Below are 576,716 nucleotides of genomic sequence, written 5' to 3'. Positions count from 1 at the left end.
TCTAGGACATCCAGTTCTTAAATATAGTTCAGGTTTAGCTCAAGCCTTTGTCCCATTTCTTTTAAATAAAAAAGAAAAATCCTACCACCGATTCAATAGGTATGGCCTCATTTTTTTTTTCTCTTTCAGACGATAGATGTGTTATAAATCCAGGATTATTATATATTAGTATTCAGCTGAGAGGAAATTCAGAGAACTAAATGAACACTTAGAGGGAAGGGTAAATAGCTAAAAGAAACACTGAAAGGATTAAATAGACATAGCCAGGTTGTGTCACAACTAATGGGAAAGAAGGGATCATAGCTGTCTTCAAAGGCTTCCATATTATAAACATGAAAGGAAGTATGCTATTTAGAATGGCACTAAAAGCTATAAATCAAAGTAATGGGATGAAATTAGGCAAGGATAAATCTAGGCTAAATATCAAGGGAAAAAATTCCTTACAATAGAAGCTCTATTAGAATATGGAAATGTATTTTGAGAAAAGTAGAGGTTGCATAAACCTTTGAGACTTTCAGAATTTCCAGTGCCATGGCTAAGGTCAATCTGGATTGGTGTATACCTTCTTCTTTCTTTCCGTGTCCCCATTTCCCCTCTACCCATGATCTCTGGATAATCTCAAATTCTGTTACACTAATATAATTAGAGGAGTAAGGCTAAAGGTGAAACCAGAAGGCTCTGGCTCCTTCTCCTCTCATATACCTTTCTATCCTTTGCTCTTTTACAAATCCGATTTACTTGTTTATAGAGTCCTCTCAGTTGATGTGTCTGTCTTTAATATGAATTCAAGTTAGGAATAGAATGGTAATTATGGAGATGATGGGAGTCAAGATGAGAGACAGGGTAAAGGGGGGAGAGGAGAAATGGATTATCTTTCCTCTAAAAATGGAACCTCCTTGAGGAAAGAGACTGTTGCATTTTGTCTCTGAATTTTTCTTAGCAAAGTGGTAGAAATATATGTATTTGATTAACATTTGTTGTTAGAATGAATGATCCTGGCAAGGAAGGAGAGGGGTACAGGGGGGAAGAGGAAATGTCCTGGTAGGTGATGCATTCTTGCTACATACTATGTTGGACACACATGGAGGAAGAACATTTCCAAGAATAACTATGCAAAGAAAGAAAATTGGATTGACATCACATTTCCTCCTCTCCTCAAACACCAATTTCTCTAATTCTTATCAAAGAATAAAGACTCAGGTTGACATAGAAGAAGATTCTGTGTCTGAAAATAGTCATGAATCTGCAGTTAAAATAACCATCAGACTCAGTGCTCAATTAATGAATCATCGGACAAGTTTAGGGAGTACAGCCCAGTCTAGGTTTACTAATTATTGCGTGTAGCAAGGCAAGATGATACAGGAATTAAATTCCGGTAGCTGTTTTTGCTTCTTTCCCAAATACAATATTTCTTTTATAGGGCGAGGAGAATAGGGAACAATCTACTCTTGACTGGTCTGGGGGGATAGTATCTTAAAACTTGTCATTCAGCATTAAAAATTCACTTATAGTGATCTCATAGCTTTAAAGAGAGGAGATTAATTTTCCTAAAACATATTTTCTTGGGCTGGATATTTCTGCCTACCTAGTCACTGGAGTCTCATAGTAAATAGAGTTTGAAGGAACATTACAAATCAACCTCATTTTTTTTTTTTTTTTTTTTTTTTTTTTTTTTTTACAAATGAGGAAACCAAAGCCCATGTTGGTTGAGAAATATGCCCAATGTCACCAGAGTAAGTAAATGTCAGAGGCAGGGTTTGAATCCAGGTCTTGAACCCTAGAGCCATTGCTTTTGTCACTGTCTTATTGCATCCCAATAGGAAGACATTTTCTCATTTTTCCAAGAGTAGAGAGTATCTGTTTTTTGGCAAATGCACAGGAGTGCTACACATGGAAAGTTATGGCATGTGGCTTTGTTAAAAACCAAGACTAACCAGACTGGCTGGTCATGCCCACAAAAATGAATAGCATTTTCGGTGCTTCTGCAGAACAAAGATGCACCTGTAGAATGTCCAGTTTCAGAAAGCATTGCTAAGTTTGGAGATAATGACAAATAACCCATAATGTCACTTTCTTTTTTATTGAAAAGCTAAAAAAAATTAGGCTATTATTTCTTATCTGAAGACCATGTTTTTGACCACAAAAAGTGACAGTGTAAGGGGCAGCTAGATGGTGCAGTGGACAAAGCACCAGCCCTGAAGTCAGGAGGACCTGAGTTCAAATCTAAACTCAGACACTTAATATTTCTTAGCTGTGTGTCCCTGAACAAATCACTTAACCGCAATTGTCTCAGCCCCCCCCACCAACCAAAAAAAAATCTACAATGTACCAAATACTTTTAAAAAAATTTTTAATAGCTTTTTATTTACAAGTTATATATGCATGAGTAATTTTACAGCATTGACAATTGCCAAACCTTTGGTTCCAATTTTTCCCCTCCTTCCCCCCACCCCCTCCCCAGATGGCAGGATGATCAATACATGTTAAATATATTAGGGGATAAATTAAATACAAAATAAATATACATGTCCAAACCATTATTTTGCTGTACAAAAAGAATCGGACTCTGAAATATTGTACAATTAGCCTATGAAGGAAATCAAAAATACAGGCAGGCAAAAATATAGGGATTGGGAATTCTATGTAATGGTTCATCGTCATCTCCCAGATTTCTTTTTCTGGGTGTAGCTGGTTCGGTTCTTTACTGCTCCATTAGAACTGATTTGTACCAAATACTTTTTGCATCTGTCAAATAGGTACAGGGATCTGGAAGTATCTGATAGTCAAACTGGGTATCAGACAAGGATGATATCTGAGGAGATCAAGCTATGTATTGACTTTGAGAATGAACTGGCAGAATTAGTATAAATTATTTATGTGATATTAAGGAATCAAGGGCTGGCACTGCAGGCGTTATAATTCTTTTTATTTATAGGTGAGAAATGGTAGACATACCCTGTAATGAAATTATCCTTCCCTTATAGTTCATGGACATTCTATTCCCACTATTACCTTATCTGTAAGGTATTTTGTGGATTATAAAAATTATAAAGTAAGTTTTGGATGAACTCATCCCCTAAAGACAAGTGAAAGATATCTTTATGAAGTGGGAAGTGAATGACGCCAGTATCTGGGATGCTAACTGAACCCACTCAGATCTGTATTTCCAGACCTAAAAATAATAAACCAATACTTAAAGGGCTTTAGAAGTACACAGAAGACAGAAAGTAGATGGAAGCACAAGCCTACATACCAATTTTGAAGTGAAATAAGAATAGAGATGGATATATTTTAGACCCTGTTGAAGGGATGTTATATGTTAACCAGTATTTGCCCAACGAATCATAATGACCATTGGCATATATGATGGTGGCTTTAATTGGGGGTCTATTTATCCAATTTGCCAGAAAGGGGAACTCTGAAAACACATCTTATCCCTCACTTTACCCTCTTACCCTGCCTCAATAAATTCTGGTAGTTTAGTCACCAGCAGAATCAAATATTAAATCCTTTGGCATTCAAAATCCTTCATAATCTGCTCCCTGATTAATACACATCCTTTTATTCTTCTTTGGTTGTTTTTCTGATTCCCTTTAACATTTGCTCTAAAATCTTCTCTTCTCAAAGCACCTCCAGTGCCCCACCCTGTCTCTATCCATGGTATAGCTCAGGCTTGCTCTTTCTCGCCACCTTAGCCTAGATCTTTGTCATCTCTCAAACCTTACTTCTCTGGATTATCCCAACTATTCACCCAATGGTGTTGCACCTGAAAGTCTCTCCCTCTCCAATCCATTCTCTCTCCAGTTACCAGAGTGATATTCCAGATTTACAGATTGAAGAGTATCACTTCTTTATCAGAAGTGTAAAGAAGCTCCAGTGTCTTCCTTGTCCTTAAAGATAAAATACAAACTCTTTTGTTTGGCTTTTAAAGTCCTTCATAGGCTCTAGAAGACCTTTCCAGGCTTCTCATGCATCATTTCTCTTCATGAACTTTACATTCTAATCAAACTTGGCTTACTGGCTTTTGTACAAGCTGCACCTCATGCCTGGAATTCACTCCATCTTCATTGATGCCCTTTGTGTCCCTTCAAACTCTCTATATTTTGAGACTACAGTGATTATCTGTTTTACTTCAAAGTTCAAGCATCATTTCTTAGAAGAATCTTGCCATGATTGCCCTTCCTAAATTTGCTGTTGCCCTCCCCAGGAAATGTCTTTGTATATGTCTTATATTTAATATACATTTAATAATTTTCTATATAGATTTATTTGGTTTTATATATATATATATATATATATTTTTTTTTTCCTTCCCAGTTTCCCAATAAATTATAGGTTCATGGGTTGAATCTTTTTTGGTTTGGATTTTGTCGTTTTGCTTTTTTGGTCTTAGTATCATCTTGTTGAGTGACTTGTCCCTGAACCCCATTTTCAAGGCTGTGCTTGAAGGAGCAATAGTCTTCTTGTCCTCTTTCCTCTCCTCATCACCTTCCCTCACTTCTACCTTGGAACTTCTGACGATCATGATTTAGTCTATAAAGAATTTTAAAGTCAGCAAAATGGATCTTCTGTGTGTCCTCTCAACGTTGGTTTTTTCTATCAACTTCTCCCTCTACCATTCAAATATGTTGATGTCTGATTCCCATATTCCTATGATAGTGTCAAATTTAGTATTTACTTTAAAAAATAAGGAATACATTATAAAGATTCATAGTTACATATGTAACTCTCTTTTGCCTTCCTCAGTGGTATCCTATGATAATAGATCATTAGATAAACAATAGATCAATAGATTCTCCTCCATCCAGTCAAGATTATTTACTCAGTAAATCCTACCATTTTGTTTCTGTCTCTGTCTCTTTTTGTTCCTCTCTCTCTCTCTCTCTCTCTCTCTCTCTCTCTCTCTCTCTGTTTCTGTCTCTGTCTCTCTCTGTGTCTCTATGTCTCTATCTCTGTTTCTGTCTGTCTGTCTCTCTCTCCTTTCTCTCTCTCTCTCTCTCTCTCTCTCTCTCTCTCTTTCTCTCTCTCTCTCGTTTCTCTCTCTCTCTCATTTCTCTCTCTCCTCTCCTCTCCTCTTCTCTCCTCTCCTCTCCTCTCCTCTCCTCTCCTCTCCTCTCCCTCTCCTCTCCTCTCCTCTCCTCTCCTCTCCTCTCCTCTCCTCTCCTCTCTCTCCTCTCCTCTCCTCTCCTCTCCTCTTCTCTTCTCTTCTCTTCTCTTCTCTCTCTCTCTCTCTCTCTCTCTCTCTCTCTCTCTCTCTCCTTAATCCTAGCTATTTTAGTTGTGGATACTAATCTTCTAATCCCTGCTTTTAAGGTACCATTTACCTTGTAACTCTGGCCTTTCATACACTGGAACTTAATTGGAATCAGCCAGGCTGATGAGGGAGATATTTGGGGGAGGGGGAAGTTGAGACCTTGTAGAACCCCTAAAATTACCCTGTGTTCAGTGACTGCCTATTCTTCATTCCTTTATAAATTTACAGCCAATTCTCCCTCCACCTTTAGTCAGAATTCTTCTGTTCTGAGCCAAGTCCTTTAGCCAAACTCTATGCATATCACAGATCTCTGGCCTAAAAATCAGTTTTTGCAAGATCAATATCTCAGCTAAAGAGTTTCACTTGAATATTGAGGTCACCTTTTAGATGCCTTTTCCTATGTATTTGGAAATGCAATGTTCATAATAAAGGAGTAGACAAATAATTAGAGAAAGAAATTAAAACTATTCAGGGAATAGGGAGGTAATTTGATGCTTCAGAGTTTGATCTGATTGTTATACATCAAAACCACTCAGCCCAGGGCTCCTTTAGTCAGTGAATTAGTTAATAAAAATGTATTAAGGACCTACTATGTGCTACACTCTACTAAGCTCTGGGAAGAGAAAGGTAAAAGACAGTCTCTGCTCTGGAATTTCTTGCAATCTAATGGGGAAGACAACATGCAAATAACTATGTACAAACTATATGCAGGATAAATTGAAATAATCCAAAGAGAAAAGTCACTAGAATTAAGAGGGATTAGGAGAGATTTCTTGTAGAAAGTTGGATTTTAACTAGGGTTTGAAGAAAACTAAGGAAGCCAGGAGGTAGAGATGAGGAGGGAAAGCATTCCTTTTGAAAAACAAGTTTTCTTTGTATAATTTTTATTATGAACTTAAACACCAGCAGATGCAAATATTTTCATTTATAAAGAAGAACCAAAGAATATTATGTATAGATAACTATACATCTCTCTATAAATCTCTATTATGTATGTCTTGATTTTAAAATTGTTCGGTTGTGTCTGATTTTTCATGACCCTATTTGGGGTTTTCTTTTTTGAATTTATTTAGTATTATATTTTCCCCAATTACATGCAAAAACAGTTTTTTAACAGTTCTCTTCCTTCTTCTCTCCCTAGCTCCTTTCATTGAGAAAGCAAAAAATTCCATATAGGTTATACATGTCTAATCATGCAAAGCATTTCCATATTAGTCATGTTATAAAAACAAAACATAGATTTTAAAAAAGCCCTCAAGAAAAATAAAGTAAAAAAAGTATACTTCAAATTATATTCAGACACCATCAGTTCTTTTTCTGGATGATAGATAGCATTTTTCATTATAAGTCCTGTAGAGCTGCCTTGGATCACTGTATTACTGAGAATAATTAAGTCATTCACAGCTGATAATCTCATAATTTTGCTATTACTTTGTATATGTTTCATTTTTCATGTAAGTCTTTCCAGATTTTTCTGAGAGCATTTTGGTCATCATTTCTTATAGGACAATACTATTCCATCATTAGTACATGTTGCAATTTATTTAGTCTTTTCTGAATTGATGGACATTCCTTCAATTTCCAATTCTGTGCCATCAGAAAAGAGCTGCTATAAATAAATAAATATAAATATATATATATATATATATGTGTATATATATATATATATATATATGTCCTTTTCCTTTTAAAAAAAATTTCTTTTGGGATATAATCCTAACAGTGGTATTGTTAGGCCAAAGGATATAGTTTTATAGCCCTTTGGGCATAGTTTCAAATTGTTCTATAGAATGGCTGAATCAGTTCTTAATTCCATCAACAATGCATTAATGTCTCATTTCCCCCACATTTGTCATTTTCCTTTTCTGTCAATTTAATAGATCCTCAGAATTGTGTTAATTTGCATTTCTCTAATCAATAGTGAATTAGAGCATTTTAAAAATATGTCTATACATTCTGAAAATGTTCATATCAATTTTTAAAACTTCTTTTATTTGATTTTCTAAATTCTTTTTGAGCTCTTCCACAGCCTGAGACCAATTCAGATTTTTCTTAGAGGCTTTGGACGTAGGAGTTTTGTTATCTTCTTTTGAGTGAGTGTTTTGATCTTCCTTGTCACCATAATAGCTTTCTATGGTAAGAACTTTTTTTTCCCTGTTGTTTCCTAGCCTACTTCTTGACTTTGAACTCTTTGTTAAAGTAGGATTCTGTTTCCAGGATAGTCGGTGCACTAACCCAAGCTTCAGGGATTTTGTGCCCTTGTATTCAGACATATATCCAGGGACCTGCAAGTTTTTAGCTCCTCCAAGGTGATATGGTTTAAGGAGAGGTGTTTACTACTTTCTTGGACTGTGAACTAACAGCTCCAGAAGCAGCTGCTGCTATTGCTGATTTAGTGACTCCCAAGGCCTGCTCCTGATTTGCTGGGGTCTAGGCTCTATTCTCACCCAGAGGTGACAGAGCTTTCCTGCTGACTTTCTAAGTTTTCTTTGGCTGGAAATTATTTCATGTCGTCTTGTTCCAGGTATTACTTTATGACGTAATTTAAAGGTATTTGGGGGAGAACTCAGACAAGTTGCCTGTCATAGCTCCCTCTCCATTTGGGGTTTTATCCAGATCATTTCACATATGCAAAATCTAAGGCAAACAGGGTGAAGTGACTTGCCCAGAGTCACACAGCTGATACCTATTTAAAGCTGGATTTGAATTCATGAAGATGAGTCTTATTGATTCCAAATCCATTGCTACATCTACTGGGTCACCTATCTGTATAATTTTAAAGTAGATAGTAAATTTAATCCAGTAAAAACTATCCTACTTGTCTGTGTCCCCTTTTGAATTCCTATATATGAAAATGTATATGTAACATAATGTATGAGAATATTCTCTCATATATTTATTATATTATAGATATTCTCATATATTATTATACTCATTTATTAATTTCTTCCATTATTTTTGCATTCGTATATCATTCCCCTGCCACTGTACCCTGAAATTTGCTACCCACTACCCCTAACAATCCTTACCTCAACACACACACAATCTTGGTACAACAAAAAAAGTATATTCAAGAAAAAAAAATTTCACATACTGGCTATTGTGTGCCTTCTTCTAGTCTATCACCCTTTTGGCAATTTACCTGAGAATTTACAATTTACTAGGTTGAGTCCTTTAAGAGACAATTTCTGAATAATGAAGATCCTGGCACAGTGGTTTTATACCTAAAGTTACCTGTACATTCCCTTTTTTACTCATCAGCTCAGTATATTAGATTTTGGAGAATAGTTCATATTCATTAAAAAATGTTCACCAATTAGAGCCCTGTTACAGGTAAGGCCTCCCTTGTGCTTCCTTGCACAAGAGACTCCCTTTCCACATTCTGGACATTTTCCCTGGCTGTCCCCCGTGTCTGGCATTGTCTCCCTTCCTCATGTTTGTCTGTTGACCTCCTTCATTTCCTTCAAGTACCAACGTTGTACAAGATACCCTTCCTGAGGTCCCTTAATTCTAGTGCTTTCCCCTTATTGATTATCTTCAATTTATCCACTTTGCATTTTGAACACACTAGTTTGCGTGCTGTCTCCCCCCATTAGACTGTGGGCTTCCTGAGAGCAGACACTCTATTTTTGCCTTTCTTTGTATCCCCAGCACTGGCATATAGTTAGTCCTTAAAAATGTTTACTGACTGATTTACTGATTGCTCTTTTTGGCTGAAACATATTAATCGTGGTCTCTTCCATTCTCAGTCCTTCCTTACTTTGCCTTTGCCTTTCTCAAAATACAGAATATAGGCTTGTGCCTTCTCTTTAGCTAGGACAAGTATCAAATAAAAGCAGCAAGACTTAAATTTTATGGAACCAGAGATTGTCTTATTCGCTCCTACCCCCCATGGCACTTTGTATTTAGAATTCAATGCACTACATAGAAAACAACCAAAGCTCATAATATTTTTCATAATAATGAAATAATGAATTTTTTTTAACTTCTTTGAGACATTTCAGGGGAGAAAGGACAGAAAAAATAGTCAGCATTAATACTCTTAGTTCTTGTTAAAAAGTTTTAAATAAAATTGAATTATTTGGAGGTTTTTTGATGCAAACTTTCCTCAGGTCTACTTTTATCCCCTCATTTCACTACAAAATTGGCCTGCTGGTTTTCAGATTTGGCAGTTTGATGTAATATGTACAAAAAAATATGGATATAAACAGCACATATATCAACATTTTATGAGAACTGCTAGATATTTCTGGCAAAATAGACCACAGTGGCCTTCTGGAATTTTGAGAGCAAAGAACATGGTAACAGTGCTCTCTCTCTCTCTCTCTCTCTCTCTCTCTCTCTCTGCATTCATCTGAAACTTTTTCCTTCTTTTATAATAGGTCAGTTTTTCCATGATTTATCTAAGCAGATTGCTGAGAATTTTGGAGCCTTATAAGTCTGGCTTTAATCCCTAATGTGGTTGTGACTACATAATTCATCTACATAGCACATTATTGAAGTATTATAGGGAAATTTTAGGGGACTGACCAAGAGAAACGAGTCAACTTGATTAAAGGATGAAACTACTATTTTAAGACATTCATTATGTTTCCTTGATTGTTCTAACAATCTTCACTGATTTATTGAGTTCTGGTCTTTGAAGGGATTTTTTAATTGGGTCAGTCTACTGTGAATTTGAGATCTTTCTTTGTCCTGGGACTATGTAAACAAATAGGTCTTCAAGAGGATCAGAGAGGGATGCAGAGAAATGGAACCTAGACCAGAGACGACCACTCTCTCTGTGGTTTGAAATGAAGGCCGTCCTATATCTGACATTGTAAACTCAGTGCTTCTACAAGAACTGAGGCCCTTTGGCCTAAACTCTGAATTTTTCAGAGATATTTGATTGGGGTTAAAATGAGCCAAAGAGAGGATTTTATGAGAATCCCTAAAATCAAACCTGATCCACATAAATCCAGAGTGTTGGGTTCTCAACATTACCCATGGATTATACAATAGTCTGGTTTTGGTCAAAGCTTGGAGCCAAGGTAATGGAATAGATCCCTGTATCAAGTGTTTTTATGCCATAATCAGAGCGTTTCCCTAATGTCACAGAGATATCTTGCTTGTTAGTGTCATTTGTCAAAAGGGGAATAAAAAGAAAAACATCTATCAATGGATTGGTGCAAATTCAGCTTTTCCACACTACCAGGAAGACAATTCAAAGTGCTGACCCAATTGATGGTAGTTTATCAAATGTGAACTTTTGTTATGAAACACTTAATATAATGCCTGATATATAATAGACACTTAGTAAATATTTACTGATCAATTTATTAACTGAGAGGGACATCAAGTCACTTTTTTCTGAAAAAAATAACAAATTCCTGGGCATGCTCTGATAGTATTCTGTCTGGAAAACAATCATGCAAAATGGTATAATATGAAATATTTTTGGAAAGGTGAGGTTGATAGTTTATTGGGAAAGTCTTTGAATGACAAGCTATGGATTTTCTATTTTACCTAGTAAGCAAAGGAGAGCCATTGAAAGTATTCAAGTAGGGATATATAGTGATTATATTTGATATTTTGGAAAGTGTGAAAAGTGGATTGGAAAGGAAAGAGAAAGTATATATTTTTTTAATAGTACAAAGTTGATAATAATGCAATCTGCATTCTCTGGAATAAACTTCTCTTTGATATATATGAGCTTCCAGTTTTTTTTTTTTTTGTGATTAAGATATGGAAATCATAAACTAGCTCTAAGCATCAAGGATTATAGTCAAGAATCTTGATTCTTATCTAGTATTCTGAATTGAGTGGATTGGGTAGGTCCAGGAAAAAGCAATCAAATCTCTAGGAGAGCTCCAGAGGTTTCCCTTATATGAGTATTTGAACTTCAAGAAATAGTATAAGACAAGAGGATTGTATAGCCCCTGGAATTGTATAGCACTGAAGAGTGGATTACTTGATTCTCTTAAAGAGTTTTCCTCTTCTGAAACAGGGATCTCAATCCCAAGACAATATTATGTCTGGAGGACTATAGATATTTGTGGAGGAAAGGGGGCTAAATGGAGATGAAAAGAAACTTGTCTTGACTAATTATAGGCTTATGTGCTAAGCCTTGTATTTTCATTTTATTTTTTGCTAGTTAATTCAGGCCTTTCTATATTTGATTTATTGCTGGCCTGAGTGCTTTGCTGAGGAATCTTTTTACCTTTTCTTTAGAGCTTTAGAAACAAGCAAAGTTTTGATGTTTTCAGGGAAAACTCGGGGGGGGGGGGAAAGGGGGGACTCCCTAAGCTTATAAGAGTATGCTTATGTGAGAAGTAACCAGAATTGAACCTGGTCTGTGTAAACCTAGAGTTTTCTTCCTGGACAATGGGCAATATTTTAAACTTGTAGGCTCTAACCATCTTATTCTCCATGAAGTGTTCATTGCAATCATGACTAGATGTGACAATGTGCAGAATCTATAAAAGAAATATTTAAAATTTAGGGGAAATTTTCCTTTGCTTAAGCACTAGGTTTTGAAGTTGTTTATACAAAATTATTCATTTTGATGGTCTACTCTGTGAAAGACCATAAACTTGTTTTGCTGAATGCTAGAGGACAGAAGTAGAAACAAAGGGTGGGTGAGGAGGCAGAAACATGGAAAAACTTTTAATAAGCGCTAACTTACATCAGAATAAACTATTCTGTCTGAGAGTGGATTTACCTTCCTTGGAGGTTTTCAAGTAAAGACTGGATAATTTATTTGTTAGGTATATTTTAGAAGGGACTCTTGTTTGCTTGTGGATTGAACTAGATAGTTTTTTAAGGTCCTTCCAACTCTGAAATTACAAAAAGGCAAGTGTTTTTCTTCAGTTAAAGTGTTTTATATACACTATTTCTTTTGAGGTTTTTCTAATACCTTATTCCATGGTATCCTAGAGACCAGAAGCTATGTTTTTTCATGCCAGATCTTTTTATATTAATCATAGAATGTCAGACTTTAAAAAGGGACCTCAAAGGACATTAAGTCCAACCCATACTTGGAACAGAAATCTCCAATATTCTTGACAGGAACCTCACTTGAAAAGCTTCATTGATGGAGACTGCAGTCTCTGGAGACAATTCATTCCATTTTGGAATAATTATAATTGCTAGGAATGTTTTTCCTTACATAGAGACTAAATGCAAACTCTCCCTTAGTTATTCCCTCTGGGATCCAGCAAAAGCTGCTCTAATCATTCATACAGCCGTCTGTCAAATACTGGAAAACAACAATCACAGCAGCTTTGCTGAGATTTCACTTTTTTAGGCTAATATCCTTATTTCTTTTTAGCTAATTTTCAAAGATCATGTTTTGAATTCTTTTATTCTGTCAGTGTCCTACCCAAACTTTGTTTCCCAGAACTGAAGACCATATACCAGCTGTGGTCTGACCACGGCCAAGTGCTCTAAGACACCGGACACTGTATCTCTATTAATGGAATTTAAAAGCCCATTAGCCTTAACACACTGTCGGCTTACACCAAGCTTTCAGTTCTCTAAAACCACCTGCTTTCCCCCCTTACTCAAACAGCTGTCTAGACATCCCACCCTTCTCCTATATTTGGGTAATCAATTTTTTGAACCCCAAAGTAGGACTTTGCAATCATTCTAAATAACTTTCATCTTAGGATCACAGATTTAAAGTTGAAAGGAACCTTAAATATCATATGATCCAATTCCCTCATTTTACAGATGAATAAGACCTAGGAAGTAACATGACTTGTTTAAAGTCAGATAAGTAGCAGAGCTGGGGTTCTATCCCAGAAAACTGTGCTTCTAAACCTAGTTCTCTTTCCATTTCAACACACTGGCTCTGGTGTTGGCCCCTTATTCTAGTCTGTCTCACTCTTTACTGGTTAGGGTTGACTTAATATTTAAAAAATCAAAGTGAAATTCTCATTTTCACAATTTATTAAGTTGATTTTCCTTTTTAAAAATGACTTTATTTCACTCAGTTTTATTCTTTTAAAATTTCTATTTCATTTTAGGAAACTACTTCTCTCAAAACCATTCTTTCACTTCTCCAAAGTATGTCATGGCAGAGTAGCTGAAAATCACTGGCTGAGAGAGTGTGGTAATAGTCAACAGCTGAACAAGGCACACAGAGACATAGACAAATGAAATTATAAAATACTATAGCTTGGGATGTACTTGATATGGTATGATTTATAAGAACACATGTCAATAAAATACTGGAAACTGAAAAAAACATATAAGTTATTATCATTATCAATGATAATCTATTGTCAATGGAAGTTAGCAATAATTCATTACCTATTTCTGTCCACATTCTTTTTGCTAGTCAATCTAAGGAAACAGCTGCTTTCCCCCCTGGATTCTTTTACTCTGCTACTGAAAGCTGGTTTCTGTCTTGGCTGATTAACATTTTGGGCACATACTCTATGCACTTACTGGCTTATTTCCAAAGTCAGGGAAAAAAAGAAACAATATTAATGAAAAGCAAAGTGGACCAGGCAATGTGAAATACTTTCAAAATATGTTTTTTTTCCCCCTCTCCAATGTGGCTCGAAATGGCACTTGCATTAACTGAGCCCCAAAGCTTACATATCACAGTGAATAAGACCATACATTATAAAATAATAACATTAATGATGCTTCTTTTTCAATTGTCTCCTATTGGAAATGCTAAAGCCACCAACACCACATAATAAAAAATGAAAACTCACTGATGTCCACAAAGTACATTCTTCTGAGAAGATATTCAAAGCTAAGCCAAGAAAAACAATCAATAAAATGTGTTTGGGCTTTGACCATAGCCTAAAACAGAACCAGGTTCTGTATTTTGGGCAAGAAACGGAGTTTGAGGGTGGATACTATTAACAATATAATAAAGAACACTGAAAGGCAGAGCAAAACTATGTAATAATATGTGTTTCTAAATGGAAATAAGAATAAAAGACTATTCAAAATAAAATATAAAAAGGTTACCATTGGACAATATGAGAATATGAAGTAAAGGGAAGCCTCAAGAGATGAGAAGGCAGATGAAGCAGGGCTTTTAGGTAGAATGAGAAAAAGGCTTAGGATATTTTGTACCTTGTTAGGATGTGAATGTTTGTTCCCTATATGAAGAATGAATTAGCTAGACATAGGATTGTAGATTTAGAGCTAGAAGACAATCCAGAGATCCTTGAGCCAAATCCCCTCCCTTTATAGATGAGACTCAAAGAGGTTAGTTAAATGACAAAGCTAGTTGTTGCTTGTCCTTAGTTTTCAGAACATCAATGACTTCATGGGTGATGTCTTAACTTAGGCATGAATTGGTTTGAAGAGAGGCAGAGTTGTACAAAATCATCATTATTCTCTCATACAGAGTCATCTCAGTCCAGTGACAAAAGTCAAGGTGACTGGCAATGGTCCAGGACGCTGCAAATGTGCTCCACAACCCCTGCCTCAGCTGCCTTCATGGCTCTGGAAGCAAATTGTTCACATTCACCCATTCCACTTGAGGGTGGGGGAGTCTTCACATGCTTAGAGTAGACACACTCCTATCTTAATGATGGATTTGAGGACCACTGGTTACCCTGAACCTGGTTTAGCTACACTGCTGAGATGAGTTACCAGATGTCTTTGTGCATGTTACAGCTTCTTGGAGCCACAGGTGAGAGTTGGGTGACAGTTGGATGAACACCAAAGGTGGCTGAGTGATCCTGAAGAGGGTTCAGCAAACGCTCCCACCAGAGATGCTGGTCCTCCCTAATCACCCCATATGCTTTTGATTAAGGATCTCATGCTAATAGAAATCTGAGGTAGGATTCAAAGTGAGGTCTTCTTGATCCTACATTCAATACTCTATCTCCTAATTCCTACAGGAACTAATAGGGGCTTACAATCAAGTTATAATAATAACTCACTTTTAAAAGCTCCTTTATTATTATTATTATCCTGTTTTAAATTACCAGGATGTGTTCCTTGCCCAAGTTATAAAGAACTTTAGTACAAAGGAAAGAACATGGGCTCCAGAGTCACATTTTTGGTACCTATTACCTCTGTAGCTTTGGAAAAGGAATTAAAACTCTCTGACCCTCAATTTCTTTTTACATAAAATAAAGGGACTAGGCTAGATGACCTCTGAGGTCCCACCCTAGCTCAGCCAATAAGCTGTAAGGCAGGTAGCATAAGGGTTATCACTCTGATTTTACAGATTAGGTTTAAAGGCTAAGTGACTTGTCCCAGATTATACATCTTGGAAGGGATACAGTTGGCATTTGAATCACTGAAGGCATCTAAAGGGGTTGACAACTGTTCCCTCCCCCCAGTTCCCATCTCCCAGTCTCTACTTTCATATTTTTGAATACCTATTCAGGAGAATTGTATAGTGGAAAACTTAATGGATTCAGAGTTTGAAAAGTTAGGTTTTAATCCTGACTTTGCCAATGACTTTCCACGTGACTTTGGACAAGACCCTTAAGCTTAGTAATTTCCTTTGTTAGTTGTAGTTGTTGTCTGTCTCTTTGTGACTCATTTATTCGTCTGTAAAATTAGAATGTTAGACTAGGCATTCTTTAATGTCTCATCCTAAAATCCTAAATTCGCAACCATATGTAATGTAGCCCAAAAGAAGGATTATAAAATATGTTTTCCTTCTACCTCTCTATACACTCCTTTATTCCCTTAGCTACCTTCTCTTCCTTCTTCCAACTTCTTCCAGACAGGGACCATGGCCTATTTATCTCTTTATCATGTTTTTGTCATACACCCCTTCCTATCCACTTCAACTCTTACTGATCTAATGTAGGTTTACATCATTTCGCATCTTGATAATTACAGTTGTCTAATTTTCTCATATTTGGCTGGGGGTAGATAACCCCTTAATTCCCTATAGTGATTGAGACTTTTTGGGAGACTCCTTCATAATCTGGGTACAACTTACTTTTGTAGCCTTACTATATGTTATTCCCTTTCATACACTCCAAAATCTAATTAAAAACTAAATACTAAAAACCCTTTCACTAAACATACCTCCCTTTTTCTTTTAAAGGCACCCCCCCCATACTTTGAGTTATTTATGTTCTCCACTCCAATTCCTCACTCCCCATACTCAATAATCCAATCAGTTGGCAAGTCTTGTCAATTATACTTCTTCATCCTCTCTAATATCTGTCCTCTTTCTACTCACATTTGCTCTAGACCAGACCCCATTATTCTTGCCTGGACCATTTCCCTACTTTAAGTCTCTCTCTCCCTCTTCAATTCGATTCCACTTAGTTGCCAGTGACATTCCTAAAGTATAATTCTGACCACTTACTCCCCTTCTCAACAAACTTCAGTAATACTTTATTATTTCTAAGATCAAATACAAAATCCCTTTGTTTCGTTGTTTAGTTTCTTTTCTTTTCTTTTTTTTTTTTGATTTGTACATAAATTGGATTTAAGTGAAACAGAGTCACATGAAGTTATTACCCTCACTCTTTCCTCTAAAGCCACGATTATCCAGTAGCAGAACAGTCGATATGCCTGGTGATGATTTAAGATACAGCTTAGTCTAACTAAAGTTTAAGCAATCCACAGTACCTGCTTCACCTGCCTACATGAGGCTTTTGGAACAAATTGTTCTCATCCACTTATTCCACCAGGAGAAGTCTACATGTTTGGGGTAGACACCCCCCTAACTCACTGTAGGGTTTGAGACTCTTCGATAGAGTCCTTCATAATCTGGGTACAACCTACTTTTGTAGCTTTATTATATGTTATGTATTATATGTTTGTATTTATAATATTTATACATTTATAATATATAATTATAATTACATATTATGTATTCTATAATCCAGACAAACTGCCCTTCCTGCTTTTCTTTATGCATCATACCCCATCTTCTGTCTTTTACATAGATTCTTCCCCATCTCTTCCCCATATTCCTCACCTCTGTCTTAGAATTTCCAATTACCTTCGGAACTAGATTCAAGTGCCACTTTCTACATCATACCTTTCCTGATCCCTCTAGTTGCTAGTACTTTCTCCTCAAAAATTTTTGAATTTATTTGAACATACTTGTTTATAGGCATGTTTTTTTTCCTTATAAAATGTTAGCTTCCAGTTGTGTATTTTATATACATTATAAAGTCAAACTTGTGGCATTTGAAGCTTTTCACAATCTGACCCCTCCCAACTTTTCCATCTTATCTTCTAGATTCTCTGTTGTATTTGCTATTTCTCTTGGAGACACAGTGTACATTCCTACTCATATATTTGTCTCATAGCCATTCTTTTCTCCCTCCCTTTTCTTATCTAAATCCTCTCTCCTCCCCTTAAAGCCCATCTCAAGTCCCATCTTCCCTTCCCTCTATTCTTACTGTCCCACTACAGTTCTTGGTGATGTCACATTCTTATGGGCTTCTTTTATGCCATATATTTTGCCTTTAGTATGTATTATCATGTGTCATAATGAGAAAAATGGTTATTTCTCTTATGATTATTGAGTCAGGACTAAGAAATCATCTCCTTGTAGATTATTCAGCCAGCACCCAAAGAACATTGCAGTCGTCCCAATGAGAATTATAGCTTTCTTCTCAGTCTTGTTCAGACTTCACCCAAGGGGGGAAGCCCATTATGTTCTATTATGGCTTTCTTTTTTTCTTTCTTTCTTTTTCTTTCTTTCTTTCTTTCCTTTCTTTCTTTCTTTCTTTCTTTCTTTCTTTCTTTCTTTCTTTCTTTCTTTCTTTCTTTCTCTCTCTCTTTCTTTCTTTCTTTCATTCTTTCTTTCATTCTTTCTTTTCTTTCTTTCTTTCTTTCTTTCTCTCTCTCTTTCTTTCTTTCTTTCATTCTTTCTTTCATTCTTTCTTTTCTTTCTTTCTTTCTTTCTTTCTTTCTTTCTTTCTTTCTTTCTTTCTTTCCTTTCTTTCTTTCTTTCTTTCGAGGCAACTGGGGTTAGTGACTTGCCCAGGAAGTATTGTGTCTGAGGTCAGATTTGAACTTCAGGGCTGTTGCTCTATCCACTGGGCCACCTAGCTGCCTCTCATTGTTTACCAATTTGATTGCCATTTGTCAAGAATACCAATTCTTCCAAGGGCATATAAGCATCAAGAAGCTGCCATAATCTATCTATGGTTCATGAGAGATGGCCAAATGACCAATACTTTTTATTGCTAGACATAATTAATAAAATGATTGAATACCCAGAAATTATGTCTCTTGAACTTTTTATGTGCCACAATATACATACACATGTATATCTATGTGTATGGATGTATACATATATGTGTGTGTATTTAAGTCGATAATTTTGCAGGACCTGTGAATGATGTTATAAATATCCAAATGACCCATGGCAGAAAAGAGATTCCCCATCTCTGATGTAAGCTATCAAATCTATTAAAACTTAAAAATGAACTAAGACTTTAAAAAAAAAAAAAAAAAAAGAGTTTTCAAGCCTGGGGAATTTTACCTTTAGTTGGATATGTGGAAAGAGACTCATAATTGATGGGAAAATGTAGAGCAAGACTGATGCTAAAGGGACCACCACCCACTTCTGAGAATCTGAAAGGGATTACAGATCAATAGGAAATATAGTTTCTAAAAGGAACCACAACCCGCTTCAATGCTGAGTACTATACCTATCTGAGGAACAGAGTTGGTCAAGGTTTTGGGGAAAGATGAATGGATTCTAGACATTCTTCAAGAGAGAAAGAAGTTTTAGACATGTAAGAGAAGTTGGTTCATTTCTTGCTTATCTCCCTTAAATGAGATCCAGCCTACTCTCTTGGTTTGTGTTGAGGTAACTTATTCCATTTGGAGATCTCATTCACTGGTATAATTTCTGGTATTTTCTAATCAGTATTACTTTTCTATTTGCTATTTGTATTACTTATGTTAATTAGGTTCAGGTAAGAAGGAGTTTTCTGTCTGTATGAGCCCCCCCTCAAATCTGGATGAAATGAAACAATATATAAAAAGTGTTTTGCAAATTTTAAAATCCTATATAAATGCCAGCTATTGTTATTGCCATTATCTCTTTCCATACTATCTGTAAGTCATTTAACCTTTTCCAGTTTCAGAGTCTTCATTGGTAAAATATCTGTAGTAACCACCTTATTGGGTTATTTTGAGGCTTAAATGAGCTAATTTATGGAAGAGATTTTACAAAGCTTTGAGTTCAACAACAGAAGTTCTTAACCTTTTGGGACAGCCTGATAAAACTCTTAGGCCTTTTCTCACAATCATTTTTTTAAATGAATAGAATCAAATATACAGAATTACAAAGGAAACAATTGTATTAAAATATTTATTTTATGTATGTATATATGGTGAGGTTTGGCCCAGGGCAGAGAGTTGTGGGAACTCTGATCAGAGCTGGTCCAACGGGAAAGAATTCAGAAACCTGAAAAGTTAGCCTGGCAAAAAGTTTATTAGCACTGAGAGGTCAGCTTTTGCTAGGAGGCTGATGTCCTTAGTGGCAAGGTCCTGATAGAGAAATAAAGGTCTAGCATAGAAATCCTGGCAGAAAGGGAGAGATTAAAAGGGGTTAACACTGAGAAGAGAATGCAAAGGGTCCTGGCAGGCAGCTATGCCAAGGAGAGAGAGAGAGGGGTTCCTTGACAAGGCTGGTCCTGCTTTTGGGCTCTGCAAAGAAATGAGCCCTGAGTGGCCCTTTTTTAATAAGGAATCTGAAACTGAGGTTTCAGTTGAATGAGATTTTTTTTCAATGGGATTCTGTCTTTTTTTAAATTATAGCTTTTTATTTACAAGATATATGCATGGGTAATTTTTCAGCATTGACAATTGCAAATCCTTTTGTTCCAACTTTTCCCCTCCTTCCCCCGCCCCCTCCCCCAGATGGCAGGTTGACCAATACATGTTAAATATGTTAAAGTATATGTTAAATACAATATATGTCCCAACAGTTATTTTTCTGTACAAAAAGAGTCAAGACTCTGAAATAGTGTACTGTGAAGGAAATCAAAAACGCAGGCGGACAAAAACAGAGGGATTGGGAATTCTATGTAGTGGTTCATAGACATCTCCCAGAGTTCTTTCCCTGGGTGTAGCTGGTTCAGTTCATCACTGCTCCATTGGAAACGGATTTGGTTCATCTCATTGAATGGGATTCTTTCAGTGTTGTCCTTGCCCCCAGGCCTAGAGGAGACCACTTCCTGGGAGTGGCCTTGAGCCACTCAATAGGGGTCCATAGAAATCCAGATCTCCAGCTAAAAGAGACCACTTAAGTTCGAGCTGAGCAGGGAGTGGTCCTGGGCCCATCTTAATGAAACCACTTAGCTGCTCCTAAGGGCGGGTCCCAGTCTGGAGAGTTTCAGGGCTCACCCCAAAAGTCAAGAACAGTTTCGAGGAGGACGGTTTCAGGGTTCCCCCATCATAGACACAGGCGCACACACATATAAAATTCGCTTCGGACACTATTATTAATAATATTATTAATTCTTTATTTTAATTGATTAATTTTAAATTAATTAATTATTAATAAAAATATTAATAAAACAAGTTGGGAAATAGAGCCTGAGTTTTACATGTTTTTGTAGCTTTTCCCCAGAATCTTGCAGGTAAAAATAATCTGATTTTTGCCGCGCTTTAAGGTTTGTAAAGAATAGGTTTCTAGGTTAATATTTTTTCAACATATTGAATATTATTCAATATTAATTACTGAATTTTTGAATTGTTAATATATTGAAAAAGGGGCCGCCACGTGGGATGAAACAAATGAGCATCTTCATCTCTGGGTTACGTCATCTAGAAGCTAGAGACTTCCTCCTCACGTTAGGGGAGGTGGTGGAGAAAAAGGGGGCGGGGAGAGAGCAGGTATATGGGCGGAGCTATCTGCCGGGCAAAGGTCAAAGCAAACCACTCCGGCTTCCCTTTGGGAATGCGCTTGCGTAAGAGAGACAGCACGACAGCCGGAAGACGTAGAGCCTTTTGAGTTGCGCAGGCGCAGAATTGTATCTGGGCGGGGGAGGGTAGAGGCGACTTTTGGGAGCTTCACCCGTAACCCAAATAGACCCGGTTAAAAAAAAAAAAAAAAAAAACCGGCAGCGGCGGCCGGCGGTGACTCGCGCATGCGCAGGCCACTCCCCCTCAGAGAAGGGGAGAGCGCCGGAGTGAGGCGGCCAGCTGGCTCAGGAGCTGCGAGCGGGGGCCAGGATGGATGAGGACGTACTGACCACCCTGAAGATCCTAATCATTGGGGAGAGCGGGGTGGGCAAATCCAGGTGAGGGGTTCGCGGGGAGTGCGTCCGGCTGGTCTGTCCCTCTCCCCTTCGCCTGCTCTGTCTTGACGGGGGACGGGGTACAGGGAACGGTAAACGGCGGCAGAGGCCGGCCCGGGCCTGGGTCCGGGCCCAGGGCTGGGCCTGGGCCTGCACTTGCGCCGGGCCGCTAGCTTGCCCCCCTCTCCCCCTCGGGGGGCTTATGTCCTGGCTGCCCCACCCCCACCGGGCCCGGGCCTGCCTGGCCCAGCTGGGCTCCCCCCCAGAGAGCCTTGCGCGGGGTGGGGGTGGGGACCCCCAGCCCTCTGGAAAACAAGCCGAAGGCGTGGCCCGGTGTCATCTGCTCCGGGGAAGGCCGGGCCTAGGCCGAGGCTGGGAAGGAAGCTTCTGGCCCTGGCCCCCTTCCTTCCCGGTGTCGGGACCTGGGAGCCTCCAAAATCGGCGGTCACTCGGCTAACCGGCGCTGGCCGCCGCTGGAGTGTGGGGAGGGGCTGAGGAGCAGCGCTCCCGGGCCGGAGTGCCAGCTCGTTAGGCAGGAGACTCGTCTCGTCCGGCAGCCATTCCGAGCTGGGAGCTTCTTGTTCTTGTCTCCCTCGTGAATAATGCTGACTGTCGGTGGGGCGAGGAGAGGCTGCGCCTTGCCTTCGGAGCCTCCCTCTGATGTGGGTCTAGGTGGATGGGGCAGGAATGTTGTAGTGATTACTGTCGTTCCCTTCGGAGCAAAGTTCCGATGAAGTCATCGCTGGGTCACTTGATCATGAGTAAGGTTACCTACCTATGGGCAGCCTGGATGTTTAGACAAGGCTAAAGTTTCAGGCGCTCTCTGCCTGCTCTTGTTAAAACTGTATACCGATTTTTCTTAATGGTAAGGTTTTATTTAGTCAGAATGAGTGATCTTTGATTCCTTGAAGCTTGTTTGCATTCTCCTGAAAGTTACATTTTGAAATCCAGTTTAGTGAGTTGGGGAAAATATCCCACATTTCTGGGGCCTGAAAATTTATGGACTGCTATAGTATATTGGTTTTTTAAATTTAACATTTACTTACATTAATGATCTACTTAATATAATGTATATATGTATATAATGTATACATATATACATTATATAACGTATACGTTATATAATGTATATTTACGTGTGCTTATATGATAGAATATATATAGTTATAAATGCTCTATATAATATATATATAATATGATTAAATTTAGTACGTTTTTATTTTCTTGTCCATTATCACTCCAAATTTAGTAAATGTTAAAAGTACTCATGAGAACTTTTTAACTCTAGTCCTTGATTACTGTCTTTTCAAGAGACCATCTGATTCTCAAATGATAAGGCAACTGAGATGATAATTTATATTGCAGCGCCTAAAGATTTGTAAAACACTTGCTGTATGGTGGGTGGTGGTAGTTCCAATTTTCCTGTGAGCAAACTCGAGTCTATAAAGAATATAGGTAATAAGTATCAGAGCTAGGATTCCATTTCAGCTCCTCTTGTCTACAATCCATTCCCCTTTTCAGTGCCTCCAGATGCCTCACTAATGTACTGTAATGGAAGCTCAGGAATTTTAAAGCAAGTAATATCAGCTAAGTTTGTCATATATGGCAACCTGAACCAACTATACCAATAATTTCTCTATTGAAATGAAGTTACTGTTGAATCAAAAGGAGGTGATGATTTCTAACCTTCTTACTACTTTAAATCCTGTCAGTTTTATGAGTTGTGTTGAGAAATTCCTGAGTGACACAGCTTTTTAAAACTATTAATCAGTGGATCTGATTTCTAATTTTTTTTGAGGTAGTGTTGAATGATCATTAGACTAGAGAGATCAAGAAATCTAAGTGTTCCAGTTCCAGTCCTGATTGGTATTATCTCGGACAGTTCACTTTTAACTATGCTGGGCCTCAGTTTCTTCATCTGTGAAATGAAGCAGAATCAGATGATTTCTAACAACCCTTCAAAATCATAATCATCTATTATGGTGGGTCAGCCTATTCCCTCTTTTCTTCTGTCTGTCATCTTTATTACTAATATTAAAAATCTCATGTAGGATGAGGAAAATGTAGCTTAACAGTAGTTGATATGGAAACAATACAAGAGCTTTAGTTGACTGGAAACTTAGTGGGAGTCCATGGTAAAAAAAAAAAAAAAAAATCCAGCTTTATTGAGCATTGTGTACATTTCTGGATAAAACTTTAAGAAGGGGTTGGGGAGGTGACCAAGATGATGAAGGGATGAGGAACTGGATCACAGAGATCACAGGGACTAGGATTATCTAATTTAAAGGTATTGTAATATTATCCCCAACTCAGTCCTGAATAGGTATCAGCTATGTCTAAAACATTTATTAAGAACCTATTATGTTGGTCATGTATACTTATTGTGTATCTAATTTATATTTTATTATATTTAACATCTACTGGTCATCCTGCCATCTGGGGGAGGCGGTGGGGGGGTAAGAGGTGAAAAATTAGAACAAGAGGTTTGGCAATTGTTAATGCTGTAAAGTTACCCATGCATATAACCTGTAAATAAAAGGCTATTAAATAAATAAATAAATAATAATAATAATAATAAAAAAAAAAACCTATTATGTGCAGAGTCATACATTGTAGGATAAGATCAACAATAGTCACTGGCATGGTGCTTTATATTTTATGTTATTATATATATTATATTATTACATAAAATATATTAAATATATTTGAAAAGGGAAAGATGCTTAATTTTCAAGTATTTGAAGGGCCTTAAAGGGACTAGATTTTGTGTTTGCTACCATTAAAAAAGTTTCAGCTCAGTATGAATTCCAGTTGAAAGTAGAACAGGTTCTTCTTTGAGGTAGTGATGTGGTTGGAGTTCCACCTGTTGGATAGTTCCTTGTATGAGAGGAAAGGCTTCCATTAGTTGGGACCTCCAAAGCTTCTTTCCAAACCAAGTCTAAAGACTAAACAAATAAAAATATTTATAATAAGCATGATGTGCTTATTAGAGATTAAATCTCCATTGAGAGGCTGCCATTTCCCAAATCTCGCTATTTGCAAGTTTCTACCTGTTATATAGTGTTTTTGAACAATATTTGTGCTTTTGCTGAGAGCATGTTACATATTTTAACTTCCCAAGATATCTTACTGAAAATCTGTTGCTTCTAGATATAGCATACCTTAAGGAATCTCATTTTACTCCTTACAATCACCTCTACCTCCCCCAAACTCAATAATCCATTAAAAAACTTCATTTCTTTTTTCCTCTAGAAAATTTAATTTGAAGAGTAAATGAGAGAATTTGACTTACTCAAAAGCAATTTAAAAGCAGTTCATAATTCGGTTTATTTTATTCAAGAAATGTTTGCTGTTTCCCATGTTTAACAGAGTATAAATTTCTTAATAGAGTTTTGTTTCAGAATGTGGAGGAGTTTTGGATAGTAAGTAGGTAGAAAAGGCAATGTGATATAGTACAGAGCCTTTAAAACTGGTTTGCAGTACTACCATATGGGTTTGTGTAACTGAATGTTGGGTCACAAAATTAAAATTTATTATCAATAAATGTTTGATTTGCATACGTATTCTATATGCCAAAATTTCTCAGATAAAAAGGGGTTGTAATCAAGAAATCATAGTGCATAGTAGAGAGTAGGCTGGATGTACGAGTTAGAATCAGGAGTTAAAGATTGTTAAGCTTTCAAAATGAGACATGAACTGCCTTTTTTTGGTAGGGGGGTGGGGGGGGTAATTGTTTGTTTTCTGGTTGCATTTTAGGTGAAGAATTGTCTTCCTTCTCTCCCAACCCAACATTAGAGAAGGCCAATATTTGATATAAATATATAAATGTGGAACCATAAAATACTTCCATAAAAGAAATGTGATTCAGTACATAGAACTGAAATATATGCAGCTTAAGGACTAAAATGCCATCCCCTAAGAAACTGCTAGTGACTTCTAAGGTTATTATATATAGCTTTGATTTCCCAAAACTCCCTGTTCATATCATACTTTGAGCATTTTATCAATTGGGAGATCATTCATTTTCTTATAAATTTGACTCGGTTCATATGTATTTGAGATATGAAGCTTTTATCTGAAAAATTGGCTATAAAATTCCCCCATCCCTGGCCGTTTTCTTGTTTTTCAGTACTGTTGGAGTCTGTAACCCTATTCAGGGTTTCTTGGAAAAAGATACTGGAGTGTTTTGCTATTTCCTTCCACTTATTTTACAGATGAGGAAAATGAGGCAAACAGGGTTAAGTATCTTGCCCATGATCATAGATCTATACTACCTAGTTGCCCAGCTCTATTTTCTGCTTTTCTCCTAATCTTGGACCACCTTTAAAGACAGTAACACAAGTTGAAAGAAAACATGAGTGACTTGGTATTTAAAATTGTATTAAAATGTCCAAATTGTTTCAGTGTTTTATGCAAAGTTTCTCTTTGCCTTAATCATGTTAACTTGTACTGGATATTCATAATCTAATAGTAAAAAGTATTAACTTAGTACAGAAAACTTGCAATAATTTTTTTAAAGTTGAGTTAATCTTTTAAAATATTTTAATTGCTCTTATATTTTTTAATAGCAACTTTATTTCTCAGTATATTCCTCTCCTACACAGAAACAAACCTTATAACAAGGTCAAGCTTGTTCATAATAATTATACAGTGATCAGTTTTTTTTTTAATGGTTGTTCTTTTTTCCACTTAAGTTATAGTCATATATCTATATGTTATGTTCTAGGTCTTTTTACTCACTTTCTATGTCTTCTCATTCTTCTCTGTATTCATCATATTCTTTATTTCTTATGACATAGTCTCTTTAATTCACAAATTCATTTAGCTATTCCCCCAGTTAATGGGATTCTGTTTTGTTTAGAGTTCTTTTCTATTATAAAAAGTGTTGGCATGGAATATTTGGATAATAGTAGACCTTACTGTCTTTGACCTTCTTAGTCTTTATGCCTAGTGTATGGGCTTTTAAGGATAAAGGGATAAAGGATAAAATCACTTTCTTTACATGAGTACGAATTTCTTAATAGTGGTTGTACCAATAACGTTGGAGTAGTGTGCTAATCTTTCTGTAACCTTTCCAACATTGCCTGTTCTCATCTTTTGTCATCTTTGACAATTTGCTGGATATGAAGCAAAAAAACGAGTTATTTTGATGTGCTTTTTTATTAGTGATTTAGAGAAATTATTTATTTCTCTGCCAAGTGGAAGTGACACATCAAAGCTTTTTCTTTATTTTATTGAAAACCTGCAATTTAGTAACCTTGTGGCCTGGGCAAGCCTCCAGAGGGTTTCATCTGTAAAATGGGATTAAATTGTTTAGATTACTTGATTCTCCCCACATTTTCTTTGTAATCAAATAAGAGAATATATATAAAGATATATAAATCTAAAGTATACCATTTAAATGTATGAATATAATGCCTCTACTTTGTGCAATGCTGGGTGCTAAGCAGTTGGGTTACAAAACTTTACTAGCCAAAAGAGTATTACATTTTTAGGGGTGAGTTGGGGGTAATACACCTGTGAACCCAAGGAAATAAGGGTTAATTTGAAAAAGAGAACTCACAATTGGGAAAGCTTTTACAGAGGAGATACAATCTTGCTGGCTCTTGAAGGAATATAGAGTAGAAATATATATAGTAGAAATAATAAATAAAATAATAAATAAATAATAAATAAATAAATAATAAATAAAATAAAATAATATATAGTAGAAAGGAGAAGATGGAATGGAAGGTTGAAAAGATACCAGTCAAATCTATTTGTGAATCTGTGAAGGAGAATAATGGCCAGGAAGGTAGATTGGAGCCAAGGGTTGAAGGACCTTGAAAACCAACTGAGTTGTTTGTGGTTTATCATAGAGGTAATAGAAAATCTGTTAGCCTGGTACAGTAGAGGAAGAATAGCTTTGAATAATAGAAAGGGTTCTGGGTCTGGAGTCAGAATATTTTGAGTTCATATCCCACCTTTGATGCTTACTACTCAGTGATCTTGAATAAGTTCCTTGAGCCTCAGTTTGTCTGTGATGGTCTCTGACGTCCCCACCACCCCTAAGAATGTGACCCTAAATGTAGGATTTAGGGTCTACAGTTAGAGTTGTGATCATTCAGGTGAGAAGAGATGAGAGTATAATTAGGTTTGGGAGACATTAAACCACCTCATTCACTTTATTTTATAGAGAGGAAACTGAGGCCTGGTTGGCATTCTGTGAGGGAAGAACAGATGTATGCAAGATAATTCGTGTAGATAGAATTGACAAGCCTTGGCAACTATAAGGGAAAGGAGAAGTATATTATCAAGAATGATGGCAAATAGAAAAGAAGACTGCAAATGTAGCCCCACAAACTGGACTTTGATTCCTAGCAAAATCTTTGAGTGTATTACTTGTTCTTGATCTTACACCTTACCAATATTTCCTTATGATTCTTGTTCCCAAGCCATCCCTTATTAGTAATTCCAATTGCCTTTCAGAATATTTACACACATTCAGAAGCTCTATAGTGTGTCAGTTTGCTTGTCTTCCTACAACTGAATTTCCTCTAACATTAACTATTTCCATCTTTTGTTATCTTTGCCAGTTTTGGCAAAACTTTTACCTCAGACTTGTACAAAGAAGACAGGTGAAGAGGTAGAGAAATTTTGACTTGTGGAATAAAGATTGTGAAGGAGGTAAAGATGGATGTAATAAAATTTCCCCAAAATGACACATTGGCAAAATTGTATGGTTAAGGTATACTTTTGCTGTAGGTAGAGAATTTTCATTTTCAAGTTATTAGAATTTCCCAGCATGACTTTCTGAATATTCCTATAGCATCCTCTTTTTACTTCCCTTCTCACTTTATGCCTGAGGTTATGCCATCATTGCAAATCAGCTGTCATTTTCTTTTTATATATTGTTGCAAATTTCAAGAGCCATTAATAAACTTTTTATCAATGTGTTTGAAAGAAATATTTCTAAACTTAATTTTTTTAACATCTCTTGCAGCCTTCTGTTGAGATTCACAGATGATACCTTTGATCCAGAGCTTGCAGCAACAATTGGTAAGCTATATTAAAAGGAAATGGTAGTATTAATAAAAGGTAAGACTTTGTATTTGTGACTCCCTCAATCAAGTGGACTGATAGAAGTTCATATGTATTGTCAAATATTTTTTGATAGAAGCTAAAAGTAAATGCTTTGAGTATGATTTGTATAGTGAGTGGACCAATATCTTTTTTTTTTTTTTTTTTAAATAAAAAAGCTTTTTATTTTTCAAAATATATGCATGGATAATTCTTTAGCATTAGCCTTTGCAAAACCTTGTGTTCCAATTTTTCCCTTCCTTCCCCCATCCCCTCCCCTAGATGGCAAGTAGCCCAATATATGTTAAACATGGTAGAAATGTTAAATCCAATATATGCATAGGTATTTATACAATTAGTTTGCTGCACAAGAAAAACCAAATCAAACCAGAAAAAAAGAGAAAATAAAATGCAAGCAAACAACGAAAAAAGTGAAAATTCTGTATTGTGAATTACACTCAGTTTCCACAGTCCTTTCTTTGGGTGTAGATGGCTCTCTTCATCAAAAGACCATTGGAACTGTGGACCAATATCTTGATGCAGCATATTATGATGGGAACAGTGTTGGACCGAGTTCTAGTCCCAGCTTTGCCACTAACTATGCTTGTGACATTAGTAAGTCAGAGTTATTGGATCTGTCTTTCCTAGAATGTGAGGATTTTAGATTACATGGCCACTATTAAAATTCATATAGACTACACATCAAATGATATAGTCCTTTGATTTTAAGTAGCATTTGTAATTGCCTCTCAGTTGCATAAATGGAGAACAATATTGAAGATGTCAAACATCTGGTAGTTCAGAAGACATTTGTTGGACTTTGGGTTATATTATAGCATTTTTCTTGCTGTTTTAAAGTTACTTTTTTAAAGTGCTATTTTATATTATAGCATTTTTCTTGCTATTTTAAAGTCACTTTTAAATTAATTAAAATTAATTTGATAAGACCATGATGAAAACTTTGGTTTTTTGTTTTTTTTTAACTTAAAGTATAAAACTAGGAAAGGCTGTCTAGAGATGTGCTATATGTTAGAATGATAAATCAACTTAGAATTTAAAATTTGCTGACAATAATCAAAAGTTAATTATATTTACTAAACACAAATCCACCGAATTTTTAAGAATGATTGATCTATATTCAAAAATAGAAATTATCTTTAGTTGCCTAGATTTATTTTAACCTTTAGCAGATTATAAAAAGACTGTATATTAACAAAAAAATAAACATGTAGATCTTGACTAGTTGGGAGATCATATATATATTTTGGCAAGAAATAAAGCTAAGACATACATAATTTATTCCTTGGGTCCTGAACTCATGAAAACAGAGCTATTCTTACAATCATTAGTTCTTGGATTACTTTTAGGGACTATAATAAGCATTATGTTGCTACCCAGAAATTGAAAACATTTTATATCCTAAAACACTTTAATTGCTTTCACTCTCATTTGACATCTGAAAACAACATTTACAAAATAGTGAAGTACTTGACTAAACATTGCTATGACCCTTAGTACTACTTTGGATCTATTAAATTCCTGGTTTCTATGTAGTGATATCTTTTTTCCTTACTGGCACAAAACTATTTTTGGATGACTATTTTTAACAGTGTAGGCATGTGAACAAAAAGGAGAAAGTAGCTTGCTTTTAGCTGTTTTGTGCTAAGGCTATAGAATAATAGCTAGAATGTTTCTGCTACTTGTGGGATATGGCAGAAACCCCTTCTTAGGCAATTTATCTACCAGGAGCTATTTTTGGAAGAGAGCATGAGCAACTGTGGGAGTTAGTATAGGTTTCCTATAGGAAGTAGCACTTAAGCTTTGAGAGAGGTTATGATTTTTAAGAAGAGTTAATGAAGGGGATATGTGTTTTAGGTTTGGGGAATGAAAGGCATCAGATGGGAGATAGAAGTACTTGTAAGGAGAGTGTGAGCAGGCTGGTTTGGCCGGACGGTAGTGTCCACAAGAAAGTAATTGGTGCTCATCGAGCCTGGAAGGGCAGATGGGAGCTCAGATTGTAAAAGGCTTTAAATATGAAAAGAGGAAACTTAAAGGGAGTCCTAGAAGCAAGAAAGTATGAGCAGTAATATGGTCAAGTTTGTATTTTAGGAGTTTCCATTTGATAGATTGAGTAGAGAAGGGAAAAGATAGGCCAGTTATTTAGTTGTTCAAATAGTTTTGTCCAGGTGAGAGGTGATGAGAGCCTGCACTAGAAAGTATCATTTCTTATAGGAAAAGAGAACAGGTGTGAGCTCTGTTGTATAAATACAAACAATATTTGGCAAGTAATTGGGTGGGAAGGAAGAGGGAAGACTGCGATTGATTCCAAGGTTATGAGCCTGGTTATTGGTAGTCTCAATAGAAATAAATGAGGAAGAAGGAAGTTTTGAGGAGAAGATGAGATAATGAATTCAATTTTTTTGTTGTTCAGTTGTTTTAGGTTGTGTCCAACTCTATAGTGACCCCATTTGGATTTGCCTTTTTCTTCTCCAGCTCAATTTACATACAGATGAGGAACTGAGACAAACAGGATAAAGTGACTCATGCAGAGTCACACAGCTAGTAAGTGTCTCAGGCCATTTGGTACAGTGAAGGCTTCTGAACTTTTGGTTAAAGATATCCAACAGTTGTAATAAACGACTAGAATTTTGGAGTTAGACTGCATATGCAAATATCTAAAAATCCTTTTCATTGTAGCGAAAAATATGACATGTTTCTCAAAATAGAATATTAACAATAATCACAGAAGTACCATTTTTGAGCCATAAGCTGAATTCTGCTGTTTTATTAAGAGTTACTGGGTCTGATCAAGTATTCACTGGCAGTGATCGTGTGTGTGTGTGTGAATGATCTTAAAGTTAATAAATTATAGAGAGTTTTTCCAAAAAGATTGGGGCCATCAAGAACAAAAGCCACCAAAATCATTTTCCTAAAGTGAAGATTTGACCATGTCATCTCTGCTCAGTAAACTTGGGGTTCCCTGTTAATCTTTAGAGTCATATATTTAATTGCTGTTTTTCATTTAAAGTTCTTCAGTCTGGTCATTATTTTCTTTCTTGTTAAATATTTCTTCTTTCTACATTCTATAGGCTAGTCCTACTAACCAGCTTGCTCTTCTCCACAGAATACACAACATTCCATCTTCTTCTACCTTCATGTTTTTTTCACTGTCCAAAGAATGCCATGCCTGGAATACTCCTTACCTCAGTTTCTTGGATTCCTTGGTTTCCTTTAAAATTCAGCTCAAACTGACCCATGAAACTTTTCTTGATTCCTGTTAGTGCTTTTCCTCCATACTCCTTGCATTCATTTTACATAAATTCTTTTATACTTAAATGTTTTTTTCCCTCAGTAGAATGTCAGTCACTTGAGGGAAGGAACTGCTTTACTTACTGTCATTCAGCATTTGTCACTGTATCTGGTACACGTTGCTGCTTTATAAATCTTGGTTAATTGATTGGCTTAGAAGACATTAATCATCTGACCATAGGGTTATTTTTTCAACTTTATGAAAGCATTGAAACTCACATGTATTGAGGGAAATCCTTGATGAAGATATGAGATGAGAATAGACTTCCCAAGAAATTTACTTTTTAAAAATTGCAATGTTGTATTTTTCACTTTTTCCAGTGAATTCTGCTCTCCAGATTCAACTTCCCCTGTAACAAAGACAGTATTGTGATCAGATTTGAAAAGTGTATACATAGTATTGATAGGAATCTTAGTAACCTCTCTGCTGTGAGAAAGGAAGTGTGTTCCATTATCTATTTTCTGGATTGTAGCTAGTTTTTCAATGACTCGTCTTTCTTTTCATTATATTTGCACTTACATGGGTATAATCATTGTGAATATTTTGGATTTGCTTATTGACTTTATTGAACTGCTCATCTATGTATCTTCCCATGTTCTCTGAATTTCGTTTGTCATTTCTTATTGCATGACAATATTTGATTACATTCTTATATCATAGTTCTTTTATAACTCAAATGATGATCATACAAGTCAGCAAAATCTTTTGGTTTATTTCAATTGTTGTTTTTGTTATTGTCTTTGACTTTCTTGGGACATTGCCCAAGTATGGGATTACTGATTCAAAGACTGGATGAAATGATTTTCTTGCCTAATTTCAAATCTTTTCCAGCAGATTTGCCTCTCTGTCATCCCTAGTAGCATACTAATTAATCTTTAGGTTCTCTGTTTATTGACTGCTTCCATACTTGAAAACTTGTCTTGTTTTTTATTCTTTTTTTTCTTTCTTAAATAACAACAAAAAAATTTGCTTCATTTTCAAGCCTTGCCTTGACTTCATGGTTAGTGTCTAAACTTAAAATTTTCAACTCTCCTTTCTCTCCTCTGCAAACAAATTTATTAAATTGAAACTACTTTGTCTGTAATTATCATTGATTTCTTAATAATAAATCTAAGGGCCTTTTCTTAGTTCTCATTCTTGACTTTTGCATTCTTTGACATTGTCATTCTCATGATCCACTTTGGGAGTCTGGTGATGCTTATGGAACTCTTCTCTAATTTTTTAATCGAATAAAATAAAAAAGCCAGTTATATAAAAATAAGCCTAGAGTCAGGAAAACTCATGTATGATTTAGTGGAAGATCTAATACAATAATTTTGAAAAAGTATGAGCATAAATGATAATGGTAATGTAATATGAACATGTGATTTACTGGTGACAGAGTCAAGGTATTGTTACTAACACTACTTTGGTTTGTTGCCAAACCAGTACAAATGCTGTTTTGGTTTGTTTTCACTTGGTGAGAATAAAGATTTTTTTTTCTATCCCAAGTTAACAACCCTTCTGAAATCTATTCCCAGCTTAAAAACCACTGCTCTCTTCTCTCACTTGGTGTTGTCTTCAGATCCCATATGTTTAATTATCTATGCAAATATATTTACTGCCCTACTCATTCTTGGACTCTAATAGTAAGTATATCACAAACTACTTCTTAGAATTTTGCACTAGATATTCCTGAGGGGGGTGGGGGGAAGATATAGTGTGGGAAATATCCCATAAAGCCTGAGTACCAAATACTGTCCTGGAGCATTTTTTTCTAAGTCCTAATGATAACTACCCCCCAAAAAACCCCAAGGTGCGTGCATGTGCGCGCACAAGCAGGCGCGCGCGCGCACACACACACACACACACAATCTACATTATTTTAAACATGAGATCATTTAAATGGTTTTAATTTAAAAACCATTTTTAGCTTAAGGACCTACAAAAACTTGATTCTTGCAGCATAGACTTCTCAAACTCACCATGTCCAAAACAGAGACTTCATTATCTTTTTTTCTAAGTCTCTTTTTATGAACTTTGCTTTTATTGTAGAGGACAATTCCATCCTTGGTCATCAGGATCAGTCTCCACCTTAGAGCTGCCCTTGACTTCAGTCACTTTACCCCACACATCTTCTCCTTTATTTGGTTTTTAATGCTCCTCACAACCTGGCTCCTTCCAGTCTTTACAATCTTCTTTATTCCCTTCAGTGTACTCTAGAATCCAGGAACACTGTTTCTCCTTGCTGCTCTTTCTTGCAAGTAACACTTCATCTCAATTCCATGCCTTTTCATTGATTGTTCCCCATACTTTAAATATTCTCTCTTCCTTTCTATTTTATGGCCACCCAAGCTTCTTTCAAGTCTCAGCTGAAATCTTACCTTTAGCAAGATCTTCCACCAATTCTCTCTCCATCATCTCTAATAATGAGGTATAGTGCTGGCCTGCTAGCAAGTCACTATATAATGCTTGTTGATAAACTTGTTTCTGTTTACGTTATTATAATCATATATCATTATTTTCCTTGTTCTGTGTATTTTCATATAAATCTTCCCCATGTGTCTCTATATCCTTCTTATTTAACCTTTCTTTTACAGTTCAATGATATGCCATTGGGGTGGCTAGGTGGCATAGGAGATAGGAGTGCTGGGCCTGGAGTTAGGGAGACTCGTCTTGCTGAATTCAGATATGATCTCAGACACATTCTAGCTGTGTGACTCTAGGAAGTCACTCAACTCTGTTTTTCCTCAGTTTCCTCATCTGTAAAAAGAGTTGGAGAAGGAAATGGCAAATCAGTTCAGTCAGTATCTTTGCCAAGAAAACCTCAGTGGACTCATGAAGAGTTGTAAACTACTAAACAACAATGACAATTGGCATGCTATGGTTTGTTTAGTATTTCCCTAATTGATGGGCATTTATTTTGCTTCTAGTTCTTTGATACCACAAAAGGCGGTACTATATAAATATTTGGGTGTTATTTAGGACCTTTCTGTTCATGTAACAAGTGTACTCCCATTTCCCTGGAGGAGCATCTTGTCCCTTGCTATTTTTTGCTTTTCACAAGCAGCTATGGATGGTTATATTTTTTTGCCACCCTATTCCTTTTTTCCCTTCTTACTCTGTTTCCCTACCTTCACCTCTCACTGAATTTGCTTAGTTAGTTTTGGCTTTTTTGACTTTCATTTGAGCTTAAAAAAAAAAATTGTAGAAGTCATCCAGTGATTTTGACTGAGATTGATTGATATCTTTCCAGGAAAGTACACCTCATAGTTTGGGAAATTCTTCATTTCCTTATGAAAATTTTCCTTAAAAAAGTATCTATCTTTCCTCCTTAACATTTTTTGTTTCTAAAATTTCTATTTTATTCACATCTTTTATTTTTACACCATCTTAATTTCCAAATATATTGTTTCTCCTGTGTCTCACCCATCTAATCATCCCTTAAACAAAGATTAATAAATTAGGGGAAAAGAGCATTCAGCAAAATTAAGCAATACACTCATTGTCTGGTAAAAATGTCACATTCCACATTGCTAGCCCACTATCTCTGCAAAGGTAAAATGGATTCATTTTCTCTCCGTAGGGACAATTTCTTCAATAAAATTACACAGCATTAAATTTCATTTCTGTTGTGTTTTACATTGTTGTATATATTTTCTGCCATCTTTACTTTTTGCAACATTTTGTTGCATGTTGTAAAATGGATAAAATGTTTGAGAGTCTAAAGCTTATTAGATTTATTTTTGTGATAGTGTGAGTTATAGCATAATTCAGCTGTATTTGTATATCTAAAAGTGTGTTAAATAATAATTGTACCATTACCTCTGTTGTATTCTAAAATTGGAACACAGGGTTTTGCAAGGGTTAATGTTGAAAAATTATCCATGCATATTTTTTCTTTTTTTTATTAAACCTTTTTATTTTCAAAACATGTGCATAGATAATTTTCAATATTGACCCTTGTGTGTGTATGTGTGTGTGTGTGTGTATATATATATATATATATATATATATATATATATATACACACACATACAATATAGCCTTGTGTTCCAAGTTTTCCCCTCCTTCCCCCACTCCCTCTCCTAGATGGCAAGCAATACAAAATATATTATACATGTTAAAATATATATTAAATCCAATATATGTAAGAAAAATCAGATTGAAAAGGAAAGAAAATGAGTAAGAAAACAATTCAAGCGAACAACATCAAAAAGGAGTGAGAATGTTATGTTGTGGTCCACATTCAGTTCCCACAGTCCTCTCTCTGGGTTTTAGATGGCCCTCTTCATCACAAGGTCATTGAAAGTGGCCTCAATCATCTCATTGTTGGAAAGAGTCAAGTTTATCGGAATTATTGTTCTTATTATATTGTTGTATACAATGATCTTTTGGTTCTGTTCATTTCACTTGGCATCAGTTCATTTAAGTCTGTCCAGGCCTTTCTAAAATCATCTTTATGCATATCTTTTGGAAATTAAAAAGCTTTAATAAAAAAAAAAAAATCTGTGCCTTATCTGTAAAATGAAGAATAAAAAATAGCATCTATTTCCCAGGATTGTTGTGAAGACCAAATATATCAACAAATAATAAAGCTTTTTAAAAACTTTAATGCTCTAAATAAATGCTGCCTGTAATTAACATTTCTTCCTGCTTATTGATTATCTTTTCCTTTAAATATGTAGATGCTATGCCACTTAATACAGATATGTAAATTGATATTGATTTATTATCTAAAGGGTGATTTAGAGTTCTTTTGTTACTTATTTAAATAAATCTATTTATTTATTGTAGCCTAGAGAAGCATAGTAACTTGCTCAAATCATAATAGATTTTGCTCCAGCCCCTCTTTTTATCTGATTTCATCAGCTTAAGTAGGTTTCTTATTAATTACATGTTGTGTTTTCTATTATCTAATCCATTCTTCTATCTTACTGTGTTTTATGGATTAATTCATCCTTATTCATGTTCTAGTTAGGGTTGTGAATTCTGTATATTCTTCTATCCTGCCCTTTTCTTTTTTTAAAAAAATAAGCGTGGTCCTCTATTTTTCCAATGCTGGAAAATGCAGGTGCTACTGCTTCTCTCATTACTGATATATTTTCCAGAATGGTGTTGTCCTGCTTCTTGAGGCTTACCACATTTGTGCCAAACTTAGTGTGCACATTTGTTCAGCTTAGTCCCCTGCAGATCAGAATTTCTTAGTTTAAGAGATTTGTCAACCATAACCTCCTCAATATTTGAAAATTACAGATAGGTGTATATCACTGTATCCAGACTGTCCTTTTCTATTTTTCCCTCTTTTTGCTCTCCACTCCAACTTTACAAAGACAAAAAGGACTGTGAAGAAATAGGGATGTGTGTGTGTGTGTGTGTGTGTGTGTGTGTGTGTGTGTGTGTGTTTGTGAGGGGGGAGGTCTATGTTTGTTGTTTTGTACTTCAAAGATAGTTAACCTTTGGTTTCTTCATGAGAAATACTTGGAAGTTCTCTTATTAAAGTATTTTATCTATAAAATTATAAGTTATTGGTTAAAAGTTTTTATCTTTTTCCTGCTGGAATATCATATTCTAAGGGAGGGTCTGTGTTTGTTGTTTTGTACTTCGAAGATAGTTAGTTACCTTTGGTTTCTTCATGAGAAATACTTGGAAGTTCTCTTATTAAAGTATTTTATCTATAAAATTATAAGTTATTGGTTAAAAGTTTTTATCTTTTTCCTGCTGGAATATCATATTCTAAGCTCTTCTCTGCTTTCAAGTGGTAGTTTCCAGGGTTTTTGTGATCCTGTTTCTGGTTTCTTTGTATTTGAACTCTTTTTTTTTTTTCCCGTTTCTTTTTTAACCTGGAAGTTGTGGATTTTGGATTTGATGATAACTGAAATTCTGTCTTTCTTGATCTGTTTGTTTTTTCCAGTTGATTTGAATAGTATATAGTTTAGAAAAAGTTTCTTTTTTCCAGAATTTTTTCTAGTATTGTTTTATGAAGTAATTGGTCTTTTTTTGTCTAGTCTAATTTTCATGGAAATTGTTGAGTAAAGTTTTATATTTTCTGTATTAACTTGACTATTCTTATTTCAGTTTGTTCTTTTAATTCTCATATTTCCTTTCTGATTCTTTCCTCTAGAACTCTAATTTAGTTTATGATAATTTTCAAACTCTTGTTTCATTTCTTCCAAAATATATCTGTGATTTTTCTGTGAATATCTTTGAGTCTTTGCTTTTGATGACAAGTCTTCTAGATTTTTTTCTTGTATCCCTGGCTTTATAATTCTTTTATCATTGATATTCTGTTTACTCATTTAATTTTTGAATTTGAACTTTGTGTAAAGGTCAGACTCCACAATTATGGGAGGAATGATGATCTGTGTACTTAGTATTTGGTAATGGATGTTGGCTTTCTAATAAGAGCTGCACTAGTTCTCCTGTGTAAACCAGTCTGGAGAAGAGATTGGTTTGTGTTCTCTTAACAGGTCTGTGTGGGACAGTCTGATAGAAGATGTGCCCTGACTGTTGCCATGTCTGCTTCGTCTGATTTGCAGTCAGAAAGTACACCTTCCTCCTCCAAGATACCGTGGCTTCTAGGACTCTGGTTCACATACTAGAAGACTTCTGTGGAAAAAAAAAGCTTCAAGCTTTTTTGCTTGGACCCCTTTTTCCATAGTGCCTGCAGATTTCTGTCTTTTCTATGGCCCTAAACTGGCATAGTATATATATATATATATAAGCTCATGCAATTTTTCCTTGGAGTTTTGAGGGAAAAAAATAATTTCCAGTTCTTTTGCATTTTTAAAAAAATCCTTGCTGGAATATTTGTGAAAGCTGGAATTTTCTGCTTCTTGCATGGCCATTTGCATTTCCAAATATACCTCTTTTATACAGAGAACCATCTTTTATAACCACCACCACCACCCCCCCCAAAAAAAAAAAAACAGTTTAGCAAAACTGCCAAACATATCCATTATATCCTACCATATATATAATATTCCATGCTCGTATATCTTCTTACCTTTGCAGTGAAAGGAAGAAGGTACATTTTCTTAACTCTTCTCTAGGGTTAAACTTGGGTTAATTACGCAGCATTCAGGTGTTTGGTAGGTTATTCTTTCGCCATACACATTTTTTTCTCAATTCTTGTAACAATAATAGGATTTATATGTGCTTTACATATGTTTCCTCAGTTAATTCTCTCTCTCTTTTTTTTAATTATTATAATTTTTTATTGATAGAACCCATGCCAGGGTAATTTTTTACAACATTATCCCTTTCACTCACTTCTGTTCCGATTTTTCCCCTCCCTTCCTCCACCCCCTCCCCCAGATGGCAAGCAGTCCTATGCGTGTTAAATAGGTCGCAGTATATCCTAGATACAATATATGTGTGCAGAACCGAACAGTTCTTTTGTTGCCCAGGGAGAATTGGATTCAGAAGGTAGAGATAACCCGGGGAGAAAAACAAAAATGCAAACAGTTTACATTCATTTCCCAGGGTTCTTTGCGTGTAGCTGCTTCTGTCCATCATTGATCAGTTGAAACTGAGTTAGATATTCTCTTGTCGAAGAAATACACTTCCATCAGAATACATCCTCATACAATATCGTTGTTAAGGTATATAATGATCAGAAGTAGGTTTATCAAGACAATTTGAGTGACTTGCCCAGTGCCACACTTCATAAGTTTCTGAGATGCAGTATCTCCATCTGTTTAATGCACTGCAACATCTAACTACACCATTGGGCTTCTCATGCTTCTTTGAATTTTTTTATATTCACCATTTCTTATGATAAAGTAACATTTTATGTATATCTGCCTCATTTGATAAGCATTTCCTTTTTTCCAGTTCTTTGACTTTACAAAAGTGCTGCTGTTAGAGTTTTTGTCTGTCTTAAGTATGTATGCTTAGTCAAAGAATCTCTGGATCAGTTTATCAGTTTTTTACTTCATTGGTTTTCATTTGCATTTTCTTATTCGTGATTTGGTTGTTATATTACAGTTTTTAAAGAACTATTTTTACATTTTTTTCAACAACATCCATTGGAAAATAGATCTTGATCTTACATAATTGTCATAATTTCTTAAGACAATTCATATATTTTAGATATCAGTCTTATCAGAAATGTGAGGTAAATGCCACCTTTCCTCCCCATTTCCCTCTTATCTTTCATGAAAAATTTCTGTTTCACATAATTGAAATTACATAATTTACATACACTACAAAATTACATAATTTTCATAATCTCTATTCTTTGGTTATTAAATTAATTTGGAAAATAAGTTTAGTTTGGGATTGCCTATCATTTATTTTGTTTTTGATAGTACTTGGGGAATCAGAGGTCGTTTATACAGAAATTTGTACTGGTTGCTAATTTTCTTTTGACTTAACACTGCTTCTTTATTATTAGTGTTGGATCTTTGGAAGACTATGCAAAATTGATGCTTTGTTCTACTCTTAGAATTAGTGGCATCTTTCCAGAAGCTTTTTAAGGTGGTCAGGGATCAGCTATGAATGAACCAAAAAATCTTCTTAATTTTTTGCTGTATTTAGTAGAGTTGGTCTTATTTTAAGAACGCTGTCTATTTGCAAATATTTCAGGACAGTGATTATTTGTTGAAGTCTCATTTAATATATTTAAATAATTCTACAACCTAATATATTTAAATAATTCTACAACCTGTGATTTCCTTTATATGGGTATTTCCTTCCAGTGATGCAAATGCATCACTTCTGACTTAGAAGATCTTCAGAAGTAATTGTGTGAATGAAAAATTCATTACCACTCTGGTGATGGATCTCTTTTTATGTTATGATTCTGAGATGGTAGATATAAAGTCATTGTATTCAAACCTTTTTCGACTTGTCAGAACTCATTGAGGTGGGTTTTTTTTGGGGGGGGGGGAGCATAATGAATCTGGGATCATTATTTTCACATGATTAGGCATCCAAATATAATTTAGTAAAGGAGTTTGTATAATAGCCTTTTTTCTTAAATAACAGAAAAAATTTAATAATGATGAAATGTTAAAAAGGTATATAGATGATAGGTAAGTTTAAATAAATGAGATTACTTATCCAAAATCCTTTGTATTATCTACCATAACTTTCCAAGGCTTTTTCCTCAGTCTTATTGATAACCATGGAACTACTACTACTTTTATTTAATGTAGTGTTAAAACTCTTTACATGTCTTTTTTTTTGTTTGTTTGTTTGTTTTTTTGTTTTGCTGAGGCAGTTGAGATCAGGTGACAGACAGCTAGGAAGTATTAAGTGTCCAGATCAGATTTGAACTTGGGTCCTCCTGACTTAAGTGCTGGTTCTTTTAGCCACTGTATGAACTAACTGCCCCTCCTTAAATATCTTGAAATTCCGAGAGAGCTTTGAGGCAGTAGGAAATATATAATATAAAAACAAAATACATATTAGTCACATCTTTGTTTTCTTTATCTCTGCAGTTTTATTCGTTCCATTCATCAGCTTATTGTCTTCTATGTTCTTTGTTTAAGGCCTTTTAATTTTTAGATGTTTCTTTTTTTTGCTTAAAATATTTTTCAGAATTAGCATTTATAGCATATGAATATATGTCTATTTAACTTCGTTATTCTAAGTTTGAATTTGTGAAAGATTAACACTGGCGGTAATTAATAGTGGTGAAGAGTACACTTTCTGATTTGGTAATAGATTCTCTTGCTACCTCTACTACTTACTCCCTGTTTGTTTTGAGGCAAGCCAATTGACTTATATAAATCTGATAACTAGACTCTTAAGTCACTCAACTCACTTGTCTTCAGTTTTCCTAAATGTGAAATGAGCAGGTCACTAAGATTTTTGTTAGATAGTGTAGTGAATGAAAGTGCTGGACTTAAGAGTCAAGATTATTTGAGCAAGTACTGCCTCAGAAGCTTCCTAAGAGCACCAAACTTAATTGAGTTATGAAAATCAAATGAGATAATATATACAAAGTGCTTTTCATATATTAATTGCAGTGCTGTGTAAAATCAAGCCAATTCTCATTGACTGGCCACCAGTAGGTCCTAGGCCAAGCCCCATTTGGTCATTGTTTGAGTCTTGATTGGCTCAGATTGAATGTAAATAGCAGTCACTTCTGCTTTGTGGAGAAACCCTGAGGGCCTTCCCCTCCCAGATTTATTTATTTAGATTTTAATTTTTTAGGGGATGAGAGGATTAGGAGGTAAGAGATTCTTTTTTTTTTTTTTTTTTTTGACAAAACATGCATGGGTAATTTTTCAACATTGACCTTTGCAAAAACTTCTGTTCCAGCTTTTCCTCTCCTTGCCTCTACTACTTCCCCTACATGGCAGTCCCATACATGTTAAATATTTAAAGTATATGTTAAATACAATATATGTATACATATTTATCCAGTTGTCTATTTAGAAAGAAGGTAAAAATAACCTGGGAAGAAAAACAAAAATGCAAGCAAACAGTAACAGAGAGAGTGTAAATAACTATGTTGTGGTCCACACTCATTTCCCAGTATTGAAACAAGAGATTCTTTACCTCAATTGCTACCTAGCCTTAATCACTGAATGGTTGTGACCTCAATCAAATCGAGATCTGTTCAAGACTTTAAAAAAACCAAGAGCTCCCATTTCATCCAGGGCCATCTCCAGTCACCCAGATGGCTTTGGAGGGGAAAGTGAGGCAGGTGATGTTGTACAGCTCTCTTTCACTTAAATCCAATTCACTTGCAAGTCACAGCATCACCTCCCAGATGTCATGGTTAAATATTTTGATTTATTCAGGAAAACATTAAATTGACAATATTTTTCTAATTTGCTATATTAAGCCTATTTTATTTTTTGGAGTTTTTATCTATTTTATTGTTAACTTGTTGAAGACTTTGATTTGGTTATTTGTTGGTGGAAAAAAAAATTGAAATATGGACACCTGGAGGACTGAATGATCTGCTTCATTGATTCTTTAAGTAATATACTCTTAAGCTATTGAATACTTGGTCCTACTAGTCAAGTAATTCATAATCTTTGTCACCCAAATCGGTCATGTGGAAGAAAGCTTGGCATAAATTTTTTTTTTTTTTTTTTTTTGCTAATACCTAATTTGTATTCATGAATGTTCCACCAGAAGCTAACCTTTTCCTGATCATCCTGAAGTTTTATTTCCATACTACTGACAGGTGCTCTGTAAGCATACATTTTTTTTTAGTTGAGCTTGTTCTAAATGGATTGTGACAAACTAATAAGATTTTTTTAAAGTTTTCTTTCCAAACTTTGTGTGCTAATGTTTTCCCTCTGGTCACTGGGATAAGCTACATGCATTTTTGATATTCATGAAAGAGGTTTGGGCACTTACCATTCATTTGAGCCAGATGGCATATTTCAGCCTCTTTTCCTGGAAAGGGAGAAATTGTTGAACAGCTATAGCAAAACCTTATGTGACTGCTTGTGTAAATAATTCTGAGAAAAGCTTTTCATAAAATTTTGTGATCCTGATAGGCTCTAAGATTCTTAGGAATTTGAATACAAAATTGTTAACTCTTCTCTATTCATCTAATAATTTAAATTATAAATCAAGTGATTTTTTAATAATAAAAGAATATAATGTGGTTCTGTCAAGTTTTTGTTTTGCTCAAAAATAGATTAGGGCAAAAGAGAGCCTGGATAGTTAAAAAAATGAGTTGATACAATTTAAATAGGAATTTTTAATGTGTTACAAAAGTTGCATTTCAAACCTTAGTTGACTTTTGGCTGGAATGAGAAGCAGTCTGGGAATGGAATATCAGTTTTTAAAAGTCTCTCTGATCTAAAGAACAGCTCTCAAACTTCTCCCTTATAATGTCATGGCAATCCATTATATGGATTCAGTCTTTTGTAGTACAAGTTAAGTTGGGAAGCAGAGGGAGGTAGGGTGAAGGCAGATATCAAATCAAAGGGGAATTTTAAAAAAGGCTTAAGTTCAATAAACTTTTGACTTCTCAATTCTATATGATAGCAAAAAAACCAAAAGCTCCTGTACTGTCTATACAAATAAAAAAAAACCATATAAAAGCCTCTTTGAATATACCGTAATCATAGATTTAGAACTAAAAGGAACTTTTACAGGACATCTTTTTCAACCTTCTCATTTTACAAATGAGGAAACCAAGACGCAGAGAAGGTAAGTGATAGTAGTGCCTGAGATCATTCATCTGGGAAGTATTAGTGGTGCCACTGGATTCTAGCCCATCTCCTCTTATTTTTAGTATTGTGTTGGCAAACTTGAACAAAGTGAAGATAAATATGTATAAAGAATAGAATATTATATAGTACACATTTTAAAAAATATAATAAATCCAGAATATTTATCCCAAACTTGTCTTTTGTGTCACAGTTTTACTTAGACCTTGTTTTCTTTTGTGCAGCTATTTTTTTTTTTTTTTTTGGCTTCTTTTTTTTTCTCCTCCAGATTTCATATTTTTATTCTGAATTTAAGGAACAACAGTAAACAGGATGTTTCCATATATCTGTAGAATTGGGGGAAAAAAGGATTATATATAAAATCATGAATATCTTTTTTTTTAATTGCTTTAAAAGAAAAGTATATAATAAGTTCAACATGTTTCAAAGTTGTCTAGCTAAACTGTTTCCTTCTGAGTTTTTATTTTCTTTGGTATTTAAAAAAACACTTAATGGTCATTGTCCCTTACCCATGCCCCATATTGGACGTTATCAATAGGTTTCTCTATCCCCAGTAAAAGGAGAAAATAGTCCTTGTGATAAATTAGTTATGCAAAAAAATTGACACATTTATCATATTCAGAAATATGAGTCATCTGAACCATGAGTCCATAACTCTTTTGTAGGAAGTTGGGTGGTAGGTTTCATCAAGATGACTGGACATTGCATTTTTTTTTTTTCTTTTTCCTCTTACAATGTTGTTACTGTATAAATTATTTTCCTGTCTGTGCTCAGTTTTCTCTGCATCAAGCCAAGCTCCCTTTGCTTTATGTCTAACATTCTTTCTACTATCATATCATACTCCCTTCCTTATCTCTATTTTGTACATTTGGGCATAAAACTTGGGGCATTGTTTTATATCTTTGTCTACGTAGTCTATTTTAAAATTGATGAGCCACTGTAAACTTAATTAAATGTTGTCTTTTCCAGGTGTTGACTTCAAGGTGAAGACTATATCAGTTGATGGAAATAAAGCTAAGCTTGCAATATGGGTAAGTGCATACTTAATAAAAATTCTGTTTGTAAAGTATAAATTTTTGGGAATCTATTAAGATATATATAGTTTTCTAAAAGATATATTTTAATTAGCTCCCATATATTGTGATAATCTATTACCCGTTTTAAAAATAATAAATAGTAAATCTCAATGTTATTATGACCTTTGTCAGAACTCTGGGTAAGGATAGAATTAGAAATGTAAAAGAAATCAAAACATTTTCAACTTGAAGTGACTCAGATATTGAAAAGCCATTCAGTATGAATTAATACTGAAGGTACTTGGCAAAAAGAAATGTGATACAATGGATATCAAATTGGAATTTATTTTAACATTCTATTTGTAAAGTTTGGTGATTTGCCAAACACCTTGTCACATATGATATTCTTCTTTGATTTGCTTTCTTTCTCTTTTATTTTGGGGTATAAATTTTATTTATTATAATCCTAATTAGAATCCATCATATTACTGTCATAGTTGGAAACACTAGTAATATGATGTCCAGGTAAAAAAACAAAATTCTTAAAGGTGCTGGAACAGGCTTGTATCCTTGCTTTTAAATAGTAGCAGAAAATAAAGAAGTAAATCATCTTTGATCTAGAAGATAGGTTGAAAGCTTGGTAATTTTTATGGGTATTTTGGGAATTCCAGTGTATTTCTGGGTAGTCAGAGAATCAAGAATCTCCATTTTTCATGGAATCATCAGATCATTAATTCATTCAACTTAGCTTCATTGGTGTCTTCGGAAATCCCTCCAGGAATACAGAATAGCCATATTGTGATAGTTCTTTACCTTTGTAAAAATTGGTTTTTCCTGAGATGGCTCCTTCTCCAGAGCCTTCATTGTAATTGTTAATCCATTGCTCCCAATATATCTGCTGGTTTTTGGAAAGCCTGAACTTCTGGGAAGTGAGGGTAGTGCCTAGATAAGTATCTTTCTTCCCTTTCCCTATCCCAAAGGGTCTTCTATTTATTTATTCTTGTCTTTGAGATTCGTTATATTTGGCAGACAATTTAAATTTTTTTTTCCCTTCTGAGCTCCCATATTTCAAAAACTTCTTTTTTAGATAATCAAAACAAACTGAAAAAGATGAAAAAAAATAACATTTCCATTCCTTCTTTGCAGAGAAGGGCCATTCATGTAAAACATTTCATATACTAACAGCTCTTTTCAGTGTGTTCATTTGTTTTATTGAACTAGCATTCTTTATTTTTAAACTTTTTTGAATTATAAGGGATGTATCTCTGGGAAGTGAGATGAAGTTATGGGATATGGAGATTATATAAAAATCAAAGACATTAGTATAATTTTATTTTAAAAAATTGACTTAACAAGCAACAATCAATTTTATTCCCTTATCTGTTTGAGATATATAGTATTCAAATTGAGTTCAGAATGTAATATCTATTATATGACTGAATTTGGAGTTAAATGAAAGGTTCATATCCCAACCTGTGCTACATATACATTTTGTGACTTTAGTCAAGTCACTCATTTTCTTTGGGTCTTGGGTTTTTGTTTTTGTTTTTGTTTTTGTTTTTTTTTTTTTTGGTTTGTTTATAAAATGAGAAAATTGGACAATTTGATTTTTAAAGTTCTTTCTATTCATAATATTTTATTCTCAAATCTTTTTACTTAAAATTTGTTAGAACTTTCTTCTTGTATTTAAGTTTAAGTAAAAGACTTTTCAGATAGCACTAGGATAACTCTTGATTAATTATATAGCACGTCTCAGAAAATTTCAGTGTCTCCTAAGGTCTACAAAAACAAGCAAGTCCAATATTTTCTCTTATTTAGTAAACAAAATGGGTTAGGGTAAGCTTTAATTAAGCAAAATCATCTTAAGGGCATTTAAGGAAAAACTTTTGAAGGATACAACAGGCAAAATATTGGAAATACTGCACACATTTTTATTTTTTGTGACTCACTACTAACCTCGGAGCCACTGTATTTGAACTCTAACTAAAACAGTTCTCACTGTTTGTGTTGAAGCCGAAATTTTTCTGGTGAGAGTGCAGAGGTGGAGTAAATGACAGAACTAGATCAAGAATGTAATTGGAATAGGGTTGACCCAGTTTTGAGTTCATTAAGAGAGCAATTCTCAAGGTGTTACAGGGAGAGTTAAAAAACCAAAGATATGAAATAAATCTTGGGCCTTTTTTAAATTAAAAAAAAAAAAACCTGTCTCCATTATTAATAACTGCCAGTCTAAATATCTATTTTCCTAACTATATGAAGCTTTTTATTAGATAATCTACACAGTGGTCTCAAACTCATAGAAATGTAGCCATTAAATTATACGTAAAATATTGACAAACTTAGACCTATTAACCTTATCTATATTGTATTTCATTTGTTAAATATTTCCCAATTACATTTTTAATCTGATTATCTGTGGCATCTGCACTCACATCAAGTGCATTTATGATGATGGTATTAACAGGGAACAGGAAGTACTTTGGAAGTGACATTTCATAATAGACTGGTCTTTATTTTACAGTTGACTTAAAAGATGTAGAGGACAAAAGATTTCATTGTGTTTATTGTGGGTTTTTTTTTAAACTCTTAAAAGTATAATTTTGCAGAATCATTTAGCAAAACTTAAGTTTTGCTATAACTTAATATTTAAAATTTTTATTTTAATTACATGCTCCTTGGCTGAGTATAGGGAAAGATATTTAAGATATGCAATGTGACAAAAAAAATAACCTCAAATGCAACCTTTTATATACTCTTCACAGAACATGGATTTGGAGTCAGCAGATTGACATGAATTCTGGCTTTGCTTGATAATGGCTGTGCTCTCTTGAATATGTCCCTTATCTATCTGCCAAGGGAAAGTCAGGAACTACATGAGCAAAACTACAAAACACTTTCCACATAAATAGTCAGATCTAAACAATTGGAAAAAAAATTAAGTGCTCTTGGATAGGTTGAACAAATATAATAAAGGTCACAATACTACCTAAACTAATCAGTTTATTTAGTGCTATACCAATCAGATTCCCAAGAAACTTTTATTGACCTAGAAAAAATAACAACAAAATTCATCTGGAAGAACAAAAGGTCAAGAATTTCAAGGGAACTAATGAAAAAAAAATGAAGGTGACCTAGCTGTATGTGATCTAAAACTGTATTACATAAAAGTATATATCAAAACCATTTGGTACTAGCTAAGAAATAGACTAGTTGATCAGTGGAATAGGTTAGGTTCACAGGACAAAATAGTCAATAACTATAATCTAGTATTTGACAAATCCAAAGACCGCAGCTTTTGGGATAAGAATTCACTATTTGACAAAAACTGTAGGGAAAATTGGAAACTTGGGATGGCAGAAACTAGGCATTACCCACACTTAACACTGTACACCAAGATAAGATCAAAATGGGTTCATGATCTAGACATAAAGAATGAGATCATAAATAAATTGGAATAGAGGATAGTATATCTCTCAGACCTGTGGAGGAGAAAGGAATTTGTGACCAAAAAAGAACTAGAGATCATTATTGATCATAAGATAGATAATTTTGATTATGATTATGTTAAAAAGTTTTTGTACAAACAAAATTAATTCAGACAAGATTAGAAGGGAATCAACAAACTGGGAAAACATTTTTACATTCAAAGGCTTTGATAAAGACCTCATTTCCAAATTATATGAGAATTTATTTATAAGATTCATAAGAAATTTATAAGAAATCAAGCCATTCTCCAGTTGATAAATGGTCAAAGGATATCGATAGAAAATTTTCATATGAAAAAAATTGAAACTATTTCTAGTCATATGAAAAGGTGCTCTAAATCACTATTGATCCTAGAAATGCAAATTAAGACAACTCTGAGACAACCATGCACCTCTCAAATTGGCTAAGATGACAGGAAAAGATAGTGATGAATGTTGGAGGTGATGTGGGACACTGATACATTGTTGGTGGAATTGTGAACGAATCAACCATTCTGGAGAGCAATTTGGAACTATGCTCAAAAAGTTGATCCAGCAGTGTTACTACCTATCTTATTGCTATTTTTAGTTTACCAGGTCTTGTCTTTAGTATTCCCACTCTCACTAGTGAAGTGAGCCTCTTGGCTCCAGATGTAGGAAGCCGGGGCTCTCAGGAGAATGGGAAGAACCAAGAACTTTGAGGCACAGGCCTTGAGCTCAAATCCTGTCTCTGCTGCTCACTGCCTGTGTTTTCCTTGGGCATATTTTTGGGCCTCATTTCCTTCATCTCTATTAAGATAAAGAAAAGTCTAGATGACTTTTAGGATTCTTCCCTTAGTCTATTTGCCTACCAACCATGTTGTGATACGGGAGCCACCTGCCAGTGGCTGCTGGAGATCTACCTCAGACCTGTAGAATGGATCTCTTCATGTGAGAGGATGATGTTGATACAAGGAGACTGAGAAGCAGTTGAGTTCTCTGACCTCTTCTTCCCTCTTGCCTCCAATTTATTTCATTTCCAATCTACAAGGAAGATCTTCAAAGGCTGCTTTGCAACACCGTCAAGTTTATGATCCACAGCTGCAGAGGATCTTGGAGAATTGACCTATCCCTTCACTTTAGCATGGTCCTTAACAATTCCCGTTTTTTTGTTTTATGAGACTGTGATTATTTCAGTAAGTCTGTGCATTAGCTGTTATCTGAATCTGCATGCTAGGGAGTGCAAACAGCACTATAGCAGGTGTTGAGTCTTGTGAGTTGCCATGGAGGTAAACTTTCAATCAGAGAAGAGGATTGTAGTCAGAATAGGCATTTTTCATAAGTCTCTCATCAGTCTCCTGGCTCAGCCCTTTGATGTCTTGGCCCATTTAATTACTCTGACTAAAAAAAGTCTTACTTGGTCTCTTCCTTTCCTTTCCCGCGGGATTCCTGAAAGAGCTCTGGGAGGATCCCATTCATAAACTTGCTTTGCTTCTTGGGTCACTGCTGCTGCTTCTTGTAATTTTTGTGCTTCTTAGGCCCCACGTTGGGATACGGGAGCCACCTGCCAGTGACTGCTGGAGGTCTAACTCGGACCAGCAGAATGGATCTCTTCATGTTAGAGGAGGAGGATGATACAAAGAGACTGAGAGGCAGTTGCTGTTCTCTGATTTCTCCTATTCCCTCTGTCTCCAATTTTTCACTCCCAATCCACAAGGAACACCTGCATCAGCAAAGGATGCTTTGCAACTCCTTCAGGTGTTAATGATTCACAGCTGTGGAGGTTCTTGGAGAATTGACCTGCCCTTCACTTAGGCATGGTGCTTAACAAACCAAGTTTAAAAAATTGTTCTTAATTGACTTCATCTGTATAATTAATGATAGAGTAATAGTTTAGGGACTGCTAACTTTGGAAGTGTAGGACCTGGATTCAAATCCCATTTGATCCTTAATCCCTCTAAGACTATAAGCAAGTCATTTAATTTTCTAGCCTCAGTTTCTATATCTTTAAAATGAGGGACTTGGCTGGATGGTTTCTGAGGTTCCTAATGAGTGATAGGTGATCCTTTGACCACTGTCTCAGTAGCTAATGACAAATACTTTTAAAAATCACCTCATTCAGTATTTAAGCATTTTTATACTCCATAGACCAGTTTTAAATGTTTAACTATCATTTTGTTAAAACTTGATCTTTAATATTGTCTTTTTTAAAAAAAATTGGGAAAGCAGATACTGTCTTTTGGATATGTGCCATTAGGAGAATAATATTTTTCTTTTGTAAATATTTTCCAATTACATGTAAAGATAATTATCAATATTCATTTTTTAAATAAGATTTTGAATTTCAAATTTTTCTTCCTCTATCCCTCTGCCTCCCAAGATAGCAATCGGTCTGATACAGATTATTATACATGTGCAATCATGTCAAACATATTTTCACATTAGTTATATTGTGGAAGAAGAATCGGAACAAAAGAGAAAAACCATGAAAAAGAAAAAAACAAAAAAATAGATTGAAAATAGGAAGTTTCCATCTGCATTCAGGCTTCATAGTTCTTTCTCTGGATGTGGGTAGCATTTTCATTGTGAATCTTTTGGAATTGTCTTGGATTACTATATTGCTCAAGAGCAATACAGTCATAGTTGATCATACACAGTGTACAATGTTCTGGTTCTGTTCACTTCAATCAAAATCAGTTCACAAAAATCCAGGTTTTTTTGAAATCCACCTGTTTATCATTTTTTATACCACAACAGTACATTTCTTATACCACTGCTAGTTCAGCCATTTCCCAATTGATGGGCTCAATTTCCAACTCTTTCTTCAGAGTGGTTAGATTAGTTCACAGCTCTACCAATATGACCTTCATTTTCCTTTTCTATCTTAGTAGCCAATCTGATAGGTGCGAGGTGGTACCTCAAAGTTGTTTTAATTTATATTTCTCTATTCAATAGTGATTTAGAGCAATTTTACAATTGAGCTTTTTTTTTTTTTTTTTTAACAAAGCTATAGTTAGGTTTAATTTCTTCATTTGAAAACTACCTATTCATATCCTTTGACCTTTTATCAACTGGGGAATGACTTGCATTCTTATAAATTTGACTCGGCTTTCTATATTTTATCAGAAATATTGGCTGTAATATTTGTTTCCCAGCTTTCTGCTTTTTTTTTTTTTTTTTAATTTAATAGCCTTTTATTTACAGGATATATACATGGGTAACTTTACAGCATTAACAATTGCCAAACCTCTTGTTCCAATTTTTCACCTCTTACCCCCCATCCCTCCCTAGATGGCAGGATGACCAGTAGATGTTAAATATATTAAAATATAAATTAGATACACAATAAGTATACCTGACCAAAACGTTATTTTGCTGTAGAAAAAGAATCAGACTCTGAAATATTGTACAATTAGCTTGTGAAGGAAATCAAAAATGCAGGTGTGCATAAATATAGGGATTGGGAATTCAATGTAATGGTTTTTAGTCATCTCCCAGAGTTCTTTTTCTGGGCATAGCTAGTTCAGTTCATTACTGCTCCATTAGAAATGATTTGGTTGATCTCGTTGCTGAGGATGGCCTGATCCATCAGAACTGGTCATCATATAGTATTGTTGTTGAAGTATATAATGATCTCCTGGTCCTGCTCGTTTCACTCAGCATCAGTTCATGGAAGTCTCTCCAGGCGCTTTCTGCTTTTCTTATAATCTTAGTTGCATTTATTTTGTTTCTGCTAAAACATTTTAATTTAATGTGATCAAAATTATCCATTTTGCATTACAATAATGTTTTCTATTTCATAATCCTTCCTTTTTCTATATATCTGACAGGTAAACCATTCCTTGCTTTCCTAATTTACTGGTGGTATCATCCTTATCATGTACCAGTTTTGGCTTTATCTGATTGCTGTGATATGTTGGTTTGTACTTAGTTTCTGCCATACTATTTTCTAGTTTTCCCAGAAGTTTTTTTTTTTTAAATCAAATAGTGAATTCTTATCTCAGAAACTGGAGTCTTAGGATTTATCATTCAGTACATAATTATAATCATTTACTGTTATATTTTGTATACATAGTCTATTCCACTGATCTACCACTGTTTCTTATTCAGTACCAAAAATTTTTGATGATTGCTACTTTATATTATAGTTTTAGGTTTGGAATGGCTATACTACCTTCTGTTGGGTTTTTTTTTTTTTTTCATTAATTCTTTTGAAATTCATGAGCTTTTGTTCTTTTAGATGAATTTTATTTTTCCAGATCTATATAATATTTTTTGGGGGGAGTTTAGTGTGGCATTAAATAAGTAAGTTAATTTAGGTAGAAACTATCATTTTTATTATATTGGCTTAGGCTACCCATGAGTAGTTGATACTTTTCCAGTTTCTTAAATTTTACTTCATTTGTGTGAAAAGTGTTTTATAAGTTATGTTTATATGGTTCTTGGGTTTGTCTTGGAAGGTAAATTGCCAAATTTTTTTGGGGGTCTACACTTATTTTAAATGATATTTCTCTATCTCTTGCTGCTGTGCTTTGTTGGTAACACATACATAAATGCTATGTGGGTTTGTTTTGAGTCTTGTAATTTTGCTGAAGTTAATAATCTCAAGTAATTTTTTTAGTTAATTCTCTAGGATTTTCTATGAAAGTTTTATGATACTTTTTTTCCCCCTTATTGCCTATTTTTTACTTTTAATGCTAAAGCTACCATTTCTAATATAAGATTGAGTAAAAGAAGTGACAAGAGGTATCCTTGCTTCACTCTAGCTTATCCCTATTATACTCATTTTTTGTGTCAAGATAAATCATGTGATTTCTATTGGTTTTATTATTTATATGGTCATTTAAGTTGATACCTTTACTAATATTGAACTAATCCTGCATTCCTGGCATAAATCCCACTCCTTTGTAATAAATTTCTGTCGTCTCTTTGCTGATATTTTATTTAAAATTTTTGCATCAATGTTCATTAGGGAATTTTTTCTATAATTTTCTTTTTTGTTTTGGCTCTTCCTGGTTTAGATATCAGCACCACTTTTGTGTCATAAAAGCATTTTGACAGGATTCCTTTTTTCCAAATAGTTTATATGTAGTATTCAAATTAATTGTTTGTTAAATGTTTGATAGAATTCACTTGTAAATCCATCTGATCCTGGAGATGTATTCTTAGGGAGTTTGTTGATGGCTTATTCAATTTCTTCTTCTAAAATAGTATTAAGTATTTTATTTCCTCTTCTTTTAATCCAGAAAATTTATATTTTTGTAAGTATTCATTCGTACATGGATGTCCTTAACACTAATCAGTATGGCTCCATCAATACTGAGTAATTGAAATGCATTTTAGGTCTTTGGCCCATAAATAACCTTCAAGGCATCATAAAACCACTTTGGATTGTTACTATCAGCGTAAAACAAAATTTCAGCTGCCTTCTTATTCTGCCAAGAATCTGGCATCTTTCAAAGCTTTACTTAGAAAAGAATGAATTATCCTGTTCTGAATTTCTTCATCATTTGTTATTCTTGATGTTTGCAAATATTCTGGCCCAGATGAGTAAATGTGGTGCTGGGTACCAACTCTGTAAACTGTTCACTCCATTGCTGCTTCACTATTGGTAGCCAGTGTTGGCTCAGCTGTAGTAGCAAGTTAGCAGTAGACTTCCTCCTGGGAGAAGTGCTCTTATCTGTTGACGGTAGGGAAAATATTCTGATCAGGATTTTGAACAGATCTTAGGTTCATGCTATATGAACTGAGGATATATATATCCTGGAGAAGAGAATATTGGGATAGCTGGGTCACAATAGCCATATCCAAGTATTATTTAAATGTGGGAAAAAAAAATCATATTTAATCTGTTTAGCCCCAGAGGATAGAATAGGAACTATGGGAGGAGCTATTTTGACTTCCTAATAATTAAGATTTTCTAAATGTGGAATTAATTCATTATTATTGTAAGTCTTTAAAGATTTGATCACTTGCTGGGTTTATTACAAAGGAGATTATTTTTCAAATATGGGTTGGGCTAGGGCTAGATTGCCTTTAAGGGCCATTCTCCTCCTGTGCCTTCTTTTTTATTCCTGTGAGTATTCATGAATATTGGTTACATTTCTGGGTAGAATGGAGACCAATAGGATGGTTATAGAAGTAGTGGAGTAATGGATCCTTCATGCTGAAGATATAGGACATGGTTTCCCTGGGTATTATTTTGTCAACTTGACATAATGAAAAGAATGCTATTGGGAGTAATCTTGAACTTATAGTAAATTTTTGCTCTACCATTTGTTCATCTTGGTCAGAATTTCCATTTACTCATTTATTTAGGTTATTATGTAACATGACTTAAATAATGTTGGTCATTAAATTTCTTGGCCATTAAAGTTATTTTTATATTGGGAACTTTGATAACTTTTTTTTTTTTAAGTATGAACATAACATTGTGGTGTTTTAAAGCTCTGTAACAGCTTGTCACGTTTCCCAATTATCAATCTTGAATATAATTGAAATGCATACTGAGATTTGGTGTTCTGATTAGTGTACCAAAATGGAAAGCTGATTCATAACAGGCTCAAATAGAATGTCTGTTTTTTCTTAATTTTACCTTATTTATAGCCACTAACTAAAATACCAGTTTTAAAGATTGTGATAAAATTACATTACAATTGTTTAAAATTCTAGTAGTTTCTTTTACTTTAACTCATACTCTTTCCATCTTCCTAGCATTGTAATTAGGGGGACAAATATTGTGGAACTTCAGGAAGAATCACATTGTTTTGTAGATAACTTGCATATACAAGTTCTAGTTAGTTTCTGAATAGTAGAAATTATAGTTTAGGGTGGGAAGGATCCCTAACTGTTGTAGACAAAAGCTGCAAACCAACAGAATAAAATTAGTAAAAATGGGAAAGACTCAGAAAGCTTGTCAAGTGAAAAGTATTTTTTGGTATTTGTAAATATGCATTAATGGAACTGTCTATCTGGTTTTATTGCCAATTATTTTTCAGAAAAATAGTCACAGCCATCAGTTTGCTACATCATGTATTATATCTAATGTTTTTTCCATCTGCTGTGCATTTGGCTACTAGATTGGTTATTCCCTTTGGCTGACATAATTTGGAAGTCTGTCCTTTAACATTCCACCCTTGTGACTTTCTTGGGGAAAAGAAGGATCAAGCAAAGAGAACACCAGAAGTTGAAAAGGCAAGGAAATCAGCAGAGTGGAAGGAGGTGATTTGAGAATTTGACTCTTACCTTTTCCCCTTCTAAATGGAATTTGCTTAATTTTAAGAAGTTTGGGTGTTGTAACATAACACAGCTCTTGACTTCATGCTAGAAATATTAAAACTGATAACGTTAATCAAAGAATTTCAGACTGGAGTGAATCTGAGATCTCTAGCTTTCTCTCACTGTGTTACAGATATGAAAACTGAGGCCCAGAAAGTAATAGTGATAATTGTGTACTTCACCAGTAAAAATTTTTGAGCAATTTTAATATGTATTATTTATACAGCAAATATCTGTACTACTGTGGTGATAATTGTGCATAGTACAACACAGAAATTTAAAGTATGCAATAAAAATGAAATAACATTTTATCTTAGAGCTATTGGGATAACGGGTTGGATTTTTTGCTTGACAAATATGAATTTGACAGTGATCCAGAGAATAAATTAGAGTTGGAAATTGTAAATGAAATTGTAGTTAAACTACAAGATTGGGTAGGATGAGGGGAACATGTGAAATTTAGCACCACACCAAAAGTATGATAGAGTCATCAGGAGAAATGAGAAAAGTTTGGGGGCGAGGGGTAATATGAAGGAATCGGATTTTGATTGCAGCCTAGCCATACTTTTTCTTCCCACCAAAAATGAAAAGGAGAGGCTGGATTCTTCTTGGTTGCTCATTCCCTGTGGATGGTACTTGCTGCAGCTGTTAAGTGGTGGAAGTAAAGGGACACAGAATTTCACTCAGTTGCTAGTGCAAGGACTCTGGATGTGGTAAGGTTATAACTGCTGACTGTCGGGTGCCTGGACCATAAAGGGAGAGGTTGCATAGCAGAGGGAAGGGGCTGTGGAGGGAATGTTGGGTGCAGTGGGGGTGAGGTTGTATTGGAGTCAAGCCTTGTTATTGGCTATCATGTGGTAGCCTTGTGTGAGTCATCTGCCTACCCTCGGAGTTTTCCCTTAGAAGGTTGTGCTATAATCCATTAAAGGTGTAGGGTGACCATTTCCCCCTTACATTAGCAGACACTGAGATAAGCAAGTTACATTATTAACTACATCTTTGTTAGTTGTGAACTAGTTTGAAGAGATAAATTGCCACAGACCGTATTTTATATTCTTAAATAATCCAGTGGTTTTGTGACTCTTCTATATAAATTACAACCCAACCATATTTTTTCATTCTGTGTAGTCTTTGTCAATAACTCTTATTTTGATAATGATAGTAGTGGTTGGTTTTTATAGTGTCTTAAGATTTGCAAAAAGCATTTTATGTGATAATCTTTTGGGAGGATGGGGCAGGGCAAGTGACTTGGTTGAGGGTCACACGGTAAGTGTCACACTAGAACACATTAAATCAGAGGAGGTATATCTGAATGTCCTAACTTCAGAGCCACTGCTATATTCACTGCACCACTTAGCTGTTCCTGTTTAATATTTTACATACAAAGTAAATACCCGAGTTTCAGGGAAATGAAGTGACTTGTCCCAGAGCTACAAAGCTAGAAAATGTCAAGTCGGAATTTCAACTTAGATTTCTCTCAACTCCAAATCTAGCACTCTTCCCATTATATTATTATGCTTACTCTGTAGTACTTTACCCAGATACATTATTAATTTAATGAAATAATTTTATGTCATAGTCCAGTAGAATTTTTAAAAATCAATTTTATTTTCCCTTTGTGAATTATTTATCAGTAGCTATTCTTAGCCTCCTTATGCCATAGAGATTGATATGGGCCAATTGAACTGTCTGACTCTTTGTGACCCTATTTTGGGGATTTTGTTAGCAAAAAGATGCTAGAGTGGTTGTTGTTTCCTTCTCTAGCTCAGGGTTAAGTTAGCTACCCAAGGTCACACAACTAATAAATTTCTGAGACTGAATTTGAACTCATGAAGATGAGGTTTCCTATGTCAGCTGCCTTGGTGTAGGCATTTGTATTTTAGATATGGACCATTTGGTTCTAATGTTTGGCAATATATTCATAAGGAACATTTTGTATCTGTTTACTTGTGGGTTATAAAATACTGTGTTTTTTCTTGATAGCACTGGTTTGGTGTTTTTTGCCAAATTAGCTCAACTATATATTCATTAAAATTTTTTAAAAATGAAATTAAGAATTGATAATTCTAAACTGAATTGTTAGAATTATTAATAAAGGGAAATTTCTGATTTAAAACTTTGTAGATTGGGGAAGGGAGTTGGGAAAGGAGATGGGGTGGGGCACCTGGATTTCTTTGATTTAAGAAACTCCCTGTAGTAATGCAGAACCTCCTGTAATCTGCAGCAGTGCCTGGAAGCATTGAGAGGTACCACTAATTTTTCCTGGGATCATACAAATAGTGTGAGCGAGAAGAATTTGTTCACTCCATTGTGCAAAAAGTAAAGTAACACCTCAGTTTTAATCCAGTGTTTTTATTAGCTTTGTGACCTTTGTCAGTTTATTTACTCTATCTGGGTATTATCAGGTTTCTTATTTCTAAAGTAAGGCTGTTGGACTAAGCAATGTTAGAGGCCTTAAGTTCCTGTTGTGTATACCAGACCCTACTCGACAGGGGATACAAACACAAAAATGAATATCCCTTTTCTTATTATGTCATTTTCCCTGTTTGCCCAAGGACAAAGACAAGCTGCTCTAATTCCAAAACACTACTCATAACTGCCTTCAGACTTGAAGGTATATGAGAACCAAGTAGCAAAAGAAGCTTTCACTTACTTTGCCTCCCAATCCAGGCTTACTTACCCTTAGCAGCTGATACAGAGGGCTGACTCCTCCCTGCTATTGGTGAAAAAACTTAAAATTATCTCCTGCTACCCGAAGGAAGTGAAAGGGAAACATAGTTTGATTCTCTCTTCTCTCCAAATAGTGTTCTGATTTAATTCATTAATTCTGTACTTCCATAGTCAGAAATTACTTGCAAATGTGCGAATATAAGAGCAAGAAAATTCCTTCTTTAAAGCAAGATGCAGGATAAAAAAAGTAACATTAAAATTAATATAAAATGGAATAATGTACCTATTTGTGAAAGAGAAGTTTTGATCCTTTGAACAAGTGAGAACTTATTTGGGGACAATGTAGACTTTGTCCAGGTTTTTATATAATCCAAAGGAGCAAACTTTATGAGTTGACATATTGGGGAGAGTATAGCAAATATGTTGCCCCCAAAAATGACATTTATGTGTACCAAGAACCCATTCAATGCAAGATATTAACATACCCTTTGAACTGGTAAATGATCTAGAGGCAATTTACTTTAAAAAAAAAAAAAAGTTACACATGTTCAACTTCTCTTAAAGATATCTTAAAGGCTGCTGTCTCTGTACTCAGAAGACCTAGGTTCAAATCACACTTAAATAATCATTTTTACCTGTTATCTGGATAAAGCTACAGTTTTCTCCTCTGTAAAATAAAAGGGTTGGGTGAGATGCTCTCTAAAGTCCTCTGACTCTCTGTAAATGAGTAAAAATAAGAAAATTCTGCCCTTGGGTTAAGAATGTAAACTTTTGCATTGGTTACTTAAATACTTATATAGTGATTATAATTTAGTGGAATCCTTTTGGTCATTTTGGTAGAATACTATCCCCAAAAAGCATGCCCTTTGTATACTAGTTTTGGAATTGTTGTATGATTATTGAATTATGAAAAAGAGAAAATCTCTACCTGCATATTTAAAATACATTTGCTTGTAATGTGAAAATAAAAACAGCCTAATAAAACAAAACAAAATAAGTAAGTGAACAGCCTAAATATCTAAGCTAAAAACTATAGTGTATCAATATAGTAGAATTAATTATCAATATAGTAGAAAAAATAGAAGCATAAAGAAACATGAAAATGTGAACTATTTCAAAGTAAAACGATAATTAGGAAAATGTATACATGTAAGTAAAATGGAAGTTGGTACACAGGAATATTTGATATTTTTATGTTAAATTTTATATTAAAATGTAAATAGTTTGAAGTATATATTTAGTCAACTTTGTTTAATATTTATATTTTACAATGTGACATGCTTATAATTCCTTCTAAATGAAGAGTTTCATAATAAATTTTTAAAAGAAAAATTGCATTAAAATTTATTCCTTTTCTCCAGAGAGATGTTAATGTTCGGTTTATTTCATGTTTAATGAAAATTTTCCAGTTGTATAACATTTTATATTATTTTGGTATATTATATTTTCGTGGTATATTGGACAACAGTGAAATTTTGACTTTTTACCACTTAATGGATTTTACACGATACAGTGGAAAAAATAGTAACTATGGATTTATAGAATCTGGATTCAAATCTTAACTCTGATACTTATGTATGACCCTGAGCAACTCACTTGACCTCTTTAGCCTTCTTTAAACCAAAGTATATGCTATCTTCCAGCTTCAAACTGGGATTTTCTAAGTAACGAGAAGGTTTATTGTCTTTCACTTTGATTTGTCCATTCTAGGATACAGCAGGTCAGGAGCGCTTCAGAACACTAACACCTAGCTATTACAGAGGTGCACAAGGTGTTATATTAGGTAAGCATTTTAATTTTGCTTCACTGTGCTTATGTAAAAATCTGAGTATGCAAGTTTTTCTGGAATTAAATATTTTTAGAAACTTCTTGTTTTCTTAAATCCTATATTTAAAAGTCTCCTTTTTATTCAGTGCCAACTCTTTAGTGTTTATTCATACTAAAAACTATATAGTGGTTATTCTTCAGCTGTCTCTTCCTTCAAAGAGAAAAAAAAAATCCAGGTTAATTTACTTATTAGGTTAGTGTAGGACCTTAATGAAGATAATCAGGGTCAATGTAAGTATTAGAAACACTAATTTTTTTTTTTTTTTTTTTTAATTTGGGCCAATGTTTATTCACTCCATGCCTTTGGTCAGAATGTTGATGAGGAGAAAGAAAGAGTATATATATATATATATATATATGGATCAGTACAGACGTTTTTCCACTAGTAGAAAAACATTTCAAGGCATTTGAAACTATGAATTGTGTATGAAAATTGTATGACACAATACGCATCATGCAAGAGGAATTCATGTTCAGCTGTTTTGTTTGCCATTTACCCCATTTACCTTTGATTTCTTTATCCCTATTCACTTCAAATATTTCAGACTCCTAAATCATAATTACCAATGAAGAATAACTTAACACTAAAAGATCTAGGAATTTGGAACAAAAAAATAGAATTTGAAAGTTATGGATGAAATATCTACTTCCCCTTGTGGGTCAAAGATACTTAGTTTGCTCAGTAGCTTACTGCCCTCTACCAAATTGAAACAGTAATTCCAAGCAGTGTGTTGAAAATTTTTTTGTAGCAAGATTTGGTATTTATAGTTTTATGAAATGAATTCCAAAAAGTGTCAATGAAGAATAAATAGTTCTTAACATTTATGACACTTTAATTTCATTTTTGTTCATCAAGAAAATGATTCTTGACATTTTCAGCTTTGTTTCTTTTCTCAGTCTTTCCAAGTCTTTAATGGTCTGTAAATAAGTAGGAAAGGTGTAAACACTATATGACTGTATTTTCACATATCATTATTAGGAACAATAAGATTAAAGTGATAGGCTGTAAAAAGAAAAGGAGCAATGAACAGAATAAGGAACATATTTTATCATATGGGGCACATTTTCCTAGAAATGTAGTAATTGCAGATTGGGGAGAAAACTGGCTAACAGGTTAATTAGAAGTCAAATCCATTCAATATCTCTTGGTATTTTATTGAGCATTTACTTGAAAACATGGTTTCATTTGGGTTCAAACTTGCAAATAAATTAAAAGTAATGCTACTAATTTATATTCATTAAGTATAGGTCATACAATTCTTACTACTGTGGTAGAAGCAATTGCTATTTTGCCATCACGTGGAATACGTTACTAGAGTGCCTGGTTTTTATAATCATTAAAAGTGAATTTTATTGTGATATTTCCTTTGGATAAAGTAGATAATAGTAACTCTAGCTAAAGAAATGTGAACTTTATAAGATGTGAGCTATTTGTTGCAAGTTTTAAGCATTTAAAAATTCTTTCTTGCTTTTTAATATGTATTTTGTGGCTCTTAACTCTTCTGTTTCAGTTTATGATGTCACAAGAAGAGATACTTTTGTTAAGCTGGATAATTGGTTAAATGAATTGGAAACATACTGCACGAGAAACGACATAGTAAAAATGCTAGTTGGAAACAAAATTGATAAGGTAAGAAGGTAAAGAAGAATTGACCATTTAACACTATGTTATAGAACTTTTATTAATAGATCTTTTTCTTATAGGAAAACCGTGAAGTTGATAGAAATGAAGGGCTGAAATTTGCACGGAAGCATTCCATGTTATTTATAGGTAGGTTTTTAAAGTTGTATATTCTAACTAGGCCCTAGAAGTAATTATAGCAGTTTCTTATTGAAGTAGTACCACTTCGATATTCATTTGTGGGTGGCTCTTTAATCTTATGGAAATCATCATAATGCCTAAATAAAATGAGGTGGTAGATCTGAAAAAACTTTGGATCTAATGTTATTACTTAAATGTCAGGGATATTAACTCTTGATGTTTGAATTTCTTGAACCAGGCTACTTGAAGACATCTCTGTAATATGAAGTAGTTATATTGTCATGTTGTGTCCTGCTTTCTTAGAGCCCCCACACCAGGGTGATTAAAATATACTTTCCTAGTGGAGAAGTGATGAGGCAGAACTCCTAAGGATGGTGGAAAAATGGAGTCCGTTTATTTCAATGGCTTTCCCCTTTTTATAATGTAACAAAAACAATACTGAGCACGTGGGACTACATAAACAACTTGTATGTAGTTTTCCACCTGGTATCACTCTGTTTCAATCTCAACACAGGTTGTCACCGCCCCTTGACTTCTCAGGAAGGCTGAGCCCTTGGGGACATGGGAGCTAAACCAGATATTGTTAGCAGGTTCCCTCTGGCCTGAAGGGTTTTATACCTTACCCAGAGTTTCCCCTCTGTGATTGTGACCCTCTACATTAAATTAAATTTATATATTATGTTATATATAATATATTTTTATTTATTATTATTAATTATTATTATATTAAATATTTTATCCTTTTAAAAACTTTTCAATAAGAATTCAAGCGATTGACAAAGATCCTCGCATTTTATTTCTTGAAATATATTCCTGATTTTGTCTGGTTTTGTGTTTTAAATCAGCTTTAGCTTTGCATTTTAAATTGTGTAACTGTTGGAGAGGTAGTAATTTTTATTAAATTATATCACTTGACTATTATTTTTTCTTACTTGCATTGCATTACAAATGCCAAACAATAAAATCAGATTACTTTTATTTTCCTTTTTACAATATAATTGAATCCTTCTTTTATAAAGAAAAGTTAATGAGTTTAAATGACTCAACCATTAATTAAATCATTTCTCTTAGCTAAAACTACATAAAATGACAGATTCATATAAGTAGAGTCATTTTTCTCTGAAATCAAGTACATCTAATATCTAGGCTTTCTTTTGGGTTGAAAATTAAGTGTAATATAAATTATGAGACCTTGGTTGATAGCAGTTATTTTTGTGATACAGTTTTGAGAGGCGTATCAAGAAAGACTAGGGGGAGACATGTGGAAAATATTTCTTGGTTTCACAATAAACTAAGTAGTAAAATATTTCCCAGAAAAAACTTGGAAATACAGAGACAGAGAGAAAGTTGTATATTACTTCTAAGCGTTTATTTTTGTTTTTCAAAAGAAATGAACTTTTTTTTTTGTTGTTGTTGTTGTTGTTTTCTATGTTGTAGAGGCAAGTGCAAAAACCTGTGATGGTGTACAATGTGCCTTTGAAGAACTTGTTGAAAAGATCATTCAAACCCCCGGACTATGGGAGAGTGAGAACCAGAATAAAGGAGTAAGGCTATCTCACAGGGAAGAAAGCCACGGAGGAGCTTGTGGAGGATATTGTTCTATGTTATAAACTCTGGGAAGGTCTATCTTTTGCGTTTTTGATCAGATAGTGTCATCTTTCTGTATATAAACTCCTTAACTGCTATTTTAGGGACCTTGCAGTTTGCACATATTTGTTTTGTATCATGGCGATGAACATTTATAAGAAAACACTCATCAGCTTTCCCAGGTAAAAATGTTTATGGTAAGCATGCACAAATTGCAACCTTCAGTCTTTTATGTAACATAAAATGGGTGTGCATTACCAAGCGCAATCGATTTTATGACCTACATTCATCATGTATTTTTTTTTTTAATCCATCCAACAAATATCTTTTGTAAAGCTGTCTGTCTGCATTTTGGTTTCCTTTTGGTTAATTTTGTCTGATTATTGGATTGCTTTGTATAACTCCTAGAAATACTGGGAGCTATAAGTGTAACAGATCTATTCCTGATAAAATTCCTTTGCAGGTTTAACAGCATGTTCTTAAAGCTTCTCTAAGAAGCTGAAGTTACAGATTTATTTTTAAAAATTTTTGGGGGGGTATTTAGCAAAAACTCAAGATGCATTATGGCTGAGGCCAATTTATAATTGTATGCATTTGTCTGATGATGCTTCTGAACTAGCAGTGAAATAACAATTGGGACCTACTTTTTAATTCACTTCAATGAATAACTCAGTTGCTTAACTGGAGTTTTAATCCTGTGATATATACATTAAATTCATGGCACTTTTACACTGCACATTTTGTAATGCAGTGTTTGATAGTGGCAGTCAAGTTTTTTCCCCCCACTTTGTTTCCAGAGGGATATGAAATTAGTGTGTTCATTGTGACTTGTTCATATAGTACTTAGCACATTTTAAAACCAACACTTTTTCTTAAATGTTGGTGTTTGTCCAAGTATCTCAACTGTAGCTTGTTTAATGTTATGAAGATATGTATCATATGATTGCTTTAAATGGCTAGTTGATATTATGAACCTTATTTCTATGTTTTGGGGGTCAGGGAGAAAAGCACGAAGTGACAGTTTGAGAAAAGACATTATATAGCTTCTGGATTCTGATGTGTGGGGAAATACTATTGCAATGAAAATCTTGAATTTACTGTAACAAGTAGCAGTGGTTATCAAGACTAACTTGTACAGACTAATAAATCTTTTCCAAAGTATTCAGTTTTCTAACCTCTTAATATTGTATACTTGTATATTTTTTACATACACATAAATTTATTACATATTAGTTTCTGCTATTTTATGACAAAAATTAGTCAATCAGCATTATACATGACATTAGATGACTGGTGTTCTTGCAATGGAAATTGTTATACCCTGTGAATATATTTCAACATCATAATGGGTATGTTTTTTTAAAGAGTAGATTTCACTCCAGCCTGGTCTCTTCACATTAATCCTCACATTCTACTTTGTTTACATTTGGTAGGTAGTATTATACATGTTGGGTGGTTTTTAAAATAACCTGAATATTGTATCAGTAATATTGTAATGTTGGATAAAGGTAGATAATTGAGATGTGTACTTGTAATTTGTTCATGTTTCATTAAAACTTTAGTTTATATTATTGAGTTCTTTATATAATGCATGGGTTGACATGATTTTTTTTTCTTTCCCTTTGTGTGAATAATCCCTCCTTCATGAATAATAATAATAATAATAATAATCCCTCCTTAGTCTTCTATTCATCAGACTCTTAGAGTATAACAAGGTTGGTCATAGTGCACTTGAAACCTAGATTTAGAGCTGAAGGGACCTTTTACCAAAAACCATCTCATTTTACAGAAAACAGAAATCTCAAAAGTTTGATTTGTTTCACCTAATAGAAGGATGGGGAATATGAAGTACTTAGGAGTATAAAGCAGTTTGCCTTTTTTCATTTTCTAGATGGTTTAAAACTTGCTTTTAAATTTACCCTTGTAGGCATATCTTAGTAATATTAGCTGTTAAAAGTCATTAACATCATGGGGAAAGACCTTCTAGAACCCCAGTGGAGTTTCCATCCAAACGCCAAAAACACAGAATGTCAATAGACCTGTACTTAAAATCTTCACAGATTGGCAGAAACACTAAGAACTTGTCCTCTTCTGTCATAGTTTTTGGGAGTCATTGTTGAAAACATATTATGTGTTCAGACTTTCCACTGAGTTTCAAATTGAAGGCTTGGAATTAAGTGATTAACATAATTTCTGATTCAGATCTGTCAAAAACATGGACATTATTTAAAATGAGTGGATCTATGGTGCTAAAAACATTCCCATGTAAAATGATATTATCCATAAGTTTTTATAAGTACATTGGATTACTTTATATAATTAGTAAGGGTACATTCATAGTATCTCAATAGTTTACAGCACAACAAACTTTTGGGGAAGTAGGAGAAATAATTCCAAGATAGATTATAAGTTGACTTTGTGGGACTCATCAGTATTTACTAATTTTTATTGATACATATAAATAATAGCAGTTGTAATTGAAGTAACATTACTCTTGATTGTTGAGGCTAGCATTGGAATAATCTGCCTCTGGACTGAAACTTGTTTTTTGATGCCCCTTCTTTCTGCTCTGCTTGCTAATTAAATTAAGATATTTTGATCCTAGATTAATGTCTGGTACAAATGTGTCTCAAGTCTGTATCAGCTGATTGACCTAAGTAAGAATCGAGCTCCTCACTGTATGGGAAGGACCTTGAATATCATCTCTTTCTACCCCCTCATTTTAGAGATGAAGAAAGAAGTCCAAGAAGATTATGGCTTATCCAGAGCTGGAGTAACATCCAATTTTGTTTTCTCATTTCATTGCTCTTTCCCACCATGCCTCAAGATGTGGTTTCCTTGGTATCCAAGATAATTTGACATCTTTCACTGAAGGCAAAAGCTAAACAAACCAAAAAAAGTAGATGGAAATTGGGAAGTTTTGTAAATTGTTTGGTTTTCCAATGAATGTTTCCTATTAAAAATTTGAGGTAGGAAGAGAATTACTGCAAATTAATTAAAAAGTCTTGGAAAGGCTGGTATTATGTTTAAGATAATAGCCAAAACTAGAAAATGGATGAAGGATTAATTGGCTTTTCATGGCTGATCAGAAATTGTGACTTCACCCGTCATGACTGTTGGTGGAGAGATCTCAATTGGGCGTTAAAAGTACAGTTTCTTAGGGAGAAGTACCCTAACTAGGCTGACTTGAAGAGTGAAAGATGGTGCTTTAAAGACAAAATGAGATCTTTTCAGTAATCAGGAGCCAAAAAAGGTGAGAGGGGTTGTATAAAAATGAATATAGATAGGGCATTTTTTTGATCTAAGACCTCCAGACACAGCTGGGAACTTAATAAGATGAAACTGGAGCTAGGGAAAAGTGCCAATAAAGAACTTTGTATGTGTGGTTTTTGTTTTTTTTTTTTTTTTTTTTTTTTACTTGTCCATAGATTGTATCCATTTGGATTTGAGGGACTGGAGTCAGGATAGGTTTTGAGTTCAGAAAAGCTATTTTCCTTTGCGTTATATCCAAAAGGATCTGTTAATATACTTTGTAATTCAGTGGTAACAGTATAAGATTCTTTCCAACTTTTGATGGGCTCTCTGTGACTTATGTGAAACCCTTTGCAAAAGAATGATTAGTTTGATTTGTATAGCAATTTAATACCATTAGAAAATTTTTCAAGTTAGCCCAGTGAGTTCACTATATACTATTTTACATAGTAAATACAAGATTTGAGACCTGTCTTTAAAGTATGTGGCAAAGCAAGATTGAAAATACACAGCCCAAATATGTAATAAAACAAATCTATATGTAATCTGTAAAAACAGACTCCAGTGAGACCTCTCTAGTGAGATTCCCCAGATCAGTTCTTTTTCTCACTTTTATTATTCCTTTAAGTTGAACCAGATAATCCAGCACTTGTATTCCATGTTTTTAAGGTCTCTACTAGATTGAAAATAAGATAATCTGCAAAATTAGATCTATAGTATATATGATTGTATATGACAGCACAGTGAAGTACACATAATACACACAGTAGGAGTACAGTAAATATGTGCTTACTAACTTAACAGCTCTTGGATAGTTATGTGCTAGATTGTTCTGTTTTATTTTTTGCTGAGGCGTTGGGATTAAGTGACTTGGCCAGGCTCACACAGCTAGGAAACATTAAATGTCTGAGGCCAGATTTGAACTCCGGTCCTCCAGACTTCAGGGCTGGTCCTCTATCCACTGCGCCACCTAGCTGCCCCCAGCCTCTTGTTTTTAAAAGCTCAGGTGTCCATTTAACAAGACTTGTATATTGCTGCCATTTCCCCTCTTTATTCTTTACTAATTTGAATTAAACTATAGAATCGGAGTAATGGTAAAGCCAATAATTCCTCCTCTTCCTCCCTCCATATCCATATGACAATAATACATAGAGCTTGAGAAGTTATGGAATTGTGTGGAAGAAGAAAATTAGACTCACTAAGTTTTCATCTTCACTTGGAATAATCAGAAGATGACTAACTTGGATAGGAACATGAAGTATCAAGACTGAATAACACCAATTTGCTCTCAGACATTAGTATATCCAGAATAGATGACTAAAGAAAGCAAGCTTCACTTTGAGATTTTACCCAAAGTAGTTTTGCATGCATCTGAAAAACATGTCAAACTCATTTGCACTTGAGAGCATGAATGCTCCTTCTCTGGCCAAGCATCTCAAGTTTGGAAAGTAGTGCCACTGACTTAGAACTTTGTGGGTGGTTCCTGTGCATCAAACTCAGGCACTGAGCAGAGAACACATTGCCATTCGTTGCCAGTTAGAGATAGCGGCTTCCTGGCAGTGACCTCATCACTCGTGCGATTATGAGCCAAGCCATCTTCACTGTTGGAACCATAGCTCTCAAAATTTCAGGGAGTGTGCAGATTGTATTAAAAAAAAAAAGTTGAGAAGGGCAAATCTACTAGAGGATGTTGTAAGGGGGTGGGGGATGAGGGAGGGAGGGAGCAAGTAGTGTTGAGATGAAGGTGGCTGCTTGTCTCCAAAAGGCCAGGTTGGCTAATGTTTGTAGCACCACCCCAGACTCTGCATCTGGTTCAGCAAATAAGATTTCATTAAGCTGCGAGCTGTAGTTTGAGGTCCTAACCACTTTATGTGGTTTCTATAAGTGTTTGTCTGGGGAGACAAGTTTTGAGAGCAAAGAAGCTTTATTGTAAACTTTGTAAAAACTGTACTATGTTTTGTTCCTTTTGGATTAATGACCACAAAGTTGTTCTGAATGCTCCCAAATATATGTATAACTTGGAAATAATTGCTTTAGAAAAATCACAAAAATTCAGAAGAGTTCTTATAATTTCTTTTTTTAAAGTCTTCTTAAGAACCACATTTTTTTTTCCTTTAAAAAAAGGCAAAGATTTTAGACCACTGCAGAATTATTTTGGGATGTTTTTCATCTTTCCATGAGGTGGCAGCAACTCTTAAGTAACCTGGGGAGCCCAGAGGCCTGGCCTGTTGGGAAGGCAGCATGGGAAGAGAACTCTGATTCCTAACTCATACCGGCTGTACATTCTTTTGCCAGCTTCTGCTCCCTTGTCACCTATTCCCTTGGAGTCTTTCTTGGCAAGAGATGAGCAGGGTAACGCCTTTCTTATTTGATCTAAGTCTTTCTGTTGTTCAGAACTGGCTGGCTGATGCTGATGTCAACAAGCAGACCTCACAACAGCCTTCAGTGTCAGGTTACAATCCAGCATTCACAGTGGTTGACTGTGCTGAATGTGGGGAAAATGAAGGCATAATTGATCCTGTATTTTGGAGAAGGGGATGGTTTCTTTTCTGTGGTTATAGCTTCTTTTTTTATAAAGAGTTTTGGGGGGCAGGGTGAGTACTAGTGATACATAAGCAAAATAGAGGTGCCAATAGTTTTTAAAAGTGAATTAAATGAGGCATTTTTCAATCCAAAATTTTTATTCCTCCTCTTTTTGAAGAGTGTTTGGGGGCTTGGAAATTAGATTGTAGGCACTCTTCTGGGGATAGGGAGAGAAAAAGATTGCTATTTTCTGGAAACAGTTAAAATAAAGGATTCCAAATTGCATTTCATTTTCCACTAAACTTTAAAACTAAAATGGTCAGTGATTTCAATTCCTGGATATTGAATACATCTTGATTCTAATAGACCCTTTTCTCCAAATGTTTTACATTAGATGACAATTCTGTTATTGTGTTCTTCATCAATCTGGCTTTGCCATTCTTAACTATGTCCTTAGACAGAAGGCCTGATATTGCCCAACTATGACACCACGTCTGGATCTAGTGTTGATGGATGTGAACTATGCCAGTAAATACATGGTGTATTCAACAGATGTTCTTCGAAGGAGCAAAACTCAAAAGATAACTGGGATTTGGTGTAATAACTAAAAATCAGACGACCAGTCTTGTTTCTACCACTGTATAACTAAACTTAGGTAAATCACCTTTCTCTAGGTCTTGGTTTTCCTACTTGTAAAATAAGAGTTGGACCACATTTCTCTTTAGCAGTCTCTAACCAGTTCTTCCCCTAAATTCTTACAAACTTTATTTATTTATTTATTATAGTAACTTTTTATTGACAGAATCCATGCCAGGGTAATTTTTTTACAACATTATCCCTTGCATTCACTTCTGTTCCGATTTTTCCCTCCCCTAGATGGCAAGCAATCCTATATATGTTGAATATGTCCTGGTATATCCTAGATACAATGTATGTGTGCAGATCCAAGCAGTTTTCTTGTTGCACAGGGAGAATTGGATTCAGAAGGTAGAGATAACCCGGGAAGAAAAACAAAAATGCAAACAGTTTACATTCATTTCCCAGTGTTTTTTCTTTGGGTGTAGCTGCTTCTGTCCATCATTGATCAATTGAAACTGAATTAGGTCGCTTTTTTCAAAGAAATCAGATTACATCTTCATACAGTATCGTAAATATGAATTGTAAAACAATTGCCTAAGACTTCAACTATACTGGTAGGAGTGAGGGGACTAACGTTATTTACAAAGAAAGTTGTCACTCTTGTGATAAAGAATTTGGAGGAGTGAACATGGAAAACATGGTAAAAGATCAATGAAGGCAGAAGTAAATACTTTATTGTCACTGCAGTATTCTTTCCAGGGTACCTGGATGGAAAGGGAAAAAAAATGAGTTTTGGGAAATGGAAAAGAAATTTAACAAGAAGACACGATGTGGTATTGATAAGGGATGTTAGTTGTTTGTATATGTACTAGAATTTTTATCTTTCTCCAAAAGCAGAGCAGTTGAAATTGTTGTTAAATCAAGAAATTATTATCCTTGAAAATAATATAAGAACCAAGGAGAGAGAATTACTGTGGACCTTATTTATTTACAAGTGGAGATGATAGGTCCTTATTCTCCATTCTCACTTCAGTCTTTATTCTCCAACAAAGAATTTGTTTTCCCAGGCTGTTACTTTTGATCTCACTTTCCTTTTTTTCCCAAAATCTTGATCTTATAGTTCAATTGTCCTTTTATCCTAAAATCTCTTAATCTCTTTGTCTTATTTCATTTATGCCTTTCTAAATGCTGTACCTATATTGCTGGTTATTACTATATTACTGGTTGTGTGTTGCTGAATGCTCAGAGGACAAAGTTATATTAACCAAGTTGAATGATATTATCTGATCCCAACAAGGCCATTAGTAGTGCTGGACTTTGGAGTCAGGATATCTGACTTCAACATCTGAGTTCAAATTCCCTTATTATGCTAGATGTGTGATCTTGAGCATATATTTTAACAAACTCCGCCTCAGTTCCTCTTCTGTGCAATGAGAATAACACAGCATCTACTTTCTAGGGTGGTTATGAGCCTCAAATGAGACAATATTGAAGTGCCTCCCAAAGTCCTATAGAAATGCTGTTGCTACTGTTACTACACTTGCTTGATGAAGTCTATTGTATTGCCCATATCCAATCCAAATGCCTTCTGTCCCCAGGTCTTCTACACCATCTCTCCCCTCTCACCAGTGAACTTTATTTCATATTTTGTTGAAAAAAATTGGGGTCATCCTTTTCAATTTTCTCACACGCCTGTGCCTCACATCCTTTCATCCCTCATCCTTTCCCATCTATTGCTTTCTCCCAATATGAGGTTGCTCTTCTTGTCAACATTAATTCTTCAACATATATACTTAACCTCATCTCTTCTAATCTCTCCTTGTCCTGACTCATTCCTGTTATATACAGACATGCCCATATGTCTCCCATCCTTAAAAAGCTTCCACTGATCTTACCATCTCTCAGGTTATCTAGTATTTGCCAGCCAAACTGGATTGGGGGAGGGGAGAAAAAAGAACGAAGTTCTTTACACTCCTTTCTTCCACTCACTTCTCAACCTCTGCATTCTGGCTTCTATCCCCATCACTTAATTGAAACTGCTTTCTCCTAGTTTATCAAATATAAATATAAAATCCAATTTTCTGTTCTCATCCTTTGTCTTTCTGTAGTGTTTTCATACTGTTAAACACCTTTCTCTATAGCATACTTTGTTCATCTTGGATTTTCCTAATCGTATTCTGTTGTGATTCTCTTAAGCTTCTTTGGGAGGATCATTATTCCATTTCCCTCTCTGTGACTCTTGTGCTAGGTCTCTTGGACTACTCTAGGACGCTTGTGCCGACTCTTCTTTCCTAACTACATTCTTTCTCTTGTATTCATCAATTTCCATGGGTTTAGCTATTACCACTTTGAAGATGACTCCCAAATTTATATTATCCAGCCTTCTCTCTTGGACTTCTGTCCATTCCCCATTGCTGGACATTTTCACCTTGTCCCTTAAACATTTCAAGCTTAATATGTCCAAAATAGAGCTCATATTTCCCTTTACGCTGATCTCTTCCTAATTGCTTTTGTCAAGGTGTACCTCCCTTCCTCCAAATCTTGTTATTCAGACTTGCAATGTAGAAGTTATCTTGAATTGACTCTCATTTCCCTTCTATATTCAAATCAGGTTACCAAGTTTTGTCAATTTGGTTTCCACATTTCACAACAATTCCTCTTCTCTCTACTTACACAGTTACCACCTTATTTCAGGCTATTCTCATAATCTCATCTTAAAAGACAAGAAAACACTCAGTAGTGTTCTAACTGATCTAGCCTCTGATCTCCAAAGTGATTCTTCTAAAGCATGTCTAACTATGCAACTCCTTTGCTCAGATTTCAGTGGTGAAAAAGCAAAGTGATCTCTTTACATATATGATGATCTACATAGAAAGCCCTAAAGAGGAAAAAAAATTGAAAGTAACTTTAAGAAAATAGCAATATGTAAAATAAATCCACATAAATGATCAGCTTCTATGTTACCAACAAAACCTCGTTGAAAAAGACAGATTCCATCCAAAATAAAAAAATATATGAAATATTTAGGGGTCCACCTATTATGACATGGGAATTATATGGATGTAACTTCAAAACATTATAGAAATTTTGGCATATATAAATGGAAAGACATTAATTATTCATGTTGTGCCATACCAGCATAATAAAGATGACGGTTATCTAAATTAATTTATTCACTAAGGCACCTAGATGGCACAGTGGACAGAATTCTCTGTGAGGAGTCAGAAAAACCTGAATTCAATTCCAACTTGAGACCCTTAGTTGTATAACCTTGAGCAACTCACTACCTCTGAGTTCCTCAGTTTCCTTATATGTAAATGGGGATAATAATATCTTAATTTTCTTAGGAAAAAATTTAAAAAGTAGGAAAAAAAGGAAGGTGGCCTAATAGTATTGGAAGGCTTTAGGTTCTCAACATAGAGAAAAAAAATTAATACAGTTAAATATGAAAATCATAAAGTATTCACTTTTCAGCAAAACTGATAGGGAAAACTTGAAACAGGCAGAAATTAGGGTTACAACAGCTTATGCCATTTACAATACTCTCCAAATATAACACGAAAACGGTGACACAAAGTAGCAGCATTTGGAGGGAAAATGGAAACCTTTTATATTGAAATATAGGGGAGAAGTTCATAAAAAGATAAAGGAGAGTATCATAGAAAACAGACAATTATCTAAAATGAAAATTTCCCTCTCACAAAATGTAGTTAAGATTAGAAGGGAAATTATTAACTCTTAAAATTTTGCAGTTTGGTTCTCTGGTAGAAGTCTGATGTTTAGGGTATACAAGGAATTGATAAATATATTGAAATGACAGATAAAAATGGATAGATGCAAAAGATAATTCCAAGCCAATAAATAGAAAAGTACACATTAAAACAATTTTGAGGTTGACAAAGATGAATAAAAGGGAAAATCACTAATGTTAGAGTGACACTGGCCTCTTAGAATTAGAACAAGACTGGCTTGGTCTCTCTGCCTTTGTACAAGGTTATACTTTTGTGTTGGAACTTTTGGCTCCTTTTACCGAGTTCAAGTGCCACCTCCTTAATTTCCCCAGTTGTACACAAACATATCTCCATTTACATGTGTTGTTTCCTTTGAGATTTATAAGTGAGAGATCTCTCAGGTCCTGTGGTCCAACTCCATTTACAAAGGAAAGAGTTGAGATTGGTGAGTTAATGGGACATGACTTAAAGTGACAGGGTTTACCCCAGGTCTTCCTAACTGAGGCTGGCTGCCTCTTGCCTGGTACATAGTAAGCACTTGATAAATGTTTGTTGAAATGGTCACTTTGACTTGGACTAATGTGATAGAGAAATATAAGAAAGCCATGTGTTGTAAATTTTTGGAAGACAGATTTTGAAGGGCTCATTGGATGAGTGGGTAGAATGCTATGGCCCAAAATTCAGGTAGATAAATGAAACCCTGAAATGACAGGATGCTTCCTATATTGAAATTATGAAGAAACAAATCATTTTAATTAGAAGAAAGGGGGAATTTGTCTAAAGAGAATTTGCATATGCAAATATACAAGAAATTCATTTACCCATTTAGATTTAAAAAAGAAAAAAAAACAATATGGAACAAGGACAGAACATAGGATGAAAGCCCCAACCAGTCAAAAATTATTTATTAAGCACCCATTATAGATCTTGTACAAGGTGCTCAAAAGAGATGCCTAATAAGACTGAACAAGAACTAAAAGAGGGAAGACACTAGAATTAAGAAGAGTTGGTAGAGGCTTCCTGTAGAATATGGAATTTTGATTTGGACTTGAAGAAGGTCCGAGGGCAGAGTCTAGATGAGAGCATTTGGAGGACAGCCACAGAAAATGCCTGGAACCAAGAGAGAATATCTGGTGTGAAAGATAAAGACAACCTATTATTTCACTCATATTGGGAACTCCCCAAAGAGAAAACTCTCTTCGGAGGTGGGTCAGCATCTTATCTGTAATTTACAGTCTTAGAGAATTGCCTACAAGGCACTTGCCCTGGGGCGAAATAGATAGTGTGGCTCTGAGGTAGAAATTGAACCCAGGTTTTTCTGACATTGAAGTCAACTCTATCCACTCTGCCATGATTGCCTCTAAAATGAAAATTAATGAAAAGAAACAAAGACAGATTTTGGGTTTCAAGAATCAACTTCATAAATATAACATGGGGCAGATATGACTAGATTGCAGTTAAAAGATTTAGAGATTGTAGTGGACTAAATCAATTTGGTATGGCCACCATATGTGAGGTCTAACTGCATTGAAAAGCATAATATGTAGGACTAAAAAGAGAGAAGTTTTCTTTAAGAGTAAATTCTGTTATAAAAGTATTATAAACAAAATTAGTTACCAGTTAATTATTCTAAATTTAGGTCACCCCTAAAGCTCCCTGACTACCTCCCTGAAATGATTTATTTCTCAAAAGAAAAATCATAATCAGAAATGTAGAAATGGAAGGAATTTCCAGATAATATAGTCCAGATTCGAATTTTTCAGGTAAAAAAACAGTCCCAGAGAAGACGTGACATGCCAAAAAATCTTACAAGGGCAGAGGTATGACATAAGTATGCAGTGAAAATATAAATTGCAAATTTTGCTCAGAATCAAAGAATTTTAGAATTGGAGGAGACCTCTGCAGCCATTAGTCTAATCCATATTGGATAAAGAAACCTAACAAGTTATCATCAAGTCTCTGTATGAAGAGCTCCATTGAGGGGAAACCCAGCTTTTCTTAAGGGTCATTGCACTTGGGGACAAATCTCATTCTTAGGAAGTTTTTGTTTCAATAAACCTAAATAGCCAGTTTTCACTCATTGTTCCTCCTGCCCTCTTTCACATGATGTTATTTTATGTACTTGAAATACTTTGAATAAGGCAGAGTTGGGTGGAAAACATGGCTCATTGGTTCCTAGCATTTTTTTGTTTTGTTTTGTTTTATGAACCATTTTCGACAATAACAAAATGTGCTGTGAACTCCCAGTGTAAATTGATAAATATATTACTCATAATCTTTTAGATTTATTCCTTAAAGAGTTATAATAATTACATTAACTTTGCCTCAAGGCTACAGATTAATCTTATGTAATTAAAATCATAAAACAAATTTTTATTCTACCCATAGTATGTATAATAACATTATAAAATTTTATACAATAATTACAAATATTTTTAAAACATGGGATATTCTGAAAGAATTTTTAAAAGCAATCCAACAAGACCTCATATGCTTGCTATTATCTGTATGAATATATAGATTTTTTTATTTTTACAAATTTTATTGAATATAAATAACATTTTAATGAAGCAGATCAGATCAGAAGATGTTTAACACAATAAAGATGTACATTTAATTTTTACGTTGCACTTTTTTGTTTGAACAAAGGTTTGCAATATTTGGCCCTCTACCAGATAAATACAATCTTAAATCTGGTTCTGCATTGGCGTATAATTTCTATAGATTTAAAACAAGAATAAAGTGAAAATGCTCTCTCACACAAATATGTGGCAGAAAATGTTAGAATTTTTGTAAGCTGTCTTGCTGAGAAATGAAAATTCATTTTTGTTTTTAGCCAAACTTTTACATGGCTGTCATTTGCAAATGCTGTTTGCGGTCCAAAATCCATTGGTGTGTCAGTTAAAATTTCTTTTTCATCCACTATCAATTCATCAGCCAGAGAAGTAAAAAACATCAAATGGATTAGGAATCCAACTTAATTTATTCAAAATTCCAGGAAAATAGTCATTGAAAGTAACTTCTAAAAATTTCAGATGCCTTTTTTTGATAGCCTGTTCCAAAGACAGTTCATTTTTCTAATGAGGAATTATGTAATGTTAATATTGTTCTCAGATGGGCAGTTCCAAACTTTGTTTCTTAGTTATATTTTTTTACTTTGTATCCTAAACATTGAATGTGTTTGTATTTGCATCCTATGATGATGTGTTATTAATTTTTTAAAAGATGTCTCCTAAATATACCAATTTTTGTAGCCATGTCATGTCACTCATATACTTAGTCTGTGAATTGGCTGGTCAGTGAAGAAGACCCTAACTCTTCTATCTGTTCTGATAGATGAGTAATAATTCTACCATGGCAGAGCCACCTAACATTTTTATGCATTAGAAATGTAGCATGCTTGCTGCCCATCTCTTTGCATAAAATGATCATTTGAGAGTTAGTGCATCTGGATTTTATAAAGTTAATGATTTTGACAGCATCATCTAGCATGTTTTTTAAAGTTGTTATGGTTTGCCTTTGATGCCAAAACTTTTGTGTATGTTGCAATGTGCCTATATTATATTTGTTAATTTTCTTAATATGTGAAACCATACCCACCAAATTTTTCAGTCATTAATTTTGCTCTCTTTGTAAATAACACAAAAGGACCAATTTGAATCCTTCAAAGTATGAATCAATGAGATTAAAAATTCCTTCTCCAATTGCGTATTCTGTTAACTGATAACAATAGCATATTGTCTTCCATTTTATCATTGTATATATCTTATAAATGCAATTTAAATTGCTAGGTTACAAACACCAGTTATCTAATTGCAAAGTGTAAATATAGCTTTTAAAACTCTGTAGTAATTGATTCAATACCATTAAATATAGCATGTACCCAATGAAACATTTTATTGTAGAAACAAATATCATTTCTAACTTCTTAATGGAATTGTCTCCTATTAACTGCAATACACTTGACAATGGCTTGGGCATGTGGCAAAATTTAATTTTCTGTGGTAGTATGAGTTTCTCCATTTTTTGCAGTTTGATAAATATGACATTTTGATTGCTTTTGTTTTCTTTTATATAATCATTTGTATGCTTTCAGATAACTTTTTATACCTAGAAAATCAATAAGTTTATGAATATAGCTTTCATCTTTTAATTGAAAATGTCAAGGCAAAAGAGAAAATTTTAAGCTCCTATCTATAAGAATTTCTCCATAAGTTACACACGTCAGCCATAGAGATTCATTCTCTTCATGAAATAGTCAAATTTAATGGATTCTTCATAATATTTCTTCCTCTCTATGCCTGTTGTAATACAAATATTTTGGACATTATATTTATAGTTGTGACCCATCGAATGACTTTTGTCAGTTTCTTGATAGCAGCATGCTTGATATGAATATTTTGTGATTCCTCATTAACATATTTTTCATCATTCTTTTTCTATATACTACCTATCTTCATTTCATGATCCACTAGAGTTGCTATAATTTTTAAAATAAAATATATTTATAGCAAAATTTTACTTTTATATTCAATACTTGTTAAATATATTACAATGTTCTAGTTAAAGTGATACAAACATGTATTAATCCAAGTGACTGTTTCATAATAATAGATATTAGGACTATAAGAATACAAACTCTGACAATAACTTGATCACATGATTATGCAGCTGATGAGGTATGATTACCGGGTAAGAGGGGAATGAAGGAATTACTCTAGTGCATTCTTCAGAATGCAAATGAGAATATGCACATATGTTTGAACATCCTTTAGGAAATGGACACTCTAATGTCAAAACCATGTGGTGGTTTGGAAAAATATGACAGGTTAAAGAAAATGTATCTGCAATAGAATTAGGCAAATATTTATGGACTAAGGTTCTTCCATTATAGATTTTTAGTACTAATCCCTTAGACTATTGTCTTTTTTTTTTTTAATTAAAGCTTTTTATTTTCAAAACATATGTAAGGATGATTTTTCAACATTGACCCTTGCATAGCCTTGTGTTCCAAATTTTCCCCTTCTTCCCCCCATCCCCTCCCCTAGATGGCAAGTAATTCAATATATGTTATTTACCATGCATGGTAAAAATATATGTTAAATCCAATATATGCCTACATACTTATACAATTTTCTCGCACAAGAAAAATCATATAAAAAAGAAAAAAAGTGAGAAAGAAAATAAAATTCAAGAAAATAACAACAAAAAGAGTGAAAATGCTATGTTGTGATCTACCTTCACTTCCCGCAGTTCTCTCTCTGGGTGTAGATGGCTCTCTTCATCACAAAATCCTTGGAAGTGGCCTGAATCATTTCATTGTTGAAAAGAGTCACATCCATCAGAATTGATCATTGTATAATCTTCTTGTTGCCATGTACAGTTATCTCCTGATTCTGCTCATTTCACTTCGCATCAGTTCATGTAATAGACTATTGGCTTTTCCTACCTAGCTGTACTTCTTTGGACTTCTCCATCATATCTCCAGAAACCTCATCATCCTGCAAGATCATGTTGGCCTTGGTCCTCACACTTCAATAGTACCTTCTGTCCCTGGGGCTTCTCAGACTGGAAGATGAAGTAGAAAGTTCCTCTCAAACACTCCATTTAAAGTGGGTGCCCAGTCCATCCATCTCTTCATCTTCCACCTGACTCTTGGGGAAATGCTATTCCATGACTCAGCCACATTGGAAGAATATCGATATTAAAAGATGGTCCTTTTATTTCATGGTGCAGCTTGGAGTCATTGAAAGTGTCAGACAATTTCTCAAAGGCAATCCAGTCTTCATGTCTCCTTTTTTATTTTAGTCTCTTTATCCAGTTGCAGTGTCCTTTTGAGATATATCCGCTCTATGGCTTCTCTGTCCAACACTGTATCTTATACCCTGGATAATAAGCATCCTTTGTTCATTTGTCTTTCCTGTGTGGAATGCTTCTGAGGGATTGTGAATCACATTTAGTTCATTCTACTGTGTGTTTTGTTTTTTTAATTGAATCTTCCTGTCTCACGCCGCTAGAAGATCAACAACCACTCATAGAGTGTATCCCACTTATAATTAGCACAGAACCTTTCACTTACTCCTTTTCTGATCTGGGCCAGTTTACTGCTCTTTAGACAACTGGCCCCCTAGTCCTGGGATTCGCTATATTGGTGCTAGTTTTAGTAAGTACACCCTACTTTTGTTCTTCATCTTGCTTCAGCCCAGACCTCCTGAGTACAAGCATTCTACCAGCCTTAGCCTCCTTAGGAGCAGGGATTATAGGCATGTGACTCCATCCTCAGCAAGACTTTTACAGTGATACAAGGGTCCCAACAATGTAATTTGCAAAAAGCATCATCTAAAGCAGAGGTGTCAAATGGAATTGGGAGATAGTTAACAAAATACATAAAAATACCTCACTACATTTTAAGTTGATATGAGGCCCACAGTAATCCTTTTATATGGTTTAGTGCACCCCATTTCTATTTGAAATTTTGCATCTTTAGTCCCTCACCTATCCATTAAAAGGTAGTGTTTCATGAGTCTTTTGAAGTCATTATTTCCTATTTTGATCAGAGATGTGAAGTTTTTATTCCTTGATATTATTAGCATTGTCATTATGTAAATTCTCCTGATCCTTCATATTTTACTCTATTCATTTATCCAAACCTTTCTCTGGTTTGCTAAATTTGTCACATAATTTCTTATGGTAAAATAATATTTTATTATGTGTATGTAATATGTAATGTGTTTAGCCATAACTTAACTGACAGTCATTTATTTTATTTCCTGTTCTTTGCTACTACAAAAAGTTCTGCTTAAAATTTTCTTGTACATATAGGTCCTTTCCTTCTATAATACTATTATTATTATGTTAAATAATACTGTTATATATATATAATATGTTTCATTATATAAATAATATTTATATATAAATAATATGTACATAGTTCCTTCTAAGTGCTAGGTACTTTGCTAAGTGCTTTTCAACTATTATCTTGTTTTTATTTTCACAATAATCCTGGGAGATAGGTGCTATTATTATCCCCATTTTATGGTTGAGGAAACAGAGCCAAAGAGGTTAACTAATTTACCCAACATCACACAGCTAGTAAGTATCTGAGGAAAAGTTTGAACTCTGGTCTTCTTGACTTTAAGTCCAGTGCTATCCACAACACTACCTCACTGACTCTGATACAAGGAAAAATACATGATAATATTTTTTTACACTTATTGATGGATAAAAGGATCTGCTATAAAAAGTTCAATATATCATTTTCTATTTTAAAAAATCTGTTGGCTTCTATCCAATTTCAGCCTTAACTACTCTCCATATGATTTTCATTTATTGCTTTTCTTGCCAAGTTTTCCATAATCTTGTTTTTTCCTTCACTGTTCTTTAATGCTTTATGAGGTGACATTATTCATAGTCTCTTACTATCCTCTTCCATAAGATTTTATAAACTGGTGTTGCCCTTGGCTGCCATACCTCCCCACCTGGCAAAGAGATGAAATAGTTTCCAGCTAAGACTGTTTCTAGGCCCTTTTGGTCTCCTTGTTGTGGTGTGTGCTTTAGGAAATGGTGATAACTCACATCAGTGGCAGTTCTTTTAATTATTCTCTTTTGCATTGAATTGTATTTAAATCATTCCGGTTTGAGCTGTATTAACTCTGTACCATGTATTTCTACTTTTTATTCTTCTAATTTGGTATTGATTTGGTAGTCTCACAATATATAGACCTATTTTGAAGGTAATTATATTAAACATTTATGTAGCACTTACTACGAGTCAGGTATTATGCTAAATGCTTTATAATTATTATTTTATATGACAATTCTGGGATGTAGGTGCTATAATATCCCCATTTTACAGATGAGAAAACTCAGACAAAGCCTAGGATCACTCAGCTAATAAGTATCTAAAGATGGATTTGAACTCAGATCTTCCTGAGTCCAGCCTTGGCAACATTTAGCTGCATATTAATAACATTCATATTCTTTTTTGTTTAAATTAGTTTTACAGCTGAGGAAACAGGCTTTATCTTGGAAAACATACATAGATTATTACTAGTCCCATACTGAAGCTTTTTAAACATGGTAGACCCTTCCAGAATTTGTGCTGTATCTGCATAGCCTTTAAATACCAGGTCTCCCTTGTACTATCATGAAGCATCAGAACAGGATTTAGGAAGGACACTAATAACTAGAGACAAAATAAGACATGACACACCTAAGTACCCATGGGAAGGTCTATATATAGAATACCGAGGAGTTTAATGTCATTGGGAAAGGATATAGATAGTGTGGGATCGAAAGGAAAGGTTGTTTGGAATCAGATTGTGGAGAGTGTTGAATGTGAGATGGAGTGGTTTGAAATTTTCTTAATAGATAGTAAGGATCCATTGAATGTTTTTGACCAATATTCTAACAGAGTTAAGAAGACAAATCTGGTAGCATATGAAAGATTGTCTGAGTAGGAATATTTGTTCTTTGGTCATGTCCAATTTTTTGTGAGGCCTTGGACTACAGCTTGCTGTACCTCTGTTCTCCATTATCTTTCAAAGTCTGTCCAGATTCATGTTCATTGTTTCCATGATAGTATCTATCCATCCTATCCTCTGCCATCCCTTTTTCCTTTTTCTTTCATTCTTTCCTAGCATCAGGGTCTTTTCCAATGAATTCTATCTTCTCATTACATGGCCAAAGTATTTAAGCTTCTGCTTCAGTATTTGACCTTCCAATGAAAAATCTGAATTAATTTATTATTAGTCAGAAGAGCTGGGATTAGATCCTGACTTGGACATTCATTATCTATATGACCACGGACCATTCCAGCATCTCTGCTAAGAAAACCCCAAATGGGATTATGGAGAGCCAGATGGGACTGAAAATAAATGAACAGCAACAAAAATTTTGAAGGTCAGAGACAGATTAATCTAACACTTCTAACGGTGCTTTATAGATACCAATTATCATTATAAGAATGATGTACTTTAGTGTAGGATATGATGCAAATCAAAGCCCTGTTTTAGGCTCAAGCTAACTTCTTTCAGCATTGGAAAATGTGGCCTGTGATCCTTTTATATAGCTTCCTTCCCTTTTGTGTAGATCAGTCAATCAGGTAGTAACCACTTACTAAGTGCTTACCATGTGTAAAGGTGGTAAGAACCAAGATTCTTTGTGTAATGCTTCAGATGCACAGCTTCAGGGCCCCATGCATTGATTTTCCAGGAGAAGAGGCAAGTTTTATCTAAGATATTGCTCAAGAGTTGAAGAAGCTACCATTTTTGTAGGTTCAAAGAACCTAGATATTAGAGAAACTGAGGCACAGAGGACTCTAATAGTAATCGTAAATCAGCATAAGAAATATTCTTCCCCGGGATTCTCTCCATCCAATGGTGGCTGCAAAGGAAGACATCATCCTGCCACTTTAACAACCTCTATGTATTCTCTAGATCTGTCGGCCTAAAACCATATCAGAAAGACTTCATGGTAAACTTCCTAGGACTTGGAAGCAACATGGTTTGGGGGAGAGAAAGAAGAATATAGAAGCTATGATCATTATGAGGACAACTCACGAATCCAGAGCACTGATGATGAAACATGCTATCTATCTAGAGCCATAATGCATGAATGAGATGTTTTTATATACAGCCATCAAGGAAATTTGCTTTATTTAACTATACATATGTTAGAAGAAATTTGTTTTTCTTTCTTTTCCTCTCTGGAGGGAGAGAAGATAGATTTATATTAATTTTTTAAAATTGTGAGGTAAGAGCAGTGTTATAGATATGGAATATCGCATGCACTTCTAAATGAGGTCCCTGATTTATTAGATTTACTTACTTGTTTTACTATATTATAAGACATCACTCATAACAAGGGAATGATCTGTAAATGTTTGTAATATAAAAACAAAATGTATCAATGAAACTTAAAGTATAAGGCCTGGGTTCAAATCCTGCCTATAACATATATTGATTTGTGGCTCTGAGCAAATCTAGGTCAGCAGGGTCAGACTCAAATAGAAATGGATTCTTGGGGCTCATTTTGACTTAGTTTAAAAATGTAATGTTACTGACATTTTATTGTAGTCTTATGTATCCTTTTAGTAAGTTTTGTTTCTGTGTTTGATAATTCTGAGAAACATCTAAGGGTAGAGAGTGCAGAGAGGACACTGGACCTGTTTTGGTGGAAGGCAACTTCCTCATTAGGCATTTCCCATACCAACTAAATCACACTCCTTCCATCTGTATAAAACATCAGGGAATTTGTGAGGATAGTCCTTTTTTAAAAATTGAAGACCAGGTTTCTTTGCCTTTTTTTTTTTTAATAAGAGAAAAGAAATTTTGATTTCTCCCCCAAACTGCTGCCCAGTCTGTTTGCTATTCTCAGCCTAATACCCCGCCTGTGGGAAACAAAGAGAGCCTGCTACAAGAACACTCCTTACTCCCATGTCTCTGGGTTCTATGTAAGCATGATAACATTTACTTATATTATAGGGCATAGAACATTTGTTTATAAAGTGTGTGTTATGAGTTGAGTTCAAAATGAGTGTTCTGTAGAATGGCTTATACAGTCTGGACCCTGCCTGATCACATCAGGACATTTTGAGCAGCTAACAGTGCAGTTCAACACCAGAAATTAGGAGTAGAATGATTGGATGTTGAGGCTATTTATGTGTGTGTGTGTGTGTGTGTGTGTGATGTGTCTAATTCTCCAAGACTTTGTTATAGTATATACATGAACATAAAACATCAAGTCCCCAGAAAACAGATTCTGACAGATTCTGGCTTGGAGTTGCACTCAGTATATTTTCCCAGTAGAAGTGGGGAGGATGGTGCTTTATGTTCCAGAGATTTCTCATCTTTTGTGCCTTCCCTTATAAACTCCATCTTGGGTTGCTTGGTTGGAGATAGGATAAATAGAGGATTTTTTTCAGTTTGTTCATTTGACGTTGAAGGAATCCCATTTTATGCCATTAGAAATGCAGGATTCGGAGTTAGACTTTCAAGATCATCCACCCTGACCCATTTATTTTCCACAGGAATAAACCAGACCAGAAATTAATTAGCCTGCCTGTAACCCCATAACAAATTAGTGCCAGAAGTAAGACTAGAACCCAGTTCTCCATTTATCTAATCCAAGTATGCTGTTTTCTACATATTAATTAGAAAGCATTGACCTGAGCACATTTAAATGAGCAGGGTTTGTCTGTGAGGCAGGTGTCACCTGGCAAGTTGCTCTCCAAGGGACCCACACCTGGACAGGAAGCATAGATCAGTAGACTTGACTAACCATAATGATATGTTTATACTATTCACTCTAGAATCCAGCATAACACAGCTCCATCTTGGACCCCATCCAAGCGGGTTTAGTTACTGAAGTAATGAAAGGAACTCATTATAGGCCTGTTTGACCTATAAAGTGGTCCCTCAACATAAGCCCCCAAGGACAGCATTAGAGTGAGGCTGGATAATGGAAAAATCATCCTACCTAATAAGGCCTTTTAGCATAGAATCCAAGATGATAGACATTTAAATATCAACTTGATTTATAAGATGTCCTTGGTAAGGAGGAAATTAACTTCACCTTTTTGTCCCATGTCCAAATTTATAGCATTTTTATTCCCCTTGAAAGGGGAAATGTTATGTAAATTATTTTCGGTGAAACTTGCTACCTGCTCTAGACCAACTGCTTCCCCACCCAAATGTTTTCTGCTTAAATGGGTGTGACTTGCTCAGAGACTCAAATACAGGGGCCTTAAGTTAGCAAAGGTAACATGGAGCTATTCCTAGACTGCAAAATACCAGGAGAGGCAAAGTCAATAAGCTCCAAAGGTAAATATAGTGAAGAATTCTTAGGCATCAGGATTTTCTTCTTACCATTGGGGGAAAGATTGTATTTTATACAAGAAGTGAACTGTTTCCCTTTCTGTAATCCTATGTGGACTTAGCTAAATCAGCAACTAAAAGAAACAAGACGTTTAATAAAGAAAGCTTTGTGGGTAGTCTAGAGAGTGCTTTAAAGGCTTTAAAGAGTTTGCACTCTTTAAGTTTTCGTTTTGGGAAACTAATTCTCCATATTAGAATTTTCAATGGCTTCTGATGTTTCACATATGGTTGAGAGACTTTGGATAAACATTGTATTTGGAGGCAATGCTTCAAGTCTTTTTAAGTGATAAAAGTGGTGTTCAAATCATAATGTGCCATGTAGAGGGTGGAGGCAGTGGTGGAAATCCCCATTTATGTGATTGCTGAGCCCAGCTTCAGGGAGACTAGGGTTAGTAATGGTATGTTAGAGCCTTGGGGCCCCAGCTCCATCTTGAAGTGTGATATGGTGGTCAAAAGTCTTAATGGAATCTGGGTCTAATTGAGAGGCATAGTTTCTGCAAATAAGGAGGTAGTCTCCCCTCTCTGTTTTGCCCTAGTCAGACCATATATGGGTGATTGTATTCAGATTCAGTCCTGGACACCACATTTTAAGAAATGCCTTGTTAAGTTGGAACATACAGTGAAAGCCAGCTGGGGTGGTAAAGGGCCCAAGATCCAAGCCCCAGGCAGAGTGGCTGAAGGAGAACTGAGTTGTTGAAGAAAAGACTTGGCACAGTGGACATGATGGTAAGGTCTCCTACTATTTGAAAGCCTGCCACATGAGAGATGGATTAGACAGCTAGGTAACGCAGTGGATAGAACTCTGGACCTGGAATCAAGACGTCATTCCTGATGTCGGAATAACCAAGTCCAAATCTAGCTTCAGACACTTACTGGGTGAAGTATGTGGACCTGAGCAAGTTCCTTAATCTCTGTCTGCCTTGGTTTCCTCATCTGTAAAAAGGGAGTAAATGATACTACCTACCTCACAGTGTTATTATCAGGATAAAATGATGTAATGTTTGTAAAGTGTTTTTCAAATTGTAAAGCACTAGTTAAATGCTAACTATCATCATCATCACTACCATCATTAGATTTGTTCTATTTGGCAGTAGAGGGTGGAACCAGGAGCAATAGTAGAAGCTATAAAGAATCAAATTTAGAGAAAAACTTCCTTATACCTACAGCGGGGTTTCTGATCCTCTTTTTGGTATGTCCTGGACCTGTGGCAACATGGTAAATTTATGCATTTTTTCTTAAGATAACGTTGTAGATGCATAAAATACACAGACTTACAAAGGAAGCCAAGTACATTGCTGTACAACAAGGTGCTGATTAAGGCGAATAAGGCATCCCGTGAATGGTAGTATTATTTGAATAGGGACTGCATGTGTCCATTGGGCTGGACTCAGTTACTGTATTTTCTATATAATTATAACTCAAAAAGCATAAGTTTGAAAAATGCGATCACTTTATGGCACTCCTCAGAACCTAGCTGTACAGTTATCAAAATTTAAGACAGCAACTACCATGAGATTATTGATCCCAAATGAAGAACTCTCGATGTGGAGCCAAAAGTAGTTCTTATGAAAATAAAGGGCTCTGTGGGAGCAGTACTGATTTCCTTCCCCAAAGGCCTCTAAGTAAATGTCAGAAGACTGTGTCACGGTGGATATGTTGAAGAGGGGGTCTTTTTGAGGGGAATGGGTTAGACTAGATGGCTACTGAGGCTTCTTCCTACTCAGAAGTTATGGAATTCTTTATTTATCTGACAGAAAAGGAAAATGGACTTTTGAATCCAACATGGTGGAGTAAGGAAGGAACCCTCTGATTCTCCCCAAATTTCCCTCCAAACAACTAGAAAACTGCCTCAGAATTGATCTAGGAGCAGGTCTGGCAGGAGAGATGTCTCTCTGGGGTGGAAAGGGAGCAAGGTCCAAGGGCAACATCAGCAGCAACAATATCAGGCAGCCTCCCAGCAGGGGATCTGCAGCAAGACTCCAAGACCGGGGCAATCCACTGGCAAGACCACTCCATGCTGCAAGCAGGCAGCCCCCTAGACAAGGGGGCAGTCTGTGAAGTGCAGAAAGGCGCCAGGCCTTGACTCCATTATTGATGTAATGAAGCCCTGTTCTAGAGCTGCTCAATAGCAAGACCCTGTCCAAGGAGTCTACCTACAGAAACCTGCTTGTTTCCATAGCACCTCAGCTGCAAAGCCCTACTCCTGGGGCAGATCTTTCATCCAGGACCAGCCACCAGAAAGACTGTTACCATAACAATCTAGCAGCAAGGGCTACTATTGGAGCAGGCCAGCAGCTAAACCCCATATTCAGAGGAGGCCAGTGAGTAGGTCCTATCCCTTGCTACAAGCCAGAAGGGAAATCTATTCTCCAGAAAAAAGCAAGAAGATCTCAGCAGTAAGACTCAGAGTATCAGCACAAAAAGCTTGGTATAGTATATAACCAAAACAAACTCTCACAAAACACCAAGTGACCTCAAAAACAGAAAACAAAAGCAAAAAGCAAACAAAAAAGAGCTTGTATATAGAAAATTGTGGGAATAGGAAAGAAAAATTTATAAGAGAACAGTAGTATCAAAATGGCTACGTGTGAATTCTCAGAGAAAAATGTAATTTGGTCTCAGACCCCAAAAGAATTCCTGGAAGAATTTTAAAAGGATTTTGAAATCCATTTTGAGAAATAGGAAAAAATTGGGGAAAAGGAATGAGAATAACACCAAATGGAAAAGGAAGTACAAAATCTCATTGAAGAAAATAATTCCTTAAAAATTGGGATTCAATATTATGTATTATTATTGTTCTGTAAAAAATGACCAACGGGATGATTTCAGAAAAGTCTGGAGAGACTTACATGAACTGATTCTGAATGAAATGAGCAGGACCAGGAGATCATTATATACTTCAACAACAACATATACGATGATCAATTCTGATGGACTTGGCCATTCTCATCAATGAGATGAACCAAATCAGTTCCAATGGAGCAGTAATGAACTGAACCAGCTACACTCAGGGAAAGAACTCTGGGAAATAAGTATGAACACTACATAGAATCCCCAATCCCTCTGTTTTTGTCTGCCTGCATTTTTGATTTCCTTCACAGGCTAATTGTACACTATTTCAGAGTCCGATTCTTTTTGTACAACAAAACAACTGTATGGACACATATACATATATTGTATTTAACATATACTTTAACATATTTAACATATATTGGTCAACCTGCCATCTAGGGGAGGGGATAGGGGAAAGGAGGGGAAAAACTGGAACAAAAGATTTTGCAATTGTCAATGTTGAAAAATTACCCATGCATATATCTTGTAAATAAAAAGCTATAATAAAAAAAATTAGGATTCAACAAGTGGACACTAATGGCTCTATGGGATATCAAGATGCAATAAAATAAAAAAATAAATAAAAAGTATGAAATTTTTCATTGGAAAAACATCTAATATAGAAAATAGATCTAGGAGAGAGAATATAAAAATTATTGGACTATTTGAAAAGCCATCTCCCCCCTCAGAGCTATGCCTAAGGCATAGCTTACTCTCTTCATTACTGAACAATTGGAACTGGTTTGAATCATCTCATTGTTGAAGAAAGCCACGTCCATCTGAATTGACCATCATATAATTTTATTGTTGACATGTACGATGATTACAACCAAGAATTATCTACCCAGCAAATCTTTCAGGAAAAAAAATAGATATTTAATCAAATAAAGGACTTTCAAGCTCTCTAATGAAAAGACCAGAGCTGAATAAAATTTGACCTCCAAATATAAAACTCAAGGAAAAAAAAAAACCAGACAAAGCATAAGAAATTCAATAAAGTTAAACTGTTTATATTTCTGTATGGCAAAATATTTGTAACTTAACAATTTTATTACTGTAAGAGCAATTAGAAGGTATATGTAGACAGAGGATGTGGATATAAGATAACTTTGATGAAATGATGCCTTCCCCCCCTCCAAAAAAAAAAAGGATGACAAAGATATTTGCAGTGGAAGAAGGAGGGAGGAGATTGAATGAGGTTAAAAAAAAAAAAAAGCCAATATAATGGAGAAGTTGAGGGGAAGGGATGGATTCTCATCAAAGTCGGCTCAAAAAGGGAATACAGTTGGACATAAAAATCTATCTTACCATATAAGGAATCAAAAAGAGATGGAGAGGCAGGTAGGTGGCAGAGTGAATAGAGCACCAGCCCTGAAGGCAGGAAGATCTGAGTTCAAATCTGGTCTCTAGACACTTAATACTGCCTAGCTGTGTGACCTTGGGCAAGTTACTTAACCCCAATTGCCTCAGCAAAAAAAAAAAAAAAAAAAAAAAGAGATGAGGGTAATAGAAAGGGGAAGGGGGAGGCTGATAAATAGGAAAGTAGTTTGGGCAAGGCAATGATCAGAAATAAAACACTTGGGAGGAGGAAATGGGTCGGGGGAAAGAGAAAGGAAAGAATAAACCAGTAAAAAATAACATGGCGGGATATAAACAATTAACATAACTATAAATGTGAATGGGATGAACTCACCCATAAAATGGAAGTGGATAGCCACTTCCTACAATATATTGTTATTATATATTAACCAGAATCCTACAATATATTGTTTACAAGAAACACATTTGAAGCAGAGAGATACACATAGGTTAAAGATAAAGGCTAGGGCAGAATCTTTGCTTCAGCAGAAGCAAAGAAAGAGGTACCAATCATGATCTTAGACAAAGCAAAAGCAAAACTAGATATAATTAAAATATATAAATAAGAAAATTATATCTTGCTGAAAAGTATATGTACCAAATGGCATAGCATCTAAATTTTTAGAGAAGTTGAATAATATAATAATAAAACTATACTAATGGAGGAAATAAATAATAAAACTATACTAATAGGGGATTTCAAGTTTCCCCTCTCAAAACTAGATAAATCTAACAAATAAGTTAAAGAAGTGAATAAAATTCTGGAATAGATCTCTGGAGAAAACTGAGAATAGAAAAGAATATGGCTTTTCCTCAGTAGTACATAGCACCTACACAAAAACTGACCATGTATTAGGATATAAAAACCTCACAAACAAGTGCAGAAAAGCAAAAATAGTAAATGCACCCTTTTCATATCATAATGTTACTAAGTCTGTATCCCAAAGATGTAAAAAACAAAAAGAAAAATTATACAAAAAATATAGCAATTCTTTTAGAGGTGGCAAAGAATTGGAAATTGAGGGAATCAATGGGGGATTGTTTGAACAAGTTGTATATGGTAGTGATGGAAAAATATTGTGCTATAAGAAATGCTGAGCAGGATGCTTTCAGAACAATCTGGAAAGACTTACATGAATTGATGGAAAATGAAATGAGCAGAACCATGGTAACATTTTATGTAGTAATAGCAATATTATATGATGATCAGCTGCAAATGTTGGCTATTCTCAGCAATGCAATGATCTAAAACAACTCTGAAGGACTTAAATTAAAAATGTTGCCCATCTCTGAAGAGAGAACAAATGGAGTTTGAATCCAACTCAGAACACTCTTTTCCTTTATTTTTTTTTTGGGGGGGGGTTTTCTTTCCAACATGAGTAACATAGTTTTGCCTGACTTGCACAAATATAACCTATATCAAATTTCTTGTCTTCTAAATGAGGGAGGGTATGGGGAAAGAAGGAGAAAATGTGAAACTCAAAAATTTAGAAAAAATGTTAAAATTGTTTCTACATGTAATTGAGGAGAAATGTTATATTAAAAATATTTATCTGACAACCCTGTAAAGGACTGAAAATTAGTTGTGACAGGTACAATGGTGAAATTGTAAATCCCACTTTGGTACTTCAGGGATCTGTGATTTTTTTTTTTTTTTTTTTTTGGTTGACCACACTACTACTACTGATACAGGTCACAGTTCCCCTATTCCCTGTGGCAGAGGAGTCAAAATGAGGGCAGTGGAATTATGCGGCTCATCACGCTCCTGTGAATCAAATTAAAATGTAATTGGGAAATATTTAACAGGATGAATAAAAGTACAAAAATATAAATATTATTACAATTTAAAACTAAGTCAATATGTGACCCACAATGATACTTTTGTACCATTTAGTGGTCCCCTGTTTCTATTTGACATCACTGCCTCCAGAACATTCTCAATGAGGAACTGTGATCCCAAATATTAATTTCCTAGTGGCCCTCCAAATTTAAGTAAGCTGGGTTTCTGAAAAAGAACACACAGTATTATTGTACCTGTCAGTAGTACCTTTTCAATTTAAGATCATAGGACTTAGAAGCAGAAGGTATACAATAGTATTAGAATAATTTGTGTTCAAATCTTGCCTTAGATATTTCATGGCTATGTGATTTTGAAGAGGCCATTTAACCTTTTTCTGAACTTTAGTTGCTCTATCAGAAAGATGGGGGCCACTGAAAATGCACAGTTCTACAAATAAATCAATTTTGATGAATATTTTTAACAATTGATTTATTTTGTAGAATGTGCATTTTCTTTTATATAGTTAAAAACATCATTCAGAGAAGAGCTCTGTGGACTGTGTCAGCATGCCAAGGGGGCAGTCTGTGAGACAAAGGCGGTTAGGAGCCCCTGATGTACCCCAACTCTCCCACTTTACAGATGAGGAATGAGACCCAAAGATATAAAGTGTGTTGTCTAATATCAACGTGGGTGATATGTGGCAAGTGCTTTTGGCAATAATAATATGGTAGGATCACTAGCAATCCATGAATAAGTGGGACAGTTTGTGCTCAGAACCTATGACAGTCCAGATAAGCAGAGTTATCAGAGTAGTATTTTTGTATAGTATTATGAATCATAAAGGATATTAAACCTCACCCTCATGTTTTAGAACACCTGATTTCTTATAAAGTACCAGGCATGGAGCTGGGAATATCTGAGGTTAAATATAACCTCAGACAGTGTTAGCTGTATGATTCTGGGCAAGTCACTATTTGCTTCAGTTTCCTCATCTGTAAAAGGGGGATAATAATAGCCTTTCCCTCCCAAAGTTATTATGAGAATCAAATGAGAGAATATTTGTAAAGCCCTTAGCCTGGCACAGAGTAGGTTATTGTTAGCTATTGTTAATGATGATGCTGATGATTATGGTAGTGGTGGTGGAGGTGGTGGTTGCCCCCTAAATAACACCTTGCTGGTGCTCCCTCCCCATTATCTTACAATATTAGATTATAAGTTTCTTGAATGTAGGGACAATTTCATTTCTGTTTTTGTGCCCCAATGGCTACCACAGGATCTGACACAAAGTAGGCACTTAGTCTTTCTGATTGATCAATCTAAATGATAAGTAGTAATGAAACTACTCTTTCTTAAGAAGCACATTTATTTTTCAGAGTCTGATATCCAGGAAAAGGTAGTTTTCTAGAAGACATCCTAAGTTTTAGTTCTACTACTCCTGGTAAAGCATCTTTAAGAAATTGACACCTGTATCTTTCCTGTGAAAGCAGGGAGCAACTCTTTTGTTTATACAGAGAAATCCCTATGGTCCCCTTCTGCTATGGGGGACTTCTCTCCCTCTCTCTACCTTCCCCACGGAAGGAAGGCTCTCCGGGCTATTGGGCCAGGATAGCAGGGGCATTTGATTTGGGAGCCTCATCTGCCTCCCTTTGGTGTTACAGCCTTCACCTCTCAGCGCATGGTTTCCTCCACTTCTGACAAAGGCTGAGTAATGTTTGGCATTTTCTTCATAAGCTGAGTGGGTGGATCAATAAAGGGAGCCTGAGTCTCCGGTCTCATCTGTGGAATGACTTAATTATCCTTATTGTACAGCTGGAAGTGCAGAACTTCCTTTCAAAGTCAGGAGCAGAGCCCAGGTTGTAAATGTCAAATGGCATGCTGCGGTGGAACTCATCCCAACTTGGACTAAGTGCCTGACAAAACTATGGAGGTGACAAGCTATGGAGGAGAGCAAACAATGAAGCATCTTCAGTGCTGTTCATCTTCCCTTTCCTTTGTCCTCTTTTAGCAATGGACCTCCAACAAAGCCTGAAAAAATCTGGTCATTAACACTTTAGTATGAATTATTTTATGTATTGTTTTTCCCCTAGATCACCCCCTTTGGGGCTACTCTTCCAACTGGTTCTTCCAGGAGGGGTCTCAGAGGGTGGTCACTACCTTGAGCATTAGGATTAACCTTTGTGAATTTATCCTTCTAACTTGTGAACTTCCACCAACATAATAATCAGCCAGTAAAAACAATTAGCTTTTAGCAAAGACATTTCCTAAAATAGCATACTAAAAATAGTAAGTGAAAAAAAATACTTTGTACCACATCCCCTCTCCCCTGAAACCTGGGATATATTCTTTCTTCATAAATAGAAAGGAATTGGGGAAAGAATAGGCACAGAGTGCAGTGAGGCAGATGCCAAGGCAACTTGCTCACAGCTAGAATTGTAGCATCTAGAATTCCTTTCTTTCCTGGGGAGTCATCTCCCTCCCTCCTCCAATCCTACACTCAATGTCTGCTGGTCAGGTTGCACCTAATCAATGGTAGTTGAGCAACCAATGACATTTCCAACACTACAGACACTGGGTTAGATAATAAAAGACATTCAGTTCAGGGAGCGTTGAGCTAATTGAATTAGAATCCTGACTCTGTTACTTGGTATTAGCATGACTTTGGGCAGACTTCACCATCCTGGATCTCAGTTTCTTTTTCTGTAAGATTAGATTTACATTATTAATCAGAGAAATGCAAATTAAGACAACTCTGAGATACCACTACACACCTGTCAGATTGGCTAGAATGACAGGGAAAGATAATGCGGAATGTTTGAAGGGATGTGGGAAAACAGGGACACTAATACATTGTTGGTGGAATTGTGAATACATCCAACATTCTGGAGAGCAATTTGGAACTATGCCCAAAAAGTTATCAAACTGTGCATACCCTTTGATCCAGCAGTGTCTCTACCGGGCTTATACCCCAAAGAGATACTAAAAAAGGGAAAGGGGCCTGTATGTGCACGAATGTTTGTGGCAGCCCTGTTTGTAGTGGCCAGAAACTGGAAACTGAATGGATGCCCATCAGTTGGAGAATGGCTGAATAAACCGTGGTAAATGAATATTATGGAATATTACTGTTCTGTAAGAAATGACCAACAGGATGATTTCAGAAAGGCCTGGAGAGACTTACACGAACTGATGCTGAGTGAAATGAGCAGGACCAGGAGATCATTATATACTTCAACAACAACACTATATGATGACCTGTTCTGATGGACCTGGCCATCCTCAGCAACGAGATCAACCAAATCATTTCCAATGGAGCAGTAATGAACTGAACCAGCTACGCCCAGAGAAAGAACTCTGGGAGATGACTAAAAACCATTACATTGAATTCCCAATCCCTATATTTATGCCCACCTGCATTTTTGATTTCCTTCACAGGCTAATTGTACAATATTTCAGAGTCTGATTCTTTTTGTACAACAAAATAACGGTTTGATCATGTATACTTATTGTGTATCTAATTTATATTTTAATATATTTAACATCTACTGGTCATCCTGCCATCTCGGGGAGGGGGTGAGGGGAAAGAGGGGAAAAATTGGAACAAGAGGTTTGGCAATTGTCAATGCTGTAAAGTTACCCATACATATAACCTGTAAATAAAAGGCTATTAAATAAATTTAAAAAAAAAATAAGATTAGATTTAGACCATTTGGTACAGTGCTGGACTCAGGGTCAGGCTGGTCTGGATTTGAGTCCCTCCTTTGATGCTAATTAGCATGTGGCTCTAGATGAATTACCTTACATCACTTTAGTTGTCTCATCTCCAAAATGAAAATAATAAGGCTTTTAGTGACCCTCAAATGAATATATAAGGGCCTTGGTCAACTTTAAAGCATTGTATACCTGACAGCTTTTATTGGTATCTTTGTCTTTTTTCAGCTTTAAATCTTGTGATCTAATTGTCACCTTGGCATGAAGAAGGCATTAAGGAAATAAGATATAGGTCAGGGATATTTCAGGGGAGGGGATCAGAATGGCAGCAACAGCCTGGTGTGACTACAGAGGCAGAATGGGATTTCCATTAGAGAAAGCAGACTCAGAATGACTCTTTGGTAAGGGCCATGGTGGTTGATGGCTCGCATGTGGGAACATGCAGGATATGAATCCTAAATAATAGGACTCCTGCTTGAGGTTGTTACAAAGGAAAAGGATACCAGAAGAGGACAAACTATTCATCTTATGATTTTGTCCAGAATTGTCCTGATGCAAGCCCCAATATCATTGAAGATATTTTATTCTAAATCCATGCATAAATTCCAGGTAAATATTTGTAAAATGAATTGTAAAATGAAGGACTAAAAAACAAAGTGGGTCTCATCCTCTGGGGAATGGCTGAATAAACTCTAGTATATAAATATAATGAAATACTACTGTGCAATAAGAAATTAATTCAGAGACACATGAGAAGATTTATATCAACTGATGCAGAGTGCAAGAGGAAAAACTTGAAGAAAAAAAAATACACAATGACTGCCACAGTGTAAATGAGAAAAATTCCAGGAAGCTAACTCTGAGTAATAGTAAAAAAAAAAAAAAAAAAAAAAAAAAGCAAAAACAGTTATTGGTCCCAGAAAATAGATAATTAAACATATCTCCTCAGCAGGGACTCAGGGGACTTCCACAGATAGAATGCTGCATACTTGGTGAAACACAGTTAGTTGTTTTTAATTGTTTTTCTTTGTTATAAAAGAAGATTCAGATCCTGGGATGAGAGTTGGATGAGGTAAAAGAAAATACCCAGAAGTTACTGTATTGCAAAAACAAAAGAAATGAAACCTTAATTTTTTTTTTTTTTAAAGGAATGAGCTGGATTAGATTAGATGATTTCTAAGGTTCCTTCCAGCTTTCACATTCTGTTCACTGTGTTTCTAATGGGTTCCTGATGATGGTTGCAGAATTGCCATTGTCAAGGAACCAAGGGAACTTCTGTGATCAACATAGAAAACAACAACAATAATAATATGTTTTTGTTTGTTTGTTTGTTTGTTTTTTGCAATGCTTTCCAGTTGCAAAGCAGTTTGCATAAACTATCATTTGAATTGCACAATATTCCTTTAATTAAGTAAAGTCTCACTCGTGACTGCTGGAAGTTACCAGCATTTACCACCCAAGGTCACTTCAAAGTAGCTTGGAAGTGAGCTCCTTGGTGGGTGGTCATTCCCAAGCTTTTTATTATGCTCTGCCAAGGCATGAGGGCTGGACTGGCTATGTCTATGCCCTCAACCAGTCCCCACTTTGAAGATGAATGACAAAAAATATAGTCTGCTATTTATATTACTTTCACTTCTTGCAGTGTGATTAGGTCACAGCTCCTTGAGAGCAAAGGCTCTATATATTTTTCTTTGTATCCCTCATACTTACACGATGTCTGGGATGTTGTCATCCAGGTGTTCAGACATGCCCCACACACCCATACTGTCCACTGGTTTTTTTCTTGGCAGTTACTGGACTGGATTGCCATGTCCTCCTCCAGTTCATTTTAACAGATAAGGAAACTGAGGCAAACAGGATGAAGGAACTTGCCCAGGCTGCCATAGCTAGTAATTGTCTTGAGGGCAGACTTGAACTTAGTCTTCCTGACTTCAGGTTCAGTGCTATAGCCACTGGACCACCTAGCTGCCTAGGTACTGGGACATAGTAGGAACTTAATACATACTTATCAACTGACAGTGTGATACAGTGGAAAGAGCTCTGGTTCTGTACTCAGAGGACTTGGGTTCAAATCCCATGTCTCATGCTTGGTGCCCTGTGATCTTGGGCAAGTAAACTAATCTCTTTTGGGTCTCAGGATCCTCCTCTCAAAAATAAAGAGGTTGGAATGAGCTCCTAGGATCCTTCCAACTTTAGATCAATTAATGAAGTTCAAGAAAGAGCGCAAGATTGGAAGTCAGGAGAGACAGTGTATGGCTCATTAATTTAGGTTTGCTCTTCCCTTTGCCTACCTTTTCATTTAAGTTACTACATATTAAAGTGATGGTTGTTTTGTTATTGTTGCTGTTTAGTCATTTAGTCATGTCAAACTCTTATTATCCCAGGGACCATAGCATGCCCAACCCAAAGCCTGTCTAAACTCATGTTCACTTCTTCTATACACTATCTTTCTTTTCTTTGCTATCACCTTTCCTTTTGCCTTCAGTCTTTCTCACCATCAGGGTCTTTTCCTGTGAGTCCCATTTCCTCATTATTTGGCCAAAGTATCTTTAAGTTTCAGCTTCAGTATCTGATCTTCCAATTTACACTCTGAATTAATTTCTTTAAGTATTGACTCTGTGACCTTGCCATCCAAGTACCGCAATCCAAAAAGATCAGTTCTGAAGTATTCCAGCTTTCCTCATGGACCAACTCTCACAGCCATATACTGCTACTGGAAAAATCATGACTGACTGTATGAACCTATGTCAGTAAGGTGATGTCTCTGCTTTTTGGTATGCTGTCCAGATTTGTCATAGCTTTCCTTCCAAGGAGAGTCTTTTATTTTTACTTTCATGGCTGCAGTCATTATCTGTAATGCTCTTTGGGCCCAAGAATATGAAGTCTAATACTGCTTCCATTTCTTTTCCTTCTATTTATCAGGAAATGATGGAACAAGTTGCCAAGATTTTTGGATGTCAAACTTCAAGCCAGTGTTTACATTTTCTTCTTTTTTCTTCTTAATTCATTTTCACTTTTTGCCATTAGAATGGTATCGCCTGCATATCTGAGATTGTTTATTTCTTGGGACAATCTGAATTCCAGCTTTTGATTTGTCCCAGCTGCCATTTTGCAAGAGGTAATCTGCATATAAGTTAAACAAATAAGGCAACAATATACAGCTTTCCAGGTCTGGTGCTCTATCCACTGAGAAACCTAGCTACCCAGTATTAAAATTTATCTTGATCACATTTGGAATTTGTATAATTTCTCAATAACCACAACCTTTGCAATAGATGGGGGCACAGAAGCTGCATTTATCTTCAAGATGGTTTTTGTTGCAAATGCTTATTGGGGCACAACATGAGATGAGCAAATAATCTGTGGCATGGTATTGCTTTTTGCTTTTTGATGTGTGAGACTCTGTTGACTCCTTTGATTCTCCTGTGAGCAGTCCTTCCATTTAGTGGCAACTTCCTTTTGTCTTCCAGGTGCAGTGAATATAGGAAGATTCGTCTTCCTGAGTTCAAATCTGGCCTTAGATACTTAATAACTATGTGACTCTGAGTTAAAGTGCCTTAGTTTCCTCATCTGTAAAATGATCTGGGGAAGGAAAAGGCAAACTATCTCAGCCAAGAAAACCCCAAATGGGATCATACATGACTGAACAAAAACAAGAGATTGGTATTGCAGATGTTCTTAATCCCTTTTTAAAATTTAAGAAATTGAGACTTGGGGAAGCTTGAGTGAACTGCCCATGATCACAGGGCTCATAATTGTCAGAAGCAAAAAAAAAATAAATAAATAAAGATCTTATACTCTTTCCATTATATGTTCTTACTCATTACTTATCAAATTTTCACTATACTTTCTTACCTCTTATCACTTTTTCCATTTGTAAGATGGGAATTATAATACTGTTCTATCATGGACGCTCCAGTAATATTTCATGGGTCCTCTCATATTTTTCCAGTAGAATATTAGTCAGTCATTCAGCCCAGAAGTATTTATGAAGTACTTACTATGTGTCAGGCATTGTGCTTATCTCTGAGGATACAGAAAATTCCTGTTGCCCAAAAAGCTCATATTCTTTTTGTTTGTTTGTTTGTTTTTGTTTTTTTATTTTTTATTTTTTTTAAAGCTCATGTTCTAATGGGGAAACAACATGTAAATCAAATGGAATAGAGAATCAAATAGAGGGTAGGGTCTATCTCCCCAGTCATGAGGCCAGGGTTCCATGGAGGTACTAAATATGTTGACGTTGTTTAGAGTGGATAATAAATGTGAAAATGCTTTGGAAATGAAAAAAATATGGATTTGGTTACTACTGTTTCTGACCTATTATTTCACTCACCTGATTTGAATCATGGTGTTTAGAGCTGGAAGAAACTAAAAGTTGCTGAGTCCAGTTTCCCTATTTTCTTGATGAAGAAACTGAGATTAAATGACTTATATTACAACTAAGAGACTGAGCCATTATTTGAACCTGACTCCTTTTGCCCCCAATGTGGGGTGAGAGTGGAAGTGGAGCTCTTTACCTCCCTGATTACTTTCTCTCCTTTTTTTCAGGGTGGGGAGGAAAGGGAAGGAGAGGCAATTGCTAAGTTACTTGAGGGTAACATAGCTAGTGTCTAAAGTCAAATTTGAACTCTGGTCCTTCTCTCTTCAGAACCAGCATTCTAGCTACTGTGTCAGCTAGCTACCTTTCCTGCTTACTTTCTTTCTTTTTTAAAAATGTTAATAGTATTTTATTTTTTCCAATTACATGAAAATTACAATTTTCAACATTCATCTTTTTATAGATTGAGTTCCAAAATTTTCTCCTTTCATCCTTTTCTTCCCACTCCCAAGACAGCAAGTAACCTGATGCAGGTTATATATATGCAATCATGCAAAACATATTTCCATATTAGTCATGGGAAAGAAGAAACAGAATAAAAGGAAATAAAAAACATGAAGAAAACCAAAGAAAGTGAAAATAGTGTGCTTCAATCTATACTCAGACTCCATTGGTTCTTTCTTTGGATATATATGCAATTTTCTTCATGTGTCTTTTGGAATTGTCTTGAATCATTGTTTTGCTATGAAAAGCTAAGTCAATCATAATTAATCATTGCACAATATCGCTGTTATTGTGTACAGTGTTCTCTTGCTTCTGCTCAATTCACTCTGCCTCAGTTCATGGATGTCTTTCCAGGTTTTTCTAAAATAATTCTACTCATCATTTTTTAAAAAAGATAATAGCTTTTTATTTTCAAAATATATGCAGAGATAGTTTTCAACATTCGCCCTTGCAAATTTTTTCTCTTTTGCTTCCTTTTCCTCAACCCCTTCCTTAGATAACAAGTAATTCAATATATGTTAAACATGTGCAATTTTTCTATACATATTTCCACAATTACTGTGCTACACAAGAAAAATCAGGTCAAAAAGGAAAAAAATAGAAAGAAAACAAAAAGCAAGCAAACAACAAAAGGTAAAAATACTATGTTGTGTTCCACAATTAGTCCCCACAGCCTTCTCAACTGGTGCAGATGGCCCTCTCCATCACAAGTCTACTGTACTGATCTGAATCACTTCATTGTTGAAAAGAGCCACATCCATGAGAACTGATTGTTGCATAGCCTTGTTGTTGCCGTGTACAATGATCTCCTGGTTCTACTCATTTCACTCAGCATCGGTTCTTGTAAGTCTCTTCAGGCCTGTCTGAAATCATCCTGCTGATTGTTTCTTACAGAACAATAATATCCCATAACATTCATTTGCCATAACTTATTCAGCCATTCCCCTGCTGATGGACATCCACTGAGTTTTCAGTTCCTTGCCACTACAAAGGGTACACATACTTTGATAGTCCTTTGGGTAAAGTTCCAAATTGCTCTCCAGAATGGTTGGATCAGTTCACAACTCCACCAACAATGCATTAGTGTCCCAGTTTTCCCCCATCCTTTCCAATATTTATCATTATCTTTTCCTGTCATGTTGGCCAATCTGAGAGGTGTGAAGTGATATCTAAGAGTTGTCTTAATTTGCATTTTTCTGATCAATAGTGATTTAGAGCATTTTTTCATATGAGCATCAATGGCTTTAATTTCTTCATCTGAAAAGTATGTTTGTATCCTTTGACTATTTATTTGATTACTTTCTAAAGATTTTATTTATTTTTCTTTCTTGTTTCTGAGTAATTACTTATTTTTAGAATGGAAACACTATCTCTATACTTCAAGGTCTGGGCCTGTTAAGGGGAAAAAATATTCTGAAATATTTCTCCCAAAGAAAGAAGAATGCCACAGTGCTAGGAATGTCTTTGTGTCCTTGTGGTCTAATCTGCAGACTGGCAAAACATCGAGGTCCAGTGAGTGACAGACGGCTGAAGCAAGGACCTTGATTTTGAAAAGATCTCATTTTACCAATGGCAATGGTACAGTCTTATTTTCCGTGACTTCCTAACATTAATTAATTAGAAGGCTCAGGGCAGTGCCAACCATGCCTGCTCAAGCACCAAACAGGAGATATAACGTACCATGAACCCCAGGATAAGTGAATAATAGCTGATAATGTTGCCTTTACCTGAAATGATTTTTTTTTCTTTCCAACCATATGCAAATCTTACCCATCCCTCCAGATCCAATTCAATAAAACATTTTCACCATACTCTTCACTTGCTCAACAAGTGCTCTATCTAAAACAAACTTATTGCTTGTAGGAGAGAGAGTCTTCATTCTGGGTCTAATCTTTGTTCATTCTTCTAATAATCCTCCCATTTCAGTAGGACTTTTCTGCTCAGCAGCCTCAATACAACTTGTTTTTTGGCTTCATGCCTTTAATAATAATACTGGTGATGGCTGAGACTTTTATAGCACTTTATGGTTTATGTATGCTACTAAATCCTCAGAACAGGACACAAGGTTTTGCTTATGTCATTCTTTCTATCCAGTGCCCCTCTTGTCTTTCACCATTTTATTTCTGTCTGTCCAACTCCTACTGTTCTTTGAAGGCCCAGTTGAAAGCCTTCCTCTTCTGAGAAACTTTCCTTGGAGTGATCTCTCCTAAGTTTTCCTCCACCTGTTATTCCCACCTTTAAAAATATTTTTTATTAAATTTTTTTTTGTTTTTCCATCACCTATAAATCCTTTCTCCTACCATTCAAACTTTATAAAAGAGAAAAAAAAAAAGTTGACCAAAACTAACCATTTCCTTGAAATAGTTTTACGTTGTATGTAGTATTTCCTATCTATAATCCCTTAGTTCTGAAAAAAAGAGGTAAGGTTCCTTCTCATGTCTTTTTTGGGATCAAGTTTAGACATTTGACATCATTCAGTTTCAATTTTATTATTGTTGTTTTCTTTTACATTGTAGTAGTCATTGTGTATATTGTTTTCCTGATACTGTTTTTTTCACTTTGCATCAGTTCATATACATCTCACAATATATTTATCATATTGGTTTTTTACATTTCTGTATACCACTTATTTTCTGTATTACATAGATAAATGATAGATCACAGGCATTTATTAAGCACTTACTATGTACTAGGAACTGTGCTAAACACTGTGCAAAGATCTCATTTTATCCTCACAACAATTCTGGGAAGTGGATGCTATTATTATTTCCATTTTACACTTGAGGAAACTAGTTATTTGCTAGTTAAGTATCTGAGGCCATAATTGAATTCCAACTCCAACTGCTATACCTCTAGCTGCCTCTATAGCACTCATATATTACCTTGCCATATGTCAATAAATCTATTTTTAGCTAGAGTATAACTCTTTGAAGACAAGAAGTGCCCATTACGTACATTTATATTTTTCTTAGCCTGTTGCACAATAGTTAACCACAGCAGGGAATTAAGAAATATTTGTTAGCTAACTGATAAAGTGTTGAACTGGATTATTTTTCTCAGCTTCTGCAATCCTTGTTATTGCCACATCTGGTTATTTTTTCATAAAAAGAAACCTCCAAGTAGTAGCTCAAGTCCACATCAGACTTCTTGGGCCAGGATTTTAATCCTTTGAAACAATACATCTGTGTTGATGTAGTTAGTTTCATAGAGCCTGCTTCCCATTCTTCATCCATACTCATATAGAAACCCAATATCATTTTTCTCTTTGATCTCATGTTATGATTTAGCTGTTTAGCTTTTATTTTTCTTGGTAGCAATAACACAATTAATAACTAGCATTTATAGAGCACCTAATATGTGACTATACTAAGCTCTTTATTAATATCTCATTTGATTCTCATAAACAGCTCTGACAGAAAGAAGTTAGATGACTTGCCCAGGGTCCCATAACTGGTAAGTGACTGACTCTAGGCCCAATTAAATTAAATTAAATCCAATTCACTTGCAGGTCAAGACATCACCCTCCTGATGCTATTGGTCCCTTTTGAGAGTGAAGGATGAACAATGACAATTTAATGTACCAGTTAGCTGCTCATTTTTCCAGATTGGGTGAAGTAGTCCTCTATTTATCCCTTATAGTATCTGATGATCTCTTCCAGTGATACAAAGAAAGTCCTGAGGTTGGAATTTTGCTCCTACATGTATGGGAAAGCCACAAAGATGGATATGTGGACTCTAGTGCTTTATTAGTTATTGCTGTAAGAGAACTGTAGTTTTTGACAGGGTCCTAGATGTTGTTCTCTTACGTACCTGAGAGAAAGTTGGTACAGATTTAGTAGGTGCTCATATGAATCTCTCCTTTCTTTTTGAAGGGAAGTCTTTACTTGCTGATCAGAAATTAACTTGCTGGAGTTTTGTAAGTTTTACAGGTTTCTGGCTGCTTCTATATCTATGTGAGTCAGTAAGATCTGATTTTTAAAAAAATTACTCCCAAAAGATAAATCAGTCTGGTTACAAAGTATGGCAGAGCAAAATCAAGAAGTTCAGCTCTGCAACCTTCTGAACTGAAGGTTTTCAATCCTTCCTCCCAGAATAGGAGGGTCACAAAAGAAATGCAAAATAAGGGATTGCCTCTGGAAACCAGTAACAGTAACAACAACCAAAAAAGAAAAAAGAAAAGAAAAGAAAAACCCAAACAAATCCTTTAAATTATGGAAAAGCCGAGTAGGCTTTAATGAGGGAAAGATGTTAAACAAAATCCAGCTGTTAATTTGATGTTTTCTTGTGTTTCATGAAATCCAAATTATTCATGAGGAGCATCAGTTTGGAAAGGGGATGGAATCAGGGGATCACCCATTTTGGCATTTTCCCTCTTCTTTTTTTTGTCTGATCAGAGCCACTTTCTAATTGGCTCTTGTATTCCTGTAACAAGAAGTAGTGTGAGTATCCAGACAACTGCTGTAGTTGATGTCATGGGGAGATACCAAGGGGAGATTCTGGGATAACATTCAGAGTACCATGAAGGATTTTGAAAGCACTTAATTTCATATACATATAGTATGGGCATCTCAGCAAATAATTATTAACATCCTTGAATTTCAAAAGTAACATTTAGAAATTTATTAACTCACACTGCCACACTGAATAGGCCCAGAGAAGAATTTGAATGGTCACTTATCCCTCGATTTCTGACAGGAACAAACCTTGTCAACAGATACTCATTCAAGAAAGAAAAAAATTACCATAGAGTGTCAAGGTACCTTGTTGGCTACATCAGTAAAAACAATTCCTAAATTCAATGGTGGATATTAAAACTACATTGTCTCCTGAGTATTAGCAAGGCAATTTAGCTAGAGTTCAAATAGTTATAAGTTCATGAAAATGCATTCTATGTCACTCTATCTGGGCTAAAAAGTATATCATGAAAGACTTTGTCAAATCTAGACTCACTATATCCAACTCTATGATATAATTATTTATTAGAAAAAGAAAATTAAATAAATTATTCTAGTGAATCATTCTGGCTTCTCATGATCACCACTATTTCTATCTTCAAATATGTATAGACAATCTACTTATATCATCTTTTTAATCATGTTACAAAACTATTTCTTTTTTTAAAATAATAGCTTATTTTCAAAATACATGCAAAGATAGTTTTCAGCATTTACTCATACAAAACTTGTGTTCTCCATCCCTTCCCCCACCTTCCTCCCCTAGATGGTAAGTAATCCAATATATGTTAAATATGTGCAGTATAGAATTATTTCAGTGATTCTACTGAGACACATATTTCTGCAATCTCCCTTATTTGAGCTATCTTCCAAGCTACATAAGAAACCAGCTTGATCATTTTATTGTGATTCATGGGTTTTTTTAAAAACAAAAACGATTTTAATAAGTTGACTAGCCACTATCCAACCTTCATTCCAAATAATTTCAAAAAGCAGTTGTTAAAATCCTACCAGTTTCTAGACATGTATAATGTCTTCCTACTTCAGATCATATACAAGTATCCTATTTCCTGTTAACTTACTGTGTGTTGAAAAACAAACAAAAATATTTTTCAAGTGGTTGCTGAAGGGAAGATTTGGGGGAGATTGCTGGAGAAAATGGAAGTGGATGGGATCTAGGGCACATATAGGGGAGTTGGCTTTGCCAAGGAGAAGGATCACCTCATTATCAGAGCCTGGGGAAAAGAAGAGAGTGGAGCAATTGGGATGGAGAGAAGGGAAGAAGAGGAAACGCTATATGAATGGAATAATTTTTCCCCAAAAATTAGTTCCCAACTTGGAGTTTCAGGCAGAGAAGTTATGAGAGCCTTTTGGGGAGAAAAAAGAAATGGAATAGCTTTTTGAGGGAATTAGGGAATTAATTAAGGAGATACAAGAGGATTGCCTTGCTGCAGTGAGAACCTTGGTGAGGTTGAATACTAGAAAGTTGTAGGAGATCCTGTCGGAGTGCTTTTATGACTTCTTTCATCTTTATTTAACAGCACGTGAATGGGTTTGGAAGAGAAGGATAATGGAAATAATCCAAGTTTGGGGCTTCATAAGGGATGAACAAGGACAAGATGAAAAGGGATATAAGAGTGGAGGACACCATAGAATTGAATGGGTTAACTATTAAGAATTGGGATTGATTGGGAAGGAAGGAAAGCGAAGTAAGGGATAAGAGCCAGAGAAAGTGCCAAGAGGCGGAGGGCTTAGAGGGCTCCATAAAGGAAAAGAATGTTTCGGAATAAAGGACAAAGATTGAACGCCATTGAGAATATTGAAAAGAACAGACTCTGCACATGATTCTAAAAGAAGAGTTGCAAAAATGTTTTGAATAAGAGCGGCATCATTAGACTAGACATTGAGCCTCCCAGAGGGACTACTTTGGAGGGGACAGTGTTCCTTTGGATTTGTGAGTTCTGTTAAGTTTGTTTAAAAAGTCAGTCTCATTACCTCCTGTGCTCTGGATGACAGAATCCCCTTGACACAGTGTAGAGCCCTTCAGGTGGTAAATCTCTCTGCTTCTTAGATAATCCTGACTGGCGAAGCAGACTTCCTCTGTCTTGAGAGTGCTGAGACAGGGTTCTCTGCCAGAGAAGAGAACTTTAGCGTTTGACGCAAACCTTGGTGGATCCTCAAAGGGAATGTTTGTGGTGCCCCTGCCATGTTACTTCCCTCATTTGTACAATATGGGTTGAATTTGAAAAAAAAAAAAAAAAAAAAAAAAAAAAAAGCTCAGTTGCTAAGGTCTAAGTAAGCCAGTCCAGACTCCAGAGAGCTGTGAGATACCAAGTCAGCATATGGAGTAAATGGTAAATAAGGGGATATGATAATGCCCGAGGCTATTTGAAGCTGCTGGCAGACTGAGGAAGAAATAAAAGAAATGAGAGGTTGGGAATTTCCTGGGTGGGTGAACCTGGAGCAAAATTGTGGAACCAGAAACAGAGATATGAAGAAAGGCAGGGGGTGATGAGGAGACTTGAAATGAAGCTTGGCTGGAGAGTACAACTCAGGGATTCTTAACCTTTTATGGATCGTGGACCTGCTGGTAGTTTGGAAAAGCCCAGACACTTGTCAGAACATTTTAAAATATACCATGCGCATGGGATTAGCAAGGAAACCAATTATATTGAAATATGGTTATAAAAACACTTTGAAAAACAAGTTCACTTCTTCCAGGGTAAAACTCTTGGGGTAGGTCATAATTTTCATGATCTGTAGTCTTCATCAACTGTATTGGCTCGCAGAAGATACTGACATGTTCCTTTGAAAGATGCCTGAGGAGGGAAGTTAGACCCCAGGAAACATAGCAGTGTCCTGTAGTGTAGAGAGTATAAGTGGAATGGTGACAAAAGCTCAGATCCAGGCAGTCCCTTTAAGATTAAACTGATCCTGTTCTTCTCCCATCATTGAATTGCCTTGTATCTACCTATTTTTCATACCCTTCTATATGTACAGACTGTCTTCCACAAATCAGTCGTAGGCTTCCTGTGGGCAGGTTTTGTTTTATTGTTGTCTTTATATTGTATGTAGTATGTATCTGCTTTGGTGCTTCCCAGGATCTGTCTAAACTTGAACCCTATTAGTACAAAAAGCCTAAATTCCAAACAAGAAGCAATGGACCCCAGAGGATGAAATGGACAGATTGATCCCATTATCTCAAGTTTAGAGGGTGCAGACTTCTTTATATTTTTACTACTTTGTTAAGAAATGGTGTCATATTCCTAAAAGAGCATAATGGGATAGAAAAATGTGCCAGGCTTTGGCTCAGTTCACCAACTGAATTGCTTAGCTTGGCTGGTATTATCACCTACAAATAAGAGTTCTTTGCAAAGTCAAAGTCTGATGATTAATGAAATAGATAGGTTTGATTCATTTTGAAAATGCTATTCTTTCCATGCTGCACAAATAAGCTTTATATTAAATAAATTGGTGATAAATATTCTTTTATCTACAAATATATATATCCAAAATTTCATGACATATTCATCAAAACTTGAAATGTATTAGAGAGATATGGCGAATTCTGAGAATCACTAGTATGACGGAGTGAACTTTACACTAAGATCTGAAAAACCTAGGTTTGATTTCTTCTCTGCTTTTCCATCTAAAAGATGATGGCAAGTCATTTCAACTTTGAAAACTTGTTTCCTCATTTATAATAAGAAGAAAGTTAAATAAGTGATCTTAAGATCCCTTCAAACTGAAATTCTGTGTGATGGGTCTGGTTTTAAAAGACAATACAATATATGGTTTTCTCCAAGCATGATATTAAACTTTCTCTATTTTAAGATCCACCCTTTGTTAGAATGTATATAGAATACCTGAGAGGGCTCATTAATCCTATTTTTCCCCCATTAATTCTTAATAATACTCCATTAAGGCTACATTAAGCCTTAACAATGATTTCCACTTGGGTATACATAAAATCATTATATCTATTTCTGAGAGCAAAAAGTTGGAATTAGATTCTTTCTGTTTTGCTAAGGATGAAGGTGAGAGTATGAAGCCCTGAAACAAGAGGGGAAGAAAAGGAGAGGAAAGCACCAAGGGAGAAGCAATGGACACAGAAAGGGAAGATAGGAATATCGAAGTCAAATTTCCACAATTTTCACTTGAGGAAGAGACCTAGAGAATAAATACTTGGAAGTATCCCCACTGGGTGGGTTCACTGTAGTAGCATAAAGGAGTTCTGAGCTTGTCACCAAACTTTTTGCTGAGGTTATTGTGATGTATGTGTACGTATATACACATGTTTATGTGTATATATATATGTGGGTATGTGTATGTATATATATGTACATACTCGCGTGTGTGGTCAGAATTGAGGTACCAGCTGGCTCTTAATTCCTTTCTCCAGTGCTCTTTTGAGAGCATCTTTGTGACCTTCTGCTTCCTCCAGATGCATGTGTTCCAGCTTGTAGGACAGCCCAGATGCATGGTAAGCAACTCAGAGATGGTTTTGTGCTTTACAATGGGAAGTATCTAGTTTGCTTTAGACATCACATCTGGTCTCTGCAGAGAGACATGTGAAGTGGGCTAAAGGCTTACTTCATTGATCCAGACCCAAAAACACTTTTCTAACTCCTATCTTCTGTTTTTTTCTCTTTCATCCAGGAGACCTGGGACTGGATGGGAGTCATGTGAATGACTTTGGGGACCTGAGAGTGGGTGGAAGCATTATCCACATCGGAAAGTGCTTTGGAACATGGAGAGTTGGCATTTACATAGTAATCTAAAGTGTACAAAGAAAGAAAGAGAAGAAAAAGAATAGATGGCTTCAATACTTTGGGTGGCACTAAAACTTTTAATGATGTAGAGGGAAGAAATATAGGAATTTTCTCAGGAGAAAAATGTTCTATAAATTTAAGGTTTTAATCTTATACTTGAAAGGTTTTAGAACTAGGAAGATCCTTTAAGATCATGTTATTCAAACTCATCATTTTTACAGATAAGGTATATGAATTTGGGTGAGGAAGCTGAGATTAAAACTCATAAGCCTCAATATTACCTTTATTTCTTTGAGGAGAGAATGTAAATCTTTCAATCTCCATATATAGAAATTACTAAATTCCAGCCTCTGTTCTTTCTTTACACCTACAAAATCAATAACCTTCTTTCCATGCATATCTAAGGAATAACTAAGTATTGGATCTGGCAGATAGTTTTCTAGTGATCTTTATGTCCCAAACTTTTAGGGTATCAAATTGTCCTTTTCCCTCTAGTGGACTTAGGTTCAGAGGTAGAAATTGTGAAGTTCAGAAAGAACTCCTTTCTAGCATCTTCTACAAAGCAATTTAATCTCCTCCCACACCCATGCTTAAAAACCAAAGGAGATTGATGCTAATGGAAATAAAAGTAGCCTGAAGCAGTAAAGATCTGAGCTTGATCCATTTATTAATTAGGCTAGCAGCAGCCAATAAATGGGATCAGTGGATCCTTAGTGGTCAAAAGACCCTAAAAATGATTAACAGGATAACAGAACAAAACCTCTAGTACCATACTTTCTTCTGATTGGCCAAAAAGTAAAAATTTCTGACATCGGTTTGACGTCATTTCATTTGGACTCTTTATCCACAAACAACACATTTGATTTGGATGAAAAGACAAAGATAAAATCCAATTAAGCAGGTATTTCAATGAGGACATGAGATAAGTATTATCTAAGCCAGTGGTCCTCAAACTTTTGTTCTCAATATCTTTATCCTATTAAAAATGATTAAGGATCTGTCCAAAGAGTTTTTGTTTATGTGTTTTATAGTTATAGATATTGATCACATTAAAAATAAAAACTAATTATGAATTTGTAGATTCTCTGAAAGGATTTCAGAGATTCCCAGGATGCTCTGGACCAGACTTTGAGAACCACTGATCTAAGCTCCTTCCCATTATCAGTGGAAGATAAGATTATTTCTCAGGGGATGAAATTAGTCTACAGGGCAAGTCCAGACCTGGTGCTTCTAATTTGCTCCAGTGAAGGGGAATATTAAATGTAGTTTGTCTTAATAAAATAGAATTAAAAACCAGCAGCTAGGTGGCACAATGAATGAGTTAAGAAGACTTCCAATCTGACTTCCTCGCTGTGTGATCCTAGTCAAGTTACTTCACTTTGCCTCAGTTTCTTCCTCTATAAAATGAGCTCTTCCATTCCAGTAATTTTGCTAAGAAAATCCCAAATGGGGTCAGGAAGAGTCAGATGTGACTGAAAAAATGATTGAATGACATTTATAGGGAGACAGGGAGTTGCTGCAGCAAAGGTGAAAACCCAAAGATGACCTTGAAAAGTTGGTATTTTGCTGTTTGTGCTTTAAATATGATTTGTATGTAAGATTCTACCACCTCTGGGCCACCATCTACATCCAATGTGGAACGTGTAGGTTTGGCTCTTTGGAGAAAAGGCTCAACTGCTTCTAAAGAAGGGAGGACAAAACCGTGCTATTGCACACAAAATATGTTTCCAATAGCAGTCTCCTTTATTTTCTTATTTTAGCCATGCATTGCCTATTGCATTTTTAAACCGTATTTTGGGGATGTGGTTCATACATTTGCTGTATGTAAAGATGGTTGCTATGTGCAAGAGTCTCTGGGCCTGCTGTTTCCATAGAGTAGATATTCCTTAATATTGTGTTTTCTAGATCCCATGACATTCTGACTTCAGTCTTTAAAAGGTCCCAAGTCCACTAGGTACAGCTGGCAGAGATTCCTGTCAGATGGGATTACGGGAAGAACTGTATTTGCAGTCTTACAGTTAGTAGCAAAACAGGTGCCTCTCACAGGGGCCACCCACATGAAACTGCTTATATACTTAACTTGTTCACAGTTTTTCCTCGCTCCCCAATCTCTTCCCCAGAGAAGGAGGAAGAGAAAAATCATTCTACCTGAGTGTTAGCAGTTTCATTTACCCTACTGTCCTCCCCATAGAAATATGACCACCTTGGGTGGAACTCATCATGAGAAGTTGGAGAAAATAATGTCTTCAGAAAAAAATGAAAAAAAAAGGGGGGAAAAATAGGATGTGTTTTCCAATAACATCTTGAACTTATAACTCTGTAAAAATGTCTTTGAGACACTAATGAAACCCACATGGCAGTGATGGCCTTGATGTCAAACAAGGAGGAGGATCACAGCTGCCTCTGCTCCCCTTTGACTGTGTTCTTCATTAGATTCTCTTTTATTTTTGTTTTTGAAGATACCTTCTGTAGCTCACATCACTTCGGGGGCTTTTCTTTGGGGAAGATGTGGCAGGACCACTTGGGCTATCCCTGCTTGAAGGCGCATCCGGCTCACAACATCAAGACCTATAGAGCCCACACCATTTACTTTGAGGGTCCTGACATGACCCGGATCCGGCCATTGAGATTCCTTACAGAAATGAAGAATCTAAAACCAGTGAAAGAGTATAGCAGCTCTGTGAGTTAGTAGAGACCCACAGACCCCCTGGGAAATTAAGTGCTGAGATGAAAGGAAATCCTGGTGGCTGAAAGGCAAGATCCCGATGAAGCTAGTGATGATGATTGCCCTAGGTCTGGACTCCTGATGAGCTCAGCCTGCCACTCACACTGCTGCTGTGACACTGATTAGTCTGTGGTTTGGGCAAAGAGAAGTGTTTGGATGGCAAAAAAGTGAGTTGGCTAAACCCCAGTGTGCCCAAGAGAGATTTTCATCAAAGTATGAAATACATGTTCTCTGGCTCAGCTTTAAGGCAGGGCTCTTCTAGCACCGTGAAAGGAAGCTGATGTTACATCTTCCATCTGGGGATGGGATGCCTATTTGGGTAAACATAATCTCTGTTGAATTAAAGAAACAAAAATGGATAAATTCCTGATATTTTGTTACATTTCTTGGGAATGAGATACCATGCTTGTGGAGTTTTCTCTCATGTAGAACATACAGAATAGCATTGTTTAGTAGGTAACAGTGGACAGACGGAAATGTCTTATTTTCTGATAGTGACATCACTTAAGCATCACTTTTTAGCCTTTCCTGTTCCCTTCATCTCCTAGTATCGCATCCCAAACTACCCAGTATTTAACTACTTTGTATTTATTTTGAATATCCATCCATCCTTTTTTCTTTTTCTTTCTTTCTTTCTTTCTTTCTTTCTTTCTTTCTTTCTTTCTTTCTCTCTCTTTCCCTTTTTCTCTCTTCCTTCCTTCCTTCCTTCCTTCCTTCCTTCCTTCCTTCCTTCCTTCCTTCCTTCCTTCCTTCCTTCCTTCCTTCCTTCCTTTTCCTTCCTTCTTTTCTCTCTCATACATACACACACACTCTCTCTCTCTCTCTCTCTCTCTCTCTCTCTCTCTCTCTCTCTTTCTGTGCCTGGCACATAGTAGGATTTAATAAATTCTTGATTCATATTAGCACTTTAACCTTGATGGATCGAGGACCCTATATTTCCCTGAGTTTACTCTCCAACCATGGCACAGGAAGGCAACCCAGCCCATTGGGAATAATGTTGGCTTAGGAATTCAAGGACCCTGGGTACAGCATTACTTGTGTGATCCTGGCCAAGTTATTCCAACTTTTTGGGTCTTGGTTTCCACTTTTCTAAAATGAGAGGGTTACTCTAAAGGGTTTCAATATTCCTTTCCAGCTCTAAATCTATGATCACTAGTGCAATATTGACATTTCATTGAGGCTTCAGAGAAGCAGAACTGATTTGTTGACTTGGATGAAAAAAAAACAAACCATTCTTATCAGAGGTGGTAAAAGAATCAGTTGAATTCCTATAATCTAAGGATGTTATTGGCAAGAAAATATGATTGATTCATACTAAAGTATTCCTAATAGCATTATTTGTAAGAGCTAAAAAACTGAAAATCCATGTGTCCAACCACGGGGGAATGGCTGAACAAATTATAGCATGTGGATCTAATGGAATATTAGTGTGTCATAAGCAGTAATAATTAAGAAAAGTCTCATCTTGCTGAGAAATGTGGGAGAACTTATATGGAGCATTTCAGAGTAAAGAAAACAGAACTAAAAGAACACATGTTATATAAAAACAACAACAACAATAATAATAGCAACAACAAAATCTGTAAAAAATATACAGAATTTTTTTTTTAAGTTGGGGAAGGATATAGAAACAACAAGATAATTTGTGGTTACTTTGTAAATATATAAAGTTAAAATGTGTAAAGTAGCTCATCTGAGCAACTTTAAAACTAAATCATAGATGTTCCTATCTCAGGCATGACCTTTTGTTTAAGTTTTGCTATATTATTTGAATATATTTGTGTTTAGTGATGCCTATTACTTCAGTAACTCAATGGTTGTGTGATAGAGGGATATATGAAGACAGGGACTATTTTATTTTTATTTTTCTGTACTTCTTTTTATGTCTCCAGGGCTTAGCACAGAGCCTGGCAAATACTGGGTGCTTGAAAAATGTTTATTGATTGATTCTTCAATGTGGGCCCTCCCACACTGATCACAATTCAGCTACACCTTCTTAGCCTGTGCAAATTTTCTCTCTGTCCGCTAATAAATCCTCCTTGAAGGAGTGACCCAATGTGAGTGATATGGGGTGATGTAGACACCAGATGATGGTAGGTCCCAAAAGTTGGGGTTTGGTCATGGGAAGAATTCACAGTGGCCGTACTCTTTGGCAAAAGGTAGATTTATTTAGGGAAGAGGTTACAGACAAAATGAAGGGATACAAATAGACACTAGGAATGGTAAATATGAAAGAGTTGGGAGAGCATATGAAAGACAAGTTCCTCAGTGGAGCTCACAATTGCTCAGTAGAAAGAGAGTTCCCCCAGGAGGTTAGGGCATATCCTTAGCTGACAGACTAAATCCTGAAAGAGACCCAGCACCCTAAAAGAGTTAGCTATAAGGAGGAGGAGTGGGTCTGAGAATCATAGTAGAGTTAGGGGAGATACCACATGGCATGGGGGAAGAGGAAAGATACCATGAGGCAGAATGACCTAGACAGACTTAAAAGAGGGCAGCAGTGATGGGATGGCCCATAAGTAGATTTTATTGGGAAAATTTAACCTCAGGGACGTGATTGGGATTTCTGACAGGAGATGACAAGGTGAGACTGCTCCAGAGAGAGTGTCTCAGAGGTTTGACATAACAGACTGCACAACCTCCCCAGAGGATGGGACCATGGAACTAAACTGATCTCTATCCGTGCCTTCTTCCTGCTTGCCTCAAAGATCAATTCTTTAGTTTACACATTGTACATTTCAGGGAGTGAGAGGGGGCACCTTCTTCTAGGTCTCTTATACTTAGGTATGTATTTGATATTTAAAGCTCCTCATAATCTTCCCCCATTATCCTTTCAATATACTTACACCTTATATCTTACACCACCCTATCCTCCAATACTTTGTGATCCTATTATTGTCTCAGCTTCGACAGGAAGACTTTCCTTAAACTTTTTTTTAAAAAAATTTTTTTTAAATTTAAATTTGTATTTTCCCCAGTTACACATAAAATGACCTTTTTTGGTTATACTTTAAATTCATTTTTTGAAACATATTTTCTTATGAATCATATTAGAGAGAAAAAATCAGAACAAAATGAAAAAATCACGAGAGAAAAAGGGGGAAAAATGAGCATAGCATATGTTAATTTACATGCAGTCTCCATAGTTTTCTCCCTGTTTGCAGATGACATTTGCCCCAGATCACTGAACCCCTGAGAAGAACCAAGTCTGTCATAACTGATCATTGCATAACCTTGCTCTTGCTGTGTACAATATTTTCCTGGCTCTGTTTGTTTCACTCAGAATCAGTTCATGTAAATCTGTCCAGGCCTTTCTAAATTCAGGCTGATCATCATTTTTTATAAAATATTTTTCATTACTTTCATATACCATAACTTATTCAGCCATTCCCCAACTGATGGGCATCCACTCAATTTCCAACTCTTTGCCACCAGAATAAGAGTAGCTACAAACATTTTTTTCACATGTATTTCCCTCTAAATAGTTCTGCTCCCCCAACTTCCCTATTGCTATAGAGGGCAACTTCATCCTCCTAGTCCCCAGACTCCTAACCTACTCTCCCTGCCATCCCCATATCTAATCTGTTGCCACGGTCTGCCGATTTCTCCTTTGCAACCTCTCTTGACCATGTTCCTTCTCTCCTCTGACACTGGCACTATCTGAATGCAGGTGCTTATTGCCTCTCATCTGGACTGTGTAATAACTGCTGCTGGGTCTGCTTGCCCCAAGTCTCTCTCCACTTCCTTCTCTTCCTTAGCTGCTAAAATGATTTTCTTAAACTGCAGGTCCTACATGTAAATCCTTTCCCCTTCTCCCCTCCACCCCCAACTCAATAAATTCCAGTATCTCACTGGATCAAATACAAAATCATCTGTTTGGCATTCAAAACTCTTTATAACCTAGCCTCCCAGGGGCTAGTCCTCTCAGAGAAGAACTTTTGTGAGGATGATAGCTTTTTATAATAACAATATTTTAAAAAAAGGGTGAGGGGAGAGCATCAGTCTAAATTCTTGTAAATGGGGAAGTGTTCTGGAATTTCAGCTTAAATTTGATCCTTGAGTTCTAAGTAGCTTCCATTGATTTCCAAATGTCACTTCCATTTAGGCTCCTCTGGGAATTTTTGGACTTCGGTTATCCTTGGAAAAGTTGCTTATCCATAAATAACACCCACTGAGTGTGTGGTTCATTACATTTTTAGCATAGAGGGATAGAGGCTATCACTGGTCCCAGCAGTGTAAGTAATTCCCTAGGGTACATGAGTTTTGTAAATAACTTTGCATTATTTTTTTCTTAAATGTGGTAAATGTAGAAGAAAGATCAGTGGACTAGAAATCAGGAGACCTGAATTCTTTTTCTAGTTCTGGCTCTAAGTAACTGTGACCTTGGACAGGCTTTTCATCTTTGGCCTTAGCTTTCTCAATCAATCAAATGAGGGAGGTAGATAGATAGGATTTCTAAGGTTCTTTCCAGTTCCAACCCTCTACAACTCCAGGATTGAGAACTTCATGCTCACAGATAAAGGTTTGATGTCTCAGAGACTTACCATTCCCTGGCTCAGGCTCCTGTTTAATTTTAGGTGAGGACAGGACCTCCTGTTGGAGATGTCATGCAGCCTGGGAGAAATCTGAGACTAGCGGAGAGTGAGAGAGCTGAGTTAGAGCTGCAGATCTGGAATGTATCTGGTATGGATGGAAATTGAAGCCGTGTGAACGAACAGATGAGTGGTCGAAAGGAGAGAATAGAGACAGAGAGGCTACTCTGGAACTGAGCTGCTCATCCCGGGTCTAAAATTCAGGCAAATACTCCTTAATACCTTTTGTATTTCTATGATACCAGGTAATTTTTAATCTGTGATCATTAAGATCTAGAAAATAGCAAAGACGTTTGAAGCATTTTATTCTATTAAAATACATCTCGAAACATGTCTGTTGGTAGATATTTTGTTAAATTATAATCCCCTGAGAGGCAAAGGTTGCGCTTAACTCCATTATTTACCATAAAGTCTAGTAAAAAGAAGAGCTAATGTTGTTCAACAGGATTGAATTCTTGAATCTTGGGATTCACGTGCTTCTATGCCCTTGATCACATCTGTTGAATTTTAGTAGAATTTTGACTATTTCTTTTTGCTGAAGCAATTGGGTTAAGTGACTCGCACAGGGTCACATAGCTAGAAAGTGTTAAAATGTCTAAGACCAGATTTGAACTCGGGTCTCTTGACTTCAGGGCTGATGCTCTATCCACTGCACCACCTAGCTACTTGAGAGCAGATAGTTTTTATCATTGTAAACTCAGGGCCCGAAACCTTGCTTTACAAGTAATGAGTAACAGCAACATTTATATAATACCTACTATATACCAGAAGCTTTATAGTTATTATCTCATCTAACTCTCATGACAACTCATGACAGCTATTATAATTCCTGTTTTACAGATGAGGAAACTAAGGTAAGCCTGAGACCAAATTCATTCAAAGCCATACAGGCTCAAATAATTTAGATAGAGTGTAAAGAACTGTGTTTGTTTCATTCAGTCACATCTGACACTTTGTGACTTTCCTTGGCAGGTTTTGGGAGGTTTACCATTTCCATCTCCAGCTCATTTTATAGATGAGGAAACTGAGGCAAACAAGGTCAGGGTCACACAACTAGTGTCTGAAGTTAGATTCAGATTCAGATTTTCCTAACACTAGGCCTCTCATTCTATCCACTGTACCACCTAGCTGTCCAATTTGTTTCCTTGTTTTCAAGTGAACTAATCAACAAGACACAATGGAATTGAATGAGAGAATTTTCTTTTAAACCCATTTTTAGTCAAAGAGAAAAAAAAAAAGCTTTCTCAGGATAAACCATTTGTATGTGACACTGATTTGGCTTGATTCAGAGTCCCAAATGCCTTAGTTAGCATGAAGGTTTGTGGGCATCGGGGCAAAGAAACGCCTTGAAACACATCGCTATAGATCATTGCAAAGTTCCTGGAATATCCTCTTGTTTTGCTAATTGGAAGTTCTCTGTTTGGGTGCATTAGCGTCAGTGACAGCAGAAGAAAGAAGAGAAAAGTTTATTTATTTTAATGCCGCCGAACATAATGACAAGCAATCGTTTCCACAGGTACTGTTTTTGTTGACCTTTTGCTATGTTAAAATGTCAGGAAATTCCATTACTGTCGACCCTCTCCAACTTCAATGCCATAATAACACTGGAGATGTTCCCAAGGGAAATGATTCCGTATTATGACTTCTCTACTTTGAATGCGCGTGTGCGTGTACATATGTACATATTTATATACATATCGATGCTGTCCCAGCAAAGTTTTCAATTCAGTTAAAGCAGTCTGTGAACATCTTGGCTAAATCTCATCCAGATGTGCAAAGCTGCATACTGTTAAGCAAGCTTCCTCTGACAACACTTAGTTTTCTAATGCAAAACATTTGGATTGTTTTAAAAAATCGATCACTGTGGAAGCCGCTTTGTTCACTTTTTTTTTTTTTCCATCTTTGGAAAAACTTTTTTCTTTTTTCAAATGTAAGAAAAATCAAAAGCCGCCTTTGTTATGCTTTAGATTTCTCCCTACAACATTCAGACCTTCTGTCTAGGCCAGAAGAAGAGGAATTATAGCTCCCTCTAGGCCAGCTGCCAGCATTCACAGTCTTTGCTTCCCCAGTTCTGCAAAGAAATAAATTAAAGTTGACGTGGAGGGTGTATATGTGCCTGTCTGTGGATGCCTTTAGGACAGCATAGTGTGCCCTTTTTAAAAAAATTCTGACTCCATTGCAGAAAGTTATTTGACTTCTGATTATAGATTCTGACACAGTTTGGTTGTAATTAATGCCCTCCAATTGGTTTTAAAGATGTCCTGAGGATTTAACTTTTTCAAGCTAACTTTTGACCTAGATTCCAAGTTTCTTTTTAGACTATAAACCCCTAGTGAACAGGGCCTGGATCAGTGTCTATGATCTCCAGATTATCTAGTACTAAGTGACAAAGAATAAGTGAAGCTTGATGCTGAACGGTGAGGGATCCATCGTTGTCTTAAATACGTGTTTTCTTGGCAGAGAGACAGGAATGGTTTGTCATTTCCTTCCCCAAATCATTTTACAGATGAGGAAACTGAGGCAAACAGTTAAATGATTTGCATAGGATCTCACAACTAGAAAGTGTGTGAGATCAGATTTGAACCTAAGAAAATGAGTCTTCTCCTGACACTATGTCCAGCACTCTATCCACTAGCTATCCCCATTTTATAGATGACAAAACCCAGAATGAGAGTTAAAATGATTTGCCCAGGATCATATGATTATTAAACTGACTAAGGCAGGATTCAAATTCAGACCTTTCCTAAGCCCTACCTTCCATCTACCATGGTGAGCCACTCATGAAAGGCATTTAGTACATGTTTGTGGAATTCCATTTAATTGAAGTGAACAAATGGCAGCCCCAAATGAGAAAGAAGCCACAAGAGAGTAGCTCATTGAGTGGAGGGCTCCACAGTTAGGAGGTGGGAAGAAGGGCCTTGTCTTTTTGGAAGGGGATGGGAGAGGAAAGGGCTCAGGGGAATGTTAGTTAGATGAACACAAATAGAAGCTTGAGCATCATTTAAGGAGCTGTCTCCTGCCAGCAAGACTAACTTCTCCAGAGCAAACAGGGGTTCTACATCCCACAGTGGCAGTTCTGAACACCACTTGAGTCAATAAGGGCCTTGCCCATGGCAAAGTCCACACTGGCCATGTATATATAGCTATGAAAACATCTGACCAATTTATGTTGGACATGGGCAACCATACTGAAGACCCTAATAAACATGCCAGTGAGCACACTCGTCCCGTCCAAAAGAATACCGTGAATAGGAAAAAATTCTTTGTCCATAATGGGATGAATGATGGAGAAGGTCAGAGCTCAGTCCCTCTCCCTCCAGCATTACTGAGGGCCTCCTGGAGGCTTCTCAAAAGCTTCAAGACAATTCCCAAGACTGCAGCTATTTGCTGTGGCCATGATGGGAATCAAAAGGACAAATGAAAAGCATTTTGTGTTGGCTTATCCTCACCCAGTCAAAATTCAGTGGGAGTTGTGGGCCATTTGGAGGGGTAGCATATAGCCTACATCCTGGAATAGAAAGCATTCTCTTTCCTTCTGGTTTGGAAATCTATGGCATATTATATCCTTTTGTGGAAGGAGGTGAGGCTGAAAAGAATTCTTCTACTGATATTCTCCTTATATACTTTGCTATTTTATCTTAATTATATGCTTTGTTACTTGCATTTTGATTCTTGTGAATTGATAGAGTGTATACTGAAAGGATCTTAAGTCATATTTGCAAATTTGTGATTTCTCCAATACCACTGACTGATCCTAGGGAAGCCGGCAGTTCCAGAGTTGAGAGGGACCTTCTGTTAAAATGAGATACAATACTTTTTTTTTTTTTTTGATCCCACAATTCTCAGTTTACTAATGCTCTATTATCTAATTCAGTTCAGTTTCACATCTCAGAATGCTCTTGTGATCCTATTACATCAGGAAATCTTCCTTTGCCCATGGATTGCAGGATTTGAGCTCAATTTTTAAAAGGTCTGGGTTCAAATTCTACCTTGGACATTTACTGTGTTATGGAAATCATTCAGCCTTTTCTGTGCCTCAAGTTTTTTAACTGGTAACCTATTTTTATAATTCTAAATTTATTCTCTTGCTTTCCAGAATCTCACTGGGTATTTGTTGTTGTTTTGTTGTTTGTTTATTGTTTATTATAGCTCTGACTCTTTGGAAATTAAATTTGGATATTAAAAACTCTGGGAGAGAAAAAGTCAAATAAGTTTGTATAAAAATAGTCAGCCTCACCAGCGACTACTATATCTTTTTTGTATTTAAAATTGTTTTTAAAGCATGGCGACTTAAAAATTTTTTTTTTCCATTCCAAATTCTCTTGCCCTAACTCCTCCCTCTCCCAATGAGAAGGCAAGAAAAAACAAAATCAATCACAAACAGGCATAGTTACTCAAAACAAATTTCTGAATTAGTCTTGTTTTCCATTCCCCTCCCCTGCAAAGAAAAAGCAAGAAATAAAAAGACAAAAAAAAGTTTTAATTTACACTGTGAATCCATCAGCGCTCTTTTTTTGGGGAGATGGATAATATTTCTCATCACAAGTCCTTTGAAATTGTGATAAGTCATTGTGTTGATCAGTTACTAAGTTTTTTTAAAAGTTGATTGTCTTTATAATATTACTGTTAATATATAGATTGTTCTGATTCTACTCACTCTGCATCAGTTCAGATAAATCTTCCCAGGTCTTTTTGAAACTATCCTCTTCATTATTTCTTACAGCACTGTAGAATCCATCACATGCATCACCTAAAACTTGTTTAGTCATTTCCCAATTGATGGACATCTCAGTTTTCAATTCTTTACTGCCACCAAAAAAGTAGCTATAGATAGTTTTTACATGTGAATCCTTTTCCTCTTTCTTTGATCTCCTCATACTATAGATCTTCTACAATGCATTTCAACATATAGTCAGTATTATCACAATGTGTTGCAATACCTTCACAGGTCATTTATAAAAATGAATACCCTGGAAAGGCAGTGTGTTTTTGTGGCTATAGAAATGGCCTTGGAGTACAGAAACCCTATGCTTCCGACTCACACTGGCTGTGTGAACCTCTCAGTGTCTCAGGCAGCTTGATAAAACTATATCAAGAAAAGATGCTGCTCTGCATTATGTAAAAAAATTTCTTCATGGAAGATTCTCTACAACAATGACAAAGATCAATCAATAAGCATTTATTAATTTTTAAAAATTCAATTGAATTCATTTTTTGTGCTCTCCTTCCCAACTTCCTCTCCCTCCATTGAAGAAGAAAAAAAATACTTTGTTACAAACAAGTGTAGTCAAGTAAAGCAAATTCCTGCATTAGTCATCATATACCTGTCCACAATTATACATTATATTTGTATACACACACCTATATACACACATATGCATACACCTTTATAGCTATCTAATCTGCATTCTAAATCATTTATCTATTCATTCATTCTGAACAGAATAGAGAAGAAGTATGTGCCAGATGTTGAAGGAAATAAAGAGTCAAAAGACAGTTCCCATTCCTTGAGGAGTTTACATTCTAATGGGGGAAACATCATTCAAAGAAATATCTACAAATCAAGTTATGTAATTGGGTTATCAGGAAATAATAGAGAGAAGGGACTAGAATTCTCTATCCAGAGGTGACTACCATGTTCATCATGAGTTCCTGGAATTGTGACTGGTCATTGTGTTCATAAGAGTTCCTAAGGCTTTCAAAATTATTTGCCTTTCTAATGTGGTTGGTTTTGTTAAATTGTTCTTTTAGTTCTCAGCACTTTAGTCTGTATCAATTCCTATGTTTTCCCAGGTTTCTCTGAGACCATTATATCATCATCATGTGCTATAAACACAATAGTATTCTTTCTTATTTATATACCATAGCTCATCCACCCATTCCCCAATTGATGAGCACCCCCTCATTTGTGTCACCACAAAAAGGGCTGCTATAAATATTTTTGTACATATGGATCTTTTGCCTCTTTCTTTGCTCCCTTTAATCTCTTCAGGGTATAGTAGCAGTATGGCTTAGAGAAGGAAATGGCAAACCACTCTAGTATCTTTGCCAAGAAAACCCCAAATGTAGTCAGGAAGAAGCAGATGTGACTGAAATGCCTCAAAGCAATATGACTGGAGAAGGAGCATACCGTTTAGTGGCTTTGGGTATATAGTTCTATTAACAATGCACACCCTTTCCCCCACACTCCTTCCAGAATTGTTGTTTTCCCTTGTGGGGGAATGATTTTGCCAATCTGATATGTGTGTGAGATGACACCTAAGAATTGTTTTAATTTGCATTTTTCTATTAGTGATTTAGAGCATTTTTTTTCATATAGCTATTGATAGCTTGGATTTCTTCCTCTGAAAACTGCCTGTTCATATTCTTTGACCATTTATTAATTGGGGAATGACTCTTATTCTTGTAAATTTGAATACATTCCCCATATAGCTTAGAAATGAAACTTTTATTATAGATATTTTCTGTGAAAAATTCCCTTCCCCCAATTTTTTGCTTCTCTTCTAAATTTTAACTGACTTGGTCTTGAATATGGGTTTATTAAGCATTTATTCTATGCCAGGATCTGTGGAAATATAGTAACTAGGGAAATAAAAGATTGAATTAGTCCTTTTCCTCAAGAAGCTTATATTCTGTTAACCAAAATAACTCCCTCAAAGCCAAACCTTAAGTTTACTGTTTTCCCCTGTTTCTCTATTTAAAAAATTATTCTTTAAAATTTTGTTATTACAAAATTAATCATTAACAACCACACACTATATACAGAGAAACAAAAACTCCACACTGATCATGTGTAGCTTTGGGAAATGTTTGACAAATTCATGTTGGATATGTATAGCCATACTGAAGGCCCTAATAAGTACTGTGTTACAACAAGCACATAAATCCCAATAATAATAATAATTAAAGGGGACAGGGACTTTTTGCTGTGATGGTGGGAATGTAGGAAAAAGATAACTCAGGCTTTTCCCCTCCAATGTTTTTTCTGAAAAGTTCTTTTCATGTAGGACAAAAAAAAAGGCATGATCAAGCTGCTGGATTTGTTTTCCATCTTTATTTACTTATTACTCAGAGTTGTTTATATTTCCAATATCAGTGCTTTTAAAAATGTCTTCCCTTATATATTCTGATTTGTCCCTCCCATTTGGGAAAACTGATCATTTCCTGTGTACTTGATTAGAGGGGAAATGATCGTGCTTCACTCCAAAAAATGGCTCACCAGTGTGTTTTAGTGGCTACCTTCTCACACAAAGGCCGCTTTATCCTTTGGCCAGCTGCAGCTGGAGTGGGACAGCCCTCGGTGAGTATGAGCACCTGTGATCAGGAGCAGGCCAATCTGCTCGGCTTTGGTTGATGGGTTTTTCAGATAGGTCAAGCAGGCACATCAAAACTCAAACTAGGCTCACAGACTAAGTGATTGGTATTTTTACCCCCCTGCTCATTTTGAAATCTGTGTGTACTTCAATGGAAATTTAAACAGGCATATTTCCAAGTCATCAAAGTGGTGTTTGGTCAAAGCTATTTGAGATTTTGGAAATACCCTTAATTTTTACTCCCATGAAACCATGTAAGATTTTTCTTATGCAGAAGAATATGTAAGAAACCAGTGTTTTTATCTTGTTTCATTCTACCAAGGTATCTGATGCCTTTAAAATATAAGTGAATAAAATGGCATATTACGGTCTCAGAGTGGGCAAAAAGAAATGCAGATCTAGCACTACAGAGTGATGGCTTGATGTCAATCAATCATAGAACTTGACTTAGAAGCAGGAATCAATGGTATCATGATGTGAAACACCCAATGGCATCATTGCTTCCTGTTTGGGTTGGGGATTTAGGAAGGAAGTGGTACAGAAAGGTTTTATGGCCGGTGGGTAAAGTGGTAGAGGCAAGAGGGAAGATAGCTCTAGGAAGCATCTCCCGGTCCTAATGCCATCTCATTGCTTTATTCTTTGGCACAAATGTCTCTCCACTTTTCCTAAGCTGTCTCCTCCACCCTCTCTCACATACCTTTCTAGTTATGTCACTGAGTGAGTATCAATGAACACCCATTTCATAAAATTGCTATGTTTTTCATTGCTATGGTTTTTCATCATACCAGAGGTTTAAAACCCTGTGGTTTGAAAAGGGATTGACATGGGAGTGAGAGAAAGAGCCAGTATCAGCTGTAGCAGTCCTTGTTTGAAATAAGGAGAGCCTAAATCCTGATCATTGAAAACTCATAACAAAGTCGAAAGGAGATTTTCAGAGGAAGGACAAGATTATAGAGTTCTCAAATTTCTGATCTCAATTTTTAAAAAGAACTTTTGCAAAAAAAAGTTTTTTGTTTGGTTGTACAATGTCTTGCTAATCGGTCAACAATGATTTCATTATGAAATGTGTTCATCTTTAAATATATTTTATAGTTCTTTAAAAATAAGAATGGGAAAACATTCAATGTAGTATAAACTAAATGTCACACACACACACACACACACACAACCAAAAGTGGATATGTTATTTCAAGAGACAGAAAATAAATGGCTACTAATGTGGGAATCATTTCATAATCAGTGAACTGTGTATATTCAGATCATGGACCAATGAGAAACAAAGTAAAAATAGACATCAAATTAGGAGAAGTGATTAAGACCAAAAATCAGCATGTAATTACAGCAACTCCAATCATTTATTTTGCAAAAATAGGAAATGGACAGGAGTAAAGACACTGATTCTATCACCATTTATTAGAGAAGCTTAACTAATAGAAATGAGTTCTCATAACAAGGTAGAAAAAGCAACCTAGGAATAGCTTCAGTCAATAGACTCTTGTTCTTCTTGGAAGAAGAGAGAAATAATAGCCAAGGGCAACACCAATTAAGAGTATAAATTCATCGGCAGAATATTATGGAGGAAAAAAGCAAAACATTATAAGCAGAAGAGCAGTTAAGGAGAAAAGAAATATATAGGAAGATTAGCAGGAGATTCAGCTAACCCTATATCTCAAGAACATTTGTAGATGAATATAGAAGACCAACAAATTGATGTGATATAGAACCAACTGACTACTATTTCTCTAAGCTATCTAATCTCATTATCAGTGATAGGGGAAATACCACATTTATACTCTGCCATCTCAGTACCAGCTGTACTGTATGAGTAAGTGGCAAAGACATTAAGAAGATGCAATCAGAGAGTGGCTGGACTTAACCAAGTACTGATTAAAAAAAAATAGTTGATCCTCTTTTAGGAGTTTTAGTTTTCCTATAGCACTTTTCTACAATAGTGAAATCATAGGACTAGAAATCATACAATTCTTTTTACTGAGGAAGAAAATATCTCAAAATGGAGTTTGAACTGCCATTGTCACTGCGCAATAAATAAATCAAATGTAGGGACTTTGACCATCACTTGTCTTTTTTGAGTAGGAATTACGCATCTTGTGCAGAGTATATCAAAATGGGAAATACAACAGAACTTCCTCAATTACATAATTATTCAAAAGGAATCAAGCTAAGCACACATAACACATGCATAAACATGGATGCATCACACACCTACCATACACTGGGAAGACAAAGTGGATGAAAGATATATATATATATATATATATATATATTTTTTTTTTTTTTTTTCCTAAGTTACACATTCAATTGAATGGGCAGGCCTTTCAGGTAAAGAATAAGCCAGAACCAGAACTGAATAGAAGTAAAACTCATCTAGGTTTGGATCTCCTCTAGGAAACTGAACAGTGTTTTCAGCAATCTCCAGCTGCTTGTTGAAGCAAAATCCCATCTTTTTTATTGTCATCTATGAAGCTATATGACTATGGATTGAAGCCTCAAAGCTTCAAGCCACGTAGTTTGAAAATTTCACTGGGATTTTTCAAATTTGCTGCCAAAAAGAACAAAAAGGAGAGAAATACCTGGTATTTATTGTTTCCTAAAAATCACACAAGAGAAAGATGCTGACACAGTCAAAAAACCATAAATGTAACTTTGTCTTGAACAAGAGTTTGGGAACGTTTAGAATATCTTTCAATTTTTCCTAATTAAGCAATACTGGGAAGAATCAAAATGGCAGATGACTTAAAAATATGTGGTGGGTATAATTAAGCTGATTGGTGATATATATTAAAAACCAGAAGAAGACAACTAGAAGAAGCAAGCCAATCATGTAGCTAGAATGAAGGATGGGCAAGTCAAATCAAAATAAAGAGGGATAAAGATGAATTTCATGATTATTGCATTGATATCCATATAAAAAGAGCCAGTGGAAGACATTTAGCACATTGGATGGATTTTCTATGGAAGTTATAATTTCATGAATATCAAAAATAATTATGAACAAAATTATATAAGAAAGGAAGAAGCATTTTTAAGTGCTGACTTTGTACCATGTACTGTGTTACAAATATTATCTCATTTTATCCTCACAGCAAGCTAGTGAGGTAGGTGCTATTAATTTCTCCATTTTGCAGTTAAAGAGACAGGCAGAAGTGAAGTGACTTATCTAGTGTAACAAGATAATAAGTATCTAAATCCACATTTGAGCCTTTCTCACTTCAGGACCAATTATTTATCTATGGAGCCACTTAGCTGCCTAAGGCAAAGTATGATCAAGATTTACTGAAATGTCAAAGTATTTTATCTTTTTGGTTTCATTGCACAAAGATTTGCCCATTCCGACCAAACACTCATCTCTTCAATCCTTTTTATAGAAAGGACCTTAATTCAACGTGGACAGGTAAATACAGTATTAGCATTGAAAAAAAAAAATCCACAAATGCTTAATTAGGAAAAATTGAAAGATATTCTAAATGTTCCCAAACTCTTGTTCAAAACAAAGTTACATTTATGGTTCTTTGACTATGTAAGCATCTTTCTCTTGTGTGATTTTTAGGAAACAATAAATACCAGGTATTTCTCTCCTTTTTGTTCTTTTTGGCAGCAAATTTGAAAAATCCCAGTGAAATTTTCAAACTACGTGGCTTCAAGCTTTGATGCTTCAATACATTTAAACTATAAGACAACCCCAACATGTTTTAATGTGTTGATTGTTAAATTTACTCATGTGGTTTAAGGTCAAACGTTGTTGCTTAACATTTTTGCGTTGGGAAAATGCAGCTGGCATCTGTTGTTTTTATAGCAAAAGATCAATTTCAGTGAGGTGGTAAGGAACCTGACCATGAATGTTCCCTTTTAGCCATACACTAACCAGACATCCAAATCGAGCTGGAGAAAGTAAATAACTGTCGGGTCTGCAGCTGGGGCTTTGCTTTGGATGGTTTCTTATTCGAGCCGAGCTAGTTCACACATCTGTCATGCTATCATAGCATGGGGAGGCCTAGCATAACATTCCTTCCAAAATAGACAAAGATAACAGGCGATTGACTTACTGGAGAATTATGTAAGAAACTGAGATGGTCAAATAGTAGTAATGGTAATGAAAGGAGAAAAACTGAACAAGCAGTTTGCAGTCAATGCGTTTTTGGGGGAGATTATTTCATTCATTCATTCATACAGTTAGGTGGTACAGTAGATAGAGTTAGGAAGCTCTGATTTCAAATCCTGTATTAGAAACTTATTAGCTGAGTGAGCTGAGCAAAGGCTATTAACCTCCCAATATCACTTTCCTCATCTGTAAAATGGTTGGACTTAATAACATTCAAGGTTGAAATCTTGAACTCTTATGAGCCTGTGATCATTCATTCATTCATTCCTTCAATGCTCACTTATTAAGCAGTTCTATATAAGGCCCTGGAGTTGGAAAAATAGTAACTGAATAATTCCTTCCTTTAAGAGCATACATTTTATTGTAGCCATGCAATGTATATACTTATTTCTTACATATTGCAGAAGTTAGAAGTGGGGTATACCTGTTCCTGTCCCGCCCATCTGGAAAATCTGCATAAATTTTTTTTGGCATTCCCTTCATACCAGGAATATCTGAATTATTATGGTATTATAAGGTAAAATATGTTGATATTATACAATGCTATACATATATTTTATGCATTTCTGAGTTTCTAAATTTAAAAAAATTTTTATTTATATTTTATTTTTCCAATTACTTGTAGAGATAGTTTTTTAAAATTCTTTTTTTTTTTGGCCTGAGACGATTGGGATTAAATGACTTGCCCAGGTTTACACAACTAGGAAGCATTAAGTATCTGATATCAGATTTGAACTCGGGTCCTCCTGACTTCAGGGCTGGTGCTTTATCCACTGTGCCACCTAGCTGTTCCTTAACATTCATTTTTGTAAGATTTTGAGTTCCAATTTTTTTCCTTCCATTTTTCTTTCTCTCCTTTCTTCCCAAAACAGCAAGCAATCTGAAATGATACATGTATAATCCCTTTAAACATATTTCCATATTTGTCATGTTGTGAAAAAAAAAACAAAAAGGAAAAAAGGAAAAAAAAAAAGCAAACCAAAAAAAAAAAATGGTGAAAGTAGTATGCTTCATTCTGCTTTGTCTTCATAGTTCTCTCTTCACATGTAGATGGCATTTTCTGTCCTAAATCTATTGGAATTGGATCACCTCATTGCCAAGAGGAGCCAAGTCCATCACAATTGATCATCATATAATCTTGCTGTTATTGTGTACGATGTTCTGGCTCTGTTCACTTCACTCAGCATCAGTTCATGTAAATCTTTCCAGGCTCTTTTGAAATCAGCCTGCTTGTTATTTCTCATAGAAAAATAATATTCCATTACATTTATGTACCACAACTTATTCAGCCATTCTCCAATGGTTGGACAGCCATTCAATTTCCAATTCCTTGCCGCCACAAATATTTTTGCCCATGAGGATCCTTTCCCTCATTTATGATTTCTTTCGGATATAGACCCTGTAGTGACACTGCTGAATCAAAGGGTTTGCATAGTTTGATAGGTCTTTGGACATAGTTCCAAATTGATCTCCAGAATAGTTGGATCAGTTCACAACTCCACCAACGATACCTTAGTGTTCCAGTTTCCCCACATTCCTTCCAACTTTTATCATTATCTTTTTATGTCATCTTAATCTAATAAGTGTGTGGGAGTACCTCAGAGTTGTTTTAATTTGAATTTCTCTAATCAATAGTGATTTAGAGCACTTATTCATATGACTATAGATGGCTTTAATTTCTGCATTTGGAAATTTATCTGTTCATATCCTTTGGCCATTTATCAATTGGGGAATGACATGTATTTTTATAAATTTGACTCCGTTTTTCATATGTTTTAGAAATGAGATATTTATCAGAAATACTGCTGTAAAAATTATTTCCCAGCTTTTTGATTTTTTTCCTAATCTGGGCTGTGGCTGCATTGGTTTTGTTTATGTGAAAGCTTAAATTTAATGTAATCAGCGTTATCCATTTTTGCATTTTATAATGTTCTCAATTTCTTATTTGGTCATAAATTCCTCCCTTCTCCAAAGATCTGACAGATAAATGTCCCTTGCTCTCTTGATTTGCTTATAGTATCACTCCCTACATCTAAACCATGAACCCATTTCAACTCTAAACTTTTTCTGTGTTAGCTGCTGGCCTTTAAGTGACATCTACAGCTCCACAAAACTCCCCCCAAATTCCCATTTAATTTAATTTATTATACCAGCCCTCAGTATAACTAGAGAGTGTTGGGGAAGAGATAACTATATGCAGATAATCTAGAATTCTAGACTTACAGCTAAAAAGGATTTTAAAGCAAGCAAGACTTTTTGCTTTTTGAATGCATTTTGCATTCAAAGCACTTTTGGAGGAAAGAGCACTAACAAGCTAGAAAATTAGGGGAAAAAATCCTATTTCTACTTAGGTGATAGTACCAATCTGAGCCTGGACAGGAACACAAAAGAGAGAGAGTGATTTAATCATCAGGAATTAGGTCACAGAGGTGGGAAAATCAGTGTCTCCACTGGGGAATAGCAGTTAGGCCAGGGGAGTTTGGCTGAAACACAGAATATTTTGGTAGTAATAAGAAATGCATTTGCAAAAGTGGGTTGGAACCATCTTGTGAAAATCATTAAATGCTAACAGAAGAGTTGGTATTTTATCTAAGAGGCAAAATGGAATATTTTGGATCAGGAAAGGGATGCTTTTAGAATATCACTTTGGAAGCTATATGGAGGAAAGATTAGAGATGTGAAAGACTGAAATTAGAGAGACAAATAGGAAGGTATTTCAGTTATTCAGGTGAGAGATGATCAGCATGTGAACTGAGAGAAATGGACAGATGCAAGAGAAGTGGTGGGAAGCAACATCTATGAGCCTGGATCATGGAAAGAGTTCTAGCTTTGGAGTCAGATCTTTGGCTTGAATCTCCCTCCTTTCTAAATTACCTATTACTCTTGAGGTCCTCCATTCCCTATTCTTCACCATTCTCCCAACCATACAGGCTCATCAGCCCAGCATCTCCACTGACTTGTCACTGTCTCACTCTTCACATCCAATCAGTTGCCAAGGCCTGTCAATTCTACCTTTGTAACCTGCATTGTAAATGCCCCCTTCTCTCCTGTGACACTGTCCCTACCCTACTCTAAGGATGTAAGCTTCCATCACCTCTTACCTAGGCTATTGCACTAGCCAGGGAGTTGATCCCTCCTCCAGTCTATCCTCCACTCAGCTGTCAAAGTGATCTTCCTAAATCACAAATGTGGCCATTTCACACCCCTACTGAATAAACTCCAGGAGCTCCCTCTCACCTCCAGGACCAAATATAAAATCCTAGAGGGTTTTAAAATCCTTTATTATCAGACCCCTTCCCACCTTTCCAGTTCTTATACCATACTCCCCTTAATGTATTTTCCAATGCAATGACACTGGCTCCTGGTTTTTCTTGTATTCCATCTCTAGATTGTGCCTTTTCCCTGGCTATCCCTAGGGCCTGGAATTCTCTGCTTCCTCATTTTGACCTTCTGGTTTCCCTCATTTCCTTCAAGTCTCTACTAAAGTCCCATCTTCCCCATGAAGCCTTTCCAGGCCCTTTTTAACCATGGTGCCTTCCCTCTAAGAATATCTTCAATTTATTCTGTATATATCTTGCTTGTACATGGTTGTTAATGTGTTGTTTCCCCTTATTAGACTGAGAGGAGCTTAAGAGCAGGGACTGATTTTTGCTTTTTTTTTTTTTTTTGCCTTCCTTTGTATCACCAGCCTTAGCAAAATGTCTGAAAAGTAGTAGGTATTTAATAAATTTTGTGGACTTGATTCACTACTCACTACCTAAGTAGTGGTAAATTTGGGGGCTTGGGGCAAATTAGTTAACTTCTCTGGACCTCAGTTTTCTTATTTTTAAAATGAAGGGATTGGATTAAGTCACCTTTGAGGTACCTTTCAGTTTTAAATTGAAAACCCTCTAGCCTACAAATAATTAAGGCTAATTCCAAAGTTGGGAGTTTTGATGACTAGAAGGATGTGAATACTTCATCCAGCCCTAGCACGGATCAGTTTTATTCATTTTGAGAAAAGCTGTAAAATAAGCTTAAATGAAGTCATCCAAAATTTTTTAGGGAAATGTCGATGCAAAATCCTCTCATTCCTTCCATCTTTCCAGTTATTCTTTCATCCACACTTCCATACTTCCTTCCTTTCTTTCATTCCTATAATCAAAGCAAATAAGATAGCCAAAATGGTAGCCACCTCTGTTGTTCTGTGTTAAAGCATCTAGAATTCTGCTCCCATTTCCCCATGGACTGTGGATGTTCAAAGTCCTATTATATTAGCTCAGCAGCACATGCAAAATAATAACTATAAAACCCAGAAATGTGCTGTGGAATGTTCTTCGGCTTGTCCTAACGAGCTTTGCAAAAATCCTCTGTCGAGGAGAACAGGGAATGTGTAATTCCAAACACATTTTTAATAGTTGCTCTTGGCTCCTGCAGAAGAAGAGTGGGGAAGGCTGACGCGGAGGCTCCAGGACAGGCGGCTGCTTTACAAGAGTAACGTTAAACAAATCACCCAGGTGCTAGTAGCACTTGGAAAGTATTGGCAGTTTATTGACGGAGGAAGACAGCTTCTGCCCTGTCTAGCTTTAGCATCCATCCATTTTCTTGCCTCAGAGAAGCTCCTTTTATTTCTGCACCCAAAAGAGAGGCCCAAATGGAAGGTTGAGAGAGGAAATAGGCAGAGAGGAAGTGAAAACAGGTGTTCCAAGCCTGACTACCCTAAGCTGTCATGGATGCCCTGGGAAGTTATCAATCACATGGAAAAATGCTCTAGGAGTCCCTGGACATCCAAGTCAGAAAGGCCGAGCAGATGGCATTTTCTTTCTCCTGAGAAAAAAAAATTAAAAATTGGAACACCCCTCCCCCTAAAAAAATCTTGAAAGGGAATACCACCAGGAAAAGTGAGTCGGGTGCCATAAAAAGCATATCAAATTAGAATTGTATGTCTTGCTTCTCCTTCTGACTTGAAATCCTTTCTTTAGATTGAATTAGATTATTTAGTTGAAGAAAATATTTCTGAGGATTTAAACTTAAAGGGAGGTGTACTGGGGAAGAGCTGGGAGAAAGGCAGTGTTACAGCAAAAATGGAAATACAAAATTGAATTCTTTGTGGTCATTTTCAAAAGATCATCTATATCCCGAGAGAATTAGCTGGGATGGAGATTCTAATCTAAACCCCTTCAGTCTGATAGGGGAAAGACTGAGGCCCAGAGAAAAGGAAATCATTTGCCCAGTCACACAGCTCGCTGGCGACAGGGTTAGGATCAAAGTCCAGGACTACTTAACAGCTTAACCTAAAATTCAGTGTTTCTCATGGCTCTGCTTCACTTGGAATTTTTAAAAATAAATAAATAAATTCGTTCATTTATTTTGCTGAGGCAATTGGGGTGGTGACTTGCCCAGGGTCACACAGCTAGGAAGTGTTAAGTGTCTTGAGTATTTGAACTCCGGTCCTCCTGACTTCAGGACTGGTGTTGGATCCACTGGGCCACTTGACTACCTTTTTTTTTCCCCCCCCTTTTGAGACAAAGCGGATTAAGTGACTTGAACTCCGGGATAAAGATTCGAATTCAAGGGCAGCTGAAGTTCCTTCAAGAATGAGGACCCGAGTTCAAATCCGACTTCAGACACTTAACACTTCCTAGCTATGTGACTCCTGAGCAAGTACTTAACCCGAATTGCCTCAGCAAAAGGAAAAAAGAAATGTGAACAGGCCCTCCACCTGGATTATCCTGACTCCAGGAACAGTGCTCTCCACTTAAGATGCCTCTTGTGTCCTCACCCCTTCTTCAAAGGGAAGGTCCATTTACCTTCCCTTTTTTAGGAACGGGAAATTGGAAGTGACCTCAGCCTACACTGTAATTGCATTAAGCCAGGAAGGGGCTAGCCTGGCACCACTGGCTAGCCATCTGCTCCAGGGCATGCTGTCATTTGTCACCTGGAAGCCGGGCTTCCATCCTGCTGGTCCCTCTTTAGCTCATCTATTTCTTCCATGACAAAAACATCTGGTCATTTTAAAACTGCAATTTTCATCCAGTTGAGTTCATGCTGGAATGCCGAGAAGCCGTTCTGAGAAACACGGCTCCTTCCTGTGCCAGACGCGGGGAGCTGGAGCGAAGGCTGTGGGCATAAATCTCCCCGCGGCCTCTTTCCACGGCCCCAGGAGGGACGAAGTAGAAGGCTTCACAGGAACCTGATTAAAGAGGAGGGCACCCGAGCTGTCAGCTGGGTCAGAGGGCGGAAGCCCCCTCCCCCCTCCCCTCTCCTCTTCCCCAATTCCACGTCCGCCCTCCTGTCAGTCCGCCGCCCGGAGCCGGGAGCACTGGGGCTCTCTCTGTTCACAACAAATTCCTGTGTGTCCTTAAGTGGAAAAATATTTTATGACATGGCAGAGCGGCTGCTTGTTCTACGAGTGATTCACAAAGAAAACTCGGCCGAAGAAGTGACATGTGCGACCCGGAGCCAAGAAGGAGGCGGGAGAGAGCGGGGAGGCCAGAATTAGGAGGCTAAACGGGATCGCCAGAGGTCATCTGGGCTGCGGGGCCTGCCCTCCACTCGAGCCCGGCCCTCTCTCCCTGGGCCCGGCCCTCTCTCCCTGAGCCCGGCCCTGTCTATCTGAGCTGGGCCCTCTCTCCCTGAGCCCGGCCCTCTCTCCCTGGGCCCGGCCCTCTCTCCCTGGGCCCGGCCCTCTCTCCCTGAGTCCGGCCCTCCACCTCGAACCCGGCCCTCTCTACCTGAGCCCGGCCCTGTCTATCTGAGCTGGGCCCTCTCTCCCTGAGCCCGGCCCTCCCCGGCCCTCTCTCCCTGGCCTCCACCTCGGCCAGCCCTCTCTCCCTGAGCCCGGCCCTGTCTATCTGAGCCCAGCCCTCTCTCCCTGAGCCCGGCCCTCTCTCCCTGGGCCCGGCCCTCTCTCCCTGAGTCCGGCCCTCCACCTCGAACCCGGCCCTCTCTACCTGAGCCCGGCCCTGTCTATCTGAGCCCAGCCCTCTCTCCCTGAGCCCGGCCCTCTCTCCCTGGGCCCGGCCCTCTCTCCCTGGGCCCGGCCCTCTCTCCCTGAGTCCGGCCCTCCACCTCGAACCCGGCCCTCTCTACCTGAGCCCGGCCCTGTCTATCTGAGCTCGGCCCTCTCTCCCTGAGCCCGGCCCTCTCTCCCTGGGCCTGGCCCTCCACTCGAGCCCAGCCCTCTCTCCCGGGGCCCGGCCCTCCACTCGAGCCCGGCCCTCTCTCCCTGGGCCCGGCCCTGTCTACCTGAGCCCAGCCCTCCACCTCGAGCCCTCTCATTTGACCGGCTCCTCCTCCTAAAGCGCACTTCGTTAAATTTGATGGATTTACATTCCTGTACATTATCGCGGGGTACATTTTTTCATTTGCCTTGAACACAGGGGCCGGAGGAGCAGACCTGTGATTTCAGAGGCAATTTATAGGCTTAGAGATTTCCCTGAGGGCTTGGAAAATGGCTTGTCCGAGGTCACACGGATTGTAGAGGGGTCAGAAGAGATCTTCCTGACTCTAAAAGCAGGCTCTCTCCATCCACGTCGGTGCTGTCACTGCAGTGGCTTCCCGTTTCCTTTTCCAGCTCACTTTATAGGTGAGGAAACTGAGGCAAAGAAGATTAAGCGTCATATTACATATTACATACACATTACATATTACATACATATTAAGCGTCATGACAAGGGTCAAAGCATGGCCAGCAAGTGTCAAATTTGAACTCCTGGTGCTCTATCCAGAGAGAGAGAGAGAGAGACATATATATGTATGTGCATACATGTATGTTTATGTGTATATATAGAGACATTCCTCTAGATCACACTGCCTTATTAAAAAAAATCTTCCTTATTTATATATAGAACTTCGATGAATAGTGGTATCCTCAGTGTAACTGAGACAGTAACTGACAGACTAATTCATTCCTGGCTTATATTGAGCCCAAATCTACTTTAATAATACAGAAGGGCCGACTTTTAAATGTGAAAAGGACTTTAGAGGTTGTTTAATTCTCCCCCCTTCCATCCCCCCTTTTTAAATGAGACTGGATCTCTGGCTCTTGGTGCAGAGGCCAGTCAAAGACCCAATCCCACTACCAACTGCCACAAAGAGCTGGATCTGCTGAATTTCTGTCCTCTTTCTTAGGAGACCTTGTTATTGGGTGCTTACTGTATTGGTGCCAGACATCAGTTTAACCTGATGCAGTTCAGAGCTCCTGAGCTAAAAAAAATCCACCAACCAGCCTTTCTTTCTAGTAACAAATTACAAGCCTGCACTTCCGTGCCCAGTTAAATAGAGATATTTAAAACTGTAATTTTCATCTAGTTGAGTTCATGCAAAAGCAGACAAAAAAGGAAATGAAAATCCAGGGAGCCTGTGACTTGCTTTTGTCAAGATATGGGGAGAAACACATAGTTCTGTCCTCTGAAGAAGTCCCAAACCATTTGCTTTCTTTTCTCATGAGGTGTACCATCAAATGGTGAAAATCATAAAATATTTGACCTGGTGTGTACTTCAAAAATGATCTAGTCTAATTCCTTCACAGATGAGAAAATTGAGGAGGAGGGGAGCTATTTGAAGTCTGTTATTACATATTCTCTTGCCTTTTTTTTTTCTTCAACACACACAGTTCCTTCAACCACTTCTTATATGTTGTTGTTTGTAAAGCCCTTCCCAAACCAGGAGCATTGAATACACTATTTTCCAAGTATGACCTGACAGAGTAAAGAAAAATAAACATTTAAAAATTGATTTAAAAAATAATTTTCAAATGGCACACTTACCAGTTGCACACATTATAAAAAAAATTCACAAAGTTCAGAAGAACCTTAGCATCTCTAGTACCTTTTATGAGACTCCTCTATCCCATAATAGTCTAAGACTGAGGTAGCTTAAAAAACAAACCAAATCAAATCTATGCTATCAGTTTATTAAAGCCTTATATTAATTAAATTCCCAGTCAATTAAAATCCTCAGATTTTTTTTTTCAGATGAACCATTGCCAACATAAGTACTCCCAGTCCCGAAGGTATGCAATTGATTTTTTAAAATCCCAATGCAGGATTTTATGTGTTTTACATTGTTTCTTGTTGGTTTATTTCAAGCTGAGGAAATAATTTTTTCTTTTTTTTTCAATTATAGATTTTTATATACAAAACATATGCATGGGTAATTTTTTTTTAACATTGACCCTTGCAAAAACTTCTGTTTCAACTTTTTCCCTCCTTGCCCCCACCCCCTCCCCTAGATGGCAAGTATCCCATACATATTAAATATGTTAAAATATGTTAAATACAATATATGTATACATATTTATACAGTTATCTTGTTGCACAAGAAAGATCAGATTTAGAAAGAAGGTAAAAAAAAAATTTAGAAAGAAGAAAAAACAAAAATGCAAGTGGACAAAAACAGAAAGAGTGGAAATGTTATGTTGTGGTCCATACTCATTTCCCAGTGTTCTTTCTCTGGATGTAGCTGGTTCTGTTCATTATAGATCAATTGGAACTGATTTGGATTGAGGAAATAATTTTCAACCTTAACTCTATAATCTGTAGAGTTATTTTGAAATATCTGGGTCATTTGAAAATGGGTTTTTCAAAAATGGAGGTTATAACAGTGTGTATAATGTACTCCATCATTTAGCCCACAGTTTTGTTTATGAAAATATCATGGATTTTGTCAAAATCTTTTATGAAATCAAAGTATATTGAAGGTCTGATTTACAGTGAGGATGACTGAGATTATTTCATTTTTCTGAAGCTCAGTTTCTCTAATATAATAAAGGTAATAGCTTTAGCAGCTACCTTATAAAGTTGTTATGAGGTTAAAATAACATGATTATAAAATACTCTGTAAACTTTAAAATGCATTATAAAGATCAATTTAATTTTAATATTCTTTATCTGTAGCATCCACCACACCTAACAACTTAGTATTAGAATTAAGTTTGACTGAACATGATTTGTTCTTAGCAAGCTCACTTTAGCTCCCAGCAATCACTTTTCTTCCTAAATTCTTACTATCTGAAGCAATTACTATCTGGTGTAGAAGATAGAGCACTGGCTCTGCAGTCAGGAAGACCTGAGTTCAAATGTGACCTCAGACTCTTAACAGGGTCTAGCTGTGTGACCCTGGGCAAGGCACTTAACCCCAATTGCCTCAGCAAAAAAAAAAAAAAAAAAAAAAATTCTTACTATCTGAGGCAAGTCACTTGATCCCAATTGCCTCAGCAAAAATAAAATAAAATAAAATTCTTACTATGTGAGGCAGTTACTATCTGGTGCAGAGAATAGAGCACTGCCTCTGCAGTCATGAGGACCAGAGTTCAAATTTAGTATGAATCCGGGGCAAATCACTTAACCACCTCCCAAATATTATTTATCTATTATATTATTTATTATGATTATATTACTTACTTACCATATTGCATTATTATTGATGTTATTACATTATTATTATATCATATTATTACTTTATATTAAATATATATTAAAATATTATCTAATAAAATTATCCATTTAACAAACTGTCTGGTTTTGGGTTCCCTTGTTTATTATGCTTTCTGGGCTATTTTCTTCTCATCACCTAACCCTAGCCAATACTTACTTTGCTAGAAGACAAGTTATGATAAAATAATTGGTAATTGGGTATTAATGACCGATTAGATGTGACCTGAAGTCAGAAAGAACTGAGTTCAAGTTATCTGCTGGCTGTTCCTAAACCTCTCAATGCCTTAAACAGGGCTTCTTAAACTTTTTCCACTTATGACCTCTTTTTGCCCAAGAAATTTTTACATGACCCAAGATATATAGATACATAAAATAGATATACAAATCAAACATTTACTGCTAATAAAATATAATTTTGTGATCCCCCTCCCACATTCAGTTACATGGCTCCATATGGGGTTACAATCCACAGTTTAAAAAGCTTTGCCTTAAACAGGTATCTACTGATTACACCCTTCAGTAATGAAGCTTGAGAGAATTTCTTTAGCTCCCTATACCAGTCCAGTAAAACTACCTATGCAGTCCTTATCCCTAATTATTTCATGCATTATCCCTCAGAGAACATTTGCATCTGGATAGTAGGGTAACTTTAAGATCTTAAACCAGAGAAGTGAAGAAAATGAAAATTTCTAGTGGGGACCCTTGAAGGAGACGCTCTTGTTCCGAGGGGTTCGTTCCCTGCTCCTCTCAAATCACATCCCGTAGGTGGCCGCCCACTCTGCTTATTTGTAGGGTTAGCTTTTATAGTCATAATGAATTCCTTTGACTTGCCAGCCAGTGGCTCGGAAGGGCCTCCCCTGTTGCAAATAGCCACTTACTTTCACAGAACACACCACAGTAGCGGAGGCCATATTCTGTGTTCTTTTGGCAAATAATCCACTTTTCTTTGCCAGTGTTGAAAATGCCCTCAGGGGACCCTTGCTTGAAAGCCGATTAATCGGTAACCCAAAAGGGAACCTCCTGGGGTTCTGAGAACCTCTCTTTTCTGGTCTTTCACCCCTTTTGAATAAAGTTGCTCCTGTATTCTATGTTGGCTAAATCTGGAAACAAAAAGTCCTGCTAATTGTATAAGAGAAAGGGCGAAGGTAGAAAGTGAAGGGGAGAGAGAATGAGACAGGATATTGTTTCTAGGCTAACAGGTTTAGGAAATCTTGGATAGGCTGGGCACTTTTTCAGATTACAGTTGAACTTCAGGAACTCCATGGGCTGTTTTCCACCATCTCAAGTGTTCACTGCTGCACTCGCCAAGTTTGATTTGTGGGTCAACTGGGTGGCCCCATCACTGGTGAACATGATAAATGATTACATGGTGAGAGAATCTCTCTGCCAGCATCTACAACACTAAGGGTCTTTCCATGTCTCCTTCAGGTCATACCCTTCCTTTGAGCAGCTTTTTCCTATTTTGATTTCTTAGCTGATGCAGGGCTGGACTCCATCAAGAACTATACGGAGCAATTGAGAGCCGAGAGGGGTTCAAATATTATCTCAGGATGCAGTCTCCCAACAAAAAGTTTTGGGAACCCCCCAAAGGTTGTGAGTTCTGTCTGAATCCTTAGGAGGAACAGCTAACTAGCTGCCTGTTTTTTTCTTTCACAGCCCAATTTAAATTCTGGGGCCTTAATGTCTTTGTTTATCTACAGAATATTTACAGAACTGCAGAGTAAATTTTTTTTTGGTAGGGAAAATGTCTGTAGCTCTTCCATCTCAGCTGCTGGCTGTTCTTCCTACCAAGTCTCCCCTTCCTCTTCAAAACACCAGCAATGCCCAGAAATGCCCAGAAGTCGCCTGTTATAATTAGACATTCTGACTGTTCTGCCCCAACTGTATTGAATTTAAGAACCGGGGTTTGGGAAATTTGTTTTTGACGACCATAACCAATGGTCCATTTATATCTCCGGCTGGGATAAATGGAGCGCACTGTGTTTGCTCACCCCCTTTTCTCGGGGAGTCAGGCTTTCCTGGCCTGCCCCACCGCCTGGCAATCGGATGCTCACTGTGACCTGCCGTGCCAGGCGGGGAAGAAAAAAAGGCAAGTCAAAAGCAATTGCACAAGAAGAGTTTTTATAGCCTTTGTCCATCTCCAGAATGAGCAATGAAATCTCTGACTTGTTTGAGAAGAAGGGCCGCTTGATTTCTCTTTCTGGCACACTTTTCCCCTTCTCCACAATCTCTTCCACCCCCAAACCCCGTTGCTGGCAGGTCATTCTGTTCCTTCTAATCCTGGCTGAACAGACACACCTGGGTCATCCTGCAAGAGAATCTACTATTTTTTTCTGAGGGCATCCCATGCATCTGCCAATCACAAAAGCCATCGTCTAAGAAGGAAAAACCTGGTTCAAAAATCCACCATTGTGGCAATTCGATGCAACGACAAGAGTGGAAAAACATTTCCCCTCGCAATCTCCCCCAGTATTTGACAAGAATTAAAGATTTCCCCGAGGGGACCCAATTTCTTATATTGAAAACAAGCATTTTTTTCCCTAATATTTCACCTCCCCCTTCCACCCCTCACAAACAACAGAAAACAACACAACACACAGATTCAAAAGGAGTAATTTCCTCTAAAATGAAGGCACTTGGGCTATAGCTGCTGTTGTAAACACTGCCTGCCCAATATGCCCCCGGTTTAAATTAGGCTGCTGTCGGCTGTTATTCATGTTTACTGTTCTGAAAATGTTTTATGCCTGTCACAACTCATATCCTGCTGAGGCAGCATGGGAGTGGGGGGTGATCAAAATGTGTTTTCCCTGGAAAAATAATAAAATACCCAACAGGTTTATTTTGAAACGGCTTCTTTCTCACCATTAAAAGTTGAGTTTTCTAGCAAGAAAAAAAAGAAGAAATCTTCAGCCTCTTCCTGTTGGAGGATGGGGGAGGGTTCATTTGTCAAATAGGGCCTAGGGAATATCCAGGCAGAGTTTGCTGAAAGTGAACCCAGAAGAAACTTCAGCCATAGGACTGATCCTGGAATCAGAAAGACAGAGATGGTTTCAAATCCTCTTTTAGATAATTTCTAGCTATTTTTAAAACAGTACTTTATTTCCCTCCAATTATATGTAAAAACAACTTCAATATTTAATTTAAAAAAATTTCAGTTTCAAATTCCCTCTCTCCATCCCTCTTTTTCTCCCCTCTCCCTTCTGTGAGAGAGTAAGCAATCTGATGTAGGTTTTATATCTCCATGAAGCACCCACTTCCCGAAGCTTCACAATACCCTGTGAGATAGATACTGCAATTGTATCCCCATTTTACAGCTGATAAAACTGAGGCAGGCAAGTAACTTGGCTTGACCAGGGTCACACAGCTAATATCTGAGGCCCAATTCAAAGTCAGTTCTTCCTGACTACAGGTTCAGCATTCTCCTTCAAACCACCCAGCTGCCTTTGGACCCCACCTTGGACCATACTTTGATAATCATGACTTCAGGTGGATACATCCATGTTAAAGCTAGAAAAAGAAAAAAGGCCAAAGTCTCCCACTGTATCTGGGGCCATTTCCAATTGTCCTGATCTATGTATTGCTACTGGACCCAGATGGTTCTGGAGAAAAAATGAGGTTGGTGACTTTGCACAGCCCTCTCTCACTTAAATCCAATTTACTTGCAAATCATGACATTACCTTCACTATATCATGTTCTCTTTAAAAATGAAGGACAAAAAACAATCTGTGAGTAGTAGTGGCTGTCCCACTGGGGAGCGAAATGACTAATACTGGTTGAGCAATGCTACTTTTTCCTTCCCTCCCTCCCTCCTTCCCTCCTTCCTTCTTTCCCTCCTTCCTTCCCCCTTCCTTCCTTCCTTCCTTCCTTCCTTCCTTCCTTCCTTCCTTCCTTCCTTCCTTCCTTCCTTCCCTTCCTTCCTTCCTTCCTTCCTTCCTTCTTTCTTTCCCCTCCTTCCTTCCTTCCTTCCTTCCTTCCTCCCTCCTTCCTCCTCCCCCTTCCTTCCCTCCCTCCTTCCCTCCCTCCCTCCTTCTTTCCCCCCTCCTTCCTTCCTTCCCTCCTTCCTTCCCTCCCTCCCTTCCTCCTCCCTCCTTCCCTTCGTCCTTCCCTCCTTCCCTCCCTCCCTCCTTCCTTCTTCCTTCCTTCCTTCCTTCCCTCCCTCCCTCCTTCCCTCCTTCCTTCTTTCCCTCCTTCCTTCCCCCTTCCTTCCTTCCTTCCTTCCTTCCTTCCTTCCTTCCTTCCTTCCTTCCTTCCTTCCTTCCTTCCCTTCCTTCCTTCCTCCTTTCCTTTGTTCATTCATTCCTTCCTTCCTCTCTTACCTCTCCCTCTGTTCACATATGAAATCACATCTTTACCTGTAGATGTTCTGCCTAAAGGATTATAAATGTTGAGACCTCACCAAAATTTCTATTTTAAGGCCCGTGCCTTAAACTTTCTGCTGTAGCCCAAAGAAAAAAACAAACCAAACCCGAAAGTCAATTACAAAACTGTCCACCACGTATCTGACTCTCAGCGCAGCACTGAACATTTGCTAGTTTATTGGGATACCTACTTTCAAACCAGATGAGCATCCATCCAAAGCCAAGAAAACAAGTATCTGTAATTAGGCCAAGCGACCACTGGGTGTCAGCAGCTATTGAAGCTTCAGTCATGGAGCTCAGGGACACCTATATCCAAAATCTGGGGGGCGGTGTCTGCCTGGAGAAAAATAAAGAGAGAAGGAAGGTGAACCATTCAGGCAAAGAAATGCACAGGTACGTGGGCTGGGTGGGTTTCAAATAGAATGTTCATTGACATACAACATACAACATACACACACGCCATGATACAGTGAGCTGTGTTTTTGCGCTTCAGAAAAAGGGCACAGAACTAAAATACAGTCACACATCTGGAATTTTCACTGAAAACACATGCCCAATTATGCAAAATGAAGACAACATTTTTAGAAGAATTAAACATTCAGCTATGGGATGAGCAGATTTACTGGTTTTTTTTTTTCAGATGTAAAGGTTAAAGGTAAACTACTGTCGTCCTACGAAATAAAAAAGAACCTAGGTTACATTGATTATTCCTACAATGGAATGTGGAGGATCAGGCTTTTTTTTTTGGGGGGGGATGAGTGACATTTTACACATGTTTACCTTTTATACATCGAACACTGATTTATATTTTCTATTTAACTTATTCTATGTCCATAAAGTCATAGATCTGGAGCTGGCAGAAACCATCTCTTCTAAACCCTTTATTTGACAAAGGAGGAGGTTAAATCATTTGCCCAAAATCACAGAGCGGTGATTGTCATTGTTTGTTCTTGATTTTTGAAGAAGATCAATGATATTGCAATGTTGGAGTAAGGTATGGAGTGTTTGGCTGTGGCTGATCAGATCTATACAAGTTCAGAAGGCGCTACCAGACTGGATTAGAAGATCAATGATATTGCAATGTTGGAGTAAGGTATGGAGTGTTTGGCTGTGGCTGATCAGATCTATACAAGTTCAGAAGGCGCTACCACAGACTGGACACAGCAGTCCATTAGAACATTTAGGGTGGACATGGTTCTGCATTTGCTCAGCTCCTGTTTCCTGCGTGCTTCTATGCTTCTGCTTTGCTCAGAGAGTTCAGCATTTTCTTTGAAATAGGGACGCTGTGCTGAACCATCCTGTGCTGGTGTTTCTCACGTCAAATAGTCAATACTAAAGTAAAAAATATCACTTCAGAATTAGTCCTGAGCCCAGGAAGGTGGGGCACTAACTCTCTCTCTTTCCATCATCTACGGACTCAGGCATATATAAAATGGATTCAATCCCAGGGGACCCTGATCTCCAAAGACAGAGTTCAGGTTCCTTTGTCTCATTGTCTCTGTATACCTTACTCTAGAACCCACAGGGAAAATAATATAAGGCATAAATTTGTTTGTTGTCTAGCATCTTCCCAAAAAGAAAAGATAGAAAGGTACTAAATGTACAATGTAAACCTAGTCTAGGACGACTACTTATTCTACACAAAAGAAAAAGAAATTATTATTATTATTATTATTTTACTTAGACAATTGGGATTAAGTGACTTGCCTAGGGTCACACAGCTAGAATGTTTTAAGCATTTGAGATCAGATTTGAACTCAGGCCCTCCTAAGTTCAGGGCTAGTGCTCTATCCACTGTATCACCTAGCTGCCCCTACGCAAAAGAAATTCTTAACAAAAAGACTTATGCATGTACATCAGTGAAAACCAATGAAAACATATAATTATTATTTTACTTTTCTAGGAGGAGCACACAATATAAATCATTTTATGGGACTGCTAAATTGGTATTCCACCTTCACCTTAACTCTGCTGTGTCCAAATAAATCCCTTTAGATGCATAACTTTTGATAAGCTGGACCCTAGTCTGGATTCATCATCCTGCTGGTGGTCATCGTTAAGAAGAGCTGGAGTATTTGTAGGTTCCTCCTAAGTACATGTGGAACCACTTGAGGACTGCAGAACTTCCTATTATTCATAGGTAGAAATGTCCATTTTAGGAATTCTGCTATGTTCAGGACAGTTGGGCACTCATAAAGGCAGGACATATGCCTCTCATGTGTATTCACAGCTCGGGGTAGACAAGTAGGAAAAGGGCATTGCCTCCCTTGACTGCTCATGGGAAAAGGCTCTTAGAAGAGTTTTGATGTACTCGGCAGATAGGAGGAAGAGAACCAGAGTCCAGAGATACTTCCTTTAAGATCCACTGAGAGGGTTCTAGATCCTGGCTTATAATTAATATAAAGATTAAAATGGAAAGCTTCAAATAATTCATAAAAACACTAGACAGTAGACTTTTAAGATCATACAAGACCATAAAAAGATCTAGGTGATGCCTTAGAAATCACCAAGTCTAACTTTTTATTTTACAAAATAAATCCATTGGGGTTGAATGATTTGTCCAAAATGACATGGCTATTAGGCATTCTAGATGGGATCCTTCCTGATTCTGAGTCCAGTGTACTGCTGGAGAGAGGGAGGTGGTACAGTATATAAAAGTACCAAACGTGGAGTGAGGAAGGCTTGAATTCAGATTCCATTTTGGAGAGCTGGGGGACCCTTATAAAGCAGATTAATCATTAACTGCCTCAGTTTCATCACCTATCAAGGGGGGTTAATATCTGACTCACAGGGTTATTGGGAGGATCAAATAAGATATCATAGCATTTTGCAATCCTCAAAGTGCTAGTTATTATTATTACCACTATGACACACTGCCTTTCTAGTTCCAACCCTTTCTCATTTTATAGGTGAGGAAATTTTAAGGAAAGGGAAAAGACTAGCTTGAGCTACTGTCTCAGTGACAGTGTCACTAGTCAGCAGTGGCATTGGTCTCATGAGTAGCTGTTGCATTTCCATCCTGAGCAAGATAGGGAGAAATAAAAAGAAGGAAGGAAGGAAAGAAGGAAGGAAGGAAGGAGGGAAAGAAGCAAGGAAGGAAAGAAGGAAGGAAGAAAGGAGGAAAGAGAAAGAGAGAGAAAGAGAGAGAAAGAGAGAGAGAGAGAGAGAGAGAGAGAGAGAGAAAGAGAGAGAAAGAGGAGAGGAAAAGATTTTCTCCTCCTCAATGGACAGTTTTCCTTCCTATCTGTACTAAATTTTCTCATGTGTAAACTTTTTAATTTCATATAATCAAAATTATTCATTTTTATCTTTTGTGACTTTTTCCTATCAGATATTTGGTTTAAAATTCTCCCTCTTAGCCAGTGTTTATGATGTGGCCTTTAATATTTAGTTTCAGCATCCATTTGGAACTTATTGTGGCATATGGTGTAATATGCTAGTCTAAGCCTATTTTTTTTTTGTCAAATGGTTTTCCAGATTTCCCAGATGGCTCTATCCAATAAGGTCCTTTCACCAATTTGTTTTTGCTTTTGCATTTACCAAACACTGGTCTATTGACTTCAACTCTTAAGATCATTCTTGTTTATCTGTTCTGTTTTATTGATTTGCTTTTTTATTTTTTGACCAGTGCTAAATAATTGTGAAGATTATTGTTTTATTATAAAGTTTAAGGTCTGGTGTGCTATTTCCTCTTTAATGTAGGCTTTTTTCACTATTTCTTTTGATATTTTAAATTATTTTTATTCTTCCAAGGAAATTTTGTTAACATTCTGTTTAACTCTTTAAAGTTATCCTTTTATGTCTTATTGATACAGAACTAATTCTACAAATTAATTATGGTTGTATCTTCATTTCTTTTATGCTGGCATAGTTTTTTCATGAGAAATTGATACAGCTCTAATTATTTAAATCTTTTCTTATTTCTGTAAAGGAATATTTTCTAATTGTATTCATATAAGTCTCAAGTGTATATTAGTTTATTGACCTCCAAATATTTTGTATATTTTGGAGTGTTTTTGAATGGGATTTCTCTTTCTAGAATTTCTTCCTAGTTTTTGTTATTGCCATGTGCAAATAGAAATAACTTTTGTGTCTAATCCCATACTAGGGTCAGATCTCAAAAACAAAAATATTCCATTTAAGCTATCTAATACCTTATTCTAGAGTGTTTAATTAAGCTCTAAGGAGAGCTCATCATGAATAAATACAAGGCAATTTCACCCCCCCAAAAAACCCCAAAGCATTCTCTACCTTGAAAGACTCCTATTCTACATATGCATATATAAAAACTAAAATGAGTATCTACAGAGACTATTAACTACAAAAGCAATCAGGGGAGATGTTACAGATGATGTGGTGCATGAGCTGATACTTGAAGAAAGATAAAAGTCATGGACAATATAGAAGAAGAAGAAGGAGGAGGAGGAAGAGGAAGAGGAGCAGGAGAAAGAGGAAGAGGAGGAGGAGGAGGAGGAGGAGGAGGAGGAGAAGGAAGAAGAAGAAGAAGAAGAAGGGGAAGGGGAAGGGGAAGAGGAAGGGGAAGAGGAAGGGGAAGAGGAAGGGGAAGAGGAAGGGGAAGAAGATTCTGTCTATGGGGAAGAACCTATGAGAATGCTCATTTAGGAGACAATAATTCAGTTTGGCTGGAATGGGGGAAGTAATGAAGGGGAATATGATGAAACCAATCTGGGAAGTTTAGAACCAGATGCTAGAGAGCCTTAAATATCAAACTGAGGAATATGTGGTCTGACTTTCTGTTTAGGAAAATTATTTTGTTGAATTATTTGGAAGCTGGATTGGATTGGATGCAAGTTCATTTTGAAAGCTGTTATAATAATCTGGCTGAGAAGTAATGATGGGCTAATCCAGAGTAGTGGTCCATATGAATGGAAAGGAGAGAGACTATATTATATAGGTAGAGTCTATATGATTTGACCGCTCATTGGATATGGGGAGTGAGGAGAGAAAAGATTTAAGGATGCCTTGGAAATCATGAAACTAAGCAAAAAGAAAGAAGATAGCACCGAGTTTAGGGGAAAAGATGATGTCTATTTTTGGACACATTGAATTTAAGATGATGACAGAATGTCTAGGTAGACATCTCTAGCAGGAAGTTGGTAATATGAGACTGAAGTTGAGGAGAGAGGTTATGAAGGGATATACAGATTTGGGAGTCTTCTGCCTAGAGACTATAATAGAATCCATGGAAGGTAATGAAATCACTAAAAGAAAGGGCATAGAGAGAGGAGGCTTCAGGTCACAGGGATCCCCTAGGGGCAGAATGAAGAGAAGTCCAAGACTGCAGAGGCCTTTTTTTTAATTATTATTTTTCATCCTCCCTGTCTACAAAGTTGTCTTGTCCCAAGTCTACTTGCAGTAAGTGGCCAAATTTGTCTTGAGTCCAAACTCTGGCCTCGGTCTGGGCTGGCGGGCAACACAGGACAAGAATGTGATTCCAGGAAAGCCTTCTCAAAGGCTCCTCCCTTCCCTGGGGAGTGGGATCCAACCCAGTAGTCATCTCCAGATTGATGGACATTATATGCCTGTGAATTACATTTTTCTAAATAATTTATCAACACCTCAAGAGGACTCCGGACCATGTTCAGAGCCACATGTGCTTTCCATGTGTGCTGCATCTGTCAAAAGTAACCAAACAAATCTGTATTTAACTTGTCAGACTATAATCAAAAGTTCCACTAATTACTTCCGGATGGAGCCTACCAAGCGCTTTCCCTTAATCATCAGGAACAACTCCCATTAGCCAGCAAAACAGCTCCATAATACTGTTTGATTGGACTTTGTGGGCAGCTGCAGAGGCAGAGCTCAGAATGGGGGTATGGAGTCCAGCTCGTCTCCGCCCAATGGAGATTTTCCTCATTTGTTCAAATCTTTGACCCCACAAAAGTCATCATTGCCACATCAAGAGTGTGGCTATGGGAAACTGCAGTATAAAGACCACATTCCTGAATAAGGGTTGACATTTGTGCCAGAGAGAGAAGCTGCGCCAGAAAGCTAGATTCTGGCAAAGGAATTAGCCTTTCTAGGCTGCTGGCCCAACAGACTGGGGAATAGTGGCAAGCCGAAAAACTGCCAATTTTTGTATACACTCTTTGGATCGCTTGGTTTTTTTCCTTCACAGGACCAATACCAATACAAGAGCAAGAGCCAAGGGCTCTTGAGCCCAGGAAGAAAAGCTAAGACCCTTGCAACATTGAATTCTTTTTCCTTTATCTTCTTTATGGACCCAAATTGATTCCATTTTAGAGGTCTTCATTGTGAAAGAATGAAAGGGGAGATGGAACGGAAGAGGAAGGTAACCTTATAGATAGTCTATAGACTATCTATAGATAGAGATAGTCTATAGAGTTGCAGAAGATGTAACAGGGGGCAGAGATATAAGAAGTGCTATATAGGTAGAATCTATAAGTGTTGGCAACTAATTGGCAATGGGAGATAAGGGAGAGAAGATTTAAGGATTCAGAATTCATGAACTGAATGACAAAAGAGAAGAATGGTAATGTCTTCTCTTTTTGGGACATGATCAGCCATAATTCCTGGTGACTGTGTGGAAGTCTGGGGAGAAGGAGGGATACCTGAAATATTTGAAGTAGGACTGGGGGGATGTAACAGAGGGGAGTTGCTCAGATTTTCTCTTCCTGGTGGGTTATACAGAGCATGCACATATAGTTTGTGCCTGGTTTCAATCGAATGTATAGATTTTGGAGATTTGTTTGACTGAGAATAGGATATTCTGGGATGAAAAGTAAAAAGACTTTAATTGTCTGATCTAATTGAAGAACTGATGATTCAGGAATGGCTAAGCCAGAAATGAACATACATGAAAAGGGGTATATGTCTCCTCTCTTAGATACTTTGAGTAAGGAAATTGCTTTGAATTTCTGGGTGGGGGAAAGTCAACTGGCTACATCCCTCCACTTAGCTACCATGTGCCTGTGAAGGTCTGTTTCATTGAGTACCCAAAAGATATGTCCATTCTAAAGCAGTCTGCCAAAGCTGGTAGTTGTAGCCACCAGTGATATAAATCTCTATACAGCAAATTGTTTTCATCACAAGTCTACATCACAATTGCAGAGGATGTCCATGATCTGTCCTAACCCAAGAGTATCCTAGTCTGGTGAGGAGCCAGTGTGAGAATTGTTTGATTCATTCAAGCAGTGGATTGATTTACAATTACAATGATTATTTTTTTGCAGCAATTTAAAATAGTTTAATGTAATTTCAAAACAAATATGATTACATATCTATACATATATAATATGTTTGTATGAGTTTTAAAATTTTCAATTAACCAATGGGAAAAAACAAATAAACTGTGAATAACAAGGTATGACATAGTTCCCCACAATGGGATCTGCTTTCTCACTCTACAGTTATAATATTACAATTAAAATAAATATGCTCATCTATATATTTTTTGCTATTAAAGTTATCTCACAAATTTATAATGTTTTTATGTTTTCAAGATTAACAAAAATTCCCTCCATTTTCCTACAATAAAATGATTATTTATTTAGAAGTACATAATAATGAAAAGCATTTTTAGTCAAGAACTTGTTCAGTTAAAAACTAATTTTCTCGCAAAACATTCTAAAGCCAAATAAAATATCCATTCTCATAATGTACCTGTAAGAGAAGACTAAGGAATAGTTTACATCTAGATCTACAGTACTTTGTTGTTGTTTTTTAAAGTAGATATTTGTAAATGAAGAAGAAAAAACAAAAAATTCACATAAGAAAAAAATACACAAGAAAAATACTATTGCACACAATATTTTTTCACATAAGATTAATGTGGATTAATTCTGTTAAATAGCAATCTGTATATAATAGATTTGAAATTTCATATGTACCATGTTTTTATTATGCTTTTATGGAAATGCTTGTTTTACCCATAAATTAAAAAAATTGAAATTTAAAAATATCTATGTGAGATAGCAATGGGGAGGAAGCCATTTTCTTTGGATTGATGAGAGAACAACAATTATAATTCTTAGTTGTGCACAATAAAAGGGGGAGATTTTAATGTAGATGCTCAGAGACCATCCAGTATCATTTTACATTTAAAGAAGCTCAGACAAGAATAGAAATGACCTGCTTGAAGTCATACAAGTAGGGTGAACCTTGAAGGAAGAGGATATGGATTCTGGGAGTATATGTCACAACTGGGTTAATAGCTTGTGCAAATAAAAGCATTGAATGAGGAAAGATGTTGAACTTGGTAAATACAGGCTGAATGAAATGTAGAGCTTCCAAAGGGGAGTCCTGTGAAATAAGGCTGGAAAGTTAAGTGAAACCATTCTGTGATGTACCTACAAGAACAAGCAGAGGAGTTTATATTTTATCCCAGAGACAAGTTAAAGCTTTCTGATAGTTTACACAAAAGGAAATGAGGGCTGGAACTGGTGTGATGTCTTGTCAGTGGAGAAAAGATGTAAGTGATGTTGTGGAGGGAGAATCAAGAAGATTTAACAACTGATAGGATAGGAATGGAGTCAAAATTCAAGACTGCCTTTGGGAACTGCAAACCTTGTTGTTTGGAAGTTTGATGATGCCCTCAAAAGAAATGAGGAAATTTGCAGAGGGAATTTAGGGAAGCACATTCTGAGTTTGTGGTGTTGTTGAGACTAGTAGGTAAAGATGTTATACAGTTGATGGTGATTTAGGATTAGAGTTCAAAAGAGATATTTTTGTCTGAATATTTAAATCTGGGAGTATTCTGATAGAGAGAATACTTAAATCCATGGGAGCAGATATAATAATCAAAGAAGAGGCCATAAGTAGAGAACATTGTGGGTAATATTCACATAAAGGAAACAGGAGGATCATAATTCAGTATAATTCAGAGACGTAAGAGGGAAACCAGGAGAGATGGCATCCCTCAATCCATCAATAAACATTTTTTTTTTTTTTTGCTGAGGCAATTGGGGTTAAGTGACTTGCCCAGGTTCACACAGCTAGGAAGTGTAAGTGTCTGAGATCAAATTTGAAGTCAGGTCCTCCTGACTTCAGGGCTAGTGCACTATCCACTGTACTACCTAACTGCTCACGGGAATAATCTTTAATAATGATTCTCAAATTTTTTTTTTTATGTCATAGACATCACTGGAAACAGTGTGGTGAAGACTGTGGGCTCCTTTTCAGAAGAATGTTTTTAAATGCATAAGATAATTCAGGATTACAAAGCAAACTAAAAGTGAGTGAAAACAATTTTTTTTTCTCATCCAAGTTCATAGGCACCCTAAAACCTATCCTTGCAGCCCTTGGTTGAGAGCCCTTGATCTACAAAATAAATCACTCCAGTGAATCATTTTTTTGGAGGGAAGGTCCAAGATTGGAACATCAAAATAATCAAAAACTTGAGTTTTAATTCCACTTTCCTCAAAGTATAGTTGTGTTACCTCAAATAAGGTATTTAAACTCTTGGGCCTTAGTTTTCCCACAAGGGGAATGAATACATTATCTAAGAGATGCTTATTTTAAGTCTAGTGTACTTAAGAAGGTTTTTTTCCCCTAACACATTTATTTGAAAATAGGAAGTGAAGGGAAAGTCTATATTTTTCTCATTCGAACAGTGGCATTTGTCAAAAGCAAACAAATAAACAAAAACCTGTCTTGCTTTCTCTCTGGCAAGAAGACTTCCTGGCTCCAAGATGGGAGGGAGAGCTTAGCTAAGCTGGGCCTGTTTCTAACCTGCAGGCCTTATGAGACTCTTAGAGCTTTTTTGAGATTCACTGTTTGTTTTCAATGGGAAATTACTCAAAATGTAATAAGGAAATATTTTGCTGAGTAAATAGATTCGTTTACATTTTGTGGCATGGACGGTTAAAAAAGAATGCCAGTCTTTTAGCTCCCTTGGCTGAAATCCCTTCTGAGGGAGAGGACTTTCTCCTTTTGCTAGCCTTTCTTTTCTCCCAACTGTTTCTTCCTCCTCCCTTTATGAAATCAGATACTTTAAGGACCCTTTTCAAAACTCAATAAAAAAATCCATATTTCCACAAAAGCTTGTGGTTTTTATCACTTTGGGCCTCTTTCCTTGCACTGGGGAGTCTCGGCTTCTCTTTCTCCCTAAAGGGTTTCTTAACTCACTGCTCAAGAACTTGGCTATTCTCTGTCCTTTCAGTTATAGACATTCCCTCTTGTTCCCCCCATTTCTCCCAATATTTCATCTTTCACTTATTTGTGAGGAATTGCAAGCTGTTGGGGTCTCGATGTTTCTCCAAAGCAATGGAGACAAAATGTTACTTGGAACATTATCTCTCGAGTGCTGTGGTCTTCCTTACTCACACAGTTCCTTGTACCCCTGTTAATTAGCTGGTTGAGATCATCACCTTGTAAACACACACGCGTGCACACACACACACACACACACACAGGTCTCACACACAATACCCCCCCCCCCCCCATACTAGTATCGACAAATTATCAAAAAAAGTCAACTCAAATATTCTCATTTTAAATCCAGCCTTCTTTTAACTATGAGCGTAGTGAGTGGGCTTATAAACTCCAGTGCCTGAATTTTCAAGGACAATGTCTGTGAAACCCTGAAAAACGAATTTTGATGGAACGCCATTTATTATTTTTCTTTTCCCCCTTGTGTCCTCCTCCTCTTTCCTTACAAATCTGGCAATGTCTCCGTCTGGATCTGGAAAAACACATCATTCGCTGAGAAAAGTTCTCATTTAGTATCATAGAATCATAAACACACATACACACTGTGCAGAGTACAACACGTGCTGCTGAAATATGCCCAAGAAAGCCCCATAACTTGGGTTGATTTGATTGACTACCAGTTTACTTTGTTGCTTTCTCCAATTTCAACTGGGTACTCACTGATGAATGGCACTGGGGAATCGGCTTGACTATTCCACTCTCCTCCATCCACAACTTTCTCTAGTGAAACTTTTAAAATCCCCTTTCTTCAAAATTTAGCTTGAGCAGTATCTCCTGTCTTGTGCCTTTTCTGATTCTCCCCAGCTGCAGGTGACCTTTCTATCCCAAAAATTATTCTCTATTCACTTAATTTCTTAGGTTGGAAATAAAGTAGACACTCCTCCTATCCCCATACTGATCAACATAGAAGCTTTAACTGGCAAAAGACACAAAAGAGCCCATAAGCTGGTTAAAACAATTCAAATAACCCATGAGTTCTTCCAGAAGGAATCTCCACTTGGGGGTGCTTTGGAGGCAAACCTTTGATATTCTAGTGAGACTTTCCTTCAGTGTCTCAGTTGCTTTCACTTCTTACTCTGATAAGAATCCATTCTTTGGAACACTAATCTTTGATCTGTGCTCTAAATCTCTATGGAACCATGTGCAATTTTTTAAAAAAATTTTTACCCTTTAAACTTTTATTTTCAGTGTTTTCTATGTGCACAATGAGAGGAGCATAGTGTAATAATAAAGTACTGGATTTGGGCCAGGAGGTCTTGGATTCAAATCTTGCCTCAGATTACCTGTGTAACTGTTCTCAGTATTTCAGTTTACTGAGGGCTGGATGAGAACAATTATTTGTGTGTGTGTGTGTGTGTGTGTGTGTGTGTAGAGTTTCTTATAATTTGCAGAACAACCATAGCTAGTGAAAATACACCAAAGTTTAAGTTGTTTATTTCCCACAAAAGTTCTTTTTCTTCTCTCTTTGTGAGGAAAGTAAGCCTTTTATACTTCTTAGTTGCTTTAATTAGGGCTTCTATCTGAGTTTGTCATGAGCCCCTTTAGAGTCTGAATAAGTTTATGGATGGGCCCCTTCTCAGAATATTATTTTTAAATATATAAAATATATAGAATTAAAAAGGAAACTAATTATATTGAAACATTGTTATCAAAATATTTTTTAAAAACAGGTTCCAGGTCTCTAGGGTGAGAATTCCTGCTCTTTCTGATATGGTCTTATTGCTGTAAGTACTCAGAGGAGTACTTTGAAGGGTGACATATTCATTTAATTGCAACTCAGTATTTCTCTATACTAACTACTCACTTGATCCCATTCATATTCCCCTGACTGCTTCTCCCTCTCTCCAACTCCATGCTGATTCATACTCTTAAGAAAGGAGTGCAATGGTTATTTCTTGTAGTAAATTATACGAAAAGTTACTCCCTTGGGTTTCTCTTGAAGAAAGCAAAGATAACATAACCTGCTAACATTTTTAATGTTGAGAGGAGGTGCCAAGAAATAGCTTTCATAATAATAATGAAGATTATGTTTCTCTAACATCAGCAGCATAGTCAGAACTCTGTTGTGGGTTATATGGATTAAAAGAAAAATCTTTTCCCAGTGCATCATTATGGCAGAGAGGTAATTCTGGGTCTTCAAAGACTGCGCTACTAACCCAGGTGTTAACAGTTCCTGCTGTACTGGAAAGGTTTGTCCCAGTGACAGCTTCTATCTGTCTGTTTTCTGATGATGAGCCACACTAAGTGTGGAGAATCACATCCCTAACAATGGGGAACCATTAAGCAATGGCTTCCTTGACCATGGCAACCCAGAACACAAATAAAAAAATACAAAATGGACTTTCACCCTGCAAGCCTTCTCTTGCTTCTAAAATGACAATGGCAGTAGTACAAAACTGGGGAAAGGAGTCTAAGAATCATACAATATCTTTTTTATAGCTTTTAAAAATTATTATAATAACTTTTTATTGACAGAACCCATGCCAGGGTAATTTTTTACAACATTATCCCTTGCACTCACTTCTGTTCCAATTTTTCCCCTCTCTTCCTCCACTCCCTCCCCTAGATGGCAAGCAGTCCTATATATGTTAAATATGTCGCAGTATATCCTAGATACAATGTATGTGTGCAGAACCGAACAGTTCTCTTGTTGCACAGGGAGAATTGGATTCAGAGGGTAGAAATAACGAATCATACAATATCTATGTAAGGGCCACCCCCACTCATAACCCCTCATGTCTCTCAACTAGGGGAGTAGATGTCTAGTCACTCTCTAGACCAGTTACTCTGTCCAACCTGTTCTTTATACTAGTAAGTCTAGGCTCCCAGAGAAAAACCATAATCATGTGGTTCATATTCTCTCTGAGTCTTAAGAGTAACACTTATGAAGGGAAATATACTTCTTCAACTTCGCACTCTAGCTCTTGAGCACCTTTTGATGCATTTCTATTCACATAATAAGAATTCACAATAATGACACTTTTAAATCTTAAATATAACCACTTACTTAAAGATGCAAAAGAATTGATAATACTATAGGTTTTCATGTATTAAAACAAGTACATGAATTAAAAAAATAATAGACCATACATAAATCTAGGTCACACTCTCCCACCAAACATTCAGTATCTGTTGGTGATACCAAATGCTTATAGAAATATGAATGAGGAAAATCCATGAAGTCAGAGTAGTTTGCAACTTTTAAACTGTAAACCGTGATGTCCTCTGTCTTAGGAATTGTCCATAAAAGTCCACTGGTGTATGTAACTTTAATGTTAAAAAGATATTTCCACTATTAGGTTGAGTAGATCAACACTATTTTGGACTAACATTTCCCTGAGCGTGATGTCTCAGCTAAACTCCTTGATCTTCTGAGTGACTTCTATGATTATTTGCTTCCAAAATATTCCCTTGTTCATCTAGGCTTATTTCTCAACGACAATTGTGACTATCTATTGCTTCCAAAAAAAAAAAAATCAAACTTAATGATGCAGTTCTAAAATCTGTCATTTCATCATTCTTTCTTTTAGCTTTCTGGATTTGGCTTCTAGCTTCTCTGAAAACAACCCTATCTTAGCTTATAATTAGTATATATATATATGTGTGTGTGTGTATATATATATATATATATATATATATATATAATAGTTTGTCACATTCAAAATTCAACAACAAATGTGTCAACATTCCAAGTCAGATCCAACCTCCTCCGACCATCTTTTGGGTTAAGTGATTCTCTTAGAACTCTGAGCAGAGTTTAAATCGGCAACAAACTTTAAAGGGACAGCATATTGTTTTGATAAATATGAAATGTTAGTTAAAACAGTGGTTGTAGAAAATATTTTCCTGGGAATTCAAAGTCTAAAAGTAGTAAATTGTTATTTTAAAGGAAAATCTAAGGCAGGTTCATAGCTTCCAAATGATTTCATTGTGAATGGGGCCAAAGTAAGTGCAGGGATACTTTATTTTTCTTCAAAAGTAGTATGAATTAATGTTTCTTTCTACTTTCCCTCTGTCTTTCCTTTTTTCTTTCATTCTTTCCTTTCTTTTTCTGTTTATTCTTTATTTCCTTCTCTCTCTCTCTCCCTCTCTCTCTTTCTTTCTTTTTCACTCTTTCCCTCCCTGCTTTCTTTTTCCTTCTCTCTCTCCCTCTCTCCTTCCTTCCTTCTTTTCTTTCTACTTTCCTTCTTTCTTTCTTTCTTTCTTTCTTTCTTTCTTTCTTTCTTTCTTTCTTTCTTTCTTTCTTTTTTCTCTTTCTTCCTTCCTTCCTTCCCTCCTTCCTTCCTTCCTTTTTTCTCAAAATGATTATTGGGAATGTTTTACAAAGTTGCAATTCTCACTTTCTGACATGACTGGTTTGCCTCTTCCTCAAGCAACCTGGTACCCTACCTTTCCATCCCTACTCTTGGATGGCTCACTATATTAATGTTGAACTTAGAGCATAAACTCAATTGATTTATCCTATTGCAACTCAGAACCACTGAGGTCTGATGATCCACCATGTTCAGTTTTTCTGGCACTTGGGATGACAGATATAGCTGAGGATGATTCACTGCTGCTAAAGAAACTTACCCATCTGAAATATATTTTTCTTCCCCTGAGGCTTATTATTTTGAACATTTTGGCATGTGTGATTTAATTCAATTCAACAAACATTTATCAGATAGGCAGCAGATGTAGCAGACAGAGAGGCAGCTTGGAATTAGGAAGACCTGGGTTCAAATGGTGCCTCTGATACATTTAGATTTGTGTGATCTTGGACAATTCCAAAGCAACAATTGGTTAATTATTAACCCTGTCATACTCTTGGTGTAAATAGCCAGACCTCTGTGTCTTTTTGTGTTTTAAAAAATATTTAAACAATTACTCTCAGCTTTCCTAGACAACGCTATCAGATCTTAGGATAGAGCAGGAACCTATTGCTCTATTTACATTTGTAGAGGAAGCCCTCATCCTGAGAGTTTCCTCCATTCTTGAAATCATAGTCCCATCAAAAATAAAACAAAACAAGTGCCTCTTTGTGCAAAGCATTGCGTTAGAAGCTAGAAATTACCTTTTCAACCTGGGATGGTCCCTTGACCTTTAATACTTGGTCCTTTAGATTGGCAACGGATGCATATTCTCTAATCCTTATTTTTCTCCTGGCCACTTGAAGAATTATATTTCTGCTAGTGTTTGGGGAATGGCATCTGGAATCCTCACCAAGATGCATGTTTCACATTTCTTCACTACTTACATCCCACATCACACATTGCATGTGGCCACACAAAATTGTCATCATCATGTCTGGGTTGCTATGAAAAAAGAATCTCAGAAGCTGCACAAAATAAAATCCTGAGATTTTAAAGATGTGTCCTTATTTAAGAAAATTTTTTTTAAATACTAAAAAGATTCAGATGATTGCCTATTTAAACCAATTATGATTAGATTTATAATGAACCAAGTGGAGACCCTGGTATGGACTGCACTAAGTGACCTTTGACAAGTGACTTCATCTTGGAACATTCTCCTACCCTGCTGCTCTCTTTTTCCATTAGTAAATTCTTTCTAGATGTTTTGGGGACAAGCCCAGGTCAATCATGCTTCATTTGCCCTATTCTATGGACTTCACTATCATGCTTCAACTTGGTACTTTCCCCACCATTTTTTCCAGCTCCTTTTTATGTGCTGTCCACCCCCCCACCTCCCATTAGAATGTAAGCTCCTAGAAGGAAAGAATTATTTTAAAATTATTTTTGTATCCTCAGTCTAAATACAATGCTTGGCCAATAGTAAATCTTAATAAATGTTTGTTGCCTTGCTTCTGAGGTTCCTTGCAACTTGGAGATATTGTAACACCAGAGTGAGCATCAAAATCCATTGTCAAAATACAAATGAATACACACACATATGTGTGTGTGAATGTATGTATTGATTTGTGGATCCAGGTTAAATAAATATATATGGGTTATGTTATATATATATAACATATGAATTTAAATAAATATGTATATACATACAAATTTAGGACCTATTTTTCAACATAATTGATTTCCTTTGTAATCTTACATATTTTGTCTTGGGTATTTAAAAAAATCAGAGGCAGAGGTTCTTAACATCTTGTTGTATTGTGGATCCCTTTAACAATCTATAGACCATAGGCTATATATATATATATATATGTAATAAAAATATTATTATATATAATAAAAAGATTATCCTTTTCAGGATAATGTTTTTTAGTGCAAAAAATACATAAAATTACAAAGTAAATCAACTATATTGAAATAATTATAATTTTTAAAACTTTTTCACAGACTCCAGGGTTAAGAATTCTTTATTTAAATTTAATATTCAAAAACTTGATTGAAAATGTTCAACTATAATTAAACGATAACGGGTCCTTTCAGAAATTACTTTTCGTTGATCTTACTAAAGCAGTTTGTAAATGTTGCAGGTTACCAAGACAACCTGCATGAGAATGTCTTCTTTCATTAAATAGTCATGGTGGAGAGAAGGCTTCTTTTCTAGAAGAAAAGTAAGAGGAAAACTTTCAAGAATCAAAGAAAATACAGATAGTAACATTTAGAACTGGAAGGAACCTTAGAAGTCATCTTATCTGACTCTTTCGTTTTTTGGAAACAGAAACTGAAGCTCAGGAAGTTGGTGCCTTGTCTTAGGTCACATATTTGCTCTCAGGTCTGCCCAAGGCACTAATCTTGAATCTTCAGTATCTTGAGAGTCTGTAGATGAGTTTTGGTTCTGATGAGGCGGAATGTCACCCACAAAGCTGCTTTTAAAGCTTTCTCTCAGGAGAAAGATCCTGTCCCCTCTTTATCCCTCCTGTTATGTGGGGAAAGGGAAAACAAGATACCTTTTCACATATAACTTGGGAAGGCAAATTTACCCTTCTCTTTGGTTAGCCTAGAAACAAGTATAGCATACAATTAAAGGTATCAGCTTGCAAGAGACAAACCAACTGGGGTGGACTTGGAAATCAAGAAACTAAAGTTCTAGATCCTTGTGCAAATAATTCCCAGGAATAACTTGACTATGTATTAAAGAAAACAGTAGTGTTAGTATTTGGAAAAGTACATGCTAATCAAAATTTGTACCTGGTGGTTCTAAACCCAGCGTCTGTGAACTGTAAATAAAACACATTACACACACACATCCATGAAAATACATATACACACAATAAATATATACACACATACAGTTCTTGGACCATAGATTGGGAGAGCCGCTGCTTTGGAACAAAGTTTAAATAAACAAATGAATATACACATATGTATGTGTGAATGTGTGTACGTGATTTGTGGACCTTGGTTAAATAAATATATATGAATTATATACATATAATATATATGGATTTAAATAAATATGTGGATATAGATGCATATTTAGCATTTATTTTTCAACATAATTGATTTATTTTGTAATCTTACATATTTTGACTTGGGCATTTAAAAAAAATACATTATTCTAAGAAGGGATCCACAGGCTTGCCAAGGTTGTCCATGACACGTACACAAGATTTTAAGAACCCTAGTTTTAACATGTCATGCTGACACTGCCCGTCTGTTTAATTCATCCAATGGTTAGGTTATTAATAGCATTTAAAAAAATAAATAAAACATGCATATTTCATGGCAACGAATCCAAGAGAACATGCCCCGAAAAACTATGTATGTGCTTGCAATATGAGTCCAAAGCCCGCGTTGCCACCTAGTGACTGTATTCTAAATTGCAGGTTCAGAATGGATGGATTCAGAGAAATGTGGGAAGACATATTGAGGAAAAATTGAATAAGTAGAACCTCAAAAATAATATATGTGATGACAACAAAGAAAACCAAAAAGGGGGACATAAATAAATAGAACAGCTTTGTTATTATCTCCTAAATCTTTATATATATATATATATATATATATATATATTTTTTTTTAAATTTATCCTTTCTATATTGCAACAGTTAAGGTCATGGCACACCATGATCTAGAAAATCAACATAAAATTATTTTGGTCCTCTGTATCTGAGAAGAAGTCTGAATTATTATAGTACTAAAAGATTAAACAAGTTGACATTATACAAAACTACACATACATTTTGTGCATTTTTGAGTTTCTTTTAAAACTTTTTTTTTTATTTTAGCATTTCTGAGTTTCTAAACTTTCTTTCTGGTCATTTTGCTGACTTTCATGTATCACTTGAGGCTTTGGCAAAACTCTCCCCAAATTTCTATTTAATTTCTGATGCCGACCTGCAGCATAAGGAAATGATGATGGGGATGTGGAAGGGATAACTGTATAGTTTTCTTAAAAATGAAAAAAAAATAACAACTTCTTATACAAGCCTTTTTTGTTCCTTTTGCATATGCAAAGCTCTTCAAAAAGTGATCGAAAAAAGCACTGTTACTATTATATTGAAACATTTATGTTTATTGATGATTAAATTCATAATAAAATCCCAAATCTAGTAAAAATATAAACAAACATTTTTGGGGATGGGGGAGGAGATAATATGTTTAGCATAGTAGATACAGGCTCTATCTACCACTAATACCTTCTTTATACCCCAGGAAATTATCTGAAGATTAGAAATTATGGATAATTTGCAGTGTTGGAAGGGTTTTCAGTGCCCTGAATCCCTGCATCCTATTGACATCACCTTGCTTTTGAGATCCCCATCTTGGAGCCTGGTATTATCAACGTTTCTTGGCTAGGTTCAAGGAATTGTGTCAATGTGATTACAGCGGGAATTCTTTGCAATACTGCTCACAACATAGTATATGATTTTTGCCATTGGGCTAAACCTTTCCTAAAGATCTTTGGCAACAATATTTTGCAAGGTCAATGTAGATTCACCCTGATAGTTGACTGTGTTAGTGACTGGAAATCCTGAAAACCAAAGCTGTGTCTATATGGGCGCCATATATAAGTTAACCAAGCGAATTGAACAAACCTTTATATTCTGTCATGCAACACCAAAGACATTTCAGTATCCACTATCGGAATAATAAGAGAGGAAATAGAAGAGTCAATTCTTACTCTTTAAATATCTTACTATCCATTGTAGAAGACAGGACAATATACCAATAAATTCCACATTCTTGAAAAGGCATTTTAGTGTCATCAATAAATAACCAGAGATAATCTATAAAACTTGATCAAAATTGATGCTCTCATCCCCATGGGAACACCAACCCAGCTAGATGGAAGGGAGCCCTTGCCTAAGCACTGGCCCATTCTGCCACCTAGTTAATATGGCATCCAATTTGACAACAATTCAAACTCACCTAGGTGAAGGAATAGACCTGGGGAAAATGGAAGTGGAATAAGGACTTGGAAAGAAAGTAAAGAGAAAAGTAAAAATTTTGAGAACAGGGGCCAGAAATGTGTTACTAATGGTAATGGGAAACTGGAAAAGGAAAGAAGAGAGGGAACTATATTTTTGATGAAATAAGTTAAGGTATCTCCATTAAAGTCTTCTCTCTATTGCTGCCTCCTAGAATGGAGGTAATCCTGGGTTCTTGAAGAGATGACAGCAGAGGATAAGCTCTGGTGGGTGGAGAAATTGTGAATATAAATAGTTTGTGACTGATTGTAGGTCTACTGTCCAAAGATCAGATTAACTAAAATTCAAGAAAAAAAACTTATTACCACAGAGATAGCTGCTAGTTTATATTTTGCTATATAACTGAAATGTTTACTAAGATGTAACAGTGGATAGGATGCTGGACCTGGAGTCAGGGAGACTCATTTGAGACATTTTTGACTTCTGACTCATTTGAGACTCATTTGAGATTCATTTGACCTCTGACACTTACTGGTTGTGTGACCCTGGGCAAGTTGCTGGCCCCTGCTGTTTGCCTCAGTTTTCTCATCTATAAAATGAGCTGGAGAAGGAAATGGATAACCCATTTCTGCCAAGAAAACCTCAAATAGGGTAATGAAGAATTGTACATGACTGAACAAGAACGAAACCATTCATGGATCCATAAATTTTGAACTGGAAGGCTTAGTCCCACCTCCTCTTTTGATAGATGAGAAAACTGAGACCCAGACAGGAAAGTGACTTGGTCAGGTCACCAGGAGCTCTCTGGTAGACCGATGACCTCAGGTGTTATGGCTCCAAATCTAGGCCATTTCCATCCAGAAAGCAAAAACTTGACATGATGAAGCATGGAAGGTCAAGACAAGGAATCCAGCAGGCACGTCTTTAGTTCAGACATTTTTTAGGCTTAGAGAATTGCCTGGAGACAGTGAGACATTAAATATTTTGCCTAAGCCCTCTTTGCAGTGGCCAGAAACTGGAAACTGATGGATGCCCATCAATTGGAGAATGGCTGAATAAACTGTGGTATATGAATATTATAGAATATTATTGTTCTATAAGAAATGACCAGCAGGATGATTTCAGAAAGGCCTGGAGAGACTTACATGAACTGATGCTAAGTGAAATGAGCAGGACCACGAGATCATTATATACTTCAACAACAATACTATATGATGACCAGTTCTGATGGACCTGGACATCCTCAGCAATGAGATCAACCAAATCAGTTCCAATGGAGCAGTAATGAACTGAACCAGCTACGCCCAGCAAAAGAACTCTGGGAGATAACTATGAACCATTACATCAAATTCCCAATCCCTATATTTTTGCCCACCTACATTTTTTGATTTCCTTCACAGGCTAATTGTACAATGTTTCAGAGTCCGATTCTTTTTGTATAGCAAAATAACGGTTTGGACATATATACTTATTTTGTATTTAATTTATACTTTAATATATTTAACATGTATTGGCCATCCTGCCATCTAGGGGAAGGGATGGGGGGAAGGAGGGGAAAAATTGGAACAAAAGGTTGGCAATTGTCAATGCTGTAAAATTACCCATGCATATAACTTGTAAATAAAAAGCTATTAAAATTTTTTTAAAAATTTAAAAAAATATTTTGTCTAGAAGCATAACACCAGCCTGTATGAAAGACTGGACTTCAACTCATGTCTTCCCCATTTCCTGAAGAAGGCTTATCTTCCAAAATACTATGTTGCTTTTCACAGATATCCTAAAAAGACTTTACATAAACTCATCAATTAATCTATGGAGGACTATATCCTATAGATACTAGAGAAACCTTATAAAGCCTCTAGGCTGTATTCCATAGTTCCCTCAGACAGCTTCTATTTTATGTATACTCTAGATACCACATGAAACCGATAAATATTATAGGCTGGCCACATTCTATATCTTCATCAGAAAACCTATATAGGCTATGTCCTACCATATTATAGTCTATAGATATATCATATAGGCTGTATTCTATAGCTCCCTCAGACTGCTTCTATTTTATGTATATTCTAGATATTACATAGAGCCATAATAGGCTGTCTGTAATCTAAATTTCCAGCAGAAACCCTATGTAGGCCATGTTTTACTACATTAGATAGACTCTTTAGACATGCTATGAAGAGCATATTCTATAGTTCCATCAGGCAGCCATCACAGGTTATATAGATATTGTATATAGGTTAATTCTATAGATTTACCACATATACTACATCCTACAGCTTCTAAGATATCAAAGGCAGGAGGGAGGCTGAAAGAAAACAGTTCTAAGGCGATCCATTGGGGCACCACATGAGAAGGGAGTAAAGAGAGTGTGGATGTCTCAATAGCTAGTTTTCACTCCTTTCCTCTCAAAAAAAAGTCACACATTTGAGACATCTGTTAAAATACAAACCACTTGATGAAATTTATGAAGTAATTGTTACCAGGTGAGAGCTTCCCATTGTCATAGAAAATGACACCAGACCACGCAAAAACCCAGTCACTGAAATAGTTTATGCTGAGTGTGAAGGCAGACACCGGGGATGCCATGTTGCTTTTCTTGAGGGTCTTCCATCCAAGAACTCAACTTTGTACAGTTTGGGAAAGCTACCAAGTGAACAGTGGTCTGGCGGGCCCTGCCGTATGTGTGGTGAGAGATAACACAATGGTGATTGCAATCTTTGCCTATAACCGTGAAGGAAAGAAATTTCTCCAATTTGTGGTTATTTACAGCATTGTAAATCAAGCAAATGCCATGAAGAGCCAATAAAAATTGTTTAAAATCAGCCTTAAATAGCTAAACTCTCAACAGCAGCTCATAAAGTGAGACTTGGCGGTTGTTAGGCAGTTACGGTTAAATTGACAGCCCTTTGGGGAGTTAAGATATCCAGAAAGCAGAGGTAGTTAGGAATATAGTGATAAATAGTGGGGGTTGTTGGTTGAAGAGATTTTACAGGGTATGTTAAAGCCTGGAGAATTCTATGAAGAACTGAGTGGCCCTGAGAGGGTGTGCAAAACCAGAGAAGACATTCCTTCACCAAGAGCTGTTTCATGACTGCAATGGGGCCTTGTATTCCTCACCCCATGAACATCTAGACTAGGGCTTCTTAGCCTGGGGCCCATGAATTTGTTTTTAAAAAACATTGGATAACAGTATTTCAATAAAATGTTTTCCTTTGCAATCCCATGCATTTTATTTAATGCATTTAAAAATATTATGCTGAGGAGCCTATAGGCTTTGCCAGACTATTGCCAAAGGGGTCTATGATACAAAAGAACTTCTCATCTAGAGAGGAAAGAAAAGGCTCTCTTAATTCGATGTAATATGCTATTTTTTCATCCCTAAAGGATTGAGGAGCTGTGTAAATACAACTGAGGGAAAGTTTGAAGGTCAAAGCATATACAAGTATTCCAGAAGCATTTCCTTTTTTATTTTTTTAATACTCTCATAAAACAATGAAACATTAACTTCCCTTAACTAGTCAAGTGTGAGAACCATATTAGAATCGTGGCAAGCTCAATTCCCAGAAAACATGTTTGGGATAACACTCACTGTAGAAACTTTAGTTAGACATTTTCTTCTTGGGATAGATCCATAGGTAACAATTTATTTAAAAATAAATAAAGTTAGCCTCCCCCCCTTTTTTTTTTCAAAGTCATAAACTTGTTTTACTCACCTGTTTAAAAGAAAAAACCCAAACCAAAACTACCAATTCTTCTTCTGGCCAACAGAAAGCCCTCTTCTGTTTTAAGTAAACATTCTACTTCTCAGAGGATGCATTGTCAGTGACACAGGATAAACTTTTTTCTGCCAATATTTACAATGTGATTGAGCCTCTTTTCTTCCTTCTCACAGCTACAGAAATGCCTGAATGCAGATAAATACACATTTGGTGCTTTGGAATGACACAGTGGAGCCTGTATGGTCCCTTGGTCCAGCAGATCAATGGGGCTGTCCTGTTTGCCTCTATTACATTTTTAAAAAATAAACAAACTCAGGGTTGATAAGAACAATAAGTCCTTGAGTGCTGAACTAGAACAGATATAACCCACTGGATTCAGTTCAAGGACTACATCCATTTTACCAATGCTTTCCTTTTATAGTGCTATCACTTCCAAATGATTCCCTTTTCTCAGTAGAGTTTTTCCTCCATTGTAACAAAGAAATACAATTAAAACATTTTCATATGATCTGAATATGTATGTCTCATTCTGCTCCTGTAGCTTACCATCTGTTTTCAGAGGGACTTGATTTTCTAAGATGTTTGAAATCACAATTTCAAATCTTGTTTTCTATTAAAGATCTACAATGAGATCATAAAATCATAGGATCATAGCTTGGAAGTCATCAAGGTCAACTCACTTATTTTATACAATAGGAAACCGAGACCCATAGAAGTTAAGCTACTTGTTTAACATGACATGATTGGTGAGTGATCAAAGCAGAAATCAAATCCAGATCTTCTTCATTGTAAATCCTGTGCTCTCTCCACACCACCATGCTAACATAGATAGCAAAAATACTCATATGAACCTTAGTTTTATGGTATCTCAGAATATCACAGCCATGAATTCGAGAGGCAGGAATGGCCTGCATAGGTCATCTGCTTAGTCTCTCAGCTTCTAGGAAGAGCCACATCTAAATCATCCCAAAGGGAAAGGAAGAGCTTCAAATCTGCTTGTGTTCTGGCTGTTTCTTTGTATGAAGCTGTATCACTGAGCAGAGTTGTTTTCCATGTAGCTCGAGGCTGTTAACTTTGTTTGTTAAACAACACTGCTACTTGGGACAGGCCAGAAGGCAGCTTTTGGACTTCTCAGTCCAGAACATCTTGAGCAGATTCTCCATGAGCCAAGGGAAGAAATGCAATCATTGACACTTCCCCATATGGTGGTCATCTTGACCTGTATGTGGAGATATGACAGCCTTCTCTCTTAGAAATGCCTCCTTAGCTTTTATTTCCATTTCAACTCAATCCCACAAGCCTAGCTTGTACAAAAAGCACTGGGCTCGGAGGGGTATGCCCTACAAAGAGAAAAATGGAAAACTTATCTGCTTTCAGTGAACTTGAGGTCTTCCTGGAAATACAATTGTGTAAACAGATAAGCACATACCAGATCATTTTTGTAAGGGGAGAAAACACAAGAGGAAGCATGAGGCACAGAACAAAGTCAATCGGGGCTCCCTGAGAAAATTAAGGTTTGGCTCTAGATGATCAGCCATAGAGGGAAGACTCTCTGAATCCTGGTTTTATCACACTTGCTAACTGCATGACTTCAGGCAATCATTTAATTTTTTTTAGATCTGTTTCTTCATTTGTAAAATAAGGCAAGCTAGATGGTATAATACATAGAGCATTTCTTTGCCAAGAAAACCCCAAATGGGGTCATGAAGAGTTGAACATAACTGAAAATAATGAAACAAAAACAAAAATGAAGGAGTTGGAATCTATCTATATATCTATTTATCTATGTATCCATCTATCTATTTATCTATCTACCTACTTATATATATATCCAACTATTTATTCATTCATTTATCTATCCAACTATCTATGTAAATATTTATCTATTCATCTATCTACCTGCCTACCTACTTCCTTATCTATCTATCCAATTATTTGTCTATCTACCCACTATTTATCAATCCATTTATCCAACTATCTAAATATCTATCCATCTACCTACTTACTTAACTCCTTATCTATCTATCCAATTATCTATCTCTCTATCTATCTATCTATTGTGAGCCTGTGGACAACTAGAAGAAAGAATTCTATGGGAGATGACTCATAAGCTAAGCTTAAAGAAAGCCCAGATACTACACGGTAGAGATATAGGGGATAGGAATGATGGGGTAACCTATGCAGAAACAAAACAAACAAACAAAAAAAGAGGCAGGAGATGGAATGCCGAGTGGAGGTGAAAGGGAAGTGAGCAGGGGAGTTTCATTAGAACTGAAACTGTATTCAAGGAACTAATATGAAATAGGAAAGGTGGGTTGGAGCAAAACTGTGAAGAACTTTAAATGTTCATCAGGAATCTATATGTTATCCAGGAGCAGGAAAAGACAATATGTTTATCTCTTGAATTTTAGTTACTTATTCGTTCATTAATTTATTCACCTATTTATTCATATATATTTATGTATTCATTCAGTTTACTAATTTTATTCATTCATTCATATATTTGCTTATTTATTTTTTCATTTAGCCTTGCTGCTAAATATTTAACAATGAGGTCTCATGTGACACACTTTTAAGTTTGGTTTGCATTATTAATATTTCCTCCATCACTTTTAGCCAAACAACAAAATGATAAATTAAGTCCTGATTTATAATTCTCTAACTTCTGAGGCATAAATGTTCCACTGAAAATTTAACAATTGGCATTTGCTAGCCGGTCCAAACTGGCATCAGCAGACCTTTGCATGGAAGCAATTGCGAGCCGCTGAAGTTTCTTCCATGGAGTAGTGAAAGTTCAGGCCTATTGTTTTATTTTATTCTATTTATTTATTTTTAGGCCTATGTTTTAGAAAGATTACTCTGGCATCTCTGTGGAGGATGGGTTAAAGGTCTCAGAGAGAACAATTAGGAGTTTGTTGTCATAGTTTAAGCACTCGGTTATGAAAGCTTTCAGAATTATCCTTTGTTGTGTGGCAAGAAAGGGAGATCAAGGCCTTTCTTTCTCTGTTCTGAACCTCTACAGGTATCCCAGTTTCTAACTGTCCCAACCCCAATCTCCCCTTTTTGTTTTTTTGGTCAACATTCCTTCCCTGATCTCTTTCTCATCCCCACCCTGAAATTTATTTTCTTTTCTGTATCCTCTTTCAAAGTACCCCCATTTATAGACATCCAAGTATAAAATACAATACCAAAAAATGGTAGCAGGAAATAATTTACTTATTCTCTTTTGTAACCATATACTCTGTAAATCCTTCCCTGAATCACTCAGTTGACAAGGACACCACCACCATCACTATCATCAGCAGCAGCACCAATCAGCAATAGCATTGTAATATTTATAAGGTTTATTTGCAAAGCACTTTACATATCTTATCCTTCTTAGATCCTCATCATTAACCCTGTGAAGTAGATGCTATTATGACCCCCATTTTGCAGGTGAGGTGAGGTAATTGATGCTGAAAGAGTTGAAGTGATTTCCCAATGACCTCACAGCCAAGTCTCTGAAGCAGAATTTGAATCCAGGTCTTCCTGATAAGTCTAGAACTCGATCCATTATATCATTCATTGAACTGCTTTTTTTTCTGTTCCACTCCCCTCCCAGCTAGTGAAAATGACATAGGGCATTTTGCACCTCTTAAATGCCATCAGTCATGTATTATTTTTTTGCTATGGTTATTTGTGTTCACGTCATGTCTCCCCACTGGACAGTAAGTTGAATGAGGGTAGGGATTATATTTCCCCCAGGACTTAGTATATAGTTCTTCATGGAATAATAAATGTTTGTTGAATAGAACTTAATTACATATAAATGTTTATCCCTAAGTTATAGGAAAATGAGAACTTTGCATGTGATCCACAAGTCAGTTCCATGTTCTCCTTGTTCTGCTCTTGAAAGGGGGACATAATGTGATGAAAGCTGAAATGCCAGCTTAATTCAGTGCTCTTCCTTGATTCCTCTCTAAAACACAAGTCTTTCATTTAACACACACTCACTGTTTCCCAACCTGGTCTGCCCCCAAAAGAAAATAGCATGGATGTGATGATTAAGGAACAGAAATTAACATTTATTCCAAAGCTGTCAAGATTTTTGGCAGTTATTAATTTTATTAAAATGATTACATATGGCAAAACAAGGAACAGCGGTAATAACGTTTCTCTACAATATAAATTATGACTTTGATTTTCAGCTGTTGGCTCAGCGTTGTTCAAGATTCTTCTTTTAAAAGGAAATGGGGGGGGGGAAGTGGGGAGAGAAGAAGCATTTGCATTTCCAGAAAATGTTAAAGCAGCAAAAGGAAAAATAAATTAAAGATAATTACAGTAGGTAATAATGCCAAGTTATTTGTTAATTGTAAAATGGATTTAATGTGTTTATGGACCAATCTCCACAGTTTGGTGGTTAAAAACAAAAACAAAAACAAACGCAAAAACACATGTTCCACAATGGCTTATCTTCTATATTTATACCCAAAAACTAATTTGCTGCTGCTTAAAAAAAAAAAAAGAAAGAAAAAGGTGACAGTGCTTAATGATCACTAATTCAAATGAAAACACTCTGCATACCTTGAACTGAAATGTTTGTCAAAACTAAAACAAAGTATTGTCACAAGATCCTTTATGCCTGAATAACTTATGATAGTACGAACAAGAGTGAAGTATTTGTCGTTAGTTTTCAGTTATCTGCTCACATTATGGCAAAATTCTGAATGTAAAGTACTAAAATGCATCATGGAACTCTTACCTATCTAAAGGCAATTAAACACATACTCCATTTGTTCATACAGTCGTGGTGTATACTTCTTGCGTGGCACTTAAATGTCATTGCAAACAGCAATTTAGAAAAACAAAGTAAAAAATATATATACAAAATATTTTTATATCAAATTATCTTTATCATACACTAAATAACCCCAACCCCAAGGCTATGTTACAACAAAAAGTATCCTACAAGTTACACCAAGATGGATTTTTTTTTTCTGTCTCTTAAATAATTTAGTACAACTGGAGCAGACAATATTTTGTAAAATATTCTGCAACATAAAGGAGAATTAGGATGCATTACTGAGGTGTTCGTGCTTTCTTTTTCACATATACACACGTAGGGTTTTTTTTGTTTTTTGAAGAACAGAATAGATTACAAATGGAAAAAATTAATTCCTATCCCATTCCCCCCAATAAGCAAATCTTTTTCATCTTCCTGTAGTTGGTATACTCTAAGTCGTATTCAGAATTTCCATTGTTGATTCAAGTTTTTTCAAACTGATTGGGATATTATTATTTGATTGAAGAAAATCCACTTTTGTATTTCTATTTTCACTCAATGGCAATTTTGTTTCAAAATTTGAGTCGTTATTTCTTTAATGCGTAATTTTGTATCAGCCCTTAATCTCCTTAGCAAAATGTAATGACCTTTCAATATTTCAAAGACCATATGCTTTTCATTTGTGGGTTGACTTTATATTGTGTGTGTGTGTGTGTGTGTGTGTGTGTGTGTGTGGCTGTTCATACACCCACATACATATATTTATCTCAATATCTTTTGCTCCTTGAAAGGTAGATTATCAATTAGACTTTCTGATTTCACACAAATCAAACCAATGCTGTTTTGACCATGCCATAGCTATCACTGCTTCCATCATGGCAAGATACTGAGTTCCCAAACCAGTAAGATACAAGATTACAAGTTTACTTCTGTACAAAAAGATTTTTTTGTTTGTTTTTATTTAACAACTTTTAACAGTGTGTAGCAAAGCTCAAGAAAGAAAAAAATCCAAAGTGAAACTTCAGCTGGGTGGAGGGAGTTTTCTGGAGAAGCTCGCCACAAGAAACGTCTCCTGAATCTGGTGTCTAGTGTAAATCTTTAAATTAATTTGGACACACTGTTTCTTACATATACATATTATATGGAGTATTGCACTTTTCAATGAAGTGAGTTATGGTGTTAAGTGGATAACGTACTGCATAGACAAGCAAGAAACATGCACAACAACCTTAATGCCATTCTGAAAGCTACATCCGACCATACTTAATACTGTGGAACTTTTAAAAAGGGGATATTTCCTTTAGACTGAAAGATCTCCAAGTTTTAAAAATGCGAAATACTGAATACATTTCAAGGGCATTCAGCAGTTATGGTTTCAGCCCTGGATGGTCAGGCCCATCTGGAATAATACATATTCTAATAAGCATTATGGCATTGTCATTTTGAGGCATAACTATTCTGCTATGCCCACGTTATAGCTTATTTTTGGAAAGCAAGGCACTTATCGTAATAGCAATGCAGACATTTTATGCATAGTTTGAGTAACATAAAATAAGTTAATATTTTGATAAAAACTGATTTTTTTATAATTTATATGTCTTTTATAGAAGCAACTGGACAATTTATTTAATATAATTAAAAAAAAGAAGACCAAAAAGTCTAAGGGGAGTAACTGCTTTACTGACCATGTCAGGAAGGGAACGGTTTTTGATGCTTGCTCCGGGTCTTGGGTTCTGACTTTACAGAAATACAAATGGCGCGACGAGTGTCCATTGGATCCCACAGGTAGCAAGTGCTTAAAATTGTTGGGCTAGTGGCACTTTGACAGTCTTGACCTCTGATATATGTGATGATTTCTGAATGATGCAGCTGGTGGTACCCTGTAGTTTGTCTTTTCCCTGTGCGAGATTAGTTAAGGCCATAGCTGCATTGATCTCCTTCCAATAGGTTTCATCTTTGCTTGCTCCCTTTCTGTTAGCTGCACTAGAGTTAAGCAAAACAAAACAGAAAATCTTTACATGTCATGTATGATTCCAATACCCAGCTCTCCCAAGTTAGTCACAAATTATAACCTGCAAAAAAAAAATAATTGAGAACAGTTCCCTCACCTGTCACACTTATTGGATCCATTTTCCAGATTGTCTGAAAAGAAAAGTAAAAATCAATTATTTTCCTTTAAAAAAAAAAAAACAAACAGAAGTAAAAGCTCACTAGGGTAGAGTGCTGGAAATAAACGATGGTCCTTAATAAAGATAAGATTAGTGTTCCACATATTATTAAAATATCTTTGCAAAGATATAAAAGCTGAAATGACAGTTAAACAGAAAAATTATATAGGATCACAGGAAATTTAAAGAGAATTCTGTTCAATTCAACGAGCATTTTAAAAGCACCAATTATGTGCAAGGTCTTCTAGGCCCTGGAGGTATAAAGAGAAAAATGAAATTGAACCTGTCCTCTAGGAACCAAGGGAGAAAAAACAAGAATGCAGATAAGTAGCTACAACAGAAGTACAAAACAGACAAGAATATGGCTGGTGTATTTGCAAAATGTGGATGAATCTGAGATTTAACTGACTATAAAGTTTTTTCAAAGACTGCCTGAATTAAAATGTGTTTTTATCCTTTAAAGCTAGCACAGGTAGCTCCAGTAGACTAACAGCTACAGTAAAGGGAGAAGAGGTTTTTTAATTCTGCAAAATGGCCTTATCCACTTAGAGTAAGAAACTTAATAATAAAGTCATTTTGTCTGCCTCAACAAATGGCACTTTTGATTAGTATGGAGGCTACTATTGGGACTTTTAAAATCCAGACTGCTAATCAAAAGACTGGACAAATTCCCAATAGGCTTATCTGTTCCAGAGTTCTCTGTGTGTCTCTGGATGAATGTCAAGGAACTCATATGGAACAGTCAATTTCTATGGATTTGAACAGTAGTATTATGTACTATGGGCTGACTCTGTAGAAAGCTGTTTTACCTTTCGAATTCTGCAGCCCAGTTCTTTGTTTTTATTCATTCGATTGCAATCCTGAAGACCCTTAATGTTGGAATTAGTTATAGTTTCAACTATATGACTAAACAGGCACAACCCACACTTTAATTTACCTCTATAACCATTACGGCAGATTTCTTTGTGAACTATGGGAAAGGCTCACAAAGGAAAAATGAAAGGAGATGGATTCCAAAGACCTGTCAAAAATCATTTGGTTAAAAGGGGGAAAAAATGAAATTCACAAGAAGGATAGATATGATATAGCTAAAAGTTTTCTAAAAAAAAAAAAAAAAAAAGATCTGAGGTCAGGTATGATGGTAAATGCCTGTGTAAACCCTGCTTCTGATCTAATATAATCAATATAGGCAGGCTGAGACTGATGGCTTTCTTCAGTATGGGAGATCTCAGGCACAGTAGGGCCAATTCAATCAATTGTCTATAGGAAGTGGGAGACTACCAGACTATCAAAGAAGAAGCAAGCTGCCCCAGATCTGATATGGAGCAGGTTAAAGCTCCCATACCAGTTAGTAATAGGATCAAGTTATTGAGTGACTGTTAAATTTCTAGTTGGGAGAGATTGGGAGACCCCAGTCTCAATAAAAAAAAATCACATGAAAAAAGATCTGGTATAGAAAACGAAATTTCAGGGCAACGATTTCATTTTGGGTCCTAAAAAATTAGTCTCATATCAGGCTGCTGTTCAAGCTTCTGTACTTAGAAAATCTTTAACAAGGAGCTGTTGAATTGAGTTGAATCCCCCACCACTTGGGGAATGGAGTGGGTAGGATATATGATATCTGTGAAAGCTGTAATGTGAAATAGGAGTTTTCCATTTATCCTTGTTTCCAGAGAGAAGATCTAATGGGTAGAAATGGAAAAAAGTCAAATGCTATGAGAAAAAAACTTACTAAAAATTATAGTCACTTCAAGGCGGAATGGCCTGCCTTAGAAGGTGATAGATCTTCTCCTCCTTGGAGGTCTTGATATGAACAATGGAGGGCTACTTATTGGGAGGATGGAAGAGGGATTCTTTTTCAGCTATGGATTGAATTAGAGGCTCTGAGATACCTTCCAACATGAGAAATCACTTCCCATATCATCAGTCAGAGTAAATTGACCTTCTCTCTTTTAAGCCCAGTATTCTATCATCTCCTTCCCTTGCCCTAGTCTGCCATTTCTATAAAGAATGCCATATGATGATTTCTTTAGTTTTATAGCAATGAAAATAGAATCAACAGAAGTTTTCCTAGAATTTTTGTGGAGGTTCTCCTGCACTCTGGGGGGCAATGCTTATGGGACCTATGCTTTATCCAGCCTGCAAAGGTCTTGAAGATAGGCCCAGGACTGCTGCTTGAGAACCAGCCTACTTAAATACACAACACTTCCTCATCAGAAGGCTGGCTATTACATGATGAATTTTTTGACCATGGAAATCATGAAACTCAAAAGCAAATTTTCCTCAAAATATGAAAGAGTGGTAGGGACACCTGGATGGTACAGTGGATAGAGCACTGACCCTGGAATCAGGAGCACCCAAGTTCAAATATGACCTAAGACACTTGGTATTTGTGTGATTCTGGGCAAGCCATTTAACCCAAAAAACTCTCAAAACCCCCATGTCCCAAACCCTAACATGACAGAAACGGGGCAAAAGAATGCAAAGAATAACAGAACCTGTAAACTAACATTAATATAACTATTGTTCCTCTTAACATGTGAGTTTCAGCCAATAATCAAGAAGTTGAATGTTTCCCAACATTATTGGGGAAAATGGAACCAAACCTGCAATGACCTTCTTACTATGAGTGATGACAGAAGACAAAAAGAATTTGTAGCTCCAAGGCAGAAGAGGCTCACGTTTTCCTCAGAGAAGCCAGTAGAGGAACTGATGGCATCCTCTTTATCATAATCAGGACAGATTCATGGTCATTTTGATTTCCAGTTCTAAAGATGAGCATGATGAGAGTTGTAGCCTGGGCACCCACCATTCCAAGCAGGCAATGGGAGGCAGAGACATCTGATAATGAACTTTACAAGATTCTGCACTCTAAGTTAATACACCCCTGAGTATCGGATGACTTCTGTGCAAAAACAGGCACAGAAAAGAACAGTAAAACCATGATGAAAACGTAGCTTCAGACAGAAAAATAAGAGAGGTAAGACTTTGTAGACTACTCAGAAATCTCAGACCTGCACAACACAAATACTTTTTTTTTGAGTCAATGAGTGCCTGTTCATACTAGGTAATTCATAGAGCCATTTAAGGTCAAGAAGACCCATGTTCAGATATCACCTCTGACATATAGTAGTTGTATAATTCTGAAGCAAATTTTCTTGGTGTTCCTTCAGGGCCCCAGACACTACTTTATATAAGAAGCCATTCCTGTTCCCCCTACCTGCTAGCATCCTTCTTACTAATACTACTTTGTATGCATTATGGAATATACATCGTATGTGGCTGACTTCCCATTAGAATCTTTGAAGACAGGAACAGTTTTATTTTTGTCTTTGTATTCCTAGCAGTTGGCATAATGCCCGGCATACAGTAAACAGCTGAGTTCTGATTGGTTTACTTAGAAACTCAGAAATCCACAAAATTAATGAATAGTATTGTATAATATCAACATATTTTATCTTTTAATACCATAATAATTCATACCAGAGACTCCTTCTCTGGTATGAAGGGAAGGTCAAAAATTTTTATTAGGATTTTCTTGATTGAGGGCATGCCATGCCCCTAATCCTCATGATGTGGAAGGGACAACTGTATTTTATTTTTTCTAGCAACAACAACAACAACAACAACAACTATTATTACTACTATTACCACTACTACCACTACTTCTCCTCCTCCTTCTCCTCCTCTTCCTCTTTTTTCTCCTCCTCCTCCTCCTTCTCTTCCTCTTCTTTCTCCTCCTTCTTTTCTTCCTTCTTTTTTTCTTCTTCGCCTCTTCCTTCTCTTCCTTTTCCTTTTCTTTCTCTTCCCCCTTCTCCTTCTCCTTTTCCTCCTACTTCTTCCTCTTTTGTCTTCTCCTTTCTCTTCTTCTTTTTTTCTTTCTCTCCTTCCTCTTTTTTTTCTTCCCTTTTTTTAAATTAAAGCAATTCCTTTGGAGCCTGGATCCAGGCTTGGACTTAAATCTCTCTACTAATTGTTCACTGGATGATTCTGGACAAATCATTTAACCTCCAGTTTCAATTTCATCTGTATAGTAAGGGAGATTAGACTACATGATTTCTCATTTTTCTTCCAGCGCTAATCCTATGAAAAAAATTTTAAATCCAATTAAAAAGTTAAAAGATTGGAAGAGAGTTCATTCCTTTGCTTTGTTCTTTCACATAACCGCTATATAATTTGAGATGTTTATTCACCTTGGTTATAATGCAGCTGGCACATTAAAACATCTTGGGTCCCAGGCAAAAATTCCAGAAATTATTTGTAACCATATGCTTTATAAATGGTAAAAATTATGATGGCTTCTTTCCCCTGGCAATGCAATGGCAATTTGGGCAATATTTAAAACTTTGGAACAAAGAAATAGTGATAGCTGGCAGAGATTTATTCCCTTACTCATACTTGAGTTTGTTGACCGTTGCCTTTTCTGACTTCCTCAGTGAAGACCAGAACCCAGGTGGCTAATTAACACTCCTCATGATGAATATGATCGTTGTCAAGTGGGAACTGCCTATGGGTGAAAAGGCTTTGGTTGGAGTGGACGCCACATAGAAATGTAACATTTCATGAGTCTTTGGAGGGTATTGATGGTATTCTGCAAGAAAAGCCTTTAGGAATCAGCAGAATCTTCAAGGAGGTGGGTAGTCATTCTCTTAAACTATGACCTTGTGCGGAATCCTCCACCTCTGAACCCCCAAATTTGTGAAAGGGTTATCTGAGGGGTAGCTGTCTCTTTGATAACTGTGAAGATTACATCACTCTTTTTAGGAAGGGAGGTGAAGGGGAGGAAAACGAAAACATTTTCATTTACAGTACACTCTAGAAAGCCTTAATTCTCTGTAAAGTCACACTATTTTTATTGTTACTTTTAAGATATTATTCTTGCTGCAGAACCATTATTTATTCCTCTCTCTTAGGGAACAATAGGGTCAAGGTGCTACCATAACATGAAGCCAGGCAAGGGCTCTGTCCAGCTGGCAGAACACCAATAGTATTAGCCATTTCACTGAGAAGAGGAAGAAAGCGAGCTGGGCTTTGGCTTAACTTTGCCCACAGACTAACTGCAACATCTCAATTGCCAAAGTGAAGCAATAACTTTATGGAGATATTTATTCACTGGAAAGACTTGGAAAACACAAAATAAGTTCCAAGAAGCTTGAATAGCATTAGGGAAATAACAAAAAAATTAAAAAAAACCCAACAAAACAGTGTATAACTGATGCCCTGGATGGCAAACAGAATAATCTCACATATATAAAAGGGGACCAGAATCTGATTTCATATTCCCTACCTGACTGCTGAATGTGCTTTGTACTGATGATAGTGAAAAGATCTAGTTATATCAAAAGTTCATTGGGTCAAGATAATCAAAAAATTCATAAAAGAACACTGATACAGTAGGATGACAGAACTTGTAATTTACCATGTGGGGTAAACTCCTTTTAGGATAGACAGAGAATGATTGTATCCTGAAGGTTCTCTCACCCCTGGATCTCAAAAGCAATTCCTGTGGCTGCATCCTTAAATTTGTTCTATTGAGAAGCAAGTTAGCTAGAACCTGTGTCAAACCATTTAAAATATTTTTTTCTGGCTGTATTTTCTTGTTCTTGTTGTTTGTCCTTTTAAAAAATATTTTTAATGTATGGAATAAAACAAATGTATATATTTACTTATCTACATCAGATATGTATGTGTGTGTATATGCTATATATTAAAGTATGGTGCTTTTGAAAGTACCTTTGACAGATGAAAAGCATCCCTAAATCCTCTGGAATGTTTTTTTAGTGTCTTACACACAGTAGGTGCTCTGTAAATTGAAGTGAATAGAGTAAGTCCTTCTTGTCTTCCACCACTGTACACGACACTGTCCAATGCATGGAAGTCAGTGTTTTTCTCTCAAAGCAGAACACAGTGGATGTTTAGGGATGAGCGTATGGTTCCATTTCCAGCAAGAAAATAAAAGGCTTTGTAAGGAGGAATGAGGAGAGGAAACATCTCTTTTTTGTATCAACAGTCAGTTGCTAAAAACCAAGGGCCTGACAACAAAGCTCAGGTTCCAAGGTCTTAAATGGAACAAGGAAAGAAAAACAAGAAAAGGACTTGAGTCAGTTTTGGGGGGATAGCTGCCTTAAACCACTTTTGAGGGGACAGCTGCCTTGAGTCATTTTAGGGGGGTGTCTCTGTCAAAAATGCTCCAGGTTCACAAAGACTCTGGAGTTGTGGGGGATATCCTGTCCCTTCTGCTATTGTTGGTATATGTCCCAATGTCACTAGACAATCATGCATCCAAGGGGAATCTCCTGGGGACATAGTATAATCTGATTTTCAAAGAACTGGCAAAATGTCATGGGGCAAACAGGGGGTCCTTTAAGAGTGAAACATTGTGCTGTTGTAGGAAAGCAAGGGATGAGAGAACTGAGAGGATAGTTTTGCTATTTGTTATTTTAACATAAAATCCAAGGAAATGTCCTAGTTCTTCTACAGCACAGGCAGCATTTGGGGGGAGAGGGATTAGCCGATATTCCCATCTTATTTTCAATGTAATTTGTAGTTATTGTTGTTATTCAGTCACTTCAGTTGGATGTGATTGAACAATTGAACAGTAATCAAAATGTATTTTCTTGGAGTCTTACAAATTTGATTGAGAGCTTTAACAATCATTTCTTTTTCTGTTTTTGTATCCCCAGCAAAGTGACTGGAGAGTTGTTCAGTTATGTGTGAATTTTTGTGACCCCTTTTGGGTTTTCTTGGCAAAGAACTGGTTTGCCAGTTCCTTCTCCTGTTCATTTACAGATAAGATAACTGAGGCAAACATCATTAAGTGACTTGTCCAGGATCACACAGCTATTGTCTGAGACCAGACTCGGGAAGATGAGTCTTCTCGACTCCAGAACCAGCACGATCCACTGTGGTACCCAGCTGCCCTTAAATGCTACAGACTTTCTTAATTAAAAGATCTTCCCCTTCCATCATTTTTTTTTTCCAAATTGGCAAACTCTCTTGTCCTAATCAAGTTCACATTTCTTTTGTTTAATAAAAGGTGAATTTGCCAGTTCAATTCAATACACTTTTATTGAATGGTTTACTATATACCAGGCACTGTCCTAGGCACTGAAGATAACATCAAAGCCCCCTGTTTTAAAGAAGCTCACATTCCATAGTACTAATGAAATGAACCCATTGGTCAATGATGATAAAATGGCTGTGCCTTTGCTGTTCCATAGGGCCCATCCCTAGAAGGTGGGTGCTCTTATCTGAATCTCCCCTCCCCCAGAAATACATTGGGAAGAGCGAGCATTCAGGAAACTGTTGGGAAATGGGGAAATCAGGCCTCAAGTCTCCCCAGACCCCTAGCTGATCCGCAGGGGCAGTTAATCAGCATGCACATAATTGGGAGTCGACTGCCTTACATTCAGCTCTGTTGTATCTCTCTCTTTGGCAAGCTCCTCAGCTCTGGCTTTCCAAAAAAGTTGACTAAAAATGCCTTTTCAAATTCTAGTGATCCCAAAATCAACTGCACTGTCAATTACTATAAAAATAATTAGTTGGCAGGAGTTATTTAGCAAACCAGCCAAGGGAGAGTGTTTCAAGACCAAAAAAATAAAAATAAAAGGCAGGGGTGGAGATACAAAAGGGGGAAGCAAGTTGGGTTGGGTAGTTAGAGAAATCTTGGATGTCAAGAAACCAAAATCATGATGAAATTGTTAAAGTGGTAATAGATATCCTTAGGCTAGACATGTTCCTCACTAAGTCAAAGAGGGAATTGAGGCTGTTACCCAAATCATTTAGATCAAATACCACTCTGCGCATGTAGGCTCAGCTTCTGGGACTCAATGTCACATGTCTCTTTTCAGTTTCAGTGAATGAAATTCATAAACACCCTAATTCTGGGCAACATCCTGAAAGTGGCATTTATATTCATAGGGAGAGACAAAAATATGGCTCACCCAGCAGAGTACTTCTCTGCGGTTTCTCTCATTTAAAAGCTTCAAGGTCAGGATTTTTTTTTAAAAACCAACCTAACCATGGAGACTTCAACAATAGATAATAATATAGAGATAAAAATATTTTTTTAAGAGTGACTAATCATCAGAGCATATGATGTCTGCTTCTTTGAATTAGAGTGGAAGGATCAGTAAGCATCATATGTAATGGAGACAAACTGCAACCATTCCCAATAAGATCTGGAGTGAAACAAGGTTGCCCACTATCACCGTTACTATTTAATATTGTATTAGAAACGCTAGCTTTGGCAATAAGAGCTGAGAAAGAGATTAAAGGAATAAGAATAGGCAATGAGGAAGCCAAATTATCACTCTTTGCCGATGACATGATGGTATACTTAGAGAACCCCAGAGATTCTACTAAAAAGTTATTAGAAATAATCCACAACTTTAGCAAAGTTGCTGGTTATAAAATAAACCCACATAAGTCATCAGCATTCTTATATATCACTAACAAAATCCAACAGTCAGAGTTACAAAGAGAAATTCCATTTAAAGTAACTACTGATAATATAAAATATTTAGGAATCTATCTGCCAAGGGAAAATCAGAAACTTTATGAGCAAAATTACAGACCACTTTTCACACAAATTAAGTCTGATCTAACCAATTGGAAAAATATTAAATGCTCTTGGATAGGGCGAGCAAATATAATAAAGATGACAATATTACCTAAACTAATCTATTTATTTAGCGCTATACCAATCAGACTCCCAAAAAACTATTTTAATGACCTAGAAAAAATAACAACAAAGTTCATATGGAAAAACAAAAGGTCAAGAATTTCAAGGGAATTAATGAAAAAAAAATCAAATGATGGTGGCTTAGCTGTACCAGATCTAAAATTATATTATAGAGCAGCAGTTACCAAAACTATTTGGTATTGGCTAAGGAATAGATTAGTTGATCAGTGGAATAGATTAGGTTCAAGGGATAAAACAGTCAACAAATATAGCAACCTAGTCTTTGACAAACCCAAAGATCCCAGCTTTTGGGATAAGAACTTACTGTTTGATAAAAATTGCTGGGAAAATTGGAAACTAATATGGCAGAAACTAGGCATTGATCCATACTTAACGCCGTACACCAAGATAAGGTCAAAATGGGTTCATGACCTAGGCATAAAGAATGAAATTATTAATAAATTAGAGGAACATAGGATAGTTTACCTCTCAGACCTGTGGAAGGGGAAGGTCTTTATGACCAAAGCAGAACTAGAGATCATTACTGATCACAAAATAGAAAATTTCGATTATACCAAACTGAAAAGTTTTTGTACAAACAAAACTAATGCAGACAAGATTAGAAGGGAAGCAATAAACTGGGAAAATATTTTTACAGTCAAAGGTTCTGATAAAGGCCTCATTTCCAAAATATATAGAGAATTAACTCTAATTTATAAAAAATCAAGCCATTCTCCAATTGAAAAATGGTCAAAGGATATGAACAGACAATTCTCAGATGAAGAAATTGAAACTATTTCTAGTCATATGAAAAGATGCTCCAAGTCATTATTAATCAGAGAAATGCAAATTAAGACAACTCTAAGATACCACTACACACCTGTCAGATTGGCTAAGATGACAGGAAAAAATAATGATGATTGTTGGAGGGGATGTGGGAAAACTGGGACATTGATTCATTGTTGGTGGAGTTGTGAACGAATCCAACCATTTTGGAGAGTAGTTTGGAACTATGCTCAAAAAGTTATCAAACTGTGCATACCCTTTGATCCAGCAGTGTTACTACTGGGATTATATCCCAAAGAGATTATAAAGAAGGGAAAGGGACCTGTATGTGCACGAATGTTTGTGGCAGCCCTTTTTGTAGTGGCTAGAAACTGGAAACTGAATGGATGTCCATCAGTTGGAGAATGGCTGAATAAATTGTGGTATATGAATATTATGGAATATTACTGTTCTGTAAGAAATGACCAACAGGATGATTTCAGAAAGGCCTGGAGAGACTTACACGAACTGATGCTGAGTGAAATGAGCAGGACCAGGAGATCATTATATACTTCAACAACAATACTATATGATGACCAGTTCTGATGGACCAGGCCATCCTCAGCAACGAGATCAACCAAATCATTTCTAATGGAGCAGTAATGAACTGAACTAGCTATGCCCAGAAAAAGAACTCTGGGAGATGACTAAAAACCATTACATTGAATTCCCAATCCCTATATTTATGCACACCTGCATTTTTGATTTCCTTCACAAGCTAATTGTACAATATTTCAGAGTCTGATTCTTTTTGTACAGCAAAATAACGTTTTGGTCATGTATACTTATTGTGTATCTAATTTATATTTTAATATATTTAACATCTACTGGTCATCCTGCCATCTAGGGGAGGGGGTGGGGGGGTAAGAGGTGAAAAATTGGAACAAGAGGTTTGGCAATTGTTAATGCTGTAAAGTTACCCATGCATATATCCTGTAAATAAAAGGCTATTAAATTAAAAAAAAAAAAGAATTAGAGTGGAAGGGTTGGGGTGGGGGTGGAAGGTAAGGAATCATCTTATTATTATTATTATTAAGAAGCATCTTATTTAGGGGGAAAAGGAGTGAAAAATGCATCTGGGCACAGCTCGGTAGCCAGTGAGACTACTTGGAACCTGGTTGGTGGTGAGAGGTCATGCAGGACATCTTTGATGAGGAATATCCCTTCACTAATTGGAAACCACAGGAGTTGGCTATTTTTATGGTAACACTTGGAAAAAAAATTAAATTTGGGGGCCTGGTTAAAATGAGAGATGGAAGGAAAAGTTTTTGGCTTGCAGTCAGGAGGTGAGTTTGAATTCCGACTTTGATATAAGCTGGTTGCAGTATCACTTTAGGTAAGTCACTTAATGTGATACTCAATTTTCTCCTTTGTAAAAGAGGGTTAATAATACTTGTACTATATCTACTTCATGGCTCATCATAATGAAATTATTTCATAAAACTTGAAGGGATAGAGCTGGGAAATGTGATTTCACTGCTATAAGGAAATGCCTACTGAGGAAACTCCCCATAACATCTGTAAGTGGGCATTGTCTCTGCAATTTAGTTTTACAGTTGCCTAGAATAATGGGAAATTAAGTGATTTGTCCAGATCACAGAGCTAGTATTTATTGGAGCTGAGACTCCAACACTTGGCTTCAAAGCTAATTCTATCTACTGTACCACACTTCTTTGAAGAACTTTTTAAATGTAAACTTTTATAATGATTATAATCAATTACATGACAAGATCCCCAGACATCCTTCCCTATGCTCCCAGACACTCTAACCATTTTTCTGTTGCCAAAGCCACTTTTCCAGTTCTGGAGAGATAGAAAATAATTTGGTTCTGATGACATTCTGGGTTCTGATGATCAGAGAGCTGGAAGCCATAGTTTCAAAGTTTATTTGGACATTGAATCTGCTCAGGGAAGGTGACAAAGCAGGAGGTGGAAAAATGGACTCAGGTCGGGACTGAGGAGCAAGGTGTGAGAATAGCCCTCCGAAAATTCTGAAGGGTTGGTTTTCTCCCAATTTTCATCAATTCTCACCCCTACCCACTCCTACTAAAAGCCACATATCTACGTTCAACTCCTCTTATTGCTTCCTCATCAATAGATTGAGATTGTGTCTAGATATAGCCGCAGAATGGTTCTTGGAACTATTCTTACTATAAAGTCCAGAAGAACCATCTTTTTTGTTGTGTTAAGAGCAGAGACCAGTGCCAGCTCACCAATTTCTATGGAAAAATTCCATGCCTTTATGCATCTTGCCTAAAGACCCAACCCTAGTTAATGGCAATAGAAAGGAGCAAAGAACAAATTATAAACAGTGATTTCTCATTAGTCTACTATAAAAGATAATCCAATAGAAAGGAAGCTTATCCAAGGCTTCTTTCCCCAACACTCAGCCCAGTGTTTGGCACACAGCAGTTGTTTAATAAATGTTCACTGATCTGTTAGCTTAGGGACACTGTGGGCTTTGATTATTGGTGTAAGTAGTGGCACCTAGGCTGAAAAATGTCCCATAAATTTAAGCACATTACCATTCATGCATTCTACAAATATTTATTGAGCATCTTCTATATGCCAGGAACTGTGTTTGGGATGGAGACTACACAGCTTAGCATAGTGCCTGGAATATACTAAGTATTGATAAATGCTTGTTGACTTCAAGGTCTCGACAGAGACAAAACAAAAGCAATCTGGTTTTAGAGAGCTTGCAAAACCCCTGGGGAAACAGTTTATACACAGATAAATTAATGCTTTTAATAATGTTAGAAAACCCTATTTGAAGTAAAAGAAGAGTAAAATGGTCCTCTTTATAAGATGTTAACTGATCTTTCCTACTATGGAAATGGCTATTATTATTATTACTAGCTAGCTAGCATTTATATAGCATTTTAAGGTTTGCAAAGCACTTTGTACATGTTATTTTATCCTCACAATGCCTCTGGAAGGGAGGTACTATTATTACACCCATTTCACAGATAAGGAAACAAGCACAGACTGAGTGGCTTGCCTCTACAGCCATTAAATGTTGGAGTCTGGATTGGAACTCGGCTCTTGTTGGTTCCAACTCCAGCACTCTCTGCACAATGCCTCAATTATTTGACACAAGGCTTTGCCTATGAAAAAAGGAAGAAATTAATAAAATTTAAGGATATGTTGGCTTTCGGTTCAGGCCTCCGTGTTCTGTGGCTCCAATTACCAAGAAAATGGTGATTTCAAAAACTCCCAATGTAGTCTAGATCTGTTTGTCCAACCAGACAATTCAATAGATACTTATTAAATGGCTGCTCTGTGTGCGGTGCCGTGTCCGGTGCCAGAAGAGGTCTGTGTTCTGGTTAAGGCTGATTTCTTTCATACACAAGGAAGGTGGAATGGTAATAGTTTATAAAAATGATTTCCTTGTGCTTTACTAGAGTCTGGTCAGTAAAGATTCCACAAAGCCTGGATTTTTTTTTTCTCCAAGATTTGTTCTGAAATATCAAGGAACTTGTCCAAATCCCAGTCTGGGGACTCTAAATCAGTTTTCTTAAGCTTTCTTTGACATTTTCAAGAGATGTGATATTTTAAGAAGACAAGATCTTCCTATAATCACCGCGCTAGCCCAGGATGTATTTGTGCTCAGTAACTATTCTCCAGCTGTCACTAATGGGTCCTCCCCTTGGAGGAAACTTTTGTGGTTATTCTCTCTTGGTTCATCAGGTGTTTGGGGATGGATGAGAACAAGTCACTATGTCGGCGGGGCTTAGCCCCCAAAGTGGAAAGTCCCAAACGGTTGTGTTTCTCTGGATATGGTGTAGATAACTGGATAGGGACTAGACTTGCATTTCCCTGAGATGAAAAACTCTCTCAAATAAAGCAACTTTTAAACAACTTAAGTTGGTAATTCGTCTGCAACTTAGCTATAGAAGAGTGTGATTGACATATATATGTATATATATATATTATATATATAATATATATAAACACATATAAATATATATATATACCTATATATGTATATATGGGTATATATAATATATATCTGTGTATATATGTACATATGTGTGTATATATTATATACATATATACACATATTTACATGAGACTGGACTTCTGAACAGTGTTCTTGGCTAGAACCACCACCTCTATGCTATTTCTAACACATAATAGGCATTCAGGAAATATGTGCTGAATGAATAAATGAATGAATGACATGAATGGACCAGACTACGTCCCGGATGAAACAACTACAATGGTATCTCCATCTTGGCACCTCAGAGTAATAGAAGGAATAACTCAAGTGGTGGTGACTCCCTACGTGCTATTGATTACAGATACAAAATATTAGGACTGGAAGCTGGGACTGGCCTTTTGAAGGCCTTCTAAGTAAAACCAAATAAAAGGGAAATCCTCCTCCTTCACCTTGGTTGGTTGGGGCTTTGTTTATATTGGTTTAGTGTTTCTTTGCAAGGCAACCAGCTCAAGTTATTCATCCCGGGGCCTTAAAAACCAGTGGCCTCCAACACTTTTCAGCATTTGAACCAAGAAACCATTTGCTTTCCAAAAATTAAGCCAGTATTTCCTCCAGCCATGACTTCTACCATCTGGCCAGAGATTTCTCTCCTTCCTGCTACCTTCTCATGTGGGCTGGCCCCACATTACAACTAATGATCTCCAGCTGCACCAGCTCCCGAAGGCCTTCGGCTGCCATTATGGTCCTACTTTCCCTTGCATGTATAATAATAAAAAGATTAGAAAATACAAGGGCTCCCTCCCTCTTTGATTGGACACTAGGAGCAATGTTCTTCTCTGGGAATGGGGGTGCCCTTGTTCAGGATCCCTAATGGGAAGGAGTTGGACTATCTCAACGGAAAGAGTTTCAGACCTGGGGACAGGTCTATTTCTCTAAGAAATGGAGCCTGTTCCAAGGGAGCACTGAATTTGCCTGTGGGCAAGACCTGTTAAAAAAACAAAAAAATAAAAAACAAAAACTGGCAGTTTGCTTTTCTCTCAGTCAATTAGGAGTGGATTATGGCTTCAAGAGCTCGTCCTTATTATGTGTGGCATAAGAGCCCCTGGCTTCTGAGCACAACATCAATTTTCATTTGTGTCTTTGTTCTATTCTGATCTCATCAGTCTGGGCTGACAGAAGGATGTGCAGGAAATGGGAGTTGTAACTTGAAAACTTATTTTCTATATAAATAAAGTTCCACCCAACTAGAATGTCTTACCATCCATTCATTTTCCCAGCTTTTCCTCAAGGCAACTTTTTAATATGTAGTATGCTTTTCCTCTCCAACATATTTTTATTTATTTCATTAAAAATTTCCCAATTACATTAACGTTTATCTTTAAAAATTTGGGGTTTCAAACTCTCTCCATCCCTTCTACTCCTCCCCTCTCTTTGAGAAGGAAAACAATTTTATTTCAATTATGCAACATGTATTTTTCTTGATATTGAACTTTTTTACATATAGCCACTACTACTTACCTGGGTCCTAAGTGATCTATAAAAGGTTCTATTTGAATCCATTTCCTTTCTTTTAACCCTCTTCTCCATACTTCTCCTTCCCTTCTTCCCCCCCTCCCATCCCATTTCTCCTAAGATTAGTGTGTGGTCTATGTTAAAGAAATTATAAGTGAGTGATCAGGGAAGGGGTCTGGAAATGCTGATCATTTTTGGTTCTAGTCAAGCAATGTTAACTCCTTGGGTGGTCCTGAACAAAGCATACATTAACCTCACCTTTATTTTCCCCATCTGTATAATGGGATTGAAACATACCCACTGTATAAATGAATGGAACATAGTGCTGCAAGAAGAAAAATGCTCAGTGCAAAATATTTTAATTCCTAGTTGCTTTCTAGTAGCCCGATTAGCTTTGCAAAGCCCATCTGCTTGGATTAATGGATTAAGTGTGCAGAATCTATTATCTTCAAGGATGACATAGCTCTTCTGATGCTGATCTGTTTTCCCAAGCCAAAGAACCATAACACGCCAAGACAAAGCCCTGGAACCACATTAAAGAGAACATCTCTGAGCTTTAAGTGTCTGATGGAGTTTTGTTACTTCATTTTCTCGAGAGGAACATTTCAGCTGTTACCCCAAAAATTTAAGCCATGGAAGCTGATTTTCCAGCTAAGCTTTCAGAAAATGACCTCCTGAGAGATGAGTAACCTATGGGAGCGTGTGTTGCAATGAAGAGTATAATATAATCACTAAATTTCACTGGCCACCCTGACCTACCCCTTTTGCAAAGTGTATCTTAGCAGAAAGTTACTCAGACTGGTGTAAGCCTGGATCCCATTCCTTCTTTCCTTCTCCCCCCTCTTCTCCCCAATCCCAATCTGGATATTCATAGCCCTCCTGGGCTCAGGAACAAGGACTAAAATGGAAAGTCAGTCGATCTTCCACTGAGGTCAACTTTATTCTTAGTAGCTTATGGAGACTGGACTAGTCTGTTAACAGAGGCTGCTGCAGCTTTAGTTGGCCCAGCTTGTTTTTAGTAAACAGACAGCTGCATGGTGTTAGGCTGCAGAGGGCTAACACTTCTTTCTTCAGCACCAAAGGGCTATTCCAGAGAAAAATATGTATTTATAATAATCTAGAAATTGGCTGCCAAAGGCCTGGCTCTTACGTATCCTTTCCAGCCCTTCCAGTGTCTCTGAAAACCATAGCAAAAAGGGCTTTGCCTTTGATATATGAACCTCACTGTATCTGTGAATTGGCTGACATTGCTACCTTGCTTTTCAGCATTCCTCAAATTACTATTTTCAGAAGTGACACTCTAGAATCTCAGTGCCGGACCTGTCTGCCTGCATTACTACCGGCAGTGACATTTAAAACAAAAAAATAAAATAAAAGGATGATGATAATAATACCAAACTTGGCATGCTCACAGCTATTTAGGATATGTGGAGTGTATTGGCAAATATTCCACTCACAGCCCATCTGTGATATTTATTAATGGAAAGGACCCAGATTTTAGAGATAAGAGGTGGGGCATTATTCCAAATCAAAGTCCATCTTTTCATACACTCAATTCTATCCATCCCGTGTAAAATTGTATTTTTTTTGCCTATTCTAAAGTTTAAAGATATCTACAATTTTCTGCTTTTTGCTTAACACTAAACAAGTTATTTCAGGTCGAAATTGAGGAAGAAGAGGGACAGATGAGAAAGAAATACACTAAAACTAGGTAATTTCTTCCTACTCAGTCTATATTCTAATAGGACGTAAGCTTCTTGAGGATAGGAATTGTTTGTTTTTATATCCCTAGAACAAGTGCCCAGAGAATTGTTGTTGTTGTTGAATTGTGTTACTCTGTGAGACTCCATTTGCCCAGGATCACAGTTAGTAAGTGTTTAAAACTCAGGTAGATGAGTCTTTCTCCAGCTGTCTTTCCTGGAGAGAAGTATATGATTAATAAATGTTGGATGTATTGTTAGTGATTAACATATACAGCATGGCTCCGAGCTGTCTTTCCAGCCTAATTATAAGTTATTGTCCCTCAAATGCTCTATGATCCAATCAAAATAACTTTTGCTCTTCTTCACCCATGACACTCAGTCTCCCATCCTGTGCTAGCCCTGGCTAGCTGTTGTCCAGGTATTAACATACTTCCTCTTCACTTCTGCTTCTTAGAATCTCTACTTTGCTTCGATGCTCAGCACGGGAATTACCTTCCAGAGACTTTCCTGAGTCCCCCTAGCTGCTGGTATCTTCTCCCCTATAATTACAGGGTGTTTATTTTTTCATATATTTTGTTTTTATGATTATATGTGCACTCTGTCCTCCATTAGAATACAAAAATTCTGTTTCATTTTTGTCTTTCTATTTCCTGTACCTAGTGTAGGGCCTGGCACAGAGCAGGTGCATAATGAATGCCTGTTGATTGATTGCTTTGATGAACTGGACTATAGAATTTAGGGGGAAGGGATGTGGAATGCAAATAGAAGCTGGCACAGGATGAGATGGAGCAGGACCTGAAGGGCAGTTAGCTGGCAGAACCTTCCAACTGATGAACAGGGCTCCAGGAGGAAACAGAATTAGTAAGTACTCAAGAGGGCACCAAACCATTACTCTTTAAAATGTGTGACAGGAGACTTGGTGCTTCTATACCCCAATCCATGAGTGGCTGCAAAATCTCTATAAAGTATTTGTGAATAGACTGGAATGGGAGAAATGCTAGCATACACTCATGCCAAAACTCGTCCTCCCTTCTAGGGCAAACTTCCTGGCTTTGAGGAAGTGGTTTCTATCTCAACACAATTAAACAGACCAACAAATAAGTGTCGGGAATATCATCCTGAGATAACTCATATTAGATAACTAGTACTTGGTTCTTTAATTCATTTATTCATTCATTTATATAAATTATTATATTTATTATATATAATATATTATAATTTATATATTATCATATAAATTATAAATTCATATATATAAATTATTCATGTATTAAAAAGCATTGGTGAGTGCCTACTGTGTGCAAAACACAAATCTGGTTAGTATTTAGAATACAAGTAAAGGCTACATAAAAAAGAGGAAATCGGCTACCTCAGCTCCCCACTTGGCTCAGTTGAGAAAATTGCTCATGTAACTGTCAACTTTTTATACACCATAAGCCTGGTTCTTATTATATAGTAATTCAATGAGAAATGAGGGTAGGGGAACAGGCTAGGACTACAATAAATAAATAGGAATAGCTGTTAGCTCGACATGTGCTCTGATGGCTGAAAAGAAAGACGAACAGATTGGATAGAGGCAAGAATAGCTCACACTCTCCAAGGCTTTGAGAGGAAGTCCTTTCTTGATTCTAGGTTTCATAAGGATACTATTCTCCCACAGATCTCTAACATACCCTCTCTGGGAGATATTAGAGAAAGAATTAATAATGGTTAAGTTCTACTTTGGAACCTATCCCTTACCCATCACTATCATAACAATTCATATATATATATATATATATACATATACACACATATCCATATACATATATGTATATGTATGTATGTATATATATATATATATATATATATATATATATATATATATATATATAAAACTTAAGAAAACGTCTAATGAGAGACCCTTCCACCTCCCTGGTTATTTGTTTACTGAAGGCAAGGGACTGTGCTAAGTATGAAAGATGGTTTTGGGGAAGAGCAAGTGGATGGTTAGAAGGTATAAAAAGGTAAAAAGATACTTTCCCTGTCAAGAAATTTGCATTTTATGGTGGAGAAATTCAATGAAAAATAAGACAAGAAATACAATAAAAGGCATTATTTCCTGATTTCAAGAATTCAAAAATAGAAAAGTGTTCAAGAAAGATATACAGTTTTTTTCACAAATATGAGAAACTGTGGGTATGGAATATTATATATACCATTCAATAATAGATTGATTGGTTAGTTTGATTAGATTGCTTTTTTTCCTATTTAAAAAACATCCTTTTTGTTTATTTGATAAGAGGAAAGGAAGGGATATGCAATGAAAATAAAATATATCAATTTTTTGGGGGGGAGAAAACATTGATCTGTTGTTAACTAGGGATTTATATGGCTCCTCTGAGAAAAATCTTTTTTAGAAGAAAACGTCTATTTTACTTGCAATATTTGTTTTTGCTAAAATTAATTATCACCAATTACAATATAGCAGGACTTAATCTCATTAAGAGAACAGCAAAATCTCAGGATTGGAAGAGTCTTCCATGATCAACTAGTTCAATCCATACTTGACTGAGAATCTCTCCTACAATATCTCCAACAAGAGGTTGTATAGCCTTTGACTTCCACTGAGGAGAAATCCACTCCTTCTTCTGATAGCTCATTTCATTTTTGGATATTTCTAATTGTCTTCTTAGGAGCAAGGATATGATTTCTTAAAAGGCAAAGGAAGTCATTCTCTACCCTCAGATTTTCTACATTACTTCATAGAAAAATGAAGATGTAAAATTTGTATTTAAAAAAATTAAATGATTTTTGATAGCACTAATTATTAAGAAGTTTTTCTTCTTATACCAAGCCTTTGTGATTTCCTCTCTTTGCCTCTTTTGGTGCTCTCTTGGGCTAAACACAATAAGCCTTATTCCTTCAATACATTAACCTTTCATATTCTTGAAGACAGCTAATTCAGTGATACCCACAAAAAAGAGAAACCTCTGACATTCAGAAGGAAATCACCATTTTCATTAGAATAAATTGGAGTAGACTTCAGAATCATCAAATCACCCTGACCTCCCAATTGAATCACTTATTACAATAATCCACTGTCACAAGATCTGAGTTCTCTGTTTGGAAAATAAACATCATGGGGCTGTCTCAACATTTCAGACACAGCTGGTGGCCTTTGTGAGAGTCGAGGAGTTGGAGTCTATATTTTTCCTTTGGGAAAATAAGGTGACAAATAATAATCTGCATGGGTTTATCAAAAACAAATTATCCCAATCTAATAGGTTTTTTCTTGGATAGGATAACAAGCTTAGGAAACTGGAGTCAATTTAGTGTCTGCTTCCCTTAGCAAAATATTTGATCCGATTCTGCATAAGAAGGAGAGTAGGTTATTTCATTACACATTTCCATAATACATATGCGAGGTTTTACAGAGTGCTTCTTAGCTTCTATAACTTCCCTTTGGAGGTAGCCCAGAGCTTCATGACCTTTCAAAACAAGGAGTAGACAGAATTTTGATACTTAAAAGTATAAGGATCTGTAATTTCACCAGAAGGACAATCCTTCCACAGATGCAGGTAACAATCTCTAATTTAATAGTGTCTGAATTTGTGGTGACTGAAACAAAAAGTTTGTTATTGTGCAGTTGTCCTGTTGGTGAGTCTTTCCCAACTGAGCTGATCATCAGAAAAGATACAGAACTCAGCCTGGACTCAGTAGGAAGAATTATCAGGCATAAATCTCATAACTCATGACACGTTAAAACACCAAGCATTATTGTTAATAACTGAGAATTAGACTGCCAAACTATCAAAATTTCTCCACAAGTACCACTTTGAGAAAATACCTCTCTAGATTACCAATTGCCCTTCCTTTATTATTTTGAAACTAAACTAAAGTTGAAGGCAAGTACCCAGACATTTAATATTCCATATAGTCTGGCACAGTCATCGGGGGAGCCAACAAATGATCCATAGGTTCAGTTCAAAAGCTTAACCTCCACAGAAGATGAGGATCACCAGGGCTGGTATCTCTTGAAGTACAATGCCGTGTGCTCTGGCTTTGTCTAGCTTATAGTAAATTGTTCAGTACTTCAACAGTCTTCACTGATGGGTGACCTTGACTGAGTTCCAAGGTGAATGAAATGCGTACTACTTTGAGAAAAGGGCCAGAACTCATCAGATAGTAATTGGGAAAGTTGTTCATTTTGGCAGTACATGGCTTACTAGAAGAGACCGACAAGGATGATTCAGGGTATTTAAGAATGTGTGTGTGTGTGTGTGTGTGTGTGTGTGTGTGTGTGTGTGTGTGTATGTGTGTGTGAAAGAGAGACAGAGAGAGAAAGAGAGAGACAGAGATAGAAACAGAGATTCAGAAACAGAGACAGACAGAGAGAGACTGTCTATATGTGAATGAGAAGAAGTGTGATATAATGGCAAGAGGGCTAATTTAGGGGTTAAGAAGGCAGGAAGGGACTTACGCCTTCTCCCTGAGATACATTATCTGTGTGGCTTTGATTAGTAAAAATAAAATATAAGTTACAGTTAAATTAGCAATCTGCATATGTGGAAGGAATCCCCATGCTGGGAGTTTCCTTGTTGTTGAGTCATGTTTCTGACTCTCCATGACCCCATTTTGAGTTTTCTTGGTAAAGTTGCTGAAATCGTTTGTCATTCTTTCTCTAGCTCATTTTACAGATGAGGAAACTGAGGCAAATAGAGCGAAGTGACTTGTCCAGGGTCACTTAGCTAGTAAGTGTCTGAGGCCACATTTGAACTCAGAAAGATGAGTCCCTCTTTATCCATGCTCCATCCACTGTCTCACCTACCTCTAGAGAGCACAGAGAATTTCCCACACTGATGAAATTATCAGTCTCAGTGGATAGGAAAGAGGTTTATATATTTATACATCTTCCTGTCTCTGTTTCTCCCTCAAAACTATATGAAAATGTGGGGAGAACTGAAGATGGGTCTGGCGGAGTAGATGGGAATAAGAATAAGAAAGAAGCAATATGGCATGGGGGACAGAGAGCTGGTTTGTCTGGAAGGCCAGGGTTCAGATTCTGCTTCTATGACATAGTTAGGCTGAGTAATTTTGAGCTGGTCACTCAGTCTCTCCATCCTTAGTCCTTAGTCCTTAACGCAAGTTAGAGAAGAAGTACTGAACTCCATTGGATAAGGAGTTTCGTTATTGAGAGTTATATTAATGAAATCATAGGTCTAGTATATGTATGTATGTGCATATAAACACATATACATAACACATATATAAATACACAATACACACACCTATATAATATGCACACATATATATTATATACATATATTTATATGTAAATATTAAGTTATTTTGTTATATTGTTATATTATTAAGTTATTTTGTACATATTTATATTATTAAGTTATATTGTACATATATACTTTCATATCAACTATATATTATAGAATATATTCCACAGTAAGGCTATTTTTTTCTGCTATCATATATATGCACACACATGTATCTTATATACACATAAATATAGTATGCATGTATGTATTCATATAGCTATTTCATAACATATATATCACATACATGCACATATATACATGTATATCCACATATATGATATCAGGAAAGAAAGGTGTATGTATGTGTGTATCAGAAAAAAAGTCCTTGGTCAGAATATTGAGGAATTCCATTTATTGTTCTAAAACAGATAAACCAAAACCAGATGACCACTGGCAAAAGAGGGGAAAAATAAGTATAACATACAGATTAGAATATACTGAAAACAAATTGTTGGAGAACAATTTCATGGAAATTTGGATACAAAGGAATAGGAGGCTCACGTGACAAATATATTTTCGTGCCAAAAAGTAACAACAGAGATTTTGAGACTATCGTATGATTTACAAATAAATTAAAAAGACACCTTAAAAATTAAAAAAAGGAAATTCCTAGTCCCATGTTTTATTTATTAAAAGTTACTTGTTGATTCTAAGAAAGGAACTGTGCACCTAATTTACTTCTTATAACAGCAGCAGTTCTCCACTGCTCCTTGTCTTTTTTCCCCCATCCCACACCTTGTGTTGATTGTGAAGACAAATAAATAACATGTTAACAATAAATAACATATGGTGACCAGGATTTTTAAAAAATAACAAAAGGAAAACAGGCAGAACAAGGCCAAAAGAAAAGGGAGGTGGGGCAGGGAGAGAGGGAGGGGAAAACGAGAGCAGCCGCAAGAAAAATAAAGTTTGCAGAAGCAGCCCTAGCCAGAATTTTACTCCCAGATGCTTTATTGGCACCTCTGGGATTCTGAGGGTAGAAGAGATGCTACATTATGGCCAGAGGTTTTTTTTTTTTTTTTTAGGATGGAGCCCTCCCCTTCCACACATATCCTTTCTGCATAAAGATGAAGTAGCCATGAGGGATGTGTACTGGTTAAAACCTTGCATGCAAGTGCTGTATTTAAAATCCTGGTGCATGTTTCCCTCCCTTTCTTTGCCTCTCTTTATCTCTTTGTATTTCCTTGCCTTTTTGTGTCTCTCCTCTCTCTGTGGCTGTGTCTCTGTCTTTCTGACTTTATCTTGCTCTGTCTTTCTATCTGTCTCTCTCTCTGTCTCTCTCTCTGTCTCTCTCTCTGTCTCTCTCTCTCTGTCTCTCTCTCTGTCTCTCTCTGTCTCTCTCTCTCTCTCTGTCTCTCTCTGTCTCTCTCTCTGTCTCTCTCTCTGTCTCTCTCTCTGTCTCTCTCTCTCTCTCTCTCTCTCTCTCTCTCACACACACACACACACACACACAATTTTCTACATGGGAACCAGAAGTGCCATATGCTGTCTGAGAGGAAATCGATAACAAAGTTGGGGATTTTTGTGCACCCTTATCTCTTCACCCTCCTTTCACATTCATTCAGTTCATGTCCATTTTTTTATTCCACATTTAGGTATTCATGGGGTACTAAGATTGGAATCTTAAGAAAAAAATATTCAATGCCCATTTTATGATGGGGATCTCACATAACACAGAAGGTAAGATGAGGAACCCTGCCTAAGGAATGTTAACCATAGAGCTTAAAAAAATCTATGTATAAGGAATGGGAATCAGCCATTGTTGTGTACATTTTGGAATTATAATAATTAGAATCAAAAAGCAAGGTATAGATTCTTCAACATTTTTGTGTCAAGGATCTCATTAGCAGTTTGATGAAAATTATGCATCCCTTCTCAGGATAAAGTTTTAAAATGAACAACAACAACAACAACAACAGAAAGGACCTGGGATTTTATACAAGCTGTCCCCAAAGTCTTAGTGTAGTTTTAAGCTTAAAAGCTTGTATATAATAGTTGGCATTTATATACCACTTGAAGGTCTGCAAAATACTTTAAATATGTTATTTCATTTGATCTTCACAACAACCCTGTGTAATTGATGTCATTTATATTTCCATTTTACAGGTGAGAAAATTGAGACTAGGAGACTCATTATAATCCAGAGGCACAATATAAATTCATATTTCCCTGACTTGATGTCCAATACTTTATCCATTGTGCCACCTAATTGTCTCTGTTCAATCATTTATCAACACATACACACACACAAAGTAAAAAATCCTAAATTATATTTCAATTCAGTAAAATTGTGCAAAAACTCATTAGTACTCAGCTGAATAAGCCCCATGTTAGAAAACAAGGGTGACAAAAGTTTAGATAATATAGTCCTTATTCTTTTTACACTTTAGGAGATGAAAATAATCCTAGGTAATTATAATATTAACAATACATGAAGTCATTAGAGAAATCAAAACAAAATAAGGAAATAAGGAAATGGGTCATTATTGACTGGGAGACAAGGACAGACTTCAGGGGACAAAGAGGAATGGAAGGACATTTCAGAAACAGAGAATAAGCCGTCTCATCAAAGGTTAATAATAATAATAATTTCACATTTGATTAAATAATCATAGTAGTTGAAATAAGTTAAGTAAAAGAAGAATTGTTCAAAGTGGGCTCAGACTGGGTGAAAGTAAGCACTTTTCAGCACAGACATTTCAAAGCAAAGAAACAAAAAGCAGCAAGAATCTGGAGGAAGCCATCCAAAAATTCCAGTTTAAGGACCATGGATGCTTAGGGGACCCTCATTAGTGGAATGAGAAAAGGAAGGGGTTTGGGAGGCAGGGCAAAGAACAGATGAATTTCTCCAGAGAACAGAAGCTATGCAGTAGAATAAGAAAAGAGGAGGCTAGAAAGGGAATTATAGAGGGCTCTGAGCCAGATTGTGGAAGGCCTTGAATGATAGACAAAAGAATCTGGATTTTATTTCAGAACACTGGAGTAACATGAGTAGATTGATGCATAAACAAGATCACTATTTCTTTCACTGTCAAATTATAATTTGCAATAAATACAAGGTCTTAGAATGATAGGATGTTAGAGTCTTGTAATCCTAGTAAATATTAAAACTCCCTAAATTTACTGATGGGGAAATTGAGACTTAGAAAAGTAAAATAATCTGCTCAAGTTTGTGCAGATAATTATTTAATGGCACAGCTGGACCTCAAAGCCAAGTCCAGAACTTTTTTCTATTCTATCCCATTTAGCTGTCTTAAGCAGGCTTTTATGAAGGTCCTTGCATTTAAAAAAAGGAAAAAAGGGAGGGGGGGGAGAAGATCTTTCAAGAGGATCACTAGCAAGGAATTAGAGGCAGAATCTTTGTATACAAGAAGTATTCTCTTAGAAGGAGGAAAACAAATGATCTATGTTTGAAGATAGTAAATGAAAATGGTGGGATGAAATGAGAGTAGAGAGAGACTTGGGGTAGCAAGAGTCGTGAAGAGGAAGATAAGCTTGACTAAAAATCTATACTGATCAAAATGAGTTAAGTAGAAGCAGGAGAATTCTTCAAGACTTAGTCACTGGATGGAATCTTGAAGACTTGAGTTCAAATGTGGCGCCAGACACTTTCTAGCTGTGTGATCCTGGGCAAGTAACTAAGATCTGTTTGCCAAAGTTCCTCACCTGTAAAATGAGCTGGAGAAAGAAAGGGGAAGTCACTGTAGTATCTTTGCCAAGAAACCCCCAAAATGGATCAAGAAGAACTGGACATAACTGAAAAATGACTAAACATAATAAGTAATGACTAAAACATAATAAATAAATATACCTTCTAGAGAGAGAACTGTTTATTTCTTGAAAATATATGTGTATTTTCCAAATATTCATAGATCCTATTATGATTCTACAAATTTACTTAAAAGATGCCACAAATTCATTGAAAAACATAACAGAATTGAATAGCCTTTTTTCATATTTTTTTCTTAATTTGCTTTCACATTGGGGACTTCAAAACTTTTTGACATTAAAAATGTATGCTCAAAGCTCAAAAAGATTGAGGTTTGTGGCAGCTAGGTAACGCACTAGATAGAGCACCAGTCCTGAAGTCAGGAGGACCTGAGTTCAAATGTGCCCTCAGAAACTTAATACTTCCTAGCTGTGTGACCCTGGGCAAATCACTTAATCCCAATTGCCTCAGCCAAAGGAAAAAAAAAAAAAAAAAGATTGAGGTCCATTAACTAGAATTAAAGTCAGAGTTCAAAGGGCAACATGGAGTCATAGGGTCTGAAATCAAGACCTGTGTAAAATAGGGCTAATTGCTTATCTCCCTGGACTTTATCTGTAAAATATAAATGTGGAATATATGCCTTCTAAGGCTGTTTCTTACTTTGGATCTAGGTTCCTGAAGAGGCTGATTCTTGTTTTATTCATGTAGAAATTCAAGGCGGAGACCATACCAACTCTCGGGAGGCAACCATCTCTAAAAAGTCAAGGCCTGATCCATTATCGGTTTCCTAGGAGTTCATAATCCTCTAGGCTTGGCCCTGGTTCCCCATTGATTTGCTCCTAATCCATACTAATCATAGATGGTAGTTATTGCTTAATTTTCCTTCTCCAAAATTGCAGTGGTTCTTCTGCTGATAATGCAATGCTTTTTGAGTAATTACTTTGAAGTTAATCAAAAAATGCAGGATTGTTTGTGCTTTGAGCCGTCAAAACTGGGCTGCTTTTGATCCCAAATATTGTGTCTAGGACAGTTTATTATGGGAAAGTCTAGAAGCAGTTTGATAGCACCCTCTGCAGAATCTTCAGCACTGCAGGATTTGGAGGAAACAGACTGAACCGCTCAATAACTGAACCTTGTGAAGCTTCGGGGTGCTATCTGAACCAAGAACAAGGACGAATAAACAGACCCAGGTCTTGTTGACATCATTTCCTCCGCAATTCACTCTCAAAGGGATTATGACCAGGAGAAGGCAGCATAACTATAATTATATTTGGATTTCATAATCAATCTCCCACGATGCTTAAAAGAGCAAATATTATGACTTTGAATTGCTTGAAGAAAAGGTTAAATGTGAAAATATTAGCTGAAAAGAATATAGGATTCTAGTTTGACTAGTTCATGTTCTCTATTTTATGGTGTCACACTGTCTATCTAATTCATGTACCCATATTCTCCTTATCTTGGTATTATGATGTGAGAGCTTGGGTTATGTCTACTTTGTGCCCTATTGTTTTCCACCTTTCCAGGAAGTTTTTGTCAAATAATGAGTTCCTATCATAATCCTCTATTTTAGAAACTGTTTCATTCTCTGCCATTAATTACAAACAGGAATTATTTCGATTTATCTAACTGCCATCCCCGCCCTTTTTTCTTCTTTTTACAAGGAAAAACCATGTACACTACCTAACAATCTATCATTTTCACTAGTCAGATCTGGCGCTCCAGAAAATTTGTTAATTCTGTACATCCTCTACAACCATTTTCCCTGGGTTTTCTGGGATCTTTTGATTGAAGGTGCTTTGTCAGGCAAAGTGTTATCACTCCCCCAGGCTAGTGGTGAGTCAGAGCTAATTTGTCATTCCACAGAGGTAAACTAAGCTCCCTCCTGGGAAACCAGCTTACTTGTCCAAGTAAAATAAAGGATAGATTCTGGGTGTCAGATGGAAATGGAGTTTTCAGGCTAACTGATCCCATTCAGGGAATACTTGGCATCCAGCATTCCCTAGTCTTGGCATTCTTAAGGGTCAACTCAATGAATCACAATTCCAAAGAGCTGTTTAATTTGCCCTAACTCACCAAAGAAGCTACTTTTAGAACAAGGCAAACACATATACCAGGTTATTACCTAGCAGAGTCATGAGCCATATTCACTACCATCTTTAGAATTGGCACTTCCAACTGACAACAGAACTTGGGTCGGGCTAGCTTCCAATAGGTCCCTTAAGCCATCATTCATCAATGCAATGTTTGGAAGTCAATGTAGGTGGAGAGATTCTTGGGCCACCACTTTTCTAGCATGGAAGTGAATCAATCTTATGAATGAAAATGAAAAATGACTTAATATTATCAAGGTTTCCAGATTCAGTTTCCATGTTTTATACTCTTATACAGTAGAATGTAAGCTCCTGGAGGGTAGGAACTAGGTTTTTCTTTTTTGTTTTTTCTTTAGAACCTCAGCACCTAACAAACACCAAAACTAACACCAAACATTGAGGAGCTTGACAAATACTTAGAGATGTCATAGGGTTCTCCTTGCTGAACATCTCCCCATCCTAGAGTGAGTCATGACATGGGAGTCATCTCATTAAATTTTTTTAGAGTTCAAATTCACATCTATAGGTTAATATAGAATTTATATTACATCTATTTTATGTAATATTTATTTATATATTATATGTATAATATATTTGTATTTTATATATTATAATAATATAATATATAATAATCACTTCCCACTATAAATTCAATCCTAAATCACCATTATGCAGAGATTTGAGCCCCACAATCTTTTGTGGCTGTTTTTTTTAAATCCTTCAACACCACTCTCCACAATTCTTTCAGGCAGAAATGGCCTTTTCTTTTTTCCAAACAACAGGAAACACCCTCTTATGCATTTATCAAAAGTAGAATGCTTAATAGTGGGAAAGAACCTGAATTTGAAGTCAGAAAAGTTTTGTTTCAAGTCCTGGTTTAGCTAGCTAGAAAATAACTAAGTAATAATGCTCTTGAGTCTCAGTTTCCCCATCTGTAACACTGGAGTAATGATGTTCGTATTCTGTTACTCCTCAGGCTTGAGGAATGATTTTTCTACACACAAAAAATTGCTCTGTAAAGGTGAGTTATTGTTATTTCTGTTCTTCCAGGAACTGTGTCTTCATCAATGAGGGCTCTCATTCCATTAATGGGGATGGCAACCCTGGATGCCTTAGTAAATGGTTTTTTTGTGAGCTGTTATGGCAGAAATATTTTTCAACTAACAGTGAACCTGGGGATGAGTCTCCGGACTAAGCTGGGGCTTTGACAAGAGACAGACTATCTATCAGCAGGCCTGTATTTAAAGGCTTCTCAGTCTCTTGGAGCTTGCCAGAGTTTGTACATAAGCTTTGAGAAACAAGGATTCTCAATGAGGCATGGGAAGGAGGGATCCAGCATACATTTCTTTGCTTCAGTTGGTTTGGAATGTCACTGCTAAAACAAACTTAAGTTCCCCTAGACTTGCCCACTTGGCAATCCTCTCCCACCCCATTCAAGTTCTTTTGACTAGGATTAATCATATCTTTCTTAGAATTCCTGTTACTTGTGTGTAGCTCAAGGAGACCTATACACAAGGAGAGGTGGGAACAATGTTCCTTCCTCACCTCTGCCTCTTAGAATTCCCAATTGACTTCAGAATTCAGCTCAAAGGCCTCCTACGTGAAGTCTCCTGATTCTCCCAGTTCTAGTGCCTTTCCTATCCAGTTATCTTCAATTTAAATTTTATATAGTATATATAAATACTTTATATGAGTATAAATAGTATATATACAGTTAAAGGAGAACATGTTGCTTCCACTGATAGAATGTAACTTCCGCAAGCAACAAGATGATACAATGACAAGAATTCAAGAGTCACTAAGACTCATCTTCCTGAGTTCAAATCTGGTCTCAGACACGCACTACCTGTGTAATCCTAAGTAAGTCACTTAATTTTCCTCATTTGTAAAATGAGCTAGAGAAGAAAACGGAAATGGTATCTCTGCTAAGAAAATCCCAAATGGGTTCAACAAAGGGTTGAATAGAATAGAAATGACTAAAAACAAATTCATGTAGAATGTTAAATTTTAAAACTTCTAAACTAAGTCCTCTTTATAGTCCCTTCTCCTATCATATCCAGGACCCTAATTCATATTTGATTTACTAAGAGGCATATTTAATTTTACTCTTTATAACTAAAGACTAATATAAATATGCATAATATATAAATAACTAATTTATATCATATCATATCCATTCATGTTCCAAATATGAAAGCACTCCTCTGTTCCTTCTAATTTTTAAAATGCTTTCAGTAAAGTTTTATCTACATGATAATATTTAATTCTATAAGATAGATATAATACGGAGGCATTCTTTCCACTGTGCCAGTGAGGAACTCGGTATGCTGAGGGTCACAGAACACATAATAGTTGGAAGCAGGATTTGAATCCAGACAGGTCTCTCCAGGGATTTTTTCCCCTACTACTCTACACTGCCTCTGTCCTGCTGTTATTAACATTTTAATGGATTGTCTGTAAAACACAGCACTGTTCTAGCAAAAATATTTGGAGAGGTTTTGGAACTCTCTACTTAAAACATTCCTTTGCAAGGAAATTTAGTGGCATAAAGGCAAAAGGGGAGTGGGTTTCTATAAGAATAAACTGCAAAACAAGGAAAAAAATGGCTATTGTTAAGATCCTAATTAGAGAGCACTATTTCAGTCCATGCTCAAGAGTTCTGAATCTTTTGCCATATGTTCAGCTAATATAATTCAAATTGTGATTTTTTAGACATAGTGTGAAATACCAAAGGCCTGAAAGATGAATTATTTTAAAAAATCTTTGTATTAGTCACACACTTGAGTACATCTTGAGATGTACTCCCGGAGGAAATGTACACCCCAAAGGGGGTGGGGTGGGGGGTGGCAGCCAGTGCAAGCTGGGGGAAAGGAAAGGGAGAGAAACGGTTCATGTAAGTGCATAGAAAACAGCAGAGCCTCTAAGGGAAGATGATTACTAAATGGAGACAGACAACTATAAAGTCGACATTTTCAGGCAAATTTCCATTAATCTGTTTTTACCAAAAATCTCAGCTTAGAATGTCACTTCTTGACATGAAATGTCTTAACCACAAAATAGCATTTTGAAGAACAAATCCCTCAAAGTGAGCTACCAGCTATTCCAAAAGAATTGTCTATGGACAAGTAATTGAAATATAGTAAATAAAAACATGTTAAGAGGATCTTTTGGAAAGTAGTAAAGCAGAAAATCAGAATTGCATTTGAAAATCTAAAAACAAATCAGTATATAGAGTTGATTTTCCCTTTTCGGATCCAATACCACTTAAAGAAGGGAAAAGTCACACAGAAGTACTAGGTAGATAGTGCCATATTTTAATTTGTTGAAATGGCCTGGGAGTAGCAAGAAAGGATCCTTTCTTTCAGAAAGAAACCTCATGTAGTTAGGGTTGGAATACTGAAGTGGTTCTGGCATCCCTAACCCTGATTCCCCAGGAAAACAACAGCAATCCTTTAGAAAGGATGCTCTTGGTGAGACGCGTGCATATGGTTCATTTGTCTTGCATCTAAAAATTAGAACAAGCTACTAATCAACACTTGTTAATTTGAAACAAAAAGAATTCTCTCTTTCATTGAAAGCAGATTGCTCTGAAGGAAAAAAAAAAGCTACCCTCTCCAAGGTCATATGCTCTGAGCTTTGGCAGAGTTCAAAAAAAACCTTTAGTCCAACTTGCTTATGTTCAGCTGTGTTTACTTAGACTTAACTTGACAAAGTCTGCCTCTGATTATACATAGCAGTCATCTGCCCACAGATAAATAGATATTACACAAACTTTTGGAGGGAGTGACATTTGGCTACCATAATTTTTGGAATAATTTACTATGCACCCTCAACTTAAGACACCGAAATGATTCATAAGATGTTTTTTGAGATCCAAACATAAATATTTCCATTTAGCCAAGTGAGCAGTGTTTATGACCTTTATGGGTCTGGGGTGATTTACCAACAAATAAATGGTGTTTGGGTCTTAGGTTATAATAGATTAAGGACAGTATTTCTTTTAGCCTTTTCAGTCACCTGCATGACCATCAAAGTTTCAAGGAATTTTTGTTAGAAAAAAAGTCACTTAAAGAATTAACTTTCCATTGGTTTTAGAAGAAGTCTCCAGAAAAAAACAAAAACAAAAAATGGCCATATAAGAAGAGTTAACTCAATTATTTCCAGAGACCACATCTCTGAGTGATGTTTACTTCATCAGTAGAAAGCAAGAGCTCAGGGTTTGGCCTTGATAGCTTCAACATTAAGAATACGAATTTTCACTTTGGAGTTTGGGGAACCACGCTGGCTAGAATGGGGCTGTGCCTGATTTCCTGAGAGTCATTTCAAGCCCATTCTGGTTACATGCTCTGTCTGCTCCTCTGGACCGTGGAGGCAAAACGAAGTCAGTTTGCTGTTTGTTCTGGAAGTATTATATTCCTTCTTCTCCTCTCGGTTACTCATTTGAATTTATAAATCTGGGACTCCTGTATGTAAAAGTGCCCTCCCATTGAAACAACCATCTTCCCTTTGCTGCCTCCTGGGCTTTATTACTGAATTAGCTTAGGAACCAACCCTTTGAGTTGGGATGGTGGTTTGTCATGGGAGCCACGATGTCTCTCGGTGCCAGATTTCTTTGTTAGTTCTGGCTGTGTCTTTAAGTTGGGTTAGTTATTTCTGACTGATTCATATAATGCTTTCTATTTTGGCTTTTATCGTAGTTCATTAGATGCGTTGTGATAGGCTCACTCTTAGACACGCTCATTCCAGCCAAAAGATGGCTGATGATTGAACCATCTTCAATTTGGCCAAAACCAGCTAACTAGTCATATACCTATTGTCTTTTTCTGAGCAATTCATTTTAAACATTTATCTAGATAGGGCTGCTCACCATAGAAGGGAGAAAAAATGCATCTTATCAGTACATTGGGCCATCAGTTATTTCCTCCCATTATGGTTTGAATCACCAAGAAGACTTTTTTTTTTTTTAATGGAATGCATTTTCAAACGTGTGTGGCTGTAAGGTCAACAAACAGATTCATACCATGTGGAAGAGCCCAGTGCATTCTCCTCTTTCTACTAGTCTTTACAGAGAAAATGCATTAAGGCTTCATTAATTTTTGATGCAAAACTGCATCCACGGTCATTCCAGCAGAAGCAAATTCCTCTGAATCTAAGCACAGTCAAGGAAACTGGATCCAGGAAAAATGAGGCGGCCCAGAAAACTCATCAGCAGCCTAGCCACATGACAGAGCCAGAGGCATCTCCAAAGCCACTGATCCAGCTGCCCGCCAAATAGAGCAATGCTGCTGCTGCTGCTAGAAAAAAAAAAATACCTTTCACAGCTTGATCCCAAAGCCCTGTGGCTGCCATGCAAATGGGGAAAAGAAGCGGACCCATGGGACAGGTCAGATTGCTAGTGGCTCCCCCCAACCCTTACCAGAAATTCTATTTTTCAAGTAAGGAGCCTGAACTTTTCATTAAAACTGCGCCTCTTCTGACCAAAATGATGAACCCCCTTGGTCGGGATGAATCAATTTAAAGGAAAGAAAAATTAGATTGAGCTTCTCTGATGAGATGGAGTCAATCCCAACCATCCCTCTCTGGACACAAAAGTGGCCAGGTATTTTACATCTAGAGTATGATCCGGTATGACGAGGGTTAAGGAAGATGGAAAATAATATATCCTTGTGAGCTATTCTGTGAAACGTGGAATTTCACTTGGGAAAAAGAAAGTTAGTAGTGGATGATTGACCCTTGGGAAGTTTATGGGATTGGTTTGGAGAGTTCTATAACTGACTCAAACTCATATGGACTTCTCAACTCTAACACACAGGGAAAAAAAAAAAAAGGAGGGGTGACATGGTAGGGTAGGGAGGGTGGGTGGAATTTCCTAACAAAAGATTCTTGAAAGATTTCCTCTTTTTTTTCTGGTCTCACTTTTCCCAGAACTGAAGCAACTTGGAACAACCCATTAGTAGTGCTCTCTTCCAGCTCCAATCAGGAAGTGCTAAGGTACACAAAACATTTTTTTCATTTCATTTCTTATAAAAAAGCAACCAACGTTTTCCCCAGGCTTCCAAAAAGGTTCAGGATTGGAGTATGTTTTGGTTAAATATTAGTCAGGTAGTGGATGTTTTTTTTTCCCCAAAAGTAACTCATTCAGCCCTAACAGCCTCCCTTCCCCCCCCCCCCCCCAAAAAAAAACTCCAAAGTAGTAAAAAGCACCCTGAATTGGGGATCTAGAGACTTGGATTCTTGTCTTGATTCTGCCACTAATTAGGTTGGAAAAGTCACTTAACTGTCACCAATTTCCTCCCATGATAAGAAATGATTGGATCAGCTGATATATAAGATCTCTTCTATAGGGGACCTGGGAGAGCTATCTTAAACCCATAGAAAAGAGGTTCTTAACCTTTTTGTGTCATGTGAATCCTGTGGGTCCCTTCTCCAAGTAATGTTTTTAAACACAGGAAATAAAGTATTACAAAGAAATTGAATTATTTTAAAATGCAATTATCAAAATATTAAAAAAAAAAACCCTCAACCCCAACAACGATTCATGGACTCCTTATTCCAAGGGGAAAAAATAGCAATTTTAACATGTCTGAAAGAGTTCTGTAGTAAAAGAGGTGATGTTGTTCACTAACTTTAATAGGAAAACAGGTGTTGTAGGCAATTTGTTTGAACCCTCTGCTCTAGGTCTGCTCTGCCTTCATGTTCAACGAGCCCTAAGTAGGATGAGGTAGATGTGTATACAATCAATTTTAGTAATTGCTCACAACACTCTTGAGGGGTCAGAAGCAGATTAAAATGGAACTGGGAAATATTTGAACAAAATAAATAAAAATAAAATAAAACATAATGTTAATTTGTGGTCTTTTCCATCAATAAACCATCTTCTGGGATCCTTATAATAGAAAATAGATCCTTAGTAGTATGATATGAAGAACACACAAAATTCTTTCCACCCAAAAGTGTCTTCTTGGCCTGTTACAGTGACTCAGATTTCTTGAGTCACTTCTTTGGCTTGAAGGACTGGGTTTACAGAAGAACCCTTATTAAAATGGGCCTATATGTCCCCCATTAAAGTCCTCCTCAGATTACAGATTTGAATCTTTAGCAAAAGCTGCAAGTACAGGGCCCAAAATGGACTTTGTGTCTATGATTCAAGGAGTAGCATGGTGAAATTCCAAGGCCCAATGCAAGAGCAACCACATAAAAGATGTTTTCAGTCCCAGCAACTCATAAAGATGGTGGAAGGGGCTGTGACCTGCTCCAGTGGAGAGTATATCACACTAATGAAATCAGAGATCCTGAAATACTGGTGCTAGCATGTCAATGGGAATAGGGAAATTTGATATGGAAGCCCTTATAAACCAGGACTCAGATATTTGAGTGGCTGAGAATTAGCTCCTGAAGAAAGTAGAAAAAAGGGCTCTGAGGCACTAAGTGGAGCAACCTAAAATCAGAAGGACTATGTGAGATCCTGGGCAAGTCACTTAATCCAACTGCCAGAAAAAAAAGGGATGGGTTTCTGATTGACTATGGGAACAAAGGAAAACACGTGGGTATAGTGGGTAAAGTGGGAAGAGCAGACCCAGGTAGAGTATTCAAGTGGAAGATGCTGCCAAATTGGGAGGCACATAAAGGCAACTGGTGGTAGGAAGAGGAAGGAAGGAAAACAAAGACCAATTTCACCTGCTTTATAGTTTTGCCAGGGACTAGTCATGATTGCAGGCCACTATTTCTCTGCCTCTATAGTATTTCCTTCCCACAAAACTTCTCTTTCACTGGTGGCAAGTATAGGAAAAGTCTACGGCATTCTGAGTTTGCAAAATCTACTTAGGAAGTTTTAAATTACCAAAATAAAATAATAAAATAAAATAAAATTGAAATACCTCTCCAACCTATCCTGAATACCCCACAAGTTAGGCCATTTGCATTTTCAGGAAAAACTTAGTTTAAAAAATATGTTTTTCCAACTAAATGAAAGTTTATGTCTTGTACACAAAAATCATTCTGTTTGAAAGCATGGAGTGATTCATGCTCTGTACATAAGGTCTCCCAAGGAGAATTAAAAGTGAAAGTTATTTAGAAATCAGTACTTCTCTACTTTAGGGTACCAAAATGTAGGTCAAACCAGTGCAAATAAGCACTCCAAAGGTGGGAACCCTGGTGATACTGGGAAAAACTGCTCTCCATTGCCTTACCAGGTAATTTTATTATTTCTTTCCTTGAAAAAGGCCGAGAAAATTTTCCATTAGACCCTAGCACTCTTCACTTCTTTTCCTGACCATTTGGAGACAGAGGAAAAAGGAAAGGAAGTGTGGTTGAAAGGTAAGAGTAGGAGCCAGCTCTGAGTTTAGGCCTTCCTCTGACAACAAGAGACCCCAGGGGTTTTCCTTAAAGTCACTTATTCTTTTGGCATCAGTAAAATGGAAGGCTGGAGGAGACAATTTCTAGGATCCCTCCTATCTCCAAAATTCTATGAAACCCTGGTTTGTAGAAAGGAAAGTTAGCTAATCTTTGAGTTTTCACTCATGTTAAGTGTCTGAGGTCACATTTGAACTCAGGTCCTTCTGACTTCAGGGCTGGTGTTCTATCCGCTGAGCCTCCTGGCTGCTCCTTATACTTAATACTCTTTAAAAAGTCCACCAAGGGCTTTTGTGTATCCATCAACAAACATTTATTAAATGTCTATTATGCACTAAGCACTGAGGAAATAAAAAAGAGGCTCCAGTCAACAACAGGCAAATAAATATGTACAAAGCAAGCTATACGCTAGATAAACAGAAATAATTAAAAGAGAGAAGGCACTGGAATTAAGAAGGGTTGGAATTAAGAAGGGCACTGGAATGTAGAAGGTGGGATTTTAGTTGGCATATAAAAGAATTTGGGAACTGCTAGAGAAGAAGGAAAGCATTGAAGGCAGAGAAGAGAACAACCAGAGAAAATGCAATTAAAATGTCTTAGCCTTATATGAAAATAATTTTGACTTTGCAGATCTATTTTAAAGAGTGTTGGAGACCCTTTGAGGTCTCTGGGCCACACTTTAAGAACCAAAGGTTTAGAGGATAGAATTTGATCTCAGGAAAATCTAAGTTTGAATCTTGCCTCAGATATTTTATAATTGTATGACCTGGAATAAGTTGTTTAATCTCTCTAAACTTCATCTGTAAGATGGAGAAAACAATAGTTCTTACCTCCGAGGACTGTTGTGAGAATCAGATGAGCTAATCTATTTAAAATCCTTTAAAAACCTTAGAGCATTATATAAAAATTACCACCATCACCATCAACTTCATTATCATCATTATTCTGAATTATTCTGGAAAGACAAACGAGCTCCAATACATACTGTGAACCCTGTCAGGTAAAGTGATAATAACCAAGCCAGATGAATTGAGGATGTGTTCACGATGTCTCATACTAAAACACTAGGAAATTAGAGCAAAGTTTCCAAGAGGATCTGTGCATCGTGGATTAAAAAGAACTGGAGATTCCTTTTCTCTCAGTCCCTAATCTCTCTCCTCATAGAACTCTTTCTTCCTCTGATTCTTACCTCCCGCATCACCAATCTGCAGCAAGAAACTGTTCTTTGAATTCTATTTTAGAGCCCTGCTAATTTTTTTATTTTGGCTGAGGCAATTGGGGTTAAGTGATTTGCCCAGGGTCACACAGTTAGGAAGTATTAAGTGTCTGAGGCCAGATTTGAACCCAGGTCCTTCTGACTTCAGGGCTAGTGATCTATGAGTCCTACTATTGAAAGAGAAATAGAAGTAAAATTGAGAAGTCCTGCCACTTAGTGGGTGATTTACTTAAGTTCCAATTAACAGAAATTATCTTGTCTAGCTCTCTCAATGCAGAAGTGCTATCCAAGGGCCCCATAATCCTTTTGAAAGTCAAGATTGAAGGATGGACATACATAGATTCCCGAACTTCCCCTACAATTTGGGAGATCCAAGTACCTGGGCCAGGAAGGCACTGGATCCTAATTCTGTTTATACATTCAGGGTCCTCTTCCCTTTCCAAGGGAGAGATAGCTAAATGAGCCCCCAACACTGGCACCAAGGTTCTTTAGGCAAGGTGTCTGTATTCTGCTATCAGTTCACAACAACCAACCCCAGTTCATGCTCCACAGCCTGATGCTATTGATTCCACACATATGGGCAATACATGTCGGTTTCTTCCATCCCACTTCCTGTGAGGTAAACGTTTTAGAAGAGAGAGAGAAGGAGGGAGGGAGGAAAGAAGGGAGGAAGAGAGGAATAAAGAGAGAGAGAGAGAGAGAGAGAGAGAGGAACAGAAAAAGGAAGGAAGGGAGGAAGGGAGGAAGGGAGGAAGAAAGGAAAAAAGGATGTCTTAGGGTTTTACACTTTTCCAAAATTTTCCTACATATAGTAGTTGCTCAATGAATGATTATTGATGCCTGAATAATTTTCTCCTCATACACTCACCCACCCAGAATGTCAAGGCGATCAGCTCTATTCGATCATAAACCCAGATGGGCATTTCACCCACAGGAAAAGACTAAAGGAGAGGGTGCAGAGGAATTAGAAGCTATAATGAAGATCACTTTCCACCTCCAGGGAGGACAATATAAACTATCCTTAAAAGAAGAAGTTGCCTTCTTTGTTGAGATCTTCAGGGATGGATAGCTAATCATTTCCTTCAAGTAATCCTTTCAATAAATTCTTCCTTCTGTTAATAAGTTCTCTACAATTCCAAACTCCAGAGTCTGATCCTGAAATAAACAAAATGAGACTTAATCTCAAACTAATAATCTTTTTCTTCCCTCCCTCTTAGGCAGTTCTAATTTAAGCTATGCTTCAAAAGTGTTCTTTCACCAAATCCCTATTTCTCTACTTTTCCCTAATCAGATGATTATTCTCCATTAGGTATTATCTCTTCTATCCTCCTGTTCTCCTCATTCCTACTTCTTCTTTTTTTAATTTAGCATTCTTTTGCATTTAAACTTTCTTTAAATGTCCTCTCCTTTTTCTTTCTTTTTTCTTTCTTTCATCTCTTCCTTCCTTCCTCTTTCTCTCTCTCTTTCTTTCTTCCTTTCTCCACCTCTTTTCACTTTCTCCCTGTTTCTTTTTCTATGTGTTTCTCTCTCCCCCCTTTTTCTTTCTCTACTTTCCTTTTCTAGATAGCTATCTAGCTATCCTGGCTATTATATTTTCCCCCATATTATTTAGCTCCATTTTGCTAAACTTTAGTATTCTTGTCTCTCACTAATTCATCTCTCAGAGGAAAATGTAGAATGTCTCTTCTCAGAGAAAAAATTAATAGGATCATTTATCATATCTTTTGTTTTCAGTGGTTAAAATAAATATACATGTGCTTTACTTTGACTTCTCAAAGAATTCACAAACACTAACTGATAGATACATGAGCCCCTTATGGAATGAGGTAATATTAAATATAGAAAAACTTCCCCTGTTCTTTTACTATCCTGAGATTTTGATGCAATAAATATTGTTTCTACTGTTGGCTGGAGCATAGAAATAAATATTAATAAAATATGGTTTTGGTTGCAAGAGCATTTGTTTTATGGAACCTGACCCTTCTCCCCATTTTATAGACATTGAGACAGACTAGTTGAGGTTCCACATCTAGTCAGTGACTTGTATTTGCTGTTTCTGGCTCCTAGTCCCAGAAAAAGATCATCAGGTTCTGATTCTTCCCATTGCTGCTGACACACATGCCTGTAGAACGCTAGCTCTGAAAGTCATTAATCCTAGCCAGCTTCCCGAATACCATGGAGCCTTCAACAAGAATCATAAACCAAATATGGACTTGTAATGAGATCCACACTGCATCAATACTTTGAGAGGAAGCTGGATGGACAGGAATGTGGAATTTTTCTTATACTGGCCACAATAAATTAGGGATGGGCAAATTCTGGTTCAAATAAAGTAAGTCTAAACTTTCACCTCCCTTCCCCCTTCACTCCCAAATGAAACCAACTCACATCTGAACCTCTGGTGAGAATCAAGACTATAGTCCTTCTGTAAATACTCTCCCTTCACAAGTCTGTGCAGCTTTGTAATCCTCAGCAGGAGAGGCAAGATGGTTCAGTGGTCTAAGTCACACACTAAACACTGTTGGACTGTGAACTCTCATGCCTCTCTTCCTTCATCCAGTGCTGAGACCAATTTGCCTTATCCATTTAAATCAGTGAACACTGTCATAAAACACAGGTAGTATTTCTGAATGGAAAAAGATCAGAGATGAGGAATCAAGGGCTGGTTGTTTTTGTTTGTGCCTCCAGAGAGTCCTTCAGTAGCTCAGTGCTTCCCTTCAAAGGCTTGCAGAGGCCAGGCAAGATGGCAATAAGATATTAAGAAGGGATAGAAGATAGTCATCCCTCTGTAACAAGTTAGTATCATACCAGACTGGTTCTGATTAGGACTTGGAGGTGAGTGATATTGCAGTGGAGTCCCTCTGGGGAGCTCTGAGCATTGAAAAGATCCCATGCTCTGTTGTCTGGAGTTAAAGTTCCCATCCTATAAGTAGGGCCTTATGTCACTTCAGAAATGGCATTGGGTGCAAAGAATTCCTGTCTCTCCCCTATTCCACTCTCAAATCCAGAAAAAAAAATCATTGAAGCTAGAATAACAAGAGATGCTCATTGGAAAATGTTTTTTTTTTTTTTTGTAAGTATTCTTGTTAAAGATCTGCTTGCCAAGATACATGGGGAACTGATATAAATTGAGGACTAGCATCATTCACTAATAGAGAACAGTAAAAGGATAGGAGCAGGAAGTTTTCTAAAGAAGAAATGCAAGCTATGAGCTTGTCTCTGGAGCTGACGTTTTGGAGTCACTGGATGAACATGTGGAGACTATTTTCTACTAATTTCTGATAGACTTGCCCTTGTTTTTCACTGCTAAATCAGAAATTGGGGATCCCAAGTTACATAATTCTGGGTAAGTTCCCAGAAAGTAAGCACTAGGTACCACTGGAAGTGGGAAGATTCAAAGGTATCTGAAGGCATTCCCTTCATGGGAACCACAGGTCTTTACAGACCCACCCTCACAGAAAAGGTAACTGAAGAAAGAAGGGATATGTCTGGTTAGAGGGAGATATCTAATGGCATTGAGGTAAGTATTTGATGATCAGTCCCTTATGCTATGTTTGTGGACAAGATAGAAACTGTGGGCTAGAGCGGTAGGGTGAAGCTCAATTAGACACACCATACATAAGACTCCCTGTGATTCATATTGACTTAGAAAATCATATATTAACATTATTCTATTGTATTTTATTTATTTTATTTCCCAATCGTTTTTTTTTTCCTGAGGCAATTAGGGTTAAGTTAAGCTCAGGATCACATAGCCAGGAAGTGTAAAGTGTCTGAGATCAAATTTGAACTCAGGTCCTCCTGACTTCAGGGCTGGTGCTCTATCCACAGCATCACCTAGCTGCCCCCTCCCAATTACATTTTAACAAGGTTTCTGCTATAATCTGGAGTATTACAGGCTTTATCTCTGGGCTAGATGACAATGTACTTAAGTAGATTTTGAAGTGATTTAGTGACCAGATCCAGAGGGTGGTTATTAATTTGTCAATATCAGCTTGAAAGGAGGGTCTCCAGTGAAGTGTTCCAGGGATTATCCTTAACCCTACCTCTTTAATCTATTTATCAATGATTTGGAATGAGGGCATGCCTCATAAATTTTTGGATAACATGCAGTTATAGATAACACAGCCCATGACAGTAACCAAAAAGATCTTGAGAAGCTACAATTTACTAGGGATAAATGTCAACTTTTATAATTGAGTTTAAAATATTAATTTTCAAGTCATAAGATGACCATGGTTCTTGAGACAAAACCATACATACATATATATATATATATATATATATATATATATATATATATATAAAAAACTGGAATTAAGTGACTTGTTCAAGGTCACATAGCTAGGAAGTGTTAAATGTCTGAGACTAGATTTGAATTCAGTACCTCCTGACTTCAGGACTGGTGCTCTATGCACTGCACCCCCTAGCTGCCCCAAGACCTGTGTATTTTAGTGGACTGAAAGATCAATATGAGTCAGCACTGTGAAATGGCCATCAAAAAAAACTAATACTAACCCAGGCTGCAAAGATATGGATGATGTCCAGAATCAGAATACTCCTGCCATATTCTGTCCTGGCCAGACCACATTTGGAATATTGAGTTCCATTCTGGGTGTTACATTGACAAGCTAGAGTTCATCCAGAGGAAGGCAATCAGAAACTTGGAAGAACTGATGATCATTATGAGATATGAGATCTGTTGAAGGAGCAAGGGCTATTAGGTGGGGAAAGAGAAGCCTTCAAGATGATAAGTATCTTCAGATTATCTGAAAGCTTGTCATAATGAAAGCTTCAGACTCATTCTACTCAGCTCCACAGGGTAAAAGTGAGTAGAAGATGAAGACAGGCAAGTTTAGAGTTCATATAAAGACAAGCTTCTTAGTAAGCAGAAAGGTCCCTGAGTCAAATGGACCATGTTATCTGATAGGTCTTCCAGGAGAGTTGGATGATCACCTGCCAGGGTGAGAAGACTAGATGGTCTGTGGAATCCATTCCAACTCTGATATTCTATCATCCTATTTATGCTTAAGTTTGAAATGGAGAATTATTCATTAAAAAAAAAAAAAACAACAAAAACCTTCCTTCCTAAAATCACAAACCTAATGTCTATTCCAAAAAGGTTTAGACAAACATTTTTCTAGATTATTTGAGCTTCACTTTTTATAATAAATGTACCATAAAAACAAGAATTGTGGAATGAAAAGTATAGACAAGGAAATTTTCTTTAAATTGTTGGGTACCCTAAATGGACCATTTCCTGATTAGCTAGTTCAGTGGGATGGGATAATATATTCATTGGCCTGGAATTGTTGGGTGCAGGGTGAAGACTTTCATGTCAGATGCCTTCTTTCTGAAACAACCCTTGAAGAGCTACTTTTGTCACTCACCATTAGTCTTCCCGGAAAGAATAAAGGATCTGGGGTGTCTCCTGTATTGGGCAAAGATCCTACATGGCTCAAAAATTCCAGGGGATGGAAATGCCTGACAGGCATAAAATATTCACTCAGAGTGGGAGTGGGAAGAGGAGCAGAGAACCAAGAGTCAAGAGAACTGGGTTCTTTTCCTGGGTCTGTCAGTAATTAGCAATGTAATTACTTCCTAACTACTTAAATCAATAATCACTCATTCAATCAACAAGCATTTATCAAGCACTTACTATGTGACAGGAACTAAGGGCCAGTCCCCCCTCCCCCCCATCACCACCACCACTGTCTCATCAGCAAAGGTAGGATATAAAAAACAGTAATTATTTCATCGATACATGGCGTAAAGGATATAGCCAGAGTATGACCTGAAAAAAAAAAGGTAGGATGGTCAAATGATATGAATAAGGGGATCGTGATTGCCCATTGCCATTGCCAATTGCCATTGATATTCATACAATGTTCAGAGATCTCCAGAAAGAAAGCACTCAGAACTTTAGATGGACATTGTAGGAAGCAAGAGGCAGGGAAAGCGATAGAAGGGAAGGGCAGGGAAAGGAAAAGGAAAGGAAGGGAAGGGAAGGGAAGGGAAGGAGAAGGAGAGAAAAGGAAGGAAAGGGAGCGGAAAGAAAGGGAAAGAAAGAAGCATTTATATAGTATCTATTATGTGCCAGGCACTGTGCTAAGTGTTATATTATTTCATGTGATCTTCAAAATAACCTTCCTATTATTATCCCCCCCCTTTTTTTTAATTTGAAGAAATTGAGGTTGAGACTAAGTGATGAACCTAGGATTCCACAATTAAGTGTCTGAAGTCAAATTTGAGCCTACTCCATCAGTGGATAGAGCATCAGTCCTGGCTTCTGGAGGACTGAGTTCAAATCTGACACGTGCTAGCTGTGTGATCCCGGACAAGTCACTTCACCCTGTTTGCCTCAGTTTCCCCATATGTAAAATGAGCTGGAGAAGGAACTGGCAAGCCACTCTGGTATCTCGGCCAAGAAAACTTCCCAGAGAGTCGGACACCCCTGAAATGACTCCACCGCCTCCTCCTTTTCCCGACTCCAGCCCTGCCACCTAGTAGCCGCCATGCACCAAACCCCACGAATGGGTGTTCATCAGTAACTGTGGGAAGAGAACACCCATAGAGCTCACACTTTCAAGAGTTCTTTTGAGGACTTTGAACAAGATAACAGATGCGAATGCCCTAGAAAAGTGAAAGTACGATTCAAACAATAGCCATTTTTATTCTATTACAGAATTGGCGTGGGATGGCCTACCCTACCATCCTATCAGCTATTAAAAAAAAAAAACAAAAAACAGAATGGCTATTCTCCAGTTCCTAGTAGCGAAAGCACGTCTGGGTAACTCCCACGTAAAAGGTCCCGCTCCCTCTGCCCCTCCCGGGCTCGCGGCTTGCACTCGGGGCGCTGGAGCGGAGCCCCTCACTTCCGAGGCAGGGGCCAGCAGGAGCAGGGGGGAGAGAAAGTGCGCCTGATTTTTTTTCTCTGCAAGGCAACGTGCATGACATTTGATCCTACGCGGGGATTAAGTCATTCCCCGAGAGGGAGCAAAGGGAGGAACGGCTCCCAAACCAGCCGCGTCTTGCCGGGGACGCGACCGCATCCAGGATCTCGGTCCCTGCTGCCCCAGCTCCAGCTCGGAGACTGTCTGGCAAAAGCGGGGCCCTCGCGCAGGCTCTGTGGTTGAAAGAAAATGTAGCTACGGCAGCTTGGATCCGTGTTTCAAAATGTTCCGTGTTATTTTAGTCCAAGGACAAGCCTTTAAAATTAAAAGAAAACTTTGGCTTTAATTAGGGATTCAAAGCGAAAGTTGTTTGAAAAGAACGTGTTTGCGAGCAGCGGGGAGACAGTCTCCGAAATGGGCCATTTCTCCTACCAGCGACTTAAGACGATAGTCTTGGTGAGGATTTAAAGGTCAGAGACTGGGCGAAGAGCAGCCAAGTCAGACCATTTGTGGGTTCTTGTTCTTTTAACCACCAGAGTCACAGTTCATGGGCTCGGCATCCGATTTTCCAGTGAGTTCATTTCTATTTCATGATTGAGATTTGAATCCTCATTCTTACTCATCCGAGGAAGGAGTCCGAACTGGCCATGGCCCCCCCCCCCCCCCCCCCCCCCCCCCCCCCCCCCCCCCCATACAAATACCTAGTCTTACCCAAAATTGTTGTTACTTTTGTCAGGCTTGCTTCTCCTGCTCGCAAAGGAGTCGCCAAATGACTCAATGATTGCTCTCTGGTTTTATTGGAAAATGCCGTAACTTCGCATGAAACATTTCAGGAATGATATTAATAAGAAGTGAGGTTTACATAGTGCTTCACATGGGTTACCTCACTGAGACCGCACAGCTCTTTGCAGGGGGTAGTATTTGTATTATTTCCATTTTAGAATTGAAGAGACAGACTCAGAGGAAGTGACTTGAAGAAGATCATAGTGTTGGTAAAAATGAGATTTGAATCCAGGTCTTTTTAGTTGTTGTTGTTGTTGTTTTGCTGAGGCAATTGGGGTTAAGTGACTTGCCCAGGGTCACACAGCTAGGAAGTGTTAAGTGTCTGAGATCAGATTTGACCTAGGGTCCTCCTGACTTCAGGACTGGTGCTCTAATTATTGCACCACCTAACTGCCTCAAATCCAGGTCTTAACTATAAATTATAAACAAACACGTTTTACACATAAAAGGCATAAATTTACAGGATAGCATTGAGCAGCTAGATGGTGCAGGGGATAGAGCTCTGGGTCTAGAGTCAGGAAGATTCATCTCTCTGAGTTGAAATCTAGCCTCAGATACTCACTAGCTATGTGACCCTGGACAAGTCACTTAACCTGTTTGCCTCAGTTTCCTCACTTGTAAAATGAGCTGGAGAGAGAAATGGCAAACTACTCCAGTATCTCTGCCAAGAGAATTCTAAATGGGGCCCGGAAGAGTCGGACATGCTTGAAACAACCAAACAACAAAAACAACACCAGGGTACAATATCTGAAGTCTATAATCAAGAATTATAACAAGTTCTAGCCTGCTCCACTGTTCCTGCCCTTCCCTCGAAACTTCAGGTTTGTTCTCAAGGAAAAACCAATCATGAGGAAGACTTTGACTCTTAATAATGGTAGCTAACTGTGGTCTCTGAAAGTACTATGTGGTACCACTGAGAGATACACCCCCACTTTTGCAATATCAGTTTCCCCTTCATTCTCTCTAACTTCGTATTCTCTCTCTCTCTCTCTCTCTCTCTCTCTCTCTCTCTCTCTCTCTCTCTCTCTCTCTCCATATATATCTATATATATCTTGTGTTTCTATCTTCACAATACCTCTCATATACATCCTACTACTCATGCAGCAATCATCCTGGCCCAGGTCCATATCCACTCTCACCTGGAGTATTGCAAGAATTTCTTCTCCCTGCCTCAAGACTCTCCTTACCTTGGTTTTTACTTGAAACTGCTCTTACTTTTCTCTGCTACGTGAAAATGTGCTCTGAAAAGGTACTCCTCCCCACTACCCAATCACCTCTCTATTCAAATAAATCAGTCCTTCACCTGCTGTGTTTCCCCTCTACAGTTCTCTGGACACTGGCAGAGATGTATGTTTCCTTCTAGGTTACTGAATAAGGGTCCCTACACTCATCATTTCCATCACAAACATGTTCTACATTCTCTCCTGTGTGTCTGGGACCTTTCACCTTTCTTGTGTCGCAGAAAGAAAAGGGATTTTTTTTTTGGAAGTAACCAACTTTATTCCCAATATGCAGTAATGGAAAATTTGAAGAGAATAAATAGTCTGTTGGTTGGGGATGACTGGGTCAGGATACCCAATATACAGTAGACATTATCAGACTTTCAGAAATACAGTATCAACCTGCTGACCTGTTCTCTTCTGGGAAAGACACACACAGTGACAGACAGACAGAAAGAGAGAGAGAGAGAGAGAGAGACAGAGAAAGAGATAGAAACAGAGAGAGACAGAGAGACAGAGAAAGAGAAAGAAGGAGGGAGAGAGAGAGGAAAGGCGGGAAAGAGGGAGAGAGAGACGGGGAGAAAAAGAAGAAAAGAAAAGAAGAGAATGGGAAGGATAAGTCTGATATTAAAATTAGGACTACTTAGGGAAGGAAAGGAGCAAGCAACAGGAAAACCTCTGATTAAAAAAATCTCTAACTCAATCCACCACCTAGAGACTCAATTAGGTTCTTAGGTTTGTTTTTTTTTTTTAAAGCAAAATTCCTATTGCTGATGGATAACCCTGTCAGCAATACACACCTTAGTATGAAATTTTTAATGAGGTTAATTCTCCACAATAATTTGTACTAAAGGATTAAGAGAGTACAGTTTGGGTTAGTACAAAGGAAGAATATCCTTGAGGAACAGCTTTGTGAAGTGTTATTTTGGAGATTTTGGAAAGTCAGATCATGAAGTTAAATGAGTAGTCAGAAACTAGGGGAAAGCACACCCAAGAGATATGATTGGAAGGACAAAAGGTCACTAAAGACAGAACATTCATACTTTATATATCGGCCAAGGACGATCAAAAATTACCTCCCCTGCTGGCATACATTCTGCAGAGTTGCCTGACATATGTGTGTGTGTGTGTGTGTGTGTTTAATGGAAAACAAAGATTAAAGAAAAAATATAAAAAAAGTTTTAAGTGTAGTAAGGTTTATTATATTCGACTTAATTCAATTCAGAAAAAGAATCGATAGAGACCTATAAATGTAAATAATCACACAAATTTGGTGTAATATTATGCTAAATTACACAAATGTAGTATACACAAATATAACTCTTGATTAAATTGGATCTGAGTACCTAAATGAATGGATTAGACAGAGCTAAGGCATATGAAACACATTTTTATTTTTTATTTTTTGCTTATTTGGTATGGGAAGATAAGGCTACTGACGCACTCATTATCTCAATCTGTTGGAATTTGAGGTAGACAAGACCAAAACAAAACAGGCTAAAAGAACTTTTCCCACACAGCTGGAAGACTGTTTGATTTGTGATTATATTCTCTTTGAGATTCAACTCCCTTAGTTGCTTGTTCTGCCTGACCCTTTAACTCAAGAGATACCTTCTTCCCCCACCCCTCCCCACACCCCGTCTTTGATTGCTTCACACAAACTGGGTCTGCCAACTGGGTTCCGATAAACAATTTCATGCCCAAACTCAGGGACAGGAGGTGGTGGGGGGTGAGGAAGCCAAGTTTAATGGGAAATTTAAAAATAATATAGACAAGTAGCTATATAAATCAGAATGTTCTAACAAAATGCTAAGAGTTGAGGTGAGTTAAATTACTTCCACCTTTGGAGCAAGATGGAGGGAGACCAGAGAATGTAGCAGAATTTATTGAATGGAGTCCTGGTTTTGAAATCAGGAAATACCTGCAAGTTAGTCCTCTCTTTAATGCTTATTACTAGTGTGACAGGCTTTAAACATCATGCTTTCATCTGCAAGAGGGAGAGAATAATGCCCATGGTTTTAAACTTAAAGAGTTTGTAGTAAGAGATTTGTTGTTTTGGTTTAATCACATCCTACTCTTTATGGCCCCCTTTGGAAATTTCTTGGCAGAGATAGTGGAGTGGTTTGCCGTTTCCTTCTCCAGCTCCTTTTACAGATGAGGGAAATGAGGCAAATAGGATAAATTGACTTGTTCAGAGTCATGTAACTAGTAAGCCTCTGAGGATGATTAGGGGAAAAAGGAGTCTTCTTGACTGTAGGCAGACACTCTATCTACTGCACCATTGGAGAAATAGGATCATAACTTTAGATCTAAAAGGAATCTTAAGAGTCTATCCATTCAGTCCCCTCATTTTACAGATGGAAAAACTGAGGACCAGAAGTGTTACTGACTTGCCACACAAAGAGGAGATTCTAACCCAGCTCCTCTGATTCCCATGTGCTTTACACTATGGACCCTGCTGCCTCTATATGTCAGCTACTATCATTGTTCATGGTGGAGACAGCACTAAAGAGAGACCTAAAAAGACAAGAAAGATTATCAGCCAATGAAGAAAATAGTGGAAGATGTTCCAGGAGCTCAAAAGTAGGTGGAGTCTGTGGAATGATGGAATTGTGGAATCAGTAGGTGAATGAATCTGGATCAGAGTCTGGGAGGATGTGGAGTTAGATGAAGGTGGGAGAAGATTGAGTCGGTCATTGAATGCCTAAAGGCTGGACTTTTATTCAGTGGGCAAGCCCCCAAAAGTTTTTGAATGAAGATAGACAAGGGCAACCAGAGCTGTGTTTTAGAAGTTTTTGAAGATTAACCTCAACAATATATAGGAAAGACTAGTGTAGGAAGGGAGGAGGCAGAACAAATAATTAAGAGAAATTATAAATAGAGGACTTTATAACCATTAGGCATGGAGATAAGGAGGATGGAGGAGTTTAAAATAATGAGCACTTTATATACACGATCTCCCAAGAATGTTTCTCTTTTAGGGTGGATAGCAATCAGGGTTAAGAGACGTAACCAGGATTATACAGACAGTAAGCATTTTAAGCCAGATTTGAACTCAAGTCCTCCTGACTCCAAGATGGGTGCTCTATCCACTGTATCACCTAGAATATAAACTCCTTGAGAAGACAGACTGCTTTTCTTGTGTATCTTTGGGTCCTCAACAGTTTCAACATAGCTGAAACTTAATAAGTGCTTATTGACTGATTTATCTCATTTGAGATCCATAAAATCCCTGTGCAATATTATTATCTCTATTTGCAGATAAGGAAACTGAGGTACTGAGGGGTTAAAAGATTTGCCCATGATCACCCAGTGAGTATCAGACTTAGGATCTGAACCCAGATATCCCTAACTCCCCTCAATACTGCTTCAATTCTTCCAAGTTCCAAGCTGGGGAGATTGAGGATTTAGTGATAAAATTGACATATCTAGGAAGATCTGAAGGAGAAGCAGGGTTTGAGGTAAAGATGTGGAACAATGTTCAGGGAAGAAATAGGGATAGAAAATAAGAGTGAGAATTCATTGAGCTGGTGGTGATAAAGGGGGAAAGTATTGAGAGAAGGAAGGTTAAAAAGACATGGGGAATGTCTATATGACAGGGCTTTACCTATCTGATAGGTCTAATGTTTGGGGTTGACCCAGCCGATATGGCTGAGACTATATGAGAAGAGCCAGAGTTCAGGCCAGAATTGTAAACAACCTGAGATAAGATAAAGACCTCCTAGACCAAAATTTGGAGGAGCCCCAGGGAAAGGTCAACTCCCCTGAGTCATTCTTTAAGAGATAGACCACCAGGAACAACCAAAAACCCCTTACCCGCTTTCTGGGAGTTTAATCATTAATTAGTTGGCAATTCCCCAGGAGTCTTTCTCTCCATGTCTTCCACTGCTATGAATCAATGCCAGGCCCCAAGCTGAGCTCCTTCCTCTCCTGAATTCTAGGTTCTGGTGGACTCAGATAAGAACCTTCGTAAACCCTTCCAGGCTTTCCTGGTTATGCCCAGTACCTAATTGCACAAGTGTTCTATTGGACTCTTTTCCATTTTCAGTGATTGCTTTTCTTTATTGTAAATAGAAAAAGCACTTAGTACAGTACCTGGCAATAGTAAATACTCAATGTTTATTGAATTGAATTTAAAATGTCATCTCAATAAATCTGTTTTGTGTTTTCTTGTACTGAATTATAAAGATCCTGAACCTTACTAAACATATAGTTGCTGTTGCCCATTGCAATTTGCAGAGTTGGCTTAATGACCCAGGGAAGTCAAAGGAAAGAATTAAACCTACATTATAAAAGATATCTATAGAGGGCACAGCTATTTGATGAATTTCAAGGAATTCAAGATGGAGAGGGAGGATCGGAGATCAATGGAATAGGTCTGCCATTAATCCTGCTCCAAGGATATACTAATGAAGCTATGAAGACCAGACTGAGTTCCATTCACTAGCTGTGGGAAAACGGCTAGAACTCTAAAGTAGAACTCTAAGTAAAGAAGTAACTTCTGGAGGCTGTCCTATTTCCTAAATTCATATCTAACTGGGCCTTGACCCTTTAGCAGGCCACAATGGAAAAAACAGATTGAGATGCTTATTTGTTCCTAATTTAACTTCTGACTGAGTGTTTACCAACTCCAATATTGCAGAAAAATCCATTATAAATGTCATCTTTCTCTGATTCCTCCCCTTCCCAGGAGTCCCCAAATTACTATATAATTAGTTTATATACATTTTGTCTCTCCCATACAAGGCAAGCTCTTGGAAGGCAAGGATTATTTTATTTTTATCTTAATACCTCCAGATTTTCATTTTTGAACTTTTCTTATCACTCCTAAGTTGAATTTCCTTGTTTTTAGTTCCAAAGATTCTATTGATCCTTCTCCGTCTTTAATGTCAGCCTTCCCAGAATTTTGGGAAGCCTTGATTTCCTTTGCTTTATCACAGATTCGAGGAGGAAGCCATTATTTGTCCCTAGGTTTCTCATCATTTCCAGGATAAAATAATCACTAAGGTGAGTGAAGCAGGATTAGCTGCTCTGCTTTTGGGAAAGATAGAGCTAGGCTTATGATCTGTTTCCCAACCTCCTCCATTTCTAGATGTTCATTCCACAATAGATTCTAACAGCAAAATTACATATTTCCTCCTCCATCAATCTTCCCTTATTCAACTATTCTCCCTCTACCCTTCTGGGTCTTGCACAAATTAAGTGCTTAATAAATATTGTTGTTCTGTTGTGTTCAACTCTTTGCCATACCATTTGGGGTTTTCTTGGCAGAGACACTGAAATGGTTTGCCATTTCCTTCTCCAGTTCATTTTATAGGTGAAGAAACTGAGGTAAATGAGGGTGAAATGACTTGTTTAAGCTCACATAACTAGTAAGAGTGTCTGAGGCCAGATTTGAACTCAGGTTTTCTGACTCTAGTCCTAGTGCTATCCACTATTCTACCTGGCTGTCTTTTATTAGATATTGGTGATATGAGAGTGTTATTAAGTCTGCTAGTGATTAAAAGGGCTCACAGTTTTCTGTTGTTGTTTATTAATATACTCTATTTATTATACAAATGCCCACCTAGATTCTTCTCAAGTGTATTTGTCTGGGGCAAATGAAGAGCTGCCAGAGAACTGGAAAACGCTTGCTGCCCTGGGATGATGGTCAGAAATAGTCTGAAAATCATTATTGTCTAAGCAACCACTTTTCCACATGTTCCTATGCTAGAAAAGCAAGTTACTTTGAAATATCATTCCCCAAGGAAAGAGGGAAAACCCAGAGAAAAGTGATTTTCAGGCTCATGTTGGATGGAGCCAAAGAAGTATGGCCCTGAATTCCATCAACTAAGCCACAAATGGATCCAGAGCTTGATTAAGGAAAATAAAAAAAGAGAGACCAAATAAATAAATAAATAAATAAATAGTAAGTAAAAAAGTATTCAGAGATAAGAAGGATATTTTGAAAATCTACAACAATGAGATTAAGCATATAAATTTAGGCTAAGCCTTTTGGTCTACTTTCCCACCTCCGGGCTTTTGCCTAGTCCATCACACTTGTTTTTCCATGTTTTCATTTCTCATCTCTGCCTCTTGAAATCCCTACTTCCCTTAAAGGCTCAGCTCAAGTGCCATCTCCTACAGGAGGCTTTTCCTGCTTCTGCCATTTTTTCGTGACTCCCCCATTCTCTGTACATATTTTCCTTATAATTATTCATCCCTGGGTGTATTATTTTCCTCAATACAATACAAGCTTTTGATAAAGAGATCTGTCAGACAACAAATGCTTATTGAATCCAATTGCTCATGGAACATCATAGTGCCTTTGGATAAGAATATTCCTTATTTTTGTAGTAGTATCTTTCAAATCTATAGCCCAAGTTTTAATTCACTTTGATTTGTAGCACTAGCTAGAAATTACCAAAGTAACTCAAGTTAAAAGGAGAAGAAAATAGCAATGTAGCATTTGCTATTTAATTCCCCATTAATTGATAATTTGCCTTGGGGGGGGGGGGAATAAATTGGCAAAAAGGAATGGAATTCTTTAGCTCCTTGTTTTTACTAAAAAAAAAAAAAAAATCCCCACAGTACTCACTTAAACAAAGAACTTGACTTTTCCATTGGAAAGACAAAAAGAAAATCGAGGGCTAGCATGTCTTGCCACATACTTAACTACACCGTAAAATACCATGTACTTGGAGTCAAGTCACATTTCAGAAGTGTAGTATTTATTAGTTTCTCCACTGCCAAGTTCCACTATTATCATATTATTATAACTGCGATGTATTTTTACTAACTAAATTATATATAGCTCTTTACTTTAAGCACTGGAGGTTGGAAAGGCTTCATCATCATAAGTTGTCACATATGTGTGACATACGATCTATCACAGGTTTTTTTCCTCTCTGTAAGCAATTACTGTATATTTCTAATCTTGAAGCATTTTACTGTGTTATTTATTATTTAATGCTGATTCTGAATATGCCCTTATGTGTGCCAAATGTGATATTGGGACATTTCAAAATCTTGTTCAACACATGGCTTCTTTGCCCCCTCCCATTCTTATTTTTTAAAGAAAATACAAGAAATAACATCCTTTAAACATTTTTTGGGGGGTAAAAACACACATTCATTTTCAACTTGGAATACAATCTACATTTTCATTTATTTTCATTCTATTATTGCAAGGGATGAGTACGAGAATATAGAGGTCTGCCTATTTACATTTGTAGATACTGCTGATCTTAATTATGTGGGTCCCTGAAAATATTATAAAGATAGGGAATAAGTACATGTTGCCTGGGGAAAATATTAAATGGTTTTTTTAGTAGTAGAGCTAAAGTTGATTTAAATGGAATTAAATAGGTACTCAAATTATGACTCTTGTAAAATACTTATTTTGGGGAATATTGGGAATTGGGGAAAAAATGAAATGCTTTGAATACCTATATTAATTACCCATATTAATTGTCCTTTCTTAATTATTCAGGAATTAACCTCATCACAAATTGGTTATCTGTAAATGTGTTTTCTAGCCTCAAAATAAACAAAAAAGGAAAACTGAAAGAAAAAAAGATACAAACTAGGATCTCAGGTTAAAGCATACACACACACACACACACACACACACACACTTCATCTTATCAAAAAGCCTTTTGCTTCCACATCAAAAACTAGGCTTATAAAATATATTAAGTTATGCTGTAGCTACTTTTTTTTCTCTACTAATTCCAGATATCTCAGTTTTTCCTTTTGGAAAATGAAAATACTGAAACTGACATAATCGTTTATCACAGAGACCTTGGAAAGAAGTAAGGCTTAATATTTTACAGTAAAACTTAACCAATTAATTAGAATCATGGTTTAACTCATTAAAAAAGAAACAACAACCTATAATCTACTTTTCAAAGCAATCAATGAGCGAACGAGTATTTCTTGGGCAATGAAAAAGTCCTCAGTTGAAAAGTGTTCTACAAGAAGCAAGGCCCAGCAAAAGGCAGCAAATGATGACAAAAAAATCAAATTTCTATCTAGGCCTTATTAAAAAAAAAAAAAAAAAAAAAAAGATAAGTTTCAGATTCTAGTGTAGGAACAATGCAAGTTTTTTGGTTTGGTTTGGTTGTTTTTACAACGATAGCATATGTCCAAACTACCCAGAAGCATGGAAAGATTCTAGATTACTACAGAAAGTTTTGTTTAAGTTCATTCACTACGTTGTACTTGGGAAAATGGACTAACACATTTTAGAAGGAGTTTTAGCAACTAAGGATGAATCAAAAATGGATCTCTGTTTAACTCTTTATTAGCCAAGAATTCGATGCTATTATTATACAAATGTCCACCTAGATTCTTCTCAAATGTTTTTGTTTGGGGCAATTTATCAAACTTGATTTATCTCTAATTTATCAAGACTTGATTTTAATAGGATCTCTTCTCCTTCAGCTCCCAACCTTAATTGGTTTTAAGGCAAAATGGCTCTCTAAGATTAGGCTATTTTTCCTTATTTTTTTACACATGAAAAAATTCCACGAGACCTATATTTTGGTTACAGTACTTCATTTACTTTTGTACAAAGACTAAATGTCTTTTAAAGAGGTTCTATTTCCTTGCCTCTACCCACCCTCACCCTACAAATGGAAGAGGTTTAAAAATCGGGTATATATTGAAGTGGTCTCCAGAGTAGAGTATATAAAATGTATATATAAAATGATCCCTAGGGAGGAAGCATGTATTTATATTTATATTATTTGGAAAACATCAGAACTTGTATTTGTATTTTTCTTCTAAAACATATGAAAAAATTAATTTTACTACTATTTAATATGAAGATTGATACTAATAGTCTCATTTAGTCCATATGTGAGATGGCCATGTCATTTACAATATGAAAGGAATACTGTGGGAAGAATGGGAGCTCCCCAACTCGGGGCGAGTAAAAGGGAGGAAGTTTCACAGTGGAGTTATTCATCACTCATTCATTCACTTTCAGTTTATTGGTTTATTATGATAGACTGCAGCCCAAGTAAATGGTTTTTGTGAAATACATATATTTTTTGAGTTTTAACTAAACTAAGCCTCAAAAAATGAACAAGTAGCTTTTAAAAAAGACTTCTATGAACTTTGGATTTAACAAAATATTGATAACATGAACATAAGTGAACAGGAAAATGGCAAGCAGACTTTTCTGCTCCTAAATATAAGCTCTTCCTCAGTCACATTATGCAAAAATAAGATGGTAATTTAATTCAGGCTTCTTAACCTGGAGACTGTGAATTAGTCTTTAAAAATATTTTGATGGCTATATTTCAATTTGATAGGGTTCTTTGAAATCCTATGCATTATTTTATTTTATACACTGAAGAACATTATCCTGAGAAGGGATAGGCCTCAACAAGGTCCATGACATGTAAAAAAGTTAAGAATCCTTCATTTAGTTAAATCTGGGAAGGTTTTGGCTAAAAAAAAATTTTACACTTTTAAAAAAGATTGTTTGAAATACATATTTAAGTCCACTATTGTTAATAAAGTCACTCCAAATTTATTATATACTGAGATATTAGCCGATTGCATGATACCTTTACAATGAACAAAATACTGAAAAATTCAATGTTTTATTACCCAAAATGGTATAAATGTGTCACTTATAAAAACTGACACCTGCATATTAAAAATCTTAGAAACAACATTTTCTAACTTATTTTTTTTAAATGAGCATTTCTAGTGGATTTTGGACCATTTATTAAAAACATTTAAAAGTATTTTGGGATAAAGAAATAAGGAAAAATAGCCTTTGCTAGAATAATTAACGGACATTAGGAAAGTGAGAATTTTACTAGTCAAATTTCAACAGAAAGATTTGCATAATTGGTGGAGAAGATTGAACAGTGTATATTATGATTACGTATACCCTATTATAGGCCTTTTCAATTGGGATCTGCCTATTTTTGTGTGCTGTCTTTTCAGCAGCAACAACCTTTTAAAAAACAAGTATGGAAATAAATTGAATTTCAAACCAGACTTTTGAATTGCTATATTACAAAATGTTAAAAAATTATTTTCAAAAAGAATGAAGCATATTTGATCATAATTTTTTACTTAAAATGCTATTAACATTATTTACTGCAGATAAAATATTTTAGATTCTGTTAAATGAAATAAAATATTTTTAAAATATTTTTTTCTTTATATCAACCTTTTAAATGTTTTTTAAACAAAAACTTAATTTTTAAAAAACTGTATCTAATATGTTAATACAGTGGGAACATATAAGATTCATAGGAACAGGTACTAGATCTATGATGTCATTGGTTCAAGGAACTTCCTAGATAAGGTTCTACATCTACCGATGTAGATCAATGACTTCTCTGCATCCATTGTCTTAGAGAGTGATTTGGGGCATCAACTTGTCCAGGTTCATATAGTAATTAAATAAAAATATGTATATCCAGATGACTGGTCAAAACTTTTTAACTACTTGTTATACAATTAAAGAAGTTTGGGGACCACAGATTTAAAGCATACAATATAGAAGCTTCCCTTAAATATTATACCACTCCAGATCACTAATGGTTAGTCCACCTGAGTTCAAATGTAGCCTCAGATGCTAGCTGTATGATCCTAGGCAAATCACTTAACCTCTAAGAGTTTTCTCATTTGTAAAATGAAGGGGTTGGACTAGTAACTTCTAAGTCCCTTCCAGTCTTAAATCTGTCATCCTAGGAAAGGGAAGGGGAGGAGATATTAATAGTTAACACTTAATACAGTGCTTATTATGTGTCCATTTTACAGATGAACAAATGGAGGCAAACACCCATTCAATGACTTTCCCAGTATTACACAGCTACTAAGTATCAGAAGTAGGACTTGGGTCTTCCTGAATGGATCCCTGTACTCTCTGTTCTACTTATCTACTTCACTCAAAAGATTTCCTAGAAATGTCTTAACATTAATGATTGTGAGTTCCTCTGTTGAAGGCTTTCTCATATTGGATCTAAATTAATAAATTTAATTCTAGTTGAAATTGCTGATTTCTCCCCCCTACACACACACACACACACACACACACACTCCACACACACTTTTTTTTTTCCCTGTAGACAGCTTCAGTTTCCTCATCTGTTAAATTTCCTTTGTCTTTCTGGCTCCCACAGAGCTATTTTATATGACAAAATAGAATTTTTTATAGAGTATTTTTTTAAGTCAGTACAATTGATTGATCCACTGAAAAAATCTGAAAATGTACAACATCTAACACTTGTAGACCTCCCACTTCCACAAAAGGGGAGTAGGTTGGGGGTGCCTTATCTTTCTTCCTTTAAAACTTGAGCTTTATAATTTTGTTATATTTACTTTTGTGCTGTTTTCTTTCCATTTCTTATAGCACAGTAATATTTCATTATACTAATTTACCATGATTTGTTTAGCTATTCCCCAATTGATGGGAATCTATTATTTCCAAAACTTAGCTATCACAAAAAGTGCTGGTATAAATATTTCAGAATATATGGGGAATTTTTTTTTAACTGATGGCTTCCTTGGAGTACAAGACCAATAATGCAGTCTTTGGTTCATTTTAGTCACTTTTTTGCATAATTCCAAACTGCTTTCCAAAATGGTTGTATCATTTTACAACTCCACCAACAATAATAGATTAGTGTGTCTATCTTTCCACAAGCTCTCCAACATTGGCTGCTGCCATTTTTGCCAATTTTTAGGGCATGAGGTAAAACTTCAGGATTGCTTTGATTTGTGTTTCTTTTATTATTAGATTTGGAGCATTTTTTTTCAGGTGGCTGTGAATACTTTGCAGTTGTTTTGAGAACTATTTAGACATATCTTTGACCACTGATCTATTAAGGAATGTATATATCTATGTATACACACATTATACATATATACATATATATATACATGTGTATGTGTGTATACACATATGTATGTATATATATATATATATTTATCTCAGATGCCACACCCTTGTATACAAATAGAGAAATTAGATACAATGAGTTTTCCCATCTGAACATTTCCTTTCTTATACAAGATGCATTAATATTTTCTGGATAGAAGTTTTTCAATTTCAATAATCAAAGATATTTTCATTTCTAATAATTCCCTCTAGCTTTTATTTGGTTAGGATCTTCTCTTATTATAGATGTGAGAGATGTATGATTCGTTTCTCTTCTAAATTTTTTTAATAATATAATTTCTCATAGTAAGATCAGAACCATTTAGAATTAATTGTGGTATGTGGTATAAATTGTTGATCTAAGCCTAATTTCTACCAGAGTGCTTTGCAGTTTAGACAGCAATTATGAATAAAGAGTGAGTTTTTTTCCTAAGTAATTTATGTTTTCCATGTTATCAAACATTTTGTTACTGTTTTATTTTTTTTTTCTGAATCTCTCTTGTCTAGGCTACTTCATTAATCTTTCTACATTTTAACCAATACCAGATGTTTTTTGATGATCATTGTTTTATAATGTAGTTTGGCGTCTGGAAGTACTATGCCTCATTACTTCTTTTCATTATTTCTCTTAATATTCTAGATATTTTCTTTTTCCAAATGAATTTATGATTATAATTATCAAGTTCTTCAAATTATCCCCTTGGTAATTTGATTGGTATAACATTAAAAGTACAAACTAATTTTAAAAGAATTGCCATTTTTATTATGTTGGCATGACATCTATCGACACTGAATATTCTTCCGGATAATTTAGATTAAAAAAAATTAGAAGGGTACTTTCTAATTGAATCTATTCAACTCTTTTGTGCACTTTGAGAGGTTAAACCTCAGATATTTTATGCATTTTTGTAGTTATTTGGAATAGAATTTATCTGTATGTTATTGCTTCTTGTGTTTTATTGTTATTATATAGAAATGCTATTGATTTTTGAAGATTTATTTTGTAGCCCGTAACTTTGCTAAAGCTATTATTTTTCTCAATTAGTATCTTTCCTGATTCCCTAGGGTTTTTGAGGAAACTATCATATCAATAATAAGTAGGGAGAATTTTATCTCCTCTTTACTTATCTTTATTTAATTCATTTCTCTTCTCATATTTCTATTGCTAGATTAAGTAATAATAGGGAGAGTGGGCTTTCTTGGTTTAATACCCTATTTGTTGGAAAATGTTCTAGTGTATCACCCAATAGACTTGATCCTTGCCTTTGGCTTTAGATAGATGCTTTTTCTAATATTTTTAAAAAGTCCCTCTATGCCTATATTTTGGAGGGGTTTTAGCATAAAAGAGTATTGCACTTTGTAAAAGGCTTTTTCTGAATTTATTGAGATGATCATGCAGTTTTGGTTGTTTTTGGTATGATTAATTGTGTTGATTGTCTTCTTAATGTTGAACCATATCTACCTTCTTGGTATAATCCCAATTGATCCCAATGTTTCATAGGATTTTGTTTAAAATTTTTGAGTTAATGTCCGTTAATGAAATTGGCCTATAGTATACTTGTCTCATAAAAGGATTATAGGAGGGGTCTTCATCAATTTTTGAGAATAATTTGTGAATTATGGGACTCAAAATTTGGTAGAATTCTCCTGCAGATCCCATCCTCCTGCTTTTTTATGTCTAATTTCACTTTTGGCATCCATCTTTGCTCTGCCTGGCATTCTTGCTGTTACCCTCAGACACTAATCTAGTTGATGTCCTAGTCCCTCTCCTCCTCAGGATTTCTAAATCTGATATCACAGGACACATTTTATCAATCAGCATAATTCTATTTTGGAGGAAACCCTGTACTTGAAGTCAGATGAGCTGTAATTTCTCCCAGCTTTGATTACAAATAGTACAACAATAACAATAACAATAACTATACAGGATGTTTTCAGTGAGCAAACAGAGAATATTGTCAATCAACTATAAAAATCACCCACTTTATCCTGTGTTACAGATTGTAGAATGTTGAATAATAGCAAGGTAGCAACTTGTACCAGGACTGCCTCATTAAAAAATGAGAAGGATCAGATAACAATAAGAATCATCATCATCACATCATAACGCCATACTAAATATACATAATGTCCAAAATACATGAAATGAAAAGTTTTCAAAACATGCAGAACTAGACTAAGAATCCAAGACTACATGGGAATCTGTCTTGTTTACTCTTGAAGATACTTTCAGTGATTCAATAGAAAATGAGCTTAAATGCTAATACTTTTACTCAATTACAAAAAAGCAATCATATTATCTGCCTGAGTAATGGTCCATATAAAACTAAATATAACAAAGTAATTCCAGAGTAATGACTTATCACAGAATCCTTTTTAGTCACACTCTCAAAAAGGACAAGAATAAGATGATGATGATGATACCTCATATTTATAAAGTGCTTTAAGCTTCACAAAACACAAAATCATTCAAAACCTCACAATAATCTTTTGGGGAAGGTATTAGTATGATCCCCCTTATACAGATGAGAAAACTGAGAACCACAGAGTGCAGGTAACTTTCTTAAGGTCATTTAGTTAAAAAGCTTGCAAATGGGAATTTGAAATCAGGTCTTCCTGCCTCCAAGTTCAGCATACTATCTACTACGCCACATTGCCTCTCACTTAATTTTGCAACTATGAGTAGGCAATTTAAGTTCTCAGTTCATTTTTTCTCATCTGTAAAATAGCAGTAATAATCCTGAGGCAAGATAATATAGAGGGAGAATGTGACTACAAATGCCAGCTCTTAGCAAAAGCTTGAAACTTGAGAGAGAGGATATGACCCAAATAGAAGTTAGTTGGATTTGATTGCATGCTTCCTTTAATTCTTCTTATTAACTGACATTTATGTAGCACCTTTTACCTTTTAAAGCACTTAATACACACTTTCTCATTTGACTCTTATAGCAGGATAGCTTCTATAGGCATTACTAACTCCACAAATAAGTTCCAAGAAAATTAAATAATTTTTGTCCATGGTCACAAAGGTAGGAAGAGTTAAAGACTTTCAATCAGTTTTTATTAACTCTAGATGCAACAATTCACTACAGAACTCTTCTAATTCTGTCTTAGCACTCTTAAAGTAAGAACCTCCCCACTCCCACTTGCATTGACATAGGAAACTCTTCATGAGAAAAGTCGCTTTCCCATTGTAGACTAGCAACTACTCTAAAACTTAGCATCTTAGAGAATGATCGTGGAGCAGGAGGGATAAAGGGACCTTGTACAGAATCACATATCCAATCCTAGGCAGAGCTTGAATCAAGGGCTCTTGATTCAAGTATAAAACTGATTGTCTTTTCCTGTACTATGCTGTGTCTCATAATTAGAACCTAATTTCTGGAAATAAGACAATTCTGGTAGAATTAAATTGCAAAGTTTAGCCTGTGAAGGTGACTCAGATTATTTTGATGATAAAAAAATTATGACATGAAGATTTAAGACCCTACATCAAAATTTGAACTAATACAATAAATTGAACTCTTTCTTTTCCTTTGTTTTGAATAGATATCTGTGAAAATCAATCATTGTTCTAAAACAGAGACTATTTATTATAGTTATGCTTAAATCAAAATAATCATAATTTATAGACATATTTTCTCCGCTTTTATAAAGTAGAAACTTTTTGAGAGAAGGGATTGTTTTATACCCCCAATGTTTATAAGAGTTCTGGCAATTAAAAAATACTTTTAAATTAATTGATGGGTTGGCTGGTTGATCATTTCACTCCAGGGACAGAAAAGTTGGAGAAATATAAGTATTCTGAATTCAGCATTTCCTACAGGAAACCAGTTGAGGCCACTTTAGGATCTCACCACAATATGCTCTGTAGGGGAAAAATACCTGCATAATTTGGTAAAATCATAATCCCCAACTTTTTTATATTTGGCACCAAGTTTTTGACATTTGCTTAATGAGAGGGAAGGTTTGCTTAACCAAAACACAAATTTTCCTGTTACTTTAATAATTATTATGTAACATCCCATCACTTCTCCAAACGCTCAGAGGTTTGGGGTCTATTTTTTCAAGGGTAGGGATAGTTCCCTTTTCAGTATATTTGAAGGTGGAGCAAGGAGAGAAAGAACTATTCCTGACAGCAACTCAAAAATGTTTCAAATTTCTAGTGGGAAATAGATAAACGAAGATTTCTGAAAGAAAATAAGTATTTTAGCTACACAGAGATGTTTCTGTTCAAGGATTTTTTAAAAAGACAAAAATAACCTGCTCTGGGAAGGGCAGAGACCTCCACACAGACAAGGGTGTAGAGAGAAAGGACTCCTTTTTTTCCCCTGTCAGTCCAGCTGGAGGGACTGAAGGACTAAAAGGAAAATAATGAGAGGAAAGAATGAAAGAATAGTGGTGACCAAGACAACAATGAAGGAAGGAAAACAACTCATCCCTCTGCCTGAAGTGCAGACCAACTAATTCTACCTAATATTGCAAGCAGCTCACTCTGTGCTCTGCTGAGACATCCCAGCAAATGCACTTGGCTCAGTGTTCCATCCTGGCCAGAGATTTTACATTTAGAAGTGTAAGACATAGTAACATTTAAGGAATTCTGGATTCTGCCAGCCAGCTAGCTATCCTTTCTCTCTTGGCCATGGGACAGATGAGCCAGAATACTGCCATGCCTTCTATGTGTCTGTTGTCTAAATCAGGGGAGGGGAGGCTTGAGGGAGGGATCCCAGAGTTTGGTGCTTAAGAGAGGGGCATATTTTAGGGTCAGCTTGACACTTGGCAGGATGGGGCAATCTGATTTGAAATGGTTCTGCTACATTGCTAGATGGATCTGTTCACCCAACTTGAGACTCTGGCTGGAGAAGGAAGTTTCCACTATCCAGACCACCAGGTGAAACATCAGAAAAACAAAATATGTTTTCTGGATATGCTACTTTTTAAATATTTTTTTTTGGTTTGTACCTCTCATTCCTCCTTTTCTTTATGATTACATCTGTTATTTTAGCTTATTTTTCCACTTTGTATTGAAATAGTTCTTTTAAGAAACCATTATTTTGCATTAAGCAGGGCTCCTTTTTTTTTCCCTCTTTAAAGTTTATACAAAGGAGCAATGTAGTACAATGGATAGAGAGCCAAGCTTCAGGAAGATCTGGTGGATTCACACACTGCCTCTGTATTTGAGGTGAAGGGAAGACCCATACCAAGAGTTCCCCATATTAACAAAATCACAGATTTTTCCTATATTTAAGAAGGGAAAATCAACCATCTGTCCTAAATATACAAAATAAGCACATACATTTTCTCTGTGAGCAGTCATTTGCTTTGACTGCTCTTTTCCAGGTTATGCTAAATCCAGAATTTAGGGGGGAATGAGCTGCTTTTGGATTACTGGTCTATAAATATTGGAAGTCAATGCATGATGTCCTTAAAATAGTCCTTCTCTGCCTGTCTAGCTGGATATCAAGACCTGGGTATAGACTTAGGAGACACTGTAGACCTGGGCAAAAATACTTAGAGCAAAATAAGCTCCCAACTTCCATCAATCTTTTAAACACAGTTTTTTAGTTCCAGGCATAAGACAGACCTGTAACATCACTGATCTATTTTTGTTTTTACTCGATTTCTGATGATAATCTCTGTAACATACTTTTATCCTTCCCACAAGGAGATTTCATAGTAAATGGATCGGAAGCTCCCAACTTTTCAAAATAGAAGCAAGCAAAAATTCATAGGTCAAAGAACCCAAAGAGAACTTGGTGATTGTCTTGCCCAATAGCCTCATCTTATACAGGAGGATATGGTGGCCCAGAAAAGCTAAGGGATTTCACCAAAGGCATGTGGGTAGTAAAATATCAAAGCCAGAATTTGAGCCCAATACCTCTGGGCAGAACCCAAAGATCTCTTCCACCTACAGCATACAGTAGACAGAGGGATTTGTTCTTTTGATGTCAAACTCAGCTATCAAGAATGTTAATATTATTGTCAAATTGAATTGGATTCTCCAAACTTCCCCTTTTAAAACCAATTGTAAATCCTCAGGCATTGTCTCCCTCTTATAGACTACAAAGTGGGGCCACATTTTAGCCCTTGCAAGAACTTTTCAGCTGCAGGAATGAAACAAGGGAATGACAAAAAAGCTCACCTGCCCTCACCCTCTCAAAATTTCCCTAATTCTGAATTTGTGGATTAAATATGCTCAAGCATGCATCAGTAAGCATCTGAAACCACTAATTTCTGCAGGTAAAGCAGTGTGAAGTATCCCAGAGTAAGGATCACACATCCAATGAATTAAGAAATCAGTATATCAAAACAACCATTATACATTTATAACATAATGCATTATATATTATGTAATATAATATATGTGATCATAAAACTCTTCATGAGTGTACTCATCTGTTAAGTGAGGGGCTTGGCCAAAATGATCTCAGAAGTCCTTTTAAAACTCACATTCTGTGCTCAGGTCTATAATTCTAATTATTTTTTTTTTTTTAGTAATTAGGTACCAAAGCTATTATTAAGGAGAGAGAGGTTGAAAAGAAAGAGCTATTATTCAGTTGTCTTTTAAATACGCCAAGCTTCATATAAACAACAATTACAGAATTTGTCAAGTCTTATTTTTAAAAATGGACAAATTAATGAAAACTGTCCCTTTTTTTCTACTTCCTTAAGACTTGGGCTAAGGTAATTATAAATTATATCATTTCCAATCGTAAACAAAAATACAACTTTCCATAATTTAAAAATATCAAAACTCTGGTCTGGAACAAGACGCAGATTTTTCCTGGGTAAGAGTATTTTCGCGTCTACAAGACCAATTTTCACCTAGCGAAATTCTAGTTTAATTTTAGAAACAACGTGGGGAGACAGAGAGGAAAAAACAGCTACAAACTAAATAAAGAAAACATACTCCCATGACCAGTGAAGGGAATGCCTTGCTGTTTTCACTGACAGGAAAAACGCTTTCACAGAGTTTCTGTTCCCAGGCAGAGGACATCTTTGAAGAGTTTATTTGGTCACCTCTCAGTGTAGCGGGTTTACAAAACTAACTCAATTCAGTGTTACTGGGAGTTACCCACTTAAATGTCCTACACACAGAAGGAGAATAAACCCCTTTCTGTGCCAGCTTTGCACTTGGCTTGAATTTTTACGACTGACTTAGAAGCCCTAGGGAATGAAAAAGTCTCTTAATGGAAACACTGACACAGTCTTAAATATAGTGGCATGAACGGCCCCACTATAAAACTGCACAAGGGATGTGGCCACTGCAGAAGGCGTTGAAATGCACAGAATTTATCAGAAAATCGCCAACAATTGTTTTACTCATATACAACGGCCAAACTATGAAGACTTGGAGGCATAGAAATATAACCACTGTTTCAACATTTCCAAGCACTTGCTTTTTTTTTTCTCTCAAAAAAAAAATGCTAAATTTTGTAGGTTCCTTATCCATGATTCATATTTACTGCCTTGATTCCAGGCTTGGGTCCCATCACTTTTATTACGCTGTTTTAGCATATATGTTCTCTCAAAAGTTGGGGGAAACTTTTCAATATCCCTCAGAAGAATCAGAATTTATTTTCATATGAGACCAGAACATGTATAGATGACAACTTTTTTTTAAATGCCCTGAAATAAGACTCAGAATATTAGAAATTATCATCTATTTGGGGAAGCCAATTTTTAAAAGACTCATGAGATTTTATTGTCTTTTTTTCTGAGTTTTTGCTTGTATTTTGCTGTGGGTTTTTTTGAGATTTATCTTAATTTTTAATACTTTTCTTTCTTGAATTAAGCTGTAGATCACAGTACTTGATTTTTGAGACATACTTATTTTTATTCCTAAACTGTAGGCTTTTTATATTACTTGGGATTTTCTAGTCTGCCTGGATACATTAATAATGCATTGCTTATCTGGATAATACAATGACCAATCATCATTCCAAATGACTGATGATGAAACATACTACTGACCTCCTGTGAGAGGTGTTTTAGACTCAGGGTACAGAATGACACATGAATTGTTGTTTTTTTTTTGGCACATGGACAGTGTGGGAATTTATTTTGCATGAATAAGCATATTTGTTAGTTTTCCTTTTTTTTTAAATGGAAGGGGATGAGAGAAAACAAATTTTTGTTACTTAAAAAAATAACTTCATCTCTCTTTCCCCCAAAAATATCTTATTTAAATACTTCCCTACATTTTAATTTTTGATTGAATATCAGTACAAAGGGCAAAGACTTAGTATGATAGGCTACAGGGAACCCCTGAAATGAAAATTTCATTTCATGAATTGAAATTTCATGAAATGAAATGAAAGTCTGTTGTGATATGGGTAAAGCAAGTCAGAGAAAGATTATAGAATATTGTGGTTTCTGTGAGGCTAAAGAGGATATCTGAGTAAATCTCTGTGTAAAACTAAGCTTGTTGATTTATAAGTTTGGGACAAATGACTGGAAGCAATAAAAGTCCATAGATCCTAGAAGTTGAAATTCTGTGATGTGATAGCTAACAGAAATGGAAGAAAAATCTGAGGCAGCAGAAGCAAGAAGGAAAAATAAATGACTAGATAACTCTGGGGATATCACTACTATAGCCTAGTTTCACGGGTGACTCATGTGTCATAATGATGACTCAGATTTGTCAAGGGAAGGTTAAATTACATGCAGAATACTCAATATTGCATAGGAGTCAGGAAAAACTAAATTCAAAGCTCTGCCTCATACTGCCTCTGAACTCTGGGCAAATCACCTTACTTCTCAGCACCATGGCCAACTCTCCAAAAAGCATGATAAATCTATCAAGATAATAGGAGTTTCTTATCAAGAGGTCTCCAAACCAATGAAATTACAGGTGTAGTCCAAAAATTTCTCCAATGTACACAAAATATTAATAGGTCTTGCAGAAGTATTTTGCTTGGTCCCCTATGGTAAATTTAAGGACAAGAACCAGAGTTGCACATTTATATACTGGGAAAAATTACCTATATGGTGCCATTGGTGCCATTATTGGAGTCTGCTCTATTTAAGGAAGCAGAGAAATGTGAAGCATATTTCTTGGAAACCATAGAAACGGGTTCATATGAAAAAGATTTGATGTTTAAAGGGTAAACTTCTATTATCTGGAAAATTAAATTAGGTGGAACACATCATTCATGAATGAGGAGGAGTGGTATGCTGTATATGGAACCAAGGACTATGACAATTTTCGTGGTATTCCTTAAATATAACTAGCTGGGCCAGCTATTGAGGATTTTATTCTATTCTACTGAAGAGCCAACCAGTAATTTTCATGCCTGAAATGGAATGTCTGAGAATTCAAATACAAAATACTTGATTCTTTCACTAAAAATAAGGGTGCATAATACATGTACAGGACCATGAATTGGCAGAACAGTATTTGAAGGTTAATGCTCAAAAGGAAATGTTGGCACATTGAATGCTTAATATTTTTAGTAACTAGCAATGGACTCCACTCTTGCATTCCAAGAAGGTCTCCCCAGTTTGGAACAAGTGAAATATATATTTTGAGCAAGTGTATGCACATACATAAGTAGAGATATATTATGAAGAAATTATTCATTTTACAAAAGGATTAACTATAGAATTTCTTTTAATAGCTCAGCCAGTACATTTTTAAAAGTTTGAATTTACAAAAATATGATTTATACACTTCAGAAAACCCCCAATTAATCAAGCAATTATGTTTCAAAAGTTTGTCTTGAGTCATTTGTATGGAACTCAAAAATATTCTCTCATAAAAACATTATATATGGCTTAATACCATCCTTAGTCTAGCTTATTTAGATTTTTATATACCTGAGCTATGTGCTAATCTTCTCAATGAAGTCCTAAGAGATGGGGGTGAGACATATTTGCCAATAGAGAGGAGAATGAGGGAGGAGACTTAAAAAGAAGGAAAATAAGTTGGAAGGGGGAAAGAGGAGAGGAGGCAATGGAAGACAAAGAAAGGAATAGGAAGAAGAAAAGATGGAAGGAAAAGTGAAAAGGAGGAAAAATTTCCTTCTTTGCTTATACATGGATGGCTCTAGGCAAAATTTTAAAATAAACCATCTCTATGAGGTAACACTCTCTCTCTCTCTCTCTCTCTCCCCCCCCCCCCCCCCCCCCCCCCCCCAGGATTCTATGTTTTCATCCTGCCCAAGACTTGAACTGTAGAACTTTACCCAGTCTTGTCCCTATCCAGCTCCCTAAACCCAAACCAAAGTACCATTGGATCAGGGCTCAACTGTTTTTTGCCCCAGTTTCAGAGGATTCTTGGCCAACCTCTCTACTTGTACCTTTGGTCTCATTTCCTTCCATCTCACTGGAAACTTGCCCCATAGATAAATTTCCTCAGTCTTTCACCTTCAGTTTCCTGTTCCTTCTCAGCTACTTAAAAATATGTCCAGCTTTCCTCATTCTTCAATAAGAACATTTGACCTCACCATGCCCTCAAATAACCTTTTTACTATTTCTTTTATCTTTCACTGCTAAGTTCCTAGTAAGAAGATTTTATATTTAATGTCTTCATTTCGTCAACAAATTATTTCTTAGCCCTTTGGAATCTGGCTTCCAACCTTTCCATTCCACTGAATGGTTACTAAAGCACACTTGCTCAGTCTTTTCCCAGTTCTCATATCTGACCTCTCTATGGCTTTGAACATAGTTTGATATTGGGGGTCACCCACCATTTCTAGTAGGGAACCACTTCCACAAAATGCATAGCAGGTGACAGTCATTTGAAAGGCTGCATTCTTAGGGTATTTAGGTGGTTCAGTGAATAGAACCCTGGGCCTGGAATCAAGAAGATCTGAATTTAAAACTAGTCACAGACATGTCCTAATTGGATGATCCTGGGCAAGTCACTTAACCCTGTTTGCCTTTTGCAAATGAGTTTTCTCATTTATAAAAATGAGCTGGGGAAGGAAATGGGAAACTACTCCATTATCTTTGCTAAAAAAAAACTCCAAATGGGGTCATGAATAGTCAGACATAACTGGAAAACAATGATCTTTCTTGTTTCAAATCAGAATTGTCCATGTGTCATAAATACGTAAAGACTGCTCTGAGCTGGTCCCATAGTCCTAGGTTCTATAAAGTTCCCCCCACCCCCCACCCCATTCAAGGTTCATTTACATTTTTGCTTTCAAAACTTACAGACATGTGGATAGGTTTTCTCTTTAACAATTCACATCCTTCAGACTGCTCTTTCACAGATGAAAGAAATAGAAATCCAGTTTTCAAGGTGAGCTACATTTCAGTGTAAAGCAGTGTAATGGGGGACTAGTCAATGCAAGCCCAGCTCCTGAAATAGGCACAGTATTTTCGATGCTGAATAGCTACCCAGAGCCTTAGAGAACATGCTTGTAGTAATGGAAGATGGTGTGAGGAGGAAGAGCCCTAATTTCTGATTCAGAGTACTCACAGATATTCTGGCTGCTTCCCATTGGCTTATTCCATAGCTTTTACCTCATTGCTGACCCAGAAGTGAATGCCCATACAAAAGGAGAAGAACTTTGAAGCTTTCTTTTTCCCTGGTGATAAATAAGGCAAGAACTATTACAAGTCTCTGGGTAGGGAGAGAAGTAGTGCCATTGGTTGACTCTCCTCTTCTGGACTGACATGATTCTTCTATCTCTGTTGGTCTATTCTATTCTGCTCTCAGACAAATGAGGGTCAGACACAGAGCAAATCAAGTCTTGATCTTGTGAGATTCAAAAAATCATAGGAACCATTAGAAAATCAATAATGGATGTCCATGACAGAGATTGCCATGATACTGCAATCAAGTAGAATGAGTCACCAGCATAGCAACCAAGGAAATAACCTATGAGATCCAACTCAGCTTTAAATACACTCAGTAAAGCCATTACATTTTATAGGCCAGGGGGTTCCTGGTCCAGCTGGAAGTAAATTTGAGTGAACAAGTGAACACATTAATAGTAAACAAATTAAGTCTGAGCCCACTCTCCCCAATGGCACTACTCCCATTCTGGGGGAATATTTTTATTTGGGGGTCTTACTATATCTTTTTATTAAATATACCTTTGTTAAAGCTAATTAATGTCAATTGGATAATTGATATTCAGAAAAAAAATAGTCAATTGATAGTGGTAAGATACAGGCTCTTGCAAAAGGAATACATCAGAATGGGAGCTGATGAACAATAACATTATAAGAGCCCTATAGCTCCACAAAGGAATCTTTAGAATTCTGAAAGAAAATAAAGAATAGGGAACTTGATTTGCCAGTGGTGTTGGAATTAGGAAAGACTAAACCTGCACAGACAGATGTGTATGTATATGTAACACATGAATATATACATGTTTATATATCTATATTTCTGTGTTTTTGTATGTATGTTTCTATATATATATTTGTTTATGTATATATATTTCTGTATGTGTGTGTTTGTAATGTGTTAATCCTTGCATATAACCTTTCTGGTTCTCAGATGGGCTGGAAATGGTTCATTACCCAGCTAAAGTAAAGCAAAGTATTCCCTAGGCTTGTGTGTCCAACAAGGAATGTGGGTGGGACACTGCCTCTGGAGGATGGAACTAGGAGAGGCCTTTTTTTTTCATATAAACACAAATCTGTTCTTATCTAGCCACCTTTTGGGGAAAAGGACCCCACCCAGAGATTACGGAGTAAAATTTGAAGCTTGGTCTTTGTCCTAAAAAGTTCAGTTGGGCTCCTTGGCTACACAGACATGTAATCAGCTTTTCATGGAATAACTAATTCTTCTTACATCTGAAAATTATAATTTGATAATCTGACATCACAGAAGTGGCTTGTAATGTTTCTGGACAATAACCAGAGCTTGCCTGTTACATGGGCATTTGGCAAACTTCAATTTGGATGATTTCATCCAAAACAAAGTGCTGAGTGAATATATTTCTTTTATTTTTAGAAATACAGTTGTGCAATTATCTTCTTAATTCTAACCACTTCTAATTGTAGATGTTGTTCTCATAAATGTTTCAAACTTCAGATGTACAGGCAACTCACAGCAAAAAAAAAAAAAAAATTGCCTCCACTCTGGTAGGTTCCAGTAACATCTCTAATTAAGACTATAGTCTTAGGCTGCTTGTTTTCCCTTTGTTTCTCTATCTCTCTGTCTTTCTGTATGTGTGTCTCTCTCTTTGTGTCTCTGTCTCTGTTTCTCTCTCTCTTCTGGAATTTTTTTTTTTTTTAATGAATGAAATGAAGGAGGCAGGTAGTACATGGGAAGTGAGAGAATACTGGAATGAAAGTCAGAAGGTGTGAGCTCATTTAGGAGTCACCTCCTTTCTCTAAATTGTTTTATCCCCTGAAAAGTAGAATACATTCTCTGAATACTTCATAGGATTCTTGTAAGGTTCAAATGAGAGCATCAAATGAGAATCAAGGCCATCTAATCCAATGCCATTTTAAATATGAGGAAATTGGAGCCAGAGTTTGTGACTTGTCCCAACTTCAGTCAGTCAATAAATATTAAGTGCTCACTATATGCCAATCAATCAATAAGCATGTATTAATTCCCTAAGATATTCCAGGCTGGCACTGTGCTGCTGGGGATTCAGAAAGAGGCAAAAGTTCCTAACTTCAAGGAGCTTACAGTGTGATGGGTGAAACAATAAGCAAAAATATGTATAAACATCTCAGAAGCAACAAGTAAAAGGAATGAGATTTTATCCAAAGTGCTTTGACTCCATATTCTATGCTCTTTGCACTAAGCTTGGGTCAAAGGTAAATGCTAGGGTGCGGAATGACATATGTCAAATTCTTGGTGAATGTTGAAGTACTGTGTAAATGTTAGCTTTTTATTGTTATTTTTTATTGTTAGCTCATTTAATTCTGAGAGGATATTAATACAGGAATATTGCCTCTATCGTACTGATAAAAGAATGGACACTCAGAGAGGCAAAGTCACTTGTGCAAAGGTCACATAGCCAGTAAGTTCTAGAGGCAGGATTCTCACTCCAGTCTCATCTAGCTCCAAGTCTAGAACACTTCATTTCACGATGCAAAGATGCTTTAATGTCTCAGGGTTTTCGAGACCCTACAAAGATCCCCAAGATTTTTGTGTAAGAGCTAGAAGGAAACCAAAAGAATTTCTAAACAAGCCATGTATAGGAAGGAAAACGGCCATACTTCTTTTAGTCTTCGTAGAGTGAGGGACCCCCTAGGTAATCCTATAGAAGCTGCAATAGATATTTTGTTACATTCTCTCCATGAGAGACAGCTCTTTAAGGTTCTGATAGAACATCAATGCATTAATCAACAAAAGCATTTGTTAAGTGCCTACTATGTGCCAGACAGTGCTGGTGCTAGGAATACAAAATCAAAAAAATGATACAATTCCTATCCTCTAAGAGTTTATATTCAATCAATCTGAAATTTCACAAGCAGGTCTTGGAGCACTGGGATATAATACTTTTTTTCTTCCACTATAGCAAAATTGAGTTATATATGTGCAGGGGGAAATAAGTTTTTATGTCTGAGCTGCTTTCTCTCAGCTTGTGTAACTAAAAATGCTTTGATTTAAAAATAAAACTTGGCTAATAATTAACTCATAATATGGACCAAATGCATTTGGAATGTTTAGAGGGAAAAAACCAAACCTTAAATGACCTAGACATTTAACTTTAAAAAGTAGTCCCTAATGCACGCACATTGCCTAATGTTCTTAAGAGTTTATATTTTACCACCTCTGAAAGTAGTATGCTTTTTCCAAACAGTAAGCATACTGGGGAAATGATGTAATGATTTGTCTTTTTTTTTTTTTAAAGGAACCTTAAACTGCCCAATGTCAGAAGTGGGAAAAACTTTGGCGATCTAGTCCATTGGTCCTGAAACCTTTGGCAGTCTGGTAGGGGCTATGGACCTCGTCCAAGAATCATGTTTTTTTCATTGCCTAAAATAAAATATATCAGTTTTCAGGGGAAAACAATTATTTTAAAATAAACTTGTTAAAATAAAAAACAGATCATGAACTCCAGGAACTCCAGGTTAAGAGCCCTTCAATTAGTCTTATTCTCTCCTTCACACAGCTCGTTAAAGTGCCATCGCAGAACATTCAGTCTTAGGTTTTCTGATCTAAATACAGTGCTAACTAAACAATTAAATGTAATCTCTAGTATTCAATATGGAAAACTGGTCTCTGGATGAAATACCTGGAAAGGTCATCAGAAAGTGAGACAACCTGTTTTGCAAAGTTCAATTGACCTATACAATTCATCCTCCCAAAACCACCAAGTATAAATGTGTGTGTGTATGTTTACTAAGTCTAAGAACTATACAGGAACACACTGTATATATCCACACATAAACACATAGGCTTTTTTCCTGGAGGGTATATTACACACACACATACACACACACACACACACACACACACACACATACATACACACACACCCCTAAGTCATTTCTATCCATCCATAGCCATTACCTTTACTTATTTTTATTCTCATCTCCTCCATGTCTCCAGGACAGACTCTGTTTTACTATTTCCAGATTTAAGATTCTGACTACACTTTCTGGAACTCAAACCCAAAATCCCCTTGTGCAAATGCCCTCTAAGGTATTAGGCTTCCCAGAGGTAACTGGGACCAGAATAAAAAAAAAATTAACTGTCATTGCTTAATTTTTTCTGTATCTGAAAGTTAAATTCACTCATTATTTCAGCCTTTCCCATGGTGCCCTTCTCAACAGCTTCATCTTGCCCATCTCAATCCTTTTTCTGCTAGTCACCTCTAGCCTCTATTTGTTTTGACTACAAATTGCAGGGAGGGTGTAGACCTGCATTGACAGGGTGCTTCATCACCTAGGAATCCATAAGCTCAGATTGCCCATCTATGGAGTGGAGATAATAATACCCATAACCTTCACCTTATAAGAGCCCATTGTGAGAGTTCAATGAATTAATGCATGTAAACTATCTTGTAAATCTTAGGTTGTTATTATTACTGATTATTGATTAATTATTACATTATTGACCAATACAACACTGATAAAAAGAGGCAAAACAAGAATGGACACTCAGGTCAGAGCCTTTTCCACTGTTTATCTTTTTTTCAGAGCTCTTTGTTCAAAAAGGCCAATGTCAACTCAACTCTCCAAAAAAGTCCACCTGTATCTCCTTAGAGAGGTATCACTCTTCCCTAACCCTACTCAGATTAAGTATTGCATCGAAAGATACAATCTATCTCTTCTTGAGGCAAAATAACAACAATAGCAAGACTTATGCCTGGATAGCAAAATTCAGGCTCCATTTAATTTCTGGCCAAAAAAGGCAGCTAAAACCCCCCCAAAAAACTTCATTCACTTACCTGTTCGATAGACAAAGTTGCCTTCAGTTTCTGATGATGATGGAGATACAAGCTCCTCCTCAAATTCATTGGAACTAAATGACCCCGAATGGTTTCTCTGTCTCGTTTTTTCCATCATTGCTGCATTTGTGGCCATGACGTGTCGCAAAGAGTCATTAAGGTAGCGGTTCAACAAGCTACTCTTGTATTTGGGGGGTGAGACGTAGTCCTCATTGGTGCCGGGTTCTGGTCTCACTCCAGTTTTGATCACAGAGCTCTCTGTTTTAATTACTGCATGGTGAACTGGGTTATTGTACCCCGATTCATTCACATGGTTTCTTGGGGGATTTTCTCCATCTGAGGGAGGCAAAAAAGTCTAAGTAGTGAAATACAGGTAGTAAAATACGTGTGCTTTTGTCTAACCATTCAATTGTGAAAGGTAATGATTAGAGAAACATAAAGGTCAAGTCCTCAAAAACAGAATGGACCTTATTTTTGTGTTTAGGGGTTAAAGTTAAAACTTTTAGAAATAAGACCTCTAAACACAATGACCAAACACTTTTCCAAAGGATCCATGACAATACATCCTATTCCCATCCTGACAGAGAAGTGAGGAATTCAGAGAAAGAATTAGAAATATATATAATATATATTGTATGTGTCTACATGTACATATGTGTAAATTACATATATATGTATTCGTATGCATGTGTATAATATATATGTATTTATGTATTTTTGATATAATTAGTGAGGAAATTTGATTTTCTTGATAATGCATATTCATTACAAAGGTTTTTTCCCTCCCTGTACAGGAGGAGTGAGGGGAGAGAAAATGGATTTTTAAAAATTGAGATAAATAAAATTACTTAAAAAAAATAAGCTGACTCTTTTGCTAAAGTGAAAATAGAGGTTGTTTATGCATGTCTCTCCCCCCTGCCATGTTAATTCAATTTTAATGACTTTTTCAGAGGGTGTTATTCTGACACATAACTTCTTAAACAAGGGGAAAATGTAACAAATCTGTTGGTCATTTATAACATTACAACAGCAAAGTTACCTCATGCAATAAAAAAGAGCCAATATGGCACCAATAGGCCTTATGGGACCAATCACTAACTTGTTAAAAACAATTAAAAATCAAGGTAACCTTCTAAATCCAGGAGCAAATAAAAAAATCTAACAAACCTTCAGAACATGAATCATCACTGCTCACACTAAGTCTTTCTGCATTTCCTTGCACATATTTGTTGTAGAGTTTTATTCGCAAAGCCCAGCTCAGATCTGGTTGCCTGACCGTATTCTTAAGGCGACGTCTTGCATTAGCAAACCAGTTTGACACCTAAAATACAAATAAAATGTCTCCTTTCATAAAATTTAAAAAACCTTTCTCATTGATACTTGTATTTTCTCACAAGTTGAAGGTGAATATCCAACACAGTCAGCACAAAATAGTGAAAACAGGTTTAGACAAGGAATTAGGAAAGACCTGGATTCAAAGCCCATCTCTGACAACTAGTAATCATGTAGAGGTGAGTCACCTTTTCTGAACCTTAGTTTCCTCAAACTGAAAATAGGATTAATAATCCCTATAGCACCTTTCTCATGGGCTTATTGTGAGGATCAAATGGCATGTAACAACAAAAGATCAATCAACGAATAATTAGAGTGTTCAGACTGGGAAGACATAGGATTAACTCTGTTTGAGTCATGTAGATTTTAATGGGAATGGAATGATGACACTATCTGGATGGAGACAGTTATAAGTACAAGTCTTGAGCTCAGGAGAAAGGTTAAGGTTGAAGATATAAATTTGGGCATTATCCATCTTTTCCTAATTAATGCTGTGGAAATGGAAGAGGTTGATATGGTAGAGAATATTGAGTATGGGGGGAAAAAGGAAGAGGGATAGGAAAAGAAGTTTGGAGAAAGCCTATGTTAAAGGTGCAGGAAGAAGATTGCTGAAACAAATTTATTGCTTTTTATTTTGAATCCTCTCATGTTCTGCTGTGCATATAACAATGTATTTTTTCTTTTCTTATTTTGTATTTGTTTAAAATAAATAAGTCAAAATGAAAAATGAAAATGAAATGATTTTTTAAAGGGCATGGTTCTTTAAAAAGGATGAAACATAGGGAATCCTCATTAGGTGTCTCTGTTGCCAAATTCTGTTCCAGAATTTGGTCCTAAATTACTATCAAGGTTTTAGGTGGTAACATTTGCACTGAAAATTTCATTTTTCTAGATTTCCTTCTATAAACATACAAATCAGCATAATGCTTAAAGGCTTACTATTGGGTAGGTCTGTAGAAGTCATCTTCTACTTTAGAAGTAAATGAGCTATTATGGCTGTCTCTCTCTACCAAATGGTTAGGAATCATTACTTCTTGGAGAATGAAGAGGAGCCCAGAATAGTTAAATGTTCGATATTTACTCTTTACATCTTCTCCACCCCCTTTAAAAGGCAATTGGTGTTAAGCAACACAGCTAGGAAGTATCTGAGATGGGATTTGAACTCAAGTCCTCATTTCTTTAGAGCTGATGCTCTATCCATTGCACCCCCTACCTTCCCCTAATCTTCCTCTTTTAAGCTATTTTTCTAAACTGCCTTTTGAAATGCTAACAATGTCTCTCCCACCTTGCTCAATACAGTAATAAAGAACTTACCTTTTGCTAGAATTTATTCCCTGCTAAATAACTACTTACTATTACTCTCCTATTATTGCTACCACTCTGCTTACCTCTCTGAATGAGGCTTCCATCATTTCCCCTTATTTCTTACTCTTTTCCATCATTCACAGATCAAAGAACATGGATCAGAGGCTGCTTTTTTCCTTCCCTACAAATCCTAATCTCTTTAGTTTCAATACTCAAACAATTTAGGATCAAATGAGACATTTGTAAGGCATTTAGCACAATGCCTAACACACAGTAGGTGCTTAATAAAGGCTTCTACTTGTCTTGGGCCAAACTAATCCCCTCCTATCAGTTATAGCTCAAATTGAATCTCCACTCCTCTGGGTCTTGCACTAAACAGAATGAAAATTAAACACCTTAAGTCCCTCCTAAAATAACAGCTACCAGTGTAGTGTGTATTTATACACACAGAGAAACATATACATGTATGTACATAGACACATATACCTATGTCTACAGACGTATATGCCTAAATATATATGTATAAACCTACAGATGCCTATGTCTATACATACATATATATATCTACATATACATCTATAGATATGCATAGGGACCTCTATACATATGTCCATAGGCACAATCTACATATAGATATAAAGTATAATACATAGAGACACAGTCTATGTCTGTAAACATGTTATATAAGTATATTGTATAGCTAGCTATATCTATCTATGTATATATACAGGTGAGCCTGTAACTATTCAATTAAAGAGACAAGGTGTGGAGACTTATTTTGCCTGATCCCAGAGAAAGAAAAATAAATATGAACAACTTTACACTCAATATAAAGGGAACTCCCTCTTTTTTTTTCCCTAAACCCCTCTCCTGAACCTTTCCAAAACTATCCAAAAATAGAATGGCTGCCTCCAAAGTTATGGCTTCCTCTTCCTTAAAGACATTCAAATGAAAGCCAGATGACCTATCATTGGTTATATTGAGGAGGGGGATTCTTTTACAGGTACAGGTTGTACGAAATGGTCTGAGGTCTGTTCCAGCACTAAACTTCTATGATTTTGTGATTAGAAAGAGTGACGGATTAGCAGTCAAACAACTCAGTTTCATGTTCTGGTCCTACTGCTTACCAGCCAATTAATCTCTCTGAGCCATATTTTTCTCATCTCCACAGGTATGCTGAACAGATGACTTCTCTGCTCTATGATCCCTTCTGGTTCTAATATGCTGTAAATTGAGCCCTATTACAACTTCCATTACAACAAAAATGTATGTAGAAAGAGATGTAATAACTCACTCATGTCATACAGTGTTCAATGAAACTTAATTCCGACATGCTCCAATTCTCTCCATGGATCTGTGATCTTGATGTGATTATTCCCTCCAACAGTGCAGCTCTAGACCATCCATTCATGTCCCTCCCACCACCCAGTCACATTTCTCAAAGATTCACCAAAGGAGGTTCTACCCAGTGTGCTTGGAGCTGTCACAAAGACTTTCACTTATTATCCTTCGATCTTGCTTCATGATCAACCCTTTTTTAATTCATAAATTCATAATTTTTTCATTTATAATTTTTTCAGATGACATGGCTTATACCCCACAACTCCTGTGTGATTCTTCATTTGCAATGGAATGCAGTCTGCTTATGACCACCGTTGACTTTTATGTGTGTCTATGTGTATTATAGACTACATCTACATGTAGCTTGCCTCCATATTTATGTCCATGTCCATCACCTTTTCTGTGATTCTCAACTTCAGATCATCAGAAATTAGAGCACTAATGGCTCACAGCCACGCAACATCACTAGATTATAGGCTTTAGCTGGCACAGTGGATAGAGTGCTCAGCCTGGAGACAGAAGGAACTGATCTCAATTCTGGCCTCAGAAACTTACTAGCTATGTTACCTGCGCAAATCACTTAATCTCTGTCTCAACAATAAAATGGGAATTGTAATAACATAATAACTCCAGGGATATTGTGAGAACTAAATGAGATAATACTTGTAAAACAATTAGCATCATGTCTGGCACATGGTAGGAGATTAATAAGTGCTTGCTTCCTTCCCTGTTTCAAAATATTTTTAAACATTGGTTATAAAAAGATGGCCCTAGGTTTCAGGAGGAAGCTCAGAGGCATTAAAAACACAAGACAATTTCTCCAAGCTTCTCCTGTTCAATTCTGGACCCACCTCATTGTTCCAGCATAAAATAATTTTAGTAACACCTTGAAGTTTATTGGAATTTAATATTCTTTGTTCATTAGTATGATTGCTATTTTTTTTTCTTTTGGCATATAAGACTACGTATGTCTTTTTTTTTTTCTGAGATGATTGGGTTGAATAACTTGCCCAGGGTCACACAGATAGGAAGTGTTAAGTGTCTGAAGCCAGATTTGTGTATGTCTTTTTTTTAAATGTTCTGTTATATATTCCCTAAAAAGTAATAGGGATAGCAGATAGAGAACAGATCTTTGAATCAAGAATGAATGAAAAGGTTTTCATTATTGAAAAAAGTATTTGTCATGGGCTAGTCTCTGCTCTCATGGAGCTCCCAATGTAATACAGGGAGACAACATATAAAAAAAATCCAATAGAAAAGCCCAGTGACCTTTAAAACAGATAGTAATGAATCTTTTTTTTTTTTTTTTAGTGCCATTCCTATTTATCAAGTAACATTCACTGAACCATTCAGTAATACTAAGGCTTTTGGTTGTGAGAATCTTGTTTTTTGATTCATCAATAGCTATAACTCTTGAGGAGGGGAGGGATACAGCATCTTGAGAAATAATTGTCTCTCATCTCTATAAGAGTTGCCTCCCTGGACAATTCTTGGGGGGCAGGTAATGGTGATAATTTTGCTATTCCTAAGACTCTTGAGCTTACCTGCCCATAGATGGCAGTTGAGCTTCCCTTGGTGGTGATGGAAATGTTGTTCCTCTTGATGATGGCTATTGATAAAACCCTAACTACAAATCCCATTTCTGATACTTATCGACCATTGTCACCTTAGGCAAGTTACTATGAGTCAGTTATGTCAAATAAAATCTCTAAGACTATATATTTCAGAGAATCTTCTTCCTTCCCAGGAGCTCTCTCTACTAATGAAATCCAAGGTCTAACAAACAAAAAAGACAGGAGCAGGGAACGTAGTTCATTTAACTTTTCATGGTGTTGTCTGATCCTTAACACATTCAGTGTCTTCCTATTATACTAACTTTGTATAGGCATGAGTCATTTGGGTAGGTTCATGGATTTAAATCTGGAAAGGACCTTAGAGACTAGTAAACCCAAGCTTAATCTTGTACAGATGAAGAAACTGCTGAACAGAGAGATTAAGTGACTTGATCAGTGATTACAAAGTTAAGATATGTAAAGGGAAATTTGAACTCAATGGGAACTCTGTCCCATTATTATTATTATTATTATTTCGCTATTTACAAACTTTTGACTTCTTCTACCTATTGACCACAAACCATATTTCCTAATTTTTTGCCACCTTCTTCTGTACCCATTTTCATATTGAGTATCAAGGAATATTTTGACTTTTTTTAAAGAAGAATTGGTCAGCTGTTCATAAGATTTCTCTCCTTTAATTTCTCTCTTTAATGATGGTTGGTACAAAAACTGCAATTTTTTCAGTTTGCTTCTTTCTTATATTTATTATGGGTACAGTAAGGTCCAGTGAGCAGGTATACTAGGAATCAATGTTTCATAGAGTATTGGAATAGAAGGATGCCAGGTCCTCCAGTCTCTTCATTTCATTTCCATGTCTAAAGGGAGGGCCTGTACAAGCTGGCCTTCCATTTGATAAACATTCTTTTGTCTTCTGGTTTCATTTATTGTGAGAATGTCTGCGCTGATGGTGCAGTCCTTCAAGGTGTGTGAACTAGCTGGCCATTGGACAAATATCACACATTAAAAATAACAAGAGCTAAATGATGATTCTTAGTCAAATTTCCTAATTTTCCTTTTCCATCATCCTGTCACTTCCATTGTAGGAGTGAGATTTGACTGTTTGGGAATATGATGGGTGATCAGAACAGAACTAGCTTGGGAACAAAGCTGGGATTCAAAAAGCATTTATCAAGCATCTGAGGTTCAGGACACTGGGCTCTAGAGATATTTAGAGTTATGCAGAACAAGGGAGATGCCTAAGGTAGGGGCTGGCCAAATGCCTCAGTTTTCTAAGAGGATAAAAAGGGAGACTTTGCAAACTAAAGGAGAATAAACTCTAACCAAATTCTTGACTTAATTCTAGAACAAATTCTTGCAGGAAAAATTTTGATAACTTGGAGTGGTAATCATTACTACATTACTACTACTAAGGACAAAGTTATATCAAGCTAAACTCATATCCATTAGTGACTGCATTATACTGTTGTTGTTGTTGCTGTCCAGTAATTTTCAGTCATAGCTGACTTTTTGTGACATTATTTGAGCTTTTTTTTTTTTTTTTTTTTTTTTTTTTTTTTTTGGCAAAGAACGATTTGCCATTTCCTCTTCCAGTTTATTTTACAGATGAGGAAACTGAGACAAATAGGGGTAAGTGACTTATCCAGGATCACACAGTTAGTAATATCTGAAACCATGTTTGAATTCATGAAGATGAATCTTCCTGACTCCAGGTCCAGCATTTTATCTAATGTATTACCAAGTGATCCCAAAGTACTATGCTAGCTATTATGAATATCCTAGTGGACAGTGTAGAGAAATGTTGCTCAGTTCGATGAGGTAGATTCAGAACCAGAAGAATAACAAGTGCCAAGATTATTTAGTAAGAAGATTAATATCAACCTAGAAGTGTTTTGATATTATCTCTTTGATGGATTTAATAGATTCTCTCAGCTCTATCAATGAGCTGAGAGAAAAAACATGGCATTTTTATTGATTTTTCAAATGACATGAAATTGGCAGAGATAATTGATGGGCCAGGTAATAAAACTGAGATTCCCCAAAGATCTGAATAGTCTAGAAAAGTAGGCAAAATCTAATAAAGGTGAAACTGAACTCAACTCAACAAATGCGAACAACATTACTTTCTGGAATAGATGTAAAGTTCTGCAGTTATATGAAAAATAATCAATTGCACCAGCTGGGGATGATGGGGAAGTTTTGATTTAACTCTGATTCATATGCACACAAAAGTCATTGACATTCAAATTGACTCCAAGGTAAGTGTGAATCAAAAGTGTGACATGGCAACCAAAAAACCCTAATTCAATCTGAGAATGAATTCATAGAGTTATTGTGTCCCAGAATAAGGAAGGTAATACTCCCACTGTATTTTTGTCTTTGAATTTGTGTTCAGTTCTGGGCACCACATTTTAAAGGAACTGGCAGGTTTAATCTTATCCAAAGGCAACAAAAATTTTCATTTCACAGGAAATTTGGTCATCTTGCATTGTAGTGTTCAGGATAAGTATCTGCAAAAATATCACCAAGAAACTATTTGCATTTTAACACTATCTGTGACAGAACAGCTGGAGATAAAGTAATTCTCTTAAGAATTTACAAAACACTCCAAATTAAACTGACATAAACTTTGATACTCTGTTTCAAGACAAAGGTGGGTATAAGGAAAACTGGCAAACTATGTTGGAAAATATGTTTCAGGAATAAAAAATGAGAAAAGCCAAAAGTTTGTAGACTACACCAGAGCCTCATGCCTATACAACATGAATACTTTCTTTGGAAAAACATTACAAATAGGCAATGAGATGGAAGAGAGTCGACACACTTCCACTTGGGAAACTATACTTCTTTCAACGAGCCTAAGATTTTCCTTGTTAAAATGGTCCTTATTTTTTTAAACAATATTCTTTCAGTGATATCTCATAATAAGTCATGGCAAAGAAAATGTTGATTCTAAAGAAATGAAGTTGAGGACTATCAAAGAGCAAATAAAGAAGCTTATGTTGTGTATAATCAAGCTGCCATGTATTACTAAGAGAAATTGCATAGAAGTTGAGAAAAGATGTCAGCAGAAAAACACATGGTCAGGAAAGTAGGTGAGCCAGACATAGAGAATGAAGAAGTGATAGAAGGACTGCATGTCCACATAATGTCCAGAGATCTAGAGCCCTTTGATTGTTGATTGGGCCTCCAATGATTAAATTTATTGGAGAATATCGACAAGAATCTCAAAATCAAAGAACACTAGATATGATTGGGTTGCAGTCTGCCACATCAGTGAGATCACAAATACCTTAGCCAATGGACAGAAATATTTAATTATGTGCAAGATATTGTTCCTAGGATTAACAGTAAGGTTTGCTCATAGATGAAAAAAAAATCCTCTTTACCACCAGAGGATTAGAACTTAGCTTTTAGTCACATGAAAATGACTAAGGGCTTTTCATTAACTGCAAGGTCAACATGAATCAAAATTATAACTTGGCAGCCAAAAAAGCTATCAAGCTATTCAGCTGCATTCGTGAAAGAAGAGTATCTAGAATGAAAAAGGATCCTACCATGTATTTCCTTGGTCAAGTACATCTAGAGTTAGGATTTACCTTAGTCAGACTACATTTGGAGGATAGTGTTTGCCCAAATCTGACTCAGACCAGCCCTCTGTGATCCTGTTAATTCATGTTTCATGTTGGTAAGAAATGAGGTTCTCAAAAGTCATTTAGCAATTAACAAAGGAGGTTTACTTAACCTAGCGTAGGGATGATATTCAACAAGGATACTCTGGCATTTAGCTTGGGTGGACTCCTGGTCTTCTCTATATGGTAACATCTGGTCAGTAGGGTAGGGTATGGTCAACTTCTGATCTTGGAACATCTTTAAAGTCTGAAAGGTCCTAACCTCTATTGGGTAGATATTTTTAATGCCCTTAGGTGACTAGGAAAACTGAGGTCAACAGAGGTATAGAGTGAGCCTTGGACCTTCACTAGTCAATTCTAAAAAATGTCAACCCTTTTGAGAAAAAAAATATGTCTAATATGTTGTGGGGTGGGAAAGAACCCTAGTAGATATTGATTGTAGCACAGTACTCAATTTTGGAATATGTGTCAGTAAGCTGGTACATATCAAATCAAAAGTAACCAGTGGACTTCAAACCAAATTATACAAGAATCGGTTGAAGAAGTAGGACACTAAACCGCAAAAAAGATTACTTCTGGGAATGGGAGTGGGGTGGGAACACAAGAACCATGGCATTTAAATATATGACCTAAGAAGCAGTTAAATCTAATGATTTAACTTTTGGGGTTCAGAAGAAACAGTGTAAGTTACAGAAAACCAATTTTTAACTCAATGTAAAGATAAACTCCCTAACAACTAGAGCTATTAAAAAAAAAAAAAAAAAAACCTACCTTGAGTTCCTTTATTCCTGGAGGCGTTCAAAAGCAAAAGCTAGCTGACTAATTGATCAAGGAGGCTGGAGAGGGAAGTTACACTTCAGACAGACATTAGGCTAACTGATCTCCAAGATATCTTTGAACTCTGACTTTTTGAGTCTAATAAAAACACTGAAGGGATATTTCCAAGCTGATTTCACAAGATTTGTTGAAGTCCAATCTGTTACTATACTCATGATATAAACTAAATCAATATCTTATTATCTGAAATTCAGAGTAGACACCAGACACCAGACCAGAATTTCTCTGTGGTGCTTACCCCAGATGCAACCAGTCAACCAAGTGGTAACTAAGTTAGAGAAATAAATTTTTCATGTACAGAATTTCTACTGAAGAAAGAAAACGTTACCAGCTTAACAATAATAAAAATATTGATTCAAAGTTTTTACCTAGAACTTAGTATGGGGGACTCCTTCAGCATGTCATTATAATTTTCCTTAAAGCCTTTTTTACATAAAACAGGACTCCAGAGTGAGTCTAGTGGTCTTTGAATTGGCATTTTCAAGTCAAATTCATAGTGTACAAAAACCCTGTATTTTATAGTGACAGCTTAGAAGCCCCAGACTTTAGCTGGCAAAGAAAACTAGGTAATTTTCATGCTACTCTAATGGGGCTTCTTTGCATCCATCATATTGACATGGTAATCATTGCAGTAAACCTAAAGAGTTAGCTTGGAAATCGTCCATCTTATAATACACCAAAACTAACAAACTTATTGTAGATTATTCAGCTGAAATATTCACCTGACTTCCATACAATGGCATTTAATTCTAAATTTATGTATGAACTAATACAAATAGATTGATTTGGGCTTTAGTTAAATATTTTACCAGTTACCATGAAGTCTATGAACTGCCAACTTTGCAAACAGGAGGAAGAGAGGGAGGAAGGAAGAGAACCGTGGCTAGGGGCAGGAGGAAGGGAGGCAGAGGGAGGGAAGGAGAGAGGGAAAGAGGGAAAGAGGGAAAGGAAGAGAAGGTGGGGAGAGGGAGGGATAGAGGGAGAGAGGGAGAGAGGGAAAGAGAGAAAGAGAAAGAGAGAGGAGAGAGAGAGAGAAGAGAGAGGAGAGAGTGAGAGAGAGAGAGAAGAGAGAGAAAAGAGAGAGAGAGAGAAAGAAAGAGAGAGAGAGAAAAAGAGAGAGAGAGAGAGAAAGAGAGAGAGAGAGAGAGAAAGAAAGAGACACAGAGAGAGACAGAGAGAGACAGAGAGACAGAGAGAGAGAGAGAGAGAGAGAGAGAGAGAGAGAGCGCTGCATTAACAAAATGACAGGTATGGAGAAGAAACCAAAATGGGACAGAGTTCAGGGTAAAACAAATCAAATTGGTTCCCTTTAACAAGAATTGTTACATGGATATGTCCTTCACTTATGGAAAAGGTGGCAACATTCACTTTTTTGAAATCATTCTTAATATTTTTTAAAGAATTCCATGTGAAAAACTCATATTTTGAGCATTCTAATAAAAAGAAAAGAGTTGTAGCATTTCATTTTTGAGATATGATCTTGGAGTCTAATAGCACTATACTTTAGGATCATTAGAAAAAAAATTAAGGAATCCCAAGAAGTGGGGGTTCACACATCTCCCTATGCATTATTTAATTCCTGTTCAAAAACACATTTATAAAAATACTGAGATCCTTAGACTATTTCCACTTCTATCTCTCAAAAATTTGCTTAAATCCCTTTTTTTTGCACATTACTGATCAAGAACTAAAAATTCTTTAGAATGGAGCTGAATAAACTAATTTTCACCCTTTCAGAGCTATCCTTATATAAACTTTTATTTTATGAAAATATCAATCACCCATTATCTTGATCATGTAAAGGCAAATCAATTTTACTCCATAAAGTGGCTATTATTATTTTCTTTGGGAAAGGAAATTCTTTTGTTGTCCCTTTTCACATACACAACACAAACATGCCTACGTGATTGCTTAAATTTAATTAAATAGTCAAAATAAGAAATAAAAATATTTCAGACTAATAAAGCAAATGAGAGTATTACAAATATCACACCAATTAGGTCAGCCTGTTTATTCTAATGGGAGGGATAAAATGGAAAACTTAAGTTAATTGAGATGTTCAAGTCTGATTTTGTTTTGTTGGGAGAGTATGGGTCTGTCAGAGAGAGAGGCAGGCTGGAATTATGGATCGGATTCTGGGTCTCAGAGTCAGCCATCTGCCTAAATTCAAATACAACCTCTGACACATTCTACTGTGAGACATTGGGCGAGCCACTTAACCTGTCAGTGGATCCAGATAATTCAGTAATTCTGCTAAGTTATACAATCGTTCCTGATCTGTTTTGGTAGAGTAGTTTCTTTGCTGAGGAGTTCTTTACACAAGTGATACCAAACTCAAATAGAAAGGAGACCATTAAACATACCTAAGGATTCCTGCTGGCTACACATTGGTATAGTTTTAAAATATAATATTACTCATTTCATTGTATTTTCATTTGCTTTATTAAATATTTCCCAATTACACATTAGTTTGTTGCTGTACCTGATTATATTGTAGGACACCTGAATTCCTGGTAGCAAGTTTGACACCCGTTTTACATAATGACATTCACAGGTTCAAACAAACAAACCAACCAAAAAATCCAAACCAAAAACCCAAAGTTCAAAAAGTCATTATCAGGATGAAATAAAGATAATATCAGTATGTCTCCTAGGATTGTCATGAGTATTCAGTGAGATAAGTCATATAAAGTAATTGTCTACTACTCTAATTATTATTAATTTATTTCCATTTAAATTTTGGGGGTTTTCTTGTTAACTTCTAGGGAGAAAGGCAATCCAATTGAAAAATTATGATTATTATCCAAGAGTAGAGAAAGTAGTCAAAACTACTCCTTTTAAAAAGCCTGAGGATTTGAATTTTCTACTTTGAAAAACCTACTCAAAAGGTATGTGTAAATGTAAAACACATAACATTCTATAAGGCAATTAAGCAAAAGAATGAGCAGGCAAATTCACAGTTGGCTTATATCATATATCATGTTGATACATAATGATAAGAAAGTGAAGACATGAAAATAAAAGAAACTTCTCTAAATATATATAGATACAGATAAATGTACATACATAACATATATATATACATATATAGATATACACATTGGCGTGTATATATTTTATGTATGTATATATTTTATATATTATATGTATATATCCATACATCTAAATCTATCTCTCTATAATTTCTACTTGCTTTCACAGATTAAGATAATGAGGTTCTTTTATATTTGGCCCTCTTTGCTATCAACAGACAAAGCCTTCACATGTTACTGACAATGATAACTTCGATGGAATACTGCATTTGCAATTCCTGAGCCATAGAATGTTTTAAAATGGGGACATCGTGAGTCAAATTCACTCAGTTCATGTCACAGACATTTTAGAAAACAACTTTAGGAGCAAAATTACTCTTAGTCATTATTCTTCTAGAGTAAGTCCTTTAATATTTTTGAGACAGAAGGAAAATTGCTGCCTATAAACTAATTTAGTCACTGGGAGACCCCAAGACACTCTTTGCAATTTGGTCTCTGATTTACAAGAATTAAACTCTGTCTGCTTCATTGATCCCTGTAATACAAAGTATTTAAGTCATGATCTCCCTTTCTCAGTTCAAGATCTGCTTTGGTTGCCCAGACTATGTATTTTCCTTGTGCAAATGTCCAAGGAATCTGTATTAGAAGAGCTGCACCCAAATGATGTCAGTTTGGTTTAGACAGAGAGCCCGTCAGTTATTCTAACTAAACTTTTATTTTTCCCACTTCAAAGTTCCTGAAACCAACTATATTAAACACACAATTTGTATATTATGAAACAGGTATTATTTATTGCCATAAATCATGATTTCTGCTTCATTTAGAAACCCATGTGAGACATTCTGTGGCCTTCTCCATTTCAGTGCCAATTTTGATTTATTGGGGCTTACATGTAAGAGAAAGAAAAATGAACATCTTGAATGGAAAGGATTTTTCCTATAAATTAGCTATCATGACATTTACCCTAAAAAATGCTAGCAATGTGGATCTGAACCACCACATATGTGTGTCAAATTATTTTTACTCCTGATTAAAATGACAAATGCTTTGATTCCAGTTCCAATCAAAATATTTGACTGGGCCAACCAAACTTAAATATCCTCACTAATAACAAATAGTAGCTTTAGTCGCTGTTGAGTTGTTTTGTTTTTTTTTAAAGGCTAAATAAAAACATAAGTTTTCTTCATTTACAACTTGAAAAATATACCAAATGTTGAAATATGGCTTTATTCAAAGTATTTTTGTGTGTTTGGCTTAAACCAATGAAAATAAGCCAATGTACTGTTCTCATCACTGTCTAGCACCTTGACATCTCTAAAAGCGACTGTACTTTCAAAATAAATGGTACCTGTCATGCTAATATTCAAAAACATTGCTAATGTTTTTGAAGCTGAGTAATTTTCTGATTTGAATAATTTATTAAGAAACTGAAAAGGTTTAATTAAATTTATTGATACATATATTTTGTGATATATATGTGACCCCTCATTCATGTTTTCATCTAATATACAAAATTCTACCAAAAATAAATTCTTGCGAAAAGAACACTGCAAATGACCTTTTCTGTACAGTTGTATTCTGAAAATATTGCTTCATAACTCTCAAGAAAATAGTATAAAATAGGATGCACATCAAACTGCTGAATGTTTTTAGAATTATTCCTAAATACTTTAGAATGTTACTTTTCATTTATCTGATATTTATTTCAGGCATTAGTCCTTTAAATTTTTTATTGGAAACCCAGAGCTTCAGAGACTTGTCTAGTATTCACAAATGCAAAACTGCCTTATTTCTGAGATATGTTACATGTCTTTTCCATTATCCTCTCTCCCTCCTTAAACAAAGCTCATGGTACCATCTTCATTAGGAAAGACATTTCTACTACTTTCCACATATGACAAGGTCACTCAAACATACGAAGGGAATGTTAACAGAATCCTCCTTCCTCCACCAAAACAGCCTCTCATAGGAAACTTAGCAGTTCTGCTATCCCCTAACCCCTTCCATACCGTGGACCTACCATATGGGAAGTGGTCATGCAGAAAATGTTTTACTGTATTATATGACAAAGAATTCTAAAATTTGAAATTCTTCTGCATGGGATTATTTCTATGCATGGTACAGGATACAAAAGTCTAAATCCTTATTTTATTACACACTTCTATGAAGATCAGGGCTTCTTAAACTTTTCCCACTTATAACCCCTTTTTGCCCAAGAAAATTTTACATAATCCTGGGTATATAGGTATTTGAAATAGATATACAAATCAAACATTTACTGATAACAAATCATGATTTCATGATCTCAACATTTAGTTATGAAATCCGTAACCCAGTGTAAGAAGCTGGGATGAAGATCCTTGCCTTTCTCCTCCTCCCCTGTTCTACTTCTCTTCCTTCTCCCATGCTTATGAATATGTATGAAATATTCCCCATTCTTGATTTCTTAAGAGGGGCACTATAAACCAGGAGTCCAAAAATCCCTCTTTTCTAACCCATACCCTAACAAACAACAATGAAAACCACTGCTGAAAAACAGCTTAATTGTGATTCTTTATTGTTTAGATGATACTTTCCTAAGCTTTGTCTCCTTTCATTCTTGCAATCACCCTGTGAGATCCATGAGGCAGGTAGTATTTTCTCAATTAAATAGATGAGGAAACTGACATAAAGTAGTAAAAATTACTTGTCCAAGATTTACAGAGTACTAAAGGGATAAGACCTGACTTCTGATTCCCTCCTCATTTGGTACTCCATATGGGATCTCCACAACCCCAGAGTTGCACTTTTAGAAAGCAACCTTTCATGGGATACCTGAGAAACTCAATTTATATTTGAGAATAGACCCATGGGCTTCTCCACGCTGGGGGAAGAGTAGGACAGCAACAAATGAAAAGATGTCTTGGAAATGACAGTGTGGTAGAATCGAAAGAACACAGACTGTGGAGTTACAGGCACTGGGTTCAAAAGGAACCTCTGACACTTCCTACTTGGGTGATCTCTAGGCAACTCCCATGCCAGAGCCTGAATTTCTCAGTTAAATGAGGAAATTGGATAAGAAAGTCTTTGAGGTTCCTCCCAGCTTTACATTTTTAATCCAAAAACTTTCCTTTCCTCTTATTCTTCAAATCCCACTACTTTTCAGGAGTTGTATTGAGGTGCCCCCAAACTACTGGGGGAAAAAAACAACACCTTTCTCCTTGTTAGAGACACTACAGTTTTTCTCTTCCTCTCTAAGAAAGAAGGCCAAAATAGCTAACTTAAAAGCTGGTCTTGTGATATTGTGATAAGATTCCTGGTTCAAAAGTTCTTTAAAGGCCAACCTTGTCCTTTTACAGGGGAGGAAATTGAGGCAGAGAAGTGCCGAGATTCACCCAAACCACACAGTTAATAAAGATGGAATTTGAACCTAGGTCTTCAGACTCCAAATTTAAGGAGCTTGCTCTTAAAACCAGTCTGATTCGTCTCTTGGCACAGGCAGAGCCTTTAGAAAAGCACGGGCCCAAGTAAACCCTGATTTACCTGCACCAAGGTCATCTGGGAGCCTAGGGCCAAGAGGATTTTCTCGGTCTTTGTGGGGTATGGATTGTCCCGATGCTTGTAAAGCCACTGTTTGAGGGGCCTCGCCATGTCCTGCAGGGCCTGCCGCTTGTGCCTCACCTTTCCTCCGTTTTGCCGAGCCCTGGGAAAACCGGAGAGGAGATGCAGTGTTGATCCGTACAGCACGACAGATAGATAATTAGAAATCCTGTTAAGTTCCTTCCCCTGTCCAGATAGCCTGCTTCCTCTCTCTAAAAAGGGCTGAAGAAGGAAGGTCACCATCTGCCACTCTCCTCCCTTCCCCTTCCAGCATGTCTAATCCCAATACTGGATCAGAGCCTGTCCCTTCCAAGAAATGAGCCCTTTCCCAAGGGTGCATTGCTTTTTTCGGGATCTACATTCAGGGACTAGTTAGTCTTGAACAGAGATCAGAAGCAACAGTAACCTTGAGTAGAGAGGGATAGAAACACAGGGGAAAAAATTGTACAAAGTATCAGGCCATTAGGCAGCTAAGAGACTGGAAGCAAAAAGATAAATGAGGGTGGGGGAAGGCCAGGTGAATGGCAGTTAATTCCTTTTATGGGGTGGATTGGTTCCCAAGTGTGTGTTCCAGTGCGCTTGCATATACATGTCCTCAACATGTCCATCAGAAAGGGAGGTGTGTGTGTGTGTGTGTGTGAGACTGGAGGAAGTGGATTGCAGAGGGGCCTGCCCGGCTGCAGCGTGGTCCTGATTGCCTACCAAGGTCTCCTAAGCAGCCCGTCTGGGGAGTAAGGGGGACTGGGTTTAGGATCTTCGCTGGTTCCTCGATTTTCCTCAGGGAACCCACTTTAGTGTCCAAGGTTTCTGGCATCCGGTTTTACTCCTTACAGTTACAAAAAAGAACAATGTTGCTTCCAAGCTTGTGCAAGCAGAAATATGATACGCAGAAACTGGGAGAAAATAAAAGCGTACGGTGGCTAGCACCCCAGGCCCCGCTGGCTCCCGGCTCCAAAATGGGAATGGAGCGTGCACGGGATAGCCTTCTAATAACCAAGAGTTTAGCGGCCAACAGAGCTGGAAGATTTTGGGGGAGGGGAGCAGATGGTGGAGGAAGGGCTGCGTTGAAAGAAACGGATCTGGGGGAACCGGAGACCAGAAGAAGCAAAGGCGGCCCGGCAATGTTTCCAATAAAACGCCTGTTAAGGCTGGAAGCCGCGGGCAGAGAGCAGGCGCAGGGGGCATGTGCTGCCCCGCAGCCCCGGGAGGTGTCGCCCGCGGGCCGCCCGGAGCCTCCGGCGGCCGTCTCCGGATTGTCGCCTGCTTCGCGGGCCCTTTGGGTTTGTGCCTTTTAAAAGACTTCATCTGAAATCTAATTCCGTCGGAATCGGCGGGTAATAAACTTCTGATGAAACTTAGCCTCGAGTCTACCGAGCAGTAACGCCACGGAGCGCAGGAGCTGATGCAATTGTGAAGGTGCAAGGAGGAGGAAAGCTCGCACACGCCCCAGATTAACCCAGCTGGCCCGGCGCTAAAGCCTATTAGACTTCTGTCTGTGCCTCCGGCCCTCGCTTGGGAATGTTTTACCTGCTCTAAGCCCCCTTCCCTCCCCCACCACCTCCCGAGAGCCTCCTCTGAGCCTCCGTCGACCCTCCTCTCTTCACAGCTGGCCCTCCGCTTAGCTAGAACTCCAGTGCGGTCACCACCGGCACACGCTTCCTTCCATCCCGCGACTGCCCTTCCTTCTGCCCTGTTAGGTTTGTCCACAGCTGGCCAGATGCTCTGCAGAAATTTGCGCTTAAAAGGGATGCGCTCCAAAGAGTCATCCTTTGCGGAAGAAAGAAAGAAAGAAAGAAAGAAAGAAAGAAAGAAAGAAAGAAAGAAAGAAAGAAAGAAAGAAAGAAAGAAAGAAAGAAAGAATGAAAGAGAAAGAAAGAAAAGAAGAATGAAAGAAAAGAAGAAAGAAAGAAAGAAGGAAAGAAAGAAAGAAAAAGAAAGAAAGAAGGAAAAAAGAAAGATAGAAAGAAAGAAAGAAAGGAAGGAAGGAAGAAAGAAAGGAAGAAAGAGAGAAAGAGAGAGAAAGAGAAAGGAAGAGAAAAAAAGAAAGAGAGAAAGAGAAAGGAAGAGAGGAAGAAAAAAGAAAGAAAGAAAGGAAGAAAAGAAGGAAGGAAGGAAAAAAGAGAAGGAGGGAGGAAGCAAGAAGGGAAGAAAGAAAAGGAGGGAGGGAGGAAGAAAGGAAGGAAGAAAGGAAAAAAGAAAGAAAAGGAGGGAGGAGGGAGGGAAGGAGGAAAAAAGGAAGAAAAAGAAAGAAAGAAAAGAAGGAAGAAAGAAAAAAGAAAAAGGACGTGTGTATGTATGCATGTATATATGTGTGTGTATGTGTGTGTGCGCGCGCGCGCAGGCGGGCGCGAGGGTGTGGGGGGGCACAACTGAAATTCAAAAAGCCCAGACCCTGTTCTTTAAAAAAAAAAAAAAAAAAAAAATCAGTTGAAAAGATTCCCCCCGATCGTCAAATCAAAGTCTCAAAAGCAAATTTTCAGAAAAGTGACACAGAAAGCTCTCCCGGGCTCCGGGCCCTGGCTCGGCTTTCGGAATGCAGTTTAGCCATTCTCAGGCTGGCTTCTGGGATGCTCAGCCGCAGCTGAGCTGGGAAGGGGAATGCGGGATTTGAGGGCCTATTTAAGAGATTGGGCTGGACCAGGGTAGAAAGTAAATCAGGTTAAAGGTTGACCATGACTCGAGAAGCAGATGGTGAAAACCTTCAAATGTCAAGCGCAACACCCCAGAGATGAAAACCAGCTAATTCAAATCACTGACGGACAGAAACAAGCTTCCCAGCTGTTGATGGACCACTTTCACACACACACACACACACACACACACACACACACCCACCGTATTTACTTTCCCGCTACATACGGATGGAAACTCGTAGAAGGGGAGAGGGGACATACCCTGTCCTCCTGTGTCGGAGACTGAGGTTATCTTTGAGTGATGGGCTGTCGGGAATGACCACCTCGGGGTGGTGGTGGTGGGCCCCATCCAGGACCCCGCTGTAGGGTCGACCACCCCGCTCTCTTTCCTTGGCACCGCTGTCCTCGAAAAGTACTTGGCTACTGAGCTTGTTGAAGACGATGGTGTTCATGGTCCAAGCTGGGAGGCCGGCGCTTTGCGGCCGCAGCGACTAGGAGACGTGCAGTTTGGAAGTCCAGATGACTTGATTTCTGCGGAGAAGAAGGCGCATCGGGTTACTCGAGGAAACTGCTCACATCCCAGTGAATCCCCAGGGCTAACAGAGGGATTTCGAGGCTAGGTTGGCCCAGAGAACTGGCTTGGAAGAAAGTCTGGGGCTGCGGGGAGGGGGTGGGGGGGGCAGTAGGGGGCGGAGGGAGATGGGAGAACGTTATGAATAGACCGCATCACACCTGGATGGGGGGGCCGGAGGAACCTGCCTTGTCAGGCCTTCCCCAGATCATAGCGCCCCTTGGGGAGGGGGGGGGGAACTTTCCCTACAAGGCTACTGACTTCACCTACTCCCGTTTTTTTGTTTTTGTTTTTTTAATCACCCAGCAAGCCCGCTGAAGAGTCGCCCATAGACACCCTCCCCATCCATCCCTAATCTTCTTCCAAAGATTCGCCGTAAGGATCGAGGAATAATTTAGAGTGTTCCCCCCTCCCATCGTTGAGGGGGGTGGGGGATGTTTAGATTTTTAGAAAAGAGACATCCTCTCCAGTGGTTTCATTCAGAGGAAAGCACACTGCGGAAGACAGAGAAAACCGAAAGGCTGGATAGTCAGGGACGATTGCCTCAGTCTCCCCTAGTCTGGAGCTGTCATTCCCGAGGAAATTAAAGTCGAAGCTGCAGCTGGGAGGATCGAATCACGAGAATCAATAACCTAAAGAATCAGGCGGCCAACCAGGATTGGGGGATTTTTATTGTGTCCTAATTCCGGATGTTTTTAGGCACAAACTCCATACTGGACTCGATCCTAGACTTGAGAAATCAGGGCCGAGGACTGAAGTTGAAGGCTGAAGAGCAATTGATTCTAGACCTGGAAAGTGGAGTCAGTCAGGGTTGGGTCAAGGTCCCCTCCGCATCTCTGCAGGCTCTGCAGTGCCCAGAAAATCCTTCCAAGCCCTCTGTCCTTCTGGACAGAGAATCCTTAGGGTCTTCGCCCCATCCTCCGACACACACACACACACACACACACACACACACACACACACACACACACACTCCACAGCCCCCAGATCTAAGGTCTTCGGGCCAGCTGCTTGCTTGCCTGCCAATAAACCATTCGGCGAAACCGGGTTCCCACTTCCTAGATCCCTTACCCCTGGGCATGTCAGAGGCTGCAGACCGGATGAGGGCAAGGAGGAGTCCAGGGAGCTTGCTGCCCCGGCAGTCGGGGCCCCACCTTTGCCTTTTCCTCGGCTCCTCTCTCCCAAGCTTAGAGCTGCAGCCTCCTCCCCGTTTCCCCCTCCCCCACCCCCAGGCAGGCAGACCCGCTGCTTGTTGGCTCAAGCTGCAGCCTCGTGGAAACAGAAACAGACCGCCACGCTCACCTCCGAGGGGCGTGATGTTTTGTCTGCAGCTAGCATGCATTTGACCGCCACCAGGGAAACGTTAGGGAAACTTTCTCATTGCCCAACCTTGAGCTGTATTATTGAATGTCGGCTTGCGGCTGGTCCCCTTCGCCACCCTCCCCTTCCCTCTCACCATCCCCCCTTCCCCAGAGTCTCTGGGCATCTCTTGTTTCATAAAATCAGCCCCCACCCCCTTTCCTGTAGCGGCTGAGGCTGCCTTAGATGTCGCCTTGGCTCTCGTTCTCCCCCCACCCCCCGCGTTTATACGCGCGTGCACACACACACACACACACACACACATACACACACACACACTCGCCCACCCTCTCCAGGCCCATCACCCCCAGCCACAGCTACAGCAGCCCTTCTATGGTATTTAGGGCAGTGCACACAGAAATTAAAAGATGGCCACTGTCAATATTTGTAAGGAGGTAATTCAGACGGTAAGCTTGGCTGCATGGTAAAATACAGCATGACTTGATGTCTGAGTCTTCCAGGAGACAGGTACATCACTCTGTGAGAGTGTGTGTGTGTGTGTGTGTGTGTGTGTGTGTGTGTGTGACACTGGATATATGTTTGAAAGAAAGTCACATCCTCAGATTTTCCACGGTTTGCTGCCTCTGCGCTACTAGCTGCTTTCTCTCTTTTTCTTCCCCCCTCCCCCCCCCCCCCCCCCCCGCCCCTAGCGCTCTGGGATTAGCAACTTTTAAAACCACACCACACACACACAACACACACCCCCCCTCGCCACCCGCTATTACCTGGTGGGAGGTGGGTAGGTAGGCTGGTTGGCTTTGGATGGTGGGTTTGTTAATTCCCATTGACCAAGGAAGAGGGCCGGGAGGTGCAGGTGAGGATGGAGGTGGCGGCTGCAGAGTTGGGGGTGGGGGGAGTGATTGAGAAAAAAGTGAAAGGCTGGGGGAAGGGAAACTCTTGCGGTTCCGAAGCAAAGAGATGCGTAAACTAACTGCCTCCGGACCCGGAGCTACCCAAAAGAGACCGCCAGCTCCCAGTTTAAATGCCTAGTCGGGGTCTCCCGGGAGTCAATGGCTGAGCTCCACACCATGCCCCCTGCCGGATTTCCAGCTAGTTTATTCCCAAACGCTCTTGGCACTTTTGCTCGTCCACCCGAACCCTGGATTTGGGTCCCCGGTAAGGCTCACGCATAGAAGATGCTGTCAGACGGGAGTCTCGACCTCCCCGACCCACCTACCTCTCTACCTCTCCCCGACACCTTCTCCGCTTTCAAGTTACGGACGGGCCAGAGCTGGAAGGGGCGCGTGGACAGATCTTGGCAGGCTGGGCTACTTTAGCCGCACGCGGGGCCCCGAGTGGACAGCGGCGTCGGCCCGTGGCTGCCCCAGCGCCGGCCGGCCCTGCAGCCTAGCCCACGCAGCCCCGTCCTCCGCGAGGCGCGAGGGAGGGACGAAGGCCGGGCTGGGGCGCGGGGTGCCCTCCTCTCACCTCCTCAGCCCAGCGTCACGCACGGGCTGCTCCCCAGTCCGCGCTCCAGCCGAAGCGGGTCACAGCAGCCCAACCCGATTTAGGGGAGAACCTCTACTCTGCCGCCTTCACCCCAATCTCAGGAAAGTACCTGTTGCCGCGGGATCCAGTGGCTCTCTTCCGCGGGTAATGATCCAGTTTGGTTGCTATGCCCGTTCCCATCCCCACCACATGTTTTCTATGCATAGATCCCGGGCGCTAACCACACGAACCGCGTCCGCCTCCGCGCTTTATTTACCAAGCGGGCTGTGCGCGGCCCCGGAACATGGATAGAAAGACCTTCTCATGTTTCTCAGCTGCGGAGCTCAGCTCATGAACATCCTGCCATTGCGGAATCCACCTTCCCGGGCGGCGCCGAGGGGAGGACGCTCGGCCACACAGTGGAGGCGATTGTTAACTCCCTCGGATATTGTCTGCCGCCTCCGGGGCCGGCGCTCGCTCAGGTTGAGAAAGGGGATCCCGGGTGAGCGTCCCTGCAGCCCCCAGGGGACCCGAGAACAGGCTCCTTAACCCAGAATGAGACTCCCCAGCCCTGTCCCTAACTCCAAATCAAGCGAGCTTAAAGCTCATCCTCTCTTGAAGAATTCAAATCACTCGTGGGCCCTGGGTACAGGCCTTCTAAAGAGATGGGGAGCTCTCTACCTTACGGAGCTGTCCCCAAGACCCAGCCCCGCGCGGCCTCCACCTCCAAGACAAATTTGAGCCAAGGTCGTCTAGTGACGTTTCTTTTCAGAGATTTCTTTGCGTCCAGAGGAGGATTTTGTTTGTGTCCGATGTGCAAGAAAATAATGAACAGAAAGGGGAAAGGACAAGGGTGAGATGGAATGATGGAGAAGAACCCTGTTACCAGAGAATTAGTGCTCTTCAACCGCCTAAAGGCACAAGCAGCTTTTCTGCGTGCTTTTGGTCCCCAGGAACCTCCAGAGAATCGGGCCCTGTAGTTCCCCGGGGACACTGGGACTCTAGCACCAGTGATTACGCCGCTCCGCTTAGGTTATCCCGCAGAGATGCTCTTCCCTTCGGCAGCAGACGGGCAAGGTCATTCCCAGGCTGCCTGCGCTAAATCAGCTAGGAAAAGTGTGCTGTGCGAGCACTTAGGTCTGAGTGAATCCGAGACGGTCGGGAAATGTCTTAGGGAGAGGGAAGGAGGGAAAGACCGTGGAGATGTGGGTGTCATCCAAGCGTCAGGCAGGCAGGAGCCACTGGGCAAAATCGAGGTTCAGTTCCTTAAAATTGTAACGACATTTATATAGGATTTCAGAGCGCATAAAGCATTCACGTAGAAAACCGCTTTTGACCCTCACAATGACCCGACGAGGTTGACGCTAAAAGAGTAATGATTCTTGTTTTACAGAAGAAGGGGACATTGAGGTTCGGAGAGATGTTCACACAGCTAGGAAGCAGCAGAAGGACCTGAACCTAGCTCTTGCTCCCTGCAAGTTCTGCACCAAGGCACGCTGCTTATGCTTCTCTCAGCGAACACGTTCTGAGTACGAAATTAGTTTAGAAAACCAGGATTATGGATGGGGACAGGGTTGGGCGAGTTGAGACGGGGTTAGGAAGGGGAGGGGGGACAAGTGCAGCAAAGTAGGGGAAGCTCTGGCGTTTCCAAAACTTGCAAGCAGTACAGATGAAAAATGGAGAAATAAACAAGTGACTGTTTGGGCAAAATGATGTCGAAAAAATTGTGGTCAATTCACCTAATAAACCAATTAAATACTTAGAACTCACCCCAAACCCCTACTCCTGGGTATCCAAGGGGGCTCAAAAGCGCCTTATCAGCCTCCAGCCCGGTTCACCCAGTCGCTTGTGTTTACTTTCTTGGCTTTCCCTGGCTGGGCCGCCAACTCCACGGCAAAGACACCTTTTTTATTTCTTCGTGAATAAAAAAACCCGAGTTACCAGAAACCTGGGAGATTTTTAGTCCTTCTCTTTCAAACTGAGGCAAGTTCAAGACAAGGCTCCCCCAAAGATTTTAGAAAAGCTCATCTTTAAAAATGTTATTTCTGAGACTATTAGTCTCAAAAGACCCCTGGAATTTAAAATATTTTCTTTCCACACGATCTTGGACGGACATAATCAAGGGGCCTCAAATGTAATCTAAGCAGAAAGGCAAAAATTTAAGACTTGCTCCCCAAATTAGAAAATATGTCTCGCCAGCCAAATGTTAACCATCATCCTGATCATATTCCCAATTTCCCCCTTTCCCCAGTTGTATTCATAACCCAGTTAGAGAAGTCCCATGTGGAATCATTTACACACAAGCCCAAGCAGGTCCTTGGTGAAGCTATGTTGCCTCCGTGTATAACTCGCTAAAAAGGATGGTTTACAAAGATCTGGAGGAAGACGTCTGATTACAAGACCAACATGGGCTCACACACCCTAAATTGTGCTGTTACGTACACCTTGCTGTCTGAGCTACTAACTTTCACAGGGCAGGTTTGCCAGATGTTTCAACAAAAACAGACTACATGTGGTTGTTAGAGAAACCTTAAATTTCATAGTCTCTTTTAATAATTTCAGTTCTTGTTTTATAAGATGATTGAAAATGTTCACTGCTGTCTGTGATGAAAATAGACGAGCATGCTGATGGCATATTTTTAGTTGGTAAAAACATCTGTAATATTGTAGACAGATGTTTGGTGTACAATTATTCTCATCTTATTGACACATTCATTGTACTGTTAAATTGAGGGAAACATTTTGCCTTTTTGCTAAAAATAAGAACTAGAGCTAATATGGTTATAGCATTGTCAATGCATTTACAGAATTTACACATTAGGTGATCTTTTCATGTAAGATTTGTTTTTTTCACGTCTTGATGTAAGCCCCAGGGTTTACTCTTTCTTCAAAATCTCCATCTGTTTTTAGTATAGGAATAGCTCATACCTTAGCAATTCTCAAGTTAACACAGTGAAATATTGATTTATGATTATTCACCTGAAGGATGGCTTAGTGTAAGAGACAGCTTGACTCAAGGGATAAAATGCTGGCTTCCAAGTTTTGAAGACTTGGGTTTGAATTCTAATTTAACCACTCAGTAGCTGCATGACTTTGGGCTTGCCATTTAATTTCTCAGAGCCTCAGTTTCCCCATCTGTAAAGTGAAGGAAATAAGATCACCTCACAGGGTTGTTTCAGTGTTCAAATATATGTGATATATCATATAAATATGAGCTTATTTTTTCAATGGTACATTTCAAAATGAAAATTTTCTTGGGAGAATCAGTGTCCACAATAAAAATCAGCATATACTTCTTTTTTTCTAGACTAAAATATTTTTCTTTTGCAGTCTTCAGATAAATCTAATATTTCTACTTTTTATACTATAGCTTAATTTTTTGTATTAATTCCTGTATCATACTGTAGTTCATATGAAAGTAAATTCTACTCATGTGGTTTCCTACACTATATCAGCCTTGCTGTTCCAAATATCTGAACCATCTTCTGAAACCGGGAATTTTAGTTATAAAGGGGAAACATTAACAGATTTAGAAAATATTAAGTGTTTGGTGGGGGGAGTACCAGGAGTAATATAATTCTGATCCCTTCCTTAGTGTTGCCTGGGTATGTGACACTGGACAAATAATTTAATTGCTCCAATTTTTAGCTTTCTCATCTGTAAAATGAGGAGAGACTAATACTTGCATGCCAACCTCATAGCACTGCTGTGAAGATCAGAGGAGAACAGATTCCTGGTTCCTGAAAACATAAGGTAGTAGGATTATTATTATTATGGCATTGGGATTTATTTTAAGAGGCAGAGCTATCAAGTTAAGATAACTATGTGTCTCATGCTCTCTTCGTGAGACTTAAAACAGAGCTGTAAAACCCCCAAACTTTTTACCTTCTGTTGGAGAAGGTTAAGAGAGGTTTTGTTTGAGAAATTTGACATTTAACTTGGGAATCTTGCTGTATGTGGTCACTGTTTCCACTCGTGCTTTCAGAAAGCAATTTTTATCTTTTAGGCCCCATCCCAGGCGTCAGTAAGTAATCCAAAAACAAGGATGACACATTAGAAAGACTAATGTGACTGCTCTTCTCTCCCCTATCCCTACCCTCCACTTTCCTCCCCACGTGGGGTAAAAAAGTGAAGAGATGGATGGACAGATGGATAGACAGCAGGTTCCTATTCCAGCTGGCTAATCAGACTATTAGAAATCTGCATTTTGAAAGAAAAGCTGGGAAAACACAGAAGGGTGAGAAGTGAAAAGATCGGCCAAACAGCATGAGTTGAGTTTTAGGAGTCACTGGCAGGGAAACATCTAACAAGCCTTCAAGAGCTGAGCCGTATGTGAACTGCCCACCAGTCTCTTATAAATTTCATCCTCACCCTTACTTTTCTTTTTTAACTCCCATTCCAAAAACTTCCAATAAAAATGAAGGCTATTCTGTTACTATTTTCAGAGCACATTAAATATCTAATTAGAAATGCACATTGCTTGCTTATGGCTTTAATTAAAACTACTGAACCAGCTCTCTTCTAGCACAAATCAGTGAATATCAGTTTGGGAGCAAGTGAAAGGTCCCATTTGCCCTCATTGCTTGGGTCTCTCTCTTACAATACCCCGCATGGTAGCACTGAACAAGCCACTGGAATCTTCTGACCAAATTATATGAGAAAACCCTGAGAACATGTTTGGGGTTTTTTTGGATCAGACATGTGATTTTCCTTATCTGGGAGAGTTCTAATGAGCAAATTCCTCCTAGCACTGCAGATCCAGACCAGCAACTCCTCTGTAAGCTGGCTTGTTCATCTATAACTTAAATGATTTGCTGAAGGTCACACAGCCAGTATATGTCAGATGCCAGATAGACTATCATCTCTTAGACCAGCTCGTTATCCACCCTTACCCATTCTATCTACTACCATGCTGCCACTCTCCAAAATAATAGGAGAAACAATTAAAATTCAAATAGTACATGATTAGCGTTAGAAGAAACCTTATAGATAGTTTGGCTTAGTCCCTGTGTTTTACCAGTGAGGGAACTAAGGCCTAGAAAAGTGAAACCATTCCCTAAAAGTCATTTAATAGAAAAGCCAGAGAGAGGATCTGGGTTTCTTTTTCATTGTATCTCACTATCTCTGTTATTGGGTTTTACCTTATGTTGGAGTAAAGAATGGAAACTAAAAGAAATTTTGAGTTAAATTGTACGGCAGAACCCCCAAACATTTTGAGCAGTGTATTCTAAGTTGCTAAAAAAATTAGTCTTTATAAAATCAAGCATTAAAATTTTAAAAGTAGGGGGAAGGAAAAAAAAGTAGAGGGAAGACCTTTAAGAAAGATGGTAATTAAGAATTTTTAATTTTTGCAATCTGATTCAAGGCACTTAATAATAGATTTAAAAATTAATAATTATGACGTATTGTTCTCCATATAACTAAGATAGTTTCTTGATTCCTGAGCTCTAGGAAAACATTTGGTTGATGGATGCAGAGGTATTTATTTATAGACAGAATCCAAGAAGTGAGGGAAAAAAGAAAAGGGGAATTTTCTCTTTTCCATGTTAGATAGGATATATGGATCTGTGTGTGTGTGTGTATGTGTGTGTTTGTGTATAATGTATAATGTATACATACAAATATCTATCTATCTGGTTTCTGGGGAAAAAAACTATTTTTCCTTACATGGGCATTTTTGGTATTGATAGAATTTTTATCTATAGTATTGATTTTCAGGTATTGATACTTATATCTCTTGGGTTAAAATATGATTGTTATCAGTTGTGGTGTTTTACTCTCAATGACAGTTCTTCTTGACATAAAAATTCAGCAAATACAAATTCCCTTCATAGGATCCTTCTTTATTTCATAATTTGTATTCTTTTTATACAGTATCATAAATAAATATTTTGGGAGTAATTTCATTTGAAATGGTCAGTAAGGAAATATACACTATTTGATTTAAATAACTCAGCCCTTGTCTACTAGAAATCTGTAAACCAGATACATGAGAGTATTACAGAGAATGACTTGGGATTTCATCACAGAGAGGATAACACCATGCACAAACCCATCTATGACTTAGGAAATAAGGACCAGAGAAATGCCTGAGGTACCTAAATTTCTCTCTATGGATAATTCAGTAAGTATTAAGGAAAAGAGCACAATCTGGATGTTCAAGGTTCTAAGCTTATCTCTATATCCATTAAGCATCACTACCTCTGTATATCACTCTATGCAGAAGACTCAAAAAACAAATGAAATTTTCATCCAAAAAATTATACTGTATCTGGTTTAATGATTAGATCTAATATAGCAAATCTATAACTCATCTGTGGCACTATAGGAGGAAAAACTGAAGAACACAGATAGAATGACCATTTTATGTGCCTGATCAAAGTTTTATAAAGTTATTACCAGTTTCCTTCCTGAAAACATGTGACAAGGAAACATGACTCCAGAAACTTGAGCTTGATTTAAAAACAGCATTTTTGCTTCTTAAATCAGTATTTTTCAAGCTACATCCCAAGGAACTTCTGGATTTCAAAAGAGATAATTAAGGAGTTTATAGATCAGAGAAATATCCTTTTAGAAATGGAATGGAACTCAGTGGTTATCAAATACATCCTCTTTCTTTCTAATAAGGAAACTGAGGTCAGAATGGGGAGGAAGGACTTTCTAGGTTCTGTGGTAGAGTTAACATTAAATTAATTAGGTGCCATTATTCATTATAAGGTATGCAAATTAACCTTGATCAGTGTTACCAACTTTGAACGGTAGCACTGATCAAGGTTAATTTTATATATATATATATATATTCCTAGAAGGGGGAGGAGGGAATGAGAGGAATTGGACTGTATATAAATTTATGTTGGACATTAAGTGAAATACTGATGCAAGATTTGTGCATTGAGAATTACTTCCCCCACCCATGTGTGACTACAGTGACTCAGGGGGTATAACCTATGATTGGGAGGTAAATGGGGAGGATCAGAAGAGAAATGGTCATTCATGCCAGCAATATATTTTGCCATAGCATTCACTCACTAGCTACTTATACTAAATCCCACTCTATCTGACCTTGGAAAGTCAGTGTGTGTGTGTGTGTGTGTGTGTGTGTGTGTGTGTGTACAGATAAACTTACTTTTACCAATCAGCCAATAAACCTAATTTAAAGTAAGGTATACATTTAATGAAATTACCCAGAAAAATAACAATGGAATATTCCTCCCATCACTCTACTATATACCCTCCTACAGATACCCACACCATCAATGGGAAGTGTATTCATACATAGAAATCACCTATATGGGCACATGGGTAAAGAACATATAAATACCTAAGATGACAAATTTTTTTAATTAAAGCTTTTTATTTACAAAACATATGCATGGGTAATTTTTCAACATTAACCCTTGCAAAACCTTTTGTTCTAAATTTTTCCCTCCTTCCCCGTCCCCTCCCCTAGCTGGCAGGTAGTCTAATACATGTTAAACATGTTAAAATATATGTTAAATCCAATATATGCATACATATTTATACAGTTATCTTGCTGCACAAGAGAAATCAGATCAAGAAGGAAAAAAAAACTGAGAAAGAAAACAAAATGCAAGCAAACATCAACAGAAACAGCATTGAAAATGCTATGTTGTAGTCCACATTCAGTTCCCCTGGTCCTCAAACAAATATTGTTGCACATGTGAATTTCTTTTCCTCCTTTAAGATCTCTGGATATAAGCCCAGGAGAAACACTGCTGGATCAAAGGTATGCACAGTTTGATAACTTTTTGAACATAGTTCCAAATTGCTCTCCAGAATAGTTAGATCCGTTCACAACTCCACCAGCAATACATCAATGTCTTACTCCAGACTTTTCAGATGTGAGGTGTTAGGTTGGAAATTGGAAAGAATGTTTTCAAGTCCCGGTGAATAAAATCAAATAATAAATACAGATTAGACCTTGAATCTGTGAGTATCCAAAGATCCTGCAACCCAACCCAACTCCCTAGTCCCTAGTTTCTTTTTCATAACTGTGTGCGTGTGGATATATATATATATATATATATATATATATATATATATATATATATTTCTGTTAGGGAAGAATTCTAGGAAGATGGGAGTAGGTTAGAAAACTCCAAGCTCTTTAGATTTCCTCCACAAACAAATAAAACTGCAAAACTGCTCTCCAGAGTGAACTACACACAGTGAAAAACACACAAGACTTGGGGCAGAAAAGGTGTTCTCCTGGAACAACCTGAAGAAAAACTCCAGGAATTAGGGTGGTGTAAATACTTCCAGGCTAGCTCCTCAGAAACAGCACTGGGGAGCCCAGGAGCTAGTGGATTTGAAGGAGCTTCAACCACAGAAATTTTCATCTACCAGATAGCTTAGAGTCTGAGTCCAGGAAGACTGGGCTGATTAGAAATGCCAGGCCCAGCTGTGCTACAGAATTAGGTCCCTGGGAAGAATAAATCAGCACACCCCATGAGTTCAGGGACATTGCTGGCTGACCACCTTTGCAGGAGGGTGAAGCTTTTGCCTTGGCATTCTAGGTCAGAGGAGAGACTGAAGTGAAGCTAGAGGCACCATTCCTCTACTCTCCTCCATGATTAGAAGTGTTTACATTAATAATTCTGATTTTTAAAAATGAGCAGGCAAAGAAGAGCCCAATCATAGAAACTTACTATGGGAACAGGGAAGACTGGGATTCATCTTAATAGGACAGTGAAGTAAAAAAAGCCTCTTCTACCCAAAAGAATAACATTAAATGACTACCTGCCCTGAAAGAATTTATAGAAGAATTTTAAAAGACTTCAAAAATTAAATGAGAAAGATTGAGAAACTTGAGAAAAAATAAAAATGAAAACCATTCAAGAAAAATAAGATTATGAAAAAAAAGTTTACCAACTAAAAAAGTAAATATAGAGTTTTAGAGAAGAAATTTTTTAAAATTTCAGGAAAATCCATCTATACAACCTATTACATATAACATTCCACAAACATTATCCCTTTCTCTGTTCTACTTCTACAATAAAAGGAAGAATGCACATTCCCCCTCCACTCTTTTCTTAGGCTAAGTCTGGTCAATATAAATAAACTACATCCAGTTACATTATATTATTCTTTCTGTTTACATTGCTATAGACATTATGGATAGCATTTTTCTGGTTGTACTTAACTTTGCATTAGTTTGTATGAGCCCTCCCATCATATTCTGAATGATTCATATTTATTATTTTTTTAACAACATGGTAATATTTCATTGCATTCATGTACCACAATCTGTTGTGCCATTTCAATCAAAGAGAACCCAATTTTTCCCTGTTGTTTGCCAACATAAAAAGTTCTGCTAGGATTAGTTTTGTGCATATGGGATCTATCATGATGTACTTGACTTTTTTGAAGGTATAAAGCGCTATTTTTGTGTCAAAAGGCATGGAAATTTTAATCACTCCCCCCAATTTAATTTTTCCCTCTAAATGATTAGACCAATTCAGAGCTTCACTAGAACTTTCCCATCTTCCTACAGTTTCTCTAGTACTGACTATTTTGATATTTTGTCACCTTTGCCAATTTTCTGGGCATGAGATGAAACCTCAGAATTATTTTAATTTGTATTTTTCTTATTATTAATTATTTGGAGCAATATTTTCATATGGTTATTAATAGTTTGAAATTCCTCTTTTGAGAAGTATTTATTCATTACCTTTAACCACTTATTGGAAATCGTTTCCTATAATAACATTTTCAAAGTGGTCCTTCATAGAATCTAACTGCTAAAAGAAACTATAAGAAGACACATAATCTATTCTGAGGCAGCTGGTAGGGAAGAGAATAGAGTACCACAAACCTGGAATCAGTTTCAATATTTAACAAAGTTAGGTTGCAATATCTATATTTGGCATAGCAGATAAAATGACACACCTGAATATTCTCCATTATTAATCTGCTCTTAGATTTCAAGATCTGTGTTTCCTTTTAATCAGGCAAGTCAGCACAGCACAGGAAGAGATGCATTTCAGAATCTGAGAACTAAACTTTTGAGTGATGATAATCTTTTCCATGGAATGAAAATTGATTAATACAACAGATGAATTGTGTGCCATGGGAACTAACATAGATTGTATTTATCTATATGTCAATCATTTCCCATAGTGAAAGAAAACATTAAGCAGGCGCATCAAAGATATACAGACATAAGCAATAATTTGAATTGAACTTTCTCAATGGATTTCTAAAACTAGAATCAAACAAAATAAAAGGATTTTAAATTGGCACAAATATTGATTCTTTATGCTAGAAAAACAAGTAAGGGGGAATACCTTCCACTAAGAGCAAATGACAATTCTAAACAATCACCTGGGGAAGATCTGCACTTCTCTCTGATGCTGTAATTCTTCAGGCAGCATAGGACATGTCAAAGAAGTAATAGGAAGATAGTTTTATTTCCTCACTAACAAAGCCATCATTTTCATTTAGATCCTTATCATGCCTCATCTGGAATAATGCAATAGTGTCCCAATTGGACTCTGGGCCTCCAATCTCCACTGATTCAATCTATCTTTCAAGTGGATTCCAAAACTAAGTCATGGTCCTGTTTAAGGATCATCAGAGGATCACCATTGCCTCTCAGATAAAATAAAAACTCACCAGCTTAACATATAAAGTTCTTCACATCTGGCTCTCACCTAAGCCTCTAGATTTATTGCAATTACTCCTCTTCAAGTACTCTTAGTTTTTTGCCCATAAAATTCTTATTTTGAAAAATATTTTGATAAGTGTTTAAGATAATTATTGACAGTGTAGGAAAGTCACTTGACCTCTGTTTGTTTCTCCAGCTGTAAAATGAGGGTGGGATGAGAAAATTAGCACTTACCTCACAGGGTTGTTGTGAGGAGCAACTTTGATAATGTATGTAAAAAAATACTTAATATGGTGCCTAGCACACAGAAGGTGCTATATAAATGCTTGTTCTCTTCCCTTCCCCTGCTCTTTCCTTCCCTTCCCTCCCCTCCTTTTTCTCCCCTCTCCTTTCCTTCCTTCTCTTCCTCTTCCCTCCCCTCTCTTTTCCTCCTTTCTCCTCTCTTCCCCTCTCCTTCCTTCCCCTGTCCTCTTCTCTCTTCTCTTCCCTTTTCCCTTCCCCTCCAGACTGTCTTACAAAAGATTAAGAATTCTTGTTCTAGTTAAACTGAACTATTTGCTGTTTTCTAAACTCAGCACTTCATCTTCCATCTCCATGTGTTCTGTCAAGCTCTTTCCCATGTCTACCATGCATTTTGCCATCTCTTCTTTATCTTATATAATCATTAGGGTTATTCAAGGCTCAAGTCTTATGTAATCTTTTATGGGAAGTGTTCTTGATCCTCTTAGTTACTAGTGTTCTTGCCTTCGAGGATTACCCTTTTTCCCCCCCAAGGCAATTGGGGTTAAATGACTTGGCCAGGGTCACACAGCTAGGAAGTGTCAAGTGTATGAGATCAAATTTGAACTCAGGTCCTCCTGACTTCAGGGCCGGTGCTCTATCCACTGCGCCACTTAGCTGCCCCTCCTAGAATTATCTTGCCTTTACTCCTCTATTCACATGAGCAGAGAGTAAATTCAGTGAGTTTCTAGGGATATTTTCATTCTTGTCTTTGTAATCTAAGATCAAAGCCTAGCACAGTGCCTTGGATCTAGTAACCCTTTATAAATGCTTGTTGGATTCGATTGGATTAGAATATAAAATTTAATAATAGACACAAAGAATTTCTCAATTTGCATCTCCAATTTCATCTATTAGCATAGCTGAACATAAAATGCAGCCTTAAAAGTGAAAAAGACTTCTTCAAACATGAAAATCCCTTAAATTAATTTTTCTTTTGCTTGGATAGTCAAATGATATTGAATTTATGGGACAAAGCATACAGATTATGGCAGAGTACATTTAGAGATGGAATAGACTTTGAGGCAAATGAGTTCATTCCCATTATTATTTCATTATTCAAATGAAGAAAATGGAGCCCAAAGAACTTAAATGATTTCATAGAAAACGAACATTTAAAAGATTAACCTAACAACCAAAGTTGGTAAAGTGTGATCAAGCTTAAGGGAGACTCAAAATTTGAGCTTCCAAAGTCCATGAATCAGTCTATATCAGCACTCAGATAAGAATGGGAAAGTCACAGGCTCCGAAATCAGCTGATCAAAACCAACCTCAGAATAATGTTCAGAAGAACTACTATCCTCCATAATCAGAATGAAAGAGGACAGTCTGAAGTCTGGAAACAGCCAACAATCTCACTAAAGAACCCTATAGAATAAATCTTAGAAAAAAAAGAGAAAAGATTGTGTTGGCTATCACAGTTGCAGATTATAGTTCAGTGGATTCCTTTAATATGCAAGAGGCCATTTTAAAAAAAAAAGTCTTTCTTGATTGGAAGTATATAATATGAAGAGTTTCAGATGATGTACATATGATGTACAGCAAAATGCACCCTCTTCTAGAGTGTCATTTTTTTCATGTGACTCCATGTTAACAAGTTCTCTAAGACGTGAAGAAACTTGGGAGTTTCTTTGGACAGTTTCCATAAACTGTCCATAAACCAAGACTCTCTAGCAATATGGGACATTGTTGTCAATTATTCATTGGTTGGGAATATTCACTGAAACTTTGAATCATACATTAAAACCATCAATCTTTCTATGTTTATTTAAATTGAGCTATGGGAATTTCCATCCTCTGTGTTTAGGTAGACAACTCCAGGTAACTAATGCTTGAAATAAGGATTATGGATCATTATTCCATGTGTTATGGGATAACAAAATTGACAGAAAGAAGAAAAATGTTGATTAGAAACAGGGAATCCATAGTTTCTATTCTCTTTTCCCTTTCCCTCGCTTGTATTTTTCTTCTCTTTCTCCTTCTTTCTGTTCTTCCTTCCTTGCTTTCTCCTTTCTTTCTCCCTTCTTTCCCTCTCTCCTCTTCCTTTTTCTTAAAAGAACTGGATTACACCCTGATATCCTGATGCAGTATAATTTTTGGGGCAAGAAAAAAATGGTTAATAATTATATATAAATATATATATATACATATGTGTGTATGTGTATCACAGAAGGGCTTTGTAGGCATCACAGAAGATCATATATATAAAATACTTTGTAAACCTTAAAACTTGTTGGAAGTAGAGTGTCTAATGCAATGTAGCCCTTTCCTGTTCAAAAGCCTCTCCTGAAAAACTGTTAATATCTCTTTGGCAAAGTATCTAGGAATTTTAGTTGTAAAGGTCACTCTATATGATGCTTCTCCCTGTAGAATTAGAGAATATGAGCTTGAATTTGATCTGTGAAAAGAAAAGAAAGAACGATGAAGAGAAATTTCTTTCATATTGGAATTCAACTTTTATTTATGAAGAAATATTGTTTTATGAGGAGTGAATGTAGAGAGGCACCGTTTTTTTTAGGAATGAGAATTTGAGAGAAGCTGAAAATGAAATTTTCATGCAAGGACTGAAGAAAAACCGAGAGAGAACAGAGACAAAGAAGATGGAAAAGTTTTTTTTCTTTAAACTTTTGCTAACAAAAAAAAAGTAGATCCTTGTGAAGAGACCATATTTGTTTTCCTGAATGACCTTAATGGTATGAGAATGTATTCTCAGAAGTAAAGAGAAACCAGTTATAGTTACAGAAAGAATTTGAGTTGTCTGTGCTAACTCTTAAAATTAAAATATAGGAAAGAATTACTTGTTTTATTATTTATTTCACTGATAACAAATTACATATTCAACAACTTTAGTATTTATTTAATCCTAAAAGGTTAAGGGATTTAATGATATATGATAACTACTACTAGAGAAAAAGATTTCTCTAGTTTGTTAAGTATAGTTGGTAAACTGGGGTGGGGGTACCGAACTTCATTGATTTAAATATATGTTGAAATTTTAGTAATTGATATCCAAATATACTCTTGGATTATGCTAGTATGATGAGATTAAATATGAGAATGATTAGAGGAGCGCATGGGGGGTTGAGGGGAATGACCAATCAATGAGACTGATTGACCCTTTGTAATCTTGCCATACATGATTATACATGGTGGTGATATTGGGAGTTGGGTGTCCTTTAACCTGCTAAAATTGTAAGTACTAGGTATTAATTAAGTGCTCACCCTAGAAATCACTTTGGAGTATCAATTCAGCTTTTTGTGACTCCTTTCTCCATAAATCTAAAGGGAGATACATTGCAAATTTTATCAGTAAAAGGCAGGTTCTCCACAAGTCCCAAGGTCATTGCAAAACCCTGGAGGGATCAAGGACAGTAGCCCTGGGGAATTTCTGCCTGAAACCAGCACAACATCCATCCCTAGAATCCTGTTCTCTTTAGAGATATTTGAAGGACACATGGCCAAAACAGGAATATATTTTAAAAAGAGGCCTTCTCATTTTGGGTTCCAAGATTAAAAAAAAAAAAGAATGGGGATGAAAAATGACAGAGGCATTCAGTGAAACTGGAAGGAATCCTGCAAATCCATCAGAGGCCTTGACATTTTCGAATCAGGGAGCTCACTATTTGCAGTTTGGAACTTTTTCAGATAGTTCCTGTGAGAGGGCACAACCCTCACTGATGACCTTGCAGGTGTAGATAGCAGTTGCTTTAACAAGGGCAAGAGAGTTTATTGTGTAACAAAGGATGTGAAGGAGTGGGGGAGGAGTGGAGAGAGAAGATCCAATTTTACATGTGCCATGGCAGCCTTGATAAAATCATGGGCTTTTTCATTTAAATTTGTGACAGGATCACAATATTTTTGAATATTCATCTAGACAAAATGAATGGGTTTCCCTTTTTCCCTTTTACAAAGACAAAGAAAAGAGGTACCATTTCTATGTCTCCTTTCCTGGAATGCTGATATGATGCTCAAAGGAGTGTTTACTTTCTGCATAAACTGACCAAATTAAACGGCCAATAATTTGTAAGGGGGAAAGGAATCAAAATCAGGGATTGCTTGTATTCTACATATGTAGGTCAAATAAATCCACTTGCAGCCCAACAATATCATCTTACTTTCTGTTTTTTTTTAATGACCTAGTTTCTTTAAAATCAATTCAAGCATTCAAGATGTTTATAGCAACCTGGTGTGAAGACAGTGGCGGAGATAAATACTAGCCTTGCTACTTTTGTGAAATACTTTAATTTGTTATGCAACATCAAAAAACTCTCCCAAGAATTAAGTGATTTGATTAATGTGCTTCCAAAGTTATATATGGTTGAACATTTTGCAATCATTCAAAAACAATTAGAGGATCAACATATAATTCATTTAAAGAAATAAATATGGTAAAGTAGGATGAATCAGTTGTTTATATAATCTCAAAATAGGGATAGGAACAGAACTTTTGCTTTCATTTGGATAGGAATACTCTCTCAAGGAATGCAGACACAACTTTGTTATACTTTTAGAGAATTGACTAATCTTTGGAGATGAGATGATTTGCTTGCTTGGTAATTCGATAACTATGTCAAAAGCAATTCTTGAACCCAGGTCTTCTCAGAATAATTACTAGCCCTTTGATATCATTGAAATGAATATTATAATTGTCCTCATAATATAGATTGAAATGAGAATGTGCTATTGTTGGCAGAATATTTATATTTAAATTTTTATTGTTCTATTAATGTTGTATAGGGATAGAGATTAGACCTATAATTTTGCTAGTATAGGCATCTTATAATAGAGGAAGAAAATTCTCTGCATTATTTCAGGTCAACTTGTTGTCCAAGGAATAAGGTTCTAGACTTAACTTTTTATCTCAGGAGCTGTGTGACTGTGGACAATGACGGAGTTGATGGAGATGATATCTAAGATTACTTCCAGATATAAAAGAGCTAAGCAGAGAAATTGAAACTGAGCTTTTCCAATTATAAAGGACAATAATTTGCCTTCTGGGTGAAAAAAAAACAAGGAGAAACTTTTTAAAAATATAATTTATTCATAACTTATAATTATTATTTTATCTTGGCATATTAAAATTTTGGAGTTGAAAAGGGTCCTAGGGACCATCCAGGGCAATTTTATCAGATTGGACACAACCCCTATATTTCCCTGAGCTGTGTTTTCCAGCAGCTACCCTTAGTAAATACTTTCATCATAGCTCTAGTGCCCACAAGTCAGGTTGCCAGGAACTCGTGAAAAATCATATTAAGACTACCTATTCCACTTTGGCATAGTTCTCTTTATCAGGAAGTGTTTTCTGTCATTGAGATGAGAGCAGTTTCTTTACAACATTCATACAGTGATCTTAGCTCTATCCTCTGGGGCCATCCAAAACAAATCCGTGGTGTAGTGAAGAAAGTGCTAGACCTGAGCCTGTAAAACTTGATTTCAAATCCTGCTTCACTCTCTTGATAACTCTGTGAATCTAGGCAAGTTGCTTACTCTCTATTTGCCTCACTTTGCTCATCTGTAAGATGGTGAAAATAACAGCACCTACCTCTCAGGATTTTTGTTGAGGATCAAATGAGATAATGTTTGTGAACCTTCAAAACTATGTATTAACCATCATTATTACTGTTCATATTCAAAATAACATCCCTTTCATGTCTTCTCTAGACTAAACCTCTTCTGTTCCTTCAATTACTCCTTGTGCTTGTTTATTCCTTCACTTTCCAGGTCATCCTCCTATGAAGGCACTTAATTTTTCTAAAATCTCATAAACTATTAGACCCAGAACTAATCAACATATTCTCCCAATTATCTTACTAGGGCAGAGTGCAGAAGGGATATCTATGCAACTGAAGATTTTGATTGTTATTTTATATTATTGTCAAATGTTGACTTTACAATCTTTTTTTAAAAAGCCTCACATAGGCAGCCCTTTTTGTAGTGGCTAAAAACTGGAAACTGAATGGATGTCCATCAGTTGGAGAATGGTTGAATAAATTGTGGTATATGAATATTATGGAATATTACTGTTCTGTAAGAAATGACCAACAGGATGATTTCAGAAAGGCCTGGAGAGACTTACACGAACTGATGCTGAGTGAAATGAGCAGGACCAGGAGATCATTATATACTTCAACAACAATACTAGATGATGACCAGTTCTGATGGATCAGGCCATCCTCAGCAACGAGATCAACCAAATCATTTCTAATGGAGCAGTAATGAACTGAACTAGCTATGCCCAGAAAAAGAACTCTGGGAGATGACTAAAAACCATTACATTGAATTCCCAATCCCTATATTTATGCCCACCTGCATTTTTGATTTCCTTCACAAGCTAATTGTACAATATTTCAGAGTCTGATTCTTTTTGTACAGCAAAATAAGTTTGGTCATGTATACTTATTGTGTATCTAATTTATATTTTAATATATTTAACATCTACTGGTCATCCTGCCATCTAGGGGAGGGGGTGGGGGGGTAAGAGGTGAAAAATTGGAACAAGAGGTTTGGCAATTGTTAATGCTGTAAAGTTACCCATGTATATATCCTGTAAATAAAAGGCTATTAAATTAAAAAAAAAGCCTCACATAACTATTCAGGTCTTATTCTTATGTAGTTGAATTTTTGAACCTAAAATGTACAACTTTACATTTAGTGGATTTCATCTTGTGCAATTCAGTTTATCATTCTATCCTGTTGTAATCTTTTGACATCCTGATTCTGTTAACCAAGGTATTAGCTAGTCCTCTGAAATTTATCATCTATGAATTTGATGAATGATCATCACTATTGTTCTATCCAAGTTATTGAGAAAAATGTTGAACAAAATAGGGCCTAGAGCAGAACCATGTATATAATACTTCATGAGCGATCATTCAAGTTGATATTGATGCACTAATCAATTATTTATTCAGTCAGTTTTGGATCTAACTGTATAACCTACTTGCTGTAGTTTAGGGGTGGATATCTGTCCCCCTCCCTCACCACTCCAACCCCCCATGGTAACACTGGTGCCAGCAGGGAGCTGTCCAGCTCTGAAACTCTTTTAGGAAATACTGGAAGCCAGAGGCCAGCTTCACATGCCTGGGCATGCAAATAACAACAAAAGCAACAATGATAAAAACAACTACAGGATAATGAGTATGGGAAATTATCTGGGAGTCTGTCAGATTGTCTTGGCAACTGAAAATTCTGTGTCAAGCTACACAATATCCCCCCATTTACTCCTTGAGAATCATGGTATTTATGTACACTTCTGATCTAGATTCTTTCTCCTGCCTCTGGCCCCTCTGCTTTCCCCCTATTTCTCTGGCAACAAACCCACAGCTCTGTGAAAATGACCTGGAACTTCTGAGCCCAATATAAAGAAGCTTCCTTCTAAATCAATTCTCACATAGCTTATGGAAGGACCCATTGATAGCCTTGACACTGGCAGAGGGTGGGAAGAATACTACAATATCATTCAGTTCACATCTCTTCATCTTCTCTGCAAGTATTTCATTAGAATCTCTGCCTAGCACCTTGGAAATTTTCAAATATAATATGTCTATAGCATTTCCCTTATTTTCCAATCTCATAATCCATCAAAAAAGAAAAAGGAGATTAAGCTGGTATGATTTGTTCTTCATACTTAGTTTTTTGTCTCCTTATGAACACACTTCCCCTTTCTAAGTGTTCATAACCCATCAGTAATAATACATTTGAGAATTTCACCAGGAATGGAAGGAAGTCCTCACCAGCCTATAATTTGAAGATGCTCTCTGCTCCCACTTCTTTCAGAATCCGGACATTGTCTTGTCTCCAGGCTTGCATGATTTTTTTCAGAGATAGCTGACAGCAATTTAGCCATCCCATCCACAAGTTTATTTAATGTCTTGTGATATAGTTAGTTTGTCTGGGCTTGGTGCCTTGAATTCATTGAGAGCAACTACTTGCTCTTATTTATCTTTTATTTCAAGTGCCTGCCAACCATTTTTTTGCTTTCAAGACGAAAGATCATTTTCCTTCTTAGAGAAAACAGAAGCAGATAGACTTAAGCAATTCTGCCTTTTCTTTATTATTCATTATCTTTGTCATATCTTTCCTATGCAATGGGACAAAGCATCTTTGGATCACTCTCTTACTCCCCAAATGAGTAAATTACATTTTTTAAAGGAACACTGGACTTCAAATCAGAAAGAGCCAGGTTTGAGACATATCTCTTATACTTATTAATTGTGGTATCATGTTTTTATCACTTCATCTTTTTTTTTTAATTTTATTTTTTCATTTTTTTATTTTTTTTTTATTTTATTTTTTTATTTAATAGCCTTTTATTTACAGGATATATACATGGGTAACTTTACAGCATTAACAATTGCCAAACCTCTTGTTCCAATTTTTCACCTCTTACCCCCCTACACCCCCTCCCCTAAATGGCAGGATGACCAGTAGATGTTAAATATATTAAATTATAACTTAGATACACAATAAGTATACATGACCAAAACATTATTTTGCTGTACAAAAAGAATCAGACTCTGAATTATTGTACAATTAGCTTGTGAAGGAAATCAAAGATGCAGGTGTGCATAAATATAGGGATTGGGAATTCAATGTAATGGTTTTTAGTCATCTCCCAGAGTTCTTTTTCTGGGTATAGCTAGTTCAGTTCATTACTGCTCCATTAGAAATGATTTGGTTGATCTCGTTGCTGAGGAGGCCTGATCCATCAGAACTGGTCATCATCTAGTATTGTTGTTGAAGTATATAATGATCTCCTGGTCCTGCTCATTTCACTCAGCATCAGTTCGTGTAAGTCTCTCCAGGCCTTTCTGAAATCATCCTGTTGGTCATTTCTTACAGAACAGTAATATTCCATAATTTTCATATACCACAATTTATTCAGCCATTCTCCCACTGATGGACATCCATTCAGTTTCCAGTTTCTAGCCACTACAAAAAGGGCTGCCACAAACATTCGTGCACATACAGGTCCCTTTCCCTTCTTTATAATCTCTTTGGGATATAATCCCAGTAGTAACACTGCTGGATCAAAGGGTATGCACAGTTTGTTTATCACTTCATCTTACTGAGTCTTAGTTTCCTCCTCTATAAAATTGGGATAATGTATATTAAGCTTTGTAATTCAGAAGGAGCTATACCTATTCTTTGAATTATTCTTCAACCTCAGCTTATTTTGACCTTTATCCTCCCTGATATCATTCCTATAGGTCCATAGTATTTTGTGTATGTGTTGATAATATTACTTCTTCTTGCTTTATCTTATATTCATGTCTTTTTTTAAAATTGAGTTTATTGATGGTAAAAATCTGAATATCAGAACCCCACAACCATGTTCTTAATGAAGATTTTTGTGCAACAAGTGGTATAAATGACATTATGGAGGTTGGCTTTGACCATTAAAAAGAAATAGGTCATGAATGAAGTGAGAATGCAAGACCATATAAAGAGATCTTAGGGGTACAGTGACAGCTTCAAAAAACAAATATTGGATAGATCTTCTTCCGAAGACTCCTAGGAAAACAAGACAATAATTGCCCAAAAAGAAAAGGAAAAGAAGACCTGTAATCTGGACATTGCTAATATCAATGAAATCAAGAATCTTTCAAAATACAAGTATTATTTTTTTATACTCAAAGCCAGCTTTGCAAATTCATACCTTCTGTGTTCCAGCTAAACTTCAGGAAAGGTGGTAATCAGTAGCAAGAGGAGGTTTCTTATTTTCTTTATTTCAGTTAGTAATACGATCAAAAGGGAGGATAGTCTCAACATTCATAGGGCAATAAGTCTGTAATGTGCCAAAATTCCAAAACAAAGTTGTGATTTCTCCAGGTCCCCAGATCATATCAAAGCACCTTTGTCAGTTCATGACATTTTTTATAAAGTAACAAAAATGTATCTGGTTACTCAGTTCAGGAGCCAGCACAAATTTGGGGGTGTTGAAGGAGAAAAGGCAAATCTGAGAGGCCTTTTATTTTGGTTTCTAGGGAGATAAACAGGATTAAAGAGAAGTCTGGGTAGACTAGGAGAAAAACAGACAAGATTATTGAATAGGTTTATGGGGGTTTTCAAGTTTCTAGATTTTCTAAGCACTAGTGGTAGCATAACCTGTGCATTCAGTTTAATTACTTTACATATCACATCGTTTATAATGACAGTTTCATGGTTCACTTTTGAATAGGCCATCATCTTCACATTATTTGCTGAAATGACAAATTCAGGAAAATAAAACAGTATCTAAATAAAGAAGTCATTTAGCTGCAATGAATATTCATTTATTCCCCCAAGAATCTCCAAACACCTTATTGATTGCTGATCTGGTAATAGGAAACAGTTTTGCTGTTTTATTACACATTTACTCAGCTACACAAATTCAGTCTCATTATTTTGCAATGCTAATATCTTCAGAGAAATTTAAACATTGGGCATTTTCAAAAGTGGAAATTGAAGTAGAATTCACTTTCTAAGTTTTGTTAAAGTTAGATTTTTCTTAAACCTGTTAAAACTAATTATTAATCGGATTGGATGGTTGCTTTTAGAGGAAATAGAACCACCAGGAAGGCAGGGACTAGTAAATTGACAACAGCACACATTTATTAAGCACCTTAAATGGGAAGAAGGTACAAAATTCAGTTAAGACATTGCCCCTGTGGCCAAGGAGTTGAATCATAGTAGAATATGCTTTCACATATCTGACAATATGATAGATAAAATGTTGATAGTGTTAAGACACTTAGCTTTCGGCTCCTGTTCAATGGCTTTTGCTCCCCCAGGCCCTCTTTGGCCCTCTTAGATACTACTCCTTTCCCTTCCTGCAATGTTCACATTCAAAGCTTTCAGCCACTGGATTCTTTTCCTTTTCCATCTAACTGCATATTCTCTATTAATTTTTCTTCTCATACATCTCAAAATAAAGTAACTTTTCAGAAAAAACTGAAGATAATATATCACCCAGATGTTTTAGAAAGCTCTTTGGGGGTTTTGTCCTTGTCTTCTTGGGAGCCCAGCTATTGACCAGATATAGAACAGATGCCAGCCCCCAAGGACTGATGTAGCTGAGCTCTTTCACAACATAAGAAGATAAAGGAAGGAGGTCAAAAAGATTCAGAAGTCTCATCTTGTTGGAATGAACAAATCAGAGCATCTATTGCAACATTCCATGGCTTCCAAAGACTTGCTATTTTTTCTTCCAGACAGCAGAGCTGTGTTTGGTATCTGGATGCTAAAGGCAGAGACTCACGGAGGCTGCTTATTGGATCCTGTAACCCATGGTTGGAAATAAGAGTTTAATGTTTACTGCATCAATTTCACAGCACAGCTGTGGGCATACTATAGGAGAAAGATGGAGCAACATGATCTTTTGAAGCTTGCAAAATGCTGATGCATAGCCAGATACTTAGAACTGTTTGCTTGTTCAAGAAGAAACCTATTTCAAGATTTAATTACCACAAAATCAGACAATGTTTTCATCACTAAATCCTTTCAATTCCACATCATGTGTTTTCAATTTCATCAGCATTTATAACTTATTTTTGTTAAACTTTGCTGTCAAAAACAATGTGGAAATCCCAGGTTATATAATGGGGGTCCTGGAGAGCCAACGTTGAATTAGCCAACCAAAATGAAATGACTGTTGTGGAATGTGCACATGAAGAGCTCATTCTTTCTCTCAGCCCACAGACCCAATATGTAAATTTGTGACTCCTAAGAAAGCACTAAGAGAGGCAAAAATGTGCTTTGTTTTATATAGCAATAAAGAATGCTACAGACCACCTAGACAGAAAGAGGAAATACATGTGATCAGGTGTAAGGTCAGTCTTTGTCATCTGGACCATTTGTGAAACCTTTTGTGTTTCCACAGAAAGTCTATTGTAATAAAAAGAAAATTTACTCTTTTTACAGTGTACCTCACTATCAAATTGTTCCACTCATTTTCTCCTATCGTAGGAAATTATAGTCATACTCATTTGACTGATAGGAAAATGCCTTGTCTCTCTAAAAGACTCAATCTGGATATGTTCATTAAAAACCCGCAATAGTTCATTTTCTTGTACTGAACCATATGTTGTGCATATATATTGACTTATGCAGGAAACATTTCCTTAATCTAACATTACTTCTTATTCACTTGATATCATAATATTTTAAAATTCATAGATAGTGAGATAGAAATTCATGAACCATAAATGGAATTGACCTTAATGATCATTTTATTGGGGGGTTATTAACCAGAGGATCCATGAAATTTATTTTTAAAATATCTTGATAACTATATTTCTATAGAATTAATTTGCTTTGTAATTCTTTTATTTTATGCATTTAAAAATACTCCCCAGATTGCCACACAAAAAGGTTAAGATGCCTTGTCATACTCCAACACCTTCATTTGAATGTGGGAACAAATCCAGGAGATTTAAATTATTTGTCTTAGGTCACACAGCTACCATTGGCAATGCCAGACTAATCGTGGGCTCCTGAGTAGAGCTGTGGTCCAAAGATCTTTTGTGTAAATGTTGCTGCTGTGGGGAGATTGTCAGTGAACAGGGCTTCCCAGCTGGTGACATAATTCATAATCAAAATGACCTAGTTTGCAAGTGTTGATAAAATATATACAGGGAGAGAGAGAGGGGGCAGTGGGGAAATCTTTTCCAATGGTCATCTTGAAAAGGTCAGAAAGATTATTTTTCTGAGTCATAAGGGAATAAATAGTGAAATTAGCTATCCCTGGATTGGGAGTTTATGCAAAATTGTCACTTAATATGCTAAAGGGAATATTAAAGGATCTGGTGGAGATCCTATGAATACATCAGGAAGCTAAAAACCCACGAGGAAAGGAGAGGCTAGAGAGAAAACTTTCCCCAGTTGATGTTGAAGCAGTTGAGTCCGCTGATGATGTAAAAGGCCCTCATGTCCTTTCCCTATCAATATCAATGTTATGACTGGGAAATGTGTATATAGGGAGTGGCTGGCTCCAGGTTGAAAGGCCAATGAATAGCCCCATGGGTTTTTCAGTCAGACAGAGGCCAATGATTTTTAAATCCTTCTAAAAAGATTTGCTCCAAGAATGCTTAAGCTTCCATCACTGTTATGTAGATCTTTCCATTTCAGATAGTGTTTGGTGGATTAGACTAAAAAATAAAATATAAATCCTATATATTAAATAAGGAAGTCTCTATGATATAATATTGATTATTCAATTTAATCCAACAAATACTTATTAAATGCCTACTATGAATACTATATACTTGAATTGATCAACCTTAGGGTTAAAGGAGTGGGGGGGGGACATTCAGAGATAGACTGGAAGAACAGGGAAAAAATGATAACAGAGCAGCTTAGCAAAATTAAATAACACATTAACCAAGTCTGACATTCTATAGGGTGTTGCACATTCATAGTCTCTTCTTTCTGCAGAAGAGGAAGGATGTCCTATCTTACATAACTTCTTTAGAACTAAAGTTGGCCATTACAATTGCACAGAATTTCATTTGCATTATTTTGTTGTTGTCATTCTTTAATTTATATTTTGGCAAAGAAAAGATATAATAGTTATTATCTTCAAATATGTGAAAGGCTGTCTTGCCCTGTCTCATATCACTTCTTTAGGACCAAAGCTGACTATTACAATTGCATTAAAAATTAATTTGTGTTGTTTTGTTGTGGCCGTTCTTTCATTTACATTGTGGCAAAGAAAAAACATAAATGTTATATTCAGGGGCAGCTAGGTGGTGCAATGGATAGAGCACCAGCCCTAAAGTTAGGAGGACCCGAGTTAAAATATAACTTCAGACACTTAACACTTTTCCTAGCTGTGTGACTCTGGGCAAGTCACTTAACCCCAATTGCTTCAGCAAAAACAAACAAACAAAAAGTTATATTCAAATATGTGAAAGGTTGTCATGGGGAAGAGGGATCATACTGGGGGTTCACTCTCCTTCACTACCCATATCACGGAGTTGCCAGGTCCTATCATTTCTACTTTGTCACATCTCTCACATGGGACCCCTTTCTTCCTCTGACCCTCGTACCATTCTGGGGCAAGCAATCATCACCTCACTTAAAGTCTGCTGGTTGGTTTCCCTTCCCCAAGTCTTCACTCCCATTGATCCATCAATGATCTTCCAAATGCACAGATCTGACTGTATCACATACTCCCCCCATCCTATCCCCATTGGGTAAACTCTGGATGGCTCTCTGTTACCTGCAGAATCAAAAATAAAGCCTTCTATTTGTTTTTTAAAGCCTTTTACAATGTGGCCCTTTTCTACTATTCTAGCGACTTTATATCCTATACTTTTTCACATAGTCTTTGGTACAGTGACACCATTCTCCTTGCTATTTCTTGGAATTTGAACTCCATTTCTCTACTCCAAAAATTTTTACTGCCTGTCTACCAGGTCTGAAATTTTCCCCTCATATTTGCCTGCTAGACTTTCTGGCTTCCTTCAATTAATTCCCAGCTCAAACATTACCTTCTGTGAGAAGCTTTCCCATTTCCCTTAATTCTAGTGCCTTCCTTTTGAAATTACCTCCAATTTATCCTATGGGGCAGCTAGAACAATGGACCTGGAGGCAAGAAGATGCCTCTTCCTAAGTTCAAATCTGGTCTCAGATACTTCCTAGCAATGTGACTCTGGGAAACTCACTTAATCCTGTTTACCTCAGTTTCTACATCTGTAAAATGAACTGGAGAAGGAAATGGAAAACCACTCTAGTATTTTTGCTAAGAAAAAAACCACATGAGAGTTTGGAAGAGTCAACTGTCACTGAAACAATTGAACAATCACCGATCTATCCTTTTTACATTTTATTTGAACATAGTTTTTTCCATGTTTTCTTACCCATTACAAGAGTGTATATAGCACATTGCGATGCACATAGTAAATCCTTAATAAATGCTAGTTGACTGACTGATATATTTAAAGGGCAAAAGTATTCAATTAATAGACAATATAGGAAGAATTTTTGATGAGATGAAGTTGTATAACAATCAAATGCCACATCTCAAAGTAATGATACCCTTATTACTAGAAGTATTTGAGCAGAGGCTGAATCATATATCACTAATGATATGGAAAAGATTATTACATTGTGAGGGTGGTTGGATTAGAACATCTTCAAAGAACCTTTCTTATCCAAGAATTTGTGATTTTCGACTCCAAAATTCTGTTAGTAAAATACACAGAGGCACATCTTCAAAGATTTTTCCTGTGGCATTTTACATAATTACAAACAAAAAAGCACATCAAGAAGGAGCCTAAGTGCTCAACAATAGAGAAATGATGAAATAAATTATACTACATTAACTAATGGAATACTTAATTCTATAGGCCTTTAAGATAATTAGGTGTGAGTAAATACAAAGAAAACTGGATTGGTCTTTCTTTATAAAATATTACTAAGGGGAGCGAATATAACTATTTAAGAAAAATGAATGAGAATCAATAGACAATGCCTTGATGGGAACCTGGAGTACCTAAAAAGTTGTAATAATACTTTATGTCTTGAAATTAGATAATTTAAAATAAGAACCTATTAAGCAAGTATTGTTGATTGCATTGATATTCAGTGTTTGGTTTTAATGAAAAAAATTAATTTAAAAAGAGTTGATGCAATTCAATGTTCTTTAACCTACTGACTCTAAAATTCTGTGCCTCTAAATATATAAATATATGTGTGCTTTTATATGTATGTATATATATGCATATATATATATATATATCTGTGTGTTTGTGTGTGTGTGTGTGTGTGTGTGTGTGTGTGTGTGTGTAACCATAGTACTACATTGTCCCTTATCTATATTTTCTTCTTCAGAGATTTGCTATACACTGTTTCTCAAAAACAAATGGTTATTGGGTATTTCTGATGTCATAAATACTTCCTAATAGTTTGATTTCTCTTTGATCATTTCTTCCCATTTTTAGTTTGATTTTCCATTTTCCCATAACAAATAGAGATTTTTATCAGATCACAACTGTGTTTTTCATCAAGACAAAATGTTTTAAACTTTTGGCTTTTGAAATAATTGATTTTCAGTTTTCTCTTTGAACTTTTGAGAAGGTGTGGAGTTTATCTTGCTCCTCCCTTTTCTCCTTAAGTTACAGTGGTTTCCTTCATCTTCTTTTTGGTGGCCCTGGAACTTCATCTCTTGTCTTGCTTTAGTACCCTTGATGTAGTCCCTTGAGCATTGTGTTCTTGTTTTGTATTTCTCCCTTCTGACCTGACCAAATTTCCACTTCTAGTGGTTTTCCTATTTGCCTTTCAGGTCTCTATCCAGTTTTCTGTTTGGCCAACTTGGCACCTAGTTACCTTCCTGTTCTTCCCATGCACTGAGTTTATTTCTGGGACCAAAATACTCTTTGTTTAAAAAGCATTTAATTTGCAGGAAAACTCCTTTGTCTGAAGACTTTCTTCCCCTGGGGTCTAGAGCTCTAAGCTTGTGGAAGTCTGCTTTTCCTGAAGCGGATTTTCTTGTCTACTTCCTTTCTCTGGGATCCTGAATATTGGTCTCTTGATGAGAAGTATCTCTCTCTTGGGTTCTTTAACAAATTTACCTTGGTAACTTTGGTGCCAGGTAATTAACCTCAAAATAAAAGTTGCTCCATGTTAATTGTACACTATTTCAAAGTCCAATTCTTTTTGTGCAGCAAAATAACTGTATGGACATGTATACATATATTGCATTTGACTTATACTTTAACATATTTAACATGTATTGGTCGACCTGCCATCTCGGGGAGGGAGTGGGGAGAAGGAGGGGAAAAACTGGAACAAAAGGTTTTGCAATTGTCAATGCTGAAAAAGTACCCATGCACATATCTTGTAAATAAAAAGCTATAATAATAATTTTTTTAAAGTTGCTCCAGTGTTTGGCTTGATAGTTTGAAAGGAAGAGTGTTATAAAAGTATCCAAGAGGTTAGCTGACCATGTCAGGGAACTATAATACTCCTAAGTATGGCCTGAACCAGATTCAAATGTAATTGGCATGTATTTTATTACATGAAAATACAATAGAACATAGATAATGTTCATTTGTAGTTTTCTATGGCAATGTGCAGCCCACAGGACTCTTTATTTACCATTTAGGGGCCCTTCCTCTCTATCTGAGTTTGATGCCACTGGTGTAATGGATACTGGGGGACAGGAAGACCTGAAATCCCACTTCTGATACATACAGGTCAAGGTTCTTAACTTTTCAGTTGTCTCGGACATCCTTGTAAGACTATTAAATTACAGAGAAAGCATTGGTAGAGGGAGGAGTTATCTGACACTTCTCTATACCAAAGAAATTACAATTTCAGTTCCTCACTCCTTTGACAGTTTGTAGCCTATCACTTTTTCAGCAGCAGTTCATCACTACTGTGAATGACTATTAGTGTATGTGCTGTAACCAAATAAAGAAAGCCCAAAGGAACATTTTGGAAAGTATTTTAGTGGCGTGACAAATGTCTGAGAGTATGTGTAATAGCAATACACTTCAGCTTGGACATCACAAAAAGAAATCCTTATGGCTAAATTCTGTGTTGATCATAAATTTGGAGTGAAGATGGAATGGAGAAATGACAGAAAATGTTTACAGTTGAAATTGGAGCAACAGTAAAACAAAGGAAAACACAGCTGAGCAACTGCCCATGGGAGGATGAACTGACTTCCCAAAAGTCAGGAAAACTGATGATGGGAGTAGGAAGAACTGATAGGGAATTGAAGAACGCTAGTTTTAGAGATGGGAAACCCTAGGTCCAGTGAATCTTGCTTCATATATCAGAGGCATCAAGAGCTCAAATGATTTGCCTAGGATCACAGTTAAATGATTATCTGGTGGTGGATTTACTCCCAAGTCTTCCTGACTCCAAGCTCTCAGTGCCTTATCCATGATAAGGGTGGGTGAGGGATAGTAGATGGGGAGTCCATTGAGTTCAGTCATGCATTTCTTTTAAGAACTTCTGAATACCAACTTCATGCAAGTTTAGGACGTGTGTGTGTGTGTGTGTGTGTGTGTGTGTGTGTGTGTTAAATGGAATATGAAGATACTCAGGGAAAAATAGTGGGGAAAGAAGCATAGCTAACTATAACATAAGAAAATGTGTATTATAACTTGAAAGGTACAAAAGATGTCATCAAAATTTAAGTGAGAGAGGGATTGATAGCAGCATGGGAATTCATGGAGACAGTTGTATTTTATCTAAGCTGTAAGAATAGATAGGATTTTGATAAAGATAGGCAAGGAGGTATTTCAGGGTGACACACAGCATACAGAATCCCCATGGTGAGAAAATATGGTTTGTTCAGAAAATCTATTTTGACTAAAGTTAATCCATTTGACGAGGCTAGGGAGTTTCTCCAGATACTTCTGCTTCTTTTTGGGATGGCACTGGGCTGTTATCAAGACCCTGGATACCTCATGATTTCCTTAAAATAGATTGGCCAAGCACCAGCCCTGAAGTCAGGAGGACCCGAGTTCAGATCTGGCTTCAGACACTTAACCGTCCTAGCTGTGTGACCCTGGGCAAGTCACTTAACCCCACGTGCCTCAGCAAAAACAAAACAAAACAAAACAAACAAAAAACAAACATAGATTGGCCATCAATACAAACAAATGATAAAAACCAAAATGATTAGGAATAACTAACCACAAATGATTTTATAGTTAATATTGTTGGAATTCACAAGTCCTAAGAGGCTCTCTGTTATATCTTTAACACATATATCACTCAAGAAGGCAGTATGCCCTTTTTCTTTGCAATGTTCTTAGTTTGGTTTTCCAGAGGTCCCTGGGAGCAGCCTTTGTTTCAGTTCAGTAATCACCTTATGAACAGCCAAGGATTAAAGTCCAAATCCTTTATTATCTCTTTCAAAGTCTTGTTTCCTTGCCTGGGATTTCAGCTAGTTTTCCTAGAGGGCTTCTGGAGTCTTGGTTTCAGGGGAGAAGGGAAGCAGGAGAGCCTACCACCACAGGGTGTGAGATGGGATGAATCTATCTGAGTCCAAGGGCTTGTGTTTCAGCCTCCAGTCCGTTGTCTTCCCTAGGTCTGAATGAATCTGGCTGAGGGCTCCCAACTTATATGCTCTACACTGAGTATAAACCAATCATTATATCACTAGGAAACCATTATTTGTTGTAAGATTAAATCAATTATACTAAACTTAGAGAACTATTAAGCACTATGTAAACTAGACAACCATTGTCTCATCAATTCCACTGAATTAGCACCCTGTAAGAATCCTTGTTTCAAGTTCAGAGTTCTGGCCCATAACAATTCTTCATGTCAGAATGACAACTCAATACCCAATGTCAGATACCCAACTCAAGACTCCATTGTGGGAAGTTACCTCTTCCCGTGATTTCTCTTTTGTCTGTGTGATGGCTTCTCTCTGGGTAGCATCTCTGGATCCTTGATCTCATGCCTTGGAACACAAACTGCTTCTTCCTCAGTGATTTCTATCTTATCCTATTTTTATTTCTATGTAAAGCTCCAAACTGTGACCTGTTTCCTTTTCTCTGTTAAACTTGCCTATCCTCCCACCTCTTGATATAAGTTATTTCATCCCCTTGTGACCTTCTCCAATGCATTTTTGGGGACTCTTCTGACACATAGAGTCAGAACGATGACTTTCTTCACATAAGCACTACCAGACCCTTCTTTGTTCCCTATTTCAAGGTACATTTTCATACTTTGAACAACACTTGAAATTCTTCTCCAGGCTACAGTTTGAACTATCATGCCTCAACTATTCATCTTGAAACTTTTCTCTAGTCCTGGAATCTATACACTGGAAGTACTTTCTACTTTTGTGACCTCATGGTCTGCTGAAACTTGCTCTTATAGAATCCCATGAGCCAAATTTTAATTTTCTATGTGATCATTTGCATCTTAGAAATCAGCAAATGCTACAAATCAGGGTTTGATTTATTGCTTTGTTGATTATCTAGACTTAAGTGATGGAGAAAACAGTAATTCAAATTAAATTTTAAAGTATGCATTGCATAAATATTCCCCTACTAGCAGCAACTAGTTGTTAATATTTACTAGTATATTACATTTGCCTCTCACTCCCAGAATCTCCCTTTGAAGTGGCTCCTAAGCTACCAAATGGCTCATTTCTCTCTATCATTGGACTGTCTCTACTATGTTTTTTCTCCTAATCCTTCGTATCTTCCTGTTATGTGTTGATTTCTCCCATTGGAGTATAAGCTTTTTGAGGGTAGGGATTATATTTCTATTGTATGTGTATTCCTGACACTTAGCACAGTACCTGACTTTTTGTTGTTATTCAGTCATTTTTATTGTGTCTGATTCTTCATGACCCCATTTGGGATTTTCCTGGTAAGGCTACTGGAGTGGTTTGCCATTTTCTTCTGCAGCTCATTTTACAGAAAAGGAAATTGAGGCAAATAGGGTTAAGTGACTTGCCCAGAGTCACACAGCTAGTAATTATCTGAGGCCATATTTTTAAAGGGCAGAAGAGTTCCTGACTCCAGGCCAGGTATTCTCGCCACTATTCCACCTAGATGCTCCTGATTGGCTTAGAAATACTTAAAAATATTTATTGACTAGCTAGCTATCTGCCTAATCTGATTATAATATCCCAAACAGATGTTTATAGTTGTCACCCACTGGCTTTTTTGTCATTCTTCCTTTATCAGTGGATTCAAAATCTTGCTCGGCAGAGCCTGACCTTATTCTTGTTGACTTCAACCCTTTCAATGCCATGGCCTCCTAAATCAATCAATATGCTAACTCCTATCGCTTCCTAATTACTCTATTTCAGTCACATAATACAAAACAGTTCCAAGATTTGAACCTTTCATTATCTTATCAGATCAAAGACCCCTTACTTAGATCTTATTCCATTGCTTCTCTCATGCTAAAGTTTCTTCCCTCCCTGTTCTTACAGTTCCCATCCTATTCTGCCCTTTTCTCTCTTTCTAGCCTTGATCCTTCAACTAAACAGTTCAACAATACACTATTCTTTACCCTTCAGTCCTTGCTCCCTTGTTATTTCACTACTCATGCCCTAATAATCTCACTCACTACTAAACTCACCTCTAACTGCTTTCTTGGCTCTTACTCTCAAGGCAGTGAATGAACCTAGAAGTCAAAAAAATCAAGGGAATTGGATCCACTACTAATTCATATCTGACCATCAATGAGTCCATGTCAATGGATAGCCATTCTTTTATTTCATATAATCTCCTGACTTCACTACTTTTCATACTTGCTGTAATTTTTCCCTCTCAAAGTCCCCAGTTGTACCCCCTTTTCCTATTCTCTCGGCAGATGACCTTACTGGCAAAACTAAGTTATTACCCTACCTTTGGAAGCAATCATGAAACATGGGTTTTACTCTGAACCACTAGTGTACTTCTAGAGTCTAGACTACAGTTATTTGATATATGATAGCAAAATACTCTTCTTGGAGATGGAAAAGTGAGGGAGAGATCACTGAGCCACGATGGTCTTTCCCTACCCTGCTAGGTGACTGGCAGATCAGGTACGACTCTCCTCTTGCTTATCACAAAGAACAAAATTGCAGTTTTCCCTGGAGAAGGATGGGTTTAATCCCAGATATCTATCCAAGCCAATCTGGGCCATCTATAGCTTCATATTAAATAATAACCAATTACATATTACTTTATATTTGTGTCATCCTTAGGTGTTCATATCATAACCATACTCTATCTCCAAAAGAATGAAGATCTGTGCTTTGTAACTTAAAAAATATTATTCTGGATTTATTAAACACCACATTAAAAAGGTATTTTCCTATATATAGTAGAAAAGAAAAATAGGATGGTTCATATCTCTATTATGTACACCTTCCTTAAATATATTAGTTATTTAGCTTGCAGCTTTCAAAATTGTCCAGTTTGTCTGTGCTTCTTTCTGTCTTTCCTTTTGTTTCCTTCTACAATTTTTTTTTGCTGAGGCAATTGGGATTAAGTGACTTGTTCAGGGTCACACAGCTAGGAAGTGTTAAGTGTTTAAGACTAGATTTGAACTCAGGGCCTCCTGACTTCAGGGTTAGTGCTCTATCCACTGTGCCATCTAGTTGCCTCCCTTCCATGAATTCTTAAAATTAAAAAAATATGCTTCAATGGCCACTTTTTCTTATTTTTCTTTAAATTTTTTTCTTCATCACCTTCTCACCTTTCTCCCTTTAAAAAAAAGTCCTTGAAGCAAATATGTATAGACCGGCAAAAAACAATTCTATCATTAACTGTGATGATCACTTTTTAGTCTTTATATTCCCTACCCAGCCACCCAGGAACTCAGCAAAGTTTTTGACCTGCATAGTAGGTGCTTAATTAGTATTTGTTGAAGTTTTCTTTCAACTTCACAGGCTTCAGACATCATTCCATTGTTACCTCTTCACCATTTTACCACCAATATCTTCCCCTTCACTTCCCCCCAAACTTATATGACAGAGTAGAGAAACAGACACCTTCTTCTCTATTTTTCCCTCAAAAAATAGTTGGAGATCCTTGAGTTTCTACCTGGGATAAGTTTAGGCAGAAATGGAACTCTTCATTATCTAGCCACAAAAGGTCCTTCATTTGACACACAAATTTGACACAGATTCTCTTTCAACATTGGTCTCTGAAAAGTAATTTTTCAGGTTTTCAGAATTGGGCTATTTTACTCCTCCTTACTTCTTGATCCCTCAGGTCACCATCTCAGTTATTAGAAGTTTTGAAAAGCCTGGGTGGCATTTTCCTGAGAACCTGGGATGCTGGATAAAAGCTTCAGGGGTGAAGCTTTTTCCATCACTGCCAGGGCCCCCTACAATCCCTTTTATTCTCCCAAAACCCAGATGTGTAGAAACTCTAACCAGCTCTCATTCCCACAGGCTTGGTCAAATAGCAGAAGTAAGACTCATTCTTCTTGTTACAATGATTTCTTCATAAAGATCAACAAAATAAGAAAAAAAATCCAATAATTGGGTGAGAATTGACTACCACCAGCGAGAGCTACAGGGATACAAATATGTGGTATGGCTCTGGGGACTCTCTCTGGCAAGTCTCTCTGGGTGAGCCAGATGCTCTCCACTTCCCCAAAGCTCACAAAGAAGAAGAACCTCTCCTTTCCTCCTTTTAACCCTACAATTTGTTATTTTAAGCTATAATCTCTACAGTTAAGGGAATATTCCAAACAAAACGGGCCTCAGCGATTGAAATGTGTTAGCTTGCCTTCTGTTTTAAATCCTTGTCGGCAGCTGTTTATTGCTTTAAGTAACACAAAGCAATTGCAAAGATCCCTTAATTATTTACACCTGGCAACTTAGGCTTATAAAATATCATCAAGACTAAAAAAAAGAAAGAAAGAAAGCACCAATAATTCATTTGGAGGAAACTCCCAGAGCTAATCTTGGGGTCCTCCCTTTGTATCCCCATTCAAGTTACAGCAAGAAAAAGGTGTGTCTAAGACCAGGATTTCTTTGTAGATGCAAGGGAATAAACTGAAAATAGAAGCTTTTCCAGAGGCAATGGAAAGCACAATGCTAACCACAGGACTTAATTTCTAGACTAAAGAGTTTGATTATACTGGAATCTATGTTTCTCCCTGGGTGTAGGGTTGGTTTGCTTCAGTCATGTGAACTGGTCTGGTTCTCATGTCTGCAGAGAATTGAGCTGAGTAGTCAGAAGTTGGAGGAGAGGAAGGACAAGAGAAAGAGAGAAGGACAGAGAAAGGAAAATGAAGAAAAAGAGAAGAAGAAAAAGGAAAAAGAAGGGTTAAGAGAAGGAACAGGAGGAGGAAGAGGAAAGGATGGAAAGAAGGAAAAAAGCAGGAGGAAGAAGTAAAGGAAAAGAAGGGAGAGAATGAAGAAGAGGTTGAGCATCAGGAAGAAGAGAGGAACAACAAGATGAAGTGAGGAGGAAAGGGGAAAGAGAAACAAGAAGAGATGAAGGAAAAGGAAGAGGAGAGATGCGCTGAAGAAAGAGGAAAGGGAGGACGAGATAAAGAAGAAGGGGGAAGAGAAGAAGAGATGGTGGAAAAAGAAGAGAAGATCTGGAGGAAGAAAAGGAAGAAAAGTGGAAGAAAATAGGGGAAAAGAAGTAAGAAAAGATAGAATAAGAAGAGGAGGAAAGGAGAAATAGGAAGGAATGGAGGAACAGGTGGGGGAGAAGAGAAGACCTGAAAGAAGAAGAGGAGCAGGAAGAGGTTCAGGAAGCATATCATGGTATAATGAATTAGTGGATAGAGAACTGGCCTCAGAGTAAACCCCAGAGTTGACATTCTGCCTGCCACATGTGAACTAGTAGATATGGGGACCCTGGACACATAGCAACCCCTCAGGCTTCCAGGTAACTCTACAGTAGCAGTTGCTGATTTGAATTGGTAGAACTAGGAGTCCCATATACCAATGAAATCACAGGTTCTGTTTTAAAAACAGCAGCAACATAGTTCTCATTTCTATCACACATTAAGCTTTCTTACATCGTCATTTGATTCTCCAAATAGCCCCACGAAGCAGATGCTATTATTATCCACATCTTATAGATAAGGACCCAGGGTGAGAGAGTCTAAGTGGTTAGCCCAGAGCATCAGGGATTCCTGGGCCACAGTTCATAAGTATATGAGGCAGTATTTGAACCCAGGTTTGTTTCTGACTCTAGGTCTGGCACTTTATCCACTTGCTACTGAGTGAAGAGTTGAAAGACCCTCCTGTCCCTAAAGTATGAGATGTATCTTTTCAAGTGTCCAACTTAGACCCAAGAGAGTCATTTAGAAATAGAAGGAATGTGTCTCACCTGGTTTTAAGATAAATGATTGCAAAAAAAAAAAAACCCAAAACCAAAACCAATGATGAGGATATTGTCTGTGATTGCGAAATTGCTGTGATACTCCCAAGCCAGACCTCCCTGGTAGAGAGATTCTTGTGAGTGTATCTAAGAAGGCTCTAATGCCTGTTGGGTAGAATTTCCCAGACTTCCCCTCTTTGGCCCGGAATTGAAGAGTCAGATTAAAAAACAGGCAATCTGCACTCAAAAACACAATTCAATGCAGTCTTTGTAGCATGAGATCAAACAGATGAATCACACTGGAGCCCATGTAAATTTGGATACAACATACACCTTGCCAATGGAAACTGCAGGAATCTGAGATATCTGGCCAGAAGAAAAAAATCTCTAGGGCAAAATGGCTGCTTACTTAGCACTGCTCGGTGAAAGAGAGGAGGAAATTCCCTTGACTGTGTCCAGAAATCTGTCAGCCAAAATGCAGAGCAGAGAGAGTTAGCCAAAGTCCTGGGTTCAAGCCCCAGCTTTCCCACAATAGAAAATCATTTTGCTGTTCTAAAGTCTCATTTTGTTCATATGTAAAATGCATACATGAATATCATTATTACTGAGTTGTCGTGAAGACTAAATGGGGTACTATGAAATAGGTTTGTCATTGCAAATAGTAACCTAAAAGCAAATTATATTAGTCCTATACATGGAGATCTTGATCCAGCCTTATCTGCTCTTTTCTATTCTGTGGCCCATTCACTGTCCATCCGCAGTGTCTGACCGACCAGTGTGCATGTGTGTTGTGTATTTATATATAATACACATGTATTTATGTATAACACACATATGGTTGTGTATTTTATATGTGTGTATAGAGAGAGAGAGAGAGAAAGAAAGAGAAAGAGAGAGAAAGAGAGAGAGAGAGAGACTAATTTAGGATGAGTTCAATACTCTACACATGTATATGACAGCTAATTTAAGTTGATTTAGACTATTTCATATGCCTTCATATATATGTATCATTTGGGAACTTTGGGAGGTCCATTTCCTATTTTGGAAGGGCATTAATAAGGAATTTCAACTTCACAGAATGGTATACTAGAGAATATGTAAAATATTGAACATATATATATATATGTTTTACATCTACTATTACTATTACTACTATCACCACCACCACTAGCCACTACTGGCTAGCTAGAATTTTCATAGTGTTCACTATGTGCTTTTACAAATATTATCTCATTTGGTCCTCACAACAACTCTGAGAAGTAGATGCTGTATAATCACCATTTTACAGTTGAGGAAATTGAGGCAAATAGCGATTAAATGACTTACTCAGAGTTACTTACATATAATAATTTTCTGAGTCCAATTTTGAACTCAGATCTTCCTGGCTCTAGTCTCAGTGCTGTAACCACTGTACCACTTGGATGTCTTAAGATATATATATATATATATATATATATATATATATATATGCATGCTAAGTCATAATTGGCCAATTATTTATCATAGTCTGTATAAATTATATTCTTTATCCACATTATTTTTTTCAAGTATGGCTTAAATGATGTCATCTGGATTATAATGAATTTTTATAGTGTTCCAGCATGGGCTGAAGTATCATTTTTATTTAGGAGCATTTGGAGAACTTTGCCATCTATATGATGTTCGGCTTCTTTTTGGATTCTCAGTGGATCAATCTTTATTAAAATGGCAGACATCACAGGTGAACATGTATTTGGCAGTTTATTGCCTTCATGATGTCTTATAGTGAGTTGCTGAAGAAAATGATCTCCATATTTACATGCCATAAAACCAAGAATAATTTGAATGGGGTATATTTTATTGAGGGAAGTCTTTAAAATGCTATTTTTTTCTGAGTTGAATGCCTCTTTAAAAGTCAACAAGCACATGACTCTAAAATAATAAATAAGTATTTTAATGTGAAACCAAAGAAGAAATGAATTTGAAAGGAAATCCTGATTGGAATAGGTAGGATAATGACAACTGATGGCATAGAGAAGGCAAAACTGGCCCTTTTATTTTGATTCTATTTTCTTTGCCAGGGAGTATAACCTGTAGTTTATGAGGAACAGAACAAAAATGACAAATTGGGAATTGATACCCAAATGATATAAAAAGAGAAAAAATAAGAAAACCAATAAAATAAGATAAAAAAATAAGATCATGTAAGAAGAGCATCTTTGGTAAGTTCATGTTACTTTGATCAAGCATATATTTTCAGGTATTGAAAGAACTAGCAAATGTGCTAGTAGATGAAGTAAGTCAACGATCTCTGAAATATTGTGAAGTCCTGATTGTTACAATTTTTCTTTGCTCATACAGCACAGTGTCTTCTTTGGTGTGAGTATGCTATGCTCACTTTGCAAGTATTTTTCCATGTCTTATAATTGATTCCTAACTGAAACTGAGGAATTAGAGGCATAAAGAAGGGCAAATATCCCAATTTTCAAAAATTAAAGAGAATGGAGTAAACAAACTACTTCACTTTGAATTTGAAAACCGTTTTGGAGTCAGAATACTTGGGTTCCACCTATGACTCTAATACTGGCTGCACGACCACAGGCAAGAAAATGTTTTATTGTCTCAGCAACTCTCTAAGACTTATAAATTACCAAGGATTTGAATCAAGAAAGGGCTTTTCCACACCAGGAGCTCCATATATTAATGAAATCATTGGAACATGCCATTATCCTTCAAATCAAACAAATAAAATCCAAGATGGCTAAGGATAGTATATTATACTTGGATTGCAAGTATGAATTGCACAATTATAGGGTGGGCATGAGAGTTAGCCTGCCATTATCTAGAAGAAGACTTGTAATCCATTGTGAATTTAATATAAGTAAACAGATCAATGTGAAAGCCTGGGATTGTGATTGATATGTGATTGATCTCAGAATGTGCTGGAGAAATAGACTATCCAGATAGATAATCTCATTTTTCTCTGTACTAATCAAACACTATCCAAAGTACTGTATATAGTTAAGGCTACCACATTTTAGAGAGGACATTGATGTGTTCATAGAAGGATAATTAGAATAACAATTGGACTTGAATTTTAACCTAAGGAAGAGAGAATATAGAGGGTATATGAACACCATCTTGAAGTACTTAAGTGGTTTTATGTAGCTTAAGAAGCAGGTAGTACAATGGATAGAATGGTAGGTCTAGAGTCATGAAACTTGAACTCAAATATGGACTCAGATATTTGTTAGCTGTGTGACCTTAAGCAAGTCACTTAACCTGTTTGCCTCAGTTTTCTCAGCTGTAATATGAAGGCAATAATATCATCTACTTCCCAAGATTGTGAATATCAAATGGGATGTTTGTAAAGGACATAGCATACTGTTGGGCATATGATAGGCACTTAATAAATACTTGTTTCCTTCTTCCCTCCATCCTTCAGCTACTAAGAATAAGGAGATGGGTTTAGCTTGGCATAGTAACAAATTTTCAGTGAGTAGAAATAACCCCAAATGGAAGGAATGGGCTTTGTTGTAAAGCAATGAGGCTCCCGACACCAGAAGCATTTGAGCAAAGGTAAGAAGACCATCTTCTTGGAGAAGTTGTGATGGACATTCCTGTGCAGTTGGACCAGACAATACTTCAAGTTCTCCCACTCAAAACTATAATTCTGCATACATATCAGACAGAGAGGAAAAGCTAAAATATACCTGAACCTTTCTGACAAATATTAACTCTGAACATCATCATCAACTAATTATGTAATTCCTAGAGGATATCTTTTGTCAAGCAATCCGTCCTGCTACCACAAAATATATAGTAAAAGCATCCTTGTGTGTTGATAGATGGAACGAACAGTTTTCCATTCATGATTTCTTCAAGATTCAGTTAGGAAATATATGTACCAGGAGGTGAAAAATTCCAGCTGTTGAGTGATTTCACATCAGCCCTGACAATGATGCACAGGCAACACAGCAAAATGTCAGCCTAAGTTCTCATATTTGTGGCCATTAAAGAGCACAGAGTATTTTAAAAGGTAGAAAATGCAATGAATATTTGCCAAAGACAAAAAAAAAAAGCAGAAGCTGGAAAAGTGATTAGGGGCTTTGAATTAAAGAAGAAGAAAAACAAATGGTAGATTAAGGGAGGGGGAGGTGAAAGGAAAACACAACAGAGCAATTAAAGGAAAATGAAACAAAAGAAGGGAAGGAAAAAGAAGTTAGAAGTCCAGATTTTTTACTGTTGTAATTTATGGAAATGGGGGGGGGGAGTGTTCTAGAGTGGTATGTTCAGGATTTCTTTGGCAATCTAGTAAAGATTATGGATCTCTTTTCAGAATAAAGTTGCAAAGGCATAAAACAAAGACATGGGATTACAAAAGAAACAAGTTATAATAAAATAGGTTTTTTAAAAAATTAAAGTTCATGAACCCTAGTTTAAGAATCCCTGGTCTTAAGACCAGGGTATTATTTGGTATTAAATATTAAGTTTGGAAATTGTGGAACTTGAGTACTAATAAATGGTACAGAAACTGGAGAATCAGAAATAATCTTTTCTCCAAACACAGTAAAAATTTCTGAAAAAGGAACATTCACCCAGCACTGATATTCCTGAGTCCATTTAACTTTTCTCTGATTTTCCTTGAAGTTTTTTTAGTACTGTGATGGCAGATGGAAAAATGGGAAAAATATTCAGGATCTGAGTGAGCAAGGAGATTTTAGGCTACTTAATCAATCAATAAGCACCTCTACTATTTGCTAGTCCGTTTTGGATACCCAAAGACAAAATCAAAAGAACTTTTCTTCTTAAAGAATATTTAAATGGGGAGAAAGTATACACATATAAAATAATGATGATGGTGATGGTGAGGGTGATGCTAAGCTTTATATAGCTTTTTAAGGTTTGAAAAGATCTTAATAAATATCTCATTTTAACATAACAACTCTGGGAGGTAGGGCCTATTATAATATCCATTTTACATTTTATTTCTTTCTCCTTTTCGTACTTTCCCTCCTTCCTTCTGGCTAGCTCCTAGATAAGTCTGTCCAGTCTACTGTAGGCCTAAAAATGAGACCAGTTTGTGTATATGTAGCTACATGCAAAATAAATACAAATATATTCAAAGTAACCTTGGAGAAGGAGAAGCCTTAGTATCTGGGGCAGGGGGGCAGAAAAGGTATGTAGGCTGTGACACTTCGGCCAAATCTTAAAGGAAAGTAGAGATTCCAAGAGAGGAAGGTGACCAAGGAAGACATTTCAAGAACTGGGAACAGCCAGAGAGAATAGAGTATACTGGAAAGGTAAGATAGTATCATGTAGAAAAGAGCTTTAAATGGATTTTGGAAGTATTAGGGAGCCACTGGAGTTTATTAAATAGATGGGGTGAAACAGTCAGACCTGTCTTTCAGGAAAATTACTTTGGCAGCTGTGTGGATTATGCATTAAAGTGGGAAGAAACTTGTAGTAGGAGAAAGAAATTAGGATATTATAACAGTCAATTTTTTTTTTGCAATAGATATTATAATTTTTGCAGTGATACTGCAAAAACTGAATTAAGGTGGTGATTATGAGTTTAAAGAGGGGAATAAATGTGAGAGATGTAGAGAAAGAAGGGATGAGATTTAGCAAATAATTGGACAAACAGATTGACTGAAAGGGAGGAGTCAATGACAGCACTGAGGTTTTAAAGCTGGGTGGCTTAAAAGGATAGTGATGTCTTTGATAGAAAGAGGGGAAATTCAGAAGATGGATGGGCTTGAGTGGAAATATGATGAGTTGTGTTTTGGACTTGTTGGATTTGAGATGCTTTTGGGACATTCCATTGGAAATGTCCAAGAGACAGATGGTGATATGGGACTAGTGTGTAGGAGAGAGAATAGTGCAGAAATAAAGATCTGAAAGACTAGATGCTTCATCATCACAAAAATGGTGATTGAACCCATGGGAGCTGATGAGGTCACTAAGTGAAAGAATAAAGAAAGAGAAGAAAAGAGGGCTCAGAACAGAACCTGAGAGCTCTGCAGTTTGGTGGCCCAAGGAATGATTTGTATACTATGTGGTAGAGACACAATTTAAGATTTTTTGTTGCTGTTCAGTCATTTTCAGTCATGTCCAATTCTCTGTAACCCCATTTCGGGTCTTCTTGGCAAAGGTATCTTAGTAGTTTGCCATTTCCTTCTGTAGCTCATTTTACAGATGAGGAAACTGAGGCAGAGTTAAATGACTTGTCCAAGGTCACACAACTAGTGTCTGAGGCCAGATTTGAACTCAGGAATATGAGTTTCTGGCTCTGGCGCTCTTTCCATTGTGCCACTAGCTGCCCCAATCAAAAGACTAAGAAATAGTATTTTGAAAGCTGAAGTATTCATTTCGAGAAGGTAATTGCATCTGCATTGCCTATTGTCATTTTCATAAAAACCTATTAATGTTAGATTATCCTGTTAACCACTTTATTTGCTGTAAATAATAATGGATCTGGTAATTGAAGGACAAGGTTAATACTTGCTTTAACAGCTTTTCTACAGCTTTAGAAAATGAAATGCACTTTCTGTCACCAAGTACTCCATGGGCACTGATTAGCTTGATGACATAAATGGATCTGAATAGTGAGATATTCCTGGAATGAGATCTTGATGTACTTTTTATAGGTTTAAAGAAGGCATATAGCATTCCTAGGGGAATAATGTCTGATGATATTTTCAAAGCCCTTCAGAGGAGCTTGATCCATCCTCAGTTCTTCCCATCATTAAATGCAGGACATTTTCTTGGTAACTTGTCTAAATCCTTTCTGTGAAAGAAAGACAAAAAAGTGATCTAGCTGCGTGAGTTTTAGATCTTTGTGGACAACAGAACCTCTCATTATACTGCGTTCTTATTTCTCAATTTTGTGCAAAAATTTTTGATGGATTATGGATTTATATTTATAGGACCTGGCAAATACCAGTTTGCCTTTTTGGTGACCATGTACAAGACTTTGGGGTTGGTTTCTTCATTTGTAAAATGGGAGAAGTAGCTAGGTGGCACAGCAGGTAGAGTGCTGGACCTGAAGTCATGAATATTAATTTTTCCTGAGTTCAAATCTGGCCTCAGAATAACTACCTGTGTGATCATTTCACCCTGTTTGTCTCAGTTTTCTCCTCTGTAAAATGATCTGTAGAAGGAAATAGCCAACCATTCCAGGTGTCTTTGCCAGGAAAACCCCAGATAGGGTCATGAAGAGTCAGCTATGACTGAAAAGTCTGAACAACAATGAAAAATGAGGGGAATCAGATTTACCTCTGAGGTACCTTCTAGCTCCACATCTACATGCCCATGTGAAATGCCAGACAAATACAGACAAATCAGATTTACCTCTGAGGTACCTTCTAGCTCCACATCTACATGCCCATGTGAAATGCCAGACAAATACAGACAAACAGATCTGGAAGAAAAGCTTAGACAATTATCTAGTGTCAATGCTATTTATTGGAATGATCAGACCAATCAAAAAAGTTCATTCTTCTCATTTCAATGAACTCCTAGAGCACAATATATTTATACAAAAATATTTTTAGTAGCTCTTCTTTGTGATAGTTAAAAATTGGAAACCAAAGGGATGTCCATCAGTTAGGGAATGGCTAAACAAGCTGTGGTCTAAGACTGTAATGAAATATTAATGTGCTGTAAGAAGTGACAAGCCGGATGATTTCAGAAAAACCTAGACAGACTTACATTAACTGATGCATAGTGAAGTGAATGGAACAAGGAGAACATTGTACACCGCGATATTGTTCAATGAAGAACCACGAATGACTTAGGTATTCACAGCAGTGGAATGATCCAAAACAATCCCAAAGGACTATGATGAACTATACCATCTGTCTCCAGAGAAAGAACTGACATGGATGGAAAACAGCCTGAAGAATACAATTTTTCACTCTCTTTCTTTCTTTCATTCTTTTTCTTTTATTCAAGTCTTCTTGTACAAAATTACTAATATGGAAATTTTATATAATTGCACATGTATAATCCATATCTTATTGCTTATTGTCTCAAGGAGGGGGGAAAGAAGAGAAAGGGATAGAATTTGGAATTCAAAACTTTAAAATGTTAAAAAAAAATTTTTTAAAGAAAATAAAAAAGCCCAAACAATAAAAAAGAGAGAATTCTTCCTCCCTGAAATACTAAGCCAAAATAGCAGCTGCTGGAGTAAGATCTGTGGTTTAAAGGAGCACAAGTTCATGAATCCCTGGATATCTTGGGGAATAACAAAGTCTGAGAACTTCCAGAGCTGCCCTTAACTTATATGGAATTAATTTTAAGGCTCTCAGTCCCAAGCAGGACAAGATGATACACATTGTACACAATATCCATGCACATAGTCCCGACACCAAACAGTGGAAATAAAAAAAAATAATAATTGAAAAAATATGCCTGGACTAGCAATGGGATGGATGAAGAAATGGTGCCGTCCTCCATATGTATGTTCCTTGGCTGCTACAGGTGCTTTCATTGGCTTGGAAACCTCTGCTAATCAGATCATTATTTTCTGCCATGCCATTTCATTAAAAATAAGCATAAAATTAATGGAATAAAATCCAATAAACTAGCTTACTTCTAAAAGAACTTAACAAAAGACAGACCTTGTTGACCTAATCACATTCTACTGAGCTACTATGTTCCATTTTAAAAAGCTACCAACAAATTCCTGGAGGTTAAGATTCTTTTTTCCATTCTTGGCAAGGCGTATGCAAGATTATCTTCATACCAATTTGCTCTGAATCTTTCGAAGAGGATTCTTCCTGGTTTCCTTAAAGTGGGACATTGATATTCTTGGATCTATGAATTTGTTGAAGATAAAAATGAAAATACTTAGTTCCTTCCATTAAGAACAATATTTTTTTGGTGACAACTCCCCTCCTCCCTTCTTTCCACTATCCCCTCAGCTAAATTCCAGGAAATGTTTAGAATCTAAGAACTGGACAAGTTAAAAAAAAAAAAAACACATACATACACATACACACTAACTTTAATATAATGGCAGCTTCAAATTTAGATCTAGAAATGCTTTTTTTCTTCCTATTTTAAAAAATTAATCTTAGCTGGATTAGGAAACACTGATTCTTTGTTTTTACATCTTTGTTCCTTTTTTCATTATCAGTTGCTATACAAGTAATCATAATCATTCATTTACATTTTTCTCTCTTTCAAACCTTCCCATCAAATCAGTTGCCAAGTCTTGTTTACATTGCTTCCAGAGCTTCTTTCCTACTACCATCTCCTTTTCTCTGTCCTAATTCAGGTCCTCATTTTCTCTCACATGGATGGTGCAGTGTAGTCTACTTAGATACTTGTATTTGTAGTCAGAAGACTGAGTTCAAATTGTAACTCTTTCACTTATCATCTATGTGACTTTATACGTCATTTAACTTCTCTGGGCCTGTTTTCTCTTTTATAAATAAGAATACTAGACTAAATCTCTAAATTGAAGTCCTTGTATCATCACACTATCTATAAAAGCAATAGTGAAACAGTTTTCTCTTAGTGGAATTAGTGCCCAAATTAATGGTCTCATTCATGACTCTAATTGGTCTTCCTGCTTCCAGTCTCTTTCCTCTTCCATCTGGCCTCTCAAGACTAACAAAATGATGTTCTTAAGACACAGAAATGACCATGTCTCTTCCCTACTCAAAAATCTTCACTAGCTTCCTATTGATTTTAAGGATAAAATGCAAACTTTTTAAAATTAAAGCTCTTTATTTTCAAAACATATGCATGGATAATTTTCATCATTCACTTTTGCAAAACTGTGTGTTTCAAAATTTTTCCCTCCCTTTCCTCCACCCCCTGCCCTAGAGGGCAAGTAATCCAATATATGTTAAATATGTGCAATTCTTTTATACATATTTCTACAAATATCATATTGCACAAGAAAAAGCAGATCAAAAAGGGAAAAAATGAGAAAAAACAAAATGCAAACAAACAACAACAAAAAAGAGTGAAAAGACTATGTTGTGATCCACACTCAGTCCTCACAGTGCTCTCTCTGGGTGCAGATGGTTCTCTCCATCACAAGATCATTGGAACTGGAATGAATCATCTCACTGTTGAAGAGAGCCACATCCATCAGAATTGATCATTGTATAATCTTGCTGTTACCATGTAAAATGATCTCCTGGTTCTTCTCATTTCGCTCAGCCTCAGTTCATATAAGTCTCTCCAGGCCTCTCTGGAATCATCTGCTGCTTGTTTCTTAGACAGTAATATTCCGTAACATTCATATACCATACTTTATTCAGCCATTCTCCAACTGATGGGCATCCACTAAGTTTCCAGGTCTTTGCCATTATATAAAGGGCTGCCACAAACATTTTGCACAAGTGGGTTTTCCTTTTTTATGATTTCTCCTTGAGATACAGACCCAGTAGAGACACTGCTGGATCAAAGGGTATGCACAGTTTGATAGCCCTTTGGATATAGTTCCAAACTGTTCTCCAGAATGGCTGGATCTGTTCACAATTCCACCTACAATGTATCAGTATCCCAGTTTTCCCACATCCCCTCCCACATTCATCATTATCTTTTCCTGTCATTTTAGCCAATTCGAGAGGTGTGTGGTATCTCAGAGTTGTCTTAATTTTAAATGCAAGCTTTTCAATAAGGATCTCAAAGCCCTACATAGACAGACTCCTTAATTGTTCCAAACTAATGTAAACTCATCATATTCACATTCATGGACTCTCCATACCAGTCAAATCAGTTTCCTTGATGTTTCTTATATATGATGCTCCATCTTTTGTCCCTGTGACTTTTCACAAATAGCCTCTCATGTCTAGAATGTATTTCCTCTTTACCTCTATCTTGGTAGAATGCTTCACATCTGTCAAAGCACACTCAGATGGTACTTTTTAACACAGATTTTTTTGGTTCTGCTAATTATTTGCATTTTTTCTCTCTTTAATTTTGTACATATCACACCACCCTAGTGGAATGTAACCTCTTTTAGGACAAGATTCTGTTTTCATCTTTATATATATTTTTTGTCTCCATCATCCAGTAATATGCCTAGCACAATGTGAGTGAGTGCTCAGTAAATGGTTGTCAAATTGAATTAAAACTAAGAAACCATGTAAAATATTGGCTATTAATTCTTTTAAGTTGACATCTTTAAAAATACAGTGTACTTCCATCTAGATTCTTACATCCCCCATGTCTAAATGTTTACTGGATATCTCCACTTGTATCTCAATGTCACTTTAGACTTAATTTATACAGGATTGAATTTTCTCTCTTTCCTTCCTTCCCTTCCCCTTTTTTTCTCTCCCCTTCTCTCCCTGTCTCTGTCTCTTCCTCCCTTTCCCTCTCCTCTCTCTCCCTTTTCCTTTTCCCCTTCCCCTCCTTTCCTCTTTTTCCCCTTGCCTCTCCCCTCTTCCTTCCTCTCTCTCTCACACTATCTTTCTCTCCCTGTCTCTTTCTCTTTCACGCTGTTTCTGTCTCTGTCTCTCTCCTCTCTCTGTCTCTGTCTCTCTCTTTTCTCTCTTTCTTTCTGTCTCTTTCTCCTTGTCTGTATTCTGTCCCTCTCTGTGTATCTCTATCTCTTCAATCTTTCTATCTGTATGTCTGTCTCTTTCTCTCCCACCCCCGCACTGTCTCTGTCTCACCAGTTGCCCTTCCTAACTTGCTTCTTCTTTGATTCATACCAGTATTTTCATCTCCAAAGCTAGTTCAACCCTCTGGTTTCCTTGTCTAGCAATGACAGTGCCATCTTCCAGTCAATTGGATCCAAAACACTGTAATTCTTGACCCTTCTCCATGTTATCTTAAAATTACAATAATATAAATGAAGTTCAATAAACTTTAGTAGATTTAGCACAATAATACTAGCTATGGAGAGGAGTTGGATTCCAATACTTAGTACCTATATAGCCTTAAACCATGTGAGTCTCAGATACCTCCTCCTTAGAAAGATTGGACTAGATGGCTTTGGCGGTCCCTTCTTGTTTTATATCTATGATCCTACATATGTAATCCTGCCCTGAAGTTTAATCTTTTTCTTCATAATGATGTCATCATTTTTCATAGGTTATATACTAGTGCCACAAGCTCTGGCTTGTAGATAATATCAGAAAGACTCCGTGGATGAACTTGATGATAGATTTTGATCCCATCACTTGAAAAATAGTTTGATTAAATTCAGAGATGCTTGATATGGGAAGCTTGGCTTTCAGGCTATGAATTATTTTTGACCACAACAACTTGGAAGGAACAAACAGTGGTGGAGGTGGATAGGTAACTGATAAAATTGGAGTTGGACAGTGAGTTCAAATCCCATTTCTATCATTTATTTACCAATATGCCAGTTATTGCTCTGAATGAATCACTTTCCCTGGGGTTGTTTTTGTACAAAGGAAGCATTTTTGATGGTTAGTCATTTTTCAGCCATGTCCAACTCTTCATCACTTCATTCGGGAGTTTTCTTGACAAAGACACTGAAGTGGTTTGCCATTTCCTTCTCCAACTCATTTTATAGATGAGAAAACTGAGGCAAATAGGGATAAGTGATTTGTAAAAGGTCATACAGCTAGTAAACTGAAGCCAAATTTGAATTCACAAAGAGGAGTCTTTCAGATTCTAGGTCTGGCATCTATCTATTATCCATCTAGTTTCTCTCTCATGGGAGAATAGGATCGGATTACTTCTAAGGTTCCAAATCTATTCCAGCCACAAATCTATGAGGCTACATAATTAGATCATCCATAACAACAAAGGTGAAGCAGGAGTCTCTGCTAGTAGAGGGATTTTACAAGCTGATAAAATTATTCATCTTTGGAAATGGGAGTGGAAAGATAGCTGCCAGGATCCATGGCTTTAAGAGGTATTATTTTAAAAGGAAAAAAAAAACACATACCAGGACCAGAGTCAGGAAAGCTTGTCTTCCTGAGTTCAAATTCAGGTTCAGACACTTACGAGCTGTGTGACCCTACTCAAGCCACTTAACTGGGTTTGCCTCGGTTCCTAATCTATAAAATCAGCTCAGCTAGGAAAGAGCAGAACCACTCCAATATATGTGTTAAGAAAACCCCAAATGGGGTCACAAGGAGTTGGACAAGACAAAATGACTGAATTTTATATTTTTACAGAAAGATAATATGAATGCTGTGTTGACATCCAGTGAAATGTTCAAAGCTCCAAAACAGACTTCTTTCCAAATAATGGGTAGGTTCTCTACATAGGATTTTGAATGAGGTCTGGAAAAGAATTGCAAAGGGGGAAAAAACCCTGGAATCATAAATGATCTGGACCAATAGAAGGGGCACTCATAATGTGCATGATCTCAAACCCCTCATAGTATTAAATTAGTCAAGGTTGGGCATGGTACTTTAAATAGCTGCTATTGTAAGTTAAAGGCCTGGGATCATTTCATTCCAAATGAGCTTTTTCTCTTAATCCACTGACAGAAATAGTATCTGTAGAATTAGACTGAGTTTTTCAGGACCAGGTGCTAGGCAATCAGTCAATAAACAGATAAAGGTGGTGCTAAATCTTTTCTGGAAAATAGATATTTTTCCAAGAAAGAATGGTTCCACTAGCTGAATTACATTTTTTTTATCATGCTATGTGTTGGGACTACATGTTCATATTAGAATTGCATAAAACTTTGGCACTTATGAATGGAATGATACTCTATTTGCCGAGTTCCAGTCAATTTTTATATCATTAAAACTCTCAGCTTCTAGAATGGCTGAGGTATGCAGGGTACATGGCATTATTTTAATAAATAATTCTCATCTGACATGACATGAAGGCAGATGGATAAAGCAGGTTACCCTTTACAGGCCTCACCCATACCTCTAATTCTAAGCTGGAACATTTGTAAATCTTTTTTTTAATGATGATACTGAATTTTGGATACCAGACTCTGTGGTCAGCACTTCCTTGTTGTGAAGATTAATCAGCTTTATTTTACAAACACTAAGAAATTCTTAAAGGCTTCTTGATATCTTTTCATCATATATTCCACTGGTATTATTAACTCATCTTGTTGAAGCTGTCCTCATCTTTCCCCCATTTGTACAAATTGTTTACATTTTAATTCAATTAAGCTCGTTATCTGCTCCAACTTATGACAAATATACACAGTCCTTGCTATTATTCAATAAAAACTGCTAGCCTGTTCTTCAAAGCAATAAATGAGACTTGTCAGTGTTGTAAGTCTGTTTCCTGAATTGATATGTACAAAGCAATTTTTTAGGTATTAGTTGCTGGGTACAGTTAGTTCCCAAACATTTAGTGCACTGAGTTTACATATGGGATTCTTTAAGTGGGTTCTAATGTTTCTATAATCTGGTAAAATGCTATTAATCTTTTGTGGCCACTTTTTAAAAAGTACTCTGTGTGCTGAAAACAGGTTCAGAAATTCAAACTAATTTTATGTGGAGTCATACACTATCATTACACGAGCATAATTAATTGTCTTAATAAAAGGATTGGTGGATCCTTGTAAGGAACACAGCACTCTTAATTGTTTATGTTGTTAAAATTAAAACAAAAATAATTATTCATTGCTTATTTGTTCGTGTTTTGCATTACCTGATATAGTTACGATTATGTGGCATCTTGTTAGATGCTTGGTAGTATTTAGGAGAAATTTGGAGTGACCTTGAAATGATCTCTACGGTTCCAGCTGCTTACTCTAAACTCATACAATACCAGATGTGAAATCAGTGCATCTGCATTCAAACGCTCTCCTGTGGATATCGAGTGATGAAACAGACAAGACCATAATGACAGGCTGATTAGACAGGTTTGGCAGAAAGGGAATTCTGAAGACATTCATGAATCATTGTAGAGCTGCATGAAATGCAGGCCACATCTTTATTTAAATTACAGAAATATAAAAGTATCACTGAAATAATTTTTTTAAAATTGGGGTTAATTTCTGGGGAAATCATCATAACTTTTTAATAGGGATATATTTTGTTAATGATATACTGGAAAACACTAAATTATCTAAAAGGATCCATACAATTTTCAGGTTAAAAAGCACCCTTTGCATATTTAATTTGTGTGTTTTCAATTAAGCATTTTATTTTCCTTTTTCTTATTCTTAAAAAAAAATTACTAATAAATGCCTCCCTATTTATGCTGCCTGGCCATGAAATCACATGTTCAGTGTCACATAAAATTTAGTACCTAGTAAAATCTGTTCAGATTTCAACTATATCTTGCCTTCTCTGTGGCTAGAGCCAGCCTGCGAATGTTTGCAATACAACCAGCTGCAGCTTCTTGGAGCACTTCATCAGGCGAGCCAACCATATCCAGTAAAAGCTAGGGCAAAAAGAAAGGGGTGGGGGAGAGAAAAGGAGAGAGAAAAGAACCAAAAATTAATCTCAAAGTTAAACACAATGAAATCATGTAATTAAAACAGTTCCAAATCATGTAGGGAAATCATGGACAAGGGTCAGAGGATGATTTTAGGCAATACAGTAAGTGAAAGTAGACTTGGTAATGATGACTTGAAGGATTTGAGGGCTGAAATGACTTTCTATTATTAAGGGCTCTGCCAGGTTCCTGAGTTTTTTCCCTTGCCTTTGGATATTTCCTATCCCTTTCAGTAGGTAGCTAGGATGAAATCAAAATTCTAATGATTTTACTTCTCCAGAAGCTTTCTCATTTCTAACCCTCTTCCCCTTTTGATTACTACCTCCTTATTTCAGAACCTTAATAACTCCCCCTCATTTATTAGAGCCTACTATGTGCTTTTCCCCCACGACCATCCCCATTGACGTAGTCACTAAAAACAATTTCCACAACAGCCATACCTCCCCTCAACCCAAAAAGTTTGTCTCCTACACCTTTCTTTTATGAGGTAGACAGCATGTTTCATCATTAGTTCTCTGGAGTCATGAGTGGTTATTACATTGATTAAAATTCAGTACAATAGTATTCCATCATGTTTCTATACCACAACTTGTTTACACATTCTCCAACTTATGGACACCCCTCCAATTTCCATACTTTGTTTCTTTAGAGTCATATTTTTTTACATTCTTAGGTTTTTGTTTAGACGTAATCCTTCCCTTAATCTTTATTGTTGTTCAGTCATTTGGATTGTATCCAATTGTTTAGGGCTGCATTTGAAGTTTTCTTGGCAAAGATATTGGAGTGTCCAGCTCATTTTAAAGATGAGGAAACTGAGGCAAACAGATTAAATGAAAGGATCACACAGCTAGTAAGTATTGGAGGCCAGACTTGAACTCAAGAAGATGAAACTCCATGTCTGGTACTGTACACACTATGGAGCCATGTAGGTGCTCTCCCTTAGTCTGCCCTCCCTCTTAATTCCCATAATCCCCTTCTCCCCTTTCCATCCTATTTCCCTAGTAAGTAAAACATGCTTTTGTACTCAACTCAGTGTGAATGCTCTTTCTTCTTTTGACCAATTCATATGAGAATGATGTTGAAATGCCAGCAGCTTCCCTCTATACTATATTGCTGTGTGTGTGTGTATGTGTATATATACTTGTGCATCCTCATTATGTTAGATAATTTCCCCTAAATTTTCCTTTCCTGTCTCCCCCACCCCTACCCCTAATGAATTATTCTTCTGCTCTTTTCCCATTCTTCTTTTAAGTCATCAAGATCTAACAGAACCACTTTCAAGCCTTGTCCAAATGGATTTCCTTTACAAACCCTGATGATTAAATAGAGTTCAAAGGCAATCCACATATCATCTGTCTGTATTAGAATATAAGCAGTTTATCCTTGTTTATTCCTTTATCACATTGTTTATTTGTGTTTACCTTTTGATGTTTCTCTTCATGTCTGTGTTTGAACTTTAAAATTTCTCCAAAACGCTGGTTTTTTCATTAGGAATGCTTGGAAGTCCTCTATTTCATCTAAGATCTATTTTCTTCCCATATAATTATACTCAGTTTTGTTGGATAAATTATTCTTGACTATAAGACCCCAATCCTTTGCCTTCTGGCATGTCATATTCCAAATTCTCTGCTTCTTTATAGTGGTGGCCCTGACAGTGTCTTGCTGGTACTTGAATTATTTCTTTTTGGCTATTTGTAGTATTCTCTTTTACTTTGCCCTGGAAGTCCTGGATTTTGTTATGAATTTTCTGGAAGTTTTCATTTTAGAGTTTCTTTTAGAAGATGACTGATGTATTTTTTTTTTAAATTTCTACTTTACTCTTTAGTTATGAGATCTGGGTAGTTTTCTTTTAAGAGTTCTTGAAATATAACGACTAGGTTGTTTTGTTTTTGTTTTTGTTTTTGTTTTTTTGGCCACGGTGTTTGGATTTGAAAATCCATCAAAAGGTAAACACACTTCTGTAGGGAATTCTCCACTTGTTGCTTTTTTTAGGGTAGTAAATATTATATTATTCCAGTGTCTCAGGACAGGCTGAGGATCTCCAAGCTTTCAGGTCTTTTAATAGTCTGAAAGCCTTATTTCTGCCTCCTTGTCTGAACCGCACAAATTTCTGAACGGATTTTGGGTCTGCGTGGGAATAGACTGCTGTTGGACTTGACCCCTGTCTTCCAGCTGAGAAGATCCATTGGTTCAAAGTAGCAGAACTGTGGGCTCCTGTTTGGTCAGGGATTCCTGCCCTGGTTATTCCTCTGCAGATTGGGTCAGATGCTGGAAGTACGAATGTTCTCTGTATGTGAAGAATGAGCCATATCACTATGGCTGCTGCTGTCGGTTTCTGAACTTTCTCCTACTGGAAACACTACTCCTCTGATCAGGTCCCCTTCTCAGTCTGTTGCAGATTTTTGACTCAAAACTGGGCAGTGGGCAACAAAGTTGCCAACTCACACCTGTCCCTATCTCAGTGAGCCATGAGTCTGGGATGTCTTCTAGCCCTGGCTTACAGCCCCGTTTTAGGCAATGGACTGTTCTCCTGCTTGACATAGTCTCCACTGTCCTGTATCCTTATGATGAACTGGACTGGACAAATGACTCACTGTGACTTTTTTTGGATTTCTTTGTCAGGATTCAATCTGGTAGGGGTATTTTTAGTTCTGTTTGGAGGAGATCATGGATAAGAACTCACGATCGTATTTTTTATAATTCTGCAATCTTGGATCCCCCTGACTTTATTAATAACCTTCTCTATTTCCAACACATTCTCCATAGCACTTTCTTAAGGTAGACTACTTACTTTGCAGAGTTATTGAGAGGATCAAAATGGCAAACTTAGGATTTGAACATCGATCCTTTTACTCTAAATTCCATGTTCATCCTACTGTACCATGATCCAATACAACTTTCTGGATTTATTTTACATTATTCATCATTTTTGGTTGTGGTTGGCAGTAGATCCAGGATATTCCCAAGGGAAGAAGGCAATGGTGGCAAAAGGGGATTCTCCTGCTATAGAACATAGATGTTCCAATAGGAACCTATCTGTGGGGTAATTGTGGGGTGGGAAAGGAGGTATGCTTAGAGAGGGGCACCATGGTGAAAGAATCCTGGGGGTGAGGCTAAGTGAAGGAGTAGGGTTCCTATCCATAGTGTAGACTGTTGGAAGATCATGAGGAGAACTGAAGCACATGTACAGATTGCCAAGGGCAAGAAATATAGTTCACATCTAGGAGAAGAAGTATGTCCCTACTAGATGCCAACAGCCTAGAACATAGCTCCAGAGACTTTGCTCCAGTTATACATAAGGATAATTGATAAGTGTTTTTTAAGTTGAAATGCATTAATGCCCATCTAATCCCATAATTAGCACTTTAAAAAGAGCTAATGAAATCCATTTGCATCCTATTTGTTTGTAAATGTTTTTTGTACTAAAATAATTTGCTAAAGGAGGGAACAGAAGCTGCAGTCTCCACTATATGCAGTCAATGTAATAATTGAAAAAATATTCTTTGTACAAAATAGGACAACAGCTACTAGTCTGTTACTATCCCATAATTTCAAAATGAAAAAAAAATGATGGCACTAATCCTTTAAATTAAAAAAAACAATATCACAATGATAGCTAATATTTAATTAGTTTTACAAACTAGTATAAACAAATATAAAACAAGTAGTTTACAAATTAGAATCATTTGATTTTTTTAAAAGATCCTTGTACTAACAAGGGACAGTTTACCTCACAGATTAGATTTGTGGAGAAGGAAGGAATTTATGGCCAAAGAAGAATTAGAGAACAGTATGAAATGCAAAATAGATAATTTTTATTATATTAAATTAAAAAGCTTTTGTATGAAAAACCCCAAATTAGAAGGGAAGCAGAAAATGGGGGAAAATTTTATATAAGGGTTCTGATAATAGCCTCATTTCTAAAACATAGAGAATTGACTCAAATTTATAAGTACACAAGCCATTCTCCAAGTGATAAGTGGTCAAAGGATATAAACAGACAATTTTCATATGAAGAAATTAAAACCATCTTTAGTCATATGAAAAAATGTTCTAAATTACCATTGATTAGAGAAATGCAAATTAAGACAACTCTGAGGTAGCACTACACACCTCTCAGATAGGCTAATTACAGGGGTCCTCAAACTACAACAGCCGGCCAGATGCAGCAGCTGAGGAAGTTTATCCCCCTCACCTAGGGCTATGAAGTTTCTTTATTTAAAGGTCTACAAAACAAAGTTTTTGTTTTTACTATAGTCCGGCCCTACAACAGTCTGAGGGACAGTGAACTGGCCCCCTATTTAAAAAGTTTGAGGACCCCTGTACGATAACAGGAAAAGATAATAAAGAATGTTGGAGGGGATGTGGGAAAACTGGGACACTGATACATTGTTGATGGAGTTGTGAACTGATCTAACCATTCTGGAGAGGAATTTGGAGCTATGCCCAAAGGGCTCTCAAACTGTTCATACCCTTTGATCCAAAAGTGTCTCTAATGGGTTTGTATCCCAAAGAGATTATAAAAAAGGAAAAGGACATGTATAAAAATGTATCAGTCCTTTTTGTAGTGACAAGGAATTGAAAACTGAATGGATGCTCATCAGTTGCAGAATGGCTGAATAAATTGTGATATTTGAGTGTTATGGAATATTATTGTTCTATAAAAACAATGTCTATAAGAGCAAAAAAGATCAGCAGGGTGATTTCAGAAAGGTCTGGAGATACTTACATGAACTAATGCTGAGTGAAATGAGTAGAACCAAGAGAACACTGTATACAGCAATAAGATTACGTGCTGATCAACTGTGATGGATGTGACTCTTTTCAACAGTGGGTGATTCAGGCCAATTCCAATATACTTTTGATGGAGAGAGCCATCTGAACCCACAGAAAGGACTGTGAAGACTGAATGTGAATCACAACATAGTATTTTCACCTTTTTGTTGTTTGCTTGATTTTTTTCTTTCTCATTTGTTCTTTTTTATTTGATTTTTCTTGTGCAACATGATAAATGTGGAAATATGTATAGAAGAATTGTACATGTTTAATATAAATTTGATTACTTTGCTCTCTAGGGGAGAGGGTGAAGGGAAAGGAGGGAGGAAAATTTGGAAAACAAGGTTTTGCAGGGGTGAATGATGAAAACTATCTTTGCATATATTTTGAAAATAAAAACCTATTATTAAAAATTAAATTTTTATACCATCCATGTGAGTAGATACTATTTTCATTTTGTTATTTGTTATATCTGTTCAGCTATTTCAATTATATCCTATTCTTCATGATCCTATCTGGGTTTTCTTGGCAAAGATACTGGAGTGGTTTACCATTTCTTTCTCCAATTCATTTACAGATGAGGAAACTAAGGCAAACAGGGCAAAGTAACTTGCTCAAAGTCACACAGCTGTTAAATATATGAGCTGAAATTTGAACTCAGAAAAACGAATCTTCCAGACTTCAGGCCTGGTACTCTAGGCATTATGGTGCCACTTTACAGATGAGGAAATTAAGAATCAAAGTTCACTGCTCTTGTCACTATGCCTAACTGCCTTAAACAACTTTGCAAAATATTTTTAATAGTACCTTTTCCTTTTTGAAATACATGCAAAGATAGTTTTCAACATTCACCTTTGCAAAACCTTGCATTCCAATTTTTTCACTCTTCTTTTCCTCAACCCACTCCCCTAGATAGCAAAGCAAGGAATCCAATATATGTTAAACATAACGCAATTCTCTCTATATATTTCCACATTTATCATGCTATACAGGAAAAATCAAATCAAAAGGGAAAAACAAATGAGAAAGAAAAAGCAAACAACAACAACGTAAGTTGAAAATACTATGTTGTGATGTACATTCAGTCCCCACAATCCTCTTTCTGGACTTTGCAAAATATTTTATATACATCTATATACACAAACATATGAGTATGCCCATATTCATAGATATTTTCATATATTTATAGACACATATATGTAATTTGAGCTTCATAATAACCCTTTATTACAATCCCCATTTTAAAGATGAATAAGATAAAGATGAGCTTTAGAGATTTAATTCTTTGCTCATAATGACAAACTCTTGAGCATCAGAATCAGGATTTGAATCCAGATCCCGCCTGACTCCTGGGCCAAAGCTTTTTGCATTATGTCATTCTGCCTTCACAATAGGATACCATTTTATTAGGACGACTACAAGCATAGTTATTTCAATGTGTTTTTATGAAGTGAGTCTTGTTTGGAGGAAAGATTAGTCATCTAAAGTTTGGAATGCTAGTCAAAATGTTAATAGGAAACAAATCACTAAGTTTATGTGTTTAAAATATCCTTTATCACTAAGCAATAGAAAAAGAATCTTTATCTAACTTGGGGTGAAACTTTGAGGAGTAAGCATTTTCAGTATTTGGAATTATTTTAAGATTCATTTGAAAGATGCTGCACATTCTGAAATCACATTAAAACATACCATTTTAAGTCAAGCCATTCAACCCAAGTCCATTTTTGTTATACCAAAGGATATTTTACAGATGGATACTGGATGATATTAAATATAAATGCTTAAAAATAAATGGCATATGCCCCTCTCTTCTCTTCTCTTGGTCAGCAGTATAATCTATTCTTATTCATCTGTGATTGTGTGTGATTCCTTCAACTTACTTATATTTATAAGCATGAAACATCTCTAGTGACCAATGAGTTCCATATTTTTCTTACCCTTTATGTAAAATGGCACCTTCTTGTCCTATAACTACACTTTTTCAGATTTTAAAGGATGCTCCAGAATCTTAGTATTTTGAGATGAACAAGTCTATCCTCACTCTATTAGCAATCTTCATGATCACAAAATTATCGATCATGTTTCTTTTAAGCCTGCATCTTTCTAAATGGAAGTTAGGAATATGATTGACTGGGAGAATTCAGATATCACTTCTAGAAATCAGGCATAAAGCTCGGTTTTTAAAAAATGATGAGTAAGGTTTTATAGGAGTCAGTGGCATGATGATCATAGTCTGTATTGTCTGAGAGTCCAATAAATAGACTTGCTGCTTAATAGATATAAGATGGTGTGTGCAAAGTGCTTTGCAAATCTTAAATGTCAGCTATTATTATTATTATTATTATTATTATTATTATTATCATCTTCTCATCTTTTTGATGGAGTTCAGATATAATTGGTTGTAAGACAAATCAATATCCTGCTATTATTTTGTACTTAATCATTTAGGAATTATTAAACAGTAGTAGATCAAGTCACTGCTTTGTAGAGCTGAATAAAAGTATTAGGACATAAACTGTTCTATAAGTTCACTGAAAGCATACTTGATACAACTCCAGTATGAGACAGGATGACAAGATTGATATTTACCTCATGCTGTTGCTCTCTGATTTGGGGCTGGAAAATTGTTTTTCCCCATCCTTTTGTGTGTTATGTTGCTCCAGAATTCATTTAAAGCATTATTTAGAGGTCTTTGGAGGGACTTGAGGAAATCCCTGCCTTTTCTCTGCCATCTTGATTTTGCCTTCCCTGCTACCTGATTTTGATTTCATCTTCTTTATCTCTGTATTTTGAAAGTTTTTCATTCCATGTTGTTTGAAGACAATGAGTACTTTGTCTGGTGATAGCTATTAAAATGTTGTTCTTAAGTTTTTATAGACCATTGTTATATATGGATAAAAATGAGCACCAGGTTGGTGTGTGATAATGCTTCAATACAATTTATTGATTAAAAAATTAAGAATATTTTGAAGAAATATTTGAAGAAGAAACTGGCCAACAATTCCAGTATCTTTGCCAATAAAACCCCAATGGGTTCATGAAGAATTATATCTGATGGAAATGACTGAACAACAAGAAGGAGTTTTTTAAGATGCAATTTGCTGTCTTTCAGTCTGTGAAATATCCCAAGTGTCTCTATATAATTCTATCCCCCATTATATGCTGCAAAATATTCTTTAAGTGTGAACTTATAGACTATAGGGATTTGTTGCCCCACTTCTACATTTTATTGCACCATCTCCATTGATTGCAAAGTTCAGGCTCAATTGTGTATAATTTCTGGTGGCAATGACTTGATCCTAAGTTTACATTATAGTGTCTTCCATTCTACAAATTCTCATGATTCTGCCAAAATTGTCTGACACTTTGTTGATATGGTGGTGGTTGAGTTCATGGGGACACTGCCTATTGAGAGTCCTTTGGTCTTTCTCTTGGAGTCTTGCCACTTCTTAGATTCCATCTTATATTTGGCAAATCCCTTGGCATACCTGTTGTTACCACAGCTTGGTGAATAATGTCTATTTGCTCCAAAAGTATTTCTATAGATTTCATCTACAGATGCTTCTAGGTGGTGCAGTAGACATGGGTCCAGGCAAGAATCTATAAGATCTGAATTAAATTCCAGCCTCAGACACTTATTAGCTGTGTGACCCTGGGCACTTAACTTTTATTTGCCTCAGTTTTTTCATCTGTAAAATGAAGATTATAAAAGCACCCATCTCCCAGAGTCGTTGTGAGGATCAAATGAGATAATTATGAAGCACTTCAAGGTCTGGCACATAATGCTATGTAATTGTTAGCGATTATTGCTATTATTCTGACTTCTTTATCATGTACTCTTGAAACAGATAGCAATTCTCTTCCTCTTTTTCAGCAATGAAGTGTCAACCTCTTTATTTATAGCTAGCTATGGATGATGGACACTATAATTTGTTAATACTTTATGGGTTCTTATTAGAATAGCTTTCCAGAAATAGTCTTTTATAAATAGTCAACTATATAAAGCTTATAGTTCCAAAAGAATATATCAAAACTGATATTTTGTGTTATTTGTTTTTGTTGTTATTCTGTTATTTTAATAATATAATAAATACATGATATAATTAATCATAATAATTGAATGTATATGGAAGCATTTTTATCCATTTGGTCATTTTAGTTTTCCCTTTCTGGAACTTTTCCAGCTATATCATGTGTGTTTTGTTTTCAATTTCTTTCTTGATGATGTCCATCATGAAATTCTGTTGGCCTTCTTGGGCTACTGGCTTCAATAGAATACCATACTGATGTCTATTAGGAATGTATTACAAAGACACCTAGAATGCTTTTTCTGGATTGGTACTAATAGCTAAGAGCTCATAATTGAATACAGTTTGGATTATTTCCTCCAAATGCATTACCCTATATTTCACAATGAAATTAATCCGCGATATTTCTGCCTACTCTTACAGTTGTGTGAAATCTTTCTCCAGATTTCTTTCTCCAGTCTTTATTGGCTTAGTGTTTTAATTACCAGAAAAATTTAGTGTCCCATACAGATCTAAAGATTTTTAGTGTCCCATACAGATCATTAATGTGGAAAATCAGAAGGCATGCTAGCTTATCTAGATTTCCAGCAGAATCCATAGTTAGCCCATCAAAGTCAGTGCCTATTTATCTCTCCCTGTCTATATTTTCCTACTCAAATCTGGCTCTTTATCCATGACAAAACATTACCACAGACCTATTGATAATACTTATTTATCTGCATTCTGAAAGAGAAATCAATCAACCTTTCCCTTTTTAGAAGTTATTTTGCCTCTTCCCTGCAAGTGGCTTATGTTGCCACAAGGGATTTCTGAAAAGTCTCATTTTTATTATTTATTATAGATGTTACCAGCTCACCAGCTATGAAAGTGAAACTCAACAGTCTACAAGTCTCAGGGTCTTGTCTGGAGTGATTTTCTGACCTAACTTCTTAATATTTTTTTTTTTCTTACAGCAACTTGGCCATCACATTTAATATGGATGTAATGACTTCACTTAGAAATGCTCCAATTTTAACTTTTCAATCAATTACTCAATTACTTAATAAACACTTATCAAGTGCCTACTATGTTGCAGATGCTACATGCAGATCTAGATTTCTGAGAACAAAAATTTAATAGTTCTTGTTCTTGAGAAACTTATATTCTAAAACCTTAATAGGACTTTATAGAAGTCCTATTAAAGCTTACGCTTCACCTTAACACTGTCTTGCTCAGGAAACTCCAGTGGCTTCCTCTTGTCTTTAGGATTAGATTTAAAAATGAATCAAACCCTTTAATTAATTAAACCAATTAAAAACCATTTTATTAATTAAAAATTTAAAAAAAACATAGTTTAAAAAGAAACAAAGGATATAAAATACTTCTCTCTCTGCAGTAACTAATTTAAGAAGATAATCTGCAAATTATTGGAGTTTGGAATAAAAAAAAATATCTTGTTTTTTTCACCAAGTCATCCCTTGCTTTCTCATGTCTTCATGAAAAACTGAGACCTGCCTTAGTTTTAAAAGGCTAAGATGTCCTGCAATATCCACTGCCATCTTCAGTCATCCTGTTCTATATCTTGCCATTGGATCCAGATGGCTCCAGAAGTGAGACAGGTGACCTTGTACAGCCCTCCCTTATTCAATTCCAGTTCATTTGCATGTCACAGTATTATCTCCCTTTTTGAGAATCATGGTCTTTTTGAGAATGAAGGACACATAATAACAATTAACAACAATGTCCTCACATAACCATCACTGCAGAAGAAACAGCATGCAAAAGCAACATTACCATTAGTCAGTCAACAAGCATTTATTAGGTTCCCACTATTATGTACCTGGGACTAGTCAAATCCATTGAGCTCAGAAAATGAGAGGGGAAGAAAAAGAAAAGGGTTTAAGGTAGTTGCTGCTCTCACCAGCAAATGTTGTATTTTCTCTGAGGGCCTATGGCCCTGGTGAATTGTCAGATGAAATGAATTCCAGAGACTGGGACCCTGGATTTCAGTCTAGCTGCTGCAGAAGCTACCCAACAGTGACAGCAGGAATGCAACCAGACTGGCTGGCTAGCTGTGATGGGGCTCTAGGAGATAGAAAGAATTCCAATGCAATTCATGTTTCTGTGTTGTGGATTAATGCTTCAACCACAATGCAGTGCCCTATAAACTGGAAAATAGAAAAATTGTGCCCAGTTCAAATCAGCTCCAGGAACTTGAGATATTTTCTGAAAAACTGCCAGTCTTAATGTGAGTCCAGGTATTCCCAGCTCACACAGCTCTAATTAAAGCCTGTATTTGCAGCCGGTATTCACCCAAACAAAGCGGAGGCAAACCACGAGAAAATCTGTTATCACTCAACTCTGTGCATAGTTTTCATGCAAGTAAAATATTACATAAAATTATGAACTGCTAAATATAAGAGCAGAAATTGAATGCAGGCATCAGGTTCACATGCTACCTTTCTCTAACCTTCCAGGGAACGCTAAGTATGGGTCACAGCTGTAGGCAGATGGCATGTGCCTACAGAGATCAAAGGCCTTCTATATTGGAGGAAGGATGTGTGTGTGAGTCTGAGGCAGAAAGCAAGCACCCCGCCAGCCACTTGTACTACTTGACTCCAACACTGTAAAAAATGGTCGATGGTGTGCCTGAGTATTGTTTTCTTTTTTAAAAGTTCCATAAAATATTAAGGGGGTGGAGGCTAGCTGGTTTTCCATGTATGCACAAAACTCCCCATAAATTTAAAGGGCACCTGCAGACATGCAGATTTAAAAAGAGAAACACTTTTTCAAGGAGCAAAAACTTTATAAACCTGAAGCATTTTCCCCCTCTAAAACAATAATGATTTCTTTATAGTTAAAAAAAAAAGTTTTGGGAGGAGGAAATAATGAAACCATATTCGTTCCATCTTGACTTATGCCCAACATCCCTTTTGCTTTTCTAAGATTTCTTTCAAATAAATCTCTCACAAGATTTCCAAAATATTTCTATCTCACTCTGCTCATTAGTGATTTCAAAAATGCTTCCTTCTTCCTTTTCGTTAGCTGCCTGTTCTGCTCTAAGTTTCAGTTATATGGATGTTTGTATTGGTTTTAGGGGGAAAAAAAGGTTCCTCTGGCATGTCCCAGTTGCTTATGAAACTTGTAAGAAAAACAAGAATGCATATTTCAGAACCTGACTCCAAACCCCAGACATGTATATACAGTACATGCAGTACATATGGTGGTTTGGCCAAGACAATATTTATTTATTTATTTGATTCATAAAACATTCAATTCGTGGCCTCTGGGTGCATAACAAAGCAATGACTAACCCTCATTGATGTTTAAGCAAAATAAAATAAAATGCAGGAAGCAAACTAAGCCCAGCTAAAATCTAACCAAAAAGATGGGTTGAGCCTATATTCCAAATGTCAAAATATTCAAACTCTGAAAGAAAATCCTCAGCTTCCAACAACAAGCCCTCTACTGAGTTTGGCTCAAAATACAATTTTGAAACAGTTGAGATTTGTTTTTTGGTGCCTCCTACTGGTCTGGCTGAGATTTTCACCCTCTTTTCCCCCAATATCACATTCCCATGCTGCCCTTGGGCTCCTCCAGTAGTGAATCCAACATGCTAATTTACACTAAAGTATTAGTGATTTTTCTGTCACATGTAGCCTGATAACTGATTCAATCTTAAAGTTACAATGTTTCTACCATCCTGATCCCTTTTTCTTGAGTTCATTTTGTATCATTCTAGAGTTCATTCTGGGATATCTTTATATCTTGTGTCTGGGTCTCCACAAGTGGATACAAGGATGTCCAGCTTTTGTAAATGTATTCAGGGAGAAAATGTGTAGCAGTTGTAAGATAGCTTTTATTTTACACCCACAAAACACGAAAAAAACACACATAAAAGACTCAAAGTAGCTCATAAGCAAACACTCTGATTTTCAGCTCTCTCCAGGGAGTCTCACCTTTCCCTCTATGACTTGATATAGTCCTCCAGACTAATGGCACCACACTGTGATTTGGGTTTCCTTCAGAAGAGAAATGAACGTGGCAACTCTCTGACAGTTCACTGAATCCCACTTTTACCCCAGGGACACCTCAAGGTCTATCCTAAAACTATTTATATGGGGGTAAATCCAGCACAAAGGGGTTCCTTCAAGTTACAACTGTCTAATTGTCCGCAATCATCTCATCCCCAACAAGGGTTGGGTTAGCAAGTACCAGCACATTTATAGGGATATTGATCTACTATTGGTATAGCTGGGACAAAGGGAAAACATAATTTGGAAGTTTTTGAGGAATGGTTTCAAATTGCAATGGCTCTTTTAATTCAAAGTTTTACCAACAGTTTAATGGTATGCTTCTTTTCTTGCAGCCTCTCCAATATCTGATTTTTTTTTCTTTTGTCATCTTTTCCAATCTTATTGAGTGCCTTAAAAAAGACACTCAGACATTATTTTTTGAGCATCTGCTTAGTATGAGGCCCTATCTGCCTGCCTCCTATTCTTCCTTTTTCTCCTCTTCTTTCACTTTCTCTTCCTTCTTCTTCTTATTGCTCTTTTTTTTCTTCTTCTTCCTCCTCCTCTTCACCTATACATCCAGTACTTTTGAGGTCATGAAAGTGCATTGCTTTTGCTCTTTTTGGCCTAAAGAAGTTACTCAACCTGGAATTCTATTGCATATAAAAACAAGCCAGGTAGTAAGTTCCTAAAAACCATGCATGCCATCTTCCTAAATAAGTCTTAACTGATTGGACTGTTGACAAATCTAGCTTTCCAGCAAAGAGAAGTGGACATTCTGATGAGCAGAGATATAGAGAGGTGACATATGAAAGAAATTTTTGCAATATCCGTATTAAATGAAACAGAAATAAGATTGGGGGGAGGTCAGAAACCATAAATCAGTCCCAAGACAAAAGCTTAAGAGCCAAACAGAAGAGAACTAATCCTAGCACCATAATGTTTTCCAGATATTTTCCCTGTCTACCAGTCTCATTTTCATTGAACCAATTCATTTAGACAAGACATTGTTTAAAAAAAGTGCCACCCTCTATATAAGATGAAAGGGAAGTAGATTCTCAATGTTTTCACAGCAAAATTTCATATCAAATGGAGCAACTTGAAGTCTTGCCTCAGTTTTTATTCTAATGAAGCATAAAGTATCTTGTGAATAACAGCTTCTTGAATGAGGCACTAAGAAAAAAAAAGGCTTGCCTTAGGATGGATAAAGAGATAAATGGGGATGGAATGCTTTTAAATTTTGTTCTATTATATAATATGTAAAAGTGCCAATGCAAATTCTCTAAAAATATCATTTCAAGACTCCATAAGATTAACTTCTGGTTGTTTTGAATCGGAGACAGCTTAATGTTGGGTGGAAAGAGGAATTAAAATGAAATCTGCTATCAGCCTATTTTGTCTGCAGGAGCTCCTGTTGGACTGGCCAAAACAAGCTAATTCAGCCCAGTTATATTTAGAATGAATACATTAGTAAGAAGCCTGTGGTGTCCATTTAAATGGCGGGGGGAAAAAAAGCATTAACTCAAACTTTCCCAAGTGCGTTTCTATTAGGCTGCTTTGACATCTTTATTCCAGTTACTTATTCCAATAGGGGACTCCTTGTATAGGCACGGGACCTCATAGAGGTAGGCAAACTCTTCATATAGAGATGGAGAAGACTTTGCGTATTTGCAATTTTTTAGGGGTGTGGTACAAAGTAAGTGGAAAATGAGTACTACTTTTAAATATTGTAAAAGATAAGGATTATACATCCTTATCCATTAAAAATGGATTTCTAGATGAATGAGAGGTAGCCCTCGTAACACTTGAATTATTGAATTATTTAAAGCAATGCAGCATATTCTTAAATTTAAGGCAAAATAGTTATATGCTTTTATGCACACTGTTCTCTCCACTCAGAATACCTTTTCTAACCACCCAGTTCCAATCTCCCTAATCCCTGACTACACAAATCTTAATTATACAAATGCTACCTGCTTCAGGAAGTCTTCCCAGATTTCCTCAGCTACAAGTGACCTTTCCTTTCTTTGAGATTTGATGGCATTTTGTTTGCATTTCCCTTCCAGCACAAATCATATTGCATAACAGTTATTTGGATACATATTTGATCTTTTCCCCCGGGAGGAAGTATTGCATACTATCTGGAGCACTGGAGCTGGATTTCAATCCTGCCTTGTGCCATTACTACTAGCCATGTGACTCTTGGCAAGTCACTTACTTATTTGATTTCTGTAAGCTTTCATTTCCTCATCCAAAAATGAATATAGTATTAGCACCTACTTCACAGTATTGGAGTGAGAAACAATTGAAATACTATTTGTAAAGTAAATTGCAGCATTTAAAATTGTAACATAAATGTTGATTATTATTGTCATTATTATTTGATTTCTTTTAATGTTAGCAATGTGCAATACAAAGATATTAAGAAATGACAAAGCATCAATTGATGCCTTCTGGTTCTGGTTATTCATTTATATTTAGATTGTTGATCATATTAGGAATGCTTTCCCCAACATTTTCATCATTTCCTTTAGTAGGAGTCCTACAGTCCTTCAAGATTCATCTTAGAAGTTAACTCTTCCATTAAACCTTCCTTGATTCTCCTGCCCAATGATGCTCTTTTCCTCCTCAGAACACGCATAGAATTTTTTTGTATGACTTTTATATACTTAGCATGTTCCAAATTAACTGATAGTTATTTGGGTATATTTTATCTCCCTGACCGATAGCCTAATTAAGGGTAAATAGCAATTCTTATTTATTCTTTGCATCCCCCAGAAAGATAAAAATCCAAAAAAGAATAAAAACAAGAAAAATATCTAGAATGAAATTAAAAGTTTCTATAGTACCTACTTAAATAATTTGACATGAAAATGTGAAATGAATGGAGAAACAGATACTGATAAAAATTAAGGCAATTTCCCTAAAACATCTATCCACTGACAATATTGCCATATGACCATATTACCATATCTAAAGTATCTAGAAATCATCTCAGTCAACTAATACTCAATCAGCTTATCAAATGGATAAATACAATATTTAAGGGCAACATTCATTTAAAATATAAACTCATTTGTAAGTCTTAGGACAATGGTGGAAGATTATGACCAATATTGTCTCATAAACAGAGAAAGGCAATGGAAGGAGAGGGGAGAAGAAGCAGGAAATGAAATTTAAAGAAAATTTGGGAAGAGAACAATCTTAGCAAAATTATCCTGAAGGTATATAAGGATGAAAATGGAAGGACAAAAAAACAGATGAATAAATAAAAACATCTCTAAAGAAACACCAGCATGTTCAGTAAAGTCATCACATTTGGATTCTAATATTGGATGACCCAAAGTATTTATAGATGAAGTACAAAATGTAGTATAGAAAATAAGAATTGCATATAAGCATATAAATTAAAAGGCAACAGAAGCCCCAAAGTACGCTAGAGTAGGCTGCAAACAGTAAAGACAAGAAATTATGTAAGAAAAGTAGTATAAAGAATGCTATCAAAACAATATAACAGAAAAAAGATGAGCTAGTCATGTAACAAGAATAAGATATGCATGCAATTTACATGCAATTTCAGAAGATCATAATAGGAGACCTAACACCCAGTAGATAGATCTTCTAGGGTGAATCTCATGGGACATATAGATGAAAATCACATAGAGTATGCATGAATAAATTTGTTTCTGCATAGTTGCACATCTGTGAGATCATGGCTTCATCATAGTATTGGAGAACATATATTGGAATATAGCACAATGCTTTTTGTATATAATAGCTGCTTGATAAGTATTTACTGAATAAATGGAATGAGGAAGCATGAGGAAAATCAAACAACATGAGTAAAGTGCCCAATCAACCATTCAGTAATCAAGAGCTGACTATTGCAATGAGCAGGGCAATTTAATCTGAATTGTCAATTTCATGTATTTCATATACAAATATGTTTTGTACGTTTTCTATAGCACAATTATATCTCATTTCTAATTGCATAGTGTCCCAATCCAAAGGAACATTTCTTACATGCTTTTTATAAGTCTAACGTAAAAAGAAAAAAATGCTTGAAATAAAAAGCATATGGTAGAAGCATGTCAAAAAAAAAAAAAGCATGAAGTTCTATGTAGCCAATATACTGCTAACTTTCAACACCAAAATACTCACCAGAAAATGCTGAAGTGCCTAGTTTGGACTCTCCATTATACACATAATTTATTCTTATGAAATATTTCTGAAACAAATTATTATGCAGCACATACTAAAAATTTAAAAACATAATGAGCAATATGGATAGTAACCTTTTTATTTTTATTAAAATCTAAGTTGTTAAATTCTCTCTTCAAATGAGCATAGAACTCAGAATTTGCATATGGAGTATTATGAAATAGACATGCTATAAATTTTTGAAATATGAATGAATGCAACAATTTAATGAAAATGGCAAAGTAATAAAATATTAACAAAATATGTGGCTATTTTTATTATTATTCAGCAAAACACCTGAGCATTAAGAACTCACTTATTTGAAATTTTAAAAGCAAGGTGTTATGATGTTCTGAGTTAATAAAAAGTATTTTTCAAAGACTTGTTAATATTTCTCCATTCTTTTAAAACATTTTAAAACTCTAAATGTTTGCTTTTTTTAATAGAATAGGAAAACCAAATGAGTTGATAACACTTAAATACATTCCCATTTGTATCTCTTTCTTCTCTATTGAAAATGCTGTTGAAATATCAACTTTTTATGTACTTAAAATGTATTTTCCTGCTTATTTTTTTCTAGCACATAGTGAATAACAATGATTATAATGAAATCTTGTAAATTTTGAGTGAACTCTATGATCATCTGAAGAAAAGTAAATAAAATGAATGGACAAGGGATCTTGATGGGAACTTGGAGAGACTGAAAACATACTTTGGTAATTTACATGTTGAAATTAATGGATTTAAATGTAAATCATTACTAGGCAAGTATATAGTTGTATTGTTTAATCTCATTTATGATAATTTAATTTTTAAAATACAGTGTGAAATATGCAAGCATATTTCTTTCCCTCCCCTCTTTTACTGTTCCCCTTTGTTGCTTTTCTAATTACTATTTTGTTCCCTTTTCATTTCTCCCCTGCCTCATACTGACTACTCTATTTAACTTATTTCCAGTAGAGTTGATGCATTTCTTTTTCTTATATCTTTGGACTATCCCAGGAGAAAACTAAAAGGAGAATCCTAAGGACTATTGTGGGGCACGTGAAAATTCAGGCACGAGTGATGGAAAAATCATCAGAAGATCTTACCTAGCACTTACATTTTAATACCTACTTTACTCCCTACTATATGTGAAATCCAGATGGTATTTTGTTAAAAAGCAAGATGATTACAAACATGTTTGGTCTTTTGCTTCAATAGGGACAACTCAATGTACCCATGCTATTAGCAAATTATTAATGCTGTGGTTCATTGGATAGTGTCCAGTCAAACAGGTGTGGAGGCTTCTGAGAGAGTCTCAGTGGGAGCCCTTCAGTGAAAGTCTGTTATTCAGCTGTTTCTCATAAAAGATAAGAGTCAATTAAAGGACTAAGCCAAGATTCACCTCTTCTTTTTTATCTAAGGTTGATGATAGCCCTTTGGGATGGGATCAAGTCATACTTAAGTGGCAAATCTAATGAGAAGGTACAACTACTTGGTCAATAGAAATTATGCAAATATGATCTTAAGTGATCAGGAAGGAGAAGGGGGAGGGAGAGAAAAGAGGAAGAGAGATGAAGGAGAGTGAGGGGAGAGGCAAGGGAGAAGAGAGGTGGGGGGAAAGGGAGAGGGAGAAAAGAGAGGGAGAAGAGAAGGGTAAAGGGGAAAAAAGAAGAGGAAATAGAAAGGAGGAAAAAAGGGAAATTGGGAATTAGTTGGGAGAGAAGAAGGGGAAAGCAGGAGGGGGAAAAAGTGGATGATGAAAAGAGGAAGGAGAAAGGTAAAGGAAAGAAGGAAGAAAAGAAAGAGAGAGGGGAACATTAGAGAAGGAGGAGGGGAAAAGGGAAGCAGAAAGAGAGAAGGGGAAAGGAAGAAAAAGGGAAGGTGGGAAAGGAAGAAAAAGGGAAGGTGGGAGAGGAGGTGAGGAAGAGTGAGAGACAGAGAGAGAAAAGGAGGGAAGAGAGAGGGAGAGAAAAAGAAAGGGGGTGGAGAAGGAGAGAGAGAAAGAGAGAGAGAGAGAGAGAGAGAGAGAGAGAGAGAGAGAGAGAGAGAGAGAGAGAGAGAGAGAGAGAGATTTGGAAGCACAATAGTTTGAGAATTTGAAAGAGAGAAGGGGTTCGGAAGTTTGTGGTACAAAGAGATATATGACTGGAAACCAAAAGTCAAAGAAACAGCCAAATAACAATTCTGAGGGATACAATATTAAGAGAGTATTTTGGCCAAGCAGGATGAATCACATTATTTTTTTCTACTTAAATAAGATTAGTTGTTAGAATTTTCTTGATTATGTAATTTTTTGATGGAAGGGAATTTTTAAATTTAGAATTTTATCCTAAAAAAATTCAAAGAATTTTAAAAACTCTTAGAATTGTCTGCTGTATATTAATTTCCATGGATCTCTAATGTAAACCTTTGTCTCATCTATCTAAGGATACATAAGGAACTGTAGTTTAAGAATGAACAGAGCACAGAAATATCTAAATATCACATCAATAATATAGGAAAAGGCAATGAGCGTTGCCAATTTTCTTTAATATTAAATGGAGTCTCCATTTTTACACAGAAGTTGTTTTTCATTCAAACTAAACTCTAATATAGTTACAATATTCAGAAAGTATTCAAAACCAATAACATTCCAAAATGCAAAGCCTTAAGAGTTAGGATATCAGCCCCTGCAAGTAATAGGGAGACTTGCTAATACAGCAAATATGAAACCACCAGAGTTTTGAAGGACACTTTATTTGAACCACTTCTCAATTTTATTTTGATTTCATTTAATTTTTTAAAGATTTCGAATGCAGAGAGTGCACAGATAGAGAGGAAAGCTACAAAGGCACATGTCTTATCATTGCAGGAATTGCTTTTTCTTTACTTTTAAAATTGGAATTTACTGTATAAAGATGAAAATACAATGTTCTATTTTTATGCAAGAAGGTTCAGATAAAAGGTTCTTTTGATATTATCAGCTGGAGGAATAGATTAATAAGCATTTATTAAGCACTCACTAATTGTCAGGCACTATGCTAAGCCCTGGGTTACAAAAAGAAAGGCAGTTCTTGTCATCTTACATTTTGAAAGGGAAGACAGCACATAGAGGGAGGTGGTGGCTAAGGGGAAGTTTTTGGTAGCAGATGAACAGGGCAATTGATTGACATGTCCCTTCCAGGAATGGTAGTGTTGCTTTGATTTGATGGGGAGGAGAAGGGATGGCACTCAGCCTCGTGGCACTCAGATAGCATGGAAGGAACAGCTTGTTAGATATGGTGAATTTACACCAATCAGAAGTCCATTGGCCCAAGTACAGGAGTTAGATTTCCAGGTCAAAGGTTGCTTTTCTTATTTGATTTGACTAGTTGTGCAGTTATATACGAACATTTTTTAATAAACCTTTAGTGACAACTTTGAATGAGAGGCCATTAGGTTATGCATTGACAGAGCACTGGACTCAGGATCAAGGAGACTGGAATTCAAATCCAGACACAATTACTATGTGACCCTAGGCACAATCCCTGTGTGCTAAAATTTCCTCAGCTGGAAAATAGAGATAAATAACAACACCTTCCTCAGATAGGGATTGTGAGGAATGAATAGGATATTATTTTATAAATTTCCTAGTAGGCACAGTGGGCACTTAATAAACCCTTCCTCCCTTTGTTCTTCTTCTCATTCTGTGAATATCTATTTTCCCTTATTTTATCTTTTTAATTGTTCACAGCTTAGGACAACATTTTTTTTTGTTCTTTCCTCTTAAAAATTCTATGGCTATAGGAAAGAAGAAACTTCTTTCAGAGTTGAACTTTTTCTATTTTATATTTCTCATATCCTTAATTGAATTCATTTTCACAAGACTTTAAAAATGGCTGAGAACATTACAGTAAACTTTTACAATTTAACAAGGTTTATGCCAGCAACCAGAAAATAAAAATAATGTTCTCTATCCCTCCACCCTAAGCTCAATATGCAATATCTAAGTAATATTTTTGTTCTTTTTCTACTATATAATTTCAGTATTAAAGGGTATTTCCATAACAGGAGCAAAAACCATGTCTGATGTTTAATAAAAGGAGCTGGACATAATTTTGAGGCAGGTTATTCTATGCTCCTAACCTTCGCCTGGCACAGGTCACTTTCAATTAGACAGGGATAGACAGACAGACAGATAGACATAGGTAAAAAGATAGATAGATACATACATACATAGATGGAGCAAACTCCTGGACATTTTATCAGCACTTTAAACCCACTATATATAAACCCAAACCCATTCATTCTTTTCTATCCTGCATGTAGCCATTCTCCTAATCTATTTCTGTTTCAGATGATTCAGAGTCATCCTTAATTTTTTTCTGATGCTTCACACTCCATATTCAACTAGTTGCCAAGTCCTGGCAATTGTACTTCTCCTATTGCTCTCTGGTCAATCAATCCCTTTTTCTCCATCCACAGCCTTCACCTTAGTTCAGGCACTTGGTGTCTCTCATTTAGACTGTAGTGATATTCTCCTTATTGGTCTCCTGCCTCTAGTCTGTTAAATCTATGCTTCATACAAGCTGCTAACATAATCTCCCTAAAGTATAAGCTTGATGCGTCCACCCTCTGCTCAAAAACCTTCTGTGGCTCCCTATTGTCCCTAGAATAGAGTACAAAATCTTCAGTCTCACATTTAAGAACCTGTCTTTCCATCCTTATTTTACAATACATTTTGTTTCTCATCCTCTATATTCTCAGACAGTTTTTTTTAATATTTCATTTCTGGCCTCTAGAATACTCTGAACTCTAATCTTTTAATTTTTTTTACTTTCATATTTGTCATATTTTGCAAGACAAAACTGTACAAAAGGGAAAGCCTCTGAGAAAGCAAAAGAAAAAAAATGGTGAAGATGGTGTGCTTCAATCTGCATTTAGTCTCCATAGTTCTCTCTCTGGATGTGAATAGCAGTGGATCACTGCATTGATAAGAAGAGCTAAGGTCATCATAGTTGATCATCATATAATCTTGCAGTCACTGCATACAATGTTCTCCTGGTTCTGCTCACTCTGAAATTTAATCTACAAACTGTACTATGCTAGGCAAATAAGTCCTCAAGGGAACCTATATTTTACTACTACCTAGGTGGGGGCATGTGGTGGTGATACAGGTCTATACTCTGGAGTATCCTGCCCTAGCTTGTTCTGTCTTGAAGTTGCCTCATATTCCCAAATTAACTCTTCCTCTCAAGTCCAAGTCATGATGCTCTAAGGAATTAAGTGATTTCCTAATCTGGTAAAGGTATCGTGCATTATGTACTGTGCTAAATGTTCTGTGATTATTATCTCATTTGATCTTCACAATTACACTAGAGGGTTAAGTGTGAAACCTTGAGGGTTTTCTTGGCAAAGAAACTGGAATGGTTTGCCATTTCCATTTCCAGTTCATTTTACAGATGAGGAAACTGACAACCCTTAAAGAACACTCTTTGTGTCCAAGTATTCTCTTCTATAGGTTAAAGTTTTCTAGTATCTGCAATCAATCTTCAATCAATAAGGTCTCAAGGCCTTTTCATTTTCCTGGTCATCTTCTTGACTTATCTTTACTGAAATATGACACCCCCTTCTTCCAAAAAAACAACAACTAAGTACCACCCTCTGTGTAGTCTGATCAGAGCATAGTGGGACTATCACCTCCCAGTTTTGGACCCCATCCTGAGCTTGTAGTCCCCTCAGGTCTCTTAGGAGAGGGAGCAATCAGAGAAAGGATTCGATATCTCAATATCTTCGTGGGGCAGTGAGGCAATATCTAGAGCCCTGAGCCTAGAGTCAGGAAGACTAATAATCCTGGTTCAAAGCTGGCCTCAGACACTTCCTAATTGTGTGATCCTGGGCAAATTACTTCCTTCTGTTTGCCTCAGTTTCCTCATCTGTAAAATGAGCTGGAAAAGGAAATGACAAACCATTTCAGTATCTCTGCCAAGAAAACCCCAAATGGGGTTGTGAAGAGTCTGACATGACTGAAATGATGGAACAACAATAAAAGATGTCTTCAGGGATTGTTATGTATAGTAGAGATGAAGTGAAAGCTCCTTGAGGGCAGAGATTGCTTGATTTGGGAAGGAAGGAAGGAAGAAAGGAAGGAAAGAAGGGAGAAAGAGAGAGGAAGAAGAAGGAAAAGAGAGAGAGAGGAAGAAAGGAAAGAAGGGAGGGAGGGAGAGAGGAAGAAAGGAAGGAAAGGAAGAAGAGAGGGAGAGAAGAAGAAAGGAATGAAGGAAAGAGGAGAGAGGAAGGAATGAAGGAAGGAAGGAAGGAAGGAAGGAAGGAAGGAAGGAAGGAAGGAAAGAAAGAAGGAAGGAAGGAAGGAAGGGAAAGGAAAAAGGGAATGAATGGAGGGAGGGAGGAAAGAAGGAAAGGAGGAAATGAAATGAACATTTAAAAGTGCCTACTATGTGCCAGGCAAAATATTATTTCATTGGTACTATTCATATACTATTTTGCAGCTGAGGAACCTAAAGCAGAGAGAGGTTAAGTGATTTTCTCAGGACCACATGGCCAGTAAGTGGCTGAGGCCAGATTTCATTCAAGTATTCCTTCCTGCTTCCAGGTAATGTTTTGGGGAGAGGGAGGTCCAACAGGAATGCCGGTATGAACGATTCTAAGACTGTGTGGAAGATAGTAATGTATGGGGAGGACAGAGCAGCAGAGTGGGACCTCGGGTTCAGCAAAGTCACTTGGGCACTACCATGGCAGTTCATGGCAGAGTCGAGTTTGGAACTCACCTTCCTTTCTCCCTTCTGTTTCTCTGAACAAAGATAATCTTCTAGGGCTTGCTGAAGGTCAGTATTAGCATCTCTCGGTATTCACTTCTCCCTCTTAAACATTTTGGTTTGGGAATCTGCTCAGGTATCTGCCTGAGTGTGAGGCATTCTGCTGCTGCTAGGCTCACCACTCACTCTAATCTGCAATGTCAGTTTTAATTAGATATAATCTTTCATGTTCCCTCTACTTATCCCCAAGGGCTGGGAGCTCAGAGCATCTCTTGGCACTCACCTCGCTGATATTTCTGTTCAGATTTGTTCGCCTTCTTCAATTCCACATTCCTCTTACAGGGAATTGGCAATTTTCCACAAGAGTCGATTGAGTCAAATAGTGTGGGATGTTGAAAATAGGACTGATTATGGAGCCAGAAGATCTGAGTTCAAATCTTATTTCTTTCATATTCTGCCCATGGGATTATGGACCAAACAAATAGAATAGGCAGTCCCTGATTCTAAGAAGTTTACAATCTAGTTGAAGACACATGATTAACACATACGAGATCATTAGAGAATAACATATGATAGAATAAACTTAAGTGTCAAAATAGATGATCCAGGTGACTGGATGAAATGTTAAGTCAAGGAAGGCAAGGGGAGGAAGGGAACAAGCATTTATTATAACACTGGCCTTGCAGGAAGGAAGACAAATTTAATTCTGGCTTCAGATGCATATTAGCTGTGTTGACCCTGGGCAAGTCCCTTGACCCTTCTTGCCTCAGTTTCCTCATCTGTAAAATAACTTAGAGGAGGAAATGGCAAACTCCTCCAGCATCTTTGCTAAGAAAACCTCAAATGGGGTCTTGAAGAATCAGATATGAATGAAATGACTTAACAAGAATAACATTCTGTGTCTCGCTGGGCAAGTCAGGGTGGGGCTTCGTTTTCCTGTAAAATGGGAGATAGGACTTAATAAACTCTAAAATTACTTCCAACTCTAAATCTGAGATCCTAAGAGAGAGAAAAAGCCAAATGAAGGAAAAGAAAGCAAAAACAAAAACAAAAACCAGGATCAGTGAGTAGTGAAAAGTCAGTTCTGTTCAATGCTTGAGTCAGTCCACATAGGTGTTCTATCCTTACTGTTACTTGTGATTGATTGCTTATCAGTTCATTTGCAGGTTTTCTACTAGTATCTCAGCATGGAGGGGGTATCTCTAATGTTGTTTCAGGCTGAAATAAAAGACCTCAATGTCCCATGATTCTCCTCTGATTCTGTGTCATGAGTAACCCAAAGTTAAAGAGGCAGTTGATCTGCATTCATGGTGTTACATACGCCAATAAAATTAGAGCTCTGAATTTTTTTTAAATCACCAGATGATTGAGCTTGATGACCTCTCAAATTCAGTGAACACATTAGAGAAATTACTTAATCCAATGGAGCCTCAATTTCTTTATTTGTAATATGAGGCAATTAACCTGGATAACATCCAAGATCTCTTCCAGTTTGAAACTTAGAGTCCTTTAATCTTATGAACTGAGCTTTTGTGAATTATCTGAGATTACAAGGGAATTGAGATGATGTAGATACCTGTCCTGGAATCTCCCATTCTTCCCTACAGTTATAGAAAAAAAGAAATAGATTATGAGCCTTTAAATTTTGTTTTCACTAGACTTTACTATTGCTATGGGGAGCTCCCATGGGAGAAAATGCCCTCTACTGATGCAGATCGATATCCAACAATTAATAGTCAGAGAATTTAGCACTGATAAATCAATCAACAAATATTTTTAAGCATCTATTATGTGCCCTCACCCAGTCAACTGATTGAAGCAAGGATGAGATATAAACACAATTTAAATATAAAATATACATACAGACCATTTTTTTGCTTTTGAGAAATAACCTCAACTATGAAGAGCAGTGTTTCCATAGAAAACCTATGTTAAAATATGTTATTGAGATTGTACATGGGTCTCTTTCTGAAAGTAACTCCTCACTGACACTTTGGACAAACCCATAATCACAATAGCAAATGAGGAGTGGGGGAGAAGCATACTGCTCTACGGATATTCCAAATTTTGTAAGATTCTTAAATCAATTGTGAGGAACCATTTTAACTGTTAACTCTTGTTGACTCTCATGTAGGACTTAGCAACAGAAAGGGAGAAAATTTAAGCCTCAATAGTTCTTTAACCTTTTTTTATGTGTAAAGACCTCTAGCTGTTTTATAAAATACACTGCTTCTTTATGCCTTCCTTCACATTAATGTGTTTTTAGTTTGTTAGTACATTTTGCCCTAAGAGCTCAAGATGTTATACAAAGAACTTTCAAAACACACAACATTCCTCAAACATGGCCTTCTAGGGGGAGGGGGAGAAGGAATAGAGGAAAGAGCTATATTTTCTTAAAATAAGTAGCCTTGGAATTGATTTTTTCCTATTTAAAAATATGGGAGAACAAAGTTCTTTTGGGACATTATTCTTAGCTTTTTTAATTTTCATAATTGATCTGGGCTTTCTTAAAACTCTATAAAACTACAGTTGCATTAGAATTCACTTTCCTAAGGATTGGGAAACAGGCAGGAATTCATTACAGGAGCTAAAAGTGATCAGAATTTCTATCTTTGTAAATCAGCCTCATCTTCCTTTTTTTATTGTGGGATGTGATAATAATGTTCAGGATTTCACTGAATGTATCAAAATCTGTGATAGAGGTAGAAACTATTAAACCTTTGCAAGGGTGATATTTTGGAGAATAATTGCATTGAATGATTATCAGAGTCTAAACTTCAATGTAGTACTGAAAAATAAAAAAAAATTGATTCAATTTAAAACAACAAATAAACAAAAACCCCAACAACAACCCTATTTCAAGTTCCAAGTTTGAAGGGTCTAGCTGAGTTAAATCAAGCTTGGGTGAGTATTCAAAAGCATAACTGGAGATTCACAAAACCTTTACAAAAGAGAGCTGGACAGATTTTTGGGTAAGTCCAGCTCTAAGATTCCTTTTCCAGACCAAAATTACCTCTACGGCAAGGACTTCCGAGACTTGTACAAACATAACTGAGGGCAGAGTTTGGCTCTGCAAAAGTATATTCAATCAGAGGTATAATTTATTTTCAACACAATTTCAATTTAAAACAAACCAGCAACTTTCCTCCTCTGATGTTCAGAATGAAAATGTCAGCTTTTCACTTTGTGGTATATTCTGCCACCACTGCTCTGGATGAATAGTGATGCTTCCATGTTACCTTTCACCAGAGGATCATAAAACACACTTTGAAAAGGGGTCCTATCTTTGGCACAGGAAGTAATTTCAAAAACAGCTTTTGTATTTCTCTGCAGACAAAGTGGTATGAAGGAAAATATGGGCTTAATTTTTGGTGAGTGCAATCTTCACTGCCAAGTGACCATCCTAAGGAAAGTCCTGCAAAATTAATTCTATTGAAATTTAACATATTTTCCCCAGTTCAAAAAAAAAAAGGTCAGGTCTAGTAAAAGTAGTTTGCCAATTATATAGGGAGGAAAACAGGATTCATATCTTTTTTTAATAATAACTTTTTATTGACAGAATCCATGCCAGGGTAATTTTTTACAGCATTATCCCTTGCACTCACTTCTGTTTCGATTTTTCTCCTCTCTCCCTCCACCCCCTCCCCCAGATGGCAAGCAGTCCTATATATGTTGAATATGTCGCAGTATATCCTAGATACAATATATGTGTGCAGAACCAAACAGTTCTCTTGTTGCTCAGGGAGAACTGGATTCAGAAGGTAAAAATAACCCGGGAAGAAAAACAAAAATGCAAGCAGTTTACATTCATTTCCCAGTGTTCTTTCTTTGGGTGTAGCTGCTTCTGTTCATCATTGATCAATTGAAACTGAGTTAGATCTCTTTGTCAAAGAAAGAGGATTCATATCTTGAGGTTCTTTCCATAGTTATGTAATTAATACATAATTAATTTACTTAATTAATCCTCAATTAAGTTCTTTACTTAATTAGTTTAAAAGACTGTCTAATCCTGTGTTGCTGTTCAGTTATGTCTGACTCTTCATGATCTCACTAGGAGTTCTTGGCAAAGATACTGGAGTAGTTTGCCATTTTTTTCTCCAGCTCATTTTACAGTTGAGGAAACTGAGGCAAACAGGGTGAAGTGACTTGCCCAGGGTCACACAGCAAGGAAGGGTCTGAGGCCAGATTTGAACTAAGTTCCTCCTGACTCTAGGCCCAGTGCTCTCTATCCACTTTACCACTATCCCTTAAGCTTCCATGAAAGATTATCCCTTTTTATACCAGAAACCATTTTATTATAGTGATAAATGGGAGAGAATCTTTCTTAAAATTCAGCTTGTGGGTCTAGAATTTATGCTTACAGTTCTGATTACTAGGAATTCCTCTTGAGTGTCTATGAGAAGCTAGAGGTTAAGACCACCAATTATTTTCCTAAGCATTAAAGAGCAGGAAACTGGGATTTAAAAGTTAAGTGACTTTTCTATAACCTTAAGGAAATCGAGAACAGCATTAAGGAGAGGACATGAGGGCTTCTGACTTCTTAATCATATACTCCAACTAGTTCTTAATACATGATTATTATAGAATCCCCAGTGTGGTTTTTTTTTTTACACAGAACTTGTACACCCCAAATTCTAATTCCTCTGGTAAATACTGCAGCTTTGTTCAACACCTGCCCTTTTAAATTTGTATCAAAAGAGGATTTTTAACAAAGGCCTTCACACTGAAGCACTAGGTAGGCAAATACTGAGCCTGTGGTGCCTAAGGGTCTGAAAGCATTTTTTAAAACAAAAACTGGTTGATTCTGGAGGGAGGAAGGGAGGGAGGGAGAGAAGTGGGGGGAGGGAAGGAGGGAGGGAGAGAGAGAGAGAGAGAGAGAGAGAGAGAGAGAGAGAGAGAGAGAAAGAGAGAAAAGAGGAGAGAAAGGAGAGAGAGGGAGGGAGAGAGAGGGTGGAGAGAGACACAGACAGGGAAAGAGGAAAGAAGGGAAGGAAGAAGGGAAGGAGAGAGAGGGGAAGAAAGAAAAAAAAAGAAGCCTTAGAAGACAACATCAATGAATGGATATTTTGGGACATTAAAGACTCTCAAGTGCTAATTCAAGTACTGTTTACTTTTTTGTATGAAGCAGGATTGCAGTTTTCAAAGGAAAATAGACGCTACTTTTTCACTGAATGCCAAAAGCTACTTATTCATGAAGTCTGGAATATCATTATTATTATTTCTTACATTGAGCTTCTGTGAATAACTTCTTATACAAGGAAACTATTTTGGGTCATCTGAATGCCAAAAATAATGACCTGTTATTCTGCCTTTGTTATTAAGCCCGATATCTGCCAATTAAGAAAACTGATTTTTATTCCTTTTTGTTTTGTTTTTGTATTTTTGAGAAGATAACATATGATTTTGGAAGATTCTTTTTCAATGACTGCCAAATTTATATGTATATGTATATAAATGTGGCAGTATATATGGATATATGTATGGATATTTCACTGATGAGTCTGAAGACAGAATACTCTGCTGGTAACTGAACAATTGCAAGAAGCTACTGAGAGTGTTTTTGTGGTTTAGACCATATGCCAAGTCGAAGGAAAAGACATTCCCTGCATTTTCTAAAGCTAGATAAACAGAGGGAGAAAAATAGATGAAAGATGGAACTATCTATGGATACTGCCAGATCTCTTGGCTTTTTTGGAGCACCTATTGAAGCTGCCAGATGTAGCAATCTTTTCCATTAAAAAGAGCAGCATACATTTCGGCTTAACATATTTTGTTTGTGCATTTTTCACCCTTCAAAAATATCTCTCTTTTTTTTTAAAAAAAAAAAGATTCTTTCTGCACTGTTGGCTACCACTCCATTTATTTGAAATGGTCCATTTATCACTAAGAGAGCTGCAGGGCATAGCTACTGTTGAACAGCTCCAACAAACCTACAGCTCAGTGGGACAAACTTCCTTTTATAAGACGAAAAGATGCTTTAACTAAGTGGGCCAAGTGCAGCCTTATGCCAGCCCAAAGGTTTGTTATCCAAACTTTTCTGAACCTGAGGTTCTCACAAAGCACACAGTTAGCCCAAAGATAAGCTGGTCCACTCTTTCCCCCATCCCTTTTTGCTGAATCCTCCCATTCAGAATCGGACCCTCCATCCAAACTTTCCAAAGGCACCTGTGGAATAGCTCAAATTTTAGAAAAATGAAAAGGAATTCATTTTGTAATATAATTTTTGAGGACTTCAGCCCATTTTGACCCCAAGATTTTTTTTTTTGGATATGGCTGTCTATTTGGCTGTGGTACAATGGTGACTTTCTTGGTCCATGTAAGCAATCTGCTTCTAGTAAAGTGTAATACAGCAGTGAGTAAGAAGGCAGCAGTTTGAGATTCTTCAGACCAACTCAGGAAGCAAAATGTTCACACCTGACAGTTCTTTATACAACTCAGACTGTGATGATTTGTCGTTTTTACCTTTCTGTGGATTCTCTTTTACTAAACTAAACATGCAAGGAGAGGTGCTGCCCCAGTCTCTGTGAAATTTCTGAGTGTAACATGATGAATAGGCTTGTTGGTTTGTAAACAGCCCAAGTTCAGACAGATCCTATGGAGCTAACAGACTGTAGGGTATCCTTTTCTTTTCTTTTCTTTTCTTTTCTTTTTCTTTTTCTTTTTCTTTTTTTTTTTTACCATCCAGTGCCCTCTTTCTTTCTTAATTTCCAAACAGCAACTAGTTTATAGCAACTGACAAGCTTCCACTTAGTGTATGTGCCAGCCACATCTTGCACTTTCATTTTAAAACTTGGAGCCAGTTGTGACAGTTATAAAAGTTGGAATTTGTAATTTGCCAAGTTGAAAATCCAAAGGCCAATATGTAAATGCTTGGTAAGGGTATCTGCACTACAGGCTATAGAATGAAGACTATTTTTGCATAAATTTAAAATGTTTAAAGGATATCTTTTCTTAAACTCTGGTTGGTAGTGAATAGTGCACCCTGCACACATCATATTATAAGAAAAGGGGCCAAATGTTTTTCTGTTTAGATTTCAGAATGCTAAATCCACACCAGCAGTTGGCAATTGCCAGGTTTGAATACTTTCACTTAAAATTATAAATAATTACTTTCCAAATTTTGTAATTTACATCAATTTGCCTTACAAAGCTCGACTTAGGAAAGAGGTTCTTTCATAAAGAAAAATAAAGTTAGGCAAACCTGTCTGTAAAAATTTGTATTTTTAACAAATAAGCCACAGTATTCTGGAAGCAATAGATGATACAAAATGTAGCATGTGTGTTTGAAATGGCACATGATAATAAAAGCATCCCAAAACAAAGGATAGGAAATTGTAAAATTAAAGCTTTCTGTCAATTAAATCTCACATGATAAATTCTGACCAGGTAACCTGGTCTTTTTGACCATTTTAGCACATCATATCTTTTTAAATCATCATAAAATATAGATATCAACCAATTAATAAATACTTATTAAGCACTTACTATGTGCCAAGCACTGTGTTAAGTGCATACATGAAAACCTCAAAAATAGATGACTTCACCCATGTTGGTACTCTCCCCAAGGAGGCAGATCTTATCTCCTCTGCACTAAGTCAAATGTCTTTTCTAGCTTCTGCCCAGCCTCCTCAGTGTGAGCCTCTGAACTCTGGTCTTCTGCATACTTTTTCCTCTCCAATTTTTCATGGCATTGCTTTCTCCTGGTTGCTTGTCCTCCTTCCTATCTGACTACTAGTTCTCAGTCTCCTTTGTGGTATATTCATCTAGGTCATATCTACTCATTCTGAGTGTCCCTTCTAGGTCTTACTCTCTTTTTCCTTTATACAATGCCCCCCCATTATTCCCCATAGATTAAGTTATCATCTCTATGCAGATAATTACCAGATCACATAATATACCCAGCCCTATTTTCTCTTCTAAGCTCCAGATTTGTATTACCAACTCTATTTTTGACATTTTGAACTTAATGTCCCACAGGCATCTCAATATCTACAAATTCCAGACAGAACTTATTTTCCCCAAGCCATCCAAACTTCCTGTTACAGTAGAGGATACTGCCACCCCTCCAGTCAGTGAGGCTCAAAGATCTGGTCCCATCCTTGACTTGACCGGTACATTGATCCTGCAATTACAATCTATTGCCAAGTTTCACATCTCTCACATTTGTCCTCTTCTCCCCACTCACAGTCAGCATCTTCATACAGCTCCCTGTCACTTCACACTTATGGCATTGTAATAGCTTTCCCTGACTCAAGTCTCCCTCTAGTCCCTTCTCAAATGCTAAAGTGGTTTTGTAAAAGCATGGGTCTGATCAAGTAATCTGCTTCCCCCCCCCCTGACTCCAGGGGTTCTCTATTACCTCTTACATCAAATACAAAATCCTTTGTTTGGCATCTAAAGCCCTTAAAAACTCAGATACTCAGCCCTTTCTGTAGTGGCAAGGAGCTGGAAACTGAGTGGATGCCCATCAGTTGGGATATGGCTGAATAAGTTATGGTATTTGAATGTTATAGAATATTATTGTTCTATAAGTAATGATCAGCAGGATGATTTCAGAAAAGCCTGGAGAGACTTACATGAACTGATGCTAAATGAAATGGAGTAGAACCAAGAAAACATTGTTCACAGCAACAAGAAGATTATGTGATGATCAACTGTGATGGATGTGGCTCTTTTCAACAATGAGATGATTCAGGCCAAGTCCAATGGACTTATGATGGAGAAAGCCATTTGCATCCAAAGAAATGACTGTGAGGGACTGAGTGTGTATCACAACATAGTATTTTCATCTTTTTTATTTGCTTGCTTTTTGTTTTCTTTCTCATTTGTTTCCCTTTTTTGCTCTTATTTTTCTTGTGCAGCATGATGACTGTGGAAATATGTATAGAAGAATTGCACATGTTTAACATATATTGGATTACTTCTATCTAGGGCAGGGAGTAGGATGAAAGGAGGGAGAAAAAAATTTAGAACATAAGATTTTGTAAGGATGAATGTTGGAATCTATACATGTATTTTGAAAATAAAAAGCTTAAAAAAACAACAATTCAGTTACTTCCTGTTTTTCTGTTGGTCTTAATATTTTCCTCTTGTTTTTGCATTTTATGATTCATTCAAGGTCTTCTTGATGTTCCTTGAGCTCTGTCTCCTGGCTCCATTACTTTTCAATGACCACCGTTATGCTTGAAATGCTCTCCCTTCAGGCTCCTTTGGCTTTCAGACTCAGTTCAAATTTTACTTTTGGGGGGACTTTTCTCATTCCCTCATTAACTCCTCACTGTGTGTGTCTTTCCTCTGAGATTATCTTGTATTTGCACTATGTACATATCTTCTATGTACAAATATTTGTGTGTTGTCTCCCTCATTAAATTTTAAGCTCCTTGAGGTCAGGGACCAGATGAGGGGTTTTTGTTGGTGGTGGTAATTTGTTTTTGCCCTTCTTTGTAGTCTTGACTCTCAGCACAAAGTCTGATGCATATAATAAGTACTTAATAATTAGTAAATGACTGATTTTCTGATTTTGATAGGGTGATACCTGAATAACAGACACATATAAAGACCACTGCTGGATTTTACAGGAATTCGCTCCCTTGGAATAGAACCTGCTAAAACTATCACTACAGTGACTTTTGGGAAGCCAGAGTTACCCCAAAGCCACAATGAGGCATCAGAATCAGATTTCATTACAAGACAAAAATGCACATCTCTTTGTATCATCCAAAGGGAAGTAGCATGATGACATAAAAAAAGGTATTAGTACTGGTTTGGTCTGGGTTCAAATTTGACCTTGGAAGCTAACTACATGCATGACAACCACTCAACCTCTCTGGGTCTCAGTTTCCTCACCTGTAAAATGAAATTGGACTACATGATTCCATCCAGTTTTAGGTCTACCATGCTATGTAAGCAGCTCACTGTACTACAGGAACTGAATTACTTTTTGTTAGCCATTACAGATTTATATTTATTAGTTTATTCGTGTGAAATGTGGCAAACTATTTTGTAAAGTTTACCAGAAGATAGACATGTTTGAATAGAGCCCTGTATAATGCCTTGCTCTTGCTTAATAAATGCTATATTCAATGTTGATGAAGCAATAACCCTAATAGATGCTGCTGTAAAAATATAAAAAGGTAATAAATGGAGGATTGTATGACAGACTCAGCATTTCTACACTATTAGCCACAGACAAGGATTTATGAAGGAGGTATTGACCTACAAAGACTATTAATCCGGAAAACTTTCCCCCCATAATTCCCTATTTCTGTTTCTTACATTAGAATTGGCTTTACCTCACACTGAGCACAAGGGGGTGCTAATGATGAATAATTGATTTAAATTAATCTACCATATTTTTCCAGCCTCTGCTTGTAATCAGGAAAATGTTTGGTCATTTGACATCTAATTTTATAGTATCTGGTGATGATAAAAAGGAAAATGATGATGATATCCTCTGTTTAGTGTGGGTGATTGACACAGGTGGGATTCAAACTCAGTCATCTGCCTAACATGCAATGATTTTTCCATAAAAACATAGGGCTTTCCCAGGGTCAAAGAACTGACTGGTGGCAGGAGTAGGGAAAGTCATGTAGGATTACAAATCCCCAAATCAGAATTCTTTCCCCTTTGAGTCTTTATATATCACAAGTTTGCATGGAAATCAAATGGAGTCCCCTAGAAACAAACAAACATCCTTAAGGAGATATTCTTTTTTTTCTTTTTTCTCTTCGACAACAAAAACCTCTCAATTACCACCAGGATGGTAGGAAAAAAAAGAATATGTAGAGGTTAAGAAATGCCTCCTTGGTTCTTTACCAGCCAGATGACTCAGACAAGTATTTATCTCTGGGTTTGTAGATTAGCATTTTTAAAAAAAGTTAAACTTGAAGTTTAATTGGCATAGGGAACTCCCCACGAGGAAAGAATCTGCTCCATAATTTATAGTCTCAGGGGCATCAAGGTTAGGTGACTTGCCCAGGGTCACAAAGCCAGAGGTGGGACCTAAATTCAGGTCTTCTAAATGCAGAAACATGCCAAGGTTGATTTTTGTCTGGCACATAGTAGCTACTTGGTAAATGCTTGCTGAACTAAGTTGAACATAAGTTTTCAATACTTTGCTTCATTTAATCCTAACAATCATAGTATAATGTCTTTCCTAGTATCACTCGATGAGCTAGAGGATCCAAGATTTAAAGTTCAGACAATACCACAGAAAAAGATTATTATCTTACAGAAAAAGAAAATTGGGGCAACTAGGTAGCCCAGTGGATAGAGCACCAGCCCTGAAGTCAGGAGGACCTAAGTTCAAATTTGACCTCAGACACTTAATACTTCCTAGCTGTGTGACCCTGGGCAAGTCACTTAACCCCAATTGCCTTAGCAAAAAAGAAAGAAAGAAAATTAATCCCAGAGAGGGAAATGACTAGGCATATGACAAGTGAATAGATAAATAAAAAGAATTGCAACTTTAAGATACCTTCTTTAAGTCGAGACTTTTCCCACTATAACATGGAAAGTAGAAATTATGAGGATATTAAGGTTCCAAGTGGCTCAATGATTTCTCCAAGATCACAAACAAAACCAAGTGGAAAAATTAGCATTCAAAAATGTTTTCAAGCTCCTGCAATCCAATTCTTTTGCTACCATACGGACCCTGCCTTTCAATGTTAATAAATGTGGCTTTGTTACTGACCATTGTATCAAATAAATTAGTCTAATGATCCTGGAGACTTATAGTTATCCCAGCAGCAAATTTTCCAAAAAGTAAACTATGGCAATGTAATAACCAGAGAATAGCGTCTTTTCAAAATCTTTTCAAAATTCCTTGCCATAGAGGTAATAGTCTTATTGTCAATTGGTTCTTAAGTTGTCTATTAGCCCTAGACTAAAATAAAGTTCAAATAACCTTCCTGGTTATCAGTTTTAAAGAATGTATTCTAGTTCTTTAAAATTCACATATAACATATTAGTGACATTTTTGCAAGTGCTTAATCATTTCTTCAAAACATTTTATTTCATTGTGAAGCCAATTTTCAGAAGTCTACTTGATTAATTTATTTTCATTCAACTGAATGTGACTCAGAATTGGCACTAGTCATGCCATGCTTCTAAAATTCACTTGTAGCATAATTACAATATTATAATACTACATAATAAAGCACAATACTTGTATAACCATTTCTGAGGTAGCCTTCATTATCTCTTGGGGCTTCCAAGAATTAGGGCAACTATCCAGAATTATAATGTTGGCACATGTATACAGATTAAGTTAAATGCCAGGAATTTTAAATTCTATTATGGACCTAAAGTTACATTGGAAGCAATAGGAAGTCATTACTGTGGTGTATGTAGGACAGGATTGAGGAGAGACTTAGAGCAAGGGGGCTTTTGTAAATTAGGGGGTTATTGTAAAAAATCTGAACGAGAGGTGATGAGAATGTGAAATAAAGCGGGAGATGTCAATGGAGGGAAGGATTCAGATAAAAGAAATGTTTTAAAGGTAAAACCATCAAGATTTGGCAAACGATTGGATATGTGAGTTAAAGAGAGAGAGGGATGGTGAGAGAGAGGGGGAGACAAGGGAAGACAAGAGGGGAGAGAAAGGGAAGAAGGGAGGAGGACAGAGAGGAGAGAGAGACAGGAGGGGGGGGAAACAAGGAGGAGGGGAAGGAGGGAGAGGTGAAAGGAGAGGGAGAGAGAGAGAAGAATCCAGAATAATGGCAAGATAATAAAACTGAAAAAATGAAAGGATTGCTTTCTATAGAAATAGGGAAATTTGAAAGAAGAAAAGTGGAGAAATTCACTTTTAAATGAATTGAATTTTTAAAAATCGCCAAGAAATTTATTTCAAAATATCCAATGGACAACTTGAGGGCCAAAATTTGGATGAGAGACTAGGCCAAATATATACTTTGGGGAATCATTTGCATGAAAGTGATAGTTAAACCTATGGGAACTAATGAAATAACCAAGAGAGAGTGTGAGGGGGGAAGAAGAGAGGACCTCCTGGGAAAGACTCCTGAGAAATCCCTGTATTAAGGGGTTATATGGATGATGAGTCAGCAAAAGAAATCGAAAAGGAACAGACAAGAGCAAAAAAAAGTATTACAAAAACCCAGAGAGGAGATATTATTAAATAATACAGCAGATAGATAGAAAAAAAATGAGCACTGAGAGAAGATCATGAGACTTGGCAATTAACAGATCTCTGATAAATGTGTAGAAAGCAATTTCAGTTAAGGGATGAGGTCAGAAACCAGGATGCAAAGGTTGAGGAGTAAGTCATCTTAGAAAAAATAAAGGCAGTGAGGGAAGATAGTATAAAATAAAGGATCACAATTAATGAGTGACCTTGCTCCTAATTATTGAGTGACTTCATTTTGATATTGTGAAGTAATCATTTGTGTTTAAAAACTCTCCCACACAGACCTATTCTGGTGCTTCCTCACAGCATGGAGGTGACCTTGGAATGTCAAAAGCTGTGCAAAAAGATTATAAACTATCTTGTTGGAAATACTTTAAGCATGGCTGCTCCCTAGCAACTGTTGTCTGACCTCCTACCTAGCTAGAGCAAACTTTATTAGAGAGGTATTTAAGAGTATCCATACTATTAATTAGTATTAATAAGGAAACAAATGGTGGGTGCTAGAGTCAACCTTGTAATCAGGAAGATCTGCATTCAAATCCTAGCCTAGGTAAGGCTTTTAATCTCTAGATTCTGAACTCATTTTATTATGTCCTTGCTGGCATCCCTTCCCCACCTTTTACAAAGTGGGAAGTTGAGATGTAATCAGGTTAAGTGATTTATTCAGATTGCCCAATCGTGTGAAAGAACATTAATGAAGTCCTTTTCCATAAAAAAAGATGCAAAGGATAGAGCACTGGAGTTCGAGTCAGGAAAAGCTGCTTCAGATACTTATTGGCTGAATGACCCTGAGCAAATCACCTAACTTTCAGTGCCTCAGTTTCTTCATCTGCAAAAGACAGTTAATTAAAGCATCTACCTTGCAGGATTGTTGTGAGAGTCCAAAGAGATCACATTTTAGAAGCTTATATAGAATTTATATAGAATGCTATATAAAGTTAAATATTACTATTATTATTATTATTAACCTTTCAGTGCTCTAGGCAATTCTTTATTATTTATATGTGTATAGATATATAACACATATTATATATAATATATACATATACAATTATATATAATATAATATATATTGTGTTACAGACTAATTCATCTGAGTCAATGCAGAGAATTTCTACATGAGGCATTCCTTACACTGATGAAATCACAGATCCAGACCAGAAAAATTTAAAGGAGGAAAAAAGTCTTCACCCAGCCAAAGACCATCTCAGAATGGATTAACTTGGAATAGCAAACAGAAAACCAATTCACTACTGTGATTAAAGCTTTTTTCCCAAATCCACATGCTTAAAATCTTTAAATAATTTAAAACTGTAACCTAAGGAACTCAAATAACTTTTACATATTTCAGTTCTATTTTCATCATCAAAAATCATTTTTTTTGGTGTAGTGCCTGCTGCCCATGAAGGTGGTAATGATGGTGTAAGGTCGTCTACTTCTTGGGAAATTTTCTCTTGTTGGGCTGTGCCATGTCGCCCGCTTGATGTTCAGTCCAACATGGAATTATTATGCCTTGGTTGAAAAGGGGAGTCATTCAGTGCCAATGGATCATGATCCTTCCACCTCGCACTTTTCTGGCCAGGGGAAAGAATGCTGGGAAGAGGGGGAGAAGAAATGGGTAATGTGAGGTGATACAAATCTACTCTCTTCCTTTCAGTATAAGAAAGGACAGTCCAGGGACAATAATTTGATTTTGTTTTCATGGTGTCTCTGGAAGAAACGGACAATAGTAACACTAAGTGATGTTTACATAGCCTTTTACATTTTACTAGGTGCTTTATATATATATATATATATATATATATATATATATATAATCTCACTTAAATCCCCAACCACTGAATATCAAGGAAACTGGACCCAGGTTGCCAAGTTCCCTATAATAAATAACTAAGACAGTACTTTAGCCTGAGTCTTCTATCTCCAAACCCATTCTTCTCTCCATTTTGCCATCACCAGTGTTTTTATTCTCATTTTACAGAATGAGAATTTGAGTTGTGGTCAGATTAAATGATGTATTCAAGTTGTACAGCTAGTTAGAGGGGCTCTGAATGAACCCTAAATGACTTCTCTTCCTGCAAATTGTGCCATGAGAAATGATAAAATAGATGGTTTTAGAGGAAGCTCAGAAGATCTCTATGCACTGAAACAGTGAGGTGAGCAAAATCAGGGGAATAATTTTCACAATGATAAACAATATTATAGAGAAAAAGAACTTTGCAAGACTTAAGAATCTAATCAATGCACTGATAAAGCCTGGGTCCAAAAGAATGGAGCTGAAACATACCACTCACATCCTTACAGAGAGATAATGAATTTAAAACGCAGAAAGATATACATCTTCAGACATGGCTAATATGGGAATTGTTTTTGTAGAAATGTATTGAAGGGTTTTTTTAATTTGCTTAATTGGGGGGAAGGGTAATAAGAGAGGCAAATTAATTTAAAAAGTTACCAAAAAGTTTTTTTTGGTACTACCCACAAAATTCTTATAAGTTTTATAGCAAGATTTTCAATGTGTTAAATGACTGGTAAATATTTTAAACTCGGATAAACAACTTGTTTAAATATGAAATATTTTATGATCTATTCAGAAAGTCCCAAAATGTTGGTTAATGTGCCTCATTCATTCATTTGACAAGGATTTATTAAGTGCTTACTATATGCCTGTATACTAAGGTACTAAGCTATACACAAGGGACACAAAGGCAGAAACAAACAGAGCTTGCATTCTACTGGGGGAGGGGAATAACAGGAACATGGCTAAGGAATATACAGTCATTTTCAGAGGGAAGGGGCACAAGAAAGTGAGAGTTTTAGAGAAGTCTATATTTAAGCCTTCCCTTGGAGTACAGGTTTAAATGAACTAAGAATTATTAAGTGAAGGAGGTGAAGAAGGAGGGAGAGAGGAAGAAGAGGGAAAGACAGGGGAAGAAGAGGGGAGGAGGAAGAGAGGGGCAAAAGGAAAGGAGGGGAAAGAGGAGGGGAGGAAAAGGAGAGGAAGAGGAGAGGGGAAAGAAAAGGGAAAGGAGAAGGAGAGGGGAAAAAAGAAGAAAGGGGGGAAGATGGGAGGGGATCGGAGGAGGAAGGGAGGAGTTATGCTGGGGTAAACTCCTGAAGGAGATGGAAAAGGATGAGATAAAAGACACAAATAGAGTAGTTGGTTTTAATGAGGAAAAATGACATAATTTGGACTGGAACTAAGGAGAAAAAGATGAGACATTTTGTCAAGAGATTTTAAGATGTAAAGTTGGACAAAAAAATTGTAGTTCGTAGTAAATGGCCTCAATTTTCTCATTAAAAATAGTAAAAGAGAAGAAGAAAGGGGACGTGCTATATAACCTTAAGGAATTAACAAAAGTTTTAGATGAATAATCAATGTTTTTGTCATTATTGTCCAGTTGTTTCAGTCATATCTAATTCATGAACCCATTTTGGGTTTTCTTGAAGAGACACTGGAATGGTTTGCCATTCCCTTCATCAGGGAAAAATAAAAGCATTGTCTTGCTTCAATGAGGAGAGGATCTGCAAATGTAGATTAAATTGCATATGTATTACAAAGTCTTTCTTTCTTTCTTTTTAAAGTCAATTAACAATGGAATCTGACTTTGGCATAGGCCAAATATTTTTTAAGAGTATCAATAAAATATAAATTTTAAAGACAAGAAAGCAATATGGAAACAATTCATCTATATAAAAAATATCTGTGTACAAAACCAAAAACTTCTGTGGTCAAGATAATTTCAGAGAAATCAGTGATGACTAACCTTCATGATTCATTTTAATAATCAAAGTAAATGCTGCCCATAATGAATATTGCTTGTAATTAATATTGCACATCAGATTTTAAATTGATATTAATCAATGACATTAATTACTAAAATCATTTTAACTTAGAATTAATACTACACCAAGATATTACCAGACAGCTCTAATAGGAAAATATAATTCCTTAGTCAGAAGTTCTTAAGTGCCTGACCAAAAAAGTGAGTTTAAATCAGAAATGCTAAATAATCTAGCTGCATGGGACATCATTCCCTACTTCCTAAATCTCCCTGGTGGCAAGACAATAGATATCATGAGATTCTGCCAGGGGACTGAGGTTGTTCAGCAGGAATGGTGTCCCTTACAACAGGGTGTGTCGCGTTTATTAGAATGCTCTTACAACCGGAAAGTGGTTTCTGTACTGCTTGAATGAATCCAAACTAACTACAGGGTAAGTCAGCTGGATTCAGAACTGTACAAATACCTCTGTGTTGACTACAAGAATTTAGCATCAGCTAATATCATAAGGGTATGATAAAATGAAATTAGAATAAGAAGGCAATCAATGAACATTAAGTGAAACAAAGGAAAAAGCAAAAACAGTCTTTGCCCTCAACAAGTTTACATTCCAAATGGGGAAGAGAACATTTAAACAAATATATATATATATATATATATATATATACATATATATGTAAAAGAAACATAAGAATATATTAAAATGTAAAAAAGGGGTGTGTGTGTGTGTGTGTGTGTGTGTGTGTGCATGTGAGATAAAATATATGGAAGGTAACTATAGAGGGGACCAAGTTACCAAATCTTTAAATATAATGGATAGATCATTAGTGAAAATTTAAGGAAAATATTAGAAAAGATTATTTTACATCAAAGGTGGTCATTTTGGGAGCTCATTAGAGCTCAAAATATGAATGTATTTGCAAATTTAGACTCTTAATGAATGATAGAGCCATGTTGTTATTCAATCATTTCTGAATTTTTGTTGATACCATTTGGGGTTTTCTTGACAATGATATTGGGATGATTTGCCATTTTTTTTCTCCAGTTCATTTTATAGATGAGAAATTGAGGAAAACAGGATTAACTGACTTGCCTAGAGTCCCCCACATCTAGTATGTGTCTGAGGCAGATATGAACTCATAAAGATGAATTTTCCTGATTTCAAGCCCAAAATTCTATGTACTGCACCACCTTGCTACCCAGAGTGAATGCTTAAGGAATGCTATAGCAATTTGAAGCTTATCTCCAATCTCTGCAGTTTGATTGCCTCTCACAGAGCATCCTTTGATGCTACCATCAAATCCAGCATACGTAACTAGAATTTTTGCCCTGCTTGAAAATTCTTATTTTCATATTTTCAGAAGAAAATGATATTTGTATTCTATTTTCTTCCTAAAGATAGTGGTTTTCACCAAATTGTCTTGCAACAAAATATTCTTCCAGTTGTATGTATTTGTAGTTTGATCATTTAATTTCCCTCCTTCTCTTCCCCCAAATCTACCTCTTCTCCCAATTATTCTATTCCTATCACACATATCACCATTCTTCTAGTCCCCCAGGTTTTTAACCAAGGAGTTATCCTCAACATCTCACTTTTACTTGCCTCATCCCTGTATTCCACCAATTTTGTCATTTCTCTTTCTCCGACATCTTTGGCATCTGCCCCCTTCTGCCCCCTCAAACCATAACCACTCTGGTCTAGGAGTTCATCACCCTTATTTGAACAGTTACAATAGCCTCCTAATTGGTCTCTCTATACTTGGTTTCTCTCCTGTCCATCCTGTGTCTGCACAACTGCTAAATTGATATTCCCAGAGGTTGGGTCTGACTGTACCACTTTACTCCCTCTGCTCAAGAAGCTTGAAGAATTCTCCACTACCTTTGAGTTAAAATAAATCACTCTGATTAACACTGAAAGCCCGGAAGAACCTTACTCCAACCTAATTTTAGAGGCTGATTACATATTATTCCTCTCATGTCCCTCCCTCCCCCACTCTGTGTTTCTGTCAAATCAGAATCATTTGCTGTTCTTCATATGTCACATTCCATCTCTCAGCTCAAGGCCATAAGTGGGCTGTCCCCCATACATGGAATGTCCTCCCTCTCACCTTTTTCTTGGAAACTCTTGCTCTCCTCCTTAAGCATCATCTCCTTCTAGAGGTTCTTCCTATTTTCATGTCCTTTAGTTTCTGCTCACAGCACTAAGTTTTCTTTTTTTAGTTCTTTTTTTCCACACAATGTTATATTTACTTATCTGTGAATATGATGTATCTCCTTGTAGAACATAAGCTCCCTGCAATTTGGAACTATGCCCAAAAAGTTATCAAACTGTGCATACCCTTTGATCCAGCAGTGCTACTACTGGGCTTATATCCCAAAGAGATACTAAAAAAGGGAAAGGGACCTGTATGTGCCAAAATGTTTGTGGCAGCCCTGTTTGTAGTGGCCAGAAGCTGAAAATGAATGGATGGTCATCAATTGGAGAATGGTTGAGTAAATTGTGGTATATGAATGTTATGGAATATTATTGTTCTGTAAGAAATGACCAGCAGGATAAATACAGAGAGGATTGGCGAGACTTACATGAACTGATGCTAAGTGAAATGAGCAGAACCAGGAGATCATTATATACCTCAACAATGATACTGTATGAGGATGTATTCTGATGGAAGTGGATTTCTTCAAGAAAGAGAAGATCTAACTTAGTTTCAATTGATCAAGGATGGACAGAAGCAGCTACACCCAAGGAAAGAACACTAGGAAATGAATGTAAACTGCTTGCATTTTTGTTCTTCTTCCCAGGTTATTTATACCTTCTAAATCCTATTCTCCCTGAGCAACAAGAGAACTGTTCAGTTCTGCACACATATATTGTATCCAAGATCTACTGTAACCTATTTAACATATATAGGACTGCTTGCCATCTAGGGGAGAGTGTGGAGGGAGGGAGGGGAAAAATCGGAACAGAAGTGAGTGCGGGGGATAATGTTGTAAAAAATTACCCTGGCATGGGTTCTGTCAATAAAAAGTTATTTAAAAAAAAGAACATAAGCTCCCTGATAACCCAGAAAAGTTACCAAATTGTATACATCCTTTGACCCAACCATATCACTATGTCTATAGCTATACCCCCAAAGAAATCATTAAGGAAAATGACCTCTATGTCCAAAAATATTCATAGCAGCTCTTTTCATCAGAGTCTCAAATTGGAAACTAAATGGATATCCTCTCTTATAGGAGGAATGACTAAAATTGCCATATACATATGTATATGTATATATGTAATAGAATATTATTGTGCCATAAGAGATGATGAAATGGACAGTTTCAGAGCAAGCTGGGAACATTTCTATGCACTGAAACAGAGTTAGGTGAGCAGAACTAGGGGAATAATTTTTACAATGATAAACAGTATTATAGAGAAAAACAATTTTGAAACTTTAGAATTCAAATCAATGCATTGATAAAGCACAAGTCCAAAATAATGGAGATGAAACATACTACCCACACCCTTACAGAGAGATAATAAATTTAAAATGCAGAATATAAGGATGTAGTTTTGCCAGAATATGTAAATATGGATTGAGAGAATTGTTTTCTTTTTAATTTGCTTAATTGGGGGGAAGGGTAATAAGAGGAGCAAACTAATAAAAAAGTTACTTAAATATTTGTTAATATAAGCTCTGAGAAAGGAAGAAGTCTCTTTTTTTTTTTTTTTTTTTTGTTATGTATCCTTGGAGCTTAGTATTAGGCACATTTTTTTTTAACTAGAAGTAGAATTTTTGTTGTTGGATCTTACTTCAGTCTCCTCAGTGCTAGGAAGGGTACAAACAAGGCTGTCACAATTAGTATCCCAGATACAGCAGGCCCAAGTGCTCTTCTGTCTAGGACTGAATCTAATTGAGAAGAACTCTGAGCAACTTGAAGGAAAAATACAAGCCCCTGCAAAATTTCTATTTTTGTTATAGATTTGTAGCTGTGAATGTTACTGGGTTTGGGGATTTCAAAAGGTCAAGTGGATAGATGCCCTACAATTGTTAAGGATCTATGGAATTTTATTCTCCTGTAGACAGTGGGAGCTGGATGCTCCATTCTAAGGAAGCAAACCTTATTTGAATGACTATTAGCATCGTGAGATCTTCATATCAGTCTAAAGTAGGGAGGTTTTTTTAGAATTTCTTGGAATTAGGGGCTCCTTTATTTATAGTTGTCTTTTTTATATATCTCTAATTCTTCTGTATTAATGGGATGATCAAAAAATTCAAGGTGGAATCTGTATTATCAATTTAACTTCTCTGAAACTATTTCTATTTGAAAAATGACTATTAGGCATCTATTCACAGTACAATATATAAAATGTGTGCCACCTGGTGGTGGTGGGAAGGAAGAAAAATGAAAAGACCTTGTAAAAATTGATGGATGATAAAAGTATAAACATAACTTAAAAGATGAAATTCAACGTAAAATGCAATTTGCAAAATTTGATAAAGTAGGGTTTCTGAGAAAACGAATTCTTGAAATTAACCATGGGAAGAAAACAATTTGTGAACACATAAAAACTGGGGTCAAAAGTTTCAACATGACAAATTATTACAAAACTTTATAATTTTTATAGAAATAAAACTTTAAATATATATTATAACATTGCCATAAGTTTTAAGGCCATCTTTATGGTGCTAGGTTACCTCCCATTTACCTTGCATTTATTTTATGTATGTTTTCTCCTCTACTCAAATGTAAGCTCCTTCAAAATAGAGACTGTGACTTTTCTTTGTATTTCCAGTGCTCAGCTAAGTGCCAGATTATGCAAAGTAAGCATAAGCAAATGCTTATTTAATTGGTTGTTTGGGGTTTTTTTATCAGAAAAAAAGTTAAAGTTTTTTAAGATAAATTTTCTAAATAGTTTCAGTTTAGTTTCAAATATTACAATTGCTGTTAATCATGAATATGCATTGGTACTGAATGACTCTCTATATGTACATGTGCATATACATAGATGATAGAAACAGGGATGAATAGATCTATAGAAACATACATAGACAGTAACCATGCATCCCTCAATTTCTGAGAGAACAAATTCTAAGAAATGAAAGATTTTTTTAAACCAAAATTTTGGAAAAGGAACATATTTTTTCAAGATCCTGATCTTATTTCTGATTTTGAAAATCTGATTTCAGTATTACATAAAGGAAATAGAAAACTATTTGGGTTGGGTTGGATTGGGCTGTTGATACCACTCATTTCAGAGAGTACAGTACCTGTCAAGACATCTTTAAATATTCAATTATCTACATTAAAATTATTCCTTGAAGTTTTATATATCTTTGATAGGGGAAGCAACAAGGAAAACATCCCCTCATGACTAATATTGATGTGGACTTTGAAACCCATTTTCTCTCTTCCCTTATCAGGATGGAACCCATCCGTCTATTATCTCAGCCATAGCCAAGTGCCAGACTTGGTATAGAGTGCCATAAGGATGGAATTCTTTGTTATCCTTCATTCTCTTTCCCTTCAACCTAGGAGCATCTTTAAACAACCTTTGAGATCCTAATTAGCATAATTTTAGACAAGTTTGGGATGTTCTCAGAGATTCCATCTGGTTCCTCCTTGATTCCTCCCTCTGAGCTACCGAATTCCTCCCTGGTTTTCTCCCTTATCTCATAGAACCCGCCTCTGCTGCTCTGAGACTTAAAAAGTTCTGTACTCCAAAATGCAAATTGCTTATCCATTAATGATTCTGCATTGTAATTGCTAGAGCCTATGAAGCTATTTTCACAATAATAAAATAGCATCCCTTTATATTGTGATAAATGCCTGACTTGATTTTTTCAGGTTGATTGAACCAAATCTTTATTATGCTATTTTTATAATATTTTTTCTTTCTTCCTTTTTTGGAATTAATTCTCTGACACTAAATTTGAACTCAGATCCTTCTGATTCTAGGACTGGTGCTCCATCTACTGAGCCATGTAGCTGCCCCTATCTTTCTCCCGAATCTATTGCTCTCCTAAAACTGTTACATATTACCACTCCTGATGCCTTTTTACCTCTTCAATATGGAAATGTGTTTTAAATGATTATTCACATATAACCTATATCAGATTGCTGGCTGTCTTGGTGAGGGGAGAGGGAAGGGAGAAGAGGAGAAAAAAATAGAACTAAAATCTGACAAAAATGAATATTGACTGGAATGGACTTGGCTCTTTTCAACAATGATGTGATTCAAGGCAATTCTAATAGACTTGTGATGGTAAGAGCCATCTACATTCAGAGAGAGAACTGGAGACTGAATGTTTGTTTATTTGCCTTTTTCTTTCTCATTTTTCCCCTTTTGATCTGATTTTTCTTGTGAAGCATGACAAATGTGGAAATATGTTTAGAAGAAGTATATATATTTAACCTATATTGGATTACTTGCTGTCTAGGGGAGGTGGGAGAAGGGGAGAGAGAGAGAAAAATTTGGAACATGAAGTTTTGTAAGGTGAATGCTGAATGACTATGTGAATTTTCATAGCTAGACTCTACATGAATTTTCTAGAGTGGGGGGTACCTGAGACATTTTGAGATCTGCCCCCTAAAGAAGCCACTATCACAAAAAGACTGAAATTACCAAAGATTTCAGGAAGAAAAAAAATCCCTAAACCTTGAATATACACAACTACAGGAAAAAAATATGTCCTCCAGAGCTAATAAATGAATTCAGGTATCTATGAATAAATATTTCAAGATAAAAGAAAAAGATTCAACCCTTAATGAGATAGAAGACTCTGTAGATTTTAGAGAGAACATGGAATGATGACATTCAGTTCCTGACTGGTTTAAAAGAGAACTTTCTTTTAAGTTCCTTTAAGAATTATAAGAACAGAATTTATGGCCTTTGCAGCAAAAATAATGGGCAGAATAGAAAAACCCGAATCTCTAATGGCAATTCTCACCAAAGAAAGAGAAGAGAGAACAATAGATTAGGAAGGCAAATACATAGAAATGAAAGGTAATCTGTGAGAAAAGTTTAAACATCCAACTTTCAAGAACTCAAAACATTCATAGAGCATCAGAGTATCAAGGGTGGGAGGGGAGGAGATCAGATGCTATCTAATGTAGTCCATATTCCAATAAAAATCCTCTCTACAAAATTCCCAATGAGTGGTCTGAGGGGGAATTCGGAAGCTTCTGAGGCAGCCCATTCCACTTTTGGACAATGATAATTACTTGCGAGATTTTCTTTGCATCAGATCAAACTCTATCCTTTTGCAAATTCCACTCAGTATTTTACTAATTCCATTCCTATTTCTGTCCTCTGGACCCAAGCAGGACATGGCAATTCTTGAACTATCTGAGTACTTTTATCATGTCCTCTAGAAGGAGGGTAAATATTCTCCACACTAAATATTCCCAGAGAGATCTACTGCACAGTCCAGAATGATAGCAAAGAGCAGGGTAAAAGCCCTGGAACTGCCCAGAGAATAAGGAATGTATTCACTGCATGTAGGTAGCAAGTTCATACAGCATTGGACCTGAAGTCAGGAAAATCTGACTTCAATTCATGTTTCAGATACTTACTAGCTGCATGGTTCTAGGTAAGTCACTTGACATCACTGTGCCTTGAGTGTCCTCATCCGTAAAAGGGTGATAATGCAGCACTTACCCCACAGGGTTGATGTGAGAATAAAATGGAAAACATTTTGTAAACCTCAAAGCACTATATAAATGCTGGCTATGTAATAGATAGAAGCTTCAAATCACAAATCTATGAATGGGGAGAGCATGCTATGTTAAATTTCAAATAATGTGGATTCCAAAGTTGAATACATATGCATATATATATATATATATACATAGTTTAAATTGGATTATTCATACCCTCCTTCCCTCTATTAGAAGAAATAAATGAGCGATGACTGGAATGAATATACATGAACTGAGCCACAGCATTTACAACATTATAAAATTTTGGAATTAGGAATTGTTATGAGGGAACTAAAAACTGAATTCCAGAATTTAACAGCTATTTAATTTTTGAGTCTTCTTGCTAATTTAAAACAAATTTTTAAAGGGATGCTATACTTTATCTCATAGGCTGGGGAATTTTACATTTAATTACTAAAGAGACTTTCTTGACACAGAAAAGCTTCTATTTTTTGGTGACCCCTTATTATTTCAAATTTGATTATTTCATTTCTTTATCAAATTTGATGAATTTTTTTAAAAATCAAGCCACAGTTAAAAATAACTTGGTTTCGCTTTTTTTGAAACTTTGTATTCAGGTTGTTGCTTTTTTTTTTTTTTTTTTGCTTTTACCTGCAAAAAATATTTTTATCAAATTATAGACTTGTGAAAATAGACTTTTATAATGGAAAGCATCACACAACTTTGAATATTGTATTGCAGATGAGGTACTTTATTTTTTTAAATCTATACTCCTATTCCTACATAAACTAGTATAGTACCTAAACATAAAGGGGGCAGTGGGAGAAAGTCATTCTAAAAATAACATTTTTATTACAAGATTTCCTGATACCTTCTATAGACTTCATATCCAGCACAATTAAGACTTTGAATAACTATCAGTTAATGATCAAGTCCCTAGTCACCTTACAGTTTAAAAATTATATATATATATATATATATATATATATATATATAGTGTTGTCATATGCTTCTGGATTAGATTTTTGTAAAGGAGTCTCTGTTATATATGGAGACAAGTCAGTCCAAATCAGTTATAAGAGTTCTTTCAAAGAGAAAAGAAAAAACCTCTTTTCTCCCTCAGTACAAGTGATGGTGTAGTTTTTAATAGCTATTCAGCCACTATAAAGGTACTTTTCATTTTCCAAGCCATTAAAGCATCTATTCAATAGCTCTAGATGGTCTCTGATTTATAAAAATCTCAGGGCCTACATATAGTAACAGTAACCATCCCTGTCTGCAAGTTGGCTGACTAGGCTTACTCAAAATGCAAGGAAAAGCTTTATTGAAAACTAAAAATTAAGAAAGAAGATATTAAGACTTCTAGTGAGTAAAAAAAAATGAATTAAAACAACCTCAAATTAATACAAATCCTACTTTTGTTTTTGTGTTTTTTTAAATAATGGAACATAGAAAATTTCACTTTTATTTTGAATTCATTTTTAAAACATTGTGAAGTTAACTAAATTACTCGTTGTTAGTCAATGATTAATTTATTCATACCCTCCTTATTTTCCAAACTAGATCACCTTGATGTCACTTTTTTTTATTATTATAACTTTTTATTTACAAGTTATATGCATGGGTAATTTTTCAGCACTGACAATTGCAAAACCTTTTGTTCCAACTTTTCCCCTCCTTCCCCCACCCTCTTCCCCAGATGCCAAGTAGACCAATACATGTTAAATATGTTAAAGTATATGTTAAATAGAATATATATGACATCACTTCTTTTAGTTTGGAGTGTCAAATCATTGAAAATAGAACTTCAGAGGTCACGTGGGCCACCATTTGAAAGATGAGGAACCAAACATTCAAGGTAAAATTTGAACTCGAAGTCAATGGTCATTCCAATGTGTCCTACTTCTTTTGCTGGTTTTCCCTATGAGTCTGCCTTTCAATGCTAAAACAGTAAGTTGCAGATAAAGAATGAACTAAATTTACTGTGCCTTTTGTTCTTTATGCATTAAGATTTTACAGGCTTACCTTGATTTAAACAAATACAATTAAGGGGGTGATTACTCACTCTACAAAAGCATCCACCTTGGAAGGTTTTTAGGGCATTTTGCAAGCCACACCCTCTAGTGTGTTTAAAACACGACTAATTTTAGAAAAATCCTATTTACAGACAACTTTCCAGTAACACATCTGTTGTGTGAAGTAATGCATATCTGCATCTGTGAGCCAGGCGGGGACAAAACACAATGTTCAAATTACGTTTCTAAGGATAAATTTAGCTTCATCAAAGCTGGTTCCCCTTTTGCCTGAGTCTTGGGTGCTCTGTCCCTTACCTTGACCGCTCCATTTTCATGCATGGTAATACAGTTGTTAGCATCTTCTGAGAGCTGGTACAGGGCTTGCGCTGTGGCTCGGTGTACATCGGTGTCTTTGGATTTCAGATACCGGACTAAAGGTGCCACAGCTTTGTGTTCTCCAAATGCAATTCTGTTTCTGCCCCACATACAGCAACGAGAGATAGCTTCAGCTAGATGCCGTCTCAGTTTATCATTATTCTGCACAGGGATAATAGACACGTTACAACAGTGCTGCTTTAGGGCATTCTAAATCCAGCTCTAATTGCTATGACTGCTTGGAGGTACATGTCTAATATGGTCCATGGTTATGGTACTGTTATTTTTTTTAAAATCTTTTTTTAAAAAAATTGGAATACAAATTTTACAAATTTCTATTTACAAATATTAATCATTGTAAAATGAGGTTTGGGGAATAATCTTTGAACCATAGATCCTTTAGGAGAAACATGGGGAAATAATCAAGGATAATATAAGATTTGCAATAAATATTAATTGTCTAATTTAATATTGATATTTAAACTATTCATAGAATCACAGACTACCAGATCTGAAATGATTGATTGAATGATTGAATGAATGATTGACCTAGAAGCTGAAGGGAACCCAGGAAGCATCTGATCATTTTAGAGATTAGATAAACTGAAGTCCCCAGGGAAATTAGTAATAAATAATTATAGATAAGATTTAGGTGGTTCTTTAATGTTTATAAAATGCTTTGGACATATTTTCTCCTTGGAGCTACTCAAGATTACACAGGGAGTAGATATCAAGGACAGGCTTTGAACCCAGAACCTCTGACTTCCAGAATCAGTTCTTTCTACCTTACCACATTGCTTCAATTTAGAGTTCATTTAGTCCAACCTTTCATTTTTTAGATAAGGAAATTAGGGGGTAAAACCCAGAAATTAAGGGATTTGCCTAGAGTTAATGGTAGGTTCAGGACAACATTCCTGGTACTTGCCTTTTTCTTTCTTCTTATGGTCTCTTTATTTTCTTACAATATGGCTAGTTCACTGTGTTAAGGCTATTGTTAACATTTAATATTTGCATTATTTGTGGATTTCATTTGTTCAGGTTAGAATTTTATAATTCATCTCATTTTTGGAGGAGACGGAAACAGTGATTTCATTGGTATAGAGAAGAATTTCCATTGATAGGTCTTTGGGCAGATAGTTGCCTAGGGCAGTGAGAGTTAAAAGATTTAATCAGGATCTTGTCATCAGAAAAATTAGGTGACCTGAGACTTCGAGAGTTAAACGACTCTTCCAAGATTACATGTACAGTCAGGATCTGAATCCAGATGTTTTTAGCTCCAAGTCTTCACTCTTTCCATTCTACCTGAATACTTCCCAATGAATTAAATCATGTCAGTGTAAGTGCAAAGCTAAAGAGTTCTGAATTTTCAAAAGTGAAACAGACAAATAAAAGTATTCTTATTGTTTTCTAGTACATTTACGTCTGGTGATAAATTTAGTTTCTCTAATATTGTTCTAGCAAAAACTGAATGAACAAATGAATGAATGAAGAAGCATTTAAGAGCCTACTATGTGCTTTGCACAGTGCTGGGGATGATTGAAGATGATGGTGGTGATGATGATGATGGTGGTGGTGATGATGATGATGATGACAATGATGATGAAGATGCTAGCCAGAATTTATAAATCACCTTAAAGCATGCAAAGCACTTTACCGCTCTCATTTGATCCTCACAACAATAGGTAAGTGCTATTGTTATTATCATTTTATAGATGAGAAAACAGGTCGGAAACAATTATAGGACTGTCCCATAGTCCCAAAACTAGTGTCTGAGGCAGGATTTCCTGATTCACTACACCACTTGTATACCAGCTAGTTATCATAAAACAAATATCAGCTTTTTATTCCATTATTTATTGTGTGTGGCTTCAGATAAATTAATCAAAAGGAGAGTGTTGTTGTTCAGTAGGGTTTTTGTTCAGAAGTTCTACAGATATAAGTGTTCAGAGTGAAAGAAGGAAACCAGATTTAAGTACCTTCTATGCATTTTACAAATAGCATCTTTTGATCCCCACAACTTGTGAGGTAAGTGTTCTTATTATCTCCATTTTACAGTTGAGGAAACTGAGGCAAACAGAAGGTAACTGACTTGCCCAAAGTCACATAGTTCATAAGTGTCTGAGGCCAAATTTGAATTCCTGGCCTCTTTCTGACTTCACATCCAGTGCTACCTTCTTGCCTCTAAAGCAGTAGGATTCCACTTACAATACCACTCTGGATTATTTGTGTAAATGGATACCCCCATGTGACTCCATTAGAACAACACTATGTATATTAATGGATTACTTACTGTATTTGCAAGTTTGGACAACAAAGGGACAACACCATGATCTGTTATAACTGCTAAATTTTCTTGGTCCTTTGCTATATTGGTGATGGCAGCACATACACTTGCTAGGACTTCCTTGTTTTCTGATTTCAGTAAATTGACCACGAGCTCCAGGCCACCGACAAAGGAACGAACCATTTCTCCAGCATCCTAAATGAAAATGAAAATATTTTTTTTACATTGACATTAAATGACATTAAATTTTTTAAAAATAGAGATATGTCCTTTTGGGACTATATAGGGAGGGCGACAATTAGCTTTTATTTTCCTATAATTGTTATTGTTATTAATAGATCCTTATACTTCACTACCTCTGTGATCTCATTAATGTAGATACTTCCACCACAAGATTGGAATCATCTGGGCTTTTTCATTCTGTAAGATGGCGGTCCATGGCCTCTTACAAATCCCTTACAAAGAAGCTGGAATTAAAGGTCTTCCTCCACATTTTTTTTTACATTTCATGACAATTTCCTGCCACAAAACCCCATCTTTTTAACACTGATACTCAGTGATGGTATATAATTATGAGTCACAGAATACCACAATCTCCAAAGAATCAAAACTGTGGGTGATCAAAAAGACCATGAAATGCCATATTACACCAACTATGAATTATGTCCCTGAAGTTATAGATCTGTGATTTTCAGATCCTTTCCCTTTCCCAAAGACTCTCTTTGGAGACTTGGAGAACTCTCCAAGAGTTGCCTGAGGCATTAAGAAACTGAATGACTTGTTCAAAGTTCTACATATAGCTAGTGTAAGATGTAGTTTAAATCTAGGTTTTTTCAATTCTAGGTGCAGTTTTAATAGAAATTTCAAACACTAGGACAGAAGTCTGTTGCAACATTGCTGAATGTAGCCCAAACCAGATGAAAATGTCATTGGGAAATATGTAACAAGATAAATATAAATACAATAAACATAGATGAGGTTAAGATATGCTTTTCTAAGTCAATCTGTGGGCCACAGAGATCTCTATTACAGTTTAATGATGTCCCATTTCTATTGGACAGTGAGTAACATCACTGTATCATGCTTCCTCTCTTCTAAGTTAGATGATCCAGGAAATATCTAACAAGTAAAGAAGATTGTCAATCAAGTAGCAAGAATCAGTGATAAATAGACAGAGAATTGCACTTGTATCCACAAAATTTAAAACACAAATTATTAATATATAAGAACAGTTGGTCACTTACTGTGTATAATCTATAATTATAAAAATCTACATTTGAAAATGTAAAGCTCTACATGTATATCTATAAATATGAATGCTACCCCAACACTTAAAAATCCCCAACCCATTGCAAGTGAAACTTAAAGAAGTCAACCACAAGAACAGGGAAGAGAGAAGAAATATCTTATTAATGCACTTAAAGTAGCACTATTTCAAGTAAAGCAGAATCAATGTCTGTAAAATGAAAGATCTCTAGCTATCAATGCTATAATGAAATGAAGTGATGGTCTGGTAGGCTACTGAAGGTCACATTTACTATGAATGAACTTTCTGTTACATTTCTATGTGTTGCCCTAAAATAGGAAAGGGACAAGAGGAAGTTTAGCATTTTTTCTTGCAAATCAGTCTCACACAGATCTCTTCAAATATAGGAAAGTTTGGAGAATCCTTTTAATTAAAAAGGAATTTTCATTTAGACACAAACCACATACATATGTACAGACTAGAATTCATATTCATACATGTATCCACATATAGATATATTAAAACATACATATACAGATATATTTAATAATGGTCCATAGAATTGTTTAAAAATTAAGCTCAAATTGTAGATACAGAGACAAAAAAAAAAAGCTTACAAGAGAGTTGAATGTTTTAATAATTCCTCCCATAGGAGAGACTCAGAGACAGAGACATAGAGCAAGAGAGAGACAGACAGAGAGACAGAAACACACACACACACATACACAAAGAGAGAGAGAGAGAGAGAGAGAGAGAGAGAGAGAGAGAGAGAGAGAGAAACAGAGAGAGAGAGAGAGAGAGAGAAAGAGAGAGAGTAAAAGGAAAAGGGAAAGGGGGAGAGAGACAGAGACAGAGAGAGACAGAGACAGAGAGAAATGAAATGTATTAAGATAATAATTTAGAACTATGCCCAAAGTTGTTATAAAACTGTGCACACTCTCCAGCAACACCATTAGTAGGTCTGTTTCCCACAGAAATCAAAGAAAATGGAAAAATGGAAAAAGTTGTGTATGTACAAAAATTTGCATAGTAGCACTTTATGTGTTAGCAGAAAATTGGACATTGAAGTAATATCCATCAACTGGAGAATGTCTGTACAAGTTGTAGTATATAACCACGATGAAATACTCTCATGCTCTAAAAAATGATGAATAGACTTATATAAATTGATCCAAAGTGAAGTGAACAGAGTCAGGAGATAATTATACACAGTAACAGCAATATTGCACAATGATCAACTGTGAATGACTAGCTATTGTCAGCAATACAATGATATAAGACAATTCTAAAAGACTTGTAGTAAAAACTGCTATCTACCCCTGGAGAAAGAACTGACTGGTAGAACTTACTATTTCTCAAAATCTGCTGGAAAAACTGGAAAGCTATATCTAACAGAAACTAGATATAGACTAACACCTTATACCACATAGCAAGATAAAGTCAAAAATAGGTACATAATTTAGATATAAATGATGAAAACATAAGCAAATTAGGTGAACGTGGAATATTTTTCTGAATGGAAGAATTCGTGACCAAACAAGAAAATAAAATAAAAAACATTCTAAAAAGGAAGAATAGATAAACAAATTCTGGGATAGTATATGAATGTGATTGAATATTATTGGTTCCATAGAAATGGTTCCAAGAAATACAAAGAGAGACAGAGAGACAGAGAGAGGGAGAATTAGGAAGATTTGATATGCAAGTTCTTGATCTAGACACTTAGCCTATTTCTTAAACATCAATAAAATTTCTTATAGTTGAGGCAACTTATCAAACCTTAAAAGTTTTGAGGAAAGGTTAAATGATTGTTTGAAGTTGGTTACTTCAATTTCCTATAACTTCACAATTATGAAGCTAGGTATGGACCATAGTGAATCGGTCTGGAATCAGGAAAACCCAAGTTCATATCCAGTCTCAGAGACTAATTGTGTGACTCAGAGCAATTCACCTAAACTTTGTCTATAAAATAGCTCCTATCTCCCAGAGTTGTAGCAGAGATAAAATGAAATAACAAAACTTAGCACATTGCCTGACATACAGTAGCCATTAAATAAATACTTAGCCTCTGCCTCCATATGGAAGGACAAAAATCAAGAATTTAGAGAAACTTAGGGAGAGTTAAAGGAACTGACTCAAAGGAAAGTAAGCAGAACCAGGACAACTTACATGCTGACCATAGTCATGTATAGGAAAACAACACTGAAAGATTTGAGGATGCTGGTCATTGGATGCAATAATCAATAGTGGAAAGAACCTCATAAGCTATATTGTCTAAACCCAACCCCAATCCCAACCCCCTCTTTTTATAAAAAAGAAAATTGAGGCTTCCAAGGACCAAGAGTGGTATCTGTTTCCTTGTAGAGAAATAGAATATAGGTGCAGAAAACCACATTCATATATTTTTAGATATAGTCAATGGGTCACTTTCTTTTATATGATTGTATTCATTTGTGTATATATATAACTCAATATGTACTATATATAGTACATATATATGTACTGGGAGGAGTTATTGGGAGGAGGAGTCATTGGAAAGTGAGAGAGAGAGAGAGAGAGAGGAGGAGGGAGGGGGACAGACAGACAGAGACAGAGGCACACAGAGAAATACAGGGGGAGGAAGGGAAAGAAAGAAAAAGAAATACAAAGAGAGACAGAGAGACAGAGAGAGAGGGAGAATTAGGAAGATTTGATATGCAAGTTCTTGATCTAGACACCTAGCCTATTTCTTAAACATCAATAAAATTTCTTATAGTTGAGGCAACTTATCAAACCTTAAAACTTTTAAGGAAAGGTTAAATGGTTGTTTGAAGTTGGTTAAATTTTTTTCCTATAATACTATTTCCTATAATTTCACAATTATGAATTTATTAACAATATAGGCAACTTATCAAACCTGAAAACTTTTGAGGAAAGGTTAAATGATTGTTTGAAGTTGGTTAAATCTTTTCTCTATAATATTATTTCCTATAATTTCACAAGTATGAATTTATTAACAATATGAACCAATGAAATTATAACTAGAGGTATAATCTGATATTCCCTGGGGCAGCTAGGTGGCACAGTAAATAGAACATCAGGCTTGAGTTCAGGAAAACTTATCTTACTGAATGCTAACTAGCTGTGTGATCCTGGACAAACTACTTAACTCTGTCTACCTCATTTTCCTCATCTGTAAACTGGGCTGGAAAAGTGGATAAACCACTCCATGTCTTTGCCAAGAATACTTCAAATGGAGTCATGAAGGACTGAGTGACCAACAGCCACAATGGGATGTTCTTCCCTATTGCAGTCTTGTATGTTATCAAGTAAGAAAATAGCAACTATGTTTTTTTTTTAAACAGCTCCTTATTCAACTGATTTACATGAAATCAATTTTCAAACATAGATGGTGCTCACTCAAGATCTAATACAGAATTTGGTTGTACTCATGTAAATTCAAAAGAACAGTATTTAAATCCCTTTGTCAAGATTTAAAATGATTTTCAAAAACTATAATCCAAAAGCTAAAAGCTTCTGAGTGGTGTATATACAGTGTGTCAGATCATCCGACAGCCCATGGCAAATGGCAAAATTACACAGCAATCTTTTCCTAAGAATAAACTGTTCTTGAAGAAATGGTAAAATGTTATTACTCACAAGCAACATTTTTTCAACCATATAACAAGTTGAGTGACTGTAAAATAATGAGACAGGCTCCACAGGCCACACATAAAAATTAGTCTCATTACAGTCACACCTCATAAGCTATCTAATTGCATTTCTAATTCTCTTTCTTCTCTGCAGCCCATTGAGACGGTATGCCACAAAGCGAGAGCCATTTTGGGAAACATACAAAAGTGATCGCATCTGCCTGGGATCCAAAGACTTCCTAAGGTGAGTGGTATGAGCCAGCGGCTCAATGAGATCATGGATACAGTTCACTGAGGTCTTCAAATGTTTAAAATCAGTGGAAGACAGTGAAATGCTAAACCTGGAATAGTGACGTCCCCTCAAAAATGTGTGTGTGTTTTTTTCAGGTTTGGATGTTTAAAACACATCTTGCTTCACATAATTTCTATGGAAAGTGAGAGAGTGGGTTTGAGGATGGAAAAAGCAATCAGTCTGCCAGGACTGTCTTTCACTAAGGCAAAAGGTCTGGGCAAATTTACCACATTTTCCACCTTCTCACATATCTTGAAAACTTCATTTTGCCAGTTTCACCGCGGGTACAATACTGTTTTTGCCCAACTTTAGTCTTTCCCTTGTAATGGCACAACCACATATGGCTCTCTTACGGGATACCTTGGCTAGTGTAAGGACAGTTTTAGAATCCTCACATTCCTGGGGCCAGGACTCAAATTTGGGGAACATCCACAAAGTGGCAAAGCTGAATGATGCCAGTGACTTTCCTGAAGGTAAACAAGGTACAGTAACTAATAAAGTGAATTTGAGGGTCTTTATGGGACAGCTGAAGCCCAGTTTGAAGAGCTGGATAAAATCCTAACTGAGAAGAAGTGTAAAATTCAAATTAAACCAAATTAACCATGGTTCAGAACACTAATAAGGCTTAAGAAATGAAATGGCAAAAGAGCTATGTTTATTTTAATCCTAACTAATAGGAAAATATTAAAACAATATTTACAGATTAATGAATAAAACAGAAAACTAGCTGTTTTGGCACAGTGAGATTAAACTAATGGGTATGGAATTCCTTCTGTTGCCTCCGGCAAAAAAGAACTGGCAGTTGTCTGATGAGGTGATATATACTTTATAAATCCTTAAAAGCATATATAAGGGAAACCTAATATGTCTTAAGACAAGGTTTGTTGTTGTTGTTATTGTTTTTAACTAAATGAACTATAAAAACACTGTCTTATGCCATGTATAGACCACATGATCCATAAGACAGAAAAATAGCTCCTCTTGAAAAAGTTACATTGCTAATAACACATCTAAAAATGCAGTATTCACATTAAACGAGTTTAAGAAAAAAAAAGGGAAAACTAGATAGTGGTATTTTATTATTATTATTATTTAGTCCTTGTATTTAATGGTGCTTGAGTAATTTAAAATAAAATTTGTAATTGTAAATATTTCCTTTTAATTTCTTTTAAAGGCAAACAGCTAATCAAATTGCTTATTGAATTCACTGTAACTGTCTTTGTCATTTTGGGGTCTATTGGTTCAAACCCTATAATGAAGGCTATGTAGCTTAGTGGATAGATAGCCAGAAGACATGAGTTCAAAAATAAAATTTGTAATTGTAAATATTTCCTTTTAATTTCTTTTAAAGGCAAACAGCTAATCAAATTGCTTATTGAATTCACTGTAACTGTCTTTGTCATTTTGGGGTCTATTGGTTCAAACCCTATAATGAAGGCTATGTAGCTTAGTGGATAGATAGCCAGAAGACATGAGTTCAAATTCAATCTCAGACACTTAGTAGCTGTGTGAGCTGGAGTGAGTCACCCCACATCTTTAAACTTTAGTTTTCTTATCTGAAAAGTATATCATAGCACCTCCATCACAATAATAATAATAACAATAACTAAGTCTTACATATCACTTTAAAGTTTAGGAAAGGCTTCACAAATATATCATTTGATCCTCCCAAACACCCCAGGAGATAAAATGATGTTAATGTCTCCATTTTCCAGATGTGGAAACTGAGAAAGAGTGGCTAAATTACTTTTTCAGATTTGAACTCAGGTCTTCCTGACTCCAGATCCAGGGGTCTATGCACTGTATTACCTAGCTGATTTTTAATAGCAGCTAGTATTTATATTGTTGTTGATGTTCAGACATTTCCAATTATATCTGATTTTTTGTATCCATCTGAGATTTTCTTGGCCAATATACTGGGGTGGTTTGCCATTTCCTTCTCAGGCTCATTTTACAAGTGAGGAAACTGAGAGAAACAAGGTTAAATAGCTTGCTAAATGTCATATAACTAGTAAGTGTCTGAGCTCAAATGTAATTTCAGGTCTTGAATTTCATTTATATAATACTTTAAATGTTTTGCAAAATGCTTGACATATGTTAACTCATTTGATTCTTACAATCCTGTCAGATAGGTGCTATTATTATCCCCATTTTACAGATGAAGAAACTGAGGTACAAAGAGATTAAGTAACTTTCCTAGGATCAGATCTCTCTCAGTTTGCTTCTTCACCTAGAAAATGGGGATAATAGCATGTACCTCATAAGGTCGTTGGGAGGATCCAGTGAGATAATATTTGTAAAGCACTTAGTACAGTACTTGGAATGTAGTAGACTCTTAAAAAAAACATTCCCCTCTTTTATTGCTAATAAGTGTCTGAAGGAAGATTTGTACTCAGATCTTCCTGACTCAGACACTTATTAACCTTTTAATGAGTAAGGCAGTGATGAAGATGAAGGGAGATCATGTATGCAAAAGGATGGGGAGAAGGCTTGGATTTATAACTTAATCATAGATATAATTAGAGGCCAATATAGACTGGTAATTCTGCAGCGATTTGTACTATAACAGAGCTCCCTTTGCGGGTGTGAAAACCATGTTGCACACTGTAAAGAACAACCTAAAAGCTAGTTATTATCACTATGTTCTCAATGGCATAACATAAACACAACTTTTCCCCAACTATTGAACTAAGTTTCTTCCATTGTGTCAAAAACAGCCCTTCCAAGAAATCAAAGTACAAATCCATTGTGGAAATTCTCTATTAAACATAAATTCGGTGTGGGCAATGAGCTTGAGGCTTCCAATCAAGAGCTTAGTGCTCAAATCTTACCTCTGCCACTGACTTACTTGTACGACCAAATCATTTACTTTCCCCAGGTCTCAGTTTCTTTATCTGTTAAATCAGGGAGTTGAACTAGATTGCCAACTAGGTACCTTTTAGTTCTAGGTTGATAATCCCTTGATTCTGTGAAAACAAATTCTTTTAGTCTTGTGGAATGAGTCTAATCATTTATCATTCCATATTTCCCCAGACCTTATTACTGCTACCTCTTTTCTCTATTCTCAGTGTGCTCTTCAGTCTCTCCACCCTTCAGTTCTTTCCCTTGTGTTGTCTATTCTCCAGTCCTCCATGTCTCAAGCGTTTGGTGAATCCATTCAACTTTACCCTATCTTCTGCACACATATCCCTCGTCCCCTTGTGTTGTCACACATCATACTTTGCCAAACTACAAGCCAGAATAATTTCTACCAACAGATTTCCCCCTTACTTCTATCTAAATGTTGCTGAATTGAGTTAGAGAACATCATGAAACTGTACTGTGACTGAGTCCAGTGTGAATTTATATTACTTGATCTCAACTGGGTCCTCACCTTGACAAAACAATTATTTTACAAATTCAACTCAATTAATTGACTAGACCACTTAGCACAGAAGCTATACCAAACCTTTTCACAAGCCTCTACTAGAATCCCTCTTATCTCTTAGGCTAAATGTTGGGAGATTTTGAAAGATATGGGCCAAATCCATTCCATTTCCAATATTCATTCACCTAAAAGAAGAGAACATATGGGAAAAGGCAAAGAAATAGAAACAGTCTGGCCAGGGCCATGCATTAGCTTGAGTAGAGAGATGAGTAGAGAATAAGAGGCTGTTTTTGCCATTGCTACTCTCTCTACTAAGAGATTTACAGCAATTCTTTCCTCAGAAACCACCAGGAGAGACAGGGAGAGAGAAAGAGAGAGAGAGAGAGAGAGAGAGAGAGAGAGAGAGAGAGAGAGAGAGAGAGAGAACTACACAGAGAGGAATAGTTGAGAGTGGACATCAATGCAGAAAGACTTGAATTTAAGTCCTACTTTAGATACATACTGGCTATGTGACCCTGGAATTTCAGTTATTCTGAGTGATTTAGGCAATTCTCTTAGACAGTTATAAAAAAGATGTCAACTTGCATTTTTAGAGGGAGTTTCCTTATCCAGATGTTTCCTATCAATGAATTTTCAGTTCTAGTTTCTATCATTATATTTTCTGATAAATATGTCATTTAATCAAGGCTAAAGACTTTCTGATATGCGAGGGAGCATTCCAGGCCCGAATTTTTTATTATCAAAATATTGACTCTAAAGTCAGTACAATACACAGTTCCAGTTTGGAATGGGAATATGACAATTAGCTGGAAAAATGAGCCAGGCCAACAGTAAATCCAGAACCAAAAATATTTCAAATTAACTTTATTTTTCTTCGACTTAATCTGATTAACTAACCAAAAAGTGCAGATTTGTAGAATAACCATCAACTCTTTTTTTCTGCTATGCAATCAACAAGCAAAATGCTATAGTTACTATGTTAAACATTGCAGATACAGGTGTAATAATACTAGCTAACATTTGTATACTGCTTACTGTGTGCCAGATACTGTATTAAGTGCTTTCTAATTTTTATCTCAATTGATCCTCACAACAACCCTGAGAGGAAGGTACAGTGACTTTCTCCATTTTACACATGTAAAAAGCGGGGCAAACAGTGACTTGTCTGAGTCATGTGGCTACTAAGTGTCTGAAGCTGTATTTGAACTGAGATCTTCCTGACTGTGGACTCAGGGTTCTAGTCACTGAGAGCCTGGTTTTTATGAGTGTGCAGCTCATGCTGTGCCAGTATGTATCTAAAGTAGGACTTAAATTCAAGTCTTTCTGCACTGATGTCCACTCTCCCGACTATTCCTCTCTATGTAGTGTTCTCGTTCTCTCTCTCTCTCTCTCTCTCTCTCTCTCTCTCTCTCTCTCTCCTCTCTCTCTCCCACCTATGTCTCTCAATTGTTGCTTAGAATTGGTTAAATAGAGTTTTTCCTATAATTTTCTGATTATAGATTGACTTAACTAGAGAAACTAAGATGTCTTGAGGTACAATATATAAAACATTACTCAGAAGCAATATTTTTCTAATTATATAACACACATACACACACACACACACACACACACACACACACCATGGAAAATTATTTTCTACCATTCTCAAATCTACTTATTCCTTAAGATGATTTATGCCATTTTCCTCCAAAGTAAGATGCTAAAAAACAAAAAGGGTGATTTTAAAAAGTATGTAGTCCCATTAGATTACATGAGCCAAGAACAGAAAACATTTGAAACTGTAACTATTTAAAGGAAAAAGTAATAAAAAACTATATAAGCAATCACTTGATGATACAGAGTATTACTTTTTCCAAGTATATTTTTCTTATTCTCATTATCCTATAGTTAAGGATTAGTTATAGCAATAAAATGTGCAAAAAATGTCCCTGGCCACTCATTAAAGTTCCTTTGTATGTCAATTTGTTCTTCAAATTAGAATTAAAATGCACATTTTTTTCCTGCTATAAAGTAAAAGCATATTGAAAGTTTGTTTATTTTTTGAACCAAAACTAAATGCGGCACTAACATGTTTTCATTGAAAATAGCCCAATTGGTTTAATGTCTGCCAAATGTTGGTACCATAGGTCCTTGGTTCTTATAAACCTAAAATCTTTTTTTAATCATTATTATAAATTTTTTAACCACCACCAATGATAAATAATTGGCATAAAAGATCAAAATTTCATATAAACTCTTCAGATTTAACAAAGAGGGACAAATGAACTAACAGAAAATAATGAAAAAAAAAGTCTTTTACTCTATGTCTCTGTCCCTTCCCAAGTCCATCCAAAATTAATCTTTAGGAGGCAGAATGAAGGAATGAAAGGAAAGAGATCTGGAGTCAGGATCTAGATTTGCATCTCCATTCTATTGCCAACTAAATATGGAACCTTAGGTCAATTACTTAATCTTTCTGGATGTCAGGTTCATTAAGGGTTAGACTAGATTACCTTTAAGTTTCCTTCTAGCTCTAAATTTGAGATCCCCAGAAGAATGATTTCAGAAAGGCCTGGGGTGACTTTCATGAAATGATGTTTAATGAAGTGAGTAGAACCAAGAGAGCATTGTGCACAGCAACAAGAAGATTATGTGATGATCAACTGTGATGGATGTGACTCTTTTCAACAATGAGGTGATTCAGGATAGTTCCAAAAGACTTGTGATGGTCTGCACCCAGAGAGAGGACTATGGGAACTGAATGTGGATCATAGAATAATATTTTCTTTTTGTTGTTACTGTTTGCTTGCTTTTTGTTTTTTCTCATTTTTTTCCTTTTTGGTCAGATTTTTCTTGTGTAGCATAATAAATGTAGAAATGTGCTTAGGAGAATTACGTATGTTTAAACCTATATTACTTGCTATCTATCTAGGGAAGTGGAGTTGAGGGGAAGAGAGAGAGAGAAAAATTTGGAACACAAGGTTTTGCCAGGAGTGAATGATGAAAACTATCTTTGCATGTATTTTGAAAATAAAAAGCTATTATTAAAAAAAATAAATCTGAGATCCTAAAGAACAGGATCTGCTAAACTAATGTAATTCTCCTGTTCTTCTTTTGACATGATTAACTCCACTAATAGATCAGAGGAAGACAATAAGCAACTAAAGATACCTTGATTTTAGCAAGGCTTTTGACAAAATCTCTCCTTGTATTTTTAAAGAAGAAAATAGAGGCATATAGCTGAAAAATGGACCCAGAACTGCGTGAATGGTCGACCAGAGAAAAAATTAATGATTATTTATCCCTGATGTCAATAAGAGAAGCCAATGGCTTGTAAACTATGCAGAGACCCCATGCTAATATATCAAAAATACTTCTTTTAAATAAAATTTTGTTTTTCAATCAATCGAAATCTACCTTCTTTTTGTCCCTCCTTCCCATGAGGGAGAAAGAAAACCAGAATCTCTGATATAACCATCTATAGTATTGGCCACATATACATACATATATGTGTGTGTATGTATGTCTCTCTGTGTATATCTGTATGTATGTGTATGTGTGTATCTGTGCTCTGAGTCCATTTGTCCATTATATTTGTTAGAAGGTGGGTAGCATGATTCATTACTGGTTTTCTGAAATTGTAGTTGGTCACTGTGCTGAATAGAGTTGCTCATTCTTTGAAAGTTGTTTTGTCTTTTCAATGTTGTTATTATTATTATATAAATTGTTCTCCCAATTCTCCTCATTTCACTCTGCATCATTTTATACAAGTCTTCTCAAGTTTCTCTGAAATTATCCCTTTCATCATTTTTTGTGACACAATAGAATTCTACACATTCATATATCAAAATTTGTTCAGTCATTTTCCAATTAATATATATAACCCTCCATTTAGAATTTTTAAAACACTAAAAGAACTGCTATAAATATATTTGCACATACCTTCTTTTTCTCTTTCTTTGATCTCTTTGAGGAATCGACTCAGTATGCTATCATTAGGTCAAAGGGTATGCACAATTTAATAACTTTTAAGGCATATTTGGCATAGATACATCTTCAAAAAGAACTGAAAAAATGCTGAATATACTGAGTATAAAACCACATCTTAAAAAATAAAATTTATTGTTTGCCAATGTGGAACTTATTTCCAAATCAGCAATTAGGATATTGTCAGATCACCAAGTTGCCAGAAGGGAGATCAAAATCAATAAGTAATTAGAAGAAAGAATAAAAAAGATAATATGGCATACATTTTAAGCAACTCCAATATGATCTGAACAAGTTGTTGCCAAAAATGAGAAATGGATAAAAGAATATCAACAAAGACTCAACATTTCCTAAAGAAGCTTAATCAATTTAAATCAATAGCCACAACGAGGAAACCAAAAGAAACCAGAAACCACCTCAGCAAGAAAACACTTGATCTTCTGGCCAAGAGAAGAGATCTAGCAGCCAAGGGCTACATTGGTTTAGGATATAAACTCTTTTTAAAAAAAATCTTACACAGGAGGATAGTGGAAGATTATAAGCAATACTCCCTTAAAACAGTAAGAAGCAGTGAAGGGAAAAACCAATTGGCAGAAAGCTAGGTAAATGAACCAACTAAATCAGAATATACTGGGGACGTTTAAGAATGATTCTGGCAGGAAGACAATGACCTGATGAAAAACTAAAAATATTTGTCAAGATTCCTGTGACATACTCTCTTCCCCATGAAAGACAATGGAACCACCATTTTTTGTCTCTATTATAATCTCCAATATGCCACATATTCAAGAAACATTGCTAGAGAAAACAAAATGCAAAGAACATTTATATTAAATCAAGTATACAATAGAAGCCTAGTGCCTGAAGTTTGAGGATGTTAAGAAATTAATAATCAAGTTATCAGGATAAGCAGAAGATATAAAACACTTGAAAAATCATGGGATTATCATTATTCTGAAAGAAAGTAACTAAGAAAATATCAATAACTATTCATCTATATACTTACTTTTCAGTTGCTAAACATTTTTTATGAGAACTACCTACATACATACAAAGAATATCCTTGAGGCAGGTATGAGAAGGAAATATTCAAGCTTTGCAAACAGTATTTTAGAGCAGATCAAATCTTTACAGTTGCCTAATTGGATGAAATGAAGAATATGAGATTGTACTATGCTTATTGTTTATTGACTATTACCAAAAAAATTCATTCAGAAGAGCAAAGCACTTTAAAGCCTCCCTTTCAGTAAGATATGCCTCATGAATTTGTTATAATCATACCCAATTCCTTGAAAGAATTAACAATCTTCATGATTTTGCTCAATGACGTCTCGTTATTAACATCAAGTGAGGAATAAAACTAGGATCATTTGCTTGTCAGAGCTGTTTGGTATTGCCAAAGAGAATCCTTAGCAGAGTCCAAATGGAAAAGGAATTTCTTCTAGATCGAGAGATTAATCAGCAAGCCAATATTAAGCAATTACTATGAATCAGGTACTAGGGATAGAGAAACAAAAAATGAAACAGTCTGTACTCTCAAGGAGCTTATTTTCTAAGATAGTGATGTTCCTGTTTATAGATGACATTATGCTGATTAAATCAAACCTAGAACTTTGTATAATCACTTCAAAAGATCCAGTCTAACTGTCCAAACAGAAGAAACTAAAAGGATGAGATATGCCTATAATGTATGATATGAAATGTGATGGATAACTTATCAGTGTCATAGGTCAAGGAAAAGGGCACAGATTGAAAAGGAATAGGAAGGTTTGGATTGCCTAGGGGAAGTTACAAAGTATTTTTAACATCAAGCTTCTTCCTGAGACAAAGACCCAGCTTCTTAAAATGATTATTCTTCTGGTGCTGTTGTATAGGCTATATGTCATAGAAGAATGTAATATATGAAGAATTATATTTTCAGGGCATCCAGAGAACAATAAAGAGACACATAATGTTCATGAATAGGTTGTGATGTATCACCAAAAAAAATTTGCATGTAAGAGTAGAAGGAAGTTAAGAAAAAAATCACAGATAACTTTGAAAACTGTATGTTGAATTTATTATATATATATATATAATATATATATATATTTAAGAAAAACAAGCTTTATGTAATAAATATTCTCAATTTCACAAACAGTCCTTGTCTTCAGTTTACTGTGCAGATGGAAAAGTTTACTTTGTTTTGTGATTATTAAGAATAAAAATAAATAAATTAAAAGGGAAAAATATTCATATTGAAGAAACAGTATATAGGATATTATTGGGGCAGCTAGTTGGTGCAGTAGATAGAGCACCAGCCCTGAAGTCAGGAGGACTTGAGTTCAAATATGACTTCAGACATTTAACATTTCCTAGCAATTAACCCCAATTCCTCAGGAAAAAAAAGAAAAAAGAAAAAAAAGGATATTATCAGAGAGCTGAAATGGAAAAAGATATGGGCTGGTTATATAGTGAGAACAAAGAGTAATAGATAGTTAACATGTGTGTTCCACAGAAAGGCCCCCAAAATGTTGAATATACCCTCTGTAGAGGATTTACAGGAGAACATGGAAAAGTATGGGACAGGCTGAGAAGACAGATTAGCTGCAAACTGTACTCCTGGTATACTAATACTAGGATAATCATATCATAGATCCACTAAAATATAAAGAAGTTAACCTACAGGTAACTAGCTCTCTCATAATATGCTATAGGGAGCTGCTGATGGATCTTTGCTATCCGCCATTTTTATCAATGACTTGGATCTATACATAAAGTGCTTATCAAATTTGCAGGTGATACAAAACTGGATGGGGAGATAGCTAACATACTGGATATGAGAATATGAACCCCAAAATATCCATACAGAGCAGAATGGCTCAAATAAACAAAAAGATAAAATTTATTAGGAATAAATGTAAAGACCTATGCTTGGGCTCAAAAATTAGCTGTACAAAGACAGGAGGAGAAAAGTTTACTTATACAGCAATTCATAAGTGAAAGGCACAAGAGATTTAGTGAACCCTTAGCTCACTTTGAGTCAGTAGTATGATATAAACCAAGAGTTAATGCACTCATAATAAATAGCATTAATAAAAATGTAGCATCTAGAACAAAGAATGTGATATTCTTATGTATTCACTTTTGGTAGTCATCCTTTAGATTATTATTTTCAAGTTTTGCAGGCCATATTTTAGGAAGATTACTAGCAAGCCAGTAGGAGAGTTATCAGAATGGAGAGGGGATCCAAAATCGTTTCATATGAATATCAATTGAAGGACTGGCAAATAAGCATAAAACATATCAAGCTTAGAGGGAACATGGTAATTTTCTTTAAGCATTAGAACAAAGAGTTGTCAGATGGGGAGGGGATTAAATTTATTCTTCTTGGACCAAGAGGTGAAAACTAGGAGTAATGAATAGAAAAAAGTTGCTAATTTCACTTCAATAAAAAGGAAAACTTCCTAAGAATTAAGAGTTGCCTATTCCCTTTTCTGAATCCTTTCCTTGTGCTAGGGGAGTCTCTCCACCTACTCCTGCCAGGTGTCTTCATGTTTTTCACCTTCTATAAAAACCTACTTTCAGGAAAGGATTTCATAAATTTTCAGTGAGGTGGAAATGACTAGGTAAGACTTCAACTGCACCCTTTCTGCAAATTGGTGCATTTTTAAACTAGGAAGAGAAATATTTATCTAAAGAACTAACACAGAAATTCAGCTATCTATGCGTAGGTGCAAGAGGATAGTCCTAGGAACAATGGGTGGAAGTTTAATTTAGGGCTGAATGTATAGAAAATTTTAATAACATTGACGAGGACCCAAAATAGAACAGCCTATCTCTGAACACAGATTTTCACCAGATGTCTTCAATTGAATGATCATTTGATCTCTGTCAAATGTTATGTCAGGTATGTTAGGGTCTCTGGGATCCTTTCTCATTCTGACATTCTATGATTCTTTCTGTTTGGGAGTTTATTTTTAAACCACTCAAAACTCAGTAAATAGACAAGCTATTTGCTTGTAATGGCTACATGCCATGGGCCATGACTTCAGCTAAGAAACTACTGATTAAAAAGTCTTTTTAATCACAAAAAGTTAAATTTTATTCTAGATATCTAGAATGTTCACAAAAAGGGTACTTTGGGGATGCAGAGGTAACTATCATATTTTTTATTCTTATGTTTCCTCTCTTTTTCAAAATTCTTTTTTAAAAATCTTCTTTCCTGTTTGGTGGAATCACAATCTCCAAAAGTCCACTCTACATCCTTGCAAGAATACATCAGATCTATTTGGTCCATATTCAAACATTGACAATAGAGAAGGATTCCATAATTTTCTTTTTTTCTTTTTGGCAATTGAGGTTAAGTGACTTGCCCAGAATCACACAGCTAAGAAGTGTTAAGTATCTGACTTCACATTTGAACTCAGGTCTTCCTGACTCCAGGACCAGTGCTCTATCTAGTTGCCCCAATTTTTCTTCAAATTCCTTTTCAATATTCCACTAATCCATAGGATCTGGAAATCCTTTCCCACATAATGGCAAAAAAAATGTCATATTAAAGAAGTTTGTCTTTTTCCCCCAAAAGACAGGGTTTTCAAATTTTTTAATTGAATTTTTAAATAGAATTTCAAAAAATTAATAACATGCTCAATGCCTCATTATTTGAGGATGATGTCAAGAACCCAGAACCCTGATACAATGTTCTGTACTACCATTCACTTCATAGTGATAGAATCACCAGGACTACTATATCATGTTTCATTTATCAGAATCTTGAAAATGAGTAGTTTTATTTTATTTTATTATTATAGCTTCTCATTTACAAAACATATGCATGGGTAATTTTTCCACATTGACCCTTGCAAAACCTTCCGTTCCAACTTTTTCCCTCCTTCCCCCCATCTCCTTCCCTAGATGGCAGGTAGTCTAATACATGTTAAATATATGTTAAACATGTTAAAGTATATGTTAAACTCAATATATGTATACATATTTATACAGTTATCTTGCTGCACAAGAAAAATCGGATATAGAAAAAAGGTAAAAATAATCTGAGAAGGAAAACAAAAATGCAAGCAAACAATAACAGAAAGAGTAGAAATGCTATATTGTGGTCCACACTCATTTCCCATAGTTCTCTCTCTGGGTGTAGCTGATTCTCTTCTTTACTGAACAATTGGAACTAGTTTGAATCATGTCATTGTTGAAGAGAGCCACATCCATCAGAGTCAATTATCATATAGTCTTGTTATTTCCATGTATAATGATCTTCTGGTTCTGCTCATTTCACTTAGCATCAGTTCATGTAATATTAAGGACCATGCCTAAGTGAAGGAGCAGGTCAATTCTTGGAGAGCCTTCATGGCTGTGAATCATAACATTTGAAGGAGTTGCAAAGCAGCCTTTACTAATGGAGATATTCCTTGTGGATTAGGAATGAAATAAATTGGAGGCAAAAGGGAAGAGGAGAGAGGTCAGAGAACACAACTGCCTCTCAGTCTCCTTGTATTGTCAACATCTTCTCACATGAAGAGATCCATTCTACAGGTCTGAGTTAGTTTTCTAGTTAGGTCTGTAGTTTCTCCAGGCCTGTCTGAATTCATCCTATTGGTCATTTCTTACCAAACAATAATATTCCATAATATTCATATACCACAATTTATTCAGCCATTCTCCAATTGATGGGCATCCACTCAGTTTCCAGTTTGTGGCCACTACAAAGAGAGCTGCCACAAACATTTTTTGCACAAATGGGTCCTTTTCCCTTCTTTAAGATCTCTCTGGGATATAAGCCCAGTAGTAGCACTGCTGAATCAAAGGGTATGCACAGTTTGATAATTTTTTGAGTATAGTTCCAAAGTGCTCTCCAGAATGGTTGAATTTGTTCACAATTCCATCAATAATGTATCAGTGTTCCAGTTTTCCCACATCCCCTCCAACATTCGTCATTATCTTTTCCTGTCATCTTAGCCAATCTGACAGGAGCGTAGTGATTATCTCAGAGTTGTCTTAATTTGTCTGATCAATAATGATTTTGAGCACCTCTTCATATAACTAAAAATAGTTTCAATTTCTTCATCTAAAAATTGTCTGTTCATATCCTTTGACCATTTATCAATTGGAGAATGGCTTCAGAAAATGAGTAGTGTTAAAGCACAATTATGAGGAACCAAAGGGTTGTAATTTTCTTTGAAGAATTAATTCTTGCATAATAAGAATTAGATAGAAAACTTTAAAAATATCATCTTCAAGGATAATTATACATGTAAACATTGCCACTGGGCAGCTAAGTGATTCAGTGGGACTCTGGACCTAGAGTAAAGAAGACTCATCTTAATGAGTTTTAAGTCTAGCCTCAGACTGTCTCTAGCCTGGATAAGTCACTTAACCCTGTTTGACCCAGTCTACTCATCCATAAAATGAATCGAAGAAGAAAATGGCAAACAACTCTAGTGTCTTTGCAAATGGGAACGCAAGTGAAAACAACTCAACAACAACCACTATCACAAAACACTGTCCCACACATATCTTCTTTACAAGTATCCCAAGAAATGAGGGAGACACTACTATAGGAAATACTGCTTATTTTGTAGATAAAGCACATAGTTCCTTTTTGAAACATTTTTTTGGAGATCTCATATTTAAAAGTATGAAATATATGGTTAGTATAAAAATAGACTTCAATTATTTTGAATAAATGAAGCAAATGGTTCTAGATCAGTTTGTTAATAGATTTGTTCCATGTACTTTTTGGCAGATCTATCTATTGTAGTATCATAATAGAAAAAGGATTGGATTTAAAGTTAGGGAGAGCTGGGTTCAGTTCTTGCCTATATCATTTACTATCTTTATGATCTTAAGGAAAATCATTTAACCTTTTGAACTTCTGTTTTCTCAGCTACAAAAAGAATAGGTTGGATAGCATCAATATATGGTCCTATGTCTATAAAATAAAAAAAAATCTGAAAAGGAGAAGAAATGCAAGAGGACATAAGCTCATGTAGTCTTACCTTTCAACTATTCCAAGGACATTTTGACTGCTTGACAAATGATAAAGATTACATAGATAAGAAGGAAGCTCACTACTTCTCAAAATGCTCTTTTATTATTTCTAGTTATTTAGAAATTCAACATAATGCTGAACCAAATTCTGCCCTTTGTAACTTACAGTTCTGCCTTCTGAAACAAGAAAATAATTTATTTTCTCTTTTATGGGACAGGCTAATATTTGAAGACAATTATCTGATCTCTTCTTACATGAGAAAGTTATCAGACTCCTCCCCATATTTTTGATTTTGCTCTCTAAATTGTCAAAGACCCTTTTAAATCTGGCACATAGTACTGAGCATACTATTCCAGATGTATTTTGTCTAGGACAGAGTGCAACAATTAGGACTAGTACACTTGCCATGATTTATTTACTTTGTTTTTTTTTTTCCCTTTAAGGTTAAAGCTTTCTATTCTCAAAATATATACATGGATAATTTTCAACATTCACCCTTACAAAATCTTGTGTTCTAAATTTTTTCCCTTCCTTTCCCCTGCCCTCTCTTCTAGACTGCAAGTAATCTAATATATGTTAAACATATGCAATTTTTCTATACATATTTCCACAAATATCATGCAGCACAAGAAAAATCAGATCAAAAAGGAAAAAAAAATGAAAAAAAACCCAAAATGCAAGCAAATAACAACAAAAACGTGAAAATGCTATGTTGTGATTAACACTCAGTTCCTACAGTCCTCTCTCTAGGTGTAGATGGCCCTCTCCATCAAAAGATCATTGGAACTGGCCTGAATCGTCTTATTGTTGAAAAGAGCCACGTCCATCAGAATTGATCATTATATAATTTTGTTGTTGCCTTGTATGATGATCTCCTGGTTCTGCTCATTTCACTTGGCATCAGTTTGTGTAAGTCTCTCCAGGTCTTTCTGAAATCCTCCTGCTGGTCATTTCTTACAGAACAATAATATTACTTTACATTCATATACCATAATTTATTTAGCCATTCTCCAACTGATGGGCATCCACTCAGTTTCAAGTTTCTTTCTACTACAAAAAGGGCTGCCACAAACATTTTTGTATATGTGAGTCCCTTTCCTTTATGATCTCTCTGGGATACAAAAGCCCAGTAGAAACACTGCTGGATCAAAGGGTATGAACATTTTGATAGCCCTTTGGGCATAGATCCAAGTTGATCTCCAGAAGGGTTGATAGATACTATCTTTTTATTATGCATCTTAGAATTACATTAGTTTCTATTTTTGTTTAAAAGTAGAGGGTAATATATTGTTGGCTTATATTTATCTTTTGGTCAACTGAAGTTCCTCCATTCTGTACTCAGGATGTTTTAAAAACAATTCAGTCTAAATAGTATTTATGATTCGTAAGCCAAATATATGAGTGTATATTCAGCCCATCAATCCTATTACTATGTAATACTTATATTTTGTAGTTATTTCCTCTCCAAAATTTTTGTACAACTCTGAACTGTGATAGTTTCTCCAAGCATTACTTTTTTTTAAAAAAAGTGGAACTATCCTTTTCAAATTCTTTCCAAAATGAACAATATTTTCCTTATTTTTAAGATGTATCACACTAACAATTTTTAAACCAAAAAACAAATTTTGTTTATGCTTTCAAATACTCTGATTACAGATTGCCATATCTATATAAGACATCAGTTGCATTCTACATTTAGAGTATCTTAAAAAGTTTAAATTGTCAAATCAAATTTATCAGTGCAGATTGCCTTTCCCTAAAAATGTAATGGTAAGGCTATACAAATAAACTTACATTATCAATAAGGAATTAGGACTTGAATACCCTTCAGTGAGAGATGCATGTTTTTCCTCCCTTTCAGCAATTCAACAATTCATAACAATATGCTTTCTGAAATACAGCTATTTTAGCCTTTAGAGAAATACAAATTTGCATGACCTCATCATTTAGGTTACATTTTAATTTCCACAGCTGCTATAAAATGGAGTTAGAACATGTGCTCATAGAGCTTGAGACTTGGAAGGAAACTTGGAGTTCATTTTATAAATAAGCAAAACAAGGCCCAGGGTTGTTAAATTGTTTGCCTAAGGTCACACAGGTGGCAGTGAGGTAGATTTGAATCCAGGTCCTCTGGCTTTCTATTATGTCTCCTACATCTTTGTATTCCTGAAAAGGCCATTGAAAAATGTTGCATAGTGAATGAAACATTAATTCGGCATGATACACCATTATTTTTGAAACAAAAAAAAGGAAATTAGTTTCTCAAAGTCTCTAATAAATACTGTAACTTAAAATATACAATTTAATTGTGTGACTATAAATTTATGTAGGACACTGGTTATTGTGGCACTTTTTGCAAATTAATGATGATTAGTATCTATGATCATGGATAAATTCTTATGATAGAACATTATTCATGTTCATTCAAACTTAGAACAACCTAATTACCACAGAATTGTCTACTTCTAATATGTGCAAAGGGAATGTCATGGCCCTCAGCTTTGTTCACATCATCTTTCTTAAGGAAAATGTTTTTAACCTGATTGGAGTGGGGAGAGGAGACAGACAGACAGAGACAGAGAGAGAGAGAGAGAGAGAGAGAGAGAGAGAGAGAGAGAGAAGGAGGGAGGGAGGAAGGGAGAGGGAGGGAGGGAAGGAAGAAGAGAGACAGAGACAGAGACATAATTTCATGAGTTATATACATACTCTTAGTGAATTATTCTGACTTTAACTGGTATATCATATGTTTATCTAACAACTGACTTGATAGTTCTGACACATCCTGAATTTCTAGATTTCTAGCTGTTTGATTAATATTTTTAACTAAAGGTAACTCTCAAGCTCTTAAACACCTTATGTTATCTATTATAGGCTCCTCTTGATGTTTTCTATTCCTCCATAATTGGATTATTTGGATTGCTATTGAGCTTATTCTCCCTCATCATTTTGGGATACAACTAATAGAATTAGATAATCTTCCGGGATCAGTTTCATCTCCATGAAGATTCAGACCCACAAATATGATAAATAACCATCATCTGAACTGGACTCCTCATTTCTAGGTCCTATTTTTGGTTTCCTCAAAACAATACATTTTTGGTAAGTTTCCTTTGCTGACTTTGGAATTTTAACAGTCATAGGTTGTACCTCAATATAACAAATCCTTTTGTTGTGAGAGGAGAATTTCTTATGGCATTAGCCTATGTATTTATATGACTCATTTTCTCATCAATTGAGAAATCTCACATTTAAAAATCTCTTAAGTGATTATTAAGATACTCTAATTTTTTCTGAACAATGACATTTTCCCTCAAAACACTGTCATCTCATTTCATTTTCTGGAAACAAACTCCCATTAGGCCTCCCACTGTACTTACTTCTCAAAACTGGTTCAGTGGGCACTAGTTTTATCTGAGCTAAGTAATAATTCTCCTTTCAAGTGCACTCCACGTGCTTATGACTAACATAGAACTTAGTCCACAATTATATTAGAAAATAGATCTTTTTTTCAACAGAAATGATGATGATGATAATAGCTAGCAATTACAAGGTACCTTAAGATTTATAAAGTGTTTTACATGTGTTATTTGAATCTTAGGTGGTTTTTAGTTATAACAAAAATAATTCTTTGATAATAGTAATAATTGCTAACCTCTACATAGTACTTTAAGGATTGGAAAATCCTTACATATGTTATTTGAGCTTCAAGTAGTTCACAGTTATAACAGAAAATATATTTTTTACAATAACAGTAATAATAGCTAACATTTACAGATTTGAAATGTTTACGATATATTATTTGAGCCTCAGCTAGTTCAACTGTAGCAGAAAATAACTTTTTCTTAATAATAATAATAGCTAGTACCTATATAGTAGCTTAAAGATGAGAATGCCCCATACATTATATATATATATATATATATATATATATATATATATATATAATTTGAGCTTCAGGTAGTTCACAGTTGTAATTGAAAAGAATTTTTACAGTAATAATAATAACTAACATTTACATAGTACTTTAAGATTTATAAAGTTCTCTGAATATATTGTTTGAGCCTCAGCTAGTTTACAGTTATAACAGAAAATAGCTTTTTTTAAAAACAATAATAATTATGATAATTTTCAGCATCTATGTAAAACTTTAAGGTTTGTGAAGTGTTTTACAGATGTTAGTTGGTTCACAGTTATTAAAGAAAGGAGGTTTTTTTACAATGATAATAACAATAACAATTGCAATAATTTACACAGTACTTTAAAGTTTGCAAAGCATTTTACTTATATTATTTTATTTAAGCCTCACAACAACTTTTTGAGGTAAGTACTATTATTATGTTCTTCTTAATAGATAAAGAAATTGAGTCTGAGAGTTCAGATTTATCTCAACTCCAAATTCAGTACTTTACCTATTTTATCACAGAGCTCCTAGAAATAATCTTTTCTGAATTTTATCTTGATGGTAGTGTTTCTGCATCAATTCATGGTGACTCAGTTGTGGTTGAATTCAATTTTCTTGTCTCAGAGGTCCAGGATGAGTTCTTTCCCTAGCATCATGTCCATTTCCCAAAAATGATGCTTTGGAATTCAACTTCCACATACCAAAACTTCATATACCCAACCAAGCCACATTTGTAAAAAAAGATAATTTCTGCATTTTTATTGTTTCTTTGTTTGGGTGGAAGCAATCTTCCACCAAGTGTTTAGATCTTAGCACTCTTGCTCCTTGGTTATACCAAATGGAACTGTCTGGTGTACTGTCCCTTGAATGTTCAGGATCCCAAGTGCCTCTGTCTTGGGTTCAGTGGCCCACATCTAGGAAGATGCTTGGGAACCACTATCATCTGAGTTTTCATCACATTCAAAATGAGTTATTATTTCTAACACCACATCAAAATATGGCTGTCCCCCGTATCTAAAACCAATTAAATATGCTTTCAACCCTTATCATATTGATGTTTAATTTCATAGTTGTCTATCCATTCAGCCTTTTGTCTGGATACTGTATTGAATGAAATTGGCTTGTGTTCTTTGAGCTGTCCCACTGATATCAAACTGCCTTTAGAATCTCCATAAATATTCTTATTATGTTATTTCAGGTTTTACAATTTCTATACTTTATATTATCCTTCATATCAAACTTTTAAGACTTTCTAATCACCTAGATGGTTTCTCAACTTTGGGTAGTTGCCACTATTGGAAGACTTCTGTTACCTCTCAAATTCCAGTGTCATGTATTTTTCTGACAGGATGACATAGGTCCTTCCTTAAATAAAATACTCACCTAGGTCATTGATTTCATTATGCTATCATTTATAGATTGTGTAAGAGATTACGCTCTATGATGTGGCTTATTAACAATTGTAGCTTGTGTTTCAAAAAACTTCTTTTTTCCAAGTTAAGGATGGGAACTTGACCTGTAAGGACCTCTGGATGACATCTATTAATACAGGTACCTTCTTCAACTTAAGATTTTAGAGTTGCCTAGCCCATTAAGAAATTAAATGACTTAGCCAGGTCACATAACCAAGATGGGTGAAAGGCAGGACCCAAAACCATATGTGTCCTCATTAATTAACATTTTAACCCTATGTAGTATCTTCTTCTCTCCCCCCTTTAGGGGGTTTTATTATCAGACTGATTATTTTCTAAAATTCTTATTATAACAGGAATTTCAAAAAGATCTACATCCTTATGTAATTTAGAGAGAATAAAAAGTTTTCCCCTGAAGCCTCTTGGACAATACTTCAAGAGCTTTATAACAGTTAATCGGCCTTACTCTCTCCTATTCATATCCAAACAATCATAAAGCGCCAAGATTATCTATCCTCAATCTCTTTACCTCTTAGCTCTGGTAACATTCTCTTTACTCAGAGGCCCCTGAGTAGCTCTAGCTATACTACTGAGCACCAGTGTTCTGGACATGTTTATTATAGATTTTTTATATCTTCAAATTTAATATTATCTACAGTGAATCAAGAGACATTAATAATAACCATACTAAAAATACAAGCAATGCCCACAAAGATAAAGAATTTATTAAGTGCTTACTATATTACAGTCCCTGTACTAAGTGATGGGGAACACAAAGATAAGAAAATGATAAGTTCCTTCTTCATGGACTTTATGGTCTAATAGAAAAGACAAAACATAAAGGAGAGATAGAAAGCAAGGGAAGGAGTCGGGGAGAGGACCAACATTTGAACAAGGCAAATGGCTTGAAGGTGGAACCTGTGAGAAATTGAGCAGAGAGTGAGGAGAGCATTTTGGTTGATGCTCATCCTGACACCAATCATTGAGGACTTGGGAGTTTGGAGTAATCTTGAAAGGCCTCATAAATGTGGACCATTATGATCATGATTATTGAAAATCCTTTCTTCTAGTAAGTCTTCTCATAGAAAATGATTTTTTTTCATCAGACAGTCAAGTCATTTCACTCACCAAGTGTCTCATCTATAACATGAACTATTGGACTACATAGTTTTTGAAGGTCTCCATCCAGTTCTAATATTTAATAATTCTGTTTCATACCACCCACTAGTCTATCTAATAAGGCTACTTCTTTTACTTATTTTTCACATTTCGTATCCAGAGTGATTCATTCAGTGAAAATCTAACTCACAGTTTGATTTGCCCATTAACAACAGTAATAGGAAAGTGACTTTCTTTGAGAGTGCTAGGATGTTTAATTAGATGTGAGTTTGAAGAAGAAATATAAATGAAGGACATGAACTGATTTGGAGGATTTAAAAATGAGAGATTTCTCTTAGAAAATAGTATATGGGGAAAATTAAGAAATTGAAGCAGAGGAAAAGAAATGAATTAATAATTAAATATTTGAATTGACTAAGTAGGTAGAAGGATACTTTCAAGAGAAGATGATTAAATGAATTAATAATTGTTTACTAACACATAATTCCTCAAAGCTCAGCATCCAGGCTTGGAAATAGCTATCTCTGAGGTAGTTCCACTTCTTACAGTACTGCCCAAACTACCCTAACTCTCATATTCTATCTATGGCACTCTTTGAAAAAGGGAAAGGGGACAAGCAACAGCAAGGATATGGCAGGAAAATAGAGATCATCATGGTAGCAGGGTGAGAGTTAGCTGAATTAACCTACTCTAGGTGGGCCTTCAAGGCAGACTCTATCTTTAATTTCTTCTTTCTTGGGCTATTTCAAATTACCACTTGAAAATCAGCCAAGATGGTAGAAGGAGTCAGCAGTGAATGTCCCTTAGTCTTCCATATTCACCTCCATACAACCATAAAACAGTGTCCCAAAACAAAATCCTGGATCATCAGAACCAGAAAAAAGATGGAGTGAAACAATCTTTTAGCCCAAGAAAGATCTACCTCAGGTAATAAGGGCCAGCACAGGGAAACATCCCAGTTACCCAGCAGCCAGGCCTATCTCTGCAAATCACTAGGAGATTCTTAGCTCTGTTGTGGAGGATCCCCCACATGCCTCAGCATAGCCAGGGGAATGGTCTGACTCCAGCTCAAAGAATCTCCATGTGCTTTAACACAGCCCTGGGCAAAGAGGCAACCTCCAGTGAAAAGATCTCCAAGTGCTTTGGCATAGTCCTGGGCAAACAACTAGATGCCAACCCTACAGGTGCCTAAACAAACAGGCCCTGCCAACCCCTGCTCCATGCTTCAGTGTAGAACCAGGCAAATGGGCAGCTTCCAGTGGCCAGTCCTCCATGTGCTTTATGTAAACACTGGGAAATGAGAAACACTCCAACTGCCTCAATATAGGCCAGACACCAGCACTAGGATCCTGGCGTAAGCTGCTGGTCCCCTAAAGCCTCCAGCACTGCCAGTCACCCCTTCCAGCACAGCACTAGACATGAAGGTCCCTTGTGGACCTCGAGGCAACATCACTGCAGTATCAAGTAAACAGTCAAGCTCTGTAGCCCCTGACAAAAAGGTGTCCCTTTTACTCCAGGGGGCACAGTCCAAATTTAAAAGAAAGGGAAAAGGGTAATAGAGATGATCAAAAAACATCAAAAAAAGAGATTCTCATCATAGAAAGTTATATGGTGATAGGGAAGATCAAATAAGAAACTCAAAAGAGAACAACAATGTCAAAATACCTATGGGCAAAGTCCCAAAACAAAATAGGAAGTAACCTAGAAAGAACTCATGGAGGAGCTCAAAATGGAGCTTAAAAATCACATAAGGTAGGGAAAATGTGAAAAGAAATGAGAATAATGCAAGATATGTTTTATGAAACACATCCACAGCTTGGAAAAGGATAATTGCTTAAAAGCAGAATTGGCCAAATGGAAAAGGAGATACAAAAATCTACTGAAGAAAACAACTCCTTAAAAAGTATAATTGACCAAAAGGAAAGGAAATGCAAAATTCTAACTGAGGAAAACAACTCCTTGAAAGTCACAATTGGGCAAGTGGAAGCCAATGAATCTATGAGACACCAAGAATCAAACAAACAAATTCAAAAGCATAAAAAATAGAAAAAAATGTAAAATACGTCATTGGAAAAACAATTGATCTGGAAATAGATCCAAGAGAGACAATCTCATAATCATTGGACTACCTGAAAATCATAATCAAAAGGAGGACCTACACAGCATCTCTCAAGAAATTATCAAGGAAAACTGTCATAATATCCTGAAAAGAGAGGGCAATATAAGCATTGAACAAATCCCACTGATTACCTCAGCAAAGAGATCCCTAAATCAAAACCCCAAGGAACATTATAGCCAAATTATATAACTACCAAATAGTGGAAGATCAGGCACAAAGGAATACTAAAAAGGGAAAATAAAATCTAAGGGATTCAATGGAGATGAACTACTTACATCCCTATATGGAAAGATGATACTTGTCATTCTTTTTTTTTTTCCTGTTGCAATTGGGGTTAAGTGACTTGTCCAGAGTCACACAGCTAGAAAGTGTTAAATGTCTGAGACCAGATTTGAACTCAAGCCCTTCTGACTTCAGGGCTAGTGCTCTATCCACTGCATCCCCTAGCTGCCCCAATTCTTGTCATTCTTAAAATAATAATACTGCTTGGAGGAATTTACATAAATGGAGGAAATGTGTATAAAGTGAATTTGAGGGAATGACAAGAAAAAATAAGAGAAAGAAAAATACACTTCTCTTTAAGAAGAGAGAGGTAGAATGGGGTAAATTATTTCACATGAGAGGCACCAAAAAACTATTACAGTAGAGGAAAAGATAGGAGCATGGGTGATAAGCATCCCTTGAAACTTACTCTCATTTGTATTGACTCAAGATGGAACAACACACACAATATATAGAAATACATTTTACCCAACAGGAAAGTAGGAGGGAAGGAGATTAAGTAAAGCATCGGGCATGAATGACAAAAGAGAGAACAGGGGAGGAATTAGAAGCAAAATAGTGTGAAAAAGGGAAAAGGTGAAAGGAGAGAGGACAAGCAGGAGCAAAAATAGGACATAAGGAAATACACAGTAATAATAATGCAAATGGGATGAATTCTCCCATAAAATGGAAGCAGAAACAAAGGAAATCAAAAACCAGACTTCTACAATATGTTGTTTACAAAAAACACACTTGAAACAGAAACACGGAGTAAAGGTAAGAGATTGGAGCAGTATTCTATTATGGTTCAACTGAAGTAAAAAAAAAAAAATTAGGTGGGGTGGGAGGGGAGAGTAGTAATCCTGATATCAGATAAAACAAAAACAAAAATAGATTTAATTAAAAGATAAAAAGAAACTACATCTTGCTAAAAGGTATCCTAGACAATGACCAAATAAGAGAGAGCATTACAGAATGTAAAACAGATTATTTTAGTAAATTAAAAGGGTTTTACACAAACAAGATCAGTATAACCAAGATTAGAAGGAAAGCAGAAAGTTGGAAAGCAATCTTTACAGCTAGTGTTTCTGATAAAGGCCTCATTTTTCAAATCTATAGAGAACTGAGTCAAATTTATAAGAATATGAACAGGCAGTTTTCGATGAAGAAATCAAAGCTATCTGTAGATATATGAAGAAGTGCTTTAAATCACTTTTGATTAGAGAAATGCAAAACAAAAGAATGCCGAAATATAATCTCATACCTATCATATTGGCTAATATGACAAAAAAAAAAGGAAAATATAAATGTTGGAGAAGATGTGGGAAAACTGGGACATTAATGCACTCTGGAGAACAATTTGGAACTATGCCCAAAGGATTACTAAACTATACATTCCCTTTAATCCAGCAATACCATCCCTAGGTCTGTATCCCAAAGAGATCATAAAAAAGGGAAAAGGACCTACATGTATAAAAATACGTATAGCAGCCCTTTTTGTGGTGGCAAAATATTGTATAATGAGCGGATACCCATCAATTTGGGGATGTCTAAAAAAGCCATGGCATATAAATGTATTGAAATATTATTGTGCAATAAGAAGCAATAAACAAAAAGATTTCAGAAAAAACTGGAAAGACTTGTATAAACTAATGTGAAGTGAAGTAAGCAGAACCAGAAAAATATCAACAATAATGTGTGATTATCAACTCTGAGGGACTCAGCTCCTCCCAGCAACACAATGATCTAATATAAATACAAAGGACTCACAAAGGAAAATGTTATCCACATCCAGATAAAGAATTGATGGATGCCAAATGTAGTTTGAAACATACTTTTTTCACTTACTTTATTCTTTTTTCATGTTTTTTTTCTTTTTGACTTGTTTTTCTTTTACAACTGTGACTAATATTGAAACGTTTTACATGTTAGCACATGTATAATCTATGTCAATCTGTCTACCATTTTAGAAAGAGGAGAGGGGAAGGAGGGAGAAAAAATGTTGAACTAAAAATATTGTAAAAATGAATGCTAAAAATTGTCTTGACATGTAATTAGGAAAAATAAAATACTATTTTATAAAAAAGAATTTGAGGATGGATGCTTGGTAAGTTTAGATAAATTTTACTTAATTGTTAAACCATTAGAACAGTTCACACTGCATGTATACCTCAATATTAGGAAAACTAAGCCCAAAATAGAAGATGAATTTTATTTTCCTAAAGAGGTACATGGTAGATTCTTTCTCCCTGGCAAACCCCCACCTCTTACTAGGCAGATGTGCATTCTATAAACCAAATATGGCCAAATTTAAGCTCATAAACCATACCAATGACTTAATATCCTTTGGTTTGAATGTAAATTCCTACACACTCCTTAAACTTCCATTTGGCTTCCTAGTTGGGCATGGCTCACTGGGCAGCTGAATTTAAACAGGCAGTGAGTAGAGATTTTTGACTTGTTTGATTAGGCAAAGACAGCTGCACCTCTGGCTAGCTAGCCTGCCCTGCACATGTTCAATGCTTAGTGCACATAATCAATTGACAGCTATAACATGGGTTCAAATCTCTCAGACTATGCTTTTGTCTCCTGAGAAAACTAGAAAACTTTCTTTGACTTCTTAAAAGTTACTCCTTGAGTGACTATTTTTAAATTCACTTACTTTTGAAATTCAAACATTTCTCAATTTTTTTTTAAAAAGGAAAATGAGAGAAAGGAAGGGAGATAGTAATGAAGAAAAGAAAAAAGGAAGGAAAGAAATAAGAAAGGAATGAAGAAACAAAGGTGGAAGGAAGGGAGGAAGGAAGAAAGGAAAGAAAGAAGGAAGGATGGATGGAAGGAAGGAAGAAAGAAAGGAAGGAAGGGAGAGAGAGAAGGAGGGAGGGAAACAAGAAGAAAGAAGGGAGGAAGAGAGGAATCTTCAAAAAATAATAGGAGACTAAATATTTAATATCTCTCTGAAAGTTAGAAAATTTGAACTTTATTCCTGGTTCTGCCACTTGACTTATGGTGTGACAATTCAATTTAATTCAACATTTATTAACTCACCATTATGTGCAAATCAGATCTGTGAAATCACATATCCAGATCAACATTTTTAAAATGTACAAACACTATGTTAGGTGCTAGAGTTGCAAAGATGAAAATAAAACAAGTCTGGAGCTTACATTCTATTTGGGGATTGTGGAGGAGAGAGGAAAATGTACTAAAATAAGTATATACAAAATGGTTTCAAGAAGGAGAGAGCAGAGGAGCTATAACTGGGTTTATCAGGAAAGACTTCATGTATATAAGAGGTAGTATCTTGCAAGGAGTCAGGGATTTGAAGCAGAGTTGAGGATAGAGCAAACATTCCAAGCATGCATTGGGAAGAGCCCCATGCAAAGATACAGAGATGGGAGAGAAGATGGGATAGAAAGTTTGGGCATCAAATGGTAGGTTAGTTTGGCCAAAACATAGAATATGTCGAGATGAATGACATAACTGGAAGAGTAGATGAAAGTGGGACTAAGGATTTATTTGCATTTTACTCTAAAGGTAATAGGGAATTATCAAAAACTTTTGGGCAGAATAGAGACATGGTCAGATTTGCACTTTAGGATTATTAGTTTGGCAGCTGTGTGAAAGATGGATTGGAGAGGGTAAAGACAAAAATTTGGAAGTCCTGTCAGTGGAGCTAATCCAATAATTCAGGTCAGAGATGATTAGAATCTAAACTAGTATGAAATGCCAAATGAGTTAGCTTTCTGCAGGACAGTGCTGAATACACTTCTCCCCATTATCTATTGTTTGTCCTTGGTTCTTGACAGACATTGCCACCAGCCATTGGTATTCCAGGGATCTTACTACCTTCACAATTAAGATGTCTTTTCAACATGTATGAAGTTTTCCTCCAAACTAAAGAAAGCAGAGAAGACAGGCTCTTTCCCCCCATTCTCTTTACCTCTCCCTTACCAGCACTTCCTTTTCTTTTTCTTTTTTTCTTTTTAAAATTTTTTAAATTAAAGCTTTGTATTTTTCAAGACATATGTGTGGACAATTCTTCAACATTAGCCCTTGCAAAACCTTGTGTTCCAATTCCTCCCTTCCCCATGCCCTCCTCTGGATGGCAAATAGTCCAATATATGTTAAACATGGTTAAAATATATGTTAAAAACAACATATGCATACATATTTATACAATTATCATGCCACACAAGAAAAATTAAATCAAACTGTAAAAAAAGAGAAACAAAATAAAATGCAAGCAAACAACAACAAAATGAGTGAAAATGCTATATTGTGAACCACACTCAGTTCCCACAGTCCTATCTCTAGGTATAGATGGCTCTCTCTATCACTAATTAATTGGAACTGGTTTGATCATCTCATTGTTGAAGAGAGCCACGTCCATCAGAATTGATCATTGTATAATCTTGTTGCTGTCTATAATGATCTCCTGGTTCTGCTCATTTCACAGCATCAGTTCATGGAAGTCTTTCCAAACCTTACTGAAATCATCCTGCTGGTCGTTTTTTTATAGAACAATAATATTTCATAACATTCATATATAATTTATTCAGCCATTCCCCAATTGATGGACATCCATTCAGTTTCCAGTTTCTTACCACTACAAAAAAAGGTTACCACAAACATTCTTGCACATACAGGTCCCTTTCCCTCCTTTAATATCTCTTTGGGATATAAGCCTAGTAGTAACACTGCTGGATCAAAGGGAATGCACAATTTGATAACTTTTTGAGCATAGTTCCACATTGCTCTCCAGAATGGTTGGATGCATTCATAGTTTCACTAACAATGTATCAGTATCCCAGTTTTCCCACATCCCCTCCAATATTTGTCATTATCTTTTCTTGTCATCTCACCAATCTGGGAGACCGGCACCTCCTTTTTTAAGGCTGTGCTGAAGTTGCTTCCACTAGTAGGAAGGCCAGACCCTGAAAAGCTAGAATCTGAAGCAACTTCAAATTTTATCTAAAACCACAGAGTATGATCGAATCTCATCGGTCAATCCAAATACAATTCTTGCATAGGAACATTTCATTTTATCCAGTGGCTTGAAGCATTCCAGTTCTTCCCAACTAGTTTGAATAGGTCATTCAAACTTAGTTTAATGCTTTTTGATTGATTGGTTCAGTAGAGTTACTATTATCTGATAAAGGTGTCAGGATTAGATTACTATTACTTTAAGCAGGATAAGGCAACTGGTTGCTTGATTCACTTGGTCTCCATCTTCTGACTTTGAGCAACCCCTGTGAAGACAGAGTTAGCACCTTGGATACCTTAGAATCAGCTGGAGTCAGGAAAGCTTGGTTTTTAGAGGTAGAAGTGAATTGGATGGACTCAGGATCTCCATGGTCTCCCTTCTTCTTGTCTACTGCCAAAGTGACTCTGGCTTGTCTTACTCCACCCCCTAATCCCTCCTACAATTCTCTGTCTACACCAATTATCGAGCCAGCACAGAATAATGGGAAGGGCCATTTTCCAAGCATATGCTAATAGAGTATTGTCCAATAGGTAATTAGCCTTAAGTGCTCTGCTGTCCAACCCCAGTGCATCAAATCAGAGTTTCAGTCCTTTACAAACCTCTTTGTTTTAACCCATTTTAGCCTGAGTTTCCTCATCTGTAGAAAGGATTGGGCTAAATGGTTCTAACCCTATGATCCTTAAATCCTTGCCCAATCACATTTGACAATTTTGTTGGCCATGAATAAGAATTTGAGTTGTGGCTTCTTTCTAAAGAACAAAGAATTTAATGCACAAGCTGACTTTTTAATCAATCTTAGTCATTATCACATTCATCACTTTGCAGGTTACTAATGTCGAACACCTGCTTAACAACTGTGTTGCTATAGAGATTGCAAAAATGTGTTGAGTAATTTAGCATGGAAGAAACATGTCACTTCTGTACTTAAGTCTCCGTTAGTTTCTGCAAGGCAGTTGTCCTCCACTCAGGCTTGTAGTTGAAAAAGTTCCTTGTATAACTCATCTTCACAGAGATCAAATCAGAGTGTCTCTGCCCCTTTCAGAGATTTCAATAAAAGAAGAAACTTTTCTGAAGGCCAAGGCTGAAAACCTTTAAAATGGGGAGCTTTTAAAATAAAACCACTTAGAAAAATATGCAGAGGCTCTTTTGCAGTTGTGGTTCATGTCTGCCTGACCTTCTGTTCCCTAATGTTTGGCAGACTGAAGAATACTGAGCAGCTTTTTAATTGAAGCAGTGATCATTCCTTGTTGTTAAATATTCTTTCACTATTAAAAATAAAACTGAATTGCATTAACTCTTCCATTTTCTAATCATGTAAAGAATGGGACAAAGATGAAGTCAACAAATGTGACTTTTTCACTTTGTTTCCTTCATTTCAATAAGGTTCAAATCTTATCATTTTCATTTTAATTCACTTAAGCAAACATTACCTACTATGTGCAAGATATCTATGTATTAAAGATACAAGGATAAAACCCTTTCAAGTCAAGGAATATGTGTGTGTGTGTGTGTGTGTGTGTGTGTGTGTGTGTGCGTGCGCGTGCGTGTGTGTGTGGCAAGGGGAGGAGAACATTTTACTTACCTAGCTAAGGATAATAAAAGTAACCTATCAGAGAAGAAAAGAAGAAATACTGACAAAGTGCCTTACAAAAATTTGAAAACAACCAGAACTCTTTCAACTGGAGGAATCAAGAACAATTTCAGAGATGGCTGCACTTGAACTGTGTCTTGAAGAAAGAACAAGATTCTTCAAAATGCAGATGAAAAAAGAGAGCATTTCAGGTTTAAGGAACAGCTTGTACAAATATATAGAGATAGGAAATGGTATGTGAAATTCAGGAAACAGTAAGTAGTTTGGTTTGATGAACATGCTGATAATGTGAAGTAATATGAAATAAGGCTGAAGAAATAGATTTTTGTAGTTTTCCTGTTGAAAAGTTGGGCCATTGCTGAAAAGCTTAAAATGCTACAGCATACAAACATAAAGTAAACTCCAAATTTCTATGGTCGTTAAGTAACTGAAGAAATTACTATGGTAGCCTTTCCATTTAACCATGGAATCACAGAGTTACAGTTGAAGGGAATTTTAGATTATATAATATACCACCACCAACATCCTCCTTTTATAGATGAGACAGAAGGACCTAAGACTTTATGACTTTCCCAAAGTTACCTGGATAAGCTGGTTAAGGCAGAATTTGAATTCAGGTCCTCTGACTCTAAATACATAAATCTTTCCACCAAAGTTACTCAGATAATCTGGGAAATGTAGAATTTGAATTCAGGTCCTCTGACTCTAAATCCAGAACTCTTTCTACTATGTCTCATTGTTCTCCCTTTTGATTAGTATCGAGGTGCCCCAAAGGAAATTTCACAGTATTAATACTTTTGTTTTATTGTACTTTTACTGATAGGTAGTTTTGATAATATTTCCCAGAAAAAACAATTATAATTATTCCACTAGAATTAATTGCTATGTCTTGTTTTTGAAACAGTACATCATTTTAATTTTGAAAATTTTAATGCAAATCCCCATTAATAATACGCTGAGTATAACATGTGTTTTAAGGGAATTTCCATGCCCACAGCACATTTATAACACATGGACAAGTATTCATTACACCTTGGCTTCAGCAACATGTCTGACAATGCATTGCTGAAACCCTGGATTAACCAATAGCTTATTTAGCTACAATTTTTTTCTCTTTTGGTATTATTAACTGTAATTGATAATGATTGATTTAATCATAACCACTGTTGCTACCATTAACACAAAGGAATCAACATATTTTTCAAAAAAGCTCCAAACAAAGCCATTCAGCCTGAAATATCCTGTTAAAAAATAAGTGTATGAAAATGTAAACATGGGGCTGGCTTCTTGCACAATAATCATATATCCTGGCATATTATCTGGCCTGAAGACAAGAGGCCTAGAGCAAACAGTCTCTTTTAGCTCATCTTCAAATCAACAAATATTTGGGGGGGGGGGTTAAAGCAATTGGGGTTAAGTGACTTGCCCAGATTCACACAGCTAGGAAAGTATTGTGTCTGAGACCAGATTTGAACTCAGGTCCTCCTAACTTCGGGTCTGATGCTTTATCCACTGAGCCACCTAACTCTCCCCTCAACAAATATTTATCAAGTCCCTACTATAGAGCTATGAACTGCTGACTTATTCAAAAGTATGGCTTACATAGTAGATAAAATATTAGACTTAAAATCAAGAAGATTTGGGTCCAATTAATGGTTTAACTTTCTAGATGTGTATTCTTAGGCAAGTTACTTAAGTCTTTCAAACCTCAATTTCCTCTTCTATACAAAAAGAGATTGAATTCAATAACCTCTAAAGAACCTTCTAACTCTCAGTTGAGTATCATTGCTAATTTTCCATTGTATCTTGGGTGGACCTACTCTGACAGCTCAATACAACACAGAAACATATTTCCATATTTTTATGATTCAAATTGTCATTGTAGCTCAGTCTTCAGTCTTCTTTTCCCATATCAATTTATTCTCTGGGCTGCCTTTCACATACTTAGCATCATGGCTCATGAATATAGAGCTGAAAGAGACCCTAGAAGACCAGCTTTTCTGAGTCCCTCATGTTACAGATAACTATTTTATCTATAGGCAGCCAAAAGGAGAGCAATAAGTGAACAAGGATGTCCAAACTCCTTAGACATAACATGAAGGTGAATCACCCTAATAGCTCATTTCTTTGAGGAAAGAGAGTCTTCTCTTACCGCTGATGACTGCCTTTATTAGGTTGTGTTGGTATTCTGTTCACTTTGTGTTATTGTGCACATACATGTGTGTTTAGAATGGAAAAATATTAATTTTTCATTGATAACTAGGTGACTATATATTACATGATCAGTTGAATTTCTTCATTCTATAGCTCTTAAACATCCTTATTAGACCAGAACTATACTAAAAGGAAAGGGAAAAAGAAAAACAAATATTTTTTTCTTTTTCTTTCTTTCTACCTTATAATAGCTAGTAAAAATACAGAAATTAATAGTTCACAAAGTACTTTACTTTTTTTGTCTCATTTGATTTCATCCTCATTTTAAAGATGAGGAAATTGAGACAGAAGAAATTAAGGAATATCCTCAGGGACACACAACTTATAAGCACTTAAGACAGAATTTAAACTCAAATCTTTTGTATTCCGTATCCCATGCTCTACCACTGAACCATCTCTAAAATAATGACAACTTTAAGGTTTGCAAAATGCTTTATATATATTATCTCATTGGAGCCTCACAACGACCTTTTGAAGTAGGTGTTGTTGATGTCATATATATCAGCATAGACAAATCTCTTTTTAAAATGGGTCATTTGGTAACATGTGCAAAAATATTTATAGCAGACCTTTTTGGGGTGGCAGAATATTGCAAAATGAGGATATAATCATCAATTGAGGAATGACTGAAAAAGCTGTGGTATACAAATATGATGGAATACTATTGTGCAATAAGAAATGATTAAGAGGAACAATTCAGAAAACCTGGAAAGACTTTTATGAACTGATGCAAAGTGAAATGAGCAGAACCAGGAAAACATAGAGTATCAGCAACATTGTGTGATGACCAACTATGATTGACTCAGCTCTTTTCAGCAACACAATGATCCAAGACAAGTCCAATGGACTCACAAAGGAAAATGCTATCCACATCCCGATAAAGAACTGATTGACTCTAAATGCAGACTTCAGCATAGTTTTAAATTACTTTATTCTTTCTCATGGTTGTTTTTTTCCTTTTGATCTGCTTCTTCTTTTACAACTCTGACTAATGTGGAATTATGTTTTACATGGTAACACATGTGTAAACCATATTAAACTGCCTATGGAAGAAGGGACAGGATAGAGAAAAATTTGGAACTCAAAATTTTGTTAAAATGAATGCTAAAAATTTTCTTGACATGTAAGTAAAGGAAAAATGAAATATTATTTTAAAATGAAATGAAAGCCTAAATTAAAAATAGGTCATTATGTTATTTTTTTATTTTAAGTACAGGTTTTGTTTTTCATGTCACAAAAATTCATCAAGAACATTTAAATGTAATCTGAGGATTGACTAAAAGTTGTTTTTAATAAGTAAAAACAGCCCAATTCACAAAGAAAGCATTCAATCAAAAAATTTTAGACCTGTGATGATATGGAAATAATAGGATAACAGTTCAGCAAGGAAAGAGATGACCAAGAAAGTACAGGACAACTGAATAAACAGCATACTGGGCAATAGCTTCTATTGAGAACAATGATTTGAAGGAAATACAAATATTCCTGCAACAAAAACTGTTGCTTCCAGTTTAGGGAATCTCAGTATAATAATATTAACTAATTCAAATTAGCCATTGATATTTAATATAATATTTTGGCTAGATGTGAGCTTGTATTAGCATCTTAATCTAGATTTAATGTTGGGACAAAATGAGACACTAGTTAACAAAAGGTTTACATAGCAAGTAGAATAGGAGAAAGGAAGAGGACAAGCATTTCTTAAGTACCTCCTTAGTACTTTACAAATACAGGCTTGTTTGATCCTCATAGAAACTCTGTGAGTAGGTATTATTATTATCCTTATTTTACATTTCAGGAAACTGAGTTAGGCAGAGATTTGGCAACTTGCTCAGAGTTATACAGACAGCAAATATTGGAGGCCAGATTTGAATTCAAGTTTTCCTGACTCCAGGTACTCTTTGAATTACAAAGAAATCTTCTCCCCATTACTGGCAAGCATGTGAGGGGAAGCTGGTATTCAAAAAAATCCCTCAATTTCCACCAAGAAAGAGAGGGTAATTTATTATTTTTTATTTAAGCTTTTTACATTCAAAACATATGTAAAGATAATTTTTCACCATTGGCCCTTACAAAACCTTGTGTTTCAATTTTTCCTCTTTTCCCCCACCCCTCCCCTAGATGCAAGTAATCCAATATATATTAAATATGGTAAAATATATATGTAAATCAATATAGGCATATGTATTTATACAATTATCTTGCTGCACAAAAAGAATCAGATCAAAAAGGAAAGAAAATGAGAAAGAAAATTAAATTCAAGTAAACAACAACAAAAGAAGTAAAAATGCTACACTGTGATCCACACTCAGTTCCCACAGTCTTCTCTCTGGATATAGATGGCTCTCTTCATCACAAGATCATTGGAAATGGTCCGAAACATCTCACTGTTGAAGAGAGCCATATCCATCAGAATTGATCATTGTATAATATTGTTGTTGCCATGTACAATGATCTCCTGGTTCTGCTCATTTCATTTAGCATCAGTTCCAATAAATCTCTCCAGGCCTTTCTGAAATCATCCTGCTGGTCATTTCTTACAGAACAATAATATTCCATAACATTCACATATCATAACTTATTCTGTCATTCTCCAACTGATGGGCATCCACTCAGTTTCGAGTTTCTTACCACTACAAAAAGAGCTGCCACAAACATTTTTGCATATGTGTGTCTCTTTCCCTCCTTTAAGAAGAAGAGAGAATTTAATGGTTAATACCTTTGTATGTACATCCAACTTTGGGCTCAGCAGTCAATTAAAAGTCTCTTCACCACTATGCAATAAGTAGACAGGAAAAAGTCATATGCATGCTCTGAATTATCACAGGGCCCCTTCACATAATGTCATCATGTACTTGAAAAAACAAACTCACTAACATTTAGGTGAGCTGGTACCAGGTAAAGCAGAATATATATGCTCAAAAGCCTGGATCCCTATAGACTAGGCTCTTGTTTTGCAAATATTAGAGAATATAGAAGATAGAATTATGAGTAAAGTTGCAAATTTGGGCAAAATTTTCCTAATAACTCAAACTACCCAGGAGGCAGTGGGTTACCTTCCACTGGAGTTCTTCAAATAGAGACTAAATGATCCCTGTCAAATATAGAGATAACTCCTTTAGGATATGAGTTGTATTAGGTAATTTCTAGGGTCTATTCTAAAATTCTGTGACTCGGAGAAAGCAGTCAGATGGGTTGATAACTACCGATATATTCTTGAGATGCTTTTCTTACTTTCCTAGGAGATTTCCCTCTCCCATTCTTTTCCCATTTTAAGGTATCCTGAATCCTTCAGTACCTTCAAAATTATATCTATTATACATTTTTGCCTATATTGGTGTGCAAATCACTTGGGGGAAAGCAAGCATTTTGACTTATTATTTTTGTAATGGTTATGATTATATTTATGTAATACATACATTTAATGGATCTTTTTGTTATAGTGTTAATGTTGTGGTTTTAAAGAATGAATACAATTCCAAGGATAAGTGTAGAACTTGTAGTTCTTAAAGACCATCCTTAAATTTACATGTATACCTATTTTTATTGTGCTTAATTTTATCATATTTACAAATAATGCATTTATTTTTATTTTTTATTTTTACAAATTGAAGATTTCTGGCAACCCTGCATTAAGCAAGTCTACTGGGGACATTTTTCCAACAGTATGTGCTCACACCATATCTGTGTGTCACATTTTGTAATTCTTACACTATTTTAAAATTTTTATCGTATCTGTTATAATGATCTGTGATTCGTGATCTTTGATGTTATTATTGTAGTTGGTTTTAGGTGACATGTAATGACTGCTCGATATACTGTCATTTCCTGTCTCTCTCCTCTTCAGGGTTCCCTCTTCCTTAAGAATATTGAAATTGGGTTAAAAAATAACCTTATAATGGCCTCTGAATATTCAAGTGAAAGGAAGAGTCAACAAATTCAGCAAACGTCATTGTTGTCTTATTTTAAGAAATTGCCACAGCCACCCTGATCTTCAGCAACCAACTCTGTGATCAGTCAGCAGACGTCAACATCAAGGTCAGAACCTCCATCAGCAAAAGAATTCTGACTCACTGAAGGATCAGATAATGATTAGCATTTTTAGCGATAAAATTGTTTTAGGTAAGGTATGTGCACTTTTTTTAGACATAATACTATTGAACACGTTAGACTACAGTATAATGTAAACATAACTTTTTATGTACTAGAAAACCAGAAAATTCATGTGACTCACTTTATTGAGATATTTCCTTTATTGCAGTGGTCTGGAACCAAACCTGTAACATCTCTAAGATATGCTTGCATGCAGAAATAATAATAAAGAGACAAGCAACTTGGGAATTAGCAACTTTAAAAAGCAACTTAAGATTTGGGAACTCTGATCAACACAATGACCAACCACAATTCCAAAGGACTCATGATTCAACACGCTTCCCACATGCTAATAGAGATGTGATAGGATTCAGAGTTCAGACTGAGATATAGGTTTCTGGATATGGCCAAGAAAGACTTTTGTTTTGCTTGACTAACATGTTTGTAACAGGGTTTTGTTTTTCTTGCTTTCTCAGTCAGGTAGGGGGAAAAGATATAGTTTCATTTAATTGTTTAAAAGAGTATCACTGCTTAAAGATACTGAAGTAGCTATTGATATGGAAGTCAAACACGTCAAGGATAATATGAAACTACAAAGTAACATGATCATTTGCCAAAGAACAAAGGAAAGTAAGATTTTTTTTTAAAATGAAAAAAGACACCAGCAAATAACAAGTTGTAGAGTGTCCTAATTAATCTGCAAAAAACAAGCAAAGACTTTCAAAAGGACCTGGAAACTGAAGGGAGTATTAATGTAGTATAAATTTCTTGAACTTAGAAAAATATCTTGAAGACAGTTTTTTTAAAGCAGTTTCTAACTATTGCTGGGAAGAAAAAATGTTTGTCACAGGCTAGACAATAAAATACTGGAGTACCACAGATTGGTAAAAGGAGTAATTTTGGCTGGAGACTCACTCTTTCATTCAAGGCTATATCAAAACTATATCAGAAAAAGTCCAGATAAGCCCAACTGAATCTTAGAGAGCTGACAATTTAGACATCTTCAAAAGACAGTAAAACATTCACCTTCCCAAAAAATGTTTAGGGGGACACTTTTTTAAACTTCTAGTCAATCTGTATATCTTGTTCCCACTGAGAAATTTATAAACTCTGATAAACATAATGATATATTGAGAAGTAGAATTATTTCAGAATTAAAGAAACTCAAAAATGGAGGTAGAATACTGCACAAAAAACTTATCCTATGCCACACATAATAAAAGATGAAAAAGTTTATACAAAAGATGGAGAGCATCATGGTTCAGCCACATGGGAATTTATCTGATGAAAATAAATGTCACTTAAATTGTATAACCTATAATTAAGTCTAGACTTAGAAAACAAGACATGATCAAAGACACCTTTAATATTGAGTGTAATAAAAATATGGTTTCATGATGAAGAATTAAAAACTTTGTGTCAAAGTCTTGTGAGCTCAGTGTCAAATTATGTAGAACAAATGACTGCAGCAAAGGAGGATCTTTTAAAAGGTTTTTTTTTAAAGATTTCAATGTTGTAAGATTTATTGTATACCAATAAATGTAATTATTTGCCTTTGTCCCATGTACCTCGCACATCATTGTGGATGTTTCTATACAGCTGATCTTCCTGACTTTGTCTTTTTAAACTATCACCTCTTCTTCCTCACATGACCTATCAGGAGCTAAGTATTATATTAAAATACAGTCATCTTCCTTTCAATGATGAGAAGGCTAAGTTGTTATTGAAATACCAGCAGATCACTTCCATTTTACATCTCTTTAAACCCTCCTTTCTGTTTCATCCTGTTGGAACTGATTTATTTCGTTAGTCTCCTGAATAAATTTCTGCAGCTTCAGGTATAGATTCCTCCTACTACTTTTCACTGTCTTTGAGGTATTTGATCTTCTTCCAAGCTCCTCCAAGTTGTTGTTACATCTCTTTCAGTAATGTTCTCTGGGATCTCGTTTGGAGTTTTCTTGGCAGAGAAACTGGAGTGGTTTGTCATTCCTTCTTCAGCTCATTTTACAGGTGAGGAAACTGAAGCAACCAGAGTGAAGTAATTTGCCCAGGGTCAGTCAGATAGTAAGGATCCAATGCCAGATTTATACTAAGGAAGTATTCTTAACCCCAGGTATTTGCACTTTATTCACCGTGCCATTTAGCAGTTCCAAGATTATTGCTCAGTTGTGTCCATTTTTTTTGTGTGACTCTGTGAACTGTATGGTCATAGGGATTTCCTAGCAAAGATAGAATAGAATAGAATGATTTGTCTAGGGTCAAACAGCTAGTAAGTGTCTGAGGCTGTATTGAATTCAAATCTCCCTGACTTCAGACCCAATGATCCATCTAACTGCATATACTCTAAATAGCATTGCCTTAGCTATTGTATCTCTCTTCTTTCCAAAGAAGTCATATGTTTGCCTTCTGAGGTAGGGTTTTTTTTTTTGTTTGTTTGTTTTGGTCTTATCATGGGGACTATTTTTAAATCATTTAAAACTTCTTTTTAAAATGGGAATGATCAATCAGTGTCTATATTTAGCTATTCCTCATTTTTCTGAGTCAACAGCTTGCTTAAAACAGGATCATACAATCACAGAATTTATGGGATCCAACTGGGCTATTTTGCAAACCATAGGATTCACTAAGTCTATCCTTCTCATGTTACAAATGAGGAAACTGAAGCATAATCATCCTGAGAGATAGTTATTATTATTATTTCCATTTCACATATGAAGAAACTGAGGTAAACAGAATGTCTTCATCCGGGTCTCACAGTAGGTATAAGAGACAAGATTTGAATTCCAAGGCCAGCACTCTGTCCTGTAGGTTTATATTAGGCTATTGTTGGTCACTCATTTTCAGGTGTGTCTGACTTCATGATATTTAAGGTATTCTTGGCAAATGTACTGGAGTGATTTGCCATATCTTTCTCCAGCTCATTTTATCAATGAGGAAACTGAGGCAATTTGAGTTGTGTCTTTCTCAGGGTTACTTAGCTAATAAGTATCAGGATGAAGTACATGCAATTGTATAAATTGTTGCAAATGTCAAAGGTCCAACCTCATGCAGAAAAACGACTCAGATATAAGTCCCATGTCTACAACCAGTCACTTTCCTATCTAAGGGCAAGGGCTGTTTCATTGTTTGTGAAGTTGTTTGATGCTCATTTTATTTAGTGCTTTCTAACTCTCTTCTCTTCACAAAAGTATTCAGGATATACAGATTCAAGGCATCTGAATTTACTAGCTTTTGGTTTTTTTCATTCCTTGATCTTGAACCAAATGTTCTAAAATATTTTTCAAACTGCTCCTCCATGCCCACTCTGACAGCAAACTTACAAAGAACATGCTATATTAATTAGGAGACTCTTGTCAAGTTCTTCATAAAGTTTCTTCTACTTATTCATCTGTTGTTAAAGGCTAGATCACAAACTCCTGCTACCTTCATGACCATTCCTTCCTTTATATTTACTGAGAGCAAAGTAAAGTGAGATGACCAAATTATCTTATTTAAAACAAACAAACAAACTCTGTATCTGGCTTCTTCAACAATATGTGAATCTATTTTTTAGTTAGCTGCAATTTCCTTATTGTTTCTAGGTTTCTTGAGAGAGAGATTACCAATATTGGTATAGTTTGAGTTCTCTGGTAATATGTCAACTCATTGGTCATTGAACAAGGCTGTTATGTTTATAAATCTAAATGCAAAATTAATATTTATAAGAAGTCTAAAAATGTCATTCTTAGTACCTTCTCAACCCTTCCCCTTCTCACTTTCTCTTCTCCACTGCTATTAATTTTGCAGAAGTGAATGGTCTAGAGTAATGAAGACCATTTTGATTTTTTTTCTTCATTTTGTGAGTTGCCAAGGCAAAAGAATTCTTCACCTAGGGGCTACTCTACTGATGAGTCACTCCACACTTAGCTAGACTGGTCCTTGGAGAGCAGGCACAGAACCTTGAACAAAGTAGTCAGTTAATAAATATTTGTTAAATTTCGGAGTTACTGGTCTAAAGCCAATAAAAATGTTACATTTACTTTTTCTAAGAGACTAATATTAGCAAGGAAATATTTAGAATGGTGTTTAGAGTTCTGCTAAATTTATTATGTAAAAGATGTCCTTAAAACATAAGATGTACCACTGAAGGGAAAATCTTGCTGCTATAAAGACAAGGTAATGAGGATCTGAAAGGCACTCAACTTGGATCCAAATACAATACAAGTAAATATAGTGAAACCTACTCAGCAGACCAAAAAGACTTTTACAGTAAATTAAGAGATAGAAATAAGACAAAGTTAAAGTAATTATATAGTAAGATACGAGTATCAGATTTATTTATATTTGCAATATGTACTCACTTACCTTTGCATTTTCAATGCAGGGGCAGAGAGCCCAAGCAGCACTGGCCTTAACATCTGGATGAGGATTTTTCAGCAAGGACCATAATAAACGAACTCCATCCAAGCGATCGATTATTCTGTTGTGTAAGCAAAATTAAAGATACACACATTAATTATAGGTTACATACATAAATAAAATGAAATTATATTGATTTACACAACTTTGATGCAAAATGAAATAAGCAAAACAAGGAGACAAATTCACACAACAATAAAAATAACAATATTGTAAAAAAAAAGTAATTTAGAAAGAATTAAGAGCTCTGATTAATGCAATGTCCAATCACTATTCCAAATTATTAATAATGAAGAATGTTACCCAACTTCTGAGAGTCTAATAGATTAAATATGAAAAATGGAACATACATCTTTGGGCAATATGAAAATTTGTTTTGCATGATGATTATGCATATTTTCTATAAGAGTTTTGCTCTTCTTTCCCCACCCACCCTACCCCCAGTGGGGGAGAGGAAGCGAGTGGATTGGAAGGAGAGAAAAGAAATGCTTATTAATTTAAAAGAAAAAGTAAAAGAATTATTGCATTTCCATTAATTATGCACATTTAAACTCCTGTTTGGATGTTTGGATTTTAAAATATGAAAAACAGGGGGAAAATTCATGCCAGTGTCAGTTCAGTGATTTCAACACTACTAAACTTAGGACATAGAAAGCATACTGCATGATAACCATGTGACTTTGTAATAAACTACGTGCAAACTGAAACCCCAATTCAAACATACTGGTTTCTTTCATATAGTAACAACTAAATACTTTCCAAAACAAATATTTAGGCCAAAAAAACTATGTACTTAACTATTTTATTTGGTCTGTGTTTAATGTATTTACCTTACTGTATGACATATTTTAAACTCCTACGGTTTTAATCTAGCATTAGGAATTAAAATCGTCACACCACAGTGCATCCTTTGTTGGGCATGAATAACACATAACTTGTTTCCCATGTGTTCCCTTACCAACAAGACTAACATTGAATACTGTGTTATAATTACTTAAACATACTGTAATCAAAGTATCTTCATGACTAGCCGAAAAATGAATTATCATCAGAGTCATCTCTACGCCATCTGTCTTATGTTTATATATCAATCAGTCTAGGGGATCCTAGCTTCACATTAAGGTCCACTGAGTACTTTAAATTGAGAGGAAGGCCAAACAAAACTTAATATCCTTTACAAACATGGCTTTGTTCAGAAAGATACATTAAACTCAAAGCAGATGAAATGAAGATAATGGAAATCAAACTTTCTTTGAATTTTAACCTCAAGTTGAAGTTTAATTATATGAAGTATTTAACCATGAACACAATATGTATTATTAACATACAATATAATTCAGTCTCAAAAATTAATGCAAGAATATCTACTTTCCCTTGATTGTGAGAGATGAGCTTGCCTTCAAAATGTATTAGTCTCAAAGCTCCAAGTAGAAAATCACTTTTGCACGTCTTCATAAAACAATTGATATCTGTCCTATCCAATGATGGTATTGCATAAAAAACCTAAAGGCATCTTAAAAAAACATAAAAACTATCTCTGGCTTCATTCAGAAAAGTGAATTTATTGACTTTAGAGAGTTGATAGTAGAACAGACCTCTCTCTTCTCAGCAGGAGGTGACAGACTGTGGGTGTGGAGGGAAGCTTAATTTGTTTGTCAAGTCCAATGTATTGGGTTTTGTTGCTTTATTATGCTTCTTTGTTCCATAGGAAAATTCCAGGAGGGCCAAGAATTCCATTGAGAAAGATGACATTTTTTAAAACATCAATAAAAGTTTTTTTGAAGAACAGATTCAGCTTAAGATGTAATAAAAGTCTTTCTAAACCAAGAATTATCTGCCAGATGCCACTTCACAATTTTACACATACTGGGGGTCAGGAAAGACTTTTAGTTGTCAATTTGCATGATAAAAAAGTAAACACATAACTAACTAGATACTTCATAATAAAACATATAAATATTTTAAAATAAAAATAGTCCACTAGCCAACAAGCCCTACTATTAAGACATTCAATGCCAAAGTCTTGCTCTTTATACAATTAAATCCCAATTACTGCCAATTATGAATCCCAAATAATAATCCCAGGGACCATTTTATTCAAATTCACATTGTTCATTTCAATTGGATGGAAACAATTATCATATTTTTACATATAATTATAACTTCAAATAGTGTGAATTCGAATAAGATGACCATTTCATGTTATCCATTACTCTCATTAATCAGAATCTCACTAATCTCTAGCTAGAATTATATGCACAATCTCTTATAATTACAGTGAAGAGGAGTCTGGCCCACCCTATCAAAAATCCAATGATACAATTTACATGAAGTTGGCTAAGAAAGAATATGAAGTTTTTCACTGAAATTATGATCATTTATGGAAGCAAATATCAGGAAAATTAGGGGGGGAATCATAGATTTTTATTTCTACAATGAAATGGAATGAAGAAGAATTACCAGTTATAAACAGTGATCTATTTGAAATTATGTGCCTCTAGATAAAAACTTTAGGAAATTCCTTTGCCCTTAGTTAAAAAAAAAAACTCATAGTTTTCTCTCTCTCAGCGGTTTATTTTCAAGGTTTAAAAGGAAAAAAAAACATTAGTTAGGCATGAACCATTCTTGATGAAGTCATGCCTACTTTTAGTGATCACTAATTTCCTTTCTAAGTGTTCACAAGCCATCTTCTTAATAATGTGTTTTAGAACTTTTCCAAGAAACAGAAGACAACACTGATTTATAGTTTATAGAAGTGGGCCTTTTCTCTTTTTAAAAAAGTTGTTAGGACAACATTTGCCCTTCTCTAGTTGCTACAATGCCAATAGTGGTTCCACAACTACATCTGGCAATTCTTTCAGTACCCTGGGATGTATTTTGTCTGGGCCTGGTGATTTTGAACTCATCAAGAAAAGCTAAATATTGTCTGTCTCTTGACTTATCTTGGGTTTTAACTACCTGTTAGCCATTTTTATTACTTCCTTCCCAATCCAAATGTCTTTCTCTTTGGCAATGAACACAAAAGTAGAGTTGAAAAGTTCAGTCTTCTCAGTTTCATTCATTCTATCCCATCTATTCCTTGTTTTGCATCCTTTGGTTGCCCCCAACACCGCTAAAACAACAACAAAAACAGTCTTTTTTGTTATTTTAATTATTGATCACCAGCCCCAGTTCATTCTGGACATTATTGGTCTTGGCACAGTTTATACAAGAACCTAGTCTTTCACATTTTATTCCCAGTTACTTTTAAACAAATCTGAATAGACTAAATTCTCTTTGCATCCACATTAATTCCAGCATCCCTTATTTGCATGTTTTACATTAGAATAATTTCTATTTCACTCTTCATTCCTCTTGGGCTGACTCTCCAAGTTATTGGGCCATTGGATCTGATCGATTCTTATTCTGAATCCTTGAAAACAGCTTTTTCTTCCTTCCTTTACAAAGTTGAGATGTATTTATAGAATTTAGGAGGCATATCTACCTGTATCTACCTTTGCTCTCACTCTTTTTCTTATGAATTCTTTGATGGAAAGGTCATTTGATTCCAAAATTGTTCCTTTTTCCACTCTAACCACCAATGACTCCATATTGGTCATTATAAGTTCCAGAAGAGCAGTTCCCTTTGTGGTTTTCTCCAGTTTTGGAGAATGAAATGATCATGAAGGGAAGCCAGAAATTTGTCAGGTTTTCTGCTCTTAGCAGAGAATTCTAAGTTTCTATCCAGTTAGGAAAAGTTCCCTTTCATTGTGATATCATGTTTCCATTATAGGTTTATAATCAATCTCCCAAGTTCCTTCTTTAATTCCCTTCTGTCCATTTGATATACAGAAAATCTCAACAACTATGTCACTTCTCCACTGATATTCACCCAAAGGCTCTCTCTAATGTTTCCTTTGGGTTCCTTGTTTTCCTGATGGCTAAGGTTGTTTAACTTTTACCCCTTTCTCCATTTCTTTTGTAGAAGGTATACTCTTCCATCCTATATTCCAGTCACAAGTCACACACTCCCAGCATGTCGGAATAATACCCATAAAATCAGATTTTCCTTCCTCCTTGTACTAGGCTCATTGTTTCACACTGTTGAGGTAGATAAGAAGATTTAAGTTCAAATCACATATTAGATTTTGCATAGCTCTGCCTCCTTAAATCCAATCCAAGTCAAGACATCACCTCATGATGTCATTGGTCTTCTTCAAGAACAAAGGAAGAACAAAAATAAGACACTAACCTGGACAAACATATTAAGTCTGTATGTACAAGAAAAAGCTGGGACTTGATAGGCTCTAAAATTCCATCAAATTTTAAATCTATGATTCTGTCATCTATATATTGTGAATGTCTAAACAGACATCTGAAACATGAGTTTTGCTATTATTTTTTCCTTTTGAAGATTGTTTCCTGTGAATTATTCATCACTTCTTCTCTTTGATGCACCTCTTACTCTCTATGGTACCAGTCCAAGGCTACAGATGGCTCATCCAAAGATATACAGATTGTCGAATAGGGACCTCACCTAACTATGCAGCCAGAAGTCCTGGGTTTGAATCTTGATTCTGCTATTTATTATTATTTTATGTGGATTTGGGGGTCAGTCAATAAATCTTTTTGGACCTCAATTTCCCCAATCATAAAATAAAGAGATTGGATTAGACAATTTCCTATAGTCTCTTCCAGATCTAAATTCTATGATTCTCAGTACAATCATTTTTTTTCCATAACATGTTTTGGAATTAATTTTGAAATCAAATATAAAATCATGTGTTTGGTTTTAAAAATTGTTTACATCTAGCTTCTTCCTACTCTATCAGTATGATATTCCACATAATCTGTAATCCAGTGACACTGGTCTTTATTCATAGCATATCATTATTTCATGGCTTTTCACTGGCATCTTTCTTTCAAAACTAAATTCCATTCTGACCTTCTGCAACAGAACTTTCCTAGTTTTCTGATTACCTGCTATTTACAGTATGTTTCCCTGGTAAGTGATAGTCATTTCTATGTTGTCTCCCCAGTCATGAATTCCTAGAGGGCAGAGATTTGTTTTTGCCTCTTTTTTCCCTTTAACATTTAACACAGTGTCTAGTATATAGAAAAATTTTATTGTTAAATACTTATTTAAGAAGGATATGATGGTGATGAATTAGATTTTACTTAAGCTGTCCTGTAGATGGCAAATATTAATCATTTTTTCTTTGACACAGCAGAACTCTACTAACCTTGCTGTTGTTCAGTCACATCTAATTCCCCATTTGGGAGTTTCTTTAGCAGAGATACTGGAGAGGTTTTCCATTTCCTTCTCTAGCTCATTTTACAGATAAGGAAACCGAGGCAGATTTAAATGACATGCTCAGGGTCACACAGCTAGGATGTGTCTGAAGTCATATTCCTGATTCCAAATCCAGTGCCCCTAGATATCCCTAATCCTAGTAGGACCAAAATTAGAGGCCACGTGGTATAGAAAGTGGAGGGAGCATGGATTCAGGACTCAGGATTTAGATGTGGATACTATCTCTATAATTTGTAATGTGTGTGCTCCTGGCAAATTGTCCTAGTTTCCTCACCTGCAAAATGTGACGGCTGTTCTAGATGGTTATTGAGGTTCCTTTCCAGGTCTAAATCTAAGATCTGCCCATTATCAGAAGTTATTTATTTGTTTTGATTAGCATTTTACTCTGAATTTATTTGGAGAAGTATGCTAGTTAGTCTTGCGGTTATAGTCACTTAGTGATGCATTTTACAATAATTTGTTGATGTTACAAAGACAAAAGTAAACTATTTATTTAGAGATCTCCAACTTCACCATAGCAATCACCACTCAGCCCAGTGGCTAGGCTCACCATCCTGAGCTATATAAACAGAGTTTCAGTTTCTAGTGGCAACCAAAATTTTATCTATTGCAAACTGATTTTGATTGATAATTTCCATTGCCATGAATTACTAAAATGAAAAAAAAATGAGGCAGCTGTTTGTTATATTCTGCAATCCTTTTTGTTACATTAACATTCATCATGATCCGTTAAGAAGTCTGGCTGGGTCTCTTGCCAAGCTTAACCACATATACAAATGTAAACAAACAGTGCTGTATGAACTTCACATTGTGCGCACTGGTGAAATTGTGAGGTTCAGTTCTGGCCCTGTTGACATGACTATTCTGAAACCACAGTTTTACATGTTTTAAGAAATGTTCACAATATTTGCTGAAAACTGCATCGATAAATAGTATTATATGACAATGGCTCAGACTAAATGTGGTTAGCTAAAAAGAGTATAAAGCTCTTCTTAAACCTCAACATTAAGAAATGGAAGTAAAATCCATATGTTCTGAAATCAAGAAGGAAAGTTGAAAAAAAATGAGGATGGAGAAGAAATTAATGCCAGACTTGTACGATCATCCCTAAGCGAAAAAGTATGATTAGAAAATAACTTCCTTCAAAAGAAGCCTCAGAAGTTTTATATGGCACTCTAAGCTCCATTCTGAAAAAGAGACCGAGTTGGAGAGTAAGCTTTGGTTAGCCACCTTGGGGAATTGTGAAATTCAAATCTGTCACCAAAGTCTAGGGTCTTGGCAGAGTTTAAAAACAAAACAAACAACAAAAAAAGAGTGGGTCCTTTCATAGGACCTTTGGATTTCCAACAAGAAAGAACTTTCAGGATTTTCTAGCCCAGACCTTTCATTTTATAGATGTAGCTACTGAGGCCCAAGGGGCAGCTAGGTGGTACAGTGGGCAGAGTGCTGGGCTCAGAGTCGGGAATATCTGAATTCAAATCCAATCTCATAAAATTACCAACTGTGCAATTTTATGTGTGATCCTGTGTGGCCCTGGGCTAGTCACTTAACCCTGTTGGCCACAGTTTCCACCATTGTAAAATGAGTTAGATAAGGAAATGGCAAGCCACTCCAGTATCTTGGCCCAGAAAATCCTAGATAGGGTCACAGAGAGTCAGAAATGATGAAAATGCGGATTGAACAAAAACTGAGGGTCAGAAAGGAGAAGTTAGTTGCTTAAGGCTAAACCGGTATTAAGCAATCCAGCCAGGATCCAATTCTTTGACCTCCAAATCTAAGATACTTTAACAAGATCAGACCTGAAGGGGACACTGCAGATGACGTCCAGGCTCTCATTTAATAAAGGAGAAAACCTGAATAAGCTCAGAGAAAGCAGGAACTAGCAAATGTCTGAGGTAGAATTGGAACACAGATCTTTCTGGTGGTAAGTCCAGCCCTCTGCTATAAAATCATAACCAACAGATTTAGAAATGGGGAATTTGGAGCCATTTAGTTCTAACTCTCCCATTTTACAAATGAGGAAACTGAGGCCCAGAGACTGGCCTAAGATTACACAAAGTAGTCACTGATAGGGCAGGGATTCCAACCAGGCCCAGGATTTCAACCAAGGTCCTCTGACTTTAAATTCTGTGATCCTTCCTTTTTACCACCCTGCCTTCCAAGGCTGCTCTCTCCACAGTCAGTGTTAAACATTCACATTATCCATGTTGTTTTTAAATTTTATATTATTAACTATTTCCCAATTACATTTTAATCTGGTTCAGGCCACATAACCAGCAGTCTACCCCAGCACATTTGTCCTCCAACCAGGCCATTCCTCTGTTATAGTCAGTTATGAAAATTCAATTGAATGACTTTAGACCCAACCTAAGAAAATTACTTTCTCAAAGTAGAAAAAGAAAATCAGTTGTCATTATAATATCAATGGTATTTTTATATTGCTATGCCCAGGAATTAAGGCCTTGAGGCCTAGCCTTACCATCCAAAAGGCCTGAGTTTATGCTCCAATAATGGCACATCCTGACTCCAGGATCCTGGGCAAGATACAACCTCTCAGTGTCCCAGGCACTCCCCATGACTCAACATTGCAGAAAAGATGATTGATAGAATACTTCCTCATTGGGGATACTTACACCAGTGAAATCAGAGTTAAAGCAGAAACTATATTTTTATTAAAGTATTTTGCTTTTCTACATTCACCTTTGCAAAAGCCTGGGCTCCCAATTTTTTTTTTCTCTCTCTCTCTCTCCTTTTCCCTCCGCAAGACAGTTAAAAATGAAGCACAAACCATATTAACTACCATACCAATAAATAACATGTAACAAAAGGATCTTACCTTTTACTGATAGGAACTGATGAAAATTAGGAATAACCTACAAGGCATCCCATCCTATCATAAAGAATCCTAGCCAACAAGAGACCAAAATCTCCAGGACCCTCAGAGCTGGCAATATACCCTGAACAAACTCCTTTCCCAGGAAAGAGAAATCAGTCTGTCAGTCAATAAACCTTGATTAAGTGCCCCACTGTGTGCCAGGCACTGTACCAAGTTGTGGAAGTACAAAGAAAAGAAAAGCAGCGTCCTTGCTCTCAAGGAATTCATGGTCTATACAACATAGCATTTTCACTCTCTCTGTTGATGTTTGCTTGCCTTTTGTTTTCTTTCTCAGGTTTTTTTCCCCTCTTGATCCAATTTTTCTTGTGCAGCAAGATAACTGTATAAATATGTATACATATATTGGATTTAACATATATTTTTATTATAATTTTTTATTGATGGTACATATGCCAGGGTAATTTTTTACAACATCCCTTGCACTCACTTCTGTTCCAATTTTTCCCTTCCCTCCTTCCCCCCACCCCCGCCTGGATGGCAGGCAGTCTTATATATGTTAGAATTTAACATATATTTTCACATATTTAGCATGTATTGGACTACCTGCCATCCAATCTAAGGGAGGGGGTAGGGGAAGGAGGGAAAAATTTGGAATAGAAAGTTTTGCAAGGGTCAATGTTGAAGAATTACCCACACATGTGTTTTGTAAATAAAAAGCTTTAATAAATTTTTTTTTAATTGGCAAGCAAGCCAAAAAAAAAGTTCATGATCTAGTGGAAGAGACAAGATACAATGAATGATAAACAAATTATTTTTGGGAGAAATGGGGGAAATTAGGAACAATCACCAGAGGGAAGGCACTAGCATGAAGAGACATCAGAAAAGATAAGCGTCCAGTTCTACTCAGATTCAGTCATGTGCAGAAAACAGTACAAATTTCAAAAACTTCTTAAGGAAAACCACTGTTATCATTGACCATGGATGACTGGCAAGGTGCCCATCTGCCCATAAGAAAATAAGAAGTCTCCAAGAGAAGTGGAGAGTCTGATACCTATGTCTAGGTTCTCTGTCTGTACAATGCCAACTGCCTCAAATTTATTGCTAGACTATATTGGAGAGGGCCAGGGGTATTTCCTGGAAGGATGGTCTAATTCACACTTACCCACATCACTTTGAGGGAACCAGAGAACAATAAATAGTTGCATATCTCAAGTTGGGGTTAATGTTGAAAATTACTAAACAAGGAGCAACAATCAAATGGTCAAAGTGTGACACATGATGGACTTTGTCAACGAGGTGGTACCCTAGTGCACAGAGTGCTGGGCCTGAGGTCAGAAAAACTCATCTTCCTGAGTTTAAATCCGGTTTCAGACACTTACTAGATGTGTCACTTTAGGCAAGTCATTTTTTGGTTTTTAACCAGTCTATGTTCAAACCCTGTTTGCCTCAGTTTCCTCATTTGTAAAATGAGCTGGAAACATCAAAGCACTACATGAAGAGACCATCATGACTGAAATGACTGAACAAATAGCAAATTGAATTGAAATAGGCAACCAACCAATGAGTCTTTACCAACTGTCTTGATCATGGGTACAATCTCTGCCCACGAGGAATTTATTTATAGCTGAGGAGAGCAGAGATATAGGAAAGGAAAATACAAAAAAATTAAGTATGAAATAAAAAGGGCTTGGATTGGGGTGGTAATATTTGGCATTGAGAAAAAGGAACAAACATCCAAATAATATTTCAAAGGAAGAAGTGACAGGACTTAGTAACCAACTGTAGAAAATAGGTGAAAGAAGTCAGATGACCAGAGTGTTATGATTGTAGAAACTGGACAAATTAGGGCACAGAAATGAAGAAGAATGGGAAGGTTGAGAAGAGGACCAGTGGGATGATAATTAGTTTGGTTTTAGAAAATTCAGTGTTTGGGGGTGATCATGACCTGTCCCAACAACTATTTCAAGCACATGAAAAAGAGACTAACTAAAGGAAGAAATATGAAAAGAAGGAAAACTTCTCCATATTAGTTTAAAAAAACAAGAGGCACATTCTACTTTATTAAAGGCCACTTAGACTGGTTCTGTGGTTATATATTTACTCAAAAGAAAGATTTTGCTGGCCAGAGGGGCCAACTTCTTTTGTATGTGAACAAAATATAATTTTTTACCCCTTAAAACAACAAATTCAATGAAAAAATCTATGCTGTAGCAACATAATTATGCTGAAGCCAAAGGCAGGAAATGTTAAGCTATAGGATTTATTCTATCCCTGTACATAATTATGATAAATTATGTCTTTTATTACACGATCATGTAACACTGGGTAATTTGACAGTTCAAGAAATGTTTTATAAATGAGTTAATTGCATGAAGGAAAGATATCATGCAATGATTATTTTTTAAAAAATAGCATATTATACAGGTCACAGAGTGGATAGAGAGCCTGCCTCAAAGTCAGGAAGACTCAGGTTCCAATTCCTCTCTTTTAATATATACTGGCTGTGTGACCCTGGGCCAGTCACTTATCTCTCAATGCCCAAGCAATTCTTGATACTATGAATTGCAGAGAAGTTGCCACCGTGTTTTGATAGAGAGGGTTTCCTTGTTGAGAGTTCTTGGACCAGGAGAATTCTGACAAGACTGTGGAGTAGGTCAGTGAATTTCAAGCTCTCCAGATTTTCCCCATAAACAGAACACATTTTCACCTCCAGATGAACGTAGACTGGTTAAAAACCAAGAAGATTTGGGACACCTCCTGGGATACCCAGAGAAGGTCCAAAGAAAGCCCGCAGGCTGGGGATTAATCTGTGTGAAACACAAACACCTTCAGGCTAGCTCCCCATAAACACCTCAGGGAGCCCTAGAGCAAGCTGGGCTGGGGTACAGCCTCAGCAGGAGCTTTCACCTCCCAGGGTCTGGAGGGAACCTCAGCTGATTAGGAATGCCAGGCCCGGCTGTGGGGCAGAGACACTGCCCTGGGTGAGAAGATGCCAGCAAAGGGTGAGTGCAGAGGCAGGGATTTTGATGGTTGTAGTTACAAGCAGGAGGGAGAAGCTCTTGGTTTGGGGTTCCAGGGGAGAGGAGAGAGCTGAAGTAAAGCTACAGGCAATATCTCCCCATCCCACAATTAGAGGTGCTAAACTAATACTTCCCAACAAAAAATAAATGACAACCATAGAAACCTATTATAGGAATAGGTAACCCAGGTTCAGATTCAGAGTAGTATACTGAAATAAAAAGAGCTTTTTCTACCCCAATGAATCAGATTAAATAGCTCTCTGCCCAAAGAGAATTTAAAAGTCAAATGAGAGACATTAAGGAAAAACTAAAAAAAAAAATTAAATAAAAACCATCTAAGAAAAACAAAATGATTATGAAAAAAAACTTAGCCAAATAAAAAAGGAAATACAAAGTCTTAAAGATGAAAATAACTCTTTGAAAATTAGAATTTGGCACAAGAAAGTCAGTGAAGCCATGAGACCAAGAAATAACAAAACAGAATATAAAGAATGAAAAAATAAAACAATGTGAAACATTTTAAAAGAAAAACAACAGATCTGGAGAACAGATCAAGAAGAGAAAATATAAGAATGATTGGACTATCTGAAAGCTGTGACCAAAAAAAAAGAACCTTGACACAAAAATGCAAGAAATAATCCAAGAAAATTTTCCTGGAGTACAGTCCCTAAAGAGCAGCTTAATGATTTATTCTATCATTTTAATAAGAATTCTTTTATAAATTGTACTCAGACAGAAAAGCCATAACTGATTGGATCATATGCTAAAATTTTTAAAGCTCAGAGTTGGGAGTAATCCAGGTAGTTGGGGTTTGAAAATAGTTTGCCTTATAGAAATACTTGAAGAAAAAAAGATAATTCCTAGGGAAGATTAAATATAATCATATTTGTAATCCTAACTCTAACCCTAACCTCTATATAGGGTTCATTTTACAACTCAAAACTTAAAATCACCTGGAGGTAAAAATCATATCAACAATAAAACTAGCATACAAACATACATTGAAAGATGAAGCTGTACCTTAAAAATTTTAAAGTGATGTCAAGAATTTTAACAAAAATACAAAACATATCTGTTTCCTGATGATGTGCTAACTGTACTCAGTTCTAGGATGAATATTTTGATAAGATTCATGATTATCCATGTAGAAGCAGCCTATAATGACAATATAGAGATGGTATCCAGATTTTTTTTTCAGGAAATAATAGTAAGAGGTATATAATTCTCTTTAACTACTTTATTAAGTTATATTAATATATTATTATTATATATTGAGCCCTCAGTCAGAGATAGTGCTTCTGGCAAAATATCTTAGTGTTAGACCTAGCTTTCTCTTATCTGGGTATGTTTCCCTCCTTAGTTTTTCTTCCTGAATGTATTCCCAATAAGTACAACTCCTACTATGAAGTGTCAGTAATTATTCATTTTTATAAAGACAAAGTAAACATTTAAAACATAGAAAGGCAAATATCCTCCTCACCCTCCATCAATCAATGCTCAGAGGAAAACACTGCAGGTTCCCATAAAGAACAAAGGAAAGGAGCAAAAGTTGGTGATGGCTCACCACATTGGAGTCCAGAGTTTAGTGAGACTAGGGTGGTTTGAGCAACACAGCTTCTGTCCTGACATTACTCAGGCCTGATCCATCCAAGGAGCTTTGCTGCAGAGTACTGGCCCCTTTTTCTGTGACAGTTATCCTTGCCTCTACCTCTGCTCTCCCAGCCCCATGCAGCCTGTCAATTCATTCCATCAGGAGCCAGGTTCCTTTTCAAGTCTCTCTCCTGAACTCAGTGAACTGGCTTTAGGCTTGATTTATCATTCTTTGAAGTCAGTGTCTCACTCTATGGCTCCTCTTCTTTGATTGGGTCAGTGAAAAGTTAACACTTACATTGAAAAAAGATAAAACTGGTACTATATATATATATATATATATATATATATATATATATATATAGCAAAATTAGCTTCCCCATTACTAAAAGACTCTGGATCAAAAACCACATCAGGTAAGAAGGGTGGATCACAAGATCAAAAGATCAAAGATACAGAGTTGAGAGAAGTTAGTCATTTAGTCAAAAAGCATTCATCAAGGTCTTTCTCTCTGCTGGGTACTACAGAACTTGAAGAGGACTTAAAGGGCATCTAATCAAATCTCTTCATTTTTCAGATGAAGAAACTGAAGCCCATAAAACTTAAGTGGCTTGTTGAAGGTCACAGATAACAGGATTTCATCTAACATCTTCAGGGTAATGATGAAAAGGTCTAGAATGATTAAATGCTTGCCCATAGTAGGCAACCAGGGGAGTTTCATAGCCAAGGGTCAGGGCTTTGGACTTCAAATCTCCAACACTTTTCACTCCATACTTTTGCCTCCTAAAGTGCAATCTATACCAATGGAGGAGGTATCACTGTTGAGTCTAGGATCAAATAGGATCTATAGCACTGGTGTCAGAGTGCTCAAACTACTAAATTATTCACTGCTTTTGAATGGATTGAGATCATATTATTGCTACAAGTTTGCCTATAAAACTCAGTCTTTTACATATGCTTCATTTGGAAATAAACACTGTCAGTACTTCAAATCACTAATGGCTCTTATTCAAGATTTAATAGTCTGGGAGTCAACTCTTAGTTATCTTGAGATGGCACATCCCTTGTGGATTCAGTTCTTAAAATTGAGTATCTATTATGTGTTCATAACTCTGTTAAACACTGGAATATACCTAAGTGCTTAGTATATAGAAGGTATTAGTATTTTCTATGTTTAGTGCCAGGAAATATAGGAAGGAATAAGACAGTCCCTACACTCAGTTTCCTCATTCATAAAATAAGACAAAATTCAAAATATATGACAGGCAATTTTCAGATGAAGAAATTAAAGTTAACTATAGCCATATGGAAAAAAAGCTCTAAATCACTATTGATTAGAAAAATGAAAACTAAAATAATTCTGAGATACCATCTCATTTCTCTCAGATTAAAGTGACAGGAAAAGAAAATGATACTTAGAGGGGATATGGGAAAACTGGGATACTAATGCATTGTTGGTGGAACTGTGAAATGATGTAGCCATTCTGGAGAACAATTTGTAACTATGACCAAATGGAATAAAAAAAGGTATAGTGCCATTACTGGGTTTATATTCCAAGGAGATCATAAAGAAGGGAAAAGAACCCACATATGCAAAAATGTTTGTAGCAGTTCTTTTTATGGTGGCAAAGAATTGGAAAATGAGTAGATGCCCATCAATTGGGGAATGGATGAATGACTTATGGTATATGAAAGTAATGGAATATTATTGTTCTATAAAAATGATGAAAAGGTTGATTTTAGGAAGGCCTGGGAAGATTTACACAAACTGATGCTGAACAAAACAAGAAGAATCAGGAATATATTGTGCATAGTAAGAGCAAGATTGTACATTAATCAACTATGAAAGATTTGATTTTCAGAGGTTCAGTGATCCAAGATAATCCCAATAAACTTTGGATGAAAAACATCATCTGCATCCAGAGAGAGAAATATGGAGACTGAATATAAATCAACATATGCTATGTTCAGTTTTTTTACCTTTTTCTTCTGTTTTTTTTTCTCTCATGGTTTTTCCCTTGTTTTCCTAATTTTTCTGTCGCAACATGATTTATAAGTAAAAATGTGTTTTTTTTTAAAAAATGAATGTACACATATGACCAGAAAAAAAATAAAAAAGACAAAATCTTTAAGTTCCTTTCCAGTTTTAATGATGTATAAATCAAGAAGGTTACCAATCTATTTGGGGTAGCACGCAAGCAATTTTTACACAAATTATAAATGTCCTGGAAATTAAAAGAAGTCTGCAAGTGATTACCAAGAAGTAGCAGTGATTACTTTAGTTAGGGCCGTCTAACTCAAAATATTCTTTGTATTCAAGACAAAAGAGACGAAGTGAGCAAAGGCAGAAAGGGTGAAGCACAAAAAACAGAAGTCATACAGGGAATGATAGTCTGGTTTTTTTAAGGATACAGAGTATTGAAAGGAGGAGAGTATGAGAAAGCTAGGTGGGATTCAGTGAGTGAAAATAATTTGGGCTCCATTGGGTAAACAATGGGGACATCCTGAAGGATTTTGAAGAAAGAAGAATTATGATTAGTGTAGTAAGATAGAAGTTTGAACCTGGAGTAAGGAAAACAGGAGTCCAAATCTGGTCTTAGATGATTACTAACTAGACAAGTCACTTAATTTTTGTCTACCTATTTCCTCAATTGTAAAATGAGGATAATAAAATACCTCCTTCCCAGGTGGCACAGTGGATTAGAGTCCTATGTCTGGATTAGGAAGACTCATCTTCCTGAGTTCAAATCCAAACTCAGACATTACTGTGTTTCCTTCACACTGTGTGTAAGGTAGACTGGATTAAACAGCGGAATGGAGTGAAATTGGAGTTGGGGAAGGACATCAAATTGTATAAGTGAAAAGTAGAAGATCTGAATGTGGCTGTGGGAATGGAAGATGAGCACTTGGAAGAAAAAATGTAAGGATAGAGTCAATAAGCCTCAGCAATTGATTACATTTGGATGGGGTAGAGAGTGTGGTGAGGAAAAGGGAGAAATCAAGGGTGACAATGAAGTTTTTGGCTTTGGTGATTGGGAAAATGTAGGCCATGATTAGAAATAAATTAGAAAAAGGAATAGTTTATAAGAAAATGAAGATAAACATGGTTGAACTGTAGAGCTGAAAGTGAAGTCGAAGATGTAAGTGGAGATGTCAAGGGCATGTTGACCTGCCACTTGAGCAGATGTTGGGGCTGGAGATAGAGATGTGAGAGTCATCCAACCAGTGCCAAGCTTCCTTTATCCTGCTTGGCTCATCTTTGGGAGTGCATGAGCTAGTCAGGGAGAACAATGTCCCAAAAGAGAATCAGGATGACTGACATTTATCTAGCATTTTAAAGTTGGTACAGCCCTTTATACCCATTATGTCACTTCAACCTCACCATGTATACTCAGCCATTCCCATTATACTTTCCCAGAAACTGAAGCAACCCATTACAAATCCAGTCTAGAACAAAGACATGGACTTTGTGACCTTAATCAGATTATGATATAATTGAGAAATATATAACAAAATAAATAAAAATATAATACAACAGAGATTATGTTGTTTTGTGGTTTTCTAAGTCAACATGGCTTTATCCACAGGATTTCTATTTGAGTTTGATTCTATTGAACTAGAACTTTGCTTCAGGCTCGAGGTAATTCCTCAGTGAATTGTTTCTCTCTTCCATCAAGAGCATGACCCAAACAGGTATAATTCTATCTTCTCAAAGATGAATATTATCTGTGTCTAAATTATGAAAAAAAGCATGAAGCTAGAGCTAAAAGACCAGCTAATTGATTTTTCCCAAGGAAGATAAATGTCTCCCTCTATCATCCAAGAAAAATGAATGATAACACAACCATAAGTTCCTGTAGTGTCACAAATGAGAAAAATATTGGAGATAATTTCAAGAAAGAATGTGCTTGTCACTGATATGATTGCACCTCCCTGGTCTCCAGCACCCTATCAAACTACCCAACCCAAAGTCAAGAGGGCTGACTTCATGGTGGTTCTGACATAGATGGCAGCCAGAAAATCTCAAACGTGACCCCTTTTGCCATTATACTCTGAAATAGCCCATTCTCTGTGTCCTACTAATATTAAGAGTACATTTTAGCTTTTCATTATTTTGTATGATTATAAATAAACTTACTATTCTATCATCACATAAATATCTTCTAATTTTGCCTTATTTTGTTTTGTTTTAGTGTAGGCTCATCATTTCAAGCTTCTACACAGAAACTCTTCTGATACCTATCAGCAAATTGTCTGCATCTTTTAAGTTTCAAGAGATTAGGTGACTTCCCCATTGCCACATAGCCAGTACAAGTCAGAGGCTGAGCTTGTGCTCAGGTCCCCCTGACTCCAAGAGCAGCTCTCTGTTGACTACATTATATTGCTACTCATCTAATATAGATCAAGTTCCCAAGGTTACCACTCACGTCATGCTTTCTGGTTCTGCTGCACATGCACCAACTGCTTTTGTAACATTTACAAGAAGAGCCTGGTTTGTTCCCACAAGCAAATTAACAAGTGGCTGGATCCCACCACATCTCCGGATAATAGCTCGATTCTCCGGTTCTTGACAACATTCTCCTAGGGCTCCAACCACATTCACAAGCACTTCTTCAGGCTGATCAGTTAGAAGTCCTACTAAGGTTTCAATAGTTCTGAATTCTCGAAACCTAAATGATAAGAGAGAACATCAAAATATTTCTGTAGTATTATTTTAAGATTTTTTTCAATTTTAGAAGATTTTTATTTGAAATTCTCAGGTTGACTAAACATTTTAAAATGTTTAATGAAATTCAGGCATGTAGTCAAGCTCCTTATCATCATATATATTAAATCTGGCATTTATTATATTCTATTGGTTCAGATTCAATATTCATCTCAAAAGAGCTTAGAAACAGAATAATTACTAATAGACATCTCAATATGTGAATTAAGTGGTGCAGAAGATGGAAGTTTTAACCTAGGATCAGGAAAACAGGAGTCCAAATATGGTCTTAGATCTTACTAGCTAGAGAAGTCACTTAATTTCTGTCTATCTGTTTCCTCAATTGTAAAGTGAGGATAATAAAAGTGCCTCTCTCCCAGGTGGCACAGTGAATAGGGTGCTGGATCTGAAGTCAGGAAGACTCATCTTATTGTGTCTCCTTGAGCAAGTCACATAATCTTCTTTTTCGTTTTCTCATCTATAATATGAGATAGAGAAGGAAATAACAAACCATTTCACTATCTCTGCCCAAAAAAACCCTAATGGGGCCATGAAGAACTGAACACAATGACCAAACAACAACAAACACCTCCCAGGGCTGTTGTGAAGACTGAATGAGATGATATTGGTAAAATGCCTGGGACACACTAGGTGCATAATGAGTGTTTATTCTCTTCTCTCTCTGGTCACTTTATTTCAGTACAATCCAAGGATATTTCAGTTAAATTTACAAGATGCCCTCTTTATATAGAAGCTAAAAACACCTTAGAGAGAAATCAAACTTGAGAATTGTTTATTTATTGTACAAATTATAACACATTTGAATGAAAGTTTTTATAGAGGTTGATTATTAGTATATATGTGTGTGTATATTATACAATACATATACATAGAAACACTAAGATACACCATATATGTGTATGTTTGTACATACATACTTATATGTACTAATAGGCTTAACAGTATGGATCAGAGATTTAACTTAGTCAACTACAAACTTTAAAAAATTGTTTCTATTATTATTTTAAATAATTAGTTCCTCCCTAATCCTATATTTTTTTTATATATTTAAAAAACACTATTCTGAGAAGAAATCCATGGGCTTTACCAGATTGTCAAAGGCATCCACAACACAAAAATGTTTTAAGAATTCCTGGTCTAGATGGAAAACAGGTTTGGTACAGAATTGAACAGGCAGTGCTGGATGGATTACCTGCAGGAAATTGCAAAGCTCCTTTAATGACCCCCAAACTTCCCCTGAAAGCAAAGGCCCATCTTTAAAATACCAACACCCCAACAATATGCAACAATACATGGAACACAATAGACTGTGAAGAAGAAGAAAATGCTGATAGGAAATGAGCATTTCCCATTCAAGGAAATTACACTATGGATAGAGAAAAATCCTCCTTTTAAGAACTATTCCATTATCTTTGTTATCAGGATAGCTAGCATGTTTCTAAATATGATTTATGAAAAATAAATATGCTACATTTGTTGTACTTTGAAACTGAAAAATCAATATCAAGCTGTTATCAGTCACGTTAGGATAGATCTAAAGAGTCTACCTAAAGACCTAAAGAGTGGACCTAATAGTAGAGAAAACAGAGAGGTTAAAAAAATAATCATAGTGCAAAAGTAATGTCTCTTAAACTTTACTTACATTTAATTTTTAACTTACTAAACATATTTGCAAATACATATTTAAGAATAATATTTCTATGGGTTGACTGGATCAATAAAAATTAAGGAATGTTTTGGCTTTTCTACTTACATTTCATTTTTAACTTACTAAACAGATTTGCAAATACATATTTAAGAATAATATTTCTATGGGTTGACTGGATCAATAAGAATTAAGGAACATTTTGGCTTTTCTACAACCTCTGAAGCTCCATTTCCCATTCTTTATCCCTAAAATTACCCAGGTTCTAAATCTTCATCAGGTAAAATTGAGGCATTTCTGAATTCGAAAGTCTGCCTGCCTACAGAGTTAAGCAGCTTATTTATCCAGTGATCTTACACTAGTGCTTATCTTAGCTCCAGAGGAGGAACGGTTCTCATCATCAGGCTAGGTTCTCAGAGAGCCAAGAACTCTATTTATTAGCAGATTAACCCAAACTGACTGGCTAGGCAGGTGTTAGACAGTGACTTAAGACTTATTTCTATTAGATTAAGAAAATACATGTCAAGACTTATTTCTATTAGATTAAGAAAATACATGTCAATCTCTATGACATTTTCACTTAAAATTAAATGATGCATCCTTACTTTGTTACATTCTCCTTGCTGATGGCACATTTCCATATGGCTCCTGTAACTGCTGCTAGCCGCTTTTTATTGTCCGTATTATTAAGCAGAGATGCGAGTGGCTTGAGACCACCATGCTGTCTAACCAGGTCTCGAGTTTCCTCATCTTCAGCACACTAGAAAAAACATCAAGGGCAAAAGCACCTATTAGATATCGACAAATTATATAATCCATTACCATTCCTGATTGGTTGAAAAAGTGACTCTAATAGTTATAAAAATTTTAATTATTTTTTTCCCTGGGACTCTTAAAAATAGTCTTGTCTGCAGTGAAGTGATCATGTGAATCATAAACATAGTACACGGAGTTTTAAAATCTCTAAGTCAGCTGGAAAGCTAGAGTCACAAAGACCTCAGTTCAAATTCTGTCAGATATGTGACTTTAGGCAAGGCCCTTAACCTTTCTGGGTCCCAAGTTCTTATCTATTTAAAAAAAAAAAAGAGGGGGCTGGACTTAATGACATGCAAGGTCTTTTCCAGCTCAAATTCTTTGGGATCCTATGATTCTTTCAGATCTACAACTTTTCCACTCAATAAACCCTGGGTATATCTAGTACTTTCTGCTCCCTTATCAATTCACATCAGAATCTGGTTCTGTACCAAGCCAGTCTTACCACTGCCCCCTGTACACATAGCAGTCCACCCATCACCAGGCTGGTCACAGCTTTTGTACATCATGATAGTAAGTTGCAATGGGAAAAGAGCTGTATTTGGAGGCAGAGGATTTGGGTTCAAATCTTAGCTCAGTATGATTTTGAAGAAATCATTTCATGTCTCAGTTCTTTCAGCTATAAATAAGGGACTTGGACTAGATGATTCTTTTCCAACTTTAAATCTATGATCCTAAGACCTAAGGATTAATTAGTATTGGACTGGATGACCTCACAGGTCCCCTCTGTTTGTCCTATGAACTTTGAGGATAAAAGACTAATTCTTGTGGGAGCCTATGAAAGCCTAGCTAGTAAAATTCAGCAGTCTGATCAAATGCACCACAGTCTCTCAGTTATGTTGGGATGCAGATCTTTAGTTCCAATTATAGACTTTCATCTTTTTTTCTCCATCTATTTGTAAACACCTTATCAATCAAATGTTTTAGGGTTGGATTGAATAGCATCTGGGATTCCTTTCAGAAAGTATATTTTTGCAAGTATTAAATGGATTCCAAATTATATATAAATACCACTAATATAATTAGATTATAAATTATAATATTATAAATTAAAATTAAACAAATTATTATAAATTAAACAAAACTACCAATCTTTGCATCTAATAATCATTGTCATTGACCTGGGCACATAACAGATTTCAAGGATATCTTATTTCTTCTCTCTCTTACTTCTATAGATACCTTCTCCAATGCCTCCTTTTGGGCTTAGATAGCATTTTATTTCCCATCCTTAGTTACTTTATTCAGTATTTATGTCAAGGGTCACTTCTTCTAAGAAACCTGATCTGATTAGATGGGAAGTAACTCATTAAAGTTTCAAAGAGAATGTTTACTTTCTACAACCTTTCCCTTGTCTGACAATTTAAAATAATCTTCACTCTACAAATTATACAAATACAAGGGTATTTATATCCCTGTGGCATGGTGGTTAGAGCACCAGCCCTGAAGTCAGGAGGACCTGAGTTCAAATCTGGCCTCAGACACTTAACACTCTGTGACCCTGGGCAAGTTGCTTAACCCCAATTGCTTCAGCAATATATACACATAATTTTATATTTTAAAATTAATTATATTACTATATAGTATTTTATATGTCCAACAGAAAACACCTCTTAGAAATATAAAAGTATCAATCAAATCTTCACTTTAAGTAGGTTAATGGATAATTACATTGGTGTACTTTTATCTGTTTAAAGAATCTATTTAAAGTCTAAATTTAACCTGAGAGTCAAGAGCATACTGACTATGCTTCAATATTTGAACAGGTCTCTCATATAGAAGAGGTTATGTGCTCTCCAAATAGTTTGGAGGTGACTTGAAAGAATTCAAGGAGATTTTGTTGGGATCACAAGACTTTACTGATGCAAAAATATAATAAACTAGACTCAAAGAAAGATCTAACTGAAGTTTAACAAAATAGCTGAGAGGGGCGGAAATTTTAACAGGGATTTTTGGAGGGTAACTAATAGTCAATTTATATAGGAGCTCTGGGTGGGGTTCTCAGGGTTTCATCATCTTCTCCCTTTTCTTCTGGCATGGGTAGAAGGTTAGGAGAACAGGGACAATGATCACAAATCTTCTGAAACTGCTTCTTGCTGGAGAAAGGGGTAGGTCTGTCCCTATTAGGAGATACCTCAAGGTTAGATGTCCATGAGGGAGGAGATAAGAATTAAGAACCATATATACCTACAGGTGTTGCATATGAAAAGTCTATCCCATCTTGCCAATAAAAAGGCTGTGTCAGCAGTGGACATAGGGAGAAACTTGACCTGAGCTTTGTGAGAGGAAATTGAAAAAAGAATTTAGTAATGGGGATCAATAGACATAGTCACTAAGAGCCCTACTGGAGAAAGAATTTAGAGAGATGAGATTTTCATGAAGTCCCATATCTACCCGGTCTTTTCTAGGGAAAGAAGTGGGGCATTGGACAGCTGGTTGAGGCAGTCTCTAATTAGAGATAAATTTCTCACAATTTATTCAGAAATATCAAAATGAAAGTGAAGGCTCACTTTTTAGAGAAAGAGATGTCTCTCAGAGGCACAGATGGTACCGAAGTCAAGCTTTTCCCCAGCCTGACCAAAGAGTTATTCCCTCCCTGGTGGGAGCCCACAGGGTAGGATAGGGAGAGCTGGAGAGAGAGCCCTAAGAGCAGAGCCCTTATTCTTGGAGTATGTGGTTAAAGGGGCAAAGAAAATGGTTTAAGAAAGATGGGAGAAATCACCTAACCTGGAGAAAATCTGATTCATTTTCTCCATCTTCCTAAAGGTGTTTCAGATTTAGTTTCAATATTCAAAAGAGTAACATTTGGGTCCCACAGATAGTTGTATGTTGTCACGTCATTTTGAAACATTTAAGGACCTTATTCCATACAGATATATACATCTAGTAACAGGCAGATGACTAAAACAAATACTCATTTACCAAATGATGGCACATTTTCAGACTGAAAACAGTAAGATTTTACATACTTGCTTTGGGTTTGTGTCTTCTACTGATAATTTGCTCTGATTATAGAAATTTGCTAAAAGAGGAAAATACTGGCACAAAATTATAAAAGCTTCAAACTGGTCCTGCAAGCTTTTGCCTAATGGCATATATATATGGCAGGATAAAGCATCCTTAGCTCTGTTCCACACTTCAGGTGAGAGTCACAGTTGATTACCAATCATGCAGTAACAATTCCACCTCCTAGCCAGACTCAAAAATAATCAGGTGGGAAACATTTCTATTCAAAGACACACAATTGGAAAACTGAGCCATAAGGATTCACCTTAAGTGAATTGCTCTAAAAAGTAAAACCAATCTACAGAAAGTTTTTACCTCATTCCGTCCTTTCCACATACACAGTCCAAATCTCAGTCCTACAATCTCAGAAATAACCCATTATTTATCAATTAGTGTTTAAAGAATCTCATCACTCAGTAGTGGTCCCAACTAGTAAAAGGGCTTGAGTTCCCCATCCTTTTCCCTTCAATGAATTTCCCTTTGGTATTAGAGAGTAAACAAGGCCATTCAAATTCAGATAGTATATGATATATCACAAAAAAATGGGTTGGAGTTTCATATAATTTACAATCAAGTTCCCAATTTTAACACACCCAACAATTTAAAAATTGTTTTAAAATTAAAATTAGTTTTGGTTTGTGAGATTATATGTTCCAATTAGTTCCAATTATTTTTTAGTTATTTCCTAATTCACACAAATCTTTTCTCTTTTTATGAGCCAGGAAAGGGTTAAATATCTCAAAGCTGTTCCTGCATCATGCAAATACAGGCTGGTTTAGTGCAGGAGTTTCTAAAGTGGCAGCAAACTGCTTTTCTGTTTTCAGAAGTTCCTAAATTCTCAAATCCTCTATTCACAGTGTCAGTATAAAACAGACACAGTTTCCTTGTTCCTTCCTGCCCCTCTCATTCCTTCATACTTACTTTCTTGCATTCCTTTTTAACCTGCAGAATTCTTGCTTCTTTCTTATTCTGATCCAGAACTTTTTTCTACATACTTTTACCATCACATCTCAAATAATATTCATTGAACTGAATATGTATTTCTCCTTCTCTTTCTCTTTCTCTGTGTCTCTCTGTCTCTCTGTCACTCTCTCCTTCTCTCTCTCTCTCTCTCTCTCTCTCTCTCTCTCATGCACTCTTTCCTGCTGCAGTCAAGGAAGGAGAAGTGGCCAGAGAAAGAGGAAGAAACTCTCTTTCCTTCACATCCCTAAAACAAAACTATTAATATTGTCAAATTGTTTTTAAAACCTTTTAAAACTTTTAATAAGATTCAATCCTTATTTTTCCTTAAATTAATTCTACAGAGTGATACCTCAAAACTTACCAAGATGTGTCAGAAGGAAATGGATTCCTGGAATTACCCCCCCCAAAAAAATCTGAGGGGTTCTTTCCTTAATCTTAAAATGATCAATTACTAAACTTCTTAATGATTAATTTTAAAACTTTCCAGCATCTATTAAGATTTTTCAGCAGTCCTATCACTTTAATTATCTAACTTTATCTCTATGGCCTCAGCTTGGCCAGTTTCAGGACCACAGAAAAAAAAGTCAGGCTTTCCTTTTCTGAAGGTAGGACTTAGGGAGATTAATAAATCTTCTAACTGTAGAAGTTTTTATTTCTAATTGCATCTAAAATCTTTCAAAGGAACAGAATCTTGCTTATTGCACAAACATGACAAACATTCTGCAAACACAAACACAGACAAACTGATAGTTAAAGTACTTAATTGAGAGACCTATCCTGATCCTTCAAGGCGTACTGAAGTCAGGCAATGTCACATTTGGGGTCTTTGGATTTTAAGGGTTTCTTCCTTTCAGTAGGTTGAAAAGAAACTATAGCTAACATCATTTTGCAAGAATCATGAAGGAGTCCTGAGAAAGAGCTATGAAGGCCTGAATGTAAAAGGCCTCTCCTATTTTCCTTCCTTTCTACAAAATAAGTCCAATTGAAAGAAAGTATTACAATTTAGAAAGCCATTCTGAGGCTACCTTTCCTGTTACTCTAGATCATTTTGGGACCAGGCAATATTACCAAAAATTATAATGCATTTTTTCTTGAATTGCCCTTGACAAAATTTGTTTGAGTGTCCTAAAAGATACTCCAGGGTGAATTCCTTGGTGTAGATTGTTCCTGACCTTTGGTAAAAGAGGATCCTCCCTAACCAGTCCTTAGATGCCTTTGTCTAATGGGTTCTGGGTTTGTGCACAGCTGCCTGCAGCTGGGAAATTCTCAAACCTGTACTGAAAGTAAGCAAGCCGTCTAGATGTTTTCTATGTTTCACCAGCCAAGTGTCTGTGGCAAGAGAGAAGAGATGGCAAACAGAGAAGTGTCCCTCTCTTGAGAGCCCAGAGGATTCTACACAGGAACAGAGAAAAAATAGGGACAACTCAAGGGAAAAAACCTTACCTTGAGTGTACCCAAGAGAATCAGATATACAAAAAGTTCCCAGATTTCAGTGAGAAAATGATGTGCTCTCCAAATGGTTCAGAGGTGGCTTGAAAGAGTTTATGGAAATTCTCTTGTGGTCCCCAAGGCTTTATTGACGCAAAAGTAAGAACTCAGAGAAAGGTCCAACTGAGGTCTAGCAAAGTAGCTAAAGGATGGAAGAGCTTTTAAGGGGAATTTCTGGAGAGCAGCAAAGATTTCTGGAAAGTGGCTGACAGACATTGTGGGTCTATATTTACTTTAAAGAATGAGGTATGTAATAAAAAGGAATAGTCAGCAGATGTGGGTCCAGAGTACATGAAAATAGCTTGCAAAACTATAGTATATCAAAATGCTCTATTTAGTCCCCCATGTAGGGGCTCTGTTTTAGGGGCTCCTGGGTGGGAGTCTTTAGCATTCATCAGAGGGAGTACCTTTTTCTTTTGAGTTCCTGAGGGCAGAATATATAGTGATGGGTGAAAGTTAGAAAAGGTTGAAATTAGGTGAATGGTCAATTCCTAATAACTGGAGCTTCCCCAAAGGGTGGAATAGGCTGCCTAAGAGAGGTGGTTCTCCTTTGGACATTTTCCCCCAAAAGCTGGAGGATCAAACATCCATCAGGGACTGTTGTGATGGGGATTCTTTAAAATACAAGCTGAAATTGGTTGACGATAATATCTGTTCCAGTTTTGAATCTATGAATCTAGCCAGCCTCAGCTGGGAAGATCATTGGTCATACCTGATAGATGGCCATGGCACAATGTTCCTGAAGCACCTCATTTTCACTACTCAGATTTTTCACCAGGCTTTCAATTATCCGCTCTGCTTTGATGGATGCACGGTAGTGTTCCTAAAAATGGAAGTAAAAATACAATTGTATCTATTCTATTATAAATATATATAATTTATGCATTTGTGTATAGTAATTAAAAAGTCAAACAAATTTTTACCACACCAAAATTTAGCTACTATATCTATAAATTTTTAGAAAGAGACTTCTCTTCAAAAATGGACCCTGATTTTTTTTTTTGTAAAATATTTGTCATGGGCACCCATTATATTTTGTCAGGCCAAATCCTAGGAGGTGAGGAAGTTAAGGAAAATCTCTCTACTAGAAAGATCTATTGATCTTGGTTCAGTTCAAACCTCCTCTATGTTAGAAGAGTATGGTTAAGAAGTCCCGCTGCACTCCCTCACCATATACATTTATTCCAATTCTCTTATCTCAATGACACTTTTCTCTTATAAAAACAGATAATTTGATAAGAGACCATTATGCAGATTGCCCAATTTTAGTTTCATGCATCTGTGGTAACAAAACAAGAGTTTAAATAAAAATTTATAAAATTAAAAAAAAAAACTACTTCATGAATTAAAACCCAATCCTTATAATGGAAAGTTCACTTTCGAGTTAAGCAGTATATAAATTTCATCCTCATCTGGGGTTTGGGGGCTTCCCATTAAGAACTTAATTAATTTGGAAAAATTTTATCTTAATACAGCTCATTATTATATGGACTAAGATATATATATTAGGGACTAAACCATGCCCAAGCATTACCACCCAAAACATTACTTATAAGCTAAAACCCAACATAAAATAATAAGCGAGTGCTAATAATTTCCCCTACAACAGTATAATAAAGGCATCCTACTGTTGTTTTACTAGTGCTATAACAAGGAATGTTTTCACCCAGTGTAAAAGGCAAAAAAGGTATCCTGAGCTGAGGGAGGAGGAAGACAGACTTTCCAGAAAATGGGGTAAGAAAATCATAAATAACTAACAAGTCTTACTAAGTAGGTGCTTTTTATGCTGTGTGTGACTGTTCCTGAATCAAGGGTCCTGGGATGATATGTACTGACACGTTGGAAGAAGAGTTATAACCATGTATGGGGGCAGGTAGTCTCAGGAGTTTACCATCACTCATCTATGAATTAATCCATGGATGCTTCTCTAAAGAATTGACTCAAGGCATGGATTTCCCAAAAGACTTCACATAAATTTTGTACCAGTCCCTGGTACAAAGCCCTGGTTGCAACTCTGGTCTTTACTCATAACATCCTAGCTTGACATCCTCCAAGACAATTCCATTTACTTGATACAGTATATCCTACAATGGTCTAAAAAACAAAAGATGAGCTTATTACAATACAATACAATCTCTAAAAATTATGGTATGTTCCATAATTATCATGAATATGACCCACGAACATCTATCCAGAAACCATTCTAGAATCATTGTAATGTATTTTTAAAGCTCAAGGAGCCCTGAATTTCCTTCACTCTATATAAGTGACAGCAAGACGGACCAATTTGGTTCAGAGTACCTCTGATGCACATTCTTGCAGGGTCCCCACGACAGGGATTAGCATGTTCTGATGTGGAGATTTCAGCAATCGAGCCAACCGAGGGATGCCCCCAGCTTTTCGAATGGCTTCTTTGTTTGCGTGGCTCTTACTGCAGCTCCACAGTGCCAAAGCCCCACATCGGGCCACTTCTACGTCCTTGATCTCATACATGCTATGGTGATGAACAGGATCTGTTTTACTCTGAGCATAGTCCAGCAACTCAACCTGAAAGGAGGAGTATTTTTTTATTATTTTTTTATATCTGATAATAACCATCCCTGCAGTTCAGTTCAAATACTGCCCATCTCCATTTTATGGATAAAGAAACCATGACTTGCACACAATCACACAATGTCCTTCAGAATTCTGATTCTGAATCAAGCAATTGCTTTATATTTCTACAAGTATAATTCAGTAGTCACAAATCTCACCGGCATAAGTACATTTAAGAATTTATAATGTGCTAAATAGCTGCTAGTAAAAACAAAACACTAAATTATGTACGTATATTCTCTCCCCAGAAGGAGTTCCATTCCATTAAGATCCTATGTCCTTTATGCAATTCTTTCAGATATAATCAGAATATTTATGAGATATCTTTGGTTCTAGCAAATTAGAAACTCATGTTAGTTAAAAGCAATGCAGAAATTTCTGAGACATTTACCAGTTTTCCTCAATGGAAAAATTACATGGAAAGAGGTGATGTCAATGACGAGTAAATAACATTTGTCAGCACCATAGGTGCTGATGCTGTGCAAGTAAACAGGAAGACACAGTTCTGGCTCAGCATGTTTGCACCTGTTCTGACTCTGCTGATAATTTGAATCTTTTAGCTAATGTTGATGAGAAGATTAGTGCAGAGCCACTGGGAACAATGTTCACATCAGGTATTACAGCCCCATCCATTTCTGGATGTCCCCTTCACCTAGGCAGCTACCTCAGATCAACAAAATTATCTGGTATACCAACTCTGAATCTGAACAGCAGTTTTGATGTCTGGTGAGACAAATGGATCTGAAGGGAATATTTTCTTTAAACTTGTCTCTTCTGTCCCTATTGAGTTTGTTAGATATGTCTTGCTCAAGTGAACTACCTCTAGGTCAATTATAAAACATTTTTGATAATAAACATAAGATCCTTCACATTAAATGAGAAATTGATAAGAATGTTAGACTTGGAATAAAAGGATAAAATTAGTGAATTTAAGATAGTAAAAATAGCAAAAATTATTTATAAGGTATTTTAAAAATATTTTATCAAAGCTTAATTTCTAACTAACTGATCTTGCCTAATAATTCCACACATTTATTTTTAATTAATTTAATATTTAAGTACCATAATAACAGTTTAATCACTCTTCTAATCCTTATCACAATTTTTTGTTTGTCCATTCATTTTCACCCACTTCATATAATCACAGGGTTTATTCATATTGGTCTTTTTTGATTTTATATTATTTTACAAAAATCTTTTAGATTTCTTAATCTATTCCTCATATTTGTCAGTATGAATGAAATTACTATACTCCATTCTACTATTCTTCCCCTAAGGCTTGAAAATGCAGTTGCTTCCAGTTTTCAGCAAATACATATAATCATGTTTTTTAAAATTCTTGAAAAGATAGTTCTTTTAAAATTTTTAAAACTCTCAGCGCATATGGCCAACAATTGAATTTTAGATCAAAGGATATGATTTTTGGGGGAAAACTTTCATTGAAATTTTTTTTCCAAAAAGGTTAAGATTTAAAATTCTTTCAACAATTAATTTATACATTTATTTCTCTACAGTCTTTCCAGGATTAAATTTCATTTCTCTTAATAGAGGTACCTCTGGTCATTGTAAACAAATATATTTTTATTTCATATGTCATGTTTCCTATAAATATATCCCCAATCTTTTTTTTTCTTTTAATCATCTTTTGTTTTTTCTGTGAAAAGCATGAAAAGCAACATGGCATAGTGGACCTTAGAGGCAAAAAGACCTGAATATAAGTCTCACCTTTTGAGCCTGGCTGTGAGACCCTGGGTAATTTGCTTGATCTCAGTAAAACCAGGATTTTCAGAGAGGGGCACTGACCAGCTTTCATAGAGAATTTTGTATAGCAATGAAATCACAAGTCTAGGCCCTGCTGCCCATTTCTTATATTTCATAAGAGTATTTTTTGTTTTTAATTTCACTAGACCCAAGCATATCAATCATATGCAAACGGATGGCTAGCTGAACAGACCATTGAGCCTGGAGTCAGGAGGACAGGAATCCAAACCCAGGCTCAGAAACTTACTAGCTATGTAACTTTGGGTAAGCCATTTTACTTTTCACTGTCCTAGTCAACTCTCTATAAGCAGGAAGATGCTGATTTACAATAATAGATCTCTCCATCCCAAAGATTTTGTATGTCCTACCCAAAAAGGATTCAACTGAAGGTTTACTGAGAAGGAAAAATTTGGCCATGACCAAAAGTTTGAGAACTACTGGGCCTTCTGCTATGTTTCTTTGTCCAGATTGTTATTTTGGTCATTTTTCACTCATGTTCAACTTTGTGATCCCATTTGGGGTTTGCTTCACAAAATTACTGGAGCAATTTGCCCTTTTCTTTTCCAGCTCATTTTACAGATGAGAAAATGGGGCAAATTGGGTTAAGTGACTTGTCCTGGGTCACACAAGGTCAGATTTGAATTCTGGAAGATAAGTCTTCCTGACTCCAGGACTTACACTCTGTCCACTGTATCACGTAGTTGTCTCCAATCCAGTTTGACATATGTTTATTCGTTAAAACCACAATATTGCTTAAAGTGATTTTGGTTCATATTTAGGAAGATGATGGAATGAATTAATGAGTAGTGAACATTTCTATATTGCTTTTAAAGAGTAGAAGTTACTTAGGTGCTAGTAGAGCAAAGGATGCCAAGTACCAATGTTGTTAATGTAAATACTTGGGGAAAGATCATATTAAGGAAATATGATTTTAATGGAAAGAATCTTTTAAAACCACACACAGAGAGAGCTATACCCTGAGAGATGATAAAATTAGACCCCAAGAGTAAATTAGAACTTTTCAAAGGAGAACTCATTTTTAAGCTAAATTAGACCCTAACTAATAAAATATTACTTCAAAGAACTGAAATTAATTGTTTTAATTTCACACCTCAGCAGCATTTAGTCCATTCATCATAATATTTATGCTTCTTACCAGTTTCTTGATGCCACCGTGCTGTCTCACTGTCCTCCGGGCTCTTTTGAACTTGGCAACATTTGCTATTGTTTCAGCTGCCAAACATTTCAGATTTTTATCTGGAGAATCAAGTATATCCACCATAATTGGTAAACCTCCAAGGTCAACAATAGTACGTCTGATTTGAGGATTATGGCTAATTTCCTTCAAGATTTTTAATGAACCAATCTAAATGGGGGAAATGTTATAAGCAAAAGCTCATTTAAAAATACATGACAAAGTCTACATTAAAATAATTCCCATCCCAAGCTAAAATATTTTTTCACTTTTGAAGACAGCTGATCTTTCCAAGCTAATTGTGTATTCCTTCTCATCACCCACACTATAATCCAACCAAACTCTTATTTGGTATCCTGTATCTAGGTACACTTACATACTCATACACACATGTAACATACACACACACATACATACTATATATATAACTATATATATATGTACACATACATATACATATTTCCATCTTCTCTCTCCATGCTCTATTGTCCCATATCTGGAATAAACTCTGTCCTTATGTCTGTCTTAGAATCCCTAATGATTTGTTGTTATTCAGTCATTTCAGCCTTGTCTGACTCTTCATGACCCCATGTGAGGTTTTCTTGGCAAAAATATTGGAGGGATCTGCCATTTCCTTCACCAGATTATTTTACAGATGAGGAAACTGAGGCAGACAGGGTTAAGTGACTTGCACAGGGTCACACAGCTAGTAAGTAACTGAAGTGGGTTTGGTACTCTATTCTTGTTGAACCCATATCTAGCACTCTACCTATATTGCCACTTAGTAGCCTCGTAAAAAGTATACAAGTAGATAACATGCTATTTTCTACTTGAAGCCTATCCTGATTTCCGAACTCCAAGCGCTAAAGGCCTTTCCCTCAAAATTGCCTGGTATTTATTTTGTATTTATTTATATGTGTACCTATAATTTCCTCAAAATAGAATATAAACCCAAGGGCAATAACTGGTTTGTTTTTGTTTTATTTGGGTTCTTTTTCGGTCTTTGTATCCTAAGCACAGTTTCTTAAAAACACTGTCAGCACTAAACACATGCTCATTGAATAAATGCCTCCCAGGAACCTGATCAAGAGGAACTGAATCAGTTTAGTTACCTCATCAGTACTCTCAATACTCTGCACTTCTAAGAGAGCACCCAGACCTACCATCTCTTCATGTCCCACCTGGCTGCCCTCCACCCAATACCCTCCTCACCTATTTCAGCTCCCTGTTTTGAGCGTCTTCCCCTCCTTAGCCCTTAGCACAGTGCCTGACACAGAGTAGGCATTTAATACATGTTTATTGATAGGCTGACAATGAATGAATGATGAGCACTATCCTTTCCATGGTTCCAAACAGGAGATAAGACTCCCATCATGTACCTTATTCTTAGACAATATAGGAAAAGAGATGCATCATCCACTGCCTGCAAAAGCTACTACTCACCTTACATTTGACATCATCTGTCTCAAGCAAATTGATTAGGACTTCCAAACCTCCAACATCTCTGATAGCCAACTGACAGGTTTCTTGGGATAAGTTGAAATCTCTCATTGAACACAATGCTATTACTGTAGCTGTCTGATTTCCTCCCTACAATAAGAACATAATTGTACAACTGCAAATTAACCAAGACCACATTTCTTTTTTTTAACATAGCATATATTTTTAAACATATATGTATTACATATAACATATAACAAACATACATATAATATTAACCATCTTGAAAAAAAGGCAAGAAAATAAAGTGGAAAAAAACTGCACTCATTAGAGTTTACAGTTTTCTCTTTGGAAGGTTAGATAGTATTTTTCATTATGAGTCCTTTGAAACTTTCATGGATCATTGTTTTCATTAGTTAAATTTTCACAGTTGATTTATCATTATGGTATTACTGTTACGGTGCACAATGTTCTCCTAGTTCAGATCACTTTCCTCGGCATCAGCTCACACAAGACATTGCAGGTTTTTCGAGAAGCATTGTTCTTATTATTTCGTATAGCACAATAGTATTCCATCACAATTATATACCATCACCATCAGCCATTCTCCAATTAATCCCCCAACTATGCCTTTTGGGCATAATTCCAAATTGCATTCTAGAATAGTTGTACCAGGTCACAGCTTTACCAAAAGTGCATTAATTTTACCTGTTTTCCACATCCCTTATAGCATTTAAGACTATATGTGAAATGGGTTATACATGTGAAATCATGTAACACATTTCAATATTAATCAGTTTGTACAAGAAAACTCAAAGAAGGAAGAAAGGAAAAGGAAAGGAGGGAAGGAAACAAAAGGAAGGGAAGGAAGGAAGGGAGAGAGAGAGGAAAAAAGGAGAGAAGAAAGGGAGAGAGGGAGGGAAGGGAGAAGAGAAGGAAGGAGGAGGAAAGAAGGGAAGGTAAGAAAGAAAGAAAGAAAGAAAGAAAGAAAGAAAGAAAGAAAGAAAGAAAGAAAGAAAGAAAGAAAGAAAGAAAGAAAGAAAGAAAGAAAAGAAAGAAAAAAAGAAAAGAAAGAGTATACTTCAGTCTGCATTCCAAAACTATCAGTTTCTTTCTCTCAAGACAGATGCTATTTTTTCATCATGAGTCCTTTGGGATTGTCTTGGATTATTGTATTGCTGTTAATAGCTGAGTCATTCACAGTTGATCATCATACAATATTTTTATTACTGTGTACAAAATTTTTCTGGTTCTGCTCACTTCACTCCGCATCAGTTCATGTAAATCTTTCCAGGTTTTCTGAACTCATTCTGCTTGTCATTTTTTATATCCCATTATAATTATATACCATAACTTGTTCAACTATCCCCCAATTGATAGGCATCCCTTCATTTTCCAATTCTTTACCACCACAAAAACCCTGCTATAAATATTTTTGTACAAAATTTGGGGTACAGACCTAGTAATGTGAATCAAAGAGTATGCAGTTTTACAGCCCTCTGGGCACACACTCATCAAAATGGTTGGATCAATTTACAACTTTATCATCAATGCATTAGGGTGACCTCATATTCTTAAAGGCTATAATATCAGAGAAAAACTCTAGCAGGAAAAGTCCCTAACAATATAGTGAATCTGTTTTCCAGGTATAAACCCAGCTAAGTGCTCATCTCTAGCAGGCTGGTCTCTTGGTATTGGTAGCACTCACCTCTCTGTATCTTCCTTTCAAAATGCAGAGTCTTAGTGACATGGTAGCCAAATTGGATGAAAAGATGCTAGGAAATACACAAATTGCAGACTACCTACAAACCTACAAACATTGACTTGACTCTTTGTGATCCATCTGAGATTCCAGTGGCCACACATCCTACTTCTAGTAGATAGACATACTACTGAGGAAAGGAAAAGACTAATCTTGATATTCTTACTATCTTACTACTACCCTGTGAAGTCAGTACTAAAATTCTCTCCTTTTTATTAATGAGAAAAAGTGAGGCTCCAAGAGATGAGGTGATTTGTCCACAAGAAGACAACTAGGAAATATAGGAAGTAGGATTTTAATCAACCCCAGTTCTCCAGCTTGTACCTCAGTAGATAGCTATAATCAGGATCTCCCTAGAGTGACAGAGATAGAGGGAATAGCTATCTCTGTCTCAAAGATGGAAAGGTTGCTAAGTTATGGTAATGAAGGGATTGTGGAAGTGGCAGTGAGGAAGCAGGGAATATATATATACCTCATCTTGCTGTTAGTTCAGAATATTGTGGGAAGGGACCAAGAAGAAACTACTCAATCCTGGAAAAGGGTGCTATGTGGTCTGGAAAAAGCTGCGTTTCTCTAAATGCAAGAAGGAAAAAAAAGAAGGAAAGATCTGAGATGGAAAAAACTGGTTAATAACAGAGGGAGGTTTCTGGGAGCACACAAAAGGATCAAATCCAGGTAATGTTGAAAAGGTGGGAAGGGCGGCAGCGAGGTGGAACGGTGGACAGAGCATTAGTCCTGGAATGAGGAATTCAAATAAGGCCTCAGACACTTACTAGATGTGTGATCCTGGACAAGTCACTTAACCTTGATTAACCTCTCCCCAAAAAAGAGAAGGATGGAAATGAGTCAGTGAGGACAAAAATTGTAGATGGGAAAGGAAATTTCCTGGGCTGATAGCAACTCTGGATTATAATGATCAGGAAAAGAAGTCAGGAGTTTGCTACCATAAGACATCAACCTAAAGCTATTTGACAGGTTCTTATGATGGCAAAGGCTAGCATGAGTTGCTTCTCTCAAGCCCCAAGAGAGAAAAGATGTTTTATCAGCAGTTGAGATCTATAAACCCCTGATGACAAAATCCCCAGGGGAGTGACAACCTCAAATTCAGTGCCCTTTCCTTTGTCTGATCCCAAGAATATGGAAAGTGAGATGCAGTCCAAGGATCAACTACCCTTAGAGTCAAGCACCAGGTCTAGTGTCAGAGGACTTATTCCCGATGCGGATGATACGGATTCTGGCCCCTGCGGTATCCTGTAGGTTAGGAGCTTAATGTCCAAAGCTCTCCTCTTAGGTTGAATCCAGTTCAACAAGGGCATCCTCTTCTTACTGATCTGGCTAAGGGTGAATGGAGAACTTTAATTTGGTTGCAGTGGATCATAACATATTTCAAGGTGATGGAGGTAGGTCAAGAAGGTGTCCAAACCCAGACTTTTAAAAGTGTTAGAATTATAGCACCCATTCATACTGGCCAATGAAAAACATTGCCTGGCCATGGCAGAGGTCTCTCTACTCCACCCACAGAGGCTATTTACTTTTTGGGAGCTCCTGAAGATGTGATGCTCTAACTATTTGGAGGTTCCTCTCCTACTTTTTGTGCCATTTTATCCTCTGAAAGATTTATGGTCATCCTCAGGAATTATTTATGTATGGACTGTATTGCCCCTATATACTAGTTTATAAACTCCATCACTGCAGATGCAAGAAAAGTTTCATTCTTCTTTGGATCCCATAGAACACTCAAAACAGTTGTTAGTATATAGTGAATATTCAAATATCTTTTGAACTGAATGAAATTGAATAGAATTTTAGTTTGGGGGAATGGCCTGCAAATATCCAGAACTAAGCACTTGCACATTTTATGTGAGAGGTTACCCACTTGGATGGATCAAAAGGTCTTCACCAAACATGAAAGTGGAAAGATGGGTATGGGGATGCTCCCCCTTGAATATTACACCTAATAATTTATATTTTACATGACAGAAAAAGAGGAAGCCATAAGCATTTCTTGAGTTGGGTAGTAAATGTTATGAAAATATTTGAGAAATATTATAATGATTTCATATGGAAAAGATTAGGATAGAGAGTAACAGGAGAGAGGGGACCATGCTAGAGATTGCTGCAGCAATACATGAGAAAAGTGACTAAAGCCAGAACTGATGAAAATATACCTCCATGTTTATGAGCAGAGAACACTCAAAGTTAATACTATGGATATAGATGTGCAAGTTGGAAAGATGGTGCATTTCTCATAAATTAACCTTTGTAAAGTAGCAGTAATAATATTTAAGAAAACAAAACAAACATCTGCTTAAATTCCACTCTGCATAAAGCCAAGGAGATAGAGAGCTTAAAAGATTAGTAATCATGGCTGACAGATAAGGATTTCAAATCTTTTTCTTTAATATGATTTTTGAGCTAAGTCTACTGGTTGTTCTTTTCCTCTAAAATTTTTCTGAATAATAGAATGTGGTTTAATGTGCCTAAAGTAATTTTTAGAATATACTTTGACCAATTTGGCTTGAATCAATTTACTGTGAAGTGCTTCAAGAAATTGAAAAGTTGATATTTTTGCTTTAAAATACATAAGTTTTGTTTAAGACTCAGCAGGTGTTCAAGATTACAACCCCTCATTCCTGTCCAAATGTATACTACCATCATTCAGATCAAGTACTTTCCAGTCAGGAAAATATTGTCTAAACTGGGATTGCATTTTGATTTATCATGCAATAATGTTAGACATAGACTTTATTTATCTGTTACATGTATAATGACAGACATGATCTTGAACCCATTCTAAATATTTTAAAAAGCCAAATATATCGACTTAATCTATAATTTTAACAAAAATAAATTATGTATGGGCACCATAAATGCATTTTTTCTTCCTTGCACTGTGAATATAGTTTAATATATATTCAAAAGGAAACCACAATAAAATATTTTCATTTTTTTCTAAAACAATAGGTCCGTGCACTACTGCTTGGTGGTCCCAACAACTATTCCTACTTATGTATGTAACCAATGACCAAAAAATTACACAAAAAATTTTAACAAACATGGAAATGATTAGATCCTCGTTAAATTCACACAAAATCTACATCGTGCCATTACGCTTTTTGAAATCTGATCCTTTGGATGCAAAATAAATTCTACTGGCACTTGAACAATCAATTTTTATGGGTTTAAATTAAATGCAGATTTGGCTTTAAAGTGTTGATCCCATCTTACATAATGTTTTTTATGAATAGCCAATAAATTAATAGAAAATAAAATGTGAATTCTAAAACAAGCCACATGTCATTGCAATAGATAAAACAATTTCTAACAAATTTGAATATAGTAACTAGAACTCTTGAGTTCAGCAAAAAGTCATGTCATTCCCTTAAGAAGAATAGTATTTAGAAAATGTTCATGTGAGTAGTTTACCATTTATAATTTAAAGTAGTTTGCAGCTGATATGAGGGTTAAAATCCTTCCCCTTATTATAAGAAATATTAAGTAATTTATTTAAAAACAAATTTAGGGCTCAGATGATGATACCTCATCTACAGTATATTTTTACTATGAAAATATTTTTTTAACTGCTCTACATCAGTATTGGAAATGCACAGGAGTTTACATTTTAGAGCTGGGTTGGATTACCCGTAAATATAGAATCATAGAATTTGAGAATTCTCAGTTCCTTTAATTAATTCTCATATAAAAATAGACCCAAGGCACTTCACTAAGCTCATTGTCCTCGTTTGGATACATTTGAGGTTATAAATGCCGTAAGAATGTCCTTAAACCACAGAACCTAGAACTAAACATAATACTCCAGATGAGGTCTGATGAAGGCACAGCACAGTGGAACTAAAATCTCCTTATTCTTGGAAGTGATGGCTCTGAAGGCAGCTCCAAATCACATTCACTTTTGAGGCTGCCACATCATACTGCTGACTCACATTGAGTTAGCAAGGCAATAAAACAGAGTTGTCAAACATACAGACTACATCAGCCCACAACACTCCCAAATGCTGCCCAAACCAGATTAAAATGAAACTGGGAAATACTTAACAAAATAAATAAAAATGAAATAAAATATAAACATTTAAAACTACAGCAATATGCAGCCAGTAGGAATCACTATATATGGATTAGTGGCCCTATTTCTAGATCCCCTTGCACTAAAATAGTCAAACTTTTTCAGAACAACTGGTAGAGCTAACCATGCCCAAATCATGACCATTTGTTTGAAGACTCATTGGTCATTAACATAAAAGAACTAACATTTGCTTTTTATAAATCTATCTTGCTTTACCAATTAAATCATGTGCACCTCAAGAAAGCAGAGGGATGGAAAAAGAGGCAATGCTAAGAACACATTTAGAATGACAAAACACACTGTACTTTTATAGCTACTATAAGTTTTTTAAATAGTATTCATCAGACTTGTAAAAGTATGTCAATTATATTTAATTGATGGTATGGTTTGCTATGCTAATAGCATAATAATAAGGGTTACCAGAACTCTTGAAAAAAAATCAAGAATCTTTTATAATTTAAATCTAAATTAATATTTAAAGAATATAGTTATAATAGAAACAGCTTACTACTACTCTGCACATAGTAGGCATTTTATAATCATTTGTGGAATTTAAAAGATTAAAAATTTTCTGGCAATGGAGTAGAAATATATTAGTTATTATTGCCAATTTAATGGTACAGCTTTCATTATAAAAAAAGATTGGACTTATAAACATAAGTATAGATGGCAAGATATAAATGCAATGTTGAGTTTCATAAAACCAGGAAAGGTGACATTTTTTATGACTGTAACTTTAGCTCCTAGAAAGAACAGTGCCTGAAACATACATACTAGGTGCTTAAAACAGATTTGAAATTGGAAGGGACCTAAGAAGTCATTAAATGTATGTTTTATAGATCAGGAAACTGAAGCACTAAGAGAGTATGATACCCATCCAGGATCACACAGATGGTGAACAACAGAACAAAATCCAAAGCTCTTAATACTTTGTTTTAATACTTAATAAATATTTATTGGATGGTGACTATTCTCTAAATTAAGACAATAATTACACCAAGTCCAATAATTTATCACATAAATATTGGAAAGCATCAATCAGAACAATGAATTTTTATTTCCTTATTTCTCTTTCCTTTTAAAATGAGTATTTAACATTTTTAAAAGAACATTTATTAAAGAGGAAAGATAAAAAACAGTGAACAACTCAAAATTCAAAATAAGGCAAGATTTTTAATCTACTTATCATATCTTCCTCTTTTTTTCAAGATATCTCACAAACTGATATAAAAACATTTTAACATTTAGAAGAATTATAAAAGGCCGTTATGACAATATGTACTAGAAAATAATTTTCCTTATAATAATGCATCTCTGGATAGGTTGCTTTCAGTTTTAAATCTAATTTTTCACTTCAATTTCTAAAATATAAGGGGTCAAGCTGTCTCTTATTAAGAGATAAGTTATGGGCAGATATGACAGCTGTGGAATAATTCTCTGCCATATTATCTAAATTGTCTAAAGTTTTTGGACCATAGCCTGGTTGTGTGTAAAACATCCAGATGATAACCAGGATTAGTGAACATTAAAAATTACTGTTTCCATATTGTTAACATTGCTCTACAATGATCTAACATGTGGAAATCTGCAACTATTATATCCACAGGGACATCGGGTTCCAGTGACAATAATAACACAGGTTAGTACTCAATTCTTCAAGGTCCAGTCCAAACCCAATTAAATTTTCTCCCAGGAATAGATAGCCTTTAGGGACCATGCTTCTCCTCAGATCTTATTCTCTCCCAATGGGGCTTAATCATGAGAACTACCAACCAGAAAACAAAATACCAAGAGATCTTCCCTTCTCCCATTCCTGACAGAATACCAGCATCAGCCACTTGGTTTTTATATATGCCATGAATTAAACATAAACACATTTCCTTTTTTATGGGTAATCTCCCCCAGTCAGAATGTGATCTCCTTGAAAGCCAGGGCTGTCTTGATTTTCTTTTTATATCACCAGCATTTAGCCCTGTGCTTTGCACATACTAAGTGCTTAGTGAATGCTCTTCTATCTGATTCATTACACCAATATTCTATTACCTACAAGATGCTGAACCCAAGTCATGAACCATTTACATGAACACTCATTAACGGAAAGGACCTGACATTTACTTTTTATGTATCTCTCTAATTAAGTCATATGCTCTTCAAGGTCAGGGACTGTTTTAATTATTTTTTTAATCTCTGGAATCCAGTATAACATTTTATAGTGGAACATGATGATACTTAATACCTGTCATCTTTTTTTTTTCTAGACCCATGAATGAATTGTCATGGGAAACTACTAGTATGGAAACTCTTTCCATAGATGGAAATGGATACGTCTTCTGTCACTTAAAATTTTGGAGAGTTGCCTGGGGACACTGAAAGTTGAAGTGATTTGTCCAACATGACACAATCTACATTCCAGGTCTTGAGCCCTGGTTTTCCTGACTCCAAATCTGTTTTGCTCTCCCATCAACCTATCTCGCTTTTGATTTGTTGATGAAAGAGAACTATCAACACCACTTGACTTAGTTAAGCTCCTGTTGGGTTTAGGAATGTGTCAGTTTAAAGAGAAATAAGACTAATCCAACCAGCTTTAGGATCCACAAAAAGGACTGCAGGAATCCCGTGAGAATGCTGAGATAAACAAGCTGGGATATTTGAAAAATCAAGTGCAGAGCAAATCCAAAGAATTTCAAGGTAGAATGTTCTAGGTATCCATAGGGCTGTCATAGGCAACTCCAGCAGATCCAGGAACAGAACTTACAGTCCTTCTTAATCCAGAAGTAGGAAAGGGTCCTAACTAAAGATTAACCTTAACAGCATAGAGACAAGAGCCACTTCACAAGATAGTCACTATGAGCTCTAGGAAGGTATTGCACTAGTAGAAGGGACCAGGACTAAGAGAAATTGCCTAGACTCCATAGTCTTTGCTGAGAACTAAGTAATAATAGCACCTGAGCTATTATTACCCTCATATTTACAGTGAGGAAAGAATCTAAGCAAGGGAAAGTATGTGACAAGAAAGGTCCCAAACATATATCAATAGCAGAGTGTACCCAGAGTTCTTTGAAAGAGGGGTCTAGTCTTGGCTAACATACCCAAGGCAAAAATGACACTACCTATACTAGTCATCTGTGTAGCCTGGTCCAAGTCAATGACACTTCCCACCCTAACCTTGATAAACCTGTTATGAGAAACAAATCAAAGAAAACTATGAGGAAATATCTTGCTTTAAGAGAGAACCAAGAGTAAACCTCAAGAATAATAGGGTTCTGTAAGTCCAAATAGGAAAAAAAAAAAACTGTCTGGCCAAAGGGATTAGAAGAGTACCTGGAAGAAATGAAATAAAAGATACAAAATGGAATTTCTATGGAGGAAAAGATGTCAAGGAGAATTGATACCTTAGAATAGACAATGAAAATCTTTACTCAAGAATTAGATGTCCTAAAACTTAGAATTGGTTAGACAAAAAACAACAATGAAATAAAAACAATAAAAAAAGAGCAAAACAAAATCAAAAGACAGAAAAAAGAAGAAACTTTAAAATATTATGTCAAAACTTTAACCCAGAAAACAGATCAAGGAGAGATAATTTAAGAATTATTGGATTATCTAAAAATGATGACCCCTCCAAAAAGGGATTATAACATAGTTCTTTCAGGAAGCTGTAAATGAAAACTACCTGGAACTCTCAGACCTAGAGAACAAAAGGGAAAAAAGAATCTACTATCTCCTGAAAGAAAGTCCCCAAATAAAAATTCTCTGAAATGTCAAATTTCAGAACTTCCAGGCAAAAGGGGTGGGGGTACCAATGAGACAAAGTAAGGATCACTCAAGATTTCACAGTTGACACTAAAAATAAGAGAAGATATGATTTAGCTGAAGTTAAAAAAAAAAAAGAGAGAGAGAGCAGTAGATTCTGTTCTCAGACCAAGCAAAAATAAAAATAGATTTAATTAAAAGCAATAAGGAAGGAAACTACATCTAACTAATGGGTTCCATAGATAATTAAGTAATATCAGTGCTAAGCATGTATGCAGCAAATGTTTTAGTATCCAAATTTTTGGAAAAGTTAAATGAGTTGTAGGAAGAAATAGACAGCAAAACTATACTAGTGGAGAATCTCAAACTCCTTCCCTCAGAACTAGATAAATCTAAACACAAAATAAACGAGAAAGAAGATAGGGAAGTAAACAGAATTTTAGATAAGTTACATATGATAGACCTCTGGAGAAAACTGAATGGAGATAGAAAAGAATATAATTTTTCTCAGTGGTACATGTACCTTTGCAAATGACCATATACGAGGGCATGAAAACCTTACAATCAAATGCAGAAAGACAGAAATATTAAACACATCCTTTTAAAGCCATAATATAATAAAAATTGTATGTAACAAAAGGCCATAGAAAAACAGCCCAAAAATTAATTGGAAACTAGATAATCTAATCCTAAAGAATGGGTGGGTCAAATAACAAGTTATAGAAACAATCAGTAATTTCATTCACGAGAATGACAATAATGAGACAAATATCAAAGCTTAATGGGATGCAACCAAAACACTTCTTAGGGGAAATATTATATCTTTACATGGTTACATGAATAAAAGAGAGAAAGATCAATGAATTGAGCATACAACTAAAAAACTAGGAAAGAAAGAACAAATTAGAAACCTCCAATTAAATGTCAAGTTAGAAATCAGAAGAGAGATTAATAAAATTGAAAGAAAACTATTGAAATAATAATAAAACCAAGAGTTGGTTTTATGAAAAAAAAAAACAAAATAGATAAACTTTTGGTTAATTTGATTAGAAAAATAAAAGAAGAGAACCAAATTACCAATATCAAAAATGAAAATGGTGAGCTTACCACCAATGAAAGGGAAATTAAAGCAATAATTAGGAGCTATTTTGCCCCACTGTATGCTAATAAATCTGACAATCTAAGGGAAATGGATAAATATTTACAAAAATATAGATTTCCCAGATTTCCCAGTCATATTTTAGAAAAAGAAATTGAACACGCTATCAGTGAACTCCCTAAGAAAAAAATCTCCAGGGCCAGATGGATTTAAAATTGAATTCTATCAAACATTTAAAGAACAACAAATTCCAATATTATGTAAACTATTTTGGGAAAATAAGGGAAAGAAAAAGTCCTACCATTTCCTTTTATGACACAGATACAGTGCTTATATCTAAATCAGGAAGAGTCAAAACAAAGAAGAAAATGATAGACCAATTTTCTTAATGAATATTGAGGCAAAATACATTACAACCAAGTGAGATTTATACCATGAATGCAGAGCTAGTTCAGTATCTCCTGATATTGTAAACCACCAAAATAATTGACTATATCAATAAATAGACTAACATAAATTATATAGTTACCTCAATAAATGCAGGAAAAGGATTTGAAAAAATATAAAATATATTCCTGATAAAAATTCTAGAGAGCATAGGAATAAATGGAGTTTTCCTTAAAATGATAACCATCAGACAGCATTATATGTAATAGGGATAAGCTAGAAGCTTTCCCAATAAGATCAGAGGTGAAACAAGGATGCTCATTGTCACCACTATTATTGAATATTGTACCAAAAATTATCTTTAGCAATAAGGGAAAGACATTTAAAGAATTAGAGTAGGCAATGAGAAAACAAAACTATAACTCTTTTATGAAAACATGATGGTATAGAGAATCCTAGAGAATCAACTAAAAACTATTAGAAACAATTGACAACTTTGGCAAAGTTCCAGGATATAAAATAAACCTACATAAATCATCAACATTTCTATATGTTACCAATAAAGCTCAGCAGCAAGAGAGAAAAAGGGAAATTCCATTAAAAATAACTGTAAACAATAAAAAGTATCTGGGAGTCTACCTGCCAAGACAAAATCAGAATTTATATGAATACAATCACAAAACACTTTACACAAATAAAGTTAGATCCAAACAATTGGAAAAATATCAGCTGCTCATGAGTAGGCTCAGCAGATATAATAAAAATGACAGTTCGACCTAAATTTATCTATTTATTCAGTGCCATGCCAATCAAACTGCCAACAATCACTTTATAAAGCTAGAAAAAATAATAACAAAATTCATCTGGAAGAATAAAAGGTCAAGAACTTCAAGGGGAATTAATGAAGAAATGCAAAAGAGGGTAGCCTAGCATATGTTATAATGTGATGGTCATCAAAACCACTTGGTACTAACTAAAATAGAATGTGAATAAGTGAAATAGATTAGATACACAAGACATAATAGTTAATGACTATAGTAATTTAGTGTTTGATAAACCTAAAAACATCAGTTTCTGTGATAAGAACTCACTATCTGACTATCTGAATTGCTAAGAAAATTGAAAAACTGTATGAAAGAAACTAGGCATTGAGCAACATTTCATACCCTATACTAAAACAAGACCAAAATGGGTACATGATTTAGACATAAAGGGTCATTCTATAAGTAAATTATTAGATCAAAGAATAGACTACCTGTCAGATTTGTGAAGAAGGGAGGATTTTATGGCCACAGAAGAACTAGAAAACATCATGAAATATAAAATGGATAATTTCATTAAGTTAAATTTAAAAGGTGTTGCACAAACAAAACCAATGCAAAGGGAAGCAGAAAGCTAGAAAACAATTTTTACAGGCAGTGTTTCTGATGAAGACCTCATTTTTAAAATAGAGAACTGATTGAAATTTTTAAGAATACAAGTCATCACTGATGCATTGTTGGTGGAGTTGTGAACGAATCCAACCATTCTGGAGAGTAGTTTGGAACTATGCTCAAAAAGTTATCAAACTGTGCATACCCTTTGATCCAGCAGTGTTACTATTGGGCTTATATCCCAAAGAGATTATAAAGAAGGGAAAGGGACCTGTATGTGCACGAATGTTTGTGGCAGCCCTTTTTGTAGTGGCTAGAAACTGGAAACTGAATGGATGTCCATCAGTTGGAGAATGGCTGAATAAATTGTGGTATATGAATACTATGGAATATTACTGTTCTGTAAGAAATGACCAACAGGATGATTTCAGAAAGGCCTGGAGAGACTTACACGAACTGATGCTGAGTGAAATGAGCAGAACCAGGAGATCATTATATACTTCAACAACAATATTATATGATGACCAGTTCTGATGGACCTGGCCATCCTCAGCAACAAGATCAACCAAATCATTTCCAATGGAGCAGTAATGAACTGAACCAGCTACGCCCAGAGAAAGAACTCTGGGAGATGACTAAAAACCATTACATTAAATTCCCAATCCCTATATCTATGCCCACCTGCATTTTTGATTTCCTTCACAAGCTAATTGTACAATATTTCAAAGTCTGATTCTTTTTGTACAGCAAAATAACGTTTGGTCATGTATACTTATTGTGTATCTAATTTATATTTTAATGTATTTAACATCTACTGGTCATCCTGCCATCTGGGGGAGGGGGTGGGGGAGTAAGAGGTGAAAAATTGGAACAAGAGGTTTGGCAATTGTTAATGCTGTAAAGTTACCCATGCATATAACCTGTAAATAAAAGGCTATTAAATAAAAAAAAAAGAATACAAGTCATCCCCCAATTGATAGATGGCTAAAGGATATGAACAGAGAATATATATTAATACAATATATTAATACAATGGAATATTATTGTTCTATAAGAAATGACGATCAGGTTGATTTCAAAAAAGCCTGGAGAGATTTACATGAGCTGATATTTAATGAAGTGAGCAGAACCAGGAAAACATTGTACACAGCAATAGCAAGATTCTGTAATGATCAACTGTGATAGACAAGATTCTTCTCAGCAATGCAGTGATTCAAGGTAATTCCAATAGAGTTAGAAGGGAAGAAAGGAGACATATTTGGAACACAAAATATTCCAAAAATGAATGTTGAAAATTATTTTTACATGTTTTGGAAAAATATAATACTATTTAGAAAAGTAAAAAAATAAAAAGTGGAGAGAAGAGTTGGAGATATATTTCAAAAGGCATGAGAAAAGATTATAAGCAAGGATAAATCATCTGTGAAAACTAAGTATAGGTATGCTTTAGAAATTGCAAATTTGGTTCCAGACCATCACAATAAAGTAAAGATCACAATAAAGTGAGTCACATGAATTTTTTGGTTTCTCAGTGCATTTAACAGTTATGTTTATGCTATATTGCAGTTTATTAAAGGTGCAATAACATCTAAAAACCCCTCATTGGATATACCTTAATTAATAAAATATTTTGTTTAAAAATGCTAACTATTATCTGAGCCTTCAGTGAGTCATAATCTTTTTCCTAGTAGAGGGCCTTGCGCTTCAGTGTTGACTGAACTATTACTGAATAATGGAATTGTAGCAATTACTTAAAATAATATAATAGTGAAATTTGTGGCATCGATTAACTTTTCCTTTCAATTGAGCTCTTAAAAGACCATTGTTGGGATATTAATTGGTCTAATTTCAATATTGTTGTGTTTCAGGGAATAGAGAGGCTTGAGGACAGGAAGAAAGACTGGGAAAGACTGCTCAATGGAGCAGTCAGAACACATACAACATTTATTAATTAAGTTCACTATCCTATGTAAGCATAGTTTGTGGTGCTCCAAAATAATTATAATAGCAACATCAAATATTACTCATCATAGATCACAATAACATATAATAACAATAATAAAGTTTGAAATATTATGAAAATTATCAAAATGTAACATAGAAACATAATGTGAGCACATTCTTCTTAACATGGAATTGCCACAAACCTTCAATTTGTTAATATATATATATGCAAAGTGCAATAAAATTAGCCATTGAATAGTTAATCCCATAAAGGGAAAGATAGATCTTTAATGGAATATTGCTTGGAAATCAGTCCTGATTATAAAAAAAAAAAAGAAGAAGAAGAATTGAGTAGGCATTCTAAAATTGAAATGTGGGTACCAAGAGAAACAGAAAAGTACACTTTTTTATTTTTTGTCCTTTGTTCTTGAACTATTTACTTGATAATAGGAGAAAAAACAAATTATAGAAGTTGTGTGGGTTGTTTTGTACTATTTTGATAGTACAAGAGAAGATAAAAATTCTTAAGAGAATTCTTAAGAGAAGATAAAAATCAAAAGGGAACTGTACTAGGACAGAACTGATGAGGAAGGTGAGGAAAATATCAATATCACATAATAAAGATAAAGAGTAGATAATGATAGAAAAATGGATAAAGGAAACAGGCATTCGTGAATTTTCTTTCATCTGAACTAGAAAAAAGATTGAACCCAATTATATACACATACATACACAAATATGTTGGTGTAAAAATACAGTGTACTCAAACAGAAAACACAGGAGGCAGAGACAAGGGGAAGGGAGGAGATTGGGATCTATAAGGGAATGCAACATAGGCAAGGGAATAGCAACAAGCTAAACAAAATCAAATGTTAGAGAACCAAAAAGAGAGAATTAAAAGGAAAAAAGTAAAAATATAGAATCGGGGCAAGGCAAGGGGAAAAGAAGAGACACAATGGCCAGAAATAGACTGTTTCACTTATCTACCACAAGTGACAAATTTTCTCTATTTTATCCCACTCTTCCTTTTTGTTAATAGAGGAATGGGAGCAAAGAGAGGATATATACAATTAATTATCATAAATGTAAAAGTGAATGGAATGAACTTATTTTCAAAATGGAAGAGCATAGTAAAATGGATTAGACAATAGAATACCTCAATATGTCATCTACAAGAAACATCCTTGAAACACAAAGTTATAGTTATAGAATTAAAATAAGGGGTTGTATTGTACTTCATCTTAACTTTAAAAGTCAGGTGTAGTAATCATGATTTCAAATAAGCCTATAGCAAATATAAATATGATAAAAAGAGATAATCATTAGAATTACCTTTTGCTTAAATGCATTAAAAATAATGAATTAAGAGCAATACTTACTCTATAAATATCTAATACCATAGCATCAAAATACTTAAAAGGAAAAGAGAATAGAATATAAAGGAGAAATAGATAATTTTTTTAAAATTAGTGAAACAAATTGATGTGTTCCTTTCAGACTTAGAGCTAACCAAAACATGAATGAAAAAGAGGTTAAGGACCTTAATGTAGCTTTAGAAAAATTAGAGAGGATAGCTCTCTGGCAATTACTGAATGGTAAGAGAAAGGAATATATAAACTTCTAAATTTCACTTCTATACATTTCACTTCTACAAAAATTGGTTAGATATTAGAATATAAATCTTTTTTTCCGAAAGTATAGAAAAATAGAAATGCTAAATACATCATTTACTGATCTTAATACAAAATAAATTATATTCATTAAAGTGTCCTTAAAGAGGAAAAAGATAAACAACTAATTTAAATTCTAAAGAACTGGTGGGTCAAAAAAAATAAATTGTGAAAATAATAGAAAACATAATTATAGAAAGCAAAAAGAATGGAAGAACATACTGAGATTACTGATGATGGAGCTAAAAATATTCCTTAGGAGGAATGTATATCTCTAAATATTTTTATTAATAAAAGAAAAAAAATAAAAAAGGCATCCAAATTTAAAAAAAAACAAATAACAAATCAAAATACTTCTAATTAATCAGCAAAATAGAAATTTTGAAAATGTAAAAAATATATTAACAAAATTGAAAGCTAAATTGAAAATTGAAAACATCAGTAAAATGGTAAAAAAATTAAAATTAAAAACAAGTAGGAGCTTTCAAAAAGCAATTAAATAAATAATTTAGCTAATCTGTCTTTAAAGAGAGAAAACTAAAACTGTATCAAAAATGAAAAAGAAAAACTCACAATTGAAGAGAAAATAAAGGCAGTATTAGAAACTATTTTGTCCTATTATATGTCATCAAAACTTATAGTTTAGAGGAAAAGCATTAATACTTACAAAAATATTAAATAATCAGATTAGCAATCAAGGAAATAGACTATTTACTAACCCAATATCAGAAAAAGAAAATAAATAAGTCTTAATGAACCTCTAAAGGAAAAAATTATAAGAAATTGATTTATAACTAAATATTTTAATAAGCTCTTTCAAATTAGAAAAGGTATCCTTTCAGTCTCTAACTTTGGTGTAAATGTGCTTTTTATTTCTAAAAACTACAGAACAAAATTCTGAATATTTCTGCAGAAAAATTAAATTAAACATCATCAAACCAAATAAAATCATGTATTAGAAAGATTCTATACTGTGATTAGACTGAGTTTAAATCAAGAATGCAGGGTTATTTCAACATGAAGATGACTATAAAAATAACAAATTATGTTAATATAATAAAAATCATATGATTATATCAATACATTTTGTAAAGGCTTTTGACAAAATCCAGTACCCATTTCTATTTTTGAAAAAAATTAAGAATAGGAATAAACAGATCTTTGTAAATATAGTAAACAGTATCTATTTAAATCTAAGAGCAAACATTTAATGGGGAAAAGTTAAAAGTCTTCCCAATAAGAAATTAATGTGGAACATTTCCAGATTCTATAAAGAAATAGAATTTATGAAAACATTAAGAATGTAGCATTGTAGCACACATAGGACTTTTAATTGACTATCCCTCAAATTCAGGAGAATCCAACAAAAAGGAACCAGGCAATTTGAAAGATGATGAAATAAACTACTGTAAAAACACACTTTCATTCTCAAATAGAAGCATATGGCCCTTGTCTCTCTCAAATAGCCTTCAATAATCACTTGTATTTTATGGGATCTGAAATTTTAACAATGTGAATATTTCTTCACAAGTGCGTAATGAAATCTATACAGTGTGATTTTAGTTCATGGTTCTCCTCCATAATTCTCTATGTGAATGTGTTAGAGACCTTGTTCAAAACATTATTTTTGTGGATAGTGAAGGGACACTTCAACTGTCCATTTGTTATTTCTAACTCTCATTACATAACCAACTCATTTCCTGTTCTACTCATCAATTCCCTTAGAAACATCTTTAGCACCTGTCAAAGCACAGATATGGTCAAAAACCTTCTATGGTTTTGTTGTTTCCAAGATAAATATTAAAATTTCTTACCTTGGCATTAAAGCTCTTCACAATCTGATTCTAGACTACTTTTCTAGACTAATTTAAAAATCTTCTCAGTCTTAAACTCTAACTTCCAACCAAAATACCATTTCCCATGTACATGTAATACCCACTAATATTAATATAATGTTAAGCATCATGAAGGCAGGCATGATTTTATTTTTATTCACAATTCCAGTGCTCAATAAATGTCTGTTCACTTGAATTACTGAATTTTTCTTTTTCATTTATTTATTTACTTTTACTTTTATTTTTTTAATTTTTCTTATTGCTAAATTTACAGTAGTCTACTTATATCCACTACATATACTTTGGATTGCTCTTTGAATCACCTGTAATTTTGATATTTCAAATATCATGGGACTCCATGATTCACAGCCACATAGGAGCACATTAATGTTAAAAAGATGAATTTTGCATCAGAGCAGCTTAAGATCATTTAAAGTGTTGCCAATTTGACAAGTACAATAGTCTTGACTTTTCTTTACTTTTCTGGGCCTAGACCAATGTTTGTATCTGCCCATAGTACATTAAGTTGTCCATTCAACTGTACATCATACTCCTATACATTTTGACTGGTTTTATTCTTTGAGTATATGCATTTCAAGGCTGATTTCTTATATAGTTCTGGGTTTCGTCAAGTATACATTGTAATATTTAAAAACAGAACCAATAAGCAAACAGTATCGGCAAACCAGTATAAGTAGACAACTTTATCAACTATAGGAAATCTTTCTTTCATATGAACTTTAAACTGAATCTAATCCAAGACTGGTAAATACCTTTGGCAAGTTACTATTTCTACTTTATGCCTCATTTGAAATTGATTATCAGAAAAGATTATTAAACATTAAGTTGTCTATGTGATTGCTTCTTTCAAGGAAATTTGGATGATAACATATATACATAACAAGAGAGATGCTTTGGAGGGGTTTATAATTAGCAAATAATAAACAATAGGATCTATGTTGTCTATGCGTCTATCAGTTGTGTGACTGAATAAGTGAAATGTTTTAGAAAATGTTCTTCAAAGTCTACTTTTTAAAACTCATCAAATAAAATTTTAATAAGTGCATAGATCATTGTAATAAAGATTTTCTAGAGAAGAGAAAGTAAGCATGAGGATCGTTAGCATTTTCTTCTTAATCATAATCTGTAATTTTTTACTATTTGGGGGTATCTGACTCTCTAAGATATTCCATAAGAGTGATTCTTAATTCTCTTAAAATTCTGTCATTCTGGGGCAGCTAGATGGTGCAGTGGATAGAGCACTGGCCTGGAAGTCAGGAGGATCTGAGTTCAAATCTAGCCTCAGCATTAAGAATGAGATTATAAATAAATTGGAAGACCATAGGATAGTTTAGTTCTTCTTTGGCTATAGATTTCTTCCTCCTCCACAACTCTTTTTTTTAAATAACTTTTTACTGACAGAATCCATGCCAGGGTAATTTTTTACAACATTATCCCTTGCATTCACTTCTGTTCCAATTTTTCCCCTCCTTCCCTCCACCCCCTCCCCCAGATGGCAAGCAGTCCTATATATGTTAAATAGGTTACAGTAGATCTTAGATACAATATATGTGTGCAGAACTGAACAGTTCTCTTGTTGCTCAGGGAGAACTGGATTTAGGAGGTATAAATAACCCGGGAAGAAAAACAAAAATGCAAACAGTTTACATTCATTTCCTGGTGTTCTTTCTTTGGGTGTCTCCACAACTCCTGAGAGAAAATTTTGATTATATCAAATTAAAAAGCTTTTGTACAAACAAAACTAATGCAAACAAGATTAGAAGGGAAGCAATAAACTGGGGAAACATTTTTACAGTTAAAGGTTCTGATAAAGGCCTCATTTCCAAAATATATAGAGAGTTGACTCTAATTTATAAGAAATCAAGCCATTCTCCAATTGATAAATGGTCAAAGGATATGAACAGACAATTTTCAGATGATGAAATTGAAACTATTTCTACTCATGTGAAAGGGTGTTCCAAATGACTATTGATTAAAGAAATGCAAATTAAGACAACTCTGACATACCACTACACACCTGTAAGATTGGCTAAGATGACAGGAAACGATAATGATGAATGTTGGAGGGATGTGGAAAAACTGGGACATTGATGCATTATTGTGAACGGATCCAACCATTCTGGAGAACAATTTGGAACTATGTTCAAAAAGTTATCAAACTGTGCATCCCCTTTGATCCAGCAGCGTTACTACTGGGCTTATATCCCAAAGAGATTATAAAGAAGGGAAAGGGACCCGTATGTGCACGAATGTTTGTGGCAGCCCTCTTTGTAGTGACCAGAAACTGGAAACTGAGTGGATGCCCATCAATTGGAGAATGGTTGGGTAAATTGTGGTATATGAATGTTATGGAATATTATTGTTCTGTAAGAAATGACCAGCAGGATGAATACAGAGAGGCTTGGAGAGACTTACATGAACTGATGCTGAGTGAAATAGCAGAAACAGGAGATCATTATACACTTCAACAACAATACTGTATGAGGAACAATTCTGATGGAAGTAGATATCTTTGACAATGAGAAAATCCAATTTAGTTCCAATTGATCGATGATGGACAGAATCAGCTACACCCAGAGAAAGAACACTGGGAAATGAATGTGGACCGCTTACATTTTTGTTTTTCTTCCCAGGTTATTTTTACCTTCTGAATCAAATTTTTCTTGTGCAACAAGAGAACTGTACGGATCTGTACACATAAATTGTATTTAAGATATACTTTAACATGTTTAACATGTATGAGACTGCCTGTCATCTAGGAGAAGGAGCAGAAGGAGGAAAAGGAAAAGTTAGAACAGAAGTGAATGCAAGGGACAATGTTGAAAAATTACCCATGCATATGTTCTGTCAATAAAAAGCTATAATAAAATTTTTTTTCAAAAAAATCTGGCCTCAGACACAACACTTCCTATGTGACTCTGGCAAAGTCACAACCCTCAGCAAAAAAAAAAAAAAAAAAAAAAAAAAAAAAAAAGCTGTCATTCCTAGCATTCAATATTGCATGAATTTGGTCTCTTTTGAATGCAATTGCAACTTCTTCACGTAACACACACCCATTCTTGCAGTGATGTCATCAAACATAAGATGTCTTGATTTGAAAGATCTTGTGTCAAATTTTTCATAGACTTTCTCTAATTCTTTATATAATGAAACAGATGTTACCACACAAACTTATCTTTATTTCATTCACAATCAAGAGCACTACAAGGGAAGATGAATAAGAATCCTATGAAATTATGTTTTTTGTAGCATTTGTTTGCCTCTGGGTTAGTTCCCCTCTACAATTTCTCCATATCTCATTGCTATCATTTAAAATGAAAATGTTCACATTATTTTGCTTCTGTTCCTTCAGTAGAATATCTGAATGAACTTAGGGTTTCCATATCTAAACATTTTTACAAAGACAAAAATTTAGATTCTCAAGACTTTTTGGGTCTTTTCCCAATGACTCCATCATTATTACTTTGAAAATAGAATGAGACTACAGAGGACCACAGGAAATTTTGGTTTTTTATATATTTCTTGGATTGCCATGGCCAAAACAAATCAATTGTCTAGCAGACAATTTGTTTTTCTGTACTTAGACTGAGGCTCAGACAAAAGACCACAAATAAATATTTCCATCTTTATGGAACAAGCAAAAATATTTTACTCCACTGGGATAATCTTCAAGAACCTCTAGCTACCTTAAAACGAAGATGAAGTAGTAAGGTAAGAATTTTAAGAAAGTTCATCAATTACAAGGCTCAAAGATTGATTTTTTTATAAGTTATACCTAAAACCTCAATGGCTTCCCTTTTGAGTAATCAAATGAGATTGAAAGCAATGCAAAAGAATGAACTCAGTGAATTCCTCAAGGATAATTTTGCTATAAAAACAAAACACCAAAGAATATTTACAATAGAAATACATAGGAATGGAAATCAATAAATCAACAAGTATTTAAGCAACCAACAATTTACTGTGCTAGGCAGTGAAAAAAAATCATTTTACAGCAAAATAATTAGGCAGAGGGGAGAAAAAGACAAATCATTTCACTCTGAAATAATTAGACTATTAAAACTCAAAAATCCTTTGGAAGAATGTATATAGCATAGCAAATATATATATGAATCTTCTCACTAATAGCCTCTTTAAATTCCAAGGGCTGATAAGTTCTGCTATTTTTGCCATCAAGTCTTTTTTTTTATAGATATCAATTTTCTGCTCATATGCTCAACAGAAAAATGTATTCATTTTTATTAAGTATATCTCCTGTTGTTTCTTAGTATTAATCAGTTCTCTTTTTTACATTTGTTCCCTTTCATTTTTACTATACCAAAACTAAAGAAATGTATCTACAATGACATAAGTAATCAATTCTAATGAATTCCTCTAAAAGATATGTTTGAGTAAATTTTTTCCAAAATTATCTTCTATGTCAACTTTGAAAGTTCACATGGGTTATTAGGATGGTAATTGCCAGCAAAAGAAAAACCTTCACAAATCATTATCCATTTGAGAAAATGTAGCTTCTTTAGTAGGATTTTTCTGCTTCATTTTTTTAAAAAAGCAGTTTCACATTAGAGAAAGCTAGTTTTTTCCACATTTTAGGATTTAGTTCTACTCTTTTTGTCACTGACCACATTCCCAAAAGGATTATAAATCATTTTGAATGAACATTGAGAGTGAGAGCCAAACTCTTGAGAATCCATAGCCACAAATTTTAGCCAAATACTTTTCTTTGAATACCAATTATGTCAAAGGATTTTCTAGTGTTGGTCTTACTTTTTCCGAATACGGTATTATCTAACTCAAGTGAAGTAGTGCTCCACACTCCCTTTTCAAACCAAATCCCCCAGAGAATATAATTTCCAGGACTTCATTTCACATTCTTTGCCTATGGTGATGGGAGGAAGGGATAGTAAATTTGAAAGAAAACCATTTTGTGAGCATTTGAAAAATTAGAAAGTTTTCAAATTGTGCCAATTAAGGATCATTCAATCATTTCTATTACATTTCTTCCTATTCCTACTCATTGTCAAACATATTTTCTTAGAAGAAAATAGACACAAATAAACCCAATAAATTGTGACCTGGTAGCCTTGAATTTTTTGCTTCTATCAATAGGAAATATTTTTTCCATTGCATTCAAGAAAAATTCCTCTCTCTGAGTTCCTTCTATATAAATAATTAAACATTTTTTCTTCATAGATGAAGGACATTTTTCATCTGGCTCATAATTGAAACTGAGCTGTTTCAAATAAAAGACTTTAACCAATTGTATTCAGATAGGTGAATTGTGAATTTTTAGAGTATCAAGAGGGAATAACACACACATATCCACGTATAAATAAATATGACCAGCATGCCATGCACTAACTTGGCCATCCATCACTCGATGCTTATTGTCTTAACCGCACATGATCAAATTAAAGCAACTGGCAAAGCAACAGACATAAGTCAAACCAGAATCCCTGAGTGGCTTTGTTATCCTATTTCCACCGTCTGTAACAAAGAAGCCACGTATAAGACCTGGAAAGGTGATCCAAATATTAACCAGACATTCCAGCTGGTTTTGAATGTTCTCAGCTGTGTGTTTTTGTGAGGAACATGCTACTTGGAGCACAACGGTTTTCTGTAACATACACTCCTGCCAATGGCTGCTTGGTAATGGCGATAGAAATGTTTGGTGCCAAGCCCAGAAGCTGGGTTAGAAATAATTACCCCACCCTTTCTCAGGATCAGAAGGAAGAGGGAGTGCTAAAAGCAAGGAATATGTAACTGTTTAAGTCATGGTAGTAAAATGTATTTTTTTTTTTTTTTTTTTTTTTTTTTTGCTTTCTGCTTGTCTGCAGTCTCATTTTGCAGTGATGACTCAGCCACCGTAAGCATGGACCTCAGAAAAAAAGATTTTCCTGCTTGGAAGCCCCTACTGTTCTAGTCACATCTCTGTAGGCCTCTTGGAATGCTAGATATATGCAGACATATGCATATTCATACATGTCATAAATAATTTTTCTCACTGTCCATCTTGCCTTTCTTCCCCTCAAGTCGGGTAAAAAAATAGGAAAGCTAAATAACCTTTTCACCTGATCTCTGCTAAACTCTTATATCCAAATATGCTTTTACATGCAAATTTCTTTTTATGTATTATAATTTCCAGTGCCAGACGCCAATAGTGAAACAGACTTATACATAATGTATAAGTGAAATTAGGACAAACAGTACATTTTTCCAAATTCATCATGCTTGATTTTAGTATCACAGCAGTATTTTGCTTTTCAAGGGTATCTTTTTTAATCAGAATCAGGGCAGTAGGAAAGCATGCAGAGGAAGAAAGGAGATTTTCTAGAAAATTTGAATAAACAAATGCATTTAGAAGCTGCTTTTCAGGCAGGTGTTTTCCAAAAAAGATCTAAGATTTGTGTGCGTTTTTTCTCCCAGAGTCTGCAAAAGCATTTTATATTCAAATTCTTCTCTTTCTCCTCCTCCCATATGCTATATTTAAATTAAATAGGTATTACAGACCAAATTACAGAAATAGTTAATTTAGAGAAGGTTAATGTGAATAAAGTCAGTGGCACAGTGGAAAGTGTACTACATTTGATGTCAGGTGAGTTGGGCTCAATTCTCAGCTCTGCCACTTGTCGCATATATGACTTTGTCTATCTCATTTAATCTCTCTAGATCTCAACTTCTTGTGAAATAAAAGATCTGCATCTGTTCTTTAGTTATTTCAATCATGTCCAGCTCTTCATGACCCATTAGGATTTTATTGGAAGAGATATAGGAGTGGTATGCCATTTCCTTCTCCAGCTCATTTTACAAATGAATAAACTGAGGCAAACAAAGTTAAATGACTTTCTCAGGATCATACAGCTACTAAGTGTCTAAAATCACATTTGAATTCAGATCTTCCTAATTCCAGTCCCAGGAAGCTGTGCACTGTGGTGCTACCTAGTAACCCAGTTACACATCTAAAATACTATGATTATTGTATTGGTCAACTTGCCATCTGGGGAATGGGGGGGGGGGCGCGGGGGGAAAGAAAGGGAAAATTGGAACAAAAGGTTTTGCAATTGTCAATGCTGAAAAATTACCCATGCATATATCTTGTAAATAAAAAGCTATAATAAAAAAAAAAGAGCAAAAAAAGTTAAAAAAAAATAAAATACTATGATTCTGTACTCTAGGTCAAAGCTTCTTAAGTTGTAGATTGTAACTTTGGCACAGTAAAACATCTTAAATATCCCACTAAAGATTTATTTCTTTATGTAAAAATAAACAAGCACATCTATCTCGTGCAAATTTGTAATGGGCTGAGGCTTGAGTTGATGCACTGAGGTCCCAAGCACGTGAGGCTAAATAGTAATTGGACGATACTCTATTAATATACATGCTTGGATAAAGAATGGCCCCTGCCCACTCTCTGTGCAAGTCCTGATGTGTTGTATAGGAAATGACTTTTAGTGGGTGGAGGCAGAGAGACAGGAAGAGAGGCTGGAGAGATTGGCCTGGGTTCTATGCTGGTAGCTGCTGGTCGTGTGGCTCCTGGTCTAGCTAGCTTCTTGACTCAGCTGCACACATTGCTATTGCCCATTCTCTTCCACCTCCGATCTTTCTTCACTGAGAATAAAGATTGACAATTTTCCCCTAACCTGAATTCCTGACTCTGGCTGATTTTAAAATATGTGGTCTTCACGCAAATTTGCTTTCACCTTTAATAAGCAGCAAAATTATATGTATACCAAATAATTGTTTTAAAATAAATTTCTTTGATTTATTATCAGAAAATGTTTGGCTTACATATCCATTTTATATACCTATATAGCTGGAGTTACATAAAAATTTGTCAGGCAAAAAGGGTTTGCAAGTGGAAAAAGTTTAAGATGCCCTCTACTAGATTGATAATTGTAAAGAGCTATTTATTCTTCTCTATCCTTTATACAAATTGTCCCACATTAGTAATTCTAATAGCAAATAGGTGTTGTCATAAGCATATGTGCTGGTGTGTGTCATTTTATATGTCTTTTACTGTTTACAAAATGTCTGTTATACTAAATACTTGTTTGATATAATTGTTTTTCTGTCTTCACACATCAATTGAAGTGTCAAAAAATGTTGAAAAGAGATTCCAATTAAAAACTGATTTGGAGAAGTACAGGAATCCATGAATGGAGGGAAATAGTCTCTTGGAATGTTTAATACCTCAGTCTGTCTCCCGTGACTGAAGAGTGTCAGTCTTTGGTGGGGGGTGGGTGGAGACAAAGCCAAGATGGTGAAAAAAACCAGTGACTCACTGAGCCCTCCCTGAAATCCCTATAGAGCTTTAAATAATGTTATAAAATACTTCTTGAAGTAGCAACACCCACAAAAAGACAGGGTAAAAATAATTTCCCAGCTTAAAAGGTCAGCAGGAAAGGTCTGTTGTAGCTGAATGAGAATTAATAGCAATCCAGTAAAGGCTGTACCAGCACAGATCTAGCCCTAAAAGACCAAGAGCAAACCTTAGGAGCTAGCTACTGAACCATCAGCAGCAACAGCTGATTCAGGAGCTCTTGGCCCTGGTAGAGGGGTCAAACACTTATCAGAAGAAAAGTACAGGAGTCTATTTGCTAGCATTGGGGGCAGGAATCTGTTGGTTTGTCCATACTTGGATCTGAGTCACAGTCCTAGAGAGCAATGCCAGGTGGTAGGCGGAGCACTAGCAGATCAGAGTTAAGGCCACAGTGGAGCAGGGACCCTTCTCAAAGTCAGAGCAGAAAAGAGCTTGTGGTTGCTCACAGACCAGAACTTGGACTAAGAGAGTATACATATTTCCTTAGATCTTACCAGCTGAGGAGAACTGAAAACTTACAGATCCCTAGAAGTATCTGTGAAAACAGCTGCACAAAATCATGAAGCTTCTTAGGAAAGTGAGCCCTCTACCCTGGAAGCAGAACCTTACTTATATTATAACTGAGCAAATGGAAACTAATGATTTTAAGAGAAATCCAGAAACAACAAAACAAAACCAAAAGAATGATAATGTGAAATATCTCATTGGAAAAACAACTTATCTGGAGAATAGATTCAGGGTAGATAACTTTAAAATTATCATTATTAAAAAAAAAAAAAGAGCCGAGACACATCTTTCAAGAAATTATCAAGGAAAGCTACCATGATATTCTAGAACCAGAATGCAAAATAGAAATTGAAAAAATCCACCAACCACCTTCTGAAAGAGTTCCCAAAATGAAAACTCCCCAAATGAAACAATTTCATAGCTCACTGGTCAAGGAAAAATATTCTAAGCAGCCAGAAAGAAATCATTCAAGCATCATGGAGCCACAGTCAGAATAACACAAGGATTAGTAGCTTCCATATTAAAGGGTCGTATAGCTTAGAACATGATATTCAAGAAGGCAAAGGAGCTAGGATGACAACCAAGAATAACCTACCGAGAAAAATAGTATAATCCTTAGGGGGAAAATTGGATGTTCAATGAAATAGAAGACTTTCAAGATGCTTGATATAAGACCAGAGTTGAATAGAAAATTTGACTTTCAAAAACAAAGTTCAAGAAAACCATAGAAAGAAAAACAGAAATGAGAAATCATAAGGGACTTAATAAGATTAAACTGTTAACATTTCTACAGCAGATGATGATATTTGTAACTCAAAAGAACTTTCTCATTATTAGGGCAGTTAGGAAGAGTATATATAGACAAAAGTGCTTAGGTATAAGATGAATATGAAGGTATGATATTTTAAAAAATAAAATTAAGAGGAGTGAGAGAGTAATGTACTGAGAGAAAAGGAAAGAGAGGGGTAGAATGGGGTAAAATATCTCACATAAAAGAGGGCAGAGGAGGGAGATATGGGGAGTGAGTTAACCTAACTCTTATCAGAATTGGCTCAAAGAGGGAATAACATACACATTCAGTTGGGTATAGAAATCTATCTTACCCTACAGAAAGTAAAAGGAAAGAGGCTAAGAGAAGGGGGAGGAAATAATAGAAAGGAAGGCACATTGGTAGAAGGAAGAGTCTGAAGCGAAACACTTTTGAGAAGGCATAGAGTGAAGATAGAGAGAGAGCAGAATAAATGGCCAGGGTGAGGGAGAGATAAGATGGTGAGAAATAGTTAGCAGTAAGGACAAAAACAGTTTTGAAGCAAGTTTCTCTGATAATAGCCTCATTTCTCAAACATAAAGACAACTGAATCAGATTTATAAAAATAATTTCTATTCCCCAATTGATATATGTTCATTTCATAAGATACAGTTTTCAGATGAAATAATCAAAACTATCTATAGCCATATGAAAAATGCTCTAAATCACTGATGCAAATTAAAACAAGTCTAAGGTACTACCTCATACCTATTAGATTGGCTGATAGGGCAGAAAAGGAAAATGACAAATGTTAGAGGGGATATGGGGGAAATGAGACATTAATGCCCTCTTGGTAGAATTGTGTACTGATTTCAACCACTTTGTGGAGCAATTTGAAACTATGCCCAAAGGGCTACAAAACTATATTTTTTGACCTGGCAACAGCACTACTAGATCTGTTTCCCAAAAGAGAGAAACAAAATAAAAGGGAAAAGGACCTATAAGTACAAAAATATTTATAACAATTCTTTTCTGGTGACAAAAAATAAAAAACTAAGAAATTGAAGGGATATCCATCAATCTGGGAATGGCTGAACAAATTGTGGCATCTGAGATATAATAGAATAGTACTGTGATATAAGAACTAATGAGCATAAAATGACAGAAAAAGATAATGATGAATGTTGGTTGTTGTCCTCCATTCTCAAAGAGGGCCAAAGTGACATCATGATGTTATAGTCAAGTTACAGTGTGTCAGATTATGACTGATCAGACTAATATAAACTCAAATGCTCTGCCATAGGTTGGACACAAATAGTCCCTTATCAACATTTGAGGTGACATCTTTGTACATCTCATGTTTGTTTAGAGCTTTGCAGAGCTAATTCTGCTTTGTTCATAAAGCACAGCACCTTCTCTGATAAGGGCATACCATGAATGTTAGAGGGGATGTGGGAAAACTGGGACATTAATGAATTGGTGAACTGATCCAGCTATTTTGGGAAACAATTAGAATTTATGTCCAAAGGGCTATTAAACTGTGCATACCCTTTGATCCAGCAGTGACACTATTGGGTCTGCATCCCAAATAAATCACTAAAAAAGGGAAAGGATCCACATATGCAAAAATCTTTGTAGCAATTCTTTTTGTGGTGGTAAGGAAGTAGAAATTGATGGATGATCATCAAATTGTGGAATGGCTGAATAAGTCAAGGTATATTACTGCAATGGAATATTATTTTCTATAAGAAATGATAAGCAGGCTGATTTCAGAAAAGCTTGGAAAGCTTCATGTAAGTCTATACATGAACTAATGATGAGTGAAGTGAGCAGAACCAGGAAAACATTGTACACAAAACTGCGAGATTATATTATGATCTACTATGATAGATTTGGCTCTTCTCAGCAATACATTGATCCAAGACAATGCCAATAGATTTTAAATGGAAAAGGCATCTGCACCCAGAGGGAGAATTATGGAGATTGAAGGTGAATCAAATCATACTATTTTCACATTTGTTTTTCCTTCGTCTTCATTTTCCCCTTTTGTCATGATTTTTCTTTCATAAAATCACAAATTTGGAAATATGTTTAAGATTACTACAATATCAGATTGCTTGCTGTCTTGGGAAGGGAAAGAAACAAGGGAAACCAGGAGGAAAAATGGAAACAAACTCAAAATCTTACAGAAATGAATACCGAAAACTCTCTTTACATATAATCAGAAAAATAAAATACTAATGAATAATAAAAAAAAAGAATGAATGAATGAATGAACAGGATGCTCTCAGAAAAACCTGGAAAGATTTCCACAAGCTGATAGAAGATGAAATGCACTGTGTACAAAGTATCAGCAGTTTTCTTACTTGATTAACTATGAATGACTTAGCAATTTTCAATAACATAATGATCTAAGACAACTCTGAAGGACTTCTGAAAAATGCTATTCATCCCCAATCAAAGAACTGATGGTGTCTGAATACTAAATGAAGCATATTTTTTATTTTATTTTTCTTTACTTTTTTTGGTCTTTGTTTTTCACAACATAACTAACATGGAAATGTTTTACATGACCACATACACACACACACACACACACACACACACACACACATATATATATATATGTACTATATTAAATTGCTTACCTTCTCAATGTTACTTAAAATTTTTAAGTGAATGTTTAAAATTGTTTTTACATGTAACTGAGGGAAAATAATGTGCTAAAATTTTTGAGTATCTTTTTAAAAAGAGGATAAAACGGTGATGTTATTTCACAAGAATTAAAATCACTGCCAACTTTCTTTCAGAGTAATAATAGCATCTCTCATTCCATGAAAGAAATTTGTTCTTTTCTGAAACGAAGTCTCACAACTGTTTTCATTAGAACTGTACATCAAACATTATTTTTTTAAATTCCTTTTCCTAGGTTAGAGAACCTCTTAATTTTATGCTTGTAATATTTTGAAGAAATTCTAAAAATACTGCAACTCTGTATTCTGTTTTTAAATTGGCATTGGTTGATTTTACTTTTTCCTATTATTGTTTTTTCTAGCCTTTTATGATGCTAGTAAAAATAATAAATGATTGACACTCTTCTTTAATATCTCATTCCCTTCAAAATAAAGTGAACAAATAAAATGTAAGAGTTCTAGAACTTCTTGGGCATCTCATTTTTTAATCATACCCTGATGATCCAATGGATCCATAATCTGGTCAACATGGATTCTATCTCTGACAGTATAAATTATGAATTATTCCTGCCTACCTAAGCATTGTTTTTTGGATAATTATCAAAATCAACTCTTTGGAGATTACTGTGCTTTATCACTGACAGCTATACAAAATCATTATAAGAATAATGATGTTGCCCTCAACCTACCATTTTATGGAGGTAGCAGGTTCACAAATAGTTCTATATAGGCCATGTTTTCCAACTTTTTCAATATATCAATGAGCTGTACTTATGTTTTCTTTTTCCTCGCTAAAAAATTATTTGTTATATGGGATGATTTCTGAGAGTGGAAAGGGGAGGAATACTTGAGATAACTATGGTGATTTAACAAAAAGAAGACATCAACAAAAACTTATTTTTTAAAATGGTGTTGAAATAATGTCTTTGCTTCAAGAAGAAACTCAAGCTCATAGGAAGGACTTTGCTATTAATCAAATTTGATCAGTCCATTCTCCTCTTCCCATGCAATTCTATGCCCAATTGATTATTCACTTTCTGGTGAACAGGAGCTTTGAGCTGTACATTAAATTGTTTTTCTTAAGTCTTCAGAAGATGATATTCTTTATCCACTTGATCTCACCTTGATCTTACCTATGAAGTTCTGCAATATTCCAGAGGCTTGAATGCCACCCACAAAGAGGAGCATCTGGAGGACCTATTGTTAATTCATCTTGACTCTGGACTTCACATTGAACTCCATTGTTTATGATAATGGCAAATTTTGCATTTAAGGTATTTTTAAATAGTCAACAAGCAATAATCACAGTGGGACATTGCATTTTCTATACCTTTCATTCAGGTGATGACTAGAAATATATGGTTTGCTGTAGACTATCATTCATGAATGACAAGATCTTTTTTTACCTTTACCAAAGAACACCTTAGTAAATGTATAGATTATTCTGATGAAATTTGCATAAATGGTAAAGTAACTATGTGGGTGGGCAGTTTTTAGTATTTTCTTGACCACTTTATTTGGTAAAAATAAGGTCTTTTTTCCTAAGTCTAATATTTTTCTGTCTTTCAGATTTTTTAAGAAAATATTGGTTCCTCCATGTCCTCAAAATGGTCACATTGAGCATAAACTACCTTTGTGTCTACTTAGTCTAGTTCACCTGTTTCCCCCTTATTTTGATTACTTCCATTTCAACTTTCTCATGCAGGAATTTGATACTATGGATGAAAGATTCCAAATGTAGTGGTTGTATTGTCTTTGACAGTGAAAAGAATTTGTTACAAAAATCTTCACAGATCTTTTTCATTTTTTCATCAAGTAGTTGTTCTTTCAAATTTTATCCTTAAATATACCTTAAGCTGATTTTGCAAAGTTATTTTGTTTGCCATGTTTTCCTTGGACATATTTTTCTCTTCATTGCTTCTTACTGTTCTATGATGATTTAGTCCTTAATAGTCTCCCACTCACCCCCATTTTCTGTAAAATTTTTCAAATAATTTTAAACTATAAACTGTATTGCCCTTGGCTGTCACATCTGTCAAGTTGGAAAGGAGATTAAATGTTATTTGGCTGAGGTGGTTTCTAGGCTCTTTTCATCCCCTCATTATGGCCACTCATTTACAATGTCTAAATTTCTTTGGGACATGTTTATTACCTATAATAAAGTTCTTTTCTCCATCTATTTCTCCATTTTTAACAACTCCATTCTGTTTAAAATCAAGCTATTCCAATTGTTTTAATTGCATCAAATACTTTTGTCTTATTTGATTTTTTTGGTTGTGTGTTAATTTTGATCTTTTCTTTCCCAAGACAAATTATTTGGGAATAACCTTCACACTTCAGTAATGAGTTATTTCCTGTCAAAATATAACATTTTATTTTTAGAATGCCTTTTTTTGCTACTTTCCCTATATGGTGCCTCTTGATTATCTTCTTCAATAAGGCATTTATAATATGTAGACATGAGGGTTCTGGGTAAGTGCATAAACTTAAGCCACTTACTTTCTTAATTCTTAACAACATTTTTCAATTTGTTTTGGTCATATTCCCCATGCCCATCTTTGTATTAAAGTCACTATGTATCACTGAACAAGTTAATTTGTAGGTCCTTTTTAGAATTTCTCTATCTTTTCATCCTCTGCAACAGAGATTAGTGCATACATTAGCTACAAGTATTAAGTATTTTCATGGTTGTCTTTTTGTAAATATTTATCATGAACACAGCAATAAGAGGTGACCAAATGAAATATGAATTGATTTTTCTCATTACCAACAGGCACATTATAATTGAGCTTCAGAATGAGTGAGAATCTATTTTTAATTTTGAATTAAAATAGATAACTTACTCTTTATATTGGATAAGAATTTAAAACAAATGTTGATAATATTTCTGTCCAGTAATCTAATTACATGAAATGTACTCATCTTTTGAACCACATAAATTGTTTGGGTTAGAACATAAAAATTATTGTACTCTTAATGAGTTGGAATTTCATGGAACAATAGAATTTAAACATGCAACAGTTTTCCAACAGGTAATAAAAAAAGTCTAAATATTCTCCTTTTTTCCACTTTAAGATTTCTGAGGGGGAAAATACCCATGTGTAGCCCACATCATTGTAATGGCACATATGTAATAAATTAAAGAGTTTTTTCTCATTAAAAAGATGCTTTATACATCATTCTTTTTATTGCTGGGTTGTGTTTACTTTTAATTACTCTTAATTTTTTAAGTAAAAAATTTGTGAGCTTGGCAATTCATTTTGAAATATTGTTCTTAATGGGCAAAAATCACATTTACCATACTACTACTATATAATACAATAATAATAAGCATAGAGAATCAAAGTTGACATGTATTTTTAAAATGATCCAATTTTTTAAAAGAATATTTAAGTAAAATTAATAAAATTTTAAAGAACATATAAGTTTATAATCCAATGAAAATGACTAAAAAAAGCAAAAATCACATGAAGTGTTATTGCCCTTGCTTATTTGTTATTGAAGTAGAATCAATTGCCTGATAACTGAGAAAATAATTAGAATTTTCTCCTTTGGAGATAGTAGACCTGGATCTAGTCCTTGGCTCTATAGTGATCTTGAGATAGTATCCAAGCAATCTGTCACAAGCTATGTGACCTATAAAATGAACATAATTATATGCCTCCAAAATGAAATTTTTAAAATGACTCAGGGAATTAGTTCCAATTAATTCTGAAGAGCAACAAAGTATTCAAGTGATAGCGTGGATTTAATATGTGATTAAAGAGTCTCTTTCCCTAGAGTAAGTTTTTTTTTTAAATGAATATAAGACATCATTTAAAAGCCTAATCCAGCACAAGCTGAATTGAACAGAGCTTTTAAATTTTGAACAATGCTGCTGCCAAGATTCCCTTTCTCTAGGAAGAAAATATAAAACAGCACTAAGGACGACTGAAAATTGTTTTGGAAGTTTAACTTTGTGGTGTTTTATTTATATTTGTTAATGTCCTTTTGAATGAACAGGCAGTTTTCAAAGTAATCAAAGTTATCTTTAGTCATAAGAAAAAATGCTCTACATCATATCGATTAGAGAAAGATTAAAACAATTCTAAGGTATTACCCCACATCTTTCAGATTAGCTCACATGACAGAAAAGGGAAAAAAAAGAAAAGTTGGAGAGAGTGTGGAAAAAATCGACACTATTGTTCTGTTGGTAAAATTGTGAACTGATTTAACCATTCAGTAGAGCAATTTGGAACTATGCCTAAAGGGCTATAAAACCAGGCATACCCTTTGACTCAGCAATACTGCTACTAGATGTGTGGCCCAAAGAGAGGGGGGAAAAAAGGAAAAGAAAAAAAGATCTACATGTACTAAAATATTTTAAGCAGCTCTTCTTGTGGTAGCAAAGATTTGAAAATTGAAGGGATGACCATCAATTAAATGATGGCTGAACAAGTTGTGGTAGATCACTATGATGCAATAATATTGTGCTATAAGAAATGATAAGCAGGATGCTCCCAGAAAAACCTGGAAAGACTTACATTAACTGATGCACTGTGAAATGAACAAAAGCAGTAGAACACACTATACACAGAAAGAACAAAATTATACAATGAAAACTTCAAATGGCTTAGCTATTCTCAACAATACAATGATTTAAAGCAATTATGAAGAAATTATACAGAAAAATGCTATCAATCCCCAGAGATAGAACTGGTGGAATCTAAATACAAACCGAAACATACTTTTTAAAATATTTTTTTTATTGTGGGGTTTTTTTGGTCTGGTTTTCTTTTACAATGTGATTTAGAAATATATGATGTCCATGGCCACATACATATAACTTGTATTAAATTGCCTGCCTTCTTAATGAGGGAAGGGAAAGGAAAAGAAGAAGAAAGAATTTGGAATTCAAAATTTTAAAAATACAAATGTTAAAAATTGTTTTTTATGTGAATTGGGGGAAAATAAAATATTAAATTTTTAAAAAAGAAAATATCCTTTTGAGTTGTAGAAGCTTGAACACAATTATACCTGCATACTCAAGATTAGTGATCAAGCACACCTCCCAACACACACACACACACACACACACACACTCACTCACTTCTGTAGAACACTAAATTCTGATTAACAGAACTCAATTTTCCCACAACTAGTAAAGCTATGTGAATTAGAAGAAAGTTGAGCATTTTGTAGGTCTATTCATATTGGAGAAACAAGAGTCTCCTATACTTTATAAATAAAATCATCTTGACAGAAGAAATAAATGTAATAGAAAGCAGCAGTGATTCTAATTTAGGGTCCCCTATTAACTAGCATTGTATGCATATAAATGTGCATGAGCATACACAATCAATTTTTTTTTCACAAAGGTTGACACAGCCTACAAATTTTTCTTAGTTATACAGAATTAACAATTCACAGATGTAATATCTCTGCAAATTTAAAGTTGAATGAAAAAACATTTATTAAGGGATTTCTGTGTTTCAGACACTGTACAAAGGGCTGAAAAATATAAATATAAGCAAAAGGAAAGATGGTTCCTGGCCTCAAGAAGACAATTCATAAAAGAAATATGAAAAGGAAGGAAGGGATGACAGAGAGTTGAGAGAGTCAATCAAAAGGGGAGACCAGAAACAAATAAAGGAGTAATAAAGGAGCTGTCTCAGTACTTTGCTTAAAATGAAATTTCTGGAAGGAGCTGACAAACCAGGAGAAAGCACCTCAGTGATAGAGTGATCTTCCAGGTTAAGAAAGTCAAAAGCATGAAATAAACTCTCAGGATAAGCAAGCTGATGAGCCATAGTGAAGAAAGTCCACAGAGACAATAAGAGTAAAAAATCCAGAGAGCAATAAAGATATGAATTGAAAAGATTCTGAATCTTTAATTTGGTTCAAGTTTCAATCCCCTCCTTGCCACACACAAAAAAAGATGCCATCATATTTATGATCGTGGGAAAGTCACTTAATCTCTCTGGGACTCAATTTCTTAATTTGAAAAATGAGGAAATTGGACAAGTTTATCTCTACATTCCTTCTAGTTCTGAATGTATAATTCTATTATCTTTGACTACCAGGAAAAGTTTATTCTATGAAGACTTTTACCTGGAAGATATTTTATAGTTTCATCCTTCATTTTCAATCCTTCCTGATAATTTAAAATTTACATCCTTTATTACTTTACATATTATTCTGTTAAATAAAGAAACTAGTAGTACATAATTACAAAATAAAATGTTATTGTCTATAGAATGATGATTAAAGGAGTAAGCTGATCAATTTGATGAGCTGACAGGCTAATGAACCCTTGGGGCTTTGATTTAATCTTCCTATGGATATGCCCCTAGTCATTCTCTTTGAGAGGACTGAGACATGACTATTGATACTTACTTAAAATGAAAACCTTCCCTAAGTCTTAATTGACTGGGGACAAATTGATTTCAAAATTTTCTCTAGAGTGATTGAAGATAAACTAATTGGTTCTGGATATTCATTGGAACCACTTTCTTTATTCTAGAAGTAAAATATTGAGGATTAGTTGCAGTACCTTAAAAATTTTTATGAGAATTGAATAATTTTTTTCTTTCTAGAGAGGAATAATAATGACAGGATGTGTAGTATAAATGTGGAGTGTGACATAGATCCCTGACTGAGATACAATACTTCTCAGTATAGGAAGAGTAATTGGGATATACTATAAGAAAATGATAGAAATCACCTAAATAATTTTTATTTAGAGGAGTCAACAGTGGCCAGAGATTGGAGAAGATCATAGCATGAATTATTCAAAAGGTATGTTTATATTCATTGGTTTTACTAAATAAATGCTAAACTCTGCCTTTCACTTTTTCCATTGTTATAGCAATATTCACAGTGTTTAATCAAAGATAACTTGTTTTTATAATTTCTCTTCCTTTTGGGATCCCTAAGTGATTATAAGGCAAAATATTCCTCACATCTCAATAAGATAGAGAAAAAGCAGCTCTTCTGTATCTGGCTCAAACAAGTCATCAAATCACAACTCAATGGAAGAGTTAAGAATAGAACCAATGCTTCTTCATTCAAGGTCAATGGATGTCATCTGAATTGCTCTTGAAATGACCTCCATAGTTAGGTTCAAAAACTTTCAAGTTAAAAATTTTAAATTGATTTTATATGAGATACTTATGTATATATATTTACATATGTGTGTGCATATGTGAAACCAATGAGTATACATTTACATATATACATAAACATATGTGTATGGGTGTATATATATATATATATATATATATATATATAATTATAACCTTTAACCACTAGGACCAAAGGAATTTTTGTTGTATTTTCATCCAAGAAAATAAAGTATTTGATACATTAATCAGAATAGAGGGGGGAAAAAAGAGACCTGGAACACAATTTATAATCTGAGACAGTTGCTGGATCCTTGATATGTTAAGTGACTTTTTCAGAGTCATACAGATATCATGAGTCAAAGGCAGTGAAATAATGGCAGTAGTATACCCGATCAGCATTGTTATCCTGAATGCCTGTACTGAAGCTGGACCTTTCTGGACATAACAAAACTCCTCTGCCCCATCAAGAGGATTAAATTTAAAATCATATTTAAAGTCATATTAAACAATGACATTGGGTTTGATCTGGAACTAGTGTCACGCAAATCTTAGTTAGAAAACTGGCTATAAACCATATTGATTAGTATTTACCAATAATTTCAAGTCACCACACACTTATAATTTCAAAATTTATTTCCTTATAACTGGATATAGGAGAGAAAAGAATTTTTTCACCATAACCACTATTGAAATTTGGTTTGCAGTAGTGAAGTTTAAAGGTAATAGGTTTTTTTTGTTTTTCCCCGATAATAACATCCTACTCTAGTCCAATGAAGAGAAAAAAGAGGAACGACAAGAGAAAGGGGAATAATTTAATTAGGATAGGGAGAGGTAAAGAACCTGTATCATCATAATGATAGGGAAGTCACTGCCTCTACCACTATTAGTACATTCTCTATCACTCATATCTAAGAGCAACAGTTTTTTGATCTTTTGATTCATAGAAAACTTTTAGCAGCCAAGTGAAGCCTACAGACTCCTCCTCAGGATTTATATATATATATATATATATATATATATATATATATATATAATTCCTCCCCAAGTGTAATAAATGAAGAAAATGTCAGTTTCAGTTAGAGTTCAGTGAAAATAAATGCTTATTTTTTCCCCATTCAAATTCATGTATTCCCTGAACTATGTCTATATGGGTGTCCATGGACCCCAAACTAAGGATTTCTGTCTTAGAAAGTAGTTCACTAGGTAAAAAAGATTTGCCCAAAACCATGTTGCCACTAGCTGTTAGAGATAGGACTTGAACCTACTTGTTCCTGGCTCTGAGACATGCTCTCTATTCACTCTGCAGCAGCTGCTTCTTTAGTAATAAGGTATTAACTGTACCCTGAGATTGGATTTTTAAATGGGGGAGGGGAAGGAGAAGGAAGATAGCAAACACGTTGATTGGCAGATAAAGGAAAGTATTTTACACAGTAGTATGGAAGACTTTGTCTATGGAAAAGGAAAGGAGAACAGAGGAGAGAAGAAGAGAAGAGAGAAGAGAAGAAGGGAAGAGAAGGGAGGAGAGGGTTTAAGCCATATGCTTAAAAAAACCTCCAAGGCTTTCTTTAATTTGCTTTAAAAAAATTATTCTAAAAACCCAGATAAAGGAATCATTAAATCATTAAAAGATGAAATTTATATGTTTCAAAACCAAATATTTGAATACCAATTCTTTTACTTTCCTGCCAAGAATTGAGCTCATTGCTCAGTGTAAATAATATGCTATCATTCCCTGAACTATTTAGTTAATGATGAGCTCATCAATTTTTTTCAACAGTAATTGATATTTCTCTACTTGGTTATTTTTCCATTACTAGGTAGGAAGCAAGTGAGATCAAAATTAATGTTGATTTGATATGAAACGTTTTTTTCTGATCCCTGCAACTGCTAATGCCTCCCTGTCCTCAGGCATAATAATACAATTACCTTATACTTTATACTATATGTTTTGTATATATTCATTAAATGTTTTCAGTTGACCAGCATTTATTTTCTCTCCCTCCCATCTTCCTCTGGGAAAAAAAAGAAGAAGAAAAGAAAAGAAAATACATATAGTCAAGTAAAGTAAATTCCTACCTGAAAAGAATATAATCTCCTTGGATACAAGAATTGTTTCATTTCAGTCTTTGTCTAGCACCTAGTACAATGCAAGACACATAGTATGTGCTTAACAAATGGTTATTAACTTCTTGATTGTACGTAAAATCAATCACTAGAAGTGAAACAGCTGGAGAGGGCATTTGGCTGTCATGAGCATGTGTGCTCTAATCCAAGATGTCTTAAACTTTTTCCACTAGTGATTCTTTTTCACCTGAGAAATGTTTGCTCAGCCCAGGCATATAAGTATATAAAATAGGTTTAAAGCAAGTCATTGATATGTATATAATTTTAACATTTATTAAAGAGGAAAGTAAGTTTTTATAACTGAGATGATGCAATGTAAAAATACATAAATAATTAAATCTCTGCAGAATATCAGATAGTGCAGGAGGTAGAACATCATCATTTTTTGCAGAGTTGATCCATATTTTGATATTTTGAGACCCCCACATTCAGTTAGACAACCCCATATGGATTCGAGACCCGCAGTTCTGAAGTTTCAGGCGCTAATCCCATCTACATCTATGGAGAATCTGATAGAAAAGCTGTGTTCACTTACCACATCTACTAATTAGAATAGTGGGCCAATCCACATCCTCAAATTTCATGAGACAATTAGAATGCCTTTGCCTTTATATGGAAGCTCATTACATTACAAGTCTATAAAAACAGTAGCTGGTGTGACTCTGGGATGGTCCTATTTACGCAGCAAGGCTTTTCTGCCTTGTTCTGTTTATAATCGCCTTTTAACATTTTCTTTTCCCCAGATTTTGCTTCTTTAATCAGAGTGAAGCTCCAAACAGAGAATTTTCCTTTTAACAATCTGGTAAGCAGGAGACCTTCCTTTTAGGACCCTGTAACCTGACTATCATTGAGCACAAACTGGCTCTGGGTCCTTTGCCTAATCTCAAACTGGAGTGGACCCCACCCTAACATTAGTTAGCTGTTAACTCTCCACAACTCGGGAAGGATAAGGAGAAATAAGTCCCAAACGCAAACTGATTCTTTCTCACTTGTGCACAAGTTCATATGAGAAAGGGCTGTTTGTTGATGGGTACGGACCCTTACACATCATTAGGTTGTCCAGAAACAGAGAGGTTGAGGGACTACTAGTACCAAAGTGGGGTTGACACAGATTTTGCCTCTTGTTGACTCCCCCTCAGGCAAGCAGTTAAAAGCTTGGGGAAAGGAAAAAACTGCCAAACGACAGAAAATGTCCAGGACAGAAGAGGACTCAGTAATCAAGTTTTGTAATTATGGGTAAGACATCTGCTCAAATAAATATGGAATTTGTATTATCAACTGTGTTTGTTACAGTCAACTTAAAAAAAAAAAACTAAATCCCAAGGTAGAGGGAAAAAAAAGCCATGGTGAGACCGCAGAAAGAAGGAAGTAGAAGTTTAAGGAAGCCATAGGACAATTGTCCCAGCTGTCAGTAACATTAAGTAGATTTTCTCACTGACTTTTGATTAGGTTTTTCAGTGGGAAAGGAGGAGAAAAACTTAGATTTGGTCTTTCTACCTTCACAACATTGGTCAGATTGGAGTTTGCAGAGAAAGACAAGAAGAAAAGGAAAAGTCTTTTTCTTGGGTTGTAGAAATTTGGGGCATAATAAAGTAATCAGAAACTAAGGTTTGGCACCAAAATGTAATATTTACTATCAATTTCCAAATTATTATTTAAAGATTTTTGCAACTGCTGGTAGATTTTTTTTGGAGGTTTGACTAGTGTATGATTAAGAAAAAAAATGAAATGGATTTACAAAATAATAAAGATAAAGAGAGGTGGGGTAAAATGAAAGGTTAATTTCAAAGTTGGTAGGTTTTAATCAAAATTCACTGAATAAATACCAACAAGAAAGGGAGAAAAAGATTTAAGTAAATAGGGATGAGTGAAGTATGGGTAGAAAGCAAAAGAAAGTTGGATTCTGGATGCAAGGAGGATTTGGAATTTTAAGAAAGGAGTCTTTGGACTCCTCCAAAGGAGGTTTGGAGTCTTTAAGAAAGACATTTAAGAAGAGTTGGTTCTGTTGCTATAAGGATTTGAAAAACTTTTAAAGAAATACCTGTTAGCAGTTTCTGACACAGTAGTCTATCATGTAAGGATGCTGATCAAATGGAAACTCTCAGATGTAAATTTGTAGCATGGAATTATTTATTGTAGCATAATAATGCTCTGTCCTTGAAATGCCATTCAAAGGACATATTCTAATGATTAGAACCTCATCAAAAGAGGAGAGATTAGATTGTGAGCCTGCCATGTGAAGCCTCTCCTGTACTTGGACTTCCCAGTTTAAGACTGAAAAGCTTGGTGGGAGGTAAGGGGAAGGTGAGATTTGCACTTTATATAATACCCTCTTAAAGGGGAACTGGCCTGGCTCATTTGGTGATTTTAAAGCAAACAAAAAGGTTATGGGGAGGTGAGAGTGCTACCACATTTTTTTTAAACATGAGCTAAATGAAAGCAGATTCTGAAATCTGAGGTGGTAACAGCTAATAGCTCTTGGAAAATTTGAGGTTTTGAACTAGTGATTATAAATTATTAATGATTATAAACCCAAATTTGACTTGGCTGAAATTTATTTTGAAACTAAATTATGATGTGATCTCATTTAAAGGAAGATGGATTCTCCTCTTAGAATAATTGTGGAAAATCAGAACTTAATGCAAAATACATTTGCCATTTGGCATTAAGACAATACATAAGGAAAATCCATGGTTCAGGAAAACATGAGTTCAAAATCTAGTCTCAGAAATTTATTAGACATGTGATCTTAAGAAAGTTACTTCATCTCTGTTCACAAAAGTTTCCTAAATAATAAAGGGGTATAAAAATAATAATAAAGGGGTAATAATAGCACCTACCTCACCAAGTTGTTGTGAGGATCAAACAACATAATAATTGTAAATTACCTAGTACAGTGCCTGATACATGGTGAGCACTATATATGTTAGTCAATGTAAGTATATTGGTGTTGAATACAATCAGTATAGAATGCCAAATGTGATAAAATGAATGATTTTCTATGGAAAATAATTTGGAAATGTATTCAGATTGAATTGATGTCACTTGGATTAGAGTAAATTTGTGTCATGTTTTAAGTACATGCTATTGTGTATGTTATTATTCTGTTTCTAAAGTTTTTCTTATCTTGTGAAATTTAGGATATCATGGTATCAGAACTTCTGTAAGAAAACTAACTTCTCTTTTAATCTAAATGCTGTAGAATTATGAATAGAATAGTTAAAAGAATGTGGTCAAAATGTTTGAAAACTGGTCAATATTTAATGAGGCATACTTTGTTCTAAAATGGGTAAATTATTTGACTGTCACTTATGAAAATTATGAAATTGTATTTGTCAGTAAATACAACTTGGAGTCAACTTAGCACTAATAGCCCTTAGATTCATAGATTTCAATTCTGCCTTAGGGATTAATCTGCATTACAAATTGGAGATGTACAAGCGGTCAGAATTTTTTTTGAAGTCTTCAGTTATATCATAATATTCAGTGTATATATGTGAAACTCCAGAATGTGATTATTCTCAATTAATAAATGAAGGGTAAAAGAAATGTCCTTATATTTGCTCATTGAATTGTTGCAATATGGGGAAAAAATAGCCTAGCCCCTAAACTGTGATTAGTGAAATTTTGTTGTCTGAGGTAAAATCTCATGGGACTATAATTTGATATTCTTCTGAGTTTTGATTTCAGGCTGGTTGATTGGTTCTTGAATTTCATTCTCAAAGAGGACCAAAATGACATCACTATGTTAAGAGTCAAGTTACCATGTCTCTGACTGTGGCTGATTGGACCAATATGAGCTTGAAATGCTCTACCACAGGTCAAGCATAAGCAGTCCATATGAATATTTGAGATGGATTCTCTAACTTTGCATATCTCGTGTTTCTTTTGAGCAACTTCAATTGTTCACAGAACACAGCACCTTTTCTGATGAGGACACATGAGTGGTTCTGTGCCAATGTCTTCCACCTCGAGTAATCAATTCTAAAGTGCTTAAGAGAGACCTTGAGCGTATCCTTATATCATTTTTTCTCACCACTACATGATTGCTTGCCAGGTGTGAATTCTCCATCAAAGTCTTTTAGTTAAATGTACATTTAGCATTCAAACAATGTGACCAGCCTGATGGAGTTGATCTGTCTACAACAGATGTTGAATGCTTAACAGCTTAATTCAAGAAAGGACCTCTCTGTCTTGCCAGGTGATCTTCAGAATCTAATACAATTCTAATGGAAGCACTTTATTTTCCAGCAGCTCTGTAGACTTTCAGTTTGGTAGTGAGTCTAAAACCTCTTCTCTCCTACACATTAAAGCCTCCCAAATATTGAGCTAGCTCTGGCAATGCATGTTTCAATCTCATATCAATGGTTATATACCTGGAAAGTACACTGCCATGGTAAATGAACATCCATAGCATTCAAGACTTCTCTATTGCTATAACTGATGGTTCCACATATAGAAGACATTGTGTTGGCTGGTAGAGTTCCTGTGTTTTTTGGCATTAACTGTTAGGCCAAAATGAGCACAAGCAGCAAAGAATCAATCCATACTTTGTTTCATCTCAGCTTCGGAGGCTTCATGGAGTGCACAATCATCAGCAAACAAAAAAATCATGCCCTTATTTTCCCCTCACTTTAATTTTGGCTTGTTGCCTTTTCAAATTGAAGAATCTACAATTAAAGCAGTAGCTGATCTTGATGGTCATCCCTCATTGAAGATATTTGAATCATGGCTGAAAACATGCTAAAAAGAACAGTAGTAAGCCCTCAGCCTTGTTTCACTCCATTGGTAACTGGGAAAATGTAAAAGCATTATCCATTATCTAGAAGATGCTACCATGAAATTGATGTACAGTACTGATAAACTTTTCTGGGCAACCAAATTTTAAGTTAATTTTCCATAAGCCCTTGCAGTTGACAGCATCAAAGGTATTAGTCAAATCTACAAACATTGTGCATAGTCCCTTCTTCTGTTCCAGGCAGAACTGGACCTTAAAGTTATGACCCTAGGCAAATCACTTAACCCCAATTACCTCAACAACAACAAAAGATGGCAGGAAATAAACACCGAACTGACTATTCCCTAAATAAAGCTATACTGGCTCTCAGGTAAATGATCATCTTCCAGTAAAGAATCAGACTAATAAAGATGACTCTGGTAAAGATCCCCCTGTGATTGTTACAGGATAGTCTACCCTCTTTACTGTTACAGAAATGAATAATAGAGGCATCCTTGAATGAATGGGGGGGAGGAGAGAAAACTTTCTCTTGCCATACAATCTGGAAATTTTCAGTGAACTTTTGTGCAAGCTATGGACCTCTCCTCCAGGCCTAGTAAATCTCAGTTGGAATAGAATCAGCCCCAGGTATTTTGCCACACACAAAAGAAGTCTAGTGACATTCAAAATCTTTTTTTTTTCACTTGAGATTTCAGCTAGGGAGAGATTGACTTTAACCTAAGATTGGCTTTAGCACTGATTGATGATGCTCTATTGAGAACAAGTGCTCAGTTCTTTCTAGGATCATGTCCTTATTACTAATCAGTGTGGTACCATCAGCATTGATTAGTTGACATGTACCATAATGGGTCTTTGGCTCATAAATATCTGTCAGTGCATCATAAAAACACTTTGGATTGTTACTCTCAGCATAAAACTGAAATTCATCTGCCTTCTTACTGAACCAAAATTTCTGCATCTCTCTAAGCTTTGCTTGCACTTTACTTTTAATGGAATTAAATGTTAATATTTTGAGAAGGATTAACTATCCTGCTGGTTCTCTTTTTTTATTTAGCAGCTTCTGAATTTCCCCATTTTTTAAACCAGTTTTTCATTCTGACCCAGATAAGCAAATGCAGTACCATACACCAAATTTCTGAAAGCTTCCCATTCCTTTTCTACTCCACATTCAACTGTGTACTGGCTCAACTTTTCTTCCAAATTAACAACAAACTTTTCCTGCTCAAAGAAGGCTCTAATCTGTTGACATTAATTCTTCTGGTAATCTTTTTGCCTTGGGGCTGCTACTTTATTTGAAAGTGACTGTTTAGCTTGGATAGGATAAGTCTTTGATCAGTCCAGCACTCTGCATTGTCTTTACTCACATTCTGTCTCTTCTCTTTACAATTACATAGTCTCTTAAATGCCAATATTTATTGCAAGTGTGCATCCATGAAGTTTTATTGTGTTTAGGTAAATGGAAGGCAGTGTTGGTGATGAGATGTACAAGTCTTCAGTAATAAGTGAAGTGTTGCTATTGCTCTCCAGCTCCATTCCTCCCAAGGACTCCCTGCCACATCTGGTAGTCTAAGCCTAGTCTAGAATTAAAAACTTGTCCTTTTTGGGCATACTGATAATAAAGATCTCTAGGTCTTCATAAAATTTTTATTTGATCTCATCAGGGTTTATCATGGCGGAGACATAGGCAGTGATATTGGCAAGGCATTTTCTTGCAAGTGGCAATCACATTGTCATGAGCTTGTCGTTCACTCCATTGGATAGATATACAAGCTTGACTAGACTGATTTTGATTGCAAATCTTGCACCAGCTTCCCTTCACTAAGACCTCCAGAAAAACATGTATCCAGCTCCAACGTCATTTGCCTTCATTTGCCAGCCTTGTTTCAGGCTAATGTTTGGATGCAATATCTGTTGAGTTTTCTTGCAACAAGAGCTGTTTGTTTTTCATGTCTACTGGATTTTGTGTGTTTAAAAGTGTGTGTGCACATTCCATGTACTGATAGTGAGTGGACTGAACTTTGCAGAAGTTTTGCACGTTTTTTATGTTTTGATCACAGGATAGGATCCCTACCTGCTTCAGGTTTGGGCAAGCAGATAATTTTAGGGCACCTTTTCAATCTAACCCCTTCTTCACACCAGATAGATGAGCAGTGTTATTCTTAAGAGGCTGCCAAGACACCCAAGAGACTGCTAAATCCCACTGCTACTTCCAGTGAGAAGACAATTCTATGGCATGGGTCACCTTTGTGCAGAGTTGTGACTTCAGCTCCCTGTGTATTTGCACCTGCTACTTGATCACTCACCCATCATCACAGGATTTTGTGTTCTATAGAAATGGTAAAATGATATGGATGATGTCTTTTGATTTGTGCATAAATTGAATTTATGTGAGGTAGAATTACATGAAGTCATTCAGCTCATTTTCTCTTCCAGAGTCATACTTTCTAGTGGCAGAACAGAGTCAAGATGATTGGTGATGGTTCAAGATGCAGTGGATGTGCTTAGCTTCTTCAATATCTAAACAAATTCTAAGCACTCCAAGGCATCCACTTCAGCTGCCTTTATGCCCACTGGAACAAATGATTCTCATTTGCCTATTCCATCTGGGAGAGTCTTTACATGCTTAGGGTAGACACCCCCTGACTCATTGGCAGGTTTGAGACCCTTTAGTTACCTTCAACCTGGTATATAGCCTGGTTGCTGAAATGATTTGCCAGGGTGTGGCCACTATGTGTGCTACAGCTTCTTGGAGGCATAGGTAAGAGTTAGGTGGATCAGGTAGACACCAAAAGTGAAAAAAGCCCTGAAAAGATCTCGGCACCTTTACACCAGAAGTACTGGTTTTCCCTGAGGACATCTATACCATTTCAGGGGTGAGTGTCAAAACTGTTATTAAACATGGTATCCAAGGAGAATGCCAAAGAGAGTGCAGTTTGAGCATTGTTACAGATGGATGTGTGTCCCTGGGAAAAGTTGAAAGGACAATGTTGCATAGATAAGATCCTCTTGACTCAGTTTCCCATTATGCTATTTCTTTTCTGAACAGGAAATTTCCTGTCTAGTTAATTTTGAGGATGAATTCTCAAAAATGTGGAGTTTTTGAGTCAAACATAACTAAGTGAGGTTTTTCTGAGAGAAATTATTTTCTATTATATTAATAATACATTATTAATTAGGACCCAAGATTTTTATTTCCTCAGCTGGTTCCAGAATCAGCTAGGCTCTGAAGGACATGGCTGATAAATGCTCCTTGATCTTGGACAGGACCTAACTTCTGTTTATAGTGTGAACAGAATCTAATTTTAATGAATTCCTGTCCCAAAGCCCTTGTCCTTGTACCCCTCCACTGGAGTTTAGGATAATCCAGATAATGAAAAGAAAAACAAGCAAAGTATACATATTGCTGGAGGCATTTGAGTTTTATAATCAAACTAAGTTCTCAGCAAGAGAGCTAAATTTTAGCTTACCTCTTTATTTAAATGTCCACCAATCAAGATTGATTTCTCCTGTCTGAGGAATTACCAAAAAAATATTTAAGGAGATCATTGTCTCCATTAGGGGTCTTTGGTTACCAAGAGACACCAATGACCATTAGTATATTGCTTATTAGCTAGCCTAATTAATGAGCTAATTATTCATTATTCAGAAACTGTCTCTTGGGTTTCATTCGTCACATTCCCCCTGTGTCAAATCAATCTGGCCCTTGAAGAAATAGTCTTATTATTGCCATAACCATAAAGATCAAAACTATATTTGCACCATATTCTATAAATTAAATCCTGGATTGTATTTATTTTTCTACATCTTTATAAAATATAAGAGGAAACATTAACTTTTCCATCCCATACTATATCTTTAAGCTTTCTTTTGTGCTTCTGTGTAAAGCATGTATAAATACTCAAAGAAATAAAGAGGAAAGAAGGAATAAAAGAAGGGACAGAGAGAGGGGAGAGAGACCTTATGTAACTTAATTCTAACATATCCTTTTGCCAGAAATTTTTCAGTGCTCTGGCTGTCCCCATCTCTTGAACTTGAGAAGTCCACTCTGAGTAGCTTTTCTTTTCAGCAATATGCAATCAAAAGTAACTCTGCCATCTGATTCTGAAAAAATTCTATCAATATCACAAATGCCATTTCTTTGGTTTAGAAAGTACAATGTAAGGAACTCTGATCCATTCAGAAGCTGTGGCTAAACATGCATGACTCCCATTTGCTTCTATTCCAAGACAAATACTACCTTTCCTCTAGAGAAGAATGGGGAGAAATCTCCCTAATTCTCCTTGCTCTCCAGAAGAAAAAGTAACTGGAATCCAGAAGAAAATAGGAGCTATTGTTTCAGCTCACTTTCATAAATCAGGGAGAAAAGTGGTCATTTAAGAAATGATGAAAAAGATGGTTTCAAAGAAACCTGGGGAGACATTGTATACACTAATAAAAACAGAAATATGTAGAACCAGGAAAATAATTTAAACATTAATAATGACACTGGAAACATAAATAATTTAGAAAAGATTTAACAACTCTGATCAACTCAATGACCAAGCACAAGTCAAGAAAAAAAGTAATGAAAGTATGCTACCTACCCTCCTGATATAAGGTCTTAGGGTTCCAACTTGACATATTGGTCATAGCCAGTGTAGGAATGTGGTCTGACTCACTATGACCATTTCTTATTCCCCCCACTTTTTTTCCCAGTGGGGAAGAGTAGAGGAGAGGGCACTAAATGCTTTCAACATTGTGATTTATAATTTAAAATTGTAATTGTAATTTTTAAAAATTGTAATTTAAATTGTAATTTTTTTAAAAAGTGCCTCTTCTGACAAAAGTCTATCATCCTGAATACATTAAGAACTCCCCATTTTATTCCATCAAAGTATGAATGGACATGCCCATACTTCGTGGGAAGCTGCCTCTCAGATAGTTTCAAACAAAATTTTAAGGATGATAGTAGAATAATAATACCCTTTGATCAAATGATACGTATACCCTCAAAGCAGTCCTAAAAAAAAAAAAAAAAAAAAGAAGAAGAAGAAGAAAAAGACTCATGAATATTACATTTTTTTTTGAAATTCTTTTGGTAACTTTTAAAATTCTATAAATTAAAAGAGTTCTCTCTTTTAGAGAATAAACAAATTATGATATATGAATATAAAGAATATAGCTCTCCAGGAGAAATGACAAAATGAACAGTTTTAGAGAAAAGTTGAAAGAATATATGAATTAATATAAAATGAAGTAATGAGGAACAGAAGAATATTTTATATCATAACAACATTACAAAGACACAACTTTGAAAAACTTATGAACTCTGATCAATTCACTGGCAAACTACAGTTCTAAAAAAATTTAAAAACCCAAAATTAAAGTATGTTCCCATTCTCTTAATAAATAATTGTTAAGATTCAAAATGCAAAATGAGGCATACATATTTATATATGACCAATGCAAGAATTTTCTTTAACTATTAATATTTGCTGCAAGAGTTTTTTTATTTACTTTTCTTTTTTTATTATTGTTGTTTAATGGAGAGGGAGGAGGAAAAGAAAATAAATGCTTATTAATAGAAAAAATGATAAAATGGTAAAAAGACAATGGTAGAGTGATTAGATATGAATAAGTTCTCTAAAACCATAAGTCACAAAAATGTCCAAAATGTTTGAACCCTAGAAAAAAAATCAAGAAAAATGAAACTCTTTATCAATTTCATAAATCTCATGTCTAAGTCTACTAAAAAAGCTCTTCAAATACTTTTTAAATACTTCAACAATAGGAAAAAACCTCTACATGATAAAACATCAGAAACCCAATAAATTTTAAGAGATCATGGAAGATCATGGAAGAAAAACCAAAGTAAGTATAGCCTTGAATTAATTTTGAAGAAATAAGACTATCTTTGAAAGCAGCAAAATGAAGAATTAATGAAGTAGAGAACACAATTAAAAACTCAAATGACATCTTCAGAAATCTTAAAGGTAATTCATGAGGGGAAATATACTGACCTGGAAAACAGATTTAAAAAATCAAATTTTAGAATATGGGTGTGCCAAAGAATGCTGAATTTTTTTTCAAGTCCTGATTCTATATTTCAAGAAATCATTTAGAGAACTTTGAAGAATCATCAACAACAACACTCTGAAATAATAAAGAAGATTCACAGGATTCTCACAAATAGAAATCCAAAATCAAAATCACCAAGTCACATTATATTCATGCATCAGAATTACAGATTGGGGAGAAAAAAACCTTTAAACCATTAAAAAAATATATCATCAGATCAATACATCAGGATTTCACCACGCTTTTCTACTGAAAACAAAAAAATAAAGAACAAAGAAGTTGTACCAGTACTTAAGATAAAATTTACAAGTACAATATTGTACCCCAAAATCAGTTTTCCAGAAACCTAACAACCTTTTATAATTACAGAAAATGGACATTTGAAATTTTATCTACAAATAATTGTAGATTAAAAATCAGATGAAAGGATTCCTTTAAAGGTCAACTCACTGAGAGAACATATCAAGGCAGATCATCAGTACTTAAGGTATATATGATGGGCCTCAGAATTATTATAAGTAAACATCTAACTTTTTAACAAACTAACTCCCTAAAACTGAAGGACGAACTACATGGATCTTAATGAGTCATATATATTTCCTCTTAGCCTTAAAACAAGTTTATAATATTGTACCTAGGTACTATACAAGAAAAATAATTTAGACTCTTCATATCCTTCAATTAAAAGACCTTACTCTTTAGCATATGCCCCAAGGCAATCAAAGAAGAAAATATTCAAGTATAACAAAATATTCACGCAACATATTTTAAACAAATTCGTTAAACAGACAATATTTTTATAAAGCTCTTTGACAGCATAGTTACAAGTCAATGAGACCAAACAAAGGCAAGTTTATAGAGACAGATGTCGGCATTTCCCATGAGTTGCACATGATCCCCATTTGTTTTCTTTGAACTATAAATAATTCTGATAATTATTTGAGTTTTGTGAACCATATACTTGCAAAGGGAATAGGAAACATGCTGGGTAGTGTCAGTGACTAAAGCTATCAGTGGGAAGTGGGGGAAGTGTACCAGGGATGGAACAATGAGACAAAAAGTGAGAAATACTACACAAGTGCCATGCTATTTGCATCCTTTCAAGAGCTTGTGACATAAGAATTCCAGATGTATGTATCCATATGAAACTAAGAAAAGAGAAAAGGAAATGTGAGCAGAGTTAGGGTTAGCATTTGAATGTCAGCTCTGGGACCTATTCTTATAAAACCTAAGTCATTTGGACTGTATAAGATTTTGTATTAGATGGGACCATAGAAATGATTTTTCTAAGCCTCTTTTCTCATCTTTAAAATAAAGATGTTAGAGTATATCAGTGGTGTCAAACTCAAATAGAATGGATCCCTGTGGGTTACATATTGATTCAGAAAACCACAAATTGGCATTAACCATGTAGTATTGTATTTTTATTTATTTTGTTAAAATTTCCCAATTATGTTTTAATCTGCTTGAAAAGAGTAGAGGTTCTGCAAGTTTGACACTTCCAAACCAAAGGATCTTTCAGGGCCACTCAAACTCTAAGTCCTATTAACCTCTGGTTTTTTTATAAGCAGATTCCCAGCTCATAAAGATTTGTGAAGAAGAGGAAATAGGTAGATTGGCAATTGTCTTCCTGGTGGTCTTATTTTTCTGTTCATTTGGTACCTTCCCCCTAAATTTTAAAAAATCATCCCTATGTTATGATGTATGGCTTTCTAGAAGTGAGGAAAGAGACACAGGAGAGAATAAATAAAAACGAAAGATATGAATAAAATAAATAAAAACAAAAGATATGAATAAAATCTATTTTTAAAAATTAATGACTTCAAATTGTATTGCCTCCTGTATAGACTGTTTCTGTGTGTATTTGGTAATGTCAAACTTTGTTATTATTTAGTCAATTAGTTATATCTGACTCTCTGTGAACCCATAGGAATTTTTTTGGCAAAGATACCACAGTGGTTTGTCATTTCCTTCTCCAGCTCATTTTACATATGAGGAACTGAGGCAAACAGGATTGTGTGACTTGTTGAGGGTCACAGAGCTAGCAACTACCTGAGGTTGGATTTGAATTCAGGTCCTCTTGACTCTAGGTCAGGCACTCTACATGCTGCATCCTTAGCAGCTCTTCCTGATTTCCTGATGTAAGTGTCATCTCTACTTCCATGTGTAGTGTTTCAAAGCTTATGGTTTTCAGGGTATAAATATGGTCATTCCATTGTCATTGATGGTGAGAACAGAATGAAATTAAAAACCCTGGCAAATCTGTTCAATTTTTCATCTCTTTGTTAGCCTCCTTCTAGTTCCATCTGCAAAGTCTTAGTATGATCTAGACTAATGGTCTCATGCTAAACTTTTCAAGTTGGATCTCTATTGCTTTTTATTCTTTTGTGAGTCAAAATTGCTCATAATCTGCTATCCTCATGTTTTCCAAGTGAGTTTGTATTCTAAAACAATATTGTCACATTTTTTTCTTGGTAGTAAAATCAAGAGTTTGCTAGCTGAGACATTTTCTGGGATCATCTGACCTCTTTCTGTTGACTATTTTGCATCAATTTGCTTCTCGCAGAAAACATAACAATAAAATAGTCTGTGTCTTTGCTTTTTTGCATTTTCTGTTTTTCAGTTGGAGAAGACAAAATGCCTTCCCAACTTTTTCTTTTTAATGTGTTTCTGATCTTGGCTTTTGTTCTAAATAGCTGGTAGTCTGAATGTAAACAGAAGGCAGATTCTGAAATGACTTCTATGTTTGTAACCAGTCATACCTAGTGTTTAAGATATAGTTGATTTTTTATGATATAATTCCAGATGTTTTCCAACTCATCTTGAAAAAAAAAGTTCATGGTATACAGGTATGTGATTTCTGAGTAGTCTATAAACCTTTGTTCTCTTTAATTTGTTGATTCAAAACTTTATTTTTTGTGTTTTTTTCACCAGCCTTCCCTGATTTTATCTTTGTATTGAAGTTACTGATTATCAAAGCAAGTACTACTAACTTGATTTGGGAGATTTTGTCAAGTTATTTATAAAATTTCTCTATTTCATACTCTGATATGGTTGTTGATAGTTAATTATTTTCATGGCCACATTTTTGCTTACAATTATGATGAATACTGATGAGCAAGATGACTCAGTATTCCATAAAATTATGTTTCTTGTTAGGCACATAAAGAAACCAAATCCAACGGCTCCTTTAGTGGATGTTTTTAATTAAATCTGTGAACTATCTCTTAACTTGCATGGAAAGACAACTTCTTCATCTTCTAGTTTAATTTGAAGTAAAATATTCAATAATGATAATGATTCAGTTCCTCAGGGTACATAAATTCACTTATCTTTGGCCAAAGATCTCATATTTAAACTATCAACAATTAAATTAAAATTTGTAGATGCTGTAATAGCAATATGATTCATGGTGCACTCTGATTTTTGTCCTCCATCTTCCTTCCAATACCCTTTCTTGTTTCATGCATCAACATAGAATAACCAAAGTGCTAGTGAAGAACTCTGCATACTTAAGCAGAGTCATCATCATGTATGACCAGGATAATACTTAGGAAATAAGAAAAGTCAGTGTTGAAGGAGGCTGTCTTTGGACCCGGGATATAAATATTTGTCCTGGGAATACTGACAACATTGGGAATTGGGAGGAAATTTTCTCATTTATCGATTATATTAATTATATGCAAACTTAAGAGTATTTTTAAATTTTAACAATTTTAGAAGTGTAAATGCGACAAACTTACAAAAAATAGTTTGAAAGTTTGTTTATGTTTCTTGAGTACTTATTTAGTTGTGTGAATTTTGAAAAATAAAATTGTAATTTTAATAAAATAGGGTACCCTGTCAATATGCATTACATGTGTGACAGTCCAGATGAAAGCAGTGAATCATTAGAGAGATTCTTTTTGACTAACCAGCTCAGTCATCTGATCTACCTCTATTAGACTTTTTTTTGTGGAGTCATGTCAAAGCAATTGAGTCTGTATCAAAACTTCATGTTTTGGATGATCTTAAGACTAAGATAATAAATGCAATCCTTTTAGTAATTGAATAACAGATGATGAAAGTTGTAACAGAGTTCAAAAGCTGCCTAGAGTAATACATAGCACAACAGTGCTTAAGTTGAATTGTAATAAGAATGATCCATTTTTTAAAATTAAAATATTTAACTTTTAATTGTTGCTTTTTCTAAATTGTAGCATTTATCTTTCTGAAGGTATTAAAGCTTAAAACTGTGCTAAAACTTTTGGACAACCTATAAATTTTATAACCCAAAATTAGGTTTAAATAATGCAGTGAAGTTCCAATAATTTAAACAAGCAATTATATTTATAGTGTTGCATAGTGGCTGCATAGAATATACAAACAATATGTATATATACAAGTAATTTCTGAGAAGATAACTTTGAAGGAATCTCATATAACTTCTTCCTATAACAAGGAGAAGGAAATCCTAACCACTATCTGTGACATTTGTTTTATAGCCAATGCAAGATACAAAGAATTGAGAAAGTGGAAACCTAATTTTAAAATCAGTACATCTCATCTCACTGCCACACAGTTGAAATCGGGGCACATTACTAGAAGAGAAGAGTTGGGACTCACTTCCAACATCACATTTATAGAAAAAAAACTCTACTCTCTTCAAGATTAAGAACTATTCTACATATGAATAAGCCATTTTATTGAAAACTATACAAATTTACATAATAAAAGCTATAATGAATCCACATATACAAAGAAACATCCTAGAAACAAGAAATCTCAGAAATTAGATTTACTTCCCGTCTAATTTACCTAAAGACTTTATCATTGCCATCAAAGAATGATGAATTTTTATTCTTACCTTTAAATATTTGACTAGTTTCTGAATTTGCCAATATTCAGACGGCAAATCTGTTTGTCCTTCCTGATGACGATCAGGCTGTTCATCCTCCTCCTCACTTTCAGAAGAACTTTCACTAATCAGGTCTTCTACCTTGATAGAACTCTTACTAAGAATGAAACAAAACAGATAAACCAAAATAAGTAAATATACATAAGCTTTAAGACACCAACAAAAGTAAATTGCAAAAATAAAACATTTGCAATTATAGGCACATTAGCAGGATGCTTAAACTTCACTTCTTAGGGTCATGGTATTTGTTAGATAAATGTATGTAGTCATATCCACAGGACACCTACTTTATAATCAGATTTTTGTTCACATTTCCAAAATAATGTGAATGAAAAACATTTCAAGTAATAGGTATGACATTAAACTACTGTTAGCCTTAGGGTGATATAGTCTCCCTATCAAAAACAATCAATATTTGACACATCCTCATCATTACTGAGCTAATTAAACTGGAATAGCAGAAGAAGCAAATAACACACAGGATTTGAGTCCAGCAGTGACTAGAGTCAGAGGGAAATCCATAGTCATACATTAGAAATAAAGCCTAAAGAAATTTTTTGGGGGGGAGGATTGGACTAACATTATAACTATCCAGGTAAAATTAAAAGAGTGATAACTCTGTTATGTCTTTACAAGGTGCAGAGGGAAAGGAATGCACTAAAAAAGAAAGGAGGAAGAAAAACAGAAACTTACTATTTTATAAAAATAGAGTACACAAGAAGAATATACAAATTTGAAGAAATGGATGGGGGGCAAACAATTCATGATGATATTCTTATCTGAACAAGATAAACTGACAATTATATACAACACAGAGTTTGATGCAAAAACACATTAAATTAAATAGTGAGATAAAATGGACAGGGAGATGGAGGGGGAATATCAATAAGAAGAAGCATACTGACATGGAAGAGAAAGTCACAAAAAAAAATCAATTTTGAAATGTTAAGCATAAAAGTTAGTTTAAAAGACAGATAGTATAAGAACCAGAGATGGGGCTTGGAACTGAGAAAACAGAGGAGGGATAAATTCAATAGATCATTTCAATTATGGATTACTAATATTAATCAGATTTCTTCCTTTTTTATCACCTTCTTCTTATAAAACCAGAAGTAAAAGAGGGAAAAAGTATAAGAGGATACGACAGATAGAAATACATGCTTAACAATCTTAAGACTGAATCTGAATAGAATGAACCCATCCGTAAAAAAAGAGATGGCAGAAAGGAATAGAAAGAATTCCATTGTGCTATTTGCAAGAAATATACTTAAAATATAAAGATTCACACAGAATTAAAATGAACTTATCATGATTCAAAAAAATTTAAAAGGCAAAGGTAGCAATCATGATGACAGGGCAACAATAAAAACAGTAAAAACTGACTAAAATTGGTAATCAGAGAAGCTATAATGAAATGATATACTGTATATAAAAGTATAATGAAATACTGTAAAATATAATATTTAGATGTATGTGTATGTATTTGTGTGTGTGTGCCAAATGGCATAGGACCTAAATATTTGAAGGAAAATTTAATTGAATAACAAGGAGAAAGAGACGACAAAGTTTTAATACTTGAGCAGATCAATGTAATTTTTAAAAAGACTCATAAATGTTTTGCTTAATTGCATATGTAAAAACTTATATCTTATTGTTTACTGTCTCAGGGAGGGTTATAATTTGGAACTCAAAACTTTAAATAAAAATATTTTTTAAAAAGACTCACAAAAAATATATGAATAGACTTTTAGAAAAGTTAGAATTATTAGAACTTTGGTGATTACATAAAAGAAAAAGAAAAAGGAATGCGCATATTTTAAATTGCATATCACCATTACAAAAACTGAACAAATACTAAGTGATCATGAAAACTTCACAGTGAATTAATAGGTCAAAAAATAAATCATAGAAGCAACAGACATTTTCTTTAAAAAAACAATGGCATTAGCTAATCTGACCAAAGAAAAATGGAAAAAAGACAAAATAACATAAAAAATTAAATAGAACTTTTAACAAAGAGTAAATAAACTATTAGAAATCATTTCCCCCAAATATTACCAGCAAGAATACATGAAATGGATGAATATTTACAAAAATATAAACTACCTAGATTATCAAAAGAAATAGTAAATTTTAAAAACATTATTAGAAAAAGACATTGAACAAGGCTTATATTAATTCATATTTTAGTAACATAAGAGATTTAAAATCTATTTAAAGAGTTTAGAACCACCACTGTAATATGTGACTTATACATACTCAAATTTTCGTTAATTTTCCATAACTCACTAGATTCCCATTTCAAAAACAAAAAACAAAAAACCCATACAGTTAGGTCCTGATTAGTCCAAACTATTACTTCCATGAAGTGCTTACATGTATTCAAATATATACTCCTTAAAGTTTTAAATATGTAAAATATGGTCATTGGTTCCAGTCCAAGTGCAAATTCAAATAATGCAAACACTTCATGGGATTCATTATTCCCACTAATTGGGAACTACTGAACCTAAAGACTTGGACAAACATTTTTAAGTTTCCAACATTAAACCTCTTAAATTTTAGATTTTTGCTATTTTCCCCACCTACTTATGAGGGAAAATCATGAAATCAACTAAAAAATTATCAAGATTATAGAGAGTATATTTTAAGGATTACCACAAAGAAAAACTTTGGCCTAATCTTTATCTGAATTATAATAAATTCTGAACTAATGGATTAAAATTAACAAGGTCTTATTGTTGTAGGAGTGAAGGAAAACTAGTATACACAACATCAAAATGAAATTAGAAAAGAAGTGTACCCGGTTAGAGAGTGTGATCTTCCAGTTGAGGTCGTAGAAATTATTGACTTTGTCTTATCTGTAGTTGTTGGAAGAGACTTTTCTTCTTGACTTTCTTTTATTGAGTCTTGTTTCCTAAAATTATTAATTTTATCATGTAAATTCATGCAAATGGACATATGACAAAGTTGCACAACAAATTATTTCATCTTACCCAAATATATCTGGCTTTCTAGTATATAACTGTTGAGGGTTTAATGATAACAAAACTAGTAAAATGTTTAGTTAGTATCCCCAAAGCCTGTCAACTCTCTAGCATATAGTAGCTATTTAATAAAGTTTGATTAATATATTGACTAGTAAAAATGGATTTTAAATGGTAGGTACTAATACCTTTTATTTTATTTACTTTTTGCTGAGGCAATTGGGGGTAAGTGACTCGCCCAGGGTCACACAGCTAGTAAGTGTTAGGTGTCAGAGGCCACATTTGAACTCAGGTCCTCTGACTTCAGGGCTGGTGCTCAATCAACTGTGCCATTCAGCTCCCCCCCCCTGCCCCAGCGCCTTTTAAAAACAACAACATTTTCAAGTTCTGGATGTTACTTATAAGATCAGTCAATACATAGGCAAATAATCAAATATGAATCAATTTCAAGTATATAATTGGGAGTGGAATCAAGACCAAGATAGGTATCATGTAAATGGCAGCATCTAAACTATGCTTTGAAGGAAACTAGGGATTCCATAGGGTGGAAGTCAAGAGGTAATTCACATGGGGAACCACTTTTGTAGAAGTATGAGACAGCATATCATGTACTAGAAGGACTTGAAGTCATGTACTGTCTGGGTAGAATGACTGGAATGATAGATACCTGGAGAGTATATCTACTTATGAGGTTTGGGAGGTCTCTAAAGGCCAAACTAAATAATTTTTAGTAGGGGCAAGATAGTCATATATGTACATTAAAAATATAAATTTTACAAAGAAAAAAAGAAAAAGAGAGAGAGAAAGAAAGAAAGAAAGAAAGAAAGAAAGAAAGAAAGAAAGAAAGAAAGGGAGAAGGTAGAAAAGATGGGTTGAAGTCTGTTTCCTTTAAAGGAAGACCAACTACTTTGTCATTAAAGTTTCATGGTCTAAAGGCACTTCTGGTTTTCCATGACTGCTCTGGGAATCCCAGTTGCTAAGAGAAATTACCTTCACATTCAAGATAAAGATTACATATTGTTTTACAGATTACAGATTGTTTCAAACATTGATATAGTCAATACTTTTTCTAGCACTGGGGGGAAAAAGGTATCAATCCTTCCCAGTCTCTGTCCTCCAAATTCCTCTCTAAAAATACTGGAGACTTTAAAAAAAAAAAAAAAAGAAAAAGAAAAAATGGTATAACCTGCACCCTTAATGAGAGTGAAAAAAAAAAGTTTTCATAACTACAGTGGTTATATGTGCCTTTGTTATATTCAAGAATATCATTTTTAAAACCTCATCTTTCAGTTAATTTGCACAAAATCAATCAATTTTATCCACAAGTACTTAAGCTTCCAGGGCTTAACAATGTACTTGTTGCCTACAGGTATCACTTACTCTACCTATATATTTTGAAATATTGAATCAAAGCTTAATAGTCCTAGACTGAAGAAAATTGCTATTTTAGAAAATCCTTCAATGAAGAACTTTGTAAGTTGAATTTAAGGGAAATAGACTGAGGGTTGGAAAGAGGGAGATGGGGAAAGTTTCTGATGAAGTTGATGAGCTTTGGAAGTGGTCTTTGAGACATTTAATAAGCCCCTCCCCATTGGGAAAGAAGTACTGGTAGTAATAGTTATAATAATATATCCATCTCAACTAATATTTTGAGGGATAAGCTAAACTGAAGTTTATGGGATGGGAATGTCTAATATGTCAATATCGTTATAGCTCTGTAGTTATCACCCTTAAATCTACCCCAGTTTCCAGGAACAATCTGTTGACTTGAAACTATCCTCCAATGCTTGTCATATATTTTTCGATTATTTCCCACCTTAAATTTTAAGTCTTAGAGCATGCTTCAAGACCCTCCACCAATTCTTCTCTATTCCCTTAATTTTTATCTTTACATAAAAACTTCAGATATGCTAAATTGTACATCTCTGGTATGTGTTTTGTTTGCTCTCTCATCTCTAAGTTTGTACATTTATTATTTCTCTAAACCTGGAAAGCTTTTCCCCTATCCTTTTAATCACCTCTTCTTCAAAACTCTTTTAATGAATCACTTCCTCTATGAAGCTTTCCCTAATGAATTTCACCTGGCCCGAAACCTGCCAGCTTCCTTTCCTGAAGGTTGTACTAACAGAAGTTTCTTTGATTTATACTTGGTTTCTTTGTGAATGTTTTAATCAATTTATATATGTTGAGTTTAGCTTCTTTCCCTATCCCACCCTAATTTAATAGGAACAAACTATTTTATATTTTTTCTTCTTTTCTTCCTTCCAGCGTGTTTCCTTCTGTGCTGAGTATATAACAGGGTATTTTGAGGACAAGAACAGACTTTTCAGTTTGAATTATTCAGGGAAACAAAGATACCACTTTTTACTATAGGGAAAATGGGAGTATTTACCATGTATTTCAGTGGTTTAAAAAAATGGATCAATTACTGAGAATTAGGCAAGTGTGTGGTGGTTTTTGGATGTAATCTCAATATAATATATATTTTCCCAATCAACCAAAAAGAGAAAATGCTAAGTGACTACATACTCTTGCGGAGTAACAGAGGATGTCCATTTTAAACTCGGTTCTAATTTCCTAACCATGCGTCTTTTTACAGATGGACTCTTTTGTGAAACAGCAGATGTTTGTGGAAGGTTGGGTATTTCTTCAGCTTCAATTACAGGTGGACGTTTCTTCTTTTTTTCCTTTTTTTTAGTTCCAAAAAATGAATGTTGCTGTTTTTAAGAGTAATGAAAATGTGTTTAGTTAAATCACATGAAATTACATAATTATTATCTCTGAAATATCTATAAAGTTGAATTGCTTTTATTTGAAAGGAAAAAAGCACAGGTTAAATGGGGTTCATCAACTGGGTAACAACTGAATAAATTATTGCATATCAATGTAATAGAATACATTATGAGAAATGATGTGATAGTGTCAGAAAAACCTAGGAAGATTTGTATGAACTGATACAGAATACACTGGAGAGAATAACTTATATTATAACAATAATATTGTAAAAAGGAACAACTTTGAAAGAATTAAGAACTTTAATCACTGAAAAGATCAACCAGGACTCTAGAGAACCAGTGATGACAAAAGTTACTCATCTCCAGACAGGGAGATAGACTAAATACAGAGAATAAGAAACATATTTTTAGGTATCATCAATGTATGAATGTATGTATATTTTGCTTCATTATGCATATTTGTTTTAATATCTTTTTTTTCTTTTTTTCTAGTGGAAGAAAAAAAGAAAGGAAAACAAAAAGAAAAGAGGAAAATAATGCATCCCAATGAAAGGCTATAAATATGTTTTACACTATTTTAGTGTATAAAGTTTGATGATATTGATTATAGAAAACAATATTTTCTTAACTTTCATTGAAGATAAATGTCCTACTGAATGTACCTTTAATTAATTTAATGCTTATATTTGTATGATTGGAAAAATACTGGGTAAAGAAGTTACATTTTGATTAGTTTTAAAATTATTTATGTCAACAGACTATTACTTGCAAACTTTAAGTGACTGATGACAATATCATCTAACAGAAAAGTAGGAAAGGTTTGTATAAAATCAGTCTGTGAGGTACATAAAATTTTACTTAGGATGCTCCAAATGTTTGTGAATATACCAGAAAAAGTCATTTTGTGAGGAAGTTACTGGTAACTATCACCCAATTGATAATAGGTAACTGCTAACAGGCAATTAAAAATAAACTTATGTACAGAATGGTAGCTAGAGCTAGCCTCAGAAAAGATCTAAATTCAAGTGTTTTTTCTTTCTTTAGATCACATTAGCTGCCCCCCCAGTTACATGTAAAAACAATCTTTAACATTTTTTTTAAATTTTGAATTCCAAATTCTCTCCCTCCTTCCCATCCCTTTCATTGAGAATCAATTGAAAATCAAATTTAGACTATGCATATAAAGTCAGGCAAAATATATTTCCATATTAGTCATATTGTGAAAGAAAATGTAAACCAAAAAAACAAAATCAAGAAAAAATTCTTAAAAGTATACTTCAATATATACTTCAATATTATTGTTCCATAAGAGCAAGCTGATTTCAGAAAAGTCTGGGAAGACGTGAACTGATGTTAGGTGAAGTGAGCAGAACCAAGAGAGCACTGTACACAGCAACAAGAAGATTATAGGATGATCAACTCTAATAGACATGGCTCTTTTCAACAATGAGGTAAATAAGGAGAATTTCAATAGACTTGTGATGGAGAGAGCCATCTGCATCCAAAGAGAGAACTATAGGGACTGAATGTGGATCACAACATAGTATTTTCACCTTCATTGTTGTTGTTTGCTTGCCTTTTTTCTGTTTTTTTTCTCTTTTTGTTCTGATTTTTCTTGTTCAACATGCTAAATATTGGAAATATATTTAGAAGAATTACACCTCTATGGAATTACTTGCTTGTTTAGGGGAGAAGAAGGGAGGAAAGGGAAGGAAAAAAATTTGGAACACAAGGTTTTGCCGGGATGAATGTTGAAAACTATCTTTGTGTATATTTTGAAAATAAAAGACTATTATTTTAAAAAGTATACTTCAATCTGCATACAAGCTCTATCAATTCTGTCTCTAAAGTTGGATACTTTTTTTCATAATTGCCTTAGATCATTGTATTGCTGAGAATAACTAAGTCATTCATACTTGATCATTATACAGTATTGCTGTTATTGTGTACAATATTCTCCAGGTTCTGTTCATTTCACTTTGCATCAACTCATATAAATCTTTCCAGGTTTTTCTGAGAGCATTCTGATTGTCATTTCTTATAACACAATAGTATTCCATCATAATCAAATACCACAATTTGTTTATCCATTCTCCAATTGATGAGCATCCTTTCAATTTCCAAATCTTTGCCACCACAAAGAGCTGCCTAAAATATTTTTGTATATATAGGTCCTTCTCCATTTCTTTATCTCTTTGGGATACAAATCTAGTAGTAATTGGGTTAAACTGTATGCACAGGTTTATGGTCCTTTGGGCATAATTCCAAATTACTCTCCAAAATGGTTAAATTAGTTCACAACTCCATCAGTGTCTCAATTTTCCTATATCTCCTCCAACATGTTACTTTCCTTTCATATTACATCAGCCCATCTAATAGGCGTAACATGGAACCTCGGTTGTTTTAATTTGCATTTCTCTAATCAGTAGTAATTTAGAGCGTTTTTTGTGACTATGGCTTTGATGGCTTTTTCTAAAAGCTGCCTGTCAAATCCTCTGACCATTTTATCAACTGAGGAATGACTTGTATTTTTATAAATTTGACTCACTTCTAGAAATTAACTCTTTATTAGACAAACTTGCTCTAAATATTTTTCACAGTTATGATTACTATTTTCCTTCTACCTATTTTCCATCTGTTTATCATGCTCTTTCTCTCCTCTCACCCTGTTCATCCTTTCACTTCTGACTACCACCTTCCCCAAGATGCCCTCATTTCTATCAGTGCCTCCCACCTTCTCTTATCCCCTTTATCTCCTTTAGGGTAAAATAGAGTTCTAGCCTCAACTGAGTATGCATGTTAGTCCCTCTTTGAGCCAATTCCAATAAGAGTTACATTCTAGACTTCCTGCCATCTCCCCAAGCTTTCCTTCTACTATGAAAGCTTTTCCTAGCCTCTTTTATGAGATAATTTAACTCATTCCAATTCTCTCCCTTCCCCTTCCCCCAATGCATTCCTTTTTATCATTTATTCATTTATTTATTTTTTTGCTGAGGCACTTGGGGTAAGTGACTTGGCCAGGGTCACACAGTTAGGAAGTGTTAAGTGTATGAGGCCAGATTTGAACCTCAGGGCTGGTGTTCTATCCACTGCACCACCTAGCTACCCCAATCATTAAGTTTTTAAAGATAATCATCCCATCATATTCAATTCACATCCATTCTTTCAGTCTCTGTACACTCTTTCTAAATGACTTAATAATTGGAAAATTCTTAGGAATTACAAATATAATCTTCCCATGTATGCATGTAAAAGTTCAATCTTATTGACTCTCTAAAGATTTCTCTTTCCTGTTTACTTTTATATGCTTCTCTTGAGTCTTATATTTGAAAGTCAGATTATCTATTCAACTTTGGTTTTTTCACCAGAAATGCTTGAAAATCTTCTATTTCATTGAATATGAATATCTATTTTCCCCCTGAAGAATTACTCTCAGTTCTTGGTGGTAATCCTAGGTCCTTTGTCCTCTGAATATTACATTCCCAGCCATTCAGTCCTTTGATGTAGAAGCTCCAAAATCTTGTGTTATCCTTCTGTGGATTACAATACTTGAATTGTTTCTTTCTGGCTGCTTATAATATTTATCCGCGATCTGTGAGCTCTGGAATTTGGCTATGATGTTCCTGGGTTTTTCATTTTGGTATTTCTTTCGGGGAGTGATTGATGTATCTTTTGACTTCTATTTTAATGTCTGGTTCTAGAATGTCAGGGTAATTTCCTACTATAATTTCTTTAAAGATGATGTTTCTAGGCTTTTTTGTTGAACACAGCTTCTAGATAGTCTAGTTATTCTTAAATTATCTCTTCTTAATTTGTTTTCTAAGTCAGTTGTTTTTCCAATGAGATATTTCACATTTTCTTCTTTTTTTTCATTCTTTAGTTTTCTTGCTTCATGATGTCTCAAGGAGCCATTACTTTCCATTTTCTCAATTTTTATTTCAAAGGACTGATTTTCTTCATCGAACTTTTGTACCTCCTTTTCCATTTTGTCAATATTATTTTTTAAGGAGTTCTTCTCTTCATTGACTTTTTGTACAACTTTTTCTATGTGGCCAGGTCTGTTTTATAAGGTGCCCTTCTCTTCATTGGATTTTTACACCTCTTTTCCATTTGGCCAATTCTGCTTATTATGGTCTTTTCTTCAATATTTTTTCTGTACCTCCTTTACCAAGCTATTGACTCTTTTTCATGGTTTTCTTGCATCACTCATTTCAATTCCCAGTTTTTCCTTTACCTTTCTTATTTGATTTTTAAAATGAACTTTGACAAAAATTATTTTGGAGCCTGAGACCAATTCACATTTTTCTTGGAGCCTTGGGATTTAATAGTTTTTATTTTGTTGTCTTCTGAGTTTGTTTTTTTCTTCCCTGACACCTTAATAAATCTTCTAAGGATAGTTTTGTTTGTTTTTGTTCGTTTTTCCCAATCTATTTCTTAACTTTTAACTTTATATTAAAGTTGAACTCTGCTCCTGGGATACAGGGTCCATTGTCCCAAAATCCAAGGTTTTTGTACAAGTTCTTTTAAGTTTTTAGTTCTTCCAAGGTGGTGTGATCTAAAGAGAAATGCATTTACTACTATCTTGGCCAATGCTCTGGTCTGTGAGTGGCCACAACAAGCATTCTTTTCTGCCCTGGAACTGTGACCAGAATTGTTACTCCCTGGAGGCCACAAGCTATGATGTACTGGTGCAACTCTTTGCCCTGAAACTGTGACCTGAGATTTTGACTGCATTTGAGTATCAGCAGTTCAAGAGTCCTGCACCCAGTGCCAACAAAGAGACCCGTCATATCCTTCTACTTATCCAACCCCCTTATCATCTGTGGGCAGAGAGCTCCAGAAGCAGCCATTTCCACAGCTGAGTCAGTCTCTCCCAGAGCCTGCTGCTGGTTTGCTGGTATTTCCAGGATTGTAGCCTGGGTTCTACTCACCCTAGTAGGAAATGACTTTCCTGATGACCTTTCTAAGTTGTCAGGTTGGAAAATTATTTCACTCATCCTCCAAATTTTGTTTCGAGATTATTTAAAGTTATTTGGAGGGAACTTCCGAGAACCCAGCTGGGTTTTTTCTCTGCCATCTTGGTTGCCCCTCCTGAGTTCAAGTCTTGGCTTTGTATATACTATCTTTGGGGGAACCTGGACATAATATACTCTTTCAATGTTTAAGACAATCTACTGATATCAGAATTTGCAAATAAGGGTGATGTGCCCCTTTTTTGTATCCTCAGAGCTTAGCATAATGCTTGGCATTTATCAAGTGATAAATGTTTAATGAATGAATAAATTAGCACTGGTAGACGGCTTCCTCACTAAGAGTCTGACAAACCAATGGAATCTCAGGGTTGGACCTCCACTCAAAAAATGTAAAACAACCAGATTATTCAAAAGCTTCAACAAAAGCACCCAGTGGTATGATCCTACCACTGTTTGTTGAGTGATGCTACTAGCTACATGACAGCCATCTTTTCTCAGCTCAGATCATGAGGAGACAGACAAGAAAAATGAAAAGCCAAGAAGAGCAGAACACGAGTATTGGTTTCCTATTCAGGAAAGAAAACTAGAGCTTCAGAAGGGAGTCAGATTCCATTATTCATTTACAAAGCCAACTCTGCTGAAAGGAAGCAGCTATTGACACAGTCCACAGAACGAGTCTTATTCATGGTACAAGCCTATTAGTACTGCCACACAGTGAAAGCACAAATAAGAAGATCTTGGACATAAAAAGAAAGTCAAAGTGTATAATCCAAAATGCTATTGTATCAAGATGAGAAGATCCCCACCTGTGCAACAGAGCTGGTGTTTTTTTTTTTTTTCATTTTAATTTATATGACACTTTTCTCTTAATCAGGGGAGTGTCAGAGTCAGCTTGAACCCACTATATTGAAAGCTGATTGTCAAATTTTCAATATGAATATTCACACAATGGAAATTGACAAATACTACAAATTGTCTTGATTTACTGTTTTGTTGTTGGCTAGATTTAAGAAAGTATTCATAATTCAAACTAAACTTAGAAGTGTGTCATGAGTACATTTTTCCCCTGAGAGAGATAGTTCTTAAAACATTTACCAGCGCATGTCTGTCTGTTCTCATGATAGATAAAAAATAAGCTTTTGACAATTAAAGCTTTACCAAAATGGAATAAGCTACTTTACAGGTAGTGAATTCCTTATAATTGATGGGGTTCAAAAAAAGTCTGGATTATATTTAATTCTCCAAAAAAAAAAAAATCAGGAGTGTTGTAGTGAGAATTCATATATCAACTGGGAAGTTGTATTAGACTAACTGCAAAGTTTTTTCCAACTCTATGATTGAAAATTCCTGTAACATAATCCTATTTTGTATTTTCTTAGGGATTCATAATGCAGTGCTGTCAAATTTTCAGCCACTGAAATACTATATAATTGTAAGATGCATTTTGTTTAAGGCTTGATTACTGCCTCCTGAAAGATAATGCATGCAATTCTGATATCTATTATGTCAGCGTCTATAGCCTAGGTCTATGAGGTAGACTTCAGCTAGGGTCATAAAACTGCTTCATTAAAGAGGGATTTTCACATGTATATTTTAGTTTTAGATAAAAGTAAAAATATGAAATTAAGCATTAGTTATTCATATATGACTATTAAGAGCAAATATAGAGGAAAAGTTTTTTATTGGGGCAGCTAGATGCTATATTAGATGGAGCACCAATCAAGAAAACCGACATTCAAATCAGACATTTAATTTCTGTGTGAACATAGGAAAGTCAATAATTCTTTAAGCTTTAGTGTCTTTAAAATGGAGATAATAGGACTTCTGATGCCAAGATGGCAGAGTGAGGAAGGAACCCTCTGAAACCCTATCAAATTCCCCTCCAAACAGCCTCAGAACTGATCTAGGAATAACAAAGGTGTATCACACTAGAATGAGAGGGGAGTGGGGTCCAAGAAGAGCAGCAGCAGCAGCAGCAGCCACCTTCACAGCAAGAGTTCTGCAACAGGGAATTTCCAGGTGATTCAGGTGAGCACCTTTTCTGCAATTTATAGCCTTAAGAGAGTTGAGTGGGGCCCTATCAGGCTAAGTGCTTTGCCCAGGCTATTATAGCCAGTGTGACAGCAATAGGATTTAAACTCAAATCTTCCTAATGTGGAGTCCTGCTCTTTACTATGCCATCTTGCCTCTCACAGGTATATTTATATATTTCTGTGTCCTGGAAACATAGGACCCCTTAACAGGCATGATGAAAAGATGTAAGGATAGACTACTATTGTTCTATAAGAAATGACAAGCAGGATGCTTTCTGGAAAGACTTACATGAACTAATGCAAACTGAAGTGAAAAGAACCAGAAGAATACCACATATAGTAACAAAAATATAATATAGTGATTAACTTTGAATAACTTGACTATTCTGAGAAATACAGAAATCCAAGATAATTTTTGATTATTATCGAATAAATGCTATTGATCTCCAGAGAAAGAACTGATGGAGTTTGAATGCAGATAGAAGCAAATTTTTTTCTTTGTTTTTCTTGGGGCTGAGTTTTCTTTTATAATATGAATTATATGGAAATGTGTTTTGTATTACTGCACATGTATAATCTATGTAAAAATGCTTCCCTTCTCAGTGAGGGTGGAATAGGAAGGAGAAAAGAGAATTTTGAACTCAAAATTTGAAAAGAAAAAAAAGAATGTTAAAATTGTTTTTTTTACATTTAATTAGGCAAAAAATTGAAAAAAAAATTAAGCATGTAGGAGGGGGAAGAGAAATGGACGGTTTTCAAGACATATTATGTCTACTTTTCAAAGGCATCATCAAGCTGGCCATAAAATGGTGAATTTTTGGCCATAGCAAAACAATTGCAAAGTGGTGCTCATTTTGTGACAGCCCCCTTCTACTTTAATATCAATGATGGCAATGAGTGCTAAGAATCATACCATTTACCAACAATTTGCAAACATTACCAGCTATTGGTAATCTAAAGATAAAATCCATGCCCATTGACCAATGAAATGCTAAAAGAAGAATTATATCATCTTGAGATGCTTCCTTAGAATGACAGAAATACAATTTCCTTGAAGGAATGAACAGTTTCATTTTGGGTTTTGTATTTTAAGTACCTGACACATTATGGACACTTAATAAATGCTTGTTGATGAATTGAAATTAAATCAAAGGACAAGAAGAAATTGCAGCTAAATAGCAGGATGGTTTACATGTTCTCCTCAGACAGACTTATAAAAGAACTGTCAGAGTTGATTTTTTCATGTTGCCAAAGGAAAAAAAGCAATATTTTGTGGGGCATTTGGTTATCTTGGATTAAAATGCTCAGGGAAAGCAAATGCAAAAAACCACAAAGAAATAATAAGAGTTTATGTGCCAAATTCTTTTGCAAAAGATGAAGAGTTAGGGAAGTTCTATAAAAATTCTCATTAAGACCCTCAACATTAGAGCAACCTGCCATTTTAATGTTCAATGACTTCAATGTAAAGGTAAGCATTAGAGAAGATAGCAAAAAAATGTGTAAAGACATGAGATATTTCAAAGGCTTGTAGACTTTATAGAAGCTGCATGTATTTCTATCATTAATAATTTCTTCAAAAAAAGAAGCAAGAGATAGAGAACAAGGCAATAACTAGTTAACATAAAAGATAAATTAAGTGTGGCTAAACAGAAGGGAAAGAGCTGGTTATTTATGTAAGCATAATTTAATAAAAAGCAAGTTTCTGTATAGTCAGGCAATTGACTTGGGAGGGTATATGTTACAGTCAATACCAAACTAGAAGAAAGAATCAAAATGATGTGTACTAAAATTGAAGCAACCTGGCCTATTTAAAGAAGCAGTTGATATCTAAAAATGTATTATGTATAAAAGAAAAGATATTCACAGAAACTGTAACTATTTCCTAAGGAAGTTTAACTAATGTAAATCAATCAACACAGCAAGGAGACCAAAAGTATCTAGAAACTGTTTCATCCAGGGAAAATCTTGATCTCCTTGCCAAGCAGCAATTATGGCAGCCAAGAGCAACACCCATTTAGGATATAAACTCATTTTCAAAATCATACCAAAAAGGTTGGCAGAAGATTATGAGAATTATGTCTCACGAAATTCTAAGAAATAGTGGACAGGGAGAATTAAGTTTACAGAAAGCTTGGCAAGATATGCAAATAAAGAAAATAATTCACTGAGTATTCAAGGATAAAATTAGAAAGAGAACTATACATGTAAAATGAAAAAGATCTATAAATATTTTTATAGCAATTTCTCTGTCTTTGCCCCAGGCCTGGATTTCTCTTCCTCCTCATTTCTGTCGAATATCTCTGACTTCTTAAAAGTCCCAGATAAAATTGCATCTTCCACAAGAGGCCTTTCTTTATCCCCTTATTATTAGTATCTCCAATTTATTTTTTCTATACTTTGTTTTTACATAATTGTTTGCATGTTGCATGTTGTCTTGACCCATTATAGACTATAAGCTCCCAGACAGCAGGAATTGTTTTTCTTTCATCACCACATTTAGACTCATCAATTACTTTTGTATGTCATAAGAAAAAGAAAAAGCCTTAAGGGAAAAGAAAATGAGAAAAGCAAATGAATTGGATCCAGAGTACACACTGCAGAAACATTCAAAAGGCACGATTTTGAAGGTGTTTGGGAATCAAATCTCAAAGTATCTAAAAGAAGGGAGGATATGAATCTCTTAAGAAAAATCTTGAATCTTACTATATAAAAAATTAAGAGAGGATATTAATAACTACGGCCTATATGTCTATCTTATCATATTAATCAAAACTTCATGAGAATCTTCATATGCATCAAGGGAAATTTTCATGAAGCAATGAAAAGGAAACAACAAATTTTCACAGCAGATCACATTTTATAATAACATTACTGACTGAAAAGTATAGAAAACCTACAATTCCACTTGCTTGGACTCACAGCAATAACAAAGCCTTAAAAGACCTTTTTTGATTAACATTTTTCCCATGGATATGTCAAATGAAACAATATTCCTTGAAAACTCCACATCAATGGCCCTCTGATAATTAATATCAGCCAAGATGTAGTGCTTGCTGCTTAATGGCTAAAACACCAGATCTAGAATAAGGTGGACTTATGTTCAAATCTGTGACCCTGGGCAAATCATTTAACCCTGTTTTTCTCAGTTTCCTCATCTATAAAATGAGCTAGAGAAGGAAAAGATACCATCTAGTATCTTTGCCAAGAAAACCCCAAATGGGGTCATGAAGAGTTGGATATGACTGAAAAATAACTAAACAAAGGGAAAAAATGTCTTGAAGGATGTCCAAGCTACAGGCAAAATGAAAGAAGGCTTCTTTATAGATCATGAAGTCCTCCAGATGCTTCTGATTATAGATATTGCAATGATTACATTTAGCCCCAGAATCTCCATAAAGTCTTTAAAAAGTAAAATTCACAATCATTTGAAAGAGCTCCATCTACCCTTCTATCTTCATGATCTATACACAATGAATGGATGAAGAATGCCTATTGTTAAGACTATTATAAATACAGACAAGGCAGAGCTGGCTCATCAATACAAAAATCTCAGACAGACTCTGAGCATGGATGTTACCCCAAGTCTAAAAGTGAAAAGGAAGAAGAAAGTAGATCAAACTGCCTTTGAAAAAAAGTGCTTAATGCTATTAATGACCTGAGCTCTTTCCTGAAATAAAGGCTCCCCCATTTTAACATGAATCCATTGGTTGTTCTTCATTCTCCAAGAGGATCAAAATGACATATGTTAAAGTCAAAGTTACAGTGCAGCCAACTGTGGCTCATCATACAATATGAGCTCAGAATGATCTGCCATTGGTCAGAAACAAAGTCCTCATGAACATTTGGGGTGGATTCTCTAATTTTGTGCATCTCGGGTTTCTTCTGGGCTAATTCACTTCTGCTTTGTCCCTAGAACCCAGCATCTTCTATGATGAGGGCACGGCATGCTGTGCTAGTGTCTTCTGTCATATAATCAATTCTAAAGTTCTTGAGACCTTGAGAGTGTCCTTGTACTGCTTTTTCTGACGGCCTCCTGAGTGCTTACCTTGTGTGAGATCTCCAAAAAACAGGTTGTTGTTTTTGTTTGGGCAAGCTTATATTTAGCATTCAAACAATGAGACCAGCCCAACAGAGTTGAGCTCTATGTTGTGGAGTTGGAATGCTTGGCAGTTTATTTTGAGAAAGTTCCTCAGCATCTGGTACCTTATCCTGCCAGGTGATCTTCAGAATCATCCAAAGACAGTTCAAATGCGAGTGATTCAGTTTCCAGGCAAGATATTGGTAGACTATCCAGGTTCCACAGGCATGTAATTATGAGGTTAACACAACAACTCGGTAGATCTTGAGTTTCGTAGTCATTCTAATACCTCTTCTCTCTCACACTTTCCTTCAGAGCCTCCATAACTATATGTCACGAAGTAGCACGGTCTCCCAAAAACAAATTGAAAGTTAACTACGGGATATCAGAGAGGTGCACAGTATGAGTAGGCTGTATCACATTGTCAACACTGAATTATTCAAGAGAACCAGCAGTGTACAGCAGTGTCAGAAAGATGTGACCAGGAAGGGATAAGCATATGGATAGAATAAGGGATAAACCAACAAAAAGTACCCTATTTACATCCACATAATGCTGTAGAGGAAGGTACATTGAGTGGACGCTAATGTGGAATGTATGGGAGGCATTGGACATGGATCTCACAGGATAGCCCAGCATGGCATGGACAGATTATGATATCCATCTCCGAGGAACTGCCTACACTGATGAGATCAAATATCTATCAAGGTATCAAAAGTATCATTTAATACATCCGAGGAGCAAACAACACAATGGCATTTTCAAAGACAAATAAACAACTTTGACAAAAGGATTCTTTTATACGCTAGAAACAAATAATTAAATGCTCCCAATTGCTTAAACTCTATTTATATTTCAGGGAAACAGTCCAAAAGTATTTAAGTGGATATGTTTCCAAGGAAATTGATAAGTAAAACCCTGATTGATGGTTTTGCAGTGTTTGCTTTCTCATTATTTTTCTTAATAGTGAGTTCCAGCCCAATTATGTATCAGACAATTTACCAGGTTCTGTTGGAAGGTACCCGTCCTCAAAGTTGCCAAAGATGTGTGAGCATGGGGCTTTAAGTCAGAACATCTGGATTCTGGCCCTAACTACCTCATAATAGTAGCTGTGTGACTGAGACCTTTAAGCAAGCTGACCCTGAATTTCATTATCTATCAAATAGAGATAATAATATTTACAATACTGGTACCAAAAAGCTGCCATGGCAAAAGTGTTTTATTAACTGTGGAGGACAATGTAAAGTGTCCTGCATGTGAGATACTTTCTAAATTTTTAGAACACTCTACTATAGTTGTTATATGGTAGTAAATGTACAATACAACAATCTCCAGAAAATTAAAAATGAATATCACATAGAGAGCAATGGAGAAGCACATAGTATATATGAGTAGGCACCAACATATAACATATATAATATATATATACATATATATAAAACATATAACCAAAATGTGAATAAAAAATGGCATCAGCTTGGCTAGTCATAGGCCAAGAACAAAGGATGCCAGATAGGCTGTGAGAAAGACCAGGAGAAAGAAAAAAAGGCCGTTAGCATCTTGGGTAGAAATTCTGTGGCAAATTTATGGGAGAATATGGGCAAAAATTGGGCAGCATAGGGTTGCAATTTGCTTCATTTGATGGGAACCCCCAAACTGATAGAGTAACATTCATTTAAATACTTGCATATTTGAGAATGCATAGCTATTGAATTTGAATTATTATTTATGATATGACTTTTGTCTTTAGTAACCTTCTGGTATAAGAAACTAATCAATAAGGTACTAAGGAAAAAAAAAACTAGAACAGAGAAGGAAAAAAACCTTCAAATTACATTGGCTAGCAATATGCCCAAATTCTTTTCTTGTTTTTTTTTTGTTTGTTTGTTTGTTTTTACTATAAAGCTTTTCTGGATAGCAAAAGACATGGAAATTTCATCTGTCCCAAATGCTAGAGGTAAAAAATAATTTTAAAACGCCCCAAATTACAAATGTTTATCATTTTCATACTTTAACATAATTTCAAACATTAATTTTATTACCCAAAAAAATTGTGATTTTTTTTAAAGACATAGAATAATTCTCCATTTGAATTTAAATACATGGCATTTTAAACCAATGTAACCAAGGGTAAGCTAATTTCATAAATTAAATGAAATCTAACACAAGTAGTAAACAGTCAGATACAACCTACCTGTTTTGATATATTTTCTGAAAATTTTGCTGATTTTTCTCTTAAAATTGAGACAAGATCTTTATATATTTCACTGCACCTCTCATAGTTAATTTCTTCTGTGTCACTTTCAATGCCCTTAAAGATAAAACTTTTTATGTTACTACTAAAGATTTTATTATATCATTCTATAAATTATATCTTTTAGTGCTACAATCCTCTATAGAATTTTGCTTGCGATACTAGAATTTAAATTATTACCTGAAGACAGGGTATATAATGGAAGAATTTAGAAGCCATAGAGCATGGTAGGGATTCTGGGTAGCTTACTGGGTTGATTTCTAGTGGGACTGCGAGTCCAGTTAAAGAAAATCCAGGATGTGAAAGTTCAATTAAAGAAAACTGGTCACAAATCCAAGAAATTCAACCACTTGTGGTAGTAAACTTTAAATAGCAGCTCTCGAAATCCACAACTTAAGAAACAATTGAACTATTTGTTCTGTGCTTTAAAGAATTCTTTCTTTGAGGGATTTAAAACTTACAATGTAGAAGAAATTATTTTAAATCCTATACACTGACTTGGAAATCCAGAAACATGTCAGTCTTGTTCTGTCAGCCAGGCTCAGTATCATTAGTTTTGATATTCCCAAAGAACTACATTGACAGGCAAACAAATGTTGTAGACTCATACTTGGTTACATGGACATAACCTAAAATAGCTACGGGGAATTGCCACCATTAAGACTATCATTGTTTAGGTTTATTGCACATTTGTTGGTTCTAATTCTGGCTCTGCTTTTTACTTACACCATTTACAAAAACTCCTGCTGTGCTACAAGTCAGGTAGATAAAATCACAATCATGTGGTTTCACGGTTAAATAACAAATTTCCCCTTGCATCTGTCTCCAAGGTGGGGCCCGACACCCATTTGCAAATTCAAAGTCTGCAAACAATTGTCAGTCAAAAAACAAAAGCAATTTAGACTACATTTCTACAAAATTATGAACTTTAAAATAAATTTCTTATTAATTTTCATATGAATTTTCATTTTCTAAATTTTCACATACATAAAATTTTTTTCATGGATTTTCATTATATTAAAATTTAAAAAAAGTTCAAATTTATGGATATTTGAAGTTCTTTGAGAATGTAGTAATGGAACTTTTTTTCAGAATAAAATTGAAAATATTTAAACCTGATGTATAATTGATAGATTCCAAAACTGTTTGTTCTCCTTCTCCTGAGAAACGCTTGAGCAGATCTACATCATTTTTAATTGAAGCTGGACTTAAGCGTGTTTCCCTGAAATTGATGACAAAAAAAGCCCTCAGGTGTGATACTTAAAAAATAATATCCTTTGAAAACAAGTAAAAAATAAATCATTTTTCAGACTGAGATATCCTTCCTTTTATAATGTGAATTGTTGCTAATATACAGCTTATTTCATAGAAATTAAAGGAATGAATAAGGCATTTTGCTAAATACTACATGTAACTATCAACCAAAGTATTAATTACATATCCTAATTAGACTAATTTTATAAAACTGAACAAAATCTGTTATGTTATCATATTTTCATTATACTTTAGCAATATGTAAGAAAATCTTATAGATTTTTGAAAAGTATATGGTCATTCAACATTTTCAGAATTAGATAATAACTGACAAGTGATTTAATCATTTATTAGGAACTTAATGTATATAATAAACTGAGTTGTTTCAGAAATTTGTCTCATTCAGAAAAGTGAAACCATTTAAAAAATCATCTTAGTTTAATTTCACTTTAATGCAAATATTTATGAAAACCTCAGTTTTCTTGTTTGTTAAACGAGGAGATTGGATGAGACATTACCTAAAGGGACCTCCTAATTCTAAAATATTATAAGACTTCATATTATGTTTCCTATTTTATTCTATTAATTGAAAAAATGGTTTTGATGAACCTAAACTCTCTTTAAAAAAATCTTTCTTACCCAAGCCCTCCCCCCCACACCAAGCCCACTTACAAAGAGATATTTTTTAGAGAACTATCAAGCAGGTTCATATCCAGTTGTTGCAGCAGAAGCGAGATTTTTGTTTTAAGGTTATTTTCATAATTTTCATCTTTCTTCATTTTATCTAGGAAACGTATTGCAGTCAAATCATCTTCTTCTTTTTCCACTATTCCTTGTGCTGCTGCTCCCAAAATTTTCATTATAGGGTCTCTATTAGCTGCCAAAATACAAACACAATATCCTTCTATTTAGCTCCTCTTCTTAATATACACTTGGGATTTTCTTGGCAAAGATACTGGAGTATTTGCCATTTCCTTCTCCATCTCATTTTACAGATGAGGAAACAGAGGCAAACAGGATAAAGTCACTTGCCTCCAGGGTCACGTAGCTAATAAGTGTCTGAGATCAGATTTGAACTCAGCTGGATAAGTCTTACTAACTCCAGGTCTGGTGTTCTATGCACCATGGCGCTACCTAGGTGCTATATATATATATATATATATATATATATATATATATATGTATATATATATACATATATATATACTTAGAAAATCATAAATAAACATCATCTAAACTATATTGTATTTTAACTTCTTTTGCTAAAGATTCCCCAATTGTTTTTTAATCTTGTTCATGCCCCACTCTGGAGTTTTGCTGGCTGTTTGTGGTCTGAGAACTGGAAGCCTCTGATATAGTTCAATCCCTATATTTCATAGTTAAAGAAATTGAGACTTCACAGAAATGAAGTGGCTTGTCTAATTTCACACAGATAGTAACTAAAAGAGCCAGGATTTTAACTCAGGCCCTTAAGCTCCAAATCCAGTAATCTTTCCATTATACCACACTATAACCCTCAATATGTATCATGAGTGAAAATAAACTATTTCAAAACTTACAAATTAGCCCATAAATTACTCTAACTTTTGATGGTGAGACTTGGCTGTTAATGCTAAAAATAAATTATCCATGCCTAATAATCAATACAATCCCTCTTTCTCAATCTCTAATGATGTCTTGCCTTCTCCTCACTTCCTATGTTCTTTCTCAGCTTTCTTAACTGACCCGTGCCCTTAAGAGTGTCTCTGCAAAAAAAAGCCAGCAATGTCATATATACTTTCTTGTGGGTGGTAAAAGTACCTCCCCAAGTTATACTTATATAACAATTATAATCTATAATCTCTCTTCTTTGCTTTGGCAAGAAGTTATCCTGCACATGTGAATATGACATGTATCTACAGGTTTCAGAATCACTAAATTCTAAATTTTGAAGAAATGAAGGATCAACTGTCAGATGCCCAAGCAATAGACTAAAAGAAAACAAATTCTCCCTTCACTATTCTTGCTTATGTAAGAACAGGAGTAAGAGTACTGCTTGCAGAATGAGACTTTAGGAAAATATTGATGTTTAGAGGAAATTAAGGGGGTGAGGCTGAGGAAGAATGCTTTAGAACAGAGAATAACCACTGAGGGAAAACATTTTAATAAATAGTAAGAACCGAGGAAAGGAAAAAGAATACTTTGTGAAGAGGTATATTCCATAGGAAACAAGAAACTAAACTGAGGTTTACATAATTATGGAAGAGGTGGCTTTGACAGGAAACCAAAAATCTACCTGGAGCCCAGAAAGAATGAAAAAATACTTGTCCCTATGAGTAAAGAGCAAGTGACTATTCTGGAGATTAAACAATAATTTTTTTTATAAAAACATATCCCAAGGATTCTTAACCTAAGGACCATGAAATTATTTTTTAATGTGATGATTGTTTCAATATAATTGGTTGCCTTTGTATTATTGGTTTTATATATTAAAAGTTTTTATTCTGAAAGGGGCTGAAAAGCCTTCATCAGACTGACAGTGCTGTCTATGACACAAAAAAATGGTTAAGAATTTCTGCTCTAACCAGATTCCGAAAGTGCCATGTATTGACACATGACCTACTTATGTATGTCTTGAGGTTATTAAAGTGGCTTTATAATATAATCATGATTTTTCATGGAAATAGGAATAAGAGAGTTGGAAAGGATTAGGCTACAGTGCCAAGTTGGAAGTCTCAAAAAAGAAGAATCCTTTTCTCCCAATTCTAGCATTCAGTGACAAAGCATGGGAATATGGGATGCTTTCTGTTTAATGCTGGGTACTTTTGTCATGTGGTTCTTACATGGTAACCAAGCTAACAGCAGGACATGGGCTATCTGGACAAGGAGCTAATTCTAATTAGAAATATCTGGAACACCAGCATAGCAGATAATCAAATCCATCCTTTCCCCGGGGTTTCAGAGTTTCAGTGCAGACTTGCATCATGTGAGTGGCTCAGCCAAAAGAGAAACTTGTACTTAACTGTGGTTAAAAGAGATTATCTCCCATACTGTGAGAGCAGGGAGCTGTGACAGTTGCCTTGGCAGTGCCCTCCAGACCATTGTAGATCTGTGTTGTACAAAGAAGATACCTAGTTGTCACTCTATTATACTCAGAGGAATATAAAAATTGGTGGGAAGAAGAGCAGGAGGATGGGAATGGAGATGACTTCTTTAAATGAGTCATACCAGAATTGACACAAAATTGGAAGCTCAAGAACTTTCTAATCATGTTAAAGCATCAAATAGTCCATTCAAAGTAAAAATTTACAATTATAAACTGACTTGAATATAATAGTACTGTCTAAAAAATTGTAGATAAAATCTTTTGCATAAATTGAATACAAGGGTTTCAAAATCATCATATTACTCTGGTTTTGAGTGATCAATATAAATTTCTAGTATGAAATAATTTAAATAAATTCTTTCCCAGGAATTATTCAATTGTTCAATAAGCATGTATGAAAAAGCTACTATGAGCTGGCTACTATATTTGACAATAGGGATACAAAGAGCTTTAATTCATTGGGGAAAATATCAACTACATTTAAGGAAAATCCATGTCTACCTAAAGTAAATTCAAAGTAATGGGTGGGCAATGGAACAATAGTAAATGGGAAGATCAGGGAAGGCCTCACCTAGGAGGAAACCAGAACTGGAAATTAGGGGTAAGAGTAATAAGGGAAGAAATTTCAGGAATGGGCAATAACCTGTGCAAAGGCAGGAAGAAACACAAATGGAATATCATGGATTTGGAATAAATGAGTAGGAAAGTATAACTGGAAAGGAGAGTATATAGAAAGTAACATATAAGGGCAGCCAGGTGATACAGTGAGAAGGGCCTGAGTTTAAATCCCACCTTAGACACGTACTAGTTGTGTGACTCTGGACAAGTCACTTATTAACTCCAACCACACACACAATAAGGAAAGTAATTCATAATAATTCTGGAAAAATATATTAGAAACAGATTGCAAAAGTCTCAACGTCAAATGTAAGAGTTGGTCTTTTATCAATTGAGATAACATATAAAAAGAATTGTGTAAATCTTAGAGTGCTATTTAAATCCTAACTGCTGAAGCTACAGTTGCTGCTCCTTTTCCTTTTCCTCCTTCTCTCAATTGCAATTATTAATTAGAAATATTGCAATATTATTACAAACCTGTATTCTAGAGGAAATAGGAAGACACTAAATTTGCTGGGAAAGGAAAGTGTCATGATGTGACCTGTGTTTTAGGAATATCACCCACTTAGCACCTGTGTTCAGGAAAGATTTTTGAAGACAGACCAATTAGGAGAGTAATTAAATGTTTGCATTTACAGATCTGATTGTGGATACCACCTTCAAGACATGCTTGTGCTTCCTTCAATTTTTTATCCTTGGCAAAATGTAACAGGCGCGACAGTTGACCAAAGCTGCTGACTCTAATATCACTTCCAGACAAAAACAGTAGTGGCTCCCCATCTTTGGAATTTTCTTCTGATTTAACTGTTGTTCCACTGAAAGGAAAAAGAACAAATGAAGCACTGAAGATCGATTCATTACTAACAAAACTTTCTTAAAAGAATGAATTTTTAGGGGCAGCTAGGTGGCCCTGAAGTCAGGAGGACCTAAGTTCAAATCTGGCCTCAGACACTTAGCACTTCCTGGCTATGTGACCCTGGGCAAGTCACTTAACCCCAAATGCCTCAGCTTAAGGGGAAAAAAAATGAAGTTTTAACTCGCTTGAACAAGCAACTTCTCTAGGTTATTTATGATACACAGAAAAAAAGAATATTTACATTGGAGAGTTGACCTTTCCCTTCTTATTCAGAATATATGTATACCCTCAAGTTCCAGGATTTACCAGTACTCAACAACAAGAATATATGAGCAACACTCCAGTGATAAATTTCCCTTTTTAATCTATATATGACTGCATTAAGCCAAATAAGTGGAAGGAAGGGGAAAACCTTGCCTTTTACTTCTTTAACTGTTTGACACATTTGAAAGAAAAGAATAATACTACAAAATCATTCATGATTTGGTCATTTTTCCTTGAAGATTTTTCATACCATTTCAGCTAATGGCTAGACAATTTCTGTATTACTTTTTTTTTTCTTTTTTTTTATTTAATAGCCTTTTATTTACAGGTTATATGCATGGGTAACTTTACAGCATTAACAATTGCCAAACCTCTTGTTCCAATTTTTCACCTCTTACCCCCCCCACCCCCTCCCCTAGATGGCAGGATGACCAGTAGATGTTAAATACATTAAAATATAAATTAGACACACAATAAGTATACATGACCGAAACGTTATTTTGCTGTACAAAAACAATCAGACTTTGAAATATTGTACAATTAGCTTGTGAAGGAAATCAAAAACGCAGGTGGGCATAAATATAGGGATTGGGAATTCAATGTAATGGTTTTTAGTCATCTCCCAGAGTTCTTTCTCTGGGCGTAGCTGGTTCAGTTCTTTACTGCTCCATTGGAAATGATTTGGTTGATCTCCTTGCTGAGGATGGCCAGGTCCATCAGAACTGGTCATCAGATAGTATTGCTGTTGAAGTATATAATGATCTCCTGGTCCTGCTCATTTCACTCAGCATCAGTTCGTGTAAGTCTCTCCAGGCCTTTCTGAAATCATCCTGTTGGTCATTTCTTACAGAACAGTAATATTCCATAATATTCATATACCACAATTTATTCAGCCATTCTCCAACTGATGGACATCCATTAAGTTTCCAGTTTCTAGCCACTATAAAAAGGGCTGCCACAAACATTCGTGCACATACAGGTCCCTTTCCGTTCTTTATAATCTCTTTGGGATATAAGCCCAATAGTATCTGTATTACTTTTTAAAGAACAATGTATTCACCCATTTGAAGATATGATGGTTAGGATTTGTAAGCACAGCAGAGAGCAAATGGGCTTCTTTATTAACTTGATGTTTTTAGGGTTGATTTTCCAAAATATGATCTCCAGAAATGCAAATTAACAAGAGGGATGAATTTTTTTAAAAAATTGAATATTAACAAAATATTTAAATTATTTATTAAATGGAGTTTCCTTGTTTTTTATTTACTTTTCCTTGTAAATGAGGCTTATGCTGAGAATCTCAAAGGGACAAGAAGACAATTTCCCCCCAGGTTTCATTTTATTGAGAGAAACATTCTCTCTAGATATTTACCTTAAGGAAAAAAATATAACTTTTTTCATGGCAAGTAAGAGATCTTGATCAAGGACAATCTTATTGTACTTACAATATTATCAGGATGCAGGTGGGTATGTGTATATTTAATTATATATACATATATATGTATATATCAGTACATTTATATAAATATACAAATACATCAATATATATACATGCATATATATGCATGTGTATGATATGTATACATTTAAATTTAGACCCTACAAAAATATTCATAATCTATTATAATAATAGTATTTTAAATCTTCACAAATTGTTATTGAGTTGAGGGTTTTTTTTAACTTATTTATACATGTTATTTTTCCTCTCTAGAGCTAGCAACTCTTGCTTCTGACACATATTGGTTATATGATCCTAGGCAAGTCACTTACTTCTCATTGCTCTAGGACAATAGTATCAAATTCAAATAGAGACAGGGACTACTAACTGGTAGATAAAGATCCCTACAAGTTCTATATTGACTTAATTTTAAAATGTGATTCTACCTATGTTTTATTAATTTTGATTTATTTTAGTAATTTTTTTCCCAATTATCTTTAAAATATGTTTCAGGTCACCTGGGAAGCCTGCTGTGTTTGACACCTTTATTCCAAGCTGATAAGATGCAGAAAAGGTACCAATTTGCATTGGTAAAAAGAATTTCCTCATCTGTGAGTTCTCTAAACAAATAAAATCACAAATCTCGTCTCCAGCTCTGATGAATAAGATTTTGCCTCTTGTTTTGCATGTTTGATTTTATAGTTTTCTTGACTTAAATGAAGTTTACAATGTTTAAAATTGTGTTTTTTAAAGAAAAGGAGTGGACTTATTTAGTTGTAGAAAATGGAAGTATTTAATAAATGTTTGTTGAATGTTTCATTTACATCTTTTCTATCAACTTTAACATCAAGTTACTCTCTCATCGTTTATAATGAAATTTAAAGACAAGACACAGAGTTGTCATAATCTCACTGAGTTTAAATATCACTGTCCTACATAATCTTCAAGTTAATGTCTTGAGAGAAATATATTTTTGATGGGATTACACATAAAGGCAGCATAAGCAATACTATCATAGTAATAAATATATAAACTTGTGCAGGGTTAAGTCTGACCCACGTAGTTTAGATATGATAATGGAGCAAAAAAGATATTTTGCAGGTCACTCAACAGCTAACAAAAAAAGCTTTATTTAGCCAGATCAGGAGAAGGATATACACTGAAGACACTTTGAGTTGATTTAACTGAGGGATGATCCCTTCCCTGAATTATCCATTACAATCTGATTTAATAGTCAAGCCAAAGATCCTTCTTCCCCCATCCCCATCTCCAATCTGTAGCTGCTTGATACTCTAGTTCTTGATATTCTGACCTTTTGGCTCCCCAAGCCAACCATATCTCAAAGAAGGTTTCAATATTTTCAGGAAAAATTAGTAAAACTTGCATGAAGGGAAGGATAGGGATATTGCACCGTAACACCAGAGATAATACTTATTAAATACAGCTATAGGCTTACCTGACAACATAACCTGCTTCAAATTCTGAAGGTTCCAAGGTTGTAGGCCACTGAAGTGACTCTTTGAAAACAAATTCTGCCTCTTGAGGATATTTAGTACCGAAGGACTCCACAAACTTGACGATATCTTTTAGAAGGGATTCATTTAAAGGGGTAAGTTCTAAAGTGCCAGCTCCAAATCCAGCAGTGGTCCATTGAGCTGCTCTCGTTAATGCTACCCCCATGGGATCAGCTAATAGATCGACTTGAACCTTAACAAACAAATTAAAAGGAATTAGAAAGAAACAACATGATGCTGGTCCTGCCTCCCTGAGGGAACATTCTTATTTTTAATTTACTAAGAAAGAAGTAAATTAACCCACTACCACCCCCAAATTTTCATTCTCTTTCTCAATTTAAAAAAAACAGCAAATAATAATTCAATGTGAATGATGGGTTTTTTTTTTTTTTTTGCCATCCTTCTAGGAATGCAATAAAATGTTTGCTAAGGTTCCTTCTAAATTTGAAATTCTATAAATATGGATATAGTACAATATGGTATGGGTAACCACTGACCAGCATATGAAAAACTTTTTAATTTTTTGCTGTCTCAGAAAAGGATATGGAACTTAGCTTTCATTAATATAAGGGAATTTATATTGTGGATATGTCTTCCACTAATACAATCATCAACTCAACTATAACTTTTAGTCTTATAGCAGAGGTTTTTAATCTGATGTCTATGGATAGATTTCTTGAAGTCTGTGAATTTGGGAGGTTAATTTTTTTTAATTTTCTCTAACCTCTAGCTAAAATTTAGTATTTATTTCAATCATAATGAATAAAGAAAATAAAACATTATTCTGAGAATGAATCCATAGGTTTCAGCAAATGGTCAAAAAGATTCATGACAATCATGAAAAGAAGCTGTCATGGAGCCCTTTCCTTTGTTTTTTTTTTTTTTTAATAATAGGTTTTATTTTCAAAATACATGCATAGATAGTTTTTAACATTCACCCTTGCAAAACCTTTCGTTCTAAATTTTTTCTCCCTCTCTTCCCTCTACCTCCTCCCCTAGACAGCAAGTAATCCAATATATATTAAACATGTGCAGTTCCTCTCTATATATTTCCCCATTTATCATGCTGCAAAAGAAAAATTAGATCAAAAAGGGAAAAATGAGAAAGAAAAAAACAAGCAAACAAACAACAACAAAAAGAGTGAAAATACTATGTTGTGATCCATATTTCAAGCCCCATAATCCTCCATCTGGATACAAATGGCTCTCTCCATCACAAGTCTATTAGAATTGGTCTGAATCACTTCATTCTTGAAAAGAGCCAAAGTGGAGCTTTTTTTTTCTTAATACTTATGTAGGTAGGATCCTAAATAGTTAAAAAAAAGATGGAACTTGAAACTCAGATCTTCTGGATTCCAAGGTCAGCTTTCTACCCACTATACCACATTGTCTCTAATTTAATACTACTCTGAAATTAATAAATTTCTTATTCTTTGCCCCTGAATCTTAAAACTAAGCCCAAGAGATATGACTCCAAAGTTGAGTGAAAAGAACTGAAGATAGCTAAAGCTGGTCCATTTGAGTTATTAAAAGTAGAGAGCACTCATTAGGAATTGGGTTATCACATCCAAAATGAAGCAACAGGTTGTATAATTATGCTGTTGGAGATAGCTTTTTTACTCAATATTCTGCTAGGAAGAATTCCCTCCCTTCTTACAACTTTTGTAAATAAACAGTGCAATGATGATTGACATTTATAATATAAATTCTGAAACATTTGCATGATCCTACATTGCATTCCACTTGATTTAATGGGAATAAAAGTTCAGAAGAGTTTTGCTTTTGTTTTTCTTTTAAATTCTTTGAAAATCAGTAATTATAGATGATTTTTATGAATGGTAGCTAATGATAGTAGCTTACTTCTATTCCTAGGAGTTACCTAAATAGCTACTTAGCTGGCTAGCTAGCATTTATATATAGCATTTTGCCCTGCAGATCATCAATCACACTAACCCAAAGAGATAGATGCTATTATTATCTTCATTTTACAGTTGAGGAAACTGACTCAGACAGAGGTTAAGTGACTTGTTCAGGATTCCACAGCTTGTGTCTGAGGCAATAATTGAATTCAGGTCTTCCTGACTCCAGGTCTAGCTCCCCATCCACTGCACCATTTGACTGCCTAATAAATAAAACATTTTATACCTCAGAGCATCCTACTCCCTATTCCTACAATAAAATAGAGTTTGCTGTATTTCAGATTTCTCAAGAGACTACTTGGAAAATCTAGTTAAAATGAAATCTTTAAAACTTAAATGATCCAGAAGAGTTGTAAAGAAAGTCTTATCATTCAAAGAATAATTTTATAATCTTCTGCATTATTTTGGCTATACAGATCTAATTTAAGAAAAGAAACCTTAAAGAGATAAATAGTAACAAATTAGAATTCTAAATAAAGGACATTAAGTTGTGAAATTAATTTCCAATCTCTTTTCTTGTTTACTGATCTGCCATGTTGATTTTTTTTAAAATCCTATTTGTTTCTTTAAACCACTAGTGGCAAAGTAGAGTAGTGGAAAGTAGGAGATCTAGGTTCAAATTTGGACTCTGGGACTTACTACCTGTGTGACACTGGGCAAGATGTTTAACTTCTGTTTGCCTTAATTTCCTCATCTGTAAAATGAGAATGATCATAACATCGTTGTCTCTCAAGGATATTATGAGGATAAAATATAAAGTGCTTTATGAACCTTAAATGCTGTTCTATTACCAAGCAAAATGAGAATGGTGACAATTAAAGGTAGCAATTTAACTTCTCCAAGATCTCACACAAGAAAATCAAAATATAAGACAAAAATTAAGAATTCACAAATTCAAACAAGCTATTAGCACATTTAATTCTACATTTTAAAAATTCATTAAAATCTGCAATATTTAAGTGAAATTTGATACTGGTTATTTTGATATTCCTATTTTTTTTGTTTTGTTTTAAAAGCCAAGTTTTAAAAACACCTATCTAATATATTTAAGGCACTTTGCCAACAGTTCTTATTAGAGTCACAAGATAAGTGCATTATAAAATATAGGCATTCTTCAGAGGTAATGTAACTAACAGAATACTAGCTTTGTAGTAGGGAGATCTGAGTTCATATTCCACACGTGACACTTACCAGCTGTGTAAACCTTGGCACGTCACTTAACCTCCACTTCCCTAAACTACCTCAATCACAGACTAAATCCCTCATTTCCTGTATTCATTATGCATTCAAAGTGAAGTGTGTGATTCAATAATTTAGGCGCAAAAAAAAAAAAAAAAAAATCTTACTTCTACCTAAACTGAGCCGTTTATCCCGTTCTTTGTTTACTTTGATATTAAAATGCGTTCAATAGTTTTTGTTCACCAGACATTTTTAAGATTCGCTTCCCCAAAAGGTGCTTTCCAAATGTTCATTTATGACAAATAACAGAGGCCTAATCCAGAAGCTAACTCATGCATGACTCCTATTACTCAGCTGCGCTTAACACCTAAATGTTGCAGAACGGAATCCTTCACCAAGTTTGAAGATCTGAGTGCTGCGTTACGTCCAGACACTGACTGCCCAGACGCCTGCCTTGGCCGTGTAAAGAAATGGAGATGGTTCTGCGAGGAAGGGAAGGCCGGCTTCTCAGGGACGGGAGGACTGAAGGAACGCGGGAGTGGGGATGGAGAGGGGATACAGAGCCCGGAGACGCCGGCCCATTTGGGACGGAGCGCGGGGCTGAGGGTTAGGGCAGAAGGGCTCAGAGGCTGCCTAGGGGTCGGGGGGAGGCGGAGAATAAGGGTACCGGGGACAGTGGGGGAGATAAGGCTGGAGGCCGAGAGCTGGATGACCAGAGGCCGCGGGAGGCGGGGCTTTAAGTGGGACAAGGCTGGGGGAGAAGATTGGGGAGTCACGGGCATTGAGATCAGGATGGGGGTGTTGCTGAAATAAAGAGGGGAGGGGCTCTGGGTGGGCGTCGTTTTGGGAGAGAGGGCGGGGAAAGGGACGGGGTTACCTTGTCGGAGACATTAAGGAAGGGCGGGGGATGGAGTCAGACTTTTGCTGTAAGAGTGACCAGAATCCGCACCCAGGCTGGCCGAGCCGGGAAGGCTGGAGCAGGCACGGGGCGAGCCCGAGCTGCGGCTGCGGGGAGCCCCCCTGCCCCCCTCCCCCTCCAAGTCCCAGCCTCTAGAATGGTCTCCGCCCCTGAGGAGGCTGCGAGAAGCCGCCCGGGACCCCCCCCAGGCCCGCGTCCCCTCCTCACTCACCTGTGTCGGGCAAGCGGGAGCGGGCCCACCTGTGCCCTCCAGCCAACCAGCCCCGGACAGTTACCCGCTCCGGGACCTCCCTCAGCAGCCGCGGTTGCTAAGCCGCGGGGGAAACACCGCAGCCCGGGCGCTGCTAGGAGACCCCGCCTGCCCGGGGGGCCCCTGGGGGAGGGGCTCCCTGGGATTCCCCGCCTCCTGGGCAAAGCCCCGCAGGGCCGGCGGAGGCTAGGGAGGGGTGCCCGCCGGAGGGGCAACGAGGAACCCCACAGCCCAGCAAGCTGAGAGCGAGACCCCCCCGCATCCCAGCCAGCCTCCTCGCCCCGGCAAAGATCGGGGTCTCAGTCCTGCCCCGGGGCCACCTGGGCGCTTGTCTGCCCTTTGTATCCTCCCCGCGGCGTGTGGCTCCTCAAGGCTAAGTCCTGCTTTGCTTCGCTCTTGGCGGGCACACGATGGGCATTTAATAAATGTTTGTTGCGGTGGGCCTGGTCCCCCCGCCCTCCCGCCCCCCAGCTCCTTTTGTGGCGCGCACGTTGGCTTCTCCGTCAGAAAAAGCCAAGGTCCTCCCCGGCCTCCAGAGCCACCTCCGGTCGTCCTGATCTCCATCTGCCCCCGGAATCTGGAGGAGAGAGTGAGGCAGTGACCACCTTCTGCAGCCCTCCCCCACTTACCTGGGATGGCATCACCGCCCTGATACCAGGGTCCTCTTGGAGAATGAGGGACAGACAAAGCCATCCTCGAATTCTGGGCATTCATTCTGGGATTATTCTGGCCTCTTTTTGTACCCTTTGTTCTTAACCTTAGACCCTGTCTCACTGTAAGGCTTTAATAAATGATTGACTATCTGAGTGGCTGAATTGAAGCCTCTGGAGCAAAAAGGGAAAGGTCAAACAAGTAACTTTGGTCAGTAATTCTGTGAGCTTGGGTATGGTCCTCTTCTGCAGATAATGACCTATCTCTTGCCTCCTCATCCTGTGCAATGCCTGCCCACTTCATGTCTTTCTGTGACATTTTATAGAAGTTGTACCCAAAGTGCTAGCGGCCTCCCTCTTATGGCTTTCACATCCCAGAAATATTAGCCCTTAGGCTCCCTGTCTATGTCCCTTCCCTCCTTTTCTTCCCACCAGATATCCTTGGTGTCTTTTAAGCCAATGCTGGAAACTATGTTGCTCTTAGTGACATGCTGCCACCTTTCTTACTGGCTTTAGAATTACTCAATATTTGCTTCTTTTATGATCATGATATCATAGCCGTAGCATGCAGCCATATAGAATCACTGGAAGAATCTCATAGTTTAATAGATGGGCTATAGGGAAGGGAAGATGAGCTCTTAGCAATACTCTAAATGTGATTCAGTCTACTCTTGCTTGTCTGAAATAAATGGAATAATGTGCCACACTGCATTTTATAATCTGACCAAAATTTGTTTTTCCTTTATGGATTGCTCAGACAATCCTTTCTTAGTGGCTTTGGGTTTCCCGGAAGAGGAAACATTATTTTATTTATGTATTATGATGCCTAAAAAATACCTGGAGAAGCTAAGTAATACAATGACCCATAAAACACAGACCAACAATCCTAAATTAAGGCAAATAATAAGTGATGATAACAATGTAGGCCTTAAAATTTTTTTTGGAATAGTTGTGAAACTATTCAGTTTTCTCTCTCTTAAGTAAACTCTCTGCCCAGTCCATACCTAGAATCTAATCCCTCAATTCTAATTCCTTTTAGAACCCCTAGTTACTTTCCAGTAGATTCAGTTCAGGTCCCACAGCTAGGGAAAACTTTTTATAATCCTTACCTGTTGTATATTCTATTCCCCAATCCAACAGAAGTTCCTTTATGGAAGAAATTCTGATTTCAGTTTTTGTATTCCCAGCTTTGTATTAACCAGGATGTTAATTTAACAAAAACATGAATTCTTCTGCTAAGGTAGTGGGAAGTTTCTGTACCAGGCACTTAAGTGAAAGATGTGATTTTCCTTAACCCAGTTTGCTTTTCTTCCCCATCCCAAAGCCTTTACACCTTCCTGTCATCTGTCCCTTGGCTTTTCACCTTCAAAGACCATGTGGATGCAGGTTCTTACTCATATACCACCACCACCACCATCCCCTCAACATCACTAATCCAGTCAAAACTGACATCACCAATCGCCTTGTCCCTGGGCATGCTCACTGCAAGATTAGGAATTAGGAAAAACTTGCTGCATCAACAATCAGATTTCTTGTTAGGTACTCAAAGATGCTAAAACTCAGAGGTAAATTTTTCAAATCCTAGGGGTGGAGGCGAGAGAAAAGAGCTTAATAGATTCAACTCTAAAAATGAATCAGTCAGCATAGCCTCTGATCCTCCTTCATTAAACACATTAAACATTTTATCTTTGAAAAACACAAGAAGAGATCTCTGCAAAAAGTATATGTAAATTGTTTTGTACAATCACGATCATCAGATTGAAACAGTCAGTTATTTAGTCCCAGTAGCAGATTATTCAGATCTCCCAAAGGTTAACTTAGTTGATTGTCATGTAATTGGTCATTAATGATGTTGAAAATTAAGTAAACTGATCTAAAAATTATCTTTAAAAAAAATTGTGAATGGAGTCTGCTGAAGAGAAAATTTTGGTGAGACACAATAGCATATTCAAACATCTGAGGGATCATGACTTGAAAGAAGATAGCATAATTAAAAACAAAGGGTGGAAATGGTCAAGTCAAGTATTTGTGGAGCTCTTACCATGTGCCAAGTGGTGTGCCAAGCAATTCTTATGGGTAATAAGTCATGAAGGGGAGCTGAAAATGAGATGAAGTTGAGATAAAGGGATTTGGTAGAGAAAGTCCCAATCTGAAAGAGAATAAAGACATGTTTGACCTGGGGCACCTCCTTAAAGTAAAAGAATCAGACAATCAGAGAAAGTCCACAAGAGGTCATGTCCAATGTGAGTAGTCCAGGGATGGAAGAAGTAGTCCAATGATCCAGGTAGAAGTTGCAGAATTGTCGATTTGGGTTGTTTTTACTGGAAAAAAAACATGCTTATAGTCATAGCTATCTAAAAGTGAAATGGGCTGCTTCAGGACATAGTGGGTTCCTTTTCATGGAGGTCTTTTAGCAAAGGTCAGATTGACCACTTATCAGGGATGTTTAAAAGGCATTCCTACCAGAGTGTAGATACATACCTAATAATGATATTAATCAACCAACAATCATTCAAAAATCACCCATTATATACCAGGCACTTTGCTAGAAACTGATATGAAAAAAAAAAACAAACGAAAGGACTCTATGCTCAAAAATCTTATACTTTATTTGAAATGGGCAGAGGGTGGGAAAAAATAGAAAATTAAATACCAAATTCCTACAGAGGAATGTGGGAGAGGAAGGATATTTAGAAGTGTAGAGATCTGAGTGACCTTTGGGCAGATGGTATTACAGACGTTTCTAGAGGGCATAGAGAATAACAGAAAGGAACACGTGGGCACAATGCCAGAAAATCAGATAGGCAATAATAACAAAATCTAGAAATGTTTATTGAAGGTCCACACAAATGCACTGGGGAATATTGGGGAAAACAATTTAGAATTCTAAAGGATAAGTCATTAAATTATGGATGTCCTTTTATTTAAAAAAAAAAAAAAAAAAACCACCACCACCACAACAACAACAAACAAACAAACAGTCCTGCTTTCAATCTAGCAGTATTTTTAAAGCATGGATCTAAGCATGTCATTCACCCATTGAAAAATTTTGCAGTGATCTCATCTTATCTCAGATAAAATACAAATTAGCTTCCTGTTTCCTGCCTTACCTTTCCAGGCTTATTTTCCATTTTTACCCTTTGAATGCTCCACCATCCAGCCAAATCACTCTTCTTATTCTCCCTCATAATCAATAGTAATCAACATTTCCTCTCCCAACCGCAGTCTTTCCATTGCTTGACCCTGGTTCCTAGAATGCATTTCAAATCTCAGTTCAAGGGCCACTTTTAGCATTGAAGTCTTTCCTTGGCTCCTGCAACTACCCGCTGAAATCACTTTGTATTTTCTATGTGTATACTTTGTATTTGTATCTCTTCGGACCCATTGCTTCTCATAGAATATTATGTAAGCTCCAAGACCTTAATTCAACTCCAGCTTCAGAGACTTACTGGCTATGAGGCCCTGGATAAGTCAATTTAAATTTACCTCAATTTCTTTAACTGTAAAATAGGGATAATAGCACCTGCCTCACAGGATTGTTGTGAGGTTCAAATGAGATAGTATTTGTAAAAGCACTTACTAAAATACCTTTAAAATTAAAGTTGGATCTGATGGCCTTAGAAGGTCTCTTCCAACTCTGCAGCTCTGAGCCTACAGGGGACATTTCGTTTTTATGTTTGTCACTAATAACTAACAGAGTACATGACACATAGTAGGTGATTGCTAAATGAGTGTTGGTGGATGGCTATCATTACTAAGGCATGTAGCCCAAGGAGGTGATAGAGAGATCCTAGATATACAAAAAAAATTATTTATAGCATTACTCTTCACAGTAGAAAAGAACTGAATCATCAAATGACTGGACAAATTGTGGCATATGAACATAATAGAATATATTGCATTATAAAAATGACAAAAATTAAGAATATAAAGAAAATTAGAAAAATGTATGGCCTGAGTGAAAGAAGAAAGAGGGAAGGGGAAAGGAAGAGAAATGGAGGAGGAAGAAGAAGGGAAAAGGAAGGAGAAAGAGAAGGAGGAAAACTTACAGATGATCACAATAGTTTAAAGGAAAACAAAACTAAAACTAAAGGCTTCAGAAGACTAATAAATGCAGAGACCAGTGGTAACTTCAGAGAACTGATGGCAAATCATGTTTCTTGCTTCTAGGCAAAGAAGCAACAGACTATAGATGTGGAATAAGGCATATATTTTCAGTTGTGGCCATTGGATTGATTTGTTTTGCTTGTATATATTTATTTGTTGCTTTACCTGGTTCCGACTTGACAGAACAAGATGCATCTGAGCAGTCCCCCTATGGACTCCTTCTCCTTTTTTGTAATGTTATCTCCCTCTCCCCCATAAGACTGTAAGTAAGATCTCTAAGGACAGGGAGGTTCTTTACTTTTATTAACAGTATTCCTAGCACATAGCATATTCCTGGAATATAATAATAAATGTTTATTGGATTCGACTGAGAAAGTTCTATGGGGAAAGGAGAGAAAAGTCATTGGAATGAGAATGATTTTTTGGGGGGGGGGAAATAAAATTATTTTAAGATAAATAAAAGTCAATAAGGATCAAGATTAAAAATAAATCAATAGATTTGTGGACTAAGAAATTGTTGGTGAGTTTAGAAACAACATTTTCTTCAGGGAGCTGAGGATAGAAGCCAGAATCCTGGGAAAAAGAGATTGGAAAATGATAAGGAAGTGAAGGCAGCCAGCAGAGATGACTTTTTCTAAAGGCATAGCAGTGAAGAGAAATAAAAATAGTACACTCAAGGTAAGGGAGTTTCAATGTGCATTTATATGATGTTTTTAAGCAAATATTTCTCATGAAAGAATACTTCAGTGTGAAAGGACAAAATATCTTTATAAATTATTTTTCTTGCCTCTGGATGTATGAAAAACACCAATTACTAAGTTGTTCCTCTTAATATTGTATGATCTGCAAATGTGATAAATATATTATCTATTCCTTTTTCTAAGTCATTCATAAAAATGTTAAATAGCACATGGGTAACCAAGCATTGAATCTGAGATACCCCACTAAAGAATTCCTTTAGAGTGGACACAGAATCATTAATAATTTACTTCTTGAGTACAACCAGTCCTTCACCAGCTCTGAATACATTTAATTTTTATTGTTATTTAGTGTTGTCATATCACTCAATATTGTTCACAAGAACTGCATGAGACACTTCACCAAATGTTTGGCTAAAAATCAAGGTAAACTATATATGAGACTGCCCTGATGTACCAGTGTAATAACCTGATCAAAAAAAAGAAATAAATTTAATCTGGCATGATCTAGTCTTGTTAAAATCATACTGATTCTTTGTATTAACTGATTCCATTTCTAGATGTTCCCTTAACATCACTTTTATAATGTGTTCTGTAATTGTTTTCAGGCAAACTCTCTGCTACTACCTTGTGCTATTTTTTTATTATCACATGAAATAATATTCATAAAGTGCTTAACACAGTGCCTGGCACATAATAGGTGCTATATAAATGCTAGCTTGCTTTTACTATTATTTGAGCAATTCAAGTCCAATGCAAAGGGGGGTTACCTCTCTCTAGCAAATCCAAAGTAATTTCCTTTCTGGAAGAAGCCTAATTCTTTGGGCACCTATTTGGGTCTTGGGTAAAAGTAGGATTCACCAGAATGGAGGGAGGATGAGAGAGGAGGAAAGGTATCTCTGTAGCAGGCCCAAATTTGTTTTACTTCTGGGAGAAATGAATCTCTGAAGAGAAATTGGGACTCATTGGAGAGAAAGGATTGTATCAACTATTTATAGGCTACAATGAGTCCTTTATGTTGATTTGGGTTGTCTGAGGTGACATAAGGGTTTTCCTGTACCCACTATGCATGGTTACCTTGAATGCCCCCTTTATTTCAGTCCTCACACCACCAACTTAGGCCTGATATTTTACATATCAGAAAATGGAACTCCAGTTGATTAAGGAACTTAACCAAAGCTTACATTGCTAATAATTGGCAATGTGAATACTTGAGTTTTCTGATTCTCAAACTCCCCTTACAAAGTTGTTATACTGTGATATATTTCAAGTGTCAGTGTAAATAAATCACAGGAAAGTTCAATGGCTGAAAAATTACCTTTTAGAGACACAGAATAAATATATTTGAAAGGAAAGAGAGAAATATTTTACTGACTTGCTGAAAATAATTGCCCCTCTTAGGAGAAGCAATAGAAGATTGCATGGTTCACATTCATATCACAAATAAAATAAATAAAACTTCAGAATTTTAAGAAATCATGGAATTTTGACAACAGGCCTACTTTTATTTCTACATATGTGGTTCACTGCAAATGCAATGTACATGATAAAAATGATAAATGAATTTGACTTTGAGAAAGAAATCCTTTACCTTGATGCCATGAACCTCCAAAGGTAGATCATAACCAGAAATGGAAAGGACATTAAAAAATCTTTTAGTGCAATATTCTAATTTTATAAAAGAGGAAACTAAAATTCAAAGAGATTAGTGTCTTGGCCAAGGTCATGTAGGTACATAACAGAAATAGATTCCAACCTAAGTGTTTTAGTTTAAAATGCACTACACCACCCTGCCTTTCTATCAGATTGTAAGACTATTAGAAAAATTAAGACCAGTCTCTATAATATCAAACACAAAAGACTGGCCTATTGCAGCTGATTTTAGCAAAATTTGATGTTTTCTTCAATTACCTAGAATTCAATCTGAAACAAATTAGTATGATTTGTCTTAAAATTTTTGGTTGAAAGCAACTTTATGGAGGAAGTACAATGCTTTAGTCCTTTTATCTTCCTTCTTTTTAAGATTTACCTTTATATTGTGTTTGGTTGGCTATTTCCCCCACTCGGTTAAAACTACTTTGGGAAAATAATAATAAAAATTTCCAATATATGAAACCTGAATTTTGGTTAAAAAGGAATACTACATTGTTATTGACTTTTTTTCTATTTCCGAGTGATTACGACCTCTAGAAGTGGTCTGTAGGGTAAAAGAGTAGTTTAAAAATATTGTACATTAAGTAGCATTCCGTCTCAGCTCTGGAGAAAGAATTGGATACTTGTGGAATGTTGCACAGTGGAATGAAGAAAAAAGTTATTTGATATAGAAAGTAGGCTGTCTGGCCAAGAAGTGATTACTCCAGAAGTCCTCAAGGAGAGGAGAAGATTTAATGGGAGATTTGATATTTTGGAAAACAAACTGAGGATTAATAATATCCGGGTGATGTCTCACAATCACACCAAGAGAGATGCTGAAGGCTTCTTTTTCAAATGGCTTCCAGATGCCAAGTAAATCATGGTCCTCAGCTGAAAGTGACTAAATTTTGGAAAGAAAAAAATGCATTAGAGGAGTAGTATTGTTGTTTTGCATTTCTAACTTAGTAATATCTTTAAGGAACAGTTAAGACTGTTATAACATTAACAATGAAAAATGCTTTTCAAAGATTCTTTCCCTTTAAAAGCAAGAGGAAGCCAAGGGCTTGCTGGGGGAAAACCAATCTTTTATGACTTCTATGTGGTGTTTTTATAGAATGAAATATGTAGCTAAAGACTTTTTATGGTGAAGATGATCTTGTCTCCTTTATTGGCCGGTGTACATCACTCTTCTGACAAGAATTTAAGAGTAGAAATTTCATCATTAACTTCAGCTGGCAATTCTTTCAGTATGTGTATTTCTTCTTAAAAGAAATTCTCTACTAAATACCCCTCCCCAAGTTACATAATAATACTAAGCTTGCACTCTCTTGCCAAAAATGGGGAATTTTTCTGGTGGACCATTCCAAGGAGGTCCTGTAAGCTATGAGCACTATGCACATTGGTGGTTAAACTCAGTTCTACCCAGGATGTTTCAGTTTTCTTCTCCTCAAAGACAAAAGGCAAAGTTGGCATAATGAAAAGATCAGTTTTTTGAGAGGAATTTGGGGAATGAATGAAATACAGCAATCACCAAACGACAGGGATTTCCTTTTTTTTTTTTTTGATTCGCCAACCCTGGAGAGAAAAGGAGAAATTTTCCTGCCTCCAAGTCTGGCACTCTATCTACTGTACCACCTCATTGCCCCCTCATTAATTATAAATTCTTGTAAAGTGTGTTTTGCTTATTTGTTTACAATGACAGATGTTATTGGTTTTGTGGTGATCCCTGGAATCTCTTGCTATGCTTAAGTAATTGGTGGGGAGAAAAAATTAAGTTTCATGGCTTTTGAGGTAACTTTCCTACTTCCCTCCTTGACCACCTTGTTGTCTCCCTGCGGGCTTCATTTTTACCTTTGATAGATTCTTCAAAGTTCATTTCAAGTGCTACCTCTGACAGGAAGCTTCTCCTGATCCCCCAACTCTGACTTCTATGGGAAAAAGGTAAGAATTTAACCGCCCCAAAACTTCAGACAAAAGGCGATTCCTCAGATATCCCAAAGCTTGGCTCTACACCCCCAACATCCCTCCAGAGCCTATTCATTTTGGAGTGAGATCAGAGAAGGAAATGAGGGGAACAAGTCTTTATTTTGCTCCATTCTCATCTTTCACAGACTTCCTTTTTGTCATTGATGTTTTCATCCTGGATGAAATAGGTGGGAGTATACCTGCCCCCAGAAGCCAAAGAGAAGATGTGTTTGTACTCAAAGAAAAAAAAAGTTATTTCAGTGACTCATAGCTGGACTGAAGCAAAGGGTGAGACACCTGTTTGATGAGATTTAGCCCAAGTTTAAAAGCTACAGGCTTTAAGAGTGAAATGGTAACCACAAATGTCAAGTCTAATCATAATTTCCTGGATGATCTCTTTTACATGACTTCTTGCATGCAAGTTTTCATTTGTAATATACTGTAGCCTATTTATACCAACCGTTGGCCTCTGGCTTGCATGCGATTTTGATTCTTTGAAGCCTGTGGTATTCTATGATTTGGAGCCATGTGGCATCATTGAGAATATACTGGTGTTAAAAAGATAGGTTTTTATTTCAAGGAGTAGCTTGGAATTGTTGAAAGGATTGTGCAGTTTCCCATTTCAGTCTATTCTCTTTTTGGTATTTAATTCTTGGCCCAGCACACCGTCCATCTGCAGCTTCTGCACAAGAGATCTGCACAAAAGAATATTTTTTTTGCTGTGTATGTGTGTGATTTCATCAGCTTGAGAATCTCCCAGTTTGAAAACTTCTCTACTAATGCAGATCAATAGTTTATCTGTAAAGAGTTATTTGGGGAAACTGAGTGGGAAAGTGATCTGCCTGAGATAACACAGCTAGTAAGAATCGACTTGAACGTGGATTTGTCTGACACCAAGTCAAGCTGTGGGGATACTGGGAAGATCAAATGAAGTAATGAATGCAAAGCACTTTGCAAATCTTAAAATGCTATATAAATGCCAGTTATTATTATTATTATCCTTCAGTCATCAGGCATAAGGGACAGTCCAGAGCTGAGATATGAAGCAAGGAAGCCCTTGTCTCTGCGTAGAAAAATATGTTAAAGAGTAAGATATAAGAAGACTGGAAAGGTGGAAGGGGGACTCAGTTATAAAAGGCTTTTGTATTTCATTCTAGAAACAATAGGGAGCCACTAGAATTATAAAGTATGTCTGAGTGTGTTGGGGGGTGGTGGGAGGGTATGTGGTCCAACTTGCCCTTGAGGAAAATCACTTTAGTAGATGAATAGTGGATGAATTATAGGGGAGAAAGATTTGAGGTGGGCAGATTCTTGCAGGAGTCTAGGTAAGAGGTGATGAAGGTCTGCACTAGAGTTGGGTCAGGCTCAAAGGAGAGAAGGGCACGTATGGAAAAGGAATAAAAAAGGCAAAACTGAGAGAATTTAGCAAGCGATTGGTTCTGCGAGTCAAGAGAGAGAGCCAAGGTTGTGAGAAAGTAATAGAGAAAAGGGCAAGTGGTTTAGGGGGAAAGATAATGGGTTCCTTGAGCAAGGTCATCCATTTGGCTGGAACCTAAACTGAGAAGAGAAATCCCATTTAATAAGTCTAGAAAGATATGATCAATTGGGGCTAGGTGGTAGATAGCTTTAAATACCAAACAGATCACTTTGTATTTGATCCTGAGATCACAAGAGAACTTTATTGAGCTCATTAAGTATGGAGGTAACAGTCTTGTAAATTCAGCCAAAAGGTGTCTTAATTCAGTACATAAAGGCATTTGTGAGACCTAAAGTTTAAAATGCAACAGATGAATTTAATTTGTTGTTGAATCATTTTAATCATATCTGACTCTGTGAACTCATTTGGAGCATTCTTGGCAAAGATAATGAAGAGGTTTGCTATTTCCTTCTCCAGCTCATTTTGTGGATGAGGAAACTGAGGGAAACTGGGTTAAGTGACTTGCCCAGGGTTACATAGCTGGAGAGTATCTGGGGCCAGATTTGAACTCAGGAAGATAAGTCTTCCTGACTCCAAAGCCAGCCTTCTATCTATTGTGCCATCTAGCTGCCCAAAATTTAATTAAAATTGCTTTAATTATTGAACTTTTAAAATACATAATACAAGAATACATAAATATAAAAAGAAGCTTAAACACAGCTCCTTTTATGTAATCACTGAGTCTGAAGACAACCTGCAAGCTTGGAAAAGATTTCTGAGAACAATCTGCCATCAGATTAGTCCTTTTATAATTCAAACCAACAGATGTGCAACATGGTCGTTGAGGCTGGAGGGCTATAACAGCTCCAGGAGACAACTCAAGGTCATTCTACCTAGGACCAGTGCTTTAGGGAAATCCCTCTAGCAGCTGTGGAGGACAGATTGGAGGAGAAAGAATTCTGCACTTACCTTGCTGTTCCTCACCTGTGGCACACCACCTCCTGTCTCTGTCTTTTCTTTTCCCCCCCTCTATACCTTTTTATATCAAAGATATGTCCCCAAACCTGGAACATGTGCCCTCCTCTAGCATCCCCACTTTCCCTTGAGGTTCAGTTCATGTGTTACCTTCTAAATGAAGTCTTTCTTCATTCTCCTCAACTGCTAGTCTTCCCCTATCCCCCAAGTGAGAACAAATAAGAGGATACTGCAATAATCCAGGTAGGAAGTGATGGGGAGAGTGGCTGTGAGAACTGAGAAGGGGAGATGAGAAGAAATGCTTTGGAGGTAGAACCTTGCCAGGTTTGTTGTGGAGTGAAAGTGAAAAGCCAAACGTAAATCCACGGTTATCAACCTAAGTGACTGGGAAGATGATGGTATCCCTGAAAGACATGATGGAGGGAAAGATGGCAAGTTTTGTTTTGGATGGGTTGAAATTAAGATGAGGTAGCCAATTCAACATATCCATATGGCAGTTGGTGACTGGGCTTAGGAGAGAGGTTTGGATTGAATACAAGGAGTGTCCTTCATAGGGATGATATTTAAACCCATGATATTTGATGGAATCACCAAAAGTGAGTCTGCAAAAAGAATGGGATAGAATGTTGGAGGATTCCCCCATTAGGGAAGTGTGATGAGATTGGTGATTCATGAAAGGAATCTGAGAATTGGCAGGCAGGAGAAAATGCCAAGAAACAACAATGACAGGAAAAGTCAGAGGGAAAGAAACAACATCGCCAAATGCTCCAGAACAGTCAGGAAGCTGGGGGCAGAGAAAGACCCCATTAGTCGGTTAGAGATTACGATCACTTTGGAGATGGCTCTTTCAGGTGAGTGATGACACCAGAAGTGGGCTCACAGAGGGCGGAGAGGGGAGAGGAAGCTGAGGAAGCAGACCGGACCAGAGCAGTCAGCTTCTTCTGGGCATTTCCATGAAACCGGAGAGAGAGCAAAAATGATAGTGTCAAAGTGAGATTTTTTTTAATGGCAGGATGGTGTATTTGGAGGCGAAGGAAAGAAGCCAATGAATAGGGATAGATTGAAGTATAACAAAGAATAGGCAATGAGGACACAGTCCTGGAAGCATAGAGAAGACCTACATGAATATCTGATGAGCCCTGCTCTCTTCCTGGTAGAGTAAAACAACATGATACCGTGATTATATTTGGAAATTGTCTTAGAGAACTCCAAGAGGGACAATGAACCAGAAAGAAAAATAGACCTTATTTGGGTCAGGCCCCTGTTTCTGAACCTGATCCATGTAAGGCTGGAGTCCTTAGAGGACTCCTGGCTCTGCTACCTATTACTTGTATAATCTTGGACAAAGGTCTTCAGTTCCTTGGGCTCCCTTTTTTTCTTTTTCTTTTTTTTTTTTCATAAAATGAAGGTATTGTATTAATTTATTCAGCTAGATGATCTCTAAAGTACATTTTGACTGAAAACCCTATCACCAAATGTATCTGAGATGCATGGAAAAATTAGCTTTGAAAAGTAGCTGCACCTAAAATTATACTATAAAGCAGCAGTCATCAAAACCATTTGGTGCTGGCTAAGAAACAGAGTAGCTGATAAGTGGAATAAGTTACATTCAAAAGACACAATAGTCAATGAGTAAAGTAATCTAATGTTTGATAAATCCAAAGACTCCAGCTTCTGGGATAAGAAGTCATTATCTGACAAAAATTACTGGGAAAATTGGAAACTAATATGGAAGAAATTAGGCATTGACCAACACCTAACATGCTATAATAAAATAAGGTCAAAATGGGTTCATGATTTAGACATAAAGAGTAATACTATGAGCAAATTAGAATAACAAAGGATAGTCTACTTCTCAAATCTGTGAAGAAAGAGGGAATTTATGGCCAAAGAAAAACTAGAGTACATTATGAAAAGCAAAATGGATAATTTGATTATATTAAAGTTAAAAAGCTTCTGTACAAACAAAACCAAAGCAGACAACATTAGAAGGGAAGCAGAAAACTGGGGGGAAAAATTTACATCATAACATTCTGATAAAGGCCAGATTTCTAAAATATATAGAGAACTGACTCAAATTTATAAGAATGTGAGCAATTCTCCAATTGATAAATGCTCAAAGGATATGAACAGACAATTTTCAAATGAATAAATTAAAACTTATTATATGAAAAAATGTTCTAAATTACTTTTGGTGAGAAAAATGCAAATTAAGACAACTCTTTAATTTAAAGATTTAAGACACTTAGTGGATTTAAGACACACCTCTCAGATTGGCTAATGACAGGAAAAAATAATGATAAATGTTGAAGGGAATGTGGGAAAACTGAGACACTAATACATTGTTGGTGGAGTTGTGAACTTATCCAACCTTTCTGGAGAGCAATTTGGAACTATGCCTAAAGAGCTATCAGATTGTACATATCCTTTGATCCAGCAGTGTTACTACTGGGCTTATATCCCAAAGAGATTTTAAAGAAGGGAAAGGGACCTGTATGTGCACGAATGTTTGTGGCAGCCCTGTTTGTAGTGGCCAGAAACTGGAAACTGAGTGGATGCCCACTGGTTGGGGAATGGTTGAAAAAGTTACAATATATGAATGTTATGGAATATTATTGTTCTATAAGAAACAATCATCAGGATGATTCCAGAGAGGCCTGGAAAGACTTTGAACTGATGCTAAATGAAATAAGCAGAACCAGGAGGACACTGTACACAGCAACAAGATTGTATGATGATCAATTCTGATGGACATGGCTCTTTTCAACAATGAGGTGATTCAAGCCAATTCCAATAGTCTTGTGATGGAGAGAACTATCCACACCCAGAGAAAGGACTGTGGGGACTGAATGTAGATCACAATAGCATTTTCACTTTTTTTGTTGCTTGCTTGCTTTTTGTTTTCTTTCTCATTTTTTTCCCTTTTTGATCTGATTTTTCTTGTGCAGCATGATAAATGTAGACATGTGTATAAAAGAATTGTACATATTTAACATATATTGGATTACTTGCTGTCTAGGGGAAGAGGTGGGGGAGAAAGAGGGAGAAAAAAATTGGAACATAAGGTCTTGCAAGGGCGAATGTTGAAAATTATCATTGCATATATTTTGAAAATAAAAACCTATTATTTTGAAAAAAAGAAAAAGAAAAGTAGCTACAGTAGCTTTTCTTTTAAATTCACTAATATTAGAGTACAAACTGAAATGAAAAGATGTCTGGATTTGGGTTTTTTTTTAAGATTTTATTCTAAGGGCAATGATGTGCTATGTACACTTGTCCCAAATATCGCACATCCGGATGACTTAGCCAAGTCTCTGGTATTCCTCTCAAGTTGTGTGCCATGAATATTATAGTGTTCCATATGGCTACATTTAGTCCCCTTATTTTTTCCATTTCCTTTTCTGGTAATAACCTAAGTGTTTTACTTGAAATATACAGGCATTATGGTTGGGACAGTGGAGCCTTCAATTTCTAATAATGATATCTTTTATTACTGAAAAAGTTCACCCTATTTTTTTCTCTTTCGTTAGGAGTTTTTACAGTATTATAAATATGTCATAATTGAAAAGATATTTTTAGTTGGATTTTGAGATTTTTCTATTACTCCTGCTTTTCCCAAGGAAGCTTTGTTAGTACATATTTTTAAACATCCCCAAGTAATTGTAATATGCAACCGATTTTCACCAGATGGTCTCATCTTCATCATTAATCTAATGAATTTATATTTAGCAGCAATTGTTGGAGGCAGATAATAGCATTGTTGGAATTTGAGGTTTGCTAAGTTATATTTAAAAGTTTTGGAAGATTTTTATTATTCCAAGTTCTGTTTAAATCTCTGTCTTGTAAATTCATAATTGGTATCTTCTTCTAGTTTTCTTGGATTTTTATTTTTTATGTAAAACTCCTGGGAAAGATATTTTTATACTAAAAGTCCAGAACACTGCTTCTATACCTCTTGTTCATTATTCAGTTCATCGTATACAGACATAGAGTCATAGACATCAGAATTCTGGTAATGAGGTTTGGGTGTGCTAATTGGTTATACATTTTGAAATAAATAGAAAGAATTGGGGGGAAAAATATTTTCTGTTTGTGCTTACTTACTAGACAAAGATCATACCATGTCCCATGAATATAAATAGAGATCTACCCCCCCCAAAATGAACCCCAAATAAGCCATCAACTACTTCTACTCTTCTGAAATGTATTTCACTTCTGAAATATTGTGTATGTCCCAAACCCTAACAATTGGAACAGGATTCAGAAGAGTTATGTGGAAAGCCCCATATAAAACAACTGGTAGAGTGGGAAGCCCTAAATAGGCATTTTGGTGGCAGGAATAGAAAGGGTTCTGGATGTAGCACCAGAAGCACCTCGTTTCAAATCAGCAGTAGCAGTAGATAGAACATAAAAGCCTCTTTGCAGAAGGTTGGATTTGTTCTGAAATTTGAAAGAACTCAGGAGCAGTAGGAGGCAGAAGTAAGGAGGAAGAGCATCTCAGGCTTGGGGACAGCCCCATGCAAAGGCTCAGAGATGGGAGATGAAGGGTTGTGAGTGGGAAACAAGAAGGAAAATATATCTGGACCACAGAGTATGAAGGGAGCAAAGTGTGCAAAGATTGGAGAGGTGGAAAGGGACCAGGTTCTGAAGGGTTTTAAAAGTCAAGCTAAGAAGTTTTTATTTGATCTTAAAGGAAGTAATGTGGAACTATTGGGGTTTATTGAGTAGGTAGATGAACTAGAACTAACTGCACTGTGAGAAAATCACTCTGGCAGCTAAATGAAGGACAGGGGAAAGTGGGAAGAGCTTGGAGATAGGGAGCCCAGCCAGAAGGTTATTGCAACAATTCAGGCAGGACAAAAATAATATATAGCAGCAGCAGCAAAATGGAGAATAATTGCAATGAACAGTCTTGTTTCCAGGAGGCACAGGATGAAATATCTGTGAGCATATAATGATATATTAAATAAATATGACATATTTATATAGCTCTTTAAACTTTGTAAATCCCTTTACATACATTATCCCATGGATTGTATCTATTACACAGCTACATTATATTATCTAAGAACTCTATTAATTTATATCCTGTAATTTGTCCTTTCACAATATATTATACTATATTAATATGTTCATTATATAATATACTAAATATAATTATATGTAATATATTAATGCTTATATTATGTTATTTGCCACATTAATATTATAACATATAGTTATATGTTATATAACACTATTGATTAATTATGAATAATTAATTAATATTGTTGATGTGTTATATATTAATATGATAGCATATTATTACATATCATGAATATAGTATCCTCATAATAGCTCTGTGATGTAAGCTTTATAATTATGGCCATTTTTCAGATGAGAAAATGGAATTTAAGAGAAGCTGATTTATTTATTTGATCATTCCTCATTCCAAGTCTAGCACTATCTGCTATGGTCCCTAGCTATTTGGTAGAGAAGTAGCTGACCAGGGATGTAGAATAATGCATATATTGTTAAATATGGTTGCTCCACAATCCATAATATTAAATAATAAGTCTAACAATATATAATGCTTTTAGTATTATGAGATGCTGATGATCACAACAATCCTGTGAATGAGGTGTTATTATTATCCTCATTTTACAATTGAAAAAAACTGAAGCTTGATGAGGTTGTGACTTGCCAAAAATGATACAATAAAGGGAATGAAGAGAAATCTATACCTAGGTTTTTCTGACTCCAAGTCAAGCACCTTATACATTATAACAAGCTAATTCTCTTTGGATAGTTCAACTTCAGGGGAGGGTGAGGGGAGATTTATACGGGGAAATAATTGATGAAAAAAATGCATCGATTACAAACAAACAAACAAAAAAGACAAGGAGTTAGTTAATTGCATATTATCTATGATCCTTGAAACACCTAGTCCTTCACTTTGTGATTAACCTTTCTTCACTGAATGGTGAATTAAATTAATTCGTTTTCTTTTGCAAATGTTTGGTCACTTATGTGGCTATACTATATGTATCTAAGAGACAAAATACATCTTTCTTTCAATTCCATGAAAAAAAGTCACTTGGTGAATTTATGATTAACTGCTGGAAGACAGAAGAGGTTTCAATAAAATGCAAACAAAATTCTTTTCACCTTGCTAAGCAAATAACTCTTTCAGCACAAATCAACACTTTACTTTGTTTGGTTCCAGCCCCCATTTTCTGAAAACAAGGCAGTGATAAACTATTACATATGGATGCCAATAAAACCATCTAGTCTACTTGCAGACCTCTTTAAAGTTTCCACCACTCTGCTTTCCCCACTGACCTATTACTCAGAAGGAAGTGATTTTATTATTTTGTGTGTTGCTTAGGTCAGTGTATGGATTTATATTTTTGCTTTCAAAATAACTATATATTGCAAGTGATTCATCTCATATACCAGTTAGTACTCAATAAATCAGTTCCCATATTCCACTGGAGAGGAAATCAGTTCAATAACTCTTCCATTGTAAAAGCATCTGCTGCTGAAGTATATGTCGGCTATATTTAGCTATCTTTCTAAGTGCCTTTTTAGAGTTTGAATTTCTATGTAACTCATCCCACATCTGTCTCCTTGATATATGCCCTCAGCTTCTGGTGTGTTGATTACTATCTGCTCTCACCAACAGTAGACTTCCTACCTCCCTATTAAGAAGAGGATCTTTGAGCATTTTTACCCCATCATTTCCATCAGAGAAATAATGGTGTTAAAGCTTCTATGGCCTGGACACTCTTAGATGTACAAACCCTCAAATCTTTATAAGAGTGAAATAAAGATACTAAGAAGGAAATTGATTTTTAAAAATACTTTTAACACTATTATAATCATAATTATTTTTATTGAGATTGTGATTCCCTCCCTCACCCAGGCCATTCATAAACTTAATCTAAATACTGGTTGGTACAGAAGCTTTGACTTACTTCTAATTTTTTTTCTATCCTACTGTTCACTCCCTATTTTAGGCCACCTGGTGAATCTCTGAGCTTAATTGCCCAAGATCACACAGTTATGAGGTATCTGAAGAAAGATTTGAATTCCTGATTCCAACTCTACTTTTCCATCTATTTTACCTAGCTGTTTTATAGAGAGGTGGGGGCCAAAATTATAGAATATTCCATTCACTGCTAAATGTGGTCGTTTTATCAATCAGTTTTAATTAATTTTTTTTCTTTGATAAATAATAATAGTTCAATGATATGACATGCTTTCTGGACCCAGATATTCATCATATTGGTGCCAGATAGTACAGACACTTAATGGGCCTTAACCATCCTGGAACTCAGAACTCTTGAACTCAAGAGAACCACCAGGTTCATCCTTTCCTGTGGCAAAGGCTATGGGCACCCTAAGCAATTTGATATTTTTATTTTAAAGGAAAACGTATCTTTATTTTTAATTTGACTTATGATTCTGTGAATTTGACATTAAAACCTATTAGGGAAAAGATGTCACCTATTTAGTATCTATTTTTATGTTTAATATTACTTATTATATTAACAATAATATTTAAATATGTAAATATTTTATTTTAAAATTTTTATTTTTTTATAAATTTATTTATAAATAAATAATTATTTATTATTTATTTTTAAGTGTTTTGTAATAATTCAAACTTCTCTTCAATCTGAGAATACACCATGTTGGCTAATTCTCCCATTTGTCACAAGCTGTCTGGGTGAAGATGGCAAATAGATCAAAGAATTATTAAAGTAAACAACCTACTCCTAAATATCTTGAAGAACAAGGGCCCTAGATTTAGAGTCAGGGTTCAAATCCTGGGTCTTTCACTTACAATGTGTGTGACGTTGAGGGGAGTTACTTTACACCCCCTTTCTGGACCTCAGAGTTCACTTAATTTTTATTTTTCAGATTAATTTATTAATTTATTTTTCAGATGAGGAAACTGAAAATTGACAAAGTCAAGTCACTTGACCAAGGTCATGCAGGTAGCAAGTGACACAGCTGATATTTAAATCAGGTCGAATTAAGCGTCCATTCCATTGCACCTGTGCTGCTGAGACAAAGACCAAGGTTTTTTCCAGCTCTGAATCTATGACGCTTAATTCAACCTGAATGCTTCTACTTTCTTTCCTCTCCCTTTCTTCTTGATTCTGTAATTCCATTTCTACCCTCTTTGTTCAATCCATACTTTTCTCTTTAAAGTCATCAGGGATCTCCTAAAAGCTGACTGTAATGGCCTTTTCTCCATTTCCATCCTTCTTGACCTCTCTACCACTTTTGACACTATCACCCACTTTGACTCCATACTCTCTTCCCTCTAAGTTTCATGACACTGCTCTCTCCAGGTTCTCTTCCTGCAGGATGATTAGTCCTCATCATTCTCCTTTGCTTGATGTTACTCCTCCTAACTAAACTGTCCCCCCAGCTCTTCTCCCTCTATACTAATCTGATTTGGGATCTCATCATTTCCCATGAAATCAATGTCATTTTTTTTTTGCTAATCGTTCTCAAACCTCTTTATCTTGACCTAACCTTTCTTTTGACCTTCACTGTCGTATTTCCAGCAGTCTTTTGAATACTCAGAACTGAAAGTCCTATGGATGGTTTAGCCTCAAGATGTCCACAACTGTACTCATTACCTCCAACCGCCCTCTTTTACTCCTTATTTAACTTATTTAACGTTGCGATTACTATCAAAGGCAGCACCATTTCCCCAATTACTCAGGCTCTTAGCCTAGACATAACCCTCAACTTCAGATCCTTACTCTCTCTCTCTCTCTTCCTGTTCTATCAGTTGCCAAGTCCTGTCAATTCTACCTTTTACAACATCTTTCTTATGACACTTTTTCTTCTCTGATTCCATCACTCCCTTGGTTTCTCCCCTCGTTGCCTCATGCCTGAATTATTGCAGTAGGCTTCTGGTTTGTCTTCCTGCTTCCAGTTGCTCACCATTCTATCCAGATACCACAGGATCTTTTTAAAGTGTAAGTCTGACTCCCTATCCCACTCCCATTCAATGTATGTTAGTGGCTCACTGTTAGCTCCATGATCAAATATAAAATATTCTGCCTGCTTTTTAAGCTTTCCTACTTTTCAATAGCTTCATGTTTTCTTCCTCTCAATCTCCTCAGAACTAAGAAGACCAGAATTAAATAAAAAACTTGTTGAGAGCCAAGAGCTTGACCCTTTGTCTTGGATTGGGACCCCACTGGAGAATAGCATTGATAATACTCTTGTCTCACATGAGGAGAATGTCCTCCCCTTCTCAAAAAGGAGTTCCAAGGAGATGTAGCAACTCTTGAGGGATCACACATTTTCTAAACTAAAGGAGGATTAGGAAGCATTAAAATAGAGATCCTTTAGCAGGGAGGTCAAGTGGGGCTAATGATTGGGTGGCACTTCTGCTATATCAAGGAGATGGACACAGTCAAGAATCCCTGTGCCCACAGCTGGGACCCCCTGTGCCTGCAGTTGGGAACCCCTGTGCCCATAGTCAGGAACTCCTGTGCCCACAGTCAAGAACCCCTGTGCCTGCAGTTGGGAACCTCTGTCCAGCTTGTAGGGTCATAGTGACAAATTGAGTCCCTCTCATCCAGGGAAGCTTAGCTGGATTTCCTTTCACTTATGGTACCTCTAGCCATACCGGTATCATCTTGCCCTTTCTGACCTATATTGTTTACAGGATCTGAAAGGGCTGGCTTTCTCAGACTGCATTAGACTATTATGCTCTCTGTGATAGCACCAAAAAGGTTTTCTTTCTCTGACCCCAGTTATGTGTGAGTTATGTTTTGGTTTTTTTAGGTTCTGTCATCATGCCTTAGAAAATTCAAGCTTGTTTTTTTCTTTCTCATTTTTTTTCTTTTTGATCTGATTTTTCTGATGCCATATGATAAATATGGAAATATGTTTAGAAGAATTGCACATGTTTAACTTATATTGGATTACTTGCTGTCGAGGGAAGGGGGAAGAGTGGAAGGAAGGAGAAAAATTTGGAACACAAGATTTTGCAAGGGTGAATGTTGAAAACGATCTTTTGTGTATTTTGAAAAATAAAAAAAGCTATTATAAAAATTTTTATATAAAAAAAGAAAATTCAAGCATGTACTTTTAAAGAATAGCACCTGGATACTCTCCTGTTTCTTTTTGAAAGGATTACAAAACACGCCAATATAAAGGATTTATGATAACTCTTCTGTTTCTCTTCCACCGCCCCCGCCACCATCCTTTTTTTATATGTCTGCTAAGCTCCATTTTCCCCCAATATTACAGAGTAAGCCACTGGTGGAATCACGGGGACAGAAATCTTTGTAAAACTGAAACCACTAAACTTTAGTTAAACCAACATTATACTCATTGTACCTCTTAATGCCCACATTCATTCCAAAGGAATTGTGAAATGCAATCATCAAAAAGTTACCAGCTGCACAAGTCTTTTGAAACTCTTCTGTCGTAACAGAGTCTGCCTTACCCATTACAAAAACATGCAAAAGGGCTTAAAGATAGTTTAACCAAAAGAATAGAAGGGGAGAATATCCAGGTGGCTTTTTAAGTACGAACTACAATAAAAACCAAGTTCTCGGAAAGTATTATGCCAAAAGGTAATAACTAGAAAACAAGAAAGTCAGTTTACAAGTTGAAGTATAGTCTTAAGTCATAAATAGGTGAAATGGGGAAGAATGCTGGGGCGGCAGGGAAGGGAAGAAGAAGAATTTATGAGTATTTATTAAATGTGAGACAGCTTGCAGGTTGTAAATGTGAGACAGGCTAAAACAACTTCAGGGATGAAAAGTCAATATTAGAACACCTTTCAGAAAACCATTTGTTCACTGGAAACTGTACTAGGCCCTTTGGGTCCTGAAATATTGATTTTCAAAGACAACTGACAGGCTGATAGTGTCAAGGTCCCTGGGGGCTGGCAAGGCTGAAAAGACCTCTGTGTGCCCCTATCTGACCGACGCGGGACAAGGTTTGGGATTAGGCTGGCTATTTGTGCATTTTTCTCTTAGCTCAGATCGAATGATGTATTTATTTAAAGCAAGCTATTCCAGTCTTGATTACTAGCAGGAGGGGAAATTTCTAGCAATCCATGGCTAAATTACATCATTTAAAGTTATACTTCAAAGGATTCTGGAGCAATTGTTTAATCTATCCTGATTATGGACAGCTAAATGGTGCAGTAGATAGAGTATCAGGCCTGGATTCAAGAGGACCTGAGCTCAAATCCAGCCTCAGATACTGTGTGACCAAGGCAAGTCACTTAACTCTGTTTGCCTCAGTTTCCTCATCTGTAAAATAAACTGGAGAAGGAAATGATAAACCACGCTAGTATCCTTGCTAAGGAAATCCCAAATGGAGTCACAAAGTGTTGAACGTGATTGAACAACAAATCCTGATTGCAAGTTCCATTTCATCTTATTACATAGCAGCTATCTTAGTGCTTTCATTCATTTTTAAGTTAGGGCTGGTCCAGTGGACTTCATTTGCCTCAGCCATCTTATCAGTGATTGACTGATTTTGCCTAGAACAACGGTTGCTCAGGAAGCATCTTTGGCTGAGGGAAATGTGCCATCAGAACAAAAGATATTTCCCGGTTGGAAGCTCACCTTTTCCATGGAGCTTGCCCAGACTAAATCTATCCTTCTCCACTCTGATCACTCCATGTTCCTCAAGCACTTGCAATTATTTGTATTACTAAGTTGTTCTCTGGTTTTATGAACAAATAGCTCATGCAGATGGATTTGCCTTGGCAAGGGTAATTAATTTAAAGGATCAAGACTGTGATGGTGAGAGAAGATGTGACAGTGATGTGAGATGAAAAGGATGGGAGAAGAGGAAGCTCTTGGCTGATGGCTTCATTTTTTTCCTCAGTGAAATATAAGCTGAGGTCCTCTGATGAGAGGGAAGGGGTAGGGAGTGCCACGAAAGGGTTGACAAAAGATGAAAACCTTTGTAACGTGACTAGTGAGTAGGGTAATCAGTCAGAGAGGTTTACAAAGATTATCTAATTTTAATGGGGGCCAGTTGAAATTATAGAAAATTAATTTGTAGTGGTCCCAATTAACATGATTTTGTGTTTGCCTTATCTGTGTTCAGCAGCATATGAATAAGAGTGAAGGGAAATCATTTAGACGGGCTAAATGACTTAACCAAGACCATATAAAACTCCATTAAGTAACAGAACTAGAATTCCTTCCTTGTCCAAGGCTTTTTCCATCTTACAATTCTATTTTTTAAAAATTATATCCACTGACTCCTCACTCACTTAATCAATAAACATTTATTAAGCACTTACACTGTACAGGGCACTGTGCTAAATGTTGGGGATACATTTTGGGATGTATTTTGGGGATACAAGAGTCTTTTGCCTTTTCCTGGCCCTCAAGGAACTCACAAATTAACAAAAGAGATACCACTCCCTTGAGGAGCCAATGCTGTGTATAAAGGCACTTAAAAGGGCTACAAGTGAAGGATGTAGAGTTATGCCAGCAGCACCAAAGCCCCTCAGGTCTGCAGTGAGTTTCATATTTTGACAGGTTCTTTCTACTTTGTAGAACCTCAATTATGATGCTATGAAAGGAGCAGGATTCCCTTGGTTTTCTCCACTTGAGATTTTCCTAAATGATCACTAAAGTACCCCTGGGACTTTATTTGCTCCTGCCTCCCATGAGGCAGCTTCCTAGTTATATATGAGCATAAAAATTTCCACAAACATGCGGATACACTTTTTATTTTTTCACTGTACATATTTTATTTAGTTTTGTCCACTGTCTTAATATGAAAGGGCCAGCTTTTCTACTTGAGTCATTTTTAACCAAAACAAAATATAATCTAAATGAAACAAAGTGTTAAAATACAGCATAAGATACAAAAACAGACAACTATATGTAGTCAGGAATGTAATTATGTTATAGCATTTTTTAAAAATCCACAATTATGTTTAGGAAATCACACAAACATAGATCACTGATTTGATTGAAATGTATAAATTTGTAGCAAAGCTCTGTTACCAAAAAACCCCAAAATTACCAAAGAATGCACAGAATTAATGTTTATTCCACCTTTATGTGATATTCCCAGATTTTTCACCAATGTTACATGAGCAAAAAACAAAAAACAAAAAAAACAACCAAGCCAAAACAAAACAAACAAACAAAAATGAAATCAGAACCACTAATGTTATCAGATAGGGAAACAAATAAATTAAGTCTAGCAGCCTACAGCAAATAATAATAATACAGTAAAAAAAAGCTATGAGAAAAGATGCATACATCATACTCTTCCAAACCAGTAAAATGTTATTGCATACAAGGCAATGTACAACAGAAGTAATTCTCTGTAAAGCAAGGAAATGCAAGTCCTTTCTGAATACTGTGAATACAGTTTTTGTAACAGTAATGCTTCCCCTAAGCTATTACAGAGTGGGCCAGGAATACATTTATGATTCTGGGGATGATGTGGACTGTAATTCTTTGATTGAGATAATAATTATTCTAGTCAAAATAGAAAAAAAAATTAAACTCAAAAGGTCAAGACAAAGGCAACGGAGACTTCTCATATATCTTAGCAACATTCAGATGGAAATCAAATTTTAATGTGGTCCATTCTGCTTTTGAAGAGGCTTTAGTTCAGCTCCCAAATTCGATTGCTTGACACAGTCTCCTATGAAAGAATACTCAGATGTCTTCTTGAGCAACAAGCCTATTTTTAGTGGTAGAGGCCCTGTTAGTAGCTGTGTCTGCATGGGACTAATAACGTCCATCTGTTCTGGAGTGGATGTTTAATATAGTATTCAGGGTTAGCAACCTCCTAATTGATTTTGGTTTTTTCTTCTTCTTCAGCTGGAGGGGGCAGAGGGGGATTAGGTGGTGGGTTCCAGGTCCACAACTGCCATCTTAGATCAATCTCTTGGGGAATTTCTGAAGACTAAGTCACATACTCTGCCCTGATATTTCCACTTGGAAATGAGACAGACTAAGTCTAGAGAAGCTCTATAAATTTTGTTCTTCTTATTCTTTTGGGTATCTATGGTTTTTGCATCACTTTACTGTGGTAGAGCAAAATAAACCCTTTTCTCTTAATTATTCAATGCCTTCTAAATGCCTTATTTCATGCCAAAGTGCTAGCATCAAGCCCGTGTCTAATAGATGCCATTATAAGTATCAAGGAGAATAGTCAATGACTATAGTGATCTAGTGTTTGATAAGGACTCACTATCTGACCAAAATTGCTGGGAAAAGAGAAAATAATATGTATGGTAGATAAGAGGGGAAGTAGAAGTCTAGGAAAATTTTTTTACGGGCAGTGTTCTTGATAAAGGCTTCATTTCTAATACACACACATATTATATATATATATATATATATATATATATATATATATGTATATGTATATATAATTGACTCAAATTGAGAAGAATACAAGCCATTCCTCATTTGATAAATGGCCCAAGGATATACACAGACTTTTTAGATGAAGAAATTGAAGCCATTTGAAATCATATGAAAAACATGTTCTAAATTATTATGGATTAAAGAAATGCAAATTAAGACAACTCTGAGGTACTACTTCATAACTCTCAGGTTGGTTAAGATGACAGGAAAAGATAATGATAAATGTTGAGGGATGTGGGGAAACTAGAACTCTAATGCATTTTTGGTGGAGTTGTGAAATGATTCAAATATTCTGGTGAACAATTTGGAACTATGACCAAAGACATTATAAATCTGTGCATACCCTCTGATTCAGCAGTGTCTCTATTGGGTCTATATCTCAAAGAGATCATTAAAAAAAGGGAAATGATGTGTAAAAATGTTTGTGGCAGCCCTTTTTGTAGTGGCAAGGAACTGGAAACTGAGTGAATGCCCATCAGTTGGGGAATGGCTGAATGAATTATGGTATATAAATGTTATAGAATATTATTGTTCTATAATAAATGATCAGGAGAATGATTTTAGAGCGGTCTGGAGAGACTTACATGAACTAATTTTAAGTAAAGTGAATAGAATAAAAAAAACTATATACAGTAACAACAAGATTATGTGTTGATCAACTGTGATGGACTTGGCTCTTTTCCACAATGAAGTGATTCAAGGCAGTTCCAATAGACTTGAGATGGAAAATGACATCTGCATCCCAAGAGAAAATTATTAAGACTGAATGTGAATTCAAAGCATAATACTTTCACCTTTTGTTATTATTTACTTTTTAAATTTCCTCACATTTTTTTTCTCCTTTTTGATCTGATTTTTCTTGTACCAAATGACAAGTATGGAAATATGTTTAAAAGGCATGCATGTATTTAACCTATATCATATACTTGCTCTCTTGAAGAGGGAGGAATTAAAAGAGCAAGGGAGAAAAATTTGGAGCATAAAATTTTACAAAAATAAATGTTGAAAACTATTTTTACATATATTTGGAAAAACAAAATAGTATTTTTTTAAAAACAAGGGGTATCAAGGAAGTCACTACTGTGCATTAAGCTTATATTCTTGGTTCTTCTGTTGTTGTTGGCAAAGATGCTGAAATGGTTTGTCATTTTCTAATCCCTCTCATTTTACGGATGAGGAACTGAGATAAATAGGGAGAAGTAACATGCATCCCTCTCTTAAGTGGGTTTGAAGGCAGGAAGATGAGTCTTCCTGACTCTAGGCTCAGGGCTTTTCACTAGGGTGTCCCCTAGCTGACTCACTTTTCTCATCTGGACTAGTTTGCTGTTTCTTAGGCAGCCTAATGATCCTCCCCTTCTAGGTGCTTGCTGTATCAGTGAGGACATCCCATTAGCATTCGCCCTATTGCAATTCAGTTCTCCCAAACTGAAAGGATCCACCAACCTCAGCCTTATTCAGCATCAGGGATTGCATGTGTAACGAGACATGCCCTTCTAACTTGATTACTGTGCCCAGAGCAAGAGGTACAAGGAGCAAAGGAAGAGGAAATACAGATTGTATTGGAGCAGATTTTAAGCTGATGATTGAGGTGGTCAAGTGTTGGGTGGCCCAGGCTGAGGGGACTCTTGCTAATCAGACCAATAGAGCACCACAGTGGTGAGAGCCCAGAACTTAATCCCTCTAGGGCGAATTAAGAGGATACAACAGTGGTAAGATAGATGGCAAAAAGATGATATCTGTATATTGAAATTAAGCCGTTACACAATATCTTATTTATACAGGTCACAAAGACCTTGAAGGGATTGGTTGAAAAAGCAAGTCAGATCTGTTTTTTCTAAATAAATGTTTATGGATTTTTTTATATCATCAGAATTTCTTCCAGTATTCCTAATCCCTCTGCTTTCTAGACAGCCAACCAATATAACAAATAATATTTTGTAAAGAAAAAAAAAAGCTAAATTGATCAACATATTAAAAATTTGAAACTATATGCAAGCCCTTTTTGTAGTGGCAAAAAAAACTGGAAACTGAGTGGATGTCCATCAGTTAGAGAATGGCCGAATAAGTTATGGCATATGAATATTATGGAATATTGTTTTTCTATAAGAAAAAATCAGGAGGATGATTTTAGAGAGGCCCGGAGAGACTTACATGAACTGATGCTAAGTGAAGTAACTAAAACCAGGAGATCCCTGTACACGGCAACAGCAAGATTGAATAATGATCAATTCTGATGGGCATGGCTCTTTTCAACAGTGGAGTGATTCAGGCCGGTTCCAAAGATTTTGTGATGGAGAGAGCCATTTGCACCCAGAAAAAGGATTGTGGGGACTGAGTGTGGTTCACAACATAGCATTCTCACTCTTTTTGTTGTTGTTTGCTTGAATTTTGTTTTCTTTCTCATTTTTTCCCTTTTTTGATTTTTCTTGTGCAGCATGATAATTGTGGAAATATGTAATAGAAGAATTACACATGTTTAACATATGTGTGTGTGTGTGTGTGTGTATCACTTGCCATCTAGGGAAAGGAGCGTGGGGAAAGAAAGGAAAAAATTAGAACACAAGATTTTGTAAGGATGAATGTTGAAAATTATCCATGTCTATATTTTAAAAATAAAAAGCTTTAATTAAAAAAAAGAAACTACATGCAATATACCACACTCATGAACTTCCCATCTTTACAAAGGAATTTTCATTTCTCTTCTTTGAAGTTATGTTTGTTCATTATAACTCTGCACCATTTGTTTCTTATTTTTTTGTGGTCGTTTCCATTTGCATTATTGGAGTCATTCTTTGTATTGTTTTCTTTGCTCTGCTTACTTCACTCTGTTCAATGAACAAACATTTATTAAGAGCCTTGTGCTAAAGGCATTGTGCTAAAAGACATACATAAAGTAGCAAAAGATCTAATGGGGAAGATGATGTATCAAAAATGTATATAAAACAAGCTGTATTCAGAAAAAATAGGAAACAACAGAGAAGGCACTAGAATTAAGAGGCTTGTTTCACTGAATTCATTATATTCATTGCTTTTTACAGCACAGTAATGTTCCATTATACTCATGCACCACAATTTGTTTGGTCTTTCCTCAATCAATGGGCATCCATTTTGTTTCCTGTTATTTGCTACCACAAAAAAAGTGCTGCTATAAATATTTTGGTGCATATGGGGATTTTCTTCTTAATCAATGACCTTCATGCCTAGAAATGAAATTTCTGGGTCAAAGACTAGGGATATTTTAGTCTCTTTATTTGAGTGATTCCAAATCTAGCTCCACCAGTAATGCACTAGTACACCTCTCTCCCCAGAAAGCAAGTCAGTTCTAATCAAACAATTGGTTCCCTTTTGGAGATATTTTATATCCATAATAATTTTGTTCATCTAGATAAAAATATCTTGGTGTTATCTCAACATATTGGGACTGGTGTGTATTTATAGAGGGGATTCTGGGAAGGCCAGCAAGATGAAGTCATGAATATTTAAAAATTGTCTTTGAATTGCACATATTTAACTTATATATGTTAAGGAAAAGGGAAGAGGTAAGGGAGGGAAGGAGAAAAATTTAGAATAAAATGAATGTTGAAATGGATGTTGAAAAACAAAATTTAAAAAAAGCTTGAGTTGCTTAGATTGAGTAGCAGCATGTAATATATTGATATTGGTAAATAGCAGTGTGTAATATATTGATATATTGATATTGGTAAATTGGTATATTGATGATGAGCCTTCACAGTTACAGAAGTTGAGAACCTAGACAAGTCAGCTGGGTTTACCCATATAAGAGAAGAATTTCCTCCTAAATCATTCCAGAAAGTAGTCTTCTAATCTGTTTGAAAATAACCAAGGAGGAACTCCTGGGGGCAGAATTGGGAAATCCATTCACTTTGGACCAGCACTATTTGTGAGGGAATTTTTCTTCAGTTGGCCACTGAGTAACATTACTCCTGGTTCTGTTCTCTGGGATCTCAAGATGGAATCCCTTCTCTACCTGATATTTTCCCCTCTATGCTACACATATCTAGTTCCTCAAATGATATGGACTTAAGGGTCCATTCACAATTCTGGTTGCCTCTTCTGGACATTTTCCAACTACCAAATGTCCTTCATTAACAGGGGAGTTCAGAACTAAATGCAATATCCCAAATGAGGTCTGACAAAAGCAGAGTATGGTGAAACTCTTATCCTACAATCAAGGAAAATCTGCCCCTTTTTAATGAAAGCATTAGCTTTCTTAACTGTCACATCACGCTGTTGACTCATCCTGAGCTTGTATTCCAACAAAACCCTCAAATCTTTTTCACAACTACTAGACGTATTCCCTTCCCCCTCCCACATTATGCTTGTGAAGTGAAGTTGATTTTTTTTTAAACCCAGGAACAAGACTTTGCATTTTTTTTATCATATAAGATTCAGCCTTGCTATATTAGATTTTACTAGGAGACGTTTAGTGGATTCTTTCCATTTCTACTTTAGCCTCTAGTTCCAGGATTTAGGGGAAGCTTTCCTTTATCATTTCTTGAAATATGATGTGTAGGCTCTTTCTTTGGTCAGAGTTTTCAGGTAGTCCAATAATTCTTAAATTATCTTTCTTCAATCTATTTTCCAGATCTATTATTTTCACAATAACATATTTCAGATTTTCCCCAAGTTTTTCATTTTTTTACTTTTGCTTTATTCTTTCTTGATGTGTCATGGAGTCATTTTCCATTTGCCTAATTCTACTTTTTAAGGAATTATTTTCTTCAATGAGTATCTCTTTTTTTCATTTAGCCAATTGTATAAAGTTTTATTTTCTTCAGCATTTTTTGTTCCATCCCAGAATTTGATTTGATTCACTATTTTAAAGTTGTTTGAAGGAATATCGGAAGAGCTGAGCAGCTTCCTCTACTCTACCATCTTGGCTCCACCCCCACCCCCCAAAGTCCTGCTTTAAATTTGTTCCATTATAGCTCTTTGCAATCACCATTGCCTTCTCTAGATATTTGTCCATAAAAGTTGTAAGCTGATTGGTCTTATTTTCCAGATTTTATCCTCATCTCTGTTTTGAAAATCAGGTTGGCATTTGTCCTGATCCATTCTTGTGGCACTTCTCCTCTTTTCCATATAGTAATACTGAGCAATCTAAATGAAAATCAATGAGAATTTACTGAACATGTTCATCACTGTGCAAATTGTTAGGTCTTATAAAGTTGGAAAGATTCCATATATGAACCTAGGAATGGGTTGTATGTCTATTGTTTGAGTGCTACTCTTGAGTTCAGTTAGGCTAGAGAATGATAATTATATTTTTTAAAAACCATAGTAACTTTGCAAGACCACATAAAATAAGTCACTGAGGACTTGCAAGTGTATGGGGAGGTAGAACACTCATACTGATGAAATCATAGGTCCTCAAACTGAGGTTTCAGCAAAGGCATAGTGACCCTGAAAAGTCAGGTCCTGCTTCAGAGGTCTCTACTTTTATTTACATCATCGGATTAGGAATTGTAAAATATTATTTGAGTTGGCTAAAATCTATTCAAATATGAACAAAAAAGACCGTAAGCATGTTTGGAATAAAATCAACTTGGATTTAAAATGACAAAACGTGTACAGAAAATTATTTTTGCAATCTCTTTTGGCCTCTTAAAATGTCATCTCACTTTTGAAAATATACAGAAAACTATGTCAAAATTCATCATCTGGTAAAGACAGGCAGCTTTTTAATCTGATAATGGGAGAAGCAATCAACACAGTAGGAATTTTTAAAAAAATTATTCTATCATTCAGCTACTGGCAACCAGCCTGGAAAAGTTCTTCAGAAACTGATTGTGAAGAAAGGAATTGTCTTACATTATGCCTGTCCTCACTTTACATTTTGGCCTTTTTCCCCTTATTTGTTGTGTTTCAGATTTTCCAGAAGGTCTTTTCAAATAGTCTAAGTAGGCCAAACCATTCTGAGGGGTAAAGTATACTTTCTCAGTGCTTACAATAAACTGCATTCTCACAGGAAAAGCAAAATAAATAATAACATGGTCAAAAAGCCCAGAAACTTCCGCCTTTTCTTTTTTCTTGTGGTTTCTAAAATGTTAAATATGTAGACTATAAAGGAGAGAGAAAAAAAAAATTACAGGAGTTACTCCAAGGAATTGTTTTTAAGGGGTGGTCCCTCACCACGTGAGTCCTAAGCCTTACTAGTATGTTCTTTTTAAAGTGTAAAATGGCCTACAGAAAATATGTTATTAAAGGAAACCTATCACCTTGAGGAATCGAGAGAAAAAAGGAATGACTCGGTTATAAAAAGTTTTGTTCTGTTCAGATATCCGAAAGGGCTGGAGGCTCTCCCCCCGCCTTACTTACTACCGCCCCCAGAAGAGGTTGTAAAATGTATTTGAACATGAGAGGTCACGTTCTCACCTGCTAACTCTCTAGGAGAACCTAGCCCAACGTTTTTCATTACAGTTGGTATTTCTAACCCATAACAGGAAATGATCGTCTCCTGGAAAATGGCATCATCCCACTCTGCCAGCAGAAGATCTCAGCGAAACAGGCTACAGGTAATTTTCCATCTCGCTCAAATAACAATCCAATAGAGCAACTTTACAGGGTAACACCTTGAAAGGCTGTCAAATGGCCCTCCATCTTGAGTGCAGACATCTTTCTCGGCAGGAAATTTATCAGTTTCATGCAAAGGCAATTATTACTCTAAAATCAAGTATAAGTTTTGGGACAAGCTGTATTTGAAATTAGCTATGTACCAAAAAAAAAAAAAAAAAAAAAAAAAAGTGGGGAGAAGGGAAAATAAAAAAGAAAGAGCTTCTCTCTTGTCCTGAGGGGGAAAAAAATTAAATTATACTGTTTCTACAATACGGGAGGAGGGAGGGAAAAAAACAAAAAACTTAAATCTACCTAAGACTTTTAGGACAGCCTTTGTGTACAACTGGTTATATTTTAAATTGACACATTTTCCACAGAAAAAGCATGCCTTTTAGTTGTATGGGTTTAGTAGTCTGGGTTTTGGCTACTGAGGCTTATTTAAAGCAGAAGAGTAATTTCTAACAATTATTGTTCCCTTCTTGGATCAGATACAAATCTGTAAGTAGTTCAGAAAAACTGGGGCTTGATTCCAGGGGGCTGAAATGTAGAAGTTGCTTGCAGCAATGCACTCCTTCAGCAGATAGGAAACACTGAATTTACCCTTTAGTTAGCAAGAGTAACCAGTTAAAACAAATTTCTCCTCTGGGTGGAATTGGCCGATTCATTCGACCTTACAAGTTTGGGTCCATTCAGTGGTGGGTTTAATCCCGAGGTCTCTGCTTCTTTACTGTGTGGAGCATCATCTCTGAGTCTCCCGCATGAAGCAGTCCTTGCCACTTGCCCAGTTGCATTTTATGGTATTTTCCCCAGATATGAAAATAGCTTGTGATGGCTTTAAGGTGGACTAACCTGCAAATGTTGCCCTTTTCAGTGGGAATGAGGAAAATGCACACATACTCCTGAATCTCTATAATTTGACATAAAAGATATTTACTTTTTATGGGTAGCCTGAGAAGGCAGTAAGTGGTGGACCTGCCAGTCAGATTTGGTGCTAGGAAGATGTGGGTTCAAACCTTTCCTCAGATACTTAGTCTAGTTATGTGACTCTAGACAAATCACGGTTTGGCTTTCTGGGCCACAAAATGGAGATAATAATAGGACCAACCTACACATTGGTGTTAAGAACTGAAAGAAAAACATATTAAAGTATTTTTAAGCCTATCTTAAAGGTGGTTTGTATGTGTGTATATATAGAACTCAGATCCTCCTGACTCCAGGGCCAGTGCTCTGTGCACTGCTCCATCTAGTTGCCCAGGTTCATGTTTATTTTAAATTTGCTTGCAAGCCTTTATTTTGAAAAGAATTACATCAATCCCTACAAGATTTCACATTAAATGTAAGCTAGAAAAAAAAAAAATTGTGAGTCTAAATTGACCACTCAGCTCCCACGATAAGGATAAGTGCTTCTACTAACTTCAGATGCAGAACTTCCTGACCTAGGCTGATGTAGCTTTCCAGGTAGCTTTATAGCTGGCAAGTGGTTATGCTATGTACAGTACATAAAAATATACAGGATGTAGAATCTTTACAAATAAGACATATTTTAAAAGAACTTCCCTTATGGGAAGGGAAAACTCCAAATACATAAAATTTAGTGTTCATGAGAATTAGGTTGTTACTCAGAAGCTTTTGATGATTTCAAAACCTCAGAACAGATGCCAGTTGTGTTTTTGAATGAAGTAATAAAATGCAGTAAATCCAGAAGGCAGGGTTGCAGCAATTGTTCACTTCCACTTTTTTTTCCAAGGTTGAAATAAAGGGGATAATTATTAAAATTGGGCTCAAAAGCTTACTTAAAACTTTTCACTAGTATCTGAACTTCCCTTAAAGGTACCTAAACTCTTGCCCACAATTAAGTCAGTTGCAAAGCTGTTCCAAAGGTATTGTGGGGAAAACAGGTAGGATGAAAGATTCAGACCAATTTCTTTCTTGGGGAGATGACCTCTGTTAGCAATCAGTCAAGGTTCAGATATTGGGAGCAATAGAAAGCATAAGATGTGATCCTTGCTGGCTATAAGCTAGTTGGGGAGATAAAACTCACATCCATAAAATGAATACTGTCCTGTGTATTGAGTGTGTGGTCCAGACCATAAAATAAGAGAAAGCTTGGAAAGGAACTTGGGCTGGTTCCTGAGGATGTGGAGAGGTGAGAGGATTCAAACAGCTATGATCAATTAAGAGCTTATACAATTAAGGAAAAAAGGAGGAAATAATCCGTTCCCCTCAGAAGCTTATATTGTCCAGGGACATGAAGAATGTAAACTGGTTAATGAATGGAAGATGATTTGAGGAAGGTAGTGAACACTGATGAATGTGGCCAAAGGAAAGATTTCCTAAGAAGACAGTACTCTAAAATGAACCTTGAAAGCAGCCAGGAATTGAGGCTGATTTGGAAGAGGCAGTACATTGCAAGTGTGTGAAGTTTCTGTAAGGGAGTAATAATGGGAGATGGAATGTCAAGTTTAGGACTGCATGTAAGATGGTTTGATTGGAATGGAGAATATAAAATAGATTAGAATTGGGCTCTAAATATAGGGTGATGAACTTGTATTTTTTATTCTGGAATCAATAGGGAGTTACTAGACCACTTTTGTTTTAAAATATTCCTGATGGCTTCCTCCCCATCCTAACTGAAACTCAAACAAAAATATTTAATTTAAAAAACCTGAATGGCCATGTCTGAGAATGCATATTCCATTCTGCTCCAGTTGGTGAAGCCCTCTGCAGGATAGGGAGTAGGGAGGAATTCTAGTTTCCTTTTAGTTACACCTTTTCATGTGCTTCATTTTTCATTTATTGTAGTCATTGCATAGTGTATTGCTTTTAAAAATAAATCCTATTTATTTCCTTCTTTTAAATTTTCAATAGTTTTATTTTTCCAATACATGCAAAGATAGTTTTCAATCTTCATTTTTATAAAACTTTTTATTCCAAACTTTTCTTCCTCCCTTCCTTATCTCCCCCCTCCCCTAAGAGGGGAGCAAGCAATCTAATACATGTGCAACTCTTTTAAACATATTTCCATATTTGTCATATTGTACAAGAAAAATCAGACCAAAAGGGAAAAAACCATGAGAAAGAAAAAAACAAACCACCAAAAAAAAAAGTGAAAATACTATGCTTCCATCCATATTCAGTCTCCATATTTTTCTTACTGGATGCAAGTAGCATTTTCCATCCCAAGTCTATTGGAATTGTCTTGAATCACTATATTGTTTATTAGAGTCAAATCCATTACATAATCATAACATGATCTTGTTACTATATAGTGATCTACTGTTTCTGCTCACTTCACTCTGCATCAGTTCATGAAAGTCTTTTCAGGATTTCCTGAAAATCAGTCTGCAAATCATTTCTTAAAGAACAATAATATTCCATAACATACATATACTATAACTTATTCAGTAATTGTCCCGCTGATGGGCATCCACTCAGTTTCTATAGTTTCTTGCCATTACAAAAAGCTGCCACAGACATTTTTGCACATATAGGTCCTTTTATCTCTTTAATGATCTCTAGGATACAGATCCAGTTGTGAGACTGTGGGATCAAAAGGTATGCACAGTTTGAAAGCCCTTTGGGCATAGTTCCAAATTGCTCTCCAGAATGGTTGGATCAGTTTAGAATTCCACCAACAATGCATTAGTGCACCATACTTACTTTCTTCTAAATTAAATTCTTTCCCTCTGAATTTAATGACCCTTTGGTTCCACATGTGCAAAAATGTTTGTGGAAGCCCTCTTTGTAATGGCAAGAAACTGGAAACTGAGTGGATGCCCATCAGCTGGAAAATGGCTGAATAAATTGTGGTATATGAATATTATGGAATATTATTGTTCTGTAAGAAATGATCAGCAGGATGATTTCAGAGAGGCCTGGAGAGACTTACATGAACTGAGGTTAAGTGAAATGAGCAGAACCAGGAGATCTATAAGACGATCAATTCTGATGGCTCTGGCTCTTTTCAACAATGTGATGATTCAGACCAATTTCAATGGTCTTGTGATGAAGAAAGCCATCTGCACCCAGAGAGAGGGCTGTGGGAACTGAGTGTGGGTGACAACATAATATTTTCACTCTTTTGTGTGTGATGTTGTTTGTTTGCATTTTGTTTTCTTTCTCATTTTTTCCTTTTTTGATCTAATTTTTCTTGTATAGCATGATATTTGTGGAACTATGTATAGAGGAATTGCACATGTTTAACATATATTGGATCACTTGCCAACTGGGGGGGGGTGGGAATGGGGGGAAGGGAGGGAAAAAATTAGGACACAGGGTTTTGTAGGGAAGAATGTCAAAAACTATCCATATATGTATTTTGAAAATAAAAAGCTATGATTTAAAAAAAAGAAAATAAAAATCTTTAAAAAATAAACAAAAAAAGATAAATTCAAGTAAATCTCATTTTTCTGAATTTCCCACATTAATCATTTTTCTTTCTCTTGACCTAGGCTATATTGATTTAGCAGCTTTCTTAAGGAATCTCTCACTCTAAAAATGCAGGTTAGCAACTGCTTTGCAACTCATAGGTAGGTCAGTGTGGTGTAGTGGAGAGAGTATGGGACCTAAGTCTGAATCAGGAATTCCTAAATTCCAATTAGACTCAGACACTTACTGGCTGTGTGCCACTGGCAAGTCACTGAACCTCTCATTAGTAGAGTACCTAACTCAGTTGTTGAGTGGATTCAATGAGATACTATAGGTTAAAGTGCTTATTCTCATAAATGTAATTAATATTGTCTGAGAACCTTGAGACACCAAGGGGTTCATGGCCTGGCAAAGTCAGAGCCACCGAGTCGGAGGTGGGATCGTGACACTCTTAGGCTGCACTGGCTTCCTGGCATTTCTGACTGTACTACAAACTGTTTCTTTATATTATATACCATAGTTTTTCACCAAAGATTTGAGAACAGAGGCGTTATTATTATATGGTCACATCTTTGCTTTAAAATGATACCCTCAACATGAAGAAATAACATTTAGAGA

At 36.0% G+C, this 576,716-nt stretch overlaps 3 protein-coding genes across 9 annotated transcripts; 1 reads left to right on the top strand and 2 right to left on the bottom strand.

Annotated features, from left to right (window-relative positions):
• Positions 1–21,209: 21,209 nt before the first annotated feature.
• Positions 21,210–65,101, top strand: RAB18 (RAB18, member RAS oncogene family). The gene is made up of 7 exons (XM_003771850.4): positions 21,210–21,453; positions 28,433–28,488; positions 44,917–44,978; positions 60,065–60,137; positions 61,693–61,811; positions 61,886–61,952; positions 63,381–65,101. Exons 1-7 carry the CDS (start codon positions 21,386–21,388, stop codon positions 63,551–63,553), a joined length of 618 nt encoding a protein of 205 aa, XP_003771898.1. The 5' UTR covers positions 21,210–21,385; the 3' UTR covers positions 63,554–65,101.
• A 104,874-nt stretch (positions 65,102–169,975) lies between these two features.
• On the bottom strand, positions 169,976–270,183 carry MKX (mohawk homeobox). Of its 4 annotated transcripts, none has more exons than XM_012551239.2 (7): positions 270,070–270,183; positions 266,843–267,112; positions 263,892–264,051; positions 248,484–248,637; positions 247,317–247,652; positions 172,803–172,836; positions 169,976–172,677 (listed from the first exon to the last, which is right to left on the bottom strand). In XM_012551239.2, exons 2-7 carry the CDS (start codon positions 267,031–267,033, stop codon positions 172,491–172,493), a joined length of 1,062 nt encoding a protein of 353 aa, XP_012406693.1. In that variant the 5' UTR covers positions 267,034–267,112; positions 270,070–270,183; the 3' UTR covers positions 169,976–172,490. The 4 variants fall into 4 exon arrangements, with proteins under 4 accessions (XP_012406693.1, XP_031795671.1, XP_031795670.1 ...); XM_031939811.1 differs by lacking the exon at positions 270,070–270,183 and adding an exon at positions 269,689–270,050; XM_031939810.1 differs by lacking the exon at positions 270,070–270,183 and adding an exon at positions 268,224–268,356.
• Positions 270,184–313,981: 43,798 nt separating this feature from the next.
• Positions 313,982–540,147, bottom strand: ARMC4 (armadillo repeat containing 4). Of its 4 annotated transcripts, XM_031939807.1 has the most exons (21): positions 539,953–540,147; positions 534,999–535,249; positions 531,642–531,799; positions 527,954–528,158; positions 527,143–527,249; positions 526,754–526,890; positions 525,968–526,084; positions 512,484–512,671; positions 509,771–509,884; positions 506,917–507,064; positions 451,856–452,002; positions 450,374–450,583; positions 447,163–447,408; positions 445,574–445,684; positions 439,197–439,351; positions 436,648–436,890; positions 419,428–419,542; positions 373,903–374,091; positions 371,553–371,774; positions 320,742–320,876; positions 313,982–314,387 (listed from the first exon to the last, which is right to left on the bottom strand). In XM_031939807.1, exons 1-20 carry the CDS (start codon positions 540,031–540,033, stop codon positions 320,763–320,765), a joined length of 3,258 nt encoding a protein of 1,085 aa, XP_031795667.1. In that variant the 5' UTR covers positions 540,034–540,147; the 3' UTR covers positions 313,982–314,387; positions 320,742–320,762. The 4 variants fall into 4 exon arrangements, with proteins under 4 accessions (XP_031795667.1, XP_031795666.1, XP_031795668.1 ...); XM_031939806.1 differs by lacking the exon at positions 313,982–314,387 and having other exon boundaries at positions 319,487–320,876; positions 539,953–540,146; XM_031939808.1 differs by lacking the exons at positions 313,982–314,387; positions 539,953–540,147 and adding an exon at positions 539,285–539,736 and having other exon boundaries at positions 319,488–320,876.
• Positions 540,148–576,716: the final 36,569 nt, after the last annotated feature.

This window comes from Sarcophilus harrisii, chromosome 5 (genome assembly GCF_902635505.1).
Source record: "Sarcophilus harrisii chromosome 5, mSarHar1.11, whole genome shotgun sequence".
NCBI classification, from domain to species: Eukaryota; Metazoa; Chordata; class Mammalia; order Dasyuromorphia; family Dasyuridae; genus Sarcophilus; species Sarcophilus harrisii.
This window is presented reverse-complemented; position numbering and strand designations above follow the sequence as displayed.

Bases quoted from the DNA above. Each gene is read 5' to 3' on its own strand.
- ARMC4 (XM_031939807.1), bottom strand. From the start codon at position 540,033: ATGCCCAGAATTCGAGGATGGCTTTGTCTGTCCCTCATTCTCCAAGAG. The intron at 527,250-527,953 runs GTAAGTGGGCTT...CATCAATTTCAG, and splicing joins TCTCTAAAAAATATCTCTTT to GGAAACACGCTTAAGTCCAG. The intron at 439,352-445,573 runs GTATGACCAATG...TGTTTTTTCTAG, and splicing joins GTGCCATGGCCATCTATCAG to TGTGCTGAAGATGAGGAAAC.
- MKX (XM_012551239.2), bottom strand. From the start codon at position 267,033: ATGAACACCATCGTCTTCAACAAGCTCAGTAGCCAAGTACTTTTCGAG. The intron at 264,052-266,842 runs GTATGTCCCCTC...CGGTTTTCCCAG, and splicing joins CTCCGACACAGGAGGACAGG to GGCTCGGCAAAACGGAGGAA. The intron at 247,653-248,483 runs GTTTGTTAGATT...TGCCTCCCTCAG, and splicing joins TGATGATTCATGTTCTGAAG to ATGGAGAAAATCCCCCAAGA.
- RAB18 (XM_003771850.4), top strand. From the start codon at position 21,386: ATGGATGAGGACGTACTGACCACCCTGAAGATCCTAATCATTGGGGAG. The intron at 44,979-60,064 runs GTAAGTGCATAC...TGTCCATTCTAG, and splicing joins AAGCTAAGCTTGCAATATGG to GATACAGCAGGTCAGGAGCG. The intron at 61,812-61,885 runs GTAAGAAGGTAA...TTTTTCTTATAG, and splicing joins TTGGAAACAAAATTGATAAG to GAAAACCGTGAAGTTGATAG.